Here is a 485,031-nt window from a genome sequence, read left to right as displayed (position 1 = left end):
CAAGACAGCACAGATATTCTGCCAACCTATTTGTAGTCCTAATTCTGAGAAATCCCCTGTAAGGAGTGAATACTGACCTCACAAGAGGAAGATATGAACCTCATCCCTAGTCTCAGTTTCCTCTGCAGACTTGTCCAGCATCACTCTTGATGTTTCCAAGGAATGTAAACTTTGTGAATACTGGTATCATTCTCCAGTGGAGATTAAAATGGCATTTGTGAGGTCTGATGTTCCAGAAGGCAGCCTCTGTAGTTTAGGAGTGCTATAGCAGGAAGGAAACCAGCCTCCAAAAAATACCACTGTAAGAAAAAAGCAAGGAAAAGCCCAATCCTGGAAAACAAAACCAAAACAGAACAAAAAGGTGTGGAAGGCTGGTGAAACAATGATTTGGAACTGAATAATATTATATCAGTGCTGTATGCTTTTAAGTAATAGTTGGAAAGTCTTCCATGAGAAGTTTCTGTTCAGTTTTATCTCAGGGACAGAAGTTGCTCTTTCCCCCCATAAAGAGCTGAACTTCCTGAGCTGGCACAAATTGGAAGTTTTTTCACACTGGCATAGGAAGCAATTTTTTTATTTTGGTAAAACACTTTGCATTCAGTTCTCCCTTCAAACAGAGTTAATGGCAACCCTGCTCCAGAGCCCTCTGAAGACACTGAGGTCTGCACACTGGCCTCTGAGTTTTAGAGCACACTCCTTTTTGTGGTCCTTTTGTTTTAATTGGTTGCCATTTATATAACAGAGTTAAAAATTCAGAGAACTGAATGCACACAAAGAATATGCAGTTCAGGATGGAAAGGGAAGGATACTGTGTCCAGAAAAACCAACCTCTGTCTTCCCTGATACTTGCTGAGTAAGCATGAGGAGTTTTCCAGCTCTGAACTTACTGGGTGCGACTGACAGCTCACTGCCGGGTTCCTGCTGCTCCTGGTAAACCACTATTCATCTACTCTCCAATCTACAGAATAAAGGAACCAGATAATCAATGACACTCTCCTCTGTCCATATTTAAACATTTATGGGAGAGATGTTGACAGATGATCTCACCATCTAAACTCCCTTTGAAGTTGATGGAAGGACAAAGACACTTCTGTCTCGTTTTTCTGTATGCATTTGCAAGTAAACAAATGGGTTTATATATAAATGTAAAGGTCATTTTAAATGGTGTCATGACAAAACTTGAACAATAGAATTAGGTGCTCTTTCCTGGCCTTGTTTTTTTCTCTTTTGTTTTGCCAGTGCAAAGTGAAGTCTGTGGGTTTTGTGTAGGCAGAAGAATACATTTTTTGAAACTCCAGAAAAAAATATGTACAGCAGATACAAATAAAATTCTGGGTATGTGGCACTTTTCTGGGTTTTGTGTGACTGGATATTCTGTTTACAACTAGCTGTTATATTAAGGATGTAGCAGTATCTACAGTTAACAAAGCTGAAACTTCTTTTTGGCTGCATTAATGAGGTGTTTGGTGTTCTGCTTCTCTTCTTTTTTTGCATCACTGACTCAAAAGCTGCACCATTGCTAGTGCAGAGAGACTGTCTTTTTTGTCCTATATCAAGTTGATCAGTTTTCCCCCTGTGCTTCCTCCTGCAGTCTCCCTCAGAGGGAGAGCTGCAACTTGAGAGTCATAGACCCCAAGGAGTGCTTAGTTTACTGAAAAGAAACGTAGAGATGTTTCTAGAAAATTATTTACCTTAGTATAAAATCAGTATCTTGTTCAGCCCTAGAAACTTTTCTGACAAGGCTGAGCTGAAGTCTCAGCCCTCCTTCAACACACGTGATTTTGTCCATTATGAAGGCTGCAAAAACATCTGTCCTGGCACATAGAGATCCCTGGAATTACAAGGAGGCTGATTAAAAACCTGTGAGACAGACATTTCCCAGTCTGAGCTTTCTGCCCATGGAAACAGGCACCATAATGCAAACCTGACTGATCTGTTGCAGGGAAAGAAAAAAAGAAAACGTCTTTGTAGGCAGTTGCTGTTCTCTAGTTGTTCCTGAACTGATGGAGCCCTCTCATATTTCATTAATGTAATCAGTAAATTGTCATTGTAAGCTGGCAAGGCAGGCAGAGATTTGGGGAAGTCCTTGAAGGCAGACAGAAGCAAGTGTTATGTACTTAGGAGATCTGTGTTTGTCTGATAACAGCCTGGGCCAATTTATGGGCCTATGGCATACCTATCCAGGACTGAAGCGCCATGAAGGCTTTTTTATTTTGACCTTGATTGCTTTGGTAGGGTGAGCTCACAGAGTGGGGGGAATAAGAGAGAAAGAAACCAAGCAGGACCAGCTGGCCTGTTCCTGCAGGATGCAGTGTCTCTGTTGGGTTCTGCTGCTGCCCACTGTGCTCCTCCCCTGGGCAAGGGTGATGGGAGGATCTCTGCATCCCACAATTTCACTGCACAGCTCTTGGTGGCACACAGTTATGACTGAAAGCTAGGAATTCACTCCTCTTCCTCATGTAGTGACATGGAAAAAATTTCACCAGTCCTCTCAAAAAAAGAAAATTCATTGGCATAATTAAAAACTACATATTTGAGACAAAATCTTGCTTTACAGTAAACCAGCTGTTTTATCCACAAAAAGCTGACCATGTTTTCATTTAGCCTTTATCCCATTAATGTGTTCATATCTGTGCTACATTTACATAAAGTTTACTGACAAAATATGTCTTTCCTCTTGCATGCTTATGTGTTTCATGGTTGAGCACATCTGTGGAATGATAGCAACAAAACTAAGGCAATAAAAAAACTCTGATCTCACTGTGAATTTCTCTCATATCTCTGGATATTATGCTTCAGTTATTCCTGAAGGTGGGTTTCAGCTCCAGGCTGTTGTGTCTTCATTGTGGGGTGTACAGCTGTGTTCTGGTCAGCTGCAGGAACCAGTAATGCCACATGAGGTGGCCAACCTACTGAGCCCTGCAATTGGCACATCCTTATGGAGCTTTATAGTCACAGGAATGCAAAATCCTGCTTTATAAAGCTTGCAGGGCACTCTATGGGGACGGTTTGCTAATTGGCATTAATCCTTAATGAGAGATGGGTGTCTCCTGTGCCTCTGAAAAGTCTGACTGGAGAAAGTCACTTTTCTTTATCTTATCAGCCAGTTCTTTCATCACATTTTTTCACACTTTCTAGCTCTGTCAGAACATCATGTTCATACATGAGGAAAGAATCTAACTCTCTGAATGAACCTGGGTGTCATCAGTTTAATGATACTGTACAGATGAAGAAAGAAATCCTATATAATGGTGCTTATCCATGCCTTTGACAAAACTTTATCAGCTGGAAAATTATCTACAGAATAGCTTTCATCTTCATAAACACACACAGGCAAAGTGGTTTGGTTAGATTAGTGAGAACCCTTAAAAAAAAAAAGTGCTATATCATGCAACTAATTCTTAGCTTTTAAATCATCAGAAGTGGAGAAGGCACAAATTGATCAGGACAAAGTTACATGTGAACCAGCTGAATTGGGAAAAAAAAAATAAGGGCTCAATATATATCAGCTGATGAAAGGTGCTTGGGAGCCTCCTGGGCTCAGGGCCCAGTTGGCCTGGAACAGCCAACATCTACATTAGTAAGATCCAGGTCCCTAAACCAAGGTGTTTGCATGCAAATTGTCAGGTGTTTGAGCTGCCAAATTGTGGCCAGGATATATCTGGAAGAGTTATAATTGGCCCAGGCCAAGCAGTGCCGGTGAACGTGGTTGTGGCAGTCAGACCTGTACCAGGGCATGCAAACAGTTCAGGCACTGAATTTATTCTTCTGTGTGAATGTACAAATTTCCATGTCCCCTTGGTTCTTAAACATGCCAAAGCCATGGTCTCACTTATGGCCCTCAGCCACTGCTTCACTGCTGGTTGCCTCTCTGGAGAGATAAACCCCCACTTCTTTACCAAAGGCAATGGACGAGGCTGGACTGAGAGGCTGTGCAGCCTCCATGCTCAAAAGCTTTCAAGACCCAGCTGGGCTAAGGCCTGAGCAAGCTGGTCTGACCACACAGCTGTCCCCACACTGAGCAGGAAGCTGGACTCGGGTCCCTTCCAGCCTGAATTATTATCTGCAGAGCAGGGTTGATCCTCTGTGATTCACTGAGCTACCCCCACCAAAAGACGACTGCGTGCTTCAGTCTGTGGCAGTAGCAGTGAGGAGATGGCTGTTTTACAGCACCACCCATAAAGAATGGCTAGGAATTGATGGGAAATATGGGCAGATTTAAAGTGGAAAAAATGCAAGTATAATAAATATCTCATTTTATGTCAGTGAGTTAATGCTGAGAAGGTAAAAAAGAATATCAGATGTTCTTTTTTTTTCCCCTTAAAGCCTAGTTAACTTCATAGACAGAAATTATCATAGAAGCAATTTATGAATAACCTTTTTCAACAATAGGATTTGAGGCTTGCATATCATTGTGGTAACCCTACTGCAGCTGCTCTTTCAGCAGTTTGGCTTGCACCTATGACATTCACCCAGCAATTAAAATACATGTCCTGAGTCGTGTGGTGTTTGAACATGCAGAATTTCCTGGGTGGGCTGCAAATCCTTAAGTATATATTTTTGCAAGTCATTGATGTTTCTGAACCTTTTTGCATAATTGCAGTTCTTACTCTCCTTTCTACCTTACTCAACACAGTATATTTTTTAGAAACACTACATTGAGACATGATAAGGTAGAAAGGAGAGTAAGGGAGCCAGGTGGAGTTCCCTGGGAAAAGTAACAACTAAAATTACTTCTACTCTGTATTCATTCAGTGGCGTTGTCCAGTACTATATTACACAAGATTAATGATCTAATATAGCTTGACATTTTACAAGAACCTGAAGCATCAGCCAAAACCTGTCATAAGATGTGACACCAGGCCTAGGAAGCAGTGTAGAGTGATAACAGGCCAATTAGATGTGTCTGTTTGTGTTACTGGCAGGCAATGAGAGGCTGCGGTTCATCCTTCCCTCCAGATTCACCACCCAAATTCACCTGCTGTGAATGAGAGACCAGAACTGTGGGTTACTCAGCCTGTGTGTCAAGAGTAGCAAGGGACAAATTCTGCCCCTTACCCAGCACAAGCCATTATTTATGGACTTAGTGGGAGCTTCTGGACTTCTCAGTGTTTTCACATTAGCCTGGGAATGCCACTATTCCCATTTTGAGACTGTAGTACTGATGAAAGGCAGCAGTGCTCCTCTAGAGTGGCTATTAAGAAGTTATTAAGAAGTAGCCTAAATGTAAAAGATAAACCCTGGCAACAAGTTTTAATCACCAACAGCCTGGGCTAAATACGAAAGATGAGCCAAAAGTTAAAATACCATCCATTTCATAAACCATCTGTCTGTCTTTCCTTTTCTGCTTATTTAAATACTGTTGTGTACAGGCCTTTCTTTTTTGGGTTTTCCATTCAATGTGAAAAATTTGCCTCCTTTTCCCAGCTTCTGACCCGTCAGCTTCCTGAAGAGACGTGATGTGACCCATCTGCGCCAGGTCCCTGGAGGTGTCAGGGTTGAGTGGGATGCATTTTGCAGACTTTGATCATTGATTTGCTCTCCTTCAAAATTCACCTGTGGCAGGTTGCACGTGACTCTTGCTACCGTGATTCTTTGGTTTTGGTGCAGCCATGGTGACAGGCTGTTGATAGGTCACTTGGACTTGGTCTAGCATTTGATTTTCCTACTTTTCCCCTTTTCCTGTGCTTGGAAATTTAAAACTACTTACTTAAGTCATAATATGGAAGGATGCAATATAGAGGTTATCTGACAGTGGTAGCTGACTGGCCCCATCTAGCTATTAAAAAAGAGGGAAAAAATATCATAATTCAGTGTATCTTTTGTGGCTCTACCGCATTGTTTCCACCATATATCATATTTCTTGTATCTGTCAGCTTTTCAGTAGGAAAAAATAGATTTATCTTCATTGGCATTAATCTAACTTAATCATAGGAAAACTAGAGTGCTAAATTAGGCATACACTTGGGATTTCTGTAGCAAAACCACTGTAATACTAAATCCTTCTTCACACAGGGTTGCCCTTTCAAAACCAGGAACAGCTCATGTAGGCACCTGATCCTTGTGTCCTTTTAGAACACCTCCTGTATAATTACACTAAGGCTTTAGTTCTTCCCTCACTGAAGAGGGAAAATCTCTGCTGTCTGTAATAGAGGAGGAACCAGTGCTACTTAAAAACACATAGAAATTTTTTGTCTGGTTTCAGTAGATGCTGGAGTAAGCCCCTATTCTCCCCCTGACACATTTAGTTTGAACTTTCACACCGACATTTCTCTTCAGCTAATATTCAGTTTACACTGGTTGGGATTTTCTAAATCTTTATTGCTGATTGTGTAATCAGTAGTAGAGTAGTCTTTCCAGATGAAGAAGCAAAGGAAATGTGGGTGTCTGGTTTTCAGTCCTTCCTCTCAGTCTTAAATTAAGCATCTTTCTAATGAAAGAAGGCTTGACCCAAAGGCTGCTGGAATCAGTGGAAAGGCATCCACTGAGAAGGGCTTCTAGTAAGGTCCACCATTCTGGAGGCAGCAGACTCACTCACAGACATTCCTTCCTGATAGATATTTGCAGCTGGGGCAAATAATAGTCTTTAATGTTCTTTCTAATAAATCTCCTGTCATATCTTTAGTATGTCCAGTGTTAACTTACATTTCAAGCACCAAATATATTTATCTTTATTGGGAGTTATCTGATGTAAACACATCAAAATGCTGTGACTAATCAACCCTTGCAAACTAAGACAATTCTGTAGAATCCAACTCTCTGGATAGAATTATTTCCCTTTTTAATATCTTTTGATGAAAAGAAGTTTATACTAGCCTCTGAAAATAGTCCTTATCAGGCTCTCTAAGAGACACCATCATTCTAGTTCTTTGCTTTTGCTATTTTTTCCCCTCTCTGGAGCACCTCTATATATCATATCATCTGCCAAAATCACACATGAATGGAAGGGACTTTTGAACATATACTACATATTTTACAATGCAAATTTTCCTTAAATTTATGAATAAATGTTCCATTTTGTTGTCTCACTTCCTGTATTCCTCTTGTCTGTTTTTGACACAAGCAAAATCCCACTGCTGACTGAAGGACAGGACATAGAGAAGAGGAGGTGGATTTGTCACTAGAATCTCTTCCTCCTCCTCCTCCTCTTCCTCCTTCTAATGAGTCACATTTTGCAAAACTGGTGTCAGCTGTGAAAGCAGAATAGATTTTCTTTCAGACTCACTAAAGTTTTGAACTGAGGGAGGGGTTTAATCCTGGCCTTCTCCCAAGCAGGAACACTTTGTGAAAGTCAAACTAAAAGTCTCTCTCTGAAAAGTGTGTTAGCATTAGTGAACACTCTCCTGTCACTGTGGGACACAGCACTTTAAATCAGCTATTTCATGATGGAATTTTCCTCCCCTTCGTCAGAGGCTGTGAACTGCTGAAGTTAAGTCAAGCAGAGCATTGGCAATGCTCGTAGTCCACTTGGCAGGCGAGCAGCAAATGACTCCCGGCTGGAATTCTGTCCCAGAACAACTATTCCTATTGAAAACCTTAGCTAAGATGAGAAGCACCACATCTGTAATCTATACATTTATTCTGCAGACCTCCTAAAATAAGGACAGATAAATATAGAAACATGCTGGGGCCAGCACATGGGGAAAAAACTTTTATTTGAAGGGGGAAGAACACACAGATGGCAATGTCCTGGGTTTCAGGTAAATCCCAGCCCTGCTGCCAGTCTGCTGTGCAAGCATAAGTGGCATTTGCACCTAGATAGCTTTTCCAAGTCCCTCTGGGAGGGTTACCATAGTGGGGAAGGTAGGACACTTGTGTGGTAGTGAGGAAAGATATGTGTGTGTCAGTGTTGTCTGTTTTGGTTCATTACCACATCTCACCGAGGAGCTCACAACACTAAGAGAGAATCTAGGCACTGGAAGTTAGTTTTCTGAAGACCAGAATCCTGCTTCTGCCACATCCCTTGTTTGTGGTTGTAGGAAAGTTGCTTCTCCATCTGGTATGTCTCTTTCCTCTGCTCACTGGCCAGGTAGGTGGTGCGGGGTGGGGGGACACACAACATGCTGCAGCAAGTCTCCACCTCTGTAATCCCACAAAATATCCTACATCAATTTGCAGGAAATTATCTGCTGGGGCAGCTGTGGGCAGCATGTGCTACTCAGGATGGATCACAGGCTCAGGCAGTGCTGCTGGATGCAACCTGCTTTACTGATGGAGAGAGATGTAGGAAAGCAGACGAGAAACACATTTTCTTGAACAGCAAAGGAGCCTGGGCCCTACTCAGGCTACGTGCACTGATGGGATAGACCTAACAGAAGGGAAGATCCATGTTTGTCTTTTTGTTCCTGTCCTCGACTGCAGCATCAGCCCTCAGATAACTTGACACAATACCAGTGTCAGTATCAGAAAGTAGCACAAAACCCAGTTGGCCACCTTGCTCTGAAGTATGATCAGTCTGGAACATTTCCATAGCCTGGAATGTGTCTTTTTACAACAGGGAAAATCACTCCAAGGGATTCCCAAAAAACCTAGTGACTCTGCATCATGCACGAATTATCTACTTCATCTGGACAAGTAATAGAAAAAAATCAGCATCAGCATGAATACTTGTAACATGAGGACAAATAATGCTTTCTGCAGGGTGAGTGCATGTGTAGTTCCTTGTGAGCTCCCTGAAACTTTAGAGGAAAGGCACAGCAAAAGTACAGCACATTAACATCTGAAAAACCAGGAGCTGAACAGATAATATCCTGGAGACAACAGAACCCTGGGTGTGCAGAATGGCAACTCTAATCTGCTACACTGAGACTTGGCACTTGCAGAAATAATCAGTGGAGCTGCAGCAGGGTTAAATGTTGAATTAATACACATGATAGGTCATCAGCCTTTCGTCTTTCCTCCTCAGAGGAAGTAAATAAATCTGTCAGCTTAATCTAGCACATTAACCTTAATCCTACAATTTACTTACTAGAGGATTTGTATAATCTACCCGATAAATAAGGACAGTAATTATTCCTGCTACAGAGGGCTGTGAGAAGTATTTGCAATGAAGCTTGAAGCTGGATTTAAAAACCGTTTTGGTTTTATTAGAAACACAAAACTCTGGCCAGGTTTCCTGGAAAATTCCACGGGGCCCAATGCAGGTGGAATTTTCTGTGTGTGTGTTTGCTTAGCCAAAGTATAGATTCGGGGCTGCACATGGTCCTGAATATGAGGGAGGAAGAACCTCTAGGAATACATTTGCAGGAGGACACTGGAGGCTCAGCCACTGCACAATCCCACCAAGAAGTTTCATGATAAAGAACAGTAACACAGCCCCATCCAGCCACCATCTGCTAACAGGCCTTATTGCCTTCTCCACACCTCCCTGGATGCCCATCTGTTGTATCAAAGCTATTCCTTTAACTTCCCTGTTGGGAGATGAACTTAAAACATTATTTGAATGATCAGGAATCCAATCAAGACAATTAGCTGGGCTGCAAGAGAAAGTCCTGGAGGACTTCAGAGACTCCCTTGAAGAAAAAGCCCTGTTCTTCTCACAGCAATGAGTGATTTTCCATTTCTTCCTGGAACAGAATAGTGCTTTTCAGAGTTTAGCATGGTGCCCTTTGAGGGCTCAGGACATCAGGAGCACCCTTTGCATTCCCCAGAGCTCCTGTTTTCCTGGATTATACAGGAAGGGCAAACTCTTTGCTCTTTCCTGAACAGTGGATATCTTGGGCACTGACCAGCACCTGCCTCATTGCAAACACAGCCAAGATTAGAAATTAAAAATAAATCAGTCCTACTTCCTGGAGAAGATATTTTTTACTATTTTTCATTGCCAAAGGTGTATTGATAGGGATGAAAGAGACAGAGAAACTGGGTTTTATATCTATGAATATCCTAATCACACACAAAGCTTGATTTAGGTACTTGGGGTGAAGGGACATTTAGACAATTCCCATTATCAGTGTTGCTCCAAGTGTCTGCACTGAACACTTTCATGTGGAGAGCTCCTGACTGCCCACACCCTCCCATCCCCATCTGCTCCAGTGGCAGTGTGCCCATACAGACACTGGCTGGACCCTGGTCCCAGGACACAGCTATTCTACAGCAGGGGTGTCACTGAGGCCACGCTTTAAACAATGTTAACACCTTCTCTTGGGCAGCACAACCTTCCTGGTGGGTAATTAATTGAGTTTCTAGCAGCATCTGTCAGCTGTTTGCAGCATGGTGGTTTGCCTGACTAAGCAGCCACGGTGACACTGCTCTTGTTTCCTCTGGGCTGTCAGGGTGGGGGTTTGGCTGTGTACAAGATGCTTGTGTAGGAACAAGGCTTTTGCGTGCTCATTTCCCATACCTACATGTGAGGCAGACAATGAGGGGCAGCAGCTTTGAGCTGGCTTTTACAGAAACAAGACACCCAGCCTAGTTCAACCTGGAATTGAAGAAATCTTATCACAGAACAGAATCAAAAAGGTTTAAAGATCTAAATTCATTTACAGTGAGGAAATTGTTGCAGCTGTTTCTGAAAGTGCATGCAGCAGGGGAATCTTTTGAGGGACTGTGGTAGCGTGTAGGGGGCTGTTTTAGTGGGTTGTCCCATATCACCCTGTTCCATAAGGGTCCTTTTAGGAGTGGTCTCCTAACCCTCCTCAGCAAACTGTGGTTTCACATACTTCTATGAGCAATGTGGTAACTCATTCACAGTCTACTACACCATAAACAAGGCATCAACGCTTTTAATAATAACTTCTCGGAGTGCATGCTATTTTTACTGTTTACTTAAAGACTTCAGTAGCTTCCTCAGCACCTCACAGCCACTTTCTAATCACACCAGGGAAAGAACCCCAAGCCCAAATCCTGGAGTGCTCTCTGAAGCACAGAAGAGGGATAGCTGTCTTTGGATGGGTGGGAAGCTGCCTGTAATACTGCTTTAAAGCACCTATCACTTGTATATTTTTTGAAGCAAAGCCAACTTTGAGTTATTCCAGCTAATTTAGAAGCCCTTTCAGGACTGTTTCTATAGCTACTTTCACCTTTAAGAGGGCCAAGCAGAGGGCTGGGACCTGGCTGTCCTTGGCAAATTAATATCCATGAGGCACATAAGGTTATTGCCTCCACCTCCACTCATCCTGCCATGTCAGAGCAGTCGCCCTGGCTGCCCTGAGCAGGCACACAGGGGCCTCCACCTGGGCAAACTCCACCTACTGCTTCAGGAGCCCTACTTAGGCTCAGCTTGAGGGCTTTATTTCCCTCATGCAGAAAACCCACTGTGCTGGCTTTCTGCTCTGGCTCCTGCTGCCCCAGTTTCCTGAGTGACCTTTCTGTATGGACCCTAAAACTGTGCCCAGGCCTGTCTCTGGTCATTTTTCCTGGCTGGAGAAGTTGTTATAGGTAGCCTTGTTTCATACAGGTGCTGATGGTGCTCTCTGGAGCCCTGGGCAGCTCATCATCCATCTCTCCTGGCCTGAGATGTGGGTGGGTCTGGGCACTGCCCCAGCCCTGCTCACTGTCCAAGGATGGTTTGTGCTGGGGTCACCCTCAGCAGGTGGCTTGTTCCCCTAGGAGTCCTGCTGTGGCTGGGTTTCCATGCCTCTTGCTTCTAAGGACAGCAGGACAGTATGGAGGTATTCCGTGTTTGGAGTTTTTTGGGATGGAATGAAACATGCGACACCCTTTTGTTTCTTGCAGGGAAAAGAGTGTTTCTTGTTAATTGTGTCAATAGACAATCACAGTTTGTGGAGAGATACAGCAGAAAAAAAAAGGACACCATTCAGCATCTTCCCTGATTTATGGACTGTTTCTGAATGAACTATTTAACAATAGTATTTGTTCCCATAATGCCCTTTAAGTGCAGATGGCTGTTTTACTTCCCTGATGTTCCCATCAGGATGCAGACCCTGCTTGGCAGGTCCATTATCGTTCTCGATGGGTGGCTGAAGTCACTTTCAGTGCTTTGGGCTCTTGCTGCCACCTGAGGCACGTGGCAATCACCCAACAATGCCACTCATCAGCTCGAATTGCTGAGCTGTGTGTCCTGTTTAAATGCAGCCTTGTCAAAAGTTGCTTTGAATCCTTAGCAGGAAGGCCAGCTGGGACACCTGGAGTCAAACCTGGAGTACAGAGCATGGTGTTTGTGGGGCTCAGCAGCATTCCTGGTGTGCTGAGCAGCTCATGTGCCTTGTGGCTGATGGTGTGCCAGCTAAAGCCTGTAAGGACTATGCACAACATCAGCTCTAGCCAAGTAAATGGAGTTGGGGGTGAGCAGACCTATTCTGCTTTTCCCTGCACAAACCCTGTGAAACTGGAGCTGCAGAGCCTTCAGTCAATTACTTGCTGTCACAGATGCTTGAGAAAAGGGGGAAACGACTGGGTTTAATTATCATCAACTGATTTCCTAATTTCAGTTAGGTGAGAGGGCCACCAGCATTTACTCCCTTGATCTCCTCAATGGATGAAGAGAGAATAACTGGATATAGAATCACAGAATTATTTAGGTTAGAAAAGGCCTCCAAGATCATAAAGTCCAGCCTGTGACTGATTCCCACCTTGTCAACCAGACCAGAGCACTGAGTGCTTGGACACCTCCAGGGATGGGGACTCCATCACCTCCCTGGGCAGCCCCTTCTAATGCCTGACCACTCTCCAGTGAAAATATTCTTACTGATGTCCAACTGAACCTCCCCTGGCACAGCTTGAGGCTGTGTCCTCTTGCCCTGTCAGATCACTTAAATCCAGGTGTATCTTACAACTTCTTGCCAGAAGTGCCCTGTGCAGTGTCTTGCCCGTCAGGACTGTCCCTGTCTCAAAGATGAGCTGCAGGAAGGTGGTTGTGGCTGTGTGAAGGCACCTACAAAGGATCAGAGACACATGTTTTGATAACATGCTCTGGTAGGTTAAAAATAAAGCACATCTCTATTGATGTGCTTGTATTAAGCTGGAACAGCAGCAGTTCAGGGAGTGCAAGGGGATGTGGTGGAGAGGCTGTTTCACAGGTGAAACAATCTAATGGAATTCTGAAGCCAGAGATGAAAAGTACCAAAAGCCAACTTAACTTTTAGAAAAAAAGTTGGCTATTATTGCAATGCCCTGAAGCATTTAACATAAAGGGGAGTGCAAGTGACAAGTTCCATAATGATTGGGCCAGGGAGGCTGCCACAGCAATGCAATTAATACTTAGAAATAGACAGTGATTGTGGTCAGCCTCTGAAGTTATTGCAGTGGGAGATTTCTGTGTCTCTACTGGCAGGTTAAGGGCAGTGATAACTCAAGTTTCAATGTGCTCATGAATTTGGTGACAGGAGCAAGATAAAATCAATTGAAATGCTACTTTGGCTACTTAAAAGTAGCCACTTAGACCAGGGGTTTCAATGCAAGAGAACAGTCTATTTTTACTTTGTTATTACTCTGTTACTACTGGTGAAGAGAAAAATTAGCAAATATATTTTGCTGTTTTTCATTGTGGTGATTGCAGACCTTTTTCAACCTGTGTTTCTTATGGACTTTACCAAACCTGCATATTGTGATTTGGGGCTAAGGTGTGCAGAATCATGTGTTTAATACTTTGAAAAAGTGGATTCTTAATACCCAGGTATGAAGTGCTTCTGTTAGTGGCATTGTGCTTGTATTTAAGTAATTCTTATTCAAGGAGTTAAGGTACTGTGGCATTGGAGGGGTGGGAGATGTATTGGGTTTGACATACACAGACCACTAAAAAGCCAGTATGGAATTACTTCCTTTGACATTTTGGATGTTTTGAATTGCAAGATATAAGAAAGATTATGCACCAATTTTTAGAAGCATGTGTTCAGAAGCCCCAAAGACTTAACATGAATGATGTGACAGTGGTTTTTAAGTACTTTTAAGTCATGCACTTGTATGATTTGCTTGGTAAAGTGTTCATTTTGACAGTGAGGTGGTGTATTTAGAAGGGGAACAAGTAGCATTGATTATTTTCTTACACATTCTTTACATTGTTCCCAGAAGGGAAAAGACTTTTCTTTCAGACTTACATTCTTCTGAACTTCTGCAATGTGACCATGACAAATTAACCAACCTGGAATCTGGTAACAGAGCAATATAGCTGGCTTCTTTAACTCCCTGTGATCCTGAAAACATAAAACTTAATTTACAAGAGATTGTTGCTCTGGCCTAGAAAAGGCCTTACTAATACTTTATTTATAGTAAGGACAGACTCGTAGCATACAGCTCCATCCTTGTGGTCTGTCTGTCCCTGGGATGCCAAACTTGCCTAAGGCCACCACTGGTTTTAAATTTTATTAAACAAAGAAGCTCTTGAAGCATATTTGAGTCTGAGACCTCACTTACCTGACTAAGTACACAATGTCCTGTGTCCCTCCCCCCCCAGCAAAGGAGATGAATATCCTATTGCTGTGTTACAGTTTCTCCAGCTCCTTCCTGTGGCATGTACAATTGCACAGGTTTTCCTTCCAGCAAGGTCTCTTGTACTGCACAGGTGGAGGAGGGTTCTGTGCAGTAACCACAGGTACCTCTTCCTGAGGAAGCTCCAGCTGCTCCATGTTTGACCCCCATGCCTTCCTGTTTGCTGAATTAATCTGAAAGTTTTAGTTTAAATGGAATAATCTTCTTAAATTGCATACTTAAAAAAAGCCTTTTTAAAGAGAGGTCCTTTGTTCTGGTTTTACGTAAGATGCTACAGAGTAACACACTAGTTTAGGGTTTAGGATATTGTTGCTATTTAATTTCAATATAAATTATTTTATCTGATCCTTCAGAAGGGGAAGGGGGTAAGGGGAAGATAATTGTACTTGCAGTACTTTGAGATATGTGGCCTGTTTTGTTCAGATCCCATAGTCTGAAGGCAGAGGTGTCTTTGCAGAGGCATGGCTAAATTGTAGTAGGAAAAATGCCTGATGGTAGGTCTTCATAGGAAAAGGTGGCATTTTCATTTAAACTGAGGAAAATCCTTTCCATTGAGGTCATATTTATGGGTGCATATATTTTACTTTTCCCTTGCACCTTCATTGTAGTGTTCAAATACCTCTCCATAAAACATTTCTTACACACTGCAGAGTGTTGCTTAGGTAAGAAATTGCACTTACCCATGCAGCTCTTGCCCATGCAGTCTCACCACTCCTAGAAAGGAAAATCCTTCCCAGATTAGAGCCTGGATTGGTTAAAAATGTGATTAGAAGACATCCAGGCAACTGTTCACAGTAAATGGAAATCTGGCTTGCTGTTTTAATATCTTCAAAAAAAAATTGACTTGGAGATAGTACCACTGAATTTCTTATATAATAAATTCCATGCCCTCCTCTTTAGGACAGTTATTTGAAGGAGCCTGTCACTTAGGGCTGTATGCCTACTGCCTGGTTTTTCTCTCATTCTTCTTCCCCTTAGCTCACAGCTAGTAGATAGCTATTGACAATCCTGTATCCACATTCATCCTGCAGCTTTGCTGAAGCTTTAATGTATGAAAAGTGCCATACTGAAGTATAATAAATGACAGCTGTCTTTGTGAGGAAGTTGTGAAGTACCTTATTTCAGCAGAGTGCATTTCACCTAAAAAGCCTCCTGCAAGGTGGTTCCCACTTAACTGCTCAAGTTCTCTGTGCTTGTAGCTCACTCAGTTTGCTGTCTCTAACGAGTAGAGGGAGATGTGCTTGCTGTAGGAAGGCAGCAACCTTTAGGTCCTTTCAAGATATGTCTTAATGCTCAGGTGGTGGATTTTGTTTATTGACAAAACCCACAGAGAAGTTAAATTCTTCCAGGACTTGGGAGGCCAGGTCAACTTGAAGGTCAATACAATGTGAAAACAGAACTGGTAGTATAGCAGGAAACAAAGGTCTCCATTTCTCAGCAAACTTTAATTGTGCAATAAGTTGCCTTCGAGACTCCTTGCAGAATGGAAGTAGAAGTAGTCATGGTAGAAGAATGCTGCAAATAATGAGTGGATTTTTATTTTTCAGATCTAGGCTAGTAGTTCAGTGTGCAGACTTTATTCATCACCAAGGGAATGGAGCAGCAGCTAGAATATGGATGTTACTTCTGAAGTAAAGAAATAATGCTGGGAAGACTCACCTCTTCGATTTCTGTGGGCAGCACATGCAGTTGGATTGGTTTAGCTTTAGTGTAGCTCTGTAGGATTTCCTGTTTAAGCAGTATTAGATGGCAAACATATTTAAACTCCTCAGTCACAGACATACTTAATTAGTATGGATCAAAGCAAACTACTTCCTTAATACTTTCCCCCTCCCTGTCCTAAGTACCCTGAAGTGCAGCACTGGGCATGTCAGGTGTCAATTTTACTGTGCATGGTGGGGAAAGCTAAGGGCAGCCTTGGTTATTTTGCCCAAAAGCTCATTTGGTAGCATGGCATCAAACTGCAAAGTATTATGGAATAAAAAGAATTTCTGTGTGTGTTCTGGTTCAGCTGGGAGTTTCTGAGTTCCAGGCATGAGCAGTTTGGGGTGATCTGACTGGAGGGGGTCCCTCAATGGCCTGTATCCCACATTACTCTGGGTTCATCATCTTAGCCTGACTGTGGGCCAGAGTGGAAAGTGAATCTGAGTCAGATGTGAGCACCTTATAGCTTTCCTATGGAATTAGGCAGGCAGCAGAACGTGGAGGCTGTGCCACTTGCATTTGAGCCAGCTCCATGCTGGCTGCAGGACAGCAGGTACCAGATCCCATGTAAGATCAGGAGTGCTGTGAGCAGGTAACTGACCTGGCAGCCAAGGCTGAGTTGTTATGTCAACATTTTGGGAACAAATCTGAGTTGACAAGGCATTCATAGCAGAAAAAATCTTTATGTCATGTAGGCTGTGGCACCTTTTTATCCAACAAAAGGAGCCCAAAGCCAGAATTGCTTTATTGTCAGGTCCTGGTCCTGGGGCAGTGAGTTGGTAGTAGACTGAGCTTTGATATCCCATAGTTACCACCTGGAAAGTTCCTGTGAATTCTCCTTTACTAAGCCTGTCCCGGTCACCAATGTTCAAACTTGTGTAGAAAGTCAAAATTGTAACTTGTTCTTGAGCTGTTCACTTCTGTTTGAGGAAGCACAAGTTCCACCAGAGTTGAGTCTTCACAATAGAGATTTATCCTGGAGTAGGGAGAGAGACCCAGGTATCCTCAGAATGTGCACAAATCCATATCTCTGCCTTTTCTGGTAGATCCTACTGGAAGGAACAGGAAAACATTCTTTTCTTTTTAAAGAAGATACTTTCACAAGGTATTTTTAATGCAGTTTTTTTCTCTAGCTTCTTCTGAGCTTTTCTAGTGAAGATGCTTATTGAGTTGATCAGTGAATAATTCACTCTCGACATTTGGCCAGAAGCTATGGGAATTTGTATGATATTATCATGTTAGACTTATTACACTCTAGTTGTTTTCTTTTCCACTGCTTCCAGGAGGAAAGTTTCCAATCAATAAAGTATGAACTAGTAAGTTTGCAAATCAGGATTCATCCTGTGCTGTGCTGTGTTTGTTCCCATAGTTCCAAACATAGTTAATATTAGTAGCCAACATATTTATATAACTGTGGACTAAAGACCCAAACAGCAAAACTGGAAAGTGTTTTAATAGAAAACAAAGATTTAACAAAAATTCTCCCTTCCTGCCTCCTAGATTTCTAGTCTTGCATGTGCAGCCAACATAAGAGAATAGGAAGGCTTTATTATGTATGAGGTTCAGATTTTCATGGACTCAGAACCATATATGTTCCAGATATTCTCTGATTCTGACAACTCTCCAAATTCTCCTTTGCTTTGTGGTAGCTTTTTTCTATGTTTTTTAAATGACACTTGAAATTTAAATTTGTGTTAGTGGCTACAGAGATTTAGATTTTTTTTCAGATTTTCAGATAATGAGCATCCACTTTTTTTTGTAGTAAGAAACTTTCTTAATCTGAGTCCTTTGAATATGCACATTTTTATGAAAGCTCTTCTCATCAAAATATTCCAAAATAAAAAGAGAAAAAAACTTTTCTATTCAGAAGAGTAATGACTGAGTTTTAGAAATTGAAGATAGAAGTTGGCATCAAAAGTTCATAATATTTTGGGATTCATATTCTAATAATACTGTATTTAGTTTTTTCTTTCAAGACTCGTCTTTTTTTTTTTTTTCCCCTATTGTTAGTGAGAAGCCCCTAAAAGTTAAAGAAGAAGAAGGAGCAAGCCAAATAGTAAAAACCACTCTGAACAGAACCTCTGTGAATTTTTGTGCCAAAAAGCCCATTACAGCTCTGGAATTCATGGTGAAAAAACAGTTTATTCTGTGCTATTCTCATGCAGCTACTAAAATTCTTGTTCATTTTAAGAGCTTAGCACCTGCTCCACCTTCCGTGAGCTTCCAGGATGGTTTGCCAGGCATGTCTGCTCAAGTAGAGGCAAGGATGGACTGAACTGACTGGAGTTTGAAGTCTTCATGAAATACCTTTTCTGTCATTCTCCTTGCTGGTGTAAATTGCTTGCCAAACAATTCCAGGTTTGTGGCAACTTGTGCTGTATTTGTGCAGCTGGATAGATCACCACATGAAAGACAGGGAGGTTTTTTTGGAGGAGGGGGAAGGACCGAGGAGGCTCAAAGTTAACTAAGAACAGCTCTTATGAACATAGTTATAAAAAGTTGGGCTCACGCATTAGTTTTGATCAGATTTGGGGAGTACCTGATGAATTTATCAAAAATTGCCATTATTTAGTATATTTTAAAAATATAAATAATACTTGATGTTGATGGTTTATTTGCTGTAAAAACCTGGTCCTGAATTGCCACCCTTCCCTGGAAGTGTCAGCAGTAAAAACAGGCTCAGGCTGCTGAAAGGAGCTCTGAGGCTCCCTGGAAACAGAGCTGGGCTCGTGTTTCTGTGCACATGTGAAGTGTGGAGCATGGAATGCAGTGTCAAACTGGATTATGGACACCTTGCAAAGAGGGGGCAGGTAGAGATCTAGACAGCAGTAATTAAGTCATCTGTTTGATCCCACATGTGTCAGAGGTGAACAGCTACAGGGGGGAATCCTGATACACATCATTAACAGAATACTGCTGTCTTTATGACTTTATTCAGTCTCCTGTCCAGAGCTAGATGAAACAAAATGGAAGTGGAATGATTCGCAGCTGAAAACTGGATGTAAATAGAGAGGTGATGCCCCAGCAGCAGTTCCTGTAATGGGGTGTGGGTGTCTTGGGGCATATGACATTGACATTTGCTGGTGTGAATTCACATATGGCTTGACAACTTTCAACCAACTGCACAAGGTATCTTGACATTGCTTTCCGGGGGGGGGGTGGGGGGGTGGGGGGTGGTAAGAAAAAGGATATAGAGGAGTGTAAGGTAGAGGAACTTAACTGGTTAAAATACAGAATAAGCTAATGAGTCATACCACTGATTTAAACAATGTACCAGTACTTCTGGGAAAAGTACAGAAGGCCTTAAATAGTCATTGGAAAAGCTGAGGTTGGAAAATACCCAGTGATGTAAACTTGAATCCTATGAATCTGAAGACATCCCACCTTTCAAACTTGGTAGCTAGAGGTGGATGCTGAACTCAGCCTCAATTAAGGAATAAGAATTGCTGTTCAAATATAAGGGAAAAAATAAAAATATTGTTATTAAAGAGAAGTCAGGATTTTTATTTTATGCAGACTTTGGTAGAAGGGGATGAACAAAACTGTTTTGTTCTGATGGATGTTTCTTGAAACAAAATATAAGTGGGAATCAGGTAGTGCATCTTAAGGGATGGCGACATCATGACTTGCTTTTGGAAATTGTGAAGTGCCAGTGAACTCAGTTTAAAGATTGGAATCTTCAGTTTCTTCAGAATTAATAAATGAATCCTCATCAACACAATGCCAGAGTCATCTTAAAAACAAATCTTATAGCAGGAGAGGTACTTGCTGCCATTAGTTCAGATGTGTTCTCCCCCTGCTCAAAAAACTTCTCTGCAGATGCCCACAATGATGCACACAAGCTGCTGCAAGGTGAAGTATTTCTTAAAAGGAGGGTAACACAGAAGTGACCCTCCATTCCCACTGGTGTCCTGGCTGCCATAGGGAGGGCTGTGGAGGTTGTACTCTCATGAAGTGGGGTATGAATAGTTTCAGAAGAGTACAAAACTCACTGGGTAGTTGAATAGTTATGGAAATGATTTACTGGAATTATGGAGTCTCTCTTTTTTTTTCTTTTGCAGATGGGATATTTCTATGCTGACACTCATTTCAGAACAGGCCCACCTTAAGGATTCTTGGTAAAATGGACAGTTAAAAGCTTTTATTCATGCTATGGGATTAATAATGGCGGTACTTGACCATGTGTGCTGTAATTCTTTTAATAGCTTCAGTCCATTATCAACTATTTATTAAAAAGATTTCACCACAGATATGGGCTTTATGGAGATTACTGTGCACTAAACTTAATTACCAGATGTTCAGTGTGTTTACAGTATATCCGGTATTCAAGTAAACTTCTCCGTGTGAAAACCATCTAAAATGAACAGTTAAAATACCACTGTAAAGCTTTGTATTATAATAACTGGAAATGGAAATTCCAGCTGGGCAGTGTTATGAAACTAAAACTACAAAATTTCAGTCCTACTCCAAAACAACACTATTAAACTTCAGTAAAAATGTGTTTCACTGTCTGAATTTACCTTATGCATTCAGTCCATCAGATAAATCATCACCCATGTGTCTTTCATATTCTTTTAGTTAGTTTATTGCTGTCTTTCATCGAAATTATACAAACTCAACTGTATGCTCAACTTTGAAAACAAACTTTGGAATTTTATGGTTAGGAAGTTCTAAAATTAAGGCACTCCAAAGACCGGGACAAGTACTTTGCATTGTCCCAGTGCAATCATGTAGCTTCCTTAAAATTCTGATTTTCCAGGAAATATTTTATTATTCATTAACTCTAATCTCTTTAAATTGACCCATTTTAGAAACATATAACTAATGAAGTTATCTAAGCCTAAGGCCAATCTGATATAAACTCAACTCACCTCCTTGAAAGAAGAAATGTTTTTCTCTTCGTGTCTCAAGAAGTTGGCTGATCCAGAATCTTTCTGATTTTGAGTCTAGTTTAATTCCTATTTTACAACACTTTGTACTGGGCTGACATTGTTTTTCCATTTAAATAATCCTTCTCCTTCCTATTATTGATTTTGGGCAATTGTAGTATTTTAGACTCCCCGTTGAGTCTTATTTAATCCTAAGCTAAGTAAGTCAAGCTGTTTTCCAGTCTTTCTATTCCTCTAGTAACATGTTTTCTGGTTTTCATCTTTTTATGACCAGAACAGCACACAGATATTCTCATGCACAAAGTCTCATGAGTACCCTTGTAATAAATTTCATAATTCTTTTTCAGGGAAACATTAATGAATTTCAATATATCTTTCCATAGCTGCAACATATCAGCAATTCATAGTCAACTCATGGTCAATTAAAGAAACCAGATGACTCTGTCCTCCTGACTTCTACCTTAAGAACCCCTAGTTTGAATCCAAAATACTTGTTCCTACACTCTGTAGATGATAGCACTCTGTATTTCACTGTATTTTCCCCAAACACAGCTTTGATTTCTCCCCTCCCAAATGTGCTCCTGTGTTACACGGTTGTTAACATTAAATTAAGTCTTTCTGCAATTACCTTTCTGTTACACTTGCACTACTTACCAAAGCCAGCTCTGAAGTACCAGTGACCTCATGGCAAACACTCGTGCGCTGGGATAACTAAATATCTACAGTACTGGTGTTTTTATCTGCTGCAGAAAGGGCTGGAATGGCCCAATTACTAATACAACCTAATTCTATAATAACAATACTATCTATCACTGCTGTCATTCAGCTCTGTGTTTCTGTCTCTGCATGCTTCTGGTAAGAAAACAGAGATCCATCCTGTTGCTTCAGTGAAATTTTTCAGTCTGAATCTCAGCTGATTTGCTTTTTAAACTTCTGCCAAGCCCAACACACAACATAGATATGGCTATCTAACACCTCTTTGCTTGAATTTCTGTAAACTTAGGCCTGAATCTGCTCTCAGTGGCACACAGAGAAGTTTTATTGTTGACATTAAAGAGAATGGAACTAGGACCCAGATGAGCAGAGACCCATGACTGATACCCCAACACAATCCCTTCAGCCACAGGTCTGATTATTCCTTCAAGAGCTGCATAATAAGGATATGAGGGTGAGATTTCATCCTTTTCCTGTCAGCTTCTCATCTGCAGAATAGGCTTCTTCCCTTGCCACAACTTCATTAAAAGGGATATCACCCTAGACAGAGCATCTAAAGGGATTATCACATTGTAAATGCCATTACATATTTCTCAGCATGTTGCCATTATTTGCCAATGAAACATGATAGGTTTGATCCCTCTGTTGAGTATTCTCCACTGTGGCTGCTACAAGTTTCAAAGGTCTCAAACCATCTGACATAAAAAAGAAACCAAGGTACAGAGGCTCAGCTGAATTCTTAGTAGCTTGTCTTTCAAATGTTTTACTTTAAGGACTTCTATTTGCTTTGCAACGGATGTGGAAGCAGGGTAACCATACTTTGGAGGAATTATCTGTCTGTATCCCAGTAGGATAACTTTTGGTTGTGTATGATTTGTACCAGCATGATTATATCAGTAGTGATGCAATAAAGAAGACCAAAGTACTATGCACTCCCAGCAAAGCTGTTCCCTTCAGTTCTTGCCACTGATAAGTGCTTGAGACTAACTTGGGACTTTGGTCTTTTGAAGCAGCATAATCCAAAGTTTTCACTACCCTTTTTTATAATGAGAATGGTGGATCTCATACTCACAGAATTTTTTCTCTAAATTCTGGGGCACTGTTTAACCACAATTTAAAATATGGTGGAAGAAATCAAAAACAGTATTGCGATTGTCATCATTTGTACTTATCCATTTGGCAGAACTCAGATTTTATCCCAACAGAATAAAAAGTCAATTTCTATTTCAGAGTTATAATATTTTTAGTTGTTTTTCATATTAGTATTGGCAATGCCAATTAATACTGTATGGAAAAAAATAATTACATTTTTAATTAACAAATGAAAGCATTCTAATGCTTATGTTTCAGAGAGGGTTTGAAAAATTCAAGATGAGGCTCAGGAAAACCCAGGGGAAAAATGGAAAAAGGGTTCTACAATGGCTTTTTGTTTGTTTTCTGGAAAACCTCAGTATTCCAGGCTACTATGAGGATTGCTTAATGTCTAGGATTGGCAAGTGGTGTTTGTAAAAGGATGCAGGTGAGCTGCTTGCTGTTGAGAAATGAAGTAATGTGCTTCTCCTGTCAGAGGGGCCAGGCAGGGTGGTGTGGGTATGAAATTACTATGATACCAGCAGGAGCAGTAAGTAGAAGTAGTGTTTTGAGAAGTTAGCCAGGACATTATGAGAAATTTGGAAGCCCTTCTGGGGGAATGGAGACTTACGCACATGCTGGAAGATGTGAAGAGGAAGAAGCAGGCGGGAGAACATGACAAGGCACAAAAGGAGAATGGGAAGGGGAGGAAACTGAGGAGAGGAAATTGTGAAGGGGAGCTGTCAGGAGATGAATGATTGAGGGGAGAAGAGCGTAAGAGAAGTGAACTGGGCAGCTGCTGGTTGAGACTGACCAGGGAGGGGAAGGGCAAACAGAGATACCCAACCCTCTGCCCCAAAAGGCTGAAGTGGAGGAGAGCTGTATTCACCCAGGTTATGGCAGCCAGCTGTGTGAATTGATGTGTCACAGAAATACCTTGGGGTTTGTCTTGTAAAGCCCTTCTTTGCAGCACTCTCTATTGCACACTGTGAAATGTTTTACACAGGCCAGGAGCTTTTCAAACTAAGAATCTCTGTCACTGGTTCACCTGGAGAGAGACCCCTCTGGGAGGCACTGTCCACCTCATTGAGAAATAGTGCGAGACTTGCCCACCTCTACAAGCTGAGAGTGACTCATGTGACACCCAAAATTAAGCTCCATGTGACACAAATAGCAGCAAAACAGGCCCTGGAGTGTTTTAGGCCTCATGAGCTGCGAGAGCCCTGAAGTTCTATCCAAGAGTAATTCAGCCTTTGGTTTCCTTCCAAACTGTCAAGTCTGCACTTGTATCTACAGCTCTCTGTTTCCAAGGCTTACAGTGGGGTATGTGAGTTGTATGGCTGCTGGAATAGCAGTTCTTGTGCCTCAGTGGCACCCTGTGGCTAGTGTTTTCCTACCTGACTCTTTTCTTTTGTCTTGGTGTGCTCTGGTTGTCACTCTGAAGATCTGAGACTTCAGCTGTGGCCAAGTAGCCTCTGAGAGGAACCATGCAGGTTTGGATTCAGGTTTGTCAGCATGTGCTTTAAATAAGCTGGATGTATTAACATGCTCATCTTATCATGTCTTAGCTCACAGTCCTTAAGCCCTCACTCAAAACCAGAGTGTCTAGGAACATGGTTGCCTGTTTCCATACTGCTCCATTTTGCAGTCCCTTTTTGGTGTGGTATCAGGGAAAATCAACCTGAGTCACACTTGTCTCTTCTGGTCTTTTTCCACCACTGCTCAGTGTGAAGGAACAGTGAGAGCAGAAGGCAGTCTGCACTGGTGTAGGCAAAAATGCAGAATACCAACCTTTTCCCTAGACTTTTCTCATTTGCTTTTCACAAAGGAAATCTTATTTTTCCATTGCTATTTCACTCCTCAGAAACAACAAGCAAAAAAGAGTAGGAGCCACTGGATTGTATTTGCTGATGGTTTGGTAGGGTTTTTCTTTGGAACTTTTGTCATCTTCCTGTTTCAAAGCACTATCTCTCCAGGACAGTGTATTTAGGGGTCTCATATTCAAAGCTGACCTCTGTAGTGCCACATCTGCTTGCCTGTTAGTTGGGTGACAGAGGTATTTCTGTTCTGTGCTCAGTGTAATAGGGCTCAGCTAGTGCAGAGCTGCCTCTGCCATGGCAGAGAATATGATCTTTTGTTCAGAGTTTCCCATGAAATGTCTGTAGCTGAAGCCCTGCCTTATATTTGCAAAAACATTGAAAAAGTCATGTCTGGCTCTTATTGCTACAAACTGTTTATATTTCCTGTCAAGTACCTCACATAGAAACTTTAAAAAAGAAACAAAACAGACGAACATTTGAGAGTAGAAATGATAGATATGAAACCCTGAATTCACTGAAATCAATGGAAAAACTTCCTTTGACTCCTGCAGTTATGATCTTGCATCAAAAATGTGGTAACAATTAGGAACAATGTCCTCCGTCACCTTACAGTTCTTCTTTTCAAGGGGACATCTCAAACTACTGTCTAACAAATTTCAGTCTAATGCTAGTCTCATTTAAACTGTTACTGAATTATTCTGAGCTTTAAAAAGCCTTCAGGACCTAGTTTTTGTCTTGGATTTAGACATTAAAAGATCCTATTTCTATTTTTTCCCCGTAGCCTGGAAAGAACAAAGCTTCCAATTACCTTGAGAGGCTTGCATATTGAGCAACTCAGTTGTCTATAAATTTATAAAGACATTTCTCCACAAGGAAATTGTATAAGCTCTGAAACTACTTTTCTACCCAGTGTTGAGGAAGCCCTTGAGCCTATTAGGGGAATTTCTGAGCAGATGTCCTGGAAGAATCTGCCACCGGCTTCAAGGAAGCCTGACTGCTTAGGATGAGACAAAAAGCTTCTCCATGGTGCTGTGCAACACTAGGTAAATTTACCTCATCCCCTGTACGTCAGTGACCTTTGCCTTGCCCCTGTACCCTGGGACTATTGGCTCCTGACCCCAAACTTAACCTGAGACACTGCAGGAAATCCTGGTCTTTTGTCACTGGAACCCTTTGGTGGGGTTCTAATAAACCTCTCTGGAATACCATACAGGAGACCCTTTCCATGTCTCTTCACTGACCTGTCCATGGTATGTGTGAGTTTTGGATACAGTGACTGTCTGTGTCCACCTGAGCTGCTTCCTCAAGAGATGCTTTTGGGGTGATAGCAGCAACACTATCTATTTTCCACACTGCTATGCTGTGTTTACAATAAACCTTCCAATTATTCAGTAACTTAAAGGTGTTATTCCTACAGGAATACAAAGTGCCCATAATCTAATAAAGTGTAGTAAATAAATCTGATTTATCCAGTGACACAGTTTCTTGAAATAATTTCCTTTTTGCTTTATATGGCAAGATGAAAGAAAATTATGATAGTAGGTGCCCTGTAAACAGAATTGTTCATGAATGTAGTTTAAATGCCTCAAATCCATGCACACATTCAGCTCATCAGTCAAGTGTCAAAACAGCTTAATTGCTTTTTTCACAGCTTTGATCATACTTGTGTTTTATTGGACTGTTCTCATTTTCTGTTATAATCACTCGTTATATTTCCATACAGTTCTAACAAGAACTGCCTTCATCAAGATTTTTGTTGTTCAACTTCCCTATTTCATTTTTAATCTGCTAAATGAGCATTTCCTTTCTTTAGAAAAACAATAAATCAAAAGGGTCAATTTGCTTTTGTGTCTTGAAACAAAGCTCTTTTTGTTTTATGTCTGCTTGGTCATTTATTATCCACAGCATGTTTGATATTTGTGATAACGAATTTTACATGGAATAAATTATAAGTCCATCCTGATGAATAAAGCCCCTGTTACTGTGCAGTTAATAATGCTGGTTGCAAACTTTGTTCATGTCTTATAAATATTTTTTTGTAATAACACATCAGGCTTTATTTATATTTCCTAGGAGAAAGCTGTCCTTTAGTAAACTCAGCAATTTATAAAGGAGCATGACTGGTGTTATCCAAGGAGATTTTTAATCTTAAACTCTCCTGTTCCCAATTAAAAGATAGGACACAATTCTTTGTCCAGCTTGCCTCCTGTTTATGGCATTTACATGAAATATGGCACATTATTTAAGGCAAACACTGTAATTGTGTGTGCTTCATCAGGTCAGAGCACAATAATGCATGTGCAGTGTTCAAGACTCAATTTGCTCTCTAGATGCATTATAACCTATTTGGCACAATTTTTTTCCAGCCTATATATTAATGGCCAATAATGGCTATGATCCAGGGAAGCTTTTAAGCATTCACCTAACCTTAAGCAGGTGATTAGATCCCTGAAACTTGCTGTTCTTTGCTGGTTTGTGCTCTAAAGAAACAAACACTTCACTGTTTGCTGCCCCAAGCCTTCTCTTCCCTGACAGGATCCTCCTCCTTGTTGTAAGGATCAGTTCCAGTAGTGCTGCTCTTGTGTCCTGCTGTGTTGCCTTTCATCCCGTCCATGGGAGGTTCCAGCCCCTCACAAGGACCAGGGCATGTGGATGTGATGCAGTCTGAAAATGGCTTTCCTTGACCAGGCAGACCCCAGCAAACACCCACTGCCACATCTTCTGTGCTTGTCTGCCTTATAATCTTGACCCCAAAGCTCCCACTGGCTCACTGTCTGTCCCAGACACAGCTCCTCACTGTTCCTGCTGCTCTCTCACGTACTGACCAACTTCCTCATCTTCCCAGCCTGTCCTTCCCTAAGATCCTGTATCCAGCCATCGCCACTGCTGTGTGAGCTATCCCACCATGACTCTGTGATCCCAGTGAGACTGTAGCCCTGCAATGGCACACAGACCTCCAACTCCTCTGGTTCATTCCCAATGCTGCTCGTGGCAGCTGACAGGCAGCACCCATAGACTGTCAACAGATATATTAAATACACGTAAATAAATGTATCTATACATATTTTTATATAGATCCATGGGGTGATTTATGAGGTGAAGCAAAATTTCTACTATCTGAATACGACACTTGATAGGGTCTAGAGCCCAAACTAGAAATTTAAACTAAACTAAATCACTGAGGAAAGTGAATCCAAGGTACAATCCCTCAGTGAAGGCATTGCCATAATTGCTCACAGTTGTACTGCTCCTTTTATTCTAGTTAGATAAAAATTAACCAAAATTTACCAAAGTGTCCCCAGCAAGTCCATGGTGACATCTTCTTTTCATATGAATATTGACCGTTTTCCATCTTTTGCATGTACCATTATAATCAACTCTGTAAATTTTTCAGGCCAGAAGTTATGTTCTCAGGATGCTGGACTTGATGATCCTTATGGATCTCTTCCAACTCGAGATTCTGATACACCCTTTTGCATTTTGTGTTAACTGTGTAGAGTCTGTTTATCTGTTCAGTGCTTTAAATTTTTTTTAAAAAAATATTATGAGCCTGATAATTTTCACCTTCCTTTTTTACATTTTTCTTCTCCATGAGTGGAAAATGGAGCTGTCATACCTGTGATCTTTTCACTGTGCAGCAGAGGCAAGACTTGCACCATATGATGGTCATGACCTGCTGCCTACCCCAGTTGTAAGTGACAAGGATCAATGATTAGGTGATCACTTGACTCTTCCCACTGATTTTCCTCAGTTTGTTCTCCGTTTCCTCAAAGTTCAGAGGTCACACCAATTTGAGGGAAGTTTTTCTTTTATTTGTAATTGCTTCTGAGTGTGCTTCTCTGTGATTAAAGTGCCAAGTGGACAAAGGCAAGCATGAGCCCATTTTGTTTTGTGTGTTAATTGGCTACAGAGTGAGCCAACTAAGTTGTTCCATGTGAGAGAAATTATGGAATGAGAAGACAAAAGTGAATGACCAAAGTCAGAGAAGTTCAGATGCAGAATGCTCTTCTCTTTGATGTGTCTTTGCATCATCAGACAATTTCACCTTTAAACTACTCAGATGGTCAGTGCAGGAATTCAGCTGGTTAGAGGCCAGGTTAGTTGTAAGGCTAGTGTGATCTGAGGCTCATTTCCCTGCCTGTCAATTGAGTTATAAAATAAACCCATCATCCATGTTTTTAAACTGGGGCCCATGGTAAACACACTTTTTAAAAACTCATTTGAATCTGATCAAATCCTACAGTTGGGTGTTTATAGCAGAACTGAAGACAGTCTCATGATTGTAGTAAAACTAAGTGCCCATTTCAACAACCAGATGTGGGAGATAAACATGCACGTAAAGCCTCACACTTAAAAATCTTCCACATGGTGAGAGCAGCCCATTGTTCAGTATGGGTTTGGGGTTTTTTTCCCTCTGAGTTCCCAGCAGAAAGGAAAGTTAGCTTTATGGACCATTTTTCTTTTACATTTGCTTGATTTCATAATTGCAGGATGCCTCAATCACTCCCCAAATATTAGAAATCTACAGCTTTGATTCCTTCTACTTCTGGGTCTATAGGAAATAGGAAGGGTGTTCTTTCCAAGATTCTCTTTATTAGTATTCTGCCTCAGTCTGAAGGTTGTGTTTACACAGTACCAGTCTGGGGTACTTGAAGTCTAAATGTCTGAATTGCTGTAAATACAACTTCAGTGTTCCTTAGGGTAATGGCTGATTTTATTTTTATTTTTTTTTAAAATTCTCTCTGAAAATACATAGAGCACTGTATAATTTGAACATTTCAAGCAATGGAACAGGGAAAAACAGCTAAAGAGAGTTTATTTGAAAGTTTGCATTTCACAAACTGGACCTACATTTTACTTTTGGCCTTTTTTGCCAGACTGAAATAAACAGCTCAGCTAAAACAAATGTGGCAGTTTTGTCTGACTTGTGTTTTCATGATTGAAGTATACATACTGGTATTTCAGCAGGATTATAAAAATGACAGTAAAAGGATGTTACTGAGGCAAGCTTTATGCATTAAAATAGTATCTGTTACTAAATCCCAATCAGTATAGTTAAAAAAACCCAACCAGAAACACTTTCAGACATACAAGTGCTTTTACAGAACAGAGATCCTCTAAGAGCCCATATACCCTAAGCAAATGAAGATGGGTAATTATCTGCTGTAGGTCATCCTGCAAGGTTGTACAACCTCTCTACAGGTGAGGACATGCCCTAATGTTGGGAAAAATCCTGTTCTCTTCTGCTGAGGCAACCACGTGGAGGCAGCAGTGGAAATTGTATCCCTCAGATATATGTACCAGGCCATAAAAGCAGGTGCTCTGGGCATTGTGCCTTTAGTTACATTGTGCCTTCTGGTCCTGGCAGCTCCTCTGAAGCAAAGGCAGTGGCAACAGAATTAGTCAGTGTGCAAGATGATGATGTCAGTGGAACTAATCTATTTTAGTCTATTTAATTATTGTGTTTAGCAGTCATACAGCAAAGTCTTCTAGTATAAAAACACAGATAAAGGCAGACTGACAATTAATTAAAGACTACCTGCTTTGGAATATCATATGCATTTTTTTTAGGTTCAGCAGTTAAAGAAAATTGACACATAGACCATATGAAATATCTGTATGCAGAAGCAAGAAGTCAAAGCCCAGAGTAAATCTGGGTTCACAAAAGCCTTTGTTCCAAGTAGTGAACAGACACACTGTAAAAAAATCCAAAATCAATTATTTCTTGAGGATCTCTGCCATACCTAAGCATGAAGAAAAAGAGCTGAACATAGACTTTTAATTTTGCTCTCCCTATCTCTTAGCTGTTGCAGCCCTATTATTTACATTATTGTAAAATTGGGTTATTAAAAATTCAAGCGGAGTTAAAATGACTAGAAGTGATTTATAGTGTCAGTCCAGAAGATTGTTGGTTGTTTTTTGTTTATCCACCTGTTTTCTGACTCCTTGAATAATTTCTCTTTCTTTAATTTAAAAAAAAAAAAAAAAAAGGACCAGCCTGCTGCTACTGAAACAAATAGGTACTGTAGGGCACTTGAGTCCCAGGCTTTGTTTTGCTGCCTGCATTAGGTGGGTTTAGGGGCCAGATGCACTGAACTTTGCAACAGACAGTGCTGGGACCATCTGTGCAGAGTTGGGGGGTGTCAAAGAAAGGCTGTTTGTGTAAGTCGTGGGAAACGTAGTGGCCTGCCTGCCAGTGTGCTCCATGAATTGAACTAATTGAAGATTATACTCTAGAGCTTGCCGTAGCTCAGTGAGAGGATAATCCTTCATCAGCTGCAGTCGCAGCCAGTAATTGGTGCTTATTACAGGGAGGAGTTCCCCCGCAGTGCTGCAGAAACTGAGAGGCTTTAGTGTTTAATTACTGTCTTTCAATAGAGATGGGAGGAAGGGAAAAAAAAAGGCCAGAGTAAGAAAGTCCGGGAATAAGGGGAGGGGCAGCAAGTGTAATGCAATTTCTGATAGTCTAGGCTAGACATTTAACAAGTGAGAGCGCCTTTTGTGTGAGAACACAACATGCTGGCATGGATTGTTGTTTGTAATTAACCCCCACGTCACCACAAAGTCTTTGTCTGGAATATTGTCTTAAACGGATTGTTTTCCACACCTCCGGTGCAGCTGAAAAGACTTTAAAGGTCCGACTTGCCACATTCATGACAACCTCACTTTTCAAAAGGTGTTTTGGTTGGGTGGATTTGGTTTGGTGGGTCTTATTTATTTATTAAATTATGTATACTTTATTGCAGCCCTGACTGTACATGACACTCCCATTTGTCTCTGGCTCCATATTCATACTGGAAGCTGAAAAAGCCATACACATATATGCCCAAAAAAAAGCAGTTGAATGATTCTGAACTTCTAGAAGTGAAAATGTTGACTTAGCTAAAAAAAGATGCTGCTAGGGTTTTATTTTTGGGTTTTGGATTTTCATTATATAAAATTCTACCTTATGTTAAAACTGATGTAATATCATGGACCTGGAGTCCTCACATGTGCAATTTCTCCGTTTACAGGCACAGTTTTCTCTTATTCCAATTCCTTCAATATTGGTGTTAAATAGATGAGTTTAATTGGGTAGCTAAGATGAGCCACTCTGGTTCACAATCATCCAACTTATGGTTTGTGTAAGAGTTTCTAAATGTTAATGGTATTGAAAAATAAAGACGCAGTTTAAGCAAGATAACTGAAACCCATTTCCCCAGTTTAAAGGTTGGGGGCCTAATGGGCAGCTCACAGGCTTGTGTGTGGTGATGCCAGTCTTTCAGATGCTGTGAAGAGCTGACACTGGCTCAGAGATGGAGCACAGCCTCAGCACCATCATGGCCCAGAAATGTAAATCCTCACCAGAGAAAGGCTGGGGAAGAAAGCAAAGGCGGCCCTGTGCTATCATTTATTTGTTATGGCATCCTTGGAACAGGGCAACACTGCTCAGTCATTTCAGCACCAGCATGAGGTTTTAGTCATCTCCATTTGCCTTTTGCTTGTGCAAATTGCACAAATGGAAGTTTGTTTGTTTCACCTAAGTTTGCCTGGAAAAAATACAACAGGCTAGCATTGATTGATGATGTTACAAAAGACAAAAAGCATGCCGCCACTAGAAAAGTCTTGCAAACTCATTATACATGTTTGTCTGTCAACAGATTTCTTCCTTCCTGCATATGTGTAGAATGGGGGAGAAGAAGAAGGTATATCACAAGTGGGTAAACTAAGAATTAAATGTAGCTATTAAGTAAAAGCAACATCCCTGGTAAAATATGTACATCTTTCCAGAGTTTATATCTGACATGGTGTATTTGAATCTGTTTAAGTTTTAAGCTTGCATGCTTTTCTTAATTGCATTTTTTTTTCAACAAACAGCCAAGTACTCAGCTGTGTGCTAAGACCTATGGACTTCATTAGAATGTAAGTATGCATTCAAATTCATTAGATCTCTACACTATCCATTAATTATTTTCCTTGTGGCATCAGATAACTAGCAAATAGCTGGGTAAAGTCACCACGCCGTGAAAAAAGCCCCACCTTTATTTTATAAATAGCCATAGGGAGGTATAAAAGCTGTCAAAATAAAGAGATGGATGAAGAATTCACAGTACAAATTTTTGTATCAGAAGCAGAAACATGAACAGTGACCTTTCTGAAAAGAAAGAAGCTCTTTATTTGTCTCTTGCTGAATACAGGCAACAATAATGACCTAAATGAGACCTGCTGAGTGCAAACAGAAAATAAATGCATAGTGGGTTTCTAGCCCCAGCCACTCTCAGATGCTTAATTGCAAATTGTTAAATGCATAGAGTTACCAATTTATTTTAACAAAATAGCATTCACAGACTCTTACCAGTTTCAGCCTTGGCACCTGTTGAGCAGCTCCTACCATCAAACTAATTTGGCTTTGACACTGAGTAAATATCAGGGCTCAACCCTTTTTTGTTAACTACAAATATCCAAACCCATCAGTGTTCAGTACACAAGTGTGGTATCAGATATATCTGGGAGATGTTATTCTTTTAGTAAAGTAAGGTGGAAGGAAAGGAAAATATTCCAGTACACTAGGATCTGTTTCTCCTCAATCTTTTCCCCAAAGCTCTAGGAAAAACACTGTAACAGCTGCAGTTGTTCACTGTCCAGAAGTCTCTGTAGTGGCAATAATCATATCAAGGTTGGAGGAAATGTGACTTAAAATTGATGCCACAAGGAGCCAAAAAAAAAACCCCAAAAAACCAAACCAGAAAAATTTCCTGAGAAATCTGAATCCTGAAGCCTGGGAAAACTGAGTAGACAGATAAAGCATAACATGGCAAAAATGGCTAGAAAGCATTAGCAAACAGGCTGGAGTAAGGCTGAGCAGGAACCTGCCTGGATGTGCTGGGCAGCTGATGGCTCAGACAATCTCTCACCAGAGACAATCTTGACAGTTTATCTTTCATCTTTTTACCTTTTTCCTCATGCCAGCCAAGAGAATCTCCAAATGCATATAGATACGTCTGTGTGTGTACATGACATTTATGTTTATAATACATATAACTTCAAGAGCTTGAGTTTTGGAAACAGTTTAATCTAATTACAGCAATCATAAAGGCTGGAAAAATTACTCTGTTCTCATACCTAAAAAAGCATAAATGGTCCCTCAAAAGTGTCTACAGATAGATAAAATAAAATAAGTACTTTTACAAGCTATTTAGAGAGTGATAGCCTTTGGGAAAACAACCTTTTTTCAAAGGTATTTATCCTGTTTAACAGAGAATTGCTTTGCAATTTTTAAATACCTAAATGTTTTTGTTCAAAATCCAGGAAACATGTAGGAAATGAGTAGGCATTGTATAACTTGCAGTGCCTTCTTAGACTTCAAAGGTTTAGGAATTATAAATTGCTGGATGAAAAGAAGCAATATTCCAGTTATGAATTTTCAGTACAATAAAGAGTAGTAATGATTCCTGCCTTGCCTCCAGCAGGCCTCAGACCAGTCTTGGAGCAGTTTGTTAAATCCATGGCAATTGCACTATTAAGTTGAGTTACACTCAGGCAAGAGCAAACATTAAATGAAGGGCATAATTACAGTTTATTCCAGTAAAACTGACTAGAACAGGACAGATCTAGACAGATTTAGTTCAGGGAAGCTGCACATTTGTCCCAGCCTTTCCACTGAAGAGATAGAAATGCCACTTCTCTAAACAATGTATTTTTAATTATGATTTCTAGTTTAGATGGTTGTAGAGAAAAGAGTTGAACCAAACTTCAACTTCTTTCCGAACATATAGACAGCAATCAAAAAAGCATGTAGGATGGTTTTTTTTGCAAATATAACTATTTTAAAGTCATCCTATTTTGCAGAGCAACTGCCACTTTTGGGGACTTGCAATTGTTAATGCCAGAAAGCTCTGAGGCCATGTGAAGCCACTTCAGCAGGTCAAAAATATGCATGCTATGATAATGTGTCATCCAGGAGGTTCAGTGTCTGGTAATTGGCCTCCTTGGCTTTCTCCCTCATTGTGAACCCTCGATGTGGCCCCAGAAGCAGATTCCTTTCTCTGGATACACTCCTCATTCCCTGGTTCATGTACTCACAACTCTCTAGCTGAGAATTGCATTAAACAGGGTTAATGTTATATGATTTTCTTAATATTTTTTCTTTGAGGCCTTAAAACTGTCTACTTCATCTTCTTTCAGTGGCACTAAACCTGATGGGGTTTTATTTTTCATTCATTGTCTGTTTATTCCCCTGCATTATGTCACACCATACCTGGCTGTGAACTGCTACTGTTTAAGGGGTTTCCTTAGCACACAAAAAGAAAGAGAAAATCCCTCAAACCTAGTTTAGAGGTTCATAACAAGTATAACTGCTCTTTGGTAATCTATGCCCTCTGATTCCCTTCAAACCTGAAAAAATGCAGTTTAACTTTTTGCTGGCAATAGAGCCACAGTTCTGAGAGATTGTCCAACAAATGCAGGGCCTCATGTAGAGCCCTTCTATACCAAGGAGCCATGAGTAGTGTCCATAATTTACTATTTATTCATGACCATCTCTTGCTGGTCATAAACTAATTTTTTACAAGTCAGAAAACATATAAACAGCACTGCCTTTAATGAAATGCTGATGTATATGAGGGGAATCTGTCACTACCAGTAAAGCAGCAGTGCATAGGATCAGTCTACCCAAATTTATTAGGTGGTTTTAAAAGCTTCCTTCATCCTGAAATAATTACCAAAATTGCAAGTAATTTAAATAAATAAAATAAAATAAAAAAATACTAAAATTGCTTTCTAATAATTATGTTTATCATACATACATACATATATATATATATACACATATACACATATACATATCTATATATACTATTGAGGAATAATAATTTAAATTAGTCTGGCTAACTTAATTCTATAAATTTTCTTGGAGGATTGCCTTAATTTTCACATTCCTTTTGGCTTACTGACCCCACAGAGATTTCTGTTTATAGTGTCTGCCCTGTTTAAACAATATTCTACTGTGTTTTTGGCATAATGGTATTTAACCAGGAAGGGTCAGTAAATTACTTTTACTAGTATAAAATATCAGCAGAAGGGAAAAAAAAAATAAAATAAAGAGAGAGAAAAGAGGTTTGGATAACATTTCAGGTAACCAGTGTTTAAAACTGAATTCTTAATACAAATTCATCTACAGGGCAGAGAGATATTAATTCCAAGCAGGCTGAAGTCCCTGGCCATGAAGGTTTGGTTGGGCATGGATTCAGATTTTGATTGCAGACTTCAGCCCAACAGTACAAAGGGAAAGTATACTGAACTTCAGAGGCTCACAGTTTTGATCTCATTGATTGTTTTGACTGGATAAAAGAATTAAGCATTTGGGATTAGAGCACTTAACTCTTTTAAGATTGGTTAAGAATTTATGGCTTATTAACCAATTAATGTTTCTTTAAGCTCTTAGTGCCTTAGCATGTTCTGGGCTACTCTAAATTCCTAAGGAGACTTAAGCATCTACAGTGTCTTAGCATAGTTAAGATTTCTTCCCTCATTAAAAAGACTTAATCATGTTAAGATTCCCTAAGCATTTAACAAAGTTTATATGCACTGTAGTTGTTGTCAATTCCCTTCTTAATTTCTAAACAAGCAAAATCAGTAAAGAATTGTGCAATACGAATATGGGAGATCAAGCTCTTACCTGAGACACTCAAGAAATGAAGCTAGCATCAAAGTTAGCTCAGGCACGATGACTGAGCATTTCCTTTGTGGAACAGAAACCTTCATCAAGTGCTTCTGGCTATACCACCAGAGAGAATTCTTCTGCATTGGTAAATCACCAGTGCATTGAATTACAGAAATGCCTGACCATAGAGCCCCTAATTTTTTAATTTAGGATTTGTTTTTATTGTGTTCATATATGTATCCTAAATTGCTACAGTATTCATTACTTTATGAACATATACTCCTATAGAGTTAAGCAAAAACTAACTTTTACAGGGGTCAGTAAAGCCTTTGTATGAAAGAGATCTAAGTCAGGACACAGTGCTCAATGGCACTGAGTCCTTTCTTCTCTGCTTCAGAGTATTTTGTTAAGTAAGTAAAAAACATTTATTTTAAATCATTCACATGCAAAACAAAGACTATGCAATGCTTAAATTGTGTATATATTTCATGCACTTATGTGAGGAGAAAAAATAATGAAATTAGATTGTTCATTTTGAGATAGTTGAAAAGGAAAGAAAACCACTTAAGATTATTATTGCCTGGTTTATACTTAACTCTTCTTTTAAGCATCAAGGTTGACATGACTCAGAATTGTGTTTCTTCAACTGAAAAATTCTAATTCTACTCCTAATGATTATAACAGAAGTGCAGTAAACTGTATGATTCATTGACAGTTGTTCCAGATGAAAAGATAAGTGTATCTATCCACAATGCAAAGTGAAATTTGGATTATTTTCAAAGATGCTCTGATATATGAAATGCTATTGTTGCTGCCACAAACTAAAAAAAACTTCACTCTTTCCTTTTTTTAGCTTTTGAAGGAAGTGAGGACAAATTATTTTTGAGGCAGCATTTCATGGAACATGTAGTAAAATGATTTTTCTCCTTTCTTCGGTTTATTATTCTGGTGTGGATTTGTGGTTGGGGTTTTTTTAGGTTTTTTTGTGATATATGCTGTTACTTTGAGAAGACAATTTTTGAAGGTGCTTTCATTCAGTCACACAGTCTAACAGTTTCATAAAACACAAGTGCCCATTGTCATACCCAATTAAGTAACAACAATGGATGACAGTCATAGGTAACAACAGGTATCCCTCCTTTACAACAGTCACCCTTCCATGGTCCTCCCTAAACTGGTTAGTCTGCCAAACAACTTGCTTGTCTTTGATAGGAATTACCTGAGGCTAAAAACATTCACAAATGTCCGAGGCTGGATTTAAGGTACCCAAGCTTCAAGAGCTCATCACTTTATTACTGCTCTTTATATGCCTAAATTGCAATTCCCAGTTCAGCTCCAGCTGTAACAGCTCTGCAGTTCCTCAGATGATGATCTTGAATGTCCAGTCAGAAAAGAAGCATCACATGGTGAGGTGTCTAGCTGTGGAAAAGATCATTATTTTTTTACCTCCACCATACAGGACCTCTAGAGCAGAAGCAGATATAGTCCTTTATCCTCTAGTTTCCATCACTACTCCACAGTAAGTAAACTCTGTGGCTTTGCCCTGAACTCAAGGCCTACAAGCTACCCCTCTCCATTCACCGTTTTATTTTACCACAATACCCCAGACATCTTCAATTTCTGAATACTGTAAGTGATGGCAGCCACAATTCAAAAACCAAGTTCAGGTAAGATGGAATTTTGTTCATTCTTTCTGACTGACCCTGGCACAAAGTTTTTTGCCCATCATGAATCTGAAAATTCTGCCCATCTTTTCTCTCATGGCTTATGAAGATGAGTATCACTGTACATTCAAAAGTCTGATGGCAGGGACAGCCTTGCCTCTTGAAATCATTTGGGTATCTAAATTGGAGATGCCATATGTGTGCTGTATGGGGTTTGTTGAGCATCACAGTCTTCCATTTTCCCTACAGACTCAAACACTACCAGTCCAATCCAGGTTTCTCTTCCTACTGATTCCCTTTTCTCTGTAGGCATTGCAGCTGCTTCTGCAGGGCTATTCTTCTCATTCTTGAACTAATCAGCTTCCTCCAGTGTGTTGGTAGCAGCAGGTCACTAAGTGAAACAGATACCATGTCTTCTGTTCACAAACTCACCCTAGGAATGCCCAAGCCAGAGATGGAAATCTCAGTGTGAATGTAATTGCCAATGATTATTTGCTGCTGAAACTGCACTCCAGATTTGGGGCAAGAAGAATCTAACCCCACATCAAATTGCAAATGTCCATTGCCTTCCCCTGAAGTTTGTCTGGTCCTTAGGTCACCTTGAAATGTTATTTAATGACTCTATTAGCAATTCCTTCCTACCTCTTTCTCCAGCTTCTTCTGCTTCCTTCTTGCACTGAACTGGTGTAATGGGTTTCACCTCATGCTTTGTGTTTTTGGTGTAACAGAGCAAGACAAGAAAGTGTCTGAGGGCCAAGGGCTTGCAGGAGCACATGCCAGGATTGTCTGTGGAGCTTTTGGGTTCAGGCATCTACTGGACACATCAGAATTGCATGGGACTGATCTCAGCCCATCAGGCAGCTCTTTTCCATCCCAAGTTGCAGTAAATTCACATAGGCAGCAATTTTTCAAAGACTTATAAGTAGTCCATACTCAGTTGATTTTCACAGGGGAAGTAAAAAAAAAAGTGTAATTCTAAACAAAATTATCCCTTCCTGCCAATTTCAGGGCAGGGAATCAGAGCAAGTGGGCTCTGCAGTGAAAATGTATCTTGATTTTTTTCCCCCTTCTCTCCCTTCCCCCCCAGTAAAATAGAATGTTTTTCCCCAACACTCATTCTTGAAAACAGTTCTATTTATTTTAGATGAAATTTTCCAATACATCTCAGATTGAGACACAGACATGGCATGGAAAATTTTAGCCCAAGCATTCAGTGTTTGGCAAAGCTATAAGCAACTGGGACTTAAAATAGGAAGAGTCTGGCAATCCAGGATGCACTAACAGCCTTCTTTCTAATGAACATTCTTGTTTAAAGGTTATTAATGTGCTCAAGAACAAGTTTGAAATTCAGAATGGACCAAAAATATTGCTGGCGTCCTGTCTGAACTTTCTAGCCTTTTTGGGAAAGTACTTTGAAAAATCTTTGGAAAGCGAAGTTGTGTGACTAAAGCCAGTATAAATCTAACTATAATTTTCTGGTAGGCTTAAGAGTTGAAATATTGTCTTCAGCTTCAATGGTGATATTAACAAAATGCAGTGTAGCGCTCGAAAAGCTACAGAAAAGGAAATTGAAAATGATCTCCAGAGATAAAGAAATGTGCAGGATGGAGTAAAGTAATTTCCATAAAAATTGTTAGATTTGTATTTAATGAATGATATTGGATCTTACATTTTTTAGATAATATCAGTTTGAGCTACTATTGTAGGTTATTATAGACTAGTGTATTATTAATAATATATATATTCTTGAAACAAATTTTGACACTGTGCTTACCTGGTAAAGTCACCTGTTTAAAGTACTTGTGTTTTCTAATGTAGTGAAATATGATAGCACTAAATAAAACCTATTAAATTGGTAGTTTCCATCATTCTTATTATAGATCTCTCCCACAGGTGCCTGGATTATGTTTGCAGCAGATTCAGCCTTGTTCAGCAGGCCAAGGACGGTACAATCTGGTGAGTATTGTTGATTGATGGTGTATCATTATAGTACAGTCAGCCCTTTCTTTCCATGCCCCCTCCTTGTTGTTCAGCCATTAAAATAATACTTCCAGGTTAAAAATGCCACATTTTTAATGCTTATTGCATGTGAGTAACACTTTTGTGGCACATTGAAATGCCACGACACCAAGAAGAGTGCTAAATAATTGAATAAATATTGCTGTGTTTAGACTGTTCCTGTTAGTGGAGACAACTCAAAACCTGAAAGTACATTATTTGCCACAACTTGAATCAGAATATGCTCTAGCAAAAAAAAAAAAAATACTGCTGGCAACTACTGTAATGACTGGTTTAAGCCATGGTGTAGAAGCAAAACTGCCATTTTAATACCTATACGTGTATGTTTTTATGTAAAATTTAAGCAAGGTTCAATTTTTTAAATCTAGCTGAAATTTTTGATGTTCGATTCTCTAAGTAGTGATTTCATCATTTTCCTGTTCATTGGTGATTTCCTCAAAAGCTGAAAGTTGTACTTGAGTTGGACCTGTGAGATATTCAGACATTTCAATATGTGTGTGTGATGAGCAACTACTGGCCAGTGGTCACTATATTTCTGTCCTCTTGCATTAGAAATAGACCTGCAGACTGTCTATGATTTTAGTCATACTCATGCTTGGTTTTAATCTGGCTTCCCTTGATTCCATAGCAGCACAGATGAAAATCATGTAGATCTTTCTAACTGATGCAGCAGTTAGGAAATCTGATGCTTTTGGCATATTTTTAATCTCAACACTCACAAATAGTGGGTCACAATATTTTGGTCCCTCCCATAACACATGGAACATTGAAGTGTATCCATTTATCCTTGCTTTCATGCTGGCTGTTGTGAGTAGATAAGCCAGATATGTAAAAGTTGATGACTGCAGCAGCCCCAGAACACTGATGCTTCTAATTTTTGTGGAAATCTAGTTTATGGTAACTTCTTTTTAATGTTATTATTTACTTGTTTGCAATGGTAGATGGTTTTTAAAAACAAAATTTTCAGTTCTGATTTTGTATCCAAGAATCTTGATATATTGTGGGCTCTTCTGGGATATTTTGCTGTGTGGTTCATCCACACAGCCAATTTGGACCAAGGATTAAAAAAATTAAAAATTGGGCTAATTATAAACCTGTCAAGATGGAGATTTTCTGTTCTTTGCATTACTAGATTTCAAAATGATGCAAGCCTGTGAGGATGAATGAAAGCCGTGCTGGAGAAGTCTAGGTAGTCAGGCTGGAGCTGTGAATCCCAGTCACCTAGACCTTCACAGCCTTCTAGAGCCCCCTGGTATCCATGGGTTTTCTTCAGAGGGACAGAAATCCACCTGCTTGGCTCAGCTTGCCAATGGCCCTATGAGAACAGCAAAGTGTACACATAGCTGCAGGAACTCTGAGGAAAGTTAAGAAATTGTATAAACAGGCTGCATTCTGTTCTGCTTGATCATTTTGGGGAGAGAAACTGATCCTTTCAAAAAATTGTAAGCAAGGATTCTGTTATTCCTCCAGAGATTGACAGCAACTCAGGAAAAAAGAGGCAGAAATCTAAAGAATTTTCTGGGCCGTTTTGCAGTGTTGGGTGACATCAGGTCAAGTTCAGTACAAATGCAGAATTTGCCCTGATTGCTGCTTCAGAAATTTGTAGCATTCTGGTTGCTTAGTTTCCTTGGAAATGCTGGCAGATATGTAGGGAATCAGGGGCTCTCTGGAGCAGAGATAGAAAACCCAAGACTGAGAATGACCTCTTAACATTGTATTTAAGACTCAAAGAGAGAGAATACAGAGACTCTGTATTCTAGTCGGTGGTCAGAGAACAACTATTTTTATTTTAAATGAACATACGATAAAATAATTTCTCTGCAGGATGGAGTTAAAAAGGTAAACCCTGTTTCTCTCTTGGCTTGGTCCACAGCACTTTTTTTTTTTTTTTTTTTTTGAAAGAGAACATCGCCGCCCAGACTCAAAACCAGTTTGGGACTTTCCTGCTGCCAACTGTCAGGTGTTTAAATCCTCGGTATATGCACCTTCCCAGTTAGTGCTTCTAACAGCAGCCAATAAACAAGTTCCTGTTCCCTCTGAACCTGTTTTCTTATCCCATTCCAAGTAGTCCTGAATTGTGTATAGACTTAGTTGCTCACCTACAGTCAGAGACTCTTGTGTAGCGAGGTGTCAGAAAAAGTACAAATGAACGGCAAATAGACCAGAACCGCCGTATCTGGTTGCCAGCTCCTAATTGCAACTGGAGGTGCTGATATCTGCTTTCACACATTTGCTTTTAATCAACAAAAACTATGTGTCTGTGATGAGAAACTAATCCTATATGACACAGGGTGTCAGATCTCATTGCCATTATCTTGTTTAGCTTTAGATCTGTTGTTTGGATCTGAATTTTTTGTTTTAATTTTAAGGGGAAAATAAAGAAAAATTATTATAGCCTAAAACATTCACCTATGTAATTCTTCTTGCCTAAATTACTGCTTTTCAATAGCAAGTTTTCTTTAAGTATGGCAATGCAGTTTTGGCATGACATAATGCATAGTTCTTATGTTTCTCCTTGTAAAATTCCACTATGGTCATCATTTCCAGCAGATCCTCCAAAAATTTTGCTCTTGGCTCTTATTTTATAAGTACAATGAAGGCTGTGCCAATAGCACGGGCTTATCTAGCTTGATTACAACAGTTACAGTCTGGTTTTCCAGCCTTAGGAAACAACTGAAACAATATTGATTTGCTTCAAGCCTGCCAGTTTAACTGGCACCATAATCAAGATTCCAGTAGCTTTCTAAATTTGGTGGGTTTTTTTCCCAGTGTATCTGCCATGTATACAACTTTATTAAAAATAAGGAAACGCATGCTGGTTTAACATTTTTTTTTACACTATTTCAGACTGGAAGATTTGCTTCTGTCGGTGTCATGAATTTTTTCTATTAATTTTTTAAGCAATGTGGTCACATAAGTTTTTGGTGGGAACCTGAACACTCCAGCATTGTTTAGGAAGCTACACTTTACTCAAAAAGTTCTTGGTTAACTTGAGGTGGCATTTTCTTTCTCACTATAGGTTGAAAACATGTCCTGTTCATTGATACAGCTTTGAGATATAAAAATGCAACCACTAATGTACACAATTCAACTAAAGCTATACTGAACTTATTCTTAGATTTGAAAAAAAATCACAAATCCCTTTATGTGGGATATAAACACAGAAAAGGTCAACCCTAAAGAAGCCTTAGAAATTAGTGATAAAATAAGAAATAGAACCGAAATTTAATTTTAACCTTATAGTTCTCCATTTGCTGTAATGCATGGATGAACATCTAGTACTGGTATAAAAAAAGAGTAGCAAGAATGTGTGCTCACGGCTTAATATTTTACTCTGAAATTCCAGCTACACACTTTGTAGAAAATTAATTAATTACTCAGCTAAGCCAAGTTTGGGCACTCACACCAATTCTTGTGAAAATAGACGGCACCCCACTATTGGAAGGGTGTTAGCAGAATTTTGTTGTTTACCATATTAATTTCTTCAAACAAATGCCTAATATTCCATTTCTTCCGTCACAAAAAACCTTCCAGAGGCATATATACATACAACTATCAATTGTTGTCATTATGCTGTTAGGCAAAAAGAGGTGGAGAGAAACTTTGAATATATGGAAGAAGACACTTTTAAGAGTGATGACGAACATGACTTTAAAATATCAGGCCTTTCCCACAACACATGGCAGAGCAAACATGGCTGGTATCTATGTTAAAAAGAGGCAGTGTGGAAATCATACTTATTTAACACTAATGCTTTCAAGTTTCTTCTTTGGCAAGATAAAAGAGTCCTAAAATGTAACAATTGAGTATCTTATGTTTTCATATTGATGTGCAAGTGGTGACATATTCTTATTTTTTATTTATATACCTAACAAGCACAAGCATCTAATCAGATGAAAGTAAACACTAGTATCTTTAACACAAAACATTTCCAAAGCATTTCTGATGTCTATAAAAATTCTATTATATTTATGCTTTAAACATCTTTGTTTTTTCAGTATTTTCCAGTCAGAAGTGAAAGGTTTGCTTATACAGTTCTGCTGAATCCACTTGAACACTTTTGCCTTGTGAATTGGGAATGAAATATCCCCTGTACACTGAAGGGTTTTACTCCTAGGATTTGATCACTCCAAAACAGATACTGAGAAGTTGAATTAAATACTTATTTAAGAAATTAAGTAGGAAATAACATAATTTAACTGAAAACAGAGAGTAAAGTTTGATTATTGGAGGAATGAGCTACATTTCACCCAGACCATCGTGGTTTGGAATACTGCAGGGAGTTATAAGGATATCATAACAGCAAGCTGCAGCTGGGCCCCAATTTATGAACTGTAACCTCCACAGTCTTTTAAAGTTTGTATTTCCTTTACTTTAACTAACCGGTCTTAGAAGTTCTTTTTGAAATTTAGCATATGAGAAAGATCACTAAAAAAAAAACAATTTGCTGTTTCAATACTTTTTTCTCTTAGATTACAAAATGGATATTTGGAAAAAAAAAATTAATTACTTTTAACAATTGCTATATGGCTTTCATTCCAAATCCAAAGATCCTCACTCAGTTTTTTAGTTTTAGAGGAAACTATTGATGGATGCATTGGATTGAGAGGCAAGATGCATCATTTCACCTGCTTGGGACTGGATGCAAAAGGTGATTGAAATGCACAGCAAAATATTATTACTCGACATCTTTTCAGAGCGTTGAGTAATTTCATTAATCTTTTAATATTCTTTCAATTTTCTTTTAAATATCTTTTAATATATGCACTGAGAACTGAGGTATCAAGAAGTTCCTTTTCTTGTTTGGTTTTGTTTTGTTTTTTTCCCCTAAGTTGGACCAGGGCTGCCTGACCTAACCACCCCACTCCACCTGGGTAAGGAGTGCGTGTCCCTGTCCCCAGCCCTCATCCCGAAGCGGCTGCTCCCGGGAGGGGACGGGTTGAGCTACGGGCGAACACCTGGATCCTGGAAATACCTGGAGTCCGGGAACGGTACCGCAGGACACAGTGCCCGAAGTCAGGGCATTGTGAACTGCTCTGGGAATAAAGGCACTGCAGAAATACACTGGGTTTTTTGTAGATGAGTGTCATTGCTTTAATAGAAAGTACTTTAAAGAGGTTTCCGTAGCCTCTTCAGCGTGCAAAATACAAAGCAAAACAAAAACCGCAAACAAATCAAAGCACCCAAACTATCGAGAAGAACCACCATCAACAACGAGTGCTGTGTTGCGGTTCCTCTCCCCTCTCGCTCCCCCGAGGCCGCGGTGAGGGAGCGGCGCTGCCCGCGGGCTCGGCCGGCGGCGATCGCCGCTCGGGACGGCTCTGCCCGGCGCTCTTTCCCTCCCTCGGGCGGGACTCCAGCTCACCCCGGCTGCCGCAGGTGCCCGGCGCCGCTCTCTGCCGCCCTGCCGGGGCCGGGCTCTGCCCTGCCCGGGCACCAGCGCCCGCCCTCCGCAGGTGCGCGGGGCCGGGCAGGGGAGGCCGGCGGGGCCGGTTCGCCGCGGGCCGGGAGGCGAAGAGCCCGCGGCGCTCCCCAGGACGGTCGGAGCTGCCGAGGTGGGAAGGCGGTAAGGGGGGTCCCGCGTGGGAGTCGGTGCCGGGCGTGAGGGAAGCGCTGTGCTCTGGGGGGGCCGCGGGCGGACCGGCGGGTTCCCGGGAGCGTGAGGCCGCCGAGGCGGAGAAGGGCCGCCCTGACCGGCTGGAGCCGCCTGAGTGGGGCTGGAGGGATCTCGGAGAGCCTTCTCCAAACCCTCAACAAAAAAATGCCCCCTCACTCAGGACCCCGGAAAAGTCAAGCGGCAGGTGGGTTTTGCCCAGCCCGTGGCTCGGAAACGGCGGGATGTGCCGGGGGGCTGGGCAGGGGGCTCTGTGTGCCCGCTCTCCCGGGAAGCCGTCAGGTGCCTGGGAAGGTGTGTGGGGAAGGCTTTGCTGCTGGTGCTGAGAGGGTGTGAAGGAGCTGCCTGTGATTGAGCCAGGTGATGGGATAAATGTGTGTAGCATCCTTTACTGTGAAATTAGGGAGTGAGAAGGCTGATACGCAGCATCCATTCTTTCCTTCTGGATGTACTAGTTACCTGCTTTGTGAATAAGTTAAGGTTATATCAGTTGATCGGAAGTAGGACCTTCTTTCTTTAACTTGGCAAGAGTGGGGAGCAGAGGGAACAAGGAGATGAATTAATTGTCAGTGATATTTTACTTTTTTCATAATCTCTCCCTCTTCAGGCAGACCTTTGAATTAATAAATCTAAATAAATCTGTAACTCTCTCAAGTAGCTGCCAGCAGTGTAGGAGTGATTACTTTTTGATTCATTCGTTCTTATTTTTTCTTTTCTTTCTTTTTTTTTTTTAATTTCTTTACTGGGATGTCACCTTGCATTTTGAAAGCTGATTTTGATCTGGTTTTCCTTCTCATAGAATAGGCTCAACAATAAAAAATACTCACTTGAGCTCAGTAGCGATATTCTGTAGTGAAGTCTCTGCTGACACTTGTTGTTGAACTGGCCTTTATGGTTTCTATTCCTCTCTGTTTGACCACTCTTTATTTATTCATATGTAATGGAGAAATGGATGTGAAGACAATTTAGCAGTTTGTAAAACTTCGTAAGCTTCTGGATATTTGATTCCTTTGCAGAGTGCTGGTGAACCTCTGTTGATATTTACAATAGTGGTAGTGATGTATATGCTGTGTACATACACCTTTAAAATGGTTTTGCTGTAGTGATAAATATTTAAAGGCCTTAAATGTGGCTCAGAAGGAAGCTGAGGCTGCTTTTCACTTGTTTTCTGAATCTCATGGTCAAACATTGCTAGTTCTGTTAATTTTAATTTGTACATTGTCGCTGACTTGGTCACATACAAGCACGTCACTGTCTGTAAAGCCTTTAATTTGAGTTGACTGGCCCTGCTACAGCTGCCTCAGCAAAGCCCACTCAGCTCTCCTTTCACAAAACACCCAGCACAGGACAGTCTCAGTGCTGACCCTCTACTTGTGGGGAGGTAGTTAAATGAAACCTTGTCTCCATGTAGCATTTTATGACAAAATGACTCTTAAAAATGTCAAGGACATCTCAGTGAAGGTAGACACCAGTGCTTGGAGCTGAGACCTGCAGCAGCTGAGGGGCTGTAGCCATGCAGTGCCTCCCTCTCCCATGACAGCTTGGAGAACAGGGCTGCCTGTTTTGAAATCTGTATTTCAAAATACATGATATATACTTTCCAAAATAATAGGTAACGTTGTAAAATTAAATGACCTGAAAATAACTAGTGGTTTTTAAAAATAAACTTGCCTGGTCATTATTCTTTTGACTAGACTTTCAGAATTTTCATCATCGTGGCTCATGCTTTTAAATACTCTGGTTTCCAGTCTTTAAGTAATGTAAGGTTCGCAGAAGTGGAAATCATCAGACTGATGTTGTGTTTCCTCGATTGTAGAAAGAAAACAAAATCCAAATACACAGGGTATGCTGTATGCCTTTGCCGACTACATGGTTAAGAGATACTCTGAAAAAAGTCTTTTGTTTTTTCTTTTCTTCTTCTTTTCTTTTTTTTTTTTTTTCAAGAATGTAGGATGAGGATGGGATTGGGAGAAAATTACTTGCAGAAGAGCCAGGGAATAAAATATAGGCTAATCAGAGAGTATAGTTAACTTCATATTCTACATCAGAAATACATATTTAAATGTTTTTACAAAGTAAATGTGAGTTTTAAGGAAGATAAGTAACTTCAGCTATGTATTCTGGTGGGCAGAGAGGAAGAAGAATCTACCTCTGTATAGAGTGAAACCTTGATAAACTCATAGCATGAAAAAAGGACCTACAGTGTAACTAGACAGCATAAACCTGCCCACTCCCCCAGATGGGGCTTACTGCTGCATATACTTTTATTCAGTTAAGGTAGGGATATTATCATTTACCAATGGGAAATATTCCCCATTACATAACCAGACATCTGAAAATGTACCACTCTGCATGGGAAACCTGGCATAGCCAGCCAGGACCTTTTTTTCCATTTCAATAAGCTAAGCCAGATTTTAGTATGGATGGAGAGCACATTTTCAGATGCTTAACAATTATTCTAATCCTGTGACCTGTGTGCCTTAGGGAAATCTTCCAGGAGTGCCCCATGAACTTACTCTGTGTGGCTATATTATACCACTTTTCAGACTTGGATGATTACTTGGAAACAGCAGTGGCTGGAGGAAAGAGACATGATGTTTTCACTAGATCAGGGTAGAACAAAGTAAAGCAGCTTGAAACCTAAGTCTTCTGTAACTAGTGTTTGAAATTAGCATTTGAGTATCTGTGTGATTTCTAGCCCTGACTTACTTCATACCTCTGTTATGTCTAGGTATAAAATTTCTATTAAAAATAGCATGGCCCTAGTGTCAGGCCTATTGAATTGTCTGAATTAATACAGATCTTTGCTGATGAAGTAGTGGATAAGGTAGATGAGTGTTCCTCTGACTTGCAAATGTGAGCACTGTTTGGGCTTATCCTTCTCTTTTTATGCACTTCCTAAGTCAAAAGTTACTTTTAAAAAGTTACTACTTTAATTGCTGGCAGTAGCTAAGTTCCTCCGGGTGCTGGGTGGGAAAGGGCGTGAAAATCATGTGCAGTGATCAGCGGTAGGTGTTAATGCTCTGTGCATTAGCCAGGAGCAGCAGAGTGCTGCTAACAGGTGAAGGGAGTGGTAGCTCCCTAGCCAGTTTAAATCCATGCAGCAGGTAATTACAGCTGCTGCTGACTCCCCTGGAGGAAATGAGCTGCTTCCAGCTGTAAATCAGGGCCGTTTGGTTTTATTGTTTTTCTTGTTATTTTTTAATAGCTTAATATTTTAATTAAGTTTTCCCCTACCTGTTTATGACTCCCACCCTTTGAATCTTCCTGTTAGTTCTTTGAGAGGTGTAGCTCAGGTAAGAGAAACACTGGCTGGTTTGTGCCCTTACTTTTTTAGAAAAAGTTACTTGTCAGATAGCAGCATTAGCAGAACCTCAGTTGTGGCTTGTTACTATAATCCTACCAAATAATAGTTTGTCTTTCAATTCACAAGTCCATTTCTTTGGCTTAAATTTGATGAAGTGTATTACTGCCAGCTTATTTCTGCTAGGGTAGGAAGAAGATGTGTGCAGCTGAGCAAGACTGGAGGATTCTTTTTGTAAACAATTCTTAATTCTAGTCTGCTAATACTTCTAGTAAAATAAAGCTAAAATTTTTGTCCAAGATCCTTTAAAGCAATGAAGGAACAGGGAAACTCCTAACTTAAACATTAAATTTCAAAATGCAAACAGCTCACATAGTTGTTTCTCCATTTATTCCTTAATATAATTTGCTGGTATTTTAACATAATACACAGAAACTTAGGAGAAAAAAGCTGTCACTACTTAATACTGGCTGGCTTGTTAAGAGGAAGTCACCTAGTGCTGTGTGTTTGTGAGCACAACATAGGTGCAGTCTGCCTCCTGTCAGTGCCACCTGTACCTGCTGGCAGCCTGTGGCATGAACACGGTCTTACAGTAGGCTGAGACAAAGGACAGTTACTGGTTTGCTGGTATTAGTCAGATGCCTCCCTTCGTTTAGTTCTAAAGAAAGTGTCTGTCTTTGCATTAAGAATTAAACAGAGTTTCTTCTAATAAATGAAGGAAAAACCAGGCAAGTGTTGATTTTTCTGCACAGTGCTTTTTGGTACCTTTGTTCAGAATGTAGCTGGATACCAATTTGTGTATTGGGACAAATGTGAAACGTTTCTTTTAAAATCCATGGAATTTCCACTAAACACTTATCATAGTGGAGGGAAGGAAGGTTTTCCCGATGGAGTTGACCTTTGTGACATAGGTTATGATCAAGCGTGCTCTTGGCCAGAGCTGTTTGGAGTTCCATGCTTACCCACTGACCTCACTGTCAGTTTTGTTCTAGTTTGGTTTGGGTTTAACTTTGCTGAAGACCCCCACCCTTGTACTCTGCAAACAGAACTTCTGTGTGGCTGCTTCAGCCTGGTTGAATCAAAATTGACTTGGCGAGCTTAAATGTTTTCAGTAAGACATTTAAAATACAGGCATATTTTGCTAGGTCTTACCATTATGAAGACTCACAGTGTCCTTCTTTTGCAACACTTTGATAGTGAATGATATTTTAGTATGTATTTAAGCCTGAATCCTGTTGTGTGTTAATTTATCACTGCGCAACAAAAAAAAAGATCCTAAAAGTGGAATTTAAACATGGATAGGAATGTATTGACACTTTTCAGGAGCTAGTTCAGGGAGCAAGACTTGGCTGCACATGTTGGCAATCTGGAGCCTATATGTGGCCATGGTGTCACATCATTATTAGCTCAGCCCCTGTATTTGCAGATACAAATAACAAAAACTGTTTAATTTCCACACAGTACACTAGAAAAAGATGTTCCTACGTTTCAGAATTAAGACATGAAAAATTCTTCTAAACTTTTTGGAATTGTCATTCTGATGACTTAAAAGTAGTTGCTTTCGTTGTATATCATGGCTCCACCAGTCTGCCCTATCCTTCTCAATGGAAGTTGACTCCAGTTTCAGTGTTTTGACTCCTCTCATTTGCTACAGTACCCTTAAATTAAACTCTAAAAAATCCTTTCAGTAGGAATGTCATACCTGACAATGAACAATTGCTATACAATATATAGTGATAAAGTTCTGCTGTAACCCAGCTCTCAGTTGTCTGATTTATAGAACATTTTTCACTTTGGAGAAGTGAGACAGCTCATGGAGGTTATAAAAGCATCATATTTGAATACTGTGCCAAGAGTGAAAGCTGCCCTCTGCTTGCATAGCTTGGACAGAAATGGAGTTATCTATACCCTTCTGGTGATACTGGAGAGAAGCATATGAAGAGAGATAAAGTAGGTACAGCTACTCCATTCCCAGGCTTCTTTTTTGCTTTGGAACCACAGAAGTGTTGAAGTGTTGAAATGGGTATGGAAGCTGAGGGTGTGTTGGCTTCTTAGGAATACACTGTGAATACTGAAATACAGCTTCTCTGGTTTTGCTATCATTCTGTAACCTTTCAGAAGTGTTAAAACAACTTTAAGATGCTGAAGTAGCAGATAGCACTGTAACTTATTCAGCTGGCATGTAAGAAAAGTTAGAACGGTGTTTTCTTTAACTGGTCTCTACCCACAAGTTGATAGAATAATCAATGAAATAGATACATAAAAGTTCTTGGGGGTGGCAAGAACGTCTTTCAGGAGCATGTGCTGGGCACCGAATGCTGCATCAAAACATGCACTGTAGCTGTATGGAGTCATGTCTACATGTAAACTCGTTTGTCCACTTCCCTGTGATAGTGAAGTGTGAAGGGCAAAGGCAGGAAAATGTGAGACTTTTGAGTGGCCTCTAGTGAACATTGCAGAGACTTTCATCACAAACTGCACACATTGCAATTCCAACAGTGCACTGTAGTGTTCCTCAACATCTTCTATTGTAAATTTTTTCAGTGTCTGAAAACGTGAGGGAGAGCTGATTTTTTTTTTTTTTCTCTTTAGTAAAAAACATGCTGAAATGTTGTATTTTTAATTCCAGACACATGCTTCTTGTAAGCTGGATTTAATGGCTTTGCCTTCTGAGTTGTGTGTTGGTCATTCCCCTGCATCGAACTCTCTCCCTATGAAATATTTCAGTCATGTCAGTCCTAATTTTTTGCTTCTCCAGAAGTGATGTTTGTAATGTACTTCTAAAATAAATGAGGGGAAAATAATATGGTTATTTTTCCAATTGGAACGACCATCAGTTATAAAACTGAATATTTTGCTTTTTCATTTGACTTCTGTATTGTTCAAATTTAAATTCCTCTTGTTGTTCCCCTAAGATTAGTGTTGTGTGTAAAATGTTGGAGGTTGACAAGACTGAAAAAGTTGGGTTTTTACTTGAGGGAAAATATTAGGTCTTTGCAGGTTTTGTTAGAACATTTTATGCTTTTATGAGTTATGAAATAGAGCTGCTACTTGGTCTTCTAATTTTCCAGTTTCTGCATCGTTTTAGTTGTGTACATGTTTTATGGTACAGAATAATGCAGAAATGATGCCTTAAGGAATCCTCTGCTGTGCAGGAGATGTTCACCTTCATTAGTAGGTATGGAGTCAAAAAGACACTTAATTCTTTTTCTTCCACTAGAACCGAGTTGCTCATGCATCCCTGTTAGTATTCAACTGCAAATTTGGAAACCCACATATGGGTTTTGTGGGACAGAAAAGGCATTTGGAAAAGTTTCCTGACTATGGAGCCAGTGTGGTTATCCATTTTTAATTATACATAACACATATTATCCTGAATAGGTAGTGCTCACTGGCGCTTTAGGTTCTGATTTCTGTAGCACAGCCAAGAAGACCTGATTGTATGAGTTCTTTTGAAATTAATCAGTGCTGTCTCATAGAACAAGATTGCAGTTTTAAAAGAAATCAAATCAAGGCATTGTGACTATATATAATAGCACAAAACTATTGACCAAATATGAAAAGTATCTTAAAAGAGTGCACTGCTGTGGCTAACTAGTAGAATTAATGCTCTAATCCAAATATCAGGCACATTGCAAAGGTTCAGTTGCTGTTTTTCACTTGTTACTATGACCAGACTTTCTGATTTGTAAGTTTGGGGAAAAAATAAACCTTAATTTTTTGTCCAGGATACTTTAAAGTGATGAGGGAACAGGGAAACTTCTAACTTATACATTAAATTTCAAAATGCAAAGAGCTCACATAGGGGAAGGAAGAGAGAAAAGGAAAAAATCTTTACACTCTCCGTGTATAAAGAGAAATTATGTATCACAGATAGAAAGTGCTTATTATTAATGTAGTTCTTAACTTAATCTTAGGAATCCATTGATCAGTGCCTTGAAAGTATTTTCCAAGGGAGAATATGAATCTAAATATTTGTAATTATCCAGGCTCTCTCGCAGTTAAGGACAGCTTATTTCATTAAAAATGTAGAAAAATATGTAACTATTGCTTTAAAAACTTTGTTGTTGAATTTAACATGGCCTGCTTCATACTTAGCATTGAATCTTGCTGTATTTATGTAAAAGGTTTAAAAGAAAATCAAATTTTTGGATGCAGATTTCCTAGGCACTGATTTTTTTTATCAAATCTAAAGCAATTTTCTTGGTTCTAAGTTATTTTACTAATTTTGCTACAAAAGTGTTTGTGGAGGGCTTCAGTTATGAGACCATTTTTTTTCAGAGATCTATCACTTTTTCCATAAACACACAGCCCTGATTATAGATTGGTACCGTGGTTTCTGTCTGGGAGCACTTGTTCCCTGCTGAAATAGTGAAAAGTAGGCTTTTAAAAATTACACAAAGAAGCCTTTCAGGCTAGAAGGCCTTCATTTAATATTTTCTTTACTTTAGAAGTTGAGCAATTAAGCCATATTAACATTTATACTTTATTTTTAATATAATCTATTCAAACAGGAAGGTCAGGGACTACTGCTGCAGGTCCATAAGTCCTAAGGATCCCTCGTTCTGATCAAGCTCAGAATAGACTGATCTCATGTGATCAGTATTTTCCTTTGAGTTCTATTCAAAGGGAAACTAAGAGTGCAAAAAAGAATGGTTCACTGCTCTAAAATCTAAAATGTACCAGTATTGTGGAATCTAAAGGGATTCCCTGCATGGAAATGGCTAAAAAAGAAGAGGTCTCACCAGAAAAAGGTTCCCACCAAAGAGAATTACGGTTTTAAATTAAAAACTGAAAACTTCAGGTTTTCATTATAAAAATAAGCTTACTTGCTCCAGGGTCCCAGTTTCCTAGCTGGATTGCATCTCGGGAAAGCATCCAAAAGCAGATACTTTTCACCAAAAGAAAAAAAAAGTCTTTATTGAAAACCTGGTTCATTGCTGAGGAACAGCTTTCATGGAAAAATTTTGACTAGGTCTGTCTCCATCATAATAGAATACAAATTTATTCTTGTTTATTCCTGAGGCATCCAGAGTTAGGCATTCTGATATTTCTGAAATCAGCAGTATACTTAACTTGAGAGCAGGCACTATAATAGATTTCTTGTACAGAGTCCGGTTGCTGTATGTTACTCTTGGATCTGTTGGATAACACAAAGTGTGCTTAATAATAAAGCCTGCCAGTTTTCTTCCCTCTGCTCTTCCCCTCTCGGCAGATTACCAGATTTATGTTTGATTTCTTGGATCTTTTTGTTACCTTTTTTTGCCAAAGAATTTGTTCTGACTGAACTTGCTGGAAAGGAGAAAAAGCTGAAGAATTAGTTTCTTGCTCCTCTTTGTCACTAACAGTTCTGGTATTCTCTGCTGACGGCAGTAAACATTCTTCATTGTTACTTTACTTGTTCGGAACACCAGCTATTCCAGAGAGGGGTGCACTGCTCATAGAATCCTGAGGGACCAACCAGGATCATCCAGTCCTGACCCTGCACAGATACCCCTCAATCCCACCCTGTGCCTCAGAGCATTGACCAAATGCTTCTGGAACTCTGGCAGCCTTGGGGTCATGACCATTCCCTGGCGATCTTGTTCAGTGCCTGAGCACCCTCTGGGGGAAGAACCTTTCCCTGATAACCAACCTAAACCTCCCAAGTATTCCAGAGACCAATAGCAAGAGAGCAGGTATGGATGACATGGAACATCGTGCTGTAGCGTGTTACAACTGCAGCAGTATCTTTGTCCTGTCTCCTTTTCGTGGTTAATTCCAAGTCAAGTGTGGGGGTAACACATTCTCTTAGGACAGAATTAGGATTATGCTCTTTCAGGTGAAGGGTGTTATCTCAGGGAGAAACGATGCACTTGTTGCACAAGTGTCAGAGTCAGAGCTAGTGGGGTGCCTAACATTCAGTTACCAAACAAAAATGAAATTTTACATAAATAAATAAATAAATAAATTGAAAGTTAGTGCTGTATGCCTAAGACCGGAAAAAGCAAGTGAGATTGCAGACACAGCAGCTTCTCTATGGGTGTGAAAAAGAAGTGTCAGTGTGCCTCGAATGCTGTTCCCCTTTCCCAGTTACACCTGGTTGCTTCTAAGAGTTTCTGCTGATCTCTGGAGGTTTTCCTCCTGTTTTTTCAGCCCATGGGTACTGTAACATCACTGTTGTGTGTGGGTGCAGTTCCAGCCAGGCCATTGAAATGCTGCAGGAGGTTCCTCAGTCCCCGCTTCTTTGCTTCCTTGAATAGAAACCTTTTCTTGTAAAGTTAGCAACAACAACAGCAGCAAAGCCCAGACAAAAGAGAGCTTTTGGGTCACTCAGCAGTCCCAGGAGGAGCACTGCCAGCTGCGGGTCACTCCTTTGTGCTGTCTCCAAGCGGGATGCACAGGCTCTGCTCTGCCAGCTTCAGGCTGGGGAGCCACAGGGTGATCTGTGCCCCAATAAGAGCTTGTTTGTCTGTCTTTCCTGTTATGAATAGCAATGGGTGAGCATGTTTTGCGTGATTTCAAATCCACTTACAGTTCATGGGTTTGAAATCAAAACCAGAACTCAAATCTTTTGAGGTTTGTGTTCTGTTAGGAGTTGGCCTTTTGCCAGGATGTGTCTCTTCATTTAACTTTTAACCCTGGAATCAAATAAACCAGTTTTCTATACCAGGTCACTTGTATTGCTTTATATCCTCTTCCTTATATTTTTCAACATCTGTTCCATTGCATTCATTTATGGATATCAGAAAGTTGCTAGCATAGGTGTTTACTCTCTCATGAGCATATGAATTTTGCCTTCCATCTTCATCTTGTTTCACAGTTTCAGGACTCACAGAATGTGCCTCTGCCTGTTCCTCTGTACATCTAAGGCAGTAAAGAAAGGCTGAAATCTATCCTCTTTGAGGGCTGTATTTTAGATCCTATAAGCTTTGAATATGGACTGTAATAAAGCCCTGGCTATCTGTGCCCTGTAGTGGTTTGGATTACCTACCATTGTCTGTTTCTGAGAGGTGACACAGTCACAGCAGCCCTACAGGGCACTGAAGAACAGGATTGTGCCTAGTGCAGATATTTGATTTTTTTTTTTTAATTTTTTTTTACACTAAGCCTGTCTTGCCTCTAGTGCTGTTCTCTTCTGTGCTGGTGTTCTTTTAGGCAGGCCCATGGAACCACAAGTAACCCTAATGTGGAAGATATTAGAAAGCTTGCAAATTGACTGAAAACCGTCTGCAGTGTTGTATTTTGTAGGTGAACCCAGCAGTAGTCTATTGATTCCATATAGGTTCACTTGCTGATTCTTCTCAGGGTTTTTTCCCCCCTTTAAATAGTTGTACCTATAAAAAAAAATAAAGTATGGGTGTTTCTGTGTATCTATAAAGAAGAGATATATGTGTTTGTTGTTATCAGCATATTGTAGTTATGTGTTAGCTGACATTTTAAAGAGGTAATATGTTGATTTAATAAATTATATCCATGCTTTCCTTTGGTGAGCAGGAAAGTGTTTATTTTTCAGTATTTTATACTATGAGGTGATTATGGGAACCTGCTGTGATCATAGCCGTTCACTTAAGTATAATCTCTTTGATCATGATTATCTGTAAATCAGATGCAATTTTTTTGAGTTTGTTTGATTTTTTTTACAGACATGATCAAAAGCCTATAAATAACTTGGTCTGTCACTTCTGACATCATGTGAAATAGGGGTTATTTGAACTGCAGTATGAATTTTATGGTGTGTATATGTTTTCTGAGTCTAAGTGTGGGAGATAAGATTTTTAACATCAATGCTTGTGATTATGAACTTTAAATATGTTTTCTGTGTATATTCTACATTTTAGCTATTGCTGTTGGAATGAATAAGCTTGTTGTAACTCAGTGGAGTGTCTCAGAAAGCACTGCCCAGCATATCCATGGGAGTTCTCTCTTTAAATATACGTTAAATTTATTCTGAAAATATTTTAGTGATTTTGTTTTAGATTAAAAGAAGCGTAAAGCTCTTTTTACAGTATCTTTACACTGGATCATCCTGGTTTAGGGCAAATTGGGGAGAAAACTAGGAGGTTTTCTCCCAGTAAGAATGTGGTCCCTCCAGAAAGCAAATTTAAGAGGTCCCCTCCCCCAGCTGGTTTGGGAAAAATATTTCCTTGGAGAAAAGTGGAAAAAACTATTCATTTAACAAGCAAAATATCTACACACTTTAAAAAATAAAAATATTAAACAATAAAACCTCTCGCTGTTCAAAGAGATGGCAAATCCAGAAAAGTCCTTTCCATGGGTGTAGCTCAGCTCACTCAGTCTCTTATCAGTCCCTCTGGTGCTGGAAAGTGCCGAGGCCCAGGCCCCGGTGGGCCACAGGCGTGAGCTCCCGGGGTTTGGCTGGGTTTTCAGTCCAGAGCAGGTTTGCACAGATCCAAGAAAAAGGGTAAAAACCAGTCTGGGGAACTTCTCTGCCTCAGCAAGCTAAAAACTAACTAAAAGCAAAGGAGAGCTCTGTCCCTCTGTCTGTCCATGCTGCAGACAGCACAGTCCAGGAGCAGGATGGGGGACAGTGAGGGCTCTTTCTGAACACAAACTGTGCGCAGCTTCTTCCCCATCTTTGCTCAGAGCCAGTCTTAAAGGTGCAGAACTTAACATCCAGCATAAACAGAACAGGCAATTGGGGATACAAGTATCATAAAGTCATCCCAGGACATTGATGTTCTTTGAAATCACTCTCTGTTTTTAAAAAGGGTCATAATACACTATTTTACTTCAACCTGAGAAATTAATATAAAGTAATTCCTTTTCTTAAAAAAGTAACCTTTTCTTAAAAAAAAACCAAAACCCAAATCCAAGAGAGTTATTACTTTCACAAGGCTGACTATTTCAGCATTAAATATTTTATTTGAATTCTTTCTAAAGTAGATTTAAGCAGAACCTTGTCAATTCTGTATACAATTGCTTGACAGTTATTTTTGCTGCCATAAGCAGTGTAATCAAAGTATGTGTGGAGCTGAAACAACAGTATTGGTTAATATTCAGATGTTCGTTAAAATTTCCACTGGAATTTTCAGTGTCTGTGTTACAGATTAAAAGTGACTGGAGATAATCTTACCAACTCATTTTTTTTGCTTTTTCTCAAATCTCAGTCATTTAAGACAGAAATGGTGGTGAGACATGCAACTTAAGAAATTGCATTAACACCATTTTGGGATTGATAGTTTTCTGCTTTAGCTGTGAATGTTTCTAATGTTCCTTTTTTTCTGTTTTCTATCCCACTGGTGATGTACTGCATGAGGTCTGTAATCACAAAATCTGCCTTAAATTTTAGAGCAAGGTTAAACTGGGTGTTAAGACTTAGAGACATCTATCTACCCAAGGAAGATTTCTCCCCATGCCTGTCCTCCACTTCCCCTGATGTTTTAGAATTTCACGTTTCCTCTAATGGCATTGGATCAAATTTTGGATATAGTTACTGGGTTTAAATAGCAGACTTCTAATAAGAACTATTGTTCACTGTCCTGCCAGCTGTTCTGTACCACAGTCTGGCCAATGGATCCTAGTCAGTAGATGTTATAAATCATGTCATTTGTCCTTTGCCAACTTTGCCCCTTCTCAATAAAGAAACTGCCAGTCTGAATCTTGAAAGACCTTCTGTGAAGAGCAGAAAACTTATGGTAGCTTGAAAAAAGGCTTCTTTTTCTCTCAAAAAGGCAAGTGAGGAGATCAGCAAAAGAATCTATAAAGATACAGAAAGCGCAGAGCCACTTCTGAAGCTGGAGCCTTTCACCAGTTGCTGTTTATTGTGAAGATGGCTCTTGGTTTATGTGTACATGTAAGAATGATGGATATGGAACTGGGATAAATTCATCTCTTTTTAAATTATGATTAAACAAGCAATTTCAATCACAAATTATGTGTCACCCTGTCTCTAATCTACCCATTCACTTTACAAAGTAAAGGAGGCAGCTGATTAAATTTAGCCGGCATGTTTTTTTGCCTGCTGTCTAGACAATTGGCTTGGTTCCCATTCCTCTGGTCTTAGCTCTCTTTCTTGGTTGTAGGCCCAGTAGGCCACTTAACCGTTCTGCTGTCGTTTGAACAGTGTGTTCCTGAGGCTGATAAAGAGCATGTGGGGATGGGCTTTTTTTCCCATTGGGCCGTTAACAGAGAACATGGTACCAGTAAATAAACACACAGAGGATCTCTGTTAATGCCAAGTGAGTCCTGTTAGACTGAAAATTATTCAGCTCTAAAATCAGCTCCCTTTGTACTTTGCTGCTTCTGGTATTTAGAGAGCCCTTTCACCTGACATCACTGCAGAAGCAGTGGACAGATTGCAGTGTGCTGTCTTTCCCACTTGAGTTTGGATATACATAAGAAATCAGTGAAACAAAGAAAAAGAACCTGAAAATAAAACCAAAACCAAACACTGTCCCCTACCTCACCTGCGATCAACACCAAACCCAAACTACAAACAGCCCTGACTTTGAGCATCCATTTCCTGGTTCTTTGAATGTAATCATCATTTGCATTTACAGACCCAAGAGATATTGATATCACTGGGGTATATTGCAAGAATATTGTTCCACTCTAAAATGCCCCAATGCATCTGCTCTGCTGGGTTTGCAGTGTCCTGAGGAGTCATGCTAATTTTGTTGTACAAATGGTTGCTATTTTCTGGTGTATGATTTCAGGCTAGAACTAGAGACTGACCTATCTAGCCATGTGGTGGAGTTCAGTTTTGATTGAAGTCTGGGGTGTAAGTTGACGATTAAAAAAAATTTCACACAAAGTGCTTGAAAATTTAAGCTGCTCTTATGTGCTCTCTTTTGTACAGGGGGGGCAACCTTGTGTCTGGAGATAAATGGATGTAAAACAGTTGGGAACTGCCTCAAATGTTGGTCAGTGCAGCACTGAACCTGAGGGGTGTCCAGATGTCGCAGCAGCCAGCCAGGCTGGAGGGCATGGAGAGATGCTGGAGCAGTTGGGAATTGTGCTGCTTAATGCATTTCCTAACACATCCCTACTGGTCCCTCCAATGAGCCAACAAGCTGGGCTTCCTGTGTGGAAGGATATAAAATGGACTGGAAATTGAATTTTCACAAGACACATAATGATTCAGATAAAGTTGAGCTTTCTGTCCAGGCCATCTATTATCAAAAACCTAATTTTTCCTCTGGAAACATAGGCATCCTAGTGGATATATTTTTAGCAGCTATATTGCTGTCTTCCATTGTGGTTTTTTTTCCTTTTTTTTTTTTTTTTATTTTCAGAGGGCCACATTAGTCCAAAATACTGTCTTTGCTCTAGTAGTGTCATGTGGTTTTTGACATGACAGTAATCAAGATACATCTCTCATGCAAATACTTTGTTTATTGGAGTATTCAAATAGGCAAGCTGTCATTTATCATTTTAAAATTGCAGGGATTTGGTAAAGAATCTGTAGCAGACAATGGTTTCATCTTTTCTGGGTCTATTTTCCTGATTGTCTTCATGGGGTGTGAAGTTTTTGGGTGGTTTTGTTTTGTTCTTTTCTTTTTCTTCTTCCAGGATCAGAAGATCCTGTTTTGTATTTAAACTTAATTTACCTGCTGCGTTTTCTTCTCTGAAATGCCACAACCATGAAACTTAGCTCAGAAGTTGTTTGGGTTTTTTTCCCTTTTACTCCACATTGCTGATTGAATACTGTACTCCTACTAATCCTGCTGGAAGAGCTTTATTTTCCCTACCTCTGTTTGCTGTGCCAGTTTGCTTCACCTGTTTCAAAATGATCTCATACCACAGTTCCTTGGAAAACCATCTGTTTAAATTCTTGGTGACTTGATGGTCTTCTCTGTCTTTCCTTACAGTCGCACACATTTCTAGTGTTTGGCCTCACAAATGCTTTGCAAAAATACTTTGCACCCTGCCAGAAAGACTACCCTTTTGTCTTCAACTCACAGACTGCTTTTAATGCATGTGTCATAGTTATTTTTTCTTTCCTCTCTTTAGAAGGAAAAAGTTAATATTTTTCAGGTGCACTTTGCACTTTTTACTTAAAGGAACTGGCCTCTACACTGTCATTTTTTGGCTTCCAAGTTAGACACAAGCTTCCACCGAGGTAGTCCTTTCACTCTTGTTAATAAATAGAAAGCATTGTGTGGCTTCTGGATATTTTCTGTAAGTTATATAGGTTCAATTCTATAAGATGGAAAGGAAACACTGAATAGTTAGCTTCTAAGTCCAAAGGATTAATGCAGTAAGGAAGACAATATCCTCTTTAAAATCTATTTTTGTCTTTCCCTCCATTTTTGCTATACAGTTTCCAGACCTTCCTGCAGACTCATCCTGCCTAGCTTCCTGTTGAAAACGTGAGGAAACATTTGCACATATCCTCACAAAGAAGCTTTACTTATTTGTTGGTTATTGCACATCATTTTTGTAACATTATTTGCAGCCTTGACCCTCCTGAAAAGAAAAAGAAAATCAATTTTTCTACAGCAAATGAGACTTTTTAAAATTAATTTGGACTGTTTTGGCTTAGAGGCTAACACAGGCATACTTCTAGTGAGAATAATATTTAAAAATGCGTATTATGAGCTAAGAGAAAAAAAAGAGGCTACTCTTGAATCAAATTTCATATTGTGTTGTGTGAGAGATTCCACATGTTGTTGCTTCATACAAATGTTTTCTCCCAAGAAGGAGAACAAAGTAGGATATTCAAAAGAACATAACAATGAAACATATGGATTTAAAAAAAAAAACCTGTCATTTTAAATGAGCAATATAATTCTTTAGCTTGCCTCCAGTGGGTCTGAGATGTTTGTAGGCTGTTAAAATATGAGTTCATTCTAGGACAAAGAAGGTTTTCTGTTTTTTACATTTTCCTCTGTAAATCATTGGTAGGGGGGAAAGAAAAAAGGGTGGAATTATGCTCTGGACGCTGCTGCCTTTGCATTTTTGGCATTATGCCTTCTTACTGTTTTATTGTCTATTTTGGCTGAACTTGAAGTTCCAACCATGCTCCCTGCCAAAAAGAAAAAAAAAAAAAAAAGTCAGGTCCTTTAAGGATACTGGAAAATTAAGCCAGTTTTTGAATCCGCCACGTCCTGTAAGCAAATAAAAATGAATCTCTATGGAGCTCAGACGTTACTTCCTGTTCTCCTTTGGATTCCAAGCAGGAATGGAGCAGTTTTTCTCTGAATCCAGAAAAAAAGTGGGGGGAGGGGGAGAATAGATGGCTTCAAAGCAGCACAGGAGAAATCCTCAAGAGTCTTCTATGTGGCTAACTTTTAAAATATATGTAAAATTTTCTACACCTTAAGTAATATATGTCTGTACTTGGAAAAATGTGCAGCAGCTTTCCCCCACCACTCCAGCACTCATATTTTGCAGGACAGTGGACATATTGAAAATATACATATTTTTTTATTTGATGTTTCCTTTTCTACGTGCAAACTAAGTTTGCAAATGTTTCAATCTTGATAGCATGTACTAATTCCTTAAAGCATGGGAAAGTGATCAGGAAGATCCTACTTGTGGTTTCCCAAGGAGACCAAAATTAGAGGAGAAGCAAGGGGGGTAAAGGAGAAAGAGAAATGCTTTTCCAGATAAGATAATTGGAATTTTGCTATGGTAATCTGTGTATTGTGATAACTCCATCAGCAAAGATCTCAGTTTTTAGGTGCTGCTGCTTTCCCAACTTTTGAATGACTGTAGAATGTATTCTGACATATAAGATAAACTGCTAGCACAAAGTAGACTTCTGGATTTTTGCCACTGTAAAATTAGGAGTAACTGTAACCCAAGCAGACTAACCAAGCTTGAAATTCACTGTGGACAAATGTTCTTTGTGCATAATTCTAGAGGAAACTATTTTTGGTAGTGAATGAATATATGTAATCATTAACACATGACGGGGCTGCTGTAAAGGCATCAGGCTGAAGCATGAATGCTTCCAGCACCCAAGAGGTGCTGCTGTATTTTATTTAAGAAACTGTCTGGAATGGTCTATTACTTTGACTTTTTGGTTTTCTTATTTCTGAAGTTTACATTAATAAAGCAACTTTAAAATTATTTATAGGAGAAAAAACTTGATTTCTTTTCATCAAAAGAGACAAAACAAGGAACAGGAAAGAACATAAAGAAGATTGTCCCAAGGTCTCTGAAAATACTTTTATAGGCAGTTTGTAGTGTATATATTTATTTGTGTTTGTCTGGGAAAGGTAAATTACCTGAGAGGCACTGGATTTCTGGATATAAGTAGAAGTTATTTCTGCTTTTGCAGAAAGTTAAGTCTTAGAGATCCTATTATGGCTTCTTGCCAGTGCTGAAAGGGTTCATTTGATTTCTCATCTTGGCATGCAGTGAGACACAGAAGAGCTGTTAGTATCACAGACGCAATTGCAGGAGTTTTCTGAAAGTAGCTTTTAGCATTGCCATGTCTTGCTGGGTTTGTGGCCCGAGTTTTAAGGAAGGTTTAGAAGTGATAGGAAAGCCTGCAGTCACTGAGTCGATGCCCCAAAGACTGCCAGATGATGTGGGAAGGGATCTGCTGTACCCTACGCAGCTGAGGGACAGCCCCACATGCTGGGCAGTGCTGGAGTGCTACTGGGAGTGGATGTGGTTTTCTTTGTCCATGGCATGGGCATTTGGCTAACAGCTTCCTCTGTCTCATTCAAGTGTCTTGAGTGGTCGGTGATGCCCTGGGGAAGCTGTGCTATCTCTCAGAGCAGTGGGTGGGAAGGGTCCAGAGATTGTCACTGTCCATCCCACACTCTCCTTCCAGAGTGGTTCTGAGTCAGGTTGGCAAAGACTAGGGGAGGTCCCGTGTTCCATGGAAGTCAGTGGGAATTTTATTTTACCAAGATGTATGATCTGCAGATCTTGATTGATGGCCTAGGTCTGTGTTCCCTCCTTTTTAACAGGGAATAAGGAGGTTGTTAACTTTTCAATGGATATGGACTTATTTTTTTACCTGCCCTCCCCCATTTTTACTTTAAGGCTGAACTCTGAAGGGTTATACAAACAATAACTAGTGGGAATAAGATTTACTTCTAGGTGGAGTATTAAATACAAGCCTTACATCTGGAAACATTTACTGGATCAGACCCTATCTGGGATTGCAAGTCAACCAAGGAACACAATGGGAAACAAAGAAAATGGCACTAGTAACTCAGAATTCATTTGTTTTTTAATTAGTAGTTCTGAATTTCATTCATGCAGGTTAGTATTTATGATTTTGTCTAAAATGCATACTTTTCCACATTAGGGTTGGTCTAGCAAACTTTTCACCTAATGTAATGTTCATTTTAGCCATTCCATTGTCTAAAACTTGTCTTTTATATTTAGAACCTTTTTGGCCAATGATTCCTGACTGCTTTCATAAACACATAAAACCAGAGTTTTAACATGTTTCACCTTCAATGCAGCACAGAAACTCTGTGGTAATTCTCTCTCAGACTGTAAGACTAAAAATTGCTGTTCTGTTGTGTTAGACTTCAGACTTAGATTTTGCAGAGAAAAACTTTATTATTATCCCAAACTTTTGCTTCAACTGGATTTCCTAAGGAGATAAAAATTACTCAGTTGTCCCATATCTGTCTTTCATGACCTAGCTAATAACCTCTGAACTATTGCCAGGTTTGACAGGGGGCGCCCAGTTAGATGCAATAGTTTTACACAAGGCCGCCTCTATAGGCTGTCCCAGGCCCTGTGCAGCCCTGAGGCATCAGAACTGCAGACAAACATAATGGGTGGTGGTGGGAAGCATAGGGATTGCTGGGAGGATTTGTGGAGTATCATATGGGGGAGGGAGAAGTTTGGTCTGTCCCTGATAAAATGAAATTGTTGGAGGATTGTCCACACTCAGCAAGTGTTTAAAATAAGTTTGCAAAAAGGAAGTGTCTGAATAAAGAAACGAACTGCATTACCTTCATCAGAGGCAGTACATCCATCCCCTAGGAGGGTTTCCATTGTCCTGCTCTTGCCTCTGCTGAGGTGATTAAGTCCTGTTTTGCAGACACAGAGGTTGTGTCATTACAGTGCTGTTGTGGGGTGTTGAGTCTGCAGAGAATTTTAAAAAAATAGTGATCCAAAGATGAAGGAGAAAATTTTACAGGATCTAGGGACTGTCCTAAATCACTACAGCAGGAACTGTGGGAAAAAGTAATTTAGAAGTACCTGTTGGAAGAGCTGTTTTGTCCTAAGTGAGGATGGATGTTTGACGGCAAGCTGAGAGAAGGCAAGGTATGTTTCTGAGTTTGGCCTTCAAAACAGCTAATGATTTGTGGATTCAGCTATGTCTTACACCTTTCAACAGAGAGATCATATTTCTTACTGGTGTTAACAGTACAAACTCCCTGCTTTCCATGGAAGAGCTATATTCCTTAAGCCACCCAGTGGAGCAGCAGCCAAAACACCCTGCTCATTTGTACTGCTGGCTCGAACTTGCATCTGAAAGATTAATTCTGTACTTAAAATAATCTTAATCTTATATTAAGTAAATGTGTGATGCAATCCAAGAAACAAGTGTTACATAAGATCATGGGGCTTTGCTCAGATCTAATCGAGTGACTGGAATTCCAGACCTCACTGTTGCAGCCGTCTGAATACTCAGCTCTTCCTGCTTTCATTTCTTGGCTGTAAAGGGAATGCAGCAGCGGTGAAATCATGTGGGGGCATGGAGAATTCAGGCAGTGAATTTAGTAAGCTTTTTTTTCCCTATATTTTAGCTGAGACTAGACACATTGTGTTTCATAGTCTTTCAATAAGGGATATTTTGTACAAACTGAAATGGTTTTTTTTGCTGCAATGTCTTGCATTTCAGATTTAAATTAAAGCTTGGCTGATACAGCTCTTCTGCTGCATACCTACTGGAAGAGTAACACAGGGATTCACAGGAATTTTTATTGTGGTTAGACAGCAGGTTTGCCATGTTAGCTGTTCCACTATGGAACAAACTGAGGGAAGGAAATGTTGTTAATTTATATTGAAGGAATTTTGTTTTAGGTTCATACTCTCGCAGCAATGTGTATGTGTTGGCTGCCATTGACACAAAGAATATTTGGGTCCATTGTAAAGTCTTGAGTGTTCTTTGTTTTGCAGAAACATTAACATCATTAATGAGGTAATTAATGCACTCTGTTAATAATGATGTTCCTTATATTCAGTTCTAATATCTATTATTGCTTGGGTGGGGAGAGAGAAAAACAAAGAATCACTTAATTCAGGAGAGCTGAAGCTCTGAGTTAGAAGCTTTTTGTTGAAAGAGTAAGTGGATATGTTCATGTGTGAAGGTTTTTAATGGCTAGGATCTTGTATTATTAGAGTTTAAGATCTTCAGTGGAACACTGGATGGTGCCTTTGGGAAGAGTGTTAGGGGTGAAATTCAGTATTCTGTTTCGCTTGTGCCCAGCTGGGAGTGTGGAACTCTTATAAATCAGGTTAACTACATCAAGAGGTTTGGAATTAACAGTGATGTCACAGTGTCTAAAACGTACTAAACTAGAACAAATTACGCATAAATCCCTATGACAAATCCTACTTAATCCTTTTTATATTGCTTGTTATAAACAGACACTATCACCATATACACAGATTATAGATAATATATTATTATGTGTATTCCCCTACAGAGAAAGCTCAGTCAGTGGTGGATTCTGTATGGCCTTCGCCACAGATATTCCTAATTACAACTAGGTGACCATGACATGAAGAATCAGCTGGCATTTGTCTAAGTAAAAACTGAGAATTTGCTTTGATGTTTGTGACCATTTATATTAGTTTTCTGAATATGTCTATAAAATCACTGCTCTGATGATGAAAATACTCATGAACTGAAGGAGAAATTTCACTTGTATTTGAGTTGGCCTGAGTTTTGTGCAAAAGTTTTTGTCTGAAGAGTTTGAGATCACTATAAAGTCTTTTCTCTTGTGTTAAATTACTTTACTTCTTAATTGAAATTTGGCATAAAATAAAAAAAAATAAAGAATATGGTATATTGGAGGTGACCAATCATCATGAACAGTATAAAAGTATAATCAAGGCCAATAGCTAACAAAACTCAAACCTCAGAAAACCAAGATGAAACAAGGGAAAAGAGCTGTCTTGTTTAACAAACAAGTTCTTTAATAACTTTGGATTGATGAACCAAAATTGACAACATTTACTTTCAATATTTTGCTTTCCAAAACCCACAAGCTTAACTGTATTTTCTTACCAAACCATGACTCTATTTACAGGATGCCTTTCCTACTAGCAAGTATCAATTGACCTTTCTGAGCCAAGGGAGTTGTGAAGAACGGAGTTCCTTGTCTGCCCACGTTCTGCAAATTGCTTGGAACCTTCCTGTCTCAATGTCACATTCTAAGTTTCTTAGGAGAAAAATACACAATAGTTACAATGAAATGGCTTCTTGGGCTTCTATATTTAATTTAATTTCCCTTAGTAATAATAGGTACTAATTCCTGATGTACACTAGTCATGCAAAAGGAAAAACTCAGTCCATGCAGTATGGGTTTCGGGAGCTAACTTTTTCAGCTTGTTTGTGTTTGTTTCAAAGTGTGAGCTGTACTTAAGTTTAAAACCAGGTACAGTCTACAAATTTGGTTTATTTTATGCAGTAAACGTGCTGGAATCTACTAGAAATCTTTGCATATTTTCTTCTTAAAACAAAAACTTAAATTTTGATTTTTACTTTTGCAAAATTGGCCAAAGTATTTAATAACAGTCTGATTTACATTAATATTGTTTATGAATCTCATATTTCCAACACAAACATTTCTGTGCATTTCTGTCAAACTAAATGACTGATATTGCCTCATTTACTATCTCCTACATCTCTTGGTCCTGCCCTGTGCTTGGTAAGATGATTGTGTGTGAAGTTTGTCTCATTTTCAGCTGAGACAAGAAGAGGATGCATTTTCACGTGACCACTCAAAACTGATGATACTGGCTCAAAGAAGCTGCACTACAGCTAGATCATCAATTTGGTTGTCTTTGCTCCACTTTGTACTCAGAAATTGCTAAGTTAGAAATGCTAACATTTGCTGCTGAGAATTGAGGAAAGCATTGTTTTATTTTTTTTGTTATTCTTTAGTTAAATGCAGAGTTGTTCTCTCCAGCCCTGCCAGTTTAAGATCAAAAAGCAATATTTTGACAGATGTTCTTTTGTGTTTGCTATGTCAGTAGCAGGTTTTCATGCCCCTCTTCTCTAAGAAAGCAGAAAATCAGCATGGAATTCCAGTGGCTAAATTGTTTTCTGTAGTTGCAGCCAAATGGTTTATGTGCTTCACATATTACTCAGGTGCAGTTGTGTCAATTTAAGTTCTTCCTTCCCCCATCCCCTAATATGTTATTTAATGGTATTGAAAAGCTGCCCTTTCAAGATGCATTCATTTCAATTGTGGCATGTTGTACACTGACAAAAGCAAAGTCAGTTGATCATTTAATGTTACTCTGAAATAAAAAATACAGGTGAGAATTGTCTCAGCTTCCCTAAAAAAAAATTAAAAATCTTTAAATCTTGCATATGAGGCAGCAAGCAGCATTAAGGCTTATCTGTCATCCTCAATGAAAATTTGTCACAGGACCTCTGCTCACCAGATGTAATTCCCTGGATACCTTTTCTGCATCATTTGCCATTTCATTTTCCTCTGTGTGTTGAGATGCCTTTGTCTCTTTATAGGGTTGTTCTCTAGGTTCCTGTGTTTCTTTTTTGCCTTTCCATTTAATTTCTTGTTCCCTGTGCTCTCTGACTTTCCTCCTTGGAAGAATCTATGCATCTGTCTACAGCAACTACACTGAGCATGTTTTCTCTCACTATCAGACTGTAATTCTTCTCTGTACTTCTCAATCTACTACATAAATTAAGCTATTTTTCCCCCACTGTAATGGTACAGAATCATGATAGCTCTTTGCTAGGGATCTACTCATTTTGCCACCTTTCCCTTTGCATTTCTTGAATGCAAATTTCTTTTCTTCTAGAAGTACAAAGAGAGACTCATTTCTGAGAGACTCTTAGCAGGTATTTCTTAGCAGTCTTTAAGGCTCATTTCAGAGGGACTCTGTGAACAGAATCCACATTTATGAGACTTGTATGTAAGGACAGGCTCTGTGCTTGTAGGCAAAGGCAAATTTTGTTTGAAAATTACAGAAATAACAGGCAAAGTGAATGACTGTAATCATTTGCTGCTGCAGTAAGTTATAAAGTCAGCTATAAAGCATAGGGCTTTGTACCCACCCATATCCGAATATGTGTGGAAACTAAATTATTTAAAGAAGCACAATTTGCTCTTCTGTCCCCCTGCCTTTTTTTTTTTTTTTTTAAAGAATTGAACTTGCTAAGACTCGCTGAAATAGTTGGTAAATTTTTTATCACGTCCTGAATTTACCATGATTTGTCCTGATGGGACACCTGTGGTTGTGTTCTTTTTCCCCCTTGGACTGAGATTGATGAGAGAGAGGCAGTTTTCTTTTGTTTGGACTTGGTTATTTATTCTTCTCTTATCTGCATTACATGTATACAAGGTACAAGGAGCTACATGCACTAAGATAGAAAGGTGCAAAATGGCTAACAGAGATTTTCAAGGTTTTTTATATGTCTGTTTAACCAATTAACAAGTGCCAAGTAAATTATTTTTCTTAATGACCCAACACCTGTGTGCTGCACTGCAGCATTCTCTACCCAATCACTTATTACTACCCAAAAACCTCTAGAAGAAGGTGAAGAAGAAGGAAAAGAGACAACACCCTAAATCCTCCATCTTGTCTTTTGTTTTCTAAACTAGTTTAAGCTCTAAACTTTAACTTTTTCACCCAGTGACTTAAGAAAGTTCTCTAATTTACACACTTGCACTCCTAGTTTTTCTATTTAACAGTTGTTTTCATGGTGTTATATGAAATTCAGTACTTTCCTGGATGTCAGAGCCAGGTATCAGAGATAAGGGCACACACTCTGTGCCTCAGACTTGAACAATGATTGAAGCAATAAGGGGAGTTAATGGAAGTAGATGGATAGAAATGGGAGACTCATGTTCTCTGTGAAAACCTCCTGGAGAGAAGAGGGTGTCGGAATGGCTGTCTCTCTTCAGACAGTATAATGTCCCGCTATGCTCTTTTGAGTTAGAGCGGTATCACAAAACACAAGTTCACCTTCTAGGATGGACGGAATTCTTATTAAGATAAATTAAAAACTTTGTCTAATCTGATGTTAGATTACACTGACAGGTGTCAGTGCCCACAATGGATGCATGGAGACTCCAAGCAGAGCTCTCTATGTGTTTGTACATACACTCTGTACATTTCATTGGCCGTGGTATTTTTCAACTGGACAACCGTGTGGTTTTTTAAGTGTGTTTGAGCTAATTGCCATCAAACTACATGTGTAACAGTGATTATTTTCTCTACCTTAAATGCATCTGAAAATTAAGATTCTCTATTATGTTATTAAATTATGTTAAATTTTCTTCAGACTGTGCAGGTTTCTCCCCTCTTGATAACTAGTACGTCTGTTTTCATGCTGCAGGGAGAAGGTTTCATGTTTGTGGTTGATGTCATCCCAGCTCAGGGCTGTCTATGACAGGAGCTTTCTGTATAGCCTGCAGGTGGACTTTTAAGTTGTTCACCCCAGTCGTTGGGGCTGTAGGAGCCGCAGAGAGTTCCGTTTGCCCTGGATGGGGCGACTGCCAGAGGTCTGGGGAGCAGGAGCTTTCAGTCACGTTGAACACAAGTTGAGTGTTAGCACTGAATTCTTCCTCTTGGAGCTGCACTGGTACACCTAGGAAACAGAACAGTGCTGCACTTCCTTTGGTTAGCTGGCATGAGTTTAAGAGTCTTCTGGTAACTCCGTGTCTGAGCAAGACTTGAAGGAGACATGACTGAGCTTTTGGGGAAGGTACATAATGGGGAGTTCAGCAGTCCAGGTTTTGCCAGAGATTTGTGGTTAAACTATAATCAAGTCACTTTACTTTGTTGAACCTTTCCATTGTCTATGGCTAAAGATGAAATCAAAGATGTACTGAATATTGAAGTTTATGTATATAGAGGAAGAAAATGTATGGTGTATTTATTTTGTGATTATTTCTAAGCCTCAATTAAAAAAAAACATTGTAAGTATGAAGCGAACTTAATGTCATGATCAGAACTAGTGATTCTTATTTCAACTTTAATACATTCACTGTTTTTAGTAGAGATATTTGCGAAGAGCATATTTGTTCTCTTCCAGTTTGCTATTCTGGGTCAGATTCAGGTCTAGAGTAGGCAGGTTCAGCACCACTAAATTGCTGTCTGTATGTGACCTCCCCCCTTTAAATGGCTGTCACTCTTTCAATTTGGAATTGAAGTCACTATTCCCTCTTTATGTGTATGGAAGAATGGCACTGAAACAGCACTTAATGAGTCATACCATGTAAATAGTAGTTGAAAAGCCTATTGATGCTGTATTTTACCACTGCAGAGGAAAGCCAGGATTATTATTTTGATCCCAAAGTGATTAACATGTCCAAACATGCTGCAGAGAGTTAACAAGTCTTCCTAGGCACACATAGACCAAGCAGAGCAAACGTGCATCTTTACAGCTGATTGGAGGTTAGCTGAGCTCTTCTCTACTTTGGGCTTTCCTGCTTAATGCCACCGGCAAGATCTGCCATTCCCTGTGTTTCTTCTCCAACATTACTGCCCTCTGCTTGGGGATTCTGTTCTGCCCACATCTCTCTGGCTTCCTTCAATACCATCTTCCTATTATGTCAGTAAACTTTGAGTTTCTCTCCCTCACCAAAGAGGTATGTGCAAAAAACCGATGTGCATATGTTGCAAGTGGGTTTTGATACATGAGAAATCCAGAGTAATAGTGGGAATCTATGCAAATTGTCATGAGGAATTGCTGGTGTAACTTCGTTTGTAATTTGGGTTTGTTTAGAGCATCCCATTATCTCGTGGAAATACTTGGGTGGGAATTTCTCAGCAGTCTTTAAGACTTACAAAAACATGAAATGAAAAGTAAGGACAACAAGCAAACACTGATACCTGATTCTTTGTCCTGGTAGTAAATGTGAAATTAAAGCAAATGTGTGAGATAAGTTATTTTATGATGGAAAAAGTATTTTTTTTTCTGTAGATATTATGTTAACTAATTACACAATTCTGAACTTTTTAGATAAGTTGCAAACACTTGTGTCCTGGGTTGCAGTATATTCTATCACCATCCTCATGTACTGTTGAAACCAGGTGAGGCAGTGCTCCCTGCCTCCCCCCCCCCCCCCCCCCGCCCCGGGCTACCTTCTGTTAATGGGCCCATCAATGCCCTGCCCCATGACTCATAGATAACTTCCCCCTGTATTGTCCCCTGTTAATGGGCCCACCACTGCCTTGCTGCATGACTCAGAGATAACTTCCTCCTGGACTGTTTTCTGTTAATGGCTCATCAAGGCCTTATCTCATGACTCACCATCCCATTGTGAGATGCTCCTCCCCGAGGGAGGAGCCAAGCATTCCATACTGGATATAAGCTGAGAATTCAAACACCACAGCAGCCCTTACCTACGGGACTTCCAGAGGACAGGAGGTACTGCTGGACTTTCAGCTGAAGACCAGACCCCCTTTCTTCCAGAGGATCACGCTTCAACAAGACCACCTCATCTGGACGACTACCATCACCCTAACAGGGTTCCAGGCTATATTCTGACTCTGTCAGTGTTTTTGATATTATTGCATTTATTCTTTTTATCATTTTCCTATTAAATTATAATTCTGACTTGCGATCTCTCACTGGTTTGATTTCAAACTAGTACATATTTTGGCGCCCAACGTGGGGCATTAACCTGAGAGAAAGTCAGAATTGCAATTTCATATTAACAGAAACCTATCCACCATGGTGGTTGGCTTGTCTATATGGGTACTGTATCTTGCTCTCTATATTTTCCCTCACATGGGGAACTACTTGCCTGTTGTATTGCTCCTGTTGAGACCAGGGAATGGTATGAGAATTGCTTTATTGGTTTATTATGCTTATGGCATGATAACCTGTGAGGCAATGAATACCATTCGGAATATATACTCAATTTTGTTTGCTTGTCCTAGTCTGGGCTGCTACATCTGGGACCTTCTCAACAATCGCACCCTGCCCTTGGTGGGAAGAGTGGAGAGTGGTTTCTTCCAGCCTTTCAGGTCAGGCACAGCAGTTTTTAAAAATATTGAGTTCTCTCTGGATGCCAAGGACAGCCTAGTCTTGCTGTTTTGTTTTCTCTGCATGGCCTGCACCATGTACACCATGCTTAGAAACAAAGCACTGTTTGGTGTGGTACAGCGTCTTCTTGAGGAGGAAGAGAAAAGAACCAAGAGCAGAGCAACAGCATCCATGACCACACAGACTGCCACAGAGGAGAAAGGAACCAAGAGCAAAGCCACAGCGTCCGTGTCTACGCAGACTGCCACAGAGGAGAAAGAAACCAAGAGCAAAGCAACAGCATCCGTGTCCACTCAGACTGCCACAGAGGAGAAAGGAACCAAGAGCAAAACAACAGCGTCCATGTCTACGCAGACTACCACAGAGGAGAAAGGAACCAAAAGGGCCATGAGCACCTCCACACAAACAGTCACCGAACCAGAGCAGCCTAAACCGGTAGAAGTTGCCCCCATTCAGAAAAAGAAATCAAAAAGCAAATTAGTCCGCATAGTGACTGATGAGGGTGAGGCAGGACCTTCACACGCAGCGGAGGAGACAGAACCAGAGATTATCACTCGCTCTCTATCCCTAGGTGAGCTGCGTGACCTGCGGAGGGAATTCACCCGCCAGACGAACGAGTCCATCCTAACCTGGCTGCTCCGCATCTGGGACGCTGCAGCAAACGACACCATCCTGGATGGAAGTGAGGCCAGGCAACTGGGATCGCTGTCCCGGGATGTGGTCATTGACCAGGGGATTGGGAGAACCCAAGAAACTCTCAGCCTCTGGAGGCGACTGCTGACAAGTGTAAGGGACAGATACCTCTGCAAAGAAGACCTCCAGGTGCACCAGGGAAAATGGAGCACAATGGAACAGGGTATCCGATGCCTGAGGGAGTTGGCTGTGCTGGAGATCATTTTTGCAGAAGATGAGAGATTTCCTAAGAGCCCAGATGGTGTCCAGTGCACGTCACAGATGTGGCTGAGATTTGCACGGCTTGGACCAGAGATGTACTCCCGTTACCTGGCAACACTGCAATGGAGGGAAGGTGAGGACAGGGTGGGTGTCCTGGCCAATAAACTAAGAATCTACGAGGACACTGTCACTGCCCCGTTTCGCACCCATGTCTCATCTGTGGAAACAAGGCTGGCTGAGCAAGTCCGGAGCTTGATTGAAGAGGGCCATCAGAAACTAAAAAAGGAACTTAAGGAAGAAATTTACCACGTCTCCCCAGAACCAACAAGAGTCTCTGCTATTAGGAGTAGGCATTCCCCAGCCAGGGAGAAAGGATACACTCCACGAGGTAACCTCTGGTTTTTTCTCCAGGAGCATGGAGAAGACATGAGGAAGTGGGATGGAAAACCCACCTCCTCCTTAGCAGCCCGGGTACGTGAACTAAAAAGAGGGACAACTACCACAAGGAGCTCATCTAGAGCCAGCGCCGCTCCGGTCTCTCGTGGCCAGAACATCAGAAGGTATAGAAATGATGATATGAGTGATCCTCTTGAAGGGACATCAAGAGCATATTCACCGGAGGAGAGCAACGTGCACCATGACCAGGATTAGAGGGTCCCTGCCTCTAGCCAGGTAGAGGAGAGGGACAACCGGATCTATTGGACAGTGTGGATCCGATGGCCTGGCACATCTGACCCACAAAGATATACGGCTTTGGTTGATACCGGCGCTCAATGCACTCTAATGCCATCAAGGTATGTGGGAGCGGAACCCATTTCTATTTCTGGGGTGACAGGGGGATCCCAGGAGCTCACGGTACTGGAAGCTGAAGTGAGTTTAACTGGGAATGAGTGGCAGAAACACCCCATCGTGACTGGTCCAGAGGCCCCATGCATCCTCGGCATAGATTACCTCAGGAACGGGTACTTCAAAGACCCAAAAGGTTATCGCTGGGCTTTTGGGATAGCTGCTCTAGAGACAGAAGGCATCAGACAACTGAGTACCTTGCCTGGTCTCTCAGACAACCCTTCTGCTGTGGGACTACTGAGAGTTGAAGAACAACAGGTACCAATTGCCAGAGCAACAGTGCACCGTCGGCAATACCGCACCGACAGAGACTCTGTGGTCCCCATCCATACGATGATTCGTGAGCTGGAGAGCCAAGGGGTGGTCAGCAAGGCTCGTTCACCCTTTAACAGCCCCATATGGCCAGTGCGTAAGTCCAGTGGAGAATGGAGACTGACGGTGGATTACCGTGGACTGAATGAAGTCACGCCACCACTGAGTGCAGCCGTACCAGACATGCTGGAGCTTCAGTATGAGCTGGAATCCAAGGCAGCAAAGTGGTACGCGACCATTGATATTGCAAATGCGTTTTTCTCCATTCCTCTGGCAGCAGAGTGCAGGCCTCAGTTTGCCTTCACCTGGAGGGGTGTGCAGTATACCTGGAACCGATTGCCCCAGGGGTGGAAGCACAGTCCTACTATCTGCCATGGACTGATCCAGACTGTGCTAGAAAAGGGTGAGGCTCCAGAACACCTGCAGTACATTGATGACATCATTGTGTGGGGGAACACGGCAGCAGAAGTATTTGAGAAGGGACAGAAGATCATCCAGATTCTCCTGAAGGCTGGTTTTGCCATCAAGAGGAGCAAAGTCAAGGGACCTGCCCGGGAGATCCAGTTCCTGGGGGTAAAGTGGCAAGATGGACGGCGTCAGATTCCCACTGAAGTCATCAATAAGATCACTGCGATGTCTCCACCGACCAACAAGAAGGAAACACAAGCTTTCCTAGGTGCCATAGGCTTTTGGAGAATGCACATTCCTGAATATAGCCAGATTGTGAGCCCTCTCTACCTGGTTACCCGCAAGAAGAACAATTTCCATTGGGGCCCTGAACAGCAACAAGCTTTCGCCCAGATCAAGCAGGAAATCGCTCATGCGGTAGCCCTTGGTCCAGTCAGAACGGGGCCAGAAGTGAAAAACGTGCTCTACTCTGCAGCCGGGAACAATGGTCTGTCCTGGAGCCTTTGGCAGAAGGTGCCTGGTGAGACTCGGGGTCGACCACTGGGATTCTGGAGCCGAAGCTACAGAGGATCCGAGGCCAACTACACCCCAACAGAGAAGGAAATTTTGGCCGCCTATGAAGGAGTCCAAGCTGCCTCAGAGGTCATTGGTACTGAAGCGCAGCTGCTTCTGGCACCCCGACTGCCGGTGCTGGGGTGGATGTTCAAGGGAAAGATTCCTTCCACGCATCATGCCACCGATGCTACTTGGAGCAAATGGATTGCCCTCATTACACAGCGTGCCCGTATTGGAAACCTGAACCGCCCTGGGATTCTGGAAATTATAACAAACTGGCCTGAAGGTGAGACTTTTGGATTATCTTCTGAAGAAGAGGAGCAAGTGACACGTGCTGAGGAAGCCCCACCATATAATGAGCTACCGGAGAGTGAAAGACGATATGCCCTCTTCACCGATGGTTCCTGCCGAATTGTAAGCACTAACCGGAAATGGAAAGCTGCTGTATGGAGCCCCACACGACGAGTTGCACAAGCTACCGAGGGAGAGGGTGGATCGAGTCAGGTCGCAGAACTTAAAGCTGTCCAGCTGGCTTTAGATATTGCTGAAAGAGAGAAGTGGCCGAGGCTCTATCTCTACACTGACTCCTGGATGGTAGCTAATGCTCTGTGGGGATGGCTGGATCGCTGGAGAAAAGCCAACTGGCAGCGCAGAGGGAAACCCATCTGGGCCGCTGAGATTTGGCAGGACATCGCCGCTCGGGTGGAGAAGCTGATCGTGAAGGTTCGACACGTGGATGCTCATGTACCCAAAAGTCGGGCTAATGAAGAGCACCGTAACAATGAGCAGGTGGATCGAGCTGCCAAGGTGAAAATATCACAGGTGGATCTGGACTGGCAGCACAAGGGAGAATTATTTTTAGCTCGATGGGCCCATGATGCCTCTGGTCATCAGGGACGAGATGCAACGTACCGATGGGCTCGTGAGCGAGGGGTGGACCTTACTATGGACAGCATCTCACAGGTTATCCACAACTGCGAGACCTGCGCTGCAATCAAACAGGCCAAGCGGGTGAAGCCTCTGTGGTACGGTGGAAGATGGTCCAAGTACAGGTATGGGGAAGCCTGGCAAATTGACTACATCACCCTTCCCCAAACCCGCCAAGGCAAGCGCTACGTGTTGACCATGGTGGAAGCAACCACTGGATGGCTGGAGACATACCCTGTGCCTCATGCTACTGCCCGGAACACCATCTTGGGCCTGGAAAAGCAAGTCCTTTGGAGACATGGCACCCCTGAGAGAATCGAGTCAGACAACGGGACGCATTTCAAGAACAGCCTCGTAAGTACTTGGGCCAGAGAACATGGAATTGAATGGATCTATCATATCCCTTATCATGCACCAGCTGCTGGGAAAGTTGAACGGTGCAATGGACTACTCAAGACTACCCTAAAAGCACTTGGTGGAGGAACCTTCAAAAATTGGGAAGTGAACTTAGCAAAGGCCACCTGGATGGTTAACACCAGAGGATCCATCAATCGAGCTGGTCCTGCCCAGTCTGAACCCTTGCACACGGTGGATGGAGATAAAGTCCCTGTGGTACACATGAGAGGTATGTTAGGAAAGACTGTTTGGATTAATCCCACCTCAGGCAAGAGCAAACCTATCCGTGGGATTGTCTTCGCTCAAGGACCTGGTTGCACTTGGTGGGTAATGCGGAAAGATGGGGAAACCCGATGTGTGCCACAAGGAGACCTCATTTTAAGTGAGAACTGTGTGTAAGGTTCCATTGTATATATATATATATGTGTGTGTGTGTGTGTGTGGAGTTTAAGGAAGGTACTGATTTGGAATTATGTAGATGGTAATAGAATAAGGGGTGGATTATGTCCTGGGTTGCAGTATATTCTATCACCATCCTCATGTACTGTTGAAACCAGGTGAGGCAGTGCTCCCTGCCTCCCCCCCCCCCCCCGCCCCGGGCTACCTTCTGTTAATGGGCCCATCAATGCCCTGCCCCATGACTCATAGATAACTTCCCCCTGTATTGTCCCCTGTTAATGGGCCCACCACTGCCTTGCTGCATGACTCAGAGATAACTTCCTCCTGGACTGTTTTCTGTTAATGGCTCATCAAGGCCTTATCTCATGACTCACCATCCCATTGTGAGATGCTCCTCCCCGAGGGAGGAGCCAAGCATTCCATACTGGATATAAGCTGAGAATTCAAACACCACAGCAGCCCTTACCTACGGGACTTCCAGAGGACAGGAGGTACTGCTGGACTTTCAGCTGAAGACCAGACCCCCTTTCTTCCAGAGGATCACGCTTCAACAAGACCACCTCATCTGGACGACTACCATCACCCTAACAGGGTTCCAGGCTATATTCTGACTCTGTCAGTGTTTTTGATATTATTGCATTTATTCTTTTTATCATTTTCCTATTAAATTATAATTCTGACTTGCGATCTCTCACTGGTTTGATTTCAAACTAGTACAACTTGTCACAATATTTGAGTACAGAGACTTGTAGCAAATAACATGGAAGAAACTTTAATTTCCGGAACTGCAGCATCACAATGTTGAATTCTGTGGAAGTAAGGGGAAGAGATGGTTAGAACAACTTTAAGACTTACAGAAAAAGAAAAATTAAAATAATTTAGTAGTTTTGTTCTTTGGACACTGAAAAACAGTCATATTCCATATGCTGATTTTTTGTAGAACATATTTTCTTGTCACTTACATCTAGGCCTGTTATATTTTTGGGACCTCTGCTTCTGTCTGCAGTGGGTCCTGGAATTGACTATTTCCAGCTGTTACTTCTCATTGAGGTATTTGTTGGCTTGTTGCAGCTGGTCACTGTGTGGGTTTGGGTTTTTTGTTTTGGGTTGAGCTTGATATTTTTTTCCCCCCGATCCTCTCTCCATATATTTATGCAGTTTTCCAGCATGTCTGGCACACAGATTTTGGATCCGTACTTTCTTTTGTCCTCGACAGACAATATTTTCCCATGTGTGAAAGAACACTTCTGGTACTTCAGCTGCATGTATATAATTTGGTACAGCCTTCTTGCACATACAACAAAGATTCCTGATTTCAAAGTTTGTCCTTAATCAAAGTCTGGCATGGCAACATTTCTGGTTTGTCAAAGGTTATTAGGCATGTTGTCATGATCATGCGGGGACACTGTCAGAATCTTACCTGGCAGTCTCCCTGAAGGTATTTTCCAAGCCTTCATTAGGAATGGTATTAGTAACCACAGAATGGGGGTGTGGAGGTCTGTAGAGCGTTTGTGCTTCCCATCAGTGGTACATGAAACAATGTTTGCCAGCTGGCCTCGGGAAAACCGCTCATTTGCAGTATCAATAGAGTCTCAGCCTTTCACTCTGTTCCTGTGTATTGTCCATGTCTCTACTAATGTAGTCATTTTATCCTTTTTGTCCTGGGTGTGAGTTGCCAAAGATGCCACATAAAATCTCAAACCTAGTCATCTCTCACACAGGTTTGCAATCACATTTTTGAGAAATGCAGTTCCATTTCAGAACCCCTTTCACTGCAACTCTACCAATGAAATGTAGTGCAAGTTCAGCATATTTGGAAGGGAGACGTGCAGCATGGAAGTAAACCTATGTGCAGGTTTGACTTACTGTTATGTTTATGTTAATGAACTTGATTGAACTGGATTGATCTCAAGGGCACAGATTTTACTGTGCCAGCTCAGCAGAGTGCTTTCTCTGGTGGACTTCACACGAGACTCACCACAATGGTATTTTTTATATGTTTTAATTTTTAGTCTTTAAATTACTCTGTGTCTGTTTGTGCCTTCATTCCACATTAAGGAAGAATCCTACAGAATAGTCAAAAGCCTCTCATGTGAAAGTGTAGTATATATTTTCATCGCTTTTAGAAGTAATTATTACAGTAGGCAACTTTAAGGTTTATCTAAAGTCAAGGTAAGTTTTCTAGAGAAACATCATGTTCCTTTGCCTTGTGTTTAAGCTGGAATTAGTTTTTTGGTTTTATTTTTCAGTAGTTCAGTCAATGGAATTGCTCTTCTGTAAATTTTCCATTGATTTTTCTTGTACTATGCATCATCTTACTGTCATGAACTGCAATAGAATTCCTAATATAAAATAAGTACATGTAGAAAAGTACCAGGAGAAAATACTGCTGTTCACATGCAGTCTTCTGTGGGGAGGAGCTGGGAATAGGATTTGATGTGAAGTGCTTTGAATTTGGTCAATATGTTAAGATTCTCTAATAAAAAGACAGGTTGTCAGAAAACCCAGGTCCCTGAGATGCAAAGCAACAAAGACTCACTCTTTGGTGGAGGAGGATCACATTAGGGAACACTTGAACAAACTGGACATCTGTAAGTCCATGGTGCCCAAGGGATTGTATCCATGAGTTCTGTGGGAGCTGGCTGGTGTCATTGCAAGGCTTATCTCAATTATCTCTGAAAGGTTTCCATATTCAGGATAGGTTTCTGAAGACTGTAATAAAGCAGATGTGTTCAGGAAGGGGAACTGTGGGCTAGTCAGCCCCACCTCAGGAGGTGAATTACTGGAACAACTAATCCTAGAAACGATTTCCAGAAGTGTAACGGACAGGAAGATTACTAGAAGTTTTCATCCTGGTTCTATGAAGAAGAAATCATGCTTAAGAAGTCTTAATGACTTTCTATAATGAGGTAGCTAGTTTGGTGGATGAGAGCAGTGTGTTCTGCTAAGTTTGGCTTTAGTAAGGCTTTCAATGCTACCTGTAATAAACCAGCCAAGGAAGTAAGGGTTGGATAAATGGATATTGATGGGGATTAAGAATGGCTGGGTCCAGGCAATTGTGATGAGTGGCAGAAGCCCAGATGGAGACAAGTCGCTAGTGCAGCACCTTAGGGATCTGTACTGCGGCCAGCACCAGTTAACATCTTCATTAATTACTTGGATGGTGGGATAGTGCATTTAAAAACTCACCAAGTTTGTAAATGATACAAAGCTGTGAGGAATGGCTGATGTGCCAGGTGCTTGTGCCACCACCCAGAGGGACCTGAATATACTGGGAAAATGGCAAAGAAGAACCTCTAGTCTCTCTGTGAAGGGAAATCAAAAATCCTGTACCTGTGGAGGAGCAATCCCATGCACCGGCATATGCTTGAAAGCAGCTCAATCTGCTTGGTTCCTGATGGTCCCCAAGCTGATCGTGAGTTAAGAATGCACAGTTGCAGTAGGAAGGTCAAAGCAACTTGGTCTACGTTAGGAAGAATGTTGACAGTAGGTTGAGCCTTGGTGAGACAACATCTGGGGTCCCAAGTCCTGTTCTGGGGTTTCAAGTACAAGAGAAACTTGGACATACTGGAATGAATCCAGTGAGGATCCATGAAAATGACTAAGGCACTGGAGTATCTTTCCTCTGGGGAGAGAGTGATTGTTGGGACTCTTCAGCCTAGGAAACATTTGGAATTCAGGGGGTTCTGTCTTACCAGTGTGTATAAATACCAAAGATATTTATTGAGGAGGTGAAGATGAGGAAGCTGAGCTCTTCTTTGTAGTGTACTTCTGGGTAGTGCCAATGAAAGGCAAGACATACAAAAAAAAAAAAAAAAAGGCAAGCATGACATTCTATCTAAACACATGAAAAGAAGTTTGTTCTTGCAAGGGTAGTCAGAAACCAAAGCAAGCTGCCCAGAGAGGTTGTGGAGAGAGTCAGGACAAGACTTGACATGGTTGTGGGTAGCCTGGTTTAGATGACCCTGCTTAAGCAGGGGATCTCAAAAGGTCCCTTCCAACTCAGAGATTCTGTGATATGCTCTTAAAAAGAAAAAGAAAACAGTCACTCCTGAATTGGTGTAGCTTTGCACTTCTCTTACAGTACACACAGATAGTGTGACATGACATCTGCTTGATAGCATTGTTCTGCAATTTAGATTGCCTTCCTCTACCACATCTCCTGGCATTGCAGCAGTCTTAGTCAGAATTTTTTCACCTTCTAATGACCCTTGCTGCTTGCACTCCTTTTCCACGTATTTTTAACTAAGGCATTTACTGAGTCCGAATTTTGGGTTCAGGAATTGCAGAGAAGCTGCATAAAATGTGGTCTTACCAATTACATAATTCTGTGGTATTTCAGTGATTTAGGAGGAGTCGGTCATGTACCTAACAGGTACATGAGTTGAAATAGATTTCTTGGCAAGCTTGACAAGACATCGTTTTCCAAGAAAGTTAATATCATCTTTGGTGCGTGGAGAATATGTTGTATTTCTTAGGGTAAAATAAATACCTTCAGAATAACAGGCTGATTTGTTTTCTCAGGTCAAAGCTGTGAGCTTTAAGGGGCACATTCAGCAACTTCCTCTTCTTTCCCTGCACTTATGATAAGCTTAGCATAGTCCCACTGCTGTGTGCTTTCTTGTTAGAGGTGTGAAGAAAAACAAAGAAAGAAGGTGAATTTGGTATTTTTGCATTTCTCCTATCATCAAGAGTAGTGTTTTCTGGTTTAGTTAATGAATTATGCATCCATTTTGCTCTTTAGCAAAAGGTCACTTTGATCTCAGAACTGTGCCAAGTGGCTTTAAGGAGGTGTTAAATAGGAATGATAAATACAGCAATTTAAAGTACATAAAGTACATTTGGGTCAAACTTCCTCATCACAGATATATATCATTTCACTACCTATGCATCCTTGTAACTGAAATCCACTGGGAACACATTCCTGGATAACCTAAACAAATCTGCTTTCTCTTAGTGGCATTTTGGTAACAGATGTAGTCCAGAGACTGAACTTTGCAGATTGTGTATTGGAATTTAGATGTTTCAGCTTAATTCACTAAATGTTAACAAAAGTTAACTAATTGCACAAAAAACACACCCCCAAATTGTTAGAAAATAAAGTCAAATATATATGAAGTTATATATATGGTTCTGTGATTTTGTTGTTTTTGACCTGGAGCATCTTGGTATTGTTCATATTTTGAAAGGGAAGGTGATGCCATTTGACTTTAATTCTGATTTTTTGAAATTCAGTTCTTCTAAATCTTGTTGTAGGTGGGTAGTATCATCTAATCATGATGCAGTTAGATGTATATGTATTTGGAGACAGAAATTTTTGTCGAATAGACTCGGATGATAACTTTTTTTCACAATTGCAGCATTTGAATACACATTAAACATTAAAATTCATGTTAACATTGCTCCAGGGTGATGTAAATTATATATCCATCACTTAAGCACTTACCCTTTTCTCATTGACCTTGACAACAATTACAGAGGCCATATATCTTTATAGCATCTGAATTCTGAGCAATTTATGCACTGTATGAGAGGCAAAGAGGCAAGACTCCTACATGCACACAACTGCAAGTTTTTAGAGCTTTTCTGTGGCCATTGGAAATAAAACCACTTTTCATTTATATTGACCTCTTCCAAGCCTCATGAAAGAAAATGCTAAAGCTGAGTCTGTACTTTTTTTGTTTTGTCTTTTAACACCACAAATGTGAATCCTGTTGAAGGCTCACAGTTTTACTTTGTAAAGATTAAAGACACTTGGGGTTGGGGTTTTTTTGGTGTGTTTTTTTTTTTTTTTCTTTAAGTTAGCATATAGGAATAGCTGTATTCTGTTGTGTGTCACATGAAAAGGGTGAAATAGGTACACAGGGCATAGTCTGATTGGGATCTGGGCAGAGTATTCCTACATGAGGGAATGAATATCCATCCACCCTGGGTGTTTGATGGCTGCTTTCGGGCAAGTATGGGGGTAGCTTGGGAAATGTTTCCTTCATGTGGGGTCATTCATGATTATATACTGTAAAGCAAAGGCAGGACCAACCAGGTTTCTATGTTTTAACTATGCATCCGTTTGTGTTGCTGAACATGCTTTTTTATACATAGATGGCTTTAACTGTTAATAAACTGATTAACTGATTTAACTGTGTAATAAGCTGATACCAGTGCCAAACTCAGTAATTAAACTGGCCACATAAATTGCTTTTTATTAAGTTAGACACTATTTTGCTGTACTATGTTTTTGATAATACTGATTCTCTCCTCTTCTATTGTCCTTTCACTTTTCCCTGTATCATGTTTGAAGTAACTTACTTTATTTTGTGTTTTTCACACTGAAAATATAATGTGAGGAAATGGTGACAAGTTTTACAGAGGACTCTTGAAGCTCACTTTTGTAGAAGTATAGTGATGGATTGTTTCGAGTGCCAGAGCAAGACTTCTCTTTAGATTAGGTGGAAACAAGTAGAATTTAACTTTTACTTTATCTGTTCTAATCAGAGCTCCCCAGTGTAGTTTTCATGATAGCAAGGTGAACCAGTAGAGTTTTTAAATGGTGTAGTGTGTTTTTATTGTAGAAGTGGAAACTCAAAATGGCTGGAGAGAACTTCCTTCCCTTTATTTAGGGGCCTTTGTGCAATTTATTCTTGACAAATGTCCAGGCTTTTTTTCCCAAATGGTTTTCAGTCTGTAGGCACTTCTCTCACAGACCCTCAAGAGACTGAGTATTCTAGCAAAAGGGTTTTAGGTAGAGACGCTGCTCTTGGCTGCACTGGAGCTCCAGGCTAGCTCTATGGTGCCACTCCGGCACAGGCAGTCGCCAGGAGTGGGGAACTGTGGGGGAAAGGTGATCCCACTGCAGAACCTTCAGAGCACCGAATCCTGCTGGGCTCTGCCAAATCAGGCGTCGTGGGTGATGGCAAAAGGAAGGAAGGAGACTCACTCAGCTGTACTGCCCAGGAACAGGTTTACTCAGGAGAGGGGATGAGCATAAGGGTCTGGGCTGGGAGAAAACAGGACCAAAGAGAGCCCCAAGCACCTCTGTGCACTGGGTTTTATCTCAGGGGCGGGCACAGTCCAGGGTCCAATGGGAGCTCACGGAGGGAGGGGTAAGGGGAGGAGGTTACAATGTCAGGGACCAATGGGGATACAAAGAAGGCGGGAACATAACAACCAATAACGTGTCAAGGAAGGGATGATATACATGGAAGGAGCTGGAAGGAGAGGTGGGGTTTATGATGATGGACAGGGAGATGGGGCAGGGTAAAGGTGATTGACAGGGAACATTCAGGAAAACTGGGAGGGGTTTACATGACAGACAGATGGAACCAACCAAAGCAGTAAATGGGGGAGAACCAGGAACATACCAAACAGACAAAACGCTAACAATTTTAACAGAACTGAATAAACATGCTACAACAGGGTAGTACTGAATATCTTTCACCAGCCCTTTGCATAGGTCCAGATTTTTCTAATAATTAGTTTCAACAATTCCTTTACACTTTATTTTTTAATAAAACTGCAAATAAGAGAAATGAGCTGGGCTTTTTTATCCTGGAGAAAAGACAAATGAGATGGAATCTTATAAATGCATAAAAGTAACTGAAAGTGGATGTTAAGAAGATGGGACCAGATCTTCTTCAGTGGTGCCCAGACAGCACAAGGGGCAGTGGGCACATAAAGTGCAACATGAGATGTTGCATCTGAATATGAGCTGTCAATTCACTCAAGGTTTTTCATCCAGATTTATGTAGCTTGTGTAGCACGAGCAACCTAGAATGGATTTCTGGTGATACCCTGGATCCATTCTAGTTCCATCAGTATTCTCATGGTTTATTCCTGATACATAGATGTTTTTGTTTGTGGATATCAGAATGGGGTGTTTGCCATTACAAAAGTGTTTTTGCTTGACAGGTTAAACTATAATAGCTATTAACTTGAGGATTTTCTTTTGTGTTGGCCTGCCTAAAAATAGGCTAGCACTTTCTAATTAACTTTGTGCTGGAGAATGACTGCAAGTGACAATGAGAGATTCTTAGAGACTTTCTGGAGGGTAAAAATGTACTCTACAGCTCCTGTTCTGTATGGTATAGCATCCAAAAGAGAGGCATTAGTCTGCTGCATTTTAGTAGTTAACAGTGAAACTCATTATCCTGCAAATATCTCACTAGTTTGTACAAAGTTAATACAGGGCATGTATTTTTTATGACTTATAATAGTACAAATATTTACAGAGGGTTTGGTTCAGATGTAGTATCATTTTAGTATTAACTGTTAAGTTCTTATATAAGATCAATATTTAAGAATTGGATTTAGATATTTAATTTTACAAGACACATAGCTTTACCAAATATAAAAATATTCCTTCAGTATATATTTTTGACCTCTAAATTGACTATAAGTTCATTGTCCCTTGGAAGATAAAGTAACATTTTTATTTGGGCTCACAGTACTTTTCACAGGTGAGATTTAAGTGCTTTTAGCCAATTCAAGTGTATCTTCTGTAATCAAAACATTTTGGTTTAGAGCTTGAATTTAGTAAAATAAAAAAACTTTGAGCAAATACAGAAATCTTAAGTGTTCACCCCGTAAATTCAATTTGAGTAGTCTTCCATTATTTTTATTTCAAATTATTTGAATATTGGTTACATATTGTTTAAATCTCCAGGAGTTTGAGGCCCAAGTTAAACAGTGACCAGTATGCTCAGCAGCAGAGGAAGGAAGGCGTCTACAGCAAATTGGTTCTGTGGCTGTCATGAGCAGATTGTCCAGGCCCCAGACATTGCCTTTTGTTCCATTCCATTATCTGAGAACAACTCGGACTTCGAATCTGAAGGTTTGTCACCATAGATAAATTTTGTGGCAATAGCTTTTCCTTTCCTAAGGCAGGATCAAATTATAATGCATGTTATAATACATACCAGGCTGTTTCAAGTTCTGAGTTTTTATATTTAGGACCGCTTTCCTTTTTAAATAACTACTTTCAACATATCTTCATTTTAAAATACTTTAAACTTTGTATAATTTGCTCTAATCTTTAGAGAGACTTATGATTTTATGCAACAACTGCTCATTAATATTTAATCTCACTTGATAATGCATAACTAGAAGTTATTTTTAGTTTAAATATTCATAGAACTTTAAATGTCAGTTACAAAACCCCAAATTTATTTTTGCTTTACAAGCATATTTTGCTTGTCTTATTTGTATGGGATTATTTTCCCTTCCATGACAGATGGGTATATTGGCTAGAAATTTTTTATTGAGTATTATACAAAAATACATGGCAACATACAGTGCCAGGGTGATAGATGGTGTTTGGCAGGATGCTTCAGTCACATAGAGGCTTCATTCCTGTTACCAGATCTCACTGTTGCACTGGACAAGCCTAGGGGAGGTCTGCATGCTCTTGCCTTTCCTGCCGTGGAACGGCTGAGCCTGTGACAACGAGCCTTTAGTGGCAGTTAACTGTATGGTGAGGGTGAGGAGGAAAGGCCTCTTTGTGTTCAAACTTTGCAAATGTGGATGCTGATGGCAGTTTTTGCTGTTTGCTTATGTTTCTTAGGCCCTGAATTAGGACTGGCCAGCACCATGAGAACACCAGGAAGCTGTGCCTGGATTTCACTGTGGTGGCAGGTATGTTCCATATCCCACACACTGTCTTAGAGCCTCTTGTACCCTTAGAGCAGGGGCAGTGTGACACCACCATTTCTGCCAGAAAGGTGTTCCACCCTTTGCTGGATGTGGCAGTCCTGGAGCAGTGTCACCCAGAGCTTGTTGCTAACCTGGGACTAAATGGCCTTTCCAAGAGCTGATGTGTAGACCTGCTTATATGGAAAATATTCTTGCTATAAAGTTATAATTAGGTTTTGAAAAGAGTTAATTACTTAGAAAGGTAGATGAAAATCTAATTTTTTTTAAAGTAATCGGTTACAATATAATTCAACGGATACAGGAAATAAGGAGAAAGGTGCCTCAAACAATTGTTTTATTTGTAGAGAAAAAAGGCTCTGAAAATTCAAGCAGATACAAATTCGAGCTAGCTGGAGGAATTGGCTAACATTTACACACATGCCTACAGATTTTTCATTGCATTATTTTCTTCTTTTGCCATGAAATTCATGTCTTGTGCCTTTTCTCTAATTATGAGAATTATGGATCAGCTTTTGATGGAGTGGCAGTGAAGTATTATCTCTTTTTCCTTTTTGTTTTTTTTAATGCCTCATTTAACAGAACTATTTCACATGTAATATATGAAAAAAATTAATATAATATAAAAATTTATATCTTTCTTGTGGTTCATTTCCCTTATAAAGAAGACATAAAACATCTTTTTCACAAACTACATTTTTCTCAGAACTTTTATAGTTATGTTCCTCAACCAGCTGATTTTTTTCCGTGAATATCCCTTCCTAAAATTATGTGCCTGTACAATAAACCAAAAATTTGATTATTATCCTGGAATATATGCAGAGGTTGTTTTTCAGACTCTCATACACCTTTCTGTTCTTCATTTTTAATCCAGATGAAGATAAAATATTTTTAATGTTAAACCAGAATAAAGCATACATAAATTAATTAAACTTCACATGCATTTTGTTAAAAACAATGATCAGTGCTTCATATTCCTAGAGCTCTGTAAAGAGCAATATTAATAAAAATATCTTGTCTGTATTTTTTAATATAAGATTTCTGAGAAAGGCTGGATCTGGTGATCAGCAAGTCAGATTTTGGAATCTGTCCACCCCAGGTGCCTCAGACCGTCTGTAGGCTTGTGCTGTGTCCTTGCAGTCATGTGGGAAATCAGGGGAGCCATAGCAATAGCAGCCCTCAGATTCCTGTTGCATGGTTTTAGCCCTCTGAGAGTTTGGTGTCTCCCTGGGCCATCCTAAAGGATTTGCTCTCCATAGGCATAATGATTTCATAGTTGCCTTTGGAATAGCTGGCTACAGAAAGAAGTGGAATGACAGGCTTGGAATAGCTGCCTAAGTATAAAGGAAAATTTATGTGCCCAGCTTTTGGCTGATTCACATTGAATTCATAACTCAATTGATCAATGATCCACATTGAACATTCACAAATGAGTCCTACTTTGATAATTTTTAGGTTCAGGCTCTCCGTTATGCTTCCACTTGGTTGTTTTAATGAGATGTAAATCTCAGTAAAATTACTTGTACTTACATCATATAATCCAAAACAATATTCTCTCCTATTTTTCTCCTCTGTATTCTCATATTTTTCTTGGTTTATCCTTAGTTGTTTTCCCCAGCTGAAAGAATAGAAGCAATGCAAAATGCAGATTTTGCTTGTACTTGAAATCTACATATGTATGCCTATAAGATCAAGTAAATGTTTGGACATGTTTCACACTTCAGGAGTGGTTTCCATGGTGATGGAATTCATATTGGTTGTATATCCAGCTCAGTGACATGTATTTAGTCTTGAAGTGTAGATATCCCTTTTGTATTCCAAACTGTACTGCCATCCATGTCTGATTTTGGATTACATCCATGGGGTGGTGTGGCATTTTGCTCTGGCAGTCACTGGCTGGCAGGAAGGGTTTCTGGAAGTGGTCAGGTGGTCATAGACTGACTCCATTGTCAAGGATACTGTGCTGTTCCTACCCAACGAGAAGACCAAAGCCATTTCCAAAAGCAGGGTGAATGTTGTCTTGATGCATAAGTGACCCCATTGATAATGAAGTTGGCAATAATGGTTCCTATGGAGTTGACTCAGGGAGCACTGTGAGCACTGAGGTCACAGGGTTCGGGGCCGTTTGGGATTCCAGCTCAGTAACCAGGATATTGACAATGGTTTGGAATACACCACACACCTGTTTGCACTTGCCTGATTTTCATTTCTGTATTCTGTGTATTTCTGGAAGGGTTACAGTAACATCAAGAATTGTGAGACGATGACAAGATTGTTAGAATTTCCAGCCATCTTCTCTTTGTTTTCTTTTGGACTCATGCAATTGCTTGCATTGAGGTCAGCTGTTTTAAAGTACTTACAGGAACAGATTTTTTTTTTGGCTGATTAAAAAGGTTACAAGTCTTTTGTGTGCCTCTAAATGGCACTAACTCAGTTGCTTAACATTAGATGATCAACATATACAGACATTCCCAGGCTAGCTAACTAGAACGTGGAAATGAATTAGCCCTCGTGACTGCAGAACAAATAATGTAACAACCAGACACTATTAATTACACATTTCAGCACAAGAAATTTGAAGAGATGTAACTAGTGGATTGCAAGACTGGTTGTTGGTTTAATAAACCTATCAGGAGTGTTGACACCTGGAGACCAGTGAACTGATAAATTGAAGATGACCTGATTTTTCCTAATCTCTGGTCATTTTGTCACCCACATACAATTTAATGGGCTGCTGCTGTTTGTAGAGTCTGCATTTCTAGGACAGGTGCTGTTTTTCATTTGTTTGGTTTTCAGAAAGTCAATAGAAAGACATAGTAAAGGCTTTTTCAAGCTGTTGATAGAATATGATATTAAGCTACGATGTTGATCCTGTCACTTGTTGAGAGATTCTCTCTCCTATCTATTCTATGTTGTAGTGGCAGGCTCAAAGACCTTCAAGAATTCTTTTGCAGCCAGTGATAAAATACTAAAATGTTAATAGTAGAGGGAATAGAATGTTCATCTAAGAAGAAGAGCTGTAAACTTACACCATTTTTCCTTTGCTGTGCTTTCTCAGAAGTCTTTTCCAGTGTTTTTTGCCAGTGCATTCCCTTGCTTCCTCCCCTGTCACATAACATTCCCCTTCCTGAGGTGCCTTGTATTTTCTTTTTCAGAACATTCATAATCATTTTCATATCTCATTCCTGTCCCTCTGGTTACATTCTTTTCCTGCTCCTGAGACCTTTAAACTCATTCTCTTATCAAAATTTTCTCTTATCAGAATTAGCTCCCTAAATTTTTTTTCCATTTAAAATGAACTCCAAGGCATTCATTGTGTCCATCAGTTGAAACCCAAAGCTGTGTGCTCACCCATGGCCATATGTATTCTTCTCCATGTGTTTACCTAGCTTGTCAACATAATAGTCCATGGTAACTTTATGTTCTTTGTTCACTGGGTGCTGCAGACTTAGATTTTATTGTCTCATGTTGTCCTGGAGAAGAATTTAGCAATTACCAAACTTCTGTATCCTAATAGAGACCTGAGTGAATACAAGAAATAGAATTTTCCTAGTTAAATGACAGAGATCTGTGAGTTCTCTTTCAGAACATGTATTGCATAAACTCCTGTGATACTTAACCAGTTAAAAAGGGCAACATGTGTGATAACATCTTCCCAGCTGTTCTCCTGCAAAGCATATCAGAAAGTAAGCCTTATACCAGACTAACTCCTGGAAAAGCAGGAGCTGATTTAAAGTAAAAATCTAAGGGACTGTGTGCAATGGCAGAAGATCCATTAGAATCTTCTGTAGCATACATTTTCAGACTTAATATGAATGAAATGGCAGACTCGAGTCAAGTCACATATAGTAAGTAGGATGCATATTCTTTTCATTAAGATTATACCTGCATTAAAATAGTAGATGGCAAAAACAAAGGGTATGTTCATTACTCCTATCTTGCCTTATAAAGTCAAAATTTCCTGAAGGGCCTGCCTCAACCTAAGCATAAAAGAGATAAGTAACACCAGCACTGATTTCTTTACCCTTCAGTGTAGTTTTTTGAATGACCACATTTTTTAGCCAAGAGTTCTTATTTTTAGGTCACTTAATTTTTGCTATTCTGAAAACATTGTCCCTGTTGCTAGGGAGTTCCAGCTAATTGCATTTTTTGCCACCTTTATTTGGCTGTAACCTTTGATATACCACTGTGTGTGATTTTCCTCCAGACATGGTGCACCTTCATAGCAGTGCCTCACTGCGGAGGAAATATCTTATTGTAGCCAGGTAATGATAGTTTATTTCCATTTTTGCCTGCTTTTTAACTTTGTTCTTCACTAACTGAATGACTTGCATTATCATTTTTGAGAGTTTGGTTAAAGTAAATTTCGTATCTGGGGCTTTAGAAAGAAGCTTCCAAGAGCTGTGTTTTGATCAGCCTAGGACAGTAAGGAGAAGTTTGGTAGGGCTTCATACAGCATTACAGGTTCATGAGATCTGAGGAGACTGGTCCTTGTCAAAGAGTGCTTATCATAGGAAGAGGACTGATTGCTTCCATTTTTGTCATAATCTCTCTAAGAGAAGAAATTGCACCTAGATCTTGTGGACTGTGTGAATCTTGTGAGTCTGTTAGGATAAATTTCATGGTGAACAAAGAAATGAAATACAGAGGGAGTTTTCAAAAGCCAAAATTATGTTACTGGTACATGAGAGTGAAAACCTGTAACAGTGCTCTTCAACGAAGAGAATGCATTGCATGCATTAGCCTTCATAACTCTGCTATTTCATGCTCTGATAGATGAGGTTTTATCTTACATTAACACTCCCACCAACTGAGAGAAAGGTGAATTCTGGAAAAGTGATGGGAAGGGACCACAGTGCTAATCTGCACCAAAGATCTGGGTTTTTTTTAGTAGGATTCCTCTGACTGCTGGGCCCCAGTTGATGCTACCACAATAGAAGCTGCAGGCTCTCTGCTATTCCTAACCATCTGTGTTTCACTCATGGTTTTAGGGAATGCTAAAGGGTGCATGATATTGCAGTCCCATGCTATTTACATTTAATTGCAGAGAATTGCTGGCTGAAAGCCAATTGCATGAATCTGTCTCAGTGGAGAAGGTGTGACTGTTTTATACCGCAAAGCAGAATTTCAGTTCCCTTCATTAGATCTGCTATCTCATCTTTCTGGCTGCCATTAGTTACTCACAGTTCTTCTTTTGGGGAATCTGCACTTTATGATGTACTGTGTTTGAAGAAGGCATGTTTGGCATAAAGTATCTTGTACAGCAGCAGGGGAAGGAAGGAATTACATAATATAGAATTTGCATAAATAATATTACTCAACAATGACTTTCTCCTGTTAGTAAATAAAGCACACTTTTAAGAACATGAGGCTCTTTTTGCTGGGGCTTATCTTCATTCTTAACATCCTGCAGTATTTGTGTGCTTTGTCTGTCCAGGTCAGAGCTGGTTTTATAGGTTTCTGGAAAGTAACTACAAGAACTACTACCTCTTTTTGGCACTGACTTTTAACTCCTGAAGAATTATCACTTATTTTGCCAAGCTTTTCCTTCCTGCCTACCTTACCAGACAAACTGGGACTGAATGAAAGCACCACAGCTGAAAAAAGAACATTCTGATGACTAAATTAGTGCATGGTATTCTCAAGTAACTACTGAGCAGCTCCACATTTTCCACACACCCCAAAGAAAAAGAAGTTCAGGGTGATGCCTGTAGTGCCTGCCATCCTATCTGCCTCTGGTAGCAATATCCTGTCTGTACTCCCCCAGTGCTGTCACCAGCTGCCATATCTGAGGGACAGTCTCACAGTGTTGTTTGTTTGGTTTAATGCTCAGTTCAGCCACTGAAGAGGCAGAATGGGAAATGAGAACATGGAGCCTGTTCACAACCTTGAAGCTTCCTATCTGTCTCTGGAATAGTGGCATTAGGATGCCAGATCTCCATTTTGGTGTTTCATTTCTGATCTTTGCTGTCAATACTCCAATTACAATGGTATAACTAAATATTTTTTCCCATCCCACCCTGCTGCCCTCTGTGTTGGGACCAAGGCTGGCAGAATTACACTTGTTTTCATGTTTAGCTGTAATTATCTTAAATTAACATTTTGCATAGTCTAAGACCAAGAAAAATCAATTGCTATCTCAGAAATGTGTCTGACAGTGCGACCCAACACTGGCTGTCATTTTTCTGTAAGGAGTTGTCAAGGAAAACGTGTGCCAACCAGAGCTGCAAAGTGTATCTTCCTGCATCTTTCTTTTAAAATGTGCTCAGAGTGATGCAAACTGTATCCAAAATTCAGTATCATTTGGAGACAACCTGAAACTGTAAGTTGTTTTCATACAAAGCTATGAAGCTGCTGAGGTCTCCTGGTTAAGACTGCATAAAAAGAAATGGTTTGGAAACACATCTCCACTTAATTTAGAGTGTCAGTGAAAGACAAGTCTCCTGCCTCAGATAGTTCTCCATTCAGCAACTTCCAATGGCTTCCTGGGTTGTTATGATTTTAACATGACATGATCCTGTGTAGGATCCTCAGAGAAAAGTCAGACTTTCCCTCACACCTGGGGCCTATTCCTGTTTCTTTTTATTCTGTAGTCTGTCTGCTCTGCATGCTGTGTTTGTCATTCTCCCTCCTGTTTCACCTGCACTCTACAGCCTTTCATACATTGAACAGTCTGTGCAATTCAAAAAAGGAAAGATTCCTGTACCTTGTGCCTTTCCCCAGAGTATACGTCTGGCCCAAACTGCAGTACTTGGGTGCAAAGCAAAGAGGCATTTTTATCACTGCCAGCTGCAGCCCCCAGAAAAATGTAATATTCACCAGTGAACAGTGTATTGTGAACAAATAAAGCAGATACTTCTATCATCATCAGCTGATTTTAGGAGCAAAAGTGGTTTCTATAGTTCATAGTTGGTAACTCCTGTCAACAAATGCAGTGCATTTTAACTCCTATCAGAAATTAAAAGCTTACTGAGTGTAAGACATCTTTGCTATACTCAAAAACTCCATAGGCAAAGATATTTTCCTCCTTGCCCTGCTCCTAATAGGCTGTATTCCAAGGTCTCTGTGTCCATTCAACACCTTCCTGAGACTCTGTGTGAAGTCTCTGCCTTGGCCAATCATGAAATAACTTTAGGTGTTTGTACACAGAAACTTAATGACAAAAAGAAAATACAGGAAGAACTTCTTCAAATCCAGCAATTCATGAAAGTCCTTCCTCCCTCTGTTCAGTGGAGGCTGTAGCAGAACTGTTTCACCAAAGTGTTGTGAGCACATCTGGGCACCCTCTGCCTGGCCACTGCTCTCCGGCTTTAAAGCTTATGTTCAGGCTGGTTTCTGGAAATCCTAGGGGAGGGAAAGGTGCTGTGTGACAGACAGGCATTGCCTTTTCAGTACAAAGGGAGATAAAGGGAGCTGGAAGAGTCATTTAATGTCAAACTTTGTTGTTGTGATGTCTGCTTCACAGTTCATGATGTTGTAAATCGTGAAGCTGAAAGAAAAAATCAGCTGTATGAGAGATTGCATAGACTTAGTCTGACCTATGTTTTATTCTTTATACACAATTCTCTGCCACATTCTGGTTGCTCCTGTTCAAAAGAATTTTAAAAATATTTTTGCTGTGTCAGCACTGTCCAGTTAAAAAACCAATATAGCAGTAACTCAAGATACTCTGTATTTGAGTGTTCTGCTGTCTTAGAGCCAGGATGATTTCTGTCATTTCACTTATCTTAAAAAGAATATCCTGCTCTGTAGGAGACGCTTTCTGGAGACGGTCAGAGACACGGCAAAGACCTCTATAATCGAGTTAAGTGTTAGAAGTTTATTTCAGGGCGTGGGGTAGAGAGGTAGAGAGAGAGAGCAAGAGAGGGCAAGAGAGGGCAAGAGAGGGAGCGCAAGAGCGAGAGAGGGGGCAAGAGAGAGAGAGCAAGAGAGAGAGCAAGAGAGAGCGCAAAAAAAGAGACCGAGCTCTTCTACACCACTACTTATATAACCTATACCTTTGAATATTCTATTCTTTTACTAACCAATCTTTCTAAGTATACTAATATAGTAACATTTGTGTACAACCTATAGAAATCGCTATTTTTGCATATTTTTTGTTATCTCAGGGTCCTTCAGACCTTTCCTTGTAAGGCTGGGATGAGGGGTCTCAGCTTGGTTTTATTGCAGGAAAGAATGTGTTCTGGCATACCAGCCCGGTTTCTTTGAATTATTCAAACCGTGCTATCATTTGTATTTCTTCCTTAGCCTTTCTGGCTACAAAATCATATTTATAATTTCTTTCTAATTCTACCTTCCCAACACTGCTCCTTCTGGACTGATTCCAGTCAAAGAGAGGAGTACTATATTTGTACAGACTTACTTTGGTCAGAACTGTTTATTGTCTGTTCAAAAATAGAGGTGCCAACTCAACTGAACCCTGCTGATTTGCAGATGACGGGAAAAGAGATGTACCAAGCAGGTAACAAGCACAACTGCTTTTTATACCTGCTAGAAACAAAATATCATCAGGTAAATGCATGTAAAGGTGGCTCATACAACACAAGGAGCTGCTTTTTTTGTTGTTCTGAGCTCAGATACATAGGTGGTTTGCAAGCAGATTTGTGTTACATAGCAGTGCTGGGTGCAGGCAGGAGTTTTGAGGCAAGAAGGCCCAGTACTTGTTTCCCTAAGGAAGAGGAGATCATGTGTGTATGTGTACATGTAAACAGCAGAGAGAGTGTCTGTGCAGTGACTACATGCTTCAATAAGCCCTCATCTCAAAGCAAGAGGGAGGCCTGCCCCAGTGTCACTGGGGAGCATTTGCCTTGGTATTTTCTCTAGTACCTTAAGAGATTTCTCTTACACTTGCTATTTTCCTCTGGTAGCATGAGTGGCCCAGTAAATAAGAGGACTGGATGTCTTGCCTGTACTGTGATGTTCTTGAAGAGAGAGGTGTTGGGTTGCTGAGATGTGGCTTGAAGGAGATGATGATAGGACTTGTGTCTGATGAGAGCTCTAAGAACGGATGTAGGTAACGCCAGGTAAAAGTGTGAGGCTCTGAGGTCACCTGAAAGAAAGAATTAGGCTAATCCTTTAACATGCCCTAAGGGCCAGTCCAAGAATTGGCCCAGATGGCCCTGCAGGGGGTAGCAATGTTTGTAAGGCTGAACAAGTAGTAAGCTGCAGAGAGAAGAGCTGGATAAATCAGAGGCTTTGTTTCAGTGTTACCAGGCTGCAAAATTCTGGAGAAAAGGGATCTTGTCAGGAGAAGTCAGTTCCCCAGGGCAACAGTAGCTTTATGTCTTAGAGGGCAATCCCTTTTACCAGGGCTTAGGTGGAATAACCATGGAACTTAACTTTTGGATAACAGAACTGTTTTGAAAAGCTAAATATCCATAAGACTTAAAAGGCACAGAAAGAAAAAGCTAAGTGTTAGTATCTCTCTCTGATGTTTGCTTATCCAAACATGCACGTCAAATAAAGTCCAAGTATTATAATCTGACAACAGAAACTTGCAATGGCTGTCTTCTGTGAGAGCACTGGTTTTCTTTCTTACCAGCATTATTTTAATTGATTAGATTGTGATTGTGAAGTTAGAAAGAAGACAGACACCTGCCTATTTTAAATGGCAGTTGAAATTGATTGACCAGCAACTGGTTAATCTAAATTTAAACTTAACTGAAAAATCCTTATTCATTGGTAATAAGTACTGTTAAATCCTTACATTCAGTATTAAAGTCAGTGTTAGCTTTTATTCAATAATAAAAGGCAGCATTGCATTTTCTTATGCATTTCAGTGGCTGGTCTCTGATGAGTGAAATCCAGCATGGTGCCTCCTTACCTCCACAGGGATCAGAGTTTGAAGTGCAGTCCTGTGCTCCTAGCTTTCCCAGCAGAAGGGAAAAGTACTGCCAACTCTAGCAAGCATGTGGCACCAAGGAGAACTGTGTACTGAGACCAGTGGATTTCATGTCATGGCACCCAGTGTAGCAGAGTAAAAGTTAGTTCATACTTCTGTTACAGAGGAATCTCAACTATCATTTAGTCCAAGTGATCCTTGTTTGATTGCACTGAACATTCTGTAGAAGCTGTGAATGAAACCAAAGTGGGAAACACTTGCTATTTATTTTTATTTTATTTTTTGAAGTGACACAAGTACAGATCTGATACGATTTGTGAATGTGCACTGTCCTGTAAAAATAGAAGAATGTGTTAGCCTTATAATATTTCACATATTAAACCTTACAAAAGAAAGGCCTTGTAAAATCATGGCTCAGGCCTTGTTATTTTGGCTAAGTATAGCTAGCAACTAGCCTGGTAAGTTCCCATGCAAAAACATCTTGAGAATGAAAAGTTCATTAACATAACAAATTATTCTTGGGGAAAAAGACAAGTGAACCTGTAGTAACAAGGGATCTGTTCCATGAGAATCAGTGGGAAAAGTATGTAACCATTGTTATAGAGAAAAGTTTTGATTGACATGTACACTCACCATTACCACCCAGTGAACTGAGTTCCTAACCAGCTGGGATTAAACACAGTGCCTTCTGATAACCATATAAATATAAGCTGTGTGTAGTAAAGATGGGGCTATGATGGAAGAAGAAACAGGTGTCATTGTCCATCTCCACTACGACATCTGGTGAACTCCAACGTGATATTGATGGGCTGCAGGACAAGGTGCAGTCGAGACGGAGCCCGGTGAAGCTTAAGAGCAGCGGGAGAAGCTGCTGGTCCAGACCTGATTTTGACCCCTGGAGGGACGGTGATCCAGGTGAGCCACCGGGGACATAATGGGAAATAACTTATCAAGCAAAGAACAGATGTTCTATGTACATGGAAAGTTCTGTTGAAAAGAAAAGGTGTTAAGACTCCAGACTATGGCCTTCATAGAATGTTATTGTGGGAAAAATCACAAGATTTTGATGCAAATACTGCTTTTAGCATTAGAGCATGGAAAGAGGTTGGGGAAAGACTGTGGGATGTGGTATCAAAAGGGGAAGGGATGGCTGCAGATTTGGCTGCTACCTGGAGATTGCTTTAGTCTGCGAACAAGAGATTATAAAGAGGAGAAGGACTGCCCGCAATCCGACAAAGGCAAAATGCTGACACAGCTAAAAATGTAAGGTTGTCGGTGTTTGCTGGATGAAAAAGCCACAGAACTGTATTGGTCCACCGGGCTGGGAGGCCCCCCTGGCTCATCAGAGCTCTCTTGCCTCCTCCCAAGCCCTGCAGGTCTCAGCTCCCCCTGCACAGCTCAGCCCCCTGGCACCTGTCAGAGAGCAGCTGACCAACTCCATCCATTATCAGAATGTCTAAAAGACACATTGAAACATGTTTGTTAAAGTTAACCTTGTGATTTTAATCAAATGTAATTTTTAACAGGAGTTACTGGAGAGATTTAAAGTTGTCTATGTGAATATAACATGGCAAGATGCACCTTCTTTAACAGAATTGCTGATAAAACTTATAAAAATTGATAAACTACCCAGTTTGTTAAAAAGTTATGATTCATTGTTTTCTTAGAATTTCTTTATATACCTTTTTAGAGTTAATTTTGTAATTAAGTAATTATGAGTTCTTGTGGTTTTACAGTTTTACTGGAGAAATTACTGTGACCCCATAGAAACATCAAAATGCCGCTCTTTAGAAAAGTTTAGAGTAAATACTAACAGAATTGAAGTTACCTTGCAATAATTAGTTTTAAAACCTAATGTCAAAAAACTGAGTGATTTACAGCTACTGATAAAATGACCTTTTCATTAATTTTATCTACAGAAGATATTCATGTTTTAAAATATAATTAGCTAAGGAATCTTCACTGTACAAGAAGACAAAGTTAAATTGACCATATATTACCTGTTTGCTTGTTTTTTCCACAATTTAATAAGGTAATTTCATTGTGAATCTTTTTGCTATAAAAACACATGTGACAACATATATACTTATTTGGACTTCAGATTTTAATTAAAAATTGGACTTGATGTTTCTGCAAAATGCTGCAAAAGCTGAATGGCAATTTGCCAAACCCTGCATTGTTGTGGTTTTTCTCTAGTAAACCTACACGTTAAAAGTCCTAATAAACATAAGCTCATACCAGGAAAATTCCTGCTATGAATGAGTATTTTCAATAATATCTGCAGATATTATGAGTTATTCTCAAGGCCAAATTACATAAAATCATAATGTATTTGTCACATCTTTATAATCTCTATAATAAACCCATGTTGCTGCTATATTATGTTCAAAATTTATATACCAAACTTTCAGTTGCCTTTTTTGTAATAACAGAGTCAGAATGAGTTGTTTGCATTTGATACAAATTAAGTGTTGATAGAATTAAGCAAAGTTAAGTTTCACTATGTTTAAGTCTGAGTGTTCTTAAGTTAGGTTTTATCACTTGTGTATTCTTTTGAGGTTAAGCTTTGTTATTTCCTTCTGTCAAAATTAATTTTCACCAGGTTTGAATATTGTTTAAATTGTCTCATGTTTTGTTGAAGACACTTTTCTAGACTGCAAAGTATAGTTATTTTCCTAGAGAAATGAAGATGATTATGACAAACAGCTGTGATAAAAGACTGCTAAACACCTGTTTGTGGATGGATGAAGATGCAGTCTGTTGCACCCTTGATTTCATTGAAGGTTCTATTATTTGTTATAATCTCTACTGGTTTTGTTTTCTATACATAATAAGGAAGAATAGTGACTTATTAATACCGAGAAGTTTTAAAGTTTTTCCCTTGTTTCACTTCTTGCCATTGAGACATGAATGTTTTAAAAACATTATCTTAACTTCCTCAGACACTTACTGCTGATATATTCATTGTATAGTGTGAATTTATTGATTTTATAATAAGCAGTATTCATAAGTTGCTATTACTGTATTTATAGAATTTTCATATGCTTTACCATTTCTTGGTGTAATTACCTACAAGACGTGTCATTTTCAGGATTCCTTCTTTTTTGTTGTTTAGCTGCAAATGTGTTAAAGGACACCTCCTCATTTAGAGCCTGGGCTCTGGCCATGCCCTGGCTCTACTTGGATGGGAAATTTACCAACAGACCCAGATGTTTCTGCATCAAAACAATACTCAAGTTGCTTTGACTTGGCAGTTTGACCCTATCAATATGATATGTGGAAATATTTTTAAAGCGAGATTGGAAATTATTATCCAGTTCATCACTGATTTGAGGTTTATCAGCTGTTACAGACTCTGGGATGATGGTACAGTGTTTTAGTGCTTGATAGTTACCTGGTTGCACATCTGTTGTTAACTGTGTGTATTATCTGACTTAATACTCACTGCCGTAAGTTTCTTGCTCCCTACGTGCATTGTTTTGCTCTGATGTTTCCAATAACATGCAGATACTCTCTATGCAATACTGGCACTGGGAGCTGTTTTGCAAAAGTTTCTAACCCATTTAATTCTACATAGCATCCAATTTGTTAACAGAGAATTTTGTAGCTATATAAACATACTGTTTGTGGTGTGCATTCTAATGCAATTAACCATTTATTTTTAACTTCACATAAAGACACAATATAAAAAGATTAAATAAAAAATACTTAACTGAGAGTGAAATGAATGTAGCTATTTGCTTGTCCTAGGCTGGAGCATTGTGAACTAGAAGTTCAGAAGTTCAGAATAAGAAACTACAGTGTAATGAAAGAGAGTGAGAAACTATAAAGTAACAGAGGTAGCACGTGGTTAAGAGACATAAGGCCAGGGAACTAAACTATCTGAATTACAGTATTTAATATCCTGTCTTGGCATATCTCCAATGCCTGTCATGTTTTGGTGCAAATTGTTCATACCTGTTTACTTTAAGTCTATTCCTCTCAGTTTTGGAATATTTTCCTTTTCTCCCATTTAACTAAAGTTACATGTAAGCACTAAACTCAGGACAGCTGTAATGATATTCCTGGTGATTCAATAGATAGCACAGCTTTCAAACACTGATGCCCAAGGCAAGAATTTGCAACTAAATCTGCTGATTAGGTTAAGAGCTAAAATACCAGTAGGTGCCTATCTGCATCCTTAGGCACCTAAGTACCTTTAAAATATGGCCCCATAGCTACTCTTTTATTTGTAGAACAGCAGTGATAATCATTCCTTACTTTGCAATTATCCCAGGAAGACAAGACCATGAAGTGTCTCAACACCACTATAAAAGGGGCCAGAAATGAGAGGATCCTTCCTGTATCAATCTGTTTTGCTCCTGGTTAAGACAGCCTGTTGTGCTGACTTTCTGGTGTCTGCACTAACAGCTTGACTTCTGGCAAAGCACCCCTTCAGTTTTTTCAGAACGTAATCCATAGAGCAAGTGGTGGCATCAAGATTCAGGGAAGTTTATGGAAGGAGCATGCTGTATTTTGCATTGCATGTTTTAAATGGTCAGTATTTCTTACTCTCTAATAAGCCACCATTTTTACATGAGTTAAGGTAGAAAAATTGCAAATCTAACTATTGCTCTTAAACCAGCTGTAGATAGAAGTGGGTTTGTACTATGCTGGTTGTATGGATGGTCATTGGGATTTCCTTGTGCTCTTACTGATTCCATGACATTGATTATGGCCAGTAGTGTGTTTTCTGTCCCATTCCTGTTTTGCTGTCCAGAGACACAGGTTCTGTGTGTTTAATGACTCTTGGCAGGGAGGAAGCTGTGAGGAATATCTGCTTTTCAGTTGACTCTCCTTCAGAACCAGAAGGTTCCTGGTTTTGCCTGGGAACTCACAACCCTGTATCAAAGGAAGTGCTTAAAATGAAGCTAAATGGGTAATGTCACCTACATGAACAAAAAGCAATAGTGTTGTAAAAAGAGGTCCTGGAGGATTTATAAATGTGTCCCTGTCTATGGCTCATATGGGAGCACTGACTTTATAAAGGAAATACATTTAGACTGCAGATTTTTATGCTGACTGTATGAAATTAATGGGTTATTTTAAGGAGAAATGAAACTAAATTCTTCTTGTTAGGAAAAGAATTTTCTTCTGTTGCTGATCTAGAGGTACTGTTTTGAAGATTTTATTTGCCTCAGATTAATTCTAATATAATATGTGTCTGGAAAGAGAGTATTTTTAATAGCCCAGCTGAAAAACAGTTGTGTTTTAACTATGGGAAATAAATTCTTTTTCTTCCCTAGTCATGGGGTCTGTCTTTTTTTTTTTTTTTTTTTTTTTTTTAAAAAAAGTTATTTTGATGATGCTACATATAAGTTTTCTACATTTAATCAAACCATTTTAAGGTTGTTGTTAGGTCACTGGCCTTCTTTTATATATGGAAGGAACCAGTACAGGTTAAGATAACTTTATGGAAGAATTAGTAATTATTTTAATTACAGCAGCTGTGTTGCAATATAGGGGTGGTGCACATTCCCTGACAGATTTAGATGCCCACATATGAATTTTAGAACATATTTCTGCACATAAGTAGCTTAGTCATTACCATTAATAAAAAACCATACTCAAGATTTTTAAAAGCTGATTTTAAACTTCAAAGTAAGAAGATTTTTTCAAAGTTTTCCAGCAGCAGCTCTCTAGTTGAAAGAAATACAAAGATTTTTAGATTGCAAAGTCCAAATGAAATTCTTAATAAAAAATAGAGTACTATGTGAAAAGATGACCAAGATGCCTATTGTCTTCTAATACATCCAGATAGAAAACTATTTCCCAAAGATTTGCAGATTTGAAAAGTATTTAGTGCAGATGATGAACATGAAAAGTAGCATGGGTTACTGCATGACAGGCTTTACCTTTGAAATATGAGATGACAAATCATTTTGTTAAACTGATAAGTTGGCAAAGCTTATACGTTTAAACTTTTAAACATATACGTTTAAAAGTGCATGTAAAGAAGTGCAATCTAGAAGTAGGTTCCTAACCAGAGAGCTTTGAGAGAGCAGGGAGGCAGGTGCAATAGGACTTGAGAAATGATGATGATGATATTATTCCCAAACACTGAAACAGAAGACAGCAATAGACAGCTGGGGCAGAGGCAGAAATAAAAAGAGGAACCTCTTTTTTTCCATAAGGATTTAAGAAATGCTCTAATTTTTTTTTGTCCTTAATTTGAGTTATATAATATGTGACATACTGTGTCATAGTAGATACTTTATCAGAAAAGTTACCTTGAAGAAGAACACTCTCATTTTAAACATAATAATTAATTGAAAGTGTAGAGAAGCTCCTAAATGAAGACATATAGGAGTGAAAGAGTATATGAGGTAGGACATTAATAAAAACAGACATAATAAAAAATATGTAAATTATTAGTGGTATACAGAAAGTGAACTGGGAGGGTTTTTTCCCTTTCTTCATTGTAAGAATTTAGTAACATTCACAATGCAGTGAAATGTTACAAAGAAAAAAAAATTTCTCTTTCAAACAATGTCTGCAGATTACCTGAAGATGTTCTTGAATTCAGGTGTCCAGAGAATATTGTTGAAACACAGAATGAAGTATAGAAAATGTCAATGGCTGGTGGTTCACTGGTGTGTGATGCCATTCCTCAGTTTCCTGCAGCTCAGGATATATCTCCTCATGCTTGACTATGTAGTTACTTAAGGAAACAAAGGAAACCATATGAGGTACATGTAGTATAAACAGTCTCTACCGCAAGTTTAAATCAGATTTAAAATCTCAGTGAATAAATCTCTTGGCAATAGAATGTAACTTGTTTGGATATTGCTTTTGCTCCAGAATGCTGTGTGTCCAGTCTGGAGGTGACTCCAGTGGAGCTGCCCCTGGGTGCCATGGGTGGCAAAGGCGCTGGCTATCTCTGACCAAGCTGTGAGACCAGCCTGTGGCCAGTCCAAGGGATGATGTGGCTTTGGACCAGCCTGCTTTGCCCATGGGAGAAGGGAGAGCAGAGCTCACGCCCCTGCTCCCCATGCAGCTGCACCTGGCTAGATGGGAGCCTTTGGATGCGTTGTATAGCAATGCAAGGATTCATTCAGGCTCTGAGCTGCTTCCCAGGACTGGATTCTGGGAGAAGTTTGGCCCTTATGTTTTCACATTCAATGTTTCACAGTGAGTTCAGCTTTGGCTACTTCAAGGTCTCTAAAATATTGCTGGAGTTTGGCAATGGCCCTGAAGAAACACCTGGCAGCCAGCTCTCCACTCTGCTCTGTGCTGCATGAGCCTGAGCAGTTCCACCCCACCTGTGAGTCTGCACATGAGCTTGAGTTTTGCTCTCACTAAACAGAGGGTAACTAGGCTTAAAGTAACATTTTCCAGAAAGATAGGTCAGAATCAAGGTCAGGGTCAGCCTTCATTTAAATGACTACGGTTCCATCAATTCCAGTGAGGAAGTGCCTCTTGTGAGTGGATCCCCTCACTTTGCTATGATGTTTGGCACATTTGCTATAACCTCTCATTCTCCCCAGAGAGGATTTTCCCATACATACACACGTGCGTTCACATAAATAAAATTAGGATTGATACCTTAAATATCAAGTGACAGTGTATATCCACTCAGTTCAAGATGTAACTACTTAGAGCAGTCATTAAAGATCAGTGATTACCTGTCTGTAACAAATTTGTTTGGGGAGATTTACAGGGTGATATCTGGTGGGGGACAGATCAGGGCAGGGTTGATATACAATTTTGAAATATGTGCTTGCCTCTGTGTATCCTTAAAGAGAATAAAGGAATTTCCTTTCCAAGGAAAAGGAAAAAGAAAAATAAAAGAAAAAAAAGAAAAACTGTGGCTTCCAGGAGATTCAGAGTAGGAAAATTTTAAATCTGTCAGCAGTGGCCATATTTGGAGATTTCTCAAGCAATGCATGAAATAATGTTCACTGAGTTAGAGAATAGCAGTACTGGGTAAAGAACATCCAGCTTGAACCTTCCAAACTTTCAGTGCCGTGCTCTCCTTTTCAAAGCACTGCAGCAAGACTTGAATACTGTTTGGGAAGTGTTTTTCCACTCTCAATTTGCAGAGTATAGCATCACAGAAAGTAGGATTCAAAGGGCCCCCCAGATGTTATGTTGGCCACTTCTTTGCCTGGAGAGTGGATAAACTGTACTTACTTCACTCCCAACAGATGCCTGTCTAACCTATTAATAAAAACTTCTAATGAGTGAAATCCTACAGTCTCCTGGGAAAGTCTGTGGCAATGCTTCACACTATTAATCCTTAATTTTTTCTCCCCACTGCCTGAGTAGCCAAAATCTCCCCATATCATTCATTTTATGTGATGATCTGGAATGCAATTCTGTTTGCTTTTAGAAAACTGCATGAGCCACTTGGCTGCTAGGTAATTCAGTTCCTTTGGCAGTCTCACACTGCAATCCTGCACTAAGAAATTCTTGCCAGTTCTTTGTGATTTTCATGTCTGTTTCATGATACTTGGTGTTTTTCCTGAAGCTACAGTTACTGAGCCACAGATCTTCACTTTTATTGCAGAAGAGAGAGAAAAAAACAACAAACAAACAAAAAACAAAACAAAAAAACAAAACAAACAAAATAAAAACCCAACAAAAAAAACACCCCACCCAGGAAAATGCTTGAAAGATTTATTTAAAAAAACCCAAACAAACAGAAACAAAGGACCTGGCAACCAATGTTTTCAAGTTTGTTTTATAAATTTTTAGGCTTTTAAAATGCTTGGACTGCAAAGAATTAGAGGTTTTGATCCACACATGCGTGAAGGTCTACTAACTTGCCTGGATCTGTGCAAGCACAGCAAGCACACTTCAGAGAAGTGAATCCTAAACTTGATAATCTATAACTGCAAAAATATCTTTCTGCTGCTTTCAAAATCAGTACAGAGTTGGTTATTACAACTTCCCTGTAGAATAATGGTTAATAAACTGTATTTTATAAAACCATGGTATTTGCAGTCACAACATCATATCAATATCAAACCATAGTAAGGAATGTAGTGTTTGCCTTGAAGGAACTGAAGTGGTTCAGAAAGTTTGGTAAGCAGGGAACTGCATTCCCACAAAAAGGAAGATACTGAGGTAAAATGTTTAGAGTGGCAGATCATTTTCAGGAGGAATATAGGAGGCATTTTCTTGGTTTGTCACATTAACATAGTTATATATGGGATGGATATATATAGATACACAAAAATAAATGCTACTTCATTTTCAGACTTTTTCATATAGATGTTACTTTTTATGACCAAAATATGTCCTTATATACATGTAAGAAATACTAAGTTATAAGGACCTATGTCTTTAAAAAGCTATTTAGGATTTTATAGATTTGCATTAAACTGGAGTTACTTGTTCTGAAGAGTTTTGCAAATTTCTTCAGAAAACAGCATTAAAGAAGGGATTGAGGGGAGAGAAATGCTAACTGCCCTCATTCTGTATATTATTAACACATACCAGATGTCTCTTTTACAGAATAGATTATGAGTTGTGACCAAGTGAGTTTTAGTAACATACCTGTAACTTTCCAAGTCGGTAAAATATTAAATACTCTGTGTATTATGTCTTGTAGATTGCTACAATGCTGAAAATAGGTTTGGATGTTTTTTCTTCTCCTCTTGCCCCAAATCAGAATACATCTGGTGTTTGTTGTCTTTCTGTAAATGATGGCTGGACTTAGTGGTTTTGACCCTGGTCTGTTTTGATTAAGCTTGTTAATATTTTATGGCTTTAGTATCTGTTTTACAACATTTCCATTACTGTGTATTTTATTAAGGTTCAAGTGGTTAGTATTTTTATGGTTGCATCTGGTCTGCATAAACTCTGCTCCAGTTTACAAAGCTGCTTGTCTCAGTACTGGGCATGGGGAATTTTGCAGTGGGATGCGTGTGTGCTAATCACATGTTGGCACCTACAGAACTCTTGCTTCTGGAGTACCTCACTATAATCTTTCTGCCTGAAGTTTGGAAAAGTCTATGTGTCTCAGTTCATTCCTTTGTGTTTGTTAATGCTTGCTTGTGTATGTTTCATATGGCCGCACCTTCAGTATTTTGCCATGTTTGCCTTCAAAACAAGAGTAGTTTCTCTTGAAAGGTGGTTCAGAATGCTGTCAGGGTAAGTTACATGATCCAAATATACTATTGGACTACTATGTATTTTATTAAGTCTTTAAGAAAAAATCCTATGTTAGAGTCAAGGACTCTTGAGCTTAATTACCCATGAAGTCAGTATAATGTTGTTCTCTTTATAATCATACAAGTTACTGAGTTGCTTTGGTGTTCAGCTGGCTGCATGTTGTGTAAGCTTCACCTGCATCTATTGTTTGAGTTATGTTTAAAAAATAAAAAAAAAGAATGCTTTCTTATTTTAGTCCCATAGATTATTGCATTTCTGAAAAGTAAAATAGGAAAACATCAAATTTACTGTATAAATAACTAGTTTCTGAGACTGTAATTGCACTGAAAAGGATGTTTCCCAAGTCCTTCTTGATTTTATTATCATACCTCTTTTAAAGTGTTTATTCTAGATCCCTGAGAATTTGATGGCATCCTTATCTGACTTTCTTTAGAGGCATCTGCTTCGTAAAGCATTTGCTGAAGGACTGAAATACTAATGTAGTAGGATGAGTTTGCAAGAGTGCACAGTCATTGAACACAACGAAACATTTTGCAATCCCTCTTTCAATTATTTTCCCTAAAATCTGATCACATACATGAGGATGCAGTCATGATTCTGCTGTGAATTGGGATGTAGATTCCACATGAACTCCTGTGTCTGAACTTTGCATCCTTTGCTTGGCTCTGTCCTGGCTCCTGTGCATCAAAACCAGCTGTTCTGCTCCAGTGTTTCAAAGAGGATATTGTTCAAATTTGTTCCTACAAAAGTGCTCTTGAAAATTATGTCTTACTCTTAGTGTACCTCACAACTCCACTGCAGTTCTGAGGTTTTTATTTTAGGGTTTTTTTTCTTTCTGCTCCTCCAGCATTGACTGCCTGTCTGTACCATTAATCCTATTCACTTTCTCCTACAAGACAAATTTTAATGACTTGAGAGTGTTCCAGTATGCCAGAGGTATATGAACAGATACACAAACATATGTATTTTGTGCATAAAAAGTTTTCATATACTGTAAGATGGGAGTAAAACATATTCATTGGTGCTGATAAACAAATTAGACTAGTAGGGCTCTCTGGTGGGTTTTAATTTCCACTTTATTTGTTTCTTCACGGCAGTCAGTGACTTGAAGATGGTCTGTCAGCAAAATCTCTATCAGCCTCACAACTCAAAAAAAGACATTGCAGATTAATTCCCTGGTGTCTGTCTGTGGTCTGTGGAGTATTAGAGAACTCAGTTTCTCTTGTGCTTGGCCAGAGTAGTGAGAGGGGGGACTAGAGGGGACTAGTTTAACCCCTTAGTTACTAACACTGCAAGAGTATTTTTGCAGCACAAGGCTTGGCAGTTCATTTATGTGCACCTGGAATTTGAAAAAAGTAAATTAATGTCTGCAAAGTTTCAGTCTTACTGCTACAGAATAGCCTTGCCAATGAAAAAGTAAAATGAAAGCTAAATAAATACAGGCTCCTTGAAGAGCTCAGTCAGTGTAATCCAGCCCCAGCTGGATGTAGCTCCATTCCCCACCACTCTCTGGGCCCCAGACGTCCAGCCAGTTCTCCTACCCAGTGAACAGTGTGTGTCCCTGCCCAAGCCATGAGGAAAATGCTGTGGGAAACAGTGTCAAGGGCTTTCCTAAAGTCCAGGCAGACACATCCACTGAAGGGGTCACTCTGTCCTCAGAGATCAGGTGGGTCAAGCAGGACCCATAAACCCTGGCTGGCTGATGCCCTGGTTGTCCTGTACGTGTTGCATGATGACACTCAAGAGGATCTGCTCCATGACCTTTCCCAGCACTGAGGTGAGGCTGACAGGCCGGTAGTTCCCTGCATCCTCCTTCCAGCCCTTCTTACAGGAGTGTCACACTGGCCAGCTCCCCTTCACCTGGGACCTCCCTGGTGAGCCAGCTCAGCTGGGAAACGATGGAAAGTGGCTCCATAAGCATTGTCACCAGCTCTCTCAGTACCCTTGGGTGGATCCCATCTGGCCCCATGGACTTGTGCAGCAAGTCCAAATATTTCCAAATATTTGACCAAATATGACCAAATATTTCCCTCTGAATTATTTGGGCTTCATTCTGCTCCCTGTCCCTGTCTTCCAGCTCAGGTGGCTGGGTGCCCATACAACAACTGGTCTTACCATTCTGAGGCAGAAAAGGCATTTTCCTCATTCTTTGTCACTATAGGACAGTAAAGGATGAAGATTATCTTTTTTTGCTAATGCATTAATAGTAATTGTTTTTTGTTGTCAGTGGAAATAACACAGTAAGTTCTAGCTGGACTTTGGCCCATTCTTCCTTCATGACCTCACGACATCTTTTCAGTTCTCCTGAGCTTGCCTGTCCCTTCTTCCAAAGGCCATAAATTTTCTTCTTGCACCCTGAGTTCCAGACAAAGTTCCCTGTTAGCCAGGCAGGTCTTCACTGCTGGCTTGTATTTGAGCACACAGCCTGCTTTAGGATTTATTTCATGTCCAGCCTTCCTGGACTCCTTTGTCCTTCCGAACTGCCTGCCCAGGGAGTCTGTTGGCCCACCTCCTAAGCTGGCTAAAATCTGTCCTCCAGCAGTCCAGGGTGGCAGTTCTGTTAATCTCTTTCCTTCCTTTTCTGAGAATTGAAAACTCCAGGAACCTTCAGGACTGTTTCCCTCTGTGTTAAATTTCCAGCATCTGGTAAGTTGAAGATCTCCACGAGAACAATGGTAGCAATCATGAGACTTCTCCCAGAGAATGTTCTAATTCTAATATTGTAATAGAATGTTATATCCAGCTCTTTGTCCTGGTTGGGTGGTCTGTAGCAGACTCCCACCAGGATACCTGCCTTGTTGGCATTTGCTGATAAAACCATAAACACCCACCTCTGTCACCGCCATCAGTAAGATTCGGACAATCCAAACTCCCAGTCACACAGGGCTACCCCACCACCTCCCCTTCCTTGCCTGAACCTCCTGAAGAGTTTGTAGCCACACATTGCAGCCCTCCAGATGTGCCAGTCATCCCACCATGTCTCTGTGAGTGTAGCTCTGACAGATTTTTTCTGCTGCACAGATACTTTCAGCTCCTCCTGGTTGTTGCTCAAGCTGTGTGTTGATGTAAATGCACTCCGGGCAGGCTGTCCATCCCACCAGTATTTTGGGGTGGAGAAGCCCTTGAAGTAGAAAGTAGCATTAAAGTAAAATGTTAATTAAAAACTAGTTTGCAGAAAAATATTGCATACTAAGCTTGCTTTGAACTAAGTTGTGTTGCATTTTATTTATTATGCTCTTAGGTCATGGGAGAACATTCTACTGCCCTTCTGAGTTTTATCAGGAAATGCAGAAAAACTTAATGCGGAAGTGGTTGCATATAAACTTCAAGACACAGTGTTCTTTGACAAGAATGAATAAGAGATTCAGAAAGTTTTACTGGTGCTGGAAAACGTTTTTTCAGTCTCAAGGATCTGGAAAAAAATTGTAATGTAAAAAAAAAGAACTATGAAATGCCATATGGCCATGGACAGCATTTTGAGGTACAGTTTTTCCAGGCCAAAAAAAGTCATGTCGATCTCTAAGTGCAGGCCGTCTCCGATGGCTTGGGCAGGACGAGGGAGCCGGGGTTCCTGCGGGAGCCGGGGTTCCTGCGGGAGCCGGGGTTCCTGCCCGAGCTGAGGTTCCTGCCCGAGCAGGGGTTCCTGCGGGAGCCGGGGTTCCTGCGGGAGCCGGGGTTCCTGCCCGAGCCGGGGTTCCTGCCCGAGCCGGGGTTCCTGCGGGAGCCGGGGTTCCTGCCCGAGCCGGGGTTCCTGCCCGAGCCGGGGTTCCTGCCGGAGCGGGCGCTGCAGGGCCAGGCGCGGCCGGCAGGTGGCGGCACAGGGAAGACAAGGCCCGCGGGCAGGGCTGGACCACGCCGGGGATCCGAGGGGATCCCAGGGCGAGACAAGTGTGAGACAGGTGTGAGAGGGGGGATCCAGGGGCTGATCTAGCGGTGATCCAGAGCTGAGACAGCCGGTAGGACGGCTGTGATGCAGGGAGTGATCCAGGTTGTGAGCCGGGGCTGACACAGGGGTGAGCTGAGGGATGGCCCAGAGCCTGCCTGCCCTGACACAGCCTCGGGCTCCGAAACACGGTACTGCTGCAAACACCGCGTTCTGTGGAAGCTTTACAGAAAGCTTATAGCTGAGTGCATTTGCACTAGTGTTTGTCTGCAAAACATCCGATATTCTGGTAGTTGTATGGTATGAAGAATTCTGAATTCTGATGTCCTCCTGAAAAAAATCACGAAACAAAGTGAAAAAGTATTAATTGTAATTGGGGCTGACAGCTTACGTCCAGTTCAGAAAAGAAGTAAAACGTTGAGGCTGGTTCTCCTTGCACAGATCTTTGTTAACAGTTGATCACCCAGAGTGAGAAATTGCAAATAACTTACATGCTGTGAACGTATTTGGTATTGCTTTTTCTTTGGTGACATGTGCCATGGGTGCGTGTGTTCCCAGAAGAGGAATAAGGATCAGTAAATTTAGGAGGTTTAATTTTCATCTTTATCCTAAAATCTGCTTTAGTACCATCTGCAGTTTAGGGAGCATCTGCAGCACTGTCCTTGTTCTGCATACTTTATTGTGTTGCTCTGCCTACTTTAGGGTGTTCTCTGCCTGGAACTTTTGTTCTTACTAAAGAAGACACAAGATTGAAACCATGAATGTGTGCCTTTTCATGGGGTGTGCTTATGCAGTTATTTATACTGCACTGGTGGTTTTTGCTGTTGCCAGACATGCCATTTCACAGTTCCATTTAAGAATTGTGAACAGGATTTGAGACATAGAGAAAAGAATTACCAGTGACCCATCAAGATGAAGAAGTTAAGGGGGAACATCATTGCTTTTATGATTCTGTTTTCTCTTTGAATTTTTCTTTTCTTTTATTTTGACATGGATATTTTAAAACCAAGTGGTATGCATTTAAAATTAAAATAACTCTGCCAGAAGTGAACCAAAGACTTAGTAATTTGTTTAAACCTCAGTCTGTATGTCTAGCCTTCTACTAGTTGGCTGGTGATTTTTCTGTATGGCTTTCTAAAAAAAAACCACAAAAAACAAACAAAAAAACCCAGTAGGAAACTTACTTCATTGTATCTATATAGCTATGGATATCTGTAGAGCTCTTTGAATAGTTTATTGATGTTTGATTGGTGTGGCACTAGTTTATGCCCTGGTGAATTCTTGCTTACTGAGAGTTCAGTGTTAGCAGATTTTAAAAGCCTTGCATGATGTATTTGTGAGGTAAATAGATTGAGACAGGTACCAAACCCCCTCTGTTTCACTTAACACACACTCAGCTTCTGCATGTATTAATTAACACTTGCACTGATTGTGCCACTATTAATCCAGAGCTTTTAATATATATGGTATTCTTTTTCACAGGTCAAATCATATAGAACATATTTTTTCACAACTTTATTCAGTTCTAAGGACATGGAATGAAGTTGTTTGATTTAAATTGACCTCAATTTAAAAATGTGTTTATTGAGTCAATTTAAAAATGTGATTATCCTGTGCTTCAGACAGAGCCTGTAGTTAAAACATTTTAAAAAGGAGTATCCCTTGGTAATTTAAACCCTCCCCTGCAGCTGGGTGGCCGTGTTCTTGCTGTGGTGACACAGGCAGGGCTTGGCCTTGCCCTCACACAGCAGATAAAGCACAGTCTCATCCTGCAGTGCATGGTGTGGGTGAACAGCACAAATCTGTACTCCTTGTAGGCCAGTGCTTTTGTGGTGTTAATTTCAAATACCATCCATTAGTTTATTATCCATATGGAACTGGCACTCTTGAAATCTAGAGGTGAAGAAACCAGAAGTGGAAGTTGAGAAATTCCATTGACCCAGTTAACTGTAATTGCAGGGTTAGAACTGGGGCCAAGAAGTTTGAGTTCTGCATGTAACATTTCAGTGCACAACCCCAGTTGAATGGCATTACCTCATCTCGCATCCATTTGGGAAAAGAGTTCCAAATTCCACAAGAACAGCTCTAAGTTATCCAAGGTCATTGTATGACCAGAATAGGGAAATTCTTTTGACATTTTTAGTTACAAGGGGATGCTTAAAACTGTTTGATGCAGCAATTGCATCTGTTATGATTCGTTTGGTTGGGGTTGTATTTGTCAGACAATTCTTCTGCTTTGCCTTTCCCACGTGTTCCATGTGTCAGCTGGAAGTGTATGATCAGAGTGTCAGGAAGAAAGAAAGCATAAATATTCTAAGGTGCTTTGTAAAATACTGGCTTTCTATGAGCAAATGGCATCAATTGGAACAAATGACATACTGTTTCCAGTGATGTAATCCAGAAAGTCTGAATTGCTTTTAATGCTTCCAACCTGAATAAAGTACTTTTCTCTTGAGTTCTGCCCAGTAATCAGCTTTTATATTGCAAGCAGCAGGCTCAATACATGTTTATTCCTTCATTTTGAAAATTTCGTGATAGAAAAGGCAGGTGGAAAAAAGCCCTAAACACATTGTGTGGCACTTAGTATATCAAAAGTATCTGAAGGTTTGGATTTTTTTATAACATTGTTGAGTTAGCTGCAGCAATGTTCTTTTTTAAATGGGCATGTTTTTATTATGCTGTAAATAGTGACAGTGCTAATAGGCTAAGTTACACAGTTGAAAAACCTAAGCTGTGGGTTTTGGGGTTTTTTTAATCCATATACATTTTTGTATACATAGACATAATCATTAGTGCAATGAAATGAGGCAGTGAAATAATGTATTGAGTAAAATAGACATGAATATACAAATACAGATTTCTTTTTTGTATATGTAACAGGTGACCATGTGATTAGAAATAGAAAACATGGAATTTTTAAGTGCTTGCTAAAGCACTAGCTTGATTTTCTTGGATATTTTTAAGATCTTGAAATAATTCTCATTGCCTTTAAGGAAATGTCACAGTTGTGAGATCAGAATTTGGAAGGATCTTTGTTTCATTTTAGACTTTTCTGAAAATTATGTTACATTCTGTTGTTTGTTTAATATATTTCTCCCAGTCTCTGGCACGAGGACCATGTCTTTTGAAATTAATCTGTCCAGCAAGGGCTTTGAATGTCTGTGTTGATTAACATTTGTAATTTCTTGATACAAACAATGGAGAAGTATAACTTATTGAATTTAACAATAAAATTTCCTATAAAGACTGCGGTTAACACTCCAAGGGCCTTTCTTCCACCTCCAGAGGAGCAAATGGTGCTCCTGTAATGGTGTAAATGGTAATTCACATTTGCCCATCCTTAGTGCTGTGACCCCTCAGAATGCCATTGACTCCACTAGAATATTCTGTGAAGATAGTATGTGATTACACATGAGTGAAGACAGCAGGATACAGCTGGGAAAGTGTTTACTGCTTCAGAGAGAGTGTGTATTTTTTGGAGTTTAAAAGCAGAAGCCATCACAAGTCTTCTGTTATTTAATCTAAATTAATAGGATTGGGTGGTTTTTTTCCTCAAATTGAACTGTGTCATTCTTAAGGGCTCAGTCTACTGTTTTATCACGGGTTTATTTTTTGCATGTAATAATCTCTGGTAGCTTTTTCCAGAATTTGCTGTTATTTTTACAAGTGTAACGGCTTGTTGAAATACAAAAACATTGTGAAAAGTTTTAACTACACTTCCTATGTCACATACACATCTACTGAACATTCTCAATGGTTTCATTGTTCCTTAAGTGTGTTTAAGTTATGTTTTCATTATTTTTATCAATACAAAATGAAGAAATAAAGTTGTTTATTTCTTTGTGTTTATCTTGTAGGCAATCAGTTGTAAAAACATGTAAGTAATAATATAAAAAATGCTTATAATTCTGCAGGTGTTATGAAGTGTATTTCTGAAATTAGTCCAGTAGATACTGATTTTGAGAATACTTTCTTTTGGTATAGCTTAAGAAGAAATATATCTCAAACCTTTTTGTTTGCAGAGTATAGAAAAGCCTTCCAGTGCTCAACTTTTCAATATTTAGACAAGTTGACTAACGGAAAAAGGACTGATTGATTAGACACATCATATGATGCAATTTAAATTTCCAATACAAGGCATTCTGTTGTACAATAGATAAAATTATTTCCAATAAGGCAAAATATAGGAAAACTATTATGTTCTTACAAGAAAAAAGAGCCTCCTCTTATACTCTAAAGAATAAAAAAGCAGAGCATTATCTTTGAAAATCAGTCCAGAGGAAAGATCATGGAATTGAATCCCTTAATCCTTTTTTCCCTGAGCAGTTCCTTTTGCAGGACCCTGGTGTCTCAGTGCAGTGGTGGCACTCCAGCTGTCGGTGTCCCGAAGAGGGTGGGCACTGGGAACGTGCTGCCTGTTGTGTTGGAAAGGACAGAGCTTGGTGGATATACGCATTTTTTTATGATTTTAATTTTTTTTTTTTCACCTATACATGTATGTAACAGTAGCTTGATATAAGAAGAGTTCACCATCTCTTTCCCTCTCAACTGGCATTTCTTCTTGACATTTTCTCTAATATTACAACTAGAAGTTTCACACAGCTGCCCCTACAGCAGAAAGGGAAGAAGGGGAAAAGAAATTACTGAAATGTTTTATCCTCTCTCAGTGGAATATGGAATTTCCTGCATTGTTCTCTGGGTATCTGGGATAGGCAGAAGTCCTGTGTAGTTCACTAACACATTTTGCATAAATATTTGTGACAGATTTTTAAAACCTCTTTCCCCCTTCCCCTCCCCTCCCTCCCATTTCAGAAACAACCAGGACCTTTGTATCAGAGCAAAAGCATTGCTCAGTTCCCTTTGGTTGCAAATCCCACTATATTATGTTTTTAAATTATGAGTTTTTCAGCATAAAGCTTTACATTGGGTGTCTCTTCATGACTTCTTTTACATGTTCTTAATTGGAATGTTTCTTTCCTTTTGATCTGTCTTGGATTAAATCAGTTGTGCAAATGGCTTTACTGGTGTCAGCAGAACCGCTGGTGTGGGGGGTAATTGCTGAGGCTTCGTGGCCCAAATGGTGAACTCATGTGACCTTGGAGCTTGTACTTCTAAACTCTCTAAGAATGGGCACTCCTAAAACAGGAATTACACCCTTTAAGTGCTTGTGTGGCACTTGGTCTGTCACTCAGCCCTCAGCTATGTGGGGATGGACAGGAGGTGTGTCAGTAACAGCCTCTGGGCTGGTTATTGGAATACCATCCTCTCCTCTGAGCTGCACATGGTTCTCTTAAATACTCTGTGAGGAGGGATTGGTTCCATTGTTACGGTTTTTTGTACCACTCCTGCTGTACTTGGACTTTCTGCTTCCCAGGAATTCTAGAGGAAGCAGTACATGGAGGAATTTGGCTGTAGTTCTTATCTTCTTGCTGCTTAAATCTCTGTGACTTAGGCAATTGATAATTGATGTTGGCTATTTTTAAAAAAAGGCTTTTAAAATTATATGGGCAAGACAATTTTGCAGAAAACAAAGCATCCTTGAATTAAACTTCTGAGCTTTGTGTTTTGGAGCAAATGACCAGGGTAAGAAGAAAAATTTAAAATTTTTCAAGGTATTCATTTTCCTTATTGCTTCCTCAGTTCTCTTCTTCCTCACAAGAAGAGGATCTCCTACCTATCTCTTCTGCTGTGTTTCAGAGTGACTCATATACTTCCCCAAAGCCAGTAGCCAGTTACCATGTGCATGAAGCTTTATTGTAACACAGTATTTGGAATGCAGTGTTACCTAATTTTTAGCTAGGATTCTTCTCCTCCCCATCAGTCTCCTAAGAGGTGCTGCAGAAAGATTCCTCATTGCTAGGTAATAGATGCACACAAAGACAATTGGAACTTGGATACAACTGGGAAGCCCTTACTTGTGTGGAACTGCTGTAATGTGTCACATTAGTTTGTCATATAAAGCAGTGATGTAGTCGCAATGTGGTGAAATCAAGCTTATTTGATCTGTAGGTGGTAGTTTGGTTATGTATCCTTGCACAGAAATAAATTTAGGCTTAAAAAAATAGTATGTGACTCTGGCAGGTTTGTGCTCTTACTAAACCTCCAGTCACATGTTATGTGTAGCTGTAGTGTCTCTGTTTCTGGTCCTTTGCAGTTCCACACCAGGCAGGCCCTGAGGCCTGGTCAGCAAAGGAGATGACCAGGTTCTCCTCCTGGCACTGTTGCTACCTGGTTGGGGAAATATCAAGTCACTTCTCTCTTATTCCTTTTCACCTTCATTATAAAGGGCATAATGATAATGACTTCTTCTACTGTCTGTAAATGAAATATCTGTAGGTAAATGTTTCTTCATTAAAGAATTTCTACCCTTGAAAACAAAATATTTCAAAACACAGAAAAGCAACTCTGTAAAACCTTGTTTTAAGCACGTGCATCTGGTTATCTGGCAGCCTGCGTCATTTGCCTACCAAATGTGATTTTGGGTGATGAACCCCAGCATGCGACACAGAAATTTTGTTGCCTGGAGCTCTTCAGTCTACAGATGTTTGCACTGCACTTCTGCCTCAGTGTCTCCAGTCTGGATGTAATCAGTGATCTCATTTGCACTTGAAGTCTCTAGAGAAGAGATAAACTGTACATTGCGTCCTTATCCATCTGTGTCCTCAATGATGTAATCAAATTATTGGTTCAGCGCAGTTCAGTCCCACTGGTTGACTTGCATGGCTTTAGTGTCAGTGCTGAGTACGCTTCATTGTCACTGCCATGCTGGCATACCCCAATGGAAATGTTTTACAATGTGTTCTGCATTTTGTCAAAAGCCCTGTGAATTGCACGTAGGTCAGCTGTGTCACACTTACAGACCTAACTGCTGTGTTTTCCTTCAGTTTAAGTTCCTGTAACATCGTGGTTCTGTTTCCTGAGCCATCTGATCTCCGTGAACATTACTGGCAGTTGGGTTTTGACATGCCACTGTGTGGCTTTTCGTGGTTGGAGTCTTTAGTAACTGGTAACTTCCATAACTAGTGACTTGGTCAACTAGGAAATGCAAAGTTCCTGAAAGGCAAATCTGTTTCCCTGAAAGATCTTTTCAATGCCTGAATGGTCAGTATTGATATCAGCCTGATGGATTTTTGAGACAGAATTCTGTATTACAAACAGTACACCTGCTGCTTCACAGTCCAGTCCTATGAAGGTGGTGTTTCATAGCCATTCCCTTGTAGCAAGTGGGAGAATGAAATGCTATAGTAGATCCATAACAGTGCAACATAGTACTGTGTAATGCTTTTGATGAGTTAAGGAGCGGGAGATCATTCAAACATAGCACTGCTCAAAAGGCACCTGAGCCCTGTTTGCCCTGTTCAGGATTTACATTAAGATCAGATATTTCAGGGTTAAGTATCTGATGGTGTTGTGACACAGCTAATAGATATTAAGAACAAGAGGTGGTCCCTCATTGCACCATTCCCTGTCCTGCCCTTTTCTGATAAGGATTTATGATGGGGACTTGCCGTTCTAGAAACGCTCTCCAGCTTGGGAGCAGACACATGATAGTTACTGCAGACAGCATGGCCGAGAAAGCAGGCATGGAATAAGCATGGGGAAATGTCCCTGTGGTCTTGGCCTTCTTTGCTCACCCCCTGAAATGGTCATTTCAGGCTGCAGTGGCGAAGGCTGGAACAGTCTGAGTGTATCGGAAAGTACAGTGATAGACTGTTAGAGAGACAGTCTGTTGAGTCTTTGTTTCAGAGCAATGTCAGTGTAAAAGGACACTGGAAGGAACATTCTGGGGAGGATCAGCATTCTGTATCTCTAGATCTTGGTAGATCTCAGAGAGATGGCCATGGGCTGTGGGCTGACAGAATTATATATACTGAATGCAATATATTATAGAATAATACCTAATACATTGTACCATAAATTACTTTTAATAGTAGCATTGCAAAATATACTTTACTTTCTCATGGATTCATGCAGATTGCAAAGACCAGCCATGTATGGAACACTTTGAAACTGTGCTGCATTCCCTACATCCATAAGGCAGACTCAGTAAAACTCTGGGCTGGATTAATTTTTCCAAAGTAGCAGCAGTTAACACCCTCTGTCTTAATATCTTGTTACAGTCTTATATGGGGAAATAACTCCCAGTTCATTTGACTTGACTGATTCATGTTGGCATGGAAGATTCATAATATTCTAATGAAAAAGAAACTACAAAACTGGCACACCGATTCTCTGGTCAGAAGAAACAGCACAGAGAAAATTTCCATTCAAATATTGCACTAAATTACCCACTTGACAAAAGTATTGAGAACAAGATACTGATATTGATAGCTCCCACTCCTCCCTTAGAGAAAAACTTTTTTTTTAACATCTACAGTAGTTAATTATTTTAAAAGTGCCTCTAAAAATATTAAACTGTTAGGGTTTTTGTGTTGGAGGGGTGTTGTGGGTTGTTTGTGGAGGGAAGTTGGTTAAAGTTAGCCTTTGCAAAGATTACTAGTGCCTTCTCTTTATAGAAGAAGAATAGAAATTATAGTTGTATCTGACATTGAGTGAAAAGTCTGTCAAGGGCAGGAATAGTCATTTTGGGATGGGGACTCTAGGGACTTTCCCATGACAGAACATACCTTCTGCTTTATGGCATAGCCCTGGTGCGGAAAGATGTAAAGAGATGTAAAGATTTTATCAACAGTGGTTTGAAATAACCTGTGTGACTGCCTATCTTTTATCAATTGTGGGTAATGTGGAAAGCCTGTTCTCCTGCCAGGAAAACTTGCATGGCACCACACTGTCTTTTCTTCCCTATGCCTCATTTCCAGAAAAGTATTATTTAATGCTATACTGAAACTCAGCTGGATAACCTGAGATGGTGAATCTCTGATGAGAATGGTTGGTTTTCCTCCAAATACAGCAATCTGTGAAAATCTGATCAAGCCAAAAGCTCCTCACATTCACAGGAAAACAGCCTCTTCTTTCAAAAACAAAATATATTTGTTAGAGGTATGCCCCCCCGCCCCCATCCTCACCTTCTGTGTGTAAGGGCACAGGACCACATGAGATGTGTAGTTGGGGAAGGGAAGGAACTGTGTGGAGAATATGTCCTCGTGCATAAGTCAGCAAGCTTTCTAGTGAGGATGAGGCATGTTTTCATTTAAATATTCATAGGGGGTGGAGTGGAATTGAGTTAGATTAGGTAGATTAGGTATATTTTACCAGGCCTGAGGCACATAAACTAGAAGTCAGAATTTTATACCAATTTTAATTTATCTTCTTTTTTTAATTTTTAATTTTGCTTCTAAGTAAAATGAGTTAATCCAATCCATGTCTGTCTCAGACAGTAAACTGCTTTCTGCTCTATTAGTATGAATTAAGTACAAACTAAAGCTGTTAAATATATCAGAGGGAAGCAGAGGAGAAAAATTAACTGTAATTTTTAGGGGGTTTTCTCAGTCTTCCTGACTCGCTTAAGTTTTACTGTCTTCTGTACATGTACATTTGTAATTGTCTGTACCACAAAATACTAATGGGACATAGCTCAGCAGCTGTGAATTTGAAAATGGGTGAAGCAGTTTCAGGTTTGGTGACTTTTTATAATATCTGGCAGGTTTGCAGTATGTCTGTGTTAAACTGCTTCCTTGTGCAAAGTCATGATCCAGAAGGCAAACCAGGCTTTCCTGGCAGGCTTTTACAACTTCTTGAACAGAAAGGGTATTGCTTGATTTTGTTCTTTGAATTGTGCATTGGCTACAAGCTGGTGACACCAGGATTCCAGGAGCACAGTGTAGGACCCAGAGGATGTCTTGTCAAAGATTTTCCAGTGACTGCACAGGATTCCTGTGCTTCTTTCAAACTCATGGCAAGGATATTATAAAGATATAGGATATGCAATATTAATACACGCTACCTTTTAATCTTTGAGCAGAAGGTACTTCAAGTATTTGCAAAACCCTCATCATTGTTTTGAGAAAGTTAGAGTGGAGTAGTATAGTAGTAACATATCTGTATCATATAAATATAAGGATTTTTATATCACATGTAAATGTAATAGTATATAGATATCACTTGCAGGTACCCTGAGTCTGAGATGCACCATGTCTTTGCCCTGCCCCTGCAGCACCATGACTGCAGGAATGTGCAGCAGCTGTTGGAAATGTCCTTCTGCCTGCAGGAGCTGGGATAAACCCCAACGAGTGCAGCATCCAGCTGAAATTCCAGAGAGGATTTTATACTGCATGACACACAATGGATCTAAAAGGATCAGACTGCTTCACATTATCCAGCATATGAAGTTTCTAGGTAGAAAGCTATGGCCTACTATCACTCCTTGGGACCACTCTGAATAGGAAAACAGTCCAGTGTTATGTAATAGTCTGTAGCCATGACCATGCAGGACCTTGTAGTTACCTAAGACCAAGCACAGCATTTTAAGTAGTAACTTCCCCTGAAGTGATTTGTTTAATAGTTTTCCATTGTGCTGGTGAATATTCTTGGCAAAATACACATTTAAAGAGAATTAAAATCGAGGTGAATTATCAGTGACTCCAGGCCACAAAACATTACAGAGCTATTTTAAGTACCCCAGTGAACAGGATTTGCAAATCTGAAGAATTTCAGAATTGCAGTGAAACTCATCAGAAATCTGAACAAAATAGAAGATAGATAAAGGTCACTAAGTCTAAAGGTTCTGTCTCATATTGTTCTTCATGTGTTCCTCCAAACACTGCACACAAGTTTCACAAGGGTACATACTCAAACTTTATCTTCCTACTTTTCTTGTCATACCTATCAGTGTTCTTTCTCTATAGCATGAATTATTGTTCCATTTGTTGGCCATACCCTCTTCTCTTTTATTCTTCTTCAGTTCTAGGTGCTCATATGTTTAAGGAATTGGTTTCCTCATTAAAGAGCTCAAGGTTGTTTTGTCTTTTTGACTATATTTTTTTCTCTCAACTGGATTTTTTTTTCAAGAAGCTTCTTCACATTTTCTTCACATGAAGTGCCTTTTTCAGGAGGTTTTCTATTGTCCACTGGAAACAGCACTGCAGTTTGCCTTTGCTCACAGTGAAATCCATGAAGTGATAAATTCCTGAAACTTTATGTATTAACACTGAAACATTGTCTGTGTAGATAGAGGTGACACAGGGAATGACAAGTGATTGTGTTTGTTGATGATCAGTCTGCATCCCATTTCTGTTGTGACTAGGAACTTTGGTTTTTAGAACAGTAATTTAATTGCAGGTAATGTCTTGATATCCTGGAAGTCCATTCAGTCTATGCAATTTGAGTAAAGCTGGTATATAAGATTTCAATGAGTTTTAACTCTGTGATAAGTCTAATGAGCCTGTTTTGTTCACATGGGGTCTTAGGAATAAAAGTGTTAGAGTTCTTCAGTTTGGTTTGTAGCCAAATTAATTTATGTCTGAGGGAAAAAATTACTGGCCTGGGGATATGCATATGACCTTCCTGTTCTAAGAGGGAATTTTCTTTTGGCCACAGTCAGTATATTTAAATTCCTGAACTGTAAAAAAACCCTTTAGAAGAAGAAGGAAGAAAAAAAAAAAAACTTTAAAAGGAAATAAAGCATGTAGAAATAATAACAGACATACCTTATAATCTTGACTCTTCCTGCTCTGACTGGACATGAGTGCCCAATACATATGTTATTCCTGAGAGATGCTTCTTACCCTGTTTATCAAAAATGCCCATAATGTGATTTCACAGGCTAATTAGGTAACCTGCGTATCCTCCTTTGTGCTTAGCAAATTTCTGCAAGGCCAAGCCAAACATTCCCTTCATGTAAATTAATCCCACTAACCCCATGGGGAGAGCCCCACCATGCCCTGGTGTGTGACATGGCAAAACTGTGTGAGTGACACCCCATTAGCACCCATCTTCAAATTGATATGCAGTTGTAAGAATGCCTCCTCAGTCTTCTCTCTGTAGGATGAAGATGTCCAAGTCCCTGACCTTCTCTTCCTCAGTCATGTTTTGTCAGGAGCTCATCATTCCTTTCTCCTCCTGGATTCTCTGCGCAACTCCATCTGTCCTTTGCGCATGACCAGGCTTCACATTCCAGCCGAACTTCTCTAGCCTGGACAAAGGAACCATCCTGCTTTGGTGAGGACAAAGTCAGCTCAAGTTAACTTGGTGCTTTAAGAAAGAGAACAGCAGCACTCAGTGTGGTTACTTAATTGCATCCATGTTCTATGTGATGAATAACATTTCCCTCTTAGAGAGCAAAATTAGTAGACAAATGCCCTTCTTCCTCTCAAGCTGGGGGCAGAGGAGGATGTATGAAGATGTTGTATCTATAAAAACAGATGTGTTATTTAAATGCTGCAAGCTAAACAAGGAATAGTTAAGGTTAACGTGCTGCCATTTGTGTTCTTAAAACCACATATGTGAACAATGTCTTAGACAGAAGGATCTGATTTAAGTTCAATTGTTACTTGTTAAACTTCCCTGACTGAATGGAAAATAATTTGGTTGGTTGTTCTTTGAGGTGGCAGGTTTAAATATCAATCTCTTCTATGCCATTTGGGTCTTGCTTTCAGTTTGCAACTTGCTTGCAATTCCTTCAAAACACAGATTCGTGACTGTCTAAATACTTAAGACTTCTACTAGAATTGTGTTTAAATCATCTGAAACCTTGGCACTTTATATTAGCTGCCTTTTCTAGAAGAATCTCATCCAATTGCAAGTCTTAATCTTAAGTTTTCTTCCTCTAAGTTACAGTTTTTTAGTGTCCACGGTGGCTCTATAAAGTGAACTCTTTGAGAATGCAGTGCACTTGTAAATGTTAAAACTGGGGTTCCTGAAGCTGCTCTTTCATTGGGATAAAAATGACTGACAAGTATGACGAGAAATGTGAAAACTGATACTGATCTATCAGTCTTTGAGACATCCCCTCTTATTTCAAAGAAGTTAATGAAAATTGACTTTACATTTCTCCCCTCTGTTTAGCATAGGAGATCTAAATATGCAATATGTGGGAGTTTCAGTTTTGGTTTTTTTCATTTCTACTTCATTCATGGAATGTATATAATAGATATTTTTATTACAATACAGTAAAATTATTTGTTCTGATACAGTAGTATGGAAAGAAATAAAAATATATATGAGGGAAATCCACCACAGCTTACTAAAGGTTCTGAAAATGTGGGAAATGTTTATAAAAATATATAAATATTATGTGTATATACATAATGTTAATAAATAATAATGATAAATAATATAAAATAATAATAAATTATATATATATAAATCAAGATATATAAAACTACAAAATAAAGTTGCAACTGTATATGGATGTATTAGCTGGGTCATAATAATTGATAAATTTTGTCAAATGTCTTTGCATGTTCACAGTTTTGCAGAAGCAGAAAAAAACCCCACAAGCTGTCAGTAAAAAAGTTAGTATTTACAACTGTATATTTGATCTCCAGATTGCAAAGACCCTTAGATACCCAAGTTTTCAGTTTATTTCCCTGGCAAAATTTCAATCTATTTTACACTAACTCTGTACTGTATAACGAAGGCCAAATTAAATATTGGATGGGGCTTGGAGCAGCCTGGTCTAGAGGAAGGTGTTTTTGGTCATGGCAACAATGTTGGTGGAATGAGATGAGCTTTAAGGTCCCTTCCAACCTAAAGCATTCTGTGATTCTAGGAAATACTGATAATACTGGTGTATACTTACTTAGCCAGTGTCTACATTCTTGTGGATATATAGTTCTCCATTTTCACTAGAAATACCTGTATATTGTGCTTGCTATTTTCTCTGTAAAAGATGAGCCTGAAAACATAAACGTAAAAAACTAATTTTTAGAAGTGTAGTAGTACTCTTGTATATCTGCTGAGAACCCTGAGACAGAAATTCTGAGAGTCGTGAACTCAGAGATGAATTGGTTTGAAACCATGGGCCATATAATAAAAGCAAAGTGTTTTAGCCCATCTAGGCATGCTCTGATGGACAAAGGAACCTGAAGATCCCTCTGACATTTTCTTTTCAAGTATGGGGAGAAAGCAAAATAAGTGAGGATTTTCAGGCCTCAACCCTGAAGAGGTGCAAGAGGACATTGTATATGGCAGGTGAAAGGAGAAAGAAAAGCATGTCACTGTTGTTCTAAGTGGGTTTAAAGACCTGTGAAAATTTGTTGGAAAAAAAAAATGCATGATGTGCTGAAGATTTGAGACTTCTTAATAGTTTGTGTCCTGTCTTGAACTAGGTCCTTGAAAGTGAGATTGTATGTAGCATTACTGTTCCAAGGCAGTGGTGCTGTGCTGGTTTTCATATGGCACTAATCTGTGTTTATGTTCAAAATAAGCTCAAGTTTTGTCTCTTGAATTGTCTAAATATCAATGTGTAAAAAGGAGCTTCTGAAAATTTTCAGGATGAGAAAAGGAAGTAGGATCTATCCTAAAGAGCTTGTTGGTCAGATATTCCTGCAGCTGGAAGTCTTTCTGGAGAATTGGACTGAATGGAGACTTTTACCTGTGTCTCCTGCTTCCTAGGGAAGTGTCCAAACCATCAGCATGTGGATATGCAGACCAATGAGTGTTACATGGGGTCGTTGGTTGGAGACAGAAATGACACTCTCAGAGATCCGTGCAGCTCAAGGAAGGAGTTTAACATGGTCGCCCTTTTTTATAGGGGGTTTGAATCTCCCGAGCTCAGATAGCTGATTGGTTGGGATCTCTCTCTCTGGCCAGTGGTGTGCTTGCATCTAAGCTCGAATGGGGTTGACTGAGGGTCCTCTGTAACTTACCTGGGAACTTGTTTTGGAATGAACTAGGCCAGCCAAATTGCATTTGTGTTATGGCCAGATTTACCTTGTCCAGTTCAGACCAGCTATACTGTGACAATATTGTGACAAATGAGCGTGCAAATGACCAATGAGTGATAAAATATGCCAACTATAGCATAAACAGAAACCTGTGGTCATGGATTCACTTGCTGGAACTGGTTTGCTTTTTAAGGCAAACTTTTGCTTTTAATAGGTGATATTTCTGGCTTTCCAAGTAGCTCTTTTTCTGGGTAACCGTAATCTTACTAAGTGCGTATTCCTTTCTCCTCTTGTCTTGTGTGTTGTGCCAGGGGCCAGAGCACTTTCTTTATGGAACCATCATGCATTTGCCTTGATATCATGCTAGTATCCTTCAACCCTGCTTTCTGCCAGGCAAAGGGATAGTACTTACTCAGCCAAAGCTGAAATATCTGCCAAATGAGCCAGTCAACTGAAATGCTTCTCCTTTGTACTGCCCAGAAGACAAGAGGAAAAAGAAAGTGGAAATGAGCAATAGAAGATTGGCAGTAGCCTTCAGTAGCTCGTAAGGACTGTTTTTACACTTAGAACTGATTTTGGGTGAAGAGCAGAAGCTGTTCTCTTTTAACTGATACTGACTTTGACATTGGGAATGGTCAAGGAGAATGAGGACAGAGAATTAGGGGGATTTAAGAGCATTATAATAGTATGGAAAATGGCCATCACATCTGGAGAATCTTGGTACACTTTTCATTATAAGTCTGAATGTGTATTATCTAATTAAACATTCATCAAAGGTTTTGTCAGAACTAATTTACTCATGTCTTTCTACCCCCCAAATTAAAACAATGAAGCCAAACAGCCAATTCAAAGCCTTCTGTAACTGAAGTCCTTAAAAACATTCCACATGTAGCTTTTTCATCAAAAAATGCAACAAATAACTACTTCGCTAGAGTCACTTTATGTCAGCTAATCTCACGTGAAAACAAAAGCTGTTATTACTGCAAGGTCACTGTGAAACAGGGGTTATGACTGCAGTAAATAAGACATCAGCATTACATGGTGGCTGCTGGGTAGACAGAAGGCCTATTTATATGGCAAGCAGAGAAGGAGAAAAAACAAAGGCATTTAGGGATTCCAATGGCAAAATAGATCACCAGAGCACTAAATAGCTTAACTGTCTAACTCCTGAACAATTACAGTGATTCAGTATACTTGGGAGCTTTTGGTTTTGCTTTGTAGGAAGCAGAAGTCAGTAGAGGACCAACAGACTTGACTCAAGAGGAAGAAATTAAGCAAGAAGTTTTTGTCTATGTTCCTGAAAATAGCTTGGGGGATTTCTTCGCTGGTGACTGATATCAAAATGATCTGCTTACAAATCTGAGAATAACAAGTATACCAGCATTAGAAGAGAAATAAAAAACATGTGTGCCTATTATGTCAGGGTTTTTATTTGGGTGTAAAATTTCATTTCAGTGGGATTGCCCCTTGTACCATTAGACAAGGAGCAAGGGATAGCAGGAAGCTGAATAAGATTTGAACAGATACAGTCTGAAAAAAAAAAAAATTCAAAGAATTTAGGCTTTTAAATCTGGATTTTAGCTCACTCTATGTGACAACTTGTCAGGGTATCCATCCTGGTTTTTGAGAGTGCAGTGAAGTCTTGTGCCTTGATTAAATATGTATTTGTATGTACTAGAATAGTAAAAGCCACAGAACAATAAAGCTTTTCTGAACAAAGATTTAATTTTTCCCCCTTTTTGAATATTAAACTTGGTAAGTCAGATTAGCTTTGTAACTGTATTATTGACTTCTGCTCTTTTCACACCTTGGGTTTTCTTCTAGAGGCACTAGTACAGTGATCTAGATGCTCAAAGATACGGGCTGATAGTCACAGTTGGAAATTTGCTTCCAGAGTAGTGGCATTTCTGTTAAAATGTAATTGCTCTGTTGTTCTGTACTCTGTTCCATGAGAAGGATTTTTCCTTCCCAGAAACTGCTAAAGGCTTCAAGGTTCTTTCTTTCATTTCCATTCTTATTCTTCATTGGGAACTTGTGTGAGAATCAAATTCTTTGTATTTGGAATAAGTGTTGCATTGCTGTTAGCTGATAATTGTTGTAGTCTTCACTTCCTAACAACTTTTGATTTGTTGAATCATTCTAGCTTCAATTTTTTGCAGTAACTGTTGCACTGACATCGGAATGGTCTGGTCACATCAGGTGGTGTTGTGAAACACTGGTCTCTCAGTTTCCGACAGACTGCTTTTGCTTTGGTCTAAAAAGGTTTCTAAGACCTTGTCCACAAAAGAATGTTTATCAAAATTGCTATTCCAGTGTAATTACATGACAAAACAAAACAAATAGGTTAATACTCTGTGTGTTTGGTCTTATGTTAATGGGTTTTTTTTTTCAATATTAGCTTAGTTCATTTACTTTATATAAGCTAAACACAATAAAGATAATTTTAACCTCAGCAAAACCATTTCAGTAGACATTTTTAGAAATTTTGCTAATATTGTTCCAAGGACACCTTAAGTGATTGGTAGAACTGGGAGCATAGACAAGCCTGTTTTCATCCTAGTCCCAAGGAACAGAAAAGAAAATTATTCACTGACATCAACAGGAGTTGGATTAGGTTTTACATGGTTATTTACTGCAAATACATGGGCATCTCATTTTCATTATGCTTCTGTCGCTTAAATCTAATATTGAAGTACATGGATTGAAAAAAAAATAACTAATTCTTTAAAGCTCTCTAATTTTTGCATATGATAATACTTATTTTCTCTGAAATATTATTTGGATTGTAATGTTACAGTGAAAAATGTACACTGACAAAGAAGTAAAGATGCAGGGATGCACTGTTTCCAACATCTAAGAGTTAGATCTGATGTCCCTGTTACCTTGTCTGTTTTCCTATGCTTCCTGTAAATATCTGCTATATTTACAGCCTTGAACATCCATGAAATTTCTTACTGAAGAAATGACACCATTCTTAGGTGAACCGCTTGCACCTTCTGTCCCTTTCAATGGCAGGAACCTGTTGGAATTAGACAGAGACCATGAAAATTGAAGTGCTTATATCATGTAATATAATTGAATAATTTAATGGCAACCCATCAAACAGTTTCATTATTTACCACATTTGATCATTTGTCTTTTTGTATGCAACCAAAGTGAACAGGCAAACCGGAAAAGAGAATGTCTATTTTTTTATTACATCGGCCTGAATGTATATACATTGAATGTATATTTGCATTCATTTGGTTTATGCTTCTCTTTGCATCTCATGCAATGGCACTTTTGTAATTCAGTACCAGTAAACCAAAGGAATTAGTTGTTTGAATAAAGGGGAAAAGGTGTGACACATGTCTGTTGGGTGAAAAGGTAAGGCTGGGAACAAGTAAGGTGCATGCAAGGTTTCCTTCTAGAAGTCATTATTTTTTCTGTCACCTTTTTAACATTATGGGGAGAAGAGTCAAAATAACTTTTTATTTAAGTGTTTTAGTGGATGAATTGCATGTATCCTGTTTCTTCAGAAAAAAAAAAATCGGGATTACAAAAATCCTTACAAAAATCAGTCTGACTCAGTCCATTCATTGGTGGTGTCAAAGCAGCTGAGCAGATTTGGAGATTATGTAAATCCATATAAGTGACTCCAGGGTACTAAGCAATAAATTCCATACTTCCAGGTGGGTTGAGAGATGCTTCCCATGGGTAAGGTTTAATAGGTGTAAAGCAAAACACATTAAGGCAGATCTAGTATTACTCACATTTTAAATTGTTTAAGAGTAGAACTGAGATTGCAGTTCTACTCATTAAATTCAGTACTAAATTATTTTGTGGGAAGGTGGGGTTTTTGTTTATCTTTGTTGGGTTGTTTGTTGGTTTGGTTTGGTTTTGTATGTGTGTGCTTGTTTGTGGGGTTTTTTGTTTGGGGCTGATGTGCCCAGAAGGACACTGTTCAAGTGCTTTCACAGCCTTACTGTTGAAATTCTGGTAAGTCATTAAACTTTGGGAGTTTTTTTTATTGTTTTAGAACAAGCAGGTGTGACTCAGCAATGCTTTAGTATCCAAAGTGCTGAATACAAAGATACTTATTTTTATATACTCACCTGTTCGTTGGTACTCAGCCATCACATCTGAACAGACACAGGTAGATACTTTACAGGGAGATGGGTAGGAGGCTCTTCTTTCCTGCTCCACTGACTGGGAGTATCCATTAGGCTTTTCTGAAATTAGGAGAGATGGTATTCACCCTGTGACAGGCACTTGTACATCCCCTGTAAGCACTTCACCTTCTGAACAAGGGAAAAAAAGCTCTGTTTTCACCTGAGAAAACTCATGGGGTGTTTTGCACATCTCAGAACATTTACCTCAGGCAAGAAAGAACAGAGTAGCAGCCATGGCCAAGAAGTAATTTTCTCTTGAAATTGTGTGTACATGCACATACTGTCCCCTGAATTGCTTTGAGATTCCCTAAAAGAATACTTTTCTCTTTCCACTTCTTCTCTGAGACTTCACAGAGCCTGTAACCTCCATCAGACTTTGACAGAGAAGACTGTGTATGATTTTCTGAGGTCTTTTTGCATTCTGCTGTGTGTCTGAAACTCTCACTGCTGGTTCTCCAACATCAACCTCCTCTCTTCTGCTGAAGAGTCAGGCACCAACATCCAAATGCATCTGGAAAAAAATGCTTTATTTATCCTAGTAAACAAAGTGGGGCTGTGATGTGGGTGACTCAGACACTAGATCTCCATCCCATGTCTTTAAATTTTAAGTGTGCACTCTTTAAGTCCATGCAATCTCTCTCCTAAACCATGCTTGAGAATATTTATCCTGCCAAAGTTAAAGCTTGTGGGCTTTAAGACCATCTGTCCTTTTTGTAGGAACTTACTGGAGCTCTTCTGCTCGCTGTTTTGCCAAGTTCTGATCTGAAGGGCACCTTTGTTTTCCTCACCCAGCTGCCCCTGTTGGCACAGACCTGAGCCTAGTTTTCAGTGAATTCTAAAGCCAGTGCAAGGTGGTGTCAGGAAGGGGCTGTTCCTTACATTACTGGTAACTCATGCCAGTCTAAGTGCTGTCTAGCTGCTAATTGCAAAACTCACATTTCAGAAAAAAAAATCAATAATGTTTCAATACCTGGATTTATTCCTACTTATCTTTTGAGTAACAAAAGAAAGGGTTTAGAAGTTTAGAAAATGCTGCATCTTTGATACATGCCTGGCAGGTGTCCTGATAGGGATAGTCCCATCAGCAAGCAGCAGTACCACCCCTCCCTAATGAGGACTTCACGGCAGATGTGTTACCTGACAAAACCATGGGACCTGGCTGTTCCCTGACACTTTTAAAGTATTATGAAATGTATAGCAGAGGAAATGAGTGTTGCTCATTTTGATCCTGCAAGACTGTTGCTTTACTAAATGTGGTGGGGTTTTTTGTTGTCTCTTTAATTGTCTGGCAAAGGACCAGGATTAGGCACTGAACCTAACTTTGCTTTTGTATTACATTCATACAGGCTTCTTTAGGGTCAAGCTGACTCTGTAGGCATGCTTTTCATCTTGGGCCTTTGGGGAAAAGAAGTTTGCAGGAATGTTAATTAAATCTGTACTTCCAGGCCACCTATGTGTTGGTGATTTTTGTATCTCTTAACGTTTAGAAATTTGCTCTTTGTAGGAGGCTTGTAAGTTTTCCTGTATGTTTTCCTTTAGTTTGTATTTAGTTGAGGTCACCTTATGACAGTAAATCCTATTCTGTATTTGCTGAAACCTTGGAAGAAATGGGTGGTTTTGACAAGGCAGTATAGTTTCTGTACCACTGCCTTCACAGCTTTGCAGCAGTAAAGCTTCAGTCTGTTTTCCAGGGCTACAACTAGACTTAAAAGGTAATGCAAATAGCAGCATAACATTAACAGGTGCTTTACAGATGTCTTTGTCTTTATCATCCCTTTCCTCTTTCTTATATGCTACCCTGGAAATAATAAAATAGTCCTGGAAAGAGTTATCTGCAGGTTGGATTCAGGGAATCCCCTCAATGTTAAACATGTTGAAATTGGGTTAAATCTCATGAAGGACATCAAAGGTTCAATAAAGTTCCACAGTGTAAGTGCAAATCAGACAAGTCTCTTACAAAGGCACACATCCCCCAGACAGATGTGTGAAATACTGCCTACAGTGCTTTGGGAACTTGTTTCAAACTCCTAACTACAAATAGGATATATGTTGAATAAACCATAACTTGAACCAAACAGGTAATATTTACCTTACAATGAACCAAAACAGAATTCCAGCCAGTGTTGTTAAAGCTCTCTAGAATCATGAGTGAACTTAAAATTCAGGTGATCATGGCCCAGATTTTTGTTGAGAAAAATGACAGAACCTATGACCACTTGCTATTAATCAGGTAATTTAAGAAACAAACCCACTGATATTTTGAAAGCAAAGGCATTCATTGTTTAGTATTTGCATAGACAGCACAGGATAGGATATTGTGATTGAGCTGATGAGTAGAGAAGTTCTACATCAGCATCTCTCAGTGTGGTTTTTAGGGTGTTGATGGGCATTTTCCCGTTTCTTTAACCGTATCAGTGGTGCTGTATTACATAGGCACAGTGATGGGTTACCTTGTGCATGGAACTCCTTGATATTTCTGTAGTTCGAAACCATGTGGATAAACCTCACAAAGCAAGGCTGCTGCTACTGCAGTGATCAGCATCTCATATTCTGGCTTCTGCTCTTCCTGGCATGAATGATTTCTGTGACGTGAAGTATCTAATGTCAAATCAAGTGTTACGTTTGACTTTAGAAGTGAGCAGCATGAACTGTGAGTCTGGAGATCCCACGCAAATTTTTACAACACTAGTAGTAAAGTATACTAGTAGTAAAGTAAACTAAAGTAGTAGTGCTAAGAAAGTGCATAGATCTTCATGTAGCTGGCATGGCTGTGTGAGTGTGTCTCACATGCACTGACTTCTGAAGATGAGCATTTGTTACTTTGGACCCCATCTAATAGATTTCTTTTGGTCTTAGCTGGACATTTGTTGATGGTTTTCAATAGTCAGTACAGAAGTTTGGGTGAAAGAAATCTGTAACAGGGAGTCCATGGTAAACACTTCTTCAGATAAAGTAAAACTGCCTGTTCTTACTTTCCAAACCAATCAAGCCAGGCACAGAGTCCATCAAATCTTTTGCTTGAGCTCTGCTTTATATCCATGAGAATGTATAGAAGCTGAACACCTCTGTGACTGCTTTCACACAGAGGCTGTATGGACCATTTTTTGTGTATATAGGTACAAGTTTTGTAAAGGTTTAAACTCCTGGCTAACACAGTAATGCTTGCAGTGCCAATTCAGAGAGAGAGAGAGTACTGCAAACGTGGAGAAACAGTGATACCCTGGGGTTGTAGAAAGATGAGATCACTCAGGGATGTGTTGAATGCTAATATTATGTGAATGCTGATGACCACACCTTCCCAGGGGCAGAATCATTTGCTCAGCTAAAAGGAAAAGTTTCTGAATACAGCCTCTAAAGCTGCAAGAATAATTTATCCAGGGACAGGTTCATTCTTGTTTGGCAGATTTTTTCAGTGCTCAGCTTGAAGAGCAAGAGAACCTAAGAGAATCAGCATTTAGAAAAACAAAAAATAAAAGTACATAAAAATTATAAATCTTGTAGAGATGCAAATAGCAATGGATTTGTTAGAGCTGCAAGTAGGAATGCCAGTAAAGATACCTTACAAATGAATATAGGAACAGGAACATTGCTAGGGGAAAAAAAAAAAAACAGGCATAGTTTTGTTTTCTATTTTACATGGATATAATAATAATAAAAGACAAGCAGAAAATTCAAGGTAGTAGTTTTAAGAATAAAGATTTTTATTAAAGATGGTCTTTACCCTATGGTGAATTTATTCAGTGGCTTGAAGCCAACACTGAATGTACTTTGGGCCAGAAGATGGGACAGGAAGGACTGAAATCTGGCTTGTAGAAGGGGAAGGAAAGAAACCCTTTTGCTGCCATGTGCAAAGGGATTGTGGTGCAGGAGCTGTGACACAGTGCCATGATTTCCTAAAGAGCTCCTTGACAAAATGCAGGCCTGTATTTTAGCTGGTAAAGCATAAATTTAAACCTGGAAATGCATGGAGAAGCCTAGAAAAGAAACCAGATTACTGAGATGCATGATAGGCAGGGAGAAGGGAGAAGGTATCAAATGTGGGATTGAAATGGCAGTTTGGTGGCATCAGTGGAAGAGAGGAATGTTGATGCTAGTGAGCTCGGAACAGAGTTGTTCTTTGCCATGGAGAGTGACATGAGCATTCAGGTGATACACAGGACAGGCATTAAGTGATGTGCTATATCCATAATATGGAACTGAAGGAAGACTGCAGGGAAAGCATGCAAAGCTACAGCTGTGGACCATTTATATGTACATTAACAGAAATCAGGGCAGTAGATGTGGGTGCTTGGGTGTAAAGGAGGAAGAATGCAGCTAAGGATGTTGTTCAATGACACTGTTACCAGAGAGATTTTGATGCCAAAATACAGGCAGAACAATCTTGTTGGACATTTAAATAAAAAGTCTCACAGATACTAAATTAGAATTTTTTTTAATTTTAGGAACAGGTTTTTTTATTGGTTTTACTCTATTTGAAATCAGCCTGCAATTGCAGTTAGAGAAACCAGTGTAAGATAGTTTTCATACAAATACTAGTTCATCAAATTTCCCTCACCTTTGAGGTGAAGAGACTCTCTTTGCCTCTTTGACTCCAATTAGTTTAGTTTTTAAAGTAATTTCTGAGGCATAAGCAGTGAGGTTTTCTCCAAATTAATACGTTCCTTCTTTTTACCTGTCATTTAATATTTATTTAAAAAGCTGTAGGTGGTACTTTTCATGCATTAAATATAATTTATTGACTAGCTTGGAGAAAAAGTGCAACTTGTCCCATGAAATGTGTTATTTGCCAGTTGCTATCTCATTAAATACTCTTACTTGTTTCATGGTAGCTCTTTGCTCCTGAACTTTTGAAAGATAATATGAAATATAACAGGAAGCAAGGGTTTTCCATTTTTTCTTTTTTTCTCCCCTCAGAAGTGGAGTCTGTACTTCTGTTGCTCTAGTAAAGCAGTGTTTGTGTGGGGCTATTTGTAATTTAACCAACACGAAAGTCAATTCAGCTCCTCATCCACATGTGGCCTATGTGACTCAAATAATTACTCAGTTAAATACCATATTTAAAGATAAGAGAAAAATGAGTTGTGATTTTGCAATACCTCATCAAGTGGGCCGTGTTTTTAAAAACAAAATGTCCTTCATTTATTCCATGGTTATTTTACTCTGTTCAGTGCAGGAAATGAAACGGTAATCTTAAGGTTCATGTTTGTCACAGAGTTCTAGGTGTCATCCTGTGCATTCTGCAGTCCCCAAATTGTTTCCTATTTCCTTTCTCCAATAAGTCTTTGAGTTAATATTCTTTGTGGAATTGATTTACATTATTCACAGAGATGTGAGGGAAGCATCATACTAAAGGTATGATAATAAAGGGTGAAAGAAAAAATTGTTCAGTTCTTCACTGACATTTGTGTAGGTATGCATGATTCTGTGATACTAAGAGGAAATTAGAATGCATTTCTGAGACAGAAAATTGTTTCCAGTGTGGGATGGCATTCAAAATACATATTGGTGGAGTTCCTTATATTGTATTGTGCCTTACAAGGTTTGAATACAGAACAGCTAGCAAGCAAACACATGTTTAGGTACCTTTTTGTGCAGCATATACAGGGTGTAGGATGTGGATGCTAACTCTGAAACAGAGAAGCACAGTGCCTGTGTAAATTACAGGCCACATAACTTTCTCAGTCTTGCCTGAGAAAGTGGCCTGGGAAAATCATGGAGAGGAATTAAAACAATCCTCAGAGACAGAAAACAGCCTTGCAGGTGCTGTTTGGCTGTTCCTTGTTTTCTTTGCAGGAGAAGGTCGAGGAGTGGTGTGCCCCACTGACCAATGATGGTAATGTATTAGTTTGCTAACCAATAAGAGTTTCCTTTCTATACTTTCCACATATCAGTCTATAAAAAAGACCTGAAGTAATAAACTAGGAGAAGTTCTCTTGATTGACTCCTAAGAGAGTCAGTGTCGTTTCTTCTCACCGTTCCTAACAGAACGACAGTAGGAAACCAGCAAGGAAATTTTAAGTTAAACTGAGAGCTATGGGATTTTAAATTTTCCTGTGCTTTCAAAGGTTGTGATTGTAAATGTGTATATTAGAGAATTCTTCATTTTGATTCAGGCTGATGATGTATGTCACTACCTGATATATGTTTGCAGTAAGAGGAGGCCTAAATTCAGATCAGTGAGAAACCAGCTGACCTCTCTATACTTGCACGCTTTTTCTCCCAAACTGAAAATTTTACAGTTCCAGTTTTCAAAAATATCCAGTCAGTTCTTTGTGGTAGCCATTGCCAGGTGAGAGGCACTAAGTGAAGCCAGTATTTGAGCTGTCTCAAAAGGGGAGAGGGTTTTTTAATAACTTTAATAACTAGTTTATACTCACTGGAACCTCATGGCTAGAAATTCTCAGGTAGTTTAGGATGAAATTACAGTATTACATGATGGCTCCACATAAGCAAAAATGACTGTCACTAGACCTGCATTCAACATTTGCTCTTACAAGTGTTTCTAAGTATACACCAGCAGTTACAAGGATTTCCAAATCAATTTACCTTGTGTTTGCAAACTGTTTAATCCTGTGTGTCATTTTAATCTGTCCGTATTTTTTGTACTAAAGCCTCTATTAGCACTTGAGGGGGAAGTATGACAGTCATTGTTATGTTAGAAATTAACCATGTGAGTTAACTTCAGCAGTTATAGTTGGACACAGGCTAAGTGTTGGATTTTTAAGCAGCACTGGTAATAAATAAAGACACAAAGCAAATTGCTGCTTGTGGTCCACATCTGTGATTGTGAGAATAGTGCCGATGCTCAGTTGAAGTGAAGATGGCCTGGATGGTTCTCTTTTTAGTGTGGATGACTTGGGGGGACAAACCTTTTAACTGAGTCACTGGGAAGTTTATTTAAATGCCAAGCATCTTATGGTTAAAAGTGGTGTCTTAGGGCTGTATAGAGGTTATGATTTGTCCATCTCATTAACCTCTTCTGTGAGGCTGAAGCCATATCTCAATACAAAATCACTGCAAAGCTGAAACCATAATCCTTTCAGTTGTGTCATACAGTTTTCTGGAAAGACGTGGCCTTGTCAGGACAAGCAAGGAGTGCTGCAATGTCCTAGGAGTAAAACAATGTCTTGCCTTTTCCTGTGTGTGAAAGAGATTCTGTGTAGCAATGGGTGAAAGCTGAAAACTCATTTCAGTGTGTTTCCCACTCAGTGGCCCTGCTGTGTCTGTGGTCAGAAGCATTTACAGTCCCTGAGATGCATCTCACAGTGATGGGGCAGCACATCAGTTTTCAGTAGAGCAGTTCTGTTTTGGTGAAGAATTCTGCTGTGTGCCAGTAGGTAAGAACAAAGATCTGCTTCAGCAGGAGAAACTGTGGTCCTGAGAGAGGGACAAAATATTTCTTAACCTTGCACTGTGTAACTGTAGTTACTAAGTGGGTAGGGGTTTGATGCCACCTGTAGCATTGCTTCCAGCCTTGCTGCTTTTTCTCCTGCACACTGCTCTGCTGCCTGGCTGCTCTTCTACTGCTGCCTTTCACTCGCCTGTTTTGCCCATGACCATCTTCTGACCAGATTACTTTTGGCTTTAGAAAAGAGTAAAAATGCCAGTTACTCATGACCAGTTCTACAAATAGGAAGTGTGCCTACAATTAGAGGAGTTTAGGCGCTGTTTGACTTCAGAACTCTTGTCTGCAATAAGCCCCTGGCTGTCACGCTAAACTTTGGACATGGAGAGTGCTGTGTGATGTGCAGCAAACTTTAGTAGAATAGGTTCTTTGTAAGTTGGTCTCTTGCACTCTGGTTTAAATTGTCTCCCTTATTCTCAGCAGAGTTGGGAAGATGTTACTGCAGTTTTCTTTGAAATTTTGAACAGAGGGGCTCTCCATGGAGAGACTTGAGCAATTCAGGATGTCAGAAACTTTTGCCACATTGGAATGGCACACGTATGTGCGCGTGTGTATATAGGAAAAAGCTTGGTGGTTGAAATTCTCTGATTTTAGGAAAATAGAAGGGCTTCTATTAAATTTGGCTTGTTCTTGGTTTGTTTGAAATATTCTTTAAAAAGCAACCTAAAGCCCACCATTCTTTATCAATCAGATGTTTTTATTTCCTCTTTTCCTTTCCCATTTGGAAGTTTCTCAGACAGTAAACACACTTTCAGCTCTTACAAATTGAAATGTTTGATGTTATTTATGAAATTATTTTTTTTCCTGGAATCTGTTGACAATCAAGCTTTAGAAAGGCATTCTTGTCAAATAGCAATGTTTAAAATTTTGCTTAAATTGATAGTCAGAGAATACTGTCTTATGTATTAGATCTGTTTCCAGATCTTCCTGTAGCAAATTTTTTATGACAGGAATGTAAACACACCTACAGTACCACAGAGGAGGACTTCTGATAAAACAATATGTTTAAATAGTACACATTTTTCACATTTTTCTAAGTATAACTTTGTCTGAAGTTGACTTCTCACTGATGTAAGTGGAATTTAATAAAACTTTTGTTAAAAAAAAAGCTTTTGGAAAAACAGGGTATATACAGCAACATATACTGCTATATCTCATTTAGATTCTGTAGTAACTTTCAGTCATGTCATAAAACTCCTTTATGTTATGTATCAACCGTGCACTATTTTTTTCTTTCAAGTGAAAAGGCAATCCAAAATATTAAACCACAGCTATTAATCATGATGCAGCTAGTGTCCCCAGTGTATTTTAAAATAGGGTTATGCAGAGGAGAAAAGGAAGATACGGTAGAAAGCTAAAATAAGGTTCACGTCAGTTTTTGGTAGGTTTGCAGCATCAAAATTAATTAACCATTACCTGATTATAAATAATTGCATTACTTTGACTGTGATTTAAAATGGGACTTCAAGGCAATTCTCTCTCAGATATTGTTTCCTTCAAGTCAGGAGAGCAGATACCACAATGAATGTCCCAAAAAGTAGTCCTAATTTGCCCAGTACTTAAAGGTGGTACAGGTAGGAGAATGAATTATTTTACTTGTTTATCAATGCAACAGTGATTTTATAACTTTAAACTGGAAAAAAGGCAACTCAGAGCATACTGATAGTGTCAGACATTTGGAAAAGCTTTGTGTGTTTAGTAAGGTCAGCTTTCCCTGGCTTTATACTGTGTTGCCCATTGTATGGTCGGTTTGTCCTTTCTGGCAGCAGCTCTTGTTCTGGTCAGATGTGCTGCAGGAGCCTGTGGAATTTCATGCTTCTGCTGAAAATGTCCATTATGTTGTGCTGCTTCTAGATAGTTCACTGTACTGAGCAAGGGTTTCAATTACCATCTTCATGCCATGACATCCAGATGCTGAGAATTTATTTCTGTTCATGTGGAAGAAGCAGTCTTGGAAAACACTTATCAGATGGTCTCTATTACAAATGTATACAGCACCTACCAGCAGAAATACGAATGTAGTCTCAAGAGCATACAGGTATTAGCCTTGCTAAAAGAAGGTTGAGTGTGTTATTTTTCATGCCAGGAAATATGCCTCTGTGGAAAAAGGCTGCAGAAATTAATTTGGATTAAATAAATGCATGATTTTATATAGAAATCATTCTAAAAACATGAACATTTTGTTGCCATGAGTTTTTGTTTTGAGAGATTTCATTATTCATCTGTAATTCTGTAGCAGGACCACCACATACATTCACATTGGTAGTTAACATCATATGTAATGGAATATTTTCCTCAGAGTTGCAGTGTATTGTAGTCCTTAGTATATACATGTTAGAGTCAGTTAATATTTAGTGTTTTGAAAGCAATAGGAAATGGTTTATTTGCCTTCATTTTTTTTCCACTTAGATTCATAGTGCAGTGCTATCTTTAAAATACCTCACCTAAGAAGAACTGACTGCAGTCTGAAAGGCTCATGAGTGAATACTGAATTTTGAGAAGTGAGAGTGAAAAGCAGCTGGCTGGTTTATCTTTACTTACACATCTGTCAATACATGCATACACTCTCCTTTGTGGCTGGGGCTGAATGTCATGGCAAATGCAGAGCAGCAGAGCTTTGCACAGTGTAGGTGAGCAGGCTCTGCTTGAGAGTTGAGAGTATTTTTTTGATGGCAGCCTCTGTGCTGGTTCAGTGACAAAGCCTGGGCTGGTACTGCATACTTGTGGTTATGGGCCACTGAGTAAATAATAAACATAAAGACACTGTTTGGAGGGAGGAAATGATGGCTGGAAACAATCAGTACAGATTTAGCAAGGTTATACTCTTTGCCTTCTAGGATAAAACAGCTGGATGAGGCTGTGGATGAGGGAGAGTAGATGTCATTTATCTTAATTTCACCAAGACTTTTTGGACAAGGTCTACGAATATTCTTGTGTCCAATTTAGAATTTGGATGGGTGGGCAAATAAATGCATAATTAGTGGTTAGCTGGTCTGACTTAGAAGATAGTGATTAATGGCTCTCTCTTAACTCTAACTGAGGTCCATGATGGTGGGAATACCAAAGGATTTTTTTTTTGTCCTGTGGGACACTTTCAGAAGTGCCCTGGAGGAGGTGACTAGAGGCATGCTCATGAAGTTTATAGAGATTGGAAAGATCAACTGAGAGCCCTGAGGACAGGGCTGCTGTTCAGAAGGACCTAGATAGGATGGAGGGATGGCCCAGCAGGAGCCCTACAAAATTCGGCAGGAATAAATACAATGTCACGTGCTTGGGAGGGAAGAATCCTCCTAACAATGGTGAAGGCTGGGGAGCAGCTGTGCAGGGACAGCCCTGGGGTGTTGGCAGAGAGCTGAGCAGGAGCCAGCCCAGTGCCATGGCACTGATGATGGTAAGCAGCATCCTGGGCTGCTATGACACAGGCTGCACTGACAGGAGCACAGTTAGGAGGCTGAGGCCAGAGATTATTCCTCTTACATACAGTTCTTCAAACCTCATCTAGAAAGCTCCAGGCAGTTTAGGGCCTTTCAGTATGAGAAAGGCATTGATAAACTGCAGAGCTTTCAGCAAAGGGCCACCACAATGGTCAGGGGGATACAGCTTTTTTAGGAGGATAGGCTGAGAGAGCTAGTTCTGTTAACCTCAGACAAGAGAAAGCTTTGGAAGAAAGGGGGATTTAATAGCGGCCTGCCGGTTTCCAAAGGAGGTTATTGAGATGATAGAGTCCCAGCAGTGAAAAATGAGAGGATAGAGACAATGAACATAAATTGAAACAAGAGGTTCAGACTGGATGTAAGGAGGAAATCTTTCATGAGTTCAGTCAAGCAAGCAATGGAATAGATTGCTCAGAGTGGTTGTGGAATCCCCGCATTTGAAGGATTTCAAGACCCACCTGGATGAAGCTGTGGGCAACCTCATCTAAACTAATAGCTGTCCCTGCATCTCCCTGCAAGAGATGGGAGTTGAGACCTCCTGAGATCCCGTCCAAACTCAGTTATACTTTGATTCTGTAATAACTGGTTGAAATGTGCACAGCTGTACACAGCTGGAAAGAAACTCTACTTTATCATTCTTTCTCTGTGCTGGGGAGATGTTGCCTGAAACCTCCTGAGCTGTTGTGTAATACATAAGCTTACCAAGAATGCTGTAACAAAGAGATTCATATGGCAGAGGGCTTAAATCTGGACCCTGTTTCTACACCACAGGGCATGTTCAACACAAATCCATGCCTTGAAAGCTTCAGCAACTTTCTCACAGGGGAGAAAAATGGATCCCATCTTACAGTGAGGCCAAAGAGCATCCCTCCCTTCCTCTCTTCCTCCCTCCCTGAATTGCTCTCCTGATTTGTGTATTTTAACTTGTGCTTCTATTTCAAAATCTGCATATTTTAGTAATTTTAAGTATTTCTAAATTTAGAAATTCAGATATATATATATTAATTTTTTAATGGAAAAATGTGGCAAAAATTGCCCTTTTGCCAATGCAGAATGGAAAATACCAGCATGTTTTGCATGTGAGATTGCTGTGATGATTCTAAAATTTTGTAATGTGTATAGAATTTGGTTTAGTTCAGATGTGCTTTCCTTAATTTTAGGGGTATTTTCTGCTCTATCTTTTGTCTTGGATTGCAATGCAAGATGTAACTAAAAGTATGTATTCTATTGCCATCTGTTGAAACAAGGTGGGGCAGTGTTCTTTATCTCTTCCATGACCCATCCCTCATAACTGGGGGATACCTTCTGTTAATGGGCCATTGAGTCGCACTGCATGACTGATAAAATTACATCATCCCATTGGGAGATGCTCCACCTGGGGGAAGAAGCCAAGCATTCCTACCTGGATATAATCAGAGAATCAGAACACCACAGCAGCCTTTCTCCATTGGATTCCCAGAGGAAAGATCAGACCCATCTACACCATCGGATCTTCAGAGGAAACCGACACCCTTCTACAGGGTCACTGCCTTAACAGAACCACATCTGTCACTGCCAGAGGACTACAGCCACCATTTAATCAGAATGCTGCCTACACCCTGACCAACAGGGTGTCAGGCTGTATTCTGACTCTGTCAGTGTTTTGTTTTGTTTTTTTCTGTACTACTGCATTTTTATTTTAATTTTCCTAGTAAAGAACTGTTATTCCTATTCCCATATCTTTGCCTGAGAGCCCCTTGTTGTCAAGATTGTAATAATTTGGGGGTGGGGAGGTTAAATTTTTCCATTTCAAGGGAGGTTTCTGCCTTCCTTAGCAGACACCTGTCTTTCCAAACCAAGAAATCTTTAAAAGGAAAGGAGAACACCTCTTCTGGAATTCAGCTCCCATCTCTTTATCTGTTCAAGTGCATTGTTAAGTGGTCTTCTGTAACTAAAAGCTGACAGTGTGTTATTTAACTTGCAGCTTATCTTTTTACAATAAAAATTGCCCCTCATATATTTCTGGTTTGATATGCCACTTTAGAAGGTCTCTTTGCCTGATCCTGTGCTCACTGAAACATGGAATTTGGGGTTTTTTCCCATTGCCTTCAGTGAACATAATCTCAGCAATCCAGAATTAGGCACCTTCAATTTTCCTTATCTGGGAAGCAACACAAAATACTTTTTGGACATGAATCAGGATATCCTTGATATTTTTCTGTCCAAGAAAATGAAAGCAGCAGAAAGCAACCTGATCAAGTTACCTCGACCAGTGCTGCTAAGTTCTTTGCAGGCTTGTAGTAGAGGATAGCAGTGAACCATGTTACTCATCATAAGCTCTAGGAGGGTTGTCCAAGAAAGCATCTGATTGACTCTTTGGCAACACCAACAGGCTGCTAAGCCCATTTCACATTTCTCCATGTGTCTGTGATTAAGAAAAAGCAGTGATCCCACCACTGTGTTCATGTCATGTTTCCATCTCTGTGAATCAGTCATTTAGAGGAGAATGGGAAGGGTAAAGAAGCCTGGCAGCCCAGATTTCCATCTAAGAGGTGATGGAAGAGAGAGCTTCCATGGGGCTGCATCAGCCCCTGAGATGGAGATGCTTTAACTGTGGCATCATCCCTGCACAAAGATTGGGACTCAAAATGTTCCCCTCCTGTATTTATGTAAGGCAGCAGATTGCCAAGCAGAGTGCTGAAAATGCCTTCAGTACATCTGGCTGCCCAGGTGATTCATCTGTAAGCACTTCTGATCTGAGTAGTAGATTGAATCATGGCATCTCTGAAATGGGTGGGTCACCCTTGTGCAAAACTCAAATCCTTCACATGACCAACTGCACTGGAGAGATTTAAAGGAGTGCTAGAGTTTCTAGATTTTATTTCCACCATTCTATATGAAAAATGTTTCCATGAAATCAGGGCAAACGAATAAAATGCCTACAATTATGAGTTTTGAAAATAATAATTTAGTAGTTCACCTTCTCAGTTTTTCATTATTAAAAGCACACAGAGCTCTAATTTGCAAAATCCACCAAGCAATTTTATCTTCTGCTGGCAGAGCTGGCTATGTAAAACCAATCCAAGAATCCCTTTCAGTGTATCCTTACACAGCAATGCCATGTACTAATTCCAAGATTACAAATAATATGCACTGTGATGTCGTAGGCAAAGGCTGGCTCAGGGGCTAGGGTATCTCAGAAATCCCAAAAGGCTCCTGCTAAAGTCAGTAGGAAACCTGGACCTTTGGCCTTTATTTCCTGGATGAAAATGCTTTCTTTGTAGTTTTATGAACTTAGGAATTGATGCTCTTAATCTCGTTCCCTTGCAGTTTTGAGGCAGGATGTGTTGTAGTTGCAAAACTCAGCAGGTGAAGTCATGAAGCTGAATTTCTAGACACGTAGAGCAGTTTGATTTAGTCTCTTGCAAGAAAAATGTGCTCACAAGGAGTCTTGGGCTAAGGTTCAGAAAGAAATTGCAACACATGCCTTTTGCAAAAATCTGTTCTGCAGAAGGAGAGGATAAGTGTGCTCCCTTCTTTTTAATGCTTCCCTTGGGAAGCAAAATGGGGAGAGAGTCCTATATAAACCTTTCCATTTAGACATACTGATTGTAAAGCATAGCTTTAGCTCAAAATTTCAATTCGGATCAGTTTTCTCTATATTTTGTATTTTTTTTAACATTTGTGATAATTTATTCGGCTGCAATTTGCATCTGCTTTCAGATAGCAAAGGAAAAACTTAGTATGGCATCTGGAGGTCCATTTGAAAAAGAAATGTCCTTGCCAGGGTAATTGCTGGTGCAGAGTATGGGACTAATTCATCTTCCTTCATTGTTAGTCACAGTGTTAACAATGAGCTGATGAGTTCAGAGCTACTCAAGCAGGTTTGGGCTCTGCTGGTAGTTGCAGTCCTATACGTGTGTCAGACCATCTTATTTTGCATTAATTCCCAAGTTTTTCTCATAGGAGTTCCAGGGAGTTCTAATATGGAACTTTTGTACAGGGTGAAATGGGAGCTCTGGTAACTGATCTTTTCTCTTCCAGGGTTAGTTGGCTCCCTCAATGTTTATGTTGGCACTGCTTGATTTCAAAGCTTCCAATTACAAAATTTTGTCTTTTTGCCTGAAAAAGTGAAGTTCATTTTGAGGTTAATCGAAGCTGTATTACAATGGCAGATATTTCACCTATTGTTACATTAAACTGTGTTCCAGCTTGTGTTTTCTCTCAGTAGCCTGTACCATATCCCTCTCATAATAATTGAGCTGTATTACACTCTAGTGAGAGAGAGTTTTACATAGAAAAGAGTACCATGAAGGCTGTACAATATGGTAAAAACTCCAGGATGTCTTCTGATATTACAGAAGACTCAGAAACGTGTTTGGGAGGAGTCTAACCTTACATAATTGTACTTTCTTGAAAAAATACTTTAATCGTTCTCTACTCTGTTTCAAATGACCATCTTTTGTCAGTACAAAAATTAACACAGTTAAGGTCTGTTTTTGTAATGTCTGACTTTATTGCTCAAAACATTAAAGATCATATCTCAGTCTTGCAGAAGGGGGTGGAATTTTCTTTGTCTCAGTAGTAAAATACTTTGATAAATAAGAACAGCAGGGTCTGAAGAAATTTTTTTTGCAAATGTGGATATAATTTTTTTCCTTTATTTTTCAAGTTGGAAAAAATAATTGCTAAGTATTTTTCTTTGACCCAGTCATAAGCTTACTATTTCATTTTGGGCATGTATCTTTTTCCAACTGTTTGATTTTATGTTTAAGAATTTTCTGAAGCCTTTCAAGATTTTAAGAGGTATTTTTATACCATTTTGCTTTCCAAAATGTTGTAATTTTTGTCTTTAAACATTTGTAGCTCTGTCTAGCCCCTCCTTGTCATCTTTCTGATACACTTTTTAGTACTTCAGTCTTTGGTAAATTTGTTGGTAAGGAGGGCAGGGGGCCTGTTCTGTGGCATTGGAAATGCTGACAAGTCTGTCAACACTGGATGTGTGATTGTTCCTCGGAGCTTACATCCAAGTTTGTTGTACTGAGCACAGAATAGAATGTGGGAGAAGTTATTCTGAGTGTGTGTGCATGTGATTGCAGTTTCCAAGGAGACCACCTTCTTTGTCTGAACATGTCCAAAATGATTGCCTAATTGATCTCATCATGTGGGACACTCTGTCTGTCTTTCTGTCTGCTTCTCTTGTGCATTCTCTCCTTCACATTGTTAATCAGAAAGTAAAAAAATGAATAGTTATGTTCTCGCAAAGAGCCAAACAAAGCCATTAACCTGTCCAAACGACAAGCTGGGGCTGTCCCTTAGTTACAACCAATGGCCAGTGTGTCACCAGTGTGGATGTGAGACATGTTGCTGCTACTATTTCTCCCCAGTCTGTGCTCTAACTCGTGCATAGATGATGCTGAGCGCGTCTTTGAAAGAGACAGCTGTTAATGCTCCTACTGAATTTCCACTAATTATAAAATGAAAGGACTGGCTCTTTTCCTTCCCAAAGCTCAATAGTCTAGTTTCACTGATTAAAGAACCAACAACAAAAAATCCCCCAAAACACAAAAAGCTCAGGGAAGGAGGAGACATCAGCCAGTGCCATGCTGAAAAGCATGCTGATGTGCTTTTTTTGTTGCTTGTGGTTTTGTTAGTACTGATGATTTGCTAATGAAGGCCAAAGCTCTTTCAAATTTAGTCCCTCAACACTGGAACTGGAAATGAAGAGCTCAAGTTTAAAAACATTCCTGCTAAAGGGAGGAGAAGATTGCACAGGGCAGTAAGAATGAGGTACTGCAGCAGAACTGGAGGTCACTGCATACTGCAGTTCCTATCACTCAGGACTTTGGCCAATCCCCACTTTCTTGCTAAGCAAAGACTCCAATTAAGCTCAAAAGAAATTTGGCCTGAACTATGGAAACACAATATTATGGAGACAGAAACTGAAATTACATCACAGTTCAGTATGTAAAAAAGCTTATTAGAAATAGAGTACTGAATAAATAGAGCAACTATTGAGAGAAATATTTTTTTTAATCCCCTCTGTGGTTTTATTTATTTATTTATTCATAATTTTTATTACAGTCCTCTTCCATAGAAATGCAGTGCTTAAAGAAGAGGAGCATCAGTTGCATAGCATGGTTTTGTTCGTTTATTTGCAATAAGTGTCTGTAATCTGTGTGGAAGTGGTGAGAGGGCATAGTCTGTGTCAGTTTATCTACAGTGTGTCACACGGGTGGTAAATACCAGCTGGCACATGAAAAAAGGTCCAGGTACACGTAAGCAAATGGAATTAAGCTTAGACAGCTTGAGAAGAATCTGAGAAAATATGTGGAGTTTGCAGCAGCCCCAGCTCCCAACTTCCCTGGTGTCATTTACTGGAGAGAATATGATTGATCTGTCTCTTTATGAAAAAGTCTCCATGACTGTTAGAAACCAGTGCTTCTGCTTTTCCTACAAACTGGAAAGATGGGAATAGTTTCAGAGGCTTTGATCTTGCCAGTTGCTGCTGCCTTCCTTTTTTCCTGTGAGCAGAGCTGTTGAGCTGCTGTGTTCAATCCAACACAGGTCTTTGCAATTGGATGTGACCTGAGCATGAAGGGGTTACAGGCTGGTCATTTAGTGCATTCACACATCTTTGTGACTGAGAATATTTTATCTGTGTTTTATAAAGATGAAAATTTAGACAATAAGCAACTTGAGGACAACTTAAATGACTGAGAAGTCCAGGCTGGAGCGCAGATAATATAGGCTGAGACCATTACATGGGACAGAGCAAGTTGGTGCAAACAGGGGTGAAGCAACAAGTCATTGTCAGCACTTGGGGGTTAATTTAGTGGCCTGTTTAGGGAACACTGTGCTGATAAGAAGATAGAGCACTGTGGCTGGGAATTCTACATGTCCATCACAAGCCCTCTGGTCCTCCCTGTACAACTCTGGGGAAATTCCTGAGCTGTATTTAATTAAAGCATGATAAATGGTGTATTTGAACAACTAAATTTCTTTCCCCCTTCTGTTGCTCCCTTCTGGCCAAAGCCTGAGGCCATTTCATTTCTCTTCTTTCTGAAGAGATATGAAATGAAGAGGAACACCTGACCTTTTAATTTGAATGTCTTATGTTTCAGCTAAGAGGGAAATCAAATTTGTAGATACACTGGATTTTTTTTTTTTTTTAATAATAACTATTTGAACCTATTTGCATTCCATGCAAACAGAGTACTGTTGAAGAGGATTCATCTTTGACAGGCCAGCTGTGAGGCAGCACTTAACAAAGTTTTCCAGAGAGACCTGTTCCCTCTGGGAGTCTGGCAACAGGCAGCACAATGGCAATAAGGAGCATGCTTGCTGCTTCCACCTTGGAGCAAAGCAAAGAAGTAGCTCTCACCTCCAGTGTCTGCACCTGCACCTATCTGGCCTGAATGACTGAGGCTCCCAAGTGATGAGTGCCTGTATTTGCAATATGGCATGTTTGGAGTACTGCACAAACAGAACTCCTTCTATTTAACATTAAGGTTGTGAAATAAACACTATAAATAAACTTTTCTGGCCCACTTGACAGAATACATCTTTCTGAGCAAAAGATTGAGACATGACAATCAGCTTTAGCATACATTCTTGAAAAAAAGTCTCTATATACTCTGTAGGAGATTCAACTGCTTTTGAAACATGTGTCAGGTATTAGACCACCAAGTCAAAAGTGACAACAATGCATGACACAACTGTTCTTTGTGCACTGAAACACTGAGCTCTCCAGACATACCTATCTGCTTGCTGCCCTTATGTAATAGCTGCCAGAAGAGACAGGCTTAAATATTTCCTTCCTCCTGTTCCCTCACCTCCCAGTCCAATCATTATCTTCCTTTTCCTTAGCTCCACCTACAGCATATTATCAAAAGATGTTGGACAAAATTATGCTCTCAAAGGGTGCTCCTGACTCACAGAAGCTGTATTTATTATTATTTTATTATTTATTATTCAGCCAGAGTCCCAAATACAAATTTTCTATTTGGTACTTCTACACATGCCCTCTTTAAATTCTTTAGTACAATATTCTCTGCCAAACTTGGGTGGATCCAGCCCTTACTAAACTGAAGTTAATGAACAGTAACCATGTAAGAGCTTTCAACTAAGGTAAATTATTTTATATTGCCATTTTTAAAGTATATTCTATAGTACTTTGACAAAATATGTTTTAGTAATCTTTTCAAACTAAAGAATAAATTAGATGAGGTCCATTTTTCCAACTTTGTGTATAGCTACTGTACATGTTTTGTCTTTGGCACATACCTTTTCCAGAACATGACTTTTGTTGTGATGATAATTGAGAAGATTCAACATATTTTTTCAGTATTAGGAAATATTTTTAAATTTGGTTAGGACTGGAGAACAATTTACCACAGTGTCAGGCAAGTCAGGAAATCCCAGCACTCGCTTTTCATGTGGTCTGATATTTCCCATAAGTAAAGCAAGCTGAGTGGAAGCATGTTACATACATGAGACAGGAAGGCACAGATGGGATTGTTCTTCTTCCTCAATGGAAGTAAGAAAGTTTATGAGGAGGTAGATTTGAATTAGGTAACTCTATAGTTCTTATATTTTAACATTTGATTTCACCTGAAATTTTTGTGATTCTTTCTGTAATTGATTTCATTGGCCCTTTCTGGCTCTTAATTTCCTTCCATGACAGAGAAGTCTATTCTGTTTCAGTACGTGGTTCTAAGGGTATGTGGAACAGAGAGAACACAGCAAATATGTTTGTCATTTTACTCAGTTTGAGTATTTTGTCAATATTTTCTCTCTCACCCACTATCTTGAGTAGAAAATAGCTGTTTCCTTGCATTTCACTGTTAAAGGACTGCATTTTCTGATTGGGACAATATCCCAGATGTGTGTTCAGACCTTTTAGGGCCCTCTTAAGGCTGTTTCCCACTGTTCCGAGAGCCTAAGTGCTAGAGACAGGCAGTTGTGAAAGCCACACTGCTCCATGGACAGGAATCAGTACATTAGAACAGCTTTTTCTTACTCTCTGTTTTAGTATGTCAACATTTCCAATCTCACAGTGGAATCAAAGGAAAATCAAAATAATACAAGATTTTGATCAGCCTCACAGAGTGTTGGAAGCCAGAGATGTGTTTTCAGAGACCCACTTGCAGTGAGTATTGGCATGATGAGATCTGCCCATCTAACAGAAAGCTACCATACCTGATGGCACTGATAATTAATTTAATTCTATCACCTGTGGCAACACTTGTTAGATTGCCTTTGAAAACAAGTTGTCAGAATAAGAGTACTTCATGGACATTTACAATGTTATAATTAAAAATTATTCTTAAAACTATCCCTTCAATTTTCCTTATGTATTTTGAATGTAAGAATTTCTAAATATAAATCAGAAACAAAACCATTCTTCTTGTTCCATGTATTCTGGTTTTGCTACTCCCACAATTGTACAGCCTAATGTGCAGAAGCAGGATTTTCCATCTTAATCCAGAAGGGATTTTAGAGCTATTTCTGTATTGGTCATACTGATAAGGAGGCATTGTTTTATTTTGCTAGGTACTGCATAAACAGAAAAAAGGATGACCACAGCTTTAGAACTTTTCCATCTTCTTTTCCCCTTCAGTACTTGTCTGAGTTTTGGGATTGATAGAGGTGCTTATAGAAAATTCCCATGGTATTCCCTAATGGTCATGATTTTTCCTGAATCTTCCTCTGATGTGTACAGGAGAAGAAACACATCAAGTTTGGCTGACCAGCTCGCTTGGTCCTATGTGGAAGTAGATGGTGTGGCCAAGGAGATGGTTAAGAAATATAGGAGTTAATTAAGAAATATAATCAATTGATGTCTGGCTAAGGCCCTTGGAGGATAACACTCACTGAATATTATCAGGCTTTCTCTCCAAGGCAAGGTTTCACTGGCAGAAGGAAACAAGTATTTCTTGAGCCATAGTAACAGGATCATCCCATTTTTTCAGTAGTTCTTCAATGCCAGTTCATTCTGATTTGTGGGCGTGTAGTGTCCTCATGTATATGTGTGCACACCAGTATTCATAAATAAACCATAACTGGCATGGACTGTGTAGCTAGTTCATCGACACATAATCTCTGAAAGAACTCTCATAATCTCTTGTAGTTTAAAGCTACTCTTAACAAAACACACACATACCTATGTCTCTGCCAGGGACCTATTTAATTTTTTTCCTCTTTTGCATATGTGAAATTTCTCCCCCAAACTATTTTGGCTCAATGCCCAGGAGTCCACAACAGTCAGTGGTGCAGTGGCATGTTGTAAGCTCTGCATGAAGCAGCTCTCCTGCTGGAGAGGAGAAAGTACCATTTTTGGGGCACATGGCACTTGTTACCAGTTACAGTTCAGAGAATGGTATTCAAATCATGAGTTGTGTACATTAAAAAAAGCTATACTGGGTTATAGTTAGCAATTGTTTAATATATTGTTTCTATTTCCCTTTCACTTCTGAAGTTTTAGAGAAGGACTTAACACAGTGAAAGAGAGGAAAAATATCAAAGCTCACAGTATTTTCAGTGTATATGCAGAAGATACAATGACATCAGGTGTGGTTGCTATTTTACTGGCATTCCATTCTGATGATCTATGTTGCTATGTTGCTTCACAGTTTTGAGGTCTCATGGTTAGCAGGGTAGGCATGAAGCTGTTCTACCACAACATCTCCATTCTGTTCTGTGTGACTTCTGCAAGATATTTAGTGTGCAGATAGAACTTGGTGTACAAATTCTATCTTTTCCGTTCTTAAGCACAAAGAGCGACAAAAAAAATTTATAAATACATGGGATTATAAATATGCTTAACATTTTTCATGAAGGTAGTTTTTATACCCACTTAATTGAAAGTAAAGGGATAAAAATGAATAGCTGATATATGGATGACAGTGCAGTGCAGAAGGTGATTGTTTTCCTAAATGCCTTACCTAAGAAGTCAGTTGTATGTGGAGTTTTATAGTAAGGCAGCAGGAATGAGAAGTCTTCTCTTGTGTCTGTCTTGTAGCAGCTTTTCTTGTGCTGTAAAGCAGAGGATTTTGGCCTATGGAACTCTTTTGAAATGCACAGGAAGCTATCCCAAAGTTCAGACAATAAAAGAATCTGAAGTCTCTCATCCTTGAAATTCCAGTTATATGGCACAAGGACGGTAGGAAGATGATCTGTAGGAAGGAAACTGTCCCTGGAGAAGTAACAATCTTGTCATTTTATCTAGCAAACTTTCATCAAACTAACATTTCATTAATGATAATGTGAAACAATGTTTTCCCCCTTACTCAGATGTCTGTATTTTAAAATTGGGAGGAAAACCCAGATAGTGTAAGTGAGGCAAAGGGACACTCAGGTAAAGATATTTAAGAAGTGACTGCTCAACTCTAGTATCAGAATACAAATACTGATATATACACTAGTCTACATATACTGAGCTAAATGAATTTTGATACCTTTTGGTTTGTATCTGAATTATTTTCCAAGAAGCAGTTTCAGAGGAATAAATATGAAAAACTTATCTTTTCTCATAAGACTACATCTTTGTTTTCCCAAGACCCCATGAGTGCTTGTACTATTTATATTTTCTTATGCTTTCTTATTGACCTGAACAGAAATTGCATTTAAGTACTGAATAACTCACCATGCATCAAATAGTTCTGGCATTTGATGGTATCTTTTACAAAGCATTTTAAATGTTACAAGTGTTGGAGTTGTGAGATTTCTTCTCCAAGTCAAACCAAATTTCATAAAGTTCCAAGGACAGTCTGGTAAATCCCTTAGTGCATGTTACTGAAGTATAGTGACGGTGTTTGTTGTGGCTGCTTATAAAAAGTGTAACAGAAGCCACAAATTAATACAGATCTTTTAAATCTGCTTTTTGACTTACTAAAAAAGTACTGCAATTCCATAGTATGAGAGTAATAAATGCAGAGAAATACATGGCTAAGGCAGCTGCTGTTATAGTTAACTCTGTGTTCCCCTCTGCATCAGGCAGGGCAGAAGTTGCCCTTGGAGGATTTCACAAAACTGGTAAATATTTTTTGCCACTACAAACAGAGTTGGTGTAGCACATTGGTCTGTGTCTTTCATTGTGATGTATCATGTTCTGTAAATAAATCAGGATGCCTGCTCATCTAACGGTAACAGCTGGGCTCTTGACTCTCCAGCTCGCCAAGGGCTCACTTCCGCAGTATTTTTCCACCAGAGTATTTAGTCCCACATAATTTGCTCTCACCCACAATTACAGCTTTCTGAAATTTGATAGTGTTTGTATGCTAAGGCAAAAAACCAAGAGCTCAGTATCTATAGTATTCAAAACTGAAGCTGGAGTGAGAGTTGCAAAACATATCAACACCCAGAAGCTCAGTGTTTTAGGACTTTGGCCACTCTGTGTCTGTGAGAGCTGGGTGTTTTGCAAATCAGGCCCTGACTAAGAAAGATGATCTCCTTCAAAAAATGTGACCCTAAAGGGCTTGGCAATGTCTATTCCACTTAAGAGTGTAGCGCTCCAAATTCTTGAGTTGTCTGTTCTTGTGTTGGGAAACAACCCCTCCTACCCAAGGCAGTATGGCCTTACAAAAAGACCATTGAGATAATAAAGTGTATTCCATGTTTCAGAAAAGGGCAGATAGAAATATTCATAGCATAAATTAATCCTGGGGTTTGCTGTAATTTACAAAAAATTACACTGTAGAAGAAATTACACTGTAGAAGGACGTTAGGCATTCACCTTGCTTGTGTTGTTTATTTTCATCTTGATATTTGGACCAAAAAGTGAAGCTCACAAGTAGTATATTTTATTTATTTATGTGTGCGAGTGAGTGTGTGTTTGTGTGTGTGTATGTGTGTGCGTGTGTATAATATAGGGCTATCACAATACCTTCTGATTGAACCTAATTCGTGAATAGAATACTATGAAATTGTATTTGCCCTGTGACAAACATATTGTCATTTTCTCATGAGGTAAAGTTACCCATCTTTCTTTCCCTCAGATCAATACCCTGAGCATTCTAGCACAAGGATCTTCTATGAATGAAGGAAGGGTAGAGTATTGCGGTGGTTTATTCTAAACACTCCTTCAGAATGAACAGGATTTTTTTTTCTGTGTTCTTTCACTATTAAGCTGTTGCTAATTGAGTGCCTGGTACATGGTCTGGATAAGTGAGAAGGATTACATCTAGAAACCTCTTTCCAGCACGCATGGACCCAATATCCAGATGCAATCAGTTCAGATACAGAAACTCAAAGTCTCCTCTAAAGCCTGTTGCGATGCTCCTACGGCACAACTATGAATTGCTTCATATATCCATGTGTTTTATATATTTGTGCTAGAAATGAAAACACAAGAGAACATTAATTTAGTAGCATGTACCCTGTAAAAAGCAGAATGGAGAAGTGAACTAAGATAATCAGGCTGTAGATAGAAGGCAAGGGTCTGTTGCTATTGTGTTACACAAAAAATAAGCAAGGAAAGGATGAATAAATTTCCTGCAACAGAAGGTTGTTGAAGAAAATGTATTCACATCAACACAGAATGGTTTTTGAGACTCCTGTAGTTTTTGACGGTACTGCAGTATTTAATGTAGAAGCACTCTGTCCATCCCTGTAGTTCTCAGTTTAGCTAATGTTTTTTTGTAAATAGTCTTAGTGAAGTGTGCAGAAATGTTAAGTTAGAAGGCACATAGAATAAGTCAGCAGTTGAAACCATCCAGAAGACTGTCTACAACAAGGGCATATCAATATTTTAGTTTCCTAAAAAAAAAAAGCTATGTTTTTGGGACTAAATAGAAGTATAAATGTCTGGAAGTCTGAATATAAAACAATCAAGAACATTGTGTGGAGTATGTGTGTATTTTTTGTGCTTTTCTCAGTGTTGGCAGTAACTAAATAAATTTCTTGGAATAAGTAAGGATATAACTCCATGTATTTATTTGTGGATTTAATTTGGGTCAGTATGTCACTTTTCTCCTGATATCAGTTGTTTCTAGTGTGATCTGCCACAATCTCAGAAAAAGTAATTTTAATTTATTCTATATTGTCATCTGTGAGTGAACAGCCTGGAAGTGAAAATGCTTCTCTTAAAAGTGAGTCTGATTTACAGAATTTTATTAATAGCCACCTCTGCCAGGGCAGATGAGGCATATGAAATGTATGCCCCCTCCCACTATCAGGGTGTCCTTAGCACATGGTGACAGAGCCTGAGCTCAGGGACATGGAACGACAGAGGTGATTTAGCATGGCTCAGGGCAGGCGTGGGAACTGCCCCCACCTCACAGGCAGGCTCACACTGCCCAGTGCAGAACAATCAGCGGGATTGTGTTGCTTGGTTGTTCAGTGCAGCATTTGGAGACTTCCTAATGATCCATTCCAAATGGTTTGGCCAGGCAACCCTTTTGTACAACTCGGCATATAACCTATGCTTCTCACTTCGTGCTGTGACAGACAGTGCTGCTGCTTATGTGGGGTTTGACCATGTTTCTAAAAATAAGAGTCTTTTACCTCAGTCATGAACTAACACGAATATTGGAGAAAGCATCAGAACACAAGAAACACCTTTAATTAATTGAATGAGTAATCAAAAATACTTGTCTCCCTAGTCACACACAAGTGAGTCTCATGCTAATTGTTCAAATCTCTTAACATTTACTCCTAGTTCCTAAAGCTCTGATATATAATTTATGATTTACAGCAGAGACCAGAAATTAAGAGGCTGGATCCTACTTGCATTGAAGTCAACAGCAAAACTTGAACCAGTACCCCTGTAACAGGACAACACACTATTCCTCAAGATCCATTAGCTTTCTCGGTATAAACCATTTTAGTATCTGCTTGCCCACTGTCATGTGATTCAAGTAGGAACTGGTGGCACCAGTGTAGTATAATAGTAGAATAAGTAAACACAGTTTGGTATCTTACTGTAATGGGTCTGGGGCTTGTGAGAATCCTGTCTTCAGCACTCACAAACATGCATGGCAGCACCTTTCCCAAAATTGACCTTTGGGCTGGCTAATGAAGGGTGCTTATGTTGTATTTGGCACAGAAGAAAGTGCAGTCTGGAGGAAGATGCTTTAGATCACCTATGATGTGATGGAAGTGGTACAGGATTTCTGTGCTATTGTCCTTGCTGTTGGGTTGGAGAGAAGAAGCTGTACTGTTGTCCTGAGGAGATGCAGTAATTAATTTTTCTAAAGACTTATATTGTCCCTTTTGCCTTACAAAATAAGGATGAACAGCCCAAGGGAAACGCTGTGTATAATACTATAAAAATATGTAAATTATAAAATATATAATTAATTATAAAATATATTTTTAAAGTTATTAATATAATTATTATATTATTATACATTATTATATATTATTATATTATAGATTTTATATATAAATATATATTATTATATATAATAATATTATTATATTATATTATACATTATTATATATTATTATATTATTTTATATTATTTTATTATTATATATTATATATAATAATATATATTATTAATATATATTAAAATATATAATTAAAAATTATAAAAAATAAAAACTATGAAAAATATAGAAAAATATTAGCAAATTTAACTGAGAAAATACTTTCCTGGAAATTAGTGCACTAAACTAAACTGAAAAAATTAACCAATTTAGCTTTCCTTCAAAGAAAACACTGTCTGTGACACAGCAGAAGCCACCGAGGTTGCATCAAATGCAAAACAAAAAGAAGTCAAACCCAAGATTTTTACTACATGTAATATATACTATCAAAGGTATAAATTTTGATGATCTGAAGTGTAAAAGTTTAATTTTCCCCCCCTAAGTTTTGCTGTTAAAAATAATGGGAAATTACTGCTTTAAGTTGGCTTCACCTGATAAACATCTACTTTTTATATAGAGATCCATGCTTTAATATCTTTAAACTTGTCTGGTTTGATCGGTCAAGAACTTTATCAACACCAAAATGCCTTCACACCCAAAATCCTGTAGCAAAACTCTTCCACGGCACTACTCCTGGAGGAGTACTTTTTCTCACTGTCCCTTTTAAAATTTACTAGTCACTTACACTTCTGTCAGGTTTCTGCTTATGATATTCTGAGAAATGCAGTGTCAATATGTCTCTTTTATACAAGAGATTTGCCAAGTGTGCACAGGTTTATATGACAGCTGGCCACTGTCCAGAATGGACTGGTACAAATAACCTTCAGGTTTTAGACTGGGGAATGAAACCAAACCACCTTAGTGGTAACTGTTCAATCTAAAGCACTCTCCAATTTCTGACGCTGCGTTTGGACAAAATCACATCTACAGTCCTTATTTATCTATTTTATTTGCTCTTTACACCTCATAAAACAAGCCTGTCTGCATAGAATTAGATGCAGAATTCAAAGCATGAGCTATTTATAATTTGAATTTTTTATTCCAGAACAAAATACTTTGTTGAAGACAAGATGTACTCTTTTGCATCCCAATGTGGGTGTCTTGGTTTCAAAAACAGGTGTCTGCCAAGGAAGGCAGGAACCTCTCTTAGAATGGTAAAATATTATTCCCTTCCTTCCAAATTATTATGACTTTGAAATTAAGGGTGTTCTAGGCAAAGATGGGAAAAGGAGCAGCAGTTCTTTGCTAGTATGTACATGTATAACGAGGCAAACAAACAGAACAGGAACCCAGTGCCAGCCCTCTCTCGGCCGCAGGCACTTTCCCCTTGGGTGCAGTTCCGGGCACGGCCGGCAGGGGCGCTGGTGGCTCCCGGCCGGGCAGAGCGGGTGCGATGATTCCCCCGCGGCTGCAGGGGGCGCTGTGGCGCGAGCTCAGCCGCCTTTCTGCACGCGGTAATGGCGGGCGGGATGGAAAAGGCGCTGCCTTTGCAAACCCACGGGGGCAGCCGGTCCCGGTGCCCCTCTGCATGGCGAGATGGGCTGTAGCAGCAACCTCGGAGCCACAGCTGGAACGGCAGCGACGAGCAGACCCCGAAGCAGCAAATGAAATGTATGAGAAACTCGGCAGCTGTAGCAGGAGCCGCGGGTGTCCCGGCAGGCAGGGGATGTGGGGTTACAGTGCAGTGAAAAACCTGGAGCACTGGCAGAGAAGCGGTGGGGCTGGGCAGCGGCAGCCAGGCTCTTGAACACGGCCAGGAGAGGCTCCCTTGAAGGGGCTCTGGGGTTCAGGGTCCTGGGTTTTCCCCTGAGGCTCCCGAGTGTGATGGTGTGAAAAACAGAATAACACTTCAGAATTTTTTTAAAGTTTAATAGAGAATAAAATAAGAGACAAAAGTCCAGTGCTGGGGTGCTCCTGGCAAACAGCCAAAGAATAAGGCAGTAGTCCTGATAGTGTTATCTTTATACTGTTACATTACTGTGGTACATGCATATTCATAAAGTCTATACATTATTCAGACATTCTTGTGAAGTGTTTGATGTTATGGGAATTCTTCTGGTTTGGTGTCTTCATACTCTGGTTTATCTGCATGACATCCTGTGTATCAAGTTAATATATATTATTCCTTCTTGTGTCTCCATCCTGTTGTTTTACATCCTCTGATAAGGATTTAGTATGTCCTCTTTAAACTTAACATCATATATTCTAATTGTCCTCTGGTGCTCTGGTTTGTGTCACAGTTATCACTTGGAGAATTCAGTCAGTGGAGAAGGGGGGTAACATGATTGTTTTACACCGTTTGTTTTGGTTACACAGAAGTATTTCAACACCCACTGTTGAGTTAAGGCCTATAATACCGCATATTCACCACACTACTATTTCTATAAACTATGCAGTACATACTTAAACTGGTAGATTACGTTATACTAACAAACAGCTAAAGGTATGTATGATACTATATCTAAATACTTATGATCAATGCAAAAACTAATATATAAATGCAAAAGCCAAAATCATATTGAAGTCCTTTTTAAGAATGGTGAGGATCCATGTACTGAGGTAAGGTGTTAATAAGGTCCCAGTCCAGTGGCTGCTCCTACAAGCAAAGGCTCACCCATGGTAAGGAAGAAGCCGTACAGGGTTGGGCTCTGGCAGTGGCAGTGAATTCTCCCTGCTGGAAGCAACAGCTCAACCTTTCTCCTTCAACAGCAAGAGAGTGAGAGGAGCCCGGCCCAGCCCAGCCCCAGCCCCAGCCAAAATTTCACAGTTACTCTGCCCTTCCCAAGAGAAAAGCCCTCAGGTAAGAGAGAACACATCTGCATGCTTCCCCCACTTTGGCCATTTTTTTTTTGTCTTAGGTACTGGTCATTATTGTTTCTAAGCAACAGATGGGACAAAATTCCATGAGAGAAAGAAACAAAAGGAAAAATCTTAACTCCCAACAGTGGGATAAAGCTCTTCTGTTCAAATAGGGATGAGTTAAACTAAAGCTGAACAGTGAGTGAATGAGAAAATTTGATTTTTCAAATCAAATTGTGTTCCTGTCCAGCTGACAGGAACACAAGAATAGGGATGATTTCTCACATATATTAATCAGACATGCTTAAACTGTCTATCAGTGATAATTTTCTTTGTAAAGAAAGGAGACTTCCAAATCCACAGCACAGGAAAATCTAAAAGGAACATAAAGATGTATGGTCTGGAAGCCCATGTTAGGGTACTGTTATAGATGAACAATGCAATAGTTAATTCTCACAATTAAGGGATGAATATTATGTGTTATGTTAAGAGAAGTTTTATTGATATATATATATAGTTCCATTATTGTGTGATATGTTCTCCTCATAGTCCTCTTTCCCCTCACCTTCCTATTGTTGTTACTGGACAGCCTTGATAGCCGGGGAATTTGGGAGAGCTCAGGTTTGTTCCTATTGCAGCACCTGACCTCCGATCATGATGTAAGAAAGTGATCTCCACCAATAGACAGCAAAGAAGGAATTGAGTGACAAGATTTTGGGTGGGACTAGGGGTATAAAAGGCAGAGCATCCATTTGGTAGATGAGCACATGGCTGTCAGTCATGTATTCTCTCAGCAATCCTCCTTCTCCTTACTCAGTCTTTTGTTGTATTTTGTTAAAGTTTAATAAATCTTTAAAATTTTAAAAGTGAACATTGCTTCTCACAGCTGCACATGTACTCCTCATGTGTCAGCAAAGCTGGAGAAGCTCTCCCACTTGGCAGGCACTTTGTGGGTTGGTAGCTCTCAATGGACTGGGAGTCCATTCCAGACTGGAGTCAATGTCAGCAGGAAAATGGGAACAGAAGCATCCCTAGTCTGGGTCTTTGGGACACTTCTCCTGTGTTCTTGATTTGAGTAAAGGCACTGAATTAAGGTTCTAGGGCTGTTCTATTGTGTATAACCAAGACATGGTGGTAGATTTGTAGCTGTGAATTAGTAAAAGAGGTTTTGATGGTTTTTGTAGCTGTGAATTAGTAAAAGAGGTTTTGATACCTTTTGATACAAACGTATGTGGTTTTGATTTGTTCCTCTGATAATCGTTTGTTTTATTAGCGCAAGTAAACTTCAGCTTGCCTTGAATGGACACGAAAAATAGAATAAAGGGAACTGTGGTGTCTACCTCTTACTTGTAATCAGTCATGGAGCTGTCCAGTGGAGCAAACCTTTGGGAAAATGTATTCTACCCCACAGCAAACAGTCCTATGAATGACTAGATGGAGGTGGTGAACTGAGAGCCAGGAGGTGCATGGAGCAGTGCCCTGACACAAGAGAGACTGAAGCAGGCTTTTCTGTGTCAGATTTGATTGGTTTGAGTAAACAGAGCCTGTGCATTTCTGAAAGGCCTCTAACAAATGTGTGAGACATCCTACAGCCCTGTACCAGAGCAGTGCCACAGCTGGGAGCTCACCTTTCAGCTGCGCTTTGCCTGCTTCCATATTTCAAAACTTAGCAAGGATAAGATGAAAGTTTTAGCTAAGTTAATGCTTTTGAAACTCATGTGACCCTTAAAGTTCTTGGAACTGTAGCAGGAAAAGACTTTTTTAAAAAGAAAAAGAGTAGTTGTTTTTCATATTGAAGAAAGCCCATAAAATCAGTGCATTTTAATGTATGCGTCAGACGTAAAGTCCTTTTAATCCACAGAAAAATTTACTGCATTACATTAAATGTAAAAGAGACTTTTTACACATCTTTATGTTTTTTCAAAACTATCTGTTAGTTGTTTCTAAGCTAGAATAATGGTAATTTGGCTTCATTCTTCATCCTTGTTTTCGTCACATGGAAGCATATTGCTGACACTCTGCAGCACTAACACCTTTAGCAAACATGGATTGAGTAAAAACAAAGGAAGAGCATGCCTTTCAAATTCTCATATTTGTCTTTCTCCAGGCTTTAGCCCCACAATGCCTGTAAATGCCACAAATCCAGACAAATTAGGATCAATATCAATGCCACTGAAAAAAAGTATTTAAAAAGAAAATACAATTAGAGGATACAAAATTTATGCAGAAGTGCAAGGAAGAGACAACCGTCAGTGAGTTTCAGTGAAATACCTCCTTTTGATTCACCATTTTCAATTTCAATGTAGTGGAATTTAATTTATTTTTGGGATGTGTTTTTGCTTTATAATAAAACAGTATGGATTGAAAAATTCACCCTCTGCATGTTACTCTTGTCTTTTGAAGTCATCAAGGACATAAAGGATCCTCTTGTAATGGCTCTAGAGGTGGAGAATATCTTCTGTCACCTCAGAAAACAATCCCTATCATTGTTTCTTGTTCTTCTGGCTGCACAAGCAGCTCAAAAGACAAGTCACACTTGGTGCCTAACAGAGGCAGCTGCTACTCATGGGGTGAATTCCAGCCTAAACACCCTGTGGGCTGCTGCAAACCCAAATCTCCTGGATGTCCAAGAGAGTTGGGGATATGGATCTCCTGTCATAAGGAACATGCCAAAATGGCAGGTTTTTAAGTTCGTTGCTGGGAATTCCCCACAGATATGTTACTTTTTTTGAACATCTTTTGCATCTGTCACTGCATGTAAGTCACTGATTCTGAAGTGATTCCACATGCAGCCAGGCTCTGTTTTAAACCTTCCGCTGTGCACATACACTGATGTTTGGTCCAGAAGAGACTTCCCTCTTCCTGTGCAAATTCAATAGCCTCTTACAAGGGTTCTGACTTACCTTTTCTTCCCAGGTGATGGAAATGTGGGCTTCTCTTTTTGTGGTACCTTTTAAGCTATTCTGGCTGCCAGTTGCCTCTGGATTGGTTTTTTTTTTTATGAGGGAATGGGGGAATGTTTATGAAATGGTTGTATGTCATATGCGCTTTAATGGAAACTTGAGACAAATCTTCTCAGCTTTCCTTAACACTCTGTTCTTAAAAGCCAGATGTTGAAAAAGTTTCAAGAATGTATCTGTCATGCTCAGAATCCAAGCATTTGCACACAATCAATTTTATACACGCAAGTAGTTTGCTGAATGCAAAAAGACTAATGGCAGCTGCTTGTAGGAATGATGCTCTGACCTGGATACTTTCTGCTTTAGGAAGGTGAGATCTGGGAACTAAATCTCAGTTCCAGATTAGGAGTTTGCTCAGCCCCAGCCTTCCTGTACAGTCAGCTGGTGATCTGAGTGGTCATCATGAGATGCCCCTTTCTCTTCACTGCTTATATCCACAGCTTCAGGGAATTAGATGGATTTAAGTAATTAATTCAGTTATTAAGGGAGGATAAATTAGACACAAAAATTTATCAGATAAGGTGGAAGTGCTCAGGCTGAAGTCTAGGGCCAGACTCCATCCCTAGTAGCTCTGCCTCACACAGCAGGAGCACTAGCACTATATTCCCTGTGCATTCCTGTAGCCTTGTTCAGCCCTTTCCATCTTCACAGGGACTTGGGCTGCTCTAACTGGCCTCTGGTGAAGGTGGACCAAGGGAAGGCTGCTTGTTCCCATTCAGTCACAGACCTGTTCTCAGTTACATACAAAGATAGCGAGGGCATGCAAATACTTGGGAAAAGAGCTGTCCACTTCCCTGTTTTAGCTCCCTCATAAAGAGAAATGATTTATTTCATTGAGTGAATGCCCTACAGTGGTGCCTTGTTTCCTTTCTGTGATTGGAAATGATTTTGTTGAGTTACTGTATGAGTTGGATCTTCCTTGACTGAAGCTTTTTTTTGGGCCTGTATGGAAGTTGGAGTAATCAATACCATCAGTTATCTCCCTCCACTGAGTAAAAACACAGGAACAGTGATCACTTAAAGAGAAATATCCAGGAATTTTTGTAGTCAAGCAGACCTTTTACTCTGAATACACTTTTCCTGAAGTGTAGTGTAGTTCAGTGCTAGAATGCAATTGGATAGCATACAACCATTTTTCAGGTTTGTAATTTACTGTAAATTTGCTTTTAGGGCATGAAATTTAGTGGCTGAAGCTGATGGGACTTCAGACAGTGCAGTCCCTGATTTTTTCAGCTGCCACTTTCCAGCCTGTCTTTAAAACTGTGTGCTCTTCTTCTAGTACGTAATTTTACTCCATATTATTTTATATTGTGGTATTTTAGGTGAAGTATAAAAAAAGAAAGATGGTGCTTTTTTTTCTGGTATAGGCTGCACTTTATGTCTCCGTCAAGTGCTTTTCTAAAGCTGTTTTTCCCAGACTGTGTGTTTTGCATGGGTGGGACAGTGGGTTATTGTTAGCCTGTTAGACACAACTCGGCTTGAATACCCTTCAGTAGTTTGGGAGGCAAGTCAGCTCTATTTGCATTTGTTCCAGTCACAAAGGTTTATAGGTCAGCAAAGGCTGGCTGGAAAAATTCAACATGCCAATACACTATTCTTCTATGGTTGTCAGGAATTCAAACGTGCTGGTTTTTATATTTCTTCTTGGTCATGAATATATGATCGCACAGTCTGAAGTTGCTTTGTTTCTTCGGAGCTTGGTACCAGCTGGGACTAAGATGGAGGATGTGACTTGATGCCAGCTTTCCCCCCCTCTTTTGCCCACACTAATCAGCAGCAAATCAAATGTCCATGCGTCTGGAGGCAGTGAGAGGGCACTGCTCACCACTGCACTGGAGTGCTGCTGGGTTTTTCTCTTCTGTGAAAAAGACTCCAGCTGAATAAAAGATGACATTTGTCCTGTAACAGAAAACATTGCATTAGCTTAATCTCCCTTCTGGTTTGGGTTTGGGTGCTCTTTTTTCTTTCTGTTTCCATTTAGGTTATATCCTGAAATGTTTCCTGCTTAGTTAGATGCTGCGATGGTGTGGAGACTTTCATTTGTGTACAGACTGACAAAGAGTTGGCATCTTTCAGGATTCAGAAAGCTGGACGCCGTTTATATAGCTTAACATACACTCATAAAGATATCTCCTGAAAACTTTGCTATTTCACCAACAGCCCGATCTTGTGAGAGCTTGCAATCAAAGCTTAAAATATATACTAAAAATACTGTCTTTCCCAAAGAAAGCATTTCCCTAGCTTTGTTTTTCATCCTCTAGTTTTAGAGAAGGTATGGCCTTTTGCAGTTCCTAAAATGAAATATAGATTTATCCACTGTAATTTGATTCCTTCCAAGCTGCATTTTGAATTTTAAATGGTGTGCACATTTTATTGTGCAGGGTACTGTTGCAGTTTTGCTGGGAGCTGACATCTCATTCCCAGGTTGGCTCACTGTAGCCCATTACCCTGAAACCCATAAGCTCCGCTTGAGTTGGACTGATTTTAACTCAGTTACAAAAACCACTTATCTTTATAGCTGTAGCTAGAGATCTGAGAATTTTCTTCTGAAGGAATAAAATAATGCCAGATCTCCTTTTAATATGCTCATTGAAATGCAAACTGTGACCTTTCTTGTTCTGTTGTAAAGACTCTTTCTGCAAAGTAGGGGCAGTTTGGGGGCGTCGCATGTGCAGCCTGGGGAGGCAGCAGCTCCCACTCCTCCTGCTGCCTCTGTTGGGGCAGCCAGGGAGCCCCGTTCCTTTTGAATGCAGGATTCACTGCCAAGTTGGCACCATCGTTCATGTTTATAGATTTAAATTCAGCACATGGCTTTAACTCTTCAGCTGCACTGGCTGCAAACAATCGCCCCAAACCAAACTCAAAGGTATAATCAGTTCATTGTCTCCGCCTTGCCAAGTTGCATCTGACCCTTGGAAATCCAGTTGGGAATGTTATTTTAAATACCATCTTGGGTAAGACACATGCAGAGAGAAAAAGCATGTTTTATGTGGGAATGTTTACAAAATATTAAACCTTTTGGGGAAAAAGCAGCTCCTAAAATAAACATTTTAAAAAATCACATAAAGTATTGAAGGGAAGATAGTCTGGAATAATTGAAAAAGACTTCACAGTTAGAATACTAGTAAGCACCAAAAAAAATAGTTGTTTTTGAACCTCCTTTTTCAGCCTACACAACTACTAATGTGGTGTAAACAGCATAAGATTGTCAGTTGCTGGAAGTTAGTCTGAGAAGAACATGTGATAATTTGGTTGGAGGGGTTTTTTTACTTAAAAAAACAGTTTGGTGTGTTTAATATATTTAAATAAATATTTCAGTCAGTTTTGACAATTTTTTTAAGCAAAATATTTTACCACTCATAAAATAATTTTTAAAGTGCAACCATGATTGATTTATTAAGAATGTTTTCCACAATTAGAGACATACTGCTCCATGGCTTTAGTATTTAGTAAAGGAACAATGCTAACCTGACTGCAAATGTGGGCATGCTCTGAAATCTAATGTGAATGTTGGCTTCAAAATGGACAAATAAATATTTAATACAGTGACTGGGTGAGGACCATCCCCCCCAGTGAAGTCATAGGCTGAATCCCACCACCTCCAGGCACTGCTAAGGCTTGGGTATGGACAAATATGCAAGGAAATGCAATTTCCAAATTTTTAGCTGCAGCCTTTTATGTAAATCAAATATTTTTTCCTAACTTGTTTGTGTGATTCATAATTACAAGCATCTCAGTTATGACTCTTGGATACAAAAATTGTATGATTTTAGCACACGTATTTAATCATATAGGAGTTACAACAGGGCTGGAAGGCAGAGGGTTTACCTATTTTTTCCCCACAATTTGCAAGGCATAAAGCACTTTGCATGTGACAAAATAGCTCTTTCGTTAAAGAATTATTTTCTTTAGCATTAAGTTCTGAATGCAGGTGAGTAGTGATCTGTCTGTAAAGCATTCAGTATAATCAAAGGATAACTTGATAAGTCCCTTTCTGGGATTTCAAGTATCTTCATAATCATGGATGTGATGTAGCCTGTGGGAAGCTTCTTTGTAGCTAGCTCTGAAAACAGATGAAGAGCAACAAAGTATCTCAGTTACCTTGTAAACACATGTTCTTATTTTAAAATAATTTATTATTTTAAAATAATAAAAATCCCTCTTTTTCTCTCAAACACTGTAGAGTGTTTCATACAGGATGCACTCAAAATAGCTTTCTTTTTGTCAATTATTTATTCTTTAAAGTGAATAATTCTTTCATGTAGTGTATCAGATACACCACATTAATAATTTCTTGGCATTTTTCTTCTAATTGACTCATGTGTGTCTGTGTGTGTGTATACATCCGCATGTGCTCTTCCGTTGTTTCTGGAATTTTAAGGAGGTGAGAAGCACACAAACTGAAGAGTCTCTAATGGTTTGCTTGCTGTAGAAAACAGATTTATTTTTATAAAAATACACACTGTTTTCTGACCTAGTGTGAAAGATGCTGTATTTATACAAACGCTAATGTCGGAAACACAGCTGTTACATTACTTTGTGCTTTTATTGGTGTGGTTTCCACCAGCTCCTAAACCCCTTGGATCACTCCTAAGTGAAAGCCAAAGTTGGAGCCACAACTTGAATGCCCTTGGGTGTTCTGGACTGCAGTGGATTTTTTTGCTGTTGCAGCCATGATTGATAGGTGGATTTTTGGGTTTGGTTTGGTTTTGTGGAATTAGTTTTGAATAATGGAGGGAAAATACAGAAATTGCATATTGAGATTTCAGTGCCACAGAAAAAGAGCAAGCACACCACTGGCATATCGCAATAATTTTGGATGATGACAAATCCTTTAATTAGGTGTGTGCAGTGTGAGAGACCCCATGGATAAGGTTGTTTAGAGTTTGCAGTTTTCTAGAAAGAAGAAATAATAAATCAGCCTTGAGAATTCCTTTATTTTAAGGTGGGAAAAGGACATGGGATTTTCTTACCTGGTGCTTTAGTTTTTCCTATACTTGTTCTCTTTTTTTTATTATTTTGTTTTTTCCCAACACTGATCTTATCCTTGTGAATCTCTCCCCCTGTGTTTTTCAGCACACTGCTCTGCCTCAGGGTTGATGGCTGTGTTCAGACCCCAGCAATAAACTCTGAAGAGGTAGGACACATGGTATATTTCACTATTAGAATAAATGGCCCTTTTCCTCGTTATGTCATTATGCAATTTGTAAACATCCAGAAAAGCCAGGGACTTGACAAGTATTTACATGCCCTGATACTGCCAACAGCCCACTGAGCTTCACCTTGCCATGGAGGTTATCCCTGTGCCAGGTGTGGCCCTTATCCCTCATCCATGTCCCAGGAGCTGTGACAGTCTGTCACTGTCGCCTCTTGGGATGTGGCAGTGGCAGCTCACTGACATGCATGTTGGCTAATCCCAGGATTGCCTTTGTTCTTTTTGATCGCCTGATTTGTTCTTTTTTTGATCACCTGTGTTTTTGCCCCTCCTCCCCAACTGAGGTCCAAAACCAAAGTGTGACCAGGAACTAGAGTTTGCAAAGGCTGGCCACTGTCAGGAGTGTTCTGTGACAGAGGGTAGGAGAGGGAATGAGAGACTATCAGTGCCAGTTCTCAGACAGAAGAATTGTCAGGAAGCCTCATCTCCATTCACCTCTTGCTCTGACTAAGGCATAGTGGGAAACTGAAAAGACCGATTCAGTTGACAAACAGAACTTGGATTCCTGCAAAGGACTCATGTTTTTCTCCTGTCCAATCTTTGAAAAATCAGAAAAAAAGTTTTGCTCTTACTTCCTTTAATGCACCACCTTCCATCCCCTACTTCAGGACACATATATGTAATCTTCTTCACTCATACTGAGAAAATGGTTGGAAAAGCCAAGAGCCTGCCTGATGTAATGAAGAATCTCCTTATGATGGTGACCATTTTTCATTATGAAAAGTTCTGGTTATGCTTTCTGTCCCATGAGCCTCAGCACAAAGATGTACTGTACCACTAAGCATAACTTTACTCCTCATCTTACCCCATGCTGTTATTTTATCTCAGTATTTTTTCATTGATCCATTAAAATAGGAAATACTTCTAAACAGTTGCTCTCATTGAATTCAAATTCTCAGAAAAGTAGATGATGATTTTAGTTTTTGCAATTAAAATGTTTAAGAACATAACCAATTAAGTTAAAAATAGTTACTCTTTAGGAAGCATTTGGCACCCTAAAAGCTAAACTTCTGTAGAATTTTGCATAGTACTTCACTGCTTGGTGCACATCCATGTGGACTAATTGCACAATGAAATGTGGCCTCTAAGCAATGGGTTACTTTACACAACATTACTTGAAATTATTTTAATTGTATTAATGCAGAAATCATGGCACTGCTTGATAGTCCTTTTTCATTTCTGCTACATACAGGAGTTTAAGGATATTTCTAGTGTGAACACAAGTATGTCCTTGAGCAAGGGTTCTTTGAGGAATTGGGGTGGAGGACAGTCTCCTTTTGATTGCTCCATTTGTTTGTCCCTTCGCTGAAGTTCAAGTCGAAGGCACGCACACAACTGCACCTGACAAAGGACATTTTGAATTCCTTGGCCCTGCCAGAGGTAATGGAAAGGAGCACAGGAGCCCCAGGCCTGTCACATATATGAAATATCTCCCTTGCCAATATTGTTATTATGCTGTATTTCACATCAGTTTCCCCCCTAAGAAGGGGATGTTTTGTACACTTAACAATACCAAAGGGAAACAGAAGTGGGTTTAATTGTGACCATAGTTTTCCTGTCCCAGTGCACTGTTTTATGGCGCTCAGAGCTGAATTGTGTGCAGGAGCTGAAGCCACTGGAGTGGAAGCTGGAAAAGTGCGATGGCGTATGGGGGCCTGGAGATGAACTCAGGGTAGGAAACTGGTGAGGCACAGGGGAAAAATTGTTTCTTGTCTTGTATCAAGGTCTAGATCAGCCTGACCCCTCCATTCCCTTCCTGCTGTCACCACATTAGCACCAGCTTTGACACTTAGAGCTGACCTGTGAGACGGTGCAGCCATAGACTGAGAATGAGTGAATAAAAGCGTGGCACAGAACTATGTGGAAAAGACAGTGAGGGGATTGCCAGCCATATAAATTTAATAAAAATTTAATATAAATTTAATATAAATTTAATATAAATTGTTTTTCCTTAGAAGGGAAATTTGCACTTGTTGTGTTTTATGGACTTGTATTTGCCCAACATGCAACTGAGTTAGGTGTTGTATATAGTCCCTCAGGGATTTCTTTCACATAACCAAAGGATTTTTACTTCGCAGAGAATGTTAGCCTGGAATGTGGCCAGGTCTGACCATTCTGTGTAAATTGTAGGTGTCTGAAGGGGAGATGCCATGCTTGATTTGGGCTCCTTCTGCCATGTCTCGTGGGGAGTGTTCTCTTCCCTTGGTGAGGTCAGAGTGCTACTGCTGAAGGGAAAGCTCTAGTTAGGCACTTCTTATAGTGTGGAGGGGTCACTCAAAGAATAATTGCCATGAAAGATTAATACTGAATTTTAATTACTTTGAATGGTGGTGGCTCCTGTTCTGCAGCCACTGTTTCTTTCTCTGTGTGCATCTGGTGCTAGAAAATTTTAAGTTGCACAAGAAATACAGGTGAATAATTTGCTCTCAAATGCATTTTACAATGCTTCACCTAAAAATAGGTACTTCTAAACAATGCAAAAATGAACCAAAACTAAGAAAAAAATGTAGTTGGCTTTTTTCTGATGAACATGCTTTATATAAGCTTCCAGATGTACATACTAGTGCTGTGTACATGCTGTGGATTTATTGTTGCTATCCTGTTTAGCAATATGGTTATATTGGCTAGAGAAACTGCTTTTCTTGCATTTTTTGCATTAATCTATCTCTTCAATGACTTTCTCTAACTTGCCAAATTTTCTGTTTCCTTAGAAGGGCAGGAATCTAACAGAAAAGTAATTATCTATCACAAATATTTTTTTTTTTTTTCTAAATAAAGAATTATAGTAGTTTCAGTATTCAGTCCAGAATGAGTGGCACAGTCTGAGGATCAGGTAATTTGGCAGAATAGCAACAGAGTTTTATTCCTCAGGTGGCACTCACTTGAGAGCAGGTTACAGCTTCAAGTCTATATAAAGTGTTGAGATACCAGACTTTGGAAAATTGTAGCACTCCATTGCATAAGAAACATGTGAAATATTTCTAGGGAGTTTAACACTTATTAGCACTCTTATCTTTCCACAGCAAAACCTTTGGTAACCAAAGTAACTGGTGTTAAAATGTTGAGACTAAAGTAGGTTGTATCAGCATTTCTTTCAGCACTGTATAACTCAAGGGGATTCATAAATCTGGTTATGCCACCAGTGTCTTGTAGTTAAATGTACTGTGGGTTTAGGTATCTGGAAGAACATTTCACAAGTATAATTCCCACTGGCAGTGAGTGAGGGCTAGCTGCACTCCTGGAGTTCTGGTATTGGCAGGGGAAAGCTGTGGAGGTCCCGTTTCTGGAGGGAATTTCTTCACCTGCCTCTACAGACAGCATGTCCATCCAAGTAGTTCCAGCTGCAGGTAGATGCTGTGTAGCTGTGTGGCATGGGCGAGTGAGAGATACTGTCACAATTCACTGGAGCATGTCAGGTGTCCAAACATCGGTCTGAGTAAGAGTGTCAAAGGTTCTATTGTTATTGTAGTTGATTAGTTCTTTAAAGAATTTTAAAACAGAAAAATTAATTCACTTGGTAACTGCTAACACATTTTCTGACCACTTCTGAATAGCTGATGGCTACTGTCTTTGGATATAATAATGGAGTTCAGGCAAGTTCACCAACAGGTGAATTGGAAAACTTTATGGATGTATAAAGAACATGTGCTGTCCTCTGTTGATGGTATGTACTGGCCTTTGCAGCCTTTTGAAGGCATTAGTAATGTAATTTTATAGACAATACACACAATAAACATCCTCTGGTACTTCAAAGTTGGTAAATCTACACCCTGAATGAAAAATTACAAATATGCACTGTGCTTTTAGCCTCCTGATATGCCTTAAAACTTCTATATCTTGGCTAGTTTCTCCCTTCCAACAAGTAGTTGGCAGGGAAGACTGGGAGCTGCTCTTCAGAAGCAATGCTTTGCTTAATGGATCTAGCAGGCTGCTCTGCAAAAATTCCATGTGAATTAGGCATGCATGCCACCACCCTTGAGTACATCTGAATTCTGCTTAGGAGAGGGCAAGTGGAAAAGGGGTTTGAAATGGCTTGGCTATAGAGTCATCACCCCTGGTTCAGACTCCAAAGAAGGTAAAGAAACCAGATGCTTGGGGAATTCTGTTCTGTGGAGTTTGGGGCATCTCAGCAGCAGCTCTTCTGATGTAAAATTGTGGCAATAATCACTGTAAGTAAGTTGCAACCTCAGAGAGATATAATACATGATAAGGTAATGGGTGGCAAGAGATACACAGAATGACCTGCATAAAATTGACTTTAGTCCCATAGTTTTGAGTGCATCAGAGAGCAAGAAGAGTGAGCCTAAGTTGACCAAAAAGTGAGGTGGGGGAAAGCTTTGTTAGTAGCCAGGTTGTTTAGGGGAAAACCAGACCTTTCTAGAACATTGTATCACATTATAATCAGTATAGGCCATTCTACACTGACAGTCTAATCCTTCTGGATGAGGATACTCTGGCCAAGGCCTCAAGGGCTTTCACGGGCCTGAGCAGGTGGGGAAAGCTCCAGGACAGATCTTTCTACATAGCATGTTTATAGGAAGAAAACAGAGATGTTTGCAGGTTCAACATCATATCTTCCTTGTGTCAAATAATGCTATTTATTTACAATCTTGTATTTTGGGGGGGAATGTTTGAGGCATAATGTGTTTTTTTCAGAAACATTCTGTCACTTGGAAAATACTGCAGTACCTTTCAAAAGCTATTTTTGTCCATTTATAAACTGTTACATTCAGCCTTTGCAGAAAAGAAAACCATCTGATATATGAAAAGAACACGGTACTGCATTTTCCTTTTTGAATAATAGATGAACATTTATAGATGAAAGCCCCTCCCATTAGTTAAATAATAAATAAAGAGTTGCACGAGTTTTCTTTTAAATGAAACATTTTAATTGTTCCTGATTATCCCAAGCAAATGCAACTGTTACAGTGATGGCTCCAAATATCAGCCTCACACAGTCAACATAAAAAGGCATTATTTGCCCAGCTGTGCTGAAAGTACCACACATCATGGTCTTACAATTAGTTTTGACTTATATTTTAAAATCATATTTTCAGGGAGAACTCTGATTAGCTACATGGTTGTTATAGCTCTGTTTGCCTTTCTCCCCCATTTTTATTTATATTTGCTAATATGTGGATACCTTAAGGTTGAAATAAGAACAGGTAACACTAAATCACACACTTCTTGAATTAAACCTCTGAAGTCAGATACTACTTTAGTTCCACATTGAGTTACTTAGCTTGTTTTAAAGGTAGCATTTTAATTTATTTCTTAGCTTCTTGTTCTTCCCCAAAGATGCAACACATCCCACAAAAAACTGCTCTTGCTCCCAGCCTTGCCCTTTATTATTTCTCCTCATTAATATCTATATTAACTGTGTAAATTTTCCAAAGTGCCATAAAATTCAGAAGAGATCCTGAGCACTCCCCTAACACTAATGAATATCAATAGTAAATTCTGGAGAGCAGGTAACAGACAACTAATTACAACTAAACCCATTTTTAAAAAAACTGATTAGAAGTTGAAAACAATGCACTGGACTTTGCAGTCTTTCATATCTTGACCACTGCCTTGGCCAGGTTTTTGTTGAAGCAGAAGATGTTTACCCCACAGCCATTTTTCCATTAAGAAAGTTACTTTCTTTTGCACAATGTCTGTGTAAGTGCTCCAATATTCACCACAGAGCTTGGAACTAGGTATTGGCCTATGATGACTTAGAAACAAGTATGAGCTTGCAGCCCTGAACCACATGCTCTGCTTTTCCATACCAGATGGTTAAACTGAATGACAGCTCAAGCCCAGACTGTCTTCCCTCCAGCAAGATAACCAGACTGTATTAGACCTTCCTTCAGAGGGGTATTTGCCTCCAACCTTGTCCCTGCATGGCCTAATCCCAGGGTGATGTGAAACAGCCTCATCCTCGTTGAGTTACCATTGTTTAGACCAGCCCAGAAAAAGAAACCTGGAAAGAGAAGAGTGGGGAAGCTTCTTCTGTAGTTTGCTTCTTAAGGATTCTGCTTTGTCATTTTAGTAGCCTTTCCCTCTGCAGTTGAACAAGGGTTTCATTGTGCAAGAAACTCTGTCATGTCCCCAGAAGGACACTCAGCCCCACACAGCCACTCATTCCCTCATGCCCCTGAGACACAGGAGAGAATCAGACAAAAAAGTGAGAAAACTCATGGGATGAGATGAACACAGTTTAATAGGAAAAGCAGAAATGTGTGCACAAGCAAAGTAAAACCAGGGATTCATTCCCCACTTCCTATGGACAGGCAGATGCTCAGCCATCACAGGAAAGCTGGGCTCCATCATGGGTCACAGTGATTTGGAAAGATAAACCCCATCACTCCAAATATCCCCTTCTTTCTCCTCCTCATCCCCCCAGCTTTGTGTACTGGAATGATGCTATATGGTCTGGGATGTCCCTGGGGCCAGTTGGGGTCAGCTGTTCTGGATGTGTATCCTCCCAGCACCTTGTGCCCCCCAGGCCCTCACTGGTGGGGTGAGAGAGGAGCAGAATCCTTGGCTCTGTGCATGCCTTGCTCAACAGTAATTAAAACATCCCTGTGTTATCAGCACTATTCCAGCACAAATCCAAAACACAGCCACTACCAGCTACTGGGAAGGAATTTAACTCTACCCCAACCAAAACCAGCACAAATCCTGTGTCCTTTCAAGTCCTGAGGAGTAAGGTCTGTGACTAGGAAAAAGATCAGACCTGTGGCCCTGTGACATTCACATACTGATTCATGTTTTCCCTGTATCCTCTTGGCAGCCCTGGGTATCCTGCTGAGCCTCAGGTGGTTGGTGCAGTGTCCTCTGAGTGTGTGTGCTGCTCTGGCAGGGGGCTTCTGGGCAGAGCTGGGGCCAGCCCTTCCCTCACCTCCTGCTCCAGGCACTGGAGTGGTTGTCAGAGGGGATGGAGCCATTCTTCAGGTGCTGCTTGAGCCACTAAGGTCACTTCTGATGAAAGAAAACATCCTAAACAGCAGACAGCCTATGGAGATATGAGAGCTCAGTGAGGGGAAGGGAAAGGGGAAAGGGAAGGGGAAAGAGAAGAGGAAGGGGAAGTGGCCTGAAACTCCCCCAAGGGACTCCCACACTCCTCATGACATCAAGGTTCTCTCATGCCCTTTTTTAGGGAGGGTGCTGGAGGGTAGAAAATGTTTTGGAGACTTTTTAATTTTACATTTATTTATGCCTGTTGTCCCAAAATGTTGGGCATCCCAAAAATGTTGGGCATTTTTGTACCAAAGCTCCCATGAAGTGCTGTTCAAGGGAAGAGATGACTCCACCCCCCATGTAATGTTGAAAATACACTTATTCAGCTAAACCTACTTTGAAATACTGGCAAAGCAGCAGCCTGCACAGTTCAGGCGGGAAGCAGTTCAGGGAGTGTCTGGGGCTGTCTCCTCTACAGGCCAATAAGTCAACAACTCACAGTGCAACTAATACTCTTTTTCCTAAAATACCCCTCAAAAACAGAAGCTGTTGTTTCAAAGTAATGTGGACTTGCTTACCATGTACTCTGATGTAATTGAATAACTGCCCAATAACTGGAGTACTTTTATTAAACAAACCTCACACACATGGATTTTTTAATCTTAAGCTTTTCTGTTTACAAAATGCTGAGCTCAATATGGTGAGCATAAGAAGATGATTTTTTTAAATTATTGGGAATTAGCAATATAAGAAAATATATTTTAAAATTATTTTATCTTTTAAGCATTTTCATTGCAGAAAAGGCATACTGAGATTTTCCATTAGAAATAATCATGCACTAAATCAGAACTTCAAGGAAAAATTCAGATTAAACTATTATATGTATTTTTTTAAAGGAAAATGTTTAATTTAGTCAATAAGGTGATGAATTTAGTGTGTTTTTTAAATTAATTTTAATCAATTAGTTGTTAACTACTCTGCAGAGGAATAACTTTTAAATGCTATTTCTTCAACTAAAATTTGAGATTGTGTATTACAAATATGTACGTTATTTACTTATTTTGTATAAAGGGCTGTTGCTCAAAAGGCATTGGAATCAAAATCCTTATTTTTGCTAAGCACTCAACAGGGTCAGGCCCAAAGTCAGAGTACCTGTCTACTGCTGCCACCTCAAAGTCCAGGAATTCGGGTAACTTCAAACTACACGGTATGCTCCAGGTTGCTTAAATGACCAAGGAAATAATTTCTAGTTTTTAAATGAGTGGGATTTTATCTGAAGTGAACAGAAAGTATGGGATATAAAAGCTTCAATGGACTTTTTTCAGTTATTGCCCTGGTCTTTCCCAAATAATGGCAATTTTCTGTTCATTTTCTGCTGTTTCCATGTGCAGACAGATTTTGAGCCATCTGTGGTGGCTCCAAATCAGAGAATTTCCTGCAAAGCAGTCACATTCCAGAGGAACTGGTCTCTGGTTCAAGCATGTCCTGGTTTGAGCTCTCTCCCACCCTGAGATCTGGGTCCCTGTCAGCATCTCTACAGAAGTGACACATCCTGTGTTCTGCACGTGGTACAAATAACTCATGAATGTATGAAAACTGTGAGGATTTCTGCTGTGAGGAACGAGCTGAACACAAATTGGTGTGTCTCCCGTTGGTTTTTCTCAGTTAAGAAAAAAAATCCCTCCCATTTTCTAGCTTCACATCTTGGTTCTATAAAATGTAAAGGTGGGCAAGGCATTTTTGGATTATGCCATACTGTGGTTGGTGTGTTCCCTCAGACTGTGCTGTGAAAGAGCCATAATTCTCACTAATCTTCATTCAATGAGATTTAATCATAGAGAATTCTAAATAGGTTTAGGTAGGATGGCACTTTTTGGATTAAAGATAATGCATCTTAAAATAGTGAGGGAGAAATATAAAAGCAAATCTAGAAAAGCCAATAAGGCACGAATCATTCAATAAAATAAGATCTAATGGTAGGAGTGTATTACGGCAGAGTTCAAGTAATCTTTGATGTATTTTTTTTCCATCACCTGATAGATTTTGTATGTAAATTCAATAAGTTACAGCTCCTGGCAACATACTTTGATTTTCTAGATCTCTATCTTCATGTGAGAGCTTTAGCCACAAGTGTATTTGGATTGGGAGCAGACCAATACAGATTTATTTTACAACACAAACAATCCTGGGAGTCCCATACAAGCTTGTGCACGAATTCCTGACAGATGTATCTGTATCAAAACAAGCAGGCAGAATGTGCTTGGCCAGTTTTTCAAATGTCAGGATACCCTTAAAAGTGTGATTGAATTAACCCTCATTTCACTATTCTAGCTCATTTTTCACTCTATATTTTAAAATAATTCAAAATTTAATCTATTGAGACTAAAAAAATCCATGGAAGGTATCTTTGAGTGACACCCTGCATGGTTTATGGGGAGGAAACTAATGACATATGACAAAATGCAGAAACATTGCTTGTCATACAGTCCTGTGCTACAAATAAATTCATCAACCAAAATCCAGGTTTCAGTAACAATGTTGTGACAAAAAGAAACCAAAGTTCGGAAATAACACTTGGCTAGGTTGGTTTAAATCTGGGGGTGGTTGATTTTGACTTTTTTAATCCACTGAATGTCTGGGGGTTTATCCCACTTCTTCCATTATTTTTCTACTTGGCTATCAGCCTTAATTTCTAAGAGTGTATGTCTTGTCCTGGAAGATGTGAATACTGCTGTTACAAGGTTTAGATAAGAAGAATATGACTTTTATTGAGAGGATTACCTGCAGCTGAGTGTTGCAAACGACATTAAGAAGGACTTCTCATCTCCTAAACTCCATTTTTTATCACTTGTCTTTTCACCTTTCAGAATTAACGGTGTTCATTGTGAACATAAAAAGTTTAACTCTTAGTTTCCCTACTTTTTCATCAATAAATCACTTACCAGGTTCATTTTTCTCTTAATTATGAGAGTACAGGGGGGTGAGTTGTACCTTCTCCAAAGAAACAGATTTTTATAAATTATAAGTTCTATCAGAAGTAATCCAGCTTTCTGTAGGAAAATGAAAGAGCTGCTTTCTGTTTGTTTTTGTTGGGATTTTTTTCATTGAAAATGCTCACACATTACCCAACAGTTCCAGATGATGTAGGACATTCTTCCACATAGGTCATTTAGGATTCCAGAATGTGATTTTTAGCAGTTTTTTATAAGTATATTTCTGGTGAAATACAAGTTCTGAGCTGAGGCAAGAATGAAAAAAAAATACTTTTTAGGGAAGAACTTGAATTTTCCTTTCTCCAGATGAAAAGAATGCCTTTAAAATAATACTCAAGTCCTTTACAGATTTTGTTTGGACTATTTTAACTGCTTTTCTCTCCGAATCATTTCTTCAGCCGTGGTCAAGCTTGCCCTGAGCAAGGCTGGTTTCAGGGTATACCAGTGTGCCACGAACATTTCACCCCAAAGGCCGTCATGATTCCATTGCGAAGACGCTGATCTTTGTGTTTGAAATAGCAACATTTTTCTCATATCATCAGGGTTCCAGTAATTTGTGTCTAGCATATATACAGACAACTGTTTGCTCTTCACTAAAACATACCATGTGTCCTCCTGGAAGGTGCCATCTGACCACACTTAGTGAAAGGTCATTGCTCTTGGCATTATTATGCTGCAATGTAGAAACTTATTCTGCCAAAAGACTCAGCTGCCCTTTGGGGCTCAAGGTCTCCTGTGCTGTGCAAAAAGGAATTTATGGTTCAATCTCTTTGCAGTGAGTTCTTGCTAAACTCATTCACCTTGAAAAACAATTTTCATTCTAAATACTCTCCATTTAACTGCTCAAGGAATCTTGCCTGTGATTTCTGGATTTATCCCATTCAGAGATTTGCTTCCAGAGGTGTCTTAAGGTTCCTGTAAAAGTTGGCATAAGCATTCATGTTATTAGAGATTTCTTTGAGTTACAACCTTCAGCTCTAGGCACATTCAAAATAATTCTAGGCTCATTCAAAATAATGAAAATACTCAAGAAGCATGAAAATTCATAAGAAGCTGAAAAAATGTGTTATTGAAACAATAATCCAAAATAACCACAAATTTAGACGGCCAGTAAGTGCACTGTGACCTTCCGTGCCACCCTGACCTGGATCCTCCTGCCTTGGGCAGTGTGAAAGGAATGTGCATTCCCTGCAGCCTCCCAGTCTTCCTTTTGTGCCAAAGGAAGAGGAAACCTGACTTTGGCCTGGCAGGTGGTTTCAATGGTCACTTGGTAGTCCTTGCCCTCAGTCCAGCACATGCAGGTGAGCGAGCCCATGTGTACCCTGAGCTGTCAGCAGCAACAGGAGCTGTGGATCTCGGCGAGTGCCTGCTGTGTCTGCTTGGACACAAACCAGCAATGCTCAGCAGCCCTTTATACCCTCCAAAGCATTACTGAAATTTCCAGCTGTACAAAGTTTATGAGTCAAACCTTCCCCAATCTTAATACTAAAAAGAAGATACTTTTTCTTTTATAGGATAAAAAGTAAAAGGAGAGAAAGCAGTTTTTAAAACTGATTTGATTTTGTAGAAACACTATATTTTATATAGTGTTACAGCACTATAACACTGAGAAAACCAGTTTTGTTAATCTAGGATAATGGGGAAATGCTCCCTAACCTCCTAGTGCCTGGTAGTGCTTGCTTTAGAGCTGTGATTTGTATACAACGAAGGGTATGTACTTGGCAGAAATCCATGGGGGCAGGTAATTTACTTTTTGTTTTTAACTCATTCAAATTATAAGTCAGTTAATGTTGGTTCCTCATGTGCTCCTTGGTTGTGAACTCTGGCAAGAGTTTGCCCCTGCCAGTGAGGATCCAGGGGGAAGGTGCTTCCAGCACACAGTGCCAGTATCTGTGGTGCTTTACCATGAGCCTGGACTCCCCCCCCCACCATGAGGGGATGCTTGTGCCAAAATCTTACCTTTAAAATGTGGGTAATATCTCTCGTTTAGCTCATGGGATTTCTGTGAATATGAATTAGAGGATCTCTGAGAACTGTCCAAGGACCCCAGCGGTAAATAGTGCCACAGCAAAACCTTGTAATTCAGGCTCTGATGGGCAGTTTGAGAAGCATCCAGTAAATAAGACATGGAACTGCACCTTGTTAGTGAGAAGAATACAAAATAGGGGAGCTGCCAATATTGGCATTGTTTTGTTTCAACTAATTCCTGAAGCTGGGCCCCAGCAGAAAAGATGGAAGGCCCGCAAGTGAGAATTGTACCATACAAACAAGGGCTGTATACAAAAAATGCTGCTTGCTGCACAGCAGATTTCATACCTGTTTTCCTCTACTTGATTCTATATACTTTAATCCTCTTTTACAAGATTAACCCTTGTTTCCATATAGTTTTGACATGTGTATGCATGTGTCTCGGTGTCAGTGCACATGCTTGAGCAAGTTGTTTTTTGCAAGATAGATGAGGGGGTTAATAGGAAATGGCACGAACAGAGATTTTATCCTGTAGCAGTCTACTAAGATCCAAATGAGTCATCAGGAGGAGTGGAATATTCTGAACCATCCCACAGTGCTACTTGAGCCATCTGATGGCAATGAGAAGGTAATTCTCTATTTCAAGCATCTCCATGAACAACACAGTTGTTGGTGATTCCCTTTTCCCTTTACAAAGTGCCTTGTCAGCACTGTCTATTCTCCACCTGCTCCCATTTGCTCCCTCAGCCAAGATGCCCAGTTTCTTTTTGCAAATAGTTTTAGCTTCCTGTTCAGACAGGGTCTATTCCCACCTTCTGCACCCAGCCTGCCTCCCTTGCTCTGCCAGTCTCTGTCACTTTACTGATGCCCTTCTCCCTTCTTTTCCTTGTATTCTGGATTAATAGTGTTAGTTCTTCCATACTGAAATCAAGCAACTTGCACTAGGCTGCCTGGGTGCCAAAGGAGAGATATTAAGAGCAGAGGATGGTGGTTTTGTGGCGCCCAGGCAGACAATTCCACCATCCCAGGTGGAATGACAGAGCTGTGGTGTCAGGCAGAAGGCCTGTCTCTATCTCACCAGCAGCATGGTTTGTGAAAGTGAGGGTTTTGGGATTTTCTCTGCCAAACCTCAGGAAGCCACTGGCCAGGGTTCATAAACTGGGGCTTTCTCACCTTGGCAGCCTGGCCAGAGTGAAGCAGCAAACTCTACCCCCCTTACCAGGCCACTCCCATCCGAACTCCTGTTCCAAACATGGACGAGCAGAAGCTTCTCAAAGAAGCAGTTTCCATAATTTGGCAGCATGACCAGTCTTCAATAGGCTCCTTCTCAGAGAGGCCTAAGATGTTTGGCAGAAGATTTTCAAACAAGTCATCCCCGAGGCACACACCTGGTGAGGGCTGTTTTCAGCCAAACAGTTGAAGTTTGGCAAACACTTTAACCAACTGAAAAAGTAGTCTTCTAATAGGAGGTATCTGGCAATCATTCCAGCTGGCAGTTATGCCAGCCCCACCTCTCATTTTTTGGATCATTTAATAAAGCAGTGAAGAATTTTAAGGGAGTATTTTTTCCATTTGAATTTAATAATATACAACCATGCTGCTTCCTCATACCCCTTTGAGCTACAAACCGTAGAGAGAGAATTTCAAACTAGCATGTGGAGTTTGGAATAGCCAATTCCCAGAAGCTTCATAATACTAGGAAGTTTGTAATTGAACACATAGATAAAAAAATGAGAAAAAATATACTAAAATTCTTAGTTACTTTTACATCTTGAATACCCTCAGTATTCCTTTAATTATTTTAAAAGCATGTCTTTACATGTTCTTAAAATTATTTTATAAATGAGAAATTAAAGTCTTACTGCTGTGTACCATTCTTGAGTTTGACTGTTTATTGCATTAGCTCTGACACTGCCTTGCTGCTTTAAACCAGAGAAAAGCAGTAAAGGACACTGAAAATGAAGAACATTTTAGTATATGCAACTTTTGCTTGTACGAATTATTTGGTATTTGCTCTTGTGACAACACTGAAATAACTTTGTAAGAAAGAAGAAGGCTTTTACTCACTTTGACTTGAGTATTTATTAGTATTTTTGTAGCTAAAGGATTATATCCTCCCAAGAATTTTCTAGCTTCTAAAGCCAAACATGTATCTAAAGAACTGGGGCCTGCTTTTCTAAGTCTTTATGGGCTGTGGTTTCCTCAGTCTGCACTTTGCTTCTTTGTTGGATGCCAACTCAAATGCAAAACCTTCATGTGTAAAAAGATGCTTTTCATATTGCAATGCAGATTTTCTTTATTCTGATCTGTGAAGGGATGAAAATGTTCCTGACAGTGGTAACCACAGTATGACTTCACTGAGTTGCCCAGTGTGACTTCACCTATTACAAGGATAAACAGATTACAGCCAGTAAAAACTTTTGCAGAATGTCAGCAGTAGGAAGAAAAACACAAAACTTTGTCATCCCTGATCAGCACACTGGTGTTTCAGCTCTCTCCAAGTCACCAAATATTTTAGAGGAAACAGGAGGACTCCGACAAACACACACCTGTTAATATGCCGATGGGGAAAATTGTTAATATGAGTTATTATTATCTAGCAGGTCCTAAAAGTGGGTCTCTATAAAGGAATTTGTATCAGTTTGCAGTCTGTTCTGTCGTTGGGCAGAATGTCGACGGATGTGCTGAATAGTGCCGGTGGGATTACAGCTGCTCAGGATGAATTTGGTACCATGCTGCAGAGTGAGCATGCTGAGGAGATGGAACATACCTGGCCTGATTCATGTCTGGATAAATTCTGCTTGCTGGAGTCACCCAGCAGGTGACAGCCAGAATTCATATTCTGCAAAATAAGGGGGTTAATAAGTTAAATGAATATGTGCTTGGCTTCCCAAAAGGAGATGCTTTAGTGCACAGTCCATCTATTCCACACACACCCCAGCCAAATAAAGGGCCCATCTGCAGAAAATACTGTAAGGGATGCTAAGCAATAACCAAGGGAATTAAAGATTGAATGGGAATAAATGGCCAAAGAGTCACAGGTGACATTCTGGAGCAGCTGGATTTAAAACAATGGGTGGATTACAAAAGGAAAAGGGTTAAGAGGGAAGGGAAGGGAAGGGAAGGGAAGGGAAGGGAAGGGAAGGGAAGGGAAGGGAAGGGAAGGGAAGGGAAGGGAAGGGAAGGGAAGGGAAGGGAAGGGAAGGGAAGGGAAGGGAAGGGAAGGGAAGGGAAGGGAAGGGAAGGGAGGGGAAGGGAAGGGAAGGGAAGGGAAGGGAAGGGAAGGGAAGGGAAGGGAAGGGAAGGGAAGGGAAGGGAAGGGAAGGGAAGGGAAGGGAAGGGAAGGGAAGGGAAGGGAAGGGAAGGGAAGGGAAGGGAAGGGAAGGGAAGGGAAGGGAAGGGAAGGGAAGGGAAGGGAAGGGGTTGCCGGGTTACGGGGGGCAGCGCCGCGGGAGCGGGGGTCCGGACTGCGCGTGCCCGCCGCGCGCGTGCGTGTCTGTGCGCGTGCCCCTACCCTCGCGTGTGCGTGGTTTTGTGCGCGCCCCCGGGCCCCGCGTGCGTGCCTGAGCGCGCCCGCGCTCCGCTCGGCCCCGCCGCGCGGGTGCCCCGAGCCAGGGCCCCCTCGGCCCCGGGCGCGGCCCCGCCGAGCTGCGGGTGCCGAGCGAGCGCTTCGCAGCTTCACTTCCCGGCGAGCGCCCCCGGGAGCGCTCAGGCAGACCGACTGTGGCCGAGACAAACCCCGGCCCTGTGACAGGGGAAGCCGAGTGACCGAGTCCTCGGGGGAGAGACAAGCGTCTGAAGTCGGAGCGCTGTGAAAAATGGTTGTTAAATATTTTGATTACTGTATAGAGCGTATTTATTGTTCCCATTTCTGTCTGAGGATCTGCGATTCCCCGTGCGAATTAGTCACTGCATTGAAATGGGAAATATTTTCGTGATTCGGAGCATTCGGATGAGTTTAAATTACACATTTCGTAGGATTGTAATTGTAATATCTCTTTATGCAAATAACCTTGTAAATCTTTTAACCTCGCTGCATGAGAACACTTTAATTTACAATCACAGTAAGATTTACAAATATTTTTTTGGTAGGGTTGTTTCCCAAATGAAAAGCTGCTGATGAGCGGATTGCAGGAAATTGTGTTCATTAGCCGGTGGCTCCGGAGAGCCGGTGCGCGAGGCCTCACGCGGGCGCCTAACGACACGCGAACAGCAGAATGAATTAATATTCCCGGCCGCCAAAGGGTTAACGCGTCCGGGCCCGCGCGGGCCTCCCTCACTCGCCCCTTTCTTTTTTCCCCTCCTTAATTAATCATGCACTGCTCCGCAATTTCAATATGGAGATGGTGAGCAATTATTAATAAGCCCGCGGGCTGTCCCGCGGCGCCTCTGGACGAGCCGCGGCCGCTGCGCCCCGGTGGGGGTGAAACCTGCGCGCACAAAGGCTCCTCCTCACTGGGAACACGCCCCAAAGCCATAAATAAATAACGAGGGAAGGGCTTTTGTTCGTCGGGCCCGTGGCACATGACCTTGTGGCTGAGTCGCGCCGCGCTCTGTCCCCGCGCTGTGCCCGGAGAGGGGAAGGCAGGGGGTGCAGGCGAAACCCCCGAGCCGGCGTTCCCCGGCAGGAGGGGGGAGGTGGATTTAACGGGAAGTAATACAAATAACCCCCAGATCCAGCTCTGCCGGGCAGGAACGTGCAGGGGGGCGGGGGTGGAGGATTTAACAGGGAAATAAGGCAAGTCGCCCGCAGATTGCAGCGCCCCGCCGCACAGCGCCGTGCCCCGCGCTGACCCCGCGCACAACATGGCCGTGTTCGCCCGGCCCCGCTCCCGCTCCTCCCCAGCCAGAGGGGCGGCTCGGGGGCTCCAGCGGCACCGGCCCGCTCTCCTTATGTATTTATTTTTGATTTATTTTTACTCCACCCACCCACCCCCCCCCACACACCCCTTTATTTTTTATTTTTTTTTAAATTCTCCTTTCCTCCTCCTGTCGGTATGCCCGCTATCCGCACCATGCAGTGCACGACTAGGTAAAAACCCCTAACGGGCAACTACTTCAATTAGTCGGGTTGGGTTTTTTTGCAGAGCCTCGATAAACAAGGAGCAGCCCAAGGTGGGAGGAGGAAGCGCGGAGCGGAAGGGACCGGGGATGAGCGGTGAGGGATAACAAAGAGTCAGGTGCAGCGCCGTGCGGCGTCCTCACGACCGCTCGTGGAGGGCTCTGGTTTTTTAAGCACTCCCCTCACAATTTAATAAGAAAACGGGAAAGCCGCGGAGGCAAAAGCCGCGTTTGTGCCGGCAGCTGCAGCGCTGGGAGAGGCGAGTGCATTGTGCGGGGAGCGGGTGATGGGCGGCCGTCCCACCCCATCCCACGGGACAGCGGCGCGGGAAGAAGCGCCTGGCGCGGCCTGCGCTGCGGGGCCGCCCCGGGCCCGCGCCCTGCGGCTTGGCTGCGGCGCGACGGAGCGGGACCGCCCGGGCTGCGTGTCGCCGCGGAGCGAAACAAACCTGCAGCAGACACCGCGATTTCAGCAATGGCGAAGGGGAGGCGGCGGGAGGAGGGGGGTAAAAAAAAAGGGGGATCAGGATATGATAAACAGCACTGAAAAATGGCAGGAGGATAATGTTTACTTTTGAATCCCTGGCCCGCTGCCAGGCTGGCGCTGGTTTTTAGGTTAGCAGAGGTTGGAGGAAGGGCCAGACTGAGGCGGGGCTTGCTGCTGTCAAGGGAAAAAAAAAAAAAAAAAAAAGGGACTGCAAATTGCTGTTCTCAGCTTTTTTCTCTCCTCTCCTCCACCCCCGCCTCCCCCGAAAAAAGGCAGTGCTTTCTCTTGGGCTCTTAAAAATGATTCAGAATTTTAACCATCTGCTGTACCCGGAGCTCTTCGCTGGTGCTGCACAGCTGAAATTTTGCAAAGGGAAGAAATAGCAAAGCTTTCCAAAACAGAAAACTGTTTGTAAGCTTGCAAAATATTTTAGGGAATCCTTTCTTTGAAGAAAGATTCTATTTAATTGCCGATTGAGAAGGGGCTATTAGCAGAACCGAAACGTTTTTAGCCTATTGTGGATTTTTTGCTAGAAGAGACACAGGTGTACTGCTCCAAATGTAGCGTGAGCTGTGGGAGACTCGGGAAGTGTACAGTTATGGGAGCTGATCGCTTTTGTAATGCTGTGGTTTTTTATGTCGAAGCTCGCTCTCGAAGTGTAGATGTAGCTGAATGCAGCAAAGGTTTCCCTTTGCCAGCTGCGTGTGTTTATATGGGAGTAAAATTATTTAATGAGCAATATGGGGACTGGCAGAGGAACCATGTAACTACCACGGCCTCCTGAACTACCACAGTATGTCCAGTGCACAAAGGGAAACTATTCCTAAATAATAAGGGATGAGGAAAAGGCTTTTGAAGTGGTGAAGTTTAAAGGAGAAAGTAGAAGGAGTCTTTAATGTGGAATCCTTACTTCTCATAGATTATATTAACTGTTTGAATGCCATTAACAGCAAATTAAATATTTCAGATGTTCATAGACCAGAATTTAGTGTTTGTTCAGAGTAAGAGCTCAGAAAATTGGGAGTTACTGGGTCATAATTCATCTACATATTTAACATCAATTAGCAAATTATAGGAAAAAGAGTGAAATATTTGAGGCATGCAGTTCCTTTGAAAATGCAGTTTGGATTTTCTCTTTTAAGATTTGTCAATACCAGATAGTTACCTCAAGTCACTAGTTATTGTTTGTAACTGTGAGGACTGTATTTTCTTTAAATGAAACCTCTACAGATAAATATTAAGAAAAGCATTTACTTTCTGAAGCCAATGTAGAGGCCCAGCTAAATCTTTAAATTCAATTTAAATTTATTTTTAAAGGCTGTATTACACTGAAGATGTCTCATAGTCTACATACATTTTCTTGTTTGTAAAGCTGAAGATTGGGACTGTATTTTGTCACCTGTTGCCTACACAGGACAAAAGGGATGGGGAGGAAAGAAGATTTACTGATCATCCAAGCTTTTGCAGGGAACTTGTTCATCATTTCATTACTAATTGGTGAAATCCAGCGACTTTCTTCCCTCTGCTTTTAGGTGCCTCAGAAAATTGTACAATATGTGTGCAGAGAAGCATAATGAGGTGTTTAGTCACAGTTTGGATGTGGATTTGTAGAAAACAGTGCAGGAACTGTGGGCTGGATTTTCAAGGGAATAGTCCTTGTAATCCAAGGCTGCCTGAATCCCAAACTGGTATCCAGGCAATAGCGGCACTAAATTCTCTGTTTGCTTTTTGTTAGGCTCTCGTCTGCTGAACATTTTTCTTTTCTTGCAAGGACTGCAGCATGGCTGGGCCTTTTGGTGGTGGGGTTTGTTGGTTTGGTTTAGGGTTTTGTTTTGTTTTGTTTCTTCTGTTAACCCTTGGATTTCTCTTCACTCCCTTTATTGCAGAGCTTCTCTGTTAAATAGGAATGCAGACAGTCTGGAGTAAGTGTGCTTTTCTGATATGAAATACATGGATGGGAGGGCTTGGAAGGGTGAATCTTTGTTTTGTGGGCCAGTAAAATACTAATGTGCTAGCATTTTCCCTTATTGTGTGTTTGGATGTGTTAAAAGTCAGTGGTGTAGTGGAGCACTCCGGTGTAAATGGGAGTCTTACCTAATTTTCTGCAGTTTAGATTTCTTTGGGAATAACCATGTCTGGAAGGCTTCAGTATTGATGTACTCTGCAAGTCAATTATACGTATTTTACTGTATGTGCAAATACAGCATTATGCAGGCTTTGAGAATTCAGAATTATATATTGGAAACCTGTTAGGATGTAGGACTGTATAGAAGTGCAAACACCTCAACTTGTAGTGAAGTGTATCACTTCTTATAGCAGTTTTTTTTCTGTGGGTGTACAATTGTACAGGAATAAATATGTAGAAGATGCTGGTCTTACAAAATCATTTTGGATTTGGCATTATTTAATATACTACCTGTAAGGTATGTTGTCATCCCCTAACACACATCTCAACATGACCTCTGTTCTTCTTTTAATACGGATTTGTTCTTTCAGCAAGCATAATAGCACGAATCTGTGGATTCAGGTTATAAAATTTGTTCTAAATTTAAATAAACAAGCATCTTATTTTAATACTCGTTTGACAGTCCTGATCATAGTTAAACAAAAGTATCTTTGTACAGTTATTTGCAAAAAAAAAATTAGCTTAAGTTGCTGAACCTTAAATATTGTAGTTCTGCTTTGTTGTTGTATGCTGGAGCTGGTTATTTGAAAAGAGTGGGGGTTTTTTGAGATGTGCAGGAAATTTGCTTTCTCACTTTGAATTCGTATTGACTATTTTCTGGTTAAATAGAATATGAAATGTAGTATAATCACAGTGTTGTTTAAACAATGAATTAAAACCAGCAGATGACACAATATGCAAAACTGTTTATAGCAACAATCAATTTCCAGATAGTTCTGTGTACTGCTGAATTCTGGATAAAGCAAATTGGATGAAATATAATGAGTAAGGACATGTTGTCTGATACTTGCTATGCAGCATCACTATTACCTGGAAGAGTTTGAGTGATACATTAGCCAGGAAAGTCCTACCTTTTTTTTCCTTGCTTTTTTTTTTTTTTTTTTTTTTTAAATATGAAGTCATAGATCTGCCTGAGTGTCAAATCCATAGAATTTCATAGAAGAGACAAATTCTGGGATGTCTCTCAGCTTGTCTTGTGCTGGCATATATTACTGCTACAGAACATTTAGGTTCATCTGAAGATTCTCTGAAAAGCTCTTGTTCTGTGAATTTTTTCAGTACCAATGGACAATATGTCATATGAAACTCTAAAAAGAAATAGCCAGAGGGCTTAGTTCTGCTGTCAGCATAGAACACATTTTCTTTATTTTTTTCCTGTGGTTTGAATAGAGATTCAAATCAGGCCTACCAAATTTGTTTGAAATGAAACAGAAAATACAAATATGCGTATGTGTGCAAATGTATTTATATATAATATGCCTAATTAAATCAGAAATATGGTATCTGATGTCCAGTAAAAATTCTGTTTTGTTTTAGGTTATTTTTTTTCAGTGCCTGACTTGGAAAGTATTTAATGGTCAGTGGAAAAAAATGAGGAAGAGGAGGGTGTGGCTGCTGCTGGAAGGCTCTGGCCCGGCAAAGGGTCCCTGGCTTGTAGGGATGTGGTCCCAAATCGGCACAAAATGAAGACTTCTTTTAGGTAAAAGTGAATTATTCTTTTTTGTTGTTAATCAGAAAACAAGCGAGCATGTAATCCTTCTATTTCTGTCTTCCTTTCTGTGCCTATTTCTGAAGGCTGGTCAGTGGTCCTCTCTTGAGTTTGGTAACTTTATTCACATCTTGTTTTGCTCCAGGCTTTTCAACTCTTTCCCTAATCAATCATGACAAGAACAACAAAAACTAGTTTCAGCTCTGCAGAGTAATAGGAAAAGTGGTTTGATGTTTTGTTTATTCTGAATAGCTGGTGAGGGACTGATCCTGTATGTGCTGGAGTGGATCTGTACTTACATCTGAATTTTCATTTCCACTCATTGTGCCTTTAATCCTTAAGCTGGCACGTATACACACAGATACTTTTGTCTACAGTTCTTTACTGTTATGGCCACTCTCTATAGTTCTTTTTATTATGGCCACAGCATCATAAAGTCTTGAAATGAGACTGAGAATATTTTCAGGTTACAATTCTCATGGGATGAAATTTTGAGTGTTTTTAGCAAAACTGGGTGCTGATTTGGTTTTTTTTTTGAGACATAGGCCCCACTTGTTACAAGGGCAGTTTGTTAATAATGCTGATTTACAATTTCAGTTCTGACCAGTTGATGTTAAAACTATTTTTATGCAGTGGTACTGTTTTAGCATTCCTTTTATTCCCTTTGCTGCTGCAAATATCCTTTGAAAATGTGTGAGTTCTACTGATACCATAAGTGAAGACAGAGCTGATGAAACTTCAGTAGTAAAACCACTCATTGGTGTGGTTACAGAATCTGCTCCCACATCTCATGTCTTATATTTGAGCTCATCATCTCTTAATTATGTATCCTTGTCTTCCTTTGAAAAGCAGCAGTGTGTGGGTTGTGGTGAGGTATTCTCACAGCTTGGGTGAATTGTTAGCCGCAAGACCAAAGGCTGAGTGTAGCAAACCACCACCATATGAGTGGCAATATCCCAGCATCTGACACACAACTTGGACTCTCTTACAATTATTAAGTGGATTTTGCAAATAATGATGTGTGGATGGGAAAAAAATAGTAAGATTTAAAAAAGGAAATGTATTTATATGTTACGAAGCAGAGCGTTATATGCAACATCTATATAGTAAAAATAAAGTTTTAAAATTTAAAATTTAGGTTAAAATTAAACCTTTAAAATTTAGGTTCTTGCTAATTATTTGTGGTGGCAGAGGGGAGAGCAGGTGGCAAAGTAAACACGCATGTTTTTACATGTTTTTTTGACGTTTGAATGATGCGTTGACAGCGTTGTGTCAGGCACCATAGCTAGCTTAGAGGATGAGGCATTTTGCATTAGATAAAGTGCACTTGTCTGTATTTTTGCTATTTCTTTTGGCCATAGAAAACAAAAGTAGAAATTGCTGCTCTGAAACAGGTCACACCACAGTGTAATTAATGCCAAGTCTACCCTGACGTTTTTTACAGAGGATTGATTGGTAAGAGAATGAAGTTGACCATCATCAGATGCTTTTGTAATACCTTGTCCTTGTCAGAAAGTGGGGCAGACAGGTCCTTTGGCTTTCCACAGAGGTCCATGTAGTCTTTCCAGCAAACAATCCCATCCAACACTCTATTTTTGTAGGCTTTGGATAGAATAATTCTTTCCTATTCCTACTGATGTCCCTTAGCAAGGCATTAATTTTCACATGCTCAGGCTGCATATTGAAAAATAACATATTCCTATAGTTTGAATTTACTTCTTGTTTAATTTAGCTGAATCATTTCCCCTTCAAGACTGGAAGCAGGAGAGAAAGTTGGACTACAGATCCAGACTTTCAGGCTGTGTATCTCTGTTACGTTCCGTGTTGCTCGTGTGCTCACTAACATAAATAGTTTGATCACTTACTTTGTTTTCATATATGGCAGTCTCTTAAAAGTGACATTGTTGTAGACACCTGCCCTTGCACTCTTGTTACTTCTGTAGCTTTAATGAGGAAAGGCTCATTAGCATGCTCCAGGAAGCTGTTTCCCTGGCAGGCGGATATTAGAAGGATAATGTTTTCAATATAGAACTCTATTTTCCTGCTTGATTTACCTGACATTATTGCATATCCCTGAAAGTTTCCGTTGATTTGTTATGCTGGCACCCAGGTCCTCCCCTTGGAGAATGTTGCAATATGATCTCCTTAGCAATTATAGAAAAAAATATTTATTTTCACATTCACTCAGTTTGATTAAACCCTTCAGTAACCCCAATACTCTCCTCTTGCTTGTCATTTCTACTGCTCTTTATTTTACAGCTGGTCTTTCTAGATACGAACTAAAGTTAAAAACTGACACCAGCATGGCCTCTGCATTCAACAGCTCTTAATATTTCTCTTGTCAAAGTGTCTTTTCATTTGTCCATCTCACTTTTGGCTCCTTAGCTTGTTTTTAATCATGACTCCAACTTCCAGTCGTGACTATTTTGTTTCCTTTATGGTCTTCGTGAGTCACATTGTCAAAGCCTTTTTGAAAGGCCAAATAAATAATAATGAATTCTGTGGATGCACTCAAAGTTTAAAAAGATGTATTTTTTGTTATGTTATCAATGTTGTTTTTCTCCCCATTATGTAATCCCTGCTCAGGCATTAAAGTTATAATCTTTTAAAGTAGCCTTCCAGACGGTTTACTAAATCACAGAATTCATTGGCATGTAATCTGGATCATCATTTGTGGCTATTTTTGAGGACTGCTATCCTTTCATTCCTGAAAAAAGAGTACAGATTTTTGTTGGAAGCCCTGCCTCCAACCTTGGGCTGCTTCTGAAAGGCTGTGTGTGTCCTCAGAATGGCTTGCCTTTAATTTATCCCTTTATTTCAACACTTTCTGTTTTGCTATCTGCTGTTTGTTCACCCTTTACAGCAAAAGAATTGATTAATGTGATTTGTTATTTGAAAGGATCAGAGGGGACAATTTTGTGACTTGAATATTGTAGATTTTCTCAACTGTATTAAGCCTAAAAACTTCCTTTTTGCCTAAAAGGTACCTTTTGGTCTGTCTGGATTTCTGGGCATCAGGAGATAGAGAGGCATATGTTAAGAATGTGAGGTAGGGTCAAGATTGCTCCATCCCCCCGAAAAATGGTTAATGCAAGGATTTTGTGTCACAGAATCATGTCTCCTCTGTTTTGCTGTTCGAGAGAAGGGACGTCTCATTCTCTCACTTTTCTAAGTATTGCTTTTGCTTCCCATCTTGGAGGGAGAGTGCTGTTGGCTGGTGTGAAAGTGAAAGAGAACTGAAAAAGAAAAGACTGAATTTCCACCGGAAGGAATAATGTGTACTTTTTATTTTTTATTAATACCCCAGATTAGGAACCCAGATAACAAGAAATGTTAGTATGGTCATATGGGTGAGAAAAGGCAAGGTTCCTCTTTTGCATAATTAAATAGCTCAAGGTCCTAATCAGCCATTATTTTTTCTGTGGCGTTTTTCATCCTCTTTCTTCAGTCTCTTTGTTTCTCAGTACTATTTCAGACTTGCCAGACAATTGTTGTGCAGTCTTCCTGCTTCTAATGTATGTCAATAAATTGTCCTTATGCCACTGGTTTAGTCCTTATGCTCCCAATCTCCATTTTTAAATCTAAATGTCTAAGTATATTCTTTGTTCTGTTTTTTTCAGTCCAGTGCTTTTTGGAAAGCCCTTTGCCTCAGCCTGATAAAAAGCTTTGCTCAGTACTCACATTGCTTTTGCACACCTGCTCTTTCTGTGTCTAGAGATTTTGTTACCCTTTTTTCCTGACAGATACACTATGCCTGCATAATCTTTTGTGCCAAATAGCAAAGTGTTTCCCTTGAAATTGATGCAAAGATCTGATGAACATATATAATTTTAAATACCTGCTGTACATTTTTGCTTTGTCCTGGATACAGCCTTTTCTAAACCTGTTATCAAGGCTTTCTAACTCCACTTTCTCCCCTTGACTTTTGGTGTGTAATAAAAAGCCCAGTGCTATCATATCAGATTTCAGGGAACAGCAGTCACAGGAAAGTGTGTTACTTGGCTTGGTTGTTTCAGGCACAGAACTGGACAGGTGAGAGTAACCCTGAGTGCCAGACATTCACCCACCTGCAGTGGGAATGCCACCCATCATGGTGCAGACACATGATTTGGAAGTTTCTTCTTCGCTCTTGGCAGTGTTGGAATCTTCAGTAAGTTTCTGACTCCTGCTACTGAGGGGAGAAAAGATCAGAAGCCACAGGAGCAGGAACTGAAGTGGTGGGTGAAGAAGGGCCAGTGCAGGCTGGGTGTAGTGAGAGCCCACCTTGCCATACCTCTTGCATTAATTCATGCTGCTAGAAACTAAAAAGGTGAACATATCGTTATGGAGAATGAGAATGAAAGGACACTCTTTCAGCCCTCCTCTCATGCTATTTTGTGGGACTCTAGGACCTCAATTTTTGGAGTTTTGGCCACTCTTGATCCTCTTCTGAAAGTAGCTGGTGATGGGTGATCTCATGTTGGTTCCAACTCATTTACCCTATGTGGGGTTTGTTTTTGGTGCTGTGCTCCCTGCACCAAAGACTTTGAACAAAAGCTTGTCCCCTTGCCTGGCCTGATTCCTATTAATTTGTTCTGGAAGCTCTAACGTAATGTTCAGCTTAATCAGAGGTGCCTCTGCCTGAAGATAAAGAAGGGAAAATATCTTAGTCTGGACAACTCCCTTCTATATGCTCTTTTCCTCCTATCATGGTCAGTGCATCCCAGTGAGCCATATCACAGATGAGGAAACCAAGGTACAAACCAAATTTGGGATCATTCAGCAGGCCAGTGCATTAGAGACAATGGAAAGGAGACATTCCAACATACTGTCAAGCTGTGTGTTACCAATGCAGCATTAATTTAGCTGTTTCAAGAGCTGCTTTTCTTAATATCCATATTAATAATGTTGTTCTAAGATATTATGAGAAGTTGGTAAGAGAAATCTTTACAGCCAAAATAAGTGCTTATTTAGCCTGATAAAGTTTAGCAATCAGCGTATGTGAAATTTTGTAGGCAGCATATTTTCAATTTATTTTCCTTGTTCTCCTCTTTGCAAGTGTTCCATCATGGAGCTAGAAAGTGGCTACAGCAACAGGCAACTTCTCTGCCTATCCACAGACTACAGGATCTTTTAAGAATTTCATTTACAATAGTTACTTTTTAATAACCACTTTAAGACACAACCAATTTTATAAATCAACTCAGAATTTTTCAAAAGGAAATAAAAAAAAAAAGTGAGATGATAAGTTTTCACGTAGAATATTTTGATAACTTTAAAAATAACTTTCAAGCAACTGGCTAGCTCTGCAGAAATTAACCTGGTTCTGTAACATGAATTTGTACAGACTTCTGCTCTGAAAATAATGTGCTCTGAGCCATGACAGCTTAAGGTATCTCTTTTTTGAAAGGGGGAGTAGGGTAGGGAAGTCCAGTGATTTAGTGACTGAAGAGAGTTGCAACTTGCGTGAGCTCCATCCCTGGGGATATGACCTTTTTAATCCTCTTTAGTTAATGTATTGGTGATCTTTACTTAGGCAGAGTAAACAGTGCTGTTCTGAACAAAGGGGAGGTCATGCTTCCTGCATTACACTCTGACCCCAGGGTCACGGCCTTTGTTCACTTCTCAATGGGAATTGCTCTCCGAGGGCCACCACAAAATGGAGAACTAATTTCGGCACGTGCTGGCGGAGAATGGCAGAGTATCAGGTTTGCCTCAACCGAACCTCCAAGGGCGCCACACTCGCAGCCAGAGGAAAAGTCAAACTATTTCAAAGAGGATGTATTAGCTCTTTAATTACTAGTGGATGTGGCACTTAATCCCTCGTTGAACTAAATATATTACTTGGGTCTTCCCCCTGAAATTCAGTTGCTCACTTTTCAGCCTTTTTTTTTTTTTTTTTACTCTTCACTAGATTCTTCCATAGGAAGAAACACAGACTAGTGAAAAATCATGATTTCTTCCCTTAAAAGAAAGCGAGAAAGCACATGGCAATTGCAGCATCAAAGTTGGGCCTCTGAAATCTCAGAATGAGCCTTGTTTCTCAGCTCAGAAGGAATCATGGTGCTGTGTCCCAGAGGATTGTATTCAGCACCTTTTCCATGACTACTTCTGTGTGTTGCAGCAGTGCACACACACACAGGGCCCTGTGAGGCCAAGCGTGGCAAGCAGGGGTACTGAGCCAGAGAGAACTAGAACTTCCTTGTCTTTATCACTGATTTTATGCAAAAGGGCTGAGAATTTTTTTTTTTTTTCCTTGGCTTCGAAAGTAACTGGTGGCAGAATGTAACGCATCTCATTTTTGGTTGCTGTGACTAGGGAATGTATATAAACATGGGAGCTGAGCTAAATTATCTGGAAGACTTGCATACAGAAAACCACCACCTTTTACTGAAAGTTGGTTATTTTTCATTTGAATGCTCTTTTTGTTCAGCAGTAAAATCTGTGAAATACAATTTTTGATTATAAAATAATTAAGCTCTAAACACATAACTTCAGCCAGCATACAGCTTTTCCACATTTCTTCCTTCTATCAAAAAAAAAAACCAAAAAAACACCCAAACCAAAACAACCCTGATTGCTGATGACAGCCAAGTTGTGTAAAACACAGCAGGGTTAGAACTGAGCACAAGGGATCTGAGTGTATTGGGGGGAGCTTATAATGTTGCCATCACAAAAATAAATAACACTACAATAGTAAACTTTGAGACTTCTGTGGCTGTCAACATGAACAGGATTAAGGTAAGAATGTGTCTGTGCATTCCAGTCATTTCAAGTAAAATGTTTTGTCCCTCTTTAAGTTTTCTTGCAGTTGAATTATTTAAATAAACACTTCTAATAATCTACTCTTAGACTTAAAAGTACATTCTCTAATACAGCAGAATGAGCTCTTTTAACAAAAGAAGTGGCCGAGCAGCTGAGCCATCACACCCTTTGAGTGAAAACTTTCTTTCAGAGCTGAACCAAATGTGAGCAGCAAGTGATGCTGACTGCAGCAATACTGAAACCAGCCCTTCTGTGTCCCTTATTTGTTGCTGGAAATTCCCAAAGTCCGCTACCTTTAGATTTTTTTATTGGAAGAAAGAGTGGAAACTGTTTTACACTGAAAATAATACTGTCAGGTTGACATTATTATCTCGTGTTACTTAGTTATAATTAATGTGCTTACTAAAAAAATACAAAGTGCATCCCCTTTCATCATTTTTTTTTCAGAACTAATATTGCTTTTCTGTTATCTGCAGGATTTTAAGGACTAAAAAGAATATCAAGGCAGTGCTATTTGATTTTTTTCTTGCCTTAAAGCATTGATATGGTTGTTGTTTCTTTGGAGTTAATGAGCTGTAGGAGAATTTTAAAATGGGGATATCATCTTGGAGTTTAAAAGAAAAAAATTAAGAAAATACTCAGCCAATATTCAAATTTTAAAATACTTCTTTTTCTTTAAAAAGATACTGGAACCTTACAATAACTATAGGAAGTGCCTGATGAAAGGGAAAGCTAATTTTTTTCAGAGTATGTGAAACATTTCAGCATGCAATATAATTTAGGATGCCATTGTAGAAGTGCCTCTTCTGAAAGATTCTTAGTGATGGGAATCTTTCGGAATGCTTTTGCTTTGAACGTTCCTGACTCAAACCTCTCAGGTTTGTTTTTTTTTTTAGTTTTATTTTACTGTTTAAAAAAGAGCTTTATCTGTGGTAAGGTTTAGATTAATAGAATGAGCAGAGAATAGTCTATTTTACTGTGTGAACTTGATTCCTCAGCATTACTATTTCTGGCACTGATTTTTCCAGCTAGTGTACCTGGTAAAGCTTAATGGTGGGTAAGATTTTTCTCATTTCCTAGACAAAGACGTTGCTAAAATTAAAACATGAGCTTCTAATTTTGGTATCAAAATTGTTTCCAAATGTGACCCCTGCAGTGAAAACCAAATAGGAACCGTTCATATTTAATAGCCTTTCTCTCTTTAGCAACTGGTGTACACTTGTCTGTACTGCTTTTAATATGAAACCATTTCTGTTCGCCTGTTGATTTCCTTGATTCTCTGGACCATTGAAATGTATCAGTTTAAGGAGGGAAAACATGAATTTTTTTTTAAAATAGTCCTGTAGAACTTGGTGTTTGTTCAGGCTTTAGGTATGCTATGGAAATTACGAAGCCTGTTTTTTACATTTTGAAGATAAGCATTTTTCTAAACACTAGGATATATATTCAGGCCTAGTGTAATTCAGCAAAATTCATTTGAAGTGAATGCTTATTTTTCTTATTTGTCTTATGGTAAAATCTGTTCTTCTGCCTGTTTCCATTAAATACTTGAGCTATGTGAAAGTGTAAAAAAGCTACCTGGGTGCAGATAGCTGCATATCATACATTCATGTGTGTGTGTTTTTTAAATTAATACTTTGGTGAGCAGAAAATACAAGACAGACGTCAGTTGCACCTGTAAAAATAAAAAGGCAGCTTCTCTGGGAAAGTGCATTGCTCAGTATTTCTGTGGTAAGAGGATCCTTGCATTTTCCACTGGCGTTAACCCCTTTGGAAGGAAAAATGCATGACAGCCTCAAAATGGTGTTCTCTGTTGGGGAAAGGCGAAGATGAGCTGAAATTGTGCAGCATTTCGGTCACAAAAGGGCCTTTTCTAATAGATTTCCAGTAATTTTCTTAGGCTGCTTAGTGTTTTGGCCAGTAAAACCTGAACAGTAATACAGTAAATGTGATGCTCCTATAGCAATGTTTCCCTGTGAGCATGGGAACCCCATTTGCTACACAAACAATCATGTAAGTGCAGTTTTAAAGCAAAACTGTTTTTTCACAATGAGTCTGAAGTACCTGTTCTGCTTTCCCCTCTGAGCTGAACACTCAGAGCACTGCCAGCTGAAGGCTGGAACATTTTGGTCTATGCATGCAGTGCTTTATTCAGTGAAATCCCTGATGATTATGTCAGTCTCCCTCCTGCTTCCAGGTGTGGGAGCAAGGTCCTGCATCCAGGCAGTCCCAGAGCAGAGAGCCGTGTTCTCTGAATGCAGGGATGAGTTGTTACGGTAACACTGAGGGATAAAATTCCTGCTGATGTCATGCTGTTACAATGAACTTCTTTCATGTAGTTCTTACTCTGTATTTAAGTTGTATTAAGGTTTTTGAAATGTTCCATTTATTTATATAACTAGAAAAACAATGGGCGTGAGCTGTGCCTTCCGTTGATTTTCCTGTTGTAATTCAAATGCAACCTTTCATTAGTAATCTTTAGGCTGCATTATAAAAATACCATAATTTCTATAGTGCAGAATTACATAAATAGTATTAATTTAGAGTCTTATTCTAGTAGTATTGACACTTACTGGACTGTGGAAGCATGAGAGTATAACTGCATACAACCACATACATACCTGTTTCCAGGTGTCCCATACTGCACCCATGTACAGAAGGGGCAGAGTATGTGATTTTGTTGAAATGATTGTTGAGGGAAGGCAGAGTTGCTTAATTTTATTACAGAAAAATGACAGAAATATGAGCTTCAGACATCAACTTTAATTTTGGTATTTGGCTTCAAAATTTTTTGAGAAGCGGCTGTATTTGCAATTGAGTCAGGGAGACTTCTCAATGTCAAACCAAGTCACATTCTCCTGCTACCAAGAGACAAAAGGTCCAGGTTTTTCTCCCTGTACAGTTTTCTTACTAAGTTACGTGTTTGCTTTAGGAAAAAAAACCGTACATTTTTCTTGAAATTTTTGGTGGATCAAAAAAATTCATTGCACTGTATTTCTGTTGGTAACTTTTTCTGGGAATATGCATTTAAGAGTTGACCTTTTAATATTTCAGTGCTTTGATGAGGCAATTAAAATATTCAGTAAATTGCTTTTAGGCCCTAAGAAAAATTTGCTAAATTTGAAACTTGAAACTTCCATGGATTAGTCACAGATATCCCCTGGGATGAACTGAAAAACAGTTCGCTGAAGAAGTCTGGAAGCAGGTTTTCACAATTTCCCCCCTACTTTTTTTTTTTTTTTTTTTTGCAAGGCCAGTTTTAGTATTCATGCTGCACTTTATTAGTGCAAACAAAATACCAAAACTTAATTTGGTCTTTTCCTTATAAGGGCTTTTGTGTTGGTAATAAACTTTAGTAAAATCATCTTTATTAAATTATGGCACACATTTAATTGTGTGGATGCTGATTCATCTTTAAAACGGCAAAGCAGGAAATTAGGGGAATAAAAAAGATATTTTTTGCACTGAATTTCTGGTTTGTTGGCAACACCAAAATGACCCTCCTTTCTAAAACCCATTTTCCACACCAGTGTGTGGAGTGACAGCCCAGGAGGAGCATGGCTTCATCCCAAGCCTGGGAATGGGCCCTTTCTGTCTGCAGGGAGAGAAGAAACCTTTAGTTATATCACCTTTGCATCTGTGCAGGATATTTGTTCACTAAAACTGAAACGTAGCAGAGTTGTGTTAAAGACGAGTTTATAACTTCAGGCATCCCTTCAAAATTCATGAAACTTAATAATGCATGTGTGACAACTCCAGTAAGTGTGACATGACAGACAGAAAGACAAAAGACTCAAATGACACCATTCATGGAACACAAATTCTATAAAGTACTGTCTTTTTTTGCAACTATATGTTATACCTGCAGGTGATACCAGGAGTGTGGAAGCCTGTATTTATCTGTCCAGATAAATACATTAATACTTCCAGTAGGTTCATTATTCTCTTGATGTTATATTTGATTATAACAATAGTGTGACAATATCATTCATGTTAGGAGGGGCTTCTTTTCAAGGAGAGGGCTTTAAATTTACCACTACCAATGTACTGTTATTGTGTGAGGTTCCAGTTATCCTTTAGATAGCCAATCTTAGATGCACCTTATGTACCATATATTTACCTTTAATGGGCTCAAAAGAAATGGTAACTTGAACTGTAAAGCTGAAGTTGGCCACATAAATACATCTGATACTAACACTCAGCTCACAAACAGAATTCTGTATCTACGACCATTTTGGATTTTCTCTGTGTGCAGTAATTGCAGCTATGCTATGAAAGTGATACTGTAATGGATGTCCCTTTTTATTTTCTTACAGTTTATGCAAATTTTTCACCTTTGCTAACATTTGACTACCAAAAAAAGCCACAAAGGAATTTGTGCTGTATGTAAATTTTGTATGCATTGGAATTTGCTTTGTTCAGGATTGTTGCACTCTGGTGTAATTAAAACAAAGATGCTTAATACAAGAGAACTCGGTCACTAGATAGCTCTTTAGTAGTTTAAAAACCTTTAAGTAATTTATGATATAAAGGGATTTAAAGCCCTTTTTAGACCTGAGAGATTGTAAGTTTTCAGTGAAGATTTCATCATGTATATTTGCTTTCTTTTTCCAGCTTATCTTTCTCTAAAACCAAACATCTTCCTTTTTTTCCCAATGTGTTATTTTTTCTTTCTTTTTCTCCCCTCCTTTTTTTCCTAGATATATATTTTTTTCTTTTTACTCAATTTTTTTTTTTTAATCTCCAGCAGCTCTTTCTGCGAGTCACCCGGTTGTAAGCAGAGTTAGATGGAGGGAGGGCTGGCTTTGAAGCCCCTCGGCGTGTTGGAGCGCGGTGCTCCCGGGCAGGGCAGGAGTGGCCGGCCGCGGCATTCCGGGCGGGCCAGCCGGGCTGGCGGGAATGCCGCCCGGGATGGGAGCGGGCTCTCCCTCCGTGCAGGGCTGCCAAAGGGGCTGCCGCTCACCTGAGCCGGGGAGCGGCAAGGAACGAGCGGTCCCGAGGCAAGAGTACGGTAAAAAAACGGGGGGAAAAACTGCAAGATAAACAAAATTCTGTCGGTAGCACCCTTAAAAAGCTGCTGCTGCTGCGAGCACCCCCTTTAATATCTCCTGTCTTGAAGAAAAAAAAAAAAAGTTAAATTAAAAAATAAACCACTTGTCCTAGTGCCAGAATTTCACTTACGTTGATACCAGTTTAATGCCAAGTTTTCTGTACAACACTATTGTTAAAGTACGGTGTACTGGAGGAAGTGTTTTTGCAAAATGCTTCATTATGTTCTGAAGGGAAGGGGGTAGAAATACACCCTCATTCAGCTTGCTTTTACAGTTTAGATCATTTCAGAATTGTCTATTTGGTATTTCAGTGTTTTTCTCCCATCATTTAATAGGCCACTGATCCATTGGAATTAATGCAAGTTATCCAGCAATAAATGAACTTTCCTAAGTGACCTGCACAATGGCACTATGTGTTACTGCTGTCCTTTCTCTGAAGTGTGCACCTCTGTAATCCCCAGACTGGTTCTTTCAGGGGATGGTGCACAAGACTGCTTTCTTTTCTAGATAGATTTTAATTATTATTATTTTTAATTTCTAGAGAATGCCTTTAAAAACAAAAGCTGTCTAAATGTTAAGTAAAATTATTCTTGGTGATTTTTTTTTTTTAATAATCTGCACTGGAATAATTTTAGTGATAGTATGAAATAAAAAAAAAGAGGGAATTTTACTTTTACTTTTCCGGATAACTTAATCTTAAAATTAGAAAAAAAAGTTTAATTGGATTATTTTAAAAAACTCCAAAACCTAAACATATATCTGATCATCTTTTATAAATATTTCTGAAGACTGTTAGATTACAAACCACCCCATATTGCAAATGAGGTGTATTATCTGGAGAGCAAAAATAATCATCTATTTAGAGGTGATCTCAGTGTGGACGTCTTTATCATACCATACATCTTTAGAGGAAAGAACAAGAAATGCCACTCTGAGTTAAAATATGAGCAAATTAATCAGTGTTCAGAAGGAGTATTTATAATGAGTTTCCAGTAGACAGAACTTGTGATAAAGGAAAAGAGATAAAAAATTCTGTAATAGTATAAACTGTGGTATGAAAATATTGGCTTACTACTATTTGCATAATTTGAATTTATTCAAGCATATGAATCTTAAAATAATTCTTCCACTTCGCTTTTCGGAATTCCATTTCTGTTAAGTGAAGCTTACAAGTTGGACTTGAGGTAATTGTTTTCCTGTCCCTGAATCTCTAATTTTTTAGTACTGCAGTAACTTAAAAGTTAGACAGCTTTCAATCTTATTTCACAAATCTGATGACAGGCAGAATGCGTTTATGTGTCTCCTTGAGGAAGGGTAGCTTTGGGTGGATGAATATGAGCCATAATTTTGTAAAGGTGAGGCACTTTTAACCCTCCAAATGCACCTGAATTTTCCTCATTAAAAGGGATGAATCTCAGCTGTTTTCATATTAACAAAAAATGAGAAAGGAAGGGGCAGGTATGGAGGGTAAAGAACAAGAAGACCTATATTTTATATAGAAAGTATAAAAATAAATAGGGAGCTGGAAATCATGTCTGAGAAAAAGGGGGAAAGTAATTCAGAAAGCTGATCAAATACAAATAAAACACTCTAAATTAAGCAATTTGTCTACATAAGTCCTAGCCTTCCCTAAAGAATACATCTGTCTTCTATATTTCATTGGCATTAAAAGTTGTTGACTGCACTATCGTGTGTAATATCTTTTTCTCTGTGCAGGATTTTTCTCATCTGTGCATGTTCTGTTAAAATAAATGCTATCAGGAATGCCATGCCATTATTTTAAAACAAAAATGATAAGAGTTTTAACTGGATATGATGGTTGGCTGCTGCTAAGGCTGTTACCCAGAAATTTTGCTTGCTTTAACTTTTGAACTACCCAGAATTTATGCACATCCTCTGCATCCACAGTCTACATGCAATAGAGACCAGTTATTAGAAGAGGTCAGAATTACTAGGTGTCATTTTACTGAAATAAATATTTGTGGGAAAGTTACTGTTTAAATATATTGTCAGCTGTGTCCTGATAATCTCTAGTATGCTTTTACTATAATTCCTTAAAAATAAATATTAGAAACATTTTGTGGTTTCACACCATTAAAAAAAAAAAAAAGTTTGGTAAGGGAAAACCATGGCACATATATTTTGCTTACAGAAGAAATGTGTATTCTCCTCAGAATGCTGGTGGTTGAGCATTTTCTGGAGATCTGAGGCTGGGTCAAAATGGGTAACAGAGGTTCCCTAAATTTGCCACAGCAGGAGTTACTGGAACTGCAGCACGGCCGGGCAGCTCCAAGGAGCCCACATGTGCCACCCCGTGCCTTGTGCACTTGGCTGAGACTGCATTTTGAGAGCAGGACTCGCTCAGTGTTCAGCCTGAGGCTGGAGCTGAGCTCCATGGCCGAGCTGCTGCTCCAGCCCGGGCAGGGCTGGCCGTGCCAGGCACGGGGCGTGCGGCTCCACGGTGCCTCACGAGCCAGGATACCTGGGGCCTAGGACAGAGCCTTTGTCACCATCTTTACCACAGCTGGACACTGAAATGCTGCACTTGTGAGATTATGGAAGAGGAAAATGCACCTTGGAAAGAACCTCTGACTCGGAAACCCTCTGCTCCATTTTGCAGGATAGTGCATTGGAAAGCAGTCGCTTTGGATGGGATAGATGGTTTTTCTTTTTACACTACAGTTTTTTCTATCATCTCATGATCAATATTCAGTGTAATAAAACATAAATTAATATATTCTTTTTCCTGAAGAATATTTTACAAATTAGACACACAGGGTATTGACTTTTCTAATCAGTTGAAGCTGCCAGCTGCTATAAAAGTACATCAGGAAAGCAGTGATAGCATAAGCAAAATCAATAGTAAGTGAGAGGGACAACTCTGACTTTCTTGAAGTAACTATGTAATCCCTTTTTTCTTACGGTAACATATTTTCCACAAAGAAGACTCTTCAAGGTTGAATCTCGTACAGTCTCCTCCCCTTCTCCACCCTCCCCCCCTCCCAGTGCAGGGCAAATCAAATGCTTGACAACGTTTTTTGTTAGGAAAGCACATGAAAAAAAAATTTTGAATATACCAATAACAGAAAAAGTCTATATATTTTTATTGCAAGAAGGAAATTTCATTGGCTGAATGAAATGGCGAGATGTGACGCAAAAGGACACTTGGACGGTGGAAATGCTGATGTATGCCAAAGCAGGCGCACCAAGAAATGCTGTTGCTATGAGAGAAACAGAGGGAGAGGGAGGGAGGGAGAGACCGTGAGAGAGCAACTTGTGGAGGCCTTAGTTTTCCTTTTTGGCTTATAGCAGAGAGACAGCATTTCTAGCAGGGACGGTTTAGGAGCTTCCAGTGGGTATTTTCATGAGGCTGAGCATTTAGAGGAGAGGAGGGAGATGACAGAGATGCAGGTCACCTTAGAGCACAAAAGCAATTGGAAAGTAGGAGGCTGTATGTACTGAGCCAATGATCTGTGCTATGATAGATATACAAATTAGTACGGCAGATGAAGCAGCTTAGCTCATTATCCACCTGATGGTACTGAGACTTACAGTTCAAAATGACAGAATTAAAATGCAGGCACATACAGACACGCATAGACATATATTTATAATGACCCCACCTTTTCATCTTATGAATTATCCAGCTGGGATACCGACGTCTCTTGTGTAACATTCTTAAAGAGCTGCAATAAATTCACCTTGTGAGTCCATTAGCCAGAAAAGGGGGAAAATAATTTGCAGGAATTTTTTTTTTGTCTCTCTTCTTCGGCAAGGGGGAAAAAAGTCTGTGCTATGAACTTAGCCTAGCAGCTTCTGGAACGTGAGCCAAAAGGGGCAGGAAGTTGTTTTACAATAGCGTTACAGTGATCTGCCACAAATGGAAAAAGCCAAATGTTGGACTCGGCAAAGAGAAAAAAACTTCCTTCTCCCCCTTGCTTCCCTCCTCTTGCCCCTTAAGAGAGAAGGAGGGAAAGGAGCGCTGAGCTAGAAGTTCTTTTTTAATTACTTCTTGAAAGTAATGGAAAGATTATCTTACTTGCATATTCCATGGCAAGCAGGAGGGAAAGAAGTATCAAAGGGACGTTTAAAAAAATGCACTTGGTAACTAGCAACGGGACTTTTGGCACAATTCCTTGAGTTTGCTTGAGGTTATGGAGGGGGGATGGGAAGAAGAAAAGCAAGTCGACGCAGCACATTTTTTTTTAAAGAAGGGGAGGGTGTATGGAGGCAAAACTATATAATTTTTTTTCTTTTTTTCTTTTTTTTTTTAAGGAAATGTATGTTGATCTTCTGAAGCTGAATCCTCAGGCATTTGCGGCCAGTCGTTGCAGCCTGGTATGTTTTTTGTGAGTGTGTGCGAGTGCTCTCAATCAAACAGCAATCATGGCAGCTGTTTTTCTTCCAGCACAGCAGTTGAGCTGTCTCGCCCAAATGCTTATCAGCTTTTGACTCGGTGCCAAGAGAGTTATAAGGGCCAAGCAGCCTGAGCTTGGCTGTGCAGCTGGTTTGGAAGTGAGGGCATGAGAAAACAAAATCACAAAGTTTTTCTGTCACATACAGTATTTACTTTTTCAGATAGCCATTTTCAGCTCGGTAGGTTGGGATTGGGTGTGTGTGTGTGTGCGCGCTGTAGTTCGTGGTCCTTGCGGACTGCTGTCTTATGCAGAGCGGTGTAGGTGTGTGAATGCAGAGAGGAGCCTCTTCTCTTCGTTTAATCCCGGGAGATATTTCCGTAGAAACCACCCCCCCCACACACCCCCACCTCCCTCAATTAAAAGCTTCATTAGCCGTACTGCCCTGTCAAGCATATTGCCATAGCGTGGGTGCATTTACATTCCAGCGCAGCGCCTTTCCTCCCATCGCTGCCTCTCCGCCGGGTCCCCTCCCGGCCGCGCCGTCCCCATCGCCGCCCGCGGGGGAACCCGGCGGGGGTCGCAGCGGGGCCGGGCTCGGTGCGTGTCCGTGTGCCCGTGGCTGCGGGGGATGGAAAGAAGCCTGTCCGCGCAGGGCCGTGCCGCTTTCATCATCAGCTCCAGCCCGCTGCGTTTCGCTGGCTCACGTCCTTCTCCTCCTCCTCCTTCTCCTCCTCCTCCGCCAGACTCCTCCAGTCGCTCACAAGAAGGAGGCTGGACTCTGAAAAGGCGGCTGCTGCTCGCATTCCTGCTGCAAGGGCCTCCCCTTCAGACGGCCTTTGCCAGAACAGAACTTTTAAAAATGCTGCAAATAGGATCTTCTTTTTCTTCTGCTTGCCTGAGCCCTCCTCTTCTCTCCCAGCGTTCCCGAGCGGGGCTGGTTCTCGCTTCTCTTGCGCTGTACATCCCAGTGCAGAGGGCAAAGCGCCGAGGGCTCGGCCCCTCTGCTCATCCCTTTCTCTCACTCCCTTTTCCCTCCGTTAAGGAAATGGATTCCTTTGCCTGAGCAATGACTCGGGCTTTGCAGGTTTGTGTGTTCTGAGGATGAGGGTGATTTTTGCTGGTGATTTTCCTCCCCGGAACCCCAGTGCACAGTGCGGCTCAGGGAACGAGCCTCTTGCTTTCTCTGCCTTTCTCTTTCATAGAAATATATTTTTAATGGCTGTAGGTATCTGCGCCATGTGAAATAGGGCGTGTGATATCCCTCCAAACCCCTTGTAATTGGACTATGGCTGAAAAGGAAATATGGGGGGGATGTCTGGGGGGGGCAGGGGGTACACATGCTGTTTCGTTATTGCAGATCTCCCGCCCCCCTTTTCTCTGCTGAAGAGGGAAAAGGGGATGTGCAGTAAAATGCCGTCTCTGGGACAGGTGCCAGCTCCCAGACAAAAGAAGTAAAATAGGCGGTAAAGGGGGGTGGGGGGGGCGAGGGGGGGGGGGGAGGAAATTAATAGGCAACAAAAATAGGAATCGAAAATCTCCGAGAGGCAGGGCTGGCGAAAGGGCTGGTGCCCGACCTGCCTTTTTGCCGAATATTTTCTATGCGATGGGTGGGAAGGAGAAAGTTGCGGCACACTTTTTATTCCCGTCTCCTCTGCAGACGTTTGGGAGCGTGAAAGGAGGATACCTTTTTTTTCCCCCTTCCCCCCCCCCCCCCCGCTTCTTCTTTTCCCTCCTTTCTACTGAATTATTCATATTGTCAGTGGTGAAGCCAGGACTATTAGCATGCATCAGACATGCTGTTTGTCTGTTTGCTAACATTCTTCATTCAAGACTTGTTAACTACCAGACAAGCTTAACATGCTTCTCTTTTTTCCCCTCCCCTCCTCTTTCCCTCCGTCTCTCCCCCCTCGCTCCCTCCCTCGCTCCCTCCCCTCTCTTCTCCCTTCCCTTCTGCCTGCTCTGCTCCCTTTCCTTCGCCGCCGTCCCTGCCACCCCTCGCAGCCGCCCATTGTTGCCGGCGGGGCCGGTGCGGGGCGCGGGGCGAGGCCGCTCCGGGGCCTGCCCGGCCGCGCAGATGCGCCGCCTCGCCCGGAGCCTCCCGCCCGCCTTCCCGGGGACTGCGGAGCTGCGAGGGGAACACCCAGCGCCGCATCCATCGGCGGCTCCCCGGCCGCCGTCCCGCCCTGCCAGGGTAAGCTGCTCCCGCCGGAGCGCAGGGGATGCCAAGTGGGAAAATCAAGTTTCGGGAACTACGTGGGGATCGGCACATTGGCTCGCGTCTGCCTGATAATTTATGATTAACCAGGAGTGCGTTATCAGCCCGGCGAGGTCCAGGCTCATTCGGGAGGATCGCTTTGCTGCCTATTAAGGATGTGATAGACTAATATTTGCTATTGTTGCTGTTTTTTAGGTTCTCTTCTCCCTCTCTATCAAGTCTGCCCCTCCCTTCGCTAGCCTGTTTAAAACCAGCAAGCTTCATTTTCTTAGCAGACAAAGGTCGATCACAGCTTTTATTTCTGAATGCAAATGTTCTAGGACTTGTGCCAGTCCTGCCTTCATTGAGCACAATATAGCTGCTTTCCTGAATGGCGCTTCCCCCTTCCTTTCTAAAAAATAAAAATAGAAGGGAGCTTAAGAGAAGAAACAAAGTTGGGCGGTGCAAGTTTTTTACATTTATTTAATTTTTTAGTCTATGTAAAGCATTACTAAGCATCCCTGTGTAGAGCAGCTGTAACGTAGCCACCAGCCAGTGCATGGGGTTTAATTGTAGGGACACATACGAGGGAAGGGACCTGGTGGCATTGCTCAGCTCCTGGCTTTGCAGGTAACTATCTGATGCTCTTTAGTCATTGTATCTCATTGCAATTACGTTTCCTGATTTTCTTAGCAACGTGAATTTGAACCTAAATATTTTCAGCATTCATGTTCAAATTTTTTTAATACCTGGAATTGTTCAGGATTAGTTTCTAATTATCATTTTTATAATATATTTTTAAAATACTATTTTTCAAGGCCTTTAAAGGTACAAAAGTGTATTTTCTTTTTATGTTTTATGTGTGCACCCTGGCACATACTCAAGTATACTCCCACTCTCTTTCTCTTCGGGTGTTAATGAAGGAATTTATTTTAAGTGGAATACTTAAATATTAGAGTAATGCCATTTATAGACCAAAGTAGCATGTGGATAGAGATGTACTGAGTTAGGCGTAATTTGACAGACAGTTAAACACTTAAGATTTATTACTACTGTGAAATTTCCAGACTTACAATAATAGGTATTTTTCAATTCTTTATGTAGACTAGTCTATGTGGAAATTGAAGTATCTGAAAATAAATATATTTTAAGACACTTCATGAGGAAACTAGTCCTTTCATATATATTTCTAAACCAAAATGCTTTTTCTGCACACTGGAAAAAATGGGAGGCTTGTGTAAAATCTTTTAATCTTTTCCTTGTAATTTTATTTATGTCTAAGATTTAAAGTAAATAACAAGCCAAGCATGAATAAGTTTGTGGGTTTTCTGTGAAAAAAAAATAAATTAAAAAACCCCAAACAAATAAACCTCTCCCCTCCCCCCAAAAAAACCCAAACAAATAATTTGAAAATCCCTAGTGACTTACACAAAAATAGTTTTAAATTCAGACCGTTGACAGCATTGTATCAAAACCATCTCCTTATTGGCATTGCATTAGAAGTGTTTTATGGCAACATAAACTGAAATACAACTCATAACTGTAAGTAGTAAAGCAGTATTTATTGGCTGATCATGCTCACAGTAACTAGAGAATGTTTTAGTGAACTGTGTAGATTAAGAAAGGAATTTAGGAGCATATGGTTTGGTGATAGCTAAAATTAATTTCTTCAAAGTAGTTTTTAGAGGCCTGTAGCAGCTACACAGTACAATGCAAATAAAATATTAGTTGAGGATTCACAAACCGCTGAACACTCCTCACTGAGAAATTTCAGAGTACTCTGCGATATTGCTCCTAATGATGCTTTTTGTCTAAAGATTTTTTTTTATCCTTAGGTTGTAATACTTGTGGGCTGTTTTGTTGATGAGGACTAGCTTAAAGGAATGTAAAATTGTTTCTCCCATATTAGTTCATTATTTTGTGGAGGCTTGCAAGAAATTTCCTCTGAAAGTAAAAGAAGCAGAATTGACTGGTTTATTTCACAGTGAGGGTTTCTGTAAGTATGCTGAAAATTAACATAGTGTATAAAGACCTTGTGCATGTTAAATGAAGAGGGATTAAAATCTCTTCATTAGATTGGCAATTTCCAGAGTTTAAATTTAAAATTATTTTTATTCTGTTACTTGAAATATAGCTGCTGATAGAACTATTCAGCCCCTCAGATGAATGTCTTCAGAAATTATGCGTGTGAGCTGGACCATTTACATTTTGAAAGTGTTTTGTGTTGGAGTGCCAAAATTCTCGTACAAAATGTTTGGTGCATGGAATGAAAAATGAAAAGCATAGACAATACTTAGCTTAATTAAAAGATTTTTTTTTTTTAATATCTGGCTAGGATGAAGTTTTGCATATTTTCAGGTAATAATTGAGTGAAACAGTGAAAATAATCTAAGGTAGAGCGAGTTGAGGGCAAAATGAGTGTTTCTGCCTTATCTCAATCCTCAAAATGCAATTTTATCCTCCAAAAGGAAATTTAAGGAGTTGCTGATAAATGAACTGTCTCTTCTTAACCTCCCACCTATCCTGGCTGAAAATCTTGCTTTTACCTCCTAGTGTGGAGAAGGAGGGGAACACAAGGGCAAGGTCCATGTGTTCTAGGCCTGGGAGCGCTGTAGAGTGCTGGGCAGAGCCATGCTCCATGCACAGCGGTGATCCCACAGGAACAGGATCGGCAGGCAAGCAGGCTACTGTGGCATCCTTACTGCCAGAGATAGCAAGTGGGCTGTCTAGCTAAACTTTTTTAAATTAATTGTAATTTAGTTCAGATGAACGTTGTCAGGTTTGGGTCAGAGAGATATTTTATTGTGGGAAAAGGGAGGAGGAGAGGGGAAAGGAAAAGGGAATGGAGCGGGAGTTAGTTCTTTGAGATGTGGGTGCAGTCCGGTGTTCTCGTCTTTGTTGGATATGTAAGATGAGTAGGACTGTGAGGCTGGATTGTATTTTGTGTGGCTTTATGGGCACAGTACTGTCTTCTTGTAGTACATGCCAAGTATTCATAAACCTTTTGTAGCAGCTAAGGAGAAATAAAAGGAGTGGAAGGAATGCCTTGTTTCATCCAGTTTTCTTGGGGAAAAAAACAGAATTCTATTTTTTTTGGGGGGGGGGTGTAATTCACATCCACTCAGCACTTCATCAGCTCCTCTGCAAGCAGAATGGGTTCTGTGCTGCACTCAGCCTCTGTCCATGTGCCACATGTTCCATAAACCTTGGCAGGGCCTTGGTGCTCAGAGTCTGCCATGCACATGGGTGCTCAGTGATCGTGACACCTTCCCTCAGGAAAATGGAAATGCGCTCTAATTAGGCATTTTTCCTGCTAACTGCATCAGTCCCTCGCAGCTTGAAGCAGGTGCCGGTAATCAGCCCTCCCTCCTCCCCCCGCAGTGGTGGTGCTTGTGCAGGTCTGAGATGCACAACAAAGCCACGCTGCCACAGTTCTAATGCTGATTTATGGTGCCTAGACCTGTGTGAGAAGGGGAGAAAAATAATTTAAAAATATGATTGCGTGTCTTTTGTTTCTCAAATAAGACACACTGTGGAGCGTGTTCCTTCATAGCCGCATGCGTGTTCGTGCAGTGTGTGCTCGCCCATCGCGTTTGATTGTCGCAGAGATAAGTGTTCATTTATTCAGTATGCGTGCAGCTAGCTAGACTCACGTTTGCAGCCAGAAGAGAAAAAGTTGGAATCCCTGTAGCCAGCAAAATAGACATTCCCCAGCAGTGATCCCAGTAGACAGAAAATGGATGGGTAGATGTTTGGAAGTGCACATGCACTTCTGCAAGTCCTGAGTTCATCTGCTGTAAACTGTACTGGGCTGTGCAGATCTGTACTTGTTTATGCATCTGACTCCATACCTGAGCCACAATACATTGAATTCTACTGAGCTATTTGATGGGCTTGGGAGCAATCCCCCTCCACCAGATATTCACTAACATAGTCTGTGTGCACATTTGTGGAATCACTAATAATTCTGGCCTGTAACTTCTCACTAGAGAGAAAACCAGCCTGTGATTCTCTCAGGAATGGTGCGGAAAACTGTCGACAGGTATTCCTTTGCACCCACAGAGGATATTTTAAATCTCCAGTTGTAGAAGGTATTTGACTTACGATTTCCAAAATAGAATGTAGTTCTATTCAAGGTGCCTTCATTTATACAGGTATATGTAGGAATAAAATTCCCGGGCCCTTTGCAGCCTGTCTTTTTAAAAAAATATATACCATCAAATATGAGATCTCATCATTTTCAGTTGCCCTTTATAAAATCTGTCTTTTTTCACAGATTAGTGTTACCATTTATTTAGTAGTTGTATACTCCACATTCTTGCATACATTTGAAATTTGCTGTTCTGTACCTCTGGAAACAAAGGATCTGATCCAAAGGCCTCTGAAGGTGACAGGGGTTTTTCCACTGACTTCAAATGGGATTTGGATTAAGACTATATACATAATAGTTTCAAATAAAGATCTGACTGCTACAGTGGTTTTCAGGGTCTTCCACAAAACTTTTGAAAACTCTCATAAAAATTGTCTAGGCATGATGCTCTAAAATACACATCTAAGCATGAATCATGTTTTGTTGTTTTGCTTTAAATAAAAAAAAGGGGAGGGGGCAGGGTGGCGCTCCAAAGGGCTTTATCTCACAGGTGCTCCAAAAGAGTGTTCTATGAATATAAGAGTGAATGTTGGGTCAATATTTGGTATATAGCTGATGCATTACCTTATGCATTCTTTATTTAAATTAGAGCAGCCTTTTTGGAAGGAGTCTATAGATTTGAGATGGCAATGTACTGCCTATTTATTTTTATACACGTAAATTTAAATTAACCTCAACCGTCGTATCCTGTTATCTGCCAAGGAAAACATTCAGCTCCTGTCCAATCTGTGTGGAGTTTCAAAGTGATTTGCTCTTTTCAAACTTGTTAAAGCACAAATAGAAAAGTAAATTGCTTTGCATACCAATCGAACATTTTGCAAAGGGGAAGGAAGAGGATCTAAGGAAAAATGAATTTATGATTATAATAACCAATATACCTTTATCAAATATTAATTAACTCATCATTTTCTACAGCCCTTGATTGATTGCATTTGAATTGCTGACTGATATTTTGCCACACTTTAAATCTGAGGGACACTTAGCATGTCGCCCATTTATTCAGTTACCTTCAGATATGTTTGCTGTGGCATTCATTCAGCTCCTGAAGTTCTTTTGTCAATGTAAGCAGACATTTCCAGAGAAGAGGGCAGCTACAATTTCAATAATAAAGCAGTTCACATGGTTTTGTAACTACAGAAGCAAATATTTTTGGAGTGCCAAATTAGAAAAAATAGTACTATTTAGACTGGTCTTGTTTTCTTTATTTTTCTCTGATTTTTTTTTTTTTCTTGTTTTATGTAGTTTCAAAAGTAGGAAAGTAGCCTGCGAACAGTTGATCTCAGGAGCTAGAAAACAAGGAGCAGCACCATCAAATCTATTTATTTTAATGCTGGGGGGGGCAGGCTGATGGATTGAGTAGCTTAGAGAAATATGTGAGAGTCGAGTGCTTTTGTTTCTCACAGCCCTTCTAGGCCAGGGTGTTTTACACTGGAGTTAATTCTTCAGAGAGGAGTCAGTTTGAGGGGCCTGTTAAAGTGATCACCAAATATTGGTTTTTTGATGCAAAAAAATTTTTTTCTAAAGCATTGCTCACAGTAACTGTTCTCATGGAATTGCAATAGCATAGGGTGATCGAGGAGGGGTTCTTCTGTGGGAGAGTTCATTTGCATTTTCATCTGCAGGATGTAATAACCATAAAGCAGCTACAAATATTGACAGTGTCTCAGATGGACAGTTGTTTCAGTTCAGGCAGTTCTGTGTTGGTGAGCACAAAGCTTTGCCATGGACTTCTAAATGCATTGGCAATCTTTTCAGAGCTGCTCTTGGTTTTTATTGAAATGCAGTCTGCAAACGGCTAGGAAGGCTGTTTTGTTGCATCCAAGAGATTTTGATCGCTGTATTTGTTTTGCTACCCAAACACAAAGAGGTCTGGTATATTTACTTCTACATTTGTATATACAGCAAGTATAATTTTCAAAAGATTTTCCTCTTTGATAAATCATTCTTTATTTTCTTCTTTTTTGTATGTATGTATTTATTTTTGTCTCTGGTTGCAGGTTATTTGGGGGGGGGGGGGGGGGTGTTTTGTTTTTCTTAAAGAAAGGAGAGTTCTCATGATAGTTTTGTTACCTTTGGCAGATAAGATGTATTGTCTAATTTGTCTATAGGAAACAAAATAGTATATCCAGTCCTGAGTCAGTGGAAGGTCTCCCACAGATATCAGAGGGTTTAGGATTGTACTCTCAAACCCAACTAACACTAATTTAAAAACCTGATGCAGGAAGCCTGAACTCAAATGACTCTTAAAGTGCATTTAAGGAATGCTGCATTCTGCACAACCTTCCTTGGGCAGTGAGCTCTTTGTACCTTTTTGCTTTATCTAGTTTAACCCAAGGAGTGTCAAAGTCTTGCTTTCTGGTTTTAAGGGGTACGGCATCAGTATTCTTCCTACTCCAGCACATTTATGAATTTCAGGGTGCATGGAAGAAATTGATTGCATCCCAAAATGGATGGAAACTGTTACAGGGCCAAAGGACATATATAATTTTGCTGCAGGGGTTCATCATGAGGTTTAGTTTTGGTTTTAATGCAGTGTGACATATAGGGTTTTTTGATTGCTTAGTTATTATATGAATAAATAATTAACATTTTAAAATTTATTTTTATTAGTAACCATTTAATAAAAACAATTTTTCAACGTGATCTGCTTTGAAGATAGCTAGTTTTTAATTGAAGGTTATATGTTTCTCATTCTATAATTATTATAGAAGGAAGAATTAACATGATCACATGGAAATTTAGTTTCTTAAATGGAGATTTACATTGATGGATTGAAGGTTTAAGGGGCAGATTTACATTTAAATTACATATTACATGACATTTACATTTTAAATTGTACTAAAACAATTATTTCTACTGTCTTATTGGTACCTTTGAATGTCTCTATAAAATTATTTCATTTAAAGTATAACCAACTCTACTATGTGTATGTCTCATGTATGAGATCTGAGTATTTTTTGTATGTGTGTGTTCCTATTTGGTGTAAATAAAAGTGAAGTTGCATGTATAGTAATCACATGTATACATTTAAGATGCTATTTAGCACTTAGAGTAGTGATTACTTCTCTATAACACAAAATGTTTTTGGGGGTGGTATTTAACAGTATAAAAGTAATATCTGTCTAGTGCTTGCATTTTGTTTACCCCAAAATGCTTTCAGGAATCAAAACTCAGCAGTGTTGCTGAAGAGAAGATTAAGTATTTCTATTTAATTAATTAATTAAAATATATTAAGGAATAGCACATGGCTGCAGGTGTAACCAGCTGGGAACAAGGTGGCCTGGAGTCTCAAGGAGAGGGCTGATTTGGGATAGGAAAGTCAACTGGAAGGTGGTTGTACCTGTTGTAAGGAGCAGACCAGAGTAGAAGTCAGGAGTGAACATAGAAGTGTAATTTTCTAAGGAGACCTTCATGTGTGTAGGAGGTACTATACATGTATGTGTGCCCTTGCTGGTGCAGGTCCCTTTGGTCCATCACACTGCAGGCCGTGTCTTGCAATCAATATTATCAAGTTGGAAGGAACTTAAAGTATGAGCATAATTCTCTTCCCAAAATAGATTTCTTTACAGTGGCAGTTGGATATGGCTGGTTTGCACCCATATAAGGTTCTGGGCTGGACACAGAAGCACTAAAATTGCATCATAGTTGAAATAATTGCTGCAAGCTTTTTAGCTTTTGATGCCTGCTGAGCTGAATACACCAGAGTCCACACAGGTCTGGTGGTGGGTGGGATTTCACCTGGAAAAGGAGGATGAGTGTACCTGTATCCAGCTCCTGAATTTTATAACCTTTCTTGTCATCAGCATGTTCCTCCTGAGATACAATCTAACCTGAAACATTAAATGGAAGAGTAATCGAAAGTTCAGGAGGAAGTGCTAACAAGCTCTCCTGAACATCTATCTGTGAAGAACTAGGCCTACGCCTTAACTGTGTATATTAGTGTATATTAGTTTTAAGGTTGCAAGTAGTGGAAGAACAGATAAAAAAGTCTTACAATTCAATTAACACCAGGAGATAAAGCTGGAAAACCACTTTGCCAATGCACTTGCAGCCTTTGTTCCAGCTCTGTATGAGCATTTCTGTAGAGCACTCAGGACAAAAAAGTTTCCACAGTGGCTGTCAGGTGGTTATTGCTTCTAATGGCAATTAAAAAAAAATAAAGCCACTCTTCACAGAGTGAATTTCACCTTTGTGCTGATGGCTACTTCAAGGCCTACATAAAGTTTAAGCCCCACTCAAATCACTTCAGATAGCCCCCAGCTTTTTTCTGTCTGTTGTGTACCATGAGCTACCACTATAGAAGCCACTGGAAAAAATAATGGCTACAAGGAATAATTTGTATTTTGCTATCAAAATCACTGTAGTTAACACTTCTGGGACTGCAGATTATTTTGATCACAGAGTTTATTTTGTCATTCTTCTATCTTTTCTTATAATATCCTTTAATTTATAAAATATGCATGTAGACATGTTATTGTCCAGAAATTAGGCCATGATGAAATGGGAATTGTGGTGCCCTTGTCTGGAAAAGTGAGAGAGAAGTTGGGAGATTCTTTTTCACTCAGCCTTGGGTATAAGAGTCTTCAAATTTCTTCCTCTTTCCATGCCTCAGCACCTCCCCTTGTAAGTTGGAGATAAATCTGGTGTTGCCCAGATTTCTGCTGTGAGAAACAGCTGAATAAACCACATACAGCAAGTGCACATAACACTGATCTGGGAAGGGTGAGTTGCTCAGAATTGCAGAGCCTGCAGAATTTGAGGGGTCCAGCACTGCCCTTGCACAGGGGGCATCTCATAGTCTAGATCTGGGGTGTCGCTGCTGCTCTAGGCCTTGACTGCCTTTGAATGGAGGCTTTTTCTCATAGCTGTGGGAGGCCTTGCCTCCCAAAATTCAGTAGTATCCCTTACCAAAGTGGAAAGGTTATGTATTTCTTGTCATGGGGGTATTTTTCATCACCACTATCTTATAAATTAATCACTCTGTTTTACGCATTGATAAGTAACAGGGGAGACTAACCCACTCGGCATCTACATCAATATAGCCAAAGTCAAAGTCCAGGTCAGAGCAGAACAGCTTGGGAGAAAGATGCTATGCAATTGCCTCGTCTCTTCTCCTTCCAGTTTAGGATTCCGCTGTGCAGGTAATTAAAATCTGATATGTGATAGCATTTTAAGATTATATGGGGAGATTGGGTAGGTCATTGCATAAAAAAATACAAAAAACTAAACAAACCCCCAAACCTGTACGGAATATTAAGCAATGGCCATGAAAACTAGAACTTACAAATCATAACATTTTATGTGCTCCCTGCCGGACAGAAAGCTGGGAGGCAACTTTTAAAAATAAAGAGACAAGCATATTTTACATGTTTTGTTTGCTAGGTCTTTTTTTTTTTTTTTTTTTTTTTTTTTCTTCATGACAATTCTATTATTTTTATCCTACTGCTTGCCTAAATGTAATTGAGTTTAGGATTTCTTTTTTGTAGCAGCCTCTCCTCTGCACTAGCAGCTTGATTTCTGGGAGCCAGGAGGCAGGTTTGTCCACACTGGCACAGTGGCACTGCAGTGGCGGGGGCACCAAATGTCCAGGTCACTCTGTGTCCAGTGTCCATGCCCCATGAGCATGGCCACCCTGGAGTGGCCCAGACACACATGGGCTGCTCAGCAAGGAGCAACTGGGTGCACAGAGCCACGCTGGTTCCACTGTGTGGACGGCTCCAGCAGGCCAGGGTATTTGAGAAACACTGGAAAAGCAGTTTGGGTTTAGACTTTCCCTGCATTTTTAACGTCTGTGCCTGTGAAAACCAAATCCTGCAGGTGCTTATGCATAGGACTGATCTGTGCACCCACATGAAGTCCCCAACTGGGACTCTGTGTTCTCTCTCCATGTCCTCTCCTCCTCTCTACCACATCCCCTCTGCCCTCATCTGCAGTGGCTGGGTGCTGACTGGCAAACCAGTGCTTTGAACCAAAGAATGGAATACAGAAGTCCTGCAGCCAGACTTCTCTGAAATGTTTCCTAGTATTCCTCTGCCCAGTTTGAAAAATCTTTGGGTGAGTGCTGTTGGGCCCCTGAGTTGTGGTGCTGGGGTTTATTTTGGTGTCTCCAGCTGGCTCAGGAGTGCTTTTGGTAACCACATATGGGTGTCCTGAGCACCAGGGGAGTGAAGGCTGGCCAAGGCAGGCAGCTCCCCTCCCTTTTTTTGCAGTATCAGTTGAGATCAAATGGGAGAAATTAATCTGATAGACCTAAACAGAAAAAGAGAAGGTGTAGATGTTCCAGTCTGGGCTGTGGAGATGGGCAGGGTTTGTAGCCATCTATGTGGAATGCTCTGGATGTTTTCTCATGCTCTTTGCACGAGACTTCCAAACTTCTGTATTTGATTTTTTGGGTTTTCCCCACTCTTTCTTTCTTTACCCCTTAGGTCAATTGACATCCAGTCTTTCCAATATTCCTGGTAGGCAGAGCTGTGTTTGCAGGCATTGTTTTGCTCGTGCACCTCCTGCGTGGCTGGTGCCTGCCTTTGACTGATACACAGATTGGAGGAAGGCAAAAGAAGCTCCCTCTTGTCCTCGGTGAAGGGTGTGCTCAAAGGGAAGAGCAGGTTTCAGCAGCCTGAAGGAAAGGCCTGAGAGCTCCTGGTGCCACAGCCAGACTGACACGGTTTCAGTGCACTTTTTGAGAAACAGATGTGTCAATTGCTGCAGGAGTTCATAAGTCTTGAGTTCATAAGTTCATGAGACTTGCAAGTGCATGAGAGATACTAGGAAGAAAATAAATGGTAAAACAATATTTCAATCTATAGCCTCAGAAAGTCATTTACTTTTGAAATCTAGTTCTGCTCAGAGGTGAAATTCATGTTTTGTTGAATCATGTTATTGTAGTAGTAAGTCAGTGTTGGGAAGGTTTGGTTTTGTTTGTGTAAGAAGCCCTTCCAATAACTCCTCAAACCCCTCATAGCTGTTTTCTTTGTGTCTGATTTTAATGAGTGAAATTTTTTACAGTTCCAAATTTTTTACAATTCCAAATTTACATTTGAATTTTACTTTGCAGTAGGTAAAAGGCTCCTCTTTAACATGGAAATACACATTGTGGAGTATTTAACTGGAAGCCAGTTTCTGTTCTGAGCATATATTTTATGAATAAGTTGCTAGTATCACTTATTCTTATTGTAGATGTACTGCTGCAAATAATGTGATTACTTGTATGACTTGTAGGAGTTTTGCAAAGACTAACACCATGAGACATTAAACCTCTCCCTAAAATATATGAAAAGAAGAAATGACATAAAAATTTTTCTTTGAGAAACAGAGACAGAGGAAAAAAAATAAAGACAGCTGGGTGAAACATGTTTCTGTTGATTTGAGAATTCATGTTTTATTTTGTCTAGCGATCAATATGCATTTTTTTCTTTTTAGAAAATAAAAATACATAATTTGGTTTCCAGTTTGAAAAAACAGAAGACCTATGTTTCCATATTCCACATGGTTTCATTTTGCACTTTGATTTTAATTTTGTGTTTGTGTGTCCTGTTTTCAATACCAACTTCAGTGTTGAAATCCACTGCTTTTGTAATTTTTTCTTTTAAAAGGAAAAGGATGCTGATTTTAGTTCAGATATGTAAAGCACCAGACATGACTCCATGGCTGCTCCTGGTGAAGGAAGAAGCACAGTAGCTTCTGGAACGGCAGCATCAGACCCCAAGTAGCTGTCTCTGCAGTAGCCTTGTGCTGGTGCTGGACTGCTGGCAGGCTCATTTTCAGCAGCACATGGTGCTCTCCCATTTGCTGTACCTCTGTTGAATCTGTCCCATCTGCAGCACAGTTTCCTCTAAAGAGCTCGAGCTTCAGATGAAAATGTAGTTCTCAAGCAGAAAGGAACTGCAGTAAAAGTGGTTGTACTACTAGTTTGTCTTATGATTAATAGCAAGACTTGCTTAGAAGTTAGTCTTTGATTTCCTGTTTAATTGTAGCCCTAAGTGAAATGGGTTTTTGATTTATAGAAAATGCAAAATTGGGTACAGAAAGTTTTAAATTACAGTAACAGTAAAAAAATTTCCCACAATAATCATCCCATATTGTTTCAATTCAAAAGAGCTAGGGCTTGATTTGTGTGGGAAAGAACCCACAGCAGCCAAGTTCCAAATTTGAAACTGGGGAAAGGGGAGGATCAATTACCTCTTTTGAGAGTATAAAAATATGCCTGAACTACAATATGTAATACTTTTATCATATATTCCCTCTCTGGAAGGGTGTGTGTTGATTAATTAATTTAGAATAGCTCTCTTCTTACATGGATGCCATGTAAAAGCAAGTAGAAAAATTGTGTTCAAACATACAACAATATTGGTTAAAAAAACAAAAGCTTTAGGAACAGCAGTGGCTTGTAATCGTGATGGAAAACGGATCTATTCTGTTTTATAATATTTGCTTTATGCAGAATGGTTCAATAAACTGTGAAAGTTCTAACAGCTGTAGTTCAATAACAGTAGCTTTAATAATAGTAGTTTAATTCCTAAGCTGCTTTTTGGGAGTTCTGCATGGTTGCTCTCACTTTTGCTGCACCATGTTTGTGTTGACTTTTCTTTCGTTAGACTGCAATGCCTATGGGTGTTTACAGCACTAATCCTAGATGTTGAAATTCTGGATAGTTAAAATATATTCAGTATCAAGGAAGTTACTCCAGGGTGAATTACTTCGCTTTAACGGATGAGACCAAATTCTGCTCTTTTTACAGGGATAAATGCTGAAAAACACTGATCTAACCTATGCAAGTTTGCATGCAAGTTCCTGAGAATGGGAGTTTTTGTCCTTTATATTTGTTTTTTTGTCTACCACGACACAGTTAAAAATAATTCTGAAAATAATAATGCAGTTGTTATTCTGTTGGCTAGCTTGATGGTTTTTAAAATTCTGCTTCACAGTCTCACCTCACATATAGTTTTATTTGGAACACACTGAATACAGTGTGAATATACAGTTTATTTGCAGAATATACAGAATATTTACAGTTTGAATATAAAGTGCTGCTTCTATTCCATTTGATTTGGCATGACCGAGATGTAAAATCTAAACATAAAGCATAGTATTGATCCATTTATAAGCATTTTCAAATTGTACTGCACTTCTTGGATAATTTATTGTTGTAGGATTGGAAAGTCAGGTGAGCTCTGCATTTGTGCTATATCTTGACAGTTTAATCAAGATACAAATTTAGAAACAAATCAGCACTGTCTTTTATACAGTGCCTCTAAATCCATGGTAATTTGTACCAGACCTCGGTAACAGGAAAGGATTGCCGTTTCATGCTACCAATACCAGTGGGTGTTGCTCCCCAGCTGCATCTTATAAGAGAAGATTCAAGAGAAATTAAAGGATCCCCACATGCGTTTTTCTGTAACGTACCTTTTGCAGAGTACAAGGTTTATGGAAAATTCCCTTGAATTCAGTGTGTGAGCCGGCTGTAAATAGTGCCATATGTTCTGCATGTTTTAACTCCTACCTTTGGAGAGCACTGGGCAGTTTTTAAGTCAGCTTTCTTTACTTTGTAGTTTCGAAACGTTTAAAAAACATCAAGACTTGTAGTCTACAAAGTCAGAACAGGGAGGGGAGAACTCAAGTGCTGCTGGTGCCTACCCTGGCTTCCTCGGGACTTCCCAGAGGCCTGTTTTGGGGAGCTCTGCCGTGCCAGGATGTCCCTTGCAGCACGAGCTCGTCCCTGCATGCTCAGCTCCAGCGTATCTGAGCTATAGGCTGAGGCTGTGTGCGCTGGCAGCACAGATGGAGTGTGCTCTCATTAGGACTGTTTGTTGCCTGTTGGAACACACAGCATATTTCTACCGTGGCATCAACAGTTTCTAAGAACTGAGGTCAAAATAAACAGGTTGCAGTTGGATTCAGGAACAGTCTGGGAATCAACTTAAAATTCCCTGCTTAGGCGTAACCATATTCCTAGATATGTGGGTAAAAAGGCATTCTCATAGCAAGGGCTTATCTGAATTGATGCTTAGTGTATGCAGACCAGTGTGGAGTTGCAGGGGCACAGCCAGTAAATTTTCTACAGATATTGGCGCAGGTGAGCAAAATTGACCTTATTTTAAATAAATGAGCAAATTTAAGCACAGCACTCCTGCACTGTTTCTCCCAGTCTTTGCTGTGCTTGACCAAGTGAAGGTGATGTCCTTGTGCCCGTTTCGAAGGTGTTTTCACCAGGCCTCAGCCTCCTGTGCCAGCACAAATGTTGCTGAAGGCCCTGGCGTGTGCGGGCTCTGTGCAGGAGCAAAGCTGGGGCGCTGACAGACAGCCTCTGGCAAGCCTCCTGGAGCTGCTTTGAGTTGCTACTGCCCCAAACTCCCCACCCCACCCTTTCCCTGGGGATTAGTGCTTCCTCAGCAAAACCCACACCTGAGCTGCCTCATTGCAAACCCACAGGTCTAGCTCTAGCTCTTGGATGGGCATCGCTCACGGCAGAGCTGCTGCAGCACACCCGAGGTCTCAGCCCATGGATTCAGCATGCAGAGCCCTCATCTCCAGCAGCCAGGTGGAACAGACCGCTGGGAAAAGGGAGTTTGGTGTGTGATGGCAAGATTCACCAGTGCCCCTTCCACCATTGGTAAGTGTTACAGGATCAGCCCATACACACACTCACGGTCCAGGTGACATCCTGGCCACACAGGCATGAATGAGTTTTAGCCAGGGATATCAGTGGATGCAGAGTTTAATTTGTTGTGTTTTAAAAGCCAGCAAAATTTTATGAAACAGGATAAATACTTCTGATGATTTTGTCTTGAGTAGAGATATAAATAGATTTGCTTCCTGACAGAAGCAGCAAGAATCAATTGTAAGGGCTTACTCATATTTACCTGGTCACAGTTCATTTGCAGCCAAAGGAACTATCCTATTTGTTGAGCTGCAAACACAAAAAGGTGTAGCAATCTGCTAGTTGTTAGAAAATGGTCTCATGGGATTTGGTGTTTTTTGGGTGAGGAGGGTTAAATCTAACTCTAGTTTCGGTGGTTGAAATTTTTTTAAAAAGTAATTATTTTCCTTTTCAGAAATGAAAATGAGCTGCATTATATGCAAAACAATAAATGGCTAATGCAGATATGTGTAGTAGAGTAGTGAAAAGAGGTGGCAAAAGGATTATGAAAACTTAGAAGACTGATATAGAAAGACATGTATAATTCTCTTAAAAAAAGGGTAAAAAAGAAACCCTTCCCATATTCTTTGCTGCTACCAGTTTACTGCTGTTGCCATTCTTACTTCCCATGGCATGAGGCATTCAGTGGTCTGTATTAGAACCACAAGAATAATATTATCAACCCTTACTTTTCCACAGTGACAGGGAAACAGCACTCCTAGAATGCCTTGTTTTTCGGATATCTTACTATCTCCACAAGGTTTTCTTGGTTCTTGCTGCTGTTCTCCATATGCCTCTACACAGTTTGTGTGTAACAATGTGCCTTTCCATCCTTGACCCTGGCAGGTCTTGTGCAGCCTCATTTATCCTGACCCACCACCTCTTCCCTGCTCACAGACAGCTGCTGAGTCTCAAGCTCTTCACTGACTGTGAATGCAGTTGGGAACAGTCTCCTCCCCCCCACTTTTAAGTTGGCTCTCAAAGCCCATCACAGATGGTCTGTACCTCATACATAATAAAGATTTTTTTTTTTTTTTTTTTTTTTTTTTTTTTTTTTTTTTCTCAGGCGGGTTTCTGTGAATGTGAGAGGCAGACAGTCTGGCAAGCTTAGACCTGTGTTTTTATATTTTTTTCTAAGTGAGCCTTAAGGGATTTGTTTGCCATAATTTGAAACCCCTTAATAGCTTATGGAGCTCAGTAATATCTTGGTTCCAGAGGCTGGAACCTGATTTGTCCATTTGATATTTTCTAAGGGGAAATTATACACAGTGGCAAAATGGAGTTAGGGCCCAGCTGGACAAGGCAATGAAATTAAGCAGAAGCATTCCAGGAACTAAAGCAGTTGCTTTAAGAAGGTGGTCTTCTAATAAGAGTATGATAGGTTTGTGCTAACTTGTGTGAGTTGCTTTGGGGTCACCTGTTATCGCTGTGTATTTCAAACTATTTGTTAGACTTGTTTCAGTGAGTTCCCTCTGTCCTATTTTCAGACTTGAGCAGTAAAATCTGTATACCAAAATGTACCCAGGACCTCATGTAAGAGCCTAAAGAGCATTTTCAAATGTCAGATAGTTTGGGTTCTAGGTAGCTCAACAGTGCTGCTTCTTAGTTCCCTTGTGTATGGTTGTATTGGTGGTGTTATGCTCAGCATTCCAGGAACTACAAAAACAGGTCCATTTGTGGAAATCTGCTTCATGGGCCAGGCTGGCTCTGGGCTTCTGTTCTGCATGGAAGCTGTCATAGGGTTCTTCCTGATGTCTGCACTATGCTTTGGAAGCTGAAAATGTAGAACCTATGTGGGAGGAAAGTAATGGAAATACATTTATACCAACAGTTTCAGCAGTGGTTTTGACCTCAGTGAGAAAAGATATATCAAGGTGAGGCATGGAATTGTATTTTTTAAAAGTTAAGGGGGAAATGTCTTAAACTAAATTGGATTATGTTCATGCTGAGGAAAAAATTTTAACAGGTGTTTCACTCTTCTATTGTGCATCTTAAATGGCTTTTGTGTGTGTGTGTGTGTGTTGTTACTCATTGTATAGAAACAATTAAAACCGACCCTGAACTGTAAAGTATTCGCTAAAATACTTTAAGGTTCAATTGTCTGAAGCTCTTTGCTCTCAGAAGGAAAAAAGTCCCATGGATGTCAAATAAGACACTTTTCCAGGACCTGAAGGGTGTCAAGAGTAAGGGTCTCTGAGCTGTGAACAGAGCAAATAAAGTCTTTTGAGAAGAGATGAGCTCCAGAGAACATTCCAGTTAGGCAGCAATGGTAAGCAGCACAGGGCAGTCATAGGTTCATCCTTCAGTGTGGATCTAGTCACTAGACTAGAGGCATCTTGGGAGACATCTAGTCCAGCATCCTGCTCAAAGCTTGGCCAGCTGAGACCCAGTGGCTCAAGGTTTTGTTTAGTTAGGTCATGAAAGCCTCCAGGCATGGAAACTGCACAGCCTCTGTGCAGCCCCTTCCACTGCTTGACTGACTTCATGGCAGAAGGGTTTTTCATTGTTTCTAACCTGAACCTTTCGTATTTCAAATTCTGTCAGTTGTCCCTTGTTCTCATGCCACACCCCACTGTGTGAATAGCTTGGCGCTGGCTTCTTCTAGCCTCCTGTTGGGTGTGGAGAGGCTGTTACCAAAGCCTACTCAGGTCCCTTAGCCCCTTCTCACAGGTCTGATGGTCATCATGGGGGTCCTTCTCATTCTGTACACTGTAGTATTGTTCAGCAGGCTGAGGAGTGGCACAGGAGCTTCTCAGGACAGTGCTGGGGCTGACTCATGCTGTCCCATGGGATGCTGGCACCAGGACAGGTGGGGTGGCTCCCTTTGAACTGCATCACTCTTGTCCAGCCCCCTTAAGGGGTGTGGGTATTTTTGCTGACCATCAGCTGGAAGCAGTGCCAGGAGCTGATGCTGTTGGCTGGCCTCAGCCTTCGCAGCAGATTCCTGGGTTAATAGTGTGGCGTTACTAATTTCAGGTATTAATATATAAAAATATTAGCTTGGATTCAAAAATCATATTTTAAATGCTAGAAGATGTTAAAGCACTGTAGAATTTTTTTGCAGAGTGGTTTTTGAGCTGCTGAGATACAGGTTTTAAGCATAAAACACAACAGCTAGAGATATACTTAGTCTTAAAAATGGTTAGGTGTCATGTAATTGCATAACTGCAGAACCCAAGGCTTTAAGAACAATACTCAGTATCATCGAATTGTGATTTGATTTAAAATAAAGCAACATCAATAAGATCAAGAGTCTGCTGCTTTTGTAAAGCAAATGTTCATCTAAGAGGGTTTTTTTCAAATAGTGAACCACATCTGTAAAGTTCTGAAATGATAGCTGCTATTATGTGCTCATCTGCTTGGCACAGTAATTAAAGTATACTTTAATGCTCTGAGACATGTGTTCAGAAGTATGGATTGAAATAATCACTCTGCCCCTATAGAATTTGCTTGCTGAGTCCAACAGCATATGTGTTGCTATAGAAAGCTGTGAGTTTGTATATCGTATGTGAATACAGTTACATATGGTGTTTCGTATGTTTTATTAAATCTAAATACAAAAATAAATTTTGTTTTGCGGGGTTATTTACATATTTATCCAGTGTGGGACAAGCATTTTTACAGGTAAAACTTGCACTGTAATAACCACTAAAGGTGGAATTGTCAAGCTGCTCAAATACTGCTCAAGGAGTTTTTGAGGTGTCTGCAAGCATTGTGTGAGCAGGGCAAGCGGAATTCCTACCTCTGTGAGGTGTGGCTCACCCAGGGCCAGGCTGGCACACCCACAACAGGTCCCTCATGGAGCACCAGGTGCAGGATGGGTTTGTGTCCAGCTGAGCTGTGTGGAGGAGGCCTGTGGCTGCTGAGAGATAATTCTGCAGCCATTGATGAGTTTATGTTAGATTTAAGCTTGCAGTGTTGACTCCATCTTCAGCTCCCTGGACATAGGACACAGTTGTCCTGAGGAAGTCTCCAGTGTGAGTTACCAAGTGAGGTGCCACCTCAGCCTGTACCGTGGTTACTCTGCCTGCCAGAAAAACTTAGTGATAAGTATTCGACAAGATGCTTGGGGGATGGTGATGTCACCCCTACACCGGCCAGTTCACCAGGTCAAGTTTGCTGTGTTATTTTACAGGCTACATGACGTGTAAGTCAGAGAGCAGGTGTGGTCCTCCCCACAGCACTGAAATGCACATGGTGTGCAGCTCAAAGCACTGCTTCTGTCCCGTTTCCCACTGCAGAGAACTGCTCTGCTTCTCCAGTGTCTGTAGGCAGCAGCTGGAGAGGTGCTGCTTTTCCTGGTGGCACAGTGCAGTGTTCTGACAAAGAGCAGTGCTCTGAGCAGTGCCATCGTGAGGCTCATGCATTGAGAGAGAGGAGCAGTGGGTTGAGGACACAAAAAGAACAAAATCATTGTCAGGGGGATTGAGAATCACTGCCCTTGCAAACTTAAAATGTGTGCACAAAAAATGTCCTTTTCTTACCTGCTAACAACTCTGACATAGGACCCAGTTAAAAACATTGGTTGTTTTTGCAAAACTGTGGCTTCTATACTCTCACTGGTCTGTGTATGTTTAAGATCTAAATGTAGTGTGCAGGCAGCCTTTCTCTTACAGCTATCAATGATATCCTGCCCCAGAGTTACAAAAGCAGAGAAAAGAAAACCCTCACAGATATTTACTGCTCCAGTTGATACATAGTTGCCTGTTTCTGGGTTGTGAAAGTTATCTTTATTATCTTTGCAGCGTATCAGCCGGATGTACTCACCTTGACAGGAGTGTAAAATTTACAACAGAAATTACTTTAAGACTGGAAAAGCTCTTACTTAACTGAACCATCATTCAAAATGCATTATGAAAGTCACCAAGGAGAAGTTTTCCATCTCACTGTCTGCAGGACTCCTGCAGGTCTTCTGAAGCTTAAGGTAAAATTAAAAATAAAGAACAAGCAACTTAGTTGCAAAGTAGAAGCTGGTAAGAAGTGTGAAGGTATAATTCTAGGGCAGAGAGAATTCTGTTTGTGCATTGACTCCTGTCTACATGAGCAATATCATTGAGAAAATTTCAGTGCAATATTTGTTAAAATAATCAAGCAGAAAGAACGATAAGCCAAACTTTACTACCAGAATGAAATAGATATAAATGTATATACAAAGAAATTGCTTAGTATTAAAAAATGAGAGGATGTATCACATTTTCTTTATTCTTTTGAAAATATGTGTCAGAGTACAAAGTGTTTAACAATGAAAAATAAGTGTTAGTGTAAACCACTGAGTAGGACATAGTATTTTGTCTTGCTTGTTCCAGAGAAATAGCTGCAGTATTTGCACTGTGTACAGTTCATGCCATTGCGTGCCCTTTGTGATTTTGTTTTGTGTTTTGTGGTGGTGTCCATTATCTTAAATTCGGTGAATTAAACTCCTCCAGTGTATTTCCTTATTTCTCTGTCAATGTAGTACAGGCCGCTGGGGTGTCATCAGGATCCCTTCTCCATCACTGTAGTCATAAGATTTTATATAAAGAGCATTTTCCAGAGGCTATCAGTATGTTCTCTTCTACATTACTTTTTTTCTCTGGCTTGTTTTAGGTCAGATATATATAACTAAAACACATTCCAGAAATCTTGTTTTCTAAATGCGTGTTGGGCACGGTTGTTAATGTTGCAGGTTTTCACATTCAGGGTAATGTAAGATGCTGCTTATAATAAATGACAAATAATGGAATGCTCACTTTATAGCCTTAGTAGTTTTGCCTGGGCCTACAAACAGACATTATTTTTCATTTGTTTATAGACAGACAAGTTTATAATTAAGACAGTAATGGGCATAAGCATTCTTGCAGCCTTTGTAGCTCATCTTTCTTGTAAGCATCAAAGAGAATATTTGTGGTGGAGCGCACAGTAATAAGTGTGGGGGAATCAACAGCATACAGATTCATTTGTTTGTTTATTTGTTGAATCTGGTTATCCCCTATCCTCCCATCATCTGTGCCTCTGCAATAAAGGCATGCCTATTTTCTCTCTTTGCTATCATTCCAAATGTTGTAGATAAGAACGATAGCTGGACACAAGTACCACACTGTGCACCCCAGAACACCAGAGGTATTAATAAACACAGCCAAAGACTTGTGTAACCATTACATCAGTGTCCTATTTCTGGAAATGACTACTGTAAATTACCATTTGGCTGAGGAATCCATCGTGCTGATCTGGAGCCTGCATGGCCCAACTGTGGATTACATCAAGCACATGAAAAAGCTGCCCAGGAATCTTGGCACAGAATGATATTATTTTGTTTTGCATAGGAAGCGTGTGTGTTCATGCATACATGTGTATAAATATGTAAAGTGGTTTGGATTGCCTATGTCTGGAGGGCAGAGTCCTGTTTGTGGCAGACCTTTTAACTTCAGGGGTTGCACATCTTTTATGTCAGCTCTGAGGCACTTGAGATGAGCTGAAATATCAGTCCTGGGGGGTCACTGGTGTGTAAGAGTTACCGTAGCACAGTTTCTGTACGGGCCCTTAGAGAATCTATGACTTGATTGCTCTCACAGCTTGGTCCAAACCAGTTTGTATTTATAGGCTGTGAAGCCCATTTATCTTTGCAACACCTGGGGACACCAGTTTGGGGCTGTGTATCTGATGAAAAGGTACTTGGGGGTCAGGAGTTTTGAGGTCTATTAATAATTATCTAGAGGGATGACTTCTATTGAGGAAATATTACCAGTTTGATGATTTTTGTCTTGGTTTATGTCTTTATTTAATGCCAGCAGTGTTAAAAATCTGATATTTGTGTGTCCATATATTTTTCACTGAATTTAAAACACAAATATCTTACCATAAGAATCTTCTTTTTAAAACTGGAGAGAAAGAAAAAAAGATCAGTCTGGTTAAGAGGTGGCTGTTCTTATTAAGAAAACAGTGAGTTATTACTGTTACCTCTGATGTGTCTAAGTCTACTCATACATGTATCTCTTTAGGGCTAGACCTCAGAATAAATTTGCAAGATCAGAAACTAAATTAAAATCTTCTAAAACTTGATTCTCATGTATTTTTAAGGAAGTGGTCTATTCCAAGAACTCTAATGTATGAAATCTTGTTAAGATTAAAGTCTCTGGAGACTGAAGTTCATTTTTTGAGGAAGAAACACAGTTAACAATAAAATCAGGTAATGCCCAATGATATTGTCACAAATAATTAAAATAACTTCGTAGTCAGAACATCGTCAGTGTGTACAGTAAATAATAGCTGAGAGGAAAGGCTGACACCATGCTTGTTAAATTACTTGTAAGTTAATTTGGATGTGTTCAGATGAAGAAATAGGTTTGCTTGTGTGGGATTTTTCTTCTCTCAGCTGCAGTTTTCTTTGTAATTCCACAAGAAACAAATAAACTTGGCTTGTCAGACCCACCTGTGAAAAGCAGATGCCCTTGTAACCAAGCGATCTTCACTCAGCTGGTGAGCAATGAATACAGAGAATGGACGGTGCAGTTGTTCCAATATTAAATTGCTCTTGTGAGCCTTTCAAGCAGGATTTCTTTCCAGCCCACAGGAAATGACTGATAATCTTTTTTTCTTTTTCTTTTTTTTTCCCAGAGAAAGAATGTGCTGGGGTAGAAATACAGTATGTAACATAAAGATTAATACATATCCTAAAGTTAGGTAATTATAAAGGTATTGACTTTCTCAAACTAAAATGAGAGTACTAAAACAAGGGAAGTTAATTGTGGGAGAGCCCAGTTGCCTCTTAGCGTCATTGTTATCTGTTCTTTATTGCCAAACTTAAAATACTGCCAAACTTAAAATATTTGGGGTGAACTTCCAGTGCTGAATGTATTATTCAGATTTGCTGCTATAGGCAAGTTCAGTCATAACAGTTGACTTTTCTTGAGCAGAGGGCAGCCTTTCCTTTGGCATCTTTTAAATTCTGAGAACTTTGTGCTTTAACTATAACCTTTTTATTCTCTAAAGAAAATCTTCATTTGTGCAGTCAGCTGGCTGATTCAATCTCCAACTGAAAAATGATCACAAGATGAGTGTAGGTTCCTTAGAATTCAGTCCTATTTCTGATGGGTTTTAAAAAGCACCGACAGCTTTAGTTAAACAGAGCAGTGGTTTTCAGTGTGTGGCTCTTTGTACAGGATTCCTGTGCAGGAGGTCCTATGAGAAAAAGCTCTATCAAACATTGGAAAAAAAAGAAATTTTATTTTAAGATTTTAAGGAGAAAAAAGATCTTGCAAGAAATAGCATAAGAGGATACTTATACTCACTGGGTAACCAGGAGAAAGGGAGAACAGGAGAAATGATAATTTGGGGTATTTTGGGCAAGTCATGATCTTTCTTGAAGATTTTGGTATAAGTCATGTTTTTAATTTTTCTTAAATATGGTATTTTTTAAAATTACCACACAGGTTACCAAGTACTTTTGTAGTCTCATAATATTATTTTGCTATTTCCAATAACTTGTTTATATTAGTAATCAGTTAAACCAAATTTTTAAACAAACAATGATTAGCATATGTGAATTCTTACCTCTGGAAGCTCCATATCCAACTAAAGAAAAATATGAGATAGATACTATTCAAAGAAATTGATATACCTGTGTTTAAAGTACCCAGAAGCATCATTTCTCTGTGGCTGATGAAATGAGATGGGTCAGTTTCCCCACCTACTTTACAAGCCTGCTCTGGATGGAGGGGGGATTTCTGGAAATGCCTGTGTCCTCATCAGGTATGATAAGTGCCCAGTCCTGGGCATCCCATGACCAGCAGGTTGAAGTCCCAGGGGATAACCCACACACCCACATTACTTGGAACTAGAACCAGTGCCTGTTGAACTGGCTGGGAAAAGGTGTATTGCTTTTAACAGGAGAATTTCAGGACGCTTCTGGTCAGTCTTTAATTTTTCCTTTACACTGAACCACAGGATCACAGAACTATGGAATGGATTGGAATGGAAAGGACCTTAAAGAGTTCCACTCCCTGCCATGGGCAGGGACACCTTCCACTATCCCAGGTTGCTCCAAGCCCCATCCAGCCTGGCCTGGAACACTTCCAGGGATGGGATAGCCACAGCTTTTCTGGACAACCTGTGCCAGGGCCTGCCCACCCTCACAGGAAATTTCTTCCCAATACCCCATCTAACCCTGCCCTCTGTCAGTGTGAAGCCATTCCCCCTTTTCCTGTCACTTCTCTGACTTCAGGTGGTCTGAGATGGGGGATATTGGCTTTAAAGAAACCCAGTTCAGATGCTGAGTAAAACCCCACCAGTTCTGAGGTCATTGTCTCCGTTGTCTCACATTTTCAAAGACTTCAGGAACTTCCAGCCCAATGTGTCTGTCAGGGGATTGTAGCAATTATTGAGATGGGCAGCAGAATAGGTAAAGGTGGAATGCTCAAGGAAGATAGTGGAGCCCTTTTTCAGGTATATCTGATATTCTTTGATGAAACCTAGGGATACAATACTCGGGATATGATTCTTATATTTTGTTGAAAGTTTTTAGATTTTTGTTTGTTTTTTTATGGGAGGGAACTGTTTCTGGTCTGTGAAGACTCCAGAGTGCACAGTGTTGTTGAAAAGTGAGTTTTAAGGACATGTTTTCAGTGTAAATGTGAAGCTGCTGGTCACAGGCACACAGACTGCCCTAAACTCTTAAGTTCACACAACATTACTACAAATACTACTTATAAGACAGTAGTTTAAAGAAAGTGCAGTGTATCTTTCTTCCATTTCTAGATATGATTTAGCAGCCTGACATGATCAGTCAACACCATGTAACCACTCAGCTGTCTTTGGAAGAGCCTCACAGATCACAGGCAAGTTTAGGGCTCCTGAGCTGGCTGGTGTAATCAGGACATCCGTCTATAGAACTGGTTTTGTACAACCTGGATTCAAGCAATTACCTGGTATCCTCTTTGCTCTTTTCTTTTTTCTTTTTTTTTTCTTTTTTTTATTTCAGTATTATTGGACAAGGAAATAGTGTGTCCACAAAATTCAGATTTAGTAGACTAGCTACAATAGACAACTATCAAAAGATGGCATGAAAGACTAAGTAATTTTAAATGTATGTAGATTTAATTGCAATGGCTATGACATGTATTATTCTCAGACTCTGTAATGAGGCACAGGGACTGACATAACTTGCTCTGAGTATTCCCTGGATTAAAAATTCTTGCTGTTTGGATTCTGTCATGAAATAGTTGGCATCCCAACAATTGTGACAAATGTATATGTTGGCAAGGAATTAAAAATGGTGGTGCCTCTGAAGTTTAGGAGGAGGCTTCCTGCCTGGGGATGGCAGACAGTTGTAGCTGTTAAAAGTGCCATTCCCTTGTCTGCATTGCAGCTCATTTCTGAAACAAAGCAAGCTTGGGCACATGTTCCACTTTGTAATAGGAACATTTGGTTTTCTTTGAGTCTTCTCTGACACTAGAGTCTTCGTGCCCACTTCTCTTTTTTTTATCTTGTTTTTTTGTTAATAAATCAAATCTGACTACAAGATCTCTCTGCCTCTAAACCACAGTAAGGGTGGCTTGAAAAAGCGTGAGCCTCTCAAATTTTTTACCCTCAAGAGGAAATAACTGACTTTTTTCTTTGTCTTTGATCCAGTCTCATCAATGCAATTTTCCTTCTTCAAACAATTGAGCCAGCAGTTCATTATAGTGCAAGACCAGAACCCTTCTATTACCTTATTTTTAGCAACAATAAAATAGAGCCTTAAAATTGCATTTGCAAATAGAAAGGCCTGCACCAGTCCCAAATCTTAGAACTCAGCTTGTAAAATTTGCTCTCATGGAGGTTTCTAAGAGGGGCAGCAGGCAATTGAATCCCAGCACTTTGCTGTGTCATTTGGTGGTGTGTCTTGGTGGTATTTGTGACCGAATGAAGTGTACAGTGACCCTGCAGAACAATTTAAATTCTGCCATCCTAATTTGCAGAATTTCCACTTGCTCTGATAAAGTACTTTAAATGAGTTTTTACTCCTTTGAACTGTAGCCCTGTTGTGCTCGTGTCCATGACCTGTGGGAGCCCCTTGGACCCACCTAGATGCACCACCTCTCCTGGGAATCCTTTCTGGCCTCCTCCAGCCCCGAGTTGAGGGTGCAGGGTCAGAGAGTACCAGGATGCCTCAGACAGGTGCATCTCTGCTGGAGGCTCAGTGGAGCTTCTCAGCCTGGGACAGTGAAGAGTTCTCACCTTCTAAGCCCCCTTCCAGCATCAAGGACATGGGCTGCTCTGCTCCTGTGGGGTTGAGTGTCTTCTCAGAGCACAGCTTCTGACAATCAGAGCTTATGTACGTGATTAAAATAACTTTCCTTCGGCTTATGGAGCTTAGAAACTCTTAAAGGCATGAATTTATGGAGAGACAGGTTGTGTCTGCTGCACAGTCATGCAGCTGTGCTACAGAAGAGAGTTGTTCTGCCAGGTGATTTGCTAGGGTCAAGCATTGCCTCCAGAATTTTTCATGCAAGAATGTTTATCTGCAGCTGGGACTGGCTGATACCATCACTTCTTCATAAGACACTTGTCATTAGAGAATGTTGTCGTTTTCCTAAACATGGCTGATATAGGTGTAGGAAAAGAAATTCACTACTTAGGCAGGATGGAAGTGAGGAGATTTGGAAGTGTCTGCAAAATGTGTGAGTGCAAACTCTTGTCATAGTGACTGTGGGAACCCAGCTGGAACTTAGAGGAGCATAGTTTGAAACACTGGATATTTTACTGTCATCATACCCAACTGAGAGATCCACATGTTATGGGTAGTAAAGCTCTCTGCATACCCGTATTAAAGTTTGCTGCAAAAATATGGAGCCCTCATGTTATTTACCTAGCATGGTATGCATGGAAGCATGGTCAGCATCAGGCAGGCTGAGAGAGCCACAGAGGGAAAAAAATCTGATTAATGGCACCTAGAAGAGGGCAGAGTAACCCCTTGCAAGGAACCAGACACCTCAGAATGCAAAACTGCCAGACCAAGGTTTCAGGCCCATGTGGAAGAGCTGTGTCTGTGCATGAGCCTGACAAAGGGGATAAAAATGACAAGATGAAGGTAGAGCTTTCTTACGCTTTCACCAGACAAAATGAAAGAGTGAAATAAAATTTCCAGGAATGAATACACAAACCCTGAAACAGCTGGTAAAAATATTTGAGGAAAATGTACAGGAGGTAGTAGAGGGATAGTTTTCTCTCAATCCTAAAAGCAAGAAGCAGAGAGGAGGATAGATGCTTGCATTGTGTGGTAGAAAATTCTGGCATGCACATGTACATTAGAGACATAAAAGATCTCCTAATTAGAGACAGGATTATTTTTAGGACATGTGATTCCAGTTTACAGGAGGAATTGCTGAGAAAAAAACAAAACATCTAACCCTAAAGGAATGAATCAAAGAACAAGAGCAGCTGAACTGTCCAGGAAAAGGAGCAAAACAACAGCCACTTTTGCAGGACACAGCAGAGTCCAGGAGAGAGGAAAGAGAGGGATGAACCTGCGAGCAGTGCACAAAAGTGAACATTTGGGGCTGGTGGGAAGGGAGCCACAAGGGTCTAGTTGAGCAGTGGGCAGTGGTGCTGTGCCTGGCTGAGCAGGCTTTCCCAATACAGAAGGCAGAAGGAAAGCATGGGGCAGTGACAGGGCATTGGCAAGGTGGACAAAGCAACAACGTGCTCTGGAGCTCTGCATGTCTGAAGGAAAATGGAATCAGAGAGCCAGCCTTTAGGGGGCTCTGGGTTAGCAATCTCTAGATAGTCACCAAATGTTTGCAAGGAAAGCATGAGTGTCAAAAGGAAAGTTGGGGTGATCCATTTGCATTTCTGAGAGAGGAGGAGGAAGATGAGGTTTGAAAGAGGCACCGGAAAGTCAATCTGTCTGAGTGTGACCTGAATGTTACCCCATTTTTTTGTGTTTCTCTATGCTGTTCTCTAAAGAAAAGCCAATTATATTTCAGAAGAATAGGGGCCTCTCATGTTGTTATTCATCATGTGGCACATGAAACACCAACACTAACTCTGAAACTGTGAGTTAACCTTGTCCTTTCATCACGTATGGTCATCTCATCACTAGGCTGGTGACTGCTCAAAGCTGCCTGAAAGTGGTTGAGCCCCAGACAACTAAACTTTTATACATCAGTACAAAAGCAGCAAAGAAGATGAGAAGGAAAACCGATTGTCCCTAGGGACGCAGCATAGTGGTTTGGGTAGTCCTGCTTAGAAAGTCACTTGTGGCTTTTATAATGAGGAACTTAAGGTTTGAATTTTCAGACTTACTAGCTGTACATTTGTTTGTTTTTTATTAACTTAATATGCTATGTGCCACATTTTCCTTGGGGTATTGAGTCAAGTGATGGATTCATCCAGTTTAGTTCTAAATGCATGGGCTCTCTTTTTCAAAAAACTTTGAAGAGATTTGGGTCTCAAAATTTCCCGAAGGATTTTATTTTATGCCTGTATATTTTGGTACAGCAGTTAACGTTTTCTGTCCTGTTTCCTTTCTGACAATATGTGCTTCTGGCTAATGTAGAGAGGGAGTGTAGTTTTCGTTTGTTCTCTTTCTCGACCCGTGAGAATTAGAGTTGTCTTCTTATATGAGCAGAGTTAAACCACTTTAGTCTACAAAAGAATCACTGGAAGTTTCCAATCCCCTCGCTCTCTGCTTCAGTGGAAAGAAAAACAGGTTTTAAAAAGTCTGAGAAAGATATGGCTATTAAGCTAATCCAGTATACTTCATCTAGCTGCTAAAAATCTTGATTCTTAACAGTGATTAAATATAATTGCATCTGTAAAGTTGGTGTAAAAAAACCCTTGGCTTTCATTAGAAGCTATCTTTAGGAAACCATGATTCCTTGACTTAAAAAGTTATGTGTAACATGGCTGTTTTATTTTGGGAGTGCTTTGAAGGTTTCTTAGACACAGGGCTATGTAGAAAGAATAAATAAACTGCAGCAGAACAAATACACAATTCTGAAGTATTCTTCTGTATTTCAATATATATCTGCAGTGCATATGCTGTTTATTAAAAAAGAAAATTGAGCATAAAACTGAAAAATTAGTGGACAAATATTCAACCATCTTAAAGATCTGATCAAATAGTAAAGATATTTGGAAGGAAAAACCAAATTAACAAACCACCACCTATGTGCCAGATAAAATTGTCACAGGATGGAATGGAAGGACTCCTAGTAATTTAATTTAATTTAAATTAAATTAATTTTTTTTTTACACTCTTTTAAGAGCTGAAAAACAATGTTGCTAAACTTTTTCTCTTATTTTCATAAATTTAAAATCTAAGCTGTGTCAGAGCCTTAACGCTGCACAATCTTTATAGAAAACTTAAAATTTCTCCAAGTTATGTGATCTGAAATAGCTTTTCCTAGACAGTCAGATGTTAAAAAATTCAGCAGTTTTGGTATCATGCAGAACACCACATGCTGCTCTGTATCCTTGGGCTGAACTGGATATTTGCACTTTGTGTGCTTTTTGTGTTTGTTTCTAGATTGTTTTGTAGATTATGAAAAATTTTGTAAACTGAAAGAGGACTCTAAAACCTCCTACACTGCAATACTGAAAAATACAAAATAATCTAGTTCTTACATAGTTTTGTCACTGCCAATGTTAAATGTTACAGCGAGTATTTATTGCAAGAGCCTGAGTTACTGTGAAGATAAAAGTACAACAGTGAGCCTTGTTTGCTTAGAGAAATCATATACTCCCAATGTGTTCCAGGGGAATAATTGTCCATTTTTTGTGGGTATTCAGGTGAAGTGATAATTCTGAAGCAGAGAATGCTATTGATAATGTTGCCACTGGGATACTCAGTAAAAATCTATTTAGCTGTTTCCATAGACGGTTTAAACAAAGTTTAAATCCAGATTGTGACTGGCCCATGGGTGAGATGCTGAAATAAATGCTGATGTGTTTTCTCTACATACTTTCTGCTTTTAAGTTATAAGAGATATTAAAACCATAAAAAATACGTTAATGTTTTAATATTAGGCCATTTAATGAAATATTCAAAACATAGGCATGTATAAGTAGATATGCACTGTACAAAAAAAGATAGTGTGGATGATGAAAAATTAGTCCCTTGTGAATTCATTATTTCTATTCTGTTTAACTATTTGCCTCTTGTTTTGAGAATCCCAATGTGAAAAAATATTTTTTTAATTTGTGCTTGGCATTTTGGCCCTCATGCAGTTTTGATTCACAAGTTAAAATCCTGTTATCCTGTTTCCATGGAAATCAGCTGAATTTTTGATAAGTTTTGAATTTCTTCCACAAATTAAGGCAACTGGGGAACATTATCTGGGCTGATTCTGCCCTTAGTGTCAGCCATAGTATTTTCCCTTTTATTCCATATGAATGGGAGCTGTATTTTGATGATGAGTTAAGTCAAGATTCCCAAATGTTACTGCAACAAGTTCTCTTTTATCAAGGGAAACGAGGGTATTTGATAGCATCAAGTTACTTTTTGTGTGACAGCCGTCCACAACTTCCTCAGCAGGAGCAGCAGATCTGCCCCTGCCCCACACCCTAAACACCAGCAGTCAGTGTAGTTTTTCTCTGATTACTTTCAGAACAGCTGAAATAAAAATGAACACTATTTTTTAGGACGTAAAAAATAAAATTAAAAAAAAAAAAAAATCCTAGAATATATAGCTTGAGATAAGGGGTTTAGGCTAAACTTATTTTTTTAGAATAGTCAGGAGAAGTGAAACTCCAAGTGCCAGTTCTGTGTTTTCGTAGCTCTAACTCATAACTGGAAGAGGTGGCTGGGGTAGGAATTAGCTGCTAGGGGCAGGGTGAGACAAGAATGCTATCGTCTGCTACTCTGAAAATGTCTGTCCCAGGCCCTTAGATGAGAGGGTGGCAGTGAAAGCAGACCCTTCCCTGCACTGGAAATGCCAGGTGATGGACTTGAGCAATATTCACATTCTGAGTGTATTTCTGGCTTTCCCAGTCTTTGATCCTGCCATTGAATCCGCGGGGGTGCAAAAATCCACCCACACAGATCTGATGTCAAAATCCTGGCCTTAATTATTTATGGTTTGGTTTGGACAAATTATTTTTTTCTGTGCAATAACCACAGTTATTAACAAATACAGGACAATCTAAAACATACACATATATATTATGTAGGTATGAACATTTTTTTTTTATAAAGGTCACACTTCTATTCATGTATTTTGAATCTTAACTGAAATTCTCATTTCTGAGTGCTGCTTTTCATCTGACCAGACTGGCCTAGATCTATGGCAATTAATTCTCAGAAAAAAATGAGTTTGTAATGTTTGTTATCTGAAAGACAGCCTTGAATGAAAAGAACATCCAGCTTTATACACCTTGCACTAAGATCCTAGTGATTTGTTAAACTGTAGATGGACTACAGTAGTTTTCTACATAAAGAAACACCCCCTTTTTTAACTGTATCTGGGCTCTTCATTATACCAGCCATCTCAAGTTAGATCATTTTCATCTGTATATAAACAGAACACTAATCTCTTAGGAAGAAAACCCCTTTAAAAAGGAACAGTAAATTTCAGACAGAAAACTAAAATCAGAATTTTACAGCAAAATCAGACATGCCATAGCCACTGCAGAGCTTGGCAATGTCAGCCAGCACCATTCTTTAATTAAGCAAGGAAAACTTTGTGAGTTTTATATGTTTCCCAAAGTCTTTCCTTCTTTTCATCTTACTTTTTCCTGAATTTTTAATCATAAGTTAATGCTGATATAATTTCTGACAGAATGCTTACAAATAGGTTCCCAGTAGTTGAGTATTGCTTTACATTTGGATTTTTGTCTTTTGTTTTTTCCTTACTAGAACTGTATATAAAAATATGCTCTTTTCAACAGTTCATGCATAGGACATGGCAGGCCTGGTCATTTCACTTCTTGTATGTTCTCAGTTGGAAGTCACTGAAAATCAGAAGAAGCTCCCAGGTAATTCCTGTGCCTGCTTAGAATTGTTCAAAAGTTGTTGAGTTTTGTTTTAAGTTAAAAATCTGTACCCCATTTTTCAATGAGGTTCTAGCCAGGTGCTCTAAAACATGATCCTAATTATTTGCTTTTGCTCTGCTGAGAGAGTAGGACTAGTTTTGAAGTTCAGGTTCATCTATGCTTTTGGATCCAAGACAACAGTGAAATGTGTTAAGGATATGGATTGAAGTCCCAGTCTCAGTGTCTGAAGCAGTTCCTAGAGTCACAGCAAATATTTGTTTTGCACATGTTATTATTGAGGAAAACCCAATAGCAATAAAAGTATTCCAGAATGGAAAAAATTTTTCTAGTAAAAATCACATTTGTGTGAGTGGCCTATCTGAAAATGCTAGAACCTCACAAAGCACAGCATATCTGTCTCACCAGAAGTAGTATACTTGCTTTTCACTAGAGAGTGTTTGCAGTTTTCAAAAATGAAATACAGCATTAGCATTTTTCTAGGTTATTTAATAATGCAAAAGACCTTTCCCAGTTGGGTACAGTTTGTATTTCCAAGTCATGGTTGTGTCTAGTGCTTCTTCAAAAAAAAATGTTCTCAAACTTTCAGAATTGCACATTCCAGAGCTTTGGTTCTCTGCAGTGTTGAAATTAATTGTTTTCTAAGCCTGAACTAAACCTCTTGAGGGGTTCCTCTGTCTCCTGATTAAGAAGAATGGTAAGCTAAGGCTGAGAGTCCACTTAAGGCTTTTACTGATCAGAAGCCAGTTTCACAATAGCGAAGAATTTTACATTTAATATACTTGTACAGTTTTGATTTTTTTTTTTTGTCCCTGTAGAATTACCAGATTCTATTGTGGCTTGTATGGATATTACGATTTTTTTATTTTTATTTTTTTCAGAGATTGTCAGCTAGGGTTTAAAAATCACTGGTCATTCTGGAAATGACAGTGTTGAAGAGCTAATCTAGAAAACTTGCTGATAGCTCTTTCAAAGGTTTTGAAGCATTCAGCTTTGTGCAGGACTGTTACATGTGGGTCATGGGTTGGGAAACAGAAATCCCAACTCGAGTCCTTTCTTGATCATCAGACAAACAGCTCATTTTATTGTTTGGAATACCTACCTATTGTTTGAACTACCTAGTCAGTTCAAAACTCCCAGATCTAGACAATTTATTGGTCAAGGCTTTAGCACTGCCCAGCTCCTTGACCAGTGGTGTGCTTACAACTGAACTTGAACAGGGACAGCTGAGGGTCCCCTGTAACTTAACCGGGGACCTGTTCTACTTCTGGGCTGGTTGAATTTGGAGGTCTGATATGACCAAGTTTATTTGGCAGCTATAAGCTAGCTGCCATAGTGACAAATCATCCTTTTGGTTGTATTAAAAAATGTAAAAATGTTCTTTGTTATCTTTCCTGCAGGCACCTTGCAGACAAGAAGACAAAGATAGCATGAGTCTAATTTGAATTTTTTACTTTCTTTTCTACTCAATTTGACAAACCTAGCTCCTTCAGCCAGGGGTATGCTCCATGTATTGCTGGAGCTGCAGCATTCAGGTCTAGGAGCTGTCAGGTGAAACCACAAATATCACAATCCTTCAGGCTAGCATGTCACAGGTTAGCTGCTTGGAAGTTGCAGTGTTACAGCTTGACACTATAAACAATAAACAATTCAAATCAAAACCATTTCACTTAAAAATTCACATATTTCTACCACTGATGTCTTTCAGATATTTGAGTTTTGGAGTTCGAGTAGGGTGATGGGCAGACTGTCCCACCATTGCCAATCTTCTGTTTCCAACAAGCAGTCAGCTTGCTAGGTTATGTTGTGAATTTATTGAAAAACATGAGAAAAACATGAGAACATAAAAAACCCAAAGACTTTTGGGGGGGTGGGTATGGGACCCCATACCTCCTCTCCCTTCCTTGTTTCAACAGCTACAAGAGGAACAAAACATGGACCTTTGAACAAAATTAACAAGGTGAAACTTTCAACTGTCTATATGCTTTGCTGTCGCCCAGTGTCTGCGATTGCTGAGGAGCATCCTTTTTGCAATGAGGACTTCAAAGGCTTCTTCTGGATGAAGCCTCCATGTTTATCTCAAAGGAAAGGGGTTCAGCTTTTGCAAAGCCAAATGAGCTAGTCTAAGTGACTGACTTTCATCTTCAGCATAGAAATATCTGGGTTTGATAGTATATTTTCACTTCCCAGTTAAGGTCACGGTTTGGCCAGAACTAAGACCTAGACTGGAAAGACTTCCCTATCGTATCTTTAATGGAACTCTTTCAGTAATAACTCATAAAACCACTGGCTTTGTTATCTATCATTCGCTAAATAACTATTTATATATAAATAATTTGTAAATAGCTATAACTTTATGCACATATATATGCAACTCCTTTGAAATTACTATTTACCCTTTTGTTATAAACAAAGCAATTCAAAACTACTGAAGGAAACATTTGTTTCTGTTAGGTTTTACAGGCTACATCTTGATATATAATTAAAAATGACACATCTTTGAGTTAGTAAGACAAAAATCCATTCCTACATGTACTCCTATGCAGACAGAACATCCCCACAGGTTCAGTGATGCTGTGGTGATGTAAGGTCAAATTGTAGCTGTTTGGCCTTCTGATTTTTTGATCAACACAGGGTGGCTACTCAAGCAGCTCTGTGTGGTCTCTCCGAGGCCAGCAATGGCAGATCCTGCAGGTGTGGTAGGCCAGGATGAAGGCCATGTGTTGATGAGATGATGGTGACATCTGCCCCTGTGTCCATCACACCACTGACCCTTATCTGTGAGGGCCTGGCCTGAGGCACTGTAACAGTACAAACCATATCAGGTCTTTGATCACCCATGACCTGAGTCCAGTACACCTGGGGCTCTCCTGTTGATCCAAAGCCTTGGTCTCCTCGCTCCATAGAGTCTGCTTTGGGGACAGAAGAGTTAAAAGGATGAAGTTGTGTAATTTGGGTGTTAGCAGGGATAGTGACAGGCAGAGTAGGGGTTGGCACCACGGCTTTTATTTATCCTGTAAAATTGGCATCCATGACACCGGGGTGCGCAAAGAAACCTTGGAGCGTGGCACTGGATCTTCCTATTAGCTGTGCACTCCGTCCTTTCCCTATCGGCCCCTGGGCCTCAAGAGGGTCTTTATGTACCTGAATGAGTTTATGGTTATTGGGATTGAGGTGGAAACATCCATACCAGCTGATCCTCTTGTCCTTGCTGTGAGCTGGTCACACAGGCTTGTGCTGGAGGGTGGGAAAATACTTGTGTTGTCACATGTTTCCCCTTTGCGTTGGGCTTCTCGTTTTCCTCATCTTTGAGAGATTTGGACCAGCATACCTTGGCTGTATGTCCAACTCTCCCACATTGGTTGCAGCTTGCATTACCACTTCTTTGTCCCTGAGATGTCCCCTGTGGAATGGACTTGTGAGGGCAGTTCACTTTCACGTGGTCTTCTTGTCCACACTTGTAATGGGGTGTCAGTTTAACAGCAGCTGTAATAGCATCAGCTAACATATCCATGTTGTGAGATCCAGTCCCAACCTTAGCACGTGCTGTAATCATTTCCTCTAGAGATGGATTCTCTTTAGGTAATGCATCTATAATCTTTCTACAGACTTGGTTTGCATTATCTCATGCCAATTGTACCATTAATTGACCCCTTGCTTCACTGTGATCTGCTTTTCCATAGCATCCTGCAAATGTTATCTGAATTGCATATATTGCTCATTGGGGTTTTGTCTTATGCTTCAATAGCTTTGGGTTGGCAGAGACAAGTTCGTGATTTTTGTTAGAGCCCACATCGCTAAGTCCTTCACTTGTGCTAGGTTTGCAGAGTTCAAGCGAGCCTGGGTTTTGGATCTTCCATGGGGTATAATCCCATTAGTTGAGGGATCGCTGCCCCACAACATGGGTCCTGCTGTGAAGCTCTTGAATTTTTCAGCCCCTGGTCCTTTGCATAGGATCTCCAGGCAGATTCAAACATCATCTACTGCACTGGAGTACAGATTAATTTTGCAATATTCTTCATATCACAGGGAGTTAATTCACTAGCAGTCATAAATTGAAGCATATTTGCAACAGCAGGCAACACCTAGCCTGTGTTTAGCAGCCAGCTGGCGCAGCTCTGAAAGGATTTGCCAGTTGAAGGGTATGTACTTGTCAGGTGTTGTGCCATTACCTTGCAAAACTGGGAATGCTCCAATTGTTCCCCCTCCATGCTGCCAGCCATCTTGTGATGGTGAAGACATGGGTGCAGAAATCAGCTCATCCCCCTCTATATCCCTGCCTTCAGTAGCCTTTTGTTTTACATCCATCCAAAAGATTACCAGGTCTCGAGTGGGGATGGTTTCTGCTCTGAACATCGATGAGGTGGGCAGGGTTGCAGGGCCTTGTTCTCCGGGGCCGGTGGTACAGTGAAAACTTTGGTTCCCTCCATGGGGATATCGTGTTTCCATCAGCGATGTGGTTCCTTGGGGCTGTTGGAGCCTTGGCTGCTGATGTGTTGAGGTTGTGGCAGTGGTGGGTGTGGGGCCGGGAACAGGGTCTGCTGCCAGGATGTTCTTGCTTCCAGTATAATGTAGAGAGAAAATCCAGGTACTTGTAGTGATGTCACCTTGGGCCCTCAGCAGCAGCGCAAGGCAGGCGTGGCCTGTGGAGGTGGGGCTGTGGGCGTGGTTTCTGGGCTGAGCCAATCAGCTCTGGGCAGGGGCGGCCCTGGTGGCAGGGGGTGGTCCCAGCAACCCCATGGATCTGTATCATTGTCATGGGCTGCCCTGCCAAAATGGCGGCGTCCTCAGACATGTGGTGGCAGCTCTGTGCGGCTGGCGCTGCACAAGAGGTTGGAGCAGCTGCTGGGTGTTCTGGCACCGCACCGCAGCTCCTTGGTGCAGCCGCACCTTCGCCACTTGTTGCAGTTCGTCTGCGGTGGTGTCAGCGCAGCTCCGGGCTCTGCCACTCCCTACCTGCTCCGCCACTTGGCAGGATCCAGCCACATGGTGGGATCGTGTGATTTGGCTTGTTACCGTATGCCACCGTTTGTCCACCCGGTGAGGCACCACGAGGCGCCTGTGCACTGCAGCATGGCAGGGTTGTGGGAAACTGCTCGCTAAAAGGCAGTCTTGGGGCGAGGGTCACGTTCAGGGCGATGTGGCCATGAGCCACAGCCATTTCATCCCACTGCCTTCAGTGGGCTTGGAAAAGTGCCCAGTCCTCCCTCTATCTAATCCAGTGCCCAGTACTTGCCTTGTAAGCCAGTAATTAACAGTCTCATTAAGTCCAAAATAAGTTTCCAGGGCTTTATAACTTTTATCACGCTTTCACCACCTCTGGGCCAGTTCATTCCCGTGTTTTTATATCAAGGGCAGCCTCTTTGGTTGTGTCCAATCCATGTTCTTAGTCCATGTTATTAAAGCTAACAAAGCCTCTTCATCATATTCTGCCTCCGGTTCTTGTAAAAGAAGTGACCATACCTTCAAAAATGGATAATCCTGTACAGAGATCCATCCACCCATGGCTCCTGCAGTTGTTTTCTTCTATTTTTAAGAGTAAATCCAAAAGAATTCGAGATTTGAGCAGTTTTTCACTGCAGTTCTCCTTGTAAATTTTAGATGGCTGTTTCCACACACCTCTTGATTATTTCCAGCTTTTCTCTGTAGGTCAGGTTCTTCTCGCCTTTTTTTTCCAGTTTTTCGCTGTTTTAGCCGGGCTCTGTCTCCCCTTTGCTCTGTTCATGGGGATCATGATGTCCACACACGGGGTCACCATGTGTTACATGTGGGTCGTGGGTTGGGAGACAGAAATCCCAACTCGAGTCCTCTGTTCATCATCAGACAAACAGCTCGTTTTATTGTTTGGAACCTACTTGTGTAGTCAGTTCAAAACTCCCAGGTCTAGATAATTTATTGGTCAAGGCTTTAGCACTGCCCAGCTCCTTGACCAGTGGTGTGCTTGCATCTGAACTTGAACAGGGACAGCTGAGGGTCCCCTGTAACTTATCCAGGGGCTTGTTTGAGTTCTGGGCTGATTGAGTTTGGGGGTCTGATATGGCCAAATTTATTTGGCAGCTATAAGCTAGCTGCAATGATGACACAGATCTACCTATTAAACTGTCTCAGACTGGGATACAAAAGCCCAAACTTACCACTTTTCAGTCTTTGACCTACTTCAGTTTTTATAAGAAATTGCTATAAATATCTACTTTGCAATTAATACAAAGTGATACCTGATAGTTTCCCACTATAAAAAATTGTCTGTATATATATTTCCATATGGGAAGCACGGGGGATGTGATACAAACAAGAACTGTGTTTCATCTTTCAAGCTACAATTAGATTGTGACTTTTCAGAATCTGCACATTTTCTCTGTAAATTAATCTCCCAGTGTCTTTTGTTGCTGTCTTTCATGTTCTATCAGCTTCCAGCTAGAAAGCTAATGATAAAGCATGAGAATTGCACCCTTTTAAAAGAAGAAAAGCAGGGTAGGCATCTGTAATAGTAGCGTAATGACACCAAATCTGCATATACAGTTGAGAATTATTTACCTAAATGCTTATTCATTGGCACACAAATGTTTTCTTCAGTGCTTTTTCTATATATGATGTTTTGCAGCACCAGTCTGGCATCATCAGACATCTACCCACCAGCATTTTAAAGATTTTTCCACAGAGCCATAAAATTGCACCTTCCTTGTTGAACTTAAAATCCAGCCCACCTGTAATAACAGAGCAGTGGAACAGTATGGATCTCTCTTGGATGTCTGCAGTGCAGTGAGCTGGGGTGGCTTGCCTTCACACTGAAATAAAGGTCATGTCCTAATGTTATGCCTTCCTGTTTAAAATTAATGGCTTGTAAATGTTTATCTCAGCTAGAAGTGAGAACATGGTCTACGTCTGTGCTCTCCAATTCCCTCTTGGAGAAGCCATGCAGTGAAACAGCTGCATATCCCTTCACATCCTTCTCTTGCTGTTAAACATGTACATCTCTGGCTTCAGCTCTTTGCCAGGTTTCCCCCTGCTCATGTTTGGATTCCATGCTAAAGCTTGAAGTAGTGTTGTCTGGATTTATAGTGGGTTACATTGTTTTCTCCAGGAAAGAGCAAGTGAAAGGGACCAGCCCAGCACAAAAGGACTGACGATCCATGCGCAGCGTCACACAGTAGAGTTTCTTCAGTTGTGCCAATAGGTATTGCAGTGAAAAATGTCTGGAGGCCAGTTGGAGCTACTTCTCTAGAGACAGGGCCAAAGTATACAGTATACTGGCTTTCATTTTGCTGTTTTTGGACAGTCAGGGCTGCTTTCCATTTCCTACAATGTTCCAATATAACCAAATCACGTGTGCTCGGTAATGGAAGCTTCTGAGACCTGGGGCTTCTGTGAAAAGGAAAAGAGCAAAGTAGTATTTATACAGTATAATATTTTGATTTGCTAATGGGCTGTGAGGTGGGTGTTATCATGAACTACTGTGAAGCAAGACAGGTTTCTAAAACGTATCAGTTTACTCCATCTCCAAATCATTGCAGATAACAGAGTGTTTAGTTTCTAATTAGACTTGTGTTGTACTAATTCTCGTGAGCAGTGCAGCTGATTGACATGCTGCCTTTTAGTGGCAAGTAGCAGAGCAGCTGAGTGGAGCTCAGTAATGATGCCAGCATCCAGCTGCTGAGGAAAGCACGCTGCTCCCAGAGTCTGATTTGCAGGATGAACACACACTGATTGGTGTGGCCTTGCTCTGAGGGGAAGGAGGAAATAAAGACACATAGTCTTCAATTAGACTAATGATATTCTAGTCCTAAAAGGATTAGGAAAGAAATGTCTAACTGAAAATAAAAATCCAATATGTAATAATTCACAAATCATGTATTTACTTTGGATAGTTTTTTGCACTGTTTCTTAGGAGAAGGATGACCATTATTCCTTTTCTGTGCCTCAGTCCCCTGTATTTAAAATACAGATGGTTCATCCTAAATGCTGGTTTCTGTACATGTAAGTAGTAAGCGTAACCTTGAAGGCAGAGCCTTGTGAACTGTTTCTTGATGGAACATGCCAGAGCAGCATAGGCATTTTATGTAACTAAAATTATTTCAGAATCATTTTTGCCAGCACTTTCCTTTGTAGCCAGCTCAAGTCAATATGTTTGGTAGTGCAGTTCCACTGTGGAAATAAAAATAACAGTATAGATTTGATATAGACAGTCTCTTTGAGCTAGGCTGGGTTACTGTAAGGAACATCCCCTAGCTCAAACCCTCTAATCTAATCAGTCCCTTCAGTCAGATTCTTCATATAAAGTTTGGCTTTTTCAAATCATCATCCTCATTGCATTCAGCACTAACAAAGGCTGTGCCTGTGACTCTTGGATGTCATTCATGTAGCATTTGATTTTTTCACAGCCTTTAAAGCTCCTGTGAGGCCAAGCAGGGCTGTTCCTCTGCTTTAGGGGCTTTTTGGGCCACACATACGTGTGTTAAAGGAGAGGGGCTGTCTAAGGAGTGGCATTTTCTCAGGATGATCAAGCTGTGGCTTGCTGCAAATCCCATCTGCCCTCTCCACATGCAGCATTAGAGGCCCTTCCTGGAACAAGCTCCTCAGGGATTTACCTGCATAAGGTTGCTGGTACGCGGTCACTGGAAAGGCAGATGGGACACATGATGACAGACTTGGACCAGTTGCATTTGGCAGAGAACAGACCTATGGAGTAGGATAGTGACTGTATGGGTCAGAATTTCTTTTTAAGTGGTACTCCTTGTGGGATCTCATCCCCCAGTCAAATAGAAAATATTGTAGTACAAATAGCAGTGGTACCATGCAGGGCTTGGATTTTCAGAATTGCCAAGTGGGCACTGCAGGCTACAGAGTATATTTGTGCAAACCATGGAACAGATAAAGGTATTTGCTCCTGTCTCTGTGCTTCAGCCTGTCAGGGATACTTTTTTGCAGGCTGTGTAAATAAAGGTCAGATTTTGCTTTGTCATTTGACGTTGGGGTGAATTGATTAGACTTGACAGCCACGACAATATCCCTGGTAATAAAACTTAATCTTGAAGTAAGAATGACACATTTGTTTTCTGCTTGTGAAAGGAAGGTGTAGGGCAACCCAGACTTCTCATACTGTTTTGTCCCTCTCAGATAATGCAAAAAGAAGGCTCTGGACTTGGCAAGAACTTCAGGAAACTTGGGGGGAAAATCATGTGGCATAAAAATTCACTTGACCCAATTGTGGGCAACATGTTTTAAGTATATGAACTTGTAAAGTGTTCATGCTTTTTAATACTGAGTGAAAATGTTCTGCTACTTGCTGTGAAGATGAAACTTGTCTTGGACTTCACTGGCAGTGAAACCAGACTTGCTACAGATCTGTGTTGCAGATTAGGTCATTTACTCATATTTCAGTTATGTTTTTTCCAGTTTCTCTTCCTCCACTGCTCTGTTAAAGTAGTGCTGCTGCCTGGAGTGCCATAGGCATTTAAAAGGCTTCAAGCATTAAAAGAGAAATTTGAGGTCCTTTTTCTTAGTCAAACAGTTTTTTATGTACCAAGTAGAGTATTTTATGCTGCTCAAGGAAATGGATATGATTTGCTATACTTTGAAATAACACAAAAGCGATTCCATCTCTCCCTGAAGCCAGTGAGAACTTTCCACTTGCTTTCAGTGGGAATTTGCAAGCAACCCATGACGCAGTTTCTGTCAGAGCAAGAGAAAGCTGAGAATCCATAATACTATGCAAATGTAAAATGAAAGAACTTGTTGCCATATCATTTACACATTTCAGAGAGAAACAGTCTTAGTTTTGGAGGAAGAGTCCCATAAACTTGTTACAGGCACTCTCACATCCAGAGAAATCTAGAGAAAGAGTCCAGAGGAAGAAGTGTGCAACTGCTCTCCAGCCTGGTAGTGTTTTTTGTTTAAGTGTGTGTTAGAGTATGGGGTAGGAGTGACCACCTTCTTGTCCTTGTCCTGGGTGTTCCATTCAATCTGCAAGATGAAGTGTCAGCTGCTATTTGAATGTGAAATAATCACCAATAAATCATAAAGTCCAGAATTCTTGCTTTTGCAAAGCAGAGCTTGAAATAGAAGAACTCTAAGGAAGACATCTCTTTTTTTAAAGAAGGTTTTCCCCTGGGCTTTCCCTGCCACAAGCCAGCAGAAGTTTGGCTGCCTCAGAGCGGTTCCCTGTGCACCTGCTGCTCACTGTGCCTGAGCAGCCCTGAAAAGGGGAACCCAGCATTGGGCCGTGTGTCAAGGGAAATATATGGGTGTATACACCTATATATATATATATGTATATATATATATATATACCTTCCAGACACCTGCATCAGCAGGATGGCAGCAAAATGTCTCATGTTCCCTCAGCATGAGGGATAAGCCTTAAAATTCTCCAGGACAGTGAGGCATCTCTGCAGCTGTGGAGAGCTTGGGGCCTTGTCAGGCATTCTTGCACCTCTCAGCTTATTCTTGTTTCACCTTGGTAGAGCTAAGACTAATTATTAGATCCTCAGCTTAGACTCCCAGCAGTTTCTCAGTGCACAGAGTTTATCATTTTCCACTAGCCTTACAGTTTACTGTAGGGATATTATATACTTGCAGCTACTGGCAGAATTTGCTTACCTGGAAATGAACTCCATGGCATGTTACTGAAGTGTAAATCATTTCATCTCATCCAAATAGTGGCCACTTCATCCTTTTTCATAATATACCTTGCCTTAATATTGGAAAACAATGAGTGATTTTGGGTGATCGGGTTCAGCAATCTTCAGAGAGATCCAGAATCTTTAGAAATTGTAGTTAGGGAAGATTGTATCTCCTAAAATCACATTATCCCAAGTTTTGAAAATCTCAGGCTTGCTTATTCATAAGAGACCCAAGCTCAATGTCAGTTAACCAGATCTTCCACAAAGGTAGAGCACATTTTCTTACTGGCCTTGAGAGAAAACAATTCTGTGGTGTTCGTTCTGATGAATTTAGAGGAATTTAACAGGGCATTTTCAGCTTGTATGGACTGGTGCAGCATCACTTTACTCAGTGCAAGCTTATGCCAGTTTTTGTGGCTGGTTTCTGAGTAACCAAGAGACGGAAAGTTTTCATTAGGTTTGGATTGTAGCTTTCCTGTAATGCACACATGCCAGGTGAGTTGGCCTAAGCCAGTGAGGTGTCCCCCAGGTAAAACACATTTCTGGTTCGACTGAAGAAGGGGAGCAGGAGAAGGGCTGGCAAAGTAGCCAATAAGTACAGCAAAGCTTCAAGCACTGCCAGTAGCCTTGAGGGTGGTTCAGTTCAGGAGGTTCAAAACAATTGCCAAAGAAACGGTGCAAATATTTTCCATCCTTTCCTATGAAATGGCATGGTTTGTTTGCTGTTGCTTGTTTACCTGTTCTGCATGGTATGTTGAATTTATCAGTCAAATAAACTGTAGGGGGTAATGGTACTTTAATGATGATGTTTTGACTTTTGCTGTGTTTATTCTGTGTTTTCTGACTTATACTTAGAAAATCATATTCAGATGGCTTTTTCTTCTGCTGTTCTGTCTCAGGCTGCCCCTTAAAAGAAAAAGCAGTAATCTGGCAAAATGAACTCAGAACACACAAAGAGGAGCCACTGGAGACTAATCTGCAAGGTATTCAGGTATTTGCACTTTCATATCCTACACCAATAATTGCTGCACACACATGGTATGTCCTGCAGTTCTTGTTCTTGTTAACTCACACAAAGTGGATGAGAAAATTACATAAATAAACAAAAAGTCATGTGAAAGATGAAATTTGTTTAGTCAGAATGTCCCCATGCAACTTAAAATGGAGCCAGGTTTGAAAAGGTAGAGTTGCAGCTCCAAGTTCAACACACATTGATGGTAGTGTCCATCACATCTGTTAGCCAGGTCAGATTTTACCATCTGTTAATGCCCAGAGCACTGATGGCCATCTGAGAAGTGGTGGAGAAAGAGGATCCTTCTCTGACGTCCACTGGAGCAGAGTGAACAGTCCCTCCTCTGCTGATGGGCTAAAGCACTGTGACACTCCCAGTGACCTCAGGAATTAGGTCCTGTAGGCTAGGCCTACAGTGAGGAAGAAATTCATTTTGGTTCCCAGAGATGCCAGAGGTCTTGTGTCACTTGACAGGCCTCAAGGATTTTTGTGAGCTTTAGGTTGCGTATGTCCTGTATACAGCTGAAAGAAAATAAGGCATTTACAGTTCTTAATGCAGAAATGAGACTTTCTAGTTGGAAAGCGATAACAGTCTAGAGAAAATTTGTAATTTTCTAAATAATAGGAAAATAGATTTATTTTTTTTTAAGAATAAATATAGTAGAAGGTAGCACAGCACTGTTGAGTCTATGTTCCATGACTGAAGCAGGAGAGAACACTTGTGTGATTCCTTTTCCATGCTCTGTGTGAGCAGGTGATGACAGACATGTTATGGATGTGCAAAGTGACAACTTAATGGCAGCACATAATTGCATACATGTTTGTATGATGATGTAAGTGCAGAGGTTGGCTGCACACAGATTCGTGGCTGATTAACTGGGAGAAGCAAATGAGCTGCTAATGGCAGGAAAGGTAAGAATTGTGCTTGCAGAGTGCACCAATACCAAGGTGCATTAGGAGAAAACATTTTATTTGTACAGTTATTACAGTCATATGTTATCTCATTGCAGTGATTAAGATGTTAATTAATACTTAACTATTGTTCATAATTAAGTATTTTAAACAAACCCACAAAAGCAGAGGTATCTCCTAAGGGTTTATATTTAATGATTATATTACTGATACATGAAAAATCACTCTTGTTGAATGTTATATCATCTGTGACTCTCTGAAAAGCAGATGCAAGTAAACAGCAAAGTGACTGTGGGTATTACTTTAATTCCTGAACTACACAGTCTATCAGCTTCCAGATATTTATACACATTGGTATTGTGTGTGTGTGCATTCATGTGGTTTTGGCAGTGTGTTCATTGACACTGTTGATGTACTCTTTCAGATTCTGCTACCAAACTGCTTCTGGGACTTCATGCAGTTTGCTTCATCTGAGAGAACCTCAGGTAAGTTATATGGAAAATTGATAGTAATCCCAGAGTACCAGGTTTTGCTGCACACAGTGCAGATGTAACACATGGGACCAGTGAATAATGGTATAGTATTTTTATTATTACTTACTACTACTTTTCCTTTTAGTATATTTTATTTTGTTTTATTACTTTTTCTTTCAGCATTCGTCTTCCAATGCAAGTAGTTGCTTGCCATGGCATCCCAAAAAAATAAAGTCAATGGTGAAAATTCCTGGTTTTCTACCAAGTGTTCTAGAAACTTGAGCCAGCTCATTAGCCTTCAGAAACATCCTCAGTCTCACTTTAGAACTACAGTTTTCTCTGTAAGAATAGGAAACTGCTGTCAGAATCTCCTCATGCAGACTTAGGATAGGTTTCTATTCAACTTTGAAGAGTGATACTGTTTTCTTGTAAGAAGATTAATTGTATCTAAATAATTTAGACTTTTAACCCTTTTAAAAATAAATACACTTGCGATTAAAAAATATTTCACCACTCCATTATGCAGTTTCTTCAAAAGAGTTATCACTTAAAGGCAGGAGAAACAGGCCTTACACCAATTTTGTTGACAATAGATGGGAAGAATAGTACCTGAGAATAATCTATAAGGTGAAATCAGGGACTTGTTCTATACCCAAAGGTGGTGGTCAAATCAAGCATCCAGTATTTTAGATGTGAATTACAGACCTTCCTTAATATTCTGAAAACTCATCACTGTGGGAAAAATAGACTTTGAATTTCATACTGTGATCATTCCTCAAAATCAGAAAACTCTAAAAGTCAGATTTTCCTCTTAGAATTTTCAGACTGTGTATGATTTGGGTAGCAATGAGTAATAGCTTGTTAGCTATTATAGAAAGGCATTTTTTTTTTCCTTTGGGGAAAAAATGTACTTAATGCTTTTTGCAAACATTTCATGTTTTTAACACTACCTTGATACACTATTTTCTAAACAAATTACAGGTATAACAAAGCTACTTAAAAGTCTTGCTGTCTTTGAGAGATACAGCTTTTAATTTGGTTCTGTTTTCATAGAAGGAGTGCTTCCATTTCACAGATTTTTTGTCATTTTGGAACCTGAGAAACTTGCCATCAGTATTTTATCACAGTCAGTAGTTCTAGAAGATTTTGGTGCTTTAAAAGGAACTTTTCCTAATTATGAAACTGCAAAATTCTCAAAACCCTAATCCTTCTCATTCCAAAATACCCTGCATTGAGCACAGGAAGAATTAATATCAAATAACTGATAGAGAATGTGGTGTTTGCTGGGTCTGGAAACCAAGGCAGTGGTTCCAGACAGTGCAAGGAGAGTCAGTTCTGTGTTCTGAGCTTTGGTTCTGCACTGAGTGGTGACCATGATGTCAGGGTGCTGTTAAGTTGGAGGGGAAGTTTGGATGCCTTTGTTTCAAAACTGTGGTTTTGCACCTACTACACAGCCCAGACATGAACAGTTCCTGATGCAAAATTAAGACTAGGGAATGTCATCTGTAAAATCTAAATGCAATGATGACACTGAGGAGGGAAAAAAAAATTAAAGACAGCCTTAATTTTTAAAGTTCTTTAACTTGTGGTCTCAAGTTTGGTTTCCTTGATAATGCTCAAAACCATGAATTGTTAGGGGGTTTTTTTCCCCTTTTATTTTTTATTTCTGAAGGCAGGACATTCATTGGACCTAAGTAGCATTTATTGAACAGTAATGTGGGGCAGGAAGAGAGTTTCAGATATGAATTAAGTCTGAGTTATAGTGATTCCTAACTGACAACAAAACACCCAAGAAGAGACATGAGACAGGATTAGATGAAATGAGACAAGCCATGAAAGAAAGGACAAATTTATGACTTACTGGCCTACAGATGGGAAGATATGAGTGGAGAATGAGATCATCAGGCAGAAGTCTGCTCGGGGAAAAGGAAGGGGTTCACAGGATACATCCCAGTAGTCTCCTGTGCATATTGGGAGGATTGATTTAAGCTGTGAAATAATCAGTGTTAAAAATGATACAAAGATGGGTTAGGTCCCAAACCTCCAAATCTAGCCTTTTTTCTCTCCCTGAACTTAGAAAAACACAGACACAACAGTTAGGGTGACCCAGAGAGTGCAACAGTACATGCAGACCACACACTCCAAGGGTAGTCACACCTAGGTAAATCTTACCAGCCTGCTTTCAGTGTTGGTAGTGCAGGGTTCTTTTCAGCAGTTTAAGAAAACTGCTGTATTGCTTAGAACAAAGACAGGAGGCAAAATTTTTGCCTTCAATCTAAACGATTCTCACCTAAAAGATGAAAATAAGACCTTGGCTGCTCACAAAGGCCTGTACAAATCTGTGAAGTTGCTGTGTTACCGTAGCCATGGTCCCTGCCCATTTTCTAATTTGGTTCTTGTATCCTCTGCAGAGAGATGAGGAGAATCTGTTTGGAGAAATGTACTGAATTCTGCACTTCAGCTGAATCTGTAGAATATGTTGACAGCCTCTTCAGAAAAACTTTCCTGGTGGAATTTCTTCTTATATCTGATTCTGATAGGAAGGAAGATAGAGGAAGAGGCAAATGTGTGTTTCTCCTAGGTTCAATCATTTTTGCTCCAAGATTTAGCTAAGAATACTAAGGACTCATCTGTGCATGTGGACAGGTTGAATTAAAAGTTATTAAACTTGGTAACAGATTGGTAGAACTTCAAGTTATCAGTAGAGCAGTTTTGATTTGGCTGGATGTATGAAACTTAATTTGGAATATAAAGGTGAACTGCACTAAAAATTCACAAAACTTCTATTATTCTTTAACTATTTCTGGAGCTATTTAGTTTTGGATGGAACTGAAAAAAATGGGTAGCTTTTTAGAACAGTAAAGTTAAAAAATTGTGAAACTTTTTTGCTCAATTTGAGCCAGTGGGCTGAAACATGATTTGGTTAACCCCTCAGTGTGTAATACTGTGCATTTTGTTTAATTATTGCTGATCATTCACTCCACAGCAGTGCGCATGGAGTCAGAATTCCCTCCAGGAAGGGCTGGAACATCTGAGCATAGCGGTGGGGCTCATCCTGCAGCAGGAGGACTGTCCAGCTGCTCAGACTGGCACCTGTCCTCAGCCCAGTCCAAACCCAAATGCCTAAGGAAGTGTGTAAGGACAAGGAAATTGTAGATCATATTTCAGCTAAGTGATATCTTGGTGCTCTCCCACCCCCAAGAAACATGCAGCCAGGCATAGTTTATTTCTCATTAGCAACTAAAGCGGATTTCTGTTCTGTAAACTTGCCCGACCTCCTCTGAGCCTTACGGCCTCCCTCAGAGGGAGTCCTACAGCATGACACACCTGTTGTGAAGAGTCACTTTGTTTTTGTTTGTTTTGAAACTACCTCATGCTAGTTGGAGATGAAAGGATGCCTTCTAGAATCTGACAGTAAAACTAGAAAAGGTTTTTTAAGATTGTATTTTTGAAATGTAATTTGTGTTTAGGCGTTAGGTTAGTATGGTGGATATAGCACAGTTAAGTAATCCAGGACCGGGTTGCCTTGTGGGTAAAACAACTAATCTAAAGGGTCTGTACTTCCAGGGAAGTCAAGTCTTAGCAGCCATATCAGTTTTAAGCATGGGCATATTTGCTGGTAGCAGAAAAATTCCTGATTGGTTCCAGTTAATGAATCATTTGAGCATGCATTTAACTCCTCTGTGCATTTCAGACTGAGTTGTGCTGGGGTACTGAGTCTGGGTGTTACTCTGAAGGTACCTCTCTGTTTGTAACACGGTGGGATTTTTTTTGTTTGCTGGATAAACACCATATGCTTTTGACTTTGCTATCCTGTGTTGGATAGTGTTGGTTTTGTGCAGAGACCTGATTCTAACTGGGAGGTTATTGAGATCAATGTGTTCTGGGATGTTTCTGCTTCCCAATGATAAGAGGGATGAATGGTAGAGAGAAGTAATGGGAAGAGAGAGGTAAATGTGCATGAAGAGCCCTGAAATCTAAAGAAGATAGGAAGAACATGCATCACCAATCAGTCTGTTGCATATTGAGACACAAGATCTCCTTGGGATGGGGTAATAAATACTTTGGTAACTTCAGCTGCCTGAGCCACTGTGTCTGTAGACATGGTTTCCCCTTGGTAGCACCTTCTATGAAATAAGAACACAGGAAGAGCTTCAAATGGAAAACAATGGAAAGAGAAAAGTATTAAAATTACTATTTTCTCACCAGGTTTTGTAGACTAATAAAATTATTCCTGCAAAACCAAATGACCATCCAAACAAACATACAAAATCATAATTGAGAGACTGATATTAACTAAATTGCAGTATGGTCTTGCTGTCTGTGGGAATTTTTCCTTACTAGATTTCATTTTGAGAAGTTTTCTTAAGGCAAATGGACTTTACAAATCTTAGTCCACTGAAACTGAGCTGTCTTAAAAGTCAAATCTTGTCTTTTGGCAAAATATAATAAATATAATGCATGACATGATGTGGCATTACATAACATAGCATAACAGTGATATTTCTCAATGAGTAGAGTTCCAGGTTAAAATTCAAGGCAAGCTGTGTATAATAAAATATTTGATCCATTTATATCCTAAATTCCTTAGGAAAAGATAAAACTTGGGAGAAGAAATATAACTTCTTTTTTATATGACATAATGGGACACAGAAAGATTTGGGTCACAATTTCAGTAATTCTGAAGTCCTGTTTAGATTGTGGGACAGAAGACTGGACTTTGAAAAATGCTTAGCTGTATTGGCCCTGGGCTATTCCAAATATTTGATCATAAGAATTGGAGCAAGAGCAGGTTGATGCTGTGCTCACTTGGAAACCTGTCACCAGTGATGTCACTAGCAGTGGAAAATAGAGAAGCTGTTTTGAAAATCTGTTTCACTGCAGGAAATAAACGTGGATGCTGACATTTTACCCAGTGTCTAAGCAAAACATCTTTCTGGCTTTTTGTAAGTATTCTTGATAGACAGAGGGGTAAAGGGGAAGGAAACAGAATGACTGAAAAGTGCTAGAGAGGAATAAGGGCAGTAGGATAGCAGGTGTAGGAAGAAAATGCCATGGACAGTACATTGATGGCAGTGAAAGATGCAGCCTATCACAATCCATGTCAGAAGTAGCTTGAGATGTTGGAAGCAGTAAGAAATGTGAATTACTTTTCCCACAGGTGTTGCTGTTGAGCAGAAATTGGAAGAAACTGTGAAGGTGAATAGACTGGGAAAATGGTCCTGCCCATCATCACAGGAAACCATAAACCTCACTGCTGTGGGACAGGAGTGACCAACCATGACCATTTTTGCTGCCTTAGGAACATCCCCATTCCCTCTATTTTTCAGATAAGGTAAGAAATTAGTTAATATCTGAATTGAATTGGGAAAATACTGTTTTTAATCAAACTGAATGTAGCCTAAGCAAAAAGCCTGAATACAAACTTCTAAAATCAGTGACTTTATACATCTTCCAGAGGCCATATATGTCAAGTGTACACCCTTTTTTTGGACTGATACAGTAGAAGTGTCTTAACAGAGTGCTGATGTAATTCTGTCTGTTCATTTTCTTTCTTGAAGCTGTTTGCTGCATTTCAGACAGGTTAAAATGGAGTGTTTTTCTGACTCTTGGGAATGACATTCAGCTTGCCTATTATATCTTATTAAAGGCTTTGTCAGGTTTGAAAATGAGAAATGTTCAAATAAAAACAGTGTCTAGAGAGAGAGGCACAATATGCTTTCTTTTTCCAGCCTGTTAGTAAGTGAGTAGTGGGAGGTAAAGTAGGGGTCACTACAGGACTGGGGGCTACTTTAGTCCTTTCTTTAACTGAAAAGAGGAAAAAATGTTTATTTGTTAGAGAACAGCCTGTGTTTGTGTGCACTCAAAATGCTGTCTGATTTGCTGATGTTAATGACAGACACTGCATGCATTTAATGTCCTTGGACAAGAATTTGTAGTAATTCTGTTTCCTTTGTGGAGATAATTGAGGCACACAACGGATGTCATTAAACATTAGCGCTCTACTACCTGGCCACAGGGGAGCAGAGGCAAGGCAGGAGTGATTTGACCAAGTGATTGGCAGGACTGGGGTGAGAATAAACCCTGGACCAAGCCCTGCAGTCGAGGGTGAACACTTCATTGTACTTACAACATCAACAGTTGCTACACAAATCATGGAATTGTTTAGGTTGGAAAAGACTTCTAGGGTCATCGAATCCAACCATCAAATGCAGAGGAGAAAGTAGTTTTGTGTGTAGAGACAAAAGATACAGCTGTGCTAAATACTGTACAAATACACAGTAAGAGGAATCCTCATCACAGCACTGCTCAGTCTATCTAAATGAGGGGGAATCTCCTGTAAATTTCTTTTTAATAGTAAGTCAAGGTAAGCTCTGCCCCAGCTGAGCAAGATTTAGACATGTTTCTTTTCTCCTCAAATCAAAACTACGCTAGTTAAAGGGGACACCTTTTAATTAATTTCTCCAAATATGGTGTACATTGCATTATTTCACAGAATTATTTAGCTTAGAAGCACAAGCTTCCCTAAGCCTCATGGTTTGTGTAGTATCCTCCTTATCTATAAATAAACAATATATGACCTTTGTACTCCAGAAGCATAGTAAAGACCCTGGCAGGACATCACAGAACCTCTTAATATAACTTTCAGCTATTTGTGGGAGTCTGCCTCCGTGTCACTGAGAAACAGAGTTGGTGGTGACAGTTCAGATTTTGCCTCCTCCTTCCGGAAGCCATTTCAGTCATGCAGGCAGTTATGTATCTTACTGTGCATTTATAGCTTAAGGAGTCATTTCCACTTGGAAATAGTCCTGGCACAGCGAAGATGGACAAAGAGTGCAGGTAGAGGTACAGCTCTGTTAGTCCTTTAAGGTACTGAGATTAAATGTATGTTTACCGGGTTTCTGTTTCAGTGAAAATTGCAATAATAAATGTGATTATGTACAGCTCAGTAAAGATGCAATTTAGAATGTTAAAATATTTATGTTAGCTCTCAAAATGCCACCCTAAGTAGGTGTTATATTAAAATTGCACATTAAAACAAAATACAGATTTCCCTTTCCTACTTAATGTCAGTTACATTTCAATTGAAAATATTTTGCAGGTTTTAGTTTCCTGTTTTTCTCTGCTTACATAAAGAAACTTACAAGTTTAATGAATTTATGCTTAGATCCTTCAATATTTAAACTTCTGTCTGTTTTGATAACTAAAATTAAGAGCAAAATAAAATTTAAAAGTGTAGAATGCAGGCATAGTGTTTCCACATGGCCAGAACATTTTCAGATGTTCATAAATGTCGCACTGTTCTGGTGCGTCATATTAATATTTGAAGCAAATATGTTTTCAGCTGTAGGAAGGCTTTCTTAGGTCCTTTTTTTGGGTGTCAGACCTCCAGTAAGCTGTTTAACATGAGGGCTGCTCCAGTGACACTTGCTGAAACGGTATTTGTTGGAGTGCATGTGGCAAAGCAGCCACTTGTTTCCAGGTGTCTGAAAAATGCAGTGATATTTCAGGTGAAAGCAGTGTATTCTACTAGCAAAGGTGGTGATCTTTTTGTAAAATTAAATTCTGTATTTTGGACAGAAGTTGTGATTTTTAAGGTTATACTTGCATTGATGATATGTTTTAGTTTGTATGTTGTTTCATTTACATGGTTCACCTACATCCTTGTAGCCAGGTGCAGAGCTGTTTGTATCTAGTAAGTAAGTGTCTACTCTGAGGATATTTTTATCAACGATTACACAAAGGAAACCGAAATTAAAGACTTCCCCATAGACTTTGCAGATCATACACTGTTTTGTTGTTGAATTAATGAATGTTCAGTGCAAAACTACAAATGGAAAATGAGCTGCCATTGAAAGGTAAATTCAAATGAGTTTTATGGATCCTTTGTTTTTCTTGCATCCTTGTGATTGCACAAACACTATATTTTAGGGAGAGTGAGAGAAAATCCTAAGGGCAGCTGTCAGAACCAGGACAGAGATTTGGTTTAGTCACTGGTCTCCATGCCAATGGACTTCTCTTTCTATCCTTCCCTGCTGCTTGACCTAAAAATGGATTTTGGAGTACCAGAGCTTGTGGCCTCAGTTATGTGGATATATGTTGTGAGAATTAGTGGTGTCAGTGGAACTCAGGGTTGATAAATGCTACTATTATTTTACAATTAGGTATTAAATGTTACCTGTATTACCCACTCAGGACAGCACACTGCACTTCAGGAAAGAAACACATAACATGACTTGAAGAAAATGAGAATGTGTTTAAACAGAATGTCTCTGGGATAGTCCAGGGAGAGATTAAACTGGAATTCAGATGGTGTCTTTTGTAGGTACATACACAAGCAAGAAATTATCGAAATGGGAGAGCCAAAGCGAGGTGCTTAGCTTGCCCTTTTTTCCCTCAGTAAAATCTGGGAAGTAAAACTTCAAATGTCACATGAATATTGAAGCCTATTTTTGTTTGCTTTTAGTTTATTGAAAAATAATAAATGATAAAAAAATAATTCCAAGGCTTCTTTTTTTCTTCCTGCTGTTGTTGGGTAAGGATTCTTTAAGTATTGTCAAACTGGTTGACTTATGATAGGTGTGAAATAGTCATGAATAAACAAAACCAGAATGTTTTTTTATGTTTTTGTTCCCAACTAACTTTTTACTGTGCTGACACTCTCAGTGATTATTTATAATTGTATGAAAACTGTGTCTGTCTGGATGAATATGAAAAAATACGCTTGGTTTAGTTGTGCATATGAAGAAAAGGAACTGCCTGAAATATTTTTCATTCCTCTAGTTAATTCTTGATTGAAATCCATTGAACATTGTTATTCTTTTGCTGGTAATGCACAGACAAAAGGGCAGACTGTCACCAAAGAGCATTCCTTAATTCATCTTTCAGAGGATAAAAATTAACAACATGTTATTTATTTTATGGATATGTATGTGCATAGTTAAATGTATATCAGTTATAATGGGCCAAGGAAAGTGGAAAAGGAATCCTTAGTGAACAGATGGAATGGGAGAGAGAGAACCAGAATGGAGCTGGCTTTGAGATTTGAGGCAGAGGAAGGCATTTCATGTGCAAAAGATCAGGCTCCTATTGGATTCCCAGTACTGGGGGCATAAAACTTTAATTTCCTTATAGAAGCATAGCAGTTTGAAGTAATAGGTTTGACAGCGGAAGATGAATATTGGTTTTCTTTTTAATTTATTATTTATAATTTAAGAAGTTGTTATAATTTATTATATTTTATTTTACCTTGCCTTTAAAACTACTAATTATTATTTAAAATAATTGAGTATGGTTTAGAATATGGATTTACACAAATACATATATATATATATACATTATAGAAGAAAAACCTGTGAAGCAAAGAAAACAGATTTAGATTAGTTCAATTTGACGTTGTGTGTGTAAGAAGGAAGCCTAATTTGTACTAATGACAATAAAAATAATTTTGTGAGGGTAATGTTATGACCCACCCCTGAAGGCCAAGTAACTGAGTTTCTTGTTAATAGATCCCTTGGGGTGGATTAGGGTGAAATGACGCTGTGTATTTAGAGAGGTGGAGAGATAGACAGCAGGTTTATTTTACAACCATTTAGTTGCAATGGAAAGGAGGTATGTAGCTGTTTTGGTTAGTATCTACAGAAAAACAGCAATATAAGAGTATAAAAATATCACTTAAGAAAACATATAGGGAAAAGAAAGAAAGAGAGAGAGAGAAAGAAAAGAAAGAAGAGAAAAAAGAAGGGAAGGGAAGGGAAGGGAAGGGAAGGGAAGGGAAGGGAAGGGAAGGGAAGGGAAGGGAAGGGAAGGGAAGGGAAGGGAAGGGAAGGGAAGGGAAGGGAAGGGAAGGGAAGGGAAGGGAAGGGAAGGGAAGGGAAGGGAGTGGCGGAAGTGGCGGAAGGAAGTGGCGGGAGGGGAGGGGAGGGGTGGAAGTGGCGGAAGGAAGGAAGGAAGGAAGTGGCGGAAGGAAGGAAGGAAGGAAGGAAGTGGCGGAAGGAAGGAAGTGGCGGAAGGAAAGGAAGTGGCGGAAGGAAGGAAGTGGCGGAAGGAAGGAAGTGGCGGAAGGAAGGAAGTGGCGGAAGGAAGGAAGGAAGGAAGTGGCGGAAGGAAGGAAGGAAGGAAGGAAGGAAGGAAGGAAGGAAGGAAGGAAGGAAGGAAGGAAGGAAGGAAGGAAGGAAGGAAGGAAGGAAGGAAGGAAGGAAGGAAGGAAGGAAGGAAGGAAGGAAGGAAGGAAGGAAGGAAGGAAGGAAGGAAGGAAGGAAGGAAGGAAGGAAGTGGCGGAAGGAAGGGGCGGAAGGAAGTGGCGGAAGGAAGGGGCGGAAGGAAGTGGCGGAAGGAAGTGGCGGAAGGAAGGAAGGAAGTGGCGGAAGGAAGGAAGGAAGGAAGTGGCGGAAGGAAGGAAGGAAGGAAGGAAGTGGCGGAAGGAAGGAAGTGGCGGAAGGAAGTGGCGGAAGGAAGGAAGGAAGGAAGTGGCGGAAGGAAGTGGCGGAAGGAAGTGGCGGAAGGAAGTGGCGGAAGGAAGTGGCGGAAGGAAGGAAGGAAGTGGCGGAAGGAAGGAAGGAAGGAAGTGGCGGAAGGAAGGAAGGAAGTGGCGGAAGGAAGGAAGGAAGTGGCGGAAGGAAGTGGCAGAAGGAAGTGGCGGAAGGAAGTGGCGGAAGTGGCGGAAGGAAGTGGCGGAAGTGGCGGAAGGAAGTGGCGGAAGGAAGGAAGGAAGTGGCGGAAGGAAGGAAGTGGCGGAAGGAAGGAAGTGGCGGAAGGAAGTGGCGGAAGGAAGTGGCGGAAGGAAGTGGCGGAAGGAAGGAAGGAAGGAAGGAAGGAAGGAAGGAAGGAAGGAAGGAAGGAAGGAAGGAAGGAAGGAAGGAAGGAAGGAAGGAAGGAAGGAAGGAAGGAAGGAAGGAAGGAAGTGGCGGAAGGAAGGAAGTGGCGGAAGGAAGGAAGTGGCGGAAGGAAGGAAGTGGCGGAAGGAAGGAAGTGGCGGAAGGAAGGAAGTGGCGGAAGGAAGGAAGGAAGTGGCGGAAGGAAGGAAGGAAGTGGCGGAAGGAAGGAAGGAAGTGGCGGAAGGAAGGAAGTGGCGGAAGGAAGGAAGTGGCGGAAGGAAGGAAGTGGCGGAAGGAAGGAAGTGGCGGAAGGAAGGAAGTGGCGGAAGGAAGGAAGTGGCGGAAGGAAGGAAGTGGCGGAAGGAAGGAAGTGGCGGAAGGAAGGAAGTGGCGGAAGGAAGGAAGTGGCGGAAGGAAGGAAGGAAGGAAGGAAGGAAGGAAGGAAGGAAGGAAGGAAGGAAGGAAGGAAGGAAGGAAGGAAGGAAGGAAGGAAGGAAGGAAGGAAGGAAGGAAGGAAGGAAGGAAGGAAGGAAGGAAGGAAGGAAGGAAGGAAGTGGCGGAAGGAAGGAAGGAAGGAAGTGGCGGAAGGAAGTGGCGGAAGGAAGGAAGGAAGTGGCGGAAGGAAGTGGCGGAAGGAAGGAAGGAAGTGGCGGAAGGAAGGAAGGAAGGAAGGAAGGAAGGAAGGAAGTGGCGGAAGGAAGGAAGGAAGGAAGGAAGGAAGGAAGGAAGGAAGGAAGGAAGGAAGGAAGGAAGGAAGGAAGGAAGGAAGGAAGGAAGGAAGGAAGGAAGGAAGGAAGGAAGGAAGGAAGGAAGGAAGGAAGGAAGGAAGGAAGGAAGGAAGGAAGGAAGGAAGGAAGTGGCGGAAGGAAGGAAGTGGCGGAAGGAAGTGGCGGAAGGAAGGAAGGAAGGAAGTGGCGGAAGGAAGGAAGGAAGGAAGTGGCGGAAGGAAGGAAGGAAGTGGCGGAAGGAAGGAAGGAAGTGGCGGAAGGAAGGAAGTGGCGGAAGGAAGGAAGTGGCGGAAGGAAGGAAGGAAGGAAGGAAGGAAGGAAGGAAGGAAGGAAGGAAGGAAGGAAGGAAGGAAGGAAGGAAGGAAGGAAGGAAGGAAGGAAGGAAGGAAGGAAGGAAGTGGCGGAAGGAAGGAAGTGGCGGAAGGAAGGAAGTGGCGGAAGGAAGGAAGTGGCGGAAGGAAGGAAGTGGCGGAAGGAAGGAAGTGGCGGAAGGAAGGAAGTGGCGGAAGGAAGGAAGGAAGTGGCGGAAGGAAGGAAGTGGCGGAAGGAAGTGGCGGAAGGAAGTGGCGGAAGGAAGTGGCGGAAGGAAGTGGCGGAAGGAAGTGGCGGAAGGAAGGAAGGAAGGAAGGAAGGAAGGAAGGAAGGAAGGAAGGAAGGAAGGAAGGAAGGAAGGAAGGAAGGAAGGAAGGAAGGAAGGAAGGAAGGAAGGAAGGAAGGAAGGAAGGAAGGAAGGAAGGAAGGAAGGAAATGGTGGGAGGGAGGAAGTGGCGGAAGGAAGGAAGTGGCGGAAGGAAGGAAGTGGCGGGAGAGAGGGAGGGAGGAAGGGAGGGATGGTGGAAATATATCACCACCCATAGATCTAGTGACAAGAGTTGATTGTTGCAATTTCAGTGCCTGTTGGTTGAGGTGATGGTCTCAGTCTTCAGCCATGAAACACAAAGTGCAATGTGTTCAGGTTGGAATGCCCAGGGACGTCCCCTGGGATGTGTTACACTGTCTGATACAACACTGTGGATCACAAACAGTTCTCTGGTGGAAGGCCCTGAAAAAAGTCTGGGAGCATTTCAGGGATCTTTGATAGTTTATGGCACTCTCTAAGACATGACCCTGCCTCTCACATCAGTGCAGTTGAGCCAGTTGTGCCTCCCTGTCAGAAGGGATGAAAACTCTGAGGCCTCCATGTGAATATCTTCCTCAGAGTCAGTAAGGTGGAGTTTTACACATGAGCTGCTTGTGTAAGGGCGTACATTGCCATGATCAAAAGCACTATTCCACCTCACTGCATCTGTTTCTTATCAACCTCTTTTCTTATCTGGCTCAAAACCAGCTTGTTGCTAAACAAAGATAGTCAAAGATAGCTTGTTGCTAAACAAAGATTGGTCACCTTCTGGTGGTGAGCGCTCACCTTCTCTGCAGACCAGAGGTTTCCCCACCACACACCTAAAGCTCTCTTCTGCTCTGGCTGGGGGGCTCAGCAAAGCACCTGCTGCTTTGGCAAATGGCCCAGAAGTCATTAACCCTTAACATTTCAGTCTCTCACATGAGAGAATGTCTCTGAAGCAGTTCCTAGACAATGTCATTAGCAAGATTAAATACTACTTCTTCCTTAAAGATTAAATCACAGTGAAGCACCCTGTGAGAGTTTTGCTCTTCATAGCCAGACCATGAGTGTTATCACAGCCCAGGCAAGGGTTCTACTCATTCCCTGTGCATGGGACAAGCCTGCTTAGGCACACAGACATCCTGAGGTATGATTCTTCCGTTCGTCTGTGCAGTCTCTGTGCAGTGCATTGAGGAGTAACCAGGGCTGTGTCTGTTCAGTGTCTGCAGTCACAGGAGCTCAATGAAAGCTGCATCATGAATTATACTGAGAACCTTTAGTCCTAGTTTGCTCTCTTTGATTTGGAGGATAGAATCAGGTGAATTTTGAATGATTTTAATATATTTTAAGCTATGTCAGAACATATTTTTTCTGGTGTTTTGGTGAGTACTTGCCCTAGCTTGCCCCAATACTATTTTATTAATACCACTTTATGTTATTAGAAATTCAGGAATATAAGAAAGGTTATATTTTGTTGCCATGGTGTTACAAAATCATAGAATCCTTTAGGTTGGAAAGACCTCTCATGTCAAGTCCAACCATTAACCAAACTCTGCCAAGGTAACCACTAAAACATGTCCCTATCTGCACACCTTTTAAATGGTGATTAAATGGATGGTGATTCCACCACTATCCCAAGCAGCATGTTCCAATGCTTGACAGTTTTTTTCTATGAAGAAATTTTTCCATTATCCAACCTAAACCTCCTCTGGCGCAACTTGACATTGTTTCTTCTTGACCTGTCACTTGTTACTTGAGTGAAGAGACCACCCCCTACCTGGCTACTAGCAAGCCCCATAAAAACTTCTTTAATCCTTAAAGAATAATGAGCTTCACTTTGGGCAAGGTGAAAGAACGTGAAAAATGCAGCAGCTGCTGCAGATTGACAATAAGTTTAAAAGCTGTTACTTGCTTACCAAAATGGAGGCCCTTCTCTTCTTGGAATCAGTACATTGTGAAGTTTTAGAAGCAGTAGAGCACAATTCTGATTCCATTATGAGTGTGCTTTCCTTCTGAATTAAAAGATATTTTGCCAGTGACAGTTTTCAGGTTGGATACTTGTGATACAAGACCTGAGGATGACAGAATTATTGTCATGTCTCCTGCTTAATAAGAGCAGTCATGGTTTCTTGAAGGTAAAACTACCTTCTCAGCAACTTTCTAGGAGAGGAAGATAGTGTGTTCTTACTTTTGTTACCAGGATGCTTGCAGTGATTCCAGATATAGCAAGCATTATGGCATCCAAAATGGGATTTTACAGCTAAATGATGTAATCTCTAATGCTCTGAAAAACTCTGGTACAACCTTTGAACAGTCCTGAGGTGCAATTTGGGATTGTTCCCAGATAAAAAAGCGTACTGTAACAGGTGGATGATTTTTTCCCACCAGTTAATCTCTTGCATTCAATGCAAAAGGATTTTTGCATCACCTAATTTGTTGGACATTATGGCAGCTGAGAACACAGTCCGTGTTGAAAGCCCCAAGGTGTAAGTTACTGTAAGTTAACTGTTACAGAGCCCACTAGGATACTGTGTTCTCTATCTCTGACATTGCCATGCAGTGACAGAGATTCGTTATTCCAATATCAGCTCATATGGATTTTGTTTTGATTTTGATAAAAATAGTGATCAGATTATTAATGTATAAAATCAAGGCCATGGTGCTAAGTGAGATGGGTACTTCAGGTTGCTGCATTGCATTCTGACAAGGTTCACCTACAAGCTGAAGATTTTTGCTTTTAATAACATGTTGCTGTCAGTATGAAGGTGCATGAGCCATGCAGTTCATAAATATAAGTGTGGCATTCTTTCAGAAGTTTTTTAAATGGTCACAGTGAAAATCTTGAGAATCATAAATAGAAAACTTTCCAGTTTTTTAAAGCAATGATCATATTTTCAACAGCATGCTATTAAAAGCAGGCTCCAGACTTACTCTTGGACATCAGCTGAACAGTTAGTGTTACCAGTTAGAAGATTTCATAGATGAGACCTTATTTTAAAATTGCCTTCACTTAGGTCCATCTTGTGTGGAATCATTTGGTACTGGCTTGTGATGAATGGGGTTTTGTCTTTAAGAGCTCACTGGGAATTTCAAATATATCAGTACTGAAGTTTGCAAGTGCTTGTGTTCCTTGAGGTATGGAGAGTAAAAGTAATTCTGAACAAAATTCTGTTCTTTATTTCAGTTTCACTGATACCATGCAAATCAGAATTTGTTAACCATTGGCTGTTCCAGATAAGATGTCAAAGCTAACAAGGGAGACTTGATGTAGTATGACTCAAAACCAGAAGTATTTTGTTAAGTCCCATAACATGCATTAAGAAGTTGAGAAAGTGATCGTTTGTAGTAACAGATATTTTTAGTGCTCTTTGTACCTAAAGTGTACTTTTAAGAAACATTGATAAAAAGCACAACTGTTCATATTTTGAAAGTGTTTCTTCCTTCAGAGGCCTAGAAATCTAAACCTCCATACAAGGAAGGCTTAGAACATCCTGCCACAGCCTAAACTTGTGGAAAATTCCACAATGCCTCAGGATAACACAGTGCTCTTCCTTTCTGTGCAACTTCCACCTTCTTTCAGAGTTATTAATTCACCTGTTTCAGTTAGAACATCTTTCTTGGTAATCCTGCATTACCTCAGCACATCAAGAGGAATATTCTCATGTTCAAACAACATAGAAGAATATTATCTGCTTGAGGAGTTTTGCACTACTTTCCAAAATATGTATTGATTGCAGCAGAATTTAAGTAAAACAAGTCCCAAAACAAAATTTAACTCTTATGTATTCACTATGTAAATATGATTTACAGGGTTTTAATCTCTTTCTTGAACCCATGAAAGCTTGGTTTTTAAAGCGGTAACCATATTGCCATAATACTCTTGGTTCTGAAATGTACTGATGCTATCATTCTGCAAACATGGTTCTTTTATACCTAGAGGACTCTTTAGTGGTGATAACACAGCTAACAATATTGCTTGACTTTATTAAAGCCTGCTGAAATGTTTACTTGGGTTTGAGAAATCACACATTTTCCCTTCCCACCAGTAGCAGTCAGCTCTGATGTGTATTTTTGTTTTCTTACATTAACAAACGTGTGCTACAGAGAATCTGTGCAGGTGATTAAAAAAAAAAAAGCTTTGCTCTTTGGTGTCACTGGAAAATAAATACAGGTGTGTATTAATGTATTAATATAGAGCCTCACCTACTTAGGTGAGGCTCTATATTAACATATAAATATCATCTAAAGGTAAATTGCAAGTGCATCTAAAAGGCAATTTCTGAAGAGAAAATTATCTTATATTGTCATGGGCTTCTGTCCTGCATTTTTATTAATGTACCAGATTTGAGAAACAACTGAAACAGAGGCTGTATCCTTACTGTGATACCTGGGTGTGAGACAGAGCACGCCCTTTTGAAGGAGTAACTTGTAAAAATTTTATTTTTCCACTCATAGAACACTTGTATATACCTCCCCATCCCCATTTTTCTCCACAGAGTTTATCATCTTCTATTCAAGAGCTGCTGCTCTGAATCCCAGCTTGGCCCAAGTAATTAGTAGATACTAATGACATTCCCTTATCATTGTGTCTTGCTGCTGACATCTACATAAGGAACAGATGATGTCCACTGTTGTACCACTGTCAAGGCATGGAAGAGTCTTCCTTCACTTTCTGGCCTTCCTGATGTTGTTCCAGTGAAACTGTTCCAATTCTAGTTGACATTCCATGTCCTCTGGACTGGTATGCACATGCTGTTCCCTGCCTGTATGTGTTTGATCTGTTTAACTAGAGCCATAGAAGACATATTCTGCACCTCAAAATAATACTTCTTGGCACTACATCTAGAGGAGCAGACATCCACCATAATCTGGGATATGACAAGTACAGCAGAGGCCAGCTAAAGGAGGGATTCCCAAAGCCTTGGTGTATTTCTCAGGGTGCTTGCATGAGAAAAAAGCATTTGCCAAATGGCTCCAAATGCATTTGTCTTCTGCAAATGTAGAGCCTGTGAGAGAATTGGAAAACAGCTGTAACCACTGCCTCAAAGAGGTACAGTGCAGATCCATTTCTGCAGGGATGCTATCCCAGCAAAGTTAGTTGGACAACTCCTGATCTTACGTCATCGTATTTTATTATCATAATTTTCTTTTGACAACCACACACGAGCATTTACATTAGAAATGCATTAAAAAAAGTCATAGCTACTTAAATAAATAACATTAGTATTTTGCAGATGAGCAATTAAGTTATGAAAGAAGCCTCTTTTCATATATCTGCTGGCTTTGATCCTTCCCTGCATTATTTAAGGCTCCAGAGTTAATTCCTGATGTCTGATACAGAGTGTAGCTCTGTTGTGGTAAAATATTGTGTGACCTCCTGGACCTGGGACAGGACAGGCTGCAGTTTGATAACAGTAGGTCCTGCTCTTCTCTAGGGTGGAATTCCTTGCTTGTCTTTGCAGCCTCTCTCTGTCCACTAGCTCCTGTCCTTTCCTACACCATCCCTTTGGCACTTGTTTCCTCTGATTCCTGCCACAAAAGTCTGTGGTCACAGCAAAATATGTGCCATCAATGTTTGCATATGCATCAGTGTTTGATTTCTGTCTTGACCGGCTTTTCCAAGGCTCTCAAAACATTTTCTGTCTCCCCTCCACCTCCTGATCTGTATCTCCAGGTCTGAAAACTGCCTGCACAAAACACTTGACTAGATAGAGGTGCTACCATGTGTCACTACAGACAGGGGAGTGGTCAGCAAGTGCTCTGAGACTCTAAAAGCCAAGTGGAAATCTGCAAGCAGGAATATCCCTTTGTATTACAGTCTATCAGAAAGGGATTCCAGGAGTTAAAAAAGAATTCCTGTGAATTCAGAATTACATTCATTTTTTTAAAAAAACATAAGTTAGTGTTTACTGTAAAGTTCTTTTTTGACTACAGACTGATTAAGAAAGGAAACAAAATATTTGAGTTCTCTCTGTAAGGCAGCTACTTTCTCTGTGCCTTTTTCTTACCTCTGTTTAATTCCCAATACCTCAGAGACACAGTTTCCTCCTTTAGCAGGGACTGTGACCTTAAAAATAGCTGGCTCCAAAGTAAACACAGAAAAAAACAGTTCAATTGTTTCAAATATGTGATAAGTAACCAAAACCATGTCCATGCTAAAGCTGAAATTCACAGTCTATTAGAGATGCACTGGGGCTTTTGCTTCTCTGAGCCTTCGTGTGTTCATGCTGCACATTGGCATCTGTCTACAAAGACACTGGTAAATTTTGCAGTGCCATTTGTAAGGAATTTGTCACTACCTTTAACACTCTTGCGAAATGTTTAGAGGGGACACTTTCTGTTTGGATGAGGGCCAAGTGTGGCACCCAGCACCTATGGAAGCGGTGATCCCAGGCTGCTTCTGTGGTGTTCTGATGGGTAGGACAGCACAGCTGCTTAGGCCAGCTGGAAGAGTTTGTGATTTATTGAACAGGGAGCTTGTTTTGTTGCTTTTGCTTCTAGTTGTAGGCCTCCATTCTCTGGACCAGCTGCAGGAGGAGGGAGGCAGGACTCATCTGCATTGGGGCTGTAGAGCAGCCACATCCATCAGGCTCTCACTGCCACCCTTGCCTCTGCTGCCCTCACATCTGCCCACAGCTGGACCAGAGCTTGCAGTTCCTACAGAAGTGTTTTCCAGGAACAGAACTTACCATCAGACAGAATTATTGGGGTGGTGAATGAAGTCCCAACCTGTTCCAGTAACAAACCTGGTGTCCATGTGTTAAAGCAGCTGTGAACAGCTGTGCTCTACATTTCACTGAGGATCCCCTGGTATTGTGTAACCAGTAAGGACAGAAGGAGACGGGAGAAAGGATATTCAAGTCTGCAAATTAAATCCCTTATGACAAGAAAATATTGCAAAGGAGTATTTTCAGAGTCTGGCCAATGCCCTTGCATGCAACAGTTGGTCAGGTCTTACAAACACCATTCCCTGGGCAGAATTGTCTCCTGATCTCACTTAGGAGGGTTTAAAACTGGTACAGAGGCAACAGCCGCAGTCCATTGAGTCTGCCACAAACAGGCACCAACTCGTACTTGTGCAGACTGTCACAAAACACAGGTATTCCCTTTGCTTTTCATCTTGCAGGGGGGAACTTTCTATGTCTAAATATACCAGCTATATCAGTGTGGTGTAGCAAATATATAGTCACTTGAATATTTTCCTCTGAATATAGTCTAAAAGCCTTCATTTATTTAGAAAAAAATAAATATTACAGTGTTTTGAAGCATCAGGACTAAGAAACTTTTGATTAGCACTGACAGCTTGGTCCTTTGGTGTAGTGGAAAGAGGAACACTTGAAAAAGGAGCAGGGGGAAACAGCAAAAGAAAGTGTTTTGTACTTTCCCATCTAAGATGCAACAGGGTTTGGGAAGGTTTTCTTAATCTGTTTTGTTAGCCTGATCCACAGGGAACTCATTTTGAAATTAAATATACCAAAGCATTTGATTTACACGGTGGGGAGAAAACCTTAAAAAATATCTTGTGTTTGATCTATTTGTCGCTATGAAAATATTGACAAAAAGCAGAAGAATGGCCTTCATTTAGCTTATTATTGTTGGCTTGTTTTAATGCTTTCTTATTAAGGGCAAACTCCTATTAAGATGTGAGATTAACTCTTTCACTGTTGCAAAGGAATAAGAGATGGAGATTTTGTACATCAAACTGTAATCTATTCTAAAGTAGGTAGTTCCTACTCAAAAATACATAGTGTGCCTGAGAAGGGATGCTTTTAAAAGTAAAAAAAAACGTGTATGGAATAAGTTGTGCAGAATTTATGCTGCAAAATATCTTCAAAAAGCAGTGGCTGTGTAAAATTAGAAATACTGTGTTAATCACACAGTTTATAAAAGATTTAAGAAAATAAATATTAGAAAATTTGTGGGGGTGGGGAAAAAAGAGCATGAAATGTTAACTACAGACCCAGCACAAGAGTTCCTGGGACCTCAGCTTCATCCTCTCACAGAAAGCTCTCCATCTGTGGAACATGCTTTCCCTGGGAGTCAGCAAGCTCTCTGGGAGCTTGTTTTGAAGGGTAAGTGCTCCCAGTGCTGAAGTGGGCTAAGCAATGAAGAAAGTAGAGCTGGTGCAGCACAGCAGCTCCTGATCCAGCCAGGCTGTGCCACTGGGAGCCCAGGACTGGGTTTGGGGACAGTCACTGGCACACAAGTAAGAACTAGGTCGAGGTTTGTGCCAGAACTGCAGCCTAGAATGTACCCAGAGAGGGGCCCAGGGTGCTGCCTGGATGTGGCAGCACAAGAGATCAGGTCTAGGGCCCAGCCTCCTGCGCTGCCACTCGTCCTACCTGTGCTCATTAGTTCGAAGGACTCTTAGGTAGCTAGAAAGTCATTAATGCTGGCAGGAGAATGATTACCTAGCTCTGGGTTAGTAATGCAATGCCTCATGTTGCAGAACAGCCAGACCTGGAGCTTAAGCTCTCTGTTGTCACTTAAGAGAGACAGATGTTACTACTGCTAGCCCAGAATTCCTAAAAACAAAATGCTAATTTAAACTACTTACTCCGTTAAATTCCCGTTGAATTAGCATTAGTAATGAAAGTAGTTGCATTGTTATCGCTGTATTATCTGAGGAGACTGTTGGCCAGAATGTCATATGAACAGGAATGTCTGTTGGGATATTTAATTTCGTCTCCAGTGACAATGTGCAATTGTTCTCTTCCGTACATTTTCTGTTAACTCTTAGTGGTCTGAGTGATGTTTTGGTATAGGCAGAAGTCCCTCCAGGTCAGGACAAAGTGCACAGTAGTGAAGTCCCTGTCTGAAGAATGGCAGTGTGCAGGGAAAATAGAGTTAGCATTCCACTGCAGTGAAAGAAGATGTTCACATTTTCCTTCCCACAATTTCCCATCAGGCTCTGGTTATATCTGCAGCCAATACATCTCCATGTCTCTGTAACTAAGAGAGAACTTCAGTATTGTTACTCACCTGATCCTGCAGAGACATCCCTCCTCAGAGGCTGTTTGCTCAGATGTACAGAGGGTCCCTCGTGAGTCTCTCTCACAGCACATTTCATGTGCTCTCAGGTGTTTTGGTGCAGAGCTCTCAGCACTTAATGCTGTATCCTTGCAGTACTTACATTATGCATCATTATGCTTTTATTGGAGTCCAATCAGGAGACACAGGTTTGGATTGGTTTGCCATGAGGACACAGAATGAAGTTGGAAGTGTAGGAGGTATTGGTAATAAAGCTTATAAAAGGCAGCAAGCTTGTGCTTGGAGTTGTGTATCAGAAATACCACCTTTCCCACAAAATTCCTTTTTGGTATGCAGGACTCTGGGGGTTTTTGCCTTTGGCTTCTTTTGTGTTGTGTTACTTTGTGTCTTTGGAGTTGTGTGGTGGATTTCTTTGTCTCTGGAACCAGAAGTATTTAAAATATAGGAAGACGTTGCTTTATTAAAGTAATTCAGTTGTCACTGCAATTGGTCTTACATAAATGATGAATAAAGGAATGTATGTAAAGAGATACATTAGGTCATAATGGTGAATCCAGTATTTCTTAAATTAACAAGGAAGCATTCTGGGGTTTGTTGCTGTAGTTCATTTTATCCAGGCAATTTTTTACTTTAGTATTCTCCAGGTTTGCAATCTAAAACAGCAGCCCTTGTCTGTTCACAGCTGTATCAATCCCAGTTTCTCTTGTCTGTGTAACTATTAAGTTCTTCCATTAAGATATCTATTAGTCAAAAACAGACAGAGAGCTATATAATAAAAACAACACAGATGTGATACTTTGTAATTCTTCCCAAAATATTTTTCTGCTCCTCCTTTCCCAAACTTCCCTCAGTCAGATAGGCAGAAATGGCAGCATAGTGGGAATGCTACTGTGTCCCCGAGGTGATCTGCCTGACCATTTTAAACAAACAGCTACTTTTCTTACAGCTTTGCTCAGTTAAAGGGTAATTGCAGACTTCAGGAGGCAGGGGATATTATTCTATAATCAGCATACGTGATTTCCAGAATTTCCAAGTGGCTAAGGAGTAATTCACCAAAGAAGTGGAGCCCTAGAGAACAAAAGTGTGCTGAAAAAATTTAGGGGTTTTTTTCCTCTTTCTTTAGGGATTTAACAGTAGAATCAAAATTCTTGACTGCTCAAAAGGTTTTCTACGGTTAAGAAAAAAGCATGTAAAAAAATGTGCCATAAGTAACATGCTTTGTCTTTTTATTCACATTCCCTGATTTTCAGTATGATTTCTAAACCTTTTTCCCAATATTTGTGGGTTGGTTTTTAATCCTTATTCTCATCTGTCTGTAATCACCTCGCTTTACTTTTCTTTTTTTCTACTTACAGTCCTTTTCTTTTGTTTCCTTCATGCCACCTCTCTTAGGTAAGTCAGAAATGTAACAAATGTGCCTCTGCTACCGCTCCCTACTGTCTTTATTTAAACTGAAGTGGAACTAGAGGGTGTGTAGACTTCTGCATTTCCAATGTCAGCAGGTGAAACTTTGTATATTCTTCCCAGGAGCTCATGCAAACATTTTTTTCTTAATCTTTGTCTTGCTGTGTTTAAGTTTGCAGCTGCTGGATCCCGCTTTGAGTTTCAAGTTCAAAGGCATCCAGACAGTCTGTGAAATATCATAGAAACCACTGAACTTCACCTGGATTTGCAAGGAAATTTTATTCAGGCCACAAGTTTCCCACACTTTCAGTGTAAAGCCTTGTGTTAATTCAGAGTTCTTTCTCCCAGCTCAGAGTTATCTTAACTCTGAAGGATCACAACCTATAGGGAACTTCTTCCTAAACTTTGACCTGCTTCCAAGTTTGTAACAAAATTCAGGAGTCTTTCCACAATTTTGGGGGTTTGTAACAAAAGTGAAGGACAGCTGTAACCCAGGTTGATTTTAAATCCAAATCCTGGGTTTAGAGATGGGTTACTGGGAAACTTGCTGTATGTCAACTATGGACTAAATTCTTCCCTTTTCTGAGAACATTTTACCCTGCTGTCCCTGGGGGCTGTCATAGTATTTTTCTTTAACATGGTCAGGCTTTCTGCCATTTCTTCCAAGAGATAAAGTTTCAAAATATGCTTCTTCTGACTGCTTTTTCAGGTTGTTGGTTGACTCTGCTGCCTGCACTCTGGGAAGGGTCACCTATCCTTGGCTTTTGAGGGCTGCCCTTCCCATTCAGTGGTCTTCCACAGGAAGAGACCCCTCTTTCTGGTCCTTTGAATTTCAAATAGCAGCATCACACTGCAGCACAAGTGGAATAGAAGGAACAGAAATGCTTTGGTCTAAACTATTCTAGCCTTAATGTACCTGTGTAATCCTGTGTATTAAGCGTGCCTTTGTATAGGAATGTATCTCTCTTACCTGTTTTGTTGGTTTCGTTTCTACAGTACAAGTCCCTCAAAATCAGAGCTGCATGAAAATTAATAATGATGATTTTTTTTTTTTTTTTTGCATTATATAATTCTAGGGTATTGGGTTTTTTTACATCTGTCTTCCATTCCAAATACACCAGTAGTTCAGCTGCTTTGTTTATTCTGTGTCATTAAAAAAAAGTAAGCAAAATCCTCTCAGCCATTTTTTATTTATACCATAGTTGTTCTGTGTTAAAAAGCTGTAGGGTTTGGTTTTGGTATTTTTAGGTGCTTTATGTTTTCTTCTTCTCTCAGGAAAACAATGTGAAATATTGAAATCTCTAAACCATTAATTTGGCAGTGCCTATATCTTTAATGAGTAGAAAGCATGTGCTCTGCAGTTTTTCCTGAAGATTTGCATATATGTTTCTTAAGATCTATCAGGTGCTAATACTTTTACAAGGAGACTGGTGGACACAGTTGAAGAAAAAAATGTGCTTATTAATTCTTGGTGCTTTTTTGTTTCTATCAGCTCTGGTGTTACTTTGTTCAGCTTTAGCTGTCCCTGACTTATTACACATAAGACAGTGAAATTTCAATCAAAAGTCACTTGCAAAGATTGATGTGTAGCCTCCATTCTTCCAGTGTTCATTTGCTGGTTATTTTGGAAGTGCTTTCAGAGCTATGCAGAAGACTGTGAAGTACCTGGGGCTGTACTGGGAAACACTGGTGTCTGGACTTACAAGGGAAGAATGTGGTTAAGATGACAGAGACTGAGTCAGTGTCAATGGGTGGTCCCTGAGTCCATGTGGCTCCCAGAGAAGAATCTCAGCTCAGATGGGTGGTGAGCTGTGCTTGCCGCAGTGAAATGGCTGGGAAAGGGCTGCCCTGGACTGTATTTTTGCCTGCTCAGTGGCCAAATGCTGTCAGGTGGCTCCTCAGCGCTGTTTGGCTTCAACTTTGCTGTAAAATAAGATAAAGGGTTTGCTTTAAAGCTGGGCCATCATAGAGCTGCGTGCTCCTTTTGTCCCCTTGGGTCACTGCCCTTCCCTCAGTGCGTTCGCGTTGTCCTGTTCAATGAGACAGTTACAAAATGTCTGCCTCACTCCCACCGCCATTTTGTAGCCTGATTGTTGGATAATTAAGACTGTGAGAAGTAGAAAATAAACAGCATGGCATGGGGGAGATTTCAAAAGGAGCACCAAATCTGCATGTTTTGTTTAGGCGTTTAATTGTTGCCGACTGACTGCGTTTAAACAAGTGACTTTACAGTGTCTGGAAGGAAACAGATTCCCAAATTTGAGGAGCTGACCTTGGGTAGATGCCATCAACTGTTCTTTTCTATTGGCACGAACGTGCTGCTGGCAGGGTCTCCCTGTAGCTGCATTCGCTCACCCAGCTCTGAGTCAGAACCTGCTTGCACTGTACTGGGCCACCAAATTACGGCATTATTGTGGTTTAGCCCCAGGTGGCAGCTCAGCCCTGCTCCCTCCTCTGCCATGGGTCTGGGCAGAGAATCGGAAGGGTAAAAGTGAGAAAACTCATGGGATGAGGTAAAGACTAAAAGATAAAGCAAAAGTGTGTGCCTAAGCAAAGCAAAACAAGGGATTCATTCCCCACTTCCCTTGGACAGACAGGTGCTCAGCCATACCAGGAAAGCCAGACTCCCTCAGAGTCTCTTGGGAAAACAAACACCATCACTCCAAATGTCTCCCCCTTCCTTCTCCCCGCAACTTTGTATGCTGGAGTGACACTGTATGGTCTGAGATGTCCCTGTGGCCAGTTGGGGTCAGCTGTTCTGGATGTGTATCCTCCCAACACCTTGTGACCCCCAGGCCCTCACTTTTGGGGTGGGAGAGGAGCAGAAAAGGCCTTGGCTCTCTGCATTCCCTGCTCAGCAGTAACTAAAACATCCCTGTGTTATCAACACTATTCCAGCACAAATCCAAAACACAGCCACTACCAGCCACTACCAGGGGAGAAATTTAACACTACCACAGCCAAATCCAGCACAGTCATTTATTCCAAATATTATTTGCAGCCCCTTCAGTAACCAATATTAGATAAAAAAAGTACAGGATATTTAAAAATAAGAACCTTCAAAATAGCTGTAATTAAGCTTCTCTCATAGAGCAACATGTAACATTGTTCAGGGAAAAAAAGGCATCAGGATAGCTTACAAATATGCTGAAAGAAAACTAAAAATGCATTACAGAAATTGAAGGGGCACTGTGGAGTTGTTCCTCTAGTCCGAGTATTGGCCGTGTGAGGAGAAAAGTGAGTGGCATTTGCTCTGTTGCTCTATGAAATACTCTGGTTTTTGTGTAACGTGGGCAAGGGGGATGGGGAAGGGCACTTTACATTCACAGGAGGGTGCAAATTCAAAGCTGTTTTAAATTCTGCCATATCTTAATGATAATAGTTAATCCCAGTATCAGAACAGTACTTCTATTTTTAAAATGCAATCAATCAATCATTTTAATACATTGCACCCTTAGTGCCAAACACCTCCAAAAACTATGCGTTCGGCTGTAAAAATAAAGCATCTGAAACCCCTTCTGTAGAGTCATTCTTCCTTTCTTTCTTACCCATCTAAATACAGTAAGAGCTCAGTACTGCAAGAAATATCTGGAATTACATAACAAGGAGTAAATCCTCCAAATAAGACTGATTAGCAGGCAGTGATCACTGTCATGAACTGAGCAAGGAGAGACAGAGAAACTGCCCCACCTGACTAAAGTTCTCTCTAAAAATACAGCATGTGGTGTTTTGTTCTTGGGGTTTGGTTTTGGGATTTGAGATGTGTGTTGCGTACTGCCTTTTAAGAGGATTACAATATAAATTGCTCCTTTCTGTTTATTTCTCAGGAAGGTGTCCCATGTCGACCATGCTTTTTCAGAAAGCTGTTCATGTAGAGGTGATTGAGGTTGTAGGTAATTCAAGTTCAGTTTCTGCCTCTGCTGCAGTGATTCACACAAAAACACAAGAGAGTCTTGTACATCTGTTTCTCATCTGCAAAATCAGGATTAATGCTTCCTTATCATTAGTGCTTATAAATGACTTTGAAGTTCCTCCAGTGTGCTGCAAATATACCTGTTACTGTTGATGGTGATAAAAAATACATATAGTGAAATACATAATTCAGACATGTTAACCGCATATTAAATGAGAGGATTTTTAACACAACTTGAATATAAAAGTGTCAGCACCATATTCTAGCAAATAACCAGCTACAGTGAGAGCACACGTTTACTTCCACGTGGGTTTTCTCATAAGTGAGTTTTTTCGTGGGTCACTTATTTTCTTATTTTATTTGATCAAAGGCTTTGCTTTTTTATATAAGATCAGCCAGAAACTGTTTTCAGTCATGAAGCTGGTAGGACCACTATATTGGACCAAGAAGTTACGAATTAATTTCAACCATTCTTCAACCATTTCCCCAAGATAAATAAAGGGGGAAGTTTTGAAAGAGATTTTTGGTTTCAGTTGAACAGTAGCCTCAATAAATAGGTATTTGTATAACAAAAAATAATTCAATGAAAGCAAATTCAGTTGAGGTAAAATTGGAGCCAAAAGCACAGATGATCTGGACACAGATCATAGGTTACAGAGTTAATACATCTGGATTTCTTTTCAATTCTCTGAAGGTGTAACTAGGAGTTAATAAGGTTTACTTTCTTCTTCCAGAAGAGCTTTCTTCATATGATGTCTGAAATCTGGCTTCCTTAGGGGATTAATAAGTGTTTTTCCAATAATTCAAAATAATTGCCGTGAAAGTACAATAGTCCTTTCTAACCTTATGCATTCACAGAAGTGATACTGTAATTTGTTATTTGCAGGTGTGAGTGCATCCTTCCTAGGGACAGCTGTCCCAGCAAGCTGGATATTTGAGTCAAGACTTCTTTAAATCATTTTCCTTGATATCTTAGGCAGTATCTGAAAAAACATCTGAAGGGATGTTTTTTGAAGTAGCAGTAAAGCAGGATTGTATTTTGTCGTTTTGTTTGTCTGGTCCACTAGGTCTCCTCCCATTATGTGTTTCATTTTGATGTTACATGATACACATGCTTTTGTAAATTATGATGATACATATGCTTTTGTAAATCATTGCACATTTTTATGTCAGATATGTTTATAAGTATATATGGGTTTAGTTCACTATACTTATATGGCACAAATGAAAGATCCTCTTACAGGGTTTGTTAGTGCATGTTGAATTTATCCTGCTGTTCCATGCATTTCTTGCTTGAATGGTCACAGACAGAGTGCCACAGCAGAGAATTATCAAATATCTGATTCTATTCTGACCTTTTCCGAAAAGGAGATGTTGGATATAGGAAGGGCATGGCACATAAACAACTTAAGTTATATTTCAATATTTGAAGCACCATTTGTGCAAAATATATGATAGATATAGATATAGATAGATAAAACACAATTGGTTTAAGCTCCAAAACACATTAAGAACCTCCATGAAAAATCTCATATTTTTTCATGAAGTTCTTGAGATTAATTTTTCTAATTGACTTTTTTTATTATTTTGAAGTAAGGCCTTTCTCCTCTGCACATAAATGGCAAGTTTTTGCAAGTAGTTCACAAGCACTTCATTTGCTTAGTGTTTGGATACCCCTAGGGCAGTAGGAATACATGCTAGTGCCAGATGCATGACAGCTTTCATTCCTTTACCATAGTTAACAGCAAAGGTTCAGAAGCTGTCATATCAGCTTTTTAAACAAAATTGTAAAACTTGCAGTGCCCATGTTTCCAGAAATAAAAAGACTTGCTAACATTCAACATCAGCTGTGTTAGGTTTCTTGTGGTGCTGACTTTTCACGTGGCTATTTTGTGTCTGGTTATTGCTTCTTAAAATTATTTTACCAGAGTCATTCATTTAAAAGATCTCAGGGAGAAAACCTCAAGCAAATGACCGTATTTTAAGGTACTTATTATTGTTTCCCTTTGATATTAGACACCTGTTTCCATGTAGAAAGAAGAGTATTTTTGCTTCTAATTTATTAGGCACAGTTGTGATAACATGAATAGATGTACTTAATATTTAGTCTGGTATCCTGCTACAGCTGTAGACCTTTAAAAATTATGTTGCACACCACACTTGTCTTCATATCTAGATTGATCATTCTGGGGGGACAGTCCTTCCTGAGGACTGTGTTATTAGACAAGATAGAAATGAGTTATTTGTGTATTCACACATGCCTTATTAAAGCAGCCCAATGTATTATGTTCCCATCTTACTCTAGATGTTGCAAAATACTTAAGTGTGCTTACTTCACTGGTTACCATGCAGTGTGGATAGCTGAAGTCATGACATCCTTTCAATTCTAGCGCTTGTAGTAGGTTATGTTTGTGTTAGAAAGATCGTAGTTTTTCTTACATGAATTACCAAGTAAGTGAATGCTGTAATTGTTATTCAGAGCCTAGATGATTCATTATTGATAGAAAGTGGTTTTCCTTTGTTAAAGGAATGGGCTGTTCATTTGGAATGTTCAGTGTTACAGTTGTCTTTCCAATGACGATGATTTGGGGTTTGGTTTCCTTTTCAGTAATGTGGTTTCAGAAAAAGTGGTTTCCTTCAGTATGAAGGATCATTCTATCAAAAAAATATTGCTGATCCATAATAGGGCACTCTCCATATCTAAATTAGAAAGTGTTCTGGGATTATCATACCCCCTTATGTTCTTGGAGGAAAAATTACTGCTCTGTAGATTTGGTATGATCCAGGATATCATCCACATTTTATTTAAGAGTGTATGGCTTTTTTTGTATGCTTCTGTAAAGGTGCTTTCTATGCACTGTTGATGCTACAAGACATAGAAATTAGAAGAATTGTATATTAGCACTTCCACAGCACAATAAAAGATTGGCGAAAATGTGTGTTTGCCAGCAAAACTGGTATCTAAAATTTATGCATGTATAATATATGGAAATAAAAGAAAAATATTTAAAATACAAGGGAATAATTAAATGTAAGGGGGGAAGTTAAGCTTTTAGATTTCTTAAGTGTAATATCTTTAAATTCTTGATTTGCTGTACAAATTTGGGTGGTATGGGGTGTTTGTTTGGGATTGTTTTGGGTTTGAGGAGGGATTTGTTTGTTTCAGGTTTTGGAGTTTTTTTGGGGGGGTTGATTTTGGGTTGGGTTGGGTTGGGTTTGGTTTGGTTTGGTTTGGTTTGGGTGGTTGGGTAGGTTTTTTTTTCTTCTTGTACTTGGCTTGCATATGTATTTTACAGGCTCTCACTTTCTGGCCACAATAGAGCAGACAGAATTACTTGATGTTGAGAACCTTGTTAATTTTATGGCCCGTTTTCACATGGAGATCAGCTTTTATTTCCCCTCTCAGTCTTTATTCTTGATTCAGTTGTTAGTAAGGTTTACTGAGCAAAAACACTGGGTGTATTATGGGAAGAAATCTAATCAATGCAGCACCAAGGGACAGTCCTTCAGAGTCCTCCCTATGGCTGTGAGCCAGACTAGAGGTTACTATGAGGTTACTCTGTCTGACTTTAACCAAAATACCCATCTACTTCTGAAAAGGCTGTCGGCCGCTCCGAACATGTGTAACAGAAGCCTCATTAATATGATCTCCCAATATATATACATACACCTGTTGTACCAGCCCCCAGAACAGAGCCTGTGTTTCGTATTTTAAACATTTTGCATGTCTGTCTGCATTCCCTGCTGTCTGCAGTTGCTGCGCTGTGGTACTGCAGGCCGGCTCGCAGGCGGTACCTTCAGGGAATGCAGGAGGCTAAAGAAAGTGGTGGCAGATGTCAGTGGACCTTGCCAAATGCTATTTTTCAACTTAGATTGTCTGAAAGATTCACTGGCTAATCCAGACTTTGTGATACAGAAGTATCCTCATTAGTCATGGCTTTAAGTGCACATTTTTTAACACCTGCTCCTTTTTCAGGTATTGATGCAGAGAATTGCATTGACATGTGTAGGAAATATCTATTTGTTTTACAAGACTCTGCTTCCTAGCAAGCCCCAGCCCTCCTGTAGGCAGTGTTTGACTCTTCTTAGAGTTGAATTATTAGAAAGTTACAGCATCCTTAGGGCTTTTACCTGTTTTGGCTCTGAGTTCTAATAAATCATTCAGCAGCAAAATGACTCTACGATAAACTTTTCCCCTTTGATGAAATATTTGTTCAGCACATCCTACAATATAGTTTATGTCAAGAGTTATATGTCTTCCTTGTTAAAGACAAAAAAAAGAAGGATCAAAACCATTATCAGACACCACTGCTGATTCAGCAGAGGCACAAAAACTTCACATATCCAGTAAGCTGTATATTTTCTGGCCACCTCGCTTGGTTTTCCTGAAAAACACATTGGGAACTGCATGCCAGTACTTCTTTTAGCCCATGCCATATTTTGTGTAAAAGACCAGTGAGCTCTTAAGGAAAGTATACTGTCCCCCAAGCAGGTCCTGAGGAGCCTCAGGTGCTCTTACCTGCTCTTACCTGGTTTCCAGGGAACACCCTCCCTGTAATTGTGTGGCTCCTGTTACACTATGATTGGATTGATATATCTGCAAGCAGGCACATCTGCTGTTGCATTCACAGTTTTCATAATTGCTCTCACAACACCTTCTTGATAATGTCTGAATTTTGTTTTTGTTTGTAAAAGTTTACCATGGAAATTTCTGGTAAGGTATGAATCCTAGTACCAGGTATTGATAGCTAAAAGGAGGCTCCAGTTCTAGTGGCAATGAGCTGCAGTGAATCAGAGACTCTGAAGGAACTCCTTTAACTCTACTTCAGTTTCGACACTTCTCTGTCTGCAGTGATGTTCTTCCTGCCCATATCGTGTTGCAGCATTTGATTGTGAATTTTAGCCTGAGAAGCATGTAGCAATTTCGATATGCATGAATATTAAAACTTTGAGAGAAACAGTCTCCTCAGTTAAAAATCTTAAGAATGTAAGAATTCTGGACCAGAGAAGGGTCTGTCTGGCCTACTGTGTTGTTTCCAGCAGCAATTAGTAGTCTGGGCTTATGGAAAACATACATGTGCTAAGTACATGGAATAAATAGGCAGAAGTGGTTGATGAACTCAGTCACTGCAAATGGAAAATCCCTGTGGACTATAGGTGCAACGGGTCAGAGAATTCTTAAGCAAAAGCCTGGATTTGTATGGCTGGATACACAATTACGTATTGGGCATAGGGACCAGCACAGCACAAATACCAGAGAAGTCTGGGACTAAGTCCACAGGTTCCAGCTATTTGTAAATAATCTGTTTGTAAGGGCACTCATCTTCAGTGATAGTAAGCACAAGAGTGTTCAAATGCAATTAATGACTAACTTACTCTTAATAACTTTAGTAACCTACTTCTTTCAATAATGGATTTGATTTACCTGCCTTGTTTTCATTATTTCAGCATAAACCCCATTTCTTTAGTCTTTGTAGGTATTGGACTTGATGATCCTTATGGGTCCCTTCAACTCAACATATTATGTGATTCTGTGTTTTGAGGACTTGGACTGTAGAAGTTATTTTCTGTTGTTAGTTGAAGTGGCATCACATCACAAAAATTTGCATTTTGCACAAAAGTGTTTTAGTAAACTTGCAGTCAGGCTGTAGAGCTTATGGGGACAGGAAATAACTGTAGTTATTACACTTAGGATGTCATTGGCAAATATGAAGTATTCCAGAAAAGGTTAATAGCCAACACTTTCCTAAAATGGGATCACTGGTGTCATGCGGTTCCAGTCAGTCATGTTGTTGGGATGGGGAGGTTAATCAATCAGAAGGATAATTTCTCCTTTCTTCCCACAAATGAAACATCTTGCATTGCTCTGCAGTGAACTGGGGCTCTTCCATTTTAGCAGACACCAAGTGTCAGTTCTACATTTGGTGTTCAGTACGTCATGATGTGTAAGAATACAGTTTCAACAATCATAAGTTAGAACAGTAATCCTGTTGTATTGCAACCTGCCATGGTAAAGGGTAGCTTATGCAGTTTGCCTTCAAGAGTACAAACCCAGGTTAAGCTAAACCAAGTGCACTGATTTCCAGTGTCTGACATTAATGGCTGAGATTATCATTAGCACCTTTTTTGGTGCACTGCATTATTGAGGAACCACCAGCTCTGGTGATTCTGGGCCAAAACTTGATGTAGATTTAAGCTTAACTGTCTCAGTGTGTAGATATCAAATACAAAGGAAATTCCACACTCTTTACTAGACCAGCACTGTCGTTAGTTCTCTGACTCAAACTGGGTCACTTGGCTGCCTCAAAGACCACAGCTCCTGCTATTCACCTCCTTCTGCTTTTACTGACAGTGTTAAAATATAGTTCTTGCTAAAGAAGATAGCAAGAACTATATTTGTTGTTTGGGAACAATATCCCTGATATTCAATAATGTCCCCACTCAGACCCATACATAAACATATCTTTGAGTTCCACATTTCACTGAGCCCTTGAAGGCCCTGGAGTACAAGCATTGTGCATTTCAGGATGCAAGTTTGATATGATGTATCTTGTTGTGCATTCTCATGTTTCAGTAGCAATATATCTGGCAACTGTTGCTCTTCCATAGCCAGTCTAAGAGAGAGGGCTTTCTTATTAACTCTCTGGAGAATAAATTTAATAAGACCCAGTCATGAAAACACGGACATAACTAAATGAAGTCCTTAATGTCTAAACATCTGCAGGATTGTGGCCTACTGTAATAATGGAGAAGTCTGAAAACCGTATCTATAAAATCTCTATGTGGCACTGTATCAACACATACTCTTTATACAGCCTTAAGGCTGTTAACTTTGAAGAGTTTCTTTATCTGTACCATTTCTATCCCATATTGTGTCTGGACTTTTTTTTTTGCTTGTAGGTTCCCATTGGCCAGATGTCTGACTGAGGCTAAAGATGATTTTCATGTACATTTTTGTACACTACCTATATTCTGTTTCAAGGAAAAATATACACACGCATTTTTCTTCCTTATTAATAAACTGAATGACAATTTAAAATAAATTCTTTCAGCTGTACAGAATGGTACACAGATGTACTGGCACATTTCAGAGTGAGTTAAATAGAGAGCAAAGCATTACATCACCTACAGAGCTGAGGAAGAGGAGGTGGTCTCTGACCACTAAAGCAAAATAAAGCAGTGGCTTTGAGAAAGATAAACCAGACTGTTACTTCTTGCAGATTGTGTGGTGAACTCTGATGTCTTACTGCCTTTCATGCCAAGGCCAGGGATCATCTCACAGTGGGTAACCCAATCCTAATTTTTAGGATGCTTAAGTCTTTATAGGACTTTGCTCTCAGACTTGGCAGTGAGGCGAATATTCACTTGCATTTAGATCTAATTTAGATGCATGTGTAGGTAATTGTTATTCCTAAGCTGCTGCTATGGAGAGAGAAAGGAGAGGCTCCTAAGGGGTTGGTTCAGGGTATATATGTTAGAGATGTACTGCAGATTTCTCTCTGAAGGACCCTGTCTGTATCTAGACACTCTGTACCATCCTATAACCTGAAATGAGATAGTAAAGTGAGCTGTATGCTCTCCCTGTCTCTACCTTTCTGTTCTGAAAACAAAGGCAGTATATTTCCTCCTGTGAGGTTGAGGGGGTAACATTCAAAAGGAGTTGTGAAGCTCATGGATATTATGTTGGTCAAAGACTGAGAAATTCAAAAATGGGAGGTGTCCTTTGTTGGAGAAAAGCAGTATTCCAAGATTGACTTGGAATGGACTGTCACATATATACAGATTTTGAGTATGTTGTGATGAAAAATAACCTTTCTTCATGAAGCAGAAGCAGAATTAGCTGGCAAAAGGTTGAAGCAGTAGGAAGTGAATAGATTTAGCTTGTGATGAGAGAGAGAGCAATCACAGCATCACTTCTTTGGAATGACCCAGAGTAATTTATGTGAAGTGTGCAAGGGATGAGGCCCAGGTAATTGCACTGTGATTTCAGACAGCACCCAAAGGGAAAGTTCCAGAGGTGGGACAAGGATGGAACCCACAACTTTGGAGTTATCAGCAGTATGCCCTTGAACCCATTTCAGGGTCAGTCTCACTTGTGAGAGGGTTAACATTCACTGAATACTTGTTCCATTACAGGTGGCCTTCCTGCACAGTTTAAGTGGATGTAATTGCTGAGAGGGCTAATGTTTACTGAATATTTGTTCCACTAAATTTGGTGTTTCTGCATAGCTTATGTGGATATAGTTGTTGACAGGGTCATCATTTTTATTATATTTGTGCTGTTAAAGTTGTTTATTGTGGTCTTTGAATGCTATCTCACCTTAATCCACACTGAGGGGATCTGTGAATCTCAGCTCCTCTCCCCTTCTCATAGTGGGGACATGACAGTGTTTTTTTTATGTTTCACATAGTTCTATCACCATCACAATGCAAGAAACCAGGAACTATTATTGCACCATACTGTATGTATTTTTGTATGAGATAGTGGTTTCTGTATTTGACTATAATTACAAAGCATATGTAAAAATATTACTGACACAAATGCATTATCAAAAATGTTAGTGTCCCTGGATACTGAGACTGAATTGCTGAATACTACATTTTAGGAGTGATTAATACTTGATGTTCATGATTGGTCAAATAATCTGACCACAATTAATCTTTCTACTAGTGATTGGTATAGTAATTTTAAAGGTCTGAAAACAAGGATGGTATTACGGGGTAAAGGTTGAAATAATTTAACTGGTAACTTTCCTTTAAGCTCACTTGGCTGTGAAATTAGAGGAGACTTTTTTTACTCAAAGCTTTCAAGGTTTGCAGCTATTGACTGGTCTCAGGAATCTTGTCCCAGTGCTTCCCTGAGGGTAAAGTCATCCCTCTGCAAAGTGCCATTCATGCCCTACTTACCCTCAATTAAGGCTTCCAAAGTAAGTTTGCAGTGGGACACTGGCCTTCTTTTGAAACACTTTCCTCAGAATGTGTTTCAGAAAAGACTTTGGAAGGCTATATTTAATACCTGTATTTCTGTTCCTCACTTTTTCCATCATAAGGATAATACTTTTTTTTCTTTCTTTCTCCTTCTTTAGAAACAGAAAGAATGACTTACTAGGGAACCGAGTTAAAAACGAAAGAAGTGAAGATTGGTCATCTCTGCAGAGGAAATTACAAGGTATGCATAGTAATCACACTGGAGATTAATTTCTTGCTGGTGCTCAGGTCTTCATGGTACATTACTTGTGGCAATAAAGTTTAAAAATAGTCCTCAGAAATCTTGAAGATGTTTGGGAAAGAACTTTTTTCTTCTGTGTGATTGCTGCAGTAAGCAAAGCAAATATTTATATGGTTATAAATATCTTGGAGATGCACCTTTTAACTCATTACTATGCTGAATTGTAGCTGTGTTTCTGTAGGTAAATGGCAATCACATTCAATTAATTGTTTTTTCGGCTGAGCCCAGTAAAAACAACCCTTCTCTCAACACTAAACTTAAATCCCTTCAGATGCTATCAGTGGTCATTCTTGAGACTTAAGGTGCTTGTTTCATGGACTCATTTAAATCACTGTATGCTTGGTTCAGCAGTGTTACCATTTTCTCTTCCTCATTTATTATCATCACAAGGAGATGCACTTAATACCTGTTTTGCACTGCATTTGAAGAATCTGCCCTTATACATTTGTCACCCTGAAAATTTGTATCTTAAGGGATGGAAAATCAATGCTATTAAAAACTCTCACCTCTCAAATATTTTTAGTAAAGTGAATGCTTAATATTTACCCAGTGACTGTTCAGAGACCAGCGCAAGGCTATATGCCACTTAAGTCCTGAGGTTAAATTTTACTTCAGTGATGCATAAAGTTTGTATTGACCATCTGCCTAGCATTGAGTTGAACCCATTAATGAATAAGCCTCACAGTATCACTGTGAGATAGGGAATTATGATCTCCATTTAACAAGTGATAAAACTGAGCACCAAGGGGCTTATGTAACCAAGTCCTACAGGAAGCATATAATAGAACCAGTAAGGAAGCCCAGCTCACCTGACTGCTATCCTTCCTATTTGGACACCCCTGCACCTGGTATCCTTTTCACCATGTTCTGTTATCAACAGCTATACACTCTTTATGCACAGCTTCAACCATCACATTATCTTGCAAAGAAACTTAAAACACAGCTGATGTGACCTGTGAATCCTTCTTGTCCATAAAGAACAACATGAGACACAAGGCACAAAGGCAGTGCCAGATGGCCTTCGTAACTGGAGCAAGTCAGCACAACGTGACAACAGGGAGAGCTGTTGTTGCAACCTCCCTTTCTATTTTTTTGCATAATGTTGAGAGGAAGACTATGCAGATCTTTCTGTAGTACAGAGAGGAGCTGCTGGTAGAGGGCAATCAGTGCTTTGCCTTTTGTAATCTTTCTCAACATCTCTTTGATTTCTTTAGTAAATGTCAGGTCACATGCTTGCATTCTAAAGCTGAAGTATAAATCATCTTCTCAAGTGACAGAAACTGTCATTTTTCCTTGCAAAGTATTTTTCTAACTATGTCTTATGTAACTGTTACAGTTGTTGACATTCTTCTTAAAAGCCCTGTTGGTTTGACACTCAGGATTCAGTATAAAGCTATAGACTTGGATAGAGAATTCTGCCTTTGCTTGTATCTCTTTCCTTTCCCATGAGCTGAAGAAAGAAATATTACGCAACTCTGAGTCATGCTGTAGAAAGGTGTTGTATTTTTAATATCATTAGAATTTTAAAAGATGGAGAAAGATAAACATTAGCATAGGTGAAACCAAGACTTAATATGCTTCAATTATAGAAAGTGGCTATTAAATTTTGATGGGATGCTATGACTGATACTTCAAATATAATGTTGATGTGGCAAAGTGGGGAGTGTCAATGATGAGTTGAATACTAGAGAAAGGCTGCTGATTTTTATGGGGGAAAAAATATATATATATATATATATAAATACATGATCCTCAACCAAAGACATTCCTGTGGAGATACCCATAGGAAAAATTCAGAGTATAGACTTCTTATGTCTGTCTTGGCTTGTTTCTACAAGAATGCAGCCCTATATAACTGTGTCTTGACATAGATATGGGCTGGAAGTACTTCCCACATGAGATGTTTTACTGTTCCCAGTTTAAGGATGATACTTATCCCTGCCCAGCTTAAGGGTGATACTCTAACATTATTAATCTGTTTTCTTCTGCTCTTTCATGCCTCCAGAAAAAACTATTGATGCGTCTTCCTGACAGGTCTTTCTCAGAAGAAACAGCTGCATAATGTGAAATCAGTTGTGTGAAATTCTGTTGGCAAGGCCTTTGACTTTCAACTCTGCTGGATCCAGCTGAGTGCTCAAAGAGAGACCTTTTGCAGGTATTTCTTGTCTTCACCTGTACTAATCTCACCTTAATGAGATGCAAATTATTCCAGAATAATAATTTCAAGAAACACTTGTGTTCCTTCTGAGGAAATGCTATGAGGGTGATCTGGAATGCCAGGAGTTTGGTGTTGAGTGGGCCCATTAATCCTACTGTATCCAAGTCCAGTGTTTTAGTTAAATTTTAAGCAAGCTAGAGACCTTTATGGTAAATGCAGGGTATTTTAAGACACATTTAAGACTACACTAGATACACTACACTGAAGATACACTAGATGTCTGTTTTGACATAGCTTTTATCTCTCAAAACCAGCATCTCAATTATTTGGTTAAATATCCTGTAGATGTCAAAGAACATTGCTGAATCTAGAAATGAAGGTCTGGTCTTGATCTAAGCATCTCTGCCTTATAATGAGGTACTGTCTAATAGCCTTCATAGCAAACAGTTAATACAGACACGTGCTAAAAGGGGCACTTGTCCCTGTTAAGAGGAGTTAAAAGTGCCCTCCTCATTCCCATAACTAAAGGCCAGATTCCTCACTGAATTTCAAGCAACCTGCCCTGGCATCTGTGGCATCTTGTGATCATGACTTTGGGGGTTACAGAATCACAGTTCCCTTCTTGTCAAAGCCAGAAGTAGGAGGTGGTCCCTGTGTCAGTCCACGTACCCTAAATGATCTTAGCACTGAAGAGTCCCAAAGCTGGTTCATGGACATTACAAATTTGTTCTCCTCAGCACACAGAGGAAGAACACAATATTTTACAGGTGTGGAAGTGAAACACAGCTGTGAATATTTTAAGATGTATAACCTCAACAGATAGGGGTAGATCTTTAAAAGCCTTCAGTGTGGGTCAGCTTGTAACATTTTCAGTGAGACTGACAGCTGAGTAACAGTTTCCCCTTGAAAAGTCTGATTCTAGCATCTAAAGAAGCCAGAAGAACTGATCTTATTTTTCTGAGAACTCAACCCAAGTATTTGCTCAAGATTATGAAATAAATATGTGGTCCAGTTGGTAAATTAATCCAGCTCACTCAAATTTTTGCATACCCAAAGGATCTTCCTCTCTCCCACCTTGCTCACTTTCCTGTTCCAAAGATTTTTTTGCTGAGTACTTGGAAAGCAATGCAGCTCTTCTGTGCTAATTAAATCTTTCTTTCTCTTACTGCCAGCTGTAACAGAGGGAAAATCCCAATAGGACTGTCAGAGAGTCCTGTTGTGCTCATTAGACCATACCAGGTCTGGAACCCTAAAGTCTCCAAAGCCTTACTGGATAATCTCTTTTTAAGACCTCTGTTGGTACCAGTTATCTCAAATAGCAAACAACTGTCAAGTCTCAGGAATCTGCAACAGTAGGTCTCCCCAGTCATTAGATAAAACTACTTCAAGAGAAGGCTCTGGGGAGACCTTAGAGCCCCTTCTAGTGCCAGAGGGTCTCCAAGAGAGCTGGAGAGGGTCTTTGGATAAGGGCCTGGAGTGACAGGACAATGAGGAATGGCTTCCCACTTCCAGAGAGTAGGTTTGGATTGAACATTTGGAAGAAATTCTTCCCAGTGAGGATGGTGAGGCCCTGGCACAGGCTGCCCAGAGAAGCTGTGGCTGCCTCATCTCTGGAAGTGTCCAAGGCCAAATTGGACAGAGCTTGAAGTGACTTGGGCTAATGGAAGGTGTCCCTGCCCATGGCAGCAGCTGGAACTGGATGATCTTTGAGGTCCCTTCCAACCTTAATCATTCTGTGATTCCATGATTCAATACCCCAGGAGATCTGCAGAGAAAAGGAGGATGACTGAAATTTATGGCTGGAGCAAGAAGTCAGAGGGACCATTTCCCATTGTTTATTTTAAGAGCTTTTTAAAGGAAAAATATTTTTCACTGACAAGTTTTTTTAATGACTGAATACACTGAGAGCTCGGTATTTGCAAGGCCTAGAAGAACACGTTTTGATTTTCTGCTGGAAGACTGCAATCTTTGGCTGTCTCAATATTAAGAACTTTGGAGCCTGGGCTTCCTGTTGATGTTTCTAAATTGAACTTTAATCAATCTTGAAAAAGGACTTGAATAACCTAAATTATGACCCCCAGCTAGATCTTTGATAGCAGAGTGAGCCTAGCAGTACTTGTTTTCTCATGCTCAGCATTTCTTCTGATACTTTTTGCCACTTGTTAGGAATGTGTATTTTAAGAAAACCTCAGTTTAGGAAGTGCCTTTTCCCACCAATTTTTCTGTGTTTAAGTGGAAGATTTTTACATCATTCACATATATTTTTCCTCATTTTGAAGTAAATGATTTTTTTTTAGGAACTCCTGGATTCCAAAATCTAAAAATGGAAATTTCATTCCCTCTCCAAGTATGACACAGCATTTGTCAGATGTACCAGATGGGGAAGATGAGCCAAGAAAGCAGCATGGATAGTCAAATGATTTTATTTTTTATGTTGATGTTTTTCTGTGAGGAGGCAAATGAGCTTTTTGACTGAATATAGTGTTTTAAGTCCTGGCTTGTCTGTTCAGAAGAACTTAGAGTTGGTTTTAATTAAACAGACTGGAAAGATTAGAGAATTCAGAGCCTTTCTAGGAGAACAACAAATATCTGAAAGAGGCGGCCTTCATTTTTGGCTAAGAAATCTGATAGGGAGCGCTAAAAAACACCTCATAGCTGAAAACAGGATTTTCTTTTAGTGCTCTTTGTGCATTGTGGTTTTATTTGCTGCAGAAAAGGTTCTGTGCAGTGCTGATTCTCCAAAGCAGATGGCAAACAATGATTAACCAGTTCCTTCCAACTGCTCACTCTTCAGCAGACACCAAGTTGAACCAGTTATTCATATTGAATTAAGCTTAAAAAAATCATGTAGTTATGAGCATTAATGTTGTCATCTAAATGGAAACTTTCCCAGAATAGTGACTTGGGGCTGGATGGATATCTTCAAGCATATTTCTAGTGGCAGAGGGTATGAAAAAGTAAGTGATAGTAGAATATGATTATAGTTCTTAATGTAATTTAAAATTATTCTGTTGTAAGTGAAATAGTGATGCACAAGGGCAGGACCTCTGATCCTTGTGCATTTGCAGGCCTGTCCTACTCAGCAGTAAGTGTCTTGTGTGGCTGCTGCGTCTTACTATCTTGTCTAAAGCTTCTTTTAAGATTTGAGTGAAAGCACTGCTCTAAGAGTAGTATCAAGGATTTTAGATTTATGGCATTAAGAGCTAATAGGAAGCACATTCACATTCCAAAGCTGTTCTACTCGTGGCACTTCAAGGCCTAGTAAGGCCTAGGATAGATGAAATTCAAAAAAAAAGAAAAATGATAAAACCTTTTAATATTGATAATTTGAGAAATTATCAAATACTGTGTAAATACTGTCATCAGCAAGATCATAATGTAACAGGCTGGGGGCAGCTGTGTAGGAAGCAGCTCTACAGAAAAGGATCTGGGGGTCCTGATGCATAGGTTAACAAGCCATGTGCCAACTGCAGCTGTAACTGCATGAGCAAAACACAGCTCTGAGCAGTGATCCTCCCTCTTCACAGCACTGGAGAGACTGCCTTAGAATCACAGAATGGTTTGGTTGGGAGGCACATTAAAACTCATCTCATTCCAACCCCCTGCCATGGGCAGGGATGCCTTCCACTATCCCAGGTTGCTCCCAGCCCCATCCAGTCTGGGCTTGGGCACTTCCAGGGGTGCAGCAGCCAGATTATCTGGGCAACCTGTGCCAGGGTGTCACCACCCTCACAGGGAACAGTTTCTTCCCAGTATCCCATCTAACCCTGTCCTCTGTCAATTTGAAGCCATTCCCCCCAGTCCTATCACTTCAGGCTGTTATAAGTTGTCTTTCCGTCTTTCCTGTGGGCTCCCTTCAAGTACTGGGACAATTAGGTCACCCCAAATCTTCTCTTCTCCAGGCTGAACAATCCAAATTTTTTCTGCCTTTCTCCATAGCAGAGCTGCTCCATCCCTCTGATCTGTGATGTGTCCAGTTAGGGAGCAAGAGAGACACCCAGCAGTGTGAGACCTCCCATACTCTGCCCCAGGCAGCACCACCAGGCTCCTCAGAGCTGGGCCACATGGTGAGCACAGAGAAGCTGGGAGAGCTGGCTCTGTCCAGGCAGGGAAGGGCACTACAGAGGGGAGACCTGCAGTGCTGCCAGCAGCTGCCTGATCACACGGTGGAGCTGATGACAGCTGGAGCCCAGCTCTTCTCAGAGCTGCACAGCAATAGAACAAGGGCTGACAGCCACAAGTTGGAACAAAGGAAATTCCAGTCAGATACAAGGAAAATCTTTTAACCAAAGAATGGTCAAAGGCTGGAACAGGTGCCCAGAGAGGTTGTGGGTTCTCCATTCTTAGAGGTATCCAAGATGCAATTAGGTGTGTGCCTCAGCAACCTGATTAATTAGACCTGCTTTGAACAGGAAATTGGTCTGGATGCTGTTAGGGTCCCCTTCCAACATGGATTATTCTGTCATTCTTTGATTCTTTCACAACAAGGAATAAAAAAATATATTGCACTTGGATCACTGAAAGACCAAAAAGGAACAACTTAAGTTCCTTAAGTGTGATTAATAATACTGTACATCTGCTCATTCACCTTCTGGCATCACAGAGTCAGGAGTTTATGTAATGAATCCTATGTAACCTCAGCATTTTTCTGTATGACTCTGCCTAAAGGGAAATCACAGTTTTACTACATGATAACAAAATTCTTACTGAATTCAGGAGACTGAATTCTGCCAGCTTAAATGCCATCACTAGAGAGTTCTTTAAAGTCAGATAATGGTTTTAATGTGGGGAGAACTTCAGAGTTCTGAGTTTTTCTGAAAGTGTATTTCACAACATCAGACTACTTTAGCATACACACATTAAGTTATGCTAGTTTTGGAAATAAATGAACAAACAAAAAGGTATTTCTTTCAGCTTTGTACCTGTGTTCCTGGAAGCAAAAAGTATTTAACTGAGTTGCTGAAAAAAAAGAGGGAAAAGTGTATGAAAGAAAAGCTTCCCTATGATCACCAAGTAAGAAAATATTTCAAAGCTTTGGAAAATGTTGGCCAGCTCTGACATTTAGACAGCTCATCTTACAGAGAAAGACTATGTAAAAAAATCTGAACTTTGTCATGTGAGCTTGCTTACACACTGAAAAAGCCTGGTTTTTACAGCCAGGATAAAACATATAAACTGCAGTATAAACATACAGTGCCCTGGTTGGGGATATGTTCCTTTACTGCATTTTTCACAAGGGGGAAGGGGTTTTGACATTGCTTAGGCTGGCTTTATGCAATGGCACTTGGCAGCAGAGCATGTGGAGCCCTGGTACTGTTATGTTTAGATGATAAAAAATGTCCAGGATATGTTTCGATGTGTTTCCTCTTCTTATCTAACCAGCCTGTTCTACTTCATAATGTATATGCTAGTGATAACAGCATTTTTAATTGTCTGGATTATGTGTGAGTAGAGATAATGATAAATTCATGCTGGGGTCCACTTGGCCCATAAAAATTTTATGCAACTCTGAGGAAAAGTTACTGTTATTAAAGAACTATTTTGGGAATCAAGGTGCCTATTTCAACAGCCCAGCCTTAATTCTTTCATGGACTCAGTGTTATGGATGAGTGCAGGTGTACACGTAATTATGAATTTTAAATACTTTACGAATATTTAAGAACAAAAAAACTGCCTATGTAGTAGAGGTTAATTTCTGGAAAATAATGGCTCCAGAACCATGTGGTAATTTTCTACCCTGCCCTTCCAGAAGAACAGTCTGGATCTAAGGAGTGTCTGTCACATGTTATTGCCAATTCCAGTGTTTGGCATTTGTGGTAATTTTATACTAATATTAATGAAATATTTATGTTTTTCTTCCTCATATGTTTTAGCCTTCAGAACTTGTTTTCTTGGCATTTTTTTCCTTGTAGTCATGAGGGATTTTTACATATTTGTAGAGAATCTGATACAATGTATTTGTCCAGTAGCTGGAGCATTAAAAGAAACATGCATTTATGTTTCTTGCATTAAAAAGCAAGAAACATAAATCTTGCAGTTCTGAGGACTGGTAATACTGCTTTTAGGATTTGGGAAGACTTTTTTTTAATGAAACATAAAAATGCTTGTATGTGAATCCATTACATGACATACACCATGGTTAGCAACAGCTTTTGTGTGTCATGGCTCAGGTTCCCATACACTCCTGACAGTTTATGCATATTCATGAGATCCATGACATTTTCCTGCATCTGCTCTTATCACAGATTTCATTTCAAAGCAGCACTTCATTGATGTAGTACACTGACATATTTTACATATAATTGCTTTTCCTCTGGTTGCATGATTATTTTGTGACACCTAGTGGATAAATTGATAGTGGTGCTGAGTTAAATTGCCTCTGTTTCTTTTATTCTTCCGATAAAAGTTCTGGCCTGGAAACTCAATTCACATCACAAACACATAGACTCTATTGCTTTCTAACTTTCTTCTCTTTTTTTTTTTTCTTCCCTCTTACTTTGCTTATGGAATGACTTGCTCATAGGCAGGTGAACAAATACCCAGCACCAGTCTTGAGGAAATTCCAGGAGTCCCAAAATAATACAAGTTAGTAAATGTTTGAAAATGTCATGGTATTGTTTATTCAGGCTCCCTACCTGTGCAGTCTGGGATCTTCACAGGTAACTTTTTCTACTGTATTAGCTTTTTTGAGATGTCCTAGCATGCAGTTCCATTAGGAACAAAATGTGCACTATATATAAGGTTGTAAGAGGTTGCAAAGTAGTACTTAATACCCTATGAAGACTCTTAGAAATATCTGTTCCTTCATTCCAGAGAATGAAGACTGATAAATAATTAAAACTTCCTATACACACAAAAATATTTTCAGAATATTTACATCAAGAGTCTAGAAATGCCTTAAATGCATGACCTACTTTCACAACCAAGATAACTTGTGAAATATATCTTAATTTACATGTCATGGATTCTGTGCCTAAAACTTACTTCTGCAGCAGGAAAATATTGAAATACTGTCCAGAGTGTTTGCTACAAATGCTTGAGATAGAAAAACAGGTGCTTTTATATGGCTCTTATCTTTTGTGTTGATAAGGGAAGGGAATCAATTATTTCATTTGCACCAAATCTGCTTGCTCTATTTCTCAGGTGATACTAGTAATGGGCATGTTTCTGACTTCAGAGAAGGTATAATCTGCTCCTTGCGTGACAGATGTTAAATTCTGAAGTCTGTCATCCCTGAGTAGGCAATAACTTACATGATAGCCAAGATAGAATTTGTAGATTTTAAACAGGAGCTAAAAGGAACTGTAAGGCAGATTAATTTGGAGCTAAGAGGTTAAGTATTTTTCATATGTGGAGAATTGGAATGGAGTTGTGCACATGACATGAAGGAATTGATTCTAAAGACCATCTACAAGATTTTAAGTTTCAGTTTCTTACTCTTCAGAGAAAATGTGTTGCATATTTTGTCTCCCAAGAGGTTTTACAATCAGAAAATGCAATACTGAACTGTGTTTTTAATGCTGACTGACAAGGCACTCTTTCCCTGTGCTTTTCCTGGTTGCTCCTTGTAACAGTTCTCTTGTGACTTCCGTTTATGTAAAATTAGGGCCTTTAGCAGCAGCATCATGAATAATGGACACAGAGAGTCAAACACACCATGGAGCTCTGGCAAAGATCTGCTCGCTCTTTACCACCACTTCAGCCCACTCATGAATGTTTAACCAGTGAAAGCTTTAGGCTCAGGTACAAAAACTCACACTAGTGTCCATCTATGGAGAGCCCCAGTCACCTGAGAAAAGAGAAGGTTGTGTGGAGCTGAGCACAGGCAGTGCTGTGTGTCTGAGCCCCAAGCCTCAAGCCTGGAATTCATGAGGAATTCTCTTTTGCCAGCAAGTGCCGTGTCAATGGTGCTGCCCGCTCACCCCAGCGCTGCAAAAGCCTTCGCCCCCTCAGCGAAGGTGAGGTGGGCAGGCAGGTGCCTGCCTCACCACAGGCACAGGTGGGCAGAATGGCCCTGGTGTGAAAATGGCAATTTTCAGTGGTTCCCCTTTGCTTTCTAAAGACTCACGTAAAGCTGGGCTGGGTGAGTGTGTGTATAAATCCTCTTGGTAGCGTCATTGGAATGCTCCGGATGGAAAACAACTGGTCAAAGCAGAGGCAAAGTCATTGTGACAAAGCACAAGTGTGTGCTTCTGAAATCATAACACAGCTTGAGACAGCATCCCATCCCAGGGTGATGATAAAGCTGTTGCAGTGCACAGGGATCTGTACTGGTAACCAAAGAAAAACAGTCACTAAAAGGAGACAAGGAATTTGATAACTGAGAGTGTCACTAGTGGCAAGGTCCTGGAGGTCCCCTTACAGAGACACAAAAATGGCTAACAGGGTCAGGGACAACACTTGCTCTTGCAATCTATAGCTTCACACCCTCTCCAAGCCGCAAAAGTAACCAGAAACAAACTGCAGCTTGGGTTTGCAATGCCTGTACAAATGATTTCTCTGTGTTAATGCATGTGGACTTAGAGGCCTCTGCTGGCTTTCTGTCAGGTTGAACCAAGCCCACTGGCTCAACCCCCAAATGCAGTCCAGACTCCAGAACATTGTTCTGCAATAGAAATTCATTTTAGGCTTTTAACAATATTTTAAAATAAACATACTACACAGAACAGTGGTTTCATGCCAGCTTTCCATAAAATGTTATCCACAATTTCAAATGCTGCAGGCTCTAAAGTGGTCATCACAAATGGAACAGTTCATAAAGAATGTATTTTGCTTGTCTGCCATCGTATAAAGCTCCTTCTTCATGAGCACCCAATTAATTTTATCTTGTTTGTGGTGATGGCAAATGTAAGGATGCATTGATGTAAATACAGAATTTTTGGCTAAATCCAGGTAACACTAGCTTATTCGGAGCTTTGACCTACTCCTGGGTCCCAGACCACTAATTCATTCACTCCTACTTGTCAGCTGCTTGATCTCACTAAGGGCTAAAATTTAAAATGAAAGCCTTACAGGAGAAAGGCCAGATGCCATTTTCTGCCAACTATAATTATTAGCATGGTTGCATTCTGCAGAATGAATTTTGGTTTCTTGTTGAGGCTTACCATGACAGAGATTCCTTCTTGGTGCTTAATTGCATTAGGATTTGCACATACTAGTTTATTTATTTTAAAGAAAAACAATTTTCAAGGACCTGCATCCATTTCGCAGTGAAAATTCAGTTTTCCCAAAAAGGTATTAGTGGATTGAGATTGGGAATGGTATTTTTTAAAGAAGATGTGACTCAATTCAATTTTTCTTAGCTTCTATAAGGAACTGGAAAAAATAGCACTTTCTCAGTGGTGTCACATAGGTTAGGTGTGACACTGTATGAATTGCACATACTAAAAAGCCAAATCCACTTTACTTAAAATCAGATAGCTTATTAAAGATTCTCTGTGTAGTAAAGGTGTTTTCCATCCAAAAATAATTAAAAATACCACTCAAATAATTGCTCATGAAATGTCTGAGTGTTTAGCTGGAGAGACTGGAAAACTGTGATACTGACTGTTCTCTGTATCACTGACTGTGCCCAGTTTTTATTTTCACAGGGCTTTAGCTGGAGTGGGAAAGGTGCAATTTTGGAGAGCTGGACATCACATATCAAGTCAAAGATGAGGGTGATCAGTTTAAGTGTCCAGTTTTGTGTTCAGAGATGTTAAGGCAAATCCAGGTGATGTCAGCCGAGTTAGGTGAGCTCAGCTCTTTCAAATATAAGGTACATTGCTCAACATCCTAAAATTAGTGAATATTTGTGGGGGTTGTCATTAACATTTAATTTTTGTGTGATCTGCATGAATACAGTCCTCCCAGGAGCATGGAGATAACTGAGGAATGTTTAGGAAATACTGTAAGAGAGGTGTTCTATGCCCCTTTTTACTCTTGCTGTCTTCATCTGCCAAGAGAAAATAAACCTGACACATTCTCTTTGCTCTTTTCCTAATAAAAACCAATCCCTAATTTGTCACAGTTTTATCCCCTCTTGCTGGGTTCATTTCCCGGATAATCCAGCCCTTGCACTTTTCTTTTTACACATGGTAAGATAGCAACAGTACCTGTAACATTTGTTTTTCATAAAGTGTACCTCACTTACCTGATGGATTTGCCATTTCCACACAGGTTTCACCTCCCCTGGTCTCTGGATTTGCCCTGATTTCTGGGCATTAGGATCTGGTGTGGTTCTCATCTCTGCCATGGAGAGCTCAGGGATACGGTGGAGGCAAGTGCAGCAGCTCAGCTGGGAAGCCAGGAGATGGAAAGATTATGTCAGGAAAACAGGAGCTTGATCTTTCAAGTCCTACAAAACTAATAGCTTATAATACACAGAACAGTTCTGTGATGTCTTTCACAGCTTATTTTTTTAAAAATATGTCTCTTTAAATGTTTATTTGCTTAAGATCACAAATACAACAGATAGAGAGCTGCCAGTGTTTAGCCCTGGTTTTATTTCTGTATTTGTGGAGGCTTTGAAATATCAAGTGTTTCTTCATTCTCATTCATCATTCTGGAATACCAGCTTTTGTGGCTTTTTAGCATTCAGAGTAGTATATAAGAAAAATACCAAGATAAATAGATAATAGAAAAATAACTATTTTGTCAGTGCAGGTACTGCAGTTTTCCTAAGCAGAAGACATGATCCCACCTCCAAGAAAAATGAGGTGTATTTTTCATGGAGAACAATCTTTTTCCTAATGCAGTCCATTTTGAAGCATGTTTAACATTCCAGGCATTTCACAGAACAGAAGGTGTATGAAATGCTAACATAATACCTGTAGAAAATGTCTGTGGTGATGCAGAACACCTTTGGTGCACACCCAGCCCCAGCTCCATGGATCTGCTGCTTGTCAGACCTCCCTGCACCCAGTCAAGGAGTTAGAGCAGCTGACATTAAGCACATTCCATTTTCTGATAACCATTGTAAAATTCTCTGAAATGTTGTTTCTGTGGAGGAATTTCCCTGACTTTAGCATGGTTCCACACAAGAGTGAGGAAGTTCCTGTGTAGGTCTGGCTGGTAGTCAGGCAATATGGTAGTCAGGTATGGGAGATGACCTATTTAAGCTGATGTATTTAAATATTTTTACATTCTGTTGCCTTTTTTTTTCCCCCATACATGAAATGTTCAGACTTCAGAAACATACAGAAAATACTGCAGAGCTCAGAGACATTTCGCCAGAGTTCTGACTCATTTCACAGCTGCTCCTTTTCCCCAAATACTTGTAAACAGTTTGATGACAATGGTTTCACTGAATACATATTTATTATAAAGAGCCATGTTGCACTGCCTATGATGTTCTGTGTAATAAAGGATGTACAAAATTTATATAACTGATTTTAACAGAAATTAAAAATAGTCATTGTCCCCTAAATTCTTTTTGATGTGTAAGCTTGCTACACATCCAAAAGTGTCATTTTGAACTTCTGTGTCTCATAATTTGTGTTATATTGGATAATCAGGGCTTCCTTCAAAGCTACTGAAGCCAAGTGAGGGTGTAGTGTTGATCTCAGTAGTGTGTGAATTGCTCCCCTTCTTAAAAGAAGTCTCCCTAATGAATCTGAGGAAAATGCTTCTCTGCAAAAATGTGCCAATGGTTTGTACAAAGCAGGACAGCACACCTGACTGCTCCAGCTCCGATAAATGCCGTGGATGAGCAAAGTTCATCCCTCTTTTGTGCTTTATCACAACAGATGGAGCCATAAATTTGCTCCCCTACTTACAGCCTGGCCTGCTTAATGCCCAGGTGTAGATGTGGGCAAGCTGCTGGACACAGCAAATGCTCTGCAGCTGAAACAGATACTTGTGCAGAAGAGGAGCCCCCCTGAACCTTAGAAAATCCTGTGCACCTCCTTTGAATGGGGGAGGCTGTGGAGGTCTGGTCCTGTGAGTTTTTGCCATTGTACCTGCCTGAAGTTCTGGCAGAATCTGTCCTGTATTATTAAATTACGGGAAAGTTTCACAAATGGGGAAAGAGTTGTTTTTTGCCATTTTAGGAGCAACTGTATTCAAGTAGAGTGAGATTGCTGCACATGCTGTATTTCACAGGTGTCACAACATCTGTTTGTAGAGTGTTTTTTTCTTCTTGAAGTTTGCATTCTATATGAAGGCAGTGTGTCATTTTCATTATATTTAGTTAAAAATATATTTTAAAATACACTGTGTGGAGTTTGTCATACATAAATCCAAGGAAACTGAATCCTTCCCTCCTATGAGAAATGAAGTCTCTAGGAGGGTTAGCTGCCACAATACTGCTTTGCCACAGTCCTGCCTCAGAAGAAGGGTGTGGCAGTTCTCCTGCCTAATCCAAGCCCTGCTGAATTTGATCAGGAGGCTTCCCTTGGCTGCAGTGTCCACCGTGGCATATCCTCAGCCACATCCTCCACAGTGCTCTTCCTAAAAATGTTGGTGACATTTCTAATCATGAATAAATAGTCTTTAGGAGCAGAGTGGGACAGTGCATCACTTGGGAAGCCAGAAGGCAATTATTGCATGCAGAGATTGGAAACTGCTGGTCTGGCCTGCATCCAGACCCCAGACCTTGCTGGGGAATGTCCCTGCCTTGGAGAGCCTTCAAGTACTCTTCTTCCCTGCTAATCACAGTGTACTCCAAGAGCACACATCTGGGGCATTTCCTTCTTCCTGGGAGCCAGGGAGACTTAACTTTTGTAAATCCTCACAAGGTTTTATGGGGAAGGTACCTTGAAATCACAAAATGCTTGTTCTGTGCTGTTCCAGTCTGTTCATTAGTAAGACTTTCAGTTGTATAACAACTCTGCTTTAAAACTGTCTGCTTTCCTGTAACATCACAGAAATAGTAGACTTGGCCCCCTGCCTTTTGAAAAGTGACTACTGAGGTACTTATTAACATCAGTTCCAAGACATTTTTCAGTAAGAGTTGGAATATGGAAATGTCATATTTTTCCTAGCATTAAACAGTTGTTAAACTAAAAACATAACTATTGCCAGATAGCTATTTCTTGTGCCTGTCGTCTTCATAGAAGGAAAATGAACATGTCTTTTTCTTTCATTAATTGTTTTAAAGTTCATCCTTGTTTGGTGATCTAGTCAATTAAAAGTTTATGGGCAGCTTGTGAGAGCAGAAAACTAATTAATTTTAGGTGTTGGATAAAGCACATTCTTTTCCATTTTTGTCTGCTAATGAGTATTACTAATACCCATAATAACAGATCTTACAGAAAATACTGTTACACAGAGTTTATGGTACTTTACAAATAATTATCTCAATATCACTACGAATTAACAAAGTACTACTTTTGTGGGAAAATATGCATTAAGGCAACATTATATCATCACAGCCCCTAGAGAAAAGAATCTCTAATATCATTATCAGAGAAAATAAATCCTTTAGAAATGATCAGTTAAAGTTCACCATTTTTTCAACAGGGATGAACATTTTCCAGTATCCCACCTAGCATTAGCCCCAAAAGTGTAAGTCCAGATATATTAAAGATAGGCAGTGTCAATCCCTAGAGCATACTCCAGAATGTTGCTTTTCTTTTGATCTATATTTCTGTCTCTTATAGTCACTGAGATCAACTTAAGTTCTTCATTCAAAATTCCCTGTCATTGGAGTTGGATGGGTCTGTGGGGTAGTTTGGGCTTTTCACTACTGTGAATGCATCCTTTTATAGTCAGACTGGTTCTTGGAACTGGACCATCCAGCACAGAGTCGCTGTTCTGAAAGGTTACGTTGTTTTTATCCTTCCACTATAAAGTAGATTCTTACAAAAAGTCACACTTTGAAGTCACACAATACTGAGCTTTCCTCCAATTATATTATGTAAAGATATTCTATTGATATAAGTACAGGGATTATTTTACAGAGAAAATACTTTCTGAGAGGTGATTGTGCAACACCTCCAACCTTGCTGAAACTGCACAGAAGTTTAGCTCCACTTCACATTCTTGGCTCTTAGGAAAAGGTACTGAGATCTCTGATTGCACATGTAAAGAACTTGTTTATTTTAAAATATTTTATCTAAAAAACAGAGGTACAGGGTAGGGGGTTTTTTTCAGAGGAATATTGGGAGAGTAATTGACCATGCCAAAAAGCTGGTACTCAGAAAATTCTGAGATTTAAAATCCTTAAGTACATAGAGAAGACTATCAGGCTTTCTGTTGGAGAGCTTTCCAAAAGGGTTCTTTGTAGAGGTTGAGTGGCTTCTGGCAGCAGTTTTGGGGGGCTTTTACATTGATGAAATGTTAATGTCTCTCAAGGTATTCCTTCATTATGGTATTGAAAGAATATCACCTTTTTTGGCCTGCAAGGGCTTTGAGGTTCCAAGAGATGAAATACAGGACTAGACAGTGTTTCCTTCTTTGCAGTGATCTCAGCATGGTCAGAGTTGCACCTGTGCTGTTTTGTCCAACAAATAGCGCCCTGTGCAGCTAACAGCAACCAGTGATCTCTTTCTACATGGTCTCAGCCCACTACAGTGAAATGATCTTTGACATTGATGGCATAACATTGTCCTTTATAGATTAACACATTGATATCCAATTTGGTCAGATATCTGCATTCTCCTTCCTTGTCTGCTTCATTTAAATGTGTTTGTTCCTTGAAGGTGAAGTACCTGATACCTCTCTGCCTGTCTCTGCAATGCTGCTAACATTCAAGTCAATATAATAAAAAATAATTCTCTCTTCACTATACTTTTCTCTTTCCTGCCTCTTTTGAGTAGGGGTCCCCATGAGCCATGGTGTAATTATGGTAGTAACAGGTGAATGGGAAAGTTATTGCTGTGTGTGGTTCTCCTGGAGAAAGAAGCTGCTCTCTGTTTTTGCATGTGTTATCACCCACCTTATAATTGTTTCAGTGTGCAGTGAAATGCAATTTAGGTATGTGTGGTTTGTCTTGCTCCTCTCTTTTCAGATCCCCACATTAGTGATGCTGAAAGCCAGGGCAGATGGCTTCCATCCCCCTGCAGTGTGACCAACTGCCCTCTGGGCGAGATTTGCTGAGTGAAACAACTCTCCTTGATACATGTGGGGCTGATGGATGCAGCATTTATTGTGTTCTTTAACTAGCAAAAGGTTAGTTTGCTGATTAAGGTAGGGTGTTCGTTTTAAAAGTTTACTTATTTATTAAAGCACTGTTTATATTAGAATACAGACTGATATCTCAGTTATTCCCACTTCTTTAGATCTGCTCTGAATGGGAAGTGTTATTGTCTGTCAAACCAGCTGGCAGGGAATAACAGCCCCCTTGAACTCAGAGGCTGATGCTGTAGTGGCAGTTCTACTCATCCCCCTAACCAATGTCTGTGTGGTACAGTGGGGTGCGTTTAATTTGGTCTTCAATTCAGAGCTGGGTTACTGCTCAGTTAGGAGTATTGCTGAGTAAGACATAATTCCTCACAGTCTTGACAAATTCATTGCTCAGTCTTTGGGGTTTACCTATGCAAAACTTGGGAAATTCACTTAGAGAACCTCAGTTCTTCCCCATTAGGATGGAGGAATATCTAGAAGCATGTTAAACAATCCCTCTAAGCATCCATTCTAAGTCATAGTGATGCCTTTCCCAAGGTTTGATATGGTACAGTCATGTAGGAGATGGAAGTACACAAGTACAGTTATTAAAAATGAATGCTGTATCCTGTTTCCCTTGTGTATCTTGTCACTGACATGACTTCACAAGTTGCAAAGCTATTAAACATTTCAAACATGGAACTGGAGCTCATTAAGCAGAATGTTGACTGGTATATAGCAAACTGTTTCAAATTCAAGACTGTTAACGTTTGTCTCCAGAGTTTTTTGTCTTCTAGATTGTCACCAAGCAATTCAGCTGTCTGGGAATACAGCCTGTGCTTTCTGTGATCAGAGTGTGACTGTCCTTTGGGGTGAGGTAGTAGGTTGTATAGTTTTAGGGCTATGCCCTGCCTGTCAGATAACTATACAATCTACTGTCTTTCCTGAAGTGGCTGTGATGTCAGCGCTGGATGTCTCCAAAAGACTACGCAGATATTTTTCAACTGTATCTGGGCTCTGTCTACGTGTTTGGTTCTTGTACACAAATGTCCTTAGAGTGTTTAGATTCCTGTATTTCTCACTCAGGCTCCAAAGCCGTTTCCTTCTGGCATTTGGAGAGCAGGTGGGGTGTGAGTGCCAGGACACAGAGGTACAACCCAGTCCGCAGTGGATTTGCTCACACGCAGCTGTCTGGGACTGCCATGGGAGTGGCCACTTGGAAAGAGCTGATCCGTTTCTCCCTTGTTCTCTGTCGTTTGTATTCATATTGAACATAAAAATGGTACTTTTGATTCAGCAGCTGTTTAAATCCACTTGGTGTAGGCTGTTTGAGAAACTACAAAGGGATGAGCTGGACAAAACCCTAAGAGGATGTCTCCCAGTCAGTCGTGTCCTGCCCTGGAACTGGTAAATTCTTGAACTCTAAGTAAGAGGTCTCTTTAGTCAGTTTTGGACACTGATTTAACTATTTTTTATTAAATATTGCTAGTTTGGGAGGGACAGTCTTTGCCACTGCAGTTGTCCTGTCTCTGGAATCCCTCCACAACTTCTGTCTGACTCCCAGGCAGAGCTGTGGGGAAGGGCTGAGAGGTCACACATGGCCTTTCTAAGGCTAAGAAATGAGTGGGCTGAGAGTGATAAGGTAATTTACTTACAAACAGTGAAATGTTTCCTTCAGAAGATGCACATGATGCTATAACAGGATGAGGTAGTAGGTTGTGTGGTTTCAGGGTAGTGATTTTGCCCCAATCAGGAGATAACTATACAACCTACTGCCTTCCCTGATAGGCAGCATAACAACATCAGTGTCTTAATTCACAGAGAAACAAGAGCTAAAATACACTCCTGAGATATACTTCTGAGACTAGCAAAGTAAGTCTAGGTACCTATTGTTCCTATGCTGTCCCTGATAGCTCTAAATTTAGATTTTAAGTATAGAGTTTTGTTAACTGCCTGCAAAATAATTACCCTTTCTTAAGTCTTCATCATGAAAAATTGAATTAAAGAAGTTTTATTTATTTCAAAGTTTGCCTGCTCTCAATCTGTTTCATTTCTCGTTCATTTGAGTGGGATGAAGTTACTGGGGGAAATGATTTCCAAAATGTTGCGAACTTGCATTCAGGAAGTTTGTATTTCCTTGACATCTAAGTTTGAGTGCAGCAAATTTTACTCACAATGCCCTGGTTTAGTTCAGCCTTATCTCTCCCTCAGGAACCTTGAAGTGTTTTACAAATAGTACTAGGTTAAGTCATACAACATTCTTCAGCAGGTAAGGTTTACATTGCAAAGGAAAAGCTGTAATAATGAAAATCAAGAATGAGAATTTAAAAATCAAAACCAGACATCTATTTAGTCCCTCAGTTTCTCATAACAAGCTCATTTAATGACATTTAGTGCCCCTGAAAGAATTCTCTGCTATCTAAAAAGCACAAATTGCACCTGAAAAACTATGGACAAAAAATGTTTGGTCATTAAAGATATTTTGAGAATATGAACTTTAGAGTCTTACAAGAAAAATCTGTGGAAGAGAGGGAATATAACAACAAGGTGCTGAATTTGGTTGTAGAAACAGAAATCATTCTCCCATGTGCAAAACACACCCTGAAATAGGAGTCCTGTAAACCTTAAGGTTACCTTGAGTCCAGAGGTATCAGACTGGTTTTGTATAGCCATTAGTATATATTTTGATTATACAGCAGCCTGTTACCATAAACTGGAGTCAAAATTGAAGGTAGTTGTAATCCTGTGTTTCTGTGTGCCATGCTATAAAGGCAAGCCCACCTTCCCTGAGAACGTTTCCCCTCATCTCTTTAGCTGGGAGAGCTGTGACATGCATGGTGATAGCAAATGGAATAACTCTTGTATTCAGCAGCAAAAGCGGGTATTTTATTGCCTCTCTGGTCCAAAAACACCACACATTTTCTGGAGTCAGGTGGTATTTGAGGTCATTCAACACCTCGAAACAAGGCCTTTTGTTCATACCTTTACCAAAGGTTTGGAAGGGTTTTTGACTTGGGTTCATAGAGATAGATAAACACTGTTGGTGCAGGAGGAAAAGTTAGTACATGTCTGAAACACCCACAGAAGAACAGGCAACACTGTGACTGGTTTTAATCTCCATTCCTCTGGCTGTGTATCTCTTGATGCAGCACTGCAGGTCCTGAGCTCTTTCTTGCAGCCTCAGGACTGCAGTGTGAACATGAGACAAGCTGGGGTAGTGATTGCATTGCATGTAGCCTAAAGCATCCTGCTGCTCTCCAGGGTGCAGAACAGGCTGGACAGCACAGTCTTGCATTCCATAAATACAGAGAGAATGTTCTCTCTGGGACAAGGGGGTTAACAAAGAGAGAACACTGTCCACATTCTACAGCAGCCTGTTAGATCTCAACTCTGAAGTAGTTTTCAAATCTTATGGCTCTGCCTGGGTCAGCATTTTGCTCTTGGTAATGAGCTGTGAGTTTTCAGATTCTAGTTGTTCTGGCAATCCCATTAAAATAAAGAGCCAAAAATATCCACAGTGTTCTCCTCTCTAGGATCAACTGTAAATGCAAAACCATGTGCCTGTACTTGGCAGTGTGTGAGCCTGCAGATAATCAGGCCTGTCCTTAGCAGTGGCTGTCATTAACAGCTAATGACACTCCACCAGAAACTTGAAGGCACAGCACGGGGGCACCGAGTATTTCCCAGAACTGCACACTGAAAATGTTTGTATCCAAATGTAAGCAGCAGCTTGGCCTGCTAGAACCACAAGGGAAGAACAGCTGAGGTTTTTTTAAAACTCCAGTCAGCATTGCCACTTCTTGAGGTGTTATGCTGTTTGTTGCACACATCTGGTGTGAGGAAAGAGCTTAATCATGAGTACACATCACATGAGAAATGTTTATCATGGCATGCATTTTATGTAGCATGTGTCCGCTTAATCTCTCTTCAATTTAGTGTGCAAGTATTAATTGATGAGCATTGATGAGCAGAAGCTTAAAACATCTTGCTGGAACAAAGCCTGTGCATTTGCTTACAACAAGCCAGGTAAAAATTGGGTGTGGAATTTTCTGTGAGGCCAGGATTTTAGTCTTTCGATTCCCTTCCGTGCCCTGGAGAAAGAGTGTGGTGTTTTGAGAGAAGGGACAGAGAAGACATTAAGCAGCTCTCTGACATTGAAGCCACCATTGAACTTTGGATCTCCACTGTGTGGATGTGTGAGGTGTACTGCCTCTTCTACCTTTTTAAGGCTCTTAGAGTTTTGTTGGGTTTTTAAACATGAGTAAACCTCCTTATTCTCTGAAACCAGTTACCCAATGTAAAAATTTTTACTTCATTTCGCAAAACACTAAAGCAAAGGTAGACATTTACAGACAACCCCAATAACTACCCTAATGACATGTGCTGCCAGCCCCACCTGTGAACATCCAGCCTTGCCCATGTGTGAGTGCCCTGGAGTGCAGCTGCTGGGGGAGTCCTCCTCCATGGCTGCAGCAGAGGAAAACCATAGAACACAGGAGTGGTTCCTGGGCACTCTGCTGAAAGGGTGAATTGCAAAGGGGTATTTATACTGGGGGAGGATCCAAAAGCCCAGTAAGACTGTAACTGGTGTGCCAGTCCATGCTGGTACTGGTGTGACATGGCACACCCTGTCTTGCTAAACAGAAGGGGCAGTTGTGGGTGCAGGGAGAGAGCTGGTGCTTGTTGGGACATTCAGAAAGCCTGCCCTTGGGCTCAGAAAGGGTTCCCACATGGGGCCTGGTCCCAGCATTGTGCTCTTACTGGGAGGTAAACAGTAGATTCACAGAATCACAGAATATCCTGAGTTGGGCGGGACCCACAAGGATCATTGAGTCCAACTCCTGGCCCTGCACAGACACGCCAACAATCCCACCCTGTGCATCCCTGAGAGCGCTGTCCAAACACTCCTGGAGCTCTGGAAGCCTTGGGACCATGACCATTCCTGGGAGCCTGTTCAGTGCCCAGCACCCTCTGGGGGAAGGACCTTTCCCTGATGTCCAGTGTGACCCTCCCCTGACACAGCTCCAGCCTATCCCTGGTCCCAGAGAAGCAGAGATTGGAGTTGCCCTTCAGGAGGAAGCTGCAGACTGCAGTGAGGTCCCCCCAGTCCTATTTTCTCCATCTGAACTGACCAAGTCACTGACGAAGTGATTCAGCCACTCCTCATATGGCCCCTCCAGATCCTTCACCATTCTCATGTCCCTTCTTTAAGATCTTTAGGGCTTTCTTACTGTGGTGGCCAAAACTGCCCAGCCCTAAGAACAGCACACTAATCTTGAATGACAGGAATATTAACAAAACATTTTAAAGCTATATTGGCATTTCTCTGATCCATGTGACTCATGGATGGTTATCCATGAAGGAATCCAGGTATTAGCTTCCATTACAAAAACTGGGAGATGAGAGCCTGGGAAGATGTCTGTTAGGATCTGGGATTCAGTGATGTGCATGCTCAGATTTTGCCAAAAAATCAGCACCAGCACTGCTTAACAAAGCAAGACAAAGGTATCAAAAAACCTAGGCCAAAATATCCACTTGGTTTTCAAAGAAATCTGTGTTCCTAAGTCACATAGACACTTTCAATTGTTCTACAATAAAAAGTAATGAGCACCAGTCACACTAAGAATTTGATGGTATAAAGACTTGTTTGGTTGTGGGACACTGTTCATGCCTAGTCTCCAACACAAATCAAAACCCAACAAGGAACCAGGTTAAAAGACAGTTGTAGATGAGTTCCCTGATGTGTCTTATGTTCACCTTCCAGAGGTTTGTGTTCTGGGTTTTCCCTGTCCAGCTTGCTTATACAAATGTAAACAAAAATATTTCCATCCTTAAGGAGCCCAAGTGAGATTTTATAAAGCAAAGTGTGCTAAGGAGGTTTCTCAATCAGTGGAAAGGGAGCAGCTGTTTACACATAAATATCTAGTGTTAATTAACATTTGGAAGAGAGTGAGAAACACTTGATGCACTTTGAAATAACACAAATAAAAACTACCACTCTTAGATGGTTCTTAAAGTAAACATCTAAACTGAAAATTAAATTGTTCCTGATACGGTAAATAGGCATTTCCCTATTGTGAAAAAAGATAGTTTTACCCTTCCTTTACACAGTAAGACAAGTCCTTTGAATATCTCACTTTTGGTGACAAAAACGACTCACTTGTGATGAAATTATTAAAACACACTTCACAGCGCTCCGGGATCTGGGAGGTTTCAGTCCAGTCTCAGACTTTACAGTCCTTCCTGAGCAGATTACTCCCATGTGGAAGCATACATTCTTCTCTCTAGCTTCAGGCTGGATTTGGTACTGTGTTTCTCACATCTGGTAAAAAACTACCCTGCAAACTTGACAAATGATAACGTAGCAGTGACTATCTGAAAATCAGATGGGGAATCCCACAGGTCCTAGTTTTATTTAGGCTTGGCTTGCTGGCTCATTCCAGTGACCTCTGCTGAGGTTTGGCATAGGATACTCATGGTTGCAACATACTTCTTTTCTCCTTTTTATTCAACCATTTTCTCCAAAGTTTCAACATGGCCACAACTTTGGTTGTATTTTCTTTTTCTCTCCTCTTTTTTGCTTTTTACCGTGGGTAGAATAAAATGATTGATGGCCCAGAATTCAATGATTTATCTTTTATTCCTGCATCTTAGGAAAACTTAAGAGTCTGAGTTTGGAAATTCAAATGGACAAATATGTTTTCATTTCATTCCCCTTTGCAATTCATCTTTTCCAAAACTTACTATGTTTTAACTGCAGCACAAAGAAACCTTATAAAAATTTACATCCATCATGTTATACTAGCTGGCAGAAAAAAGAAAAAATTATTCACAATTTTTTTTCAAAACTTGAGCAGAATTATTATTAGGAAAGTCTTCCTCAGAAAACTTCCACACTTGTAAGTTTTTTCCCACTAGAGCAAAGAATAAAAGATGTTACTGTCTAGAATATGATAGCATATCCCTAGCTCCAGCTCCTCCCAAATTTCCAGTGGAGGAGCTACATCTCCATTGGTTTGGGTGAGTGTGTGGGTAAACACCCCAAACCAGCCATCACTCACATACAGCTGTGAAAGGCCCACGATATTGGTGGAGCCTTCCCTGACCCAGAGCCACATCAGCAGCTGGGACACAGGAGTGGCTTGGCCACAGGTGAGCCCAGCCAGGTGTGGTGTTTGGTTTCCCCAGGTGATGCCAGGTGGAGGCAAACCTGGACACGCATGACATGAGCAAGGGCCAGGCCTTGCTCCCACCTGCAGTGCGTGGCACACCCCACAGAGCATTCCCACCAAAGATGGTAGGTGTGCTTCTCCCCAAAGTATATTTAAAGTAGTTTGATCACTGTTCAGGTCTGGAGACATCAGAACCCTTTATTTTTGAGGCAGGTGTGCTCACCTCAGCTGGAGGGCAGATGGGCTCCAGTGGCAGGGGCCAGGCTGTGGCTGCCTTCCCAGCCTTTCCTCCACTTCTCCCGTCTAAGGCCTCTCCAAACTGATTTACAGCTCCCTCCGAGTGCCTGGGATGGAATTAGAGCGCCTTTTATTACACGGTGCCTTCGCTGTTATTCTTGCTGCACGGCACAGATTTATGATGGCTTTTAAACCAGGCAGCACATAAAGAAATATGATCTTAACAAAATATAGAAGGGACCAAAGGAGGTCAAAGTGTGGGAGCTGAACACTACATGGTGATCCAGGATTTCCTTTTATTTACTGCTCACACCTTTTCAGTCTCAAGTGGATTTGGGCTGTCTCAGGCAGCCCTACCCCATGTAATCCTCTGGGGCCAGAGACTTTGCCATCAGCGGATGTCTTTCATTACAATTTAGCACATGTAGGAAATCCCAAAATGCCACTGGTGAATTACATGAATTTTAGACACAGGGTGCCAGGAAGGCACACAGCATCAGGGTAGGCAGGAACCCCACATTCATCTGGGCAGGCTTTCTGTCTCTTGACATCTCCTGCTGTGGCAGCAGCTGAGGGTTTTCCAGGTCAGTGGTGTCCTGCAGAGCTCCTCTGTTTTCAGTGCTGGAGGAGAATCATTTATGAGAGTCCTTCATGGAGGCATGGAGCAAAAGCTGTGCTCATTTCCATGGCTAGGACTATGGGACAAGGAAAGTAATACTGTAAGCCATTCTACTTTATAGCTTTATTTACAGATACTCATCAATTATTCCTAAACTGTGGCATATAAGAAAAATAGGAGGCCTTGCACTTAGCCTGCAGATGGATAATGTGAGATCTGCAGCAGGTGCAAGGTGTCTTGAGCACAAGGGCAGAGCTGCAGGGAGTCACCTGCAGGACCATGGTCTGCCTTAAACACTGCCTCAAACTGCAAAGTGAAGCAGCTGGCAAGGGGGAGGGAAGCTGTAATTACAGCCAACAACTGACTCCTCAGCCAATGACTACTACTGAGAGCCTGCTCTTGAGCCAGAAGCAAAGAACAGAAGTCTTTTCTCTCTTGGGTGAGGGCTGTAATCCCCTACAGCTATAGTATCATTCTCTACATTAATAAAACAAGGTCTGGTGTGCTCCCTTTCATTAAGATTTATTATCATTATTTCTCCATCTGAGGGAAGGAATTTATCTCTCTTCTTGCCTAGGGCTGTAGCAAGGTTCCCATGGTGTGGGGGTTTTGTTTGGTTTATTCAGAGGGGATGCTTGTGGTTCACCTGCTGTTCTAAGTTTCCAGAGCAACATCCTCTCCAGTTCTCCAGCTGCTTGCTGCTCACATTGTAAGCCCTTTCTAGAGCAAGTCGGTCCTCATCTGTTCTTTGGGAACTTCACAGACCACAAGCCCACATCTGAAGCACTTGTTTTTTTAGAAGCCTGGACTCTTGTGAGATGTAAGGCAAGACATCAGCACTGACAGTCACCACAAAACTGCCTCCTCTCAACCAATTTCACAGGTGAAAACATTTATAAAAAATTTAAAATTTAAATTTAAAGTATTTTAAATGAAAACCTTTATAAAGTAAGCAGCACCCTTTTAGTTTTCAATACAGGATATGGTTATGGTTACAACAAAATAGTTGCTGGAAATAATTTGCAGGAGAATTGGTGCTTTGTCAGCCAACCATTGCTGTTGTCATTTCTTTGCCAGGTGCAGTTCCTCAGAGCCTGGGCTTTGCCTGAGAAGTTCTTAGCTATGTGTGTTCTCCTGATTCCAGGTCTCCTCCAAAGTGGCATCCCACAAAGGGTGAGTGATGTCACTTTGCCAAAAGGGGAGATGTGGTCCCACTGACTTTGGGATCCCCGTGTTCCCCAGCTCTCTATATTTGAACTGATTATTGAATTTCTCATGCTTATATCCTCACAGTATGTGCTGTTTATCATGACATCAAAACCAATACCTCTTGCAAACACTAACACTACTGCACATGGTTAAGTGCAACATCTAAATCAGTCAGTTCTTGTGTGTTTTCAATAAGCTATATCATTGATAATTTGACATATGGCAAGACCTGGTACAATATGTACATGCTGCCTCCTTTTTTCCTCACTGTAGTTTTGATGACTCCCCTCACCAATCCCTTGAGCTGGGGGCCAAAAGTGGGCATTAAATTATAGGTTTATCCTAACAAGTCCTGAGTAGCTGCGGCCTGACAAATATGTTCATGCAGATACTTGAATAAAAGGATTTAAAAAATCCAAAATTCAGCTTCAATATACAGAATGAATATATTTTTGCCTATGTTTTTGCCAAGTGGTTGTCCTCGGCTTATTTTTTCATTACTGATGATGCAGAAAAGGTGAGGAGAAACAACTGGATCCTGTCTCGTGCATTAAGAGACCTTGGGAAGAGCATGTTCAAACCGAACAGAATGTTTTTCCCTAGGCTGTTACAATAAATCAGTGGAGATGGTTTCTGTGGAAGGCACTGCACTGCCCTTGGCACCTCAACAAGCCATGAGAGGTGGATATGGATGAGCACAGTGTATGAAGCATTCCTGTTTCAGCTAATGGGGGATCCTGGGAAGGGCACAGCCTAATTTTTTGGAAGGAATTTTTCAGTTGTGTTTAAAAGCTTTTCAATGGCTTTTTTTTTTTTTTTTCCACTTTTTTAAATGACATGAGCACTGGCTTGAAGGAGTTTTGGTACGAAGCTGTCACACTGCTACACTTGCTGTCCTTTAGCTGATTTTGTCTTTGGTGTTTTTTCTTCACAGAGGTGACTTGGATTGAGAAGTGAAGTGGGGAATAATCTCAGTCTGTCTGTCTGTGTCTCTGTGTGTGTGTCCATCCCACTTTGGCCAGGGACAAGCTTCCAGCTGAAAGCAGCCTGAGTTGACAGCAGACTTTGCTATGGGTAATCACATGGTTTGCTAATTAGTAATTTTTGCATTTTTTTTTCCTACCAAGTGTGTCACCAAGGTTTCCTCTTCCTTGGTGACACACCTGGCTCATGCAAGAGCCATGAAGAGGTTCCTCAGATGCTACTTCTCCTGTCAGGAACCTCCTACCTGTGCACTCAATCTGTGTGTAGCCAATTATAACCATTCCAGTGGGCCACAAAACCCGTATTTTATGATAGAGTGAAAATATGAAGTCACAGCCTAAACTATGTTGCACTTCTTGCTGGGCCGTGTAATGTGTATTTAAATGAAGAAAGGTGAAAACACTGCACCAGCATAGAAATTTGTCTGTAGAACATGGATCATCTTGTGTGCTTCTCTACCAAGGCTTCAGCAAGCTTAAGGGCACTGTGGTGGTTTCACACTGATTGATATTTGGGGAAAGAAGTAAGAAACACCCATGGAAGTGATTTCTTTGAGGGAAGCTGCTGGGAGCTTCCTCTGTGCCTAGGACAGGCCAATGCCTGGCTGGTTCTGAGAACTGACAACATTTTGCACCATTTAAAAATTAGGTCCACTTCTGTGAATTCCACATTTTAAAAACCACAAACCCGGGAACTTTTTTCTCTTGGTTTCCGGCCTCAGAAGGGAACGGAGCCCTGGTGGGGCCAGCCCTGCTCCCCCTGTGCGGGGGAGGCTGGGCCGGACTCCAGCGGCTCCCGGGTGGGGACGGAGGCTGTGGGGCCCTGGCCCCAGGCTGGGCCGGGCCACGGCTGCTGACATCTCACCGACACCAAACCCCTGCTCCAGGCCACGGCTGCTGACATCTCACCGACACCAAACCCCTGCTCCAGGCCACGGCTGCTGACATCTCACCGACACCAAACCCCTGCTCCAGGCCACGGCTGCTGACATCTCACCGACACCAAACCCCTGCTCCAGGCCACGGCTGCTGACATCTCACCGACACCAAACCCCTGCTCCAGGCCACGGCTGCTGACATCTCACCGACACCAAACCCCTGCTCCAGGCCACGGCTGCTGACATCTCACCGACACCAAACCCCTGCCCCCGGCCCGCACAGACTGCTCCAGGCCGAGCCAGAACTACCCTCCCCTCCAGCGGCTGCCGGGCCGAGGGAGGCACCAGCGCGGGCTGAAATCCAACACCGTGACTGCTGCGGCCACTGGGCGAGATACTAACCCTTTCAATACACAGATGAGACCTGCAGGCCTTGTTCCTCTCTCCAGGGAGAGAAAAGGAGTGACGACACGTAGGAAGACAACATGAAGACACCAAGGTCAGTTAAGAAGGAGTCAAGCCTCAGATGGAAGAAGGATGAGGAGATGCTGAATGGGGCTGAAAGCTCTTTTGGTAGGGCTGTGGAGATGGACAGTTATATACTGAAATATCCCCTTTAATTCATGAAAGAGTATGGGGAGATGGAATATTCAAACTGTAGATGTGAGCAGAGGCATCCATTGATGAAGCCAAGCAGATGGAGTAGCTGTGGTCCCATGAGGCATTGTCAAGCAAAGCCTTTAATATTTCCACCTCTTCTCTGGAAAGCCTATTGCTCAATTATTTTCTGGTTGAAGAATTATTTTTTCCTATATCCAGAAGGAATTTCCCCTAAACTGTCTTGTGCTCACAGGACCTCCTGTCCTGGCACCAGGAATCCTTTGGAAAAGAGAGTCTCTATCTCCTCTAGAACCATCTTCTTTGGGTGTTGAGACACTGACTAGACCCATCCTGGGCCTGAACAAACCCACTTCCTTTAGTCTTTTTTCATTTCATGTTCTCCAATGGGCTCTCTCTGGTTCTTTGGTGTCTTTCAATGTCTTTCATTTTCTTGAGCTGGGGGACAAAGATGGGCACTAAATTCCAGGTTCATCCTAACAAGTCCTGAGTAGCTGTGGCCTGATCAATATGTTCATGCAGATACTGGAATAAAAGGATAAAAAAAATTCTAAAATTCAGCTTCAATATACAGAAATAATTTCTTTCCGTACCAAAGCAAGTTCAGAAACAGAGATTAACTCTCTCCTATTTATGCAAAGGATGAGACCTCAAAAAAAAAAAAAAAAAAAAGGAGAATAGGAGAATAAAGCAGTGAGAAATGAGTTCAAATTGCATGAGAAATCTCAATATTCAAATTGCATAAGAAATCTCAATATTCAAAGCATAGTAAAATTCTGTAAAAGACAAAATTTAATGGACATTCTGAAGAGAAAATTATACCTCTCTCTTCTTGCATTCCTTCGGATTGAATGATCAGTGTACTCTGATTGAATGAGTCAGTGTACTAAAGTATTTATTAATTTATCTATTTTAAGTTTGCATTACCTAATGTACAGGAGTTCCTGGAGGCAGAGTGAGGCCTGGATATTCACTAATGAGCTGGTGTTTGTAATTAATGCCCTGAATGTTAAACTGTGTCCAGCCTCATCCTAAAGCAAATTTTTAATGGGCTAAAAGTTCTGCCAGCCAAGCTAAGAATGAAATCCTTATGATGCTACTTGTCCATTCTCTCCTAAAGGAGAAGGGAATCCTGAAGATATAAAATTAGAAGCAGGAGGAAGGGAGGACACAGGGAATTATTCAACAGGTGATAGAAATTCAACTGAGATTGCATATGTGCAACATGATCGGGTTGGAAAAATAATTAGTTGAGCTGGGAGCAAAATGTACCTCTAGCAGAAGCAGCTGGCTTAGTCAGGAGATAGAAATCTGATGCTGGAGAGAGTCTGAAGCTGAGCCTGATCAATCTGATTTGAGTTTTTCAAAATACAAATTCCTCCTGCTTAGCGGGACATCTTCTAGTGAACAGTGTATACATTGGCTTAAAATAACTCGGCTTGGTCTTCAAAGTGAGTTTGTCTCAAGCAGTATCTGAACTCTTGAGAGTGTGAGATTCTGCAAACCAAGCAGAAGGATCTCCTGCAATTCAATATTCAGCAGCTGTCAAAGCTTTTCAGTTCGTCGTGTGAAAGAGGCAGTTACAGAAAACGGGAAAAGAGGTTTCAGGAACACAGTTACTGACTTGACAATGTAAACATCCACAGGAGATGGAGGTACAGGGGAACTGGCAGGGAGGGCTTGGGAGTGACACGAGGAAGTTGCTCAGAAGATCATGTTTCAGCACTGTCAGGACTGTCAGTATGTCTGTTAAAGATGGCAAGAAGGAAAAATGAAATACTAGACTAATATAACACATCAGGCTGAAATAAATTAGATCTGAACGGAAGCTGGAGAATGATCAGGCTGGGGCATCCGTGACCACAGCAGGAATGAGTGGATGGATGTGGAAGTGTTATATCTACAGATGATTCCCAAATACAAAACAAGCACTTCTGCTTCCAGACATTAGGAATCTGGGGTAGAGCTTCAGCTTCAGTCAGACTTGTCTGGAAATCTGGGAGATGCATGTGAAGTTCCCTGGAAAAAGGTAGAGACTGGGGCATCTAAAATATGAGAAAATTCTGTTCAAGTCCCTAAAGAAGCAGTATAAATTGTAAAGAACAGCATTGAAAATTTAGCTGTGACTTACAAACCCCTGGTATGATTCTGACTTAACATCTTCCTTCCTCCCTTTTTACTTATTTAACAAGTTTTCCATGCACCATACTGCCTTTATACAAAGTTTCAATTCTTTTGCAGCAAGAGTTACTGGCTTAATATAAAGCTGCTCTTTGAAAGAAGTTACTTTCCCTTTCAGCACTTCTAAATATTTCTGTTTTGACTTTGTGCTCCTTTCCCCCCAAAATCTGAGTTACAAAACTACTTCCTTCAGTCCCCAGTGGAGGCTTATTTGTATTGGCTTTGATGTGAGCAGTTTAGCTGCTTGGCTTAATTTTAACCTTTCAGGGGAAGGGTTTATTCCAAATTAATTACACAGCATGAAATCTTGAAAGGCACAGTGAGATTCTCATGGAAAAAATGCATAACAGGTCTGGTAGGGGAAAAATGTTACAGAACTGATGTTCTCCTTGTCTAAAAAAGGAAAATACAGGTGGTATCTTTGTCAGTATTACTGGAAGTAATAGGCAAGATTTTAAAAGCTGATTAACTGCTGCAGCTGAAGAAACTGAACTCTGACAGTCACACAAAAATCAAAAAGACCAAAATAGTCTTAAATAAGAGACGGATTCTTTCTAAAAATATTAACATTAACATCAGGTGGCTTCCCAAAAAGTAATTACAGGTGATACAGACTTCAGGGGATAAAACCTCTGGGGCAGCTACAGTGTCTGGACAAATTAAGAAGCCCAGCTGTAATGTTCAGAAATATGAGATGGATAGGTAAATCCACTGGTCTGGCTGGCCAGTGATCAGAAATGTTCTAAGCAGCAAGGAAGTACAAAAGAACTCAGCTGCTTTGACTCATACTGACAGAGAGAAATTGCAGCAGCAAGAAACTTGCAAAAGGAAATTAAAAGCTGTCAAGATTCCTTAATGTGGAAACACAGATCCATCCAGTATTTCAAATTTTCTTTTACTTTGGATACAGATTTCAATGTTTATAGACTCCAAAATTACTGCCATAAGAAAGAATGGAAGGCCATTACTATAAAAGTATACATTTTCTGGGGTCACAGCATCAGTTGAGATTGAAGAATGATCTTGATGCTCTTGCTTTGGGAACAATAAACTACAGTACACCTCATATATAAGGAGCTGCAGTGGGGATAAGAAAGATGGAAGCAATTGCTTTACATCAGAATTGCTAAAAAAGGCAAATATTTGCTGTAGAGGAAAATGTCTTATTTCAGCATATAAGCAAAAGCCTCCCTTAAAGTTATAATCCCTGCCTTGCTACCAGCCAGATGTTCTTCATAAAGGAAAATTCACCAACTCTTTGAGTATCACAGGTATATGAAAAGCCACTAATTTTATACCAGCTAATTAATTCAAAATTATCCCACAAAGTCACTAATTTAACTCATCAATGCCCTAAGATGGCTGGAATGAGTAGGAGTACGAGATAAAACCCAGAAAGGATGGAGACATTGAGCTCCTGTGCTTGCAAAACCCAGCCCCAACCCACCAGATGGTGGCAGGAGAAGCTTCTGGGGTTGTTCACCACGTACAGTGGTTTTACTCTCCCTTTTACAGTGCAGACCAACAGATGATGATGTTTTAGGTTTCACTGGAGGCAATTATGGAGAGAAATCACATTGGGCCTGAATATAACAATGAAAAACAGCACAATGTCTCCATGGGTCACAAGAATACATGGAAGAAAGTACAATTTATTGAAGTGCAATAACATGTCAGCTTTTTCTGGGAAGGATGCAAAGATATGTAAAATGCAAACAATAAGAGCAGTATAATTAACTTGCTTAATAGACAACATAAAGCCACACAAGACAAGCAACCCAGAAAGGCTGATTTAGTGCAAGGAGGGAAACTTGACAGCCTGTGCAGGAAGAAGGGGTCTCTCAAATTGTGGTGGGGTTTTTTGTGAACAGCTGTACAAGGAGGAGGTTTTCAGAAGTGGCTGAATCAAAACATTTGGAAATTTGTCTGTGAGGGGATGCCTCTTTGTCCTGAGTGCACAAGGGAAAACCCGTGATGTGGGCACCTGTTAGGGTTGGTAAAAACTTGACTGAAACTGGTGGAGAGTAAAGTATTACCCACATTGCCCCCTGTTAAGTTTTATCTAAGTGTTGCCAGAAAGTTCTATCGTTTCTTTGTTATCATTGGGTAAGATTTGGTGCATTTTTTTATACATTCCTAATCCCCAGTTTTTATTTGTCCCTTCCCCTCGGACTCCATCCCTACCTTAGTTTACATAAATTACTGTAACCCCCTGGTCCTCGCACTTTGTGTGCATTCCTATATGCTGTTCAGATTATGCATTTGTTACTTTGCTTATTAAAGATCTTTTCTTTCTGCGTCACACAATTGTGCCAATCCCTCTTTATTTTCACCACCCTCTGCCCTGAAGTCAGGGGACCTAAAGGTTTGTTGCAGCCACCCCCACTGCAACAGGCACCTGGCTCAAGGGCTGCCTCCCCTGATCCCACATAGTGTTTTGAGATTTGAGTTGGATGTCATCATTGCTATGTCTTTCAGTGGCACACATGTGTGCTCTACACACCCTGCAGGGTTTGGGGCTGCTGGTGACAGGAAACTCAAACACCTCTGGACTCACACCGCCTCTTTGTACACCCCAAAAAAACCCCAAATACTCCTGCAGCTGCAAAGATTGCTCAGTGTTACCTTGCCTGGAATGCACAAGGCACATCCTAATAGACTTAAACTCGCACTCCAACCAGTATATTTGTTAATCTAGGGTCCTGCCAGAGCTGTGTAACAGCTTTACCTGTGATTCTTATGACGCAGCGCTGCAGTTTGCATCTGCAGTAACATCTGAACCCCTCGTTTTCCTGGAACGTCTGTTTTCAGCTGGAGAGGAGGGCAGGAGAAGAACACTTACTGACATTACTGTGCAGCTAAAACATACTTCTGGTTCTGAATGTCAGAGAAATGACAGTCCTCTGCCAGACCATGGCCTCTGGACCATGGGAAATGAGCTTTATCACATGCAGTAGTCAGCTACAAATTAACAGAGGAAAGAATACTTTTTGTCCTGTGAACCACATTAGCCACAGAACTATGCCATTATTTCTTTCTTCAACTGCTTTTCTGGTTCAGCTCCAGTTCAGCTCTGCCTCAGCAGAATCCCAGCCAGGCTGAATATGAATTTCAGCTGAACCAGAATCTCTGCTGGTTCAATGTTCCTTTCTTGTTGTGATACACAAATTAACTAAGAACCAGAATGCAATTAAGATTCATGAGTACAAGGATTGCTTTTTTATAATAATAATAATATAATTGTAATTGTATGGTTATATATCTAATAATTAATAATACAACTAATAGTTGTATCTGTTCCAGCTTCTAAGTATTCCTGTCTATAGCAGCCAAGAATGAGGGATAAGCAGAACATGTATTCTATGTCAGCAAGTTACAACATCAGAAAGAAAGTAAACAACCCCTGCAAGCACCTCCTACAAATCTAGGAAATGGATATTACCCATACCAGAGTCCTGTGTAGAGAGAAATGAGTAGACATGATCAACGTTGGGTGTTTTAAAGCCAAAATGCTACAATCTGACTAAAACTCTGTGACTCAAATCTTCCTCTACCAAGGACAGGATTCATTTTGAAAATCTAACATAAGCTGAACCAAATTCAATTTACAGAAAGTGAATTTAGTTTTTCAGCCACCATCCTGTCATACCAATAAAACTAGGAACAAATTATCAATTAGTGAAACACATAATGAAGTATCTTTTGAACAGTAAGAGGTCAACTTATGTTTTCCCAAGGATCATTATACAACTTTACAGCACCAGACTATATATGATTTGAACACTGTATTTCTAAATGAAATAATTTTGGAGTTCTCACATTTTATGTGGCAGGTTTTTCTGCAAGAGAAAGTAAACTGTAATGCTGATTTCCTCTGAGCGTTCTCAGTTTTCCATACACACACACCTGTACATATATACACAGTGCAGTGTTAGTTCTTGGTATGTTAATGAAATGCCTAAGTCGTTAATGAAGTGCCTAAGCCTTTTTTGGTAAATTTGGCCACCAAGTCTACATTGGAGAATCTCTTCCCTGTAACTTTTCTTGGCATTTAACACTACCTGCAAAGTTAGTGAATAAATTCTGACAAAATCCTATGGTGCAAAGGTAGGTATTGTTACTACTGCTATTAATGTACAAGACAAAAGGAATTTGCTTCGGTCAACTTGCACTACAGGAGTTACAGCACAGAGACTTGGGCCCTCATTCTCCCCCTCTCCCCCATCCTTTGGACCTTGAAACCTTTCTGAATGCAAAGCCTGTGATTCTGTATTGTCGTCTGACTTCTGGATCACCTGTGCCTGGACACAGCCAGCATGTGGCTGGATGAGAACCAGGCAGCCAACAGTGCAACACTGTTCCTGGTGTAAATCCTCAGGGAGAGCATCACTGCTCCTTGGGGAAGATGGCAGAGTATTTTGGACTTGGGTAAATTACAGCCATGAACTTTGCGTGTGCCAACTAAAACAGCACAAAAATATAAAATTCCCCCCCACGCCCAGCAGTGGTAAGGCTTTCACCAGAGTGAGCGCAGCCATCTGACTATAAATAGCAACTTCCCTAAAATTAGATGGAACTGGCAGGCTCTGGGCCATGAATGGGAGCACTGTTAATATGCTCATCAGGTACTGGAAGGGCTCCAAATCTGACAAGGCCTGCTACAGCACAAACGTTCTGTGCCTGGAAAAATGAGCAGGAACGGCTGAATGAATGGGGCCAGGGATGTTTTCCTAACTGGATAATAATGTCACAGACTGCATGATGATGCTGGTTACATTTAAAGGAGTACTGCAAGTAGGGATATTTCTCAATATTTCTTACTGCTTTGCTTATGCTAACAGAAAATGCTGTTAAACTTAATGAATAAAGAAAGGTGGGAAACCATTTAGGGGGAAATTAATACCAAGATACTCAGTAAAGTTAAGCCAAGCTAGGTAACATTGTAAATTTTAGTAATTGCTTTTGGCTGTTTTAATTCCGAAATGGCTAGAGCTTCTCTGCACTCCTTCATGGTGATTTTCTGAATAGTTAATAAAAATGTGAGTCGATGGTACACCAGGTACTTGGTGCTAATTGGCTGTTCCCCTGCTATGGAAAATATCAAAAGTGCTGTTTGGCTTTATGCAGTTCAAAACAGACCCCATAGCATAGAAAGTGCCACTGTGGTCTCAAAATGGGAGAGAAACTTCAACGGCACATATGATGCATGCTGACCTTTTCTCTAGCGGAGCACCATTGAAATCCAATCACTTCTGCACCTGCTGTCAATCAGCCCACACTTCCATATATAGCCTTTTTTTCTCCCTAAAAAAATTAAGTTACCTCATACAAAGGCACCTGGAAGGCACATTGCATTTCCACAAGGGAAGTCAGAGCACAGCAGCTGATGAATTGTGAATTTACACTGAGCTTATTGTACAGTGTCTCTCCCATGCTGATAAACCATTAGTTCACTTCAGTTTAATTCATTTTCAGTGTGAATTAAGTTAAGGCAATTATGGCCAGCTGACTCCTAAATGAGTGTCCATAGAGAAATTATATATGCTCAAATTATATTCACTTTAAATTCACATGATTTTTTGTTAATTCACATTGGCATCTTGTGCAGGACAAGCCATTGGGTATCTTGGGCTTGTGCCAGAGCACCATGAAGGTAAGGAAGGAGATTTTGAACTAGTCTTGACAGAAAGCAGAACATCAAATTCTCAGAGGCTACTAGATGAAAAATATAGCAAAATATTTTATCATTAAATCAAAAACACATTAATGACTCAAACATAATAAGATTTTTGGATATAACTATGATAATTTGATGTTTTTTATGAGAAACATTAAAATTAAAAAGCATAGTACTGTTTCTATGCCCTTCTCAAGTCAGCACTTGTGGGCCATAAGGAAACTCCCTATTTACCCCACCATGCCCCAATTAATGTGATCATTTAAATGAGCTAAAGTATTTGCACAGCTTTTTTTTTTTTTTCTGAAATTGTCTCTTCATATGGCTGTATCAACTTGTTTATAATGTACAGAATTCTTTGAGTCATACGTAGATTCATTTTCACTCTGGCTTCAGGAAATAAGCATGAGTTACTCTAACTCCAGCTGGAAAATAATTACGCCATTGCTCCAGTCCTTCTGCAGCTTGGCCACTGTCACAGTAACAGACTATATTGGTGGTCTGAAGGCCTCACACAGCTGTAATGAAAATTAGGTTTAACCACAGCTTCCAGACAATGGTTTTTTTGCTTAGTAGAAATTTTGTGTAAACCAGCACTTTGAAATTTAATCCTACAGGGGTTAAAAACAAGACTGTTTTTCTTCCATGAGGGGATTTAATATTTGGGTTAACTACTTGATTAGCAAGGCTGTGACCTTTGTTTATAGAAGAGCTGCTGTATTTTTAGCCCAATGGGAAGGAAGGCTTTGATGTCCAGAGTGATGATAGTGAAGTATGTATTTTCACTGGGGAAATGTTCTCTTTCAGTGAGGAGCAAGAATGAAGTCTAATGAGGACTCTAATGGGCTTCTCGAATAATTGTGTGTGCATGGGGAGGAAACAACCAAAGTGACAAACTTACCAAAAGCTTTCTATATGAAGATATAAAATCTGTTAAGACATTGCTGTAATTCTTTTGGAAGACTGTACACACACTTTTTAAACATAATAATAAGCATGAAGAAAAGTTTCAGAAAGAGAAATACCCTGGATTCTGAACTGAGATTTCAGTAGAAAAGATAATTAAACAAAAACTGACAAAGCAACTATTGGAAGTTCAATCTCCACAGTTCCAATTTACTCCATAACCCCTTTTCTCCTCACATTTCCAGCTCCCTCCCTTCCCACCGAGCCCGGACAGCTGCCGCTAGAGGTCAGGTGTTTATCGCTCTCCTTACTGCCATCGATCACCTCTCGTCCTGCTCGGTTTGAAAGAAAGCTGCCTGAAGACAAAATTAGAAATCAGAGCAAGGATGAACTGCGAATTTACACCACGTTTATGTGTTCTTCACAAATCAGAACATTTAAAATCCAGTAACGATTTCGTGTGAAAAATCTGCAATACAAAGATGGGATTTCCCAACAGGCAAAGAAAGCATTCATTGATTCAGGTGCTGCCCCAAAACCAATAGAGAAGCTATTCATCAGTAATGGTGAGAAAATAATGGTTGGGTACAGTACATGTAGGCTTGGAATGGTATAGGGCAGGTTTTGCTGTAATTTTTACCAGTAATGATTGTTCTCCTCACACAATTAGTGTTTTCCTGACCAGTTTTTTTGGTCTCTGTGAGTGCCAGCTGGACAGGCAGTACGAGCACAGGGGAAAATCAGCTACTTTGCCCCAAAATGAGGAATGCTGGAAGATTTTCAGTCTAGTCTGGAAACAAAGGACATGGAGCTAAAGGAAATGGGGGAGACAATGTGGCCAGCTGAAGTTCCCATCACACAAAATGCTTGGGAAATCAGGTTTTACTTGTTTCCTGGCACACATGCAATGTGTGTATGGGTAGGAATAGTTCTATTAATTTTTCCAACTTGTTCTCAAGCTCTTCAGTAACTACACAATCAATTTTGCTGCCTTGTGTAAAAATACAAATGTAAAATTTTATTTTACAAAAAGATTCACTGGGTTGGGTCTTTCCCAGTGAATGCAATGAATAGTCATGCAAACTAACATAAGTAGAGCAATCCTTCCAGGTCCAAATGTAGGCCCATTTCATAAATACTTATGTGTTTTATGGAGGGTCATGATGATTTTCTGAGCAAGAGCCTAGGAAAAAACAAGAATTTAATTGCTTAAAATGAGATGTTATGTAAATTAACTAAGCCAGCACAGGGTGGTGACATCAGAGAACTCCACTTAAGCTATTGCCTCCCAACTCCACATCTCCACAGGAAGATGCATTAAATGAGTTTATGGGGAAGGATCCACAGGCCAAAAGCATGTTAGCAAGGGAATTTAGCAAGCAGCAGCTACAGTCTCCTGAAAACACAGGTCCAGAAACTCCAGCTCATTCATGGTGCTTCTGAAAGGCTCAAACCCAGCTCAGCACAAGGAAGGAAACTTCCCCTTTATCCTTCTCTTCCACAAAGATGTTCCCATTACATGCCCCTGTTCCACAGATCCAAGCAAGAGCAGGTATTTTGTTTTCTGTTGAAGAGATAAAAAATCATCTGCTATCCTTCCTTTGTTAAATAAAACAGTTGGGCTCAGTCTTCTGTCAGAAACCATTCAGTAGCAAAGAAAGAGCTCTAGGCTATGTGGATGCGGCCCTGATCAGCCCCAAGCATCACTGCCATTCCAGCACTTTAAACTCCTGGTTTTGTAAGCTTTTCACTCGAGAGAGACGTCTCCAAGAAAAACCTGGAGAGCATCCAACTTCACTTTAAAATGTATTTCATCTGACATGCAGGATGTCTTGTGTAAACCACACTGAGATGATCTTCAAAGCTTGTTCTTTTCTTCACTGCTTCTTTCAGAGTGCAGCTAATTCTCTTACAGAGATTTCTGTGATGGCAACAACTATCATTAAATATGTCCCAGAGCACAGTCTTTTATTCATTGGCATCACTATGTTTTCAAAATATTTTCCAGGTGTGTTTGAAATAACTAATTTGAATTTGTTATTTAATCTGTACCTCCATGACAAATTGCAAGGGGCCCTCAGTGCAATGTCTTAGAACAGTGACAGGGTGAGAGGTGGTATAAAATTTCATCACTGAAAGACTCAAAGCACATCAATTCCAAACTTTTGGAGAGATTTAACTTTATCAACAACTAGACAAACAAAATGATCTAAGAGTAAAGAGCTTGAAGTACCAGTCATACACATTAGGAATATTGAAGGTACATTTATTTAGGTTTAGGAGGGTGGGCTTGTGGTTTTTTTTGGTAGTAGAATTAAGTCTTTTTATCTTTGTTCAAAGGGTAAGTGGCTACTGTTCTAAGCAGCAATATGGAAAAGGGCACAAGTTGTTTTGTCTCAGGTGTTTTCTGTTCTCTCCACCTTTTTTTTACACACTGCAAATGACTGGTACAGAAGTCCTCAGTTACTTAATGTCCATTCATTCCATGAAAATATTTTAGTTATGATAGAAACATTATTTTAGAGGATGGCACAATCGTTATTTTAAACCAGCTGCTGGTAATATGAAGCTACTCCTAGAGTACTTTAAAAATGCTACTCTATGGTTTGCTAAAACTGGATTTAGGGTTTGTTCAGTGGCTTTGATGACTACATTGCTCAGATCCTGATATGCCTTGTGCTTTCTCTTCTCAGAAGAGGGACTACAGCTTTTCTTTTCAACCAGAAAAATCTAAACAGCAACTATTTAATTTTTAGGCTTAAATAGTTTCCAGGGGAGTGTTCTTTGTTATTTGTAGAGACAAAGTTTTATAAGGATTAAAAAAAAAATTAGTTTATGGGAAATCACTTATTTGTATTCTTGTAATGCCATAAGACAAATGCAAAGAGAAATACTTTTAAATGAGAGAGGAATGGTTCTATCAAGCAAATGTGAAAATGAATTCAATAAGTAGGCATTCATCCTCATTTTGCAGAGAAGTCATGTATATACCTTGAGTGCTAAAAGGTCAGTCTAAAAGATCACCTGTTATATCAAACTTCCACTAATCTGAGGGCAAAATATGTGCACTCATGGTTGCAGCTGTCTTCTGCAGGGCTGAATTCTTACCAAATCTGATAACTACAGGGCCTGCACATTTCTGGGTGGAGCCCTGCAAGGTTTCTGTGCCTGCAAACAAATAGAGTAACGTTGTTAACACGAAGTGACTGCCCTCTGTAAAGCTAAGTCACTGCAGGTGGTTATGACTCCTTTCTTTTCTGAAAAACAGTGCTTTTAAATCCATTTAATGCTGGAAGAGTTAGCATGCAGCAAGGTATTCTCTGCTGCTGCCTTCATCTGTCTGTATGTTTGGGCCCAGGTGTTTGGAGGCACATCAGTCAAAGCTGAATATATACGAGGAATACATTCATCCATCTACCCCCACAAAGGCATAATGGTTTATGTGGTGTGCAGGAGAACTGACCACCTATCAGCTGCAGTCTTGCTGTTTTGACCACTTAAATTTTTGTAGTGCTACAAGAGGAAAGCAAGAATGCAATTTTTGCTATTTGTTACGTTTTTTATAAAATAGCTTTCTGGCTGTGTCTCTCTTCTACACCGGTGAATCTGGCAAGGCACAAATAACCACATTAATCTCTCACAGCAGCCCCCAAAATACGTAAAACCTGCTCACAAGGTATGGGGTAGACAGGGTGCAGGGTACTGATAGAGACAAAAGGGTGGAAATATCAATAGCCATCCTGCCTTCCGGCTTCACTCAAGAGTTCTTAACTGTCAAAAGAGTATAATTTGAAGGCCTCCATTTCTTTCCTCCTCAATGTCTCTGCACCTGCATCTGGTACATCTCAGCAGCCCATTACTTTACTTTTTTTAATACCAGCTTCCCACTCCTGAGCGTCAATCTGAACAGCACCCATAAAAATTGGCAAAGGTGCCAAGTCCAGTGTGGCATTTGCAGAACAGAGATGCCACATCAGGCTTTCATTGTGACCTTTATTTCATGTGCATCCTCAGGCTCTCCCTGGGAATTTGCTGCTGCTGTTGTAGCACAGGCCCCTCTGGGAGGAGCTGCCCCTTTTTTTGTTGCAGAGCACTCTGCTCTCCGTGAGGAACGAAAAATAACCGTGGTGGGTTCCAGTATGCACGGCATGAAGGATGTGGCTGCCAAGGACAAAGGCTTGATCCTCGTGCTCCACAAAAAGAATGGTTCAGTATACTTAGCACATTGCTCCAAGTCATTAATACAGGGAATAAAGGTGGGGTTTTTTTCCTGAGCCACATGAATATTTTTTAAAAGTACAATTTTATTCTCTTGGAGCAGCAAAGCCTTAGAATTGAATAACCTAATTTCTACTAGTCCTATCATAACTTGTGTGAGGAATGGAAAAACAATATAAAATAGCAGCCTACTGTATCAGACATATTTGTTCAATAATCTTTTTGAGATCCAGCAGCTTATCAGAAACCTCGTATCAGGTACAGGCTGCACTGGGTACAACCTGCTGTTCTGGCTGAAGCAGTGTCCAGATCAGCTATCCAAATTCAGAAATCTTTCACATATTGCAGGAAGTGTTAGGTATTTTCATATATTTTTATTTTCAACCTTTTCTTTTAATGCAGGTTTTATCCCTTCGCTCCAAAGTAACTCTACCTAGAGGCTATTTTGTGAAGAGCCTTTCTGGATTCAGGCCCACTGGAAACTATTTATCACTGTTTACAGGAGAGAAAAGCAGGGGCACCAGATTAGCAACCAAATCTAAAACTGACTTCAAAGTACATTCTCCGATAGCACAATACACATCTGTCAAATTTATGGACATTAGTGGATATCTGAGAAAAACATGAAATCATCATTTATCCAAAGACAGCCTGACTTTCATGAACCATGGGTACAAATAAAATGTGCATTCCATCCAGAAGCAAATGCTGAAGCCAGGTCTCAAAGGTAGCTCAAATCTGACCAGATTAATCTAACATCTGTTCGTTGTATTTCTAAATCAAAGCATCATTAGTGTAATATACAAACCAGCTGTAAAGTTTTTATTTCTGGAGTGAAAAACCACTATAAGAGCTAGAGACAGAAAAAATAACAAAAAATGATTGGTTGTTCCTCTTGGGCCCTCCAAGGAGTTACAGAGTTTAGGGAGAAAAAAAAAATCAGCATTGTATTTTATTTTTAATCAGATATTTACTGGGTGTGGATTAAGAACATTTTGATACCAGTATTCCACTCTGATTTTTTTAATTTCTAGTTCACCTTTATTAATGTAATAAATCATATTTTTCTGCATCTAGTTCATGGGATTGATACTGGGATAATGACTGATTTTAGTCTTTTTTGCTCTCTAAGAGCAAATGAAAGTTGCTAAAATGTCTTAGTATCTTTAGCTATGTATAGGCAAACAGCACTTTACAAAACTGAAAGAAATGGTAAAATTTAGCCCCAAGAACTGAATGGTGAGGTAAACAGGAGCAAGAACTTAGTATAATTACGTTAAAGGTAGTCAGTGAAGAGTTGGCCAATTGGAAAAACAAAGTTTGCAAAAGAAATAGGGCTTGAAGGACTGATACAAAAAGAACAAGCAAGGAGGGTGTGTGCTTGTGAAGAGGGACATTGACCCAATCAAGAGGTTTGAAGATTTGGGGGAAAAAAGAGGAACAAAACTAATACTGGTGCAATAGGAAACCAAACAACCCACCAGGGATTTCAACCACTCTTTGATCTGTTTTTCAGTATCTGAAGAAAGTAGATATGGCCTTTACCACCTTCTTCCAAGGTGTGGTTTAACAAACAAGTGAACTGATGTAACACCTTCCAGCTGCAAGAGGGAAGGTCTTTCTTCCTTCTGCCCACTCCCAGTGTCCTCTTCTCACCCTTGTGTCTGCTCTGGTGTTTCATGGCTCCCAGCTGAGGCAACACGAGTCCCTAACATACAGACTAGCCAGTCTTTTGGGTGGGCTGAAAAATGCCAAGAAGGTAAAATACCAGAGAAGGTAAATGGTGGAGCCTGTGCCTGAAAGAAGAAGTAGGAGGAGAGAATGTGGTTTTCCATTTTCAGCAGTGCTACACTGATATTACCCCAAAAGATTCCTCTTCTGCCAGAACACCATACAGTGCAGTTGTGTGACACCTCTGACACCTGGCTGTGAGGATTTCTTCCTGACTCATTTTCCAGTCTGAACACTAGCCTATGGCATAGCCCTTGATAAGAAAAAAGGACACTTTTTCACTTTGTGTTGTAATTAGTTTCACTGGGTCAAAAAAAAAAAAAAAAGAGGCTTGGGTTTGTATTTACTTAAAGCTAGTGCTGGAGCACAGTCATAGGTAATAGCTAATCTAACTGTAAAATCTGAGTGGAGAGACAGTTCTTGTAATTGCACTGCCGAGTAATTAGGTGATGTCAGCACACTCACACCCTCGTCTAACCTCGCTTACCCTGTGATAACATAACAGTGCCTTGTCTTCCCCGTTTGCAGTGCCATGGGTACCTCACTCTGTGCGGGGCATCTGAAGCTTTCTGTGCATGTCTGCGTGCTGTGACAAACCTGGAGACATATGGGACAGTGACAGGGCACTTTACCTTCTGCACAAAGGCAAACTCCCAGAATGTAAACATGAATGAGATGTACAGGGCAGGTATAGTGACAAGATCTTTTTTCTTTCCAGATAAAATAGAAATAAATTTGAGGTATACTGAGATACCAGGAATATTTGAAAATCCCAGCCTGGACATCAAACAAACATTTGTAATGCTGAACCTCATGATAAACAGCAAATATTTTGTATTCTCTAAGAAAGAATGGCATCAGTGATCTCATGATCTGCCTGCCCATCACAGTGATCTGCCTGTGCTGTTGTCAGCATTTCCCACTGGCTTTGGAATTTTTGGGGTCTCCAACTAAGCCAGACAACCAGTCTGTGTGCACCCTGAGAGCAGAGAGCTGGCAGAAGACCAGCTTTGGTGTATTTGCTGTTCTACATTCAAACCTTTTGGATTTTGTCTGCCAGTTTCTAGAGCCAAATGTATCTCAAGACACAAACAGGAGGTAAAAAGGGAGAAAGGAAGATTAAGATATGCAAAAGACAGTAACAATTTTATTTTTTTTAATGGGGGTAGACCTGTGAAATAATTCAGCTAAAAACTAAACGTTTGATAACACTAGTACATAGAAAAGCAGACTTCAAAGGCTACTCCTTAGAGAAGTTCTTGTTCTTGCCTCTTTTAAACCACATATCCAGATTTTTCATCTGGCTCTTGATGCATTTGGAGTGAATAAAATTATACAAGAAAAGACAGTGTTTTCACTTTTTTGGTTTTTTTAACAGGAAAGACATAAACTCAGGGATTATTATGAGAAAAAAACCTTGAAAATATGCAGAATATTGCAAGTATATAGCTTAGAAAACATGCTGGATTTTCGTCTTGTTCTGAACACAATTTATATTTCTTGCAGGTTCAGCATCAAATTGTTAACACAAGGTCATGAGGTTTTCAGAAGCAAATGGAGCATTTCAGGGTCGGTTTCACTAAAGAGAGATGGGTCTTGCTGCACAAGGATTTGTCATGTGCAATTTTGTTTACTTGTGACTGTTTGCTAACCTCCAGCTTCAATGAGTCATGGTATTTTTACTACCATGCTGTCCATTCCATAGGCTTTAACACACTCCTCCACTTAATTATTAACAAAGTCCAAAGGTATCCACCCCTCTCCCACACAGATCTTCCAGCTAAACACAGCTTTGAAACCTCTTCTTATTTAAAATTGTTCTTTACGGTTTGGATAAATACAGTGTTAGCAGTTGATGCTTTCGTGTTGCTGCAATGACGTCCTTCCCCACTAAGGCTCCTGCTGCTGATTACATTCCTTATGTCCAAACAACTCGGACTTGCCCACACTCCAACAGATATCCTCTGGCTTTGCTCCTCATGATCCAGCTGAAAATCACCTCCTTTCTCAGGATTCCCTGTAGCCACTGAAAAAAACCCTCCCGTCTATTTCCTTATCCCTCAGGCTCCCTGCCAGTCACCTTTTCCATGTCCTTGGTCAGGCTGGACCAGGGTTTGATTCCAGGCTGATTTCCAGGGTAGTGCAGATGGCAGGAATTCAGCCAGTGTTCCTCACAGATGTGAGGCACATGCCATGAATTAGATCATTAATTATTTTCATTTTCTGCTATTTTCTATTATTTATCAGTGGAACAGGTTCTCTGATCTGGTTCAGAGCATAGCCCTGCAAAGGGTTGGAATTGGGAAGATTGAGGAGTGGTGCAGCATGGCATGAAGACAAATAAGGTGGTACTGGATGTTGGGATGTTTCTGAGGCCACAGGATCAGAAAACTGTGGCCTTTGTGCTGCTGGCCTGGGATAAGCCCAAATTTCTAGCCAATAACAAGCTTGTTAATCTGTCTTATAACAATGTGTTTTCAAGTCTCATCTGACCTCCCTCTTCTATGTTTTTTAACATCTGACCTCCCTCTTCTATGTTTTTTAACATCTGGTTTGCAAATTATTTTGTTAAACACTTTAAACAATTTTAGAAGTACAGTCTTGCTTAAAAAAAAAACCAAACCCTATCTAGGACTTAGGTACGAGCAGCTCCTATTCACACAGCAAAGCTGATCAGTGTGAAGAACAGTGAGAAGTACTTGAACAAGAACGTGCACAGTCAACTTTTAAAGGAAGAACTGGTACCTACAAAGCATCAACCCCATTATATGGCCTTTGTTTTGAAGTCTGACTTGTAGATGTGCAATGATTGAGCAGAGAGCCCTGAAATGAGCTGTGTTGTTCATCCCAAGGCATCTTGGTGTATCACTTGTGAGTGCTGGAAAAGGCTGGGTGTGTATCACAGCAGGTGTTAGTCACGGCCTGGAAACAGGGTAGGAAAACAATTTAGGCTGAATGGTTACTCAGCTAATTGCTTTGACTAAGTCTCACATTTACACACCCAAAGCACCCAAACTCAACATTTTTACTTGACAGCATGATAGAAATACTTGTCCTTCCGCTGGGGGAGATAAGTACAAGCAGTACAAAGGAAATAAACTGCTTGCATTAAAGATCCTGGAGAACTGCAAACCTGTGATTAGATGAACTCTGGAAAATGCACTGATGTGGACACACAGCACCACTACCACCGGGCAAATAGCCTACTGTGTGCCACATGCTGCCAACTTCAGAAAGAGCATCAACCTGTACTTTCCCTTTAGCCTCAGCTAAAACCAAACAAACCCAAATCGGCTTAAGCTTTGAGCTCCCCTCCAGGAGCCACCGGACTTTGCACCAAAACAAGCCCACAGGCGTGATTGGCACTGCATCTCCTCAGTTGCTCTGGAAGTCAGTACAATGTGTGTACAACCACTGCATTCCTTTGGCTGCTCTGGCTGCAGTACAACCTGTACAACCACTGCATCCCCTTGCTAAAAAAGTGTGCATCTACACCACTGGTGCATGAGGTGTACAGGGTATGGAGGCAAACAGAAGCTGCAACTTCAGTTTTGATTTCTGCACTTGGACCAAATTATTTATGAAGCAAAATTATTTAGGGCAAGCTGATATTTTCATAGCAATTCCTTCTTGAAATCTGCATAAAGCATGAGTGAAGACCTAGAAACTTCTGTAACTTACATTAAGGCTACAACTAAAGCTAGACAAGGATAGATAAGCATTGATGCTGGGAGAAATGACCAGTGACAGAATATGCTGATAGAGGCATGCAAGGGAATAAATGCACACTGCAGAGGTACATAGGAAGACACATTTTAAAGAAATCTTAAAGTAGAAATTGCTAATAATTGTGTTAAGAAACACCAAACATTCGACATTGCTTTTTTTTTGGTGCTGTGTCATGCTCATGTACAGGTTGTGCAGGGAAGAGGCAGGTTTGGTAAAGGATTTACAGGATTGGTAAAGGACAGCAGAAAGTGCACCAGAAGTTACAGGAAAGAAGAGCTGGGAATTGGAAGCAGACGTCAAAGGGAGTAGAGTTGACGTAAACAGAAAAGAGACTTGAGAGGGGACAGTGAAAGTTAGCTTTAGCTGGAGAGAGGGGAGAATGAGGGCCAAAAGATATGTTGCAATAGTCACTTGTGAGTAAGATTTGAATCACAGTTATGGGGGGGCCAACAGGACAGATTTTAAGTATATCACCCAAGAAGAGAATCTCAGTGACACAGATAAAACACCAACTGGGAAACTGAGATTGCTAAAACTGAGATTGCTAAGAAAAAGTGGGAACAAAGGGTTCACTAAGCCAACAAAACAAAAGTAAACAGGAAACATTCAAAGAGTGTTCAGTTCAAAGGACTGGAAATACAGGGATCAATAAATTAAAATGCATTAAGCAATTAAATTAAGAGTACATTTATTTCCAAGGATAATAGGGAAAAAATCTGCCAAAAAAGGTGGAAATTTGTTCCCACAGTCAGATTATGGCAAGTACCACATTCATCAAGGAAAGGAAGGAGCAATCCACTCCAGTAAGAAAATAATGAAACTTCTCCCCAGATCAAGATACCAAGCAGTGATTTGTTTTCTAAAAATGTAAACATTTATTATATTAAGTTTAAATTATTTTTAGCAGTTCTCAGGGACCAAAAACAAAAGCCCATAAATAAACCTGCTAAATCCTGCTGCATCTGGTAATGCAGTGTCCAGCACAAAAATAAATGTATAGAAAAGGGATCTTACACTGAGGAAAGAAATTATTTAGACGAGAAGGTAGGGAAAATTTGGGAAAGAATAGCCACAGCTGAATTTTAAGAGTAATTGCTTATTCCCAAAGGATGTTTTCAAGTCAGTAATTTTCCCTCTGCTTCCTCTCCATTCTGCAGAATGCTCCAGCATGGCCTCCCCCTCAGAATAAAGACTTGGGACATCTTGTTTTACTGCATGAAAGGTGTTTTCTCACTGCTAATAGTTTTCTTTAAAGAACTTTTTTATTTAAATGAAGAAATGAATCACACTGGCTGTAATAATGATGAGGGGGTAAACACTAAAAAAAAATTAATTCACTAGTTCTCAACCTGGCTGGCAATCATGTAGTGAAAACCCATAGCAACAATGACAGCACCAGCATAAAGAGTAATGAGAGGAATTCTAAACATTTTGGCTTAAGAATGTTAATAAGTTTAAAGCACCATGATTTTCCATACAACTCTTCTGCAGTCTTTTTGACACAGGAAGAGATGTATGGACACCTGCAATGCTTGATCTTGATGCTCTGACAAGTAATGAATTGTTTCAGTAAGTGAAGAATAATGAGCAAAGTAACTTTCAAGCATGAAAAGAAATTATCTGGATGACCAAGGCCCTACCTTATATAGATGGGGTGGCATGGTAAACATCTCTAACAGAAATTAAATGTAACAGCTTCATTGCTTATTTTGTTGGAAAATATAATCTCATCTAAGATTTTTTTTAAAAAATTAAGTGTCTAAATAGTTTTTTGGAACAGTAGGCTTGTGTAAACCTGTAAGTTGCATCCTGCTTCCATCCAAAACCTGTCATAGTAAAATGAGGTAGATGAGTCTCATGTGACTTAAACAAATGTTTTCATTTATCACCTTTAGCCTTAGAGCTTTGCTCTAATCCAGGAGAGAGACATGCATCTAAAAACAACCAGCCCTCAAATCCAGCCCAACCTAAAACCAACAGCAAAGCAAAGCAGCACAGATATTTCTGTACCTAGGCTACTATGCCAAGAGAGAGTTTCATAAGGAAAACTCAGGGCAGATACTGGTCTCCTCTGCTTCACCAGTTTTCTTGGCTGTTTCGGTTTTCTTAAGGGGTTTGATCTAACTGAGAGAGAATTGTTCTTTTAATACTAATTTGCATACTGTGTATATTAAATAAATCAGATTTAATCCTCTCCTGGTCATTATCACATGGGACTTTTGGCTTTGGCGTATTTTGACCAGGCTCAAAGGTGCAGGATCCAGCATGAACATAGTTATACAGAAAAATATTTAAATTACACTCTGACAGTTTTCTAGACTTCTGCTAGTGACCTCTGCTCATAAAACTTGTTGCTTTGTGATTGTCCAGCCTCTTCTATTCTTTCAATAAAAATTATTCATAGATTAATATATTTTCCAGTAGTACATGTACATTAGTTCTGTAAGGCCTCAATAGGCACTCAAAGAGAAACAGAACCCTATGTATGCTATTTCAGCTGATAAAGTCCTGGCTACATTATCAGGTCTCTGCAGTTCCCACTTCAAATAAATACTCAAATGAGAAGGCTCTATGGCTCTATCGACTTTGTAGGGGGAGTATTTCACAATGATCCAGCAAAAACAAGGCCCATTGTCTGTTAAAATCTCTATCATCAAATCAGCAAGAGAAACCACAGCAAATATTTGAGCGCAGGGTCAGCCCACTTCCTGCATTCTACCCATAGCTGGAGGAGGTGGTGAAGGTGCTGCCAATTTTTCCTGGTATGGTCTGTCCTCTCAGACTTCTGAATGAATCTGTGCTGCTCATCTGCTCACACAGAATTGTTATAAGAGACTCCATATCTGGCCTTTAAATAAATGAAAAGGCATTTCTCTTTTGCAAATGAAAATGTTTTGTGATAGAAATGCTGTGCATGGCTGTGCAGGCGTCTGACAAAGCCAGCTGGCTACTGGAAAGATGGAAAATCAACAATTGCACAAATCTGGCTGCTTCTTCCACAACTGTCGAGCTGTTAGGCAATTGTAATAAGGTTATTACATATTAATAGAATATAGCACTAATTGAAAGTTATTCCATCTAAAAACCTAGTAAATTATCTAATTTCTGATTTCTAAAAGCTTGCACATTTAAAAAACCAATGGACTTTTATGATATTTAGTACGTGATTAAGATTTGAACTGTGATACAAATTTACACAATACAGTCAGTAATCTACACTTTAAAAGCTCTTTCAGTACAAAAGGAATTACTACAGTCTCCTGTGCAAATATTCTAAGTGTGGAATAGATTCTCCTTCTTTACCACTTTCTGCAACACTAGTCATTTTCATGGACAAAATGTTTCCAAGTTCTTCAGAAGAATCACTCCAGAACAGGGATAAAGAGAGCTCTTCTCCATTCCTGGAGTAACACAGCCCTCCTTTCTGCAAACGGAGGTTGCTCTATGTTTGGTGTGGGCTGAGGAGCCCACAGCTCATAAACAGGAAACAACCCACAACTGATTTTGAATTCCAATAAATATTTTATGATTTTACTGCCTTTGGGACAACACTTGTGCATGAGTCAGGACAAGATGAGGTGTGGATAGAAAGCTGAGTCAGCCTGGCATGCATCTCACTAGCAACAGTGATGAATCCCTTTTAAACATGCATATTCCACAGGCAAAAGCCTGCATCCATTCCAACATCTTACTCTAGAAAATTGTACTGCAGCACTTCCACCATGTCACCTCACCTGTGAGAAAATATGTAGGTGTTTAAACTGGGAATTAACCTGCTAAATCTACTGATTCTTGCAGCATTGGGTATTGGCCCAGCTTGAGACAGACCTTGGAGCAGGTCTAGTGGTTGAAAAGTCGAAGTGCGACCAGAACCAATTTGAAACAGTGTGAAAAGGCTTAAAATAAATATAAGGCTTTTAGTTAGCTTCTGTTTTCCATGATCAATAGCGCCTTTTGCTGGCTGCTCCTGAGCCATGCCTTTGAGGGCTTGCTGTTTCTGCACTGAGTGCTCTGGTGTCCAGGGCCATGTGCTAAACCCAAATTAATGAGAAATACATGGAACTAAGTGTGGTTCTCACTGCAGTATGTACTAAACCCCCCAAAACGGAGCCTTTCTAGGCCTCATTTAACTTCCCATTGAAAACATCTCAAGTGATGTGACATTGACTACTGTCAATGTACTGTGACATTGACTACTCAGCTCACTAATTAAGTGAGGTTCCTGATTAAATTTTGTTTTAGTTTGTTTGACTGGTTGGGTTTTTTCTTCCCCACATGGAATGCAAAAGTTAAGGCAAACACGCAGAGCCACGGCCCTCAGGCAGGCGGCGCTCACCGTGCCCGCGGCAGCCGGGCCGCCCCCCTGACCGAACGTCCCGGGATCTCAGGTTGGATCCCCTCAGCCTCGTGTCCCGGTGAAAATGCGGGGCACGCAGGGACCGGGGCCGGGGGGTTGTGAGGGGTCTGAGGGGAGCGAGAGATGTGAGGGCAGTGAGGGGATCTGAAGGCAGTGGAGGGATGTGAGGGCAATGTAGGCAGTGAGGGGTGAGAAGGCAGTGAAGGGAGTGAGGGCAGTGAGGAGTGCGAGGGCTGTGAAGGCAGTGAGGGGAGCGGGGCTGGCCCGGCCCGCCAATGGCGCGCGGCCGCGGCGGGAGGTGTGTGCCGACCTCACTTCCGGAATCTGTCACCGGCCGCTCCCGCCCCGCTCTCGCCCCGCTCCCGCTCCTTCTCCGCCGGCACCGGGGACGCGGCTCGGCTCGGTCCGGCCCGGCCCTGCGCAGCCCGCGGCAGCGATGCACGGTACTGCCTTAGGGGCGCCCCCCGCCCGCGTGGTGCCCGTGTCCCGGCCGGGGCGCCGGCAGGAGGCGGGAGCGCCCGCCCGGGGTTGGGTGACGCCCCCGCCTCGCTAAAGCGACGGCGGCTTTGCTAATGACCTGTCCTTTCTTCTCCTCCCCTCCCTTGCTATTCGCTATTACTTATCTCTCCGGCCCCGCGGTGTGAAGCCCTCGGCGGAGTGGCGGCGGACAGCAGGAGGAGGTAGCCGGCCCGGGAGATGCTGTAGCGGCTCCCGCTGCTCGCTCGGCGCGGCGCCCGCCCCCGGCTGCGGGAACGGGGCCGAGAGGCTGCGGGACGGGCAGAGCCGGCCCGGCGCGGGCGGGCGCAGGTAAAGCCCGATAAACCGCGGGGAGCGGGATTTCAGGGGCTGGAGGTGGGAACAGAGGAGGGGGTGATGCCCCCTGTCGCACGAGGGGCTGGTTGGCAGCTGTCACGTCTTCTAAATGGAACATCTGGATTGCCCTTAACCTGGGATGAACTCGGGCACTAGGCAGAAAGTATGTGTTTGGAGGTTCCTGCTGTTGGCTTGGCTCAGTCAGGCGGGTTGTGCTGTCCCCGGTCGGCTGGGCAGAGGAGGGTCCTCTGTCCTGGGAGCGAGGAACAGGTCATTGGGAACGCCTCCGGGGCTTGCTTTTGTGGTTTGCCGAGTTCTTGGTTGTCCCTATGAGGCTGGATACTTGCTTTTCAAAAAGTATTCCAGAAGTAACAATGGAAAGGAGTGCGAAAAGGTGTTGCCTTGTATCCATATTAAGATTGGCCCAGTCTCACTCAATGACATGGGGAGCTGTTCCTAAACCCTGTGATGGAAGTAGTATGAGCACAGGATTCGTCACACAGGATTATCTGGAATGATAATGTTTGGCACTTTTGGCATTGGGTGTCTTAGTAGTACTGCACTAATAAAGGTATTGCATAAGTTTTGTTGTGAAGGAAAATAGTGGTAAAACTCCTTGTATTACAGAACATGCAGTGTCTTTCTCATTGGCATCTGGCACTGCTCACCTTTTTAAGATTTGTTTTGCAGGCAGCAAAATAGATCAGCTGTAAGAAGTGTTTCCTTTGTAAATCCTGAATCATTGACTTAGCATTGAGGCTGCCACCTGGTCTCGTGCTGGAACTGAGGCAGTTTTGGTTCATGTGATGTGGTCACACGTCTGCTAAACCTAAACCAGCATCATAACCTTTGTTGGCTGGCATGAGCTACTGAGCAGCCTTCGGCTCGTAGGAGCTGAGTGGCAACTTTGGGAATTTCAAGTAATACAATGTAGTGTATTGGAAGGATGAGAGTGTGCAGACCTTATCAGAGGTTTGTGGGACTCCACAGGCAATATGCTTGCTCTTTTTTCCCATGTTTGGAAGGAACTCTTAGCATGGTCCAAGAAAACATTCTTATCAAGCTGTTGGTGCCTTATATTGACTGTCATCCTCTACAGTCAGGTGCATGGGGAGTTTTGGCTACATATTGGAAGCACTTTGTGGGTTTGTCACTTGCTTTGCAGTAGTCCTTTAGTATACTCATTTTCTGTTAATACTGTAGTCTTCATAAAGGGTATCAGGAATTTTAAACCATGGAGAGAGGGTTACACTTAAGTTGTGATCTTGTTATGCCTGTAATATTTTATGTGTGGAGTGTTATAAAAATATAAGGGACAAAAATGTCCTACAGGAGAGTAGGATATATGGCCTAAGATACTAATCTTATTCTAAAAAATGGATTGTAATGCTCACTGTTGTCCCAAAATGGGCAAGGAAACATAACTTTTCTTCCTATTTTTTTCAGAAGCAGCTTGTACTTCAAAATTGCAGACAGCTCTATTCTTGTCTTTTCTATAGCTTTCCTAATGAGATTTGGGTTCCGAGTTCTGTTTCTATTGCACATGTCATATTTTTGCAAGGGGGGAAAAAAAGAGAACACCATACTTGTCTTGGAAAAGAAGTAAAGTTGAATTAATATTTATTAAATGTGCAAGCATATTTTCTTACATCATTTTGGAATTTAAACATTTTAAATCCACTTTTTCAAAATCTCTATGAAACTTTATTTTTTTTGGTATTTTTTTAGCTATGTGTGCTTTTTTTTATATAGGCCTTATAAAGTATATAACAACAAAATATCTGTCTTTGGAATGTAAATCCTCAAAATAAAGGTCCATTGCAAAGACATCTCATGGGGCTGTGTGTGTACCTTGGAAACCACAACTAATCTAAATGTGTCCACAGAAAGACTTGGATATTTGTGAGAATGCTCTTTAGGAGTAAAAGTATTTTACTCTTTAATAGATAATTAAAATAACACAGGGCTGTCACTATAGTATTCTCAGTTCAGTTGTTTTGAAGTCTTTTAGTATGAAGGAAAAAAAATCAGAATTATATTGGGATATACCAGTTTTATTCCCTAGTTAGCTAGATGTCAGTGTGGTCCTGCTGTAAAACTAGGGACATATTAAAAAAACTCAGTTATTTAAAAAATAATTTTAGCCCAAGTGAAATGAAAGCTTTTTTCTTTTTTTCTGGAAGAAGCAAAAAGAAATATTTTTCTTAAGTAATATTACATCACAGCTATGTAAGATAAGTATAATAAGCCCTGGGAAATTTTTTTAACTCTTTATTTTTATTTTTTAAGAATGTCAGCAGCTTTTTATTGATGAAAAACTGCTTGTTATCACCAATCTGCACATGAAATGGAAGGGGAAGAGATTCTGAAAAACAACTTCTGTTTCAGCCTTACAAGATGCTGCATGAAGAGGTGAGTACATACTTAGACTGGCATAGAATCTCTGTAAAGAGTGATTAATGTATAGTCAAATGACTAAAGGAAAGAAATCTGAGCATGTAATGCAAATAAATATTTGATAAACAGAGAACAGTAGCACAATCAGGAGAACAAAGTAAAACTTCCTTATGTTCTGTTATCTACTGCTGTCTTAGCTGCTAGTCAGTATAATTCTGAATTCTTAAGCATTTCAGCATTTCAAAGCTCATCTTAAGCTCAGCATTTCAAAGGACCAGGTCTTTTAAATTTAATATTGAATGACTTTATATGAAGTAGAAGGCTGAATTTTTCACTGAAGTAAAAAGTCTGATAAGGTTAGGCTCTTAATCATCACTATCTTCAAAATAAAACTGAAATTTCTCAGAGTGTGATATTTGTCATGTTTTAAAGACACCCAAGTGATATGAGGAGACTCTTGTGTGACCAGATTGCATGTGGCATTGAGATGTTGCCAAATCTGACTCCACTTCCTCATACCACTTCTCATAGTTTCTGCTTATGAAACAATATTTATTTATAAGTGCATTGCGTGTGTCTTTAAATATCTAAGAAGTGTAATTTCTGTGTCCAGTGAAGGACTTCTCATGCATAGATTAATATAAATTATAAACCACAACTCATTGGCACTCCAGTCCTGACTGAGGCTTGAGTTGTTACACGACTGGTTTTTGTGGGTGTTTTCTAAGTCTTAAAATGTGTATGATGTTAAATTTTTTTATACTTTGCAAACTACCAAAGAGGCATAGTTTGTTCTGTGGTGCTGTATTCATCTAAATTTATTGTTTTAAGTTCAAGTTGTCTCATGCCTGTGGAAACCCTAAGAGTAGGAGAGATTGGCAAGCATTTCGCAAATTACCTATCCCTTTCTAAAAATGCTGATACACTGTCATGGTTTTAAAAATATTTATAAGCTGAGAAATTATTCCCTAAATCCTTCCAAATAGTAAAAGAAACTTGTCCCAAAATGTGTCTGCCTTGAGGAACTCAGCAGTGAGCTGAAGTTGTACTGAGGTTGTACAGCTCTTTGGCATTTTTTTCCGGGGAGATGCAATAGATGTGAAAGCGAGTTAGTCCAATGTTTTCCTATTTCATATTTTTGTATCTCATTAATTTGTTTTCATTTTGTTGAGAAGAATGTAGAAGGAAACCAGAGCTGCTACTTGGTGTGCTGGTTGAGCAAATCCTTACTCATTTGTGAGTGTATAACATCCTGGAGCTGAGAGAACTTAGCATTGTTTTAGAGTTTGATGTATTTTAAATGGAAAAATAATACCACTATAGCTTAATATTATTTGCATTTAACAACAACAAGAAAAAACATAAAAATGGATCATTTGAAACTATTCTACATTAAGGTTTGGAAGAAGGTCTTACCGTTTTGTTGTGTATATCCTTGCATCCAGCACTGTTATGCTGAGTAAGCTCTATTACCTGAATATAGGTTTGTATTGCCATTCTTTGTTTTGTTTTGTTACACAAATAAGTGCTACATGCCTATTTTGTCTTAAAAATTATTTGTGGGAAATGACTGATATTACAAACCACTGAACATGAATGTTCATAAGGTGACAACAACTCATGTCTTATTTGCAAAACCTTGTTTGAAAGTGAGAACTTGAATTACTGATGATGTTTGCTAATCTGCTGTTAGTGCTACTGCTTCAGGAGGAATGGTACAAAGTACCTGACACTGGAGTCATGGGGCAGGCTCCCATTAAACAATAACAAACTCTCTGGCATCTTTATTCAATATGTATGGAAAACGTTCCCTGGAGTAGTAAGGCTCAAGAATATGTGGAACCAATTGAATCTGCAGGGGAGGAGGAGGGAGAAGGTGGGTGTTGTGTCAGGAGAAAGCTTTGGAAACTCTTGTTTATTAGTGCCTGGTGGCATTTCTGTCCAACAGGATGGAGGAATCCTCCAGTGCAGCTGGAGGATTAATTAATCATACACTCTGATGTTAAAATACAATTAATAGCAGCCCACAGGACATAGTGAGTATTGTTGGCTTGTTGGCAGTTTTCAGTGGAAGATTACAAAATGGCTATATATGTGTGTATATATATATATATATATATATATGTATAAAGCAAATGAAGTTTATATATTCTTGCCCACCTCAGGATAAAGGACATGCTGTGTGCAGTTAAGCAGGCCAGTGTGATCAAATCAGGTAGCAGCTTTAGTACCTATGTAAGTAGGAGATAAGCTTTGGTAGCTAGGTAAGTAAGAGACAAGCAGCACAGGGTTTCTGCCTCTGAACAAAGCAGCAGCTGTGCCTGTCATTCCGTGCTGGAGATGTACAGATGTAACTGTGCATAAACAGGCCAATATTTTCAAACAGCTGTCAAATTTTCAAGCTAAATGTATGTTCTGGGCACCTGATTTTCAACATACTAGCTGCCGTAATTCTAACCAAATTCAGAAGGAGTTGCATTTTCTCAAGATTATAAATCCTGTAATAAATCCCATGGAAATGTAATAATGATTATCTTCCAAGAACACAGAATTGTTTCGTTTGCAGCTATCATTCATTTTATTTCTTTTACATGACAAGGGGGCGGGGGGTGTATGTGTTATGAATGAACATACATAAATGCAAAAAAGAGTGGGATGTCCTCTATCAGTGGTTCCTGACAGCCCTGCAAGTGCGGGCTACAGCAAGAAGTGTGGCTATACGGTATGGCTGGATCTGATCTAGGCTCCTTCTTTCCTTCTCCCATCTATTCGCTCCCGTCCGTCCTGTTTGCTGCCCCTCAGTGGGTCTGTTCAGCTCTATAGCTGTCTGTGGTTTTCCTGTGTTTTGCTTCCACCGATTCAGCGAGCGGAATTGTTTCACCGAGGCTGTGTCTACGCTGGAGAATAAAACTGTCCGGTTCCCGGGAGCTGGCTCGGAGTGTCGGGGTCGCAGGGAAGTAGAGCAGCGTGCAGTGCCCTGGGCTGGGCGCTCTCCAGGGAGCTTGCCAGGCTGAGAGCGGTGTCGGGGAGGCTCCGGAGCAGCTCTGGCCCCGGCTCGTTCACCGTGCCAGAGGTGGCCAGCGGGATCCGGAGCGCCAGAGCCAGCGCAGGCCCCGGGGAACAGCGTGGCTGGAAGGTGCGGGGCCGGCAGTGCCAGGGAGCTCCTGAAGGGATATCCTTTTGATGCGAGGGACCTGTTATGTTACTTAAGCTGCCTTGTGTAGGTACTCTTCAGGTAACTTTATTTTGCAACCAGTAACTCAGCTGTCGTCCGAAGAGGGACTGTGTGCTGTGTACTGCTCTTTCAAAGTCCGATTCAAGCCAGCTGAAATGCCTTACAGAGTGAAGTAAAACAGGAATATGAAAGTACATAGATGGCTTTTTTAAGAGGTTTTCTTTTCCTGGCTGTTTCACTGGACTCATGTTCTTCCTCCACCTTTCTGCAGTTCAGTTGCTTCCTTGGTTAAAAGGAGTGGGGTGGCAGAGGTACAGCAGTGCTGGTATTGCTGTTAAACACCAGATACCCTTCGTGTCATAGAGGATGAGCAGGGAAAACATGGCAGGAAAATAGTTGGTTATAGTTTGCCACTTTTTGATTACGCAGGAGTGTGAGGCTTGTGATCTCTATTCTGTAGTGAGTGACCTGATTTAGAGCTGTCAAGTCATGTGTCCCAAATATATCCTCTATCTGACACGTCAGGAGCATGCAAGTACAAGTACTTGATGTCCATTTGCCAAAAAATGTAGATTAATTGCATTCATGCCTGTTGCCAAGGCTCCTGTCAGTAACGCTAATTCAGTGTAAACTTTGTTTTGTGTGATAACATTTATCACTAAGAAAAACTTAAAGGTAGGAATGTTTGAATTGCCAGAATAAAACCGAAGGCCTTTTTCTTAAAAAAATCAAAACCAGCAAAAAAACCAGCAACAAAAAGTGAAAGAATTTTGTTTCACATTCCACTCTGAGTTGTGGCATGACATTAAATTGAAGTTAGTTTATTTTTAGCAGGTTTCATTTGTTTGTTTGCTTAAATGTAATAGCTGAGCAACAAGAGCCTGTAAAAATACTTCTAATGAATGAGTAAAATTGTAGCACAATAAAGAAAATAAGTAAACTACGCAACTTCAGATGCTAGTTACAGAAGACATTGAATTATTTTGTGCTGATAGAAGAGTATAAAAGGTGGCCCACTGGAATTACTCAGTTTCCAAAAAGACACTTGCAAGCAGAAGGGGTCTAAGTCTATAGTATTTTATCTAAGGGTCATTATTTTTCAAAGGATATAAATCCTTCTGTTAAGCTGAATTGAATTTATCAAATAAGTCATGTTATTATGTCTGGACAAGGGAATGAAGTTTATCAGTGAAATAAAACCACTGAAAATACACAGTGCTGGTGTTCTCTGCTAAGAAGGCAAATTCAGGCTTCTTGAATCTCTTCCAGAAACAGATATAAATTCCACTGTAGCTTTTCAAACAGTGAATAATCATGGTCTGTTATGTTTGGTGGTGAATCATGCGAAGAGTTGCAGATGGTGAGGCCGGTGCAGCTGTGCAGATGCTGGAGGAGCTGAGATAGGAGACTGGAGGACCAAGAGGGTGAAGGAGGTGATTTGGGGATGGCTTGATATGGCTGATAGAAGAGAGGGATAAGACAGCTAAGAAAATATTGAAAAGGACTGTAACCTGAGATTTGGGATAAGGAGTGTGCTGGTGACTGAAAGGAGGTATTCTTGAGTAAGATACATATTTTTTGTTATTATTGATCTTGGAAGCAAAGATTGAAGTATCAGATACTGAAGCAACTGGACTTCTGTCCTGAACCAAAACAATAAGGAGCCTGAACTAGAAGTTTAAACTATAAATGAAAAGAGAAAACTAAGAGACTTCATGTCTCTTTTAAAGGAGTACTGGTCTTAAGTAGAAGTACTTTTGTAGGAAAAGGTACAGATGCAAAGTTGTGAGCTTTTTTATTTATATTTTTCTGAGCAGGACGTGTAATAAGATCAGGGTGGCAAAATTTGGGAGTTTGTCAGATGAAGAAGTTGTATCTAAGTCGACTAAAAATGGGGATTGCAAGGTCTAATCATTAAATGGCAGGTAAGACTTAAATGAAACTTTTCACAGTCTTAAATCAATATGCTAAACACACCTTTCAAATTTTTGCATTAAGTAATTTTAATTTATATTTTTCTTTTTTTCCTCTCCTTTTAGATTGAAGGTCTTGTTCCAAAACAATAGTTCTTTATTCAGAAAGAATGTTGCCATTAAGATGGCTGCAAGAATTAGGGGGTAATGCAGGCAAATGTCCAGATCAGTCTTGGAAGACAGTTTTGCCCCAAAACTGAGAGCAATTTTCAGGATTGTTTTCTCACCTCTTCTGGTCTAGTTACCTGTCAGATACATGCAGTTTGGTCTGCTGTCCTGTGCCCCCAGCCCAGTAATTCTGAACCTGCAAATCTCAAATTAGAGCAGTAATGGCTGCAAACACATTAAAATTCAGTCATTTTCATGGAAGAAGAAAGGAAAACATATTATTGACCCTTCTGAGGAAGTGATGCAATATGAATTCAGCAATTGTCTGTGTTTGGCCTGTCAGTTTCCAGCCAGCACAGGAGGACAAGTAAGCTCAGGCTGAAACAGCCACAGTGTGTTTGTGGTGCTTTGGGGGTGCCATGTGGGCAGGGGGCAATAGTAAACGCCTGTGTGAATAATACTTCTCAAATCTGGGTACTGCCTCAGTACTCCCTAGCTATTATTGTGCTGTTTAAACTCACAAAATCATACACAGCTGCAAAAATTTCATTGCCAGTCAATAAACTCAAAATTTATTGGCACATGTCAAATACGTGGCCTTGAATGAGGTTGTATTCAGTTGAAGTATTTATGACATAGGAACAATCCTTTATTCTTTTCTTAAAAATAAGCAAGGTTGAAATAATACAGGAAGGTTAAATATGCTCAAAAACCAAAAGATTAGGTAATTATTTCTTATCCTTTAATGACAAATTTCAGATAAAGAGAAATATTTTTATTTATTTATAACACGGATCCTAAGCAAGGATTCTAATTTCTAAGGAGTATGTTTCTGCTATATGTTATGTTGTAATATATATGTGATATATATATGTATATAATGATAATGTACTAAAGAATATGTTATTATCAGTAATATATACCACTTGCTATCACACATAAAGGTCTGCAGATAACAAAAGGGATTTCTATATCCTGTTTTGTAAGAACACATTTTAAGTTGTCTATACTTACACATGAACCCTAAAGATTGTTGAAATACCATCAGTTTCAGAAAATGCAGTGTTTGACTTTAAGTTAGTGGCAATTGGCTTTTTCTTTTTATAAATATAGTGTGTCTAAATTTTCACATTTGTAAGGAAAAAATGCTAGACAGTTATGCTTATAAAAGTTATGTTTTCCTCGACAAAACAGTCAGGAATGTTATGTTTTTGTGGGTTTATTTGGTTTTGCTTTTTTTTTTATCTATCTAGCATGTGAGCAAGTAAATCTGAGTGAGAGGTTTATGTAGCAGCACCATCAATATGCCAGAAATTTTGCCTTGCACTGCATCTGTGTGCAGATGTGTATTAGATTATAATTTTAATTGACAATTTCAGTTGCACAGATGTCTTTAATTTGTTACCTTATGATGTTTATTTTTACCATATGTAGTGAAAATGTACTCTGCAGGAGACTTAGCAAGGGGCTTACATTTTATTTACTTCAGGAACTGATTATATTTGAGATAATAATTTAGCCACCACTCTAAAATGCAATTTCTATTTGCCTGTTACCCTCAGATATCTATATCCTTCAACAAATGAGGTCTCCCTAGAATATCAGGGTATAGTTAGAAAATTGTCAAGCAGGCACTTTTCATAATCTGAGATGCAGTAATCACATGTATAAGGAAACAATTGCAGCATTCCAATTTAGTCTTAAGGATCTGGCTCCAGGGAGCAGCATGTTGGGGCAAATGCGTGGGCTGTTTGTCAATGCTGTACATGTTGTAATCAACTTTGACTTCACCACTCAAACTAACTTTTATGTATTAATTTTAGAAAAAAACCACCTCACAATGGCTTAGGACATCTAATCTATGCCTGCAGTTCATAAGATGCAGTTTTTGTGGGATTTTTGGTTTGTTCCTTTTTCTTAATTCTCCTTAATTCTGACCATACCATGCAACCAGATTTAGTGTCAATCTGAGCTCTGATCTCTGAAATTAAAGTGTCCCTAACTGTTAATCAGTTCAAAATCTTGGCTTATATAATTAGCTCATCAGATGTTTGTACAGTATTGCAAAACTTAGAAAAACCTGGCAACTTCCAAGTAAATGGGCAAGGGGTTTTTGGGACACACCAAATAAATGGGTAAGGAGTTTTTTACATGAGGAAAGTAAAATAACTTTAAGTTCATCAGTGGGATAATAAAGCAAATACTCATATGACACATTTGTGTGAAGTGACCTTGGCTCTTGGATCAAATAGCAAATACATGTATGTCATGTTTGTCTGAATATGACCTCTCCTTGGTTCAAATATCAATCATAAATCAAACCCTAGCTTTTGATGTACATGCAGCAGGAGCAGCCTCTTAAATGATGCACCAGATCTCAGTTTCTCAGCAGTTGTGGTCTCCACGTCAGTGTTCAGCACACACGCCTTCAGCATGTGTGTCAGTATGTTCTGTCAGCTCATGGCCTGCCAGGTCTTGTCACAGAGGCTTTAGAAACTGTAGAACTTTGAAGCACAAACTATTGTGATTAACGCATGTAATCTTTTGAATCCTCAAGCATGGAATAATTTGACTGGAGTATGGCAGCGACTTGAAGTGATACTGATATTGAAATGGATTGGATGAAGAGCAAAACCTGGGGATTCATTTGGGAGAAGAAAGGAAAAAGGGGGAGTTTGTTGCAAGTGCAAAGTTGTAAATGTAACACTGGAGTGGGGTTTTCATTAGAAATGCTCTTGTGAGCTGTGAGCAGTATTGCTAGAACTGTAGTGAACTTGAAAGGCAGCTTATGGCAGAGAACACAGGCTGTAACGGAGTGGTTACTAAGATGTTTCCATGGCTTAGTTTCTTGCAGAAAATAAATTCTTATTTTCCTTTTGAATCTCTTGTTAATAAAATCTACTTTCTTCAGTGATTATGCCTCAAAAATACTGGATATTTTGAACTCCAGTATGAATATTTGCTTTAAGTGAATTAACAACTAATGTAATAAACTGAATCATCTTCCCTCGTGCTGCTATATAGGCTGATTTTTTAAAAGCCATGTTAACAGTGGTATCTTGATTCTACAGATTAAGCTGGTAGTCAGTTTGATTATAAAAATGGAAACAAGACACCATTACAAATTGAGAGGTTTTTAGGCCTTCTATGTATCTGAACTAAAAAAGTTGAAGAAAAGCAAAAGACTTTTTTAACACAAAGGCTTTCACTTGAGTCTTTGGCAGTGCTTGCTTGGGTTTGGTACCATCTAAATTTCAGACAGGATTATAATGTAGTTTAAAAAAATACAGAAAGCTAGGAACTCAAAATATGCAAAGCAACCAACAAAAAAAAGTCCCCAAAGCCCCACAGACAAACAAAAACCCTGAAGCTACAAAGATGCCTCCAAAAACACTTCTTGAAGAAAATATTAAATTGAAGGAAAACATTATATGTTTTTCAATAAGCCTAAGTATAGTATTATATAGTTTGTTAATTTATATTACTGTTGACTTATACTGAAGTCCTGAGTAGACATCTCTTTAAAGAATTCACAGACAAGACACAGATTTAAAAGAGATTTGAAAGCTTTACTTTGACTTACAGCTATTTCTAACTTTAGTTTCAGTTAAACATTCACTAGACAGAAAAGTCAAGTCTTCTATTCCCAGTTACAGAAACCTCCAAAGCACTTACTTTTTGGATATGAAAACTCACATATAGAGGAGAAAAAAGCAAACCCAACAACCGTGAAATCTCAATCATGGCATTCTATGCAGACTTGAACCTATTAGAACTTGAAGGCAGTTCAAACAACACCTCAATCTCCACTCTTTACAATATGGGATTTTCCTTTTATCAGGAGGGCCTTGATGCAAATTTGAGTAATGCCATGTTTGATACATCCATTCCTGTGAAGAAAGCAAGCATGATTGCAGATAGGTGTAAACTTGAGGTGATAGACCTGTAAGTCTTGTCTATGGAGCCTGGAGGCAAAGGTTGCAAAACCTTCCTGTCCCGTTGCTGATGAAACCAAATCTGGCTCGTGTTTTCAAAGGGATTGCAGGGGCTCCTTTAAACACAGGCTTCAGATCTTACTGTGCCGATACCCAGGAGCTGTGGTCTTTTGTTACGTCTGAAGCTGAGCTGTCTGATACAGGCTGACTAGTCTAATGGTGTGGATGAAATATGGTGAAATCTATTTTCTGGTCTAATATGAAGTCAGTGTAAATATAAATTGTTCTGAATGGAGTTCCAAGTTACCAGCATCTTGAGGGGCCTGTTGAATTTAAAAGTCCCCATCAGAAAGCCACTTGATGCTAGGGTGTTGTTTTATTCTTTACAAGCAGCTGAAATTTTTCTTTGAGCTAGATTCTACTCTCAGCTTGAGTTTCCAGCATTGGAACTTTCATTTCATTTTTGTTATTTATTTATTGGAGCACGTTGCATCAACTCAGTGTAAATGCCTGTATCTTCCATTTACTGGATTTTAGTGGCAGTTTTACTGCTAGAAGGTGAGTGTCTGTGGGATGTGCACATAGCAGCCTGCATGACAGTTCCATGGCCCTGCCAAAAGATGGTAATTCCCCTTAATCTAATAGAGGTGCTGTCTGATCTGTAAAGCAGTTTTCACCTCTCACAGGAGACCAAAGAGGCATTGGCTTCTTCAGGCAGAGCAAGTGCCTGGTTTGCAGACCCAGCCTCTCCACACAGGCACTGGATTCTGCAGAGGAAATTCAGGCTGCACATGCAGTTATATTTGGGCTATGCAGCGCTGTTCCCAGCTGCTTATTTCTGCTCTCTCCATTGAGCCAGCACTAGTATTTGTAAGGCTTTGCAGTGAACTGGATCAGGGAAGTGGTTGGATTGAAAAGCATCATGTTTTTAGTGTGTAATCATGGCCTCAAAGATCAGTCACAGCTCTGGAAATTCCACTGAGCTCCACTCAGCCCAAACATGTTAAGTGAGTTGTTTGACGTTAGGTGAGATTAATTACCTCTGTTATTTCTGTTTGCTGAAAATTAATTTCCTCTTTGCAGTTTTTTCTCCAGTAGCAACTGCATCTGTTGTGTGAAAGTGAGAGGATATGATATTTGAAATAAATAGCTTCATTATCTCCTGAATAGTTTTGTTGCTGCCCTGTTATTGTTACTTCTTACACAGTAATCTTGGCAAAACAAACAGTTTTTCAAACTATTTAGTGTACAATAAATGTGTTACATAAGTGAAAGAAAGCATTGGAGGAAATTGTGGATATATAATCTTGAGGTTCTAGAAAGCAGCTGAATAGTTTAAAGCAGGAAGGTCACATTTAAAAGGAGGGTTGAGTGGTCCTGTTCAGATACTGATCTGTGATATACACTAGCCAATGTCATTTGAAATCCAGTGGGACAGAAGATCCTGGGTCCAAAGAAACACAGTTTCTTAGCTCAGTAAGTTCTCCTTGTGTTTGGCTGAGTAATATAAAACAAAAAAATCATTCCTGTGTTGTTTTTATCATTTTGTCTGGGCTTAACCTCAGGAGGGAACCAAGCCCCACTTGCTCACTCCCCTGCCATGGGGCTGGGGAGAGAATTCAAATAAAGGTTGCATATAATTTTTCCTTACGTGACTTTTAAGATCCTAATTTTACAACTTTGCTGTCAATTTTCAAAATTAGGGTACATGAATTTTGATTTCTCTTAAAGGCAAGGATTCCTGTAAGTTGCATATGATATCTTGGAGTACAGCTGAGTAAAGGGAAGAAAGAAGGTTTTCTGGGTGGATTTTTTTGGAGAGGGGGTGTGTAACTGGCAGTCTTGATGAAGGGGTGGCTTGGGAAAATTTTTTATCATGTGCATAGAAAATGTTCTCTTATGTTATTAATACTTCTAAAATGAAAAATAGTATGAGCATGTAAGGTTGCAAACTATGAAAACTGAATCGTCACATGCTAGAGGAGAAAATATGCATCCTTTCCAAGGTGGAAGTCTGGATGTCACACTTTAGATACCAAATCTTATTTTCTGTTCTTTTTTGTGTTAAATCAGGATATTGGAACATTCTGCTGCTTACATATTCAAGGCTCTTCTTATCCAGTGAAGTTTTCTAAAAATATCTATCGCAATCACGAGTTTTACATGAGCTGTTTTCAGCCCCAGCATTCCCAAAATGACCTAGAGGTAATGATTGTTTCAACTTTAACCCTGGTATTTGCAAGCAAGCCCTTTACACGATCAATTTGTTTATGCAGTAAGATCAGACTTTGTTACTGCTTCCCAGAGACCTTTGCATCTCAGAGACCTCTTTCCTTACAGGGATTATCCCTGGTGTGGCAAGTATTAAATGTGGAAGGGCTGGAGGTTTAGTATCCCTCTATCCCTTTCCAAAAATGAAGCAAGTAACTGATTGCTGCATGTTGAGGTATTTTTCTTTAATGATCTGACTGATTTCTTTGGGACCAATTTCAAGTTTATAGGTAAGTTGCTCAGTGGGTATTTACAGTGAAGTGGTAGGAAAGGACTTCTTGTGAAAATAGACATATTTCAGAGATAACAGGATGTGAGAGAGTAAAACCTGTTTAATAATTCCATGGAATGGTGTCCTTATTTTTCTATGTTCTATTCTCTTGTGTGTGTCGGTACTTGGGGGTAGGAAAGGGGCAATGAGAGACTAGAGTATTGTACGGGAAACTGAGAAAATCCTCTGCAGGTATCTTTGGGGCACAGAACTTTTGTAAATACTTAGAAGACACAGATCTTAGAGTGGAATCATCATGCTGCATCTACTACATCTACTGTTGTAACATGTACAGGGCTTTTTGTAAAGCAAAATTCTCTCTGTGAATATTAAATGAACTTCATACTCATTATGCTTTTTATTTTCAAAGCTTTTTCCCATTCAAGCAAGGATCAATGCATATTATGTGAAACCTGCCAATGAAAGCATATGCATATGTAAACATGCACAGAACACCGGGAAGCCAGAAGGCAGTTTACTGCATAAATACTAGACATATTACTTAAAGATTTTCTGTGCTTATAGAAAAATTGTCAGTATTGTGAATATTAGTACATTTTGACAATGTTCAGAAATTGTTATGTTGTCGCCATGCTTGCTTAAGTGCCAGTTAATCATTGACAAGAGCTCTAATGATTAAGCAGCTGTAATTTACTTGTAGTGTTTGAAAGTACAAAAGGGTATGTAATTTGAAAATTAAAACAAGAAGCACTCCATTTATGTTTCACTAGCTATTAGGTTGTTTTTACAGAAATTTAGCTAAAAAGGTTGATAAATTTTACATACTGATTGTAAATGTGGAAAAGTATGGTGTGGTTTGGGTGATACCAGGCAGCCTTTGCATGTTCAGAGGTCAGCTCTCAAGTCTTTGCTTTCCTGACAGATAATACCTATTTTGGTCAAAGGCAGACCTCAGTGTTCTCTTGATCTTTTAAAAATACATGTGCTGGATGAAGTAGTAGCACTTGAAGAGATGTATGTGATTCAGCAGGGAACATTGGGTACAAGAAGCCCAGCACCTACCTGAACCACCCCAGCTATCCTGGGGCTGAGTGTCTGCAGAGGAATGCAGTGTTTCTGTGCTGTGAACAACTGGTTTAGCCCAGGAGAACTTCATGGAGAGCAGACTGGAGGAGCAGTGCCAATTATATGCTCTGCCATCCCTCTCTTCCTTCTGTTTATGGCTTCTTAGAGAGACAAATTTGGTAGTCTCCTTTGGGTTGTTGCAGGTTTCTCTATACTTTTCCCCCATCACAAAATAGATGCATCACACAGATAGGAATTTAACTTTATTTTCACAGATTACATACAAGTGATTTCTCATTTCTGAGTCTGAGTATGTTGTGGTTGTGTCAGGGATGTGGGTAGATAACTAAAAGCAAACAGCACAGTTAGTTCCAGGTGTTACTGGGCTTATCCATGCTGTGTGTCCAGCTCTCACCCTGCACAGTCAGTACAGGAACATCTCTGTTGTCTGTGACTGCTGTTGGAAATCATGGATAAATTCCTATATTTAGTCTCCTACATATTCCTGCTTGACATACTATGTGACAGAAATTATTTTCCTTTTTTAGTTAAAACTATCCTGTTTCAAATAAATTGCCAAATAGATCTGTACTAATGCTCTTTGTAGAATGAGATGGCAAGTTAGTAACAGTGACAACATCTCCTTTATTTTTCCTGCAGAAGAAGAGTGAGTAGAATATTGATATTTATTATAAGTTTTGATGGGAAGTGCGTAATGCCTTGTGTAGAAACACTTTTTTAGCAGTGAAGAGGAAACAACAATCTACAGACTGATCTAGTCATAACTTTCATTCATCTTGAAGTCTTATGGGGAATTTTCCCCACCCTGTGCTTTTGATGATTCATGTTGCATAAAGCTTCCAGAGCAATAGAATGTTTTATAATATTTCACCTTTGGATTAGAAATCCTGTATTCAGTGTGCTAGAACTGGTTCAAATACTTTTTAAATATCTGTTGGTTTGTTTTTTTTTTAATTATTCTTTCACCAGTAAAAAGAAGTTTAAGTGACTGCTCTGCTTGATCAAAATGGTGGACACTGAAAACCAGCTCTATCCCCTTACTCCCTTGGAGGAGGAGGATATAGACAGCCCATTATCTGGAGAGTTCCTACAAGATATGGAGAACATTCAAGACCTGTCCCAGTCTCTAGGAGATGATAGTTCTGGAGCTTTAAGTTTAACAGAATTCCAGTCACTGGGAAATGGTCCAGGATCTGATGGATCAGTTATAACAGGTAAGAGAGTTTGGTTTAACATAAAACTTTATTTTATAAATAGAATGATAGAATTTAATAACTAATGCAATAATTGTTGTTTATGATGAAGTGACACTAGAAATATAACATAACATAACCTGTTTATGGCATGGTCTTAAAATGCTTAAGGCTAAAGTTAATGTGTTAAACAAATGTCACTGAAGACTGGCTGTAACATAAAGTTACATAGTCTTTAGTCAGAGGCTTTGCTTGGGAGATCAGAATGGGAATCACTGCAGTGGTGTGGGACTCTGTGGTGATCTCAGTAAGGTTGTCCTGTTGAATCTGGGTATTTGCAAGTCTTTTAGCAGGAGAGCATTTTGAAGTAGTTTACTATTAACCTTTTGGTTGGTTTGCTTTGTTATGCTTTGTTTTGGGGGGTTCTTATTTTAGATCAATTCCCAGCCTGTGATCCCTATTTCACCTTGTAATAATAGAACTGATCAGCTGAAATGAACATTGTGGGTTTGAAGGGAATGGGGAGACCTGCCTCCTGGCACTATCAACCGAAGGAATGTTTCTAGAACTATGACTGGTGTCTTTTGGTTGCAGATCTTCTCATTAGAGAGATGCCTTGTACAGGAAAAGTTATGATGTGCTTTATGTATGTGTGTATTTGTTCATAATGTGGTCCTTCAGAGGCAGGAGGCTTTACAATTATTTGAGTGTAGGTGTGTACAAGGCCTACAAATAATTTAGATCAGTGTCTACTGTCACCTTCTCATGGAGTATTCAGTGCTCATTGCAAAACATACTGGTATTGTGGTTAGAGAACATGCAAAATATAAACTTCCAAGGCTCAAGTTCCGTAAGGCAAGTAAATTGAAATCACACTTTAAAAAAATCCTGGGGTTTAGGCTGTTCTAGATGACTCTGACGCCTGTGGGCTTGGCAGCGCTGGCAATGGAGACTCTGCATTCTGTGCCAAGGTTTTTTCCAACATAATACTTGCTGACCTACATTCATGAGTGTTTCTTAATCTGTCTGTTAAAATAACACACCCATTAATTTGCTGAAGGCCTGTGGTGCAAGTTGCAAGATGGAAGATAAAAGAAATTCTGGCCTCAGAAAATATTTTCCTCAAACAAGGTGGAAATATTAATTTAAATAATTAAGGTCGGAATGTGTTAGTTTTGTAATGTGTTCATCTACTGGTGGCATGTCTGGCGAGTTTCTTTCATTGTACAATTCAGAAATGCTTTGCGCATTATAAGAAAAACACAAAGTATCTGAGCCAGGCTATTTTAGAAGCAGGCATTTGTTTTCCCTTCCTTTTAACATCTGTTCAGCCTTTCTGCTGATGTGCAGAACTTGTCTGTCTGCTTTTCAGGCCTCAGTTTAGATTGTTATTCAGAATTATGAGTAGCTTTTCAAAGGTCAGGGGTCCTTACATGTATCTGAAGTGTATCTGTGTGAGGTAGGAATGTGTCTCTTGAGGTACTGCAACAAGAGACGCCCTGCTCATCCCTGCAGCACAAGAGATGGATGATGTAAAGCCAAGATGAGATGTTCACAACCTTTCTGCAAAGAACATCGGTGTTGTGTGTATTTGTAGGGTCCATAATCCCCCATCTAGTTCTTGTTGCCAGTCACTTCAGTAAGGCCTTCTTGACATCCTGTGTCACCTCACCTTAGCAAGGTACAGCCTGTATTTTGTGTGTGTTTGCACTGGGAATATGATTTTTCAAAGACTTATGGTTGAATTGTTAGTTCACTTAATGACTATTAGCACAAGATTATTTTTTTAGAATAAGCTGATTTCTTGTGTGGTTTTTAGTGTAGTAATTGTATCAGTCTTGATAGTATAGTATTTATGAAGTGTTCCTTTTTTTTTTAGACACCCTTTCACCAGCATCCAGTCCTTCATCCATTAATTTTGCCTCAGCTCCAGGTAGCATAGATGAATCACCCAGTGGAGCATTAAACATTGAATGTAGAATTTGTGGGGATAAAGCCTCAGGCTACCATTACGGAGTACATGCTTGTGAAGGTTGTAAGGTACAGTCATAATTTTCTTCTTAAGAACCTAAATCATCTTGTTTTGTTTATAGGGTAAAATGAAGGTAAACATTTGATACATAAATGTTTAATTACTGTAGCTCTAGCCATTACAATTATTTAAATAATAAACCTATATGTGGTCTTTTTTCTGAAGTAAGTCATCCAGATACCATAACTCAATACCAGACCTTCATCAAGCAGGAGCAATTCACAAAGATAATTTTAATGCTGCTTTTCTGCATGTAGTTAGTGAAATACTAAAACAAAACATTAAACTGTGACAAAAAAAAAAAAAAAATCAAAGCCTTCTTGCTCCACTAGTGTTTTATTTGTGTTGGGAGTATGGCTGGAAGGAGTATACCACATTCCTGTTATAACAGCACCAAATCCTGAATTCTCCCCGCTATTACATGCTGCCTGAATCCCTTAGTATTGTACCTCTTGTGGTTTCGGGGCCAGGGCATGTCTATGGCACAAATTACTCTTGTCATTAATGTATAATTCTTGGGATGATATGACCCATGAACTATAAGATTCCTTTCTTTTTCCTCTAATGTTTTAGATTTCCATCTTTTTTCTATATTAGAAGGTAATAGGAGAGAAGTAATGGTCTTTGTGTACAGCTTTATTTCGTGCATCATGTCAGTATGATCATTTGAATGTAAATCTTATGTAATAACGCAGAATATCTGTTAGAGATGGGGAACCAGTTCCTAGCCAGATGTGTCCCACAGCCTACATGACATGTTGCTTATATGGCACAAAATGTTGAGATGGTTCTGGATTTTCTGTCCCTGTGGTTGGGCCGTGTGTGACCAACTTTGCATTGCAGACTAGAGACGTCCTGGAAAGAGCAGTTGAAGTAAAGGCTGTTCTACAATAAATGGTAAAAAAAAAAAAATAAATTACCTGTATGATTGAAGCTTAGTAGTCAACATTCATTAACATTACATATTGTTTTTTTCAAACTTTTTATAGGGCTTTTTTAGAAGAACAATTCGTTTAAAACTCATCTATGATAAATGTGATCGCAACTGCAAAATTCAGAAAAAAAATCGTAATAAGTGCCAATACTGTCGTTTTCAAAAGTGCCTTTCAGTTGGAATGTCACATAATGGTAGGTAAGAGTGCCCTTAATTTGTTTGTTCCTAAGCAGAGTCTGGTGCTGGAGGCAGGCACTTGGATAGCATTTTTACTCGCACACATGAGTTGAACCTCGGATTTTTTACAGGCTAGATCACCATGGGGGATGCCAGTTTCCCTGATGGGTTCATGTGGTTGATACTGAGCTGCCAAATGTGCTGTTATGAGCTTTACACAGTTGTGCTATGTGTCAGTTTGTCCATATGAATGTTCATTTATTTGCTTTCTTCACCCCAGAACTTTTGCAGCAGTACTCCCATTGAAACAAATTTCAATACTGGAAGAATTCTGATTGAGGGTTTTGTTGAAGAGTAGGAGGAGAACAACTGCTTTCATTGTGAGGGGGAGTGATGTAGGATAGAAATTTGTAGGAAAGCAGCCTTAATCATTTTTCAGGTTACAGTGCAACAGCTCTTGGGCAGATGGTTCAGAAAGTGGGGAGGGAGGGCAAAGGTCTGTGCTGACTGTGCAACAGGAATCTAGTAGGTTGTTTGTTAAACAGAATGGTAAAAATTCAGAGCATTTAGATATCCAGTTTAAAAGTTATGTTGTTGTTTGTGCTAGTGATTTAAGATAAGAGTGGCAAGCTTGTGGCATACAGACCATTTTCAGCCCACGAGGCAGTTCTCTGTGCAGGACGTAGCTTGCTGAGCAACACGGGTGAAGAGGGAGAGGCCAAGCCATGAGAAAGCACATCTCACTTGGCCAGATGACAGTATTTTCCAGAAGCCAGATTTGCTTTCCCTGCTTGGCCCTGTCCAGGCTGAATTTGGGGGCAGGTGCAATGTGAAAGTAGGTAAAAATTCTGGGCTAGGTAAAAAGCTGTGTGTTAGGAGACAAATTTCCTAAGGAAACTAAGCAGTGGGAATAGGTGGGGTGGGAACATGGCTGGGGAAGCTGCTTTTGAGATTGTAGTCTAGAGTCCCAGAAGGAGGCATTGTGAGAGTTGACTTTCTGGTTCTGCAGAAGCCCGGCTCTCTTGCAGTGAGCCTTGACTGAGATTGAGGTCCATTGGGAGAGGGTTGGTAGTCTCTGCAAGACTGGGGATAACCATCCTCAAAAAATGTGTGGACAACAAAGTAACATCTCAGGCCGGGAGAACTGAGCAGGGAGCCATGCTGGAAGTTGGCAGGAACTGACATCCATGTGAAGATGTTTCATCCTACTAAAAACACTGTGGCCACCAGTGCTCCAGTTGAAGGGAATAGCCACAGTTTTATTGCAGCAAACATGTGGGAGGCAACAAGGAAAAGGGTTGACTGCTACCTTCTCAGGAAAAGTGCTACAATTAAATTTATACCCATGATCTTAAAACTGTACGTTTTAGTTTAGAGCAGGTATTCTTCCACTTTTTCAACAGGTTGGTGTGACCACTCACCCTTAAGGGGAGGGAAGCGCCTAAGCCACATTCTGAACCCATTGAAGTCCACAGCTGTATTTCAAATCATGCCTAGAGTCACCTCCTTATGTCATGAGAAGACTCCCTGGGCATGTTGAAGGGCTGATGGTGTTCATGCCTTGGATTGCTCAGTGTAGGCAGTGAGGTCCTGTCGTCGCTGGTTGGATGCTGAAATGCTGTACAAGCAACTCGCTGCATGAGCCATCTCAAACCCTTGCACATCTCCCAAGGGTAAAATGGGGCTGGCTTAGCTTGAAACTGAAACTGAAGAAGGATGTGGATGTACCCATGAATGGCAAGACCACTTGCCCAAAAACCAGGAGACCTCCATACCCAGAGGTGTCTCAGACTTGCATCTCCTGTCTCTCAGAAGAATATCCTAATGACTAGATTGGGTATTCAGACTGTCCTTATCTCCAGTCTTGAAGAGCTGGTCTGTTGGGAAAGCAGTATGGAGTGTTGGGGGTGGAGGAGATTTTGTTGCCTATAGCCTTTGAGCTGTAAATACAGGTCTTTGGGCTAGGGTTCCCACTGGCAGTACAGATGTGTTGAATAAAGAACTGTATGCCCCTGCAGGTTCTGAGCCAGCAGTGGGATTCAGGCCTGACTCTGTTGCAGCTCTCCAGCTCGTGTGTGTGCTTTCTGCCAAGCTCCTGTCCATGAGTTTACTCAGTGTTCTAGGAGTTCACAAGGTGGACTTAGAGTTTCACTCTGGGAGCTGTAGAACTCAATGAGGAGAAAATAAAATACAAATACATTTAGAAAATGTAGAAGGGAAAAAGAATGTGTTCTAGCTCACTGCAGATAACATTTTGTGTTCTGAAACACCTGATTTCCTTCAGTTTAGTGTATTAGTCACTGACTGTGTTGGGAAGGAGGCAATTTCTTCAGCCCTGTCTCAGTTTTTGTAGACAGAGAAATCTTACTGCTCTAACCAGCAACTGTAAAAGGCTTAAGTTCTTGTATAATTTGTGTTTGTTTTACAATTATGTCTTCCCATCAGCAATACGTTTTGGACGAATGCCGAGGTCTGAGAAGGCCAAACTCAAAGCAGAAATTCTAACAGGTGAAAATTACGTAGAAGATTCAGAAATGGCAGATCTTAAATCACTTGCCAAAAGAATTCATGATGCCTACCTGAAAAACTTCAATATGAACAAGGTTAAAGCCAGAATCATCCTTGCAGGGAAAACCAATAACAATCCAGTAAGTACTTTTTCTGTTACTTTAAAATAAAACTGACAGGTACATAAGGTGATGGTAATAATTTGGGAGACTCTTTAGCAAATCTGTTAGAAAACAAATATCATGGTAATACAGATGTGAAATATTCAAAGGGAGTATCTGTAGTAAATATGGTTGCTTTTAACCACCATCAGAATAGTAAGAAGCTTTAGGAAAATCAGATGATTACCTTGTAAGCAGAAACTCATAACCCTAACTTATTGATCTTAATCAAAAATTAAGTGATATCTGAATGTGAATGCCTCTTGATATAGGAAGAACAGTTCAAAATTATTTTCCTATTATGACAGTGACAAAAAATATGTTTTTCTGTCACAAATGTCAGGATAACTACTATTAGCTTGTAGGGTGTACAGGTGCTCTGCATGACTTTTGTTTTAATTGGAATAATATTTATAGCAGGAGGGAAAAGAAAACTTGAGTTTGTAATTTTTTGTTTCCTCAGCCAGCCTTCCTGGTCTTTTCTGTATGGTTCCTTTGAAAGGCAGAAGCAAGCAAGGCTGTGAAGACACATATGCTGTAGAAGTTACTTTTCTTTCAGGGGAATTTAGCCAAGGTCTACTTAATTTTATCAACTGCTTTTTATTTGGTAGCACATGGGAGACTATAATCAATATAAGGACTCGCTTGTTTCGCTTTATGCATATTTATTTAAGCTCTGCTGTGATTTTTGTTACTTTTATGTAGAAGATGAGTATCTTATTTTATCAGCAACTTCAGTTTCAGTAAAACTTTGCTGGGAAAAAACTTTACTTATGCCACAGTGAAAACTATGTGAGTGTGGGGATGAGTGTTATGAAAATTGTAGGCAAGCTGTCTTCTGCACTGTGGAATTTGGCATATAATAGTCTAGTCTAGCCAAGACTACAGCTTTTTACGTTAGAGGAGAGACACATGAATTATCCCAGTCTTTTTCATTGCACTAAAAAGGTGTGTAAAATGAGGCACAGACTCAAACATTTTAGGGGTACAGGCTGATATGAGCCTACAGTAAATACCACCTTTAGCTCCTCACTGAGTGAGCTTCTGCAGAAAATTTTTGCGTGTTACCCTATTTCAGAACCATAAGCCACAGCATGTGTCACATGTGCAGGGATGGATCCTAGAGCATTTAATCACACTTCTTGTATTTGAATGTGTGTGGCCACAGCCACAGGGCTGACCAGCCAACAGTGACCAGCACATGTGTGCCTGGATGAATTTGTACATAAAAATTAATGGAGAATCAGCCCTAGGGTGTTACAAACAGGCTGTGTCCAATTTTTTCCATATGCAGGGAAGAGCAAAGGGGTTTTAGGCTATTTCATCATCTTTTAAGGAAACATTTTTCATTTTCTTTCACATTTTCAGCAGAAAAACAGATTTTAAAAAAAGGTTTTTTGCTTGTAATTTGCAACCCACATGTGCATTAACAGCTGATTTCAGTGAATCCTAATTTTTGGCACAACTACAATTCATTTCAGAATGAATGAGCATTTTTCATGATGATGTGTTGTAATTTTTTAATTTAGCTCCCAAGTCCTCAGCCATGCCTCTTTACTGCACACTGAAATTATGTTAATTTTTTTTTTAATGAACTGTTTAAGATGGTGTACATTATTAAAGGTTTAGAGATATGTGTGCTGTTTCTTGCTTTGTCACTTTCCACTCATATCCACCTTCCAATGGAAAGTTCTGCTTTGTGTAACTGTGCTGAATTGAGATGGAATGTGCGGTAGCCATAAACATTTAAAAATGGACAACCATAGGAACCTGACCTGCTGGACAGTTTTCTGAATGAAACAAGTGAATCCTATGAGCTCCTGACAGAACACCATGTGTTCCCCATGCTATTTAATCTGAAATGAGCAAAACAGCCCAGGGAAGGTGGTTGGTGTGTATGGAACTAAATTTCTGTTCAAGGTCAGTAACTGTGACTTTGCTAGGCTGGGAAGCACTGGGGTTTGTTGTTTTTCTTTAGTGGATTGGACTTTGTTTTGGTTGTTGCTCTGCAGATACGTATAAAAATATTTTTGAGCTCTGATTGTTTGTAAGAAGGTCTGAATGCTGCTTTTGCTATGATGTTTTAAGAGAGTGGCTCATCTGTTTGTAAAGCATGTACCTTTCCAAACAAAGGGGATTATGGAAAAAAGCAAATTTTGTGTTTGCCATTCTAGTGGGATTCTCTGTTTAGAGATGACTCAGCATCAACTGCTAGAAAGTTGGGACAGCTGGGACATTGTCTATGAAAATCTGATACTAAAACACAAGAGTAGTGCAAGGTTCACATTCCTATGCAAATATGCTGCCCTAGGTATTGAAATGACTGTTTGTGTTCCCCCTAGGGCTCTTCAGGAAAGCATCCTGATGCGCATCAATTGTAGTTAGTTTAGGAATCGATAGGAGTGTAGGCAAAATAGCCTGGACTTCTGGAAAAGGTAATACAAGTCTTTGTGAACCCTCTAGGACTAGCTCTCAGATGGATATGGCATACTAAGCGCAGGAGTGCTGGAGCTTCGCTGTAACTATTAGATAAAAGTAAATTAAAGATATGCCATACGTCTTTGCATTTGACTATTTGCGTTGCTGTTTGCAGAGCAGACTTGTTAGGTATTGCAGTTTGTCATACACTGTTTGTCTTGATGAGAAGTATAAAAGAACTCAGGGTTTATTGATAGTTGAGGACTGATTAGCATGGAAGTTAAAGTTTATCAAAATTCTTATTCTGTAGGAAGAAAACAATAACCATTATTTAATGACTGAACTCTTGGGTTTTTTTCTCTGTAGCCATTTGTCATACATGATATGGATACCTTATGTATGGCAGAGAAGACCCTGGTAGCAAAACTGGTAGCCAATGGGATTCAGAACAAGGAAGCAGAAGTTCGAATCTTCCACTGCTGCCAGTGCACATCTGTGGAGACTGTCACAGAACTCACGGAATTTGCCAAATCCATCCCTGGCTTCTCCAACCTGGACTTGAACGATCAGGTGACACTACTGAAGTACGGGGTGTATGAAGCCATATTTGCCATGTTGGCCTCTGTGATGAACAAAGACGGGATGCTGGTGGCCTACGGGAATGGATTTATAACCCGGGAGTTCCTGAAAAGCCTGAGAAAGCCATTCTGTGATATAATGGAGCCAAAATTTGATTTTGCAATGAAATTCAATGCACTGGATTTGGATGATAGTGATATATCCCTTTTTGTTGCTGCCATTATTTGCTGTGGAGGTAAGCATTACATATTTGTTCTCTAAGGTAGTAAATTTCAATATTTCCTTCTCATTAATTAAAAATTTTAATGGAAAAGCTTCTATCCTCTGGAAGATTCAATTCTGCCACTAACTACACTTTGAGGAATCATTATAAAATTATGACATGTATTCTTTTGCTTGTTTTGAGAACAGATCGTCCTGGTCTTGTAAATGTAGGACACATTGAAAAAATGCAGGAGAGCATTGTGCATGTACTGAAACTTCACTTGCAAAACAACCATCCCGATGACATCTTCCTCTTCCCAAAACTTCTCCAAAAAATGGCTGACCTCCGACAGCTGGTCACAGAGCATGCTCAGCTTGTTCAGATAATCAAGAAGACTGAATCTGATGCACATTTACACCCTTTACTACAGGAAATCTACAGGGATATGTATTAAGGACTTCTAGTATTTTTTCCACAATATTTAAAGACAGAGAAATACAGATGGGAGCAAAACTACTCGTACAGTTACATGCTGTTCACTCAGCCCAAAGCAGGAAAAATCAAAAAACTGGGGAACTGAGTGCTACATTTTGGTTTGGGATCTTTTGTCCTCTTTTGAAAAAGTGCGGCAGAAAAATACTGGTCAGAGTGCTCAATGAAGTGTCTTACAATGGTTCTTTTATTTGGAAATTTGAAAAGATTGGTAAGGAATACATATTTGTATAATAAATCAGAATGTTAAGTAACAGAAACAAACAAAATTGAATTTCCTCTTGGCTTAGTCATTTTAGTATTAATGTAACAAACTCAGCACCTTCCTTCCAGGTATCTGCACAATCAGAAAGAAAATGCACTTTTGCCTAGTGGTAATTACTGAGAACCAGGTAACACTTTTTCTTAGAGTATTCAGTCTAGGTGTAGCAAATGGCTGGATATTACTGTCCATACACTTCTAAAAATTTGGAAAGATCTTTGATCCATTGCTGCTTTAATTCCATGAAATGATGTACAGCTTCATCTAGTGTTATGTTGGCATATTTAGGGTTAGCATGTTTAAAAGACGGTTCTCTTATGAAATTAAAATCCAAAGAGTTATTTAAAATACAGCAGAGATGCTCCAACAGGTGTGTCTTGAAGAGTAAACATGATAAACTGATGGGACCTTTTTGTTTCAAAAGTCTTTCAAGGAAATGTGAAAATATACCCTGTATTTTTGTAGAACTTATAATAGCTCAGGATGCAGTTTTGACATAAAAATACTATTTTGAATTAGCAAGAGTTTTGGAGAGACTGAAAAATCTGATCCTACCCCAGGAAAAAAAAAAAAAATTTAACTTTCTAGCAGTGATAGCTAGATCACTGCTAGAAAGATCCAAAGGAATGATTGGATAGGAAAGGCACCGGCCTCCTTTAAGTGTCTTGGCAGTATAGTTGTTTGGACCTGTTTACTTTTCTGATGAATACACTGCTTCATTTTTTACCCACTTGGATATTTTTCTATTCCTTCTTTGGCCTCATTGATAGAAGTATTTGGTACTTGTTTTCACCAGATTTTGTCCTTGTGAATAAGGCGACAGAAATACCATGAACAGTGTTTGTAGGTGTCAGACTGTGTCATAGTATGAAAGGCAGCACAGCTGAGAGTAAGTTTATTGTGTTCCTAGGAGTAAACTGATTTTTGCAATAGCACTTGCTGTACTCCTGGTGCAAAATAAGCCAAAAGGTAATGGCTTCCTGACTTTGCCATTTCATGGGCTCTTTCCTCAGAGAGCTGCCCAGAAGTCCCAGCTGCATGCAAGGCACTCTGCTGTTTCTCTTTCGTTTCTTTGATACAGTAACTTCACATTATTACCTGCTAATTTTACTTTTTGTTTCACAAAAACGAGGTCTCAGGAGCAACTCCAGTATTTTCACTACAGTTAAGCTTTCAGTGGCACAGGAGGAGACTTTGTACTTGTTTTATTTTTTGCAGCACATTTGAAGACACCAGTATCTTCACTGCAAGGACTGAGTGATGAAGTGAGAACATCACACTGTCATTCCTATTTTAGTGGCAATGCTTGTTTCTGTCCAGGCCCACTGACACAGCTGGACACTGGAAAAATTAAAGGTTTAAAGACAGCTTGGGATTTATCTGGACAATGATTGTGGCAGAAGTTACAGATAAATATAGATATATTTAGTGTAAAATATTGAAGCCCCAAAACGGGCCCCAGATTTGGTGAGCATCTAGGGCAGGATAGAAACAGTAACTGCATGTGCACAAAACTTTCTCCCCTTCCCTGTTGTCAGCAGGAAGAACAGGCCTCAAAAACTGAAAGAGGAATGTTGGTCTTGCCAGGAACCCTCAGATGAGAATGGGCTGCCTTTTGTGTCCAAGAGCAGTACACAGTGTGCCCTCAGAAACAAAGAGAGGATTTTAGGAATGCTGCTGCTTTATTCTCCCAGCCAACCCTGTTTCACTGAGGAGCTGTGGGGTTTAGGCCATGGAAATAATTGATCTGCAACATTGCTGATGCAAAAAGTTGTCAAAATATCAGCCATTCTGGGAAGGTGTTCTGAAACTGTAGGAGCCAACTGCTAGTTTATCTTCTGAAAAACATGGATAACTTGAATTATTCTCCCCCAAAAGCACAGATTTTTGCAGAGGGCAAATTTCAAAGTTGTATTCCATAGTCTAGGTGTACTGTAGGTTCTCAGGAAAATCAGATACAGTGTGCCTAACTATTTTTCCAGCTCTTGTTCTCAAAAGTGGCTAAAATACTTCAGTAATACTTAAAAACATGGAAAATTAATAATAAATACTTAAATTCTTAGCTAAGCTATAAAGAATTGCAAATAGAGTAACTCAGTGAAAGACATAACATTTAGTTGTTTTAGCAGCTATTTGTAACAAGGTCCTGTTACTAGCATGAGAAAAGTGCATAATTTTTTTTGTTATTTGAAAACCAGCAAGAAATTTTTGACTACTTCCTTGGACATTAAAAGTTTGATTTCTGATTTAAATTAAATTGCAGACCCTTAATGAGAAAAAAAACCCAAAAAAAACCCCAAAGAACACATCTCTGAATTACCGAAATATGAACAAGATGTTAACACAGCCTAAAATTCTGGATGGATTCCACTGCCCACACTGCTGCCCCTTGCACATTCCCACAGTTACTTCAAAGAGTGGCACAGGGCAGACAATTCCCTTCCCAGAGAAGTAATGGCAAAAGAACTTCTCATTTCTACATTACGCTTTAAAGGAATTATATTTGCTCCTTCAGGAGGTGACTCCAGCAGGTTTTGGCCAAGGAGATTTTAAGGTTACTCAGTTTATGTCCTTTTTTTTTTTAATTTGTAATCCAAACTAGTCTCATACCTATTTCTGATTTATTACTTCATTATTTCCCCTATGTGCAGATAAACTAATACTTTAAAGTACTCCATCTATGGAGGGAAGTAAAGTGATCATATTTTAGGATTAAAATGGTATTGAAGATTTACTGGCTCATCAGGTACAGTCTGGATCTGATTCTTACCAACATAATTCATTTTACTATCATAGCATGGAAGAACTCTGGTTAGCAACCAGGCCCCACAAACAGCTTAAGGCAACAGATAGGAGATGGATAGAGAAATATCCTGAGAAACAATGGTGTGACTTAAGTTTTCAGAAAATCTACATATTACTCATTTTTGATCATTGTTTGAGGGGAAAATATTTATTTATCTGGTGCCCTAGGTACTTCTTGTCGAAGGGGAATGGGGGAAGAAAAGGATGTTTTTGTGCCATGTATTAGGGAAATCTATTCATTCTTCTCTCCTTAAATATTTCCTTTAAAGCTGCTGTTTAAAAGAAGTTAATTACTTTGTACCTTTCAACATTTCTGATCCCACTTTTGCTTTAAACACAAACTGACACCTGAAAGTTTCCACTTATAGAAGCTGCATCTTTCATCACATTTAAAGAAACCATGTTTTGCATTAATTTCCATTTCCATGTGCCTTTGTGCTTTGGTTCCAGCAGCTGCTGCAGTGCTGCCAGAGAGCAGTTTGCATTATTCCTGCCCCACGCAGATCTCGGAAATACCAGCAGTTGCACTAAGCTCATTCTCATGAGAGAGAGTTGGCACAAGGCTGTACATCAAAGAGCTTATAATAAGCATCTAAACATTTGTTTGTTTATTCAAACTGCTGAAACTTGGGTAGATTTATTCATCACGAGAGCTGGGTCACATACGATTGAGTTTGAATTTCCTCCTTATTTCTAATAGAAAGCCTGGACAAACTTAGGCCCCATCTGAGGCAGAATAACTTGGGGATATCATGCTGTGTCTGCAGAGGAACAGTTTCAGTCTCTCCTGAAAAGCTTCCTGTGACTTAGCTGAAAATCTGCAACTGCATTTGACAAATGCATTTGCAGCTGTTATGGTACTGTTTAAGCATAAGGTCTTACAAATAATGGTCCCTCTCAGAAACCTCTCGTCCTTTTGGAGGTGTTGGAATGTAAGGTGGAGCATGGTTTCTGTGCTTGCTTATGTCCCAAGTGCTTTCCTGATAATCAGTTGCATATAATTTTTGTATTTAGGTTTAATCAGCTTTATTATCCTTCTTTTACTGGAGATTTAAACTATATGTGGGTTTGATCTAAGATTATTGATATTGTTATGTGTTGTGGGATTTTTTTAATTTCAGGTAATACCATTTCTTCATGGTTCAATTTATAAAATACAAGAATATAATTGCAAGGTATAAACTTTTAAGTTTATATCACTAAATTAATTACAGAGGTAAATTAATTACAGAGGTGCTTAAAGAAAAATGTGTAAATTATTTAATTTAAATATTTGTTACATACTTCATCTTGTGAACCCTTTGTACAGTGAGGAAATATTTACTTTTATGGGCTAAGGATGAAGGGGCTGATGTCAAAGACAAATAGCTATTTATTCATGTCTGGTCTTTATTGCTGTATCATTTGTGAAGAACTATCACAAATTCTTCAAAGTTATCAGTGCTTGATGTTGATGATTATAACAAAAATTCAAAATATATTTTCACATAGAACACAGACTTCCTTTTATTTAATTTTAATAAAAGCAAGTCTTGTTGAGGAATAGCTGCAATCCCAAAATCAAGTTTTTAATTCAAGTTCACCAGTAGGAAAAATGGTGTGCACAACTGAGTTAATCTTTCTTTTGCAGCATGGTAGCTCCTTTTCTTTTGAAAAGAGCTAAAAAGAAGCTGCATTTGGTTGGTGCACCAGTTTCTGAGGAACTGACTTGTGGCTCACTGGGAATAACAAAGTGTACTCTGGATTATTCCCTGTCACCTGCCCTGAGGGCAACCTGCTGCTTTTATAGATGTATTTCAACAATGATTTGGCAGCGCAAAACAAAATGTTGAAATTGGATTATTGGCTTCTGTACAGGAGGGTTCCTGTGGGATTTTAAACAGAATTCAGAGTCTGTTTAGAGGGATTGTGTCTGGTGCATGTAGGTGCGACAGTCTGTGCCTACAGCATCCTGCTAAGGAAATCTGATATAGGGACAAAGGTATCTATCTTCTATTTTGCTGTGTGAATCACCAAACACAGTAGCTATCACAAGCACAATCTATTACAAATGTTCTAGCTATCATTTGTAGTTACTGCTTTTCATTTGTAACATGTAACATTTTATTTCCTCAAATTGCTGCAGCTTGGCATTTTCACTTCATCAGTGTCACCACACAGGTATGTTGCCTCCTAAGGTGTTTGTGTCATTTTGCAAAAGCTCTGCTGGACTTCCCTGTGCTAACCTGAGGCGACTTCCTTTACATTGTCACTTCACATGACACAAACCATCCGTGTAACTGAGCCCATCCTAAAGAAGGCTGTTTCCTCCTTTTTTCTATTGTGCTCACAGGTTTTTAAAATCTTTTTCTGCTTCTGAAGCTGGAGTGGTTTTTATCTTGAGCTCCTTTATTGCATCAGTCAATCTTGTCAGATTCCATTGCTGTGGATGTTTTGAAACAGAATTCCTGTTGCAAGGACCTCAATTTCAGATGAGCTGCCTCTGCCAGGGGATAGGCAACATGCACAAGAGACTGATCTGATTACAGGCTGGACCTTAAATAAGGACTGCAAGATCAAGCATAAGGTATTTAAAATAGTTTCACTACTTGAAGTACTAGTAGTATTTTGGTGTATTTTCTCAGGTTGGATATGCAGGTAATCCCTGTCATGGTAAAGACACCAGCCTTCTGCTCAAAGCCAGGAGTTTCATGGCATTCTTTCCACTTGAAAGAAAAAAGATTGGCAGGATCTTCTCTTGGGGAAGTCCTGAGCCACTGAAATCCCAGCAGCACACCAGTCCTGGGTTGTACTGTGGGTGTGTAGGAGTGCAGCGTCACCAGGCAGCCTGTGTGGGATGTGCTGCAGAGCTGGGAGCAGGTCACCACCCCACAAACACCACACCCCAGCCCATCCAGGGGCTCACATGGCTCATCCCCACACACACAGCAGCTCTCTCCATGCAGTCACAGTACCTTGGGCCTTTGGCAGAGGAGGAATGTGCATGGTTTAGTTACAGCTGAGTAATAACGAGTCTAACCAACATTTCAGTGCTATCGATGTGCTCCAGACCCTCCTCTGAGTGGCTGGACAAAGTCTGGTTTAGCAGCTTCTCGGGGGAGCTGCCTCCTGTGCAGCTCCTGCTGTTTCACAGCTCTTACAAACAGTTGCTCAGAATTTTCTCTAGGAATGCAGCACCACAGCTTAAGTGACCTGGGATGTTGAAGGCCCCCCTTATGTCTTAAATGGTCTGTTATCTGGTAGGACACAAAAAAAACCACAGTGGTGTTAATGTTGCCAAACCCTAATCAATAGAGCTAATAAGTGTTTCATTAAATCAAGATATCAATATTAAAGAGAAAACAAAACAGCTTATTGTTTCCAGGCATCTGTTTTTAAGAGGTTTTGGGTACATTTTACTACAGTAAATAGAGAATGTAGAAGGAGCAGACATTTCTTTCAAGGAGTAGTCAAACCTAATTCTCATGGAATGCTTGTTTCCCAGTAAAAACCACTAATTCAAGCCAAGTTCCCAAGTGTTTTTCTGTTAGAACAATGCAAATGACACTTTCAAGGACAAATGGATGCCCTGGTCTTGCAGGGATTTTTAGGAAAGACAACATATCTTGCACTTGTGAATGTTTTAAGTCACACATAGCTATATACAACGATGCATTCTCAAGCGTTACCAGCCTACTGATCTAGGATGAAAAAACTTGAACTAAATATTTTTTTTTCTTTTTTACATTCTGATTTTCTTCTGTCTTCTTTAAAAATAAAAGGTTGAATTCACAGTGTTTGTATAAAGACTGGTAGGAAGCTATGTGCTTTAATCCTTTCAGACTGAATGTAAACCAACTTAATTTGAAACAGTTTTGCCTTAATGGTTTTAAAAAAATAAAGTATTTTTAAAAGTGACTTTAATGATTTGTGCTGATCTTTTATCTCCAGGAAAGGAACTCACTGCAATGTGACATTCAAAAGGCAGCATATTTGAAGCACCTTAAAGTACTGATGCTTCCCTGAGTATTGTTAGACACCTTTTGAAGCAGGACTGGGTGTGTAACATACTCAGAAACATTTCATATGGATTTATCTATCTATATATATTACCTAAGTTTGGTGCTGACCCATCATCCAGCTGTGATCTTTCATATTCTCATGGGTTGTATGGCTGGTTTGAAACATCCATGGAATTCAACAAGTAAAAAGTGAACTTCTGTGTGAAGTGCAGCACTGACTAATTCAATGAGGATATCTTCAATTAAACCAGTCAGGGAAATATGTCACAGGTAGCTGTTTTCCTTTCCAGAATCTGGGGATATTTTAAGCTGGTAAGAGAGTGCTGAAGTGAAAACTACAGAGGAAAAAGACTCAGGTTTCTTCATGTGCTCAGGAGCATGGAAGACCTGATGTTGAAAGTCCTTTGAGACCCCAATGAAAACAACCTGTAAAGGCTGTGCATCCATGAAGAGCAGGAAAGGTTGGGCATGGTATCATTCAGGCTGTCAAATCATATACATACTAAAATATGATGATACTGAGACCATAATGCTCATGTTCAGTGGGAATACAAGAATGTGGAATATATGAGTTCTAACAGCTGGGCACAGATAATAATCCATTGTCATTCCAGGAAATACCAAGTGGCATGTAGGGCCATCTCCTTTCCCTAAAGCATAGACCAGAGATGCCAGAAGGCATCTGCTGTCTCTCTGTGGTACCTGCTGACTTTACTGCACCTACCAGGTCTTCACAACCAGGTAACTCTGAAGCAGAGGCATCCCTGACTTGGTTCTTCCTGCTGTACAATAAATAACTGAGCTGTACTGAGCCATTAAATATTCTTTAGTTCTGTTCTGAGGTTCTGGTCCCTTTTAATACTGAGTTTTTTCCCCCTCCAGTTCAACATAACAAGTACTTAAAGGCAAGGCAATTTCTGAGGGCTTTAAATGACTCTTCAGTCACATCGTAAAGGCAAAGATAATGGTTATGAATAAATGAGATAACTGCATTTGTCTTAAAAGGGCACAGAGGAAGCTGAACAGAGGGAAAACAGGTCAGAGAGATGAGATTCCATTCTCACTGACACGGGAACTGCACTAGGTAGGCTTTTAAAACCTGCTTTTAAGAGTACAATCTGTCAGGAGCAATGGGAAATCCAAGAAATAAAATATTTCAAGGTATGTTTGCTGGTATAAACATATCCTGTGATCTACATAACCATGTTGCTTTGGCAGCTTGATTACAAGACTGTATTTCCAAGGTGGGAAAGGGCTCTCTTCAGTAGTTGGTGTAGCACAGGACATGCCTCTGGTGTTTATACAGAACAGACACACCACAGCTTTTAAACAGTGTTCCTAACATGTAACTGAAATACAATACCACCCATCTTATATAAGTTTAGTATCGCTTTCCCTGAAAATGTAGTCTTTTGTAACTGCAAAAAAGAATCTGAAATGTTGCCTCCTAACAGGGATCTTTTCTTCCACAATTAGAAACACAAACATTTTATTTATTAAAGCACTTAGGACTTGAAAACGTTACTAACAGGTCCATTTTTGCTCCTCCAGTCACTGCAAGCAATTTCAGTCCTGAACAGAGGGCACCAGTATGCTAAGTTCAGAAAAAAGAAAGATTTTAGCATACTTAAATATCCTAAACATCTCTTTGAAATCATGTTGATTCTTTTAAGGGACACATGTTCATTCTACTGAAATGATCCATTTTTGATGTTGTCCTATTACAAATTATATGGATGGCAGAGTTGGAAAAAGGAGATGTTAACCAAGGCACTGAAGGTTCTGAAGCAATGACTAACAATAATTTGAGTAGAAAAAGGTGATTTTGTGATTAGGGAGTGTTCTAGATGTATCCTTAAGGCATGTGATTCTGGTTTTACATAAAAGCCACCTAAATCTTAAGACAGTCAAAACAGATAACTGAAGAAGTAACTTCATCAGATAACTGATTTTTGAGCTAAACAAACTGCTGTTTTCATAAGAATGTTTTGCCTTTTTTGCCTGAAACTGTGTTTCTGACATCCCTTTTACAGCTACAGTTTATTTGTCCGGTTCAGGAAAAAAATGAGTGTATTAAGAGAACTCTTCTATTTCCACATTAACTGCTTTGAAAGTGCAAAGGAAGTCACCTTTATTGTAAGGCATGAGCTAAATGTATTTGGAGTCCTCTCCAGTTGCTGTGCTGACATGGACTGGAAGGTTAAGTGAAAAGTAACTGCAAGTGAAAGGGACTTGTAAATACTTTTATTGATTAAAGAAGCACCGACGTTCAGAGTCTCAAGTCTCAATGCTGTAATAGCATTAAAATTATTGAAAAATTTAAGTATTATATTTATGACATTTTCCCACAGCACTTTTATTTTAGACTTAAAAAAAAAAAAGCTTTAAATTCCCTGAATAATGTAATCTTACCAGGACAGCACTGCCAGATTAACAATTGGTGTACAGTAACTTTTTGGGTATATACGGAATTAAGATAGATCAATCTGTTTCAGAATTTCTTAACACTGTAGGAGTGTCAAGAACAACACAAAGCACAAAAATAGCAAATGTGAAAATCTGGACATGGTTCCTATGCTCTGTGCAGTCTGGTTTCTTACTGAAAGCATTTCACATGGTGACAGAAGGGTCATCTGCCTTCCTTTCTGGCTCCTCAGCACCTCAGAGCTGCTCCCTGGTGTGGCTGGCGCTGCACGGGGATATCTGAACCCAAGCCAAGGGCAAGGAAATGTGCTGCTCTCTCTAGTAGTGAGCTGATGAAGGTCACTTCTTTAAAAGGAGCAACCTGATAGTCTCCAGGCAGAGAGAGGGGAAACCCCAGCCAAAGAAATGTCTCTCTTGGTCCTTCAAGATTTATGCTTTGTATCCGTTTTTTTTGCAGGATTTCTGCTGGGGCTTCCTTTTATCCATGTCTTGTATTTCCAAAGGAAAGGGCTTTAGGTTTTCCTTCACGCAGGGGAGGCAGAAACTTTTGGAGTAGAACAGACTACAGTCCTGGCAAGAAAATAACATTACTAGCAGGATACACAAAATGGAAATGCTTACGTTCCATTCTCATTAAACTAAATTTATATTTAGAATTTTTCTAAAATTAATTATGCTTTGTCTAGGCTGAAATATTCCAGCAATTTAACTTTTTCTTACTCAATAATTCTAACATCTGGTTAGAGCCAACTGGGTGAAAAATAAAACCCCCAAATCAACAAATCGACCTTCACCAGCTCCCTGATCCAGGGAATAGCAGCACCCCTCCTTCAGCTGCATTCTCCTTCCAGCACCATGCATGGGTTTCCTGGCTTACTGAATTCCAAATAGGATTTCATGGGTAAGCTGCAGCTGGCATTGCTGATGGATTATACTTGGAGAGTGAATAAAGGTGTAAGAGATTCCATGGGTTTTACTGAAACAGCAAAGTTTTCCTTTAAGTCTTTGCTGATGAAGGTTTCTACCACCTGGGAGGATCTTCCAAATTCCTGCAATGATGTGTGAGACTTAGAGCCTCAGCACAGTCTCCCTCACCAATCTCCACAGAAATGGACTAAAGGCCAACACAAGTACCAAGTACTGGGGGCTCTCAAGACAGACAATCTTTTCCATAACTCCCCAAAAACTATTCTTAGTTCCATTAATCCATGCACTTGTATTGTCCTAGGAACTAAAAAGTATCACAGTTATATCAATATCACAGAGGTGTCCAATAACCAGAGTAGTTAAATGAACTCCATTCATCTGAGACAATTCAAATGAGATTTCATCTCTTACCCTCAATAAATGTATCCACTGGTTAAAACTTAAAATCACACCTCGTACTAATGCTTGAGCTAATTGTTCTCCTCTGAACTCATGACAGCAAAGTATAAAAGCTGTTGTGCATAAAGAAGATATTTTTGCTATTCCTGTTCTGTTTGCTGCTCATACAGACCCAATATTTCTTTTTTTTCCCCAGGAGCTGTAACCAGATGCTAGTAATTGAATAGAAAGAAGCAAAACTGGTGGAATATATTTTAATATATTTGCAATGTAGAGTTTGAACAACTTGAAGATAAACTAATTAATGTATTATTCCTTTGCTCTGCAATGAGACTTGACATCCCTGGTTCTCTTGATGTGCTGATCACCAAATTCCAAATAGGATTTCATGGGTAAACTGGAACTGGTGTTACTGATGGATTATTCTTGGGGATTTGAGAATAAATAAAGACATCAGTTTAGATAGAACTGGGCATCTTTTGGGGAGAAATGGATTCCCTGGGTCTTACCTAAATAGCAAAGTTTTCCCCTTGCCATGGTCATTTGCAGCTGGCATTTCTCTGGGAGCTAGGCTTGCGTATTCCTGTGTTCCTCTCCTTGCTTCTGTTCCTTATGTCACTATCTGGGCTTTAGCAGCAGATTCAGCTGAAAATTATACCCAAATCACAATCAGCCTGCTTCTTTGTGACTTGGAAGCTTGAGGAACAACTTCTCTTCATCTATTGTCCTTTTCTGTGTTGACTGCCAGGCCTCTTCATGGTCAGGAATGTGTGAGGCACTAGCCTCTGAAAAGTGTAATCTGTAAGTGGATTTCAGTTGCACAACCTGCAGAGCCTATTGTTTTTTGTCTCTTGGTATCCTTAATACATTAAGCTGCCAGTTTAAAAGGGGAGATTAGAGTTTTAGGCTATTGTTGCTTGCATTGCCAAATGGCACACAGCCCCCCAGCTCCAAGGCTCAGGGCTCCCAGTGGTGGCCACTGGGCCATGGCAAAGGAGGGGAGGGGCTGTTCCTGCAGGTGGGATCCCTGATGTCAAGACAGCCCCTCACAGATAACACAGGTGCTCAGCTTCCATTCTTTTGGCTGAAATGCGTTGCTACCTACTGCAGATTTTAGCCTTTTAACAGGAACTGGCAAAATCATGACATATGAACAACCCTGAGCATGTACCTGTAGCCCACTCTCTCAGTCCGGGGATTTTCAGCCTAACTATTCTTTCAATGCCCTATGAATTAAACTTATTATTAGAGTTGAGCCCTTTTTTAAAACCGTTATCCTGGTAGAGTTCTGTGTTTAATCAGATAATTCTTTCATCTGTTTTCTCCCTTCCATGACCCAGACAGGAAGGGGCCATTTCAATTTTAAATTTCATAGTCCAATTCAGGCAAAACAGTACCACCAAAGCATGGTGCCATCATTTATTTCTGTTCTGAATGAATCATGTCTGAAAGTAATGTACATATACATACATATGCAGGGATGGTATCTTTACCACAAAAAGGAGAGGAGAGGGGAGAGGGGAGAGGTTTGGAGAGGAAAGGAAAGGAAAGGTTTGGAGAGGAGAGGAGAGGTTCAGAGAGGAGAGGTTCGGAGAGGTTCAGAGAGGTTGGGAGAGGTTCGGAGAGGAGAGGAGAGGTTCGGAGAGGAGAGGAGAGGTTCGGAGAGGTTCGGAGAGGAGAGGTTCGGAGAGGAGAGGTTCGGAGAGGAGAGGTTCGGAGAGGAGAGGAGAGGTTCGGAGAGGAGAGGTTCGGAGAGGAGAGGTTCGGAGAGGAGAGGAGAGGAGAGGTTCGGAGAGGAGAGGTTCGGAGAGGAGAGGAGAGGAGAGGAGAGGAGAGGAGAGGAGAGGAGAGGAGAGGAGAGGAGAGGAGAGGAGAGGAGAGGAGAGGAGAGGAGAGGAGAGGAGAGGAGAGGAGAGGAGAGGAGAGGAGAGGAGAGGAGAGGAGAGGAGAGGAGAGGAGAGGAGAGGTTCGGAGAGGAGAGGTTCGGAGAGGAGAGGAGAGGAGAGGAGAGGAGAGGAGAGGAGAGGAGAGGAGAGGAGAGGAGAGGAGAGGAGAGGAGAGGAGAGGAGAGGAGAGGAGAGGAGAGGAGAGGAGAGGAGAGGAGAGGAGAGGAGAGGAGAGGAGAGGAGAGGAGAGGAGAGGAGAGGAGAGGAGAGGTGAGGAGAGGTTCGGAGAGGAGAGGTTCGGAGAGGAGAGGTTCGGAGAGGAGAGGTTCGGAGAGGAGAGGTTCGGAGAGGAGAGGAGAGGAGAGGAGAGGAGAGGAGAGGAGAGGAGAGGAGAGGAGAGGAGAGGAGAGGAGAGGAGAGGAGAGGAGAGGAGAGGAGAGGAGAGGAGAGGAGAGGAGAGGAGAGGAGAGGAGAGGAGAGGAGAGGAGAGGAGAGGAGAGGAGAGGAGAGGAGAGGAGAGGAGAGGAGAGGAGAGGAGAGGAGAGGAGAGGAGAGGAGAGGAGAGGAGAGGAGAGGAGAAGCTCTGCCCATCCATATCCAGAACTGACCCTGCATGACTGGAAGCTGAGTGGGAAGCAGCTGCAGTATTACATTTATCACTTAACACTTACAAATATGTCCAAGGTCAGTGCTCCGTGACCTTCTGCCAAGGTGAGCAATAAGGGATGCAATTTGCTGCATTTCCTCCTTTCTTCTCCAAAAGTCACCTTTTCTCCATGTCTTTAGAAAGCATTGCAATAAAACAGAAGTAACTATTTTAAATTACCAATATGGTCAGATAATATCATTTCCTCTCCCCTTTTCTGAAAGGGTAATAGGAGGAAGGGCACTCAACCTGGCCAAGGACTTTTAAAAGCATGTCTATTATCTTACTTTTTGTGTGGTTTTGACATGTTTTAAGACATTCCAGATAATAACTGGAATTATTCCCAGCTGGATCAGAACTAATGGCACTTACCAAGGCACTCTGATAAAAGACTTGAGCAGCGTGATACAGGCTACAAAATGATTGAAGTAAATTAACTGAGTGAAACTTCAGAGGATATTTGGAGATGTTTAAGTTTATGAGCACTATACAGAACAGCTGCCAAGTTTATTGGCACAGCAACTGAAAGGAAATACACTTCAGCTACCATGGGCTTTCTCATGAAAAGCCTAAAATCTGATCTGTCTCTCAAGTCTCCTTAGGTACAAAAGCTAGCTAAAATTCCTTTGCCAAATCCAAGGTCAGAAAAGTCTTAATTTTGCCACACGTTGGCCTAATACTATTCTGAATTACCACAATATTAAAAGAAGCCTGTCACTAAAACCTTTCCAATTGGTCCAGCTTCTTTGCCAAGAGGCCCAAGAAAATATGATTTTCTTCAGCTTCAATTCCTATGTTTTGACATTTAGCTCAGGGGTGAATTGATATACTTGGGTCAAGCACAAGCAGGAACCACAACCACTAAGGAGATATCGTCCTAACTTTGTCTCTCTCTATTGCCTTGGATAAGTTTTTACTTCTCTGGACTTTTAATTTTCCCTACATGAAGAGGAATACTATGTGTTTACTTACTTTGTGGTGTGGGTGTTTGAAGCACTAATTATCATTTTTGTAGATCTCTTTCAATGTTACCTAAGCAGTATTGCTAAATTCATTTTGAAACCATAGTCATATGTGTGATTCACTATCTGGCCTGGCCAGTTTGGTAAGAAATTTATTCTCAATTATTTACAATCAATGTTTTACTTTGAGTGATACTATCAGGGAATCTTGAAAATTCAGATAACCAGCAGTAAATGACTGACAAATTTCCACAATAGGCAAAATAAGCAGGGCTTTCAAAAAGGTTAGAAACTTCCATTGGCTTACAGCAAGTATTCATTCATTCATTCTTCCATTTATTGCCAAGACCTAGGTTAACTGAAAAAAAACCATATCTTTTCAAAGAAAGTCCCACCTTCATTCAGAAAAGCACAATGCAAAGACCCTGAGAGGCTGAAATGCTCTATTTCTGATTGCTCAAACAGCTACACTGGGAAATATCTGCTGAATCCTTCCTAAATTCAAGACACTTCACTTGGGAATGAAAATAGTTAAATGTGCTGAAGTTTGTCCCAAATGTGTCTGTGTTGCCAATCCTCTGCTGTTAAAAAGGAAGGATAAACATGGCGTGTCAGGGCAGGAATCAAGCCCCTAAGCCCAAACTTTTTGAATAGCTGCACCTGGCTCCTCCTTGGGCTGTGTGTGAGAGGGAGTCAGCCCCCGCCACAGCAGGGACAGCAGGGAAGATCTTGCTCATATCATGTGAGCTTTGCCTCCACACAATTGCCCTGAGCAACCTGGCTCTGGAAACTTGAGCCCAGCCACCACAGCCACAACCAGAAGGTGCTGGCACTTCACCAAGTCAGAGCCTACAACTCCCTCTTGAAGCTTCAGAATAGGAAAAAAATAAAACCCCAAACCCTCTGAGCTGCAATCACTTTCAGTGATTTTCAGTCATTTAAAAGTCAGAAAAGACTTCAGAGATAGGATGTTGAGAAATTCTCCCAGTGCAGGTAGCTGGGTGTGTGAGCTCCCATGCCAGCTACACATTGTGCCATGGATGGTAGGAAGCAACTGGAGCCTCCAGCCACGAGCCAGGGCACAGATCCTTTTCCTAACAAAGGGCTCAGGGCCCTGCATCACAGTCTGGGAGAGGACTGGTTACCCTGAGACTCTGCAGGAGCCAGTGAACAGCAGGAAGACCCCAAACCAGAAATTCTCCATGGGAATAGGCACACAGACTGTAGGGGTATAAAAGCCCAGGGGTTTCTTTGTTTGGGCTCATCCTGGAGGAAGCAGCCTGAGCTGTTCCTGCTGCTGCACCATTCAATTATTAAATCTTTTTTTCCTGAATTGGATACCTGACAAACCTGAGTAAGAAATTTCTTTAATGAGGAAATAAACACAATCAGGAGAAAGGCATTACTGCACGCTCCTCTTAGCCCATCCTTGCTGCTGACTGCCCACAGTTCAGAACAGCAACTAAACTGGGCCAAATGTGCCAATATCCTTCTGGCTGTGTCTGCCCAACTCCCAGAATTTGAGACTAACAGCAAACAAAGGGGCCAGTTCTGCACTGAGAAGAAGGAATTAAGACAAATAATTTAATATCACTTTTCTCGACTGCACTCAGATTTCACAGTTTAAGATTGTCTTTCAGCTGCTACTTCAGTTCATTTTTCTTCAGAGAGCAGCATGGCATGGTACAAATCTCCTTCCTGCTCACTTTAAACATTAACTTTTGCAAATAGGATGACAGCCCTGTGCTGTGAATGCAAACCTAACAATCCACGGACATTTATATTCCCTTTACAGAAAAAAACACAATCTACTATCATATGGGATCCATACTGCCCTTACAGTGTCATCTATATTGCCCTTGCATTCCCTGGTGCTAAGAAAGTAGAAAAGAGCACTCCTTGTGCTTGAGAGGCTGGACTGATCTCACCTGTAAACAGAAAGCCCACAGATGCTGATTATTTTAATTTAATACTGAAAGCTTCATCTGGCAGAATCCACAAGAACATACAATTATGTGTAGACATGATTTTCTGAACCTGAGAGAGTTTTAGGCTCTCAGGGGCTGAGCTGTTTCCCAAGGGAGTCTTTTGGGAAACTTTTTCTCTCTCAAGGACTGTTGTGTAAATAAGATTTTGGTTCTCAAAATAAGGACACAGATGTTCTGAGTGTTTTTTTCTCTTGTCCCACCAATGGGATAAGGGAGGTGTTGTTCCTTGTACCAATCAGGTTAACCTGTATCAGGACACCTTATAAAAAGGGCTGAAAACCCCAAAATAAAGGTTTTTTGCCTCATGAAATAAAACCTCAGCTGTGTGGGTTAAGAACCCTTGCTTCATACTTCGTGTAGCAACAACTATGTACAATAACATACATATAGTAGTAGGACTAGCGGGAATGGCTTGCCTTAAAACCTGATTATTTGGGATTTTGCTGTTTGATCTTTCTCTGACAGGTCACCAGGACTGGAACAAAAAGAAATTATTGAAGCAGCTTGTTTTGCTTGTTACTTACTGTACCAACACACACTACTCTGCTACACAAACTGCAATGAGACCCAACGATGTCCTTGTCAGGGGTGAGGGGATCCTTCATGACATAGGCCTCTCACAAAAGCCTGCAAAAGAATAATTTCAGGCTTTTAAGTGTATACGTCACAGCAGGAGATGGTTGAGAGGGGAAAATTGTGGAGGCTGAAAAGTTATCAGCCCTTTGTACTTGATTTGCTCATCCTGCTGTAGTACCTGAGGCAACACAGCACCTCTGCAGCTCCTTTTCTCTTCAAAACCTTTAACTCTGCAGCTGCCTTCAGTCCTGTACTGCACTTTCTATCTCTCTTCCAACAGTAGAGCAATTGGTGAGCCTCTTAATGTCATCTTACTTACTTTTCAATGTTCTAGCTTAAAGTAATTATCTTCTATTTTTTATGGCAGGCACCCCTTAGCATGGCCAACTTCAGTACCTTGTCAAGTCACCATTTCAATTGCACAGATTTTAATCAGAAGTCCTCTTCCAAAGCTGCATGCAAGTATAAAATATAGAGGTTTTTCTGCTCTTGGTTATGTCACTGCTGTAAAGCTGAGGTCTCCAACTCCTGAAAGCAGGAGCTACTAGCAGAGAGCCCTGCAGTTACCTCCAGTGTACTTTGTGTCACAGACTGTACTGCTTGCTCCAGGGGGTTGAGGGAGTGCATTTATTAATAATTTGACAACCTGCTTGGGAAAAACTAAAGCTTTATTTTTTTTCTGTGAGCTCCAAGCAAGATAATACAGAAGCCTGTTGAGTTTCTGTCTGCACAGGGCACCCAGCAAGGGCACCTGGATTGCTCTTGGGCTTAAGTCAAACTTGGATTATGGTAATAATATGGATAAAAGGTATTCTGTCAACTCATACTGCCTTCTCCTTGCTTCTGTACACACACAAGTGTGTACAGGAGTGTGTCCAGCAGTGTTCCTCTCTTCTTTTTCTGTCCACTCAAACAGAAAATTATATGGCCAGAGTCTTCCACTGTTAGGAAAGATCAGGCATCTTACTATGGCAGATCACCCTGTCAACAAGTTCCTGGGATACAGGGAATGTGTTTGCAAAGCTCCCCTTGCAGGATTTCCAGCCCTCATCAGTGCAGAGCCATTGGACAAGGCCTCCTGTCCAGCACATTTACTGCAGCACTACATTTGGGACAGGTGAGCAAGCCAAGAAAGATGGGGTGTGAAGCTGTTTCTTAAAAGCATCTATAGAGGTGTGATGCTTCAGCATTATTCTTTTCCTTTTGGCACCTGGGCAATCCAAATAAAACTGGGATGTTAACACTGGGCTTGGATAACATAAATTAAGATTCACATCATTCAGGCTCTTCAGGAATGGACCTGATCAAAGGTGAGCCATTGCTCTGCTGAGTGGAAGAGGGAAAACTAGCAGCACTGTGGGGTTTGGAATGATGGAAAGACAGCTGCCTGAGGACAACAGCCCCAGCAGGTGGTAATCAACAGCTGTTTCCATTCTTTAAGAAACTGAGAGGTCTTATTAGGGTGAAATGCTGAATACATTCAGCAATACATACTCCAGATCCAGAGAGTTCCTGACCATGTCTGCTTGATGGATTTGTTGACCATGATGGCCCCCGCCAAGCTACTCATGCATTTAAAGCAAAATGCTTTATTTTATGGGGAGTTTAATGTCTGCAAACAAAGCTGTAGCTGCATAATTTCTGGGCAAACTATCCCTACTTAGCAGAGAGAGAAAAGGCTTTGGTCTCTGAAAATATAAATACATAGTGAACATCCATACACCCTGATGTCACACAGTCTGACAAGGGATTGTCCAATCCACACAAAAAAACACTGCTATTCAAAACTCCACATCATGCGAAATAGCTCTTAAGTGTTTCTGCTATATATATTTGTGGTGGTTCTAAAGCACTAACTTTAAAAGGTTATAAAGTGTTATTCACAGAGTTGATCTCACTTTTTTAATAGTGAAAAAACTGTCAATTTTCAGAACTGGCCAGCTATTGGCCAGGTCTCAAGCAGAAAAACAACTCTGAGAGGCTCTGGAGCAGCCTCCAGCAGCCTCTCTCAGAAACCTAACTTCCATGGGTGTTCCTCACTTTTTCTAAAATGCCAGTTCATCACAATATTTCATTCATGTTGTGTGTATGTATTGCTCACCTGAGAGAGGCTACAGTGAGGGAAGGGCTATTCCCAGAAATACCAGACTGGCAGCCAGCAGTATTCTAGCAAAAAAATATTGGTATAATAGAGTTGTCAGTGGAGCTAGAAAATAGGTTAAATACAAATTTTTGCATGTTACTGAAGCAGGGCACAAAAATTGATCGTTGTCTTTCCTACCAATACTGCCAATTTTTAACATTCTTTCCCCTTGGTAAAAAGGAGATCACTTTAAGTACCAAGCTTCATGTTCAGGGTCAGTACAGCACATTATTGGGCTCATGCAATGAACACTACAAAGAATTCTAATGCTCATAGCAGAAATTAAGTCTGTGATCTCAGAGGGCACTTACACAATCGACTGTGAGTTTGGTGGCATCCACCCACAGTATGTGTACGGGGCTGGTAAATCACACAGCTCACATTTGAGCTCTCCTGATGTCTGAACTTCTTTGTGAGCATCCATTTTTAAGCTACCTGCAAGAAACACATACACAAAAAAATCTTTTATCTTCAAAACACAATGCTGGAAACATATCTGCAAGAAGATTAAAGTGACCTGAGACATCTGGCTTTGCAAATTAAAACCCAGCAGAAAACTGACAGTTGCAAACCTTGATTAGTAAATATTTTCTCCCAAATCAAATCAGTTTCCCATGTCCCAGTTAAACTTTCAAAATCATTAAGCAGGTATATAAACTGCAGACTGGGATCCTGACTATAAAGTTCACCTATTAATTTGGAACATCCATGAAATAACTCAAGTGACAAAGCACATGGCTGAGATCTCAAAAACCCTGTGTTCAACTGAGGTCTATACTCCCTAAGTGCTTCCCAGGACACTGTTCCCTATTTGCTCCTGTGCAGAATTCCAATCCAGTTCTGCAATGCCCATCTCCTCCCTCAAATTGGAGCCATTAAAGGGTTTGGGACCCCACTCAGGAGGCAGGTACCAGGAAAGTAAGTATTGCAATGAAAAGACTGTGTCTTTTTCTTTGCTTCTGGTTCACCTTGAAATAGAGTTTTGGAAGCTTATCCCTGGCTACCTGCTCCCATCTAGCTTTCTATGGAAATGAGGCCAATGGAATCACCCTATAACTTGATGAAGTGTTGGCCCATTCCAGCCACATGGGACAAAGGAGCAGACACCTTTAAAAAAGCTTAGGTACCATAACTTTTGTGAAGACAGGCAGAATGGGAAGACTGCTTTATCCTCCTGGAGAATACCCATATATTTCTATAAATAGGAGAATCTGCACTTAGGAAAGTTACTGTCCATCCTTCTGACAGACTTCAGGCCTCACTACAAAGGTGTGGTCATCAGCCCCAAGACATAACACGTAAGAAGTCATGCTCCATCAGCTTTGGTGCTAACAGATTACTTGTTTAAAATCCTGACCATTGCTTTACATTTGGGGAGCTTACTCTTCACTAATACCACTAGTATTAGTTGAGAGTCACACCCTCAGCTTTTTCCAAAAGTATGGTGTGGTAAGTAGGCTTTTACGATTGATTTTAGTCCATCAACGATCCTATCAAGCACAGCTAACCATGTGCATGCCCAAAAATTGCACCAATCCGTGAAAGAAAGGTGGTTGCTTTTTTTCAAACTGGGTATCTTTGTTCACCTGCATCATTTTCTTGTACAGACAATTCATGTTGTAATTATCAAGAAAAGTACAGCTTTTAGCTAAAAACCCTCGTGCTTTTCATGGTGTGAAAAGTGTGCAACAGTGTTCTGCTGCAAACCAGTCAGCTTTTGGAAGAGAAACAGGGCTGGCATCATGTCACTAAAGGACACAAAATGATTCACACAAACACTTTTCAGCGTTAGAACAGGAAAGAACCAATAACCTTTATTCTTTGACTCCAGTACGTATAGATTCTCAACAATGACCAGGGATTGGATAATCAAGTTCCCACTTTCCCAATCGGACTGGTCATGTGAAATGTCCATCAAAAGATGTTTCTTTGAGAAGAAATGTGATAAACAACTTATGTTTATAGAACTTTCATGGGAAAGTAACTAAAACTATGAAAACATTATCAGAAGGCTTTCATTTTCAGGGCGACATCATGAGGCTATGAAGAGGTGAGCACCAGAAACCTGGGTGTGGGTGGTATTTCAGCAGGTAGGTTGTGTGTGCTCCCAGCTGAGCACATCCACAGCCTGCCAAAGGACAGCAGGGCATTACTACTCTTCCAGCTCTGAGCCCTCTTTCCCTGCAGACCTGATTCAGGTCTAAGGCTCCATCCCTATTCATGCTTCAGCTCAGAGGTTTCCTTTAGGAACAAATTGCCTGACTGCACCTCCTTACCACACAGGTTTGCACCACAGAACAGTTTCACAGCACACAAACCAGAGGGTTTCAGAAGAAATAGACCAAAAGATGTGCTCCAGAAGCACACCCAGAAGCACCTAACACACCCCAACCTGAATGTCCAGCTGGTGGCCATGCAACCTACAGACTGGCACCAGAGGTGATCTAAAACATCCCAAAACACAGAGAATGGGCAGTTTGTATCCAACACCTAAAACCTTGGTCCATGGTTTCAGTCTTGCTAAATCACACTAGTTACTAATGCAGTAACAAAAAAATACTTCCTAATCTTCTTCCAATTTTTTTTTCCTTATTGCTTTTAAGGAACTAAATTGGCTTGTAGAGGAATCCAACAGCTGCCAACAGTATAACAAGGTAAGAGGCAGAACTGCAGCACTAGCAGAAAGCAGGGCTGAGATGAGGGACCTTCACATCCCTCTTTTGGAGACAGTAAGCTGCTATTTCTGCTTGCCCAACAGAGTGAAACTGAATCCTCAGAGACATCTGCTGACAAGGTAAACTAGGGGCAAGGTGAAGCAGAGCTGGGACTACTTGTCATCTAGTGTTCCAGAAGAACAGGGAGATCCTAAGAGACTACAGAGGCTTCATGACAGACACCATGTTCAGAAAGCCCTAGACTGTTAAACTAAAACTTAATTTTGGAAATAATCTGCCTTACCTCATCACTTCTTTACCACCAGCCTTTCCACTGTCATTCCTGGCTTTTCAGTAGCACAGTAGCTTCAGATGTAACACAAATGGGACACTGGATTAATAAATAAATTCACCTGGAGAACACCTTAGGAAACTATATTTCTTCATAAATGATATGACCCTTGGATATGATGTGTTTTCCCTACCTCACAGGGATGATTGAGAGCATTTAATTAATTCAAGTGCTTTCAGATTTGTCAGTTAGTTGCAAGTACATGCTACCCATTTCTCCCTGTATATTTCTCCCCCTGTATATTGTAATTTGGATTCTCCAAGCTATGCACTAACTCATCTAAGAAGTCTACATTTTGAACTTCGCATTTTAGGATTACCAGCTAGGTCCCCCTGACATACGTAACTACCTTTTCTGCAGGCACCCAGCATCCATAGCAACACACTCAGTTGACTGAATGAGATTCAGATCAACACTTGTTTGCAATTTTTTGTAATCAGTCCTCCTTAGAAAGGAGAATTCATTAACCCCAAAGAAGTAGCGTATGGAAAGTCACTTGAATCAAATACAGAAGACTATAATGGTGACTTTTTCTTTGAAGTAGTGCAAAACACCAAGAACCACAACAACAAAAAAGAAGTATTTATGGCAGTGAGGGTCATAGACTTTGGAATGAATATGTCCTGATCCCAAGTTAAAATAACAGCCCTGGGTTCAGAGCTGAAGTACGTTAGATATAGAAACACCTGCTATCTCACAGACCATCGGCATGTAGAACAGAATCTGTTCAATGCCTGCCACTGGGAAGGAATGATATCTATGTACAAACACATTTTTGGCTACGCCAGTTGAAAAGCATATGATCCTGCCTGCAAGGCACAAATGAATTTATGATGCTTTCCATCTAACTCCCAGCTTACAAGTCACTGATAGCAGCTGCACCAATTTTTATTTCACTGGGAACATCATTTGTCCAGAGAGCTTGTCACATCAGCACTTGGGAAAGTTAAGGTCCCTAACTAAAGGTGTGAGGTCAATGAATGCACAGATGTCAGAGTGAATGCTCCCATTCAGAAGTAACATTTGCTATATAACAAAGTAAAGCCATTTCCTTCTGAAGAAAGATATTTAGTGGCAAGCTTATGCATGTGCTTCACACCTTTAGCCTAAACTGCCAAGCAGGCAAATCCCAAGATGCTCTTTCTCACAGAGTCCAAAAAGTACATTTATTTTGAATACTCATGTTTTTGTCATAAACACAGCTGAGCCAGACACTGGTTTATCACACTGGTCAGCTCATTGGTTTGCCACTACACACTATCTTAGCAGGATGTGACAGTGTGACAGGTATCTGTCTGCCCTCCAGACACAGGAAGGAGAGTGAGAATACATTTTTCTCTACCAAACCAGCAGCAGGAAAAAGGATGTCTTGAGGAGAAAGTCTAGGGCACTAATCCCTTCTTAATAATGGCAGGTAAATTTGTGACCACAGATTTGGGAGCTGCCCAAATCATCACCAGCTGCTACCACTGTTTTGTCTTTTTACCTTGGAATGTTCTGAAGCAGCACCATGTCCCAGTAACATGTCACAAGTCTGGCTGGCTGACACATGCTGAACAGATTTTTGACAACAGCTTGTCTAGAACTGAATTCTGCCCAAGCATTTTCCACTCTGACTGGAAGCCACAAGGTACTTGAACACATCCTTACTTGATGCACATGCCCAGCTCTTCTGGAAAGAATACAGTTAATCATATGTTTGTGTAACCACTGAACTAACATGCTCCACAGGAGGAACAAGCTCCAGGATGTGTGTGAGGTTGGCTCGTGTCCTGGCAAAAGGTGAAGCACACAAATTTCAGTGCCATAGTAAGGAAAGAACTGAAATAAAAGAAAGGCATGGGTTAGGTACTGCTGAAAGAGTGTTTCTCCGTGCTGTCTGCAAGTGATACCTGATACAGACATGGGGAAATGGCTCTCAGTCCAGTTCTGTGGAGACTTCTAAAGACTTCAGGGCAATTCTGCTCAGAGCACTCTGCTAAGAGGCCTGGAAGGCATGCCAGAAATCATAAATCACCCTTAAATTGTCAGGGTCAGTGGCAAAGTAGTAGCATAGATAAGTAATCTGATTTTCTTTCCTTCAAACCTCATTAGCACAAGTATTTACAATGCATAGGTTAAGCCCCCTCTAAATACTCCACAGAAGACTCCTGTATTTCTGAGTCACTGATAAACTAGAGAAACCATACAAGAAACAAAGTGCCTATAAACAGATGTAGATTTTGATTTGAAAGGCTGTCAGATAAAACCAACATTGACACACCCCTAATCCTCTCCTACAAAACCCTTGTTTCTTTTACCTGCCAGGATTTTCCTGCAGTATCCACTGTTGATGACAAAAATCTATTAAAATATTCACAGCTCAATTTTTTACAGGTAGTAATGCTCTATACTAGAATAGGAGTTCATACCCTGGCATGTACCAGTGTTTGACATGACATATTTAAATACAACACCAGCAATGCACTTGCCTTCTTCACAAAAATTATCTGCTGCCTAATTGATCAGGTAGTAGATAAAACAGCAGAACCTTCTTACTTGCTAGTTAATTCCGGGTGAACAACTTTCTTCCTCCTGTTCCTTCATGCTATAGTCCTGAAGGCATGTTTAGGTCACCTGTGGCTGCTTCCCTGCTCTTCCTTTGAGGTGACTTACCTTGGGTTCAGCACGAATTCAGGACTGTAATTTCACCAAGCATGACCATTCACAACTTTCATCCTTACTCATTCTCGCAAAGATCACTTGATTGAATTAAATCTTGATTTTTTGCAGCACCCTTTTCCCTCAGGCTGGGGGGTTATGCTGGCATTGCTATGCTTTATCTGCTTGGTAGGAACAGAGATCCCTGCAGGCTTCCCTCTAGCCATGGGTCACAGAGCAGGCCCCAAGCCATGCTCCTGAACAGCAGGTTCCATGAATTCCCCATGGTAGCAGCAGGATAAACAGTCTAGGCAGTCACTAGTTAAAGATGTGAAAGCCAGTGTGTTTTCTGAACACTGTAGGAACAGAAGAGTAACACAGACAGGCAAATCCATACCCCTTCCTTAGGTAAAAAGGCTTTCCAAGCACACAATGAATCTCAAAAAGGCATCTATACCTAAGATCCATGGTTTAACACAAGCTGGGAAACCAACACTCAATGAAAACTGAGTCCAAGTGCCCCCTACTCAGAAATGGCAATGCAGCCTGCCCTAAATTAGGCAGCATTTAATAAGAACCTCAAATTAGGTAAGAACTTAAAGCTTCACACGGCAAGGCTGCACAAGTCATCGTGTACCCATAACAAAAGAGATCCAAACACTGAAGTGCTGCTAAAGTGATCATCAGTTCTGGATCACAGAACTGTTATTCTTTGCTAAAATGGAAAAACCAGACCTGCGGTCAGATTTCATTAAAACTCCTTCTGGTTCAGCCACAATAAAAAAATCAACCTACAGCCATAGTAACCCTCTGTTCTGAACTCATTTTGTCTCCCTTCCAAACTGCAGCTCCCTATTAGAAATTTGCTACATTAATAGCCGTAGTGGAGAAGAGCAAGTTGCTCTATTAATATATAAGTGATGACCATTACTTTTTAAGTTGCCCTTAAAAAAAGCTAAGTGCAGGGCCACACGTGTACCACTGAAAGTATCAGCTTGGTTAAGCACAATCTAAACTTAGTGCAATACTTTCCAACAGAGTCTAAAAATAGGAACACCAAGATTTTGTGGAAATACAGGAGGAGAGGCTAACACAATATTTCAGGAAATAAGATACTGCCATTTGACATAATCCTGAAAGGAAGAAATACAGCTCCGGTGATTAATCTCCCTACAGAAAGCAAAGCTGGGACTGTAAGGAAAGACTCAGCCCCATGACATGGGGTTGCATGTGACAATGTCCGTGCTGTGGATCTCGTGCCTGCTTTCTCCTGTGACCAGGAAGATGTTCAGCATTAACATACCTGGGAAAGGGAACTTTTTCCAATGAAGTGGAATGACTGCAACTCTTGGTTTGTTAGGACTGAGATCAAGTTGGGTACTGCAGAATGAAGTAAATAAAAACTATCCAGAAGGAAAAGCAAACAAAACTACCAGAGGGGTGAGGGATATGGGGTGAAAAGTGCCAGCTTTAAGAAAGTCTGGGAATAAAGACAGGCTTGTCCCTACTATACTTATAACTTTTGCATGCACACGGCCCAGCACACCTTCTGCAGCCATGTGCATTTCCTCGGGGACATGCCCCTCGAGGTTTGTTATCCCATCTGGTGTGAACAGTAAGCACAGAAAAGCACCCAGAGAGATCCACTGACAGCACATCTGATAGAGCAAAGCCCATGGTCACTCAACCCTTAGCAGGGCACTTGCTGGGAATTCTGTCACAAAAATTTGCAAACAGGTTCCTTGTTTCACACCTTCACACCAAGCTCACTTCACTGGTTACAGTTTACAGTGGAAATTAAGTCTTTTAGTCAGGGGTGAGCAGCTTCCAAACTTCCTGACATACACATATGTCAAATTCCTGTCTTCTAGCAGGCACAAGACTTCATGAACTTTTAATAATGTCTTCAGGTTACTCTGTTCAATCCTGTTAGAAAGACTTGGCTTCTCAACTAGTACTTGGATTACTTTGCCTAAAAAATACACAGGTACTTCTTTCAACACCTGATGCATCTAACAGGTATCAAGGCACATATACAAGGACTACTTCCATAATTCTCTGTAGGACACAGAGAAATATGTGTTCTTAGATAGTTGAAGACCTATTTTATCACTGAGTGCGCTAGGCCATTCCTTTTGTGCATTCTCTGTACCCTGCACAGTCTGTTCTCCAGAGGGTCTGTATTTATGCTCCTTCCTTCCAGAAGTTCTTTTGGACAAATTTATTTTTCTGTTCATTACAGGTGAAACAGAAGAAAAATGGCTTTTTCTCACATGACAAATGTAATCATATATGGAGATGTGCAGATCCTAGAATTTACTATAACCAGAGTGGACTACTCCTTCTGGGTCACATGCTAGGAAGGCAGACACATAAAATTTTCACAGTTCTGACTTTTTACCCAAGCAGTTCAAAATCCACTAAGAATTGGCAGCACCATGTCACAGATATTTAATAAAATTGTCTTTGGCTTTAGATCTCCAAGTGTCCAGCAAACACAGACAGGTCAGACTAAGATTTCACTGAGGTCCAAAAAGAAAGTGTGGGCTCAGAATAGGGTTAATTTAGCAGAAGAGATGATGGGGTCTTGACAGAAATTGTATGTTTCTCATATTTTTCAAAGTTTTTCAAAGAGCTGGCTATTGTTCTAGGTAGATAAGGCTTAAAAACATTGTGATAGTGATAGTGATAGTGATAGTGATAGTGATAGTGATAGTGATAGTGAAGGCTTAAAAACTGTGATGTTTCATGCCAGATTTAAATGTGCACTTCCTTTCTGCACATACACATGGGTCCAAGCATGGTTAATAAGTAATAACTTCACTCTTGTTGGGAAAATGATGACAAAATAAAAGAACAGCTGTGGGAGAAGGCATAGTGCGAAGTTATTATGGCCTCTAGTTAAAAGCAGACTTCAGAGAAAGTACCATGGTTCAGGTGTTAGATGTGCAGCAAAAAAGAAAATAAAAAAAGCAGGTGAAAATGCTTTCACCAGGCTTTGACAAAAGGAGCAAAAAACACTTGCCAATCCTCTCTTCCTTTTTCCAGGCCTGGACTAAAGAACAAAGAAGCCCAAACCATTGCAACCACATAGATAACTAACTTCTTTCTTAATCCAAATCACAGGTTTTGCCTATCTATTGGGAATTTGGGGGCTTTTTACAGCTTTTTCAGTGTAGTGATTTTTGTGCTAGTAAAAACACTGATTCAGTCAACAGATCAGTGCAAAGGTGATGCACAGGCTAGAGAGCTTGGCATCTCTACCAGCCTGGGGAGCACATCTCCATTACAAGTCACTTCACCAACAGAATCCAAGTGTTTTCCTACATCTCTCATCAAACAAATACCTTCTTTGGTCTGAACAACCTAAGAATGCTGCATCTGGGCCGAATAAAACTTTCAGGGGATCCTTCATCAGGGTCTTGGCATAACCTTGTCGTATTTGTAGAGATCACAGACTCTGTTAGAGGCGAGGCACAAAGTGAGACACAGGTATTACTAAAATGCTTTCATTGTAACAGCTTATTTGCCCCTAATTTACATGGGAAGTTAAGGCATGAGGAAAATATTTCTGCTAGGGGATCCAGAAGCACGAAGGTCTTAAATTTTGTTTACATAAAACATGTCATTTAATTTGTAAGAGTATAGTTCCATATCCTTATTAACTACTAGTGCACAGATCCACTTCTTTGGCTCAAAGGTGCTTGGAGCTTGAAGAGAGTGGCCTCTAGCTCGGGAACCGCGAGTGTCTCCTGGTCGGCAGTGCCCAGCCAGCAGCTGCTTCCCCGCTCCCCCACTCCCGGTTCCCAAGCCCGGATTCCGGTGCCCCCTCCCCTGGCTCACGTTCCCCTCCCGGATCCCGGTTGTCTGCCCGGCTCCCCGGTTCCCAGCTCCCCCAGGCTCTCCCTAGGTCCCCGTTTCTACCCCCACGGGGAGCTCCCAGTTCCTTTCGCCCCCAGCCTCCCGTTCCTCGGTCCCCTCCTCAGCTCCGGTTTGCTCCCCGATTGCCGGTTCCTGTGTGTCTCTCTGCCCCCCGCCCTCAACCCATTTCCCGTTCCGTCCCGAGCTCCTGTTTGCCTCCCGATTCTCGCCGGCTCCAGTTTCCCTTCGGCACCCACTTCCTACCCAGTTCCCGGGGCTACCCCTTTCCCCGATCCCTGTTCCCTCTTCCCCGATCCCGGTTCCCGTTTCACCACACGCGGCGCCCACCGAGCCACTTCCGGGATGGCGCGGCTCCGGGGTCTCCCTGCAAGGGGCAGGGGGCGCCGGGCGGCCGGCAGGGGGCGCTGTCCGCCCGTGAACGCGTCCCGCCTTCCCTCATCCCTTGCTCGGGCCTTGGTGGAGACGCCGTGTCCCCAGCCTGTCCCCAGCCTGTCCCCAGCCTTCGCGATGGACACCCAGGCGTTCTCAGCGTGTACCCAGACCTCGGGATGGACACCCAGGTGTCCCTAGCGTGTCCCCAGCTCTCGGGAGGGACACCCAGGCGTCCTCAGCGTGTACCCAACCCTCGGAGCGGACACGCCAGTGTTTGCCAGCCCTCAGGGTATTTTTCGCTCTTACATCAGCATGTGCTCCTTGGGCATCACCTCTGCGAGCTGGGCAGAGGAGTTGATACTGCCGTGAGATACAAGATCTCAGCCACAAAAATTGGGTGGGAGAAGTGTTCTGATAGCAGCTTCAACTCAGGGACTGGCTGAAGTGGGAACTGTTGGCATTCTCAGTGGACTATGCAAAATTTAATAGCAGTGATAATAAGACAAGGTGAGGGATGAAACCTTCCATGAAAATAAGTGTATTTATTTTAATTTTTCCCCTTCTCAGCATGTTTGCTTTCATCAGCTTCCAAAGGCTGATATTGTTTGGTGCCTCTGACATCAACAAGTTTCAGGTATCTCTCTCAGTTTCTTCAGCTGAGTTAATCTCCACACGCTTTTCCTGAGTTACCCATCTGATGTCTTCAGAGTATTTTGGACAAATTGTGCTCATAGCTGAGAAAAGTAAGGATTTCAGAACTGAATTGAAAAACACATTCTGAAGAAAGGAGGTTCCTGATGCTATGAGCCACTCTCGGGAAGTCTGGTAGCCATAGGACAAACCATAGAGCACAATGAAGAAGGAGGAGAGCACAGTTATGGTCAGAACCAGTCCCCAGGCCACAGAGACACACCACCAGCACAGCAAGGGCTCAGTGTCTGGAATCTTGCGAAACTGCCTGATGACAGTACTTAGGCTCCTTCCTCTGAAAAAGATGTCCCATTCTGCAAAATTGAAACTTGACTTCTGAGACTTATCCATCTCAGGGGAATTCCCAGTTACCATCTGCTCCTCTGTGTCAATTACATTTGCATCTTTTTCAGATATTACGCAATTATTCCAATACTCAGAATCTACCTTTGGGTACATCTTAGTCACAACAGGAGGAGGATCCTTCTGGGAATACTTAAATAAGGCAATTATTAACATTTCCACAGGGAGAGTAAGCAAAGCACATTCAATTCCTACTGTTACTGATCTCAAATACCTCAGGTATATCGGAGTTTCATCGTCCTTTTCTGCATTAAAGAACATAATGTTGACAAGCAAGCTGAATAATATTACTGTTAAAAATGTAGACAACCTTTGGAACCTGGTGAACGCCCCAACAATAACAGGAGCAAAAATTGAGAGCCATAGATGGTACTCTGTCAGTCTCCTGTTAAAATTAATAAGAAAGTAGTCTAATTTAGGTAGAGGTGTCTGGGGGTCTGTGACAGAAAATTTCCAGTCTCGTGAGGGTTTGTTCTTGTCAAGGAAAAGCCATTTTCTGCACAGAAAGAACCAGACCTTCCTGGTGGACATGTCCTCAACTTCAGCTCTGCTTAAGTACCAGGTTGGAGATTCGCCCTCGTTTTTGAGCCTGACCTTGAAGGAATGAATATCTCCCAAGTTTCTCGCAGTAGTTATCAGAAAGCAATCAATGCTTCCCCGTTGGAAAGCTGGAGAAGGCTTGTGCCATAAACAACGGAATTTACTTCTGCCATGCTGGCCGATGAGCTGCAAAAAGACCTCTACTTCGGTTCCAGCATTCCAGCGACTGCCTGTGTACAAAGTGACCAAAAAACTCCCTTCATCAGACGCCTCATTGTCTGGCAGAATGATTATGTACTTGATCTCCTTCTCAATCCTGTCTCTTCTTATAGCCCAGCAGCACAAAAGCAAGTAGATGGTAAAAATAAACAGCACTGTTATGAGGGTCAGTGGGTTTTTAGGTAAGTCCGCTATTAGGTTTCTCCCCAGATCTACTGTGTTGGGAAGAACTACTACCTTGGCTGCCAGGAACTTGATGCTGGGTGCAGGAAGGGCTGACAGACTCCTGCGATTCCGATTGGAGTCACAGACACAGTGTACCTTCTCCCAATTGGTCAAGGAGCCAACCTTGCATGTGTCTTTGCTCCACTGACTTCCAATCCCATCCAGAAACAGGCAGTGGTCATTAAAAATGTATATGCTCACCACTTTCCGGTTTGGGTACCTTAAGATATAGCGTGTCTCAAAGACAACGGAGATGTTCTGAGTGTCTGCACCACTTTCCTGCACTATGGTTGTCAGCAGGGACTTTGGGAGACAGACTATATAGGGACCTGTAATCCTACAGTCAGCAGTGCTTGTCTCATTTCCACTTGCAACTGTTGGCATGTTGTGAAAAGCAACAAACGAGGCCACTGGCTGAGTGTTAGTGAGATTGGTACCTGTAAATATCAGCACCTTGAAAGTAGCTTTTAATTTTGTCATGATCTGGAAGTATATGTTCGTGGCAGTTTTATTGACCTCCAAACTAAATCCTCCAGTTGTGTAAGTTTCTGTTTTATCAGGTCCCATTACTAAATGAAAAGTTGCGAGTCCACCTTTCCTGCCAAGAAAAATGTCTGTTCTTTCAGGCACGATCGCAACTAGATCCCCATTAGCCTTAGTCTCTGTGATTTTATACCCCATGACCGATGATACGATATCTGATGTGTAACCTAGCCAAGGGAAGGGGCTCTCATCAAATTCAAAAATGGCAGTGGAAATCACAGTATCCGGGGTCACTCCTGAACCATCTCCTTTTCTCAGTGTTGGATAAAAGCAATTGTGGCAGGTGTATGTGGCAGGCAAGTAATTTTTCATGTTCCAGGCTTCATTTTTCTTCAGAGTGATATTCCAGTGTCCTGTTTCTATTAGAGTTTCTATTTCTTCAGGGACTTTTCCCCAGAAAACTATATCTGTTACACCTTCCATGATGGAGAAAATATGTTTAATTCCATCTGCACTGACATTCTTGAGACTCAGAAGATCAGCTCTCAGGATGTTGGACAAGCATCTTAGTATTCCACTGGTCTGAATTTCTGCTTCCTCAGACCAATGGGCCTGACTCCTCTGTCTCTGCAGAATTCCTGTTACTGCTGTCAGTTTCCCAATGGCAAGGTCTTGTGACATAACATTCATTTTCTCAACTGCCTTTGTGACTTCAGAAAGAACAGCCACTACTTGGTTGACATCCATGGTGCTATTTACTGAAATATTCAAGGCTGTTTTAACCACAGTCTCCCGAAGCTGAGCCTGAGGGAGCTGGACAGTTGGTGTGCCTTTAACATAGTTTAAGAGTGAGGCTGCAAGATAAGCCAAATAACCAGCTCTAAGACGATCCCCAGTCTGCTGAGCAGATGTTGATGCACTTAAACGCCTTGCTGAAGCCAGCAGTTCATGAAACACAGCCGAAAGGGATTGAGTTTTAAGTGGCTTCTTTACGTAGACACGTAAATTTGCCTGGGTAAACGCCCCAATGGAATCACTGACTTGAATATAAAGTGTCAAAGTGTACCTGTGAGAGGGCACTCCAACTGGGAGAAGAGATGGAGGAGTTTTAGGCTCAGAACCAAAGTACAGAATTGTGCCAAATGTGTTTTCCACCACAGAAGTTATTGTGGTAGTTTGGGGTACGTCGGAAGCTACTATCACTTTGTATGTCAGAGGTAAATGGCTGTCAGAAAATCCTCTACACTTAACAACAAATTTTGTCAGAAAGGCTATACCGTGGCGAGGGCTGATGTAACACCTGCCAGCTCGAGGTGGAGTATTTACTGAAAAGGGTATTCTTGAGGATGAAGTCCTACCATCCCAGGTAGTTACGCTTATGTGAAGTATGTAGGATGAATATGCAGGCTTTGTGAAAGTCAGAGCATGTATAGACATGTAAGCCCCAGACCTCCCTGTTGATGTTTTGGAAGCCCAATCAAAATGAATTTCTTTAGAGGTGTCTGAAAAAAGGGACCAGTAATACAGTGGCTTGTTGCTTGGCTTACAGTTTGAGCATTTTCCAGATATGGCAAATCTCTCTGTTGGAATTAAACTCCTCCCACAGTTTTCAAGGCATTTAATGTCCAGAATGAGTGGAGGGCCAGGATCCACCTCTACAACTTGATCAGCATAGGCCTGTCTTCTGCCCTTTTTAATTACCAGGCGAAAGTAGTATAAAGTGCTTCCTGGGAGGGATTCTGGTGGTATTTTTTGAATGGGACCTGAGTGTGTTATCCATCTCAAATCCTTCTGTAATGGATGGCATCTGTTTTTCAGGCTGAATTTCATAGCCTTATAGTCTGCTGAGTCTTTAGTGCAGTACCAAGTAAATATCAGCGGTCCTTCCTGTGCATCAGGATCAGAGGATTCAGAGCCGTCAAGAGTCCAGCTCTCAGAAAAACCCACTGTGCGGACTGAGCCCCCCGAAATATTTGCCAATAGATCGGCTCTCTCAATCTGAACATAAATAATATCATGGGCCTTGAGTGATATTGAGGTCCTAATTGGGACTACCTCAACAGTGAAATAAAACAGATACAACCCGTAATCTAAAGCATTACTGGGAACAGTTAAACGTATCATTTTTGTGCCAAACATTGCAGAAGTGTTCACTGGATTTGACCAGTCCGGCTCAGTTTCTGTGTCCTTAGCAGGATAGACATGCCATAAAGGCTTGACAGATATGCCAATGTGGCAGTCTACATTCAATTTGACAAAGAGGTAAAAAGATAGTGCCCTTTTCTTGTACAAGATAATGGATCTGGGATCAGGTCTCTGAATCCAACACCTGATTATCCTACATTCTTTTTTCTCACAAACCACTGGTGCTTCTATGGCTTTTGCAGTATGGTTGTTGACCCTGACGCTTAAAAGAGCCGGTGTAGGTGCACTGCTGGTGCAGTTCACCTTTGCAACAAACCCCATGTATTTCTCTGCATCAAAGGGTAAAGCAGAGCGACGGACAAAACGCGTGGCATTTTTTACATGGTCTTTGTATGTGTATATGCTACTCTGGACAACATGGTCTTTTTTTGTGCCAAAAAGCTGCAGATGGAAGGTCCACTCGCACTGTAGCACTGGATGTCGTGCAGGGATAAACCATACTAAATAACTAATGTTCTGCAGAAAAGAAAGACGGCCACTGCTGAAAACATGGACATCAAGGTCTCTTTCTGCCAGTGACCTAATCAAAGCCCTCTTCTGATTCATGTAAATGTACATTTTGAACTTGTACCACTGTATGGCCAGAAACTCTATGGTGAGTAAGTAGGAGAGCTCTTTGTATTGGTAGAACACAGTGCGTGTGTTGGGGCAATCTGTGGAAAAAATGCTGTTGTTTTCTTTAGATGTGTAAAATGTTCCTTGGTTGTACCTGAAAATGTGAGTGCTGCTGCTGGTCTTCCCTGGGCAGAGGTTGACATGGATGGGAGTTTCTTTGCCAGCAGTTAAGCTCAGGGTACCATTGAGCAGGTGCAGTTCTCCTGTCAATTCCTCAAACCTCTTTCCATCAACATGGAAGTAAATGCTGGCCACCACTATCTCATCCAGGCTCTGAGGTGTAGAAATGGCACAGAAGTTGCTTGATGGTGTAAATGAACCGTAGGAGTGGAGCCAGCCTCCTATAGCCTGTGTGTCTACCAGTCTGTAGGAAAGAGTACTCAGGGTAAGGGGCTGAAGCCACCAGGATAAGCTGAGGGGCTGCTGAGGAACACTAAGGAGCTTGGAGCTGATACTGAGGACATGCACCAAGTCAGGCTCCACCTTGAGAGAGAGGTTGAGGCTTACGTGAGGCATCTGCTCAATACTGACCAAAGCAACATGGATGCCGGGGCGTCTGTAGCGCACAGTCAAGCGGTAGCTGTAGTAGGTGGCACAGGTCTGTTGCAACTCGACTGTTGGGTAGACAGCAGGTGATGGTGTGTCCTGGTGCTCACTGCTGGGAAGGAAAAGGGTCGAGGGGACACCTCCCCGGCTGACGAAGCGGTACTGCCAGCCGGCACTCTTGAGGCGTGCACACCAGCCCAGCTCCACCGGCTGCCACACGTGGATAACCTGTGTCTGCGGCCAAAGCACGAACAGCCGCATATCCTGCCCCGAGATCTCGACGCTCACGTTGTGGTGAAAGCACTCGGGTGCAGCGCAGGAGGCAGACGAGCATTTCACCGTAAGAAGGCTGGAGGTCTCGGGTGAGGAAGCTTGTGCTGTCTGCAGCACCACCTTGCCTGACCAGCGTGAGATGTTCCTCATAGAGACCGAGTTCAGGTACCAGAGGCAGCAAGGTGGGGATGGTGGCTGCCCCTCCTTCCCCTCTACCTCCGGCCCTGCTCCTGGGGCCGGCTGGTAATGCAGGGTCACGGTGCTGTTCCACAGGCACGACACCCTGTGCTCGTTGTCCTGCCGCTGGAAGACTTGGCCGTAAGGGCCTGGGCAGCTGACCCGCAGGGGTGACGGCTGGAGACGGACAGGGGTCGCCGCCGAGCCGCGGCGGCAGCAGGCGAGCAGCTGCAGAAGAAGAAGAAGCGCGGCCATCACGGCCAGAGGGGACAGGGCGGAGGACGCGCGGCCTGCCGGGCGCTGCTCGTTGGGGTGGCCCAACGGCTGGAACAGCAACCCGCGGGCACCGGAGCCTCTTCCGGAGGGCAGCTGGTGAGAACACTATTTAACCTCGGACAGCGCGGACCGGAGGTCGGTCCAGAAGAAGCAACAACGATTTTTGGACCAATAATCGCCACCGAATTCCCGCAGCCGCCCCTCAGCAGGGGCGCGGGGGCTTCGCGCGTACCCGGCACCCACCGCCCGCCGCTCGCGTCGGTGGCGGCCCCGCCCCCTTGGCCCCGCCCCTGCTCGCGTTGGAGCCGCGGGGCGGCGACACTGCGCTTGGACTATGGCTGCGCTGAGGGACTGCAAGGTGAGGGCAGGGCTGGCGGGCTGCGAGCGGCTGACAGCGTGACGGGCTGTGGGGGGATGGCGCGATGAGGGGCTGCAAGGTGAGGACAGGTCTGAGGGGCTGCGAGGGGAGGGCACTGCTGAGGCTCTGAGCCAGCGGGGTTCGGTCCTACCCGTGCCCTGCGCCCAGGGGCGGCGGGTGGGCCTCCATGGGGGTCCCGGGGGCTGCCGACGGGCTTTGGGCTGTGGCGGGAGGGGAGCTAAGGCGGGCTCGCTGTGGATGGAGCTTACCTTCATACACTGGTGTGGGTTTTGGAGGAGGGAAGCTGCTGTTGGGATCTGGAAGAGGGGAAGGGTCGCTGTCTCATCCCTTCTACTGCGGAGGCAGATCCATGTCTGGGCATCTCTGGGTCTTGTTCCCAGCGCAGGGGTCCCACGGCACTCACCCGTCCTTTCCGTGGGCCTCAGAAGTGGGTCAGGCCTTAGATTAAATCAGCCTCGGGTCAAAGGATGCAACCTACAGGAGCTGCTTAGTGATTAAGCCATTTGCTCTCTTTCTGATAAACTCCTTTTATGGCAATGTTTTGGTTAATTAGGGCAGTGGCAGGTTAAAACAAAGTCTTGAAGATTGCATGTGACAGGTGCATGGTTGATAGAGCTCTGGGGATCTGTCACGCAAGGAATTCAAGAGGTGCTAACTGCAGCCCACAGAGAGCACAATTCTCAGAGTCAACTAAGGTTCTAACAGAGAAAAAAAATACAGATAAACAGTCACCAGATCTCATGACTGAACTCTAATCTTAGAGCAGGGGAAAGGGCAAAGCTTTGGTCTCACCAAGAAGCAGTGAGAAGAGCAAAGGCCATGACTCTCTAATACAAGAAACATCAGAGAAGACTCCTGGAGTTAGAGGATTGTGGGAGATCAGCGTAAGAGAGCCCAAAGGAAGCCGCTGTGGGAAGGGGAACTGATAATTGCCTTACAGACTTTTGAGGCTGATTTTTGCCCACTCACACACCCTTCTGGATTTCTTCAGTCACAGTCTGAGGCCTCACTGAGAGAAGCCCCAGGACCAGAGTGTCCCAGGAAGTCTGGGTAGGACCCCTTATGTATGTCCAAGAGTACAAGGGGTGCTGCCTTTTCTATGGTCCCAGTACTTAAGTTCTAGTTGGCAATGACAGATTAGGTTTGGAGCACATCTTTTACATCTCTTAGGAGCCAGCAGCTGCTGTGGTGTGGTTCTTCCCTGTACCCCATTGTCCTGATGTGCTAATAGTGGCACAGAGAAGTGGCATCCCTGATGTGACACAGTCTTGCTGCCATTTTCCTGTTGCCAGAGTGGGAGTTTTCCAGTGAGGAGTGAGTCAGGTGGGCTTTAGCCATAGCAGGACAGAGGCTTTCCAGAGGGGCTGGAAATAGCACTTACCTCAGCTAGATCGGCAGTGTCCTTAGTGATGGATGCAGGCCCATTTTCCGCTAACCCTTGTTCTGCTGGTTTGTTCTGGTGCCCACACACACAGACTTTTCCATTCTTGTGAATCAGCATCAAGTCCCCTCAGAATGGGACGTAATTTTCTGCTTGGCAAGTACCTCGAACTGTTGTATAAAATAGTAAAACAGGCAGTGATCCAAACAAGGCTTGTTTTGGATGACTGATGCTGAGAATGGCTCCTGGCCTACTTTACAGGGCACCATAGAAGATAGCCTGTAAGTAGCAAGCCTAACCTTGCTATCTGCCTGACTTTTCTCTTTATTCTTTTTTCTGGATGATAAATGACAGAGAATAAAAATTTTCAGGTCCCCCAAGGTTGCTGAGTAGAGCTTAAAGACTAACTGGCAAAAAAAGATAGAGGGGTTTAAAGGTATGTACACAGGATTATAAACATGGCTGGAACCAGTGGAGAAACAGATAAGACGGACTACAGTGTTTTTTTGGCAAGTTATGTAGCACATACAACAGAGAGCAACAGAAACATGAAACAACAGCACATGCCCAAAGTGAAAGTTCAAGGAAAGGTCACCTTTAATATCAAAGCATTCAGTGAATACAACCACCAGAGACCCCTTTTTATGACTTTCCAGGACCATAAAAAATGTCCAGTAGAAGGCAAATGCATTCAAATTCATTTTAGGAAATAGTTCTGTGTATTAGATAAGAAGCATATATTAATGAATATGTATGATTATGATGGATAAAGACCTTGTTGCAAAGTCTCACCACAGCCACAGAACAAGGAGAGTGTGTCCTGTGCAGGTAATGAATTCCTGCTTTCTAGTGCTTCAAATTGTGTTAGGAAATTTATTCTGGCCAATTTCAGTAACATGGATATAGCATGAATTGTAAAGAAAATGTGTAATTTTAGATTCAGGTCTACTCTTTCAGGCATGTAATTTGAAGACTCAATTACCTTAGCTGTTGGAATGTGAGCCTTTAATCCAATCACAGTGGGAAAGTTTTAGGATATATTAACAAAGTTGTCTTTGCCTGGCTACTTAAAAATTTTGACAGATTATTATAGATAGGAAATGTTTTAAAATGGAGGATGAGAAGAGCTGAACTCTTGCATTACCAGGAAGGACTAAGCCCCCATTAGGAGACATTTGAATTAGCTTGCCCCAGGTCTGGTTTTATAATATGTATTTTTGTAATATATTCTGTCCTCTGTGTACTGCATTAAAGTAATGCTGAACTGATTGGGGCAGCTTCTCAAATGAACTCTGCTCATTTACCAGCAGCTAGCCAGAAGATATTGTGCCTCAGTCATGTTATGTTACTAGATATTCTGGCACCCCAATTCTGTTTTGCTTTTTAGCTTTATCCATTTCCCATGTGCTTATTGTTATCAGGCTTGTGTATAAATCTGTGATTGAAACTTTCAGTTGATTAACTCAAGAGATTCAGTGGATTTGATCTGCCAGGCTGTTTGGTCTATAGGCTGATTCAGAAGAACATTATTGTTTATAGAAGATTACAGATTTATAGATTATAAGAGAACAGGGTTTTATTTTACCATATCTCTACTTCACACGAGGTGTGCCTGTAGCAGAGGAAGTCACCAGCAGCTGTAGTGAATTCAGAATGGTGCTGTCATTATGAGCTGGGCAACCCATCGGGATCTTCTCTTACACTTGGTGATTGTTGGCTTCTTTAGTCTCACTTCTCAGTCCACCTAATTGAGTCTTAGATGTAACTACAACTGAACAAAAGGTTTGTTTCTACCTCACACTGTCCTTCTAATTTTTCTTTTTAAAAGTGCACAGCAGATGAAGATGTCAGAGCAGCATCAGTTTGAGCATTTGCCAGTGTAGCCTGGAAGATGAGGGTGTAAAAGGACCATGTATGTGTTTGTTTGTTGTGCAGGCCTGGCAGGATGCTGGACTTGTCCTGTCCACGACCAGCAATGAAGCCTGTAAGCTCTTTGATGCTGTGCTGTCACAGGTATGACTGAAAAGCGCAAGAAAATGTGATTTGAAGGGACTCGTGCATGAAACACTCATTACTGTAGTTGATATTTAAATATCTTATCAGCTGGGAGAGCGTCAAAATCAGTTCACCACAGGAGTTCAGCCTTTAGCTGGCAGCAGGAAAACCTTTTAGCAGAGAGCTGTGCCAGAGGCTGCCATCTGTGGTGAAAACCTCATCCAGTGTGCTTGTTCCACTTGATACCAGCAAATCAGCCGGTTGACAAAAACCCATAGAAATTTAGGGTGATTGGTTCTGCTGGTGACTGAGTTATATTCAACCCCAGTTTTTCTGTTTTTCTACTACACTAAACCTACCTTAATGCAATATTTGTCTTTTAGTAATTTTCCTTGCTTTTGTGTCTTGGTTTTAAGTATCTGTGAGAACAAAAAGAAGTCCAGGACCATAAAGGATTTCTCAAGCCTTTGTTGCTCTGTCTCTCTTACAGTATGCAACTTGGACCAATAATGAGAGCCTTGGAGGTATTGACAGATGTCTCTCCAAGCTAAAAGCAGCAGATCCAAACTTTAGTGAGTATAACCTTTGATTCTGAGTATGAAACGTGCTGGATTAATGCCTGCTGTCTTGATATTTATCTGACTTTGTTTATGCAAGGTCAGAGTGATAACTTATAGAATTCTGTAAAACTTCCTCAAAATACAGAGCAGACAGAATGCTTTTGTATGGTGCTTTTTTCTTTTCATTTCACATAATATTTTAGTAGCTGTCATGAAAACGTTCTGAGAACTTTAGGCTTGGGAGACTTCCTGGACCCCTGTGTCCACAAGTCAGTTTTATTGAAAATGCTCAGCTCCTCTGGTGTTTTGTGGAGCTGAAGGCTTTACTGTGAGCTCAGCTGCTGCTTTGCTGTTTCCTACAGCAATGGGACATGTCATTGCCAATGGCTTGGAGTTGATTGGCACTGGGAGGACCGTGAGACTCGACAAGGAGCTGGACAGCGCCGTGAGAGCCATGGTGGCACTTTCAAAGTCACAGCCACTGACAGAGCGGGAGAGGCTTCATGTGTCAGCGTTGGACATGTTTGCCAGGGGGTGAGTCCTTTGTCACCCTGCTCAAGGGGCTGTGAAGAGTTCCTTAGTCTACTGCAGGCAGAAGTGAAATTTGGCAGTAGTGGTGTGTGATGTTAGCTGACATCTAGCAGAGGATTTGGGTTAGATGTCACAGATTGTCCCTGAATTTCTCTCTCCACCCTAAGTGCCATGTCTAGCTGGTAAGCAGCACTGTACAGGTCAAATGTTCTATTGTCACCACTTCCTAGCATGAAACACTACACGTTTTAAATGTGCCACAGATCCATCAGTGTGGTTTACAACTAGGAAATGAAGTGTTTGGCTACAGTAGGGTCCAGACTCAGATTCACAGAAAGTTACAGACTTCTCTTTCTTGTCTCCCTATGTCAAAACCCATTTTCCCTGTAAAACAGGGAGATAAGAGTGTCACACGTGCTGTAGAGGCTCACTGCTTCATTCCATATGATAAATCTGTATAAATTGCAGAACATATGGACTGATGATTCACTTTCATTATTTGTTTGCCAGACAAATGGGTGAGCATATATTTACTTCACATCTCAGCAAAGGAAATGAGGAAGCCACTGAAGCCCTGCCACTGGATTTGATTCCCACAAAAGGAGAGGGAAGGAGTGTCTTTGTACATACAAAGTTCCATTAATTATGGTGGGTCCCTGTAGGAACTATTCAGCACTGTAGGAAAATATTTAGATTTATGGTTTAAGCTTGTTTAATTTTCATTATGTATTACAGTGATACAACATGATTTGTTTCATGAGAGGTGCCAAATGAAGATAATCCAGTTATTAGCTTAGAAAAGACAAGAATTCTGTCAAGGAAAAGAATAAGTCATTTGGTACTGAATTTTCTATTTTTCAGCATAGTTTGAATTCAGGACTAACAGTAGGGGCAAGCATGTGTGCCTTCTTTCAGTGATGGAGATAAGTTTTTATTTCTAGCCAACTTCCAAAAGCTTGTGATCTATGGGAGCAGATTCTGCAGAGCCACCCAACTGACCTACTGGCCCTCAAATTTTCCCATGACACTTATTTCTACCTGGGATATCAACGTCAGATGCGAGATTCTGTTGCCCGTGTTTATCCTTTCTGGACATGTGATGTTCCACTGAGCAGGTGGGTCATGCTTCATTTGGAAATTGCTCTCTACCTGGTGTCCATGAACTATGTAGTTTTTAAGGTCAGACTTACAAATTACACGATCTTTTGGAAACAGACACGTAGACAAAAATCAAGAGTCTAGAAGTTATTCAAACTTGACCACAGATAGAATGTGTCTCCAGTATCCCTCTTGACACTGTTGAGAGATTTTTCTTAAGTGAGCTGTGTCTCACTGCTGTCAAATATAGCATGTGGTGTGTAGCACACGGGATAAAATCAAATCCTCACTCAGGGCAGTGGCAAAATTTCTTAATTTCTTCCCAAAAATACTATTCATCTTGATCCATTAAATAAATCAGGTGCACATAACATCCCTAATTTTCCTTTATGCTGGGCCTTTATGGCTTAATTGGGATGATTTACAGCCAGTTTTAAAGGGTCACTTCATGTGGTTTTGTGGGCACTGGGGAAAATATAGAAGATTGCCTTTGAGATGCTCAGATAGCTTTGGTGACGGCAGTGTCTCACTTCTAGCCTTTTAATTCTGCATCTTGCAACTGTTACGGAGATCAGCAGCTAGTTCTGTGTAGCTGGTGATTGCATTTCATCCAGAGATGGAAATATCCATTCTGATGTTCATCTTGTCACTGTTTACCATGCTGCTGTCTCAGGGTCACTCATTTCCTCTGAGAATTAGCTTAGTAGTTCTATATTCTGTGAGCTTGAACCCTTGTAAATTGCACTGCAAGGACTTTTTTTAGTTAAGTGCTCTTTCTAGTATGTTTTTTCAGGCCTGGATTAAACCTAGTTATAAAGGGATGATGTCCTCTTTTTCTCCCTTTTGTTAGCTACGTGAAGGGCTACTACTCTTTTGGACTCGTGGAAACAAACCTTTTTGACCGTGCTGAGAAGGTTGCCCATGAGGTAAACTCCCTGCTGTTGGTGCTATAAGCCTTTAGAATTCTCAGACAGGGTGGTGGTTTCTACCAGTTGTTAGTCAAAGTAGCAAAGATATAAAGCTCAACATGGAAATGGCTCACAGAGTTTTGTGAGACTTGTTGATGACTATTCTCACATCTCTGCTCTACCAACGCAGTTTCACTGGACTGTATTCCCCTCACTTGCTTATGAGCATGCCCTGTCAGATGGGATCAGAACACCCCTATGAAATCCATATATCAGCCTAGCTGCTACTTCCCACGTGTATGATTGGCTGTTTACTCCTATTAAAGAATGTTGGATTGTTTTGACGTAGGCTGCTCTTGACAATCAGCTCTGTTTGGCTTCCTGCTCTCTTTTTTCCCTAGATTCTTGTTCCTGGATTGTTGAACAATTAACTGTAACAATGTTCCCAGGGATCAATATTAGCCAGCCTTTTTCCTTTCAATGAAGATAGTAATTATACTTGACTTTCTCCAGTCCTGAGGTTTATCCCTCCAGGAGTCTTAGACACAATCTCCAATGGGTGTTCTTGACAAAACTTCTGTTACATCAAATTGCTGAAAGTGACAATAGAGACTAAACCCTAAAACTTAACCTTTACTAGGTTTATGCAAAACTTTGCAAAACACCAAAAGCCTAGTAGGAGTTGTTGGGCCAAGGAAGAGGAATTGGCTGAATACTCAGAGCTGGCAATTTTTTTGGAAAAGAAATAGTTGTCTGCAAGACACTGTATCATGGAATATGTTGTGCCTGTGCCTGCAGTTCTTTCATTGATGCATGTCTGTGAAATAGATGTCATTTCACAGTCATAAAGCCTGCGCTTTAAAATGTTTTGCAGGTGTTCATCTCCCTGCAGCAGAAGCTGGGAAGTGAAGTCAGCCAAGAAACATTCTCTTCCTTTTCTGTCCAAATCAGACTTCTGGGCTGTGGTTAGTTGGAGTGGTACAAGGATGTACTTAACTTGCAGCAAGTAAAAAGTAGTATCTTGTTTCTAGATAAGTAGTGATAAATGCCTGTATTTGCAAGTTTGTAAGGCTCATTGTGTTTTCCTGTTTTTCACTCATAGGCATTGGCTATAAATCAGACAGATGCATGGTCTGTCCATACTATAGCTCATGTAAATGAAATGAAAGCAGAGGTGGAGAAAGGCTTAAAATTCATGAAGGAAACGGAAAATAATTGGAAGGTAAACATTTCTGAAAAAGCTCCTTTTAGGTTTTCTTTAATTCCTGCAGCCAAGTTCTTGAGTCCTCTGCCTGCAATTCCTATCTGCAGACCTGTTACAGTCAATGGAGAGTTTTCATGTTGGAGGAAATCCTCCCTTGAGGTGCTCCTACTCTCCTTGCAGGTTTTTAAGCAGGAAGAAGTGGCATGTTATGAGGGACGTGACTGTCCCTATTTGTGATCTGTTGTGTGGTTATAAAAATAAAGTGACCACTGATTCTTTCACAAGCTTTTCACTTAGGCTGAGGCAAGTACTGACAGACAGTTGAGGTACCTGGCTAAATCTCCTCATGGGACCTAAAATAAGGAGAAAAATGACACAATCAAATCAACTGCTTCAAAGCACTAAAATACTTTTTTGCTTTGGGGAGGGAATTTTAGGAAAAACTGTGAAGAAAAGAGAAATTACTCTCTTACATCTTTTCTAGTGTACTCATTACTTTCTAGTGTATCAGTTACCTTATCCAACATGTTTGATACCGTCTTTCAGAGTATTGAGCAAGTTAATAAGTCTGTTATGTGGTCCTTTGCTGTAAATTAAGTTTCATTTTGTGTTTGACAGAATTTACCCAGTGATTAAGTCTGTTATATTCAGAGCTGAGGGCTGTGAGGTTTGCCTTTGTTAGAACCCACAAGAGTCTATTTTAGAGTCATCTGAGCTGACTTCTACCTCACCCAAAGAGCAGTACTGGACAGTGAGACTAAAAAGGCTTATTTTGTGTTTGTTTTATTTTTTAAGTTAAGCATTCAGATACTGGGCTTGGAAGTGCAGTCTCTGGCTGAGACTAAGATAAGTGAGACTCCCTGTGGGAGAGTATCCCAAAAAACCTCAGCCCTAAAGAGACCAAAATCCCACATCAAGTGGTGCTCCGTGTGTGTCAGTAAGAGCTGAAAGAAGACTTGATCAATGCCTGCCTAGACCAGAGCAACCATTTCCTGAAAGAAATATGTTAGTTTTAGTTGAACAGTGATGTAGGGGATAGTTTGGGTAATACCTTAAAAAAATAACAGTCAGTGACTTTTGGACCGATTTTTTTTATTTTTTTTTAACTCTTGCTTCTTAAAATTATTTCATATCTCTGCAATTCATACTTTATCCAAATAAAATGAAGTGTAAGCTCACTTCTCTCTAGCAGTTTAATCTTTTTCAGAGCTCAAATTTAACAGCAGGGAAGAGGTTTTGCTTTATTTAGTCTAGGTAATTTATCTAGTTTAGGTAATTCCATTATCTTGTTTCTATAACATTTGGAATGTCAGTATGATCCTCAACTTGATAATATCAGTGTTTATGCCAAGCACGTAACTGCTTCTGCTGCTCAGGTTTGGTTTGTGATTTAATATTAAACAAGCAAAGATTACCAGAATGTTTATTTAAGACCCTCACATTTATTGGAAACCTTTACCTTTCTGCTTCCTGAAAGTGGTTGTTACAGTTTTCAGTATGATGATAAAGATTTTCCACTTGTGAGACCATTAAGTTTAACTACAGAACGGGGAGAAAGTGGGAGGAGAGGGGTGAACCTTTCTGGTATTTTAATTTTCACCAAAGGATTATGGAACTACATTTGTCTATGTTTAATGCATTCACAAAAATGAACTGCAATTGCCTTGACTTCAGGCTAGGGAAAAGGATTTGAAGTTCTGGTGCCAGCTGGAAAGGACAGTGTGAAAATGGTGCAGTCCAGCAAAAATTCATCTCGGCTGTGAGCTGCTAGTGTGTTTGGCATCTCTTGCAACTTCTGTAGCCTGTAGTAAAACTTGTTTAAAAAGTGATTCCTCTTTGTCTGAGGTGGGTTCTAGATGGCTGGGACAAGTGGTCCTCATAAGGCCTCCATATCCTCCTCTCTCCACTATCTAGCCCAGTTACTTCAGACAAGATGCCTAAATTTTAGATGAGACAAATCTTACTCTTCTTATAGATGTAGATTCAATTTCTTTTTTTTAAAAGGGTGCTGAAGAAAGGTGAATTCTGAGGCATCCAAGTGCAACTCTTATCTGGAAAACAATATGGAGGACACCACGTCATTGGGTTTGAGGTGTTGCCCTGAATAGCTGCAAGGTCAAGTGTACCAAATGAGAAGGTGTTCTGGCAGCTGATTTAAATGTCTTGTCTCTTTTGTGTCTCCTGAAGTACTTTGTTTTGCTGAAGGAGAAAACAGAAATCTGATTAGATAACTTGAAAAGGGAAGTTATTTTGTAAATAATTTCTTTTTTTATTTCTCTCCAGGGAAGTGATATGCTTGCTTGCCATAATTACTGGCACTGGGCTTTATACTACATTGAAAAGGTATGAGATATTTTCATCCATGTGCTTTATAGTCCAGATAGGTTATCTAAAGCTCTTTAAAAGGCAGAACTAACATTTACTGGGCAGGGGGAGGGAGGGGGCTCATCTATTTAAAGGGATGTTTTTATAAAATAGCACAATGCTACATTTACAAAGTGGCAGTTCTTTATTACTGTTATTTGGAGAATTTTAATTGCATTGGTCAAAAGTTTCAGTATCTTTCTAAGAATGTTGAAATATTGCTGTGAGATTATTGAATGTTTGAAGATCCAATAGTCTCACTAATTAAATTTAGCACAGTTACTTGATAGCAAGATGAAGTTAGATCTCTAATTTTGAGACAAAAATTAATAAAATTCTTACCAAATTCAGTACTTATTTTCTGGCCCAAAAATTTGCTGACTGTAAAAAAAAGAGGCCATAAACTCTAAATTGGGCTGCTAATGCTATTAATTATTGTTATTAATTCTTACTATTAATAGCCTTACTATTAAAGCCTTTAAAAATGGTTGAAATTTTACCCAGCCTGTCAGAATTTCCTTGGAAGAATGCTTAGCACTGGTGGGGTTCAGCTTAATAGGGAGATAAATGTGTCATCTTTGAGAAGGCAGCATCCTTTGGCTAGAAAGCAGAGTAACATAGAAGGAACATAATTATCAACAGGATTCCAATAGTTTATTTATTTTGCCACTTCCTATCTACATAACTTTTTTGAAGGCTACTTGAAACTGGGTTTTTTTTCCCATCTCTTTGCATACACCATGGGATGCACTGATTTTTGCAAAAATCCCTGAAATGAACATTAGAATGAGAGGCAATACCTCATGTATCTCCTTCTTGCTTAACTTGTGAAAGTATTGGTACTTACTCTTAGATGAAACCTTAACATACTGATCATTTTGCCTTATTAAATACAGGTTTTTCTGCTTTGAATACCTTGAGTTTTGAGTCAAAACTTTGACTTAGTTTGTTTTGATCAGGCAGTCCTGAAGAACTGTTATTGCATCTATTGATGTGTTTGTCTGTGGTTGCTGCCAGTCAGTGCTGGTTGCTGTGTCCGCACATTAACCACGCAGTCCTCCTTTGCTTTTCCAGGGTGAATATGAAGCTGCTTTGACAATTTATGACAAGCATGTGAGTAGGGGCCTTTTTTTCTTGACTGAGGTCATGCAAGATTATGATGTGTGCTTTCTTCCTTCTGTGAAAGAGATTGAAACCTATCACAGTGTGTGATCTGTGTATAAATATTGTTTACATCTATTACATCTATCTTTTAGGGAAACAACTTCTCAGCAGTTCTTGGGAAAATGCCCAGAGTGTTACATTGAGTGATTGAAAGGGCTACAGTGGTACTGATTTCCATTCCATCCATGTTTCTTGTTTTCCTATAAAGTCAGGTCACCTTTACAAAGAACAGGTTTTGCATGTTAGGTACAAAGTCAACTGCCTGGATTTCAAAACAATCTTTGTAAATAAGCAATATCAAATTAGATAAGAGCACATCTTTGTAAGGATTGTAAAAATACTGCAAGCATTAAGAAAGCTGCAGGACAGATTTCTATCTACTAACATTGATCAAGTGAAGTAATATTTATGGCACAGTTTTGGAAAAAATAAAATACCGTGGTGACTCTCCATATTTACTGAGAAAAACAACACATGTAAAGCCATATAGTTTTCTGTCATTGCAAATTCCTGTATTCAAGAAAGATGCAATTAGGACTATTACAAAACAAGTAATTTTGAATTAATAGAAGGATAAAATTAATTTAGTACTGTGAAAATAAGTTAGATAATCTGAGGAGGTTTCCACTAGCACATCACTTGGCAAGCCTATGAGTGTTTCTGATTACAGATTGCACCTCCATGCCTGGCAAGTGGAAGCATCCTGGATATAGTTGATAACAGTTCGATGCTGTACAGGCTTCATCTGGAAGGTGGGATAATCCTTTGGCCATTCTTTTTTATAACTGTAATTTTCTTTTTCCCTTGCCCTGGTGTCCATGTTGTGGAAGTATTTCAGTGTAATTACACAGCAAACTTGATCAGTGTTTCAGAAGAACCTTGAGAAAAGCATAAATATAAAGTTCCTAATAATGTCCATAAGCTTTATTCTACCCAAGAGCTTCCATTTTCCATGCCAGTGTGGCATAGCAGTCAGCTCCAGCTAGCATAGGTCACATACTTCTTCTTTGACAAATTCAGTTCTATTGTCCTTGGAGGTCTTGAGGCTGAGCAATCAAGTGCCTAAGCCTCTAAAAACCCATAGCACTTTCTGGATGTAAATTTCCAGTTAGATCCCTTTTTTTTCTGTTTTGATCCTGATTTAAATAGTTAGTATGGGCATATCAGCTTCTGGCTTTTTGTACTCTTTTAACTCTGTGGCACTTCCCCTTTTTAAGTCAGTGTTAATACACTGGGGTTCATGACAGGGGACATGATGGGCAGACAGTATTTCACACTGTTCTGCTAAATCACTAATGATGTATTGGGGTTTTTATTAAATCCATCTTCTCCCTCTGTCTTGTGATTGCTGCAGATGGCTTGTGGTGAGCCGCATCTCCAAGACATTATGAGTAATCTCAATAATAAAGCCAGAAGCTCACACAGTGCAGACTAAAATAATGCCTTGAAACTCTTGACAGTCAAGAAACTCTTAGCCCAGATAAGGCAGGCTGCAGCTGAGCCTTATTGCTGCATAAATCTTGCCACATCAGGAAATGTTCTCTTGAGTTCAGTAGGAATGCTTTTTATGCTGAGTGAGTGAAAGTACATTGAAAAGTCATACTTTTGCATGTGGCAATGTTATTTAGAGAAGTATTTTTTACTGTTAGGTGTAAAGCTTGGGGACAGGTGGAATGATCTGCTTGGGGTTACAAAGAAGCACGCCAAGGATCACATTCTTCTGTTCAATGATGTGCACTTCTTGATGTCTTTCCTTGGAGCCAAAGACCACAAAACTACTGAAGAGCTTTTAACAACTCTGCAGGAACTTGCCAGGTAAGCAAAGGATTTCCTGCATTGAGTTCAGTGAATAGCTCTCTGAACTTCAGGGCGATGATGTCTCTGGCTTGCTGAAGCTCCAATGTGCTCCTCCCTGCCTTAGCATGTCACTGGAACACATTAAGTTTAAGCAGGCCAACATCCAGTTCCCAGATCTATATCATTATTTATTTTTTAAATTAATATCTAGACGGGTTTCTCATCTTGCTGAGCAGAAATCTTTTGTGTTTGAGGTCATGGGCACCACCTTAGCAGTTGCTGTTTCCTTTTAGTGCGGTCACACTAAGCTGTGTTACAGACAAGGGCTAAAGTATATTAATAAGAACATTCTACAAAGCATGTCAGCTGTCTGTGGTGGATCTTTTCTGCTCTGGTCTAAAAAGTTAATAACAGAACAGTCGTTGGTAGTGATATTCTAATGGCTACTCTTTCATGTGTTGTTAAGTCCATCTGCAGGAAATTAGGTTTCAAGTACTACTAAAGTAATAATCTAGAATATTTTGCTTTCAAATTAAGATATTTGAAAAAGTTGAATATTTAAATACTACATCCAAACAATGACTGTTTTGTGTTCCCTTAGTATTAAATGACTGTGAATTGCCTTGTTTTTTTTTAAGGGGTTGATACATAGATGCTTTAAACTTACTTCTTCCCCCCACTACACCCTTTTTTTCCTCTGTTTAAGCATCTGTTGCTTTCTTTGCATTTAAAAAAGGAGGAAGGAGAACCTGAAATTGTCACTATTTGTTCCTGACTATATGTAGGTTCGAGGAATACTGTTATTTTTAAGAATACTTATCAAAACAAATAACTTTCAAAATACAAAACAAATAACTTTTCAAAGAAAGCCTAAGTAGCCTCATTTAAGTAAAGGAGAAAATGGCCAATATCTTTTGTTATTTATTCTATTGTTTATATATGTCATTATATATAAAGTATAGAAAACTGCTCACCACAGAGGCTTTAATGAACATGTATTAATATGCTATTTATTCTTTCACTCAGTGCTTCCTTTCACCTAGCCTTAATAATATATGTGTACATTTTTAGCTGTAGTTTGAAATACTATAAAGCAGAAAATATATTATAAAGAGAAAGTAGGCTATGAGCTGAAAGGGTTGGATTAATTTACATTCATGATTGGATTAATTTACATCTGTCACAAATATGTAATGTATAAATGATACCCCAAAGGTGTTTTGTATGTACTAAGAAAGCAGTGATCCAACCTGGACACAAACATCAGTCCCATCTGGCATTACACTGATATTTTTCCCTGGCCTTAGGCATGGAAAGTTGCTGGGAATTTTTCAGATATCCCATGACACTCTCTGGTGGTTGGTGTCACAGGCTCCTTTCTACAGCAATGCTGGACAAAATGTGCAAATGAGGAATTGTTCCATCATTTTCATCACTGGCTGTCTCAAGCTGCTTCAAATGAACATCTGTTGTGCACTTTTATCTTTCTAGGGTGCCACAGTTTGTTTAAGGAATGATAAACACATAGGGCAGTGTTGCCTACAGGAAAATGAAGGCAGTGAAAGAAACAGGAAGTTTTGTAACGCTGCCCTGAGAAGGAGCTGGCTTGTAAGGTCATGACTGGGAGCTCTGTGCAAGGACTGGTGGCCGCATGTGGCCAAAGGACTAGAAGTAGGATGTTCTGGTGGGGTCAGCAGAAGAGAAACTGCAGTTTTCTTACTGTCCTAGCCCAAACTGTTTATTGCAGAGGTAGGAGGGGTTGGGCTTGTGCCTTTTGTGGGTATATTCAGGAGAATAAAAACTGATTGCTGGATGAATAGCAAAAAGGTGAAAGTAGCATAATCACACCAAAAGATAGGACCTAAATCAAGTACCTGAAACATCAGGCTTTGTACAGTAAAAAAAATGAAAACCTGTCTGCAGGCAGTGGCAGACTGGCATTGAAATATGGCCTATTTATGCTTTGGCTTATGGAAGTTAACCACTTGTTCATTCTACAGAGCACCTCATGAAGACCACCAGCTTTCCCTGGCCCCTAGATTGGGGCTGCCACTGTGCCAGGCTTTGGTGGAGTTTGAAAATGGGAATTGTGACAAAGTTGTAGACCTGCTGTACCCAATCCGTTATGAACTAGTCCAAGTGGGAGGCAGTGATGCTCAGGTAAAGGAGATCCAGAAAAGACTTTTTGATGTGACTTAATCCTCTTTCAGTAGCCCCCATTAAGCACTTACCTCATCAACAGCACTTCAGTCTTTGTGAAGTGCTGAACTGTGTTTGTGACTGAATCCAGTTTACTAGCAGGGTTAGATATTTATTTTTAATGTTTATATGTTTCCTTCCTGTGAATTTAATAGTTTAGTAACCAAGATATTGGAACCAGCAATACATTATAAATTACTTAGTAGTTTGTATTTTGCTGATATTTTTTCCAGAGAGATGTTTTTAGCCTGTTGTTGATCCATGCTGCTTTAAATTCTAAATCAAAGGCCAAACGAAACTTTGCAAGGTGAGTATTTCCCCTGATAAATATTTGTGGAAGTAGCACTGTTGCTAAAAGTAAGAAGTAATGAATATATTCAAACCAGTAAATTTAAGGCTAAAATTATATGCAAGCATTTGTGTTAAATGTAGCAACATTTAACTAGGATAAAGAAGTAAAATAGCTTCCACTTCCAAAAGTCCACTCTTGCAGCCTGGATGGATGATCTGTGTAAGTTCCAGGGCAGTTGATTTTCAAATGTTTCTGTCTTCAAATACATTTTGAATACAAAATCCTGTTGACCATGTGTGTTATGGACTGCTAAGGTTTTGTGAATTGCTGCAGTCAGTGCCACTGCTGACATCTGCTTTGCTGGGAAGTCAGAGGTGTGCTCTGCCGTGTGGGCTTGCCTCAGCACAGCTTGTTTGGCAGAACAGTCTGTCTTTACCATGTGCTCCTCACCCTCCTACTTCTCCTTTCACAGGTATCTCCTGCATGAACGTGATATGATGAGACCAAAGTCACCAATGACTGAGCGACTGATCCGGAAGGCAGCAGCCTTGCATTCCATGGCATAAGGCTTTCCTCCAGCTTCAGCTGGAAGAGCCAGGACCTTTCCACAATGTCTGGGTGCAGGGAGTGCAGGGGTGCTCTGAAGGAACTTGGGGAGGTATTTGGGGTTAAAAGATCTGAGATTAATTTCTGTAAGAAAGGACAGAGATGTTGCATTTTTGAGGGTTGTGTCTTAGATGATTCCACAAGGAAAGAAGAAAACTTGCTGATAATGCACAGCTTTCTGGAGCATCCCAAAGGCGCTGCTGCTCTGGTATATTTTCCTGAATGTTCCCTTTGACCCTGATTATACACAGTGCAGTAACAGTGCCTGGATTTCAGTCCTTCTTTGGCCCAGTTTGTTACTTGGCCTACATGTGAAGTAAACGGCTCAGGTAATTAAAAGGGAGTTTTTAAATAAAGCTATTAGGAAGGTGGGCCAAAGCCAATACAGGCATGAACTGAATTCCATGTGAAGCTTCCAGCCCATTCAGGCAGGAGTCACAGGCCTCTGGATTCAGGATCTCTTTCCAAGTATACATTTTTTAACTCCCTCTCATAAAATGTTACATTTTTCCTTTCACTATAGCACAGCAGAGCTTTCTGGCTTTACTGAGTCAATGAAACCAGACAAGAACCAGTCAAGAATAATGACTATTCTGACATGGGTGCTCCCTCAGCACTTTTAAATCCTTCAGAAAAAAAGAGAAAAGCCTGGATTTCAGCTGAACAGTACCATTTCTGAAGGGTAGGGGACTGAGTCTTGGTGCTTCCCTGAGATTTTGGATAGTCAGGCCTTAATACCATCTCACTCCAGGAAGTCCCTGCATGTTGGCAGAGTGGGGTTTAAACTAAAGTTAAAGCACAGACTTCATAGAGGTGAAGACTTAGAGGGAACTTCTGCCATGAACAGAGGGCTCAGGGGAATGGACACAGCTCTGTCCCAGCTCATGTGATGGGATAAACTTTGGTGCTGCAAGTCAGCCATGATGTGAGCCAGACCTCAAGGGACCTCTGGTGCCTCTGGATTCTTGCAGCATCCCAGAGCTAACACATTGTCTTGTAATAGTATTTCAGAAATCCCTACTGATGGGGAAGATAGCATTTCAGAGCAAAACTGAACTCATGCCTCCACTTCTGGAACAGAAATCCCACACTGTGCAACTGCCCAAGCTCTGACTTTGCTTCCACATGCAAGCTCTCCTGGCCCCACAGGCCTGCCTCTCCTTCCTGTCCAGCTCAGGCTCTTCCTCCTATCCCACAGCAGCCTTGTCCTAGTTTCCTTCTGACCTAAGAAAGCACTTCCATAGCTGGCCCTGCACTTCCTCTGGAGTTCTTGCATTGTGGAACAAGAAGTGGAAGTGCTTTGCTGACATTTTACTTTACCCAATCCTCCTAAGGCAGAAATAGCTTATTTTTAAAGCAGTAATAATGATATATGATTACATAAGGGATTGCATTCCTTGCCTTCAGGTCCTCTGATTAATGAGTGTGCTGTTCTTCAGCTTCGTCACTGCTTGTCTGTTCAGCCATGGTGGGGAGTGACTCACTTGGGACAAGTTACACTGGGTTTTTACTATTATTTTTAATAAGTGCACTTCAAGCAATGACTTTAGACAGGTAACTTTTTACTCGAGGAATTTAACAAATTGTGTAAGGGAACAAAAGCCTGAGAAATCTCTGGCTGGCTATGCAGGATGTAACCATTCTAATCCATGACAGTATTTTCAGTAGAACATGACTGAGAATTTTGTCTGATTTGCATTAATAAACTCGAATACAATCTTTGTTGAGCAAGCAAGTACATGACTTACTTGCATGTGTGAAGCTTTTAAATGTGTTATTCTGCCTAATTTCATAGAGGTTTGCACCCACTTTGTTTCTGTCATAGTGGCCAGAAGCAGCAGTGGAGAGCAGCAGTATCTGTGCTCGCACAGCCCAAGCATGGCACAGCCTCCCAGTTGTTTTCCTTGGTGCCACTGTCTTGGTAACCAGTTACGAAGAAGCTGAGGTGCCAGTAGGTGGGAGAACCATTGTTTATTTTCCATCCTCCTGCATTCAGAGTATGCATTTTCCAGCTTTTCTCCCCCTTCAGCTCAGTTATCCAAACTGCAGCTCTAACCTCCAGTCCACCCCTCTCATGGAAAAGCCAAAGCCTTGTGCATCACAGAGCACCCAGGGTTGGTTGGACCATGGAACAGCTCTGTACTGCTGTGTCCTTACTCTGTGTGTGGTGACCTGGACCGATCCTAAGCTGTCAGCATCCCACTAACACCCTCCTCATACAAACCTGCCTTGTGCCTCACAGGCGTGGGGTTCCTACAGGTGTCTGACTCAGATTCTTTAAAAGTTACTCATCTGCATATTAAAGAGGTTCATCCTTAGAACGTCTCAGTATCTTGCTACTACTTTGAGATTTAAAATCGGCTTTTCTGCTACTACCTCACTTAATTATTTCATCTCTTCTTAGGACTTCAGTAACTGCTCAGAGCAGCTGTTTAATTACATGAAATCTAACCAAACTACCCCACTGCTTTAATATTAAACATCTCCTAGTTAAGAACTTACAGGACTAGTCTCCCTGAATCATGCTATCCTCTCCTTAGAAATTAGCTGAGCACCTACCCTACAATGGTAGTCCATGTGTGCAGTTCCCTGATTTATAAATAATGAAGGAAGACACAGAACACAGGCAGGGGCTGGTTCACTCAGCATGTTAAGACTTGCCACGTTTATAAAAATACAAATTGCACACTAAAAGTGCCTGAAAACAGGTTTTATTTGCAAATACAACAAGCTTAGTAATTCAGGAACTCTACAGGCAAACAAGAGAAAGAGAGATATTAAGAAGTCTTAAAATCTTCCCCGCATGTTTTCATTTAGTTCTGAGTAGTTTTAATAAGATTTTCTGGATTTATCTTTTCTGTTCTTGGAAAGAAGGCGCTAACTTTGAGTGGTTAACATATTTGTATCACATATGCAAAAACCTTAGATGCTGTTGCTGTTTCTGTAAAGCTTATCTGAAGGTAAAATACTGTTCCTCTGTCCTCACTCCCAGTTTCCCTCTGAACAGCTAAACAGCCTGAATATGGCATTTTGTACAGAGGGCCTTCAGTTTGATCCACTTACGGACTCCCTGCTTAACATCCAGTAGAAACTGCACAGGTTTCTGACCCTGGATCACCCACACACAAAGAGGATCCTCACTTGTCAGCACCCTGCCCCATGCAAGCGGGCAGCAGAACATGCAAATGGTACCTTAGGACAGCAGTTCTATCACTGGCCTTGAGAGAACCTAACTGGTCTCTTTCAGTCCCATTCTATGTCTGGAAAAACGAAAATTAATGCAAAAACAAGACAGAATATCTCTATGCTCCTTAAGAAGTTTCTCCTGTCCTATTGCGCTACAGGGCCACATCTGCTGGAAAGCCTGGCTCGTTGGGACACAGCCTTTGTGTCCTTACAGTCATTAGTTGCAGCCGAACCACCAAATTTTGCTGTCTGCTTACTCACATGTGTAACTGGCTTTCAGTTTCAGTTGAGCTCTGCTTTTGTATAGGTTACAGCAAGTTACTGCAAATTTCCACAAAGCATCTGATTCAACAGCTTTCTGTTCCATCTGCCATTGTACAGATGAAAATTATCGAGAACTAACAATATGGATTTAAAATATGCTTTTTCTTTTTTGTTTACCGTTTTAACTCGAAACGTGTACCAGCATTAACAAGCAGTGCTTTGAAAACAAACTCAAGTCATTATTACCTACACTGAATTGTTTATAATAATGATAGATGAGAGGATCAAGAACAGATGAATTTTGCACTAAAAAGAATCTCTGGCTACTAAAAACCAGAAAGCTTCCTTAAAAACTACTGTACTGTTAATTTTTCTTTTAACTGTTTGTGAAAAGAAATTCTATTTTTTTAGACTATGCATTTATAATTATTTGCCCACAGCAGTCATAACATTCAATTTCCCATTCCACAATTCTGATTTTCCTTCGAAGTTTACGGAAATGTCTATGCTTCATTTAAGAGGAAGAGAGGAAAGGCACTTGCAACAAACGTAACATCTGCTTTGCTAGCCCTCCTCAATGCAAAAATTGTTTGGATTAAGATCCCAAAGAACTGTACTAAAAAGAAAGAGGGATACAAACTGCCATGTTCCTCTAAGATATAACACATTTTCTTCTCTCCTCTTTACTCTCTTTTATTCCCTCCACTCTATATGTTCTTATTCCTGCTTCTTTCTGCTCTCTGATTCCTGCCTCTTTCTGCTGTCTTATTCCCACCTCTCCATAGGCTGTTATTCCTGCCTCTTTCTGCTGTCTTATTCCCACCTCTCCGTATGCTGTTATTCCTGCCTCTCTGTATGGTCTTATTCCTGCCTCTTTCTGCTGTATTATTCCCACCTCTCCATATGCTCTTATTCCTGCCTCTTTGTATGGTCTTATTCCTGGCTCTTTCTGCTCTCTTATTCCCACCTCTCTATATGCTCTTAATCCCACCTCATTCTGCTCTCTTACTCGCTCCTCTTTATACTCTATTATGTACTCTGGGTAAATCTGGTGTTTTTCAAAGACAACAAAAACAGAAGGATTTAACTCATCATCCACACAGCTGTCATAAAACCACATCTTGTCAGCACACTTCTCTGGGGGACGGACGTAGGTTGCATTGCCTTTAACGTAGTCTCCAACCAGAACGCGAGCCACAAACATCATGTGTCCCTGTGGCGTAGCCTGACAGTAGGTGTGGGAATAGCGAGCATCTCTAGCAAAGTAACTTCCTAGAAAATGAGATGAAAAATGTGGTTGTGAGGAGAATCTATACAGTGACAGCAAAATCTGAGCATCTCCTGGGTTTTCAGGAGGTATCTGACTCAACTTTCAGGAATTCTCTTACTCAGTTTACAGAATACCACAGAAATTTTTGCAAGGAAGGGGACTGCACTATGCAATTTCCATTCAGTATTTGCAATTTTAGGAGTAATTTTTTATAAGCTGTATCAATAAGCACAGTGCAGGTCTGTGTGTTACGATGAGAGGAACAGACAAGAAAACATGAAGACCTTCCACAATCACACTGAGGGCATGCAAACCCCTCTGCTCCCTGCCATACAAATTAATTTCTCTTGTAAATTGAAATTATGACCTCAGACATCAGAAAATGCCTTCTACACCAAACCCCTGCAGTAATGCACTTCACACTTCCTGAGATGACTTATTCCCAACCCAAAGCTAATCCTGGCCCTCTTAAGAAGGACCATAATAACAATTCATATCTTTTTTTTTACCTTCTGTAGTTAAAGACTTCAGAACTTGGATTGCTCCACTATCAGGGGAGTTTCAACAGACATCTCACTTTCTACATACCCTTCCCATAGTTAGTTCCATTGCTTCCACAAATTCTCCAGTCAAAGTTCTGAGTGCAGATCGTTTTCATGGAGGTGACATCAGTTCCGTGGAACAGGAGTTTTTCCTGGACTTCCTTTCCTCCATTTTCCCTTTTCATCTTCTCTTTTTGCCTGATAAAAATGAAGGGGAGGAGACTGTGAGCCAAGGAAGAAAAGGGGAAAAGAGGTTTTTTAAACAATTCAAACAACTATGTGACATCCATGTAAATGTCAGCTGGATGAGGTTTCCAGCCTGCTCTCTCCTCTCAGAAGATGAGACGCACTAGCAGCATGATGAACAAGTACGAGATGAGCACTGTACTGACACCACTGCTCAGCAATTCTAGGTAATTCTGGCTTTGCTCAGGAATTTAGGCATTTGACACTATTCTAGTTGCCACTGTTCCAACCTTTCACTCCTCTGTAGGGCCCTACTGGTTGGCCTTTAAGGTATCTTGTCCCTTCCCTCCCAAGCTCTCAATGGAGTGGAGGCAGCATTAACTACAGAGGCTCTGTGCTTCCACAGTGGTTCAAAGCTTGTGCTCCATGCCACAGCCCCAGCTCCCACCCCTGCGAGAGGTCAGTGATGCTGAGATGAGGCCAGGACACAAACCCAGCCTGCTTTGCTCACTGCTCACCTCACTGGTTGAGGACTGAATGAGACTGAGCTTTGAACAGGGTCAACAGAGAAATTACAACAAAAACCTCAACTTGTATTTCCCATCATTATTCAACAGCATTCAACCACCTCTCAGGTTTTCAGAAGCTGCTGAAGTGGACAAGACAGTGATATTCTTCAGAAAGTCATCAGCTATAAATTAAAGAGAGCCAGGGGGAGGAAAGAATCCTTCCAACTTGTAAATTAGTAAATGAAAACTTAAGAGCAACAGACTGAAATGTCTTCAGTAAGAACTTACTGTGAAGGTGGTGAGGCCTGGCACAGGGTGCCCAGAGAAGCTGTGGCTGCCCCGTCCCTGAAAGTGTTCCAGGCCAGGTTGGACGGGACTTGAGCAACCTGGGATTGTGGAAGATGTCCCTGTCCATGGCAGATTGGATGAGCTTTAAGGTCTCTTCCAACCCAAATTACTCCATCATCCTCTGGACTTGGCAATGTAAACTCTGCCTGCTTACCTTAATTACCTCATTGGAGAAGGATAAAAGGTATGCACTATTACATGTTTTGAAGTCTCTTATGTTTTGCTAGATTAAAAGGTTTTATGAAATCAGTTAGCTGATAACTGAGTTCCATCATTTTACAGGTGAAAGCATTTACTTGAGCAGTATTTTTCTACTCCATTACCATTCCATACAGTCCTTGAACACTTACTCTTGTTTTAAACTAAACAATTGTTCTAAGCAACAGCTTAATCTTACATCAAACTTGAACATGGTTGAGCCCCAGCTCTAATCTGCTGGTATCCAGCTTGGCCTAAGTACCCGGAGAGTTCAATATCAATGATGCAGATGTTGAAAACCAGAAAGGAGCTCTGGAACTCAGGGATCATCAGGTTAAAACAAAAGGATTCTTTCTCGGTGAATACTGCCCTTGTTCAACAAAGCACCTTAAATAAAATCTGACTGGAACAAAAAGGCCAGTGCAGCCTTACTGTTTTTAGCATTTCATATACCCTAATGGATAGATTTGTAACAAACAAGAGGACGTGTGCAGCAGGCAGTTACTGCTCCATCCCCGAGACAATTGCTGTTCCACACCCCTGTGGGTATCCTCATCTCAGTTTTGCATCATGCGTATCTTTCTCTCCATGCTCCTCTCTCCCTCTTCCAAGGAGCCATGCAAAGGGAACCTCCCCACAGAGCACTGGCATTCTGTGGGAGGCCTCACACACCATTCTCACTCCTGAAACTGCTAATAACGAAATACCAGTCATGTTAAGGCAAAGGTGGCAACCTCCTTTCTTTCCTAGAAAGCATATACGAGACAACATGTTCTTGGAGACTGCCACCTCATTAGGATAGGGAAACAAGTACTAACCACTGAAACACCTTCCAAAGGGATGGATTCTGAATCCTCTGTATTTTAAGGATGCTGTAATTTTTCATAGTCTGATGAAACTGCTGCTTTATTCCATTGTATTCAGAGGTTGCATTGCTGATCACCACTGCCTATAAAATACAAACCAAAGCAAAAGACGGCATGAGGCTGCAGTAAGCTCGGAAAACAGAGAAGCCAAATTCCAGCAGATACACTTTCTAAAGGATTCCCAGACTATGCTTATGAAGGGTAATTAAATGCTTTAGATCATGACTATGTGAATAACCAAATATCAAGTAAATCAGAATGTCACTCCTGCTTTGCAAGGACACCTCACCTCTCTTCAGGAAGGATGCTGAAAGGTTTATTATCTCCAAGACTTGACACTTGGAACTTCAAATATCAATGGAAAGAAATTGCAAAAAGAAAATCTGACAGATTATTCCAGATAGTGTCAGTTTTATATCTAAAGCAAATTAAGAACAAAAGATGTTAGATAACAGCATCATTTGTAACTAGACATTTACAAGAACTTCAGCTATTGCAGGTGAAACAAACAAAACACAAACAACCTCCTGGCATTGTAGTGCCTTACCTTTTCAAAGAAAAGAACTGAGTTCAAAGAACTCAGAAAGCTTCACTTAAGTATGGACTTCAGAAAAAAACCCCTACATTTCTAAACAAACGTGACACTTAATACTTGCTTAAACAAATACATCTCCTTTTCCAAGAGAAACAAAGTCTATTTAGCCATTATCCTTTTATTTAACCATACATTTTGTGTTTAAAAATCCATTAAGAAATGCTCATTTTTCCCAAAGAGAATTAAATGCAAAACATAATTAAAACATTACTTGAGCTCTTCTGCTTGCTTTTGTCCTGCATAAATTTTCCATTTTTTCTCCAAAGTAACTCATGTCTTTAATCTTCTAGAATCAACATTTATCTCTATAAACTGCAAAAGTGTGATGCTGGGAGACTGATGTCACCTGGTAATACCTTCCACTTTATCACAACTTAAGCCAAGTGGGGACTCAAGATAACAAAGTGAAATCCCAACATCCCATGTTCCAAAGTGTTTTAAAAGCAGGAAAGGTGTGGCCATCCTAAAAGGTAACAATGAAACTAACATCTTACCCTACCAGGCAAAAAGTCCCTGTTTTAGAAGGCTGAGCTTAGAGAAATAAAATCTGATAAAACTTGTGTTTCCCAGCTACATTTAAGTACTTACTAATGAGGAGATCACTCACAGGGAAGTATTCTAAAGATTAAGAATAAAGTCAGCTGCACAAGAAAGAAGTATTTCTTTGAATTTATTTAAAAGCCTTTAAAAAGTTGAGCGAAATTTTCCATGTCTCAATACAGGAGCATTTTCCAAAGTTTTATAGCACATAAAACAATCAGGATGTGCAAGTACTGCCTATACACTCTGTGGCACCGCAGCCCAAACTGCTGTATATTTCAGTACTACATCTTATATTTAGAATCACAACATGCTTTGGTTTGGAAGGAACCTTAAAACCCATCCAGTGCTACCCCCTGCCATGGGCAGGGACACATTCCACTATCCCAGCTTGCTCCAAGCCCCTTTCAACCTGGCCTTGGACACTTCCAGGGATGGGGCAGCCACAGCCTCTCTGGCAACCTGTGCCAGGGCCTCCTCACTAGCCTCAGATGGAAGAATTTCTTCCAATTACCCAATCTAAACCTATTCTCTGTCAAGTTTGAAGTCACTCCCCCTTGACCTGTCACTCCAGGCCCTTGTAAATCATCAGCTCAGCACAAGGGGGTTTCAGGGCATATCCAGCTCTCACCACCAGTATCCCCAAATCCTTATCCCAGGGCTGCTCCATCTGCTTATCTCCAGCCTGGATTGACCCCAGGAGTTGTCCTGGCCCAGGTGCAGCACTGGTACTTGCTGAACCTCATGGGATTCCCATGGACCACTTGAGTTTGTCCACATCCCTCTGGATGGCCCTGTCCTTCAGGTGTGCTTCCTACAGTGTTCAGCTTGATGTCATCTGCAAACTTAAGAAAAATTGCCACTTAAACTACAAATGTGCTTTTGCTCTGCTGCATCTTTCAGGCTCATGGTGTGATTCTTGGGGTCCTATGCAGGGCCTGGTGTTGGACTCAATGATCCCGATGGGTCCCTCCCAACCCAGCATATTCTAATGGTCTTCCTCAGGAACTGTAACCTTTCTAGGTAAAACAGAGGGTCAGCCATGTTACACAAGGCCTAATCCTGTAAGGCAGGTACTTCCATTATTTTATAATACAATGGCCTCCAGACAACAAAGTTGTTCTCCTTTCCATGAAAACTTCGTGGGTTTGTCCTTATTTCCCCAAGAATGCTTCTAGTGCTAATAAAGGCTCACAGCATCACACTGCTGTTGAAGGCTGATATGGCATAACTACACAATTGCTTCAGCATTTTTCACCTTTAAGCATGAAAAGGAAAATCCCACTCAGTGTGAGCATTTGCTACCCTGTTATTAAGGAGCAGAGCTCCCAAAGCAAAGGAATCACTGCTCTGGCAGCAATTCCCACCAGAGTATGACTGCACAAGAGCAGTACTCTGTGACTCACGCCCTGAGCTGTACTTCACTGGGGCTTTGGAAGGAGCAGGGTTGGTACTGGTGGCAGTGACCCCACCAGAAGTTACATTTACAATGCACAGACACTCTTCACATTGCATCCTGTGCCTGGTACAGTGCAGCAAACCTTGGTCTGCATGTGGCCAGGATTCAGCAGCACATCAGCCCCACAAAGACTGACAGGAAACCCCACATCCACTGCACACTTTTCTCAGTTGGACATTAAAGAGACAATTTTAAACCCAGCATGAAGCTTCAGGATATAATAAACTTTTTTTTCCCCCCCCTTTAGCTACTAGTTCCGCTTTGTTAAAACAAAGACAGGAGAAATTCACACCAATTTTCCAGTCAGTGTTACCAATTTCCATTGTGCATTTTATACACTTCTTTCTACAGAACTATTCTCAATGACTTACAGATTAAGACACAGCAGTACTAGAAAAATAAGCAATATTTCCAAAACACAGGTTCTCATTTAAAGACAAGATGACTTTCTGCCTATCTCACAGGTTCTTTTTGAAAATGGATCACTTGCAGCGCAGCAGATTTTGCCAGGATTATTTGTCCATGTGTGAAGAGAAGGCAGTTCATCGAGTTGTAGCTGTCAGCTCTTACAATGGTCACCACAAGCATGCAGAATCCCAGCCACTGCCAATATTACCTACTGCAAAAAAACAAGCTTAGGGTCCCACAGAAAGATTTAATCTAGCCCAGGCTTTCACTTTTAGTGCCAACAGGTATCATGGGCATTATCACTTTTCCTTTCCTGTGAAAGGCACTCACAAAATGAAGAGATGTTTTCTTAGGTGCCAACTCAGCAAGCAAACTGAGCTCTGGGGAACAAGGCAATCCTACTCACACATCCCCACACTTAGAACCAGAAGATACCATGGATCTGTGCAGTGCATTCCAAAGCCTCCCACATTCACCCCAGTGACTCCAGAAACACCTCAACAAATCTACTCAACTAAAACTCAGACAAGTTTTCAGAGCAAGGATGGGAAGCAATTAAGTATTTACAGCTCAAGAGACCTAAAAAGAACAGAGCTACCTGTCTTTCTGGCATTCTTTGGAAAAATTTACACTTGTAGTTAAGGTGCTGATAAGCCAAGGGAAGAGCAGATTCCTTTGTTAGTTCCACTGAGCTCCAAATACCACAGGCAAATCTTCAAATGGTTGCCTGCCAGATTCCCACACACTCTCATCATCATTATTTCATGTTTTCTCTATGAAAGTCATGTCTCAACAGGAGGATCTCTCTAATAGTTTTGTCTGACCCTGTCCTCTATGCAGTAAAAAATCAAGCATTTGCCATCCAATCTTGTTGAAGCTCCGTCACCTTCACTACCAAATTTTGTTAAGTGGTGATTTTATAACAACATAGCACTCCTTCTCTCTTGTAAGTGAAGTGCTTTACTCCACCCATGACACTGACACACAGACACACACTGGTGCTCCTTAGCCCCCAGGGTATCTGTGCCAACACAACCTGGTCAGCATCACACAAGGTTCTGTGACACAGCTGACAAAGTAAACCTCTTACGCCTCTGTTCCTAAAGCAAGGTCAAAACCACTACACAAAGGGCAAGTGTAACATGAAGAAGTCTTTTTTTCTAGAGTCTTGTAGTACTTCCACAAACTGTGCTGCTCTTCCAGGACTGCAGGACCTAGTAATCTTAACACACATTTTGGTCTACACCCACACATTTTGGTCTTGGTAGATCAAATAAGAACATAGACTTTGGGTTGACAAGGGTTGGGTTTGTTTTGTGGAAGATATCACTGCAATATTTTTTTTTTTATTTTATGGTTGTAGATCTTTATTTCTGCCATTTCTTGAGGCCAAGGTCTGTGCTCAGATATGTGATATATGTGACAGTACTGGAGGATATAGACTTCCTTTCCTGGATCTCCAATTAAAACTTACTCTTCCTGTCTTGAATTTGGTGAGTTTTGGGTTTGGTATTTGGAGTTTTGAGTTTTTGGTTTGGTGAGTTTTCAGTATGTAGATTAACACCTATAATGCAGTTGAAGTTCAAGGCAATTTGGCACCTGTTTCATAAGCCCTTCCTTAGGAGATCACTTAGATCTTTAGTATACCCACGCAAGAAATTACACCTATCTCTTTTTAGCATCTATGCAGTTACAGTTGATTCAGTTAAGCTCTGAACTGTGCCTTTCCATGAGAATTACAAGAAGGAGAAAAAAAAAATACCTTGTATCCCAATTCAGGCAGTGCAGATGCATCCCAGTGACTAGGACAGGTCTGATTTGGAATAGAAGAATCACCTTGGCTGCTTGCAAACAGACAGAAAATGAAGTGTTAGTAATTCTAGTACTGCTCCAAACACTCAGATTTGGAGCATTCCCTTTGGCCAATTCCTGTATTTCAAAATTAACAAAATAAATCACAAAGAAACTGGGAAAGAGCCTCAGTCCGTAAGGTGGGCCCTGCAAGCTGCCATTCAACCACCACAGGCCTCTTGCACTTGCTTTTTGAAGTAACAGCTATGGCCGAAGTACCTGAAGTAACGTGTACCCCAGGCAGCAGGTGATGCACCAAGACTACAGTTTGTGATACAGCTTCTGTTGCTCAGCCCCATGGATAGGCTTTCACCAGCAGCACCTGTGTTCTTTGTACAACCACTGCTGGCACTAGGAGCCATTCTGCCTTGTAATTATTTCTGAAATATGAAAAACCAACTTAAAGAGCACTTACCCTGTCTTTATCTTATGCACATCTTCAGAAGACACAAATTTTGGTCGCCTGCAGACCTGTCTTCGAGTTTTAAAAGCAGTGTTTGTCTGAGTCATTTCTTGAGGAGAAAAAAGAGCAAGACAAAAAACCATGAATCAGTCTACAAGATGGGGTCATCTTGTCATCATCAGTCATTCTTTAATGAAAACTGCATATTCACTGTCAGTTCTACTTGCTGTGGAATATTTGCACAAAGGCTGTATAAGATTCCTGTCTTTCCTGTAACTCTGTGATTGAACCTGTGCCTATCTGCACTATGCCTGTGCTTGCTCCCTCAAGCCACTCATGCTCTTTACTACAGCAGCACAAAGATGCCTAACTCATATTTTTTACCATCGACAGACTTACGGTTCATATGACTTTATGTGAAGACTATGACTTCTGGTCAGATGTGAGTCTGGGGAGTGTCAAGGAATAAGGGGGCAAGGTTACTTTTGTAAGGGCCTCTGGGCCATCACAACTTCACTTCAAGTAAGGGAAACTGGTGGTGTCAGGAAAGGAAGTCATAGCTTCTAAAAGCTGGGAGACTTTGTAAGACTATAAAGCACTGCATAGTTGTAGATGAGAACCTTTAAAATTACTACCTTTAAAATTGAGTTCATATTGATGTTCGCCAGCTGGGAAACGTACAGTGGCACATGGATCTGCTTGATACAAATTCTCAATAATAGCAGAAGATGGTGAGGTCACACTGTTCTCTTCTTCCTTTGTGGGGAGAAGAGAAAAAAAGACATAGAATGAGAAGTATGGCCAGGCCTAAACCCTGGATAACTAGCTGGAGTAGAGGGAAAGAAGAGGCCAATAGTAGAAGGACGAGGAATCTACCCAGAACTATGGTGGCCTGAGGCTGAGTACTGAATATTTGTAACATAAACACAAATACATAAATAGTAATGATGGACACACATTTATCCCATTTAAACTCCTGTAACAAGTGCTGGTTTTGGCTGGGGTAGAGTTAAATTTCTTCCAAGTAGCTGGTAGCAGCTGTGTATTGGATTTGTGCTGGAATAGTGCTGATAACACAGGGATGTTTTAGTTATTATTTAGTTTAGGCATGCACAGAGCCAAGGATTCTACTCCTCTCCCACCCCACTAGTGATGGGACTGGAGAGCACAAGGCATTGGGAGGATACACATCCAGAACAGCTGACCCCAACTGGCCACAGGGACATCTCAGACCATACAGTGTCACTCCAGCATATAAAGCTGGGGGGAGAAGGAAGGGGGAGACATTTGGATCGATGGTGTTTGTTTTCCCAAGTCACTGTGACCTGTGATGCAGCCCAGCTTTCCTGGGCTGAGCACCTGCCTGTCCAAAGGAAGTGGAAATGAAGTCCTTGTTTTGCTTTGCTTGGGCACACACTCTTTATCTTTTAGCCTTTATCTCATCTCATGAGCTTTCTCACTCTCTCCTTAGTCCCAGGGCAGGGGAGGGGGTGGGGCTGAGCTGCCACCGGGTGTGATCATTTGACTCCTTACCAAACCAGAGTTAGTTTGGTTCAGGCTCAAAAGGAAGCAAAGGCCTAGGCCAAGAACTTTTCTAGTTACAACCTGCTATCTGAAAACCCACAAAGGAACTGGGTGACATGCTGAGCATTGGTGTATATGAGCTTGGAAACAAACACTGATGATGTAATTAATGCATGAATAGCAGGTGGTTCTTCCAAGACTAACTTGTCAAGGAAAAAAAAAGTTGCAGGCATAAGGAGTCTCATGCTCACCTTTTACTTTGCTTGTGATTTAACTATGAGCCAACCACTTCATTCCACAGATAGGAAAGCCTGAATGAGCTCCTTGCAAGCTCTTCCTGCTCCTGCTAAGGAGCAGCTGCACAGCTGTGATCTCTCTTGCACCTGGGACACCTCTCAGGGTGAATCCTTGAGGCTGAGTACTCTTAGAAATTACTCTGAGTCTTTTAAACTGTGCTCTATCCAACACCTTTCCCTGTGCAATTTTCCAAGTCCCTGGATCATTGTGTTCTACCATTTGTGATGCTATACTGTAAAACCATATGGGGTATATTCATCTGCCTTGGTGGAAGGTGAGATTCTATACAGATTTATTTTCCTGCATTTTTCAGATAGATTACTTTCTCATCAGAGGACTTGGACATACGTGGAAAAAGACTGCACTTGATCTGAGAGAGCAGAGCAACCCTTACATGTCTAAGGAAGCAGGGCAATGCTTAGAAAAGAGGCAACTACTTAGCATGTATCTTAAGGACAGTGTCTATATGTTAAATCTCTGTAGGAGCCACAGACAACTCCAAAAGGGAGCTCTCTTCCCTCCACCCTGTCAGCATTTTATCATGTCTGTTATGAACACATACAGCTTCACTGCCTTAATCAGTGCTGTAAAATTCAAGCACAAGGATTCACTTAATTAATCCTGTTGAGAAAAGGGGAAATGATGCAGAGAGGCTCCATATATTCCTGCAGAAGTGACTCAAAGCACAGGATATGAACTCACCTGTTCTCCATATTCAATCCACTTGTCTTGGTTGTTCTTCCAGTACCAAATCCACTGTGTGGTCAGTACGAATGTTGGTTTTGTGACTGATGATGGTGTAGAGAGGCGTCGAACCAAAGAAGAAGAGCAGGTCATTGTCTGGAAATTTATGTTCCTACTTGGCAAGCTGTAAGGACAAACTCAGGTTTATTATAGTTAGCAGTGCATATTTTATCCTCTAATCCCCAGTTTAAGCTGGTGCCATTTTCTTTAATATAATGTAACCAAATTTAATTAGATCTGAAATGAGAGTATTTATTTCCCACAGCACACGGCACCTCTGAAAACCATTGCCCAGCTTCAGAAGTGAACTCTGGCCTGTGATACACCAAATGCCACCTCAATCACATGTGGCAGTGCCAGCTTTACAGACAGTATCAGGCTCCAAGTACACTGTGACAAAAGGAACTTCTGTGATAACTAAGCGTGGTTACAGTCTTTGTCAGTACAAAAGCAGAACATGCAAAGTCTGTGACTGAATTTGCCAGCAAACACCAGCAGCCTATCAACTTTGCTATTTTTCTGTGGTTACAAAAGATGCAATCACAGCAACCACAGCTGTGAGTTCTGTAAACTGCATTCATCACTGGAGCCACCTGGGCTCTTACTCCTGTGAAGCTTGAAAAGTTAACTCCCAGGCAGGAAGACTTTGATGGCAGCCTCCTCTTGAGAATATTGCTTGTGATCTACAGAAAACTGCAAATCAAAATATCTGGTGCCTTAAGAGGCATGGGCCAAAACTAGAATACCATTTTGTGAATGGAATTGGGGTGCCCTATGAATCCAGGTGGCTTTGAGTGGAAATTTTTACAAAGGAGTTAAAAGAAAAACACACTCTTAAAATAGAAATAAAAAAGAGGAAAAAATAGATGGGTTGCTTACACAAAGGACATTTGATAAAATGTCTCTAGGCACATAATAGACCACTATTATTGTTATTGTTATATGATACTAGTTGTAGTATGAAAGAAATAGCCCTAGAGAAGGACCAGCTCTGAAATCTTGTCAAAAGGCCCAACTTTGTTACTGTAAATACACTGATTACTGATCTCAAATACTAGTAATTTCACTGTATTCCAGTGGCTTTTTACCTTGTACAGAGTTTTAAATGCAGGATACAGTTTTGTTATTTTTAGAAGACAAAACTGGAGTGGGATTTTCATGCAATCTCTCTTACTTTGCTTTTTCAAAAGGAAAATTTCTCATTTTTACATCCTCCCAGCTTCTAAGAAGCTCAGTAATCAGAAACTGAGAAGTCAGACATCTTTAGGAAGAAAACACAAGTTTTCCTACACAGGCTCAATTCACGGTACTCCAAACAAAGAGTACAGCATTACTACACCTGCTGTTCTTTGGGTCACAATATGCCTTTTCAATTTCCTCCATCATGGGAAGTTCATGCCAGTCCAACCCATCATGTATCTCCCATTTATATGGCAAACGGTAATGAACAGATTTGCATTTATCTGTAACAAAATCAGACATAGTCAAGAACTCTGCAGTCAACAACACAAAGAGCAAGACAAGAAAAAAAACAGAATAGAACCAGCATCTTTTACATCTTGAGGCTTTCTCTCCTGGGCTTTGGTATAAGCAGTGAAGACAGAGTGCTGAAAAGGGAAGTGTGTTTCTGTAGTCTTACCAAGAAAAACAACATTATATATACACTGCCAAATGTATTTGAAAGACACCAGAACCTTCCCTTTGCTGAGACACAACACTGGCAGCTGGGAGAGCAGTGCCACAGGAAGTGCATGTTATGTGTCACACAACCATGTATCTCAGCTGTAAAAAGTCTAGTCTACACATCACTTAAACACTGATATATTTGGTTCTCTCTTCCTTAGTCCCTTAGAAATCACAGGGTGGTTGCCAAGGCCTGAAGGGTTTTCTTCTGACACTCCACATCCAAGTATGGACCAAACATCTTTCAACTTTCTAGCCCCTTGTGGCAAATAAAGCATGCTAATATTCCAACCGTTACTTGAGTTTAGTTATCTGGTGGCCACAGTAAGGCTGGTTTGAGCCTGACCTTAACAGTTTGCCCAGGTACACCATTCACATTATACAAGGTCTGTCAAGACCAAGAGGTCAGAGGAATAGCAGTACTTTAAAAACTGACTGGACAAGATCAGGGAAAGGAAATGTCATGGTACCTCCTCATAATAAAGGAAAAGAGCCAAACCTGGGAGTTAAATTACTGCTCAGAGACAGCTCCCAAATACAATTACTTATGTTCTTCCCTCAGACCTCTGTTCTGGCCACCAAAAAGACAGTAGACTAGATTTATCTTTAACTTAGCTGATACAACCACTGTGTTTTTTTAAGATGTTTTAATTTTAACACCTCAGATCACTTTTCAAAGGACTTAATGAGGGAGAATATGACTATTATCTGATGTACATAGGATAGATACACCAGGAATAATGGGTGGTATACATTTATGAGCTGTCAATGATGACAGCATAAAGTCAACTCATAACTTGATCTTCTAGCTACAGAAAGGGTAACACTACACAATTAAAGGGCTTTGCCACAGAAAGGTACCCAAAGCCTGCCCCCATCAAAAGGGCTGAAATAGACTGGATTATCCAGAGGAGAAAGGGTTTAAGTATGCCATTTGGCTTTTCTCTGGTTACGTTTGTAATTCTGACTGTGTTTATTAATGACCTGGAAAGAAAATAAACTATTGAGAAGGCACAATTGTCACCACTGGCCCAAACCATTGAGCAGGAGTGCCCTGCAGACAACTCTTCAACAACATTACTTTTCATAAAGCTTACCCTTGTTTTTGCAGTACTTCCAGACATAGAATAAACAGATCTCATCACAGTTATCTTTTTTCTTGTCCTTTGAAGCTTCATCAGAGGAACTGTCCTTTTTACCTACAGCAAAGAACAAAGCAGTCCGTATTTGCTCTAAGAGGAAGATCCTGCATTTGGTACTTCATCCCAGAAATAACAAGGATTTGACTGCAGTAGCAAAGTCAAGCACTTTCCGAATCTGACTATCCCCCATACACCCCAAACACAAAAGTCAGGGCTTTGTGACTGAACAATAAACCCTGACACTGGGAAGAAGTCTCAGTGAGGAAGGGCAAGGGCAGTGTCAGGAAGCTCAGAACAACTGAGGGTGTGAATGACCATGGTTTTTGCAGTGAAGCTGGCTTTGTCTCCGCACCAAGGGGACCAGAGGGTGCATAAACAGCAATGTCAGCTGAACAGACTGATTTGGGGTAGAAATGTTTCTGAGTCAGCCAGACAAACATAGGGGGAGTGAACACAGGGCTCAGCCCCATGCAGAGGTATTAAACCTAAACAACCAACCAAAGAATTTTGAAAACAGCAACAGGCTTCAACTTCCCTACGGACTGGGGACACCCAGTGAGTAAATATTGAGACAGTGAATGTATTATACAGATATGCAATGGGAATCCCATTATTATTGTGATTGAACTGTGCACTGTAATTGCTACGCTTTGTAAGTCAATATCTGTATTTGGTTTCCAGTGCACTTTGCATCACTTTGCTACATCAGAAATGTCACTGTACTGGACATGGCTAGAATAAGATATAATTTTCTTCACAGCAACCAGTAAGATGCTGTTTTAGATTTTTGACCAAAACAAGGCTGTTAACACACTCATGCCCCAGCTTCTGCTGAACACTGACATACATCAAGGCCTCAGTTTTTCATCCTGCCCCCAGAGTTAATAGAATCAGGCTGTACAATAGCTTGGGAGGGGACACAAGTGGGCACAGGACCCAAACTCACCAAACATCCCACACTATATAACATAAAGCTCAGTAACAGAAGAAGAGGGTGTTTTAGTAGGGTTAGCTACCTTTTGCTAGGAAACTGGCTAGCCTGCATGTGGGATGCAATGAATGACTGCCTTTGTAGGCAAAGAAGAAGTGTTCTTTTGCTTGGTTTTCCTCTTCCACTTACTATTTCGGGAATTTTTCCCTCCCTCCCCATTTTGACCCAAGTTTTTTTGCCTTTATTCTTTCTTTTCTCTTCCCCCTGGGGATCAGGGGGAAGTGATCAAGTGGCTGAGACACAACACCTGCATGACATCAGCTCTTTTTAGATAAGCTCATCTCAAGACCAGACGGTTGGAAAAAATCATACCTTTATCTTTATTTCCTGCTCCTGTTGGCAACTGGTCTTGGTTCTGAGCAGGTACAGTGCTACTGGGACCTGCATGAAAAGACTGAATGAACAGCACTGCTGGGCCAGAACCCCAGCTAGCTGGCAATATCCCAATCTTTGTGAAAGTTATGTCCATCACACTTGTAATTTGATATGAAACATTACACCATCCATGTGTGGAATATCTAAAAAAACCAGTTCAGAGAGTACTGGACTCTGACAAGCTTTAAAGCCAAGGTCCTTCTACCCAGAGTAACAGGAGATTTATAAGTTGCCATTCACTCACTGGAAGGTATATCAAGACAACACCTCTCCTCACAAAGCTGTATTAATTGCCTACAGACAGAAGGCAATGAAAGATACTGCACACACAGATAAAATTCTGTCACCCTCCTAGGAAGGAAAAAATGTGTCCAGGACAGTACAGAGTGCTGCACAATGCTTGGTCAGAAATTCCAACACTGCTCTGCTGGCCATCTGGTACCATGGATTTCAGCACACAGTAAGGCAAGCTGCACTCAACTACCACAGGGAGCTGCCAGGCTGTGTGAAATCAAATACCAGTGAAAACCACTGGTTTCAAGACTGGAGGGTGAGAAACAATCCATACCTTTATCTTTATCTCCTGCTCCTGTTGGCAACTGGTCTTGGTTCTGAGCAGGTATGGTGCTACTGGGACCTGCATGAAAAGACTGAATGAACAGCACTGCTGGGCCAGAAGCTCAGCTAGCTGGCAATATCCCAATCTTTGTGGGAAATTATGTCCATCACACTAGTAATTTTCCACTGCACTCCACTGCTGATACAACAGAGGTGCAATTACAGTTACAAACCCTAGCTAGTCAGTTATTGCCAGTCACTCAGTTGCTGTTTTGAATTAAGTACTTTAGGCAATGAAAGTGCAGTTCTCTCTCCCACATGACTGTGCTACGGCTTACTCCATTCTTGCAAGCGCGTAATAGCAGAGAGGGAAAAAATGTGTATATATTGCAAGAGGAGAAATAAAAAAGCTGATTCCACAAGGAAATGGTTGGTACTACTACCTAGGTATTTACCTTCGGAAGGTGGCACATGCAGCATGGTTTGCACTGTTTGCAAAGTTGTCTTTGGTTCTTTTGCTGGCTTTTTCCAATGATCATTTAATGGTCTGTAGTTGAGTACTGAAAGCACCAAAAGGACAATGGGGTTTAGCTGGGAAGTCAAGCAAGAACAGTTTCTACCTCTATCAAACTCAAAATCATGTTTAAGACCACTATTTCTTGCAACTTACCATACCCCTTCCTCGGTTCCCTGTTGAATTCAATATGCTTGTAATCATATATAGCCTGGAAGTTTGAAGCTATCTTCGCGTCAATGCCTCCGGTTTCCAACACTCTCAATGTGTGGCCATCCAAGAGGTTATGGGACATTATGCACCGAGGAAATTTACATTTCCCATGAAGAAAGTGTCGACAAACATGAAGCTTGTTGCAGTTGTTTTGCTGCTTGCAGTGGTGACCTTTTTTGTTGTACAAGGAGCAGGTCTAAAAGTGGGGAGGATACAATAGGAAATGGAAAAGCACATTAGAAGTTTTCTTCGTCCTACAGGCATGCAGCTTTAACTGCAGAAAAATGGTGATTAGAAGACATGTGTTTACTGTGACTTCTTTAATCTAGACAGATTTCTTGCATAGTGGATCAGGTATTTTAAGCTGACTCATGCATTTTCAGTTTTGAAGTTGATCATGTTTTGTTTCCAAGAAAAGCCAACCCAACAAAGTTAGGAGTGCCAAAAATGAATGCAAGACAGTTGCATAAAATCAGATTGGTTTACAGTTATTCTATTTAAAAAACTCCTAGAGCATAATAAACAACAAAGAATAAGTATCTCCATAAAAATATGTACAGTGTCAAATGAGTTACAATTTCCTATTTGTAAAGTTCATCCTGCATTGAAGATTTGAGCTTATAAAATGGTAAGAATGCTTTGAGATTAGAGTACATATGGAAAAATCAATGCACTTCTTTATTCCTCTAGTCACTAAAAAAGAAGTACACAGAGAATCAGACCAGAGAACAAATCACAGACCAAAAGCTCCTTCACATTGACCACTAAGCACCACAGTAACAGTTTTTTCTCTGGGAGCAGCCTGTAACAAGAAAGCTTCCTTGAGGAGAACAAACACAGCTGTCTGGCAGAGAGCCCCAATATCACACTGGGACTCTCACAGGTCCCCTCCAAACCCCTCTTCCCAGGATCCACCAACCACTGCTCAGGGATGATGGGCTGGGCATCAGTCAGTGGGTAGGGAGCAACTGTACTGGGAATTACTTGTTTCTCTTGGGTTTTATACTTTATTAATATAACATATAAATATCTATAATATAGAGATATTAATCTCTCACTTCCTCTCATTGCAGTTATTATTAGTATATTTTATTCTATTTAGATTATTTGAGTATCCTTATCTCAACCCGTAAGTTTTACCCCTTTTCCAATTCTCCTCCCCATCCCACCAGGGTGAGAGAGAGCAAGTGGCTGCATGGTACTTATCAGGGCTTAAACTATGAAAATAGGGTATTCACTATTTAGCTACATCAAGAAAGCACACTGTCCCCTTGCATCTGCCAAGAAACAGAAACAAAAACCAACCAAAAAACAAACGAACACACAAGCGCACACACTCCAAACCAACCAACCAACCAACCAACCAACCAACCAGGAGAACCAGAGAGAAGATGAAGGAACGTGTGAAAATCCCTGATGTTTTGGTGCTGTTGCATTTTTCTTACTCTGAACCCCAGTTCAGGTCACAGAACACCGAAGTGTCCTCTTGCTTGAGAGCTTCCTACATGCCATGTCTTCACACACACAAGCAGTCAGTGTATCTAAGCAGGAGAGCCAAATCGGCTTTTACATCCCACCTCCAAGCTCTCAGGTTTATGAATGGCCTGCACTGATCACAGTTTTCTCTTGGTTTTGCTATTTTACTAAATACTGATAGGAGTTAAAGTGCTCCTAAATTACAGGTAATTAATGATGCCTGCAGGGGTGAGGGCTGAACAGATTTCTAGTAAGCACTTAAGGCTAATACCAAGAATAGTTGCAACTATTTGCTCATTACTGGGAACAATTAGTAATTCTCCTTGCTTATCACCACCATGCTCCTTCAGTCTGCCAATAAAACATACTTTAAAACTCTACACCATAAAAAAATTGTATTTTGGCAAAGACTAGTATTTTCACAGCATAGAACAAAGAAACAACAGAACTGTTGCATCAACAAATCTGTGGAGATTATAACCTTCCAAAGACAAAGGCAATACTTTGGTAATTTCTTAACCAGGAGCAGCTGCAGTCAGAACAGGGTATGACTGACTTTAAACAGCCAAACATTGAAGATAGTATTGCCCTTATACACACATGCTGAATCAGAATGTTCAACCAAATTTAACAAAACCAGTGAATAGCATACAATATGGTCAAAGGTTCCTTTGTAGAAAGACAGAGTACAAAAACTCCATGCACTTTGGAAGGGCCATATTTGAAACAAAACTGACTGCAGTAATTTGGTCATCTTCTCACAGATTCTTCTCATCTCTTATACCCTCAAGCACCAAAATGGGTGTAGGCCTGTGCAGGCCTATATGGACTGGAAGAGGAAGGGAGCACTCACTTCCTAGTCTTCATCATCTAATAGAGAAGAAGCAACAAATTGGGTTTTGGTCATACCTTTCACCCTGTAAGCATGTACAGTTATTGTGATCTTTCAACTCTCTCTTGCTTATCTCACCCTTTTTACACCTCTGGTCAAGCTGCTGACATTTTAGTTTGCTTGTTTTGAGCAGCTTTATAGCCATGCTGTTGGGATAACAGAAACAGCACACAAGACAAGCTGTAGCCTTGCTTCCCACCTCCTGCTATCAGAGGGCAGGTCTGCTCCAGACACATCACAGATGACAGGGCCTTCACCAGATGCATGTCTCTGGGTACTTATTAAACAGTTTTACTGCTGTGGGAGTGGGTTTTTTTATTATTTTAAGTACACAGCCCTTTCACAGTCTGGGTTAATGTTGTTTCACATTGCCATTCTCATTCCTCCTTCATTCTGACTAATCCTGTTTCATATCTTAACAGCTGGATGTTAAGATCAGAACTCCACATTCTCTCTTGCCCTCTCCCATTCCTAATGAACCAAAACATTCTCTTAAGACTTCAGTACAACTTACATCAGGGAGGAAGAATGCATCGTTTTGGAGAAGCAGGACTTGCAGCTCATTCTCACTGAGGCCAGACAAATTATGTTTTTTTAGAACTTTTTTGTTCTCCACATTCATGATGTCATGCGAGTACTTACAAGAGCTGCAAGAAAATACACAGAAATATCAATGTTTATTCCTTTAGTCAAGTTCATGTAAAAAAGAACCTCAGATAATGTGCAACTTGAGAGAAAGGTGGCTTGGTGGGAGTCTCTGTGAACATTTATTTGGTGTCTGTAATTAGCCAGAGAATGGACCAAACAGCAGAACTCCTCTGTGAAGTGCTGTGACCCTATCCTCCTCATTTTAAACATCAATGCAGCCAGACCCCAAGCATTCTTTGCCTCCAAGATGCAAGTCAAGGAAGATCCAAGTCAAGTCACATGACCTAATGTAAGAAATGGTCCAAAGTTTCCCTCATTTGCCTCAAAACTGTCGCAAGAACAGAGGCCAGGACCCTAAAGACCCTAAGGGACTTTGTACAGGGGTTCTGGCCTGGTTAAGGTGGATGCTTGCCAAGTGATTGTTTGCAGGTGTACTTGCTGTGCTGCCATGGTGCACTGCCTTCGTTCCTGCTGCTGAGCAGGGACTTGTAAGGAGTGGCCTGTTCTGTACCTTACACCTGCTTCCCAGAGGAAGGGGTCTCATCACAATAGCCTAGGAATTTCCCCTCCTCTTGGCCAGCTGCCCCTCACTTTTGAAACAAACTATAAAAGTGACTTTCTAAGTTCACTTCTTCAAGATCTCCCCTTGGAAGAAGATCCTGGTGACCCCGTCTCGTCCGTTAACCTCCCCCTTCTCTCTGTTTTCTTTCTCCCTCCCTCCCTCTCTCTCTCTCACCGTCTAGTCTATCACATAACCCCTGTTGGTGGCACTAAAATAAAGGTACACCATTGTTGTGATTTAAACTGATATCCCTTTGTGTCTTTTTGCACTCTGAGATCAAATGAACCTCACACGACTCTCGCTTGTATTAGCGGATCGTGACACCTGAACAGCTGGAGGGAAAGTTAATTTTAAAGGCGTACACCAACCATGCCGGAAGTTGCAACAGCCTTCATTTTGTGAACATAAAAGGTTGTTGCCCTTGGGACAGCAAGTAAAGATACACACAAGAGTCTGCACAAAACAGAAGTGACAGTGAAGCTTAAAACAACACATTTTTCTATTTTCTATTTTTTTCTATCTTCAGTAATTTGAAGTTTTATTTAAAAAAAATTAAAAAATCAAAACCCCGGTAAGTTTAACTTACGAGTTTTGATTAAAGAAGCAATTAAGCTAGAATAATGAAGTCAGTGGTGCCACTTACAAAGCCCAAAGTCTGATGAGTATGAATTAGAGAAGGAGATTGCAGATTTTTTACATCTATTTGAAATGGTACTGCAAATCAGTAACCGAGAGGAAACACATAGTCAGCCTGTGCATTAATTCAATGCAGTAAAATACAGCTTCCTCATGTCCTGCTCTTCAATACATGATCTGATACAGCCTTAAGTTTAGACATACTTAACCAGTAAAAGTACCTGTCAACTTACCAGACTGAAGTCTATCCCTTTACTCTTTCAGCCTCTAGTTAACTCCTGAAGCTCTCCTCGTGAAGTTTTACCTCAAGGTGTATATGCAATCCTTCCGTAGAGACCCTTATGTAGGTATTTCTCCCCTGACCCCTGCTACCTGTTGGACACATTCTTTGTAAGCAAGTAAACAGGAAGGGCAGAACTGTGCTGTCTTTGGTCCTGAGAAACAACCTTCCAAGGCTTTCTTCCAAGATGCTGTAGGCACTCAGTTAATGACTATGAAAGCAGGTAAGCTACAGAGTTTGTGAGGTGGGACCCATCACCAGTGCTCTTCCACAGTCAATTTGAGACTCCACTAACAGTCACACAGTCTTCTACATCACTTGAGTCTGTACTTCCAAGTCAAAGGCTGAAACACTCTACAAATATACAGCTGAGCTTAGTAAGACATTTAGGAAAAAAGAAAATAACGGCAAAAAGCCATTTGCCAGACATTAGTTAAAAACAGGATTAACTGGATTAAAACAATGATTCCACTAAACCAAAGACCCAAGTAGCTTGCCCATACATTTATCTTTCCAGGGATTCTAAAACAAAAGGAAGGCAAGACCTGGAAGCAAGGCTAGATTTTACTTTATCGGTTAAAAAATAGTCTCTGTCTTGATCTAAGTCCACCTAGCAGAATTTCTGCCCTCTCATTTTAATCCAGCTCCCTCCCATGAAAGGTACACTCTTTGCTTTATTAATTTTTAACACATACTAAAGTGATTTTAAATACTTAGTGTTACGGAGAGGACAGGTAGTTTATCATAATGAAGGGAATTGCCTCATTGCAAACTTTAATTCACACAAAGTTATCCATCATGAGTGTCTGCACATACGTCAAGGCATTTCCAACAGTGAACCCCATGGGAGCTTACTGTATTGCCTGTAACAGAAAATAAAAAAATCTTATTATCCTAATGATGAGAGTGAGAGACATGGCTTTTCCCCTTCATGCTATCCAGATCTTAGTGCACAGTGATCCATTTTGTTGAGGCAGAAGAGGAATCCAGTGGGATCATGCATGTTCCTTATGCTCCATCAGCACCAGACCTGGGGCTTGGGGTCTTAAGCTACAAAGTTCTTCCATCAGTAATTGCAGTGGCAAAGCTGAGTTGCTCTTCTGCATTTGCCTTTGGTTTCCTTTATTTTAGATTAGGCACCACCTTTGGCCACCTGTGGCTAGAGTGGCTGCCGGGCCTGCCCATCCCATGAGTCCTTCATCTTCCAGAAACTGCGACTGATGTACCCAGGATGATCAAACAGTGCCTCTCAAAGACAGGGCCGTAAGCCAAGCAGTGACATCAAAACTCAACTTTTGTAACTCTCTGGAGCGAAACCAGAGGGCATGGCAGCACTTTGCTTTCTCCTTCTGAGAAAAAGGTGTAAACTATTTTACTCAGATGCCGGGGGGGATGAGCGACGGGCGCGGAGATGAGTAGATTTAAACAAAACAACAAACAGAAAATGAAAGAAACAAAAAACCCCGAAACGTCGGCTTCTACCGACCTGGCGGGGCAGGGCACGAGTCCCTCCGCAGCAAGGATCCCCCGCGGCTGATCCCAGCAGGTAGCTGCCCGCTCCTCCCGGGACAGCAGGGCGGGAGCGGCACCCCCGGCGGTACTTGGATGTGGGAGGTTTTGGGGCCATGAGCGGCGAAGAGAGGGAGTTTGGGGGGTGGAGGTGGGGACTCTGAGGGGGCTGGGGTATGTGAGGAGCGGGGGGGTTTGTGGGGGGATTGGAGGGTGAAAGGGAAAGTTTGGGGCGGATGTGAAGGTGTCTGGGGGGTGTGGAAGGTTTGGGGGGTTGTGAGAGGTGGGGGGGGTGAGGGGATTGGGGGGACCCCGGCCGTCCCCACGGGCTGCCCGCGCCCCCCGCGCTCACCTGGGCCTCACGTAGCACCTGCCCATGAGGTGCAGCTTGCAGAGGTGCAGCCGCTCGCAGCCGTCGCACTCCTTGCGGACACAGACCCGCACGTCCGTCACGGCAAGGACCCCCAGGCCGCCCTCCAGCACCAGGAACTGCCGGGGGCCCGCCGCCGACAGCGTGTCCTGCAGCTGTAGTATCGACAGCCCGCTGTTCTCCTGCAGCTCCTGCAACCCCAGCCGCCCGCCATGGGCACACAGCGTCTGGGTGAGGAAACTGGACACGGCCGGATCGCACATTCTGCCCCTCCGCTCGAGACCGGACCGCGAGCGGGACTGTGTCGGGAGCGGGGCGGGAGCGGGAAGAGGAGCAGGAGCGGGGCGGGGACTCGTCACTGCCTCTCGGCCGCGCTGGACGGGAATCGAAACCGAAGGCACGGGCGGGGCCAGCAGCCCGGGCCGCGCTGGGGGCAGGGATCCGACCAGCCTCGAGGTCTTCTTGGCTGAACATCACACTGGAAGTGAATAATGCAAGAAGTGACTGAAAGGATTGAGAGGTTTCCTTGTTATTATTACGGAATCACTGAGTGGTTTGGGTTGGAAAGGTCTTAAAGATCATCTCGTTCCCCCCTCCTGCGCTGGGCAGAGTCTCCATCCACTAGACCAGGTTGTTCCATGCCCCATCCAACCTGGCCTGCAACACTTCTAAGATGAGGCAGTCTTGCCTAACCTTTCCTCACCTCGCTAACTTTTGCTCTCTCTACACTAACACGAATCTAGTGCAGAGCGTTAAGCATATAATGCAGGATAAAACATCTACACAAATAACTCTAATGTTTATGTAGCAATGCCATTACTTTTCTTGCCGACTGGAAGTGAGCTGCTGATCAGCGCCGGTTGCAGCAGAGTGTCCTGGCAGGGCTGTAAAGCTGTGCTGGTTTTGGCTGGGGTAGGTCTTTCTTCAAGTTACTACTGTGGGGCTGTGTTTTGGATTTGTCCTGAACACAGGAATGATAATAGAGATGTTTTCATTATTGCTGAGCAGTGCTTGCACAGAGCCAAGGTCTTTCTGCTCCTTGTACTGTCATACTGGGGAGGGGCCTGGGGTGCATGGGAAGCTGGGGGTGGGGGGTGGTGGGAGAAAGAAGGCTGGGACATTTGGAGTTACAGCTTTTGTCTTCCTAAGACACGGTGGTGTGTGATGGGGCCCTGCTCTCCTGGAGATGGCTGAACACCTGCCTGCCCTTGGGAAGCAGGGAGTTAATTCCTTGATTGGCTTTGCTTGTGTGTGCAGCCTTTGCTTTCCCTATTACACTGTCTTTATCTCAATCTAGGAGTTTTCCAGCTTTTACCCTTCTGATTCTCTCCCCAGTCCCACTGGTGGGGCGCGAGTGAGTGGCTGCCTGGGCCAGGCTGCTGGCTGCGGTTAAACCATGACAAAAGCAGAAGTGCCAGGCTCCTCTTAGTGTTGAAGTAGGGCTGGGGAGGGTCTGTAGGATGGGGAGGAAGCACAGCAAATACTGAATCGAAAGAGGGTTGAGGATTAAATCCATTTGAGATGGGCTTTTATACTGAAATCTTTTGGCGCTGCAAGTTTCAGGGACAGTATCAACTGCTCCCTCTGGATCAGGAAGTTAACCTTGAAAATAAAGTGAGTGGCCTGTGTTGCCTGTTGCTGATGGCTGATTTGAAAGGCATGTGAAACTACAAAGTCACAGTCACTGTTCAGGTCATAGAGAACCAGCTCCAGGAATAAGACCAAGGTGGTACTAGAGCCTGTGGTATGCTCTTTCTTTGTTGTTGAAGGCTACATAAGAACCTTTTCTTTGGACATACTTCCTCATATCTGTCCCCCTCCTATGGTAATTGAAGCAATGAAATTATTTCTAAAAAGAAATAGAAAAGAAGAGGGAGGAGTTTGCCACATCATAGCTTTGGAGAAGTAAATTGATAGTTCTGGGTTAGTTTATGCTCCAGCTGTGGATATTAGCATTCTCAGGTTTCAACTGATCATCAAGGATAATAAAACTCAGATCCATGCTTGAGGTAGTTTCAGGACTGACTGATAAGGTAGCAAATTATTCAAATAGTGAGTCAGCAATATATTACCAGCTTTATACAGTAGATAATAATAACAATAGTAATAGTAGTAGTAATAATAATAATAATAAATCAGGCAAACTGTACAGTAATTTGCTTATATTTATTTATCTTTTGTTTTTTCAGCCAATTCCAGTGTAAACATACATTTCTGCATTAATCCACTCAGAAATCTGAACTACTGGCCTGAGGAGCTTTGCTGCATACTTTGTGGAACAGTATTAACAGAATGGAGCAGTAAAGTGAAGCACTGCAAGCAGAAAGAAGCTACAAATGCAGTCTTGGCAAGCATGTTCTATTCTCCACTTAAATACATTCAAGAAGGGTTTATGCTCAGAACTGAGTAAAAGCAAACAAAGAAACATTGCTGGATTTATCCTGTTTGTTTTGCAAATACAAATGCCCAAATACTTGACTTCCTTAGCAACTTTAAACAGAACCATATGAAACAGCACAACTGGGTAAGGCAAAAGGGATCGCTGTATGAAGGAATCCCAAAAAGGTGGTTTTTTCATAGTGATTTCAGCATTAAGTATAAAGCCCTTTGTTTAGAGTTAGAAACCAGTGTTGCTGGATTGCTATAACCTCTTGCTACCCTTTAAATCTTTCTGTCTGATGTGTCCTCCACTTGCAGCTCTAGTATTTCCTTCTGTTCTGGTTTAGGGCAAATTTGGGAGAGAACTTCTGAATGGGGTCCCTCCAGAAAAGAAATTCAAGCAGCCCCTCCCCCAGCTGGTCTGGGAAAAGATTTCCTTGGAGAAAAGTGGAAAAAACCCTGTTTATTTAACAGAAATGGAATAATATTAAACAATAAAACCTCTCGCTGTTCAAAGAGATGGCAAATCCAGAAAAGTCCTTTCCATGGGTGTAGCTCAGCTCACTCAGTCTCTTATCAGTCCCTCTGGTGCTGGAAAGTGCCGAGGCCCAGGCCCTGGTGGGCCACAGGCGTGAGCTCCCAGGGTTTGGCTGGGTTTTCAGTCCAGAGCAGGTTTGAACAGATCCAGGAAAAAAGGAAAAAAACAGTCTGGGGAACTTCTCTGCCTCAGCGAGCTAAAAACTAACTAAAAGCAAAGGAGAGCTCTGTCCCTCTGTCTGTCCATGCTGCAGACAGCACAGTCCAGGAGCAGGATGGGGGACAGTGAGGGCTCTTTCTGAACACAAACTGTGTGCTGCTGCTTCTTCCCCATCTTTGCTCAGAGCCAGTCTTAAAGGTGCAGAACTTAATATGTAATATAACAAGGTGATTTGGGATACAAACATCATAAAGTCACCCCAGGACACCTTGTTTACCGTGACTTTGGTATTCAGCTGACTCTGTAGTAAGCAAAACCAGCTTTCAGAGAGTTTAAACTGAAATATGGACTGGTATGAGCAAAGTATGAATGGAAGTGGCTGTGTGCAAGCACCAGAAGAAACAGCAGAACAAAGGTTAAAAGAATGGTCTGTGTTAAATAACCAAACCCACAGCTTAAGGCACTCAAATTGAGAAATAAATTGTTTTTCTCAAACCAGAAGTTCTGCATTCTGTCAGCAGAAAGTTCTACCATCTGACATGCTGGACGTGGCAGGAAGATACAGCACATCACAAATAGCATCTATTTCCTGTTGGTTCAACTGGGAGCAGACCATAAAATGTGGAAACACAGAAAATGAGCAAAGAAGTTCCAAGATGTGTGTGGGGGAGGCAGCAGTAGCCAGACTGAAGCACAAGGATGCCACCACAGTCAGTGCTGGGTTCCACAAGATTTCCAAGGCAGTTTTCCCCTGCCAGTGGACAATAACACAAGAGATACCAAAAGGGTGTGATGGTTGGTGCTCATCTTCCCTTTTGTTACATGCAACATGGATCCTGGAGAAACCAGCACCCCTCATGGGCTGTGAGTATGGGGTTTGGACAGTGTGAACAGAGTTGGATAAATTGAATGAATGTGAATGAAAGCTGGAGAACTGTGTTAAATGATTGCACACCTAAATGCAACTTTGCAGCTTGACTGGGTGCAGATGGGTTTTGAAACAAATGTGCCTTGTCTGATGTATAAGCACAGGACATGGTTACACTGGATTCTGTGAAGCTGCCCTGCTCTATGTGAAGTAGAGGCTATTCCTGCTCTAAATAGTTGGTACTACCCAGCTTCCCTGGTGCCTCTGACTACATCAGCAGTTCTTCCTTGTGGGGATGGCTAAAGTGTGCAGAAACACCCTGGAAATTATGCTGTCAAACCGGCTCCCCCTCTTTCTTTCTGGCATGACTTGTTCATTTTCTCTTATTATCATCCCCATTCTACTTCCTGAGATGATTCTTTCAGGTCTCAGCTTTGGCTCACTTTACGAGTTATTCTCTGCCCCACACCCAACTCTTTTCTTGCCTTGGATTCCCCAGACTGTTTCAAATAGCATTTTGCAGAACATCCTGGCACCACTGTTTTCTTGTTTTCCCCCTTCCATTTCTTACACAGCCCTCCACCAGTTCAGTACTGTTTGCTTACTTAGCTGATGGCCGCGTTTACAACTTGCCTGAGGCTTTCCAAATAATTTTGAGGCTTCTTTGTTCTGTGTAAACTGTTGAGCTATGTGATAAAAGTTCAGCTGGTGAGAGGTGGGGGCTCTCTTCTCACCTGACATGCCTGCCCTGAAAACACCCAATAACTTGTTATAAATGACTTTCAAATTTCAGACAACCAAGTCTAATTAATTAATAGTATACTTTAATAAATTGGATACAAAAAAATAGTAAATAGCAATATAACATAAAAGGAATACAATTTAGTAAAATAATACAATTTAGTAAAAAAAAGTACAGTTTAATAAATATATTCAGATATATATCTCTCTCTATATATGTGTGAATACAGTTGGCCAGTGGTTAAGGATGGTTAAGGCACAAGCAAAACTGACAGCGGTACGGGGAGGGCTTCTCACCCCACTTCATGTACAAAACAAAGCACTTCAAGATAAACTTATATACTGTACACTTATACATATTCATTAATGTTTCCCCTAAGTTTCCTCCTATTTCTGATTTTTCTGACTTCACATCACTTTCCTTCACAGCACATGCCTCATTTGTTGTTAGGGGGTCTTCAGTCTTCTTTTGGTGGTCTTTTGGTGAAGGCTTCTCCTCTTCCTCGTTGTCCTTTGGATAATCTTACAGGTTTGCGGGTGCATACTAAACGTTGTGTTATATTAGTCTACTAATTAGTTTTATATTTACTGATTTTTAGGCCCACTGCCTAAAATCGTTCTAATTTTGTCCATTTCAAGGTCATTTTAGTCTTGACTTATCTTCTAAACTATATCCTGTACCTTAATTTTGACATGTAGCATCTGTAAAGGGGTATTTCTGCTTTGTAACACTGATTCTTGATAGTTTCTAATAATAACTTTAATAACAGTTACAATTTAGTTAGCACTTATCAATTCCATTTATTACAAACTGCAGTCAGTTCAGACTGTCTCATCCCGTGCACAGGCACTGGAAGAAAACACAATCTTCATTGTAAATTGTAATTGTGACTCTGCTCAAGTCCCTTGCTGGTGCGGCTTGGGCTGCAGAGGTGGCTGGGCAGGGACATGCCTCCCAGGCACCTGTCCAGAGAGGAGGAACAAGAGTACAAGCCAAAATGGGAAAAAGCCAATTTGGATCGTACAAGAAAGGATGAAATTATTGTGAGAAATTTAGGGGAGGAACAAGCGTGGGAAAATAAGGAGGTAGTCAGTGACTGGAGTGAGTGCAGATGTGTGAGTATGTGATGGACCAGTTGGTGTAAAGGTGAAGCTGGAAGCTGAGGGCAAGTGCATCTCCAGGGACCAGCTCAGGATGAGACCTGTTCGTCTCTAGGGGCAAAACCATGGGGAACTCAGCTATGGGACCTGGAATGTCCTGGCTAGCGCTGTGTGACAGTCTGTCCTGGCAACTGGAGTATGGCTGTGCCTTGTGGGTCCCTCCGTGTGACCACAGTGTGGGACAGCTGCAGTATGGGAGTGGAGCCATGTGCCTGGGAAGCCTCATCTTATAAGAGATCTGAGACACTCACCTGCTCTCTTAGGTGGAGGACAGCACAGCAGCTGGAATTACAGGAGAGGAAGGGAGGAGAGGACAAAGATGCAGCTGGAATGGCAACTTCTCCCAGCAGTGCCAAGGAGAGCTGTGGTGAGTCCTCCTCCCTTGTGTGTCTCAGGACCCTCCCTGCCCCTCCACTGCCCCCCTCCTCCCTACTTTCCTCAGCGCTGCAATTTTTTTTACTTTGGCTCCCTTGTATCTACTTTTTCCATCTTGCTCTGAGCAGTTCCCTGTCCCTGTATTTGCCCTATAGTCACTGGTTTCTTCCTCCTTTGCTGTCTGTCTCTGGCTCCCAGGCAGTATTTTGGAGTTCTTCCCTCTCTGTGCTGGAGCTTGTCAGTGTATTTCTGATCTCTGTGTCTCTCTGTCCAGCAGCTTGTCCCTGTTCAAGGTTTTCCTACTTGGCTCTGTAGCATGGAATGAATCTATTTCTTTCTCCATCTCTCTTTGCTCTGCTCCCTGCAACTCATTTTGAAATCCTTGCTCTCTGTCCTGTACTGGAATGTGTTCTTTCTCTGTCTCTCTTTTTTCAGCTCCTGCTCCCTGTTTACAATTACTTCTCTCTTCATCTCTCAGCCTGGTGTTGAATCACAATCTTTAATTCTTCCTTTCCTTCCCTGAGGCCCACCTTGGGCTCCCTGTCCCTATTTTAATTCCTCATTCCCTAGCTGGTGCTGTTCTTCCTGTGCAGGTGGTGCTGTGTCAGGTCTTTATCTCTATTGTAATAAATGGAAATGATTTCTGCTAATTAAATTGTAACTATTTAGAAAGTTACTATTAGCGGCAATCACTGGAATCAGTGTTATAAGGCAGATGTACCCCTTTACAGATGTTACATGTCAAAATTAAGGTACAGGATGTGGTTTTGAGATAAGTGATGTTCCCAAGACAAAACTGACCTTGAGATGGACAAAGCTGGAATGACTTTACGCATAGGGCCTGAAAATTATAAAATATAAGACTAATTTGTGGAACATAATGCTTACTTACATAACACAACACTTAGTACGCACGTGCACCCTGTAAGGTTATCCAGAGGACAACAAGGATGAGTGTAAGCCCTCATCTAAAGACCACCAAAAGAAGATTGAAGACCCCCTAGCAACAAGTGAGGCATGCGCTGTGAAGAATAGTGACGTAAAATTAAAGAAATGGAAATAGGAAGAGACTTGCAGGAAACATTAAGGAATATGTATAAGTGTACAGTATATAAGTTTAGTTTGAATTGTTTTGTTCTGTACGTGAGGCAGGGTGGGAAGCCCTCTCCACACCCCGGTTGGTTTCGTACCTGCGGTGGGGTGAGAAGCCCTCCCCGTACCCCGGTCAGTTTTGCTTATGCTTTAATCATGCTTAATTACTGGAAAATTACATATATAAATTGTATTCTTTTGCTAAATTATATTCTTTTACTAAACTGTATTCTTTTACACCAAATTACTATACAATTTACTAATTGTATTCATTTTTAATTAAACTGCTGTTAACTCAATAGACCTAGTTGTCAAAATTCTAATTTCATTTATAACACCTATCTTTTCATTCTTTATTCTCCCTCCGTTAGCCCATTGCTATCATATTATTTTGCCATCTCTGTGTTTGGCTCCATATCCCTGTTTTTTCCCTTCTCCTCTCTGTGCCCTGTTGCCCCTGGCTGTTTTCAGTTTCTCCATCTCTCTCTGCCTGGCTCCAGCTCCCTGTTTTTTCATTCCTTCCTCTCTGTCTTGCAGGCCATCAAGCTTCTCTGGCTTTCTTTGTCCTGCTCCCTGTGATTCAGTTTCTTCCTTCTCAGTCCTGTGGATGGCATGATTCTGTCTCCGCTTCTTCTCCATTTTCCTGTCCATTGCTTTGAATCCCACGCACCCTCTGCATCTTACTGCTTCCCACCCCTGTGTTCTACTTCCTCCCTTCCTGCTGCATAGTATTACAATAGTCTGTTGCTTTTTCATTTTTTCATCTCTCTCCATCCATCTTGCTGTGCCCACTTTTTATTCCTTCCTCTCTGCTCTGTACTCTGCTATTTTTTTGCCTTTTCCATCTGTTTGTCCAGCTGCCTGTCCCTATTGGTTCATTCCGCCCTCTTCCTCATTGTCAGAGACTGAAATATTATAGTTTATGAGTTAACCATTTTCATGAAAGACTTTTGCCTATTATAGCAAAGCTACATTACGAAAGGCGCAGAGAAGACCACCACACTGAGAGGCCTTACACTGCTCGTTGATGAAGATAAGATCTACTCATGGAACTACTCAAGGAACAATTCATGGCTGGGGACATTCACAAAGTACAAGCTTAACACCTTGAGGGCAGAGACCACAGCCCCAGGACTATCAGCTGCCAGGCTCATAAAGGCCCTGGCACCCAAGGGCAGGGGAAAAAGGCTTTGGGTGTGTGTTGGAAAGGCCCTGGTCATAGGCACAGTGGCTGCCCATCCTGCACTGTGCAGAGGAGCCCAGCTGAGGGGCCCTTCACCCCGGGAAAACATTATCCACAGCACAAGGGGGGGACACGGCCCATCACAGGGGTCCCCAGACACTGCCCCAGAGCACTGCAGCACGATGTGACAGACCCTCAGTGTGGCAAGGGACGGTGTCCCCTGGGCCCTGCAAGGGAGGCACGGGGTCATTGCCACCTGCCCCAAGCTGAACTAATCCATTGCATTCTGTACTCCTCAGTGTGGCATGGCATGGCTGCAGCAGCGGGAGCTCTCACCACCAAGACAACCAGATGGAGGGGAGCAATGAGACATTGTTGGGACCCTCAGATGGGTGATATGCTTCCCACCTAACCTCTGTCACTCTCCCCCTGTCCCCCCCACCCCCCGTGCATCCTCCCTCCCTCTCTTTCTCTCCTTCCTTCCTTCCTTCCTTCCTTCCTTCCTTCCTTCCTTCCTTCCTTCCTTCCTTCCTTCCTTCCTTCCTTCCTTCCTTCCTTCCTTCCTTCCTTCCTTCCTTCCTTCCTTCCTTCCTTCCTTCCTTCCTTCCTTCCTTCCTTCCGCCACTTCCTTCCTTCCGCCACTTCCTTCCTTCCGCCACTTCCTTCCTTCCGCCACTTCCTTCCTTCCGCCACTTCCTTCCTTCCGCCACTTCCTTCCTTCCGCCACTTCCTTCCGCCACTTCCTTCCTTCCGCCACTTCCTTCCGCCACTTCCTTCCGCCACTTCCTTCCGCCACTTCCTTCCTTCCGCCACTTCCTTCCTTCCGCCACTTCCTTCCTTCCTTCCTTCCTTCCTTCCTTCCTTCCTTCCTTCCTTCCTTCCTTCCTTCCGCCACTTCCTTCCTTCCGCCACTTCCTTCCTTCCGCCACTTCCTTCCTTCCGCCACTTCCTTCCTTCCGCCACTTCCTTCCTTCCGCCACTTCCTTCCTTCCGCCACTTCCTTCCTTCCGCCACTTCCTTCCTTCCGCCACTTCCTTCCTTCCTTCCTTCCTTCCTTCCTTCCTTCCTTCCTTCCTTCCTTCCTTCCTTCCTTCCTTCCTTCCTTCCTTCCTTCCTTCCTTCCTTCCTTCCTTCCTTCCTTCCTTCCTTCCTTCCTTCCTTCCGCCACTTCCTTCCTTCCGCCACTTCCTTCCTTCCGCCACTTCCTTCCTTCCGCCACTTCCTTCCTTCCGCCACTTCCTTCCTTCCGCCACTTCCTTCCTTCCGCCACTTCCTTCCTTCCGCCACTTCCTTCCTTCCGCCACTTCCTTCCGCCACTTCCTTCCTTCCGCCACTTCCTTCCTTCCTTCCTTCCTTCCTTCCTTCCTTCCTTCCTTCCTTCCTTCCTTCCTTCCTTCCTTCCTTCCTTCCTTCCTTCCTTCCTTCCTTCCTTCCTTCCTTCCTTCCTTCCTCCCTTCCTCCCTTCCTCCCTTCCTCCCTTCCTCCCTTCCGCCACTTCCTCCCTTCCGCCACTTCCTTCCTTCCTTCCTTCCTTCCGCCACTTCCTTCCTTCCGCCACTTACTTCCTTCCGCCACTTACTTCCTTCCGCCACTTACTTCCTTCCTTCCGCCACTTCCTTCCGCCACTTCCTTCCGCCACTTCCTTCTGCCACTTCCTTCTGCCACTTCCCTCCCTCCCTCCCTCCTGAGAGGAATGACGGGTTTGTCTTTACGAACAAGCTGTGGGTCTGCTGATAAGATGCAGCTATCAGTGAGAGACAACAGAAACAATGGGATGGATTCCACTAAAAGATCAAAGAGGTGCTGAAAGAGTGTCATGAATTCCACAAAAGTTAAGAATTAAGAAGGGATTATGCGTGGGGGGGGAAAAGGTACCCCAGGTATCAGGCGTTCTGGGAAGCCTGTACCTCTCAAGTACCTCAGCCTATGGGGAAAGAGAGAAGGGACAAGCGGCCGGGAATTAGGATAAAAAGGAGGCTGCGCCCTCCAAAATTTTGAGAGACCCCAGGGGAATTCCCCATGGCCTCTCTCTTTATTCGAATAAAGTAAAAGGACTCCTCTGTCTCCTTTTTGGACATAAACCTCTGGTGTTCATGGATTAATTTTCCTGACACTCCCTCCCTCCCTCCCTCCCTCCCTCCCTCCCTCCCTCCCTCCCTCCCTCCCTCCCTCCCTCCCTCCCTCCCTCCCTCCGTTCCCTTTCTCCATGCCTCTTTTACTGTTAAATAAAGCGTATAAATTTTTTGACGCCAACATCTAGCGTAGTTTAGTTTTAATGACATTTTTGGGTATATTTTGAACCTTCAAAGTTCTTTTCTGTTTGTGCACAGAGACTTAGCTTATTTTGCTCTTCTGGATTTAAACCGGATCGTAACACTCCTGCACCCACCACTAGTCCCTGCCATCGCCATCTCTCTGTTCCCAGTGCCTCTGTGGCCATGTTTCTGTGTCCGGTCACAATTCCTCCCTCTGCCAATCCCGACTGTTCTCTCCGCTCACTCTCAGGGACGAGTCTGGCACATGGATGGGCTCTGTGTCCCTGCTGCCACCTGCTGACGGACCTCGGTACTGCTCCTGCCCCCTTCCCCCCGCGGCTGGGTTCAGTTAGGGATCCCCCACCCCCTTAATTATTACAGATTGGGGAGGCACCCCAAAGCCTCCCCTGTTTCACCCCTGAAATCCCCCCGGCAGAATCCAGAACATGCGGACGATCGATGGGAAGCAGGAACGGGCTGGTCAGTGAGCTGGGGTTTGGGGGTGCCCCGGCATTTCGGGCGGTGAAAATTTCGATAATTTTGGAGGCTCCCTCATAATTTTTGGCGGGCTTTAAATAATTTTTGGGGTGCCGCAGTCATTTTGGGGGAGGGTTCCCGTAATTTTGGGAAGTTTCCCTGTCATTTTTGGGGGATTCTTCATCATTTTGGCGGAGTCCGTCATAATTTTGGGGGGGTTCTAATAGTTCGGTGGGGTCTCCGTTATTTTGGGGGGGTTCCCATAATTTTGGGGCTGATGCGCATCATTTTGAAGGGGTTCCTCGGTTTGAGGCTTTTCTTGAGTGCTCTATCCAGCTGCACCCAGGAGCCCATTCCAGGGGCTTTGGAATAACGGGAGGACGGAGAGCGCCCGTGTCGTGACGGAAGCAGCGACACGGCAGCTGTGCTTTACGGCAGTGTGGCGGGCACGGCGGGACTATGGCTGTGCTTTACGGCAGCGTGGCGCCGTGAGGTGGTAAAGCGCTTTACGGCAGTGTGGTCGTCCAGGTGGTTACAGTCCAAAAATACCTGAAAATTCATAGCCAGGGTGTGTGTAACAATAATAAAAACAACATAAACATAAAACATAATAAATCCTGCCAAGTTTCTCATTTGTGTATGTGTGTATATATATATATATATATATATATATACACATATATATATAGACAGGTAATAATAATTCATATAAAAACTGATTTAAAAATAACCTGCCATATTATATACAGGGTTTGAGAACATAAGAACTCCTTCATAGATCTATAGGGCTTGAAAATTCGAATAAAACTTTTAATATATATAAGTGAAATTAGCATTAAGGGCTTGAAAATGTGAGAAATTATGATCTATAAGAAGGAAATAGAAATATCTCTTTGTGGTGAGCCAGGGGAGGAGCAGAGCAGTTGCTGAGTGTCATCAGGGTAAAATTGAGATAATCTGTAGGAGGCAGGTAGGGAAAATTTGGAAGATAAAGGCAGTATTGTAGAGAATGAACATTTTGAGAAGAAAACAAGGTAATCAGTAGTGGAGAAGTGGATAAGATTTGGGTAGTAAAATTTGATGTACTCTCTAGGGGAAAGAATGAAGGTAAAAGTGAAGTCCTCAGTAGAGGATATTTTGGGTTAAAATTGAGACAGGTAGGGAAAGTTTTGGTGGTAAAAGTTGAGGTATTTTGTAAGGGACTGTGGATATTTTGGAGAGAAAACACGAGCTAATCTAAGGGACAGAATAAACATTTTGGGATGAAAGAGGTAATCTGGGTTGTAAAATCTAGCTAAACTGCAGGGCACATAATGAATATTTTGGAAGTATAGTCTAATCTAACCTATAGGGGACATTTTGAAGGAAGATTGAGGTAATTAGTAGGTGACGTTTTGGGGGTAAAATTGAGGTTATTTTTAGGGGACAGGTATGGAGAACCTAGGGGTAGAACCAGAGGAGATCTGCAAGGCACAGAATGAACATTTTTTGGTAACTGAGGTAACCTGTTGGGGACAGAATGAACATCTTGGGTTTGATATCTGAGGTAGTCAGTAGGGGACAGAGATAAAACTGGGGAAATCAGTAAGGAACATCTTGGGAGAAAAACCTGAGGTAATCAGGGGATGTTTTGGGGCTAAAATCTGAGGTAATTTTCTTAGGGACAGAATGAACATTTTTGAGGGAAAAGCAAAGGCAGATTGTGAGGTGGAGCAGAGGTGATCTTTTTGAGACGAGTGCTGAATTAATATAGATGAAACAAAATCAGCCTTTTTTGGGTAGAGAATCTGGGGCACTTTAGAAAGAAAATAGAGCTTTTCTGAGAGTAAGTAGGGGATTGAATATTTTGGAGAAGAAATTTGAGGTAATCTGTAAGAGACAGAATGAGCATTTTGCAGGGAAAATTGAGGTAATTTATATGATTATGGAACGGTTTTTGGGGTTAGAATCTGACAATCTACAGGGGACAAGTATGGAACATTTTTTAGGGAAAAACTGAGGTAATGTGTAGGGGAAAGAATGCAAAAGCCCTACATAATCTGCAGAGGGGAATAAAATAAATATTTTAGGAATGAAGTTGAGTCAATCTTTTGGTAGAGAATGAAAATATTGAGGTAAACTGAGGTAATCAGTAAAGGACAGTTAGGGAAAATTTGGGGGTAAAATTAAGATAATCTCCAGGATAGAGAATGGATATTTTGAGGTAAAAATGACATAATCAGTAGTGTATAGGAAGGAAGGACACTTCTTGCCCTGAAGGATGCCAGTCACCACTAATAACCATTGGGATACTGAGCCTCCAGATTTGACCATCCAACCACTTTCTTATCCAATCTAATAGTCCACTCATCAAATCCATCTCTCTCAAATTTATTGAGAAAGATCTGGGGGAACATGTCTTTACAGAAACCTTTTACAGGTGTTATAATAATAGGTTATTACAAATGTTCATGCTTCTTTTTTTCTTCCTTTCATGCCACTGCTTGGTTTCAAAAAGCTCCTTGAAATTCCCTGAAATCTGTTTTGATACACAATCTTCTTTAACATAATCAATCTGTGGCATCTGCCTCCCAGATAATTTATATATTTGATCCAAACACTCTCTGTGTGCACTCATATTTTTGTTCTAGCAGGTGCACTGCTTCAGGTCATTTGTCAAGGCTGGACACAAGCACACAAAAAAGGACCTCACTGTCATAGTTAGGAGTGCAAATCAGGTAAGCTAGAGAAGACCTTGTTCTGAGAGAGTTAAACTAAAAAGCATTTTTTTTCACTGCAGCTGGCATTCTCATGGTTGGTGGTAGTAGGAAGAGAAAAGGGAAATATTCAGCCCTGGGTCGTGTTTTTCTCAACCCTTCTGAGCAGAGTTACTGGGGGAAAACTTAATGTAAAACTTCAAGTGAAGTAATGTTGAAATACTCTGCGTGTGGATATAACTTCAGTTCTAACTGCAGTCTTTTAGAAGATTATGGAACAAACTCTCCTGGAAATTAATTTACCATCATGTTTAACATCTTGTTAAATGAGGAGTGCACCCTTATCAAGCTCTGTGAAGCCGGGAGGAGCAGTTGCTGCAGGGAATTAGGCTTTCCACTCACAGGGATCTTGACAGGGTGGATAAATGGGCTGACAGTAACCCTGTGAAGTTTGAATGAGTGAATGTAAGTCCTGCACCTGGGAAGGGATTAATCCCTTGCAAATGTCCAGGCTAGGGCTGACTGTCTTGGCCTTATTTTTTTCAGAAAAAAACCCAGGGGGTTCCTAGTGAACAATCAGTTGCCCATGAACCAGTGGTGTGGCCTTGTGGCAAAAAAGCCCATTGGCTTCCTGGAATGTTTAGTAAGATGCAGCTAGCAGACCCAGGGAAGTGATCCTTCCTCTCTGCTTGGCACAGATGAGACTCTGTTTGGAGTTCTGTGTCCAGTTTTGGGCTCCCAAGGATAAGAAGGATAACAACATACTGGCAGAATAACGATGGGAGCTGTTTGAAGCCCTGGCATGTGTGTGAGGAGGGGCCAAAAGAGCTCAGTGTGACCAGCCTGCAACAGACAAGGTGAAGATGAGACCTTACTGTGTGTTCTACTATGGAAAGAATGGAGGAAGAAAATGGTTACACAGAAGAAGGGTCCAGGCTCTCAAGATGTACAAGTGTTGATATATTTTATATATTAGTAAAGGCCTGTCTGCACAAACCAGCCTTTGAAATAAGTCGTGATATTAAGGGCTAAAATCCTTGAAACTTGCCTGCAGAAGAGAGAGTAAAGCAAAACAATATCCTTGTGTGTAGGGGAAAATATGTGAACTTGTGTGTCTTAGCCAATAGTAGCTTGCTCTGCCCGCAGACCCTGTAGAACCCTATAAAAGGTGTGTTAATAATAGAAATAAACGGTGTTCACAATTACTTCTGTGAAGACTGGTGAACAGCTCGGGGGTCTTTCAACATCTGGCGCTCCGACCAAGGACACCCCTGCGGGCAGAGGGGCTTTGGAGTCAGCGGAGTGGATCTGGGCATTAGACGTCGCGGGCTTGGATCGGCACCAGATAGGCAGCCTGAGCGCGGTGAGACGCTGAGCGGTAGGACGTGGAAAGTCAGGCTGCTGGGGGGGGCCCAGGAAGGCAAGGGCGTGGTAGAAGGGTCGCAACCTTCCCCCTTGCTGGTGGCCGTCAGCATGGAGGCAGAGTTTGCGGCGGCTAAAAAACTGCTTCTCTGCATCCTCGTTAAACGAGGCGAAGCAGCCCAGGAAAAGGACCTGGATATGCTCATTATATGGGCTAATTGTCATGGGCATTTGCAGTGCTCACACTGCTCTTTGCGGTGCAAGAACGGACTGATATGTCGGCTCTGATATGGGAAACGGCAATTACAGAAAAGAGCAAGGACACTGTGTCTCTCGGTTGAACTTGGCAGATTGTAATTAATACCTTAAAAGACAGAAAAGCGAGATATGCTGAGGCTGTGAGCCCCGTAATTCTACCTGCGTCACAGCGGCAGATGCCTCTACCTCCCACTGCTGGGCAAGGAATCCTATCTATGCTGCCCTTGGAGAGAGGGAGGGAGAGTCAAAGAGAAGAAAATAATGAGAAAAAAGTTCCACAGCGAACGCAGGATGTGATACATCCAGAAATATTTGCTTCATTTTTGGAGTCACCTTTAACACTGCAATCTTATTTAAGTTCCATCTTTACTACCCTGGAAGAAAAGAAGCCAAATTTAGTCTGGTTTCCACCCGAAGCAGGGGGACATGGGGGAGCACAGAGGTGGGCTCTGTGAGAACAAAGGCACCCTGGGCGTAGAAGCAGCGCAAGAAAAGTTCCAAGGCCACGCTGACAAGCTGCAATGATCGCCGCTGTCAACACCTGGCCTGAGAGACTTTTCGTGTAACATCGCCTGCTTTTGTAAAATCATGCCCTTTTTTCCTCTATCGGCAAACAACACGAGAGATTGAGAGAAAAAACTGTATTTGTTAAAGTTAACTTTGTGAGGTTTTTCTTTTCTTTTCTCTCCGTTTTCCTCGCTGCAAGAGTATGTAGAGAATGTGAAGGAAGATAAGAGCAGAGCTGCAGCAGCAGCAGAGTGGGCAGCTCACCCCCCTGCTCCCTCTCTAAGAAAAGCACTGGGATAATACCCAGTTTGTTAAAAAGTCATGATTTATTGGGTTTTCAAAATGTTTTTATATACCATTGTAGAGTTAATTTTGTGTTTTAAGTAATTATGAGTTTATGCAATTGCAGTTTTTAGAGTTTTACTGGAGAAATTATTGTGGTTCTTTGAAAGTTTGTTTTTTTTTTAAAAAAAAAAAAAGAAAAAAAAAAAGAGAGAGAAAAAGTGTTTAACAGAAGTTGCTTTGCAATAATTGGTTTTAGAACCCAAGGTTAAAACATGGTATGATTTACAGCTTCTAGGAAAACCTTCCAATTAATGTTATCTATAGAAGAGATTTATGGTTTAAAAAATAATTAGTTAAGAGAACTTTACTGTACAAGACAAAGTTAAGTTAAAGTATGTATTATCCATTTGCTTGTTTTTTCCACAATTTTAATAAGGTAATTTTAATGTGAGTCCTTTTGTTATATAAAGCACATATAACTGCATATACACCAATTTGGATTTTGGGTTTTAGTTTAAGAATTGGACTTGATGTTTCTGAAAAAATGTAAATGTAGTACTTTTGAAAAGTGCTACAAAAGCTAAATGGCAACCTGCCAAATCCTGTGTTGTTGTGGTTTTTCTCTAGAAAAACTACACTTTAACATCCCAACCAATTTACGCATATACTAGGCAAATTCCTGTTATGAATAAGTATTTTTAGTAACATTTGCAGTTATTGTGGGTTATTCTCAAAGCTAGATGACATAGAATTGTGATGTATTTGTTACATTCTTATAATCTTTATAGTGAATTCATGTTACTGTTATATCGTGTTTAAAAAGTATATATCAAACTTTTAGTTGCTTTTTGTAGTAACAGAATAAGATCGTTATGTTTTCATTTAATATAGATTAAGTGTTAATAGAATTAAGGATAGTCAAGTTTTATAATGTTTAGGCTTGAATGTTTTTAAGTTAAGTTTTCTAACTTAGATATTCTTTTAAGGTTAAGTTTGTTATTTCCTTTTATCATATATAATTATTGTTAGGTTTAAATACTGTTTAATTTAAATTGTTTTATGTTTTATTGGAGACACTTGTCTAAACTGCAAAGTATAGTTATTTTCCTAGAGATATGAAGACAGCGACAACTGAAACAGCAGTGATGGAACACTGGTGAACACCTGCTTGTGGATAGAAGTGAATGCAGTCTGTGACACCCTTGATTTCATCGGGAGTTCTATTGTTCGTTGCAATCTCTGCAGTTTTTGTTTGTTATAGCTTTCTTATTTTTCAGTGTTTCCAGAATTTTAAGAAGAGGTACCATTGCTAAGGGTCAGCTGCCATGGGAGAGGCTTCAGATTAAACCAACTGCTGCATGGTTTAATTGGTCTGGTACTTGGGGCTTCTGATCATTTGCTTTGTACAAATGTATTTTAACAGTTTGCTGTGCTGTAAGCATCTCATAGCTGCTGCTATTGAGAACCTTGTTCTAGAAATATGTTAAGAGGCATCTTTCCAGTTTAAAGCCAGGCCCTGGCCAAGCCTTGACTTCACCTGGATGGAATGTTTGCCAGCAGATCCAGATGTTTTCTGTACCAAGTCAGTATTTGAGTCACTTTTTGACTCAGCAATTTGACCCTGTTGATATGACAGCAGGATCAATTTTGAAGTGGGCTTGGAGAATCATTTCCGGAGGTGATTACCCAATCCTTCACTGATTGTTTTGTTTCTGTCTGTTTGCTAACTATGGGATGCTGGTGCAGTCTTTTAGTAATTAATAGTAGTTTTATATTACATATGTTATTAATAATGTTTATGATTTAATTGATTTTTAACCGGTATAAGTTCTTATTAATTGTGTATATGGTTTTGTGTTGATGTTGATGTTTATTACAGAAGTACGTCTCATTTTATTTTTTTTTTAAGAAAATGGGGGAAATGGATGCCCTAAAAGCATTTGATTAGTGTAATTCATTAACTTCAAGGAGAGAAGTGTCTGTGTTTTGTTGGCAGGTTCAAAAAGGTCACCTGTCCATCTGACCAGACTGTGTGCCTCTGAACACATGAGATCCAGTGAACAGAGAAGTCACCACACAGCCTTGGTACTCCAGACATGGATCAGGAGTAGACCTGTCAGGACACAGTTGTGTCTGAACACTACACAGACAGTTGCCAACAGAACTTTTATGTTGTTATTATGATGATGTGTCTCTACCAATTTTTTCAGTTATCCTTTGTTTTAAGATTTAGAAGGATGTGAAGAACAACTTGAACATCAAAGCCCTCAGTCACCGATCAGCTGCCAGCTGACATCATGGGAGCAGTGAACGTTCCAAGACTGAATCGTGTTAAATCATAGTCTGTTTGTGAGGGAAATTCTGTAGAAGATCTAAGAAAGGTGTAGAGACTCCATCTAACTGTTTATAAAGCAAATTGTAGTTGTGTGTTTACCCTTTCAGCAAATTGCTTTCACGCTTAGACTACATATATACCAAAGCACGTGTGTTAAAAGTAGTTATATAATAGGTTAAGATAAAAAGTTTAGCCTGTGTAGTAATTCTTATGTTAGTATAAAGTATAAGTATTCCCCCTTCAAGAGCTAGTGTAAGCATCTTTGAAAGTTCATTTAACGATTAGAGTTTTAGCTGTAAGTTTGCAAATATGGTGTCATTTGCATGGAACAAACTGCTTATGGTAATTGTGCTGTGTATAGTCCCGACCAACTGTCTGCTAACTAACATCCAAAAGAGGCAGAACATATGGGTCACTCTGGCACATTGAACTGGCCAAAAGTCAGTGTGTCTAAGCCTAGCCACACCTGGAGATCCTTTTTCACCTGTCTCATAGGAGTCCCTGAATGGGATCCTCCAGCATTTAAAAGTTTAATTAGTAATGAGACTCAACTGAATCGATTAGCAATGTTGCAAGAGTGCAATTGCACTGTTGGCTTCACATTAAGACAACCTGAAGCCTGTTGGCAAGCAAAAATTACCAAAGTTCTCAATGTTACAACCCTCAGAATAATTAGATTTGTTTAGTTCCACCAATACCTCAGGTGGATGGATAATGTTTGAACCCTCAACAAAAAGTCATTCCAACAAAGTAATGCAGCACTAGGCTGCAGTCAGTCAACCCTATAGCTGATCTCGTTACTACCACTGAAAGTAAAGCCTTTATTTGTGGTGCAATCTCACAGGACAATTACCAAAGCGATTACCTAGTTCCATGTCCCTAATCTGTGGGGATAGGGTATGGAATGGGATTCCTGCTAGTCCACATAGAAGACCCTGTTATCTTGGGAAACTTACTTTGTTCCACCCAAGCTAACACCAATTGTTGAATATAGCTAGCAAAATGAAGAACATCAAACAGTCAAAGCGAAGCCTGAATGAATTAAAGTTTAGCCACCCTAAAAAGGCTCGCTTGCTGGACTAAGGAAGGATTGAATTTAACATCCACAATGTTAAGTGAGCTTTCAGCCGATGTGAGTAGTGTATGTCACGCAGTATTATGAAATCAAGTTGCAATTGACTCTTTGCTCTTAGCACAAGGATATGGTTGTGAGGAGTTTGAAGGCATGTGCTGCTTGGATCTTACTGATCATTCAGCTTCCATCCATAAGCAACTACAACAGCTACAGGATGGGTTACATGCCCTAAAAGAAGATAGTGACCCCATTGGAAGTTGGTTCACCAGCTGGGGCATCACTGGATGGTTGAGGTCTCTTGTGCTAGAAGGGGGATGGACTTTACTTATAATGTTAATGGGTATGACAGTCTAAGTGGTATGATATCTTATCCAAAGCCTGGTTTGTGCAAAAAGAGAAAGGGGGAATTGTTGCTATATTTTATATATTAGTAAAGTCCTGTATGCACAAACCAGCCTTTGAAATAAGTCGTGATATTAAGGGCTAAAATCCTTGAAACCTTCATGCAGAAGAGAGAGTAAAGCAAAACAATATCCTTGTGTGTAGGAGAAAAAATGTAAACTCTATGTGTTAGCCAATAGTAGCTTACTCTGCCTGTGGACCCTGTAGAACCCTATAAAAGGTGTGCTAAAGATAGAAATAAACGGCGTTCACAATTACTTCTGTGAAGACTGGTGAATAGCTGGCGGTCTCTCAATAAAGGTGTGTTAATAATAGAAATAAACAGCATTCACAATTACTTCTGTGAAGACTGGTGAACAGCTCGGGGGTCTTTCAGCATACAAGGAAAGGACAAGAGGCAACAGACACTAGCAAAAGATCTTCCAATTAAATAAGGGGTAAAAATTCTTCCCACTGAGGATGGAGATCCAGCAATCATTTTTACCAGTTGCTTGTTCTCGCAGGCAGACTTTACAAGCATTACCTAAAATTTACCTGTTGTTAGCATAAACCTGAATTCACAAGAGTTAATAGTACAGTGAAGACAACATGGTGAGTCTCTTGAGCCCCTCAGTCTTTACAGTAATCTTCCTTGCTATGAGGTAGTGGGATGCTGAAAATCAGCAGGAGTTGCTTGCAGCTCTTTGGGGAAGATTACTGTGATTTAGAGCCTGTGGGGAAAGCTAATTACATAGGAAAATGATAAGAGTTTAAAGAGAAGGATAAATGAGAAGGTAATGAAAATGAAGAAAACTCCAACACAAAGTAAATGTTTAGATTATTAAAAAAAAAAAAATCCACAAAATTTCCACACATAAAGGATGGAAGCTGAATGAAGAAATAAACTGTCAGGAGCAATAGGGAAGGCTGGGTTGTTCTCTGCTTAAAATCAGACCCACCACATATGCTGTCAGTGCAAAGCACTTGGATCTTCTTATTTTCCTTTCCTACCCTCAGGGCCAAGTATCTCACACAGCTGTGATACCAGGTTGGAGATTTTCTCCTCTTGTGATGCTTCTGGGCCCAGGAACCCCTAGAGTAGGAACAAAACTAAGGAGAGCTGGTAGGCAGAAGAAGTGGGTGTCAATGCCTCAGAAAGGCAAAGGCTAAAAGACTGATCAGAAATCAAAGGACCAAATAGGTGATGATGACATCGTAAAAACCATATTATGTCCTGGCTGCCCAGCTGTTTCTGGGGCCCTGGGATAGAAACAACCCATGTGAGAGACACAGAATATGCTGAGTTGGAAGGGACTTATCAGGATAATGGATTCTCACTCGTGGTCCTGCACAGGTCACTCCAACAATCCCACCCTGTGCCTGAGAGCATTGTCCAAACACTCCTGGAGCTCTGGCAGCCTTGAGGCTGTGACCATTCCCTGGGCAGCCTTTCCCAGTGTCCACTCATGCTTTGGGTGAAGAACCTTTGCCAGATATCCAGTCTGACCCTCCTCTGACACAGCTCCAGCCGTTCACGGGAGTGGAGAGATCGGTACCCGCACCCTTGCTGCAACTTAGGAGGATGTTGAAGACTGTGATGAGCTCTCCCCTCAGTCTCCTTCAGGCTGAACAAGCTGCTAGTGAGTGTGTAACCACTAGATGGAACTCAAACACTTTGCATTAATTCACTGATCATCCACAGAGAGCTCATCCTGATTTTAGGTAAGGCACTGGGTCTGGTAGCTGAATGTCAACACCTCAACAACTGTACTCAGTAGCAAGGCCTTTTATGGAAATACAGCAAGAGCTCCTAAAATTTGGGCGAATAATTCATGCATTTTAGTGAGCAGGGATACTGAATATTTTATATCCAAACCATGGTAATGTTATTGGTTCCTACTGAGTGGCACAAAAACCTTTGATGACTTGATGGAGAGCACTGGGATGCATAATTCATTAGACAGACCACCAGCACATGATTTTGGGTAAGTCATTTAACATAGCTGTGGCTTGGTTCCCCCTTTGCAGAAGTGAGTTTTAAAAATGTCTTAAAGTGTGCTTGAGCATCCAGTATGTTATTCTTGAAGCTTTTTAGTACTCCTTGATGTGGTACATCTTGCCAGAATACAGTGGCAGACTAAAATGCAGTCATCTACAACAGAAATCCTACATTCTGCTGTCCTCCAGTTTTTGAGACTCCAGACTTTAGTTTGTTTTATTTAGTGGGCTGTTTTCTTACAGCTCACTAAATAAAACAAACTAAAGGACAGCTACCATTCATTTCTTAAAGGCTTAGAATATTTAATTATAATTAATGAATAACCAGTATTATAAAGCCTAGAGGTGCCAGGCAAGATCAGCTCTGTGTTATGCAGTGTCTTGTACAAACAGAGTAAAAGGAATTCTTTCCCTTAAGCAGGTTACAGTCTTCAAAGGAAAAAATGTACCTGGGGACAAGGAAAGCAAGCAGTGCCCTAGTAAATGCAAAAAAGCCATGAGGGAATTCAGAAGTAAAAGAGTAGCTCAGCATCTGGTGTAAAGCTGGCATAGCACCACTGATCCTGTGAGTTTACAGCAATTTATACTGAGGATACGCCTCAGGTAGGAGAAGTGTCTTCTTAATGTTTGGTTCATAGTCTAGCTTAGAGTTGAACCAGATCCTCTGAATCCTAATCACAAGGCTTTGTTTTCATGCACTTGCTTTCCCACTGGCCAGCCCCTGGAAGGGTGACTTGCTTGTCTCAGATTGTGCTGCTTAAGGACTCAGCTGAAACATTACTGCACACAGCTTGTAGGAACCCAGCTGGGATTTTACATGGGCACAAAGTGATGTGGAGAAAGACTAGTTCAGATATGAAACAGAAGAGACTGAAAAATTGCAATTAATTGTTTTAAAGGGGTACCAGTTGGAAGGAGAGTAGAATTCTTGTTATTACCAAAAAAATTTTAAAAATAGTTCATATTCTAAATGATGCTTAATGATTAAGTATTGTCTTTTCTCACCAAACACAGTATCTTTAGCTGTTATCAGATAAGTAGGTTGTGTTAATTGAATACACTGAGTTATAATATATATAATTATATATATTGAATATATTGTTCCAAATGCATTAGCCATCTTCAAAGTCAGTAGAGATTATTTTTCCTTACCTGCACTGAGGTGATACTGTGACTATATTAATAGTAGCAATATATTTCAGAGCCATGCAGAGATATTTGATTTCTCAAAAAATCAAATCTCCCATCTTCTCACATGGGAGGCTCCAAAATATTTCTCAATAGTTTTTTTACCATTCAAATAAAATTTACAACCCGGTAATAATGGTGACCATTCTGAGAAAAAGACTCTTCTTTATCAATATATATGTATAAACACCAAGAAACTAGTGAAAGTCATCAGAATATTGAAAATGGAGCAGGAAAACCTGCACTGGTAGTAGATTAATGGTCTTTCTGATATACAGTCCTTCAGAGAAATAAAAACAGATTTCTTGCAAGTACATTTTGCTGATTGTCCAAAGCATGCAAGTAAAGGGGTAGGGAAGTTCCTAAACTAATGTATAAATTGATTGATAGATGATATGAAATACATGAATTGATAGCAGAACAATCCAAATATGTAATTTAAAGGCTTGTACCGTGTTTAAGCTTTTAGTCTTCCCAATTCAGCTTGGAGGCTTAACAGGAGCAGTTTATAGAACCTAACCTGAAACTTTGGAGCCCCTCCTTTGGAGGGGTTTAACTGGGAGAGTAAAGCTCCAGAGAAATCATTACCAGGCAGAGTCACCCAAAAAAGGTACAGAAAAAGAAGCAGGATGAGCACTATCTGTATGGAAAGCTCCTCCTGATTCACAGACCCAAGAACATTGCAGTTCCCACTTTTGGTGTTTCTTCCTGTCTGGGTGGTGTTAGTCAAGCAAGATACAAACCTTTTCTCAATAGAGGAAGGTCAGTCAAATGAAGTACTTAGATTGAGAATAGGTAGATGAAGAGTTTTGAATTGGAGCCTTGCCTTGCATGTGAATTCTGAATTTCCTGACTTTGGTCAGTGCACTTCTTCTGTTTCACAAATGCTAACAACTGAACAAATCCATCCTCTTGCTCTTGGGAAGGAGGAGTTTGCCTCAGAGACTTTGTAATATTCTTGGAAACAAGGACATAAATGAAATGAAGAAGCAACTGACTTGAAAAAGGAGGGTAGCAGAGTTGTAGCCCTCTTGGCATATAAGAGACTGTGTTTGTAATGATAAATTTTATTAATATGATATAAACTAGCAAAACTTTAAAACAGTAATCAACACTTAGCAGCTTACTGCTGATCCTCCTAAGAGTAAATAATAAATGCCCATTCAGCTTTTTTTTTCACTTCCATAAAACTCTTTGCACTGACCATGCAGGAATAGTGTCTTCCAGATACTACTGGCATGCATTCACAATTTGTGCTTTGTTATAAAATCCCTGTGGTCTTGGCTGGAGACAGTTTTCCTAGACTTTGGGCTTGATTATCTTCTGTGATACGCAGGCATTTGTTTATTGGAGGGCACAAGTTACTGATGTGCAACATGCGGAAGTCATAAATGTTCTACATTTTGTTTAAACCTGTTCCATCTATTCTGGAATAATTCTGCCTCCAGGAAAGGGCAAATATGAAATCTGAAGTACAGTTGACTAACAAAGGTAAAACTGGAAGCTTTGATCTGAATTGGGTATCATAAAAAACAAAAGGTGGCCCACAAGTTTTGCTATGCTGTGGTGACTGATGGAGAACAAGAGTGTGATAATTGTTTGCAAGTCTTTCCTGGAAACATCTTGAGGGTTCCAAGATGCAAAAACTCAATCTGAGGGTGATGTAGCAGTAATCAGCATTTTACCTGAAAAATGTTAATAGCATTCGCTTCTTGGAAAACTGAAGTGATAGGGAACATGCTGCCAGCATTTAACTTGGGACCAAGCAGTGAAGTTTTTCAGGCATGTAGGCAATCACCAAGCCAGTGTAATGTAGGCCAGGTTAAACCTGCAGCACAAAATTGGAATCAACATTTGAAGATTTGACTTTTCCAGCAATTTGCCTTTAGATTTTATCATTGATTGGAAAGGTTTTTGTATATGTTTATATATCTAAATATCTCAAGTGCTTGTATATTTTTGGCACTTTCCTGCAGCTGTGAACATCCCATGACTAAGTGGAAAGATATCCTTGCCTGTTTGTTGTATAGTGCAGGGTGGTTCAGCAGTAAAGTCAGTCCAGCATCTCTTAGCACTCCAAGGGCCAGCCACCATGGTTGGCCATTTAAACAACGACAGAGAACATTCCCAGTTACAGGAACACAGCTACCTGCCCCATTCAGCCACAGACTGGAGTGGTCCTTGGCAACACCTTTTCCTTTGTACCAACCAGCACACACCTGAGCAAAGTCTGAGTGTGGTTTGGGAGTTGATGTGGGACATTAAACCTCAAAGGAGGTTTGGGTGCCATCAGGCTGGCTCGGAGGGGTGACCTTAACAATGATGTTGTTGGCTGTCACATGCCAGCAGTGTCTTGGGGACACCGTGTTTACCTGATTTTACTGATGTTACTTGGGAGTAAGAGATACAGTTTGCATGCACCTGTGACATCCCACCCTTCAGGGGAAGGGAGCACCCAAGATTCATAGATGCTCGTGGTCAAAAGGAACAACAAAAGTCAGAGGATCTGAAAAAACTCACGTTAGTAAATTACACCCTTAGCATGGAGATTGGTAGGTTAGTCCCTGACCTATTATATAAGCACATGTCAGCAGAGGTTGGATAAAGGGGTACGATGAAAAGGAAGAAAGGATGAACAAGAGAAAAAGAGAACACCAGTCCTTGTTCTGGCATTGATCCAGCCCATGGGAGGTCCAGGGTCCTGGGGCATGCTTCCTGGGCTTGGTGGGGGTACTTTTCTTTCTACAGGTAAGTTTTCCCTACCCTGAAGATGGGGCTTTTATTTTCTGTGCTAATTAGTTCTTAGGCACAGTCCCTTCATTCTGACCTTTCCTGAAATTGGTGGGAGGGCTAAGAAGGTCTGGGGTGGTGTTGATTCCCCTCTACACTCCATACCCACTTCTCATCCCTGTGCTTGCTCTGTGCTGTGTTGTGCTTATCTCCAGGAACTAGAACAAGGGTGCTTTGTCCCAGAAAGTGCTGCCCTACCTCCACATGGCCTCCTTTTCCAGCCACACTTTGTTCCTTCCCACAGCATGTTATTGTTTGCTATTTCCAACAATCTTTAGTTGGCTCCACAGCCATCTGGCTATCAGTGTTTGAGATACACACATTAGCCCCTTATGTTCTGGGATTTTACAGCACTGGATGATTAACCTTGCTGGGAAAGGGAAGATTTAATCCCAGTTAAATTACTACAGTAACAAGGTTGCAGCACCTCCATTACCTGTAGTGCCCTGGGCATCTCTAAATGTCCCATCATGAAAGGCACTGTCCAGATGCAGGTTGTTTCTGCCTGTCAGTGGGCAGGAAGGCTTTGCATTCAGCAGTATCCCTCATGACTTGTGCCACATGCCAAGGTAGCATATTTTTTAGCACCTCATCCTTGGACTTTTGCAGTACTGAATGTGTGTGTGATATGATTGACTGGAGTTCTTCATGAACATTTGCATGAATAACAGAAACCTCTCTCCTGTCCCATAAGCTGTGGCCTGGGCCCCCAGTGACACTTGCCAGCTTTGTCTGCTCACACACAGAGTGCACCAGGCTTTCTCCAGGGCTTAGACTTTCCCCTACATGGTAGACAGGCCAGCAAATTGGCCCCAAGACATGTCTCTTGGCTTTCAGCCCTTTCCAGCTGAGGAGAAATTAACAGATGTTCTGCTCCGAGTTCATTACAGGTTTCCAGGCAGGGGAAATTAGCAGTCTCTTTAGCATCTGCCTTTTCCACCTGAGGAGGGGTCACATGCAGAGGAGCTCCTCAGCCCTGCCTATCTGATCTTATGTGGGCACAGATCCCTCTAAGTTCACCACCTAAAGTGTCCCACTCCTTTGCCACTGTGGTGGCCCCAGCTGGCCCTGCCTTTTCTCTCTAGGGCAGAATGAACTGGCTGTGCTCAAGAAGTGTTATTCCAGAGAATCTGCAATTGGTTTAGATGAGGAGTCAGAAAATTTAAAAAAGCCCCAACCCTCTAAGGTCTTCACAGAATCCCAGGATAGGTCAGGCTGGAAGGCACCACAGTGGTCATCTGGTCCCACCTCCCTCCTCCAGCAGGGTCAGAACACAGCACAGGATTGTGTCCAGAGGGGTCTGGAGTATCTCCAGTGAGGGAGACTCTCCACCTTCTCTGGACAATGCCCAGGGAAGAAGTTCTGCCTCATGTCCAGGTGGAACCTCCTGGGTCTCAGTCCCTGCCCGTTCCTCTGGTGCCATTGCTGGGCCCCCCAGACCAGAGCCTGATCCCTGCTCTGAGCCCTCCCTGCTCACAGGGACACACAGGGCTGAGGGCCCCTCCCAGCTGGGGCTCCTCTTGAGGCTGGACAGCCCCAGCTCCCTCAGCCTTTCCTTGTCAGGGAGATGCTCCAGGTCCTTCATCTCTGCAGCCTCTGCTGGCCCTGCTCCAGATGTGCCTCACAGGGCTGAGCAGAGGGGCAGCATCACTCCCTGACCTGCTGGCACTGCTCTTCCTGATGCAGCCCAGGGTTCCAGTGGCCTTCCTGTCCCCCAGGGCACTGTGGGCTGATGGTTCTGTCAATCAGTTGCCATGGTTATTTACTTTTCTTTAAACATCAGGTTCTACATCCCAGTAATTGCATGAGAAACTGGGTTCTTGCATTAATATAAATTATAATAAAAGTTGCAGATAAAGGCATGGAATTACTGATTCTAACAGGAAAAACAAGAAAGGCTAAAAACCCCAACAGAGGCAGATGCATGGATGTGCAGTGAGGGAGGATGAGAGCCAGATGGGCATGTCCCCACACCAGGTCATCTGATGAGCAACTTCAGCATCAATTCACGTGACAAGGGCCCATCCCTAACCCAGTCATACCAGGAGCAAAAGAAACACCATCCCTTCTTCCAGGCCTTGCACCAAAGGTCAGACAACCCAGTCACACAAAGAGGAAGGTCTCTCCTTCCTCCTCCTCTCCCTTGGCTGCATCACCTTGTCTGACTCCAGCACAGGCAGAGTGGTAATGCTGGGGTTTGAGCTGGAGAGTTGCAGGCACTAAAAGCAGGCAGCTGGAGGCAGAGAAGGGCAGTTTAATCACAGGTCTCTCCTTTGGCAAAGTAACATCACAAATGAAATTTTGCTGATGATGTTTTAGAGCTTGTTGGTTTTAAGTGCCTACATGGGGAGTATTGCCACTGGTGCTGAATAGATCACATGGACACTGCTCCAGGTGTGAAAGGAAGAGAAAGTTTATTTTTCCTCCCAGGATTTATAGGTTTCTGACCACGGCCAGGGATTGGATGGTCAGGATAACACTTTCTCACTGCACTGGCCATGAGAGATGTCCATCACAAGACGTGTAACAGAAGGAATGTATACATATCTCTATGTTTACAGTTACTGTCCTGGGAAAGTCTTAGAAAACTATGTCAGCAAGCTCAGAAGCTGAATTTTCAGGGCGACAGGAGAGCAAACCTTTCATCAGTGATTAACCATTATCATGTGTGATGTACTTGTAACACTGTTAAACCCATCACGGCAGTGCTTAGCAAAAGTATACTCTGTAATGTGAGACAATGCCTTTGCAGTTCTTATTTATTTCTAATAAATTCAGTATTAGCAATGACATCAATAAAAAAACATTATGCCTCTTTCTTTCATCAGCAGAATATTGCTGGAATCAGGATGATACTGAGTGTCTAATAGTGGAGTGGTGAGGATAGGAGATTCTTACCTGGAATGTGAGAGGGTTAACTCACATGGGAGGGGTTCTGAACCAAGAAGGATGTCAGTTTTCTGACCTTGGTGTTACAGAGCCTCAAAATGTTGGAGCTTGGTGCAGGAGTTGTCAAGGAAACTCTATAGGTCCTGTGAAATATATACTGACATGATAATCACTATGAAGATAGGGTTTGATGAAGTTATTGGAGCTTACTTTGGCTTTATGCTGCTACAAATTCTTCAGTGCTGAGCTACTGGCCTTATTATAATAGATGCAATGATCCTGTTCGCACCACTGAGAGCCAGACAACACTGTCCTCCACTGCCTTGGAGCTGTGATGGACCTGCCACAACAAAATGAAGCAGAGGCAAATACACTGCAAGCACAAATGGGAAGCCTGGAATATGTGTTTGCATGACAAAGGGATAATTCGATCCTTCCTCTGACCCATTGCAGACACCCAAAACAGTCACTAAAGTGAGATCTTTTCCTTTCAATGCCACAGAGTGACAAGGGAACAACTGATTTGGACCCCCAGCTTTATTGATTGCAATTAAGGTTTTTTCTTGGTGTCCATCAGTAAAGGTGAGAGCAGAATTAAACCCTGTTTGAGGAAGGAAAGGGTATCTGAATTTGGTATTTTTTTTCTACTTGGAATTCTCCCTGGCCATATTAAGTATGGGCCGCTACTCCATGAATCCATAGAGTTAGGAAGCTTAGGAAGAATCGAGGAATCAGAAAAAAAAGTAAGAATATTAATATGGAAATTAATCATTCAGATTGTGTGAGTGGAAAATGATATAAATTGAACTCTGGAAAGACAAGATTAGCTGGATAAATTTGACATTACAGCAGTGATCCCTCAGCTGAGTCAGTGACTGCTCCATATACTATGCCAAAGGCAACTCTGTATGGGCTACTTTTGAAATACTAACTGAAAGGCCTTGTAGCAAATGGAAGAAGAATCCAACAAATGGTAATTAACCAAATTATATCATGGTCAAAAGAAAGAAAAAATTAAGCTCTCCCAATTAAAGTTAAATCAAGTGCTTTGTAATATGACACAGATAAATACTTAACAGTTATGAGATGCAACATCAGTGCCCATAGGCAAATACAGAACAATATATTTCTAATGTGATACACTTGAGAAACTATTTATTTCAATTGCAGGAAGATTTATAGTGTACTAATCTCATTATTAACAATACATAGCAAACATGGGTTGCCACACATTATATGATAAATTTGGACCTTAAAAGATTATCACATTCATAAGGATGTTCTCCTAAATAAGGGTAGCATGACACTTTATATATTGCAACACTTAGCTCCAGCAAGTAATGTTGTTAGAAAACATTAATGCTGTTGGACTTGTTAAACAAGCAATTTGTCTTCCAGGATTCCTTTTTCAGTTGAAAATCACCATTAACACCTGTCATAGAAACAGGTTCACCTTTCAAATCATGTGACCTGGTTTTATTATAGCTTATGTGCATTCTGAATTTGTGTCTCTGAGGATGGTAAATAGAGTGAAAAAATAAACCTCTTCTCCCTCTTTATGATAATACCTACTTCCCATGCTGTATTTTTCATCTGTTCATGCTCAGCTGCTTTACCACTAGCCTGATTCTGTTTGGTGAGAAAGGTGTAACAGAGAAGGGAACTCAGATGCAAATTCCCTCATGAAGGTACTAAACCCCAGGTTTCTGTGTTCTCTGGTCTCTGGAGGTAGGGATGGCACTGTTGTACCATGGCTGATGCCACTGTGACAAGTTGTAAGTCTGGCACTCTGGGATTGGCCAATCCTTCAGGCACACTGCGCAAATTTATGATCAGCAGTGGTCAAAGTTTTTGACAGTTTTGGCAGTTTTGATTTAAAATCATGAGCCTGTTTAAAAGGACTGAGGAATTGTTCCTGTTTCTTTTATCAGCTGCCCATTGCCATTTGAAGGACAATTGCCCAGCTGGGTACTTCACCCATGGTGGCTCACTGCATCCAAGTAATAGCGATATTTTTATAGAATTGTCAGACATGTGGATGCGTCTTTCTTCATCACGCCCCATCAGCAGACTTCTGTGATTCTGTGATTGATTCTGATTGGGAAAAGAGGTGAAAAATCTCATCAAAAACACTTTCTGATTTTTATTTGGAGTGAAGCTTTTCTGTTTTGCATGCATACATATCCAGAAAAATATATTTTCTTAAGCAAACTGAAGAAAGTCTTGTCACTCATCAAACATTCATGGCACTGACCTCTAGAGTTTTAAGTGATTTGAGTTCTCTTACACAAATTGGGAAGCAACTTTTCAATCAGCTTCTCATTTTTCTTTGTAAAATAATGTGGCATTTGGCATCAAGAAAGGCATTTTAAATAGAGACAGCTGGTGGCAAGTGTTTTCAGGGAGAAACCCTGAACTTGTGATTTTCCTCACTTTCCCTCATTACAGATTTGGTATCTTTAAACCATAACACTTTTTTTCCCCCCCCCCATCCTTTCCTCTATCTTGTGTCAGTTGGACTTGCAGCTAGAAGGGTCAGATAGAAGGGTTTGAGGCTTAATAAACAGTATATAGGCCAGACTGTTCAGTTGGGATCGCTGGAGACAAAAGATTTGTAGAGACTAGACCAGTGAAAAAAAACCCCCAGAACTATGCTATTTCTGTTGCTAAGATATTTTGAGATTTTCCAACTTGTAAAAAGGTTTGAGAAAGGACTCTATGTCTTGGGAGATTAATCTGTGGGACAATGTACCAAGGAGGGACATCTAGAACATGCTGTCTTCACCTCTGCTCTCTCTGCAGGTTTTGATGGCAGACTCATCTATCTGTGAAGCACAAGGATTTAGTATTATGCATGTTTTTACCCACTCTGCTAGTGAGAGATTTGGAATCACACAGTAAGAGAATCCAATCCCTTATCTGTTACAAAGAGGTGGTAGAGTTTTCATCAAATAAAATAAATGGAGTGTCCATCTCCCAAAAGTATCACACACCATCTGAGAAAATAAGCTGAGCATGGGAAATCTTTTACTAATGAACTTCATTTTCAATACTGGATGATCAAGTGGTGGTGGTGGGGGGGGGAATTGTGTGGGATTTTTTTGTGTTTTTTTGTTTATTATTATTAATTATCATTATTATTGAATGCATTATGTCATCAGCATGAGAAAATGGCTTAAGCAGCAGTATCCCCAAAGTCCAACCTTGGCATTGAGAGGCAGTAGATTTACTTGCACAAATATTGTCACCTGAAGACACACATTTACTGTCCAGAGAGGAACCAAATGTAAAGTACAGCCTTGGTATGAAGTTCCTTTGACCTTTAAATTCGTTCCCTTTCACAGCCTATGACATGCCAGTTTTGGCCATTGAAGAGTGTGATGCAAGATGCCACAGTTTGCTGTGGCTTCCTCTTCATCTGGGCAGATAGCCAGCATCTCTCTTGTAGATGGAAGTTAAGAAAGGAAAAAATAGGTTTTTGTATGTCAAGAACTGCTGGTTTTAATTTTGGGAAGCATATTTTTAATAGCAAATAAGTGGGCATAGCAGATGTGGTTTTTTCTATTAGCTTTTTGTTCTTTAAATAAATGAGCACGTGGTTATGGACAGGAGGGTAGATGAGAGGAAAAGAAGGGGCAGCTTGTTTTTGAGAAGTTTTAGAGATTCTACCGGACTTTCTTTTCTGAAGGGTAGCTTTGGGAACTTATGTTCCCAAAGTTCTTAGAGACGGAACGGAATAGAATAGAATAGAATAGAATAGAATAGAATAGAATAGAATAGAATAGAATAGAATAGAATAGAATAGAATAGAGTAGAATAGAATAGAATAGAATAGGAGTATCAGTGGGAAGTGACCTGCAACAGAACAGAACAGAACAGAACAGAACAGAACAGAACAGAATAGAATAGAATAGAATAGAATAGAATAGAATAGAATAGAATAGAATAGAATAGAATAGAATAGAATAGAATAGAATAGAATAGAATAGAATAGGAGTATCAGTGGGAAGTGACCTGCAATTGCCTGGAATCTGCATTTGACGAGGTAGGAGATGAACCCACGTGAGCTGGCCACGTGAGCTGGACCCGTGGAGGACCAACACATCTGGAAGTGTTTCACCTTTGCATCCTTCACTCAGATGAGATCTCTTTACAAAAGCAAGCAGCCCAAACGGGCATTGTGTGGAGTTGCATCAGAAGGTGTAAATCACTGTCTCTCTTTACTGGGTGCACTGAAAAGCAGCATTTACACACTGAAAAGCAGCATTTATCTCCCACAGGTGTGCAAGGCAGATGATGGAGCTCAGAGCACTCCTGGAGATGGAGGATGGTGCTATTGGCAGTGGCCAGAGGGTGGTAGTACTGCACAGCTCCTACTACTCTATCGTCCTCAAACCACGGTAAAAAATAGCTGCATTTCTTCATTTCCTGTGAGGAAAAGAAGAAAGAAGAGGTGAGGAAAGGTGGGGATTTTAAAATGAAGAGGAACTGTTACAAAAACTTGTCATTTTCCTAGGCCCTAAAAACATTATGCTAGCTCAGACTAGTGCTGGTGGCAATTTTCTGAGCTTCTACTTTTTCAGAGAATTCTCCTTCTGATATGACAGCCACAGGCTGTCAGGCTTATAGTTTCTCTGCCGTGGCACATAACTACCATAAAAAATGACCCCACCATGATAGTGGTCATATGCAGCTTCTAGGCAATTGCAGGTCCTTTCCAACTGAGATATTCTATTCCATTCTATTCTCTTCTGTGTCTAAGGACACTTTGGGAATGCAATAATATTTGGTGTTGTGGAAGTCTTCTGGTATACATGTCTCTCCATTTTTGTAGTTGTAGGTTACCTTAGTTTTTCTGAAAATTGTAAATCTTAAAAAATTAATTTTTGAAGGGCACAAACCACACTAATGCTAATATCAAAACTATTGTGTGTACACGTACTTGTGCATATAGTGGTGCCTGACTGTTAGTATTACTTAGCTTGTAGTTTGAAGCGTAGAGGGTCCAAAGCTCATAGCTTCCAAATGTCATTTTATGTGACATTATGTATTTTAGAGCTATAAAAAATAAACCTGGGCTGTTGACATCAGTCATCTTTTTCTCTTCTATGCCACTGAGAACTGTGTGCCCCTGTCTGTTTATTCCCGTTTCCACTTGCATTTACTGTAATAGTTTAAACCAGAATAATGTATTTGCCTTGCTGTGTGACCATAGGCAGGTGGCTTTACTGCTCTGAGCCTCAGTTCTCCCATAGGTGTAACAAAAGTAATGATGCTCTGTGGAGGGCTCTGAGATCTCCAACTGCTGTGGAAGAGACAAAAGTGTGATTATGATTGCCCAGGCATTGTAAGACCCCATGTCTGGTGACATTTTTTTTGTCTGTCTCTTGACACTTTTGAACACTACCATGCATACTCTCACTGTTTTTTTCTCCCTCCCCACTGCTGCTCTTTCCCCACTTGCTGCTACCTCTCCTCTGTTCCATAGGCCTCACTCAAGAAAATCTACTTTGTCTATTGACCCATTTTCTTCCTATTGTTGGGTTCTGATTTGTCACCACCTTTTCTTTCATAACTTTTTGTATTGACAGTTCCTTCACCACCATCCTGTTTTCTGCTCCCCTCCAAAATTCTCCTTCAGCCCTGACACTTTCTCTAGAAACAGCCTCAGGCTATTTCTAACCTTCCTTCTCTCATCAAAGCATTTGAAAAATCAGCTCATTTCCTTCTCTTGGCAGGGAGGCTGCGGTGGTTCGTGGGCCAGGCTGGGAACAGAAGGTCCTGGCTGGTGATGGTGGCAGTGTCACTGTGTCACCACCCGGCCTTTGGCATGGCACTCACCCTCTCTCCGCTCCTGGCTTTAAAATAGAAGCAGGACTTGTGTGCTTACCTCGCATGGATGTTGTAAAAACTTAATTACCATTTGTAAGATAGTATCTAAGAGTGAAAGGTGTTTTTATCTCTTGCTGTGGTAGTTGGGACCACTGCAATCTGCACATAGTTCAGACCCCGCCATATGGAAGTATCTTCCACAGGCAACTAAAGCCTTCCTTTCTCCTGGTCACAAAGGTCCCCGTGCTTGTCCTCTGACACAGAGAAGTCTCCCTGGCTGTGAGGATAATAGGCAAGGAGGCTGAATTTCCCTCCAGTCAAGGTCCAGCTATACAGCCATTATCTGATCACCCTCTCTCTCTCTGCCCCCCTGAAATTGCTAGTGAGGCATCTTCTGAATAAAAATCCTTGTCCTCATCGCAACTGCCTTTTCCAACTTCACCAATTGTTTTGCTCTTCCCTTTCTCTACAGCTGACAGGACTTGTTCAAGCTGCCCTCCCTGCTCCTCCTTCTTGGGTGCCCTCTCAGCCTGCCTTGATGTGAACAACCCAAGACAAAGCCTTTGCCTTCCTGGGCAGCAGCTGTGGGGACAGCTCTGGTGAGCTGGTGTCCACCCTCAAGGTGGGAAGGGGCAGTGAACCACATGCTGGGCAAGCAGCAGTGGTGATCCCACCACTTCTAAGTAACAGCCCAGGTTACGCCTTGGCACACAGGTCCACCCACCTCAGCGCTTCCTCCCAGTCTTAATGTTGGGGTCAGCTCAAATTTCTGGTCTAAATTATGCCACTCTCTACATGCACCAAAGAAAACTATCAGCAGCCTGGGCTGATTATTACCTCTTTCCTGGGAGAGGGCAATCTGTTCGCTGGGATGGAGGTGGCAGAATGTGCAGTGCCTGCAGAAGCTACAAGTCAAACCTGCCTTTAGGTCACTTTGGCTGCTTCAAACCAGGATAGTCCAAATGCAAAAGGAACAGAAAAGTTGTTTGTGTTTTGTATTCTTAACCAAAATATTTTTTTTTCTTTGAAGTGTATGGCTGTATCTGAGCTCAAGTTATAAAAGGATGTGAGGATGGACTAAGACCTGTAAGTGGAAACTGCTGCTCAGCCAGGGAGAGGCAACTAACTCTCCATAATGCATGCACTCTAAACTACATCCATAAATGTCAGGCATGATTTAATAGGCTATAAAATCCTACATCATGATGCCACTAGAACTATTGAAAATAAAAGCAGATAAATCACAGTTCTGTGCAACAAGCTGTACTCGTGTTGCTATTTTTTTCATCTACCAGAGTTTCATTGTACCATTTGCTGAGCACACACAACTCTCAGCCTTGAGTTTCCATTTCCTCCTCTATTTGCAAACTTGAGTTTTCACATAGCTCACTGGCTTTGCAGCTGTGTGGTCACACTGCTGGAAGCCCTGGCCCCAGAGGCTGCAGAACTGCTCAGAAAGGTGCTGAGCTTCCACAGGCTCAATTTTTCCCCTCAATACCAGGGGACACAACACCATTATGAGCAGATTAACTGCTGTTGCTCATATAATATTATTCCTCACATTAGGTTATGAGCATTAAATCTACTAGACAATTTTTATCTGGCAGGAAAACAATTTGTGTCACTCTTGACTGCCAGCAAGATACAGAGTTACAATGACATAGATGACAGAGTGCACACCACAACTTGGAACTCGCATAGCAGCTGTAATCCTGCCATCCTGTGGAGAAAATAATGCTTAAAAAGAAGGGAGGGAGGGAGGGAGGGAGGGAGGGAGGGAGGGAGGGAGGGAGGGAGGGAGGGAGGGAGGGAGGGAGGGAGGGAGGGAGGGAAAATATTACTAACTGAGGAAAATATTTTACTGGGAAAATATTACTAATAGAGAGGATTGGGCTTTTAGAAAAGTTTGCTTCACCTCTACAGCTGAGGTGACTAAACTGGAGAAGTAAAAGTCAACCATAAATCGATTTGGACTTACCTGACACAGAATTTGAACTCTGTTCCTTCCGTTTCTATTTTTTCTTTATTTTTGTTGAAAATGTTTTACAGTAATGGAATATAGCTTGATGTTTTTTCTACTTTTACTTTGAGTTACATTATATAACTTAATGTTTCTAATTTTCCTGGTTCACATAATTTAATTACATATGAAATAAAAAGTCAGGTGGAAAGGCAAAAAAGAATAGAGAAAAATAGCAGAGAAGAAAGAAGATGGAATGAAAGAGAAAAATGAAATTTTTCAGCATTCAGAATTTGTGGGGAAAGTTTGAAAACGTACTTTACAAGACAAAATCTGGAGGCAGATAACAAAACACACACACATACAATTCAAGGAATTTTCCAAAGTAATTTTTTCCCTCAAAATCTTGTGATTTTGAGGTGATACACAACTGACTCATTCTTTTGAATTAAAGAGGTTGTAAATACTGACATACATGTCACTGTTCTGGACTGTGAAAAAAACCAAATACAAAAGTAATAGCTTATGCCTGAAATTGGGAGCTGGGCATCTAGTGCTTTGCAGAATTGTCCTCCAAAAATCCTATATTTGGTAACCTTTTCTGCTTTCCCTTACTTAGTGCTTTTCAGAAATGATGAGCCCATTTCCACAGCAATTTCTCTGTGGCATCAAGGACCTTGGTTCCTGTTCTGGCTGCGCCTATGCCTGACCCTGGACAGCACAGCCCTGCCCCTAGTGCTCCACGTCTTCTGGTGATGCCAGGAAGTTCCTCACATATCTGCAGAGATTTAAATTCCATTTAAACAACCAGCCCTGCTAAAGTAGGTTGAGTGGGGAGATTTTGCCTGGTGCAGCCCAGCCTCTTACCCCAGCTTCTCGACAGCTCCCTCCTGCTGACCTTCCCCTTCCTTTTCAGCCCAGGCTCAGGGGCTGCTCTCCCTCCTCCCAAGAGCCTCTAAAACAGTCTCTGAAACAGCCTGTCCAGCCTTGTCCATCTACAGCCAAAGGCAGAGGTACTCTGCTTTTACTCCTTGGTCCTTGCATGCCTCTTGGCACTTCCACATATTTTGCTAGGGCAAGATTCGGTAGTGGCAGGGCAAGGAGCAGCACCTGCCCAAGCCTCTTGACTCTTTGGAGGTGAGGAAGAGGAATTGCCAGTATGAGCTGAGAGGACAAGCTCCATCTGTGCTCTTGAGGGACCAAAAGATTCCAGTTTAAGTTGTCCCTGTCAGTTTCCATCTGCTAGCACCATAGTCAGAGGAACTGAGCTGTCTTTAAACACAGAGACACACATGCACAAACATACAGATTATGTATTCCTGTGCCTTTTTACAGGACTAAAGGCAGCTTCTGGCACAGTCAAATGAGGGTGTGCCATGACCTGCACAGCACAGCAGTGTGGGATGCGGTACTTTTACATCTTTTGCACTCTTAGCCCTCGAAGTTTTGTTTTGTGGCACCACACTGCAACCAAAACACTAGGAGAGGTGGAAAAGGACTTGGCTGTAACCACCTCGTGGTGCCACGGGACTGTTCCACAGTGGCATGAGAGGGGGCCTGTGGTCCCAAGCAGTTTGGACTAACCTGATAGTCACGTTTAGCTTTTGCCAGGTTGGTGTAACTGGAGTCAATGCTCTCAGGAGTTCTGTCAGGGCCACTCATTGCTTCATTTTTATGTGCTACAACTTGAGCATATGTGTCAGGAGTAGCATTGTCAGCACGTGTCTTGATTTGTGATTTGTGCAATGGAGTCTTCTTCTCAAACATGACTATAAATTTGTCTCTCAGAAAATCCCGCCCTGCTTTGAACAACAGTAACATTCTCAATTTCACTTTCTCGAGCACAACAGACACTTGGATCAATAGAAAACTTTTCCTCCTATTTACAGAAGCAATACACTAGATGATTCAAAGTAATACATTATGTGACAATGTGTGAGGATGACATGGCTTTGAGCATCAAGAATGACGTTCAGCATGATTTGCTTTTACATATATTTGCTGCTGGATGAATAGGTGTCATACCAGGATGTTTGCATTTCTAGTTTGGCTGTTGTGGGCTTCTGAAATGGGAAAGCTATGTGAGTGCCTAAGAAAACTATTCAAATATCTTTATATCAAAATGCCTGCAGCTTTGGAGAATGCACAAATACTGCTATTTTGACTTAAAACCAAATCAAATCAAAACAAAACAAACTTCTAATCAAAACCATTATACTGGTGCAAATCCTATTTATAGAGCCAGACTATGTAATCTCAAATAAGATTAGAGTCTTCGATGAACCAATTTACAAGAGGGCAATTAAAATGGATATAGCATTTCTCACTCTAACACTGTAGACTGTATTTTGTAACTATTCCTAAAAAGTCAAGGATTTGGGACTTTTACCACAAGAAACATGTCTGAGTCTTGGAAAAAGGACTTGCCTGATAACATGAAGTGAAAGCTAGTCTTAATGGTAATGATGAAAAGCAGCATGACTGATGCACACTAGGGCCATAAAACACAATTTGATTTCAGAAACCAATTTGGTAAGAGGGAAAGGAATCACAGTGCTAAATGGGGAATGGGAATCACTTCCACAGCACCTCTGTGTACCAGCAGAGCACACCTCATGGATTTCCCTTTATCCCTTTAAGACTAAAAAATCAGTTGCATTCTAACATGAACATGTCCTTGCATGTTCTGTGAATTTACTGTCTCCTACTTTGCTCCTGTGCTTTGTTGCTTAAGAGCTTGATTTTGTCCCTCAGTTTGGAAAAGCCATCTCTGTTGAGGCCCAGTAATGTCAGCAGACCCATCAAGTCACATTTGAATCTGCTCAAACACTGAAAGACAAAAATAAAACTAGTAATACAAGTGAGGCAAACAAATGAGCACTAAATGAGTCAGTTATGTTGTGCTGGGGAAAGATAAAGGAAAGGAAAAGATATCAGAGGAGAAACAGAAGAATGAGTTAATGATAACTGGGCACTGGGAAGTAATGACTGGTTTAGAATAGAGGAAAGGAAAAATACTACTATGAACAAAGTCTCCTTAATAAAAGTCAATGATTATTGCAAACATCTGAGGCATTTCTGTACACTGCTGAAACCAGAAAAACAGTACACAAAAGAAGGAACGAAAACCTTGGCTTTCACCTGGATGTAGGTAGCCAAGTGTCTGACTCCTTTGGGAAAAGGGCTTCAACATCCTTCTGAGACATATGAAAAAGCCCCTAGCCCAGCTGCTGAGAGAATAGGAAGACACTGGGAATCCTATGGCTGTGAAAGAGGCCCAGGTGCCAGAGAATCAGTGGGAGCTGCTGGGCAGATGTACTGCTGTGGACAGAAAATTTTAAGTCCCAAAGGAAGGGTGGTTTGTCTCCATTACTTCAGGTTTGTTCTGTTTTCAGGGACAAACTTTAGGCCAGAAAATACAATACAAATCCAACCTAGAGCCAGATTTTTCAGACCACTATAAGAAAAACATACTTCTGTTGTTTTTCTCATCCTGCTGCTGTCCCCCAACACACCACCCATCTTCCCTTTCTTGGAGAGCCCTAAGCAAGGTAGGAGCTTGGCCTCACTTCATAGGCCATGGTACC

At 40.8% G+C, this 485,031-nt stretch overlaps 6 protein-coding genes and 4 long non-coding RNA genes across 51 annotated transcripts; 5 read left to right on the top strand and 5 right to left on the bottom strand.

Annotated features, from left to right (window-relative positions):
• The first annotated feature begins 45,361 nt into the window (after positions 1-45,361).
• LOC111923346 (uncharacterized) lies at positions 45,362-306,433 on the top strand. Of its 26 annotated transcripts, XM_086885918.1 has the most exons (15): positions 225,351-225,558; positions 226,327-226,505; positions 228,638-228,746; positions 230,190-230,308; positions 231,314-231,393; positions 238,427-238,513; positions 250,047-250,138; positions 251,495-251,555; positions 256,705-256,878; positions 287,084-287,166; positions 289,232-289,381; positions 293,327-293,451; positions 295,908-296,043; positions 298,975-299,115; positions 299,543-302,781. In XM_086885918.1, exons 6-9 carry the CDS (start codon positions 238,441-238,443, stop codon positions 256,815-256,817), a joined length of 339 nt encoding a protein of 112 aa, XP_086742044.1. In that variant the 5' UTR covers positions 225,351-225,558; positions 226,327-226,505; positions 228,638-228,746; positions 230,190-230,308; positions 231,314-231,393; positions 238,427-238,440; the 3' UTR covers positions 256,818-256,878; positions 287,084-287,166; positions 289,232-289,381; positions 293,327-293,451; positions 295,908-296,043; positions 298,975-299,115; positions 299,543-302,781. The 26 variants fall into 26 exon arrangements, 12 of the variants coding, with proteins under 12 accessions (XP_086742036.1, XP_086742047.1, XP_086742043.1 ...); XM_086885910.1 differs by lacking the exons at positions 225,351-225,558; positions 226,327-226,505; positions 228,638-228,746; ... (3 more) ...; positions 298,975-299,115; positions 299,543-302,781 and adding exons at positions 45,365-45,465; positions 86,352-86,519; positions 87,249-87,319; ... (2 more) ...; positions 221,374-221,554; positions 254,530-254,678 and having other exon boundaries at positions 295,908-297,672; XR_015285908.1 differs by lacking the exons at positions 225,351-225,558; positions 228,638-228,746; positions 230,190-230,308; ... (3 more) ...; positions 298,975-299,115; positions 299,543-302,781 and adding exons at positions 45,362-45,465; positions 86,352-86,519; positions 87,249-87,319; ... (1 more) ...; positions 204,516-204,578; positions 221,374-221,554 and having other exon boundaries at positions 289,261-289,381; positions 293,324-293,451.
• On the bottom strand, positions 176,612-184,884 carry LOC147653785 (uncharacterized). Of its 2 annotated transcripts, none has more exons than XR_015285925.1 (3): positions 184,734-184,884; positions 181,994-182,065; positions 176,612-178,170 (listed from the first exon to the last, which is right to left on the bottom strand). It is a non-coding gene; the product is annotated as an uncharacterized LOC147653785 (long non-coding RNA). The 2 variants fall into 2 exon arrangements; XR_015285926.1 differs by having other exon boundaries at positions 177,005-178,170; positions 181,773-182,065.
• Positions 306,434-312,751: 6,318 nt separating the features above from the next.
• Positions 312,752-319,659, top strand: LOC111923345 (uncharacterized). 3 transcript variants are annotated; one of them, XR_015285923.1, is made up of 5 exons: positions 312,752-312,931; positions 313,236-313,319; positions 313,514-313,609; positions 314,580-314,719; positions 315,560-319,659. It is a non-coding gene; the product is annotated as an uncharacterized LOC111923345 (long non-coding RNA). The 3 variants fall into 3 exon arrangements; XR_015285924.1 differs by having other exon boundaries at positions 312,755-312,875; positions 315,560-316,810; XR_015285922.1 differs by lacking the exon at positions 312,752-312,931 and having other exon boundaries at positions 313,164-313,319; positions 315,560-316,810.
• A 12,297-nt stretch (positions 319,660-331,956) lies between these two features.
• Positions 331,957-339,236, bottom strand: LOC147653784 (uncharacterized). Of its 2 annotated transcripts, none has more exons than XR_015285928.1 (2): positions 338,903-339,236; positions 331,957-333,759 (listed from the first exon to the last, which is right to left on the bottom strand). It is a non-coding gene; the product is annotated as an uncharacterized LOC147653784 (long non-coding RNA). The 2 variants fall into 2 exon arrangements; XR_015285929.1 differs by having other exon boundaries at positions 338,301-339,200.
• Positions 339,237-339,275: 39 nt separating this feature from the next.
• PPARA (peroxisome proliferator activated receptor alpha) lies at positions 339,276-372,576 on the top strand. 5 transcript variants are annotated; one of them, XM_086885902.1, is made up of 9 exons: positions 339,276-339,366; positions 339,570-339,730; positions 342,026-342,148; positions 355,883-356,127; positions 357,986-358,146; positions 359,128-359,266; positions 361,695-361,897; positions 364,703-365,150; positions 365,327-372,576. In XM_086885902.1, the coding sequence occupies exons 4-9, from the start codon at positions 355,920-355,922 to the stop codon at positions 365,572-365,574; spliced, it is 1,407 nt and encodes a 468-aa protein (XP_086742028.1). In that variant the 5' UTR covers positions 339,276-339,366; positions 339,570-339,730; positions 342,026-342,148; positions 355,883-355,919; the 3' UTR covers positions 365,575-372,576. The 5 variants fall into 5 exon arrangements, with proteins under 5 accessions (XP_086742028.1, XP_086742029.1, XP_023774853.1 ...); XM_086885903.1 differs by lacking the exons at positions 339,276-339,366; positions 339,570-339,730 and adding an exon at positions 353,398-353,529 and having other exon boundaries at positions 342,057-342,148; XM_023919085.2 differs by lacking the exons at positions 339,276-339,366; positions 339,570-339,730; positions 342,026-342,148 and adding exons at positions 346,600-346,741; positions 347,126-347,233.
• Positions 372,577-374,902: 2,326 nt separating this feature from the next.
• On the bottom strand, positions 374,903-394,511 carry CDPF1 (cysteine rich DPF motif domain containing 1). The gene is given in 6 exon segments (XM_086885925.1): positions 374,903-375,674; positions 376,940-377,075; positions 378,988-379,096; positions 382,437-382,539; positions 384,943-385,066; positions 394,487-394,511. Coding segments are annotated over 4 exon segments (360 nt in total). The 5' UTR covers positions 385,056-385,066; positions 394,487-394,511; the 3' UTR covers positions 374,903-375,674; positions 376,940-377,040.
• Positions 394,512-395,056: 545 nt separating this feature from the next.
• Positions 395,057-401,437, bottom strand: PKDREJ (polycystin family receptor for egg jelly). Its single transcript, XM_023919082.2, has one exon. It carries the CDS (start codon positions 401,120-401,122, stop codon positions 395,162-395,164), a length of 5,961 nt encoding a protein of 1,986 aa, XP_023774850.2. The 5' UTR covers positions 401,123-401,437; the 3' UTR covers positions 395,057-395,161.
• On the top strand, positions 401,187-419,356 carry TTC38 (tetratricopeptide repeat domain 38). 6 transcript variants are annotated; one of them, XM_086885906.1, is made up of 14 exons: positions 401,207-401,501; positions 404,839-404,916; positions 405,389-405,470; positions 405,821-405,992; positions 406,931-407,104; positions 407,938-408,013; positions 409,098-409,217; positions 411,483-411,542; positions 412,638-412,676; positions 413,398-413,479; positions 414,377-414,542; positions 416,525-416,684; positions 416,957-417,030; positions 417,488-419,356. In XM_086885906.1, the coding sequence occupies exons 1-14, from the start codon at positions 401,478-401,480 to the stop codon at positions 417,579-417,581; spliced, it is 1,401 nt and encodes a 466-aa protein (XP_086742032.1). In that variant the 5' UTR covers positions 401,207-401,477; the 3' UTR covers positions 417,582-419,356. The 6 variants fall into 6 exon arrangements, with proteins under 6 accessions (XP_086742034.1, XP_086742032.1, XP_023774855.1 ...); XM_023919087.2 differs by having other exon boundaries at positions 401,392-401,580; XM_086885907.1 differs by having other exon boundaries at positions 401,427-401,501; positions 404,732-404,916.
• Positions 419,357-420,316: 960 nt separating this feature from the next.
• Positions 420,317-445,675, bottom strand: LOC111923394 (protein mono-ADP-ribosyltransferase PARP12-like). Of its 4 annotated transcripts, none has more exons than XM_086885899.1 (16): positions 445,481-445,612; positions 444,643-445,138; positions 441,170-441,302; positions 438,231-438,483; positions 438,016-438,120; positions 437,571-437,639; positions 436,940-437,008; positions 435,592-435,693; positions 434,151-434,274; positions 432,770-432,935; positions 430,882-431,002; positions 430,259-430,355; positions 429,755-429,833; positions 424,943-425,073; positions 422,930-423,081; positions 420,317-422,343 (listed from the first exon to the last, which is right to left on the bottom strand). In XM_086885899.1, the coding sequence occupies exons 2-16, from the start codon at positions 444,921-444,923 to the stop codon at positions 421,724-421,726; spliced, it is 2,502 nt and encodes an 833-aa protein (XP_086742025.1). In that variant the 5' UTR covers positions 444,924-445,138; positions 445,481-445,612; the 3' UTR covers positions 420,317-421,723. The 4 variants fall into 4 exon arrangements, with proteins under 4 accessions (XP_086742025.1, XP_086742024.1, XP_086742026.1 ...); XM_086885898.1 differs by having other exon boundaries at positions 429,755-429,836; positions 445,481-445,559; XM_086885900.1 differs by lacking the exon at positions 445,481-445,612 and having other exon boundaries at positions 429,755-429,836; positions 442,735-445,047.
• On the top strand, positions 444,658-453,394 carry LOC147653783 (uncharacterized). The gene is made up of 4 exons (XR_015285927.1): positions 444,658-445,572; positions 446,850-448,600; positions 450,770-450,873; positions 452,937-453,394. It is a non-coding gene; the product is annotated as an uncharacterized LOC147653783 (long non-coding RNA).
• Positions 453,395-485,031: the final 31,637 nt, after the last annotated feature.

The sequence above is a fragment of the Cyanistes caeruleus genome, chromosome 4, assembly GCF_971803275.1.
Source record: "Cyanistes caeruleus chromosome 4, bCyaCae1.hap1.1, whole genome shotgun sequence".
Lineage (NCBI taxonomy): Eukaryota > Metazoa > Chordata > Aves > Passeriformes > Paridae > Cyanistes > Cyanistes caeruleus.
This window is presented reverse-complemented; position numbering and strand designations above follow the sequence as displayed.

Excerpts from the sequence above, each read along its gene's own strand:
- LOC111923346 (XM_086885910.1), top strand. The coding sequence starts at position 221,455 with ATGCAGAGCCCTCATCTCCAGCAGCCAGGTGGAACAGACCGCTGGGAA. Across the intron at positions 250,139-251,494 it reads CTAATCTGCAAGGTATTCAG|ATTCTGCTACCAAACTGCTT; the intron begins GTATTTGCACTT and ends GTACTCTTTCAG. Across the intron at positions 251,556-254,529 it reads TTCATCTGAGAGAACCTCAG|CAGTGCGCATGGAGTCAGAA; the intron begins GTAAGTTATATG and ends TTCACTCCACAG.
- PPARA (XM_086885902.1), top strand. The coding sequence starts at position 355,920 with ATGGTGGACACTGAAAACCAGCTCTATCCCCTTACTCCCTTGGAGGAG. Across the intron at positions 359,267-361,694 it reads AGTTGGAATGTCACATAATG|CAATACGTTTTGGACGAATG; the intron begins GTAGGTAAGAGT and ends TCTTCCCATCAG. Across the intron at positions 361,898-364,702 it reads GGAAAACCAATAACAATCCA|CCATTTGTCATACATGATAT; the intron begins GTAAGTACTTTT and ends TTTTCTCTGTAG.
- PKDREJ (XM_023919082.2), bottom strand. The coding sequence starts at position 401,122 with ATGGCCGCGCTTCTTCTTCTTCTGCAGCTGCTCGCCTGCTGCCGCCGC.
- TTC38 (XM_086885906.1), top strand. The coding sequence starts at position 401,478 with ATGGCTGCGCTGAGGGACTGCAAG. Across the intron at positions 409,218-411,482 it reads AAACGGAAAATAATTGGAAG|GGAAGTGATATGCTTGCTTG; the intron begins GTAAACATTTCT and ends ATTTCTCTCCAG. Across the intron at positions 411,543-412,637 it reads CTTTATACTACATTGAAAAG|GGTGAATATGAAGCTGCTTT; the intron begins GTATGAGATATT and ends TTGCTTTTCCAG.
- LOC111923394 (XM_086885898.1), bottom strand. The coding sequence starts at position 444,923 with ATGTGCGATCCGGCCGTGTCCAGTTTCCTCACCCAGACGCTGTGTGCC. Across the intron at positions 437,009-437,570 it reads AGCAGGAGATAAAGATAAAG|GTCCCAGTAGCACTGTACCT; the intron begins GTATGGATTGTT and ends CTTTTCATGCAG. Across the intron at positions 435,694-436,939 it reads AGCAGGAAATAAAGATAAAG|GTAAAAAGGACAGTTCCTCT; the intron begins GTATGATTTTTT and ends TCTTTGCTGTAG.